This window comes from Falco punctatus, assembly GCF_963210335.1.
Source record: "Falco punctatus genome assembly, chromosome: 7".
Classification (NCBI taxonomy): domain Eukaryota; kingdom Metazoa; phylum Chordata; class Aves; order Falconiformes; family Falconidae; genus Falco; species Falco punctatus.
The window spans coordinates 55,563,353-56,140,068 of NC_137587.1; the positions used below are offsets into that span (position 1 = coordinate 55,563,353).

At 37.3% G+C, this 576,716-nt stretch overlaps 2 protein-coding genes and 1 long non-coding RNA gene across 11 annotated transcripts; 2 read left to right on the top strand and 1 right to left on the bottom strand.

Annotated features, from left to right (window-relative positions):
* Positions 1-16,368: 16,368 nt before the first annotated feature.
* UNC13C (unc-13 homolog C) lies at positions 16,369-274,086 on the bottom strand. 7 transcript variants are annotated; one of them, XM_080396569.1, is made up of 37 exons: positions 263,423-274,086; positions 262,062-262,091; positions 258,846-258,945; positions 254,986-255,103; positions 253,125-253,248; positions 249,054-249,189; positions 227,136-227,202; positions 181,487-181,551; positions 166,250-166,328; positions 157,989-158,060; positions 151,750-151,969; positions 144,573-144,800; positions 139,275-139,416; positions 129,855-130,024; positions 126,622-126,737; positions 125,055-125,218; positions 116,118-116,268; positions 112,658-112,726; positions 111,187-111,276; positions 110,062-110,190; positions 96,931-97,064; positions 82,746-82,831; positions 69,455-69,581; positions 68,365-68,461; positions 67,816-67,959; positions 66,843-66,920; positions 62,387-62,464; positions 61,957-61,986; positions 54,529-54,617; positions 52,142-52,291; positions 50,109-50,232; positions 46,724-46,780; positions 45,551-45,631; positions 41,184-41,331; positions 27,948-28,040; positions 27,079-27,238; positions 16,369-26,080 (listed from the first exon to the last, which is right to left on the bottom strand). In XM_080396569.1, the coding sequence occupies exons 1-37, from the start codon at positions 263,442-263,444 to the stop codon at positions 25,795-25,797; spliced, it is 4,254 nt and encodes a 1,417-aa protein (XP_080252695.1). In that variant the 5' UTR covers positions 263,445-274,086; the 3' UTR covers positions 16,369-25,794. The 7 variants fall into 7 exon arrangements, with proteins under 7 accessions (XP_080252695.1, XP_080252694.1, XP_080252692.1 ...); XM_080396568.1 differs by lacking the exons at positions 262,062-262,091; positions 263,423-274,086 and having other exon boundaries at positions 258,846-259,837; XM_080396566.1 differs by lacking the exons at positions 253,125-253,248; positions 254,986-255,103; positions 258,846-258,945; positions 262,062-262,091; positions 263,423-274,086 and adding exons at positions 182,083-182,105; positions 200,027-203,241 and having other exon boundaries at positions 249,054-249,082.
* An 8,388-nt stretch (positions 274,087-282,474) lies between these two features.
* Positions 282,475-405,709, top strand: WDR72 (WD repeat domain 72). 3 transcript variants are annotated; one of them, XM_080396622.1, is made up of 19 exons: positions 282,475-285,489; positions 286,597-286,703; positions 289,658-289,736; positions 292,776-292,950; positions 293,508-293,584; positions 295,423-295,542; positions 297,503-297,648; positions 298,008-298,104; positions 301,037-301,178; positions 301,673-301,918; positions 302,464-302,684; positions 304,052-304,247; positions 321,817-322,022; positions 341,817-342,637; positions 347,600-347,691; positions 350,847-350,929; positions 357,893-358,004; positions 394,431-394,529; positions 400,290-405,709. In XM_080396622.1, exons 1-19 carry the CDS (start codon positions 285,289-285,291, stop codon positions 400,343-400,345), a joined length of 3,276 nt encoding a protein of 1,091 aa, XP_080252748.1. In that variant the 5' UTR covers positions 282,475-285,288; the 3' UTR covers positions 400,346-405,709. The 3 variants fall into 3 exon arrangements, with proteins under 3 accessions (XP_080252748.1, XP_080252747.1, XP_080252746.1); XM_080396621.1 differs by having other exon boundaries at positions 282,475-286,683; XM_080396620.1 differs by lacking the exon at positions 400,290-405,709 and having other exon boundaries at positions 282,475-286,683; positions 394,431-398,985.
* Positions 405,710-445,157: 39,448 nt separating this feature from the next.
* Positions 445,158-539,281, top strand: LOC308067374. The gene is made up of 2 exons (XR_013929578.1): positions 445,158-447,648; positions 522,689-539,281. It is a non-coding gene; the product is annotated as an uncharacterized lncRNA (long non-coding RNA).
* The last annotated feature ends 37,435 nt before the right edge of the window (positions 539,282-576,716 follow it).

A 576,716-nucleotide genomic window follows, 5' to 3' on the forward strand; every position in this document is an offset into this window, starting at 1 on the left:
TCCCTTGGGGTCCTCATCTGCTTGTGGGATAGAGTTATCCTAGGAGCAGCTGTGCCACTTAAACCTACACAGTGGTCTCACCCTGGATTGACTTATATTCTTCCCTACATGCACATGATAAACACAGGTTTATAGCCACAATGCAACTCAGACATGAGTCCCAGAATTCAAAGAGAACATAGAGATAAATATTCTAGTGCCAAGAATAAATGAGTGTAGCACAGGAGAGGAGGAAAGAGTGGTTTAGTTCAAAGGATTTATAAAACTATACGAACACTAGTAAGAGACGGTATTGTAGTTCTCTGGAAGTATTAACATGTCATTGGTGTGAAGCTGATCCACTGAATTAATTGTATTTAATTTGGGGGTTTTAAGTTGTACTTCTGAGCTGGAAGCAACTGCAAGGAGGAATTACACAAAAGTATACGATATATATATTTTTTCCCTTCTATTATATTGCAGAGGTGTATTTATTTATTTTAAATGTTATAGCTAGGTTCATTAATTGTGTAATTGGAATTTTTAGTCAAAGTAGAAGCTGATATATTATAAGATCAATATTGTAGCAAACTCCTGACGCATAGTTAACATATTTGATCTGCAGTTAATCACCGTACACTAGTAGGGAATGGTACTGTATTAAATATTTTTTCTAACAACAACATATGACCTACAAGCTAATGTTTAGAAAATGACCATTTTGTTCTGACTTTTCTGTTGGGAACTCTGCGTGTGAAGAACTTGAAATAATTTCATTTGGAAGATGTACATTAAAATCTTGATGAAATTTACTTACAGTGACTCAACAGAAGAGATGGGGAAAATGCTAGGAGCTACTGATTTATGACCACCTATTTAGTTTTGCAAAACACAGTGCATCTTCGCTCACATTACCGTTATATCATTCATAGTGGTCTTATGTGCCTCGAATTAACGGATATGTGACCTGGGAAGGTGCAAGATTAGGTTTTAGTTTGTCAAGGTGCCTTAGATGAGGTAGTTGATCCATTTGATATGTAGCAACGTGAGTTGTACAATGTCTGTATATACCTAATTGTTTAATTTGGACTCCAAACATTAAGTTCTTAGAGTTGTAATAAGAACATGTTCAAAAAAGTGACGGAAGTCTGAAACTGAGACAAATTTAATAGGAATAGCTGTGTTACATAAGCATATTTTTATTGCTTAAGCAAAGTCTGTTAATCATGCAGGGAAGTTTTTACTGCAGTGAACTTTTCACTACCATAAACCTGAGTTCTCAAAGGGAAAGGGAAAATGATCTATCTTTATATGAAACTGTCAGCATTTTATCCAATTGAGTTTTGGTTATATTTACCTAAATATTCTTTTACTTTTGAATGTCTCTAACCACTGATGTTGACATATTTTCTAGAAAACACCATTTAGAACTCTTTTCACATGTTTTCTGTGTTTTATTTATTTATTTATTTTCCTGACTGAGGGAGAATCACAGGAATAAGCTATCAGGCAGTTGCCAACAAAGTAATCTCTTAACTTAGTAATTAGGAAGCGTTTATAGGGAAATATATAGTAATAGTGCTCCCTTTTTGTAGTTTTTTTTTTTTTTTAATAGTAGTTTGCCTTTTTTGTTTTTTAATTAAAAAAACCCCAAACAACCAAAAAGCCCCCCAAAACACCATCCTTCCTCCTCCCATTTTGCTTCCTCCTCTGGAATGAATGTTGTGCCCATTCCTGACTGTAGGTCAAGTAGATAAACGTGGCTTGAATGGAACTTATTTAAGCTTGCAGATAGACTGATTTTGTCATATTTTCAGCTTCATGAAACCATTAAAATAAGGGTAAGTTCTGAAGATGTTTAACTGCTCTCACACTTCATTTTTAACTTCCAAATGCTTGCAAATACTTCTGCATTGACTTCAATCTGAGGAAACGGCTGCTGTTTTGTACAGGATGAATAAACTGAAGAAGGGAGTAAGCTCTTTACTTGGCATATAGAAACATGACTACTCAGAGATTAGTCATTTGACTATTCCACAGTAATACTAACAAGTGTGTAAGGTAAAATGTCTGTTTATATGTTCTTGCTTCTAGTTTTATTACCTATATTTAAGAACTTTAGCTGGAGGATCCAGAATACTTCTAAGCCTGGATGGTGTATTGCATTTATTTGCCAATTGTTAAGAAATTTTAGTATTGTGTTTATTAAGTTTATCTGTTTTATTTTCAGAACTGGTTCCTTCTCTGATGTGAGGTTTAACTAAATGACGTATCACTTCCCACTTGCCAAAATATTGACTGCTGACTAATTATAGTTTATGATGTCTAGTATTAAACAGTCAAATTCTGTTGCAGAAAATGTGATTACTGAATATCTTAAAGATATAAAATACATTACTTTTCAGAAACACGGTCTGTTTAGCTGTGAGAATAACTGTGTAGGTTTCAGCAGAGTAACTGATCAAGATATCAGGTTTTCACTTAGCTAATGAATATTTCTGAATTTTCATTTTTAATGATCTATTGGGCCCAAATTGCACATTACATAACTCCATCTAGTGTCACAGAAAATTACTTACTCCTTTCATAATATAAATCAAGATATAACATCTCATTTTTATTTAAAAATAACAGTTGATATGTAAAGACTTTTTAGACAATATTTTTGTATAAAAGATGAATTGAAAACTTAATTCTTACTATTTGTATTGGTGATTAAAGCAGCGAGTATCCAATTGTCTCCTGGGATTATATCCTTTGAGTAAGAAATAACAAAAATGAATTGCATTATACCAATATAATTTGCAATTGTAGGACAAACCTGTTACAATAGCTGATCCAAATAGATTATTGTAGAGAGAGTGGCTATCAAGGGAGACAACTGTGGAAAAAAAAATTAAAGATGGAAGGAGGCTTAGAAATGAAGCTTAAAAACAATAGCATACTTACCTGGACGTTTGTGTTGCTTTCTCCATTTTATGGGTTACTCAGTGAGTAATGAGAAGTAACAAGTCCTTTGCTGTTGTATGTGCACTTTCCTGCACCTCCCCCTCACATCGGTACTTTCTTCAATTTGCAAGATTGCTCTTTCTCACATAATGGAACTACTGTGCTAATATTTGTAATATTATTAACTTTATTTAACACAAAACCCTCAATTGATACAATAACAGTTGTCAGAGAGGTAGTGTTGCTGCAGGTTTAATGTTTATTTTATTTCTAATCTTGAGTGAAGCTGATTCTGTATAACTGCAGCATAAATCAATTGGAATGACATGGTATCAGATTGTTACTTCATCTCATTGACAACTATATCAGTTTTGGAGAACTTTACTCTGTACCTCAGCATATGAACCAAAAGTTAACTACCACTAGTCAATTTCACTAAAAGATGCAATGTGTCTTTTAATACAGTATTAGTATTTCGTTCCCTAAACCAAAGCAAATGTAATTTTTTAAAAAAGTGTGATGTCATTGAAATAAATATTACCCCTCACTTACCATAGCAGATTTTGAGGATCTATGGCTAGCCACACAAGTAGCATTGAGATGAGGAAATGCAATCTGAAATTTTATTAATTATGCTAGTTCTTTAGGAGGCAAATGTTAAGAGTGCCCAAGATGCTAAGCCTAGATTTTTCTGAATAAGAATTCAAAGGGTGTGCCTATAATAGTGTTTTAATTTGGACGGGTTATGCTTTTGAAATGATTCTCTTGATCTTTCTCATCTATCATTCTTTGTTCTACATCATAAAGTGAAGCATGCAGTTTTCGTCATTTTGGATGACTATCCATGGGACTAAACTACAAAATAAAATCCTATGAAGAGTGTATTTTGTGGTTCTTGGGACCTTAGTGTCTGGGCTTATTCTGCAGATCTGCTGCTATTAGTCCTCACTGCTTGGTCATGCAGATGTGGCCAAAGTTGGGTCTATGGTTTCATCAGATCTGGTATCAAACTAAAATCACAATGTGGTGTGAGCAGTGTTGCCCTCCAGGTATGCTCTGCCACAGAGAAAATGATCTTGATGAAGAATGTTATTAAGATACCACGGCATATTTCACAGGAACAGGATTTAATATTTATTGGCTGCTCAAATGCCAGTGTTGTTATATTTTGTGAGGAAGAAGGGCATAACACTGTCTTGAGAAATCATGTGAGGAAGAACAAGGTGTTTAGGCTCCTTGTGCTTTTCATATATAGCACATATATAGTGTGTATGGCTCCCAGTACAACCAGTGGAAGCCACCTGAGGTGCTCCGATTTGTTTCTTCTTGCATTAGTTAGCAGAGTTTTGCCCAATATATGAGATCCCACATGTAATCCAGTGTTGTGCAGAGTCAATGAAATTCAGTTTTCACTGCTCTTTTAGTAGGAATTAGACTCTTGGTGTAAAGCTTTGTAAATATTTTAAATCTGATGTTCATCCCTGATGGGTAAAGACAATACAATCAAGAACAGGAGGGTAGCACTTGGACGGAGCACTGAATAATGCAGCTTGATAAACACTGGCCAATAGACACTGCAGCAAATAATGATGCCCTTCTAGGGGAAGGTAAAGCACTGTCTGAGGACACTGGGGTGGTTTAGCATAGAGAAAAGGCTGAGGGGAGACCTTATTGCTCTTTACAACTAGCTGAAAGGAGGTTGTACCAAGGTGGGTCTTGGTCTCTTTTCCCACGTAGCAACTGACAGGATGAGAGGAAATAGACTCAAGTCACACCAGGGGAGATTTAGATTGGTTATTAGGAAAAATTTCTTCACTGAAAGGGTTATTAAACACTGGAACAGGATGCCCAGGGAAGTGGTTGAGTCACCATCCCTGGAGGTATTGAAAAGATGTGTAGATGTGGTATTTGGGGACATGGTTCAGTGGTTGACTTGACAGTGTTGGGTTAATGGTTGGACTTGATCTTAAAGGTCTTTTCCAGCCTAAATGAGTCTATAAAAACTGGTACTGTTGCAGACTAATTGGTGCATAGTGTAAAGGCACCTGGAATTAGATTAGCATAGATACCTCTTGGATAGAATTCCAGGGACTGTTATAGAAGATGGGTAATATTGCTACTGGGGTAAAAATGCGTGCTTGCTTTTGGCCTAGTAAAGTCTCAAACAGCTACCTATGCTACAGGAAAACTGGGTAACTCTTAAAAATACAAATCAAGTTTAGAAAAGGAAGTTATATCTTTAAATGTTCACTTACAAACACTATACTGTAAATTAGGGTACTGGAGAATGGAGAAGAATGGGAAAAACTGTTAAGAACCTAAGTAAAACATATGTAAGGGAAGGTCTTTCCTTTGCCACTTGTCCTCCTAGGTGTATAACTTCTCAGGAAAAAACTTCCCTAAACGCTGAAAAATGCAAAAAGTGAATTTCATAACACTGCCCAACAAAATTCCATACTAAATTGGACAAGTTGCCTTCTCAGTTCTGTGGCACATAGCTGAACAGTTAGTTATGGAACAGATTTTTGTAATAAAGATATGAGTAGGTGGTAGCACTCTATTGTCTCAGAGGAAAAGAAAATGAGGACCACAGAAATTTTTAGTATTGATTTCTATCACACTTCATCATTAATTTGAGTAGTATTGCTTTAAATTAAATCTATTATATTAAATCTGCATAGATTACAACTCTTTGCCTAATAAAACGTAATCTTAGTTCAAGGTTCTAGCATTTTGTATTTTTAATTAGTAAAGCCAATAGATATTTTTTTCCCCTTAAAACAAAGATCCTGCATAATCTGAAGACTTCTTAGGTGCTTAGAATGAATATTAATAACACTCCCTCAATCCCTGTAGACCGAGCATTAAGTGTTCATATTTATATAACTGCCATACTGTCTTTTATGAAGGAAGAAGTTAATATTACAAATTTTGTCTGGAGAGAATCATTATTATTAACCTAATTCAAGCTGCATTCACTTTTGTTGATTTTTTTTTTCTCGGTGATGATTTGTGAGAGAAGTTCTGCATCTTTCCCAGTAAATACCTCAGGAGGGTTAGTAATATGACAGAAAAATATTATGTTAAAATCTGCAACTGGTGCAACTCAAGCATTTAGTTTTGTTTTGTAGCTGAGCTAAACTCATTTCTTGCTGTGATTCATCTGGTGTGGGATCACATGATCTCTTCATTTAAAGCAGTAAATCTTTGATGCAACTTGAGAAAGTCCATCCTATTATATGGCCAATACTGCTGACATTCCTCCATTTGAGAGCAATCAGAGAATTGCTAGAAATCTATTGCTAATTTACCTGGCATTGGTTTAGATGAAGCTACTGCACCCAGTAGTTACTGAAACCAGTCTCTTGAGAATGAGGAATGAGGGCACTTTAGAAATTAAAACTGTTTTAAGGTGAAATGCTAGCATAGTTTCGCAAATAGGAACTGTCACTTCTACCAACAACAGTGATAGCCTTTTGATATCTTATTTCATTGTTTACTCAAAATACAGAGTAGTGTAAAATATCTTGAATATATTGTTTGCAGTCTCCTCCATCTGTGAGTGCACTGCAACAGTCTTGTTCTCCATCTGTCTCTTGTTTCTATCATATGGTTGATTCAGTAAAACCTATGGTGGTGTTCTTTGGAAGAGGCTCAAACAGAAACCAAGTAAACACTACTATGTGAAATATTTAAGCATATTGCTGTTATTTTAATAAATTGTATTCCTCAATTTAGCACTAGTGATTTAGATTTTAATAGTTCTGAGCCAAATCCTGAATATAAATAGATAAATTTTTTCCCCGGGGCTTTTAACTTTTTTATTTTTTTTTATTTAATATACTATAAAAAGACATTGGATCATGCTTTATTTATGTCTGAGTGCTTTGAATCTAAAGCAGCTGCACAAGTGTACCAGGAATGTCAGTTAATCATTTTAGCAATAGTGGGGATGATGTGTTCTATAGCAAAGTAAGAAAAGAGAAACCAGCTTAGTTTAAGATTTATTCACTATTGTTTACATTAACATGGTTTGTCTGTAGACAACTGATTTTTGTCCATGAAGGCAACATATTCCGAGATATGCTTAGAAAAACTCCAGGCCTTGAGGTCACTTATTCATGAGGAATTCCATGTGTTATTCTAGCCTATCTCCTTATTTGTCCTTTGTGCGTGTATTTCCACTGAAGTATGGGATGACTGATAACTCTGGAGGCTCCTGTAACATTCAAGTTAATGCCAAATGTTTATGTAATTCCTGTGAATGAAATTTAAAAATTGGTTTCTAGGCTTTATTTTTGGGTACATGTCTGGCATTACTGATTTTAATGCAGATCTTTCTAATTATCAGTGTAATGACTGGGAAGATAACTTTTCCCACAACCCTCTTTTGTAATGTTTTCACATGTAATATATTTTTTTAACAGCACATTCAAAGGCAGGTCTTTAAAGATGTATAGGTTAGCATCCTGTTATATCTTTGTGCAATCTATTTCTTTATTAGTTTCATAATAATACAAGATGTTATACATAGTTCAACACTTGAGGAAATAGGTTGGTATTATGCTGGAAAATGCAGTCGTTAAAAACATAAATGTATTCACTGATCACTTTTCATGGACCACACTTATCTTACAGATTATTTGGGGGTAATAACCATAATATTTGCATTTAAAACTTGAAGTCCAACTAATGAAGATATTGAAACATGGAAATGTCTTGGATTTTCCCTTCTAGAATTGATCTACAAATATTTGTCTACAATTGGCATAATTTTTGCACTGACATATCTTCATGAAGAATTATTTTAATGCTTTTTAAAGTTTTGAAAAGAGCACATTATAATATGCTGTTTGATGTAATCAGATTAGTGAAGTCCAGTGGCTTTGTTTATTTTTTCTTCTCACATAGGCTCCAATCAGTTTTGCTTAAATCCTTTATGATAGGAACTGCTCTTGTTAACATAAAGCTCCTGTCTGATGCTTGCATTTTGCAGAGGAAAAGTTTTTCACAGTGTAGTGGTGACTTACGTGTGAGGTACTTGGTGTGACAGGGCCTGCTATAAACTAGTTCTAAGTAATTCTTGCATAACATGCTTCAAAGTGGAATTCTTGTTCCAGAGAGCAAACAAACAAAGAGAAAAAAAAAATCAGTTTTATATGGTCCTTTTTCCTTCTTGATTTGATGAAGTTACTGTGGCTTGAAGCACTAATCCATATTGGGTAGCAAAGAGCGATTTGTTATGTGACAGAAAAACAATTGTGATTTCAGCTAGCATGGTGGGTAACACCTGTAGAGAATGTTCTGGGAGGGTGGAGGAGAGAAGGAAAATGACATTAAGTTGTCTGCTCCACTGCTATCTCAAACACTAATCTCTATCATAAATTCCTTCTGCTCTACTCTAAACTTTGTTAGTTTGGGGGATGTTTTTATTTGTTTTCCTTCAATAAATTAATTCCAAAACTTTTCTGAAGCCTCAATGTTACAGTGGTTTGAAACCTTAGAATTTCCTGCTGTATTGATAGCTTTTTTCAGGTACATTTGTATACAAATACTATTATTGGCATGTAGTTTGAAGAAATCCTTTGTCTTCTGGGTATGGACACAGAAGGTTCTATATCCTTCAGCCAGTTTTGCTGGATGAAAAACTTTTTAGTCTTTCCCTCTTTGACTGTCTTTCTAGTCTGTTTCTATGTTTTACCTAATATAATTGGAAACACTGTCTTTATTGAACATGTTACCAGAACTATGTAAGATATGACAAAAGCTTTGTTATTGCCTTGTACGTTTGTATTACTACATGAGTATGTCTTCTAGAGGTGTTTGACCTCTCCTTTTCTAATCTTCCTGCTGTGCAAATGTCATTCTGTCTTTTGTTTTCTCTTGTCACCTTCCAAGTGTCCTCTTAGAGCTGGCTTAGGCTTTTCAAAACTGAATTTTGCTGTCTCAGGGTGAAGATGCTAGACCATTCTTGGCATAGAAAGGAAAGAAGTTGAACTGGGAAGGACTGGGGGGGAAGCAGCTGGAGAGTCACCTAGGGACAGCAAGTGCTGTGTTGGTGAGGGAGAAGAGGAAAAAAAAGATGGCTGTTTCCATAGAAACATAGAGTAGTCTGTGGCAGAAGGGACTATAAGGATCAACAATCCAACTCCCAACTCCATACAGGGCAATCTAGAAGTTAGACCATGTACTGTGCCTTCATTACCAGTTGCTCCCAATATTCCAGCCCCTATCGTGCCTATTCTAGCAGGCAGTGTGTCCTTTTGTGGCTACTACTCCTTCTATGCTGCTTTGCCAGTAATTTTTTCTTCTGCTTCTTTGATTTTTCTAGTGTTGTTAGAATCGTTCGTCAACTATATTTTTGAATCTGTGGTTGCGTCTTTTCTCTGTGCTCTGTCCTTGTTGGCATAGCTCTGTGGATCACTGTCATCTTCAATGGATGCCTGCCAAGGTTACAGCTCAGCTGCCGGCTGGTAATCTTATGAAATAAGGCTATAATTATACCACACACACACCCCCCCACACCCCCCCTTTTGACAAGCTCATAATAAATTAGAAAAATTATAATTTCACACAAATCTGGAATTTTGACATGGATGTTGTACATTAGGTGTTTGGAAACATAAAATCCCACTTTGAAAAATACCTTTGAAGAGCTGCTCCATGCAAAACTTGTGGAAGTGCCCTTATTTTGCTAGTCATTGGTAAGTAACTGATGCTGCTTCTGTGTTATACATAAATGTATAGAGAGGTTGACTCTCACGTTTGTTATGCAGGAAGTCTAGCACAACAAAGCCTCAAACTTGTTGACCTGTAGGTGCTGTGTCTGTGAAAGGTAAATAACAGGGGTATGGTAGGTGTCAACAGATGGTACTACTACATGCAGTCTTTCAAGTATTTTTTTTTTCCTTAGCCTATGAACATATGCTCAGTCTTGGAAAGACATGCTGTGTTGCTGTTTTAGCTTTGGTTATGCAAGGCTTGATATAGTGACAGGTCTTTTGGAGAGGGAGTATGAAAGCAGCAGGAGAATTTGCTCTCTACCCAGGTTTCTGATTAAATTCAATTCTTGAGGCAGAGCTGTTCTTTGAGAACTGCCCACTGCTGTTGGACTTATTAGCGAAGGAAGAGATTGCCTATAGGCAATTTGATAATTTCTGTTGCAAGCCTTGGACAAAGGTCCTGTGTCAACCGAAAAAGTTACATGTAAATTATACCCAGACTTAACATCATTGCTTTCTCTTCCATTAGGAAGTTGACCTGCAAAGTTCCAGACATCTGCCATCCTTTGGAAGAGCAGTGTCAGAATTAATGTTACTGTGGGAAGAAAGGGCAACAAGGAAAAAATATTTCACAACATCATATACATTGTGTATGGTATTTCATTTGAACCATCTGTTTGACAAATTCCATGGGCTCTACTTCTATTTAAGAAAGAAAGTAAAGAAAAAATAAGGAACTGAATATATGTGTTCTGGAAAGCAAACTTAATTTCATCATGGGCCATAAATATAGAATGGCTTGGCAGTACAGAGAAGTACATTCTTTGGTTAAGAGGTATAGATATTAGTGAAGGAAGAAAACATGTTTTGGTGTTTAAAGTGCATGGAAATCTTGCTCTGTGTTCACTTGTACGTGTGCAGCCTAACAATCGTCATTTTGTTAGTCGTATCTCTTGTTCTGTCATGCCTATTGTTCTGGTATTGTTCGAAAGTAAAGCTGAAAATTAAATTTTTTTTGGTAAAAAATACTATTATTCCCCAGGTTCTATTTGGAGAGAATCTGATAAGTGTATATACCTGTTAATATATGAATTCCAGTTCAATTTATGAAGTATGTTGTTATAGTCTGTCTTTTTCTTTGTAACATACCTCAACTGTTGGAGAGAAAAACTTGGTCTTTGATAGTCTTTTCCTGAATAAAAAAAGATATTAGTAATAATTACCAGTTAGTCAGCTAGTGTGGCTCTGAAAAGTGTGCTGATGTCCTTGTGTCTTATGTTGGCCACTACTCTGTGCACGAGTCTCCCCCAGTCCTGCTTGTGAAAAAGAGTTCTGCCTGTGGGTGCCACATCATCTCTCACTTTGGGGGAAATGCTGGGTAAAGCCATGCTTGCAAACATAAGACATTCTGAGAACATAAAGCTTGAGCCAGGGGCTGAATCAGAAAATCAGCCTGGGAAGAAGGACAGATAATGCAGGAGAATGTGGAGACAAATGGATGAAGCATATGTACCTTCTATTTTTTTTAAATTTTCATTTTGGGCAATAATAGTTTATGAATTTTCGTGCACTGGGCAGCTTATTCAACCTTATGCCATCTCCTTGTTTGTTCTAATATAGCAAACTAATTCTGATTCAAAATAACCTTTATTTGGAGCACATAGTTACAGGCTGAAAGCCACTGAGAGAAAAGAGTGGGAATGTATCTAAGTTTGCCTGGCTCCTCAGGCTAAATCCCAAAGTTTGCAGAAGAATAAAGCTCAGGATGGAAAGCTTGGAAGGGTGGTAACAGGTCTCTGGAGAGATGAAATGAATGTTCACAGGTGCCGTAGGGGAAAAGTTTGACCAGGAACATGTTATAATTCAGAACTGTGCAAAGTGAGAGAAAAAAATTTGCTCATCTATTATGCTGAAAACAGAAGAGCTTTTGGAAAAGGCAATGTTCCTTCAGCTCTGCAATTATTTTTTTGGTAATAGGTTGTGGGGAGCCCCAGGACAGGCAGCCATCAGTAGTAAATACTTCGTGTCCTAATGAAGGAGGCTTTAGTAAAGCCGGTAGAGATGCTTCTAAGTGATACTTGGGCTTTTTTTTTTTTTTTTTTTTTTTTTTTTTAATTATGGTCCTGGAAGCCCTAATCAGGTTGTTAGTTGAAGTATAAATTATCCTGAGGTATAGTTTAGGTGTATGGACAAATGAAATAAATTTGGACATGCTAGTTTGTACAAAGATACATTTACAATTAAATTAAATTGCCTCTTTTGAGTTGCTACACTGAACATTGCAAGGGTTTTCTTGACAGGATATTGACAAATCACAAAGCAAATCAGAGAGGAGAAAAAAAGATGAACAGGTACATATGGAAATGGAAGTAGAAAGAAAAGGTTTTAAAACACTTTCTTTTGTGGAGAAAGTGTGTACAAACAAGCTTGAATGATACAGATGCCACCAGATATCCCAGGAATCATTTGTGCCTTATCTTACATGTATAGTGACGCAAATCTTACATGGCAAAAGATGCAATAAAGCAACCGATCAAGGAATTCCTTAACTTTGGGTTTGTATACCTAGTGGGTTTGATGCACACAGATGAAATCTCTGCACATTTGTGCGTCTGCAGAGAAACAGGCCTTTTAAGAATATTCAATACCCAGCTTTATGTTGGCTGTATCTACAGCAGGTGTTAGTAGCATTAAACTGAATAGATTGCCTCATCATCAACATGTAAGGTTCTGTTTATCAAAAATACTTTCATTCTTTCCTCTGCTCCTCTGGAACAGGATTTGAAGAAGACTTGAGATCAATAGCTCCAGAATATAGAGATTGCCTCTTCTATTTCTGTAGATATTTATGGTGAATTTTGCAATTTTATTTTTCACATCTTTCTAGCAAGTATTTGAAATCTGGCTGCGTGCATTTAATCTTTTGAAATGCACATTGATCAGGTGAACTGCTATATGTATAGGTGAAGGGAAGTTCAGATGAAGGTATATTTTGGAGGAAAAAAGAAAAAAACTTCTGCTGCTCCTGGTGTGTGTGTGTATGTATATGCTTTCAGGGTATATACTGTACTGAAATAGAGTTATGTATCACCCTCTTTATATTTCAGCTCTTGTTTATTTATATCAACATATTTGGATGCTCCGAAACTTGTTTATTTTTGTAATAGTGAATCAGTGTGCAGGAGAACTAAACCATGCAGCTTGGGAGTTGCTCATCAGCTGTATAATGAAGACAAATGACATGTTAAATCTTGTAATCTGATTATGCAAAAATAGCTTTTCATGACAGCAATGGCTTTGCTTTGCAGTCTGTAGAAAGCCATGCACCATGCATCTGATTAATCATGCAAAATAAGATTGAAAGGGGTGTGTGGGGGGGAAGTGCTGTGTGGCTTAACCTGGTGCTGAAAATCTTGTTCTTCATGTACAGATTTCAGGGGTGAAAGAATATCAAATGATAGTGAAATTCTCATGTTGTAGTCAGCCTAATTAAGAATTGGTTCTGTTACTGTGATTTAAAACCACCTAATCTCCAATAACAAATATTTCCCAGGATTGGTTAGATAATAAATCAAATGATGAGAACGACAGTTCTAAACTCCTGACCACTTGACTTCCCTGTGGGATCTAATTATAAAGCAAATTTGTTGATGATATCTTTGATAATAGATTCTGGCACCCAAATGAATCTAGTTTTTATTTGTCTTGGCTGGGAGGTGTATGGCTTGGGACAGTTTCTATCAGAAGCCACTTGTGGGTTTCTGAGTTTGTCTTTTTTTTTTTTTTTTTGGTGTGTGTGTGTGTTTTTTAATCTGGAAAATGCACAATAAAGCTTAAGTTTCCATTGTCCTTGACATCTACAAACATTGTAATGAGAAATCTCAAAAGGTACAAGATGACTGATCTTGCTGTGTTCCTGACCCAGTGTTTAAATAAAAAGAACCACAAATCTTAGACTTGCAGGTGTCTTGTCTTGGGAGATTTTCAGATTGATGCAGTTCAGAAATCCTTCTGAAAATGAATATTATCTTAGCACATTGGATATGTGGAGGATAAGGATTGTTTATTCTTAAAGCAGTAAGTGAAAAATTGTATAGCAAATGGCTGGAGCTGTTGTGTTTTAGGGCATAAACTAGAGTACTGTATCAGAAAGCAAGGAGAAACTGAGTCAGATGATAGGAATATGTCTTGCATTCATCCTCAGACTTTCTGTGAGCATCAGGGCAATTATACACCAAGGAATGGTAATGAAAGCAGACTGCATTACTGTGCAGCATCATAAAAACCCAAACCCAAGCACTTGATGTGAATGTTTTTCACTTATGCCAGAAAATAGCTTCCTTTTTATAGGGATTTTCTGTCACAACACAAAGCAATATTTTCTGCATATTACTTTTGTCGCTAGCACTGCAGCTAACCTTATTAATGATATGCGATTCCATCATTTCTGCATTAGTACCATGTGTATAACTACACAGTATTTCTACTGTGCTGCAGGAGAAATGTGACTTAATTTTCCAGAAATACATACATTTCCAGCGTGATAGTTCACAAATAGTATGGTCACAGGCCAATGAAGCAAAACCCTCAATTTCTTGAGTTCTTGGGTTGGTTATTTAGAATAATGCTGCAGAATAACTAATTGTGAAGCGTATAACCTGCAGATGATAGAACTGGCATGCAGAAGCCTGGCTGTATTCCTTATTCTGGCATGGATTTGTTGTGTGACCTTAGACACCTGTCTCTGCTTCTGTTTCCCTTCGTTGTAGTGTGCCTTACCTGTTTTGAGACTACCTTTACCTACTTCCACTTACATTTTAATATAGATAATAGGTGGCATATATGAACATAAACATGTTTTACTGAAATACAAATATAAGCAGATAACTTGTTCTTCACTACTTTTTCCTAGAAAAGTGTTTCCTGGGAAAGTGTTTTACATAGCTGTAACTTAATTTAAAATTCAGTATAATCATAGATTAGACAGAATGCTAAGTCTGAATTAAAACCTTGACAGCTTTGAATTTTAAATTTGGATCTCAATTTGCCCTTGTAGTTTAATGAATTTAAGTAGTTCCTTAAATGTAAAAAATACTCATCCTTTTTTTGGAATATTTGATTTTTTCTTTTTTTTTTTTGCTTTGGACTTGCCATTTTGACATCTAGAGACAGCACATATAGAAGTACTAGAATTTTGCCAAATGAAGCAATATGTGAAATGACCTAAAACCTCATAGGTTTTTTTAAATTATTCCACATTTTATTTCTGAACCATTTTGCTTCTGGGAACAACTCCCAGTTCCTATGGTGTCATGAGTTTTTGTTTTTACATAGGAGTGTTTCAGCTAGACACCTTTAAGATACCTGGGGGAATCACTGTAGAGCTCTGTGACTGTAACTTCTAGGTGAAGTGTACATCAAAACCTTAAAAAATACTATGGCATGAGTATAGATTTACTTCTTTTGTTTTATTAGGGGAATTTTTAATTGTATTTGAGAGGCTGTGAAATATGAAGTACTTGTGTAATCTTGGTATTTGCAGTTTAGCAGAAAAATTGCTAATTGTCTTGCAGGGTTTATTGATGGCTGTGGTGGTGCAACACCTTTCAGTTCCTAGCAGTAGCTCTTGCGTTTTTAGCTGGAAAAAGGTATATAATTATTGAATAACCTCTTTCAAAAAAACCAAAACACCTTCTCTGAGTTGTATGAGAGAAATTCAAATAATTGCAAATTATGTGATATATTTTTTTTTATGGAATAAAAATTTAGTGTTCCAGAAAACATAAATGCTATCTGCTTTTAATGGTGAAAACTCAAGTAGAATTTCCATTAGTATCTTGCTAATGAACAGTGAAAAGAAACAGATGGACTGGTCATATATGAATTGAGTCAAGAGAAAAATCAGTAAAAAAGAGAAATAATTTGCATGGTTTTAAACAGCACTAATGCCTGATTCCCACTGTCTTTTCTTATTATCAGTCCTTGTATTATGGTCAAATCTTGGGCAGCTTTACCAGCTGAAAACAAAGAAAAAATTTTAAATCATAATTGTCTGTAGGTATATGGCATTGTAACTTTAGTTTTTGCATGAAAATGACTAACTCTCTTTAGCAATGGTACTGGCTGTAAGCGGCAGTTGTAGAAGGTTCTGAAATGAGACAAAGAGGTTCAGATTTTACTTATCTAATTGATGTGCCTGTTCAGTTGTGTGGTTTCCTGATTCCATTCCTGGTTCCATTGAGAGCTACCTATGAGGCCCTAGGTTAAGCTGCATATTTGTGTTCCACTTCAATAGTCTGCGTAAACTGTTCTCAAGTTCCCCATGCTTTTGCTCTCTTGCTGTCATTGTAATCAAAATCCCAGGAGTTATATTTATTACATTAACCATTAGGCCATATCACGCAGAAAGGGTCCATAGGATTTTGTCTTAAGGTGTTAGTTGTGCAATATAGCTGTCACTGACTGTTGTCATATTGGATCTTCAGAAGCTGTGTCTATTTTTTTTTTTAAAGCAAATACTGGATATTTAGGTAAAGAAACATTATGAAATATTCTCCAGTGATGACTTTTAAATTGTGAATTAATGATTTGTTTGTCTCTGAATATTGAGACCCTCATTACAGTGAAAATGGACTTATTTTTCTCATTGATATCTCCCTCTAAAAATTTCAAGGAGTCAGATTATTCATGGGCTTTTTTTTTTACTTAGTACCTACAATTACCAGAGGGCCAATTTGCTTGAAAGGTTGGTTGAAGTCTTCCTACTTGGTCTAATATAATCATTGAAGCATATCAAACAGTAAACACCCATAATTACAGACAGAGACAGTGACATACTCCATATTGTGCCTCAGGAAAAAACCAAGGTGCAATGGTTAGAGAGTAAATTCAGGAGCTAAGGCTGCCTGAATTTAAGTTCTGATTCTGTCACTGGCCCTCTACAGTTTGAACAAATAATTTAATCCCGCTCCCCCAGTTTCTCTGTGTGTGAACAATTGTGATGGGACATTGCTTCCCTCAGATAATATGATTGTGCATAGGCTAGCAGCACAGGGTGAATGCTGAGAGGTACTCACTGTTCTTGAAATCCTGACTTGCAATCTTTGGCTCACTGATGGCCTAATCACGAAGTTTGTTCATATAATACCACTGCGAAATGTGAATTAAAAAACGAGGCTGCATGTTAAAGCAACGTACACATCTGTAATGGAGACTGGAAGTTAATTAATCTACACATGGGACAGCACATCATCTTATTCTCTGGATGCATTTTTGTACTAACATCATGTTTGGCACATCTCTTTCTTAGGGAGAAGTGCAAAGTCCATTGAATTCAACAGGAACAACTCCTGTTGTTTTCAGTGAGATATAAATCCAGCCTCAGAGGTAAAAAAAATAAAAGGTAAATTCTGAAATCTGGTGGCTTTCAAAGGAGAAAATCAATTCAGTGAAATTGAATTGCTTTCTATGTACTGAGTCTGTTAAGTATCAATGTAATCTTATTCAACATTAAAAAAATATTCTAATGATATTTCATTAAAAAATGGGAATAGCTTTCATTTTCATAATTATAATGCTCTTCCTTTGGCAAAATAAAATAAAGTTTACTTTTAATAAAATGTCAATACCAAAATGTGATATAAAAGAATATTTACAATGGTCTGATAAGGTAGCAGCCAAAGTGACTTCAGCCCTTCAAGTTTTATGGATTCTGATTCTTCTTTTTGAATCTTTTAGCAACCAATCATGCCCTTATCTCAAGAATAGTTTTACAGAGCTCATTCATCTATTGTAGAGGTTACAAATCTCATTGATAATACTTTCTTCCAGTAAATCTCATTTGTAAATGTAATTGTACTGGTGACAAACACCATGTTAATTTCATCAAGGGTTTTTTTTTCTTTTGTTTTAATGGTCCTGATTTTGCAAAATGTAAATCTGCTCTTACTAGACTGTTTTGAAAAATAGGTGCTTATAGGCAGGCTTTGGTACAGGATCAATATTGCTGCTTTTGAAATACGCGTTTTTTGGTGGTTCTTTAAATAATGCAGAATTATTTGCAGGGTTGGTTTCTACAGTAATGACAAAAAATGGACAAATACCCTTACTAGGAATGTATCTTGAAAACTTCCCAAGATTTCTTTTAAATGTAGTAGTTATTAGGATTATCTTTCTCAGTGTGAGTTTATGCATCCATTTATATGTTCCTTTTGGAATATAGGTTCTGGTTCAGGTAGTTTACGTTCACAGTGCTTATGGAACTGGTTGCCTAATCATGATTGCTCCATGGGTACTACTGAAGTAGAGTGGATATTAACCTAAACTGTTGGAGTTTTAACATTGGAGAAAAATTGCCCTTTCCCAACTTGCCTTTCTCTAATTGAAGTGGGTGGGCCAAACACAGAGTTAGTTTTGGGTTTCAGACAAAGAACACACCAGTAAGCTCCTGGACTGCTATACTACACTGGTTATTACTCAGATCTTTGGGATTCTACAAAGCCCTGCTATGCAATAGTCTCAACAGCTAGAATGTGTTCTGTGGTACAGTATTGATGGAAAGATAAAATAAATTAAGAACTGTGCCTCACGCAGGCCCAGAAGCAAAGGCACAATCATTTGGATTCCCAGGTTGAAAATCCCATAAACTTAAAACTACGTAAGCGACCCAGCACTCCTGCAGTGTTTAACAGGTCTCTTCACTCACGCTGTATGCTTTTAGTTCTGTCTAGGCAGAGTCCAGCTTGTGTTAATGGTTTTGTGGTTTTGGTGTTATCCTGTCCCACTCCCCTCCTCCCTCACAATTTTCCTTATTTTTCTGATACTATGGCATTGTCTGACTATAATTTTACATAGTAAAGGGTGCTCTGCTGTGTTTGTTTCCACTGAGTTCAATAGCTGTCTCTAATTTCTGTTCAAATAGCGCCCTGACAAAAAACCTTTTATGTGCATGGGGTGTGGGCAGAAAGAATGGGAAAAGGCTTTTGTACCACTTTCCTGTCAAATATTAGCCTAAGGAGTACTGAAAATATATTTGATACTTGATATATATCTAATCAGATTTGTTCTTACAGAATCTCACAATGGATCCAGAACCTTATTCCTCTTGCTGGACCTCCTTCACAACATAATCTGAGGAGTTTTTTGTTTTTTCCTTTCTTACGGTTAGTCACAGTCACCTTGGTACATAGAAATCTGCTAATTATCCTCTGTCTGTCAGTTGTCTAAATAATTTGCAGTGTGAAAGTCTCAAAGGACTCTCTAGTTGACAGGCCTGATTTAGAATTGTGCAGTCTTTTTTTACACAGAAAGGCCCTTTTCTTTCAGTTCTGCCCTTCCTTCTCTGTTTTATTGCAATGTATCTTTTGGTTTTTGTATATCTCTCTTTTTTCAGTGATGTTTTATTTGATACTGTCATCCAGATGCAAACTGGTACTGTAAATAATGATCTTCCAAGCTTGCCTCCTGTTTGGCAAGTTATGTTTTCTAATATGCTCACTTTGCTCTCTGCATAAAGAGGGATGTTCTGTAAGTATTCTAGTTAATTGTGCCTGCTAATAGAAACAATGTATGACATGCTGGATTTTAAACCAGTTCTGTGTTTCAATAAGCTGATTCTAGCCATTGCATCCACCCAGATCTCTCCAAGTTGGTGCTAGCCTCAATACCTGACTTGTAGCATTTAACAAGGGTTTAACCCCCTTCTCACAGATTATTTAGCCAGCCAGTCTAATTAATAGCATTTGCCAAAATTGCAAGCTGTTTATAAGCGCTTTGTAAATAGAAAAGACATTCAATTCCTGCAATAAATTCTGTATTTAACCTTTGCTTATTGTCTGTGTGACAGTGAAGGATATCCATTCAGAGTTGTACTCTTCATTGTTTCCAACCAATACAGTAGACAAATGTTAAATGTAAACAGTATTCCTGGTTTCTGCTTTTTCTGCTGTGGAATTTCTCCCTGATGAGAAATGAAATTCTCTGCAGCAGAGAGATGGTGTGCTGCAATTATATGGGCCATTGAACATTATAGAGCATATTTGATAGGAGTTAAGTTCACTGCTGCTACTGACTCCAGCTCACTTCAGTGGCTCCTGTAATGTTTTGTCTCTAATGTCAAGCTGAGTAGGGGAGAATGAGGGACTTGACCTAATTTCATAGTGGTCATTGTGCTGAGGAAACTCAGTCTGGCACGTGAGTTTCTCACAAATTAGATAGGAAAAGAGGGTAGCATTTTTAAGGGTATATTGAATTGATACTGTCACCTAGGTGCAAATTAGCATGTTGATACATTGACGCATCATTAAATGCAAATTGCTATTGTTTCTCAAGCTCCTCAAGAGAATATTTTACCTAGATAATGCTTTAGTGTCTTGGATATATATTATCCAGGGAAATAATCTCTGCAGACTCTTTAGCTTTAACTTTTTTGTGATGGCCTTCAGGCTAGGAACACGTTTATCTTTTTGTAATAGAAGGTAATGAAATGCAGAACTCCTGTATTCAGACTCCACTTAGCACAAAAGGAGTGAGGAGACCCTCTCAGGGATCGAATTCTGTCTTGCACCTCCACTGAAATCACAATCAACAGAAGTAACTCTTGGACTAGACTAGAACATGACAAAAATACAGAGGCAGGTCTACCTTTCTGTCTGTAATATCAAAGTCACACCTAGTGTCTTCTGGTTCTGCTGTGAGTTAAGGAATGCAATCTGTGGCTGGTCTGCCTGTCAGCCCTCTTCTGCATCCATCCCTCTCTTCTCCGTCATCTTTTCCTCTGAGTGTCATCCCCATACATTTGGGAAAACACAGTGAAGGTGGGTATGTAAAAAGATACTTCACTGGCTGATTATGTTATGAAGCTGATTATGTTTTCCTTTCTTATCTCTGTAAAATATCCAAATATTCATGCCATTTTACCCTTCATCTGTAAAGCAGTCTTCTCTTCCTGCCACCCCCCTGCTGAGATTCCTTTCTCAGCAACTACCTCCTTGTCTTCCAAGGTCTTTTCTTCTACCCGAAGAACAATGATCACAGCTATTCATTCAAAGCATCCATACTGTGTCACTTCAATTGTAAAAGCAAGGCAAGGTCATGGCTTGTGTTTCTGTTTCTTTTTTTATGTATCTTTCAAGTGTTAAAGTTTTAGTCACTAAGACTTTTAAAACGTAACAGTGCAGCTATTCTGTGTATCCAGTTCACTTGCATGTAGTGCTATTTACGTATGTCTGCTGTGTAATGCATTACACACACAAACTCTGTGTAGTTTTATGGACAAAGCCCTGCCATATGTTGTAAACTAAAATCAAGCTAGCAGGTTTTGTGTATGTAATGCACAGTGCCTTCTCTACTCAAAGAAATCTAGAGGACTGTTATCTAGAGGAGGGGTGTGTGATCACTACACTGTAGTTTTCCATTAGCGGTCCCCTGTTCAGTGCGTATTTTCTCAATTCCTTTTCATTTTTTGATTCTGCTAGTCAGTAATTGTCATTTGTTTTCTTAGTGTCATGACCTCAGGCCTGGAGGCTTAACTCACATTGCAGTCAACTGCCATCACTCAGCAACAATAAAACCTCCTGCTTAAAAAGGTAAAAGTTACCAAACAAAATGTGTGGGGCTTCTTAGACTTCAAAGGGCTGAAAGTTAGAGCTGCCTCAGTAACTATCAGAGGAACTGCAGTGAAGCAAGAGCAGTAACTGTCAGCAAGCTCTTATATATCTAGGGCAAGTGAAGATACAGATCTCTGATTTTTGCCTGAGTACGCTCTGTTAAAGTCCATGGTGCTTACCAATGCAAGTATTTTTTATCCCTTACATATATAGGGAAACAAGAGTGTAAGCCCAGTTTACAGACTGGAGCTGTGAACCACTCAGTAAACTGGTTCAATGGCCCATAGTGCTTTCTGGGTTGTCCTCTTTGTCTAAAACTCCTAATACGGTTGTGAAAAACTAGAGAAATAGGTGTTATGTGAGATCCCAAGTGAATGCAGATGGATCCTGGGACTCTACTGTACTCTACTACTGCACTGTCAGTACTGTAATGAAAATGAGTAACAGAAAAATATTAAAGAACAGGCTTCTTTCCTTGGATTAATGTTTCTAATTATCTTTATATAGTTGAAAATTAACCAATGACATTTTAATGGCTTTCACTACAAACTTTACAGTATGTCCACTTGTGTCATATTCTGCAGTGATTAATTTATTTACCTAAATTCACATGGATGGCTTCCAGGTTTGATTGCTGTGGTCTTTCAAATTGCACCTGACTTCTCACAGAAAAATGGTCATAGGCCATGAGTCGCTTAGGAACAGTTTGTTTACGTGAGCTGATTTTCAGCTGTAGAATCTGTTTGAGAAGATCCTTTTGCCGATTTTTTTCTCAGTTGGGTTTGTCTTCAAATTAGGTTTTATAGATTCATCATTTACAAATTGATCCATACTCTGTAGCGTGTATATGCATTCACTCAGAGTAGCACACAAAAGAGAAGCAGATGTTCTCCAGATACATGCTTTAATTTTTCTTTGGTTCAACACATACTTACAGTGACATCTTTTGATATATCCCAGTTCTGCTCATTAGTCACAATCTAATGTTTGTCTCCTTTCTTTTATAATTTCTAAAATAATGTAGACTTTTTCCTGAAAATTCATTTTATGAATTTTTGGTAGTACTAGCCAATCACATAAATGTGATGCCAAAAGGCAATCACAAATGATACAAAAATACCATCAAAATAAGCATGTATAAACATCTGAATACTTTGCAACAGTTGCCCAGCTGTATTTTACAAATAACAGTGAATCATTTATTTTAATTTTATATCTGCTAGCTGAATTGAATACAATAGTTTAATGTTTTCCCCATATTTGTTCAGCTCTTTTTCTGAAGTTTTCTAGGGATGTGTAAGAAATGGGTATTTAATTCAGACTAGATTGGTAAATTATTCTTCTGGTTTCAGAGTTTGCCTACAAATTTGATTTCTACAGTAATTAGCATGAGAATATCAATGAAAGCTAGTAAAATAGAGGAACAGAAAATGAAAGTTATTGTTTCATTATTTTTCTTCTGTAAGCTTCTCAAGTAGTTCTGCTGCTAATCTGTCAGATGTAAAGATATTCTTTCCTATTTGACACTAGTTGGAATGTTTTCCATACCAATTGATAGTTTTTCTTACGGAGTTGCCCTGTACACACAGTGTATATGTTGTCCAGAGACTCTTGTTGATGTTGACTCCAAAAGTTCAAGTCAGATTTCCCTTGCTCAGGGAAAATACTGCTTTTCTTGGCTTAAATATGCTAGAGTATCATCTACCAAAATCTGCAGTTTGAAATGTCTGCATTTTATTCTCCTGTTGCACAGATTTGATACCTAACATCTTTTTCTCAGTTTGCATAACAGCTTTAAAATAGCACTGAAACCTTTTCTGTATCGATCATGTTTACCACGTGAAATGTTTGAGTTTACCTTACTTGTGCTACACCTTTCCATATACTTGCATTTTGATTCATAACAATGTTTAAAACAGTCCTGTGATGCAGAGTTAACACGTTTTCCTTTCATCTTCCACATGACAAATTTTGATGCAGAAAGTAAATACTTCTCTGTTAAAAATAGTGGAACATTACAGAGTACTGTTTGAAGCTGTACATTATAAGGGTTTGCTTTACCACATTGTCTGATTCTTCTAGTGCATGCAACTGAGGGACACACTAAGAGCGGTAATTGTCTTCCCTTGACAAGTTCAGTTATTATTCCTTTATGGGTGAATCTCAGAGATAAATAATTCAATGGGTGGTGGATACATTACACGTTTGCAGTAGAATGAACAGCTACAGAATAATATAATAAAAGTGCTCCAAATAAAAAATGAGAAGCTGTTTACCCCAAACTTTCTGTTTTATTTCAGAGCCATGAATTATTTATTGTGGAATTCTCTTTACATTTTTCCACAATAATGTTCTATATTGCAGGAATAACCTCATCTCTTGATTATTCCTCTTTTAATTTGAGACAAAGTCTGCTAATGTTTTCTTACATTACATCTTGGTAACTGTTAATAATTCTGTGTTTTAAGTGTCATCCACTGTAGACACTTTGGGCTATGCCTTGTAGAAATACAGTTAGGAAGCAGTATGACTTGCACATACAAACAGAAATTTATCAGGAGGCAGTATAGTACTGACTCAGAAAATCCTCTTTGCTTTTTTTGAAATTACTGGAGTTACACCTCAATTTTTACTTTTAAGTATGCCACAACACACCAAATACATCTGAAACATTAAAGATTTGCATTAGTTTCAAGACTGATTTTTGGGTCTCTAAATCCTTGGGAGAGTTTTGCAAGTATTTGCAATTACAGACAACCCATAAATACCTATCAAAATCTCCCTCTGCCGTAATGTTTTCTGCAATGCATCACTATCAGCAGGATATACAATAATAAATTAACTTGTGTCCTATTTCCTCTGCTATGATCTTAGTGGAAGTACTGTTAACTCTGTAAAGGCTGTGCAGATCTTCTCTAAATGTCTAAATATACTTACAGCAAATCTACTTTTTAGTATTTGAGCAAGCGGATTGGGGTGTTGAAAGACATCCTTAAAATCTCATTTAAATCTCTCACAAAAAGCTATCCTGGAGAGAATCTGGTTTATCTATGTGGACTCACATACTATATTTTTAAAAGACTGGCATCAACATACTAGCTATATGTCTTCCCTTCCCCTTATTTATTTTTCCCCCTAAGCAAAGCTGAAAACTTCAACCTCTGTTATTAGAGACATTTGTAACCAAAACCAATGACAAACACATACTATTACAGAACATTATACTATATATATGCCTCATTTATTCTAGTTTTTTAGGACACTGACTTACCAAATCTGATGCTTATAAAAGAGCCAGATGCTAGACACTGGAAATCGCACTTTGATATATTACAAAGCTATATTGTAAGCCTACTGCATGGCCTTCACGTGCACTTAAAACCTACAGGTATGTAAATAATATCAAATGATGAAACTAGAAAGCAGTTTCTTCAGGCTTTATTTTACAATTTCTCACTAAATATATTTACAGGACATGGAGTTTGCTTTAGTGCAATACATAGTAATGTTGCGTAAGTACAAACTGTTGAACTTTTCTAAAAAAATAAAGAAATAAAGACTTAACTGATGTTACAGCTAAGTATGTAAAGCAACATTAATAAATCTGAGTGAAAATGCTAACAGCATCTTTTCTTTTCATAAACAATTTCTAGAAACAAACCACAAACCGGCATTACATATTCCCAACTACTAACCCTTGTACAGTACCATATCATTTAAAAAATGATTTTTTTTTAAAAGCACATATACCGTACTGTATGGCAGTCTTTTTCTACAGATACTGACTTACTCTGTTAATACAAATATGATATAACCTTGGCAGTTTTGAAGAACAAAGTTATCTCAAGATATCAAACATCAGTAACAAACTCTGATAAGCACAGCTTCTTGAGAACTTGCTTTAACAGCATTTCTTCACAGTGATATTTATGAAAGGTTGGAAAAAGATTAGCATAAAATATTTCCATCCTTTTTCAGTTTTTATGCAAAAATCATTACTTTTATATCGGTAATTATAAAATTACAAACACTTTCTATAAGTAACTGCATCTGTAGTATATGATAGAAAAAGTTGTCAGTAAGATACCTAAAATGAGGCTTGCATAAAATGATAGTTTGAAGAAAAGTAGGTACATATTTTTTAAAGTAATAATAAGGGTGGTAACTTAATTTAGAATAAGCAGCACAGCAGTTTAACAGACAACCTATTAATCAATTAAAAAAGCTAATTATTTATTAATGTTAAAAAAATCAAGAAATTGTGATGAGGTGAAATCAACATTTTAAAAGATATGATGAGACATTTACTCTTAATCTTAGTTTTGGCACTTTATTGGAACAATTACTTTACCAAAGACCAAAATATGTATAAAAGTTATACAGCTCCTTGACATACCTGGCAGATATAGTACATAAGTACTGGCAAACACTGAAAACATAGTTAAACATTCCCACAGAATTGCACATGCATGCACTATTTGGACAACAGCATTTTATCTATGTTCTTGGAGGTGACAAACTTGCATTACTTGGGTATTTTAGGCCATTTCTTCAGCAGATCTTGTTTCTGATTTAAGTCTTACAAATTCTTTAGCAACTTCATCATTGGTCCTCTGAGAAAGTATTCTAAGAATTGTTAACCCAGTTTCATCTACAGAGATGTTTCTCAACAAGGGGTACCAAGATGAACAGCTACCTTTCTCTGCTATGTTTTGCAGCTGAATAACTGTCATTCCTATAATGCGATCTTCCCTAGCAAAGCAGTAATCTTTCACTGAGAGGTGAAGTTCGTAGGCTCCTGGCTTATCTTCATTACTCAAAATGCTGCATGGATTAAAAATATGAATTTAGAACAAGGAGTTCAGTTTAATTCCCCTAGGGAATGAATGTAGTCTAGAAATCTTGTAAAAATTAAAGCGATAGTGGTAATTTAACTTCTGTAGTTCCATTTTGTTATGACAGAGTATTGTTTATTTTTAACCTCCTACACAGTTAATCTTTCAGGTGCTACTGATGATGTAGCCTCTGTTCCCGCTGACCTGAACAGAGACAGAGAACTGATCATTCCCTCAATATCTGAAATAGTTACCTTCCCCTAGAAAGTAGCTGAAATGTTCAACTAGTTCCACAACTATCATAACCACATATTTAAACCACTTGCAAAAAATAAAAATCACTAGCAGAGCCTCAAAAGGAGCTCTGTGGTCAGACACTGAGAAAGTGAACTCTGTCCTAGACAGGTCTGGGGGGTAAGGGGGGAAAATGAATTGGTCTCAGTTAGGAAAAGGGGAGGAGGAGTAAACAGATGAGACATACTGTTGAGAAGTACTGAATCTGAAACTCCAAGTTAGGTTAAAATTTCTTATTGCTTTAAGGATTAAATAGAGAGAGAATAGATAGAGATAAATAGAAGGATTTATAGAAGAGATAAATAATAGGATTAGCACTTGCACAACCCTTTACATATCTAAATATCTCAACAGTTATAAAGGCCCAGGTATTTAGCAGTCACAATTAATGCTTCAGTTCAGATAACTATTTGGGCAAATAGATTTTCTAGGTATATGAAGTCATTCCTGTATAGGGAAATGAATTGTACATTTTACGTCTTTTGTAAGACTGAAAGCTTAGTGGTTGTCATTTATCTTCATATAAAACAAAGATACAACTTACTAAATAATTTTGAAGTGGTGTCTACATCTACAGACTCCAATGTGTATAGTGGCTTTGGGATGGTTCTTTTATGTTTTTACCAGTTTAACTGCAAGAAATTCTAACAAAAACTGCCTAAATTATGCAATTAACAGACAAAAAATACTTACAATTGGAAAGTTTCGTTGTATTTTGGTGACCAGGTGTTGCTCTTTGTCTTGGTTCCGTGTTTCCTCTTCTTGTCACTTAGGTTAGGACCTAATATGCAAACTTCCACAAATGGCCGGAACATAGCTGTTGTTTGCCAGTTTAGATTATTAATTGCTACAACTGTAAAGAAATAAAACAAATGAAGTTAAATAAAAGTCCATTAGAAAAGCTCCAGTTAATTATCCAGTATGACTTTGTATAGCCAATGAAAGGTGACCTGAGAACTTCCCTACAGGATAACGATACCAGTTAAGCCTAGGAGGAGCTTTCCCTGTTTTCTGCCAAATAGGATGTCTGACTACTTTCAGTTACAACAGTAGAAAATATAAACATATATTTTACAAAAGCTTTCCATTAACAGCTCTTTTGTCTGCTAACTTTGCTGTAATTAAAGAATCAGCTTATACTAATGTAAATGACACTGGGTTTCCTCTGGAATTCCAGGTTGTGCAGAACAGATATTTTCTTAAAAATGGAACTTTTAAAATCTTGGTGCAGTCATTCACCATATAGCTTTGTTACAGATTTTGGAAAATTATATTATATGCAAGCAATTCAGAAGTGTAATTTGTAATGTTTGAATTTATGACTCCATCACTTCATTAACTGTCCACACAGAGAAGTACAGATAGTACTTACCTGCATAATCATAACATCTACTGATGTTGAGCAAGGAAAAAGTATGATCCTAATCACCTGAGGCTTTACAAGTAGTGTAATACTTAATATTTGTTATTTCATTGTTGGTATGTTTTACTTAAGATGTGGTACTTGAGGGTTTTGGATTTTGTTGTTGCTTTCTTTTTAAAACTAGCTATTTGAAACTTACCTTTCACAATGACTTTATGCTCACCAGTTCCAGGATGTGTAGAGACATCCACCTGTATAGATATCTCACCCACTGAATTATTAGTGGTTTGGCCTGAAATAATAATTAGTAGGTTAGCACACCTGGCTTCTCAATACATCAAGAGAAACAGACAATGAAAGAAGGTGAGCAGTTTTTTCTGTCAGAAACACTTAGAAATATCGAACATATTTCACACTTAACTGGGAATCTGTTATGGTTTCAGAAGTGATTTTGCCTCCAAAATACCCATCAATTGCAAATGTCTATGTAAAGTGCCTCAGCAAAATAAGGAAACTGCTTTCACCTGGAACCTTCCATACTGGTTATCATTAGGTGCATTTGCATCTTCAAATGCAAAAGTTGGTGGCTTTGTCAAACATTGTTTGCATGTGCACCCCAAAAATCTTATTGCAAGTATGCATTTGGAAAATTATTTCTATATTGTTATTGATAAATCCTTTGCTGGGGGTTATGTCTAAGCAAACTGCTAAAGTTCTGCACTAACACAGACACAGGAGCTAGAAGTAAAAAGGAGAAGGTTGTAGGTATGGCAAAGGAGCCAGGAACTTAATTTTGAAAGACTTTATTTTTGAGCGCTAATGCAGGTTCCAGGTCAATTGACACATAATGATTCCTTTAAAAGGACTTTCAGTATGTGTTGAAATGTCTTTTAATATATCTGGTTATAACAGTACAATATAAGCAAAATTGGGTATGTTTATTTGTTCTTTAATTGGATGACTGTGAACGCTGAACTCTGAACACTTGCTCCCCAGTCTAATCTCTGTGAAGCAAATACTAAAGCAAATTACCGTCCCTTTATAACTGGCTGCTATTTTTGTGGGTTAGCAGAGGAAAGATTCTATCTTCTAAATTCCTCACCCACTGGTTCCCCATCCATCTATATGAGAAGGAGAAGCAAACATTCATTTAGAAGTTTTCTAGCAGCTCATGCAGGAATTCAGGAAGGGGTGCAGAGAAGAGGGGTGTCTTGTGTAATCATACTGTGAAAAAATATTCCACCCCCCCCCACACAAATTAGTTTATACCCAGAATATGTATTTTTTCCCCTTTATCACACAGTCTTTTTCTGGATTTCACCATTAGTGTCTTCCTAGAAACATGTTCTGCAGTGATGTTTAGTCGTCGTATTGGCATAACCTGATTGCAAGGTCAATTAAATACTCTTACTGCAAGTGTTAGTGCTCCAGAGAACAAGTGTTTTCCCTGATAAATGTGGAAATTCAGTGCTCAATTAACTTCCTCAGCATCCTTGAACACTGTTCTGCATTTTCCAACTTTCAGGTGAGTTTGGTTTGGAATTGTCATGAATCCACATTTAGATTGTACTCAACCACCTTTTAGCAAAGTACACAGTCTCGGTATCTTAATTTGGTTATAGCTGCTGCTTCTGAATCGCAGGGTACCTGTACCAATTTCGCTGCTAGATGTGTTTCAGTGTCAGCCCGAGGGTTTGGATCGCTACTGACATGTGAACAGGCAATTTGTTAGACATCAGATTTTTAATGACAAGAAGTTTAGTTTCAGTGGCAGCAATTAATTTTATTGTTGTATTTGGACAATTACTTAAAGATGTGGTATATGGGATCTTTAATGAAGTTACTGAATCATTCTACATCTTGTTCATAATAAATACTACTTCTTTTTTAAAAAGCATATATAAAGAGATATGAATGAAATGGACTAGAAAAGCCAAATAAAATCAGTAGAACAGCTTTATTTAGAAGAGTAAAATAAGGTATCATCTGAGTGTACAGTGAAATTAGTTTTCATTTAGAAAGAGAAAGGAAATTCTCATTTGGTCATGGTCATACAGCTGATTTTATTTGCTTTTGCAAACACACTATCTTTAGACTATCAGTAAGTAGCATAATACTGACACTGAGTTTACGCTTGTTGAAATAAAATTTATTTATAAAATAATAAAAAAATATATTTGGAGTGCAAAGTGCTATGTAAAATTATTCTGTCCAGAAAAATAAGATTTTAAAAAAGGTCTCATTTTCATTACACAAAATGTGGTGTTTTTAATGGAGTTATATTTAACTCAGTGGGATGACTTGTGTGAAAACACCTTCCCCTATATTCATCTGGATTACTTGAATCAAATGAAGGTAACACCTAAAATTCAGAAGGAAGCTTATCCAGGCTAGTACCCCAATACTATAGCTAATATATATTTTTATATATAGGTTAGTATTATTTGCTTTCTGATGCTGTGGAGTAAATCAAAGAGAATAGAGACTGGAGCTTCTAGAGCATTAATCTGTCTTGTTCTTTCATACTGTGAAATTCCACCTTTTCAAATTGTTAAGTACTGCATGGAATTCAACCTTAACAGGTTCTGGTGGACCTTTTTATGAATGATGCTTTTGATTCCACATATAGCTATCTTCAGCTATGAAGTCTGAGTCATTTATCTTTTGTTCTAATGATAAAGGTTTCATTGCCAAGCTGGACAGGAGAAGAGAACCAAGAATTAGCAACATGTAAATCATAGGGACACTGAATACATAGGATAAACTGAATGTACTGAGAGTGTAAGAGAAGTTCTCAAACTCTCTTCCAATCAAAATTAATAAAAAATTACCACTGACTGCAGTGGAAGGTGAGTCAGGCTGATCCTGAATTTCACTGAAAAATCAATTACTTAAAAGATGTTTTGGTTTAGGGTTTTTTAAGAGAAATCAGGAATGTTTTAAAAGAAAACAATTAGCGTTTTCATTTGATAGCTTATGCAGCATCTTGTGGGTGATGGTAATAATGGAGCATGCTATGTTAACCTGTAATAATGATGCATTAGATCTCACCAAGACAAAATTTATGAATCTGCAAGATAAGTCTTGCTCTGGCTTTCCAACTTACTAACTATGCAAAGTATATCCTTGCAAAGGTCTCCTAACTGATCTTTTTCTTTCCTTTTCCTAGTAGCCCATAATTCACAACAGTGCTCTAAGCCATATTGCAAATATATAGTGGGATTAGTCCTGTATGTATAGCACTGTTTGATAAGTTATAAAGAAATCTGTGTAAAACATCACACAGACAGCTGACATTAAAATGATCCTACATTTCACTATTGCTGAGGAAAAAACTCCTGCAGCAGAATGTCTCAGCCAGCAGAGACAATTTCTGTTCTAGACTCTAGAGGAGTCTGGAATATAGGCTTGGTTTCTTTCTGTTACCACCCCATCCATCTTGCATTTATCCCTCTCTGACCTGCTGAACAAACTAGAGACACAATTCTTGGACATTCAGTGTTTTCTTATAGCAGCTTTTGTCAACATTAAGAACTACAGCACTTATTTTTCAAGTCTCTGATCTCAGAATCACAGGATGGTCAGGCTTGGAAGGCATCTCTGGAGATCATCTGGCCCAACCCCCTGCTAAAGCAGGATCACCTCGAGCAGGTTGCACAAAGTCACATCCAGGTGGGTTTTGGATTTCTCCAGAGGAGACTCCACAGCTTCTCTGGCAGCCTGTTCCAGGGCTCAGCCACCTTCAAGGGAAAGATTTCTTCCTCATATTCAGAAGGAACCTACTATGTTTCAGTTTGTGCTCATTGCCCTTGTCCTGTTGCTGAGCACCACTGAAAAGAATCCTCTTGACACCCACCCTTAAGATATTTGCATACATTCATAAGATCCCCTGATCTGTCTATTTCTGCTGGTTTGTTTTCTTTCTTGCTACCAATTCTTGTGAAGTCACAGCAGGAGTTAGTGATTGTGATTGCACTGTGGAAAGGTCTATTTATCCTACCACATTTCAGAAGACAATTTAACTGACAGATTGCACTTTTCTTTCTTTAGTACTGTAATGTAACTAATTAGAAGGTTAACAAGCACAAATAATTCTGCTGTATTTTTGAAAAACCTTATGGTTGCTTAACTATTACTATCTCTACTCTAAACTCTGCTTTAGATTTTATTTGTTAGGTTATTTATATGAATCAAAATACAGCATACTCTCATAGGTGGGTTTTAAAGTGATCACCTGCATTTAAACTGCATTCTTTTGCAGCCATAGTACAACAAATAGTAAAGGAGAAAATATATTTCTGCTGGCCAAAGGTGCTTGCTTCTCAGTGGACAAAAAGTCTAAAAAGCTAGATTTTGATTTCTCCCTTATTTAGCATCTGACATGTTATCAGTGTGATAGTTGTTGCAGCCCCAGTGATCTTGACAGAAGGGAGCCATTTTTGAACAAGGACCTACTCAAAAGTTTCTTAGTCATGGTAATCATCTTGGCTACATGTGCACTCAGAAACTCATTCTTCTGTCTTCTATTCTTAAGTAGGTAGGTACTTTTGGAGGTGGACTTGTAGAGAAAATAGCAGAAAATACAAATCGAAAATGAGTCATTAATATTTTGTAAAAATAAATCAGAAACTCCCTATATTCTCTAGCATAATACTCCTGCTAAATGCAAGGGACTTCTCCTGAATCAGTCTGTGATTGTGCACAAAATACATTTCTGTGAAAGGGGTCCTTTGTCCTGCTCAATCCTTTAGCAGCAAAAAGTTTTGAAAAAGTTTTCCCATCAATCAGGAGGACTTTAGAAAATAACTACTAGGTTTGCATGAAAAAAGAACCCAGCAGAAATAAATGGGATGCACAGAAAATGAGCTAGCATAAAATTTAAGAATAGAATTTGAGACATTGAGACCTCTAATGGAGTATACTTTCCAGCTGCTCTGGGAGTTGGGACTTTGAAACTGGGATGCTTTTGTTATTTCTTGAGGAAAAGAAAATTAAAAAGGAAAATGTTAAGAGTAGGTTGTTTGTGGGGCTACTAGGAGCATTGGTATGCAGCATGGACCTCAAAAAGTGGCACAACACATCTGAGAAGCTGAGCTGATCATTGGACCTTTCATAGGTCTGAGCTCTGCCTTTCCAACCAACACAGTTATGCTACTAGGAATATTTAAGATAGCAAACTAAAACCAGTTTGCACTATTTGTATATTCTAATATAAAAATAGGAAAGTTTCTATAATGATGCAAATTGTCATACAGAAGTATTTATGGAAGATAAAATTGCTGTGTCTGAAAAGGTATTGCTTGACCTATCTGTTAATAAAATTAGTTGTTATCTGGTATTGTGTTTAGATAAATGTTGTCATCAGTCTTGCAATCTCTTCTTTTTACAGTTCAGTATAGCAAAATGTGGTAGCTATATGAAAGCGAAATATAGCAGCCTTCAAAACTAAGCAATGAAAATAAATAATTTGATGGTTTAAAAAAGTCAGACAGAAATATGTGGTACTGAACCCTAAGAGAAAAATCTGTCCCTGCACTCAGCCATACCAGCCTTCTCTCTCATCAGGTCCGTGCCTGTAGTACAGAGTTTGAAAATGGTTGTGTAATCCTCGGTTAACATATCATTTCATGATGTGGAGCATCAATTATATTACGTTATGCCTTATGATAGCAATTCTTTCAATTCAAACTGCTTTAAAGATCTTTTGGCATTCATTGTATCTTCCTCCTCGTGGTTGCATGTAAAATCCTTAAAGGCTTTATTTGAGGGCCTGTTTCTCACAAGATAAAGAATGAAAGAGTAGTAAACTGTGTGTCAGAGAATGAGCAATAGATTGAGGACGTGCTTGCAAAACAAGGATTCTTCTTATGCTGCAAAGTAGCAAAAGAGGATAATAACGGAATGTTTTTATTGCTCTTCAGCCGGGGACATATTGTTTTTTCATCCAATAACAATTACAGCTTTCAATAACAACAGATTTAAATGTTTTTTCTTGTCTTGATTTTTTTTTAACTGTTGAGCTCTAGAAGCGTTAGTTGTCAAAGTGATTGTAATCTGTGCGGTATCCATTCTTGCTTAGTGATGCTTGCAGGGACAATTTTAACTCTACAGTGATATTGTAAAAGTAAGACTAACTTTTTTGCAAAATATCTAGGAGGACAATATGCAGATGTTCTTGTACCTTCCATTGTCTCTGTAACCCTTTCCCCAAACTTGCGTTGCATTCACAAAGTTTGTAGAACTCGTTTGGAAAAATTGTGGTTTATTCAGAATTATTCAAGAAATAGTTTTATTTAAAAAAAAGAAATCTTGACTGTTAAAGTGGATTGTTTTCTTCCTCTACCTTCTGTCCAGTTTATAGATCTGTTTAGCCTTAAGTATGTGGTTAAGTTGTCAGAGTGTATACATAGGAGACAAAGTAGAGATATGAGACAAGGAGCCACAGTCAAAAGTGGAGCTTTTTGGAAATTCAGGCAACACTAAATAGAAAATAAGGGTTGGACATTGTCACCAAAACCAGCAGCTGGGTGTCCAAAGCCCCATGTGGCTCTGGGTTTATGGTCTTCACTTCAGGTTCCAGAAAACTCAGAAATATACTGTATCCCCCTCCTGATGCAAGATGTTATGGATCTCTGAGGAGAGAACTGATTCAATTTCTGGAAGCTGGAATGTATTAAGCAGTCTACACAGTGTCCAAAAGAGATCAGTGTCTGTTCTCAGGTGTTTGAAAGCAGAGCTCCTAATTTGTATCTGAAAGGCTTTTTATACTATCTGCAGTTATTACAACATAATAGTCTATTATTTGCTTAGAAATGAAAGCACTAAATGTCTGAATCTATTGAAAATATATATATATATAGTCAGAAGGCCTTTACTTGAATTTACTATATATATTTTTTCTTCACACAATTATATTCCGGTTTTCCATACATTCGTGATTCTTTACATTTAATTGATGGGCACAAATGACCCCTAGGTTGAGAAGGTAAACATGAATTAATTATTTTCTTTTATGCAAAGAGGGTGCTTCGTTAAACAGAAAAGGAATCTGACATTTACCAAACACCCATCTGACTTTAAATACTAATATGTTTTGTACTGAACCAATCAGTGCTTATATAACAATAATAGAAAGGTAAGATGAGATTTGATGGTGTTTTGGTTTTCTTTTTGTTCACCTTGGAATTTCATAATTTGCTCATGCCTTAGATTTATATTACCATGTTGGTGTTTGGTATTTCTCTTCTTCTAGTTGGCATGGTTCTATAATCAACTCTAGATTACGCACGCTGCTCCTTTCTGCCCTACTTGAGGTCTCTGATTCCCCAACTTCCATACCAAATGGAAGTGATTCTTTCTTACTGAGCTTTCCCAGCCTTTCATTTACTTTACACTTACTTGATTAAGCCTCTCTGTATGTCTACACTGCCTCCTTCTAATGTCTAGGGTTAATATATTTTTATAGTTCTGGGGGCTAGATGTCCTTCTAAAGTCCTTCCTGGACTTTTGTAGCTTCTTGACTTTCTCTCTCTCTCATCCAGGTACTCATAAAAGTTGTTGCAAGTGGTGACTTCTGCAGTATTTTTGCCCTGAAGTAGTCAAATATAACAAGCTAGGCTCTGAAACAATCTTTATAACTTTATTAAAAGTTTGTAGATCTATGGAGGTTTACATTTTTTCTTCTTTATTTTTTTTAATTCTGTCTTTTAGGATTTGGGATTTTGAGACCTTCTATCTCTCTGAGGATTAGAGATCTAGTTTAAAAGAAAAACAGCTACCCGCAAACTAATCGTCATGCGTGACACAATTTTATTACTTGAGACTTAGGAAAAGCTCACTAAGCACTGTGAGCCAGGCAATAAAACCAGCTGAAGTGGCAATGTTGCCCTCTGGTAACCCTATTCTATCCCATTCGCTAGCTAGCTGCTTCGGCATAAATCTGACCATTTATTTAAATACGGCACCTATGCTTTCACCTTATTTTCTATACAGGACAAAGGAATGAAAAAGTTGAAGAAGCATTCAAGCTTTCACAGTCCCAATGCTCCAGAATTGCACAAGCTATGGAATCAACAATCTTACTCAGACATACATTTATCATCTTCTGATTAACGATGCCAATAAAATACATGTATATTTGTCTGGGGTTAATTTATTAGAAAAGAAAAGATCAGGGTGACTAATCAAGTTCTTTTTCACAGGACCTGGAGGCTCTATAATTTAGAGGAAAATCTTGAGTGCATGTTTTAGCATTTTTATTTCTACAAAGGGTAAGTTAAAGCTAAATTGTTTGTATTTGATTAGAAAACACGTATCATTTATCTTAAGGATCACTTGATGTGAAGGTATTGACAGAAGATTCTGCAGCATGTGTAAGCCTCTCAATTGTACAAAGCCACACTATCAAAATACATTTTGTCCTATTTGATTTTCTGTAATGTCAGACAGAGTGATATCAGAGCAGAATATTATGTTGTGAGTAGATAGTACTGGTTTGAGTTTCAGGGTGGAATCCCCAGTGAAGACCTTCCCCTTCATCTCTGTCTGGTGTATGCCGTGCTTCGCATGAGGGCTGGCAATTGCACAACCCCAGTGAGACCCTTCAACATCTGTAGCCACTTGTATGTCTATATAGTAAGAAACCAGGGATGAGCCAGCTTTGATGTGGGAGGTGAATATCCTGTTAGCATCATCCATCCATCCATATGTATGTGTGTATACATATACACACAGTCCAGTATTTTAACCAGGCAACATACAGGCAAGTATAGCCTCTAATATTAAGAGGTTTATATATGTAGTGAATGCTCTACTAATACCATTGTTATTTTTCAAAACCGATGTCAAACTGATGGATAAGAGGAGCTTGTGTTCATTTTCTTGAAGACTTAAGAGAAACTGTAATATACAACTTAATTTAGGTACTTTGTTGTTTCATTTAAAGAGTAACAAAAGGAATTTTCCATTGTGATATCCTCTTAGGTGAATGTTCTGTAAAGACCTTACACTTCACCAGCAGTCTGGGGGTTTTTATATGTGAACTTTTAAAATATTTATTTTCTGCCACTATTCTGAATGCATTTATTTTGATATTAACATATATGCTAGAACACTCCTATTAATTGTAATTCTGCAAGTTTCTTCATTGTTCTTGTATTTTCTGTTGTTTATTACTATACATTCCTTGGAAATGTATGGTGATTTCTGCAGTTTATAAAGCAGGTCTGGTTTTTTTCTTTCATGAAATAAGGCTGTGTAACACACGATTGTGATCTCAGTTTGAAACTGCAGTGGGTGAAGCAGGGATTATTTCTTGAGGAATGTACCTGTATTCTGATAGAATACAGGTACAGCTTTCAAAATATGACACTTCTGACACACAAAAGAGCAGAAAAAAACCTTTGTTTTTTCACTTATAAAAGCTGCTGAACGATTTTTGTTTTCTATAGTCTGATGTCATCTATCTGCTTACCTAGACTTTAGCATGTTTCCTATTTTCTATGTTAACTGTTAGTTTAGTACTTGAATCTGATTCCATATATTTAAGAAGATAGAAGATAGTGAGGTTCTGCTTTGCCTTGTACCATTACATGTTGCAAAGGAATACAGAATTGAATTTTGGCTTGGCAGCTGAAAATAATTTATCTTCATTTTTGATCATGTAACTTCCCTATGTTGGTGGCTTCAGAAGATGAGTATGATGTTACTGTTATAGTTAGTCATTCTCATTAGGTGAATATTTTTAATTCTGCTTATTAACATGTTTTCAGATGCTTCTTCCCCTTTTAGCTTTCAATTGCCCAGCATAAGAATGAAGATATTTGGTACAAATCAGCTGGTGTGAAAGAATAGCCTTTTTTGCAGCCATTTAAACACACAAGTAGGGGTTGTAGTATGAGCTCCATGTTGTTAGATGAGTATTGATTTTTCTGCTTAAGTAATACAAACTCTTTAAAGTCAAGCTAAAAAATATAATGCAGTCCTGCCACTATGGATTGCTATGTTGTATACCTTACAGTAACTAGCATTCTCTAATGAGGTTTATAAAACTAAGCTGCTGTAAGTTTATAAGAAAAAATATTTTTCTGTTTCCAGTAAGTAACCATTTTAGATGCAACAGTGACATTTAATTTGGAGAAATTACTAGTAATAAATGACAGCAAATTCAGGACACTGTAAAGTTTGAGATGCTGTCTTTTTATGTAGTTTACTAAACCCAAAATAATTTAAAGGATATCAAAATTAGAAAGAAGATTTATGGCTGTGGTTTAGTTTAGCAAACCTTCAGTAATTTCATAAACTATAGCTTGTGTTGTGAATGCTTACATTTGGGTTAGCATCAACTCTAATAACATTTGGACAAAACTTAAGTACTCTAAAAGGTGAAGGTATAACTCAATTCAATAAAAAGGTATCTGGCGGGCTGAAAATTTTCTCCTTTTTTAGGAACAAATTTCGAGAAGCATCACCAGGATTGGTCTGAGCTTTAAATAACAGTAAGTCAAATATTCCATAAAGTAGGAAAGTTTGATCAATAGGCCAGTAGATACAAAGGTAGTTTTACTTCAGTGTTTTGAGTCTGTTCCTTTTCTTCTGAAGAGTAGAAATATAGTAAAGAGTTTATTCTTTGGCTGTTATTGTTTTGTCTTGATTGCAAAAATATGGCTGAATTTAGCACAATTTAGTTAAAATTGGCTTGTCCTGCCTGAACTGAAATGTCACCACCTTGTCTAGAGTTGTAGGTTGACAACTTGCATAAATATACATATACATAAATATATATGTACATTGATGTACAAATATATGGTCTTTTGCAGAAACCTTTGAGTTTTCCTTGATGATATTCTGTGCTTCCTTCTAGCCATGCAGCACTGAACCACCAAGTCCCTGCAACTGAGCAGGGTTTTATAGGTCAGGCCTGGCAGCGCGTTACTATTCACAACTGATTCACGGATGGCACAAGTGTAGTGTGCACAAACAATTGTTTAGTCGCAAAAGATGTTGAAAACAATCCGTGTTATAGTCTGAATTTATGCAAAAATCTTATCCTTCAGCTGAATTTAGAGGACAAAAAAGATAACTTTTACAGTACAAGTTAATGTATAGTATTAGTGGTGTGCAATCTAAATCTGACAATTTACAGCTGACACAAGTCCAAAGGACACAGAATTAATCAGACCTGAACCTCAGGGGATCTGTTTGGTAATGGTGTACTGTTGCTATGAGATTCTCACTTGGCTGCTTTATATGCTCTTTGCAGAAATCTCAGTGACCATACAGTGTGTAAGGTACCAGTTACTCAGGCTTTGAAATGCACTTCACTAAACTGCCCTCAGGTTTTTCAGAATCAATGTCCATTTTAGAGACTCTAAAAGTGACCTGCTCCACAAAATGGTTCTTGGCAGTGCTAACTTTACTGTATGGTTGAGATTTAAAAGTCTTTTTTTCCATTGCTTTGAGTTTAATTACATCCAACTGTCTATTGATTATGGATTGGTTACCTGCACAAATATGAGGGCAGGTATAAATCTAATTACGCTTCAGAGAAAGTTTCCGATTTGAAAACAGAGTCATTTTAAGTAGATGCTAATTATACAGCTACAATTGTGAGACTGGAGGTTGTAATAGGTAAGTTTTTTAGTTCTTTTAAAGGAGACATTAAAGTATGATGAAAAGCTATGAGTCACTTTTCCTTAGCTTTCATTCCCAGTGGCTACACTTCTGATAACACTGGTGTGCAAATATAGGCATGCTAATGTGTGCACAGAAATGAACACAGACCTCAGGCTGAAGTCATGATGAAATACAGAAAATTCAAGTTTGTGGTTCAAGATTTACAAAAGATTTCTGCTTATGGCTACAACCTGGATAATTTTTTCTCCTGAAGTTACAATGAAAGTATGCATAAGAAAAAGCCAAAAATGCTAGTTATTGATAATTTTCTGCCTAAATTCATAATGTTAATCTTCTTTGAGAGGGGGAAAAAGAATCTATTCCTTATATATTAGAGTTTTATAGCAATTTTCTAACTTGTAATACATGAATTATTAACAGAGATCCCCAGTCTTATATGAAAACTGCCTAGGAAATCATTCCTTGAAATTAATCTTGGGGCAAGCTGCAAACCTCATGTTTCATGCTTTTTATACTGCAAGTAACATATTGTACTTCAGAGGTAAAAGCAATTGATTTACAGCTTAGCTACCTAATTAAATCTTCTCTGATTCTCATGAGTGGGAGCAGGGTAATTCTTTATAGATCAGCAAATCATATTCCTTCCCAAAGATATTAAGTGGCAGACAGGCCATTTTTACAAATGCTCATTACATGCAAAAGAAAACTAGTAAAGTTACTATTATGCAAAAATCTGCAGCTTCTAGAATGAGGAAAAAATATTCAGCTTGGAATATAATGCACATTAGACATATAAAACCATTCCTGTATGTACTGTAGAGGTATAAAAACACTGTCCTAGACTGATTAAAAAAAAAGGTAAGGAGTAGCTTCTTTTTGGAAACAGACGGAATCTTTGCCTGAAAGTATAACCATGAACTCTTGCCCTCTTATTGAAACCATGGAAAGTCCTCTTCTGAAATACACTATTAATGAATGGTATAGAAGGGGACTCAGCATTTCAGTTTTTTTGCTGAGATACGCCAAAATTAGAGCTGCAAAAAGTGGCTTCGGTGTTGCTGACATCCAGATTCAAAAAACACCTAATATCATATCCTTGCATGTTCTCTGTCTTGGTTTGCTTTTGGGTAGGTATCAAAATCTTGAATTTTGGTAAGTGGGCATAAAAACTGATGTGACATTTTCAGCATGATGGTTTTGAGTCTGAATACAGGGAAAATAATGCTGTATTTTAGCCTACAGAAACCTTCTATTCTTTTTGAATCCATCGATGACTTGCTAAAAGTGTGGGTTCTGTAATGGGGAATCAATGTGCTACATTAAGGACGTGTTGCTCACAATTTATTGTTCTTAATCACAGAAGAAAACCTTAATGTATATAGGTCATGCTTTTTACAGTTATTTGTGATTAGTAATTAATATTCTCCATCTCTGAAAGTATCTAGAGCTGCCAATGTACTTAACAAATTTACTGTTTCTGCAGTTATAATAGATCCTCTGGTATGGCTTCTACAACCCTGTCTGTGTTGGAGTGCTCCCATAAATAACCCTGATACTCAGCGTTCAGATAGAGCTATGGGACCTATTCTTCCTGTAAAGTGACAAGCTGATAAATGCACTTCCCTCAGGTAAGCTCCCATGATTGACAACAGCAGTTGATATGGGATAACATCACATGGGCAAGTTTGTGACAATAAACTCTAAAATACCACAGTGTTGGGAGAGCATGACTGGCAACCAACCATTTAAAACATTTAAAATATAATTTGACATAATTATATCTCTTTTACAGATCACTTACTTTGAGATGTCTGAGTGTGTATAAACTTCTTTATCAAAGCGTCTGTAGTTTGTGTGTAAAGGCTAAGAGCATATCTCAGGGACTGTAGGTCTGGGCTCTTTTCCAGGAAATTCTTTTTCAACCCGCTTCCTCCAGCATGGAAGTATTGCTAAGACGAAAAAAAATATTGTCATTCAGAGAGGCACATTATCTGAAAGGCCTCAGTTACAAACATACAATTTTAAGTAAAATTCTTGCACAAACTTTAAAAAAATATCACCTGGCATGTATAGCTAGATTTATGATTATAGCAGGTGACATAACTGTCAGCGTCTACTACACAGCTTCTTTCCAAAGGTAAAAATTTAAGCCTTTTGGGAGAAAAAAATATGCAAAATTTTCATTTTGGTCTTCATGATCTCAAGTATTTATATATCAAAACTGGATATATGTGTATTTGCAGGGTTCTTTTAGGTTGTGGAGAGTGGAATCTGTTTTAATTCTACCTAACAAAAATTTCTCTAAAATCAAGGCATGGTTAACAGCACAAGATATATATATATATATATATATATATATATATAGGCTAAACAAATTTTAAACCAATGCTTTGTTTAAGCATTTTGCAATCTATATTTCAGTTCTAGGTCTCAAAATCAATGTACAAAGCTCCCAGTGGCTAATTAGTAAAAGCAAACAATGTTTTTCAGGAAAACACTGTGACTACTTGATGACATGAAATACTAGTCCACTCAATACAGGGTGTGTTGGGAACTGTTAAGTAGAATCTAATCTCCCTACATTTTTGGAGTGTTGCCAAAGGAATATATGTAATATATACATTTCAGTCATATATACAAAATACTTGATCTCAAGCATATCTGTGACAAAGCAGACCTGCAGTCCACACATGTCCATTGCATGTTAGTCTACATATTTCACCTTCTGATTCTTGAGATTTTTGCAGGAGATGGAACAGAAATGTATTTTTCATAACAAAGTCATTATTTACATTTCTGTGTTGATGGCTACTGATCATTAAGGGGAAAAATAACAGTAGGAGCTAAACAAAGTATCTGAAGTAACCAGGCTGAAAATTTTTACATTGTTTTAATCCTGTGTGGGCAGTTAGTTTTCAGATTAAGAGGATCCAACTTAATTACCTTTATCTTTTCATCATTGCATACTTATGTTAAATCTGTAACTTTCCAAGTGAATTATTTCATACTATATGTTTCCAAAAATCTCTCTTAATTGTTTGAAAGTATATTCATGATTTCACCCATGAACTTAATCAATTTATAAGTAAGTGCTAAAATCTGCTAATATTTCCTGCTATTGTGAAAACTACTACATTTTTTTTTTTAGTTGTGTCTTGCAATAAAATATCTGCAGCAGGAGCTGCAAAGGACTAAAAGCTCCATGAAAGATAACAGGCATGTAAAGGAACAAGGACAGCCGACCCTAATATTCCTGAGTTTTTATGGTTTTTTGCTTTTGCCCATAAATGGTAAGTTTTGCATGCAAAACCACTAATAGGAACATATTCTTGTATGGAATAAAATGCAGAAAAATAATGAATAAACAGAGTATTACAGATTCAGTTGGACACCTAATACCCTGTTCTTTGGAGATGTAAACCTTAAAATAGTTCACTTGCAACTCATGCTCCAGGCTGAGGGGCTTCAAGGTTTATAGGTGACAAAAAGAGTCTTGAAAGTCACTGACATAGGCAAGGTACAGATACAAGTGCATGATGTCAAATATGTGGAAATCAATGCTGTAGCCACTGCAGTCCCAGCCAAAACTTGACAAATGCCACACAAGTCATATTGGGTGGTAGTTTCATTTCGTAGAGTGCCTCTGGGTTTATAGTGCTTGCAAAGACAAAAATGGAAACTAAAACAATATTATTAATATTATTATGAATACGATCAATGAATTATCTCTAGGCTGAGATAATGATATAACTCAGTTTGACGTAACTGAGGCCAGAAGGACATTTCTTCTAACAGTAAATAGCAAATTAAGCTAAAAATAATAATATAAATTGCTAAGGTTCTTTTTACATTGTAGAAAGACCGATGATATGCTATATACACTTAAGATGAAAGTTTATTCCTTTATGTTCTTCAAAACATTAATAACACCATCACCTCTTAAATTCCAAGTTGCTTAGTGAATTAATTTTGGTACTAAAAATAGATCAATAAAAGGGAAAACAAAAAAAGACTGCAAGCACAGAGGTACTCCTCCACACAATCCCTTCCTTTTTACAATAATCAATTACTTAATATTTTAACAGATACCACATACCATTTTTACCATTCTTCTTATTTGGGCCACCATTTTTTGTTGTTGTTGTTTTTGAACCATATTTATGTAGCATTACCAAAAAATTGTAGATTTTTATCATTAAACTTACGAACTGCATTCCTAAAACAACATAGCAGCCTTTTTTCTTGAGTTAACTCACAAGGTTTGTCTTTGTTCACTTTCTAATAGTGTAAGACCAATTTCTGCATGATCAAGGCTATTTGCTTAGTGTTTTGGAAAAAAAGATTTTGCCATATCATGTACTAAGCACAGTAAGCAGGTTATAATGTCATGTGATTGCCTTACAATGTTTTTCAGACAGCCTTATCTTGCTCTGTTTATGAATGTAGTGCACAGAGATAAGGATATGGAATTAAAAGAGGATTTTCCCTATTTTTATCATTCTCCAATTCTAGACTTTTGGTTAGTAATGTCTATTTAATATCTGCCTATGACTCTTAAGAGTTTAAGCACTGGAAATTCAGGCAAGGTTAGAATTTACATTTTCCCCTACTTTTATTTATTTAGAACAAACGCTTCGAAAGGAAAATAATTAGATTCACATACTGAACTGAGGACTCCACAGGGCTTAATTTGGGAGCACGTATTATTTCAGCATTTTACTCCATTTCTGTTTCCACAAAATATCCCCAAATATTATTTTTATTTCTGAAAGAAATGCCAATTCCACTGCAAATACAAAAAATGGCAAGTGGGTGTCTTCTCTGATACTTTGTTCTTGTCTTTTGAGACACTATTTTGTTGCATAAGACTTGATCACGAATGTGTCCTCTTTTTATATCTTCAATTTTATACTTAAGTAGCTGCCTCCTTACCTTCCTGATGTGCTGTTTCTTCAGCAGCAGACATGAAAATATGCTGTAATTCTATAAATTGATTGCTTTCAAGTTATTTACACCAAATAAAGATCCAGGCCAATGTGAAAAAGACTGATTAGTACATTAAATAATATCCCTTAATGGCTTCTTTTGACTTCAGAAACCCAGTCTGTGGAGACTGTATCAAAGTCTCCAGTTTAGTATAAAAAAACCACCCCAAAACAAAAAAACAATACCAAAAAGGAGTTGGTTAATCTCTGTACTTCTACATTTAGGATCATAATGCAATAACCATAAAATAAGTGGAAATGAAAACAAAGTTTTCAGAACATTTCATCTGGCCTGTGGCCTGATCCTTTCATCCTCCCAGACAGGTCAAATCCTAGAGTTACTTTATCAATTACCAATAAATTTATTTGTATTTCTAGTAAGGAGATTAGCACCAGGTAACGTTGGATGGATTGTCTCTAATATGGGTCCTTTAGAAATCTAATGTAAAACTTTTATTGCAATGCTAAGATTTTTCGAAAGTAGTTTTATGCATTACCAATATCTATATTAATAAGGAGCTGGTAATGCATAAAATGAATTTTTCAGAAGTGGTTTTAATAAGTGTGTGACTAATATGATTTTTTGTTTGCACTGAAAAGGGACCAATGTGTAGAATAATTAAAGAGCAATTTTAAATTAATCAGATTATTTAAGAGTGACAGTAAATTCGGTGGTGAATTCCAAACTAAAAAGCTGATAAATTCAACATTGAATTTAAAATAGTGCACAGTAATGCCTGGCATTAAAAGCCCCATTTTCTGGTGTGCTATAGAAAATGTGTCACATGTTTGTGGGAATGTGCATCTAGAAAAAAACATGCTTCTTAGGCTGTCTCCTCTGTGGGAGAAAAAGAGGCTGTGCTGCAACATAGTAAGGGTTTTAGCCCAGGTGCTTCAGCTACACTAACTCTAAAGGAACAAAAGAATCATGAACTTTGGCTACCAATTCCTTTAAGGGAACATGTTCTGTCTACACCTAGTAGAATAGTTTTCCTAACTTCTCTGCAATCAGACTGTTAGACATTTGCTTTCAAGTCAATACAAGTAGCTCAGGATCAAATGGTTCTTGACATATTAAAGGGATCCTTATTATTCTAAGGGACCATTCTATATTAGAATCTGTTTATGTCAACCATACTCTTGGTTATTCCAGCACAGAACAGAAAACTACATAAAGCTGTACCTTTATAGTAGCTAGTGCTACTTCCATTATTGCACATTGCCTCAGGGTCAGGCTTCTGGCTTCCTCTCGAATCACATGGTCCTGCAAAGCAAGTCAACAATGCACGTGATTTTGAAAGACAGACAGTATTGTGGCCTGTCTATTCTTGGAAAAACAAATAAAGCCCAAAACCTCCAAATGCTCCCCAAGTCCCTGTGATTAATAGGAATTAATTCAAATTCAGACTTCTTTTACAACAAATTATAACCTAAAGCAATCATGTTGTTTTCTGAAAACAGACTGGAGAGAAAAAGAACCAAAGTTTAACACTAAGCATCTGTGTAGCATTATTTCTTTCCTTAGGACGTATTAATTCTCTGTTCTGGGGTGCAGAGAAAAAAATAAATTTTAAGCTTAAATAATTATATTAGAATGATACTGAATTAATTTTATTAATAAACCTGAGAGTTTAAGGACTATTTGTTAATGCTGCACATTACAAAAAAAAAAAGGGGGGGGGTGTATTAGAACATAAGTTAGTCAAAAAGTGATTGTACTCCTGTCAAATCTTTGTCTAAAATAAGCATCCTGTGATTTATTTAAGCAACATTTTAACTCCTCTAGCAAAAGGAGCAATTCATAGAAGCATGAATTACCACATTTCTGCCCAAATCTGAAACCCTAATGGCAAAATTGATTGGCAAACAACTGACATCAGTATCAGGCGCCTGAGCTCTCCAACAAGTGTATTATAGACTTCTGTAATGTAGTGCTGATGAGTTTACTCTAGAGGTACATGCTATGTTTCAATGCACACCATAAATAATACGCAGAAAAAAATGACTAGTATTCTCACCCTAGAGTTTTTTTCAGAACCAGTTGCAGAAGGCAACACAAAGATGTCATAATTTTTTTTTTTTATGTTCAATGCTTATAAGGCCTAATTGTGCAATATGGGAATGATATCTTCTTGATCCATCTAGTGATCACTTTACCATACAACCATGCAGTCTTTTATCCTGAATTTGGTTTTGATGAGACTGTAAAATCATTACTCACCTTTGAATACTTACTGCCATATTAATTTTTACTATAGTAAATAAGCACGAGGCTTGGCCTCACAGTCACTAAAATTTCTTCTTTTTTTATTTATCATTAGAAGAAGTCATTCACAGCTTCATTTGGCTCCATTACCTTGAGTTTTGAGAGTTGTCCAAGATCTTTGGCTGCACTGAATATCATCTGGGGCCCCTGTAATCACATTGAAAATTCAGGAAACAGACTCACTATATAGCATGTTTGCTTTTTATGTCAACATGATCTTATTTTCTGCTAGGACACTAGCCAAAGTCACTGTTTTGCAAAGCAAAATGAAAATTTCAATTACACATAAGAGATATTTTCATTCAGTTGATAAGACCAAGTATTTCAATGCCTGCGGCATGATTCCCTCCAGTACCCCATACTTGATACACATATTGCGTAGCAGTTGACAGTGGATTCGTGTGCTCCTGTCTGCTCTCTCATTTTGTATTTAATACTTTTAAGCTGATGCTGTGATTATTCTTATACAGTGTGTCAATGAGATTGTTTTGTCCCTAATCACAGCTCTCAGGTGCTATGAGAATGTAAATAACCATAGTGCGAAGTGAGCAACCCTGAGGAACCTGTTTACAGTGAAAACTCAGTTGAGTAACACACAGCATAACGGCGTGCTGGTAAGCCAAAGCCAAAGTTTTAAAGAAAAGATACCAAAGTATTATGAAGTTACACCAATATTTTACAATAGCCAAATCCTGACATCATACCAAAGGCCAACACCTACAGGTTTGTCTTGGACAAACAGAATCCTGTTATAATACCATGCTTACATTTTTAATCAGAATTACTCCAAGAAATATTACTAGTGCAGTTACTTGGCAGTTCAGCAAGGCAGAGTTCTGAATATCTGGATTTCAGAAAAAATAAAATTTGAATTTTACATACTTACATAACTTACATAACACAATACAGAATATTTTTTCATTAGTCTTTCTGTTCCAAAAGGTTTCAGTTTCCAGAAATAACTTTGCTTCTGTATGATTGAATTGCAAAAGATGTAATATGGAACTGCAGCTTAAATATTCATTATTTATTAGTAGTGAGAATGGCAAGATAAATATGAAAAGTAAAAAATAAACCCTGCTTCTGAATGTCTATGCCTCTTACCCTCGGAAAGAAGGTAATACTCAAGGCTACAAAAGGGAAACATCTCTTTTACAGTATTCTACTTTTTCTTGATTTTGTTTAATTGTTCAATGGTAAATAGAAGTAGCAAAACAAATGCAACAAGCTATACACCTTTCACCATACCTGCCAACTGTTTTTCGTGGTCCTTAGTCATTACAGATTATATTTTTAAGATATTGTATCATCTTCTACCATAAAAATGGTGAACAAAATATGAAAAAAATATGCTGTGGACAATTTTCTAGTCAGAGGCTCATATTTCTTAAGTGGGTGTGGAGAAGTCAGGATCATTTCAGGTTTATGAAGAACGGGGCAAAGCACTTTAGAAATCCCAGCTGTTGCCATTTGAAATTATCTTAAAGAGCCTTGAACGATAGGTGCAGCCTCTGCCTTTAACCAGTAACTGGCTGACAAACAGAAGCCTTCTTACCTTTAGCTACTAACTAATCTAACATCCATCCAGAAGACTAGGTGAGGGGGAAGGAGGGCTCCTTGCCTCTGCTTCTTCACCACCCTTTGCGTTCTGCCTGAAATGTGAAAGTTTTGCACTCCCATAACTCAATGAAGTACAAACTTGCTAAACTAATGACTGGAATAACCTTTTTTGAAATGGGCTATAAGATCAGTGTCAGCTTATTGCTTGGTGTGATTTCTGAGCATCAGTAAGGACAACAGAGGTGCCTGCAGATTCAAGCAGATGAACTGAAATCTCTGTTCAGCTGGTGGTCAAAGGTTATTTTCACTATGGTTGAAAGACTAAAATATTGTTAGTATTTTTAAAATAAAATTCTACATTCAAACTCTTGAGGGGAAAGGTTTGAAAAAAATGTTTTACTGTCTTAACTAACTGAGACATATTGTGCTATTTTCCAAGCGGGATTACTAACTCTTTGACAGATAATTCTGTATTCTTGGCAACCAATTACAAAAAATCAACAGACCCCCCCCCTTAACTCTGAAACATGATGTTCCATGAATCGATGTAAAACCTGATCCTGCATAAAGCTAACAGAACGCTCATGATACCTGATGGGAAATGCAGTTACCCAATTTAAATGCAGATAAAATTTGCACCAAAATGTTTGAGAATTAAATTAAAAATCTTGGAAACATAAATTTGACACAGTCACTCATTGAAAGAGAGTCTGTTTCTAATTAAGCATTGTAAACAGAAGCATTATAGTAAATAAGAATGAATTCAGTGAATGGAGTCCTGGCTATGATTTTGTGATTAGCTCTACTCTAGAATTTTTAATATCTCAGGTTATGTCACTACTACCGTAGCACCATTTATACATGTTCTATTAGATTTCCTCTTGCTTCTCCAGCAATATTCTTTCATGTATCTTTAATATATTATAATATGATTTAATGATAATGTCTTTAACATATGGATACTGATGAATAGATTTTTAGCAGTTTAACTGATATAATAGCATGTATATAGTAAAGTCGCCTGAAGGCACACTACGGCAACGTCATGATTAACTTGTCATAAAGTTGCTGAATTTATTCTAGGCAAGATTGAAAATGAGAGGAATTAACGTTTATGTTACCCCAATAGCTCAAAAAAGCAAAAAGCAATTAAAAAAAGGCACTCCAAGCCAGACTTTTTCTTTCATCCTTAGAATCAGGCTTTATGGGTGCCCTCAGCTCTGTCACCACTCAGAGCTCATGTCAGGCAATCACCCACACTGGTCTTGTGTGCAGCAGCACTACTTTCTGTGTTAACTTACAGTTTCATTCCCTCTTATTGTCAGGCTGTAAATGCAGTCCTGCCCGAAAAGGAACCCTATCAAGCCTGCTATTAAAATACCCCCAAACTTTAGAGCTAAAATTGGATTGGCTTGAGCTTCCTGGTGTTAAGTGCTGTCTCAAGATAAGGAATGGCACAGCAAGCAGAACTAGAAAATGGGATAGGGCATTTTCCTGGCTTTCTGGCAGCTGCAAAAATGGAAGCAATTGAATTTCTGGTGCAACCGGGAAAGGCGAGGAACACTCTTGCTGTTACTGCGCATGATGAAGTCAAGACAAATCAAACTTAAAAGCTCTTATATGAAAGCACATACAAAGTGCTTTACAAATTCACTACTTTTATGCTGCAGTCATAAAAACTGCTCCGAGTTGGGGCAGGCAGTGTATGAAGGAGCAAGGTCTTCCTCACCAGCTACAGAAGACCAGCCTAGCTACACTACTTTGAAACACTATAGAGCAACACACTGCATATAGTCAACATATATTCCTCTGGTCAAGGTACAGAAAAGGATAGTATCAGACCCCTTGGCATACAATTGATAAAGCACATTATTACAATCCTTTATAACGTGTGAACTACTGCTGGGGCACTTACGGTTTGGTCAGTCAGTGGTGGAAGCACAATTTGTTTTTCTATTTTGTTCAAGACTAACTTCCATAGCTCTTTTAAAACCCGTTTCAGAACTGTCTTCTCACAGATTTTTGCAGAGACACTTAAACTGGAATAAAACAAAAGACAAACCAGTTTCCAAAACTAGCATTAAGACTTCAGAGGTGCTGCTCAGTTTTATGGCCATTATGGTTTTAATCATCTACCAATAACGACTTCTCACTGGCTTTGTTATTTTGCAATATTATCATTAAATATTCCTAGTTAAAAGAAAAAAAGACTTGCAGATTATAAAATCATGTAGATTTCCACTATCCAAATTATTGCGGTATATATTACTGATATATATATTAAAAATGCAAAATGATGAGTTATAAAGTTTGATGGATGATACTGTTCAGCACTCCCAAGCCCCTAAATTAAAGTTTTAATATATATTTTTTTTATGTCTTAAAATAACCCCAAACATCTTCCTTGCTGTCATATTTCTACTGTGATGTAGAACTAGGTGTTGATAGCTAATGCAGATTCAGGGATACAATTTGGAAGCATTTATTTCTATATAATGACATGTCTGCACAATCATACTATCTATTACTAATGGTAAAATTAAATTTTTGGAGGATCTATATACTTAGATAGATTTGTTTAAATTTTATTAAAGAGTACATTCATAAACCGTCTTGTACATATCCTAATGAATGAGTAGTGTCATGAATAAAGTGCTGCAGTTTTCAGGCACAGGAGAAAATATTTCAAAATAATACCATGCAAATGCATACACGGGGAATTTTACAGAATTATATCTAATAAAAAAGATTATTGTAAAGTCATTATACATATTGCATCATAAATATGCCAATTCAAATTTCTAGCATCTCTTTCTACTCTTAGTAAGCAGATAAATAAAAGCATTACTAAGCAATAACTAAACCCCAAACCATATTAATAGGATATGTTTATAATCCTGTTATATATTTGTAAGAAAGGGGATGTTCTCTAGCAGATTTTTGTTTATTTAAAAAAAAAAATATTCACATATGTATTTTCTGTGCATGGGTTTAGCATCTCCTAAAATTCCATTCAACATTCCTTTGGTGAGGAATATTTGCCATTTGCAGAGTAATTTAAAACCCCTTTTTTTGTTTCTGTTATGTCATTATTCAATTAAATCTCTGACGCTATGAGAAATGGGCAATTTGGAATTGAACCTGACAGGAAAAAGTCAGATTACCCAGTTTTTTTAACGACGAATTTAGGATAGCACGTGTAAGTGTATAAAAACTTTTGGCTTTTCTTTAAGACTTGTACTAGGAGTCAACATTTGAACGCTAATTAAAATTTAAAACCATACTGCTTGAAAGCAACACATACTCTTCTTGTAACTTAACACATAGGACTAGACAGATAAATATATATCTAGGCGAGAAATAAAAGGCTGACATATAGATAAAGCAGCTAAATATTTTTCAGGCTTTTCAGAACAGCTGGTCCTGTCACTGCGGGATAATGAGGAGATAAGATACCCTTACTTTCAGGGCCCAGAGTATGTTTGCAGGACTACTGCAAAATACAGCTTTTTACCAACTGGAAAAAATAGATCTGCTCTGTAAATTTCTAATGGTGACCAGGCTTTTAGGTACAGAGAAGTGCATGTTAGTAAGCAGGGAGACGCTGGGTGCCAGCCTAGAACAAATACCAGACAATTTCAGTATAGGGAATTGACTTCTGTTCAGTACCATCTCCTTCATAGCAGAGCTTGTGGAAGAAAGACTGCATACTAGCTCCTTTGTAATGCCTCAAGAAATAGAAAGGCAAACGTGTAGCAGCTTGTGTAGAAATCACTTAGTATAAGTAAACAGGTTAAGCATAGTATTCTGCACACATGTGAATGCTACAAATATTAAAAATACTACAGAGTGTTTCTAGGTATGAAATGATGCTTCAGGGTAAAACCAAGTATGCCTGACTGCAGCACCAGTTCCTAATCTGCCACACCAACCTGTCTGCATACTTACGTTTTGTCCAGAAAATCCATGAGAGGCCGAAGCACAATCTCAGCATCAATGGCCGCACTGTTCTTGTTGGCTGCTGCATTCCCGTTTCCTCTCATTTGATTCAGTTCGTTGCTCATTTGTCTTACACAATCTTCAATAATAATTTGGAAACTATAGGATGGGGGGAAAAAAAAAAAAAGACAGACTGAATTCTGGGATAGAAAACATTTATCATTTTGCATCAGGTTCTTCAACAAGATATAAATCTTGTGCAATGATGGAAAATTTACAAATGCAAGATACTGCAGGTGCTACAGACTGAAAATAATTCCTCCTAAGGATTATAGCTCATATAACTAACTCATGTACTGTTTTCATTTTTTCCGCCCTTGTTTCCATTCTGTCACTATGCTTTACATACTCGTAGGGGTGCCAAGTAATTATTTTCTGAAAGCAATGGATGTAGCAGAATCTGTAGTTTAGGGTATGATTGACTACCAGCTAGCAATGACTTCTCAAGATTTTGTTTTTGGTGTGAGGACAACAGAAACAGGTGACTATATTTTTCTTTTGGTGGTTAATATGAACGAAGCATTGATACTTTTCTTGAGGACAAATAGAAAACTACTGCTTTTGCCATGTTTAGCTCAATTTGACTTTTTCCTGGATTTCACACAGAGTGCTGTCAAAAGATTTGCTTACTTCTTTGCCAATAGAAAAAGCTAAAGTATTTGGACTGTTTTAAATATTATTTTGTAAATAAAGCCACCAAGAAGTAGTTAGACTCTTCCTCCTGGAAGGAGTCTTCTCCACTTCAAGGTGAGTGTGAACAAATTCTTGCTCCTCAAGTTGTATCTGTTCAGCTTTTTCTAAAAACTGTTCTTTTTCCTAACTGATCTGGTTGAGCAATGTGTCTGACAGTCTTCTAGTGTCATAAATGGCTGACAGTCTTGGTCAATACATTCAAACAATGCAGAACAGAAGTTACTCAGAGTCAACAGTTCAGAGGCAGAATAAGGCTCTGCACACACGGTAGTTTGGTTTATGAATTGATTTATGATGAACCAAATTGGTTTAAGATTAGTTTATGAACAGAAATGCAAAACAGAGGCCATAAACATAGCAGGCCTATTAATATGAAAAGTTAGTGGCAAAGATTAATTTGAGGAAAGTGAAAGAGAATTTACTATGAGATAAAAGAAACATTATAATTAGGCAGTAAGCTGTTCCAGCTACATGGCTAATCAAAAAAAGAACACAAATATCCAGGTGAAAACAATGGAAAACCTGTAAACTTTTCCAAGTACACTTGGATGTGTATTTACTTACACACTTCAGAACACTACATAAAGTCAACATGAAGCTGCTATTGAAGCTGCTCATGCAAATCCTTGGGATCTTTCCCTCCAATAAGAGTCAACATAATGCATTTACTTTTCTTGACATTATCTGTCTTCCTAACATTGTTAACCTCACAAATCCCAGCAATAAACTGACCCATGAGGAATTTTCTAGGTATCTATCTGGAGCATATCTCAGATTGACCTATTTCTGGGTTTTGTTTTGCAGGAACCTGGTTGGCTCATTTAGAAAGAACCCCTGGAAAGAAATAATACTTATGCACTGACAACGATCAGAGAACTAGGGTCTAGGAGGAAAAATGAAGCAAGACAGTATGGCAAACTAAGCACGCTCAGAAAAAGTGAACACTGTCCGCACAGATGTTCACCGTTGGATTAAATAAGCAACTACAGACTTCGCTTAATGAATACCACTACAGCACTAAGCCCTCTTTCTTAGATTCCTTTCTAATTTGAAGCAAAAATAACTTGCAGCTTCTTATAGCACTGGCACTGCTGGCACAGCATCATACTCATTCAAGATTGCAGTGCACACTCTGATTAATGAAGGATTTTGAAGTAAGGCTCAGCAAACAATTTTTGCAGAGCCACAGGCAAGCAAGTGATGCAAGACTATTCACAGTGACCATGTGAAGCAGACTAAACATAGGCAGACATTCCTGGTTGAAGCAGGCTACTTGGAGAAAGCTGTCAGTCTCAGGAAGTAACATAAACATGATCAGAGAGAAAGGTTTAACACAGCATCAGTCAAGAACAAACCAGCAATTTTTGTTTTCCAAAAAGCAGAACAAAAGTCATCAGCCTCACCTCTGTAGCATGTTCATGCCCACAGATGATTTTCAGTTTTCTTTACAGTGAGGTTACTGCTACACTCTACTGCTACAGAGTCTAAACACATACACACACAAATGCACACCACTTCAGACGCACACCAGTGCAGAGGCAAGCTGCGCCTCAGGACATCCAACCAACCAACCACCCCGATGTAACCAACAAGGTAGGTGTTTGAAGGAATACTTAAGTTTTGCAGTAAAATAGGTTTCTTACCTTGTAGCATATGTTACGCTGAGTTCATCCAATACACTGCTAAGTTTCACCTGAAGTTCTTTTAGAGCAATGCTAGCTTCAGGATCCAACTGCAAAGAGGTAAGTAATGTCATACTTCTATGCTGTGGTTTTGGGTTTCCCATAACAATTAATGAATTAGGAATTATGTGCAATGATACACTGCACTATGGAAAACCAAGTGTGGAAACACCTGTTAGAACACAGGATTGCTTTAAGAGGCCTAAAAATCCAATTACCATTTAAAGGAAAAGATTTGATTGTAACGGTGAAGAATTATAGTGTTAGAAATCAAAACTGTGCCATTAAACAACAGCTTTTTATGGGATGGTGTAAATGGAATTGGTGGTCACAAGAATAGAGTTACCATTATCAGGCAAATGGTATACACAAGGCATACCGAGAGAAGGAGGCATGAGAAGTTAGTGCTTGTGTTAATAACAGTGCAGACGTTTCTATCTTTTAATTGTTTTTCTCCATTTCACCAATGTGATTTGTGTGGAAGATGTTTCCATATTCCCATCAATGCAGTGTAAAAGTAGAACAGCCCCTACTGGAAAATCCATGCTGCTGCTACTGATACAGTGTGAGGGAAGGGCATGTACTGAATTTCAGTACTTCTGTTTCTAAAAGCCATTAAGACATACATAATTCAAGCACAGAGCAACACATTCTGATGCAACAGGGAGAGCAGCTCCTGTACCCCTGATACAGGTTTTCTAAACACAGGAAAAAAGAGAATGCAAGGGAGAAATACACTTCTACATTTACGGGATGGGGATCCATGCATAGATATTTAATCAGAAAGGTACTCTGCAGATATTGATCACCAGTTGTTTATTTGCTATGCATTCTGTTTCAAATTAAAAAAATTGACTTTTTGTCTCCTTGAGCTTTAGTGTTTAGGGAAAATAGTTACAGTCCATCGTTGGATATGATTGATGATCATCAGGATCAACAGCTGAATATGAATTAATAGCTGATGTTCCAGGTCTCTCAGCATTTTACATCACCATGTTAACTAACGATTTTCAATGATAATCCTCAAATTCTGGGCTCTGTCCTGCAGTAAGGTCAGATACAGACCTTCTGACAATTTGAAAGGAAATTGCACATTTAGAATACATAATCAGCTCTATCAGTGTCTGTGTTTTCATCTCTTTCAACTGCATGAGTAGTGTTTAGTGCTTGTTCTTCATCTGATGCTTCAGAGTACTATGGTGCAGTAGGTCAGCTCTTTTAATCATACTTTAGAGCCAAGGGGAAGAAGCTGTGTGACAGCGCATTGGATAACTTAACATGAGACTACACAGGAATTATAAGGCAAAGTAAAGAAAAAACGAACTCTGAAACACCCCCAAAGATCAACTGTGTTCTAATCTTGGACCACCCTTTCTCTCCTTAGAGGTTATGTGTGGTTTAAAAGCATAAAATCCAAGATTTTCATTATAGTTTTCGAAAAAAACCTGAAAGAGGAGACAAGGGGGATTGTCACACATCCTTTAGAAGATCCTCAGTGATGTGTAGCACTTTTCTAATCTGAGAAGCTCATATTTCAATGCCGTGTTAACTTACTGATTTAGTTTTTAACTACTTTGCATTGAGAGAAGTTCTGTTGCTTTTCCACTTCATGTCTTAGTAGTTTCCCTGGCAGATATACTCTGACAGTTCATACACTAAAAGTGATTGTTTTCCTTTATATGAAAAGCAGTGATAAAAAAGCTAATTTTACTGAAATGTCTCTATTAGTTAACGAAGCTAGAGTTCACTAACAAAGGCAAAGTTTTTCCCAGGAAATACATTTCACTAGGGAATTATACTGCTTCCTTTAGTGGAATACATAGAGAACACAAATTTAAGACCACTAGAATATTCCCATTTAACAAATACTGAACACACAAGCATTCACGCTGAACATAGTACACATCAGAGAAAGCATAAAATACCAGGCAGGCAGAAGACGAAAATTTTCTTACCAGATCATGCACAAGCTAGAGAACCATCTTGTTACTGGGACTACAAAGGCCAATGTAGTTACTTTCTATCAGAGGTTGTTGTGATAACCAGAAAACACAATATATTTGCTAAATTCACCTGGAATTGCACTTAGCCTGGCCAAAATTTGATTAAATATTAATATCAGATTGTGGACATAAAACACATTATAGAAAGATGCATGCAAGTGCTAGACATTTTAAAGGGCTTTGTGCTCACAAATTGCATGAACAAGTTTGTGTGTGCACAGCTGGAGGCACATCCAGCCCTGTGTATACACATGCTCATGCTTATTAATGCAGTATTCATAGGGAGGAGTGGAATATAAAGAGGTATGCGGGCTGACCATCCAGGTGCTAGACACCTGGTGATGTTCTGATGGCTAAGAATATGTTAACAAGATTTTAAAAAGCTATTGTTATTTAACTACTTGAAAAATATGGTAATTTGAGTGTCTCACTAGGACTAAACTGTGCACTTTTCATTTATTTTGCTGTGTGCCCTCTATGTGCAAGTGAGTTCCCAGGGCAAATTAGAGGGTCCTTAGGCATCAGCCCTTGACTGGCATCATCCAGATATACCACAGCCATGAGCTGCTTTTTTTCTCATATCGTATGGCTAAGATGGGAATTGTTATGATGTTTCTATACTATGAAAATCTAGAGGCACTTCACAAGTGGTAAAGGTGGTTTTAGGGTGGCCTTGTGCAGTGGAGATAAGGTAAGCCAGCTTTTGGTACCTCTGCACATCACACACACTGCCTACTGTGGATTATCTTCTGTTTATCTCATCTTCCATGCATAAATGAATCAACTGACTTTTTAGCGTGAAAAATGTCTGCAGCTATGATGCCTTACTTAAAAAGCAAAATATTCAGGGGAAAAAAAAAAAATTCCGCAGAAGCAGAAGGTGTTACTGTCCCTCCTAAATATTCTAAAAGGCTGTAGTTCACAACATGACTACACTTCAAGAACATCACAGTTTTGCTAAAACAAGCTCAGAAAGGAATTTTATTTGTGGTTTAGAAGGATCTATTATTTCAGCAATGGTTTGAACAACTCCTGCTAACACATTTTATACCACGTTTGTGTATTCTCAGGAAAGCATTGTGTGGGAATTGCGCTATAGCGCTGTGCAAATGGTTTGGCTTAATGAAGCTGACAAGCTGCAAGACTTAATGCAAGTTGACATCATAACACTCCCTACTTGAGACAGTAACACATAGCTCTCAAAATCACTATGTAAAGGAGGTACGTTTCCCAGCAACGGAGAGATTAATTCATTTATCAAAGGCTTTCCAGTGACCAAGAGAAGTCCTCAGCATTCTCAACTTGGCTGAGATTACTTACTAGCAAGGGATTAATGATAAAAACAACCATCTCTGTGTCATGAGCCAATCTATTTATGGAGAGCACAGAGTTATTATAGGACGGGAAGCGTATAAGAACTCAGGTAAATGCAATCTGTCGTTCTTCATACTAGTTGCTACTAGCAGCAGTTTAAATAAACATGCTCAGCTGCAGAACTGTAGCCACCAGATGTTAGATGTTAAATGATGAATTTTAGAGCTAACCTAGCCCTAATGTTACCCAACTTTGCAATCAGCCAGAAGGACAGAAGTGAGACAAAAGACAATGCTGGTCAGCATCTGAGAAGATGTCTCATAAGGATACACAGATATGAGAATCAAGAATCTACAGTATTGGAGACTTTTCCTCCTCAAGTCTCATGTGCTCCATAGAATTTGATGAAGAAGGAAAAAAAAAATGCCATGCCTGAACCATTTTTCAGGAAAATAAGAGGAAAAAAAGCTCTAACTGAGCAGATTATTGTTGGGGGGAGAAGAGATGAGTGTCATTAATGTGCCATATCTAATTAAGCACCAGAAGAGAGAAAAGACCATATATCCCTTAGCTTCTTGGGTTGCATTTATAGTTCACAGCATGTGCAGGCTAGGCTTAAAATTCATAGGTTACCCAGGTGTCAAATTCTGTTTTTTTCTAAAGAGCAAACTTATTTAGGTAGTGGAGATGTTCTTAACATGTAAATCATACTTTTCTACCAATTCTTAATTTTCTTGGCTTTCTTAGGCTCATAAATATTGGTTATTTTACCATCTTTGTAAATAATACACTTAACTTTTACTCACAGCAGAATATACTCCTAAATTTGTTGGCACACTTCATAAGATCTGTTAACTATGGATTATAAAATAGCTAATTAGAAGTTTTTCTTCTGAATGCTAAACAAAAGCAGAGAATACTTTTGCTGAACAGCTGAAAAAATAAGATGTTTGAACATCATTGTTTCCAAATGCCGTCTGTCTAAAATTGTGAAATCTTTTACACATACAAGCCTTGGAAAAGAGTTAAAGACCTAATGAATATGGCTGTTTTCAACATGATGCGTTAGATTGAGCTGTTCCATGTTGCAATTTAATGTGTGCTGGTACGGATATAATCTTGTTATACTGCAAATTTGGTAGTGTTTCTACAGAGATCTCTACAGAGATGCAAATTACTTTTGCATGAGTTAAATGGAACTTCTTTAATCTGCATTCCATTTATCTGCAATTTCACAGGTCTAATTGCTTATAGTTTCTTAATGGGGCCACCTGGTTACTTCCATTCAGAAAATAGTTTTACATATTGTATGTACATCTAGGAAAGATACGGGTATTTATCAGTTCCATTGCTTTAGTGGCTCTCTGTCTCTGACAGACTTCATCCTTCCTCCACCCCCACACCTGACTATCTAGGTACTGTGAATTCCATTTTGAGATGTTTGGCTGCCACTGCTCTAAATACCAGGATCACTGACTTCACAGATTTAAAGATGGACACTTCAGGACTATTCTGCTTAAGTCTGGGCCTGTCATCTCATCAAAGTCTTTAGAACCACATCTAGATTCCTGTAGGAATTCCTAAGCATTACATACAAAGTTGGAACTGAACTTACTGGTCCAGAAATCTGATTTACCTACAGACAATGTAATACTGTTGTACACAAATAACCTGCTTTTGCTTTCCACCTTTTTTTTTTGATCCTAATTGCTGTAACTCATTTCTGCCATGTTCTGCCATCTGGTGAGAAGCAACACAAGCATTAACTTTTTTTCTTTCCCTTTTATCAGCTTCCAACTTGTCAGACATGAAAAAAAGATTTAGTACAAATGTATGCACTCCTTTTGGAGGACACAAACAGGAGCTAAACCAAAATTCTACATTATGATGATCTGTTCCCATGATTTTGGACTTGATTGTTAAAAAAACAGATGGTGGGTTGGGTCCCACTACTACTCTTACTTTATTATGGCTAACTGATCATATTTATAAGAAGTACCCTTCCCTGCTTGGCTACAGCAGAAAAGAAGAGTTAATAGAGAAACTGATGTCGTTCAGACCATTTCATTTTAATGGCAGGGGAGCTGAGAGCCCATTTTTTTCTCTTTATAGAGCTCCCTGCCCTGCAGTATGCAATAAGCCTACTCTGAACACAGAGATTGCTGCTTGATTGTGGTATTTTGACTGCATAGTTGGAAAGACATACCGCTCACAATGTGACACTGAGGAGATTAACAGCATTTAATTTTTCTTAGAATTAGTTTTGCTTCAGCTGAAATAGGTCTCATTATTCGGCTGAAAATCATCTGACTTTTTATGCCCTCCACAAGAAAATATTAAACTATTTTCCCCCTGCAAGGAAACTGCTTACAGATTTTATTGCTGGCTTTGTTTCTTATAAGTACGAGTTCAATAAGGCATATTGGCCATTAGCATTTATGCTCTTGGAATAGCTGGGGGAATAAGTATTCCAATGTGAGGACAAACATTTTAGGGGAACTTTGATATGGGTGGCAAAAAATTGAACATGAATGTACTTTTCTTCGAGAAATTCCCCTAATGAGAAACAAACAAAACTTTGAATGTATTTTTTAGATCTTTTTTTCTTAGACCATGAATCAGAGATGTTCTTAAGTTAACTAAGGAATTTTAGAAAAATATCTCCAAATTCTCTCCAAGGTTTGCATGTTGCACCACATTTTAGGAAATGTTGCTTCGATACTGTAACACCCTCAGTAATTCATCATTAACATCAAAAGGGAAAGCAAAAAGGATGAGAAGTGAGGAGAGATTTTGAAAGAAAATGTTATGAAAAACTTTTTTTAATTCTATTTTTATTATATAAGCTACTGGGAGCAAAAGAAAAACTAATACCTTGAGGAAAGTGGAACAATTTTGAGATTCAAGATAATATTCTGGTTTGAAAATAATTTGATCGATGTAGGCATAAAGTCCTACTCGGACTTCCTCTGCCCTTGTCTTCATCAGGATTTATGGACATATAACTGTTTTTATGATTCATGACATCCAACATGTAGGATTGGCTCCAAGACCTTTATACAAAAGTACTTCACACAGAACATAGAAGCATTGAAGACAAGATTATCTGTACTATTCAGAGAGTGAAAGGTGATTAATAGGGACCACAGAAAACATAGCCACCTCTGGATGATAAATACGTATTTTCAAAGTTTGATATGAAATCTTCCGTGACAGCAAGGCTGCAGAAGTTTATTACATGTTCTCTGGAGCTGTAAATATTTTTGCCATGGCATCTTCAGGAAGCTATTACTATCTCAACAAAATCTCCTCACCCTGGAGTTGATCTGTAGGTTCATTAGGAAGGTGCTATTCATTGCATGACACAGGGGACTATCTTATGTGTGCAGTGTCCCACCGTAGAAATGGAACATGAAATAATGTGTTTTCCAATTCTCTTTATAATGTGGTCACATTAGATCAAACTTTTACAAAACTATCAAACTACAGTTCAACAAGGAAAAGCTGAGGTATGTGTAATTTCTTTTTCAAAGCCAGCTACTGATAATAAGGACAGTATATTCATGATCTAAACATTGCTTTTTAACAAGAAGATAGGATTCTATAGCTTGGAAAGATGTTAGTTTCTTCATTAGCATTCAAAACAGTCAAAGGCTACAGTCAGCAAAGTACTGAAGCACATGTTTATGTCCTTTTACTGTTGACAGGGCTTCAGGCACTTTTAAGTCTTCTGAAATATAAAAGGAGATAAAGCTAAGCATGTTCTGGACCGTTAAGTAGCAGCTCTTGGTGAAATGGTGCCAAATCTTGAATACAAGCAGGCCCTGAGATACTGAAAAGTGCACTTTAAAAATGTTTTATAGATTTTTTTAGAAACTCTGAAAGACTTTACACTCTCTGCCTAGCAAAACTTCAAATCAGTGTGTCAACTGAATGCCCAAGCATAGCTCTTTTTGACTTTAGACCGCAGGGAATTACACAAATGCATCAATGGAAATTAGTAGGAAATGTAACTGTTCTTAGCCTTAGAAAATATGCTCAGGAATAATAAAAGATGCTTACTATCACAAACCTCATAAGAGAATCTCTCTCCTTCTTTCTTCTGCTCAGTGGATTGCAAGTCAAAGGCATTAGACAAAGACATGACACATTACAGACAAAGCACAAAGCACATATTCTACAAAATTTTCAGATACAGGCAAAACATACCAGTACATAAAAAAGCAAAGTATAGTCCAATACAAACACTAAATAAAGCTGCACTACAGATTGCAACACAAAACACCCAGTGCTGGTTGAACTTTACAGATCATTAGCATGTTTCTGTGAAATAGTGTTGGGTCTTTCTAGTATTGTCAGTATATTAAATAAGTCTTGTAGACTTTTTTAAAAACAGTTTGATTTTCTTTGCAAGCAGAAGTGAAGGCTGTGACTAGGTTGAAAACATGGTGCTAATGATCTCTAAGGAACTTTGAATGAACCAGGACACAAATATGATTTACCTCCTTTCCTCCCATGGACTCAAACATTTTCTCAAGCTGGACTCTTAATTGTTGAATGTTGTTCATCAAAATACAGGGCTACAAAGAGAGCACCAAATGTGAGAACGTGCATGTTATGTTCCTTTTATGTATGAATATGTGTATTCACAGCCTCTGGGCTGAAGACTAGATCTTCAGCAGCCCTACATTCCTACAATTGTGTTTTTTAGAGCAGGAGCTCAGGTTCCCAACCACTGCTGCTTTCCCTTCCTTCTTTAATTCCCATTCCTCTTTGCCAAGTCAGGAAACCCACTCAGCCAGCGACCACCCGTTGCACTTTTAAGACAGTATTGCCCCACAGGAAACTGAGTACCTCCTCCCCCACAGCTGAGCAGTTTCCAGATCCCATTATGTCACATCCTGAACATATATCCCTTGTAATTCTATTCAGTATTACTAGCAACTACATCTGGTGGATTAATGCCGGTAGTACATTATTGTCTCTTGGAAAGCAGACACAATAATGATCAAAGTACTTCGGGAGTGAAATGGGGCGGGGAGGGGGGGGGGCGGGGAAGGGATTGCCAGGTTGCTTTCAAGACCCAGTCTTTGCAGAAAACTGACACCACTGTAACCCACATAATGGCCGATGCTTAAGTACTTGAATAAATCAACAGGCAATTTTGTTAATAACAATAATATTTCAGAAGAGTACATTTTGCGTAGCCTGAAAAGTTGGTGAATGAATAAGGCAATATAATTTTGTAAATGTATTATCTTTGGTAAACACATATATTAATTTTAAAATAATGCTGTTTAAACTCATTTCTTTAAGATGGAACACAGACCTGAAGTGTAAAAGGCAACACTTGCTGGATGAATATAAAGTAAGAAGTAAAACATGGATAAAATTACACAGCTTATTACAAAATTATGGAAGAAAGGATCTATTACCAGAATTTTGTGTACTCAGATGACATATGCTAATTTGGTACAGTGCAGGGGAAGCAGTAAGACGATACTTGCTAGAAGAGTTCTGGTTTGCCAAAGTCCGTGTGTTCTAGTGCATAAGTGCATTAATCTAGACACTGAAGTAATGCATTTCAATAAAACATACTTCTTTCAGACAACAAGAAGGTGATGGAATGGTTACAGTGATTGATACTCATTTCTACCTTTCTAGTTCAGGGCATGTTCCAACGTAGGGCTGAAAAATGGTGGGATTTGATTTTGGTATTCAAAAGATCAATAATAAAAGAACCTTTAATTAGTTCTACATTACTTTCAAAGGAATTTGGTGTCAGAGTCCTTCTCAACTGAAGGCAAAAAACCAGAGATTTGATCTAACTTCTTCATACTTACATTACTGCTTGTATAATGGTTGAAATATCACCTCTCTTCCTGTCTCTTGAAAAATCCACAAACCCTATTTCTTCTATTTGTTTGTCTACTTTCTATTAATTTCTGATTACTAAGACTGTGTCCTCCTCTCCTGTGCTTTTTCCTTTTTTCTGATGTATCCATTATTCTGGAAATTATCTACAATATCACAAATCAATGATCATGATTTCTGATGGGGGAATAAGTAGCTGAATATAAAATCTTGGTTCTTTTGTTGAATATTGCTATAAGATAAATACTTGATACTGAGGCAGTTTTCAAAGTTTCCTTTGAGGCTTGCTAAAGTTGCTTTTTTAGAGCCTAAGCCTACCTTGGCTCAATGGAAACTTTTCTATTGCTGTCAGTAAATAACAGAATCAGAGCTTAAAAAAACTCCTTATCTTATTATTTCATTGTCACCCCACCCTTCAGAATACTCTTTGCAGCAATTTACAGGAATCAGACAGCCAGATGCAACGTAAAAGTGAGTGGCAAGTACAATACATAAAACCAGATTTGTTTGTAAACTCTGGCAGGAGGTGGAAGGTAAGAGGATGTTTTTAATTAGATACATGTCTTTGAAAAACACCTTTGATATGCTTTTATTTGAACAGTTTATGTGCACATTTTATAGTGTTTAATAAAAATAGTAAAATTATTGACTTGAAAAATGCCAAAATCTAACTTTAATCATAAAAAGTATTTGTTTTAATCTCCTCTATGAACTCTAATGCAGAAGATAGACTTTTAATATAATTGAGATCACTAAATTAAATGGTCTTTTCTTAAGCTAAAAGTATGTATTTCAAAAAGGTAGATTCTGTTAAAAGTTATGTCTCCCAAAGGCATTTGATAGAATACTTTATACCACAATGAGATTAATTCCATCTAAAGCCTTAGTAAAGATCAGCATATGAGGGTGACTCCAGGAATCAATCACTCCACCCATTAAGGAAATCTTACTGGACCAGCCTAAAGACTACACAAACAGCTTGCCTCAATGTCTCAATATTATGTATCAAAATTCATTTTTTCTAGAAAGCGTAAGCTTTTTATAATATTAACATTAAACTGAAAGAAATAGAAAAAAACAACTACAAATTTTATTTCTTTTTTTTTTACATTCAATTTTGAGGATAGTTATGGCTCATATTGCTCAAACACAGAGACAGATTATTTTAGATGAAGTTTGGTTTGGACTGATTGACATCAAAGTTGAAGACATGTAACGCATTCACTCCTCCATGCTTGGGAGAGTGTTGTGTTCTTTTCAGCTCTGTATTTGCCCTGGGAGGGAGGAGAGGAATATGAAGAACGTGTATCTGTAAAGTTAAAAATGCATGAAGATTGAAATCCTGCTAGATTATGGGGATAAACCCTGGCAATATGGTGTGCTGGTCTGTCACACATCAACTGGTTTCTAGGATGTGTGGGAATGGTTCAAAGTTGCATCAGTGGAAGTTCAGGCTTGGCACTAGGAAACATTTCTTTACCAAGAGGTGTTCAAACACTGGAGGAGGCTTCCTGGAGAGGCAGCCGATGCCCCAAGCCTGTCAGTGTTTAGGAGGCATTTGGACAATGCCCTTAGTACCAAGCTTTAACTTTTGGCCAGCCCTAAAGCGGTCAGGCCATTAAACTAGATGATCGTTGTAGGTCCCTTCCAACTGAACTATTCAATTCTATAACTGGTGTATTTCCTAGTGTTTTTACAACTATAAGTGATTCTCCTTACAAAGGGATTGCCAAACTTGGCCTGGTTCCTTTACTCATTTCAGATGCTGAAAAGATTTACTACTGCCAGAAGAAAGATGTGTGGATATCTACTAAAACAAGTCTTTTCAACATGTTTACTGCAAAGAGCTTCAAGGTTAAGATGATCCGAAGTGGGAAGTTAAATCTGAGACATGACACATCTATATGCATAAAAGTCACTTCTCTGTAACAACCTGAGTATAAAACTTCTACTTAAGAATAAAGTTTTGAGTTTGGTATTTTTATTTATTAATTCTGCTTTAGGCAAAATTGTATAAAAGGAACAGAATGGTATAAGTCTCTCCTAGCAAATATATGTGGCCTGAAAAATTACTAGGTTTAGTCTTTTGTAATGTTGCTCATAAGCAGAACCCCCACTAACTGATGTTTAGCTGCAATAGATGTATTTCTGAATTGTATTATTGTGTATACGTCGGTTACCTGTAGATTATGACACTGTCTCATACTACAGAGAGCACTGGCAAGAACAAGCATGTCCTTAAGCCATGCACAGGGATGTGACAAATATGGCTGAGGTCTGCATGCGAGCTACATAAGGGCTGTACTTTTATAGGGGAATAGTATGAGGATGGGCTGCAATTATTTACGTAATCGTAGATTGATACAGCTGTACAAATTGCTACTAAATATAGCAGACATAGTGCTACACGTTGCCTGGCTTAGGAGTACTAGCTTTGATTGAATATCAATGATACTAAAAAGTCGGTTTACAAGAACAATTTTCATTGGTCATGTTAAGCTATTGATAATGTCTTGAAACCACACCTTTAGTATCTATATCTTTTATTTCTGAGTCCATGGCAGTCTAGTCCTTCATTAGGGAGTCCCTTGTAAGTAGTGAGGCAACAAAATAGCACATGATTTTCTCTCACTGCTGCGTGCATAAAGCACAGAGAGCGAGTGGTAGTACCAGAAAGTCTGCACACACTCCCTGCATGGGGAACAACAACCTTATAAACTCTCTAATGAATAAATTGATAAAAAGAAGCAAGGGAAAAAACATGAAAATATATTCACCATATTCACCATTGTATAAGGCTGTTATCCAGGGAGTGTATCTGGCCACCTTGTAAATTCTTTTCTACTTAAATACTGAAGATATCAACTAGGATTCTCTAACTAATGCCACCTATTCCAGCTTTTACACAGCAATGTAAGCAGCTATGAAAACATGCTGACCTTATGAAAAAAATAAAGCAAAACAAAAATCCCTTCCTCCATACGTGCTGCTTCTCATATACCAAAGTGATTCCATTATCAAAAAGTACAGTAAATCATTTAAAGGTAATTTCTGGGGTGGAAACAGAACACAGGTTTTACTCACCACATTTTCTTTATCACAATATGAGCTGAAGTAATTTGAAATAATTACAGCATACTGAAGAAGCACTTTGTTGATAGTCTAGGAGAGAACAATCTTTTATATTGTAAATTTCATCATATAAAAACAAAAATAATAAAAAAACACAAAAAGGAGGTTTATATAAATTATAGATTTTACAGACGCTTACACATTTATTACATAGTATTTTTCTAGATATAATATAAACAATCCTGTAAGCATATTTTCAACTGCCTGCAGAACAGATGGTACCGTTGTTCTTAATGGAATGTAATCTTCAATAGCAGACACACCTTAATTTTAGTCCTACTGTTTTTTAGAAGCATTGAGAGCTCTACTCCTTGCAGCGTGCTACGTACTTAATGGAGCAGTAGCAAGCTCAAAAAATCCACTATGGTGACAATGCATAAATTAAAAATGTAATGGAAAAATAAGACCAAGGGAGCACTGTCCAAAGCCTGGCAATATGAGCTTACCTTACAAATATCATGTAAACAGGAACTTTGTTTGCAAATGAAAAACTGTTGCAATGGAAGAACAGGAATAAATGTAAATGCAAACCTTTGTAAAGTCATCAGGACTCTAATGGAAATCTAAAGTTTGTGAGGAAATGTTTCAATCCAAATAGAAAGCTGGCCTAACAAAGTTGAGTTTATCAAATAGCAGATGAATAAAAACTATCACCTCAGGTTTTCAACCAAAAATACTTTATTGCCATCTCACCCTTGCACTGACTAATTAGACAACTGCATTTCACTAAATTACTCCATTAATGGAATTGCAATCAGCGCTTAGCAAGAATAATAACTGATTGTTGCATGTCTTTCTAAGGATCCCAGCCAGAGATAGAAGAGGTTGATTCTAAACAAGATTGGAATTACTTAGCCTTGAAGTACATGGCAATACAATGCCACTCTCTCTGAAACTTAGTTGAGATGCATTGATTTTAATTTACCTTTGCAAATCTTCTCATTAAATGAGATAGTGCTTCTGGATTAGGACATTCCAGTTTCCTAATAATCTCAAAGCTTTGATTGAGCTGTGTGAAGACATCAACCACAGAACAAGAGAAGAGGGCATGATCTGATGTTTGCTGAAACTAGAGAGAAATGTTAAAATTAGTTAATACTTGTTCAGAGATCAAAAGTGTACTGATTTTCTTAGCCTTGAAATTCTTCCTCGTGTCATAAAACTTCGTACATAAAAAATAAATTTTAAGAAGTCTCACTGATAATGCTGAGAAATGTGGCTTCCCACATTTCTATTACTTTCAAACCTCTTAAAAATAAAATTATCTTTCATGATGTCAGTACTACATCAAAGTTAGGTGAAACCACAGATTGAAGTCTATGGGGAACTCAGGCAGGTGGAATTAAAGCAGGAATTTATCCATGGGGTTATCTTCCCAGAACCATTACTGACTGTGGGACCAAATGCACTTCTGGTTTTGCAGTACTAAATAATTGTCTTAATACTTTATTTTCTTTAAAAAGTAAAGGCTCACCCCATCTTTTTTGTCTCTTTCTAGTGCTCCATGAAGAAATTCCATTGAGACATCCTCATTTTCATCCAGCCACTGAATGACAAATGGTTCAAACCACCTGAAAATTAAAAAACAATTCCGTAAGGTAAAGTAAGTAATGTTTCATAAAGACCCTGAGAGGAGAGATGCCATATCACCCAGTAGTTTGGCATCTTGTGTCTTCACATCTGTTCTAGTTGTTAAAAAGTCTATCATCCTAGAAGAACTTTTCTCATGAAAGACACTGGCTGCCAAAAGGTCTTTCAGGCTTCAGTTCCACAATGCTTTAACTGGTCTATACTATTCATGCAAAATTAGCAGTAGCCACCAAAGAAATGCATCCATGCTTTGCAGGTCATCATATTCCGCACATTTATTTTTATTTAAGAATGTGTCTATTATCAATATTGGTTCTTTGTTAACATCTATTTTTTATTTGTATGTGAAATAACTTGGATAAAACTATGCTTTAAGAAAACATTAGCTGTGTTTTATTTTTCTTTATTTTTTTAAAAATCAACACAATAACAGGCCCCAAACCACCTCAGCAAATCAGTAGATTTGCAGAAGATTAAGAAATGAGATTAAGGATAGCTCATATAAAAGGACAGGATTAGATGTTTTAATGGCAGGAGGAAAGGTGAAAACAAAAAGAGCAGCTGAATATTAACCCAATGAAGTAAGGATAATTTCAGTAGTATATCCCATTAGCATTGTGTTTTTACCCAAATTTGGGTATGAAACAAATGCAGAGTTCTGTAACTAATACTGCTGCTGTTCCCACATTTCATACCTTCCTCAGGCACTTCTGCCCAAAATATTTTGTCATCTGTGAGGACCTGTAGTTACAACAGTTGGATAAAGTATCCTATTAAAATAGTTAATCACACTTTCAATGCCTGGACTATTTGATTTGATAGAATGAAAAATTAAAGAGGAGGAATGTGAAAAGCAAAGAGCTGTCAGAGCTATGCACCCTGAGTTCTTGCACAAATGTGAGCATAAATATTTGACCAAAACAAACCTTGCACCAAGCCCAAACTCCTGAAAGCCTTGCCTATACACTACTTACAGGGAGTATTCAGGCACTGCGTCCTTGAAAGCAGAGAGTTCTCGCACATATTCATTATAAAACCATTTCACTTTGAAGTGCAAATTCATATAATCCGTGCTTTTGCATAACCGCTGCTTTTCATGTTCTGTAATAGGAGTTGAAATAAAAGCATTTAATAGCATTCTAACAGTAAATAACATTCTTGTGCCTCAGTGCACTAGTGACATAATAATACAGTACTTGCATTTTAAAGCACAGTTGGTTTGATTTTTTTAGCAGTGCTAGTACCCCCAGTTTCAATTTTCAGGTTCTGAGTACCCTTAGGGAAACCAAACCAAACTGAACCAAAGACCAGACCACAAGTTAGGCTTTTCAACTCTCTCCACTGCTGTGAGGAAAACTCAAAAATTTGCTGAGTTCCTGTTCTTCAGGTTATTCTTCAGTTGTTACAAAACAGTTCAGAAGCTCTATCAGGTGTCAAGTTAAAAAAGACAATGATAGCTATGTAGCAGCCAAATGAAGTAATATTTATGCCATATATATGCCAAGTAGCATATAAATGCCAGTCCTATATGAATCTGTGAAATTTGCACTAGTAAATGGGCTGCATTTATCACATAAATTTAAGAAAAAGAAAGAGGAGACTCCGCTGCTCTACAGCCATCTGATTTATACGTGGCACAAATAAAAAAGCTGGTTTAATAAAGCATTTTTGAAGTTTTTCAAATAGGCTTCTCCACCCTCTCAGTGTCCTCCTGTTTTTAACATATGGGATATGCAGATGACCATGGATGGCAGGAGTCATGAAGCCACCTGTAACCACTTTCTGCATTTTTAAAGACTGATTTGATTAGTTTGGAACAAACGCCTGTCTTTCTTCCAGGATTATGGTCCTTATTTTAGCTTATCCACTATGCTCTGCAGTCTTCCCCATCCAGCCTGTTCAGATCCCCAGACCGCTCTGTTCTTCCACTCCATCAGCTAACTGGCATTTCATCCTTGCTCAAGTCTTTAATTTCCTTCACCCACAGCAGGAAGCCATGGATACAAATCTTGGACAGAGTAATCCTTCTTTCACTTACTGCTCACAGCCTCCTAAAACCTCCACAGATCTCATCTGTTTGAGGTGCCATGTCGCTTGCACATCCTTCCTTAAGCAAGAGATAATCTCTCCTTTTCCAGGTCCCTTAAAAAGTGACCTAATACAGATGTTTGGCACAAATGCCATTCTTGTGTAAATAGTATGTATTAAGAGCTTACCTCTTTCAAAACTCCTTGCTCTTTACTTCTGCTTGAGTCATAACATAGTATTACACAATTTTTTCATATATATTTGGATGTGAGCCTGATTTTATATAACAACAGGAGCATCCCATCCTCTGTCACACACACTCCTGAATATATCACTCAGTTGTCTGTCAAGGCAAATGCACTATGAAATACACATTTTTCAGATCCGACCAGGTACATTAATAGGAAATTTTTAGTTGTATTATTATGCCAAATCAGCACTTCAGTAATATCACTGAGCCATACAAGAAATAAATATTTTGAAAGCATATTATTATGCAGTGAATTACTGAGTTCTGTGGGAATCAGCTTATCAAGTGCCCCTGTGGGCTCTTACTGCCTTTTAAGCATTATGTTAGCACTTTCACCTTCAGTGCCTTTTCATCCTTCTCCAGAAAAATCAGGAAATCAGTTTCTGTCTAAATATTGCATTTGTTAATGCCCAATTGCTATCTCAGAGTACTAAAAATTCTTCCTAGCATAGTATCATTGTTTACTAGCCTTAAACATAACCACAGAGAGAAAGATGTATGCCTACTCTAATGGTTCTTACTTTCTACAGACCCGAGGAATCTTATTTTTTTACTCTGGCAGGAGTTTTTCCACAATCGATTATTGTAGACAGCTAGATGACCAAACTCATCATTGCTCAATAAAAGGTAGTTCTTACAAGTGAGACCAGAACAATTACCTTATTGCTGTCACATTCACTGCAAATCTACTGCTTAAGTCATTTTAAAGAAAAATCTGTCATATTGCATCCCCAAAGAGTGGCATTTCTGAAATTAATAGCATTTTTTCATTCAAGTGTTGCATGAATGGGTTATTTGATTATACAATGCAACTTAAGAATGTTTGCTATAGTATCACAAACCAATTCAGTTTTAGAAATTAGCTGCTGCCAATGATGGGCAAACTTGTCCAGGGGGTACAACTCATACAATACCATTCACTGACATTTTGTTAAGTTTAGATCTAGGTGATAACACATCAGAAATGCGCACAAAAGTAATTCATGAATAACTGGGTTTTTTTTCTTCAGGCTGTCATACCTTGGAAAAAATATTTTAAAAGAGCCTTCTAGGATATTACTTGTAGTTACATATAAGTGAAAAATGCATCCGGAATCCTTAATATTAACCTATGAGAACATCAGAAGATACTTCACATGATCTACAAAATAATTTTGTACCCTTGCATATTACCTCTTCAGTTTATAAAAACCAAAGAGCAGAGGAGACAGGTGCCCATATGGAGTCAGCCCATGACAATTTTAAGTGGATGGTATTAGATGGGTTTATCCACAGTAACCATGGATTTTGGTTAGACAGCATAGGAACACCACTGTAGGCATTCTGAGTTTCAATTAGGACCAGACTGCTTTCTTAACTTCTGAAAAATGTGTGCAAGTTAATGCAAATGTGAGAAAACATAGGATATATTTAGGCAGTTTGGAGATCTATGTCTTTTTTCCTGGAAAGAAAGCTGGCACCATGTTTTCCTATGCATATATATCCATTCTGGACTTCCTGGAAGACAGATGTAGTAGCTGCGCAATACAACTCTTTGTAAAAAAGTCCACTCTTGCTTTGCAAAATTATCATACTACTGAGTCAGTCTTGAACTAAACCTGCCAATTACACACTGTGCAGATATGCTCAGCAGAGATCATGACCAAAATACTAGACCTTTCTCAGACTTGATTCTAGATAAATGTAATCTCCAGTATAGTAAACCCAATATTATTAATCCTTTTTTGTGCTGCTACTTTTATGAGATTTTTTTTTATATGCATCTGTTAACCTACTGAGTTTCTTAACAAGGACATTTGCAGTTCCCACTGCTGATAATGGCACATTATCCTATATGATGAATCAGTGAAAAAAAATACTGATAAGATTTCTGTAAACTGTAAAATTTTGTAATCTTTGTGTAAGGGGCACTTTAACTGCTTTTATCTATCACAGTTCCAGTAAGAGTATCTTTTTTACAGAATTGATTACACTGTGGGGTTGTGGTTTTTTTAACATCTCCTTAGGGGTAACGCTCTAATGCACATATGCGTTCCACAGGTTTTCAGTAACAGACACTGTAACTGCAGCTACAATGAAAACTGTATGAAAAGTCGTTCCATCTTAGTTGTACAAATTATGATTACAGTAACAGAAGACTTCCAGCAAGCAACAACACTGAGGAAAAAAAAAAAAAAAAATCTGTTCAGGTGTTGTGTAACCAAGAAAGAAAAATTTTTAAAAGACTTTATGTAGCATGCATTGTTATATGCAGTGTGTTTGGTGTATAATGAAATCAGCCATGGACCTGCTAGCAGATAATCTAATTGCAGGCAATTGTTCTTTTACAGAAAAATGTATGAAAAGACCTTGCAGAGAGGGCTTTTTTTTAAAGTGCTCTGTAGAGAGACAAGGTACTTTCCTCACAGGTCTGTGACCAAACAGCAATGCTTTGGAATCATGTATTTCTTGCTCGTTTTTCCAGTAATTACTGAGGAAACCAGAGAATATTTTCTTTAGGCAGCAAACAAAGAGAAACTGCAATACAACTATTGTGCTTTGGTCCAGTGTTTGTAGAGTCATCGCATTTTGTCAATTAAGTTATAACGATGACTTATTAAGCAGAAACATCTACATGACACTAGGGACAATGTCATTTAACAAAATGGAATAGAATCTTGTTCACTACAGAATCCTCCTTCATTTTTAACCTTGAGGTAATAACATGACTGAACATCCATGTAATTTTTATATATATTAGTTGCTAAAAAAGGAAAAAAAGGGTAATTGAACAACTTTCATAGAAGACGACCATTTTAAGTATTCAGGTAATCAACTTGATATTTTGTTCAAGTCTAATTTTCCCTTATTTGGGAAGCTAAGAGCAAATTTTTTTTTTTCTACAGCAGTTTCCTAGTTACTGTTTTTTGGAGCAACATGCAGTTAAACTGCTTGAAGGGTTCTAATGAGATTGTTTTAAAGAATATTGGAAATCCTTATGAACAAAAAACTGCAAGAAGGAAATTTGTTTATAAAACCCGAACAAATTAACTAGATATACATAAATATGTAACAAAAAGGCCGATCCAGTTTCCAGGCTTTAAAGATAATTTTTCAGAGATTAATAAGTACTGCAAAGAATATTTATGTGTAGCAAATTAATTACATCACAGTCAGTTGGTTTGACGTTACATACACACCTAACAAACTGTGGGTTTATTAAAATGGCAGTAACTGAGACTAAACATAAGGGAATTGTGTCTGGATTAACTGTGATGGATTATTCCCCATCAAAACTCAGATGCTATTTTCAACCATTGTGACGTAACTCCGTATTATTTCCCCTAATTACTTATCAATCATTCTAGAGACTACGAGCTGCATATTTTATCTATTTCTTTCACAACTGTTGTTTCAGAAAGCCTGCTATTTCCACACTTTCAGTCGCATCATTGGGAAGTATTTGCATGGCACAAATGGAGTATGGCTAGTGGAAGAAGAGCTCTTAAGGAAGTCCTATGAGGAATGATACTGATTGAATATAAATTGGTATTCCTCCCTCTGAATCACTGTGGAAGCATCACACCAGTATGATGAACCTACATTTTGGACAGAAGTAGAAGTTAACCCTTTGGGCATTTGATCCCAATGCAATTTCCCTACAGTACAGGGGCTGCTGGCTATGCCATTGCCTCTTTTAATGCGAGCATCATGCTTACAGTGCTCCAGACTTAATCCCTGTGCTGCTGAACTGAACTGGAAGACTGATTGAATGTAACATACTGGATCAGGCCACAAATGAAGAAAAATGTAAACTTAAACAAATTTAATAACCAACTGAGGCAGAAAGATTACATTCTACTAGACAGCTCATCCCAGGGTTCTCGTACTTTGCTAAAGGCAATGGAAGTCACTGGTTATTAATTGAAATACACAGAAGGACACAACCAATCGATAAATATGTATAATTTGTATTGCTCTTGATAACGTGAAATACTACTGGCCTTTCTGAAGGGGCTCTTCGTGTCAAGATAAATATAAGAAACCAAAATTTGAAAACCTTCTGTTATTATCTCCTTTTTTGGACTGCACTTATAACTGATTTACAACTAAAACCCCCTCTACTTCTCCTTTTAAAAATATATTGTATCCTTCATAAGAGACTTCTACATATTCAATCTTTTCTCTGCATTTACTTGGAAGTTTTCACCAAAATATCTTTGAACACTAAACAAACATAATGGATTACACCTTGAACATCTCTATGAGGTGATTAAGCTGTGCTATTACATTTTACAAATATGAAGCTGAGGCATGGGGAGACCAAGTGAATTTACTAATGGAACATATATAAACTATGAAAGGCAGTGTAGACCTTATTCAAAGATTTCTTAACCACAGAGTCACATTTCCTCACTGAACAGAGACCAGGGAAGGAAGGCAGACTGTCTCATTCTGAATTGTGAGAAAAAATGGATTTACAGTTCTTTTTTTTTCTTCTCATCTGCAGTGGAAGCGTACTAATCAATCCTTGACTTAATGCAGTGCACTTTAAAAGCTGCTATGACATTGCCCTTTATATTCAAGGAGGAGCTGTCAAAGTGAGCAGTTGCTTCACATTTCACAGCAGGTACAAGCAAGTTCAGAGCCACCTGCTTAGCATCTGAAAAGGCAGAGCTGCACATTGCTTTGAGGGAGAGGTAAAGTGCTTAAGTAAACTTCAAGGGCATCAAATACCAATGTTACATACTATCTAAGAGATGCAACATGCAATATCATGAGAGGTGTGTGAATCTGCTGCAAACAAGCCTATTTCCTACCACAAAACATCGCATTTGCCATTTTTTACCTGCTGTGTTATTATATTGCGTAAACATTTCAAATTACTTTAGGCAAATTCACTTTGGTATCTTTTTAACATGAGTTGCTTTTTTACTCCTTATTGAAAATTTAGCCTATTAGTCACAGCAATTAATTACAATTTCACAGTCAAATGCTTCCAGAAAAGTGGAACATGCACTCACGATGCAAGATAAAGCAGCTTGATTAAGTGTACACTTCCTCTGTCCTGCCTGCAACTAAGACAAAGAAAAATGCCAGTACAGCAAATAATTTAGTAAGATCAACCTCAGTATAACTTTTACCCTTCAGTATCACATCAGAGTGAAATTTATGTACCATGAAAGGTAAACAGATCAGTAATATTCAAAGAACAAACACTCAGAGTCAAATTCTGTATCTGGATATACACGGCTACAGAAGGAAGTAAGTAATTGCTTCCAAAGACAAATAATCTGAATTGTGCTTTGTTACTGTTAGTGGAATTCTTGCTTTGTGCATGAATTAACCATGGAAAGCCTAAGGACATGCAAGCTATGAATGGAGCAGAAGTTGCCCATCCTATGTGACATGAGATTTATGACGATAATTAAAGGCCTAGTTCTGAAGAATATAATTTCAAATACTTTGTACTGAAGTTTCAACTTTTATTCAAAGTAATCACACAATCAGAAAGTAATAAAAGACGAAATGCAATGCTGGTATAGGAGTCTAATTTACATTGATTAGGCTTCCATAAACCTCTAATATGTATAAAAATTGCAAAATTAAGAGAGAATATGCATGATTCTTGGGAAATTTTATCACATAATTAAATGCTATATTCTAATGATTGAATCTGGGAGGGAAAAGAAAATAAAGTAATAAAGTAAGCCTTAACTGTATTGGGTTACTGCCGAATACTGCTGAAAACCGCTGAATACTCAACTTTGCATCTTCTATGTAATTTTTATGACAGGTTACTTTCATTTACTTATTGTTTCATTTTTCAAAAATGTATCTTTCCATAAAGGAAACATTTAGTCTTGATTCTCTGCTCTTTGCCTTGTCATAAGAGTGCAAAGTGAGCATAAAACATTACCAAATAGGCATGGTAGCATTTTATAAGCAATTAGTAGAATGAAGTACAAAACAAGAAGAATCAGGCAGCAAGATAAATGTGAGGTTGCACTTTAATAATTAACTGTGCTGTACCTGGCTCTGCCTGTAAAGCAGAAGCAAAGGCAAACCCAGAGGTGTTCTCTAATTGTTAACCAGCAAATTGCATGTGAGGCTTATTAAAAGATAATGTGAAAACAAGCACCTTTAATGGATTTATCCTATTCCCCTGGGGATGCTGGAACCAGTATCCAATATTTAGTTTAGAACTAATGTATTCGCCCATAAGAGGAAATGTACCTCTGTATCTACAGAGAAACAAGAGACTAGTGAAACTCTGTATGTGGGAAAAGTCCTGAAAGTAAAAGGCTGAGTCTTCAACTTAATAAAACAGAGGCCGGGAGAGGAACAGAACAGTTGTTTGCTGAATGAGGAAAGATTTTATGAAGCGTCTTAGTGTGAAGTTTAAGAATAGGCAGGATTAAAAATAGCATGCAGGTTGCTTGTTATTTTTAATTTTCTCTTACTCAAATGTTTTACTCTACTTGATAAAGAAAAATAGTTTAAGAAAGCTGTCATTGGTTACTGTTTCTAGAAGGACAGAAGTCTAAAAAATAATTGGATTCACAGGGTGTTTAGCTCACAGAATTCATGAAGAGGTGCAGCAGCTGGGTTCCACTCCTACTCTGCGGATATTATGCAACTCCACTCTGACAGAGATGAGGGGAAGAAACCCCTCAAGAAATAGGACAGGGAAACTCAAGTCCTAGCTGCCGGCCTACTACATGACTGCATTTGGGGAATGTCCTGTAGGAAGAAAAGGATGAACCTTTTCTCCAACCAGCAGATGTGTACTGAACAATGCAGGTCCTGTAAGTGACTTACTGTGGGGACAAAGTCACTTTTTTTTTTTTCCTTCCCTCCCCTCCCCCCCCCCAAATGATTCTGGACAAAAGACATAACTAGTTTTTGTAAAAGTGCGAGCTGCAGTGAAGTTGTAACATCTTACTGGTGAAGAACAGTAATCAAGGACAAGAAGAAAGAAGACGTAAGTTATTCTTCTGGGCTGAGATACCTAATAAACTACAGGAGGAAGCCCTGGCTGCCCCTGGTATAAGAGCTCTCTCCCTGCTCCTGTAAGTGATATACAGCCCCTTCAGCTCAACAGAACATTTCTCTCTTATTTGCCTACTGAACTCACTGGTTTCTGGAAAGGACTGGGCTGTGTGAGCTATAAATAACCCATAACTATAATCAATTTAGGGTTCATTTAGTGCACCATTTACAGTCTAATAAGCTATCTAGCATGGTAGGACTAGCATACGTTGACTAGTAAAATTGTCTTGCTCACAATCAGGCAACGTTCAGGAGAAGTTTATACACAAATGTTTTACAGTCAGTGACTGCCAGGGCTAATAACAATGTTTCAGGACAAGATTAATATTCAGTGGTTAAAAAGATTACATAAGGCCAGAGTTTTCATTATTAAATATATGGGACAATATACACTGCTATTATTGAGTGACAACTTTAAGACTAAATAATGAAGTCAGGCATTCACTGATGCACTGCAATTTTCTAGTAACATCTGCTCCTATGAATACACCTACAGTCAGACATAAAGAAGCTTTAACTTATTAAGATTACCATAGACCTGTACTGCAGTGTAAACACTCAGTAGCATTTATTATTGTTTTTCTGGTTCAATATATAAAATTAAAGGAAGTGTGTTAGGGAATGACCAAATGTTACAGCTGGCATGCCCCCAAGTACAAGTTTGTGCCATGCTAGAGATCTCTGAGGTAGTCCCAAGTAAGATGACACATTGATACAACAAAATACGATGCCATGAAGAAATACTAACTTAACTCCTGGGAGCAGTTCAGTCCACTTTATCTGTCTTAATTAGTGGGTCTAATTAACTTCAACAAAATAGTGCCATTTGGTACGGCTACAGTGCTTTTTAGGCAAGCCTAAGGATCTCTGTGTTGCATGTAGATAGGTACTCAGCTGGATTTTCATACTCACAAAGCTCAGCTCTCTGGCATGTACGGGATGTAGCTGCTATTAATATCACTGCCTGTTACTCCGACCAAAGAACGCTTGTAACGCCCCCCTTCCTCCAATTATGTTACATTCAATCTGATCGATTATCTGCCAAGGGATAATTTTTTATTAACTCCAACCGTAACCACCTTGTCTCTGCCTTCACAGTCTCTCTGAATCCCCTCTGACACTACATATTATTCCTCAGGTCTCTGGAAAAATTAGGTTGGAATTTTGTTGAAATTCAAATATTTGGTGAAATGTGTGAATGAATGCAGAATGAGATCCAATAAAACAAAAGCTTGCATTTTAATACTGAAGAAACCCTGCATTCTGGTGGATGCTGCCCTGTTCTCCTTTCCATAACCTCAGCCGCACCTCCCCAGATCTGCTCCGTAGTCTCCCTTTAAGTCAAGAGTCTATTCTGTCTTAAGGGAAACTTCATAAAGCTGGAGTGAAAATAGACTTGAAATCTGTGACCAAATGGTGTGACCTTTCTCTGGGCAGCATTAGCCTTGCTTTTTTTCTCTTTTTTTCCTTTTCTGTGCTGTCCCTGTGCACAGCATCAACTCACAGAGCTGCTGCTTCTCTTTCAAACCACTTTTATCAGTTTCTGTCATGAAAGAGGAATCTGTCAGAGAAACAGGAAGACGATAACTGCTTATGTATTGGGGACAGCAGCAAACTTAAAAAGCAAACCTACATTAAAATGGTGTAATGACTTTCTTATTCTTCTCCTGTTTTTACAAAGCCTGACACTTCAGAGTCTTCACTCTGCAGGATTGAGGCTGTTTATTACTGTATTTACCCAGCAGCTCATTCATTTCTGGCCTGATCCTCGTTTTGACTTCTGGCCACTACCAGAATTACATTATCATAATAACAGCCATTAGAATGTTCTCTAACAGACTGGATAGCTTTGGACATTTGATGTGACCTATTCAAAAGTTAGAGATACAAAAGATCCAAAAAAGATATTTCTGAGAATGCAGAATAAAAAAAGATAAATTTGTAATTGCATGTCTAATTTCAGCTCATTACTCTGTCATCATCTTTTAATCTTCACATCTTCATACTTGGAAAGGAAAAGATTTCTTACCATATGAAGTCAGTAACAAATCACTTGCACTGCTGGTGAAATTCTCTCTCTCTTCTCATTTGTTTGTACCAAAAATACAGAATAATTTGAGGACCAGACAGTACCAATACATTAACATCCTATAAACTCAGATATGCTTGTGTAAACTAATTGCCAAACAACAATGTATAATCTATCACACAAATCACTGTTGCTTCATGAATCACCTGCAAGGAAGGAAAAAAAAAAAAAAAAAAGAGGGCCAAATCTAACAAAGTCAGCTCTCAAAGAGAAACATATGGTACTTTCTCCATGCAAAATCTATACATGACGATAATCCCAAGCTCCTTAGATCAGAAAAAAATCAGAACCGGTGTGAACTTAATTTGTTAATGTTTGCATAAGACTTTTAACATTAAGCAAAGGCTGAACTTAAGGTGGAAGAAAATCTAGAATGACACGTTGAACTCAATACCAGATTTCAGTACAGCAAGCCGTTTCCCCCGGCAGCAGACATCTGCCCTGTCTCATGCATATTCGCTGCCTTGGTGCTCATAGAGACACGAAGCTGCTGTGTTCTTCTCCAGCCGAAGGCCACTGCTAGGAAAGCTGCGGTTCCCTCTGCCTTCCCCATGTCACAGCAGCAGCCTCCCAGCAAGGCTGTCCTGGGTGAGGATCAAGGGAGAAGGCCAGGCAGAGCGGTGCAGTGACGGCTGGTGGCTGGCTCACAGCGAGAGGACACAGCCGGAGCAGCCACTCTGAACCGCGCTCAGGAAAAAGGGGGAAAAGGAATGCAAACGAGATGTTCCAGTGTTAGTATTCTCTTAGAGAATGAAGTTATGACATAAGCATTTCCTGAATTTAAGATGATGGGAGTGGCTGGATATATTTGGGAATATATAAGGCAGGAAAAACTAGAATCATCTTGGATGAGCCAATTTAATCTTTATCATATCAGCAATCCTTTTGCAAACAATGTTGTACATTTCATTGCTTCTTGACTGGATGCAGAAAGGAATCAACTCTATAACAAAAAAGATGCTGCTTCAGGAGATTAATACTAAATGGAATCAGGCAAAGATTGCATCCCAGCCCTGGACACTACCTATGAACAGATGGTAGCCTACGTTAGTAACTTGGAAGGCGAGACTGGCATAGCAAATGCAATGCATTTTAATGAACTCCATTAAAACCATGAGGATCGAGCGTAACCACGTTTAAGGGCTCGCTCCCAATCTTGTAGAATTCAAAGCAAAAAATGTTATTGCCATTAACAACTGGAGAATCAAACTCAGTTTATAAAATATCCATGGAAAGCGTTAATGATTAAAACCCAGCAAAGCTGGAGAGAAGCAGCATGCTAATCTGTATTTTGTGACCAGATTTATTGAGGTTCCTGTTTAGGAATGAAACCACAGAAGGTGAAATTATGTATATTTATAATAATTTATAATTAATTTAAATGCCTCTTAATTACTATTTATACACAGGAACTGTTTCACTACTGATTCTTGGAGTGACTTAGAATTTCTAATGACAAAAATTGCATTTGCTTTCCTCAGAAAGACAGTATCCACAGCAACACTGAGATGAGACAGTATGTAGGGACTGGTTTGGAATAGAGATGGAAAGTCAGGTGTCTCCTAATGAGTCCTCTACTATCTCCCTCTGCAGAATTAGGATATTAACATTAATATCTGTTTTATTTGATCCAGCCCAGCCTTCCACACTTAATGTATTGTATCACTAACTCCTCCTCAAAAGCTTCCTGTTCTATTCTTGACAACCAAGAAACAAACCATGGATTGAGCTGAAGCTGCCTTTTGAGTGATCAGTATGCTCTACTTAGCACACAGAGTGAAAAATCTTGTGAATTATGTTGTTGCAGTACAGAATATTTATAGTTCGATGGCTAAACTGCTGGGGTGCTCAGGGATGTCTGTGTGCAGAGCATAACTATATATTCAAAGTTATGAAAGCATGACAATATAATGACTATTAGAAATTCTTATTAATCTGTGCTAGCTATCTATGAGTGCAATCACAACATCAAGCTGCTGAGCAGCCATTTCTGATACTTGTTCCTGATTTACAGCCTCTGCTGATACAAGCTTGTTCTCACAGATGTAACCAGGAACATGTTCTAAACCAAAATAGTGGTTCTCATTTGGTCTTCACGCTTTTGACTTCTTTGATCACTCTCAAAGTCATGACTTCAATAATGATCTAAACGTTCACGTGAATATACGTATTATTACCAATATTTCTATCACTAATTAAGACCATTTCCTCAATTCCTCTCTTATGTATTTTTAAAAAGTTTCATGCAGGCATTTTAACTTGGTTTTCTGCAATAACCATATTTTAATGAGTGGCTTCCAAATCTTTAGGCGGAGATTACCTGCTATATAGAAAAAAAAAAGAAGCATATTTTACCTACAGTTAACCACAGCACTATCTTAAAGAACAAAAGGAAACTGCATTTGATTCTGTTGGAGCTAGAATGAATACAACCTGCCTTTTGAACAAAAACAACAAAGGTTTACTTATCTGTGTGTGTTTCCTCCATAAATTCATTCCATGAATGTTTCTTACAGGCAAGTTAGCTATTTTCGCCAGCCAGAAAAGTATGGAATGCCTACAATGCCCCCTGGCAAGCATATTTGTGGTTCTTCTGACATTGATGATTTTGTCAGATTTAGGTAACAAGAAGTAGCATTTCAAGTTACAGTACTTTTGTCTCTTTCTTCCACAGATAACTTCATATAGTCACAGTGCAATGATTTTCCTCCCGTACAATGCTTCTTTTTTACTATCCTATGAAACATCTGAAATAAGTATGCCCGAAAGCTCTTACCACCCACAGAAATCTGACGCCAGGTGTGATTTGCAGTGGAAATCAGTCTTGGTGAACTCTCTAGTGTAATTGATAGTTTGTTCTAATTACCTTCCAGCGCATATTTCATGTCCTGGGCAAACAGAGTCCACATGATTTCAGCACTGACTTTCCCCATGTTCAGCTCTTGAGGGAACCTGCAATCAGTCACATTAAATCAGTTCACTTGCTGCTGAAAATTATGCTTACAGCTGCACAAATATTTCCAAAAAATAATTCCTCTAGTATGCATTTACCATATTTTGTGCTTTGTACAATTATGTGAACCATCCAGTCTTCAAATAAATACTTTCCTTAGTCTGATGTCAGGGGCCTAAGTAAGCAATTAGTTGAGTGTTGCACACATCCCCTCACATGACCCTTTACATCAAGAAATGTCCATCTATCTTGCTGATAACTCAACTTCAGATAAATCAGATGGCTTATGAAAAACCAGGAACAGTTGGTTCAGGTGTTTAGCAGCTACAGGTTTTCCTTAATTCCCTTGTTACACTGGAAAACAGTGAAGCTTTCTGTGGAGCTGTATTGGTTTATACTAGTTGAATCCAATTCACTGTTTGAAGACGTGTACCTTGAAGTATGGATAAAACAGTAAAGAATACAAAAGGTGGAAAAATGCTTAATTTTGATTCAAAATTTTAGGTGTACCCTTATGCTTTGTGTCATCTTTGAAAAACAGTTCTTTTTAGGTATCTTTTAAGTATTTTCCCACAGATTTTTCATAGATTCCAGCTGCTTCTTATTCTATGTAAAAGAAAAGCTTTAATCTTTCACTTACCATCTTCCCTCTTAGCTACTAGCAAAAGCCAACATTTTAGTGACAAGCACCGTATGATTCACATCATATTTAAAAGGAGAGCTATTTACTTGTCCTTTTTTAAAAAAATAAATATATAAAAACCAGTCCTTACTGCAGATGTGGGACTGACATTAATATGAGCCGTTCTCAGGGCACAGAAGCAGACCAAAGCAGGTCACACAGTAAAGAGCAGGAAGTACTGCACCTCCGAGCGGTAAAACGACCGTTTGTACTACAGCGCTGCAGTGAGAGCCATACGAATACACCAGCAGCTCAACGTGAATACATAAACCCATCAAAGTCCTAAAAGACCATATTCACGAGGAAACACACAGAGCTGTGCAGCTTTTGTCTTGAGTTTATCACACCACTTTACCTGAGTAGAGAATTTGATCCAAAGTATTTTGACCTTTTAATGAAGTACTAATCAAACTCAGAAAACATTCTGTAATAATTTTTGTGAAAGTGTAGGAGGTTTTAAAGTTTTTTTTTGCCAAAGAAAGAATGAAATGCTGTGCAATTTAAGGTTGCTAACAATATAATCTATATTCTTTCCAGGGACATACTTGACCCTGATCATATCTGCAAAGTAACAGTACTTAAACAGCTCATTAGACTGTCACTTTGATACGAAGCAATTGCTAGCTCAGATCACTTATATACCTCTTTTATGCTAATTGATGCTCAATTACAGAACTTTGTTTTAATTCTGTCAACACAAAATTGTTGTTCGAAAGCTCAAAGGTATTTCAACTGTCTTAATTTCTTTACCTCCAGTCCAGTCTGAGTGCTGTCTTAGCACCCACTTGAACTTTGACAATACTGCTCTGAGGAAACGTTTAAAAATTGATTTAATATTGACATGTCTTTTGTCCATAATACAAACCTGGCCATAATGTAAGGCTGAGTCTGATAAAAATGTATTTGTTTGATTAGTGGTATATATGTGTATTCTTTTAACTTGTGAAAATACACACACAAACTGCAATTATGTTTTCACTATGTTGCTTAAATTACTGTAGTTCAACACAGTATCTTCAATTCATCCCATCTGACTTCAGTTAGGTACCTTAAGTTCATGCCCAGAGATACTAATTTCTGTGTCCCTGAGAAATATAAACTTAAGGCATAATCATCAACGGGACATACCGATGAAATCCTTCCATCCAATGCCTAGAGTATGGATATTTGCAATTTTGTAGTTGCATGGATGCATTTTTTTATACAGCCCTGCAGGACTGACTGCCATTCCCACACAGCCTGTTTCATTTTATCTGACACCATGACCTCTTGGCAGGAGATTACTGTGACAAAAATGATCATACAACAGAAAGCTCTCTGCGTTTTAGTATAAAACTTTTACTTTTCACATGTAATTAATTTGCTTCATGACGGCTATGACACCTGTAGGTGTATCCATCACGGACTCCAATAACTGATTTTTAATTTGTCCAGAGTAGGTTAGTAATGCAATGTGGACAGTTAACCTAATCAACATTTTCAGCCAGAGAAATTGATTTAACATGCTAATGAACCAGTACCCAATATGCCCGTAGATCTCATTGTGTTCCAGTGTTAGCCATAAAATAAACCTCCAGCATTAGCATGCTGGGGAATGACATCACATAGTTTGCCAGAGTTCAGCTAGACTATTTCATGAAAGTTTCCGACAGTTTAATGGTTTGACTTCCAGATAACTTAATCCTGATTCACAAAGTAAAAACTACTTGTTTATCACATTATAACTACAGAACTCTGGCTTCAGCACCGTCCCAACTCCTTCTCTACACGATGACACCATTGCTTTTCCACTGTTCTAATTTATGAGCAATACTCGTATCCAAGCTGGTGGAATCCCATAAGCGATGTAAGCTCCTGCTTTTCCACACTGCCTTCACAAGTCTGAATGTTTGCTACTGCAGCTTCACCCAGCTCCGACAGGTATACACAACAGAAACTGTGACAAACATTGTTTTCACACATTAGAAACAACCATTTCATATATGATTCATGGCTTTCTTTTACCCTAGCATTCACTTGAATTGTGCTGACACAAGAAAATCCGCTTTAGTCTCTTACTCTGCTCTGCATTCTCTATCCTGTTCACTGACATACTGCCATTTGAGAAGTACATCTTCTACCACAAAACTAATTAGCGACAAGCTGCTTATTTACTACTTATAAACATTTTTCAGCAATAAATAGCTGTTATCTACCATTGTTAAAATTCCTTTTGTAAACATACTAACTATAACAGTTGAAACCTGAATTGCATGGAGACCTTAAAGCTGTACGGTGAAGACAACTTGATTTTACATTTTTCAAGTATTATTAGTTTACAGAGGATCAAACAGAGATTATCAAGAGTGTAACTAACATACCATTTCTGCATATATACTTGTTCTTAAATGGAATGTAAGATCTAAATAATTTGAAATTATTTGTTCAATTTCTGACATCAAAATCCTGGAATTAGATTTTCCCCCTTGGTACATATTTACATTTATCTAAGAAATACTTATGTGTAATTTCAGTCAGCTATTCTTTTAATGACTATTGTACAAAGTGTACAGGATTAACGGAATACACCATGCATTCAAAAGATTTTCTCCCGACTGTCCATAAAAAGGCTAAGACCTGTGTCAGCAAGTATCACAGAACTGTGATGGAGTAAAATTTTGTCCTTAAGTACAAAGGCTGTAATATTGTGGCTACTATTTCAACCATTAGCTGGCCAGGATAGCTACGATTAACATGATACACTCTTTCTCTAAGCATCCAGTACTGACCACACGGACAGCAGACTTGATGTTGTTTTGAGCTAATGCAGATATTTTTATAGAATTTTTTAACAATTTAAGCTGGAATGGACACCTGAAAGTCATTTAACTAAACCCAGAAAGAATCTCAAAGTCGTGTCAGGATGCTCAGGGCCTGTGCAGATGAATCCTGACTGCCTCATGAAAATGAGGCCACCTTTCCGGACAGCCTATTGCTGTGTTTGACCCCTCTCACTGTGGATGAGGATTTGCTCTTGTATAGCTAATAGGAGTTTCCCTACCCAAAATTTGTGCTCGTGCCTTTTACTGTGCACTTCTGGAAGTGGTTTGGCTCTGTCTTTTCCTTATAACATCTCATTAGGAAGCTGAAGAATGCAACCAGCACTGCCCTTAGCTGTGTTCTCCTCAGGCTGTGTGAACTGCTCCCTCAGCTTCTGCTCACACATCACATCTTCCATCCCCCTAATCTTCTTGTTGTCCTCCACTGTAGTTCCCCAGTTTGACAATGTCTGTATTGTACTAGGGAATCAAAACTGGAAAGAACCATCCAAATGCAGCCTCACATGTTCTGACCAGAAGGAAGCAATCCCTTCCTTCAGCCGGTGGGCTCTGGTCTTCCTACCGCAGCCCGGTATATTACTATGCAAAATACAACTCACTGCACTAGCAGCTTTAATCATAAGGGTAGCAGGGTTTAGTCTCTTCTTAAGGTCCTTAAATTGCTAAAATGGTAGCTGAGCTTTACATAGTACCGTGTTTTGATTAACATTCCTCTGTTGCATGAAATTTGTTTTAGTAACAAATGTCATGGTTTATGAGAGTTCCATTATCGCAGTCTGAAAAGCAATTAAAAACACCCCTGGAATTAAAAAAGAATTTCTGAGATTTCCACAGATTTAAAAAAACCCCAATGAACAGATATTCAAATTACCTCTTAATTTCTTACTCAAATCAAACAATCACTTACATATTTTAAATATAAATGCAAGAGTTATCCATTGAAATAGGCATTTTAAAACATGTCAAATTATTCACAAGTCTCAATTATCCACTTCATCTCCATTTGACAGAGTTCTTATGCAAGTGTGGGCATCCTAATATAGATCTCAAGAAAATTAAGACCTGTAGAACTTCAAATAGGCAATTTTTTAATGTACGTCATAAAACATAGCACATCAGGAACAGAAGCTTTTCCAAGTGTGTCAGGAGTGGGGTTCTTCACTCGGATAGAACTCACAGTGTCTAGCAGTGAAGCTGGTTCAGCTTCACTAGTTGTAGCAGAGGTGGCAACTTCCAAGCAAGTAATGTTTTAGATATTTCTTCTACCACTTCCCAAACCTTGTGCTGATGGGCACAGGACAAAAGTCTGTTGACCTTCGGGCTGCTGCTGAGGCAAGATACTTGCTCTTGCGGCTACGTTACCGTTAGGCCTGAAGGTGCAAGCCAGCGGTAGTAAATATCACTCGATACCACGATCTGCGTCTTCCGCAGTGCCACACAGGTAGTGACTTTGCAGATCTCATTTAGAGCAGCATCATCACTGATTCCAGCACAGGTGTGCTGAGGGCAGGCTGATTTAGACTGTCCTTGAAATCTAACATCGAACATACATCTGCATCCCTGTGGTCAGTGTTAAGTGTCAATACAAATCCGTCCTATCAGCGCAAGCAAAGAAACCAACTGTAAAATGACAGGCTTGCAAGGAATGTTTCATGCAGGGCTGTTTCTGTGAACAATGTGGCAAATGTCCATATTAGTTCAATGAATATTATGCTCATTTTTGTTGATTTGATTGTTAAGAAGCGATCTGTCATACAGTGACAAACTGGTTAATGCCTGCGGGACTTTTTTTCCAGTCTTTTTTCTTCTAGGAAATAATCAAGAATGCTTCTAATGGCTCCCCATCTGCCAGGAGTTACTGGACAATATTGGCAATTATCACAGTGTGCTTCTAGTCTCTGGTACTTGCTGGGTGGTTTTTACCTTATCTAAGGGAAGCGCTAAAAATTGTGTCATGTTTACTTCACAATTTATACTAACATACGTGTTTTTCATCTCCCTAACATTTTACATGTATTTTAAACTATCTACCCCGCTGTCATACCTCCATTTGTGCATTCAATTAGAGAATACAAGGGCACATGCACAACTTGAGGCTGCAGAATACTGATGAAGACTTTATGTATATATGTACTATGTGCAAGTGAGAGCCTTTTTTTCCTGTGGGGAAATGTAACCGGTATGGCTAAGGTGTGCACCTCTTCTGCCACCATTTTCCTCAGAGATAGCTATATGCATGAGTGGTCACATTTACTTTAATTTGGTTACTAATATTTCTAAGGTTTCTCATGTAATAATAATATCTTGTTTACTATTTACATTACAGTAGCACTTCAAAGCTTCTGGTAGGTTTAAGAAAATGCTATTCAGGAACTTTAAAATACATAATAAGAGAGAATCACTTCAAAACTCACAGTTTAAAAAGACAGAGAATGGGGAAGAAGACAAAGTAGAAGAGACTTGCTCAAGATCCTATGACAAGTGAATGCCAGTCAACAAGAGAACTGAAGCTTCTGAATCTTCTGAGCCTTCTTCTGAACCAGGACAGAGTTCTAGTTTGCTTTAATACACACACACATATATAAAAATATATATACACATACTATTGCATGAATTTTCAGAGAAAATGTGAAATAAATACGAATAGAAAATTCCAGGTTATCAATTAATATTTTATATTTATCTCCAAGTACATAACTCCCCAAAAGCTTCGTCTTCCCTCATTCCCAGCTTGCACTTTGTCAGGATGCACTCAGCATTGTCAGACGTACCACACTGTCTGACTAAACCGAAAGACTGAAATATCAGCATTATGAAAAATGCTCATGTTAGGATTGTATACAATAAACAGTAATGTAAACTGCAGAGCAGAACATGACTGAGATTTTATTATGCCTGTTATTTTCCGGTACTAATCTGTTCAGATTGGTTTGGCTTCTAATTATATTATGTAAATTTAATATTTTCAACATCCTCTTCATTTTCAAATTATAACATCTGTACGTCTACAGGTAAAGAAGGAGGAAAAAAGCCTAGGCTTGACATTTGTTGCCACTGCTAAAACTCCTTGGAGGACCTTAAAAATAGTATTGTAAGAAGGATGACAGCTTCTTATAAATTTCATGTTATATGACATTCCTTCCTGCCGTCATGCTAAAATCAGTACTTGACAATTGTAAGTACAACTTTCAGTTTGAGCTATAGATAGTTCTGGCACATCTTGAGTTTGGTTCAAAATGTCAGAAGCAGCAGTAATGTTTTTTCAACTGTAATGTATCTTTCTGGCTAAGAATAATGACAGAAGAAGCTATATAATTCTATCTGTTTTCCCTAACAGTGACCTTCACATAGAATCCTCGGACACTGCTCGAGGAAGGCATATATCACAGCAGTCACAACTGACTTATCTGTGTTTGGGGCCACAACTGACGGCAAATTCTGACATATATAAAAATAGAGATACAATTGGAAGCAAAAATTAGTCAAAACATTAAAATAAAAAGAAGAAACAAGTCCTCAAGAAGAATCTTTTCAATTCACTACATTTGAAAAAAAAGCACCAAACCCAAAGTCAAATTCTTCACAGATCCAGGCAGTTAGATTAGTGCAGAAGTTCTCTGGTTCTCTGACAAAATATGCAGCAATTAGAGTCACACACAGGGCTGATTCTCCTTTTCTTACCGAGGCTTGATGTAAGAGAAACTTCATCTACAGATGAACGAGCTCAGTGAGAAACCATCTCTTACTAAAGGACTGAAACTATTATTATATTCCAGACCAGTTACAGACAGCTCCAGGATTTCTTAGCGTGATTTATTGTTGTGCCCCAGATGTTAATGGATGCTAAAGCTGGGGCTTGGATTCAAACAGTAATCCAGAAAAAGCCAAAGGGTATCCCAAGTGCTTCAACGTGCTTAAGAGAAAGAGATCAAGTCTCATATTCTAAGAAGAGCTGGACTGCATAAGAAACTAGTCAAATGGTTAGTCAGAACTAAGATGGATGGTCTGGGGTTTATTTTTCTAAATCAAAGACTGAGATACCATCTCTAAGTTGAGTGAGCTGCAGACAGAAAAAGCCTAAAGAATTTTTTAAATGGACAGTGACAGAAATGGAAGACCAGGGGCTTACTGGGTGCCGTACTTCAGTGCAATGGCTCATCTGGTCATTCTGAGCAAGGGGATGGCTAGTATTTCTGCTGTAAGAAAGGAACCAAGAATCTGACTCCTATCACATATTTCTTACTCTAATGAAAACAGCATTTCATATTTCTGGATTTCAGATAAAGGTCTCAGCAAAAAAAGGAGAGTTATTTCTCTTTTTCCTAAGCTCTGTCTTAACTGCACTCCAGAAATGCAATTACTGGAGTAGATCCCAAGTCATCTCTCAGATTAAAGTCTCTGAAAGAAACCCAAGAAAGAAATTTAGGTTTTCATTCTATTTTGCAAAGTCTTTTACCTTGCTCAGGGGAAGGAGATCTATTTGAAGGAATATACGAGACACACATTTATCAGAAAAGATGTACACATCCTAGAATTTCTTCATCAAGTTGGAGGAAGGATAGTTAACAGTATTCACAGAAGTACTGGTTTATACAAAGGCCTTTTCCTTTTGAGATCATTTGTTCTAGAAGAATGATGGTAGCCATGATCTGCTCTCAAAAGCAGAGGCGCTGTAACTCCAGAAGCTGTAAAGCAGCACAGAAAGGAAATAGCCTCCTTCCAGTCTCCTGTGTTATGAGTATCTACCTAACATTAAACTCATTATTCTGTAATTTGGTTAATCCCTCATCATCGCGGTAATGAAACACAACTGTATTTTTCTACACATGCTATCCTAAGCCTGCGATCTAAGGACTATACGTAAAAGAAAATGTGGGCTTCTTCCCTGTGTGTGAACCCCCACAAAAATTTGTGTTTTCTGTTCTTGCAGAGTCAATCTTCTCTCTGTTCCTTACGTCTAAGCATTTAGTAAAACGTGTTTCCATAATTTGTATACTTCAATTTAGTGTTCATGGGTTATGTGTATACTTAATTCTAAGCTGTCTCTGAACTTGCTTTCCAAACCTCAGGCTAGTTTCCATACGTGTAACAATCAGGGACTGATGGGTGCTATGCAGCTATCACCATTACGGGTATTATGCAGCTATCACAGCTTCTCACATATAGCAACACCGCACAATAACTAACAAGGCTTAATACACAACAGAAGCACACAAAATTTCCCACATGCTAAAGATAAATGGTAACAGCAGCAGCTGACTTAGTAAAGGGAATGGATAATCAATGGTCAAATTCTAAAGCATCTATGTAAGTAAGGAATTTTGCGTTATCTGTATTTTATCGTGTTACTTTTAGGTAAAAAGACTTCTCTTTTGCGAACTATTTCAGAATGTGGTCCCTAAGCAGCAAAATATAATAGAAAATTCGCATGCAAACGTTCACATATATTTCCTAATCTTTGTAAAAGCCACACATTTTCAAATTTCTCAGTGAAGGAAGAGGATAACCAGGAGAGTGCTCTGTTAGTCATTGTTTCCTCTTGCTACAATTATTTCTGTCTCATAGGCCATATTTTCCCAATTTCTGTGTTATTTTTAGGGAAATACTATAAAACCTCAGTATAACTGAAACATTGTTATTAAATCACCTTCCTCACTTGCATGACAGTCTCTAATCCTCAACTCATACGTCAATCATACAACACTATTTGGTGGAACTTCTTAATAAACAAAATATGCTAGGTTTTCATGGGAAATAAATTAACCATTAGGTTGCCTGTACATGATCATTTCTATCTATTTCTAAAAATACTAACCTGCTTATAAAAGATAGTAACTTATGAATGTCTTCCCTCTATTGATTTTAATTAAGTAAAAATTTTATGACAACTGTTTACATTGGCTAGCTGTAACAAAGTGTTATATATAAAACCACCAATCAATGGAATGAAATTGAACTCAGCTTGAAAGAAAACAAGAAGAATCAATGTATGAAGCAAAACATAAATAACACCCAAAAGCACTTAACCTAAGATATTACTGCATGTCTTTTCTAGTTCAGTCCTAAACTAAGAAATTCCAATCATGACAATTTAAAATGCTTTTTCTTATTTTGTGTTGCCAAATCTGCAGTCTGCTACATTTTTAAGAATATTGAAGTCCCTGAACCTCAGATGTACATTCTTAGAATAGCTCGTATTCCATACTTGGTGGGTTCAGTCTCACTCAGGTGCTGGCGAGAGCCTGGTCCTGGTGTGTGAATACACGCATTTTTGTGCTGTGCATACAGCAACAGGTTAGATGGCTCTCTCTGTGGAGTGCTGCACATGGTCACTGCTTCACTAGCTCTTAAGACAAAAGTTCTATCTGATTTTGGAAAATATGTATTCTATTTAAACCACGAGCAGAGTTCATTTATTCTCACTTTCTGTGCTCTATCCTCCATCTATCCACAGTTGTTTTTTTTTAACCAAAGCAATGTTCCATTTCCTGAAGAAAACATAATGGACAAGACAGATACTTCATCCAGTGTATCTAACTAATTTGTTCTTAAAGGGTATGATAGATTGCTACATTAGAAAATGACAGCAAGTCCTGCGAAAGAATAGAGTATTGCTTTGCTAAACAGGATACCATTTACAAATTTGATTAACTAAGTGATATTCACATGCTTCCAGAGAATGAATTGTAATTGATAGTGAGGAATATCACTGAATCAAGACACAAACCACATCAGATACACTTTCCATTATCAAATAAACATTCTAGAGTTAGCCTGACTTAGTCCAATTCATGATACAGTTGACCTGATCTTTTTTACTTCCATGCTTTTGAGTTTTTTTTTCCACAAACAAGTATTTCATAACTCACTGACTCATAGGTTACAGTTATGCTGTTTCTTCAATATAACTTACTGTCCTTGACTTCACTGATGTATTAAAATCCTAGTTTCTGAAGCATGCGGAAATCTGCTCCTGCACATATGCCAGTTCTTTCCACACTGTGGAATGGGAAGGGAGTGTGTGAAACCTCTTGGAGGTTTGCTTTTGCAGCAACTCTGATCATTTCCATTTCCAAACACTCGGTATCATTTGCCATTCTATGCTGAGCTGATATCAACATGCATCAGTTAGGTTCCTTGTCCTTATTCTCCTTTAATTTCTGAATGCCCAAATCATATATCAACTAAATATCATGTTTGTTGCAAAGAGAGCTCACTCCCATTGTATTAGATTTTTCTTTGCTCTCTCCTATTTTCTTTTGCAATGTTTACCTGTCTCGGCTTTTAAAAATTTAAGCTAATGCTATTTGACTTCCAAAATTTAACTTTGGTAATCATACAGTTCCCGCTGCCCCCCGCCCCCTCCATCCTGTAGGCTCTGTTTTTTACCTTAACATTCTCTTTGAGTTGGTTATTCACTATGTCTTCCCCAAGAACACAGGGCTGAAACTGCTCCAAGTTCTCATCTCTGACTGCAAATACAAATTCCTAACAAATTTTCCAATACTATTTCACATTTGAGTAATTTCTCTAAGTATCTTTGATCAGCTTTTCTGAAACACCATCTATGCTTTCACTACCCAAATAATTAACGATATTCACTTCCCAGTTCTTCATTGAATCAGATAATGTGGGTATCGAACCTGGTAATCTCAGACAACATTAATAGCATGTGTTCTTGAACCGTAACTATGATTTTTATTTCCCTTTTAAAATGTGATTTTTAGCTATCAGACAGAGACTAAATATTCCAAGTGTTAGCTAACCCAGTATTTCAGCTTGCCCATGCAGTAGTCACTAAACCACAGTTCTAAAAAAAGTACTAAAGAAGTACTGAAGTACTAAATAAGGGTATGAAACACAGAGTTCACAGAGGAAAGGAAACAGATCTTTACATTGCAAAGATTTAAGTATCAGTAAATAACAAATCTAAAAGTCCCACCAGGGCTGTCTTGTTTCTTAAGGGTGTATTACAACAACACACATGATTATTCTGAGTAAGTGTGCTACACAATTAAGGGAAAATATTTTACTAAAGATGTGCAGAGGCAAAAAGTTTAGACCTTTATTTCCAAATATACAAGCATATTTCAGCTGAAGAATTTGTTCTTGATTTTTTAATCTGTTCCTTTTAATGGAACAGATATTTTATTTTATTAACAATTTCTTCTGTCTCATGGTGTGTACAATGCATGTTTGACAAGCGCTGGAAAGTCCTAAATTTGCTTGTGCATCAGGTTCTAATCACATTTTACATTGTTTTAACTAGTAGAATGAGAATTTTACAACTTAAATAGTAGAATTCATACTTTTCCCCTCAAACTTGTCAAGTTTCTTGTGTCATGTAAGACCCACAAGTTGCCCATACAACACCCATTGAATGGTCTGGTCTGGTCCCTCAGTTACCACAATGCTTGCTGAGGCAATCACACCATGTTTCAGCTGGATTTATCATCTGATACAGTTCAAACTGCTCTATCACAGCATCCTTTTTACCTCCAAGGTACATATAAAATTAGGGTTTCCAAAACCGCTTGAGGGAAAAAATTCTAAGCCACATCATACCATTGTGAAACCCCCCATCAGAATACTTGGAGCATTTCTACAACAGGATTCAAATGGATATAGGCCTGAATATTCCACTGAGACATTGCATGGCCATCTATTTCTGATAAGGAGTCACAGTTTTGCAGTATTCTTGTGCATTCAACTGATATTTTCTCTTCTAGGACAAGCAAGGGGCAAGAGGCTTTCTGTCATTTTTCTCAACAGTTTTTACATGATGCTTTCGTATTGGGAGAAGCTTTTCTTTTAAAAAAAAGGTGTGCAAAGCAACTCTGAACAGTTTTTCAATTTCTTCCACCCACAGCATCTTCATCTCTTGCTCCTGATATCTCCTGTTTTTCAAAGACACTTTATTCCTAGTGTTCTTCCACTTCCAAAACAACAGTGAACATGGGAGAGAAGTCACAGATATAAACTCTCTCCCTTAACCTGTCCCTACTCCATCCACTCCTGATTCTCATTTCACATCTTACACAATCACTCAGCTGTGCTTTAGGGAACCCCCTAATTTCCTCAGAGGAACTCTGTCCTTTCTCCATTTCTCCCTCACATTTGGGTAAGAATATAGCTAGAACGATTTTTATGATAATTAACCACCAATTACTCTTAATTTCAGTGACGAGACTGAAATAAAACACATGTATGTATTTGTTTCATCTGAATGTTTTATAGTAAGTATATTTGCTATACAGATAGTCAGATAAAAATCTGCACTTTCATTAAGAGAGGAACTTCACATAAGTTGTATAAATGGAGTAAATAAGAAAAGAGTGTTATTTCCTCTGTAGAGTAAGAACTTGTTCCTTAATAATGATGCTGCAGAAAATTACTGAGCAAAGAAATGTTTCTTACCAGGACTGAAACAGTCCTTCATTTATTTAAAGGAAAGAAAGGGATCAGAAGGCAACAAACTCTTCCAACTTCTGGTTAAGACCAGGAGGTTTCTTTGGTAATTATACGGTGGGCCCATAAAAAGTGTGGTACCTTCTACCAAGAGGCAAGCACAGCTCCATGTACAGAGTGCCCTTCAGTATCTATCCTATTCTGGCTGAAAGAAACAGACTTGCTCTTGCTCCCCTTCAAACCATTCCATTAAATGCCACTGTAGGCACCTCTAATAATTGTTTAGCCATAGCAGAGATGTAAGTTTAAATTTTAAATTTTGCATAAGTCATCAGAGCTAGACTATGCCCAGATTTTCTAGAATCTCTCTGTAAAATAGCTCCTAAGAGCTACAAGAGCTAAAACTTTTCCCTAGGCCTTCACCTTGTCACATTTCAATTAGTGCAACATCTGTTTCTCCAGCCTTAATGTGTGAAACATGTTCCTTTGCACTCCTCCTGTATATTTTATTTTCAAAACCCACTACTCTATCTCTTCTTTCTGTGTTTATCGATTGACTCTCTCTTCTCTGCTAGTGTATCAGCCATAAGCTATTTGACTTGTCTTGGTTATTGATTTTACCTCCCTCTCTGCTACCTGTTCACTTCTGAGAAGTAAACTTCCATCTCCAGTAAATCCAGGATATTGCTCTTTTTTAATTTTACAAATTCTATAAATTTTCAAGTCAGCCTGGTCAGGCTTTTTGTCTACCCAATCATAAATTTGGAGAGTGTCTTTTTGTGAGGCTCATTATTCTTTTTACAAATATATCCCTAAAACTCTTTATAATGCCTAAACCAGTCGCAGCATAAATTGAACACCTTTTGTGCCAAGATGCTATCATAACATTAATACCCTCACACTGTTTCACTGAACGTTCCCTTCTCCCTATACATTTAGTTCTCTTGCATAATATGTTGCTATTTAATTTTTTTGGGGGTGTGTGTGTTCATATACCACATGTCTTTAGTTCTCTTTCTATGATCAGAGCACTAAGTCTTCATCAAACCATGTCAATGTTATATCCTGAATTTTTAAATATCCCTAGCCAGATCATATTTAAAATACAACTACTGATTCAGGTGCATTTCCTGCTCTAATTTTAATAAATCCATGTTTCTTAATTTTTACGGGGAAAATAATTACTTACTGGTTCAAAACAGGTGTATATGCCGTTTTATCTTCGTCTATGATGGTGACCATCAGAGTAATAAGCTGTGCCCAGAAATCCAAATTCTTTGTTGTTGGTCCCTGGTCTTCTTTAGGAACTTCTTGTTTCTTACCCTGTTAAAACAACAGTGAATATATTTTATATTAGAAAAATTATAGAAAATATTATGGGATTTCCACCTAAAGATTAGTACTTGGTTGGAAAGAGTGGTGTATTAAGACTCTTCAGAAATTTTGGACAAGGACTGTCTATCCAACTGAGACTGTGTGACAGACTATACCTGGCTGTGGACATCTATCAAAAGACATACACAGAGAAAAGACAGCGAGGTCAGCAAAGATCATCAATAGAGACTTGGTTTTTAGTGCATGTCCACACTTTAATGAAATACATTCTTAAATTCTTGGTTGTGCTGAAACAGAGTGCAGGTAAAATTGTCTGCTAAGGCAGAACTTTAACATCCTACACAATAAATACTGAACAAATCAATGATAAGGAACATTTCTTTCTTTGTTTTGGATTATACATTGAAGTTTTCAAGCCCAACAACTGCTATGCTGTTCTCTCTAAATGAAGCAGCAGTTAAATTTCCCTTTACTTTTTAACAGCCAAAATAACTAAGACTATTGCCCAAACTATTCTGCATAGAGATTTTTCCGGAGACTCATAGATTGACTGGCAAAAATCACAAACTGTGCAATTAAGAGAGGCAGAGGAAAACACATTAAGTATGAGGGGAAAAAGAATAATCCCTGGACACATAAAAACACTAGGAAAAGGTACACAGGAATATTCAAAAGAGAGGCTTGCCAAGGTGGCACCTTGCCAAGGATTTTAAAGCTATGTGCAAAACCAATCTGTTATTTGATTCAGTTTTTTATCCAGAGAAATGGGATTCTTCGATACTGCTTGTAAGTGAAGAGGACTGCAACCAGTTTTACATCCAAAGCAGAGAACCTGAGATGCCCCATTACATTTTTGTAATAATCACGAGGGAGGACAGGACACACTGATATATCCGATGGATTGCCAACGTGACTCTCTAGTCATTAATTAAAAGTTGGTAAGTAAAGTAGTGGGTTTTATTCCTCTTGACTAAAAGCCTGCTTTCTGAACCTTTTTATATAGCTGTAAATATGTATTAATAGTCACCACTTACAAACATTTATTAAGAATTTTATATTTTTTAATGTCACTAAAATGTGCATTTACAGCTAGATTTTGTCTCTACAGTTTTGATTTATGAATTCTTAGTCTACAGGTTCCTAGACAAAATTATTTTTCAGTTCTTCACTTGACAGAAGGATCAGATTCCTTATCAATGTCCAATAAATAACTTCACAGCAGAGAACCAAATATGATAAGAAATATTTTCATCTCTATGTGAATGCACACATACATACACACATAATTTCTGCTGCACAGAAGTATGTCTATGCGTGCTAGGTCTACACAGCTGTCAGACAGAAAGGGGTCTTTTCACTCAACTAGCAAGCCAGAAAATAACCATGCCTATTATCCTGCAAGTTTAAACATATGCTCCCTGTACTTTCTATTTGTAGTCCAAACATGACCACTCCAATGGACCCCGCGTCTCTTTGAATAGATACGACACTATACTAGTGTCATAGTGAATTAATATTATCTTAACCTCAATTAACTTTTATCTATTAACAGCATTTAGAATGGCAGAAAGGGAATTTCAACAACACAATTGAAACTGTTTTTGTGGTCACTGTGCAATATTTTAGAAGAGCATCATTAATCGCACTGCTGATCTACAAATGCTACGGTTTCAGTGTCTAAAGCAACTGAAATAAAGGTGGGGCTCAGAAGCAGTTACAGTGGACGGTGTGACAAGTATCACCACCAATTAACAACCACACATGCAAACAAGAGTGCTTTTCAAAACAAAAATTAATATTGGAATATTAATGTCACTCACAAGGGCCTTCCCTGGTGTACATTATACTTCTATTAAAAGACCTTGTTTCCATGTCAAAGATTTATTTGTAATATAGCTTTTTTTTTTTTTTTCTCAGAAGCTAGTGCATGTTTAAACTAAACCAACAGAAAGGCAGTTGTAGAAGACCAAGCCAGTTCACATTTAGTCTAGCGTCTTATCCAAGAACTATGTTTCACAGAAAAAACCTGCAACGGCATGTATCTGAGATAGCTTTCACAAATTGTGAATGTGAATTACAGAATGTAAAATTCTGTTCTTTAATATAGATAGCAAAAGGTGATTAATTTTCAAAGTAATAGTTGCACAAGGAGGTGCTTTATACAAAAATTATCTGGCACAGAAATATTTTAAAAATCAAGATAATCTTCTCAAACTAGCCAGAGAAAGTATATTTTAAATAGTCTCACACAAACAGAAGTAGTTTATACTCTGAAAGTGTACATTCCGCCCACACCCAGCTGTAATTTCCATTCTTTATCCTAAAATCTAACTAACAGCTTAGAAATGCTCAAAATCACTGAAGTTGTTTCCACATTAATTGTTATTATTGTTGGCTTTATTACTTGGTTTATGTGGTTTCTGGCAACAGATGCCTTCACAGAAGCATTATAATGAGGTAAAACAATGTTGGAAGATTGATTACATGGATTATTTGCAGACTTCCAAAACTGACAGAAGAAAGTTCCATCTTGTAATAAAAATCATCTTGAAACAGAGCTATTTTCATATTCTACAAATTTCAGTGATACAATTTGTTTGGTTTGAAAACATTTCGATTAGCATAACTGAGAGGCATAGTAAACCGCATTACAGTGTAGAAAAAATGAGCGGGAGGACAGCATCATAAAATTATACTTATATTTTAACATATTCTTAATGCAATGAAGCACCCTTCTAGAGGCACTGAAGTTAATTTTGATACTGTTTTGTTGAAGTCTGCTTTGGTGATGTGGGTTCACCATTAGTCTCTTGCAACCAGTCAGTGAGAATGCCCTCTTATTACATAAAAAAAAACAGTTAAGCTTTTCCTGCTCTGTAGTCTCAAAAGACATTCATCTGTTCTAGTTTTGTAGCTGTGATGATAATAGCTCATGTCTCAGTCTCGTGATTTGGTCCCATATCCAACCAGTTCTCAACAGTAGGTATTCTTACACGGTACAGTGTATTTAGTCTGTGCAGAAGCTGTGGAAAGGCCTTTAAAATGCCAGAATTAGGTTAATTTATACATAAGCAAAGTACATGCTTACAACAATTTACACAAACAAACTTTCTCGAGTATAAACATGGTTAACTATATGGTCTATTAAGTGGAAAAACCTTATCTTGATAATAGTAACTTTCTTTTTTCATGCAAGTGACATCCATTAGAAAGAAACTGCCAGTATCAAACATGAACTAAACACCCAATTTACCCAAGTACTGCCACATTGGCACAAATATGGTGACAAGATATATGAGCCACTGAATACTGCTTATCATTATAGAGGATCATAGCAATACTGAGAGTTTAAAAAATTGTATCTGAAAAGGTCAAGAGGAACATAAATTCTCAATATATAAAGATGACAAAATCACTAGTTAACAGATACTGTTCATGATTCATGACTTTTCAAAAAAAGTATTTTCTGGAGTTGCCTATCTTAAATTTTTGGTGGATACATAATTCACTGAACAAGCTAAAATCGCAGATTGTGCTTGTAGTAACCAAGAGAGCTTTCAGGAAGCATTGATACAAATGAAAGTTTGCCGGTTAGAAGAATCGCCTTCTTTATCACCAGCCTTTTCACTTAGGAAAGCCTGCTTAAAATATCCTGACCCTCTGTAACAAAACTTGGGGTGGTAATGCTGTCCACATGCACAGACCTGTGACATGCCATAAGGTACTGTAGTACATCCTATACTTGAAAGCTCAATAATTAACCAGCTAAAGCCAGAATAGTGATATTCCTAAAAGGCATCTGCTGACAGATCAAACAAACAGTAATACCAGATGATGGCTTACCATCAAGACAGGACAATATAGGTGTTATATGCTCACGTTAACTGATTTGGCTACTTCTTGTCTTTAGGATGACTCTAAAGTTGTAGCATACCATATATCCTTTACCATACAAAAATGTCTAGCAACAATATGAAAGTGGCAAACTTAAATAATGAAAAATTTCAGAAAAAACAGACTACACAAAACAGGCGTGAGAAGGAAATGTGATTGGTTGGGTACTAACAAATATAGCTGTTTGCCTCATTCTGCTTTTAAAAAGGATACATTCTCATCACGTTTCTCCAAGATGACACAGCTCATGATTGCCAGCATGGGAAATTTTTGATCATTATACTGAAGTTCACTGTTACCCATTTCCTATGACTTAGAAAAGTTTACAAAGCAATCTGCTGCAATTATAGACATGTAATTAGATCCAGATTAGGCTTGTATTGCTAAGGATCTTAGATTCCAAATGTTCCTTTAATTAAGATCTGTTTGGTTATATAAAATCTCTTTGGTTTTCATCTCAGCAATGCCCCTGCCTTATACAGAATCTATGTACAGTGAATGTATTCAATGGATGACAAATCTGCTCATCAGGCATTAGACTTTATGGTGCATGCTTAAATTAGGTGTCTTTTTATTAAATCTTTGTGACAGGGAATACTGTCTTTACTAATAGACAGTTCTAAGCAAAATCCTACAACAGTATATTAAAACTACTTAAAGTTATGTGAAAACTTATTTGGAACACATGAAATAGGGTAATATCAAACAGCAGTCAATGCCAGGAACAATACTGGCTTCAGTGGTGATCCCACATGTGTTGGAAGAGAAAATCTTGAAGAGCATCACAGGACTAATGCAAAATACAATTAGTTCCTCACTTTCTATCAAGTGTCCCAAGCTGTTTTGAATAAAATTTCAGTCAGTTCCAGAGGAAAGAAGTTCCAATTATTTTATAGAGCTACAGTAAGTTAGATGTGCTTGTCTAAGGAAAGCTGTATTAATTCACTTTTAGTCATTTAGGAATCCAGCCTACAGATAACCTAATGGATGTTTCTTCGTTTTTTGTAATATATTTTGTTACAGATATTTAATTTTATTGAGAACATCATAATTTCCTTGGAAAACTAGATAATTGCAAACACCATATAAGTAAAGTAGCTTTAAAGAGAAGTCATATTATTCACTTAAGATTTACAAACAGGAAATCCTGAGGATTTTGTGGGTTTTTTTAAAGGCAAGATCCAGACTAGGTGATTTATAACTGTTTGTCTTTTGCCATAGAACACATCAAAATCAGAAAGAGGAAGAGCAATTTTTCATATATTATGTATCAAAATAAATTCTTTTCTTACACTGAATCGTGTTTTTCTCAATTTCATTTTACTATCGATTTCCTAGTCACCTGAGTTCAAATACAAACAATGGATCATGTGGCACAGAGGCAGTTGCTGGAATTTTGATATTGTCTTAAAGAAAAAGAGAAAATGTTAAGGGATTTTCCCCTTTATGTTCAAGAAAAAAAAAAGGCTAAACTTGACAAGCAAACATATTTTGCACTCTGGAAAACTGGCTGAGGGTGGAGAAAGCAATCTCAACACAGTGTGAAGCAGAATTACAATCTACATCTGTATTACCCTGAGACAAATCTGTAAAGGCTGGTCTGTCTGAGGAACACAGGGCTTTCAACTGCTCTCATCATTGATTTTACCTGTTTGCATGACAAATGTCTGGTTTTATTTTGCTTCGTCTTTCATTTGTTATGTTCTGTGCAATCAATACATGACATCTGTATGGGTGTAACTTTGATAAATCCAATCCTATGATTTCAGAAACTAATCTGCACAAAGAGTAAGCCCAATGCAAGCCCCAAGCTAAGTTTCAGAATATGATATTTTCTATATAAATAATGAGAGAATGGAAGCTGAATGGAAACCAACACAGTAGCCCTGATTAGCGTGAGCCTACAGACTGCAATTTTATAGACCAGTCTTAGATGATGACGTATTACTTTTAATGGTACTTCTGTATTTGTAAACTGCTCAGTTAATACTATTCAATTTGGATGAGGTTAAGAATCATTAGGCAATACACAATATGCACTATAGATACATAGCATACACAGATAGACATTGACATGTTTTACACACACCTATTTTTATAATTTTATATATTTTTTATACTTTCATGTAGGTAAAGAATGAAAATTTGGCTTTACAGCATTTACTTAGAAAGGCTAAACACAGAAACCATTTGCAGGCACTCAAAATACCTTCAAAACATGAGGGATTTCCCTGAAACAGTACCCCCTACACATTCCTATTGTATAATAACTCCTAAACTGTTTTCATATTTGAAACAGAAACCATATTCCACGTATCCTTCTCCAGTACTAACTGAACTGAAATGGAATCCTTTTGGATAGATTCTCATTAAGATTCTTCACTCTTTTTCTTTGAGGAACGGGATGTGAAAGGAGCTGATCTAATTGCTCTCCACTCAGGACAGTGTAACATGCACAGCGACTCTGGAGTGGCAAGCCCAGTGCTACCCTGGTTTGGTTTGCACACACACCCCGCCAGAAAAAAAAAAAACGAAAACCAACAACAACAAAATAAAACAACCAAAAAAAGCACTGTGCTTATGCAGGGAACAAGTGGAGAAAGACCAAGGTGAGCCCTGCACTTACTGAAAGCTCTTTGCAGCAACCAGTGTAACCTACCTGCTGTCCTGAAATATCTACACTACAATATTTTTAAGAACGTGGAGGTCTAATTGTAATAATACCCTGCTCTCTGCAACATATCTAGATTAGAGGGCAACTGTGGAAAAGAATGGATTCACAATAACATCATGCATCTTTAAAAATTTATTTATTATATACTATACATCATATATTTTATATATGATATATAGCATACAATAAATATTACAAATTGGATGGATAGAAATGTTGCTCTTTGCAAAACTATAAACCACTGCATTTCATGTTTTGAGACACTCTATCAGCCACTGTAGGCCCCTTGCACTGTAACGTGCACGCTTAACACTCCGAAGGTTATAACGCCAGAACAGTTTACAAAGGACCATGGCTCCAACATTATTGCTTACAAGGTTTTGAATTCAAATCTACTTGCTAAACAAAGAAGAAACAATGATGTTTTAGACCAGTCATGTACAGCTCCAGTAAGGTAAATCAATTTTCTGACCCAATGAGCAGAAGGGTAGTTCTCCCTAACACTGTCTCACAGGCTGTTTCCTAATCTAAGGACACAGCAGTCAAGATCACTGTATGTCCCACACGCTTTGTCTCCTGCATATCACACTGGGACTCTGAGCTTACCATTGCCACAGGAGAGACATCTTAAGGTTATGATAGATATTTCCATGAAAACATCAGTGCAATGATAAAGCAGCAAAGACAGCAAATCGGCCGTGAAGAATTATCAGAACAGAGCACGCAACAAAGAACATCCTGATTCTACTTTCTCTCTCCGTGGGTGATCATATTTTGAACATTATGTGCAAATCTGGACCCTCCCCTTCTCCTCATCCTGAAAATAATATAGCAGAACTGGAAAATGCTCAGAAAAGGTCAGCAAGGTTTATGGAAGATACAGAATTAGTTCCATTAAAGGAACAAATATATGAGCTAAAGTTTATATAGTTTATAAACTTTTCCTTGGTTAGAAGTTTATCAAGACATCTGCTTTGCTCACTATCAGAGACAGGATGATAAGCCAGATGAACCCTTCATCTCATGTAGCATGGCCAGTCTCATGCTCTTAATCTTTTGGCCACAATGTGATCAGAAATCAGAAAAAGATGAAACAGGGGAAGGATGGAAATTAAATGCAGTAGTGAGGACATTCAGAGGACATTCACTATTAGAATATTCTGTTTGGAAACAGAAGTCTGTTTACAGCACGGATGAATACATGCATGATCACGTTAACCTAGATAGAAAGGAGGTTGAAGTACTTTGGCTTCAGCTCAAGTGTGTAATCAGGAGGCCACATGGTTTTGCATACCTGAATTGATGCCTGTCCTGTGATTGCTGTACTACTAATTACCTCATAATCATCAACCTACAGGAAGTATGTCACAAACTTAGATGCAGAAATCTCTGTGTGTGGATTTCTCAGAATTGTAAGTGTTTCCATTTCACTTGATTCTAAGTCAATGTTTAGTGGCCATCACTCTGGAGCTGTATTATGGAAGGTCAGATTTCAATGTGCAATTGCTTTTGCCAGTATTCAGACACAAATTGGACTCGAAGCAACTGCACACAAATGGTGAAGTTTTTATACCCTCATAGCTACAGGAGTCAATAACACAGGAATCTGAATGCTGAGCATCCCACTCCAGCATATACTGTTCTTTGGGGATATTAAGATAGCCCAATCACATAGTATAAATAATTAAATAATAATGATCAATAAGTAAAGGAAACTGTTTGCAAAGAGCTATAATCCAAACCACTTTTAAAAACACGTTCACAACTAAAGGGGCTGGATTGTGAATTAACTGCAATCTCAAAAAAATAAATATTGATTAGACTTTCATTGTTTATGAGAATTTGTATTTAAGCTTTGGGTAAAGTTCAGGGTTTTTTTGCTCATTGTTTTTAATTAATAACTAATCTTTACCAGTATTCAGATTTCAGCACTGAAAAGTATTCAGTCTTCTTGAGATCTAACATTAACTGACAACAGTTCACTGCTATGCACCTAGGGTTAACATAAACAGTTGAAGAGTATAAGGCTTTGGACAGCAAACCAGTTTGTTTGTTCATCTCTTCTGATAACAATACTACCACCCTTCCTTACTTCAAGGTTGAAGCTCTACAGCTTTCCCTACTTTCCCTTTTACCAGCTCCGTGCTGCCACTGGATGATGAGCTATTCTCTTGACTTTCTACCTAGCGTACTCAAACAAGCTTCTAACAAGCAATTTCATCTGTAAGAATTGGTCTGTCTCTGATAGAGAAGTCTCAGCATGGGGTTTGAAATATCACAGCAAAAATGCATCTTTCTGCTGTTCTAAAGTACCTTATCAAAGGTTTTTCTATTACAGTGGCTGACATGCTGCCCATCAAAAACAATGCTACTGCATAAGGATAGGTCTCTAAGTACCCTCCGCATGCCAGATCTGAAGACATTAGAGCCTTTTCAGTGCATCTACAGCAGTATGTGAATATAACAAAGAGCCTCACAACAAATATTACTTGGCACTGAAATTTGCATGCCTGAAAAATAGGACTCTCTGGTATAAACAGCTTTCACTACTGCACATACTTCATGATTCAATTCTTACAGTATTTGTATAAGAAATTAATAATCTACTAATCCTTTGTCATTTTTTATTAAAGAAAAAGAAGTACATCCCAAATGGAAAAGTGACCAGGGACTCACAGATGGGTACTGAAGACTGAGCCAGCTCTCAAAGCGTAGGTCTATCCACATGCATCTACAGCATAATCTACAGCATCGTGTTAATATCGAAACTCTGATTCCCAAAAGCTAGGCTATCGTACGTTACTGACCTGACCTACGGTGCTATATGTCTACGTAGAGATAAATTGCAAGGGAAGAGCACTGTGCTGCTACAGCTGTATAACACCTGGTTCTAGAACTAGTTATTGTGTTGTTAGTTCCTGGTCTTCTGCACCATGCTTCACTGTGACAACACAGAGAGCTAAGTATCAGACAGAAGGAAAAGGTCTCCAAAATCAGGTAGAATTTCAACACTATTCTGCTGAGCAGGTGTCAAATATAGAGTATCCCGGTGTTTTTCTCCAGTATACTGGTGGTATCAGTCATGAAAGGATTTGTAGTGATCAAGAGCTCTTCAGAGAACAGGAAGTTTGATTTGCATTTTATTGATTTCACTCAGTGGAGAAGACTGCAAAAAGAATTATTGAAGGGACTTCAGTCATTTTGAGTGTCAGCCAAGTTTTCAAAATCTTTTTGTTGTCTTAAGAAAACAGAAACAGTGACGTATTTGTAAATTAAGTCAGAAGGTTATCAAAGTGCTTCCTAAACTATTTCAAGGCACTCTTTTTTTTAATATAAAGCAGCTAGCTCCCAACTCAGATCAGTGTTAATTAAAAAGAGAAAATACTGCATCTGCTGCATAAGGAATTAGGTAATTCCTCATCAGAGTGCTTTGTCTCAAACAATGAGGACGTTGTCAGTATATGTGTCAGTAAGACCGTCAAGTAAAACACATGTTTTATCATCTGTAGTACTCATTTGCTTTATGTCATCAGCTGTTCTTTGTATTCTGGTACGAGACTGTTGTATGACGTTTTGCATACTGTTAACATTTACCATGCTTCACTCCAGGAAATATTGCTGTTCCCCAGGGGTGACACAGTGCTGCAAGGTATTTGCTTTGTAACAGTGGTTGTCTCTCTGGCATGAAGGTAGCGAGTAATAAAGAGGCAGTGGGAATTGCTGAGCCTATTTTATGGTTCACTTCTTACTCTTCTTAACAGTGATAAATTTTCCAAAACTACAACTTAAGCACCCTCAATTTCATCATTTATTGTTCTATTTTCACCCCAAAATCAGACAATTACACACATTCAGACATTAAATATTTTCTAGAAATACTGTGGCAGGCATCTTTAACAATTTTAGGTTGAAGACAAAAAGCAAATGCAAAAGGTTACATACAGAGATAGTACATACTAATGTGCAGGAACCTACTACTGCTGGCCAGGTTGAAATACTACTCCTTAAGTAGACTGTCTACGTTCCACTTTTTCATAATATCATCCACAATATGATTCAGGCAAGAAATGAACCATGGTAAACCCCTGAACCTGCAGTGGGCCTTGGCAGGAGAACAGCTGCCAGTCTTTCCCCTGAGTAAGAGCAGGTGGTGACCTACATATGAACCATTTCTTCTTGCTTTGGGGTTGATTGACTCCAGTTCTCACTACTCACAGCTCAAATCTCAGTTGTGCAGCTAAAACATGAACCTCCCGTGCTATAGGTTCACCCAAGCTGTATACCTAGCTGTTCCTAAAATTAAATGCATACGTAGATACATTGGTAGCAAAATATAAGAGGATAATGCAGAAGGCAGTTTTCTTGTACAATTCTAGAGCTGATGCAAAATTTAGGTAGTAATTTCAATTATTTCACTCATATCTATTAAAGCTATATCAATTCGATTGTATTTCTTAGAATTGCATCTCACCTGCTGTGAAACAAAGTTTTGCTATCTGTTATTAAGATATGTGATTGTCATTTGATTACTGTTAGTGATGAGTTATTTTGAATGTGGACTAGTTATCTTAAATTTAAATTTTGCTTATTGCACATTTTCACTAAAATTTCTTGTACATGTTAGTGATCGTAACTCCATAGACACTTGCCTGCTTCAAGTTTCTGCATACAAACTCACCTGCTGGAAATCTTGCTGAAAGAGAGTAGAAAAGGCATACAAATACAGTGAAATACAGTTAATTAACTTTTCCAGCTGAGTGAATATCTGTGGATTTTTTTATTTATTTCAGGCCTTCGCATTACTCTATCATTAATTAAGTAGAGTTGTGTAAGAGAAAATTAATGCAATGACATTGCCCCCCCAAAAAATAAACTGGAGAGAGACATCACTTTAAACTTGTTTTACGTTCTCTACCAATTAGAAAGGCTACAATATCACTGCATTATATAATAGTTGGGTTAAAATAGATGGGTTAAACTATAAATTAAAAATAGATGGGTTAAACTGTGACTTCACAGAAAACAGTGAAAATTTTAAAATACAGATAAACATTTGCATGCGTCACAATGCTTTGCAGAAGTAAGATGACTTCACTTTTAACTGTTTACTAAGACAGCTAGCATCTGCCGATAAACTCTGCAGACTTACGCGATTGTCTAGCAACAGCTCATAATATATTTAAAAGACAAGATCAAATTGCTGCAGAGTAACTGCTAGCAGGAAAACAGAACACTTCATAAGGCAAATATGTGCGATGTTTGAAGCTGCTGCTAATTTATACTGCTTCTCCATTTACAGCATCATCTGTTGGAGAATAAACATACACAAGCACTCAGAGTGTGGAGTGTCTATGGGTGCTGGTGAGAAACTCTTATGTTCAAAGCTTGGCAGCTAGAGATAAGTTTTCTGATGTGACAGGAATCCAACATTAGAAAATAAATTCTTACTTCCAAAAACTTGAATGTATAGCATGTACTGCCTCTCCTGAAATACAGGAATTAATATTTTGGATTCCAGTGAAACATGCTTTCAGATAAAATTTGAGGTCTTTTATCATGTAATATGACTGTTCTCATCTATTATATACTACACAGCAATTGTGTATTTGCCAAAAAAACTTAATTCACCCTTTTCAAGGCTAGAATAGTCATTGAAATACCATTTTTCAGTGTACCACCCAGAAGGCAAAAGTAAGGAACAACAGGTAATGTGATAAAGCAGTGATGCTCATTTTAGACAGTTGTATAATTTTGCAGATACAGATTTCTTAATTTTCATATTACTTACAGAATAAAATCTGGCCATATTATAGGAAAAAAAAAATCAAAAGCATTATCCAGGCTTTTGCATGGCATTTGGAATATAACAAATGCTATAATTATTTTGCATTGATAGTTCAGCCCGACAGACTAATTTTAAGAAATGTTATAGAATTTTCCTTTACTTCCTTGAAGCAATTACTAAAGGTTGGATCCAAGTATGCACCACAGGTGTTAAAATATAAGGCTGGAAAGGCAATATATAATTTTCAAAAAATTGTAATGCTTCTTTTCTAGAGCTACTGAAGTGAAATAATACATTTTTAAAATTTATTTTCCAATTACAGATCTTAAATGAACAGTAATCAATCTAATGTCATATTCCCTAAAGCCCCTGGACAATTTTACAGTTAGGTCCAATATTATGACCAAGTTGTGAATTAACATGTTCATTTTGAAACTCATTTTGTTAAACATTTTAGAGTTCATAGCCATCTGTAGGTTTATTTATGATATATTGCTCCTTCTAACATAAATGAAATGAAAATAACCTGAGTGCTTTAATATGAAGGAACACTGGAATGCTTTGTGTTTACTTATGGTAAACTAACAATAATAAATGAGCAATAGCATGAAACAAGTTCATATTGGCCTTACCTGATCAACTAACTGGAAGTAGAGGTCATAGCAATTGTCAAAAATGTATTTGTAAGTTGAGTCCAGGCAAGCTCTTACACAGTCTTTCACCACAGTACTGGCTCGAGGTGGGCTCTGCAGTTCAAGGACCTAATAAAATATTTCATAAATGGTAGACTGTCAGAATTAGATTGAACGCAAAAAATCCAAGTGTTATAATGAATAAAGTTCTGTAACACAAGATGAAAAGTCTTTAAATATAGCAATGATAAAAATATTTCAAATTGTGTTGACTTAAGGTGATCTTAGTTTAAAGATGCATTAAACCCCATATTAAGTTAAGCAAGTAGATCACATCACTAAGTTTTATTTGAAAGAAAGTATTCGTATGATGAAAGAAGCATATGTGTCCAAGGGTTTTCACCTCTAGTGGAAAACCTAAAGGTTTTTCTATTATTTAGGGAATAATTAAACCATATAATTTCCTCTGAATATCAGCCAAATAGCTCTTCACTTTTTAAAGCAATAGGTTCCACTTTTTATTACACTTTAGGATACATTAATTTGAACTTCAATTTAATGGATTATTTTAATTCTTATGTAGTGCCTAATGCAGTGAAATCACATGCTTTTGTGACAAACGTTGCTTTCTGTTTCTGTATTTTCATCCAGTAATATTAATATATACCATTCCATTCTAAAAATATTTTAGAAGTTGACCACCTAGATATCAACATCTGGAGTAAGTAAGGAGAGCAGAGTTATAACTACCAGGAAAACACAATTCTATGACACGTGTTCCTAAGAAGTTCAACTGAGTTTACTTTATGTGACTTGACTTTAAACTAAATAAAAAAGTATTTTTTTTGTTTCCTTCGGGAGATGTAAAAATCATTGTTAAAAGTGCAAAAGACAGTTGTTTATTTTTCAAAGATAATGGCTTTTACCACATTATTAATATAAAGGATGAATAAGATGACTTTACCTCAATGATGTTCAGTAAGCTGAGAGATCTAATTTAAAACTGAATCAGATGAATCAATTAAGAGCATTAACTAGAGTATGATTTTCCTGGAAAATAAAAGGCAACAGCTTTTTTTTTTTTTTTTTTTTTTTTTAAGCCATTGTGCAAATAAAGGACAATACCTTCATTCGAAAAAAAGTAATGCTGGTAAGCAGGTCCACAGTTGATTTCAGATCTTGGAGTCTTTCAGTATTACTGGCAGGAAAATTATCCTGGTGAATTAGGAAGAGAGGAATCAGGTAAAATTGGAGTTACAGGTAAGATCCTTGAACAGCTAAGAAAAAAAAAAAAACGCTGGGAAAACAAAGATGCCGCTTGGAAGGATTAGAAATGTCCACCTGTTACCTGAAGCCTGCCTGTGAGGAAGTCAGTGATAAGCACCCCTTCAACATGAATAGGAACACCTCTGGATAATGCTCCTGTATTTGTAATATGAATGATTTAAAATATTGTGATAATTCCAAAACATTAATGGAGTATAAAACACTACAAAAAGACTGGAAAATGTTGCTAATAAAAATAATTTATGGGTTCTCCATGGTACATAAACTACTTGGAGGCACAAATGCAGTAGTAAGCTTGATGAGGAAATCTATGAAACATTTGCTATGGTTTCTAGATTAACAGGAAGGCTGATGGGAAGCAGTGTTACGATCATGGCTTCATACTAACACAGCCAAATATTCTCATGCTCCAATATTATCTGGATAACATCCTTCAAAATTAAAAGATCCTAGGATGAACATATCTGCTGCACAAAGGATATGGTCTTAAAAACTGAGTATGTGCAACTTCTACTACCTCTGATACCTTAAGGTTCTTTTACCTATTCCCTTTCTCCTTCAGATTTAGAAAGCAGACCAGATGAACACAGAAATCCTTGAGTTGGAGGCTGCCATTCCTAGAAGCTGAAAGGAGAGTCATAGCTGATGGAGCCCTATATTGCATATGTATCATCCATAAGTTTCATGATCCAGTGGAATGGAAAGGAGAGGGAGTTCAGAATGGTATGATAACTTGCAGGTACTCAGTGCATGCTTCTTTCCTGAAAGGCTGGGTTTGGAGCATACCTCGGTGGAAAGAGCTTCCATAAGGCAGAAATGAAACTGGAATTCCTACCATGTAGAAAAATGAGGAGTGAAGTCTCTTTCAAGATTCCTAGGATCTTAGCATGCAAGTTGCAGCAAAGATGTCAGTCTCTCAAAACAAATACAGCAGTAACTGTAATTTGCACCACATGAGTCAGTGAAGGCAATTCCCAGATAAATTAACATAATCAAGATATGGATTAATTTAACTGAAGTTGTTGAATTGTACTCTTTCTTGAATGTCTGGTCAACCTTTGAGCGATTCTCAGCTTTTGCAATGAAAAGAATAACTTTTTTTAAATTGGAAAAATATTGTTGTTACACTGCTTAAATTCTGTAAACTTTTGTTCCAAAATTTGGGGTCTTACATCAGCACTCAATATTTTCAGCTTCTATGCCAAAAAGGGATTAGTCTCTACAACTTCTTTAAGCAGATAAATCCCACAGGGATATTCACAAGAAAAAACATTTAAGTTGTCCTCTAGATAGAATATGTTACACATACCCTGTATTTAGATAAATCAATCCTCAGAGAATTGTGCAACTGATCCAGCAGTTTTATGAACTTTTCCCTCTGTAAAAAAAAAAACAACAATATGTTGCATAAGAATTTGCAGTTCCTGTAACTGGTGGGTTTTTAGAAATCTGCTTTCCATTCGTAACTAGGAAAATTGATTGTTTTCCATTGTTTCATATAGAAGTGCTTGTCTGAGATATCTGTGTTTCAAGGAAACATTCACTTTATTTTTCATTTCTATCCTATATTGTGATTTACCTGGTACACACTCAACACTGTGCAGCTGTGCAAAACATTAGTGAGGTGACATTGACTTTCCTATGCAGCATTTTACTTTCTTAACAAATGATGCATTGTTAAATAACTCAAAATATCTAGAAACTGAAAAGCATTTCCTGATGTCTCTGACCAAAAATGCAAACCCAGCATCAATTCAGCATAAAGTCCAAAGCGTTAGGTTGTGTTAGCTAGGCTTGTTAAAGCAGATAAGCTTGTTAAATTTTTATATTTGCCTTGTAATTGCCTACACTCTTAGAGAAAGCACTTCCCCCTTCCTTTAATGTGTAAAAAGTGATGCTCATTTACAGCAGAATTTGGTGTAAAAGTATGAATGAAAATTATGCTTCAGAAACAGTGCCTTTTGTAGGAATAAGCTAAGTAGTACTATGCAGTTAGTTTTCCCTTTCAAATGTGGAGATTAATTTGTTATCTTGACAGCTGAAGGTGCAGTGAAAGTATTTTGCTGTGAGACATGCAGATGAGTCATGCCATCCTCAAGTAATACTAATGAGAGTTTCCAATTAACAGTCTTCAAGTTCGAACATATTCCGTAGCCCACTGCACAGAACCGCAGTAATCCTTGCCAGCCTACATGAAAGCAGGAGGCTTGTGGAAGCAGCAAGGTCTGGAAGCTCTCAGTCTGCGTGATTGTATTCACACCACCCCTGAAATACGTGCCGCACTACTATGAAAACAGAGTTCTTTGTGCACTGTCTCTCATCACTGGAGCACTAACCTACACCAAAAGGCACTAATTTGGCACAGTTCCCTGAAGGGATCAATCAAAAGGGAACTTTTTTGTCATTCTATAAATCCGTACTGAACTATTCAGCCAGCCAAATCCTTCCCAGCTGTAGCCTGAGGACTTGAATTTGAGATGTTCTTTTTGATGAATGATGTGCAGCTATCCACTAACAAATGCCCTTTTACCCAAGAGAGAAAAATAATCTAATATTTTGCCTATAAGTCAATTGCTTGAAAAAAGAGCTCCAAATCTCTATTAGTGATGCTTACTACTGTCTTTCCATCCATCTGTTGAACTCTGAATTGGATTGGAATTTGCGTCAAAGGTAAACTGGCATTAACATCAGAGAGAGGACTTAATCTCTGTCCAATCTGAGGATAAAGTAGTTCCGATCGTTAGAAAAGTGGAGAAAAAAAAAGAACAGAAAATCCAGCAAAACATTCTAAATTTCAAAAGCTGGATCAAACTCAAAAGTCTAATAGACCTTGAACATTGAGAGTAGCCTTGTATCAACAGAGATGTAGAGTCATTCCATAATAAACCATTGATTAGCTTATAAAAGAAGTAGTTTATTAAATAAGAACATAGCAATATTGTGCTGCAATGGTAATACAATAATTAAATCATAAATATTCTGATAGTGCTTTTTATCTATAAAACTTTTTTACTTTATGGTAATGGAGCAATGTTAATATTCGTCTTTCAAAGCAAACCCCTAGCAGCAGGAAAGCTCCTGTTCAAGAACATGCTGTCTCCAAACTAAAGACCCAGCCCTGGGGACATTTATATGTGCGTACTTCCACCAGGTTTAACATTTAAAAGAAAAATAAATAAATTGGTATTTAGAGTAAATACTTAAAAAAAAAAATCCAAAACTGAATGGATGTGAAAACAATGACTTAATGGATTTTTAAAATTTTTTACAGACTCAACGACTTAGATTTGAAAATACATTAATATTTGTACTGCTTTAGGAGTATTTAGAACTAATGGTTGACTATTTACAGCTGTAAGCAGTAGCAGCAGATCCTAAGAACATTCAGGATTTAGCAATAATACAAAAAAAATCAATCTTTGGTATTATTACTACACAAAGTGGGTTTTATAGATACATGTTCTATCTCAAAGGTACTTGTGCATGAAATGTAAGCTAATATTTAGCTTCAACTATCTGAGGCCTTGTATTAAAAAATTACGCAGGAATGCTTTACTTAATATACTGCTACAAATCCAAATTTGTTTTAGCATCCAGTGCAAATTTTCTTTACAATACTAAACATTTATACTTTTTTCCAGGCATGGACTGAATTACTTTACTGAGCACAGTCTGATAATTGTGTTTTTGACTTCTGATGGGAAGACAAAAGCAAAACCAGAAGTAAGTCTTTCTTGGTTTACTACTCCAAATGTATAATTTCATAACGTTGTCTTGAAAATCCTGAAATTCATAATGTTTCTATTATTCTTAATACTGGAGAAGAGCATTACTACCTCTAACACTACTTCAAACAACTATAATTTGTATTTAATAAATTGTAATTATGTTTGATATTTTGTGTCAATAAATGATATTTTACAAAATATTATCAAGAGTTCATAGCTACTGTTAAACGAAAAAAAGCTTTAATATTGGCCATACAAATAACAGCCAAAAAAAACCACAACAGGAATGAATGCATTTTTCAGCATTAAATTGTATTTATACCCTTATCTCTGACTGTATCACGTGTAATGGTAGTGATATGAAAGCAATCTCTTTGAATTATTGCTCTCAACTCCCCAGTGAGTGTAGGTGAGCAGATTAAAATACAGAATGAATTAATCTTATTTTTTATCATGTTCAAAGACTAGGAAGTCTACACTGTGAGATACTTACCCACCAGAATGAAAGTTAGCAACAACAAAAAAAGTGCTACCACATCCTGGTATTCCTCCTACAATCTCTGATACCTACATCCAGGTTTGGACAGTGCACCATTATTTCAGCAAAAATAAGAGTCCATCATTATAGGCTGTTTTGAGAAGAATAGTACTTATGGCTAAATCCATTAGGTTAATATGAGCTCACTGATGACACACCCTAAGAAAGCAACTGCAACTGACAGTCTAGCGCAGTTAGTTTGCAAGCCCCGCTGCAATAAAACCAAAAATGGATTGTTGAAGATTTTAGTACTATGAATGTGTGCCAGTAATTTCTACACTATATGCCTTATGTTTCATTATGTAAAGAACTGAACAGTATCTTCTCCAGCTTTTATAATGACTGATTTTAGAGACTCAGGGTAAAATTTTCAAAAGCTAACAGCAACTCTTATTATTTAAAAGACCAACTTTTAAAAATTTTTGAATTTAAAAGTTAATATGGTATCATATATTAGAAAAAAAGAATGAGGACTAGATATGCTATTAAAAAAGTCTACTTACCCCGAAGTTAGTAGCAGCAAACCGGTCTGAAGCAGATACATTCGTTGCTGCCGTAGTATGAGCATAGAAAGCATTTATATTGGCCAACAATGTACTCATAACTGCTGGAACACCAGGGCACATATATTTAGAAGACAGACAGGAAAAGTGCCTACAATTCAAACAGATTGACAGTTATTAAAAACGGCAAAGATTCTGCTCTCCTCTCACCACAATTTCTTTTTGGCTCCAATGATGTAGCTTTCAAGCTACCTCATGGACAACTGCGCAGAAATATTTGAGGAAAATCCAGACATACTTGATATAATTGCACACTATTATTTTCTTGTTGCACACTGATATTTTCACATTGAACACAAAAAGATGCACATTTGCTTCTCACTCTGTTAATCCTAAATACAAAACCATGGTTTAACAATTGCTGTTAAGCAAAACATTCATTATTGAACACAAACTTAAAGTCTAATGTGAACTTACAATCATAAAAGGCTGCAAGAGATCTATGCTCTGGTGGAGGAGGATTTAACTGGTGCCAACAAAAAGACTCAAACCAGCATTTTAACGTGGCTTGTATTTTAGGCTACATTATTAACGAGTGGTGAGGCACCAAGCAACTGTGTTCACCTTCATTTGATTTAGGCCATATCTGAAACGGTTCCACTTTGATTCAGGCCAGTAAAATTTAGGTAATCAGTCTTTTAAACTGGAACCAGCCAAAACCAGAGCTGCAACGTAACAGCACTGTTTATCTGTTTAAAACAACAGAAGATGCCTGCTTATAACAAAGAGCTTACAACATAAAAAGCATGAGATAAGATGGATAAAAGATCTAACCCATGAGAGCGAACAACATCATTGCGAAACATAAAACCTTAATTTCAAGATTTATAGTTAGGCAGGACTGGGAGGGAGATAATGGGGTAAAGAGTAACTGTATAGAGACATGAAAGAGACTGAGGGGGACTAAGCAAAGAAGATGGTGAAAATGAATATAACAGTCAAAGAGAAGACGATGAAGAAACTCCAATAACTGGAGCTCTCTGCATGTCCGAAGGCCCTGATTTTGGCAGCACGCTCCTCTTTGCTGGAGTCTCTGGCTCCTCTTGACTGTTTCTCCTTGGGAGCATAAGGCAGAGCAGTGTGCTGGGCCTGAACCACCTGGGCCCTAGTACCCATCCAAGAGAAAAATTAACACAAGGTACAACTGAACTCCATCCTGCTGAGCTTAACCCACGAACCCTCAAATGGTGCCACTGCCCAGACAATGTCCCAGCAATGTCATTCAAGATTTTTTGTATCTTGTATTTGGATTCCTGTTCCTAAAGTTATAAAAAATGAGCTCTTTATACTTTCTTGAAAGCCTGCACACAAACTCTACCTACACCATGCTTTCTGATATCCTCCTACTGTCTCGGCAGTCCTCCCAATTCCTTCATTCCGAGACTTGCCTTGTGCTCTTGTCACTGACCCTGTTCATCATATTCCTGCTTTCAGATATTTTTTCCTAGGGTCCCCCATGCCACTGACTTTGTGTATTTGCTGATGCCTTTTTTATAACCCTTTGAGGTGATCTGCGGTTTCTTGACTGCCAAACAACTCATACTTCTGCTAGCCTATAGTTTTTAAAAGGGAAATTGGGAAAATGGAGTAAGCCAGTAGAAGGCAGCATGCAAAGTCTGTCTTGCTTCTGCTTTTCCAGTTCTCCTCTCACGGTGCACAGACTCTTACTACAGAAGCTCATCTATAGATTCAGAAATAGGGCTAAAACATTGCTCTGGGCTGTCAGTACCTCACATCACTCCAAGCCCTCTCCAAGTTTCATTTACTTTGCAAACGAGACATCTAAATTGTAATCTTTACTTCAGAAATCTGTGTCAGGTCACAGATATGTTAAAAAGGAAGAAAACTGCCAAACTCCCCAGTGTCCAGGCTCAGGAATCAGTCTTCATTAACATACCTGATGCCTAGCTTATCTGATACCTGAATGGTTATTAGAAATGGACACCATAAAATTATTAGCCAAACTGCTCTCCTCAACAGCCATAGTCAATGAAACAGACTAGAGAACCTCTAAGACATTTGAAATAGAATCAGCTGCTCTCTGATTATCAAGCTACTTGCTTGATAGTAAACACATCCACCTACAGTTAGGTGATCACTATGGTCACCACAGGACAAAAGTTTCGGACTCATCCTAGCTGTAAAGTGTGTTTTAATTACCATTGAGTGCTCAAAACATGTGTGTGATCCATAAATTCAACTATTTCACACTTTTTTTCAAAAAAAAAAAAAAAAAAGTAGAAGAGATGTATAACAACTGACCCTGTAATTGAAAAGTAGTTGGCTGGAAAACTTATAAAATTGTAATTTTCTAACTCTTTTGCATCTCACTCAAAATAAATCCTCTTATAATTTAAGTCGTAACCCCCAAGAAAAAAAACAAGTCCTTAATTATGCATGTGCAAATACCTAAAGAAAATCCCAGCACATATTCATATTTTACTACTTTTAAGTATCATCCAAAGTCTCTGAAGTATTAAGGACATAAGATTTCAACAGGAGTGGATACTGGTATGAATCAAGCCCTTAATCCTACTCCAAAGCTAAACTGAGAAGCTGAATAATTGTTGGATTTTCTAGTTTACCTGACTGGGCGAGGAGACTGGAAGAGAAGGGATCCAATTGGGGATGGGAGGCAGGAGAGGCAGGCTCATATTAAAGAGATTCTAGGGCTACAATCCTCATGTATGGGGTTTCTCTGTATTTGCAGCCTTTCCAGACCAAGCCAGGAGACCCACTTTTTGGGCTTTCTCTAGCATTAGACCAGGGGTCCTCAAACTAGGGCCCGCGGGCTGGATACGGCCCCCCAGGGTCCTCAATCCGGCCCCCGGTATTTACAGACACCCCCTGCCCCACCCCCACCCCCCACCCCACCCCGCCGCGGGTTGGGTGGGGAAACCAAGCAGCCGCAGATGACTCCCTGCCACTTCACCCACGTGCCGGCCCCCTGGTTAAAAAGTTTGAGGACCCCTGCATTAGAATCTCTTTAAAGTATTTTCGAGCTGGATTTATGTATCACATAGTCTTGCACCAATATATAGTGACACTTAAAATTTGTGTCATAGTAGACATGTTCAAAGTGCTTTGCAAATATGTCTCAGCATTCCTGTAAGATAGATCACTAAGCGCTACTACCTCTGTTTTACAAAATTAAGAGAAACTGCTCAAATCTACACAGCCAATCAATCACATGGGCCAGCACTTGAACTCAGCATTGCCAGCTATGTGGGTCACAGGGACAATACTACCAAACCTTTCATTCATTGCCAGTGTTTTTCAGAAGTGCTTTTAAATACTGCAAAGTGAACAAGTGTAACACAGCTATCTGCTCCTCAGGAAAATCTTTCATTGTATATCATGTTTATTATCAAGTAGAACGATTTCCTTTGTGTAAACTACAACAGTGATGTCAGGTGATTCTCACCAGTTTCAGGTAACCTGTAAAGTTAATAGAAATCTCACCTGGTCTATTCATCACATGCATTTTGAAAATGCGATTATCAGAACTGTCTTTTTAAAAACTGACACCAAAATAATTAAGATATACTTTTACCATTCACCTTTAATTTCCAAAAATCTTCTAGTGGACCTAAAGATCCTTAGCGCATGAAGAACCCCAAGCTGGAGTTAAGGCACTAATAACCCCACCTGCCTTAGAGTCACACCTGTAACATGCCCTGCTGAAGGGAGGAGGCAGACAAAAGGGGCAGTCAGCAGCAGTCAGTGTGAGAAGCCATTGAGACTCTTATCAGCTGCCCACAGGAAACATGACAAATTGCAAAAATAGTTGGGGTCAACATCTCAAGTTCAGCGAGTTGTCTTATGCAGGTTCTTCTAATGACTTCACATTGAGCTACTCAAGACCTGGACTGAGCTCTTGTCTTGAAAATAGACCCAAATTGTACCGAATTGTTGTAAGGAAAATTTAAACCTATTGATGTAGCGTATGTCCTTATTACAGTACTAAACTGTTCTACCTGTTATTTGGTTAGTGAAATTGATGATAAAACATCTGTGTCAAGTGACAGGTTATGTGAATTTTTGCTTCTCTCCTTCATTTAATTAAGATCTCTAAAATTCACAGGACCTATTAAGTTTATCACAGGCAATATGGGTCATGACTCAGAGTGCTGATAACCCATTTCCTTCTGCTTGCTAAAATAAAAGAAAGAGGAAACCGTGTTTTTGTAGGCATCTGAAAACAGCAGCCAGTGGCAGGAGTTATTAACCATTCCTAATGGGCATATGATGTCACAGCAACCATTGCTATGTCTCATATATTTCAGAGTAATATGCATTGTTTAAGTTAGAGTCATGTGTCTAAAACTAGGCCTGCTTGCCTCAACTTTCTTACCATGCAACTTCCTGACCAACATGCAGTGCCTGTGATTCTTCCAGTTTTTCTGCTAGTGTGACTCGGCAAAGAAAGAAGGCTAATTAATGTGCTGTACTCAGAAAGCAAATACTATCAATGAAAATTACTTCAATGGGTGATTTGTGTGCTTTTTGCAATGCAGCCACATTAACTGAAGGCTAGCAGGAGAACAAGATGGCATAGTTAATGCCCATTAACCTGCTGGAGTGAGAACTATGTCGCTGATTTAGAAGCATTAGGTTCTACCTGTGGTGACTCTTGCCAGTGAGAAGCGGAGATCTTAATAGAGCTTTTATTGCACTTGATTCCACTACGCAGTAAATCCAGGATGCTGACATCTTGTATAATGTCAGTGTCTAGTCAAATACTGTTTTGATTCATGCTTTGCTTTTTGCCTTCTAAAGAGAAATAGACTATGTTGACAGATGAATGAGAGGAAGAAAATATTTTTTTTTGGTGGTGGAGGGGTGGCTTAATATATGTAGATAAACTTCCAATACAATTCCTTCCAGACATTGAATTTACAGCATAAATCACCATCCATCAATACAGTCATCAAAATAAAGGCCAGCTGGATCACTGAGCTGCTGTTCTGTTTTTGTTAGTCTGTTTTCTGTCATATCTATTTTCTTTCCTATTCTCTCACACATGTGTGCTTTGACTTTTGGGACTATACACATACCATTTGTGTAGTTAACAGGGTCTATGTGGCTGCTGTTTATCACAAAAAACCCACCTCTTCTGACCCATATAAGAATTGCTGTAATTTTCTTTGATTCTTTTTCCAATTCAGACTCCACAAGGAGTGGAGGAATATAATAATTATAAGAAGAGTGGATTATGGAATCTATACAGTCAAGACTTTTCAAAGAGCTGCAGTTAGTGCAACACATGCAGTCTTTTTATTGTATTTTGGATTTGGGTCAATGGGTGATTTTATATTCACATGAATTCCATATTTGGTAACCTAACAGCATATTTCTGTGCTTAGGAACTGGGCAGTTAGAATCCATATCTTGAGAGTAAGACATCCCATCTAAGCAGGCATCCTTTAGGGAAGAACTGTCTGTATTTAGTTTCATAAAAATGTAGACATCTCCAATAACGGGTGCAATCACACTTGAATTCATTCTCTTTATAAGTTTAATGAAAAAGGTCTCACCGGGGACAATGACTCAAGCAGAAAAGTAACCATCTATATGATATCTTTTCGGTTGATACACACATTCCAGTAGATCTTTGATGGTGCACAGGTAATCTCCCTCTGATCTAGACTAACTCACACATGGCATGTTTTAAATCACAGAAAATGCAGAAATTCTTTGCTGATGCTGGTTGAGAGAGGAAAAGAGCTTGAGCTTTATGTTTTCAGGACTTTTAGTCAGTCACCTATTGGACCGATTTTCCATGAAGCGGTCAGGCATTGAAACAATAAACTCATCGAAATTATTGTTTATCTTTGCTGAGCTGCCACAATTGTGGTTGATGAGTATACTTGGTGTATTTGGAAAAATCAAGGCTATCCTTTTGAAATATTATTTCTGTGCTCTAAAGGAATAAATATAAATAAATGTTAACGTGAGAGCCAGAAACAAATCATTGGGGTTTACTAAGACGGTCATAGATAAAAAAGCCGCCAGTATGAACCTGCAATGATAGACAAGTGGGGTTGTTTATTACCATAGCAGAACAGAATGCCAAATTATTCTAGGAAGTGGTACTGTAGGGAGGCTTAATTAGATTTACGTTGTGTTCAGAAATGCAGAATGGCATATGTTCCCACTCCAGCATATGCTGTCTACCCACATCTAAAAGGGTCAAAACTGCCTACCATTAAGTGGCAGTAAAACTTTATATAATAGGTAATTTAAAAACTGCAAACAAATATGAATTTAAAAAATTACATTCAGACAAAAAGAACACCTAATTAGTAACACCCTAAAATTCACTTCAGCCTGATACAGTGCATAAGAAGCACGTGGATACTCTCTGGGGTCTGGATCATGAGCTATCAAAGCACACTCAGTCTTGCATTTACAAATGCAAACATTTTAATTTACAATGTTATTATGAGAAATGCAACAGAAATACTCTGAAACGAGATTCTCAAGCATAAAATGCTTACATAATATTCCTTTGGGCCAAGTGATTAAATTCAAATTCTGTCTCTGCTGTATGGTAGAAAATTACTTTTACTTTACTAGAAGCACATCGTTACCAAATGGAAATAGGTTATTCTATTTTCCAAATCAAGAAGCTGTACATTTTCTCCCAGCCATTAATGTTGTTCCAGGAGAATAAGGTGATCTCATAAACGCAAATAAAACCAACAGATAATAGTCCAAAAGAAAATTCCCCATGGCAGAACTACTGTCTTCACTACTCTCGTCCCCAAAGTCTGCATGCTCCAAGAGAGATGTCTGCAGATTAATCAGGAAAACAATGCACCTGGATACGTATTCTTCTCCAAGTATTATTTGAGATTACACTGATTATTGATTTTACTCCTAACTTAAATGGGAAGTGGCCTACCCCTCAAATAGGGGTTGCTCATTGTTAACATGCAATATTTTAAAACATAAATGGACATGCGTAACAGGGCAATGAAATCTTAGCTTTTATTTCCTATGTAAATTACCTGTGACTACTAACACTGAAATAGCTTTCTTATTACACCTGTCTTCAAATGCCTGGTTTGCAGCTGTTAACAGCAAGGAATTTTGGTAGAAAAGGTACAGAAGAAAGCAAGAACAAAAAGAGGGCAAACCAAAGTGGGTCACTCAATGTGAAATGGCTTGGTTAGAATTTTTGAGTAAGCATTCCTGAAAAATGTGTTGCAGTCCTTGCTCAGCTGCATGTTAGATGTGCAGACTAAATGCACTTCCTTTTCATGAATATCTGGTATATTATGTTCTGTAAGAATAAAGTATCTTTATATGACAATGTAACTTGTCCATTTCTAACACTGTTACATAAAAAAGATCTTTAAACACTCACATGTCAATTATATTGCTTTTTTTCTAATGCTGACTTTGAATTTCTAAAATCAGTTTCAAACTTTCTCTGGAAAATTTCAGAGTACTGGCATTCATTAAGAGACGAAGGAAAAGAAGCTTCAAAAGAACTTTTCAGTTGAGGTTGTCCATCAAAAATACAGGCATGTTGTATTGAGATAACCAACTACTGGGGTTATAGTTAAGAGGAAACACTGATGCTAAATCAGTCCTGCTTTATTTCCTAAGCAAAACAGTAGTAACAGCCCTCCCTTGGCATCAATAGCTCTTGAGAATTCATCTCATAAAAATGAATTCATTTTGATACATACAGCAGGAACAACCCTACCATTTCAGAGATTAACATTTTGGTAAAAATGGCATACCAAATGTAAATTATAATACTGAGATAGTTAATAAGTAACACCACTTAATCAAGATGTAAAGACATACACGGCTAAAGAGAAGTGAAACGCAACCCCCCAAATATTCATGAAACTCAATGCATGAGTTCCTCCATAGGTAGTACAGATAGATATACAATACCACAAAGGAACCTAAGCTTAATTAATTATTTTGTGCAATATTGTTTAAGGTCCTTGGAGGAAGAGCATTAAAACCCTATAGATTCCAAATACATGCTCTACCTTTCTATTAGATAGATGTACAGTACAATAATTTACAATAAGCTACATAAACATGTCCATTGCTACAGCAGATGGTGTCATCATATCCTGCAATAAAAATAAATCTTCACATGTTTATGTGCCCTTATATTTAAGATAGTTTTTTTAGTATGTACTGTAAAGAGATGGAGGAAACAAGATACATGTTCTGATTAAAAATTCCATATCAGCTTTCTAGAGGGAAAAAAGTCTGTATTTCTTCTTTAGAGGACACTGGGAGTCCTCTGCTTTCCTATGGCTGCAATAGAAGCAGAATACAGTCTTTTTTGCTGGCAGACATTTCAATGGAAAAATTAAGAATACATGAATGGAGCTTTTGTATCCCCAGGCCTCTATGCTCAGTGCTGTTGTGTTCTAAAGTGATCAGACAGCTACTTTAGTACAGATAATGTGGCAACAGGCTTTAATACCATCAAAAATGGTTTGCATGAATTATTTACGTATACTATGGAAGTTTACTATAGCCATTGCTGGTGTTCTGTGATGATTTCTGTACTCTTAGAAAGGCGTACAGAGTGAAACCCTGTTCTACCATTCTAATCCCATCTGAAACAGCAGAATTCCTTCTGATCCTTGCCACATATCAGGATCATAAGTATTGAGAAATGCATTAGTGGTAATACTAGTAACAGCTTATAAATTACTTTAATCCTATTGCAGGTGAGAAGCACTTCAACGAGAACCAGATGGACAAAAACGATAACAAGAATTTTAGATCAGGAATGGGAGTGAAATGGAGAACAAAAGCATGAAGGCTTGAAACCCATCACTTCCCTCAAACACATTCTTGACAGTTGAGCAGAAAACCAAACATTATACTTACGTCATAGCTTGATAAATATCTTCAATTCCATAGCGCATTGCAAATTCATCCACAATTTCTTGTGCAGCATCATCAAAGTACACCTTCCAGGCTTCATCACCTCTCACTTCAGGGATTTTTACAACACCATTAGATTTAACTTCCGTCAAGTAATGGAACAGATTCTAAATGTAAGAAATATTTCAAATAGGAATTTGCAGCTTTTAAGTAGCAGTCTGAAAGGATATCCTATATAATAGGCATCAATATGTTCATTGTTGGCTGTTTGGGGTTTTTAGTTTCTTGGTTTTGTTTCTTTTAAATTTGCTGAAGAATGGCAGTAACTAGTCATCATTTGATACACCACCACCACCACCACCCCAAGACTCTAAACATGTTTTTTGTAACAGAACTCTTGTAGTGCAGGATTGTGATTCAGCACATTGATCTATCTCCTTGATATAAGGTCACATCAGTCAACTGGCACAGAGAGACTACAACATAAAATTGTGCAGAAACTTTCTCTTCTCTATCATATGCCCTTGCTAATGAACGAAACTGTAATGTTTAAAATGCTCACTACATAGCCTTTCACCTTCAATTGGATCTGTGACCAATAAATTTAAAATTCTTTATTTAAGAACTGTAAGTTACAGGAAACATATCAGAAATAGTGCATAAGCCTCTCAGGTAGTGAAAGGCACGCTATAAATTTTAGATTTAGCAATCTTAGGACCAAAGCTAGTATTTAATTTGATGTTAATGTCACAGAATAATTCTCAGATTACCTTGCTCCATATGTATCTACAAAATGACCAACAGACTTTTATTTCCAAAAAACCCACCAAAATATTGAAAAAGTTTTGGTTTTGGTAAATAGACATAACTGTCACGTGGATTATCTTAAAGCAACAATATTTTGCCATTTATGTCACAGGTTGCAACTTTACAATATCAGGTCAAAATCTGTGAGCACAAATGCCCTAATATATATTAGTGCTGAGCTTTCAGCCATGTATTAGTACCAGCCTTCAGAAAGTACTTGTATTTTTTTAATAGAACTTCAACGTGCATCACTGTTTGAGGGAAGAGGAATCAAGCACAAGAAAATCTTTCAAAATACACATTGGTTTATCAGTGATGAATTTTTTTTTCAATATTGAAAAAATTAATCTAGACAACACGAGAACAAAATTTTATATTGTGTGTACTTCTGCTTTTTCTCACTCTCTGCAAAATATGAATTAATGCTGCAGGAAATAAGTCCTTTAGAATTAATAGCTATGTTTCTATAATACACAGAAATGGTTGTATCTTCCTGATGTTAGCAACAATGTATGGAGTACCAAAATACTAAACCAAAATACAGCACAGGGAGAACTTAGCTGACTCGCCCTCTTCTTTTTCTGATTCCTACTGGCAGGAATGATCTGTTGGCGATACATTGTTCTGCCTTTGACTCTGAGCCTGGTATGCCATCAGCAGTACAAGGTGGGATATCTAACATAAACTTGTCCTGCGGCGTAGCAGGACTTGTTTCAGTGTTCTAACGTTCTGTAGCTTTTTTTCCTTAACTTTGCCAACATACCTCATGTAGACAGGTGTACTGCATATGGTAGGGAGCAACTTTCTCCTCTCCTTTTATTTCAACGTTGATTTTCAACCTAATGGCACCAGAGACAGCTGATTTATCTGTTCGCTTTTCTGAAGAGAAGAAAAACAATATATTAGTAACTACCAAGAACACATATATATCATATGAGCTTGCATAAATCATTCTAACTTAATAATGTTTTTAAAGCCAGAAAGACCTGCTGTGAAAAACAAGAGAATTTTTTTTAATACCTCCACACATGGTTCAAGCCATTAAGCAGAATTCCAAACTATGAAGGAAAGAATTTTTCTTATTTTATTTGCCAAATTCAAACCAGGCTGCACAACATTTTATTTGACACTTTCCCCTTTTCAATAGAAATTATTTCCATTTTTGAGCTGGTATCTGTACTAGTTATTATTATTTTCATTACTGATATTTTCCTTTAGTTATGAGGACTTTAGTGACAACCTGAACCACTGTGTCTGAGTGTGGTGGGTTGATCCTGGCTGGACACTGGGTGCCTGCCAAAGCTGCTCCATCGCTCCCCTTCTCAGCCAGACAAGGGAGGGAAAATATAATGGAAGGCTTGCGGGTGGAGAAAAGGGCAAGGAGGGATCATTCAGCAGTTATCATCAATGGGCAAAACAGACTCAACTTGGGGAAAATTTAATTTATTACCAATCAAATCAGAGTAGGATAATGAGAGCTAAACCTAAATCTTAAATCTTAAAGAACATCTTCCCCCCACCCGCCCAGGTCTTCTTCCTGGGCTTATCTTTACTCCCAATTTCCTCTGCCTCCTCCCCTTCAGCGGTGCAGGGGGATGGGGAATGGCGGTTGGGGTCAGGTCAGCACATGTTTCTGCTGCTCCTTCCTCAGTGGGAGGACTCCTCACACTCCAGCTCACACCCTGCTCCAGCATGGGGGGTCTGTCCTATGGGAGACAGCCCTCCAAGAACTTCTCTAACCTGATCCTTCCCACAGGCTGCGGTTCTTCATGTACTGCCCCAGTGTGGGTTCCTCCTGGTGGGTGCCATCCTTCAGGCACAGACTGCTCCAGCTTGGGTCCCCCAAGGGGTCACAAGCCCGGCCAGCAAACCTGCTCCAGCCTGGGCTACCCTCTCCACAGGGCCACAGGTCCTTCCAGGAGCTGCTCCAGCTTGTGCATCCCATGGATGACAGCCTCTTTTGGGCATTCACCTGCTCTGGTGTGGGGTCCTCCACAGGCTTCAGGCGAATGCCTGACCCACCGTTAATGTCCATGGTCTGCAGGGGACACCTTCCTCACCAGCCTCACCATGGTCTTCACCACAGGCTGCAGGGGAATCTCTGCTCCGGTGCCTGCAGCACCTCCTCCCCTCCTTCTTCGCTGACCTTAGTGTCTGCAGTTGTTGCTCTCAGGTGTTCTGATCCCTCTCTTTGGCTACAGTTGCTGATCTTAAATATTTAATTAGAGAGACACTAGCACCATCCCTGATTTGTCTCAGTGTTTGCCAGCAGCAGGTCCATCTCGGAGCTGGCTGGCACTGTCTCTATCAGACACAGGGGAAGCTTCCAGCAGCTTCACACAGGAGCCACACCTGTAGCCCTCTGGCTACCAAAACCACACAAATCCAATAAACTGAAACTCAAAATGTTCTTAGCAGAACTCGATCACAGAGCTAAGATGAATATCACAGAGGAAATTATACGAAGAACTGTGTTTATACGATCTCTACTGGTCTGTTTAGTTGCTGTTGCCCATTCTGGAGGTTACTGATGTTCTTTGGCTTCAATTTTCACTTTTCCAATCCACTCCAGCAGTATAACTGAGTCAATAGGTATTAGAATTTTTATGATTCTTTCACAAAGTGCTGTGATGCGAGTGGTGATTAACAGTACAATTAATAAGAATTGGCATTCCAGAAATCCAAATGTTTTGAGTCTTTCACTCCTCTTTCCTCTCTATGATGTGAAGTACTGCGGTTGTGTCAATGTTTATCAGAATAAAACATGCCAGTCATTTTAGAATATTAGAATTATCATAAACCATTTACCAATACTTCTCTTTAGATGCTGACTGAAAGGTTTTTATTCTAGATTCTTCCTTTTGCAGAGCACATAGATTTTCAATATTATTAAAATGCTTCCAGTCAAATCAGTTCAACAAGCTTTGTTTTAAAAATCTGTTTCATAATAATTTATATCAGTTTAAGTCACTGAAATTTTTGAAGGAATAAAATTCAGAATTCATAATGACTCAATTTCCTTACCTTTAAAAAAAATGTCATTTATAAATAGGAAACAAAGCAAGGCTTTCTTTCAATTGTCAATGAGAACTCAAATGGTTCCCTGACAGATCTATAAATGCCACTGGGAAATGAAACTGGGAAAACAAGGACTGTTGGTTCGGAAACAAATGCTCTACAATTTCAGAAAATTATGTCACATAATTCACCAGAAATTTTCAAAGAGCAGGCAACCTACATAAAAATGTTACTATCACTTTTTTTGTTATCAAATATAGGAGACTAACTTTTAAAGAGTTACTCCACAGCATTTAGTGCACCCGAAGAGATTTTTAGAACTGAAGAACAGTTGCATGCTTAGATTTAGATAAAGGAAATATATTCAGAGACATGCTTTCATTGATTTATTTCCAGTTGAAAGAATGATACTTCTTAAGACCTGTCCAGACAAGCAAGTGCAGTCATTAAGCACAGCAGAGAGCATTTTGAGCTCCAGCAGGCTGTCTTCTGTTTATAGACACATTTGACATGTACAGAACATAAAACTCTAGCAAGCAAGTTTCATGAAGAACCACAGGTGTAACCACTGTGAAAAGCAAAGATGATTAGACCCAGAATGGTACATAATTTTTAAAAATATGTGATTAAATGAATAAGGACAACAAGCAAAATATTTGATAGATGTAACTTTGTAGATGTATTTCCCACAGAATGCTACTGTGAATGAACTAGTCTGAAATATTGGGTTTTCTTACATATTCTTAATTTTTCATTAAAAAGAACTAATTTTCTTTGATATTGTGATTATTCTGCTTTCTGTAATTGTCATAACTCTGGATCAAACCCAAGAATGTATCTTTCATTTTTAAATCAACCTGTAATACAGAAGATTCTAAGTTATGTATTGGTACCAAAGATATATATTTTGAAGTCCTAAATCTACAGATGCTGAGATTCCACCTAAATTTGTTTTTAAAAAATTAGTAAGGCTCATACCTAAATTATACCATACATCCATTTCTCCACTCAGTGTTCTTACTTCAATGATTGTTTGCCCAAGGAAGTCATCTGATTCCTTTTTGAAATGTTGTTTCACTCTAGATTTAATGTCGTCATCTTCATCCCATACTCTCACTTTTATTCTATCTGTGGAATTATGGCATTCACTGTAAAAAATAATAAAATACAAAATGTGATACATAAGCTACATGCATTTGTACTGCTGTCTAATTCACTGTCCTTGATTTCCATATACCTGCTTAAATGCATAAAGTGACAGAATACAAACAACCTGCAACATTTAGTGGAATAAAAGGCGATAGCACACTGCCAGGGACAAAACTACAATTACTGTATATAAGAGAAAGTAAAGAGCATAACTTGACTGAATTATAAATACAAATGGATTGTATTTAGGAATGTCTATTTAAGAATGTAATGAACTCCTCATTAAAATTATTAATTAATTTACAATATGTATTTCTTGATACTATTATTTAACAAATATCTTAGAAAACACACTGCTAGATCAGGTTTATTCATTTAGGAATGCTATGTAGTACATACAGCAGACTGCAAAAATAGTAGCCTATAATGTTATAATAAAAAAGTGAGAAAATCTTAAAGAATATTTCCAGTATCTGGCAGGTTTTGAAAAAACCCCAGCAAGTATGCACAAACTTCACAGCACAAGACACATAATTAAAAAAAAACCCAAAACCTAGGGAAATAAGTAACTGCTTTCTTTAGAAGATACATTACTTTTCTCCGAGACCTCCATGCTCTGGTAAGGAGGAGTAGGGACAGACTGCCATGTGCTAAAAAATTCCTTGCAAATTGAAGTGGCATACTAGCTTCTCATAAGGTGAGTGGATTTAAGAAACTACTGGATGTATGAGAGTGAGGTGGCTTCACTTGCAACCTGCAGAGCTCCTGGTGAATAAAAAATTATTACTTCCAGCCCCATAGTGCATGTATTTCCACAAAAATGGAAAATAAACTTTACTGCTGCTTATTCCTATAAGCCACACTGAAGACTGTTCACTGTTGGTCAGTGTTGGCTTTTGATGACTTCACTGAAATATCCCAACATTGACTGCAGAAGTCCGTGGTAGTGAAAAACATTCCAATGACTTTTTAACAGCCAGTACAGATCTGGTGGCAGTTATAAATCATGTCATACTCACGCATCTGTACTAACTGGATGGGTTTTATATCCATTCAGTAATACTAAAAAGTATTTTAGATCTTATGAATGTTTGTGTATCTTTAAATGTAGCTTTAAACTGTAGCAGCAAATTTTCATCTTCAGCAAGGTCTTCGTTTGACACTAGTTTAAGAGTTCTGACTTGAATTCTATTCCAAGCACTATCACTGCTCAGTCATCTGTCTCAGCGTTTCCAGCATTAAAAGAGTAATACTATAACTTATCTCCCAAATGGCACCCCTCAGGGGTGTTCTAAGAATTAATTAGTGGTGGTAATGGGCTTTGGAAGTATAAAGTGCTTTAAATGGTATTATTACTGTCAAGGCCAATCAGTCACTAAAAATGCCATGCACAGCTTTTAATCTGCCTCACTGTGACATCAGATACATTCAGTATCACAGAAATGCTTGTGCCTGTATTCCAAATTTTAACACTGCAGATATCGCCGATAATTAAAAGCCACCTTGTTCTGTGATTAGCAAAACTAATTAAGCTTAATTTCATTTTATCTTATGATTGTCTTCCCTGACATCTAACAAACTGCAGTCACAAACTGAATCTTCTCCCATAATTGGGATTTTCATAATTACTCCTTCATAACTCTGTCGATTACGGGGTGAGCTCATACTGAGGACACTACTAGGATCTCATCTCTGTCTGACCACCTATTTTGATAGAACATGATGGATGTAGTATTAGGCAATCTGTGAAATTTCTCTGACTGACCAAAAAATTCAAAAGCTATAGGCAAGGACATATAAAATATAGGAAGACACAGATGTATCAAATAAACCTCTTTGCCTTAAGAAACTAAACTAAACCCAGAAACCATTTAATTTTCCTGAAATGTAGTCCTGAATTATTGCTTAACATTGCTAAAGTCCTGAATTGCATTTAGCTGTGCACCCTGCAGAAATATTAAACAGGGGATTTGTAGAGTGGCTTAGGGAGATCCATCGCTGGTGAGGCCATCATTTATGTGACCCACATCACTGTATATGTGCTATTAGTAGAAATCTTATTCCTGCTTTTCTTCTCAGGGAGATGTTGCATATAAGAAGTCATTAAATGGTACTTCAGTACAAATACCGTACTTGTATTCTCCTGAGACAACATCAGTTTTGTTCTGATGTACACTTAGCTGATTAAGGAATATTTACTGAGATACTCAGGAAGACTGCACCTTTCCCTGATATCCTCATTTGTCTCTCCCACATCTTTTTATCCATTAACCTTAGGTTACTGAAACATGGTGAGACCTATCACAACCAATGGGTTTCCTCAAATGTTCATCTTTGTGTCTAAGCCTTTAGCACTGAGTCAGCTCTGCTACAGGTTTGTAATGTTCCTGTGCAAGACCCCCAAACTACCACAGATTTGTGATGCAAGAACAGAAGTGTGGATTAACACATATTTCTACTGGTGTACCCCGTGCCAGTGAGACCGCAGGAAGATTTACTATTAAAACCACAGAGCTGTGTCTGCATGATTCTACTTACCTGCCCAGCCTTTCCCAAAAAGCACTATATAATGAGGTGCACTTTCTGCTTTGGTCACCGATAACATCTGTGCGGAAGCTCTGTGGCTTTGCAAAAAGCATTGGGTGGAATTCCTGCTTCTGCTTAACCTGCCCAGGAAAATGAGCTCAGGGAATTCAAGGCAAAGACAACATAGGCTATTTTCATTGTTCCTCTTCTAGCCACTCTGCTTTATATGCTCAGTAAAAGTATTCACTAAAGTGTGATATAGGAACGTGAAAGCGAAACGCTCTTTAGCATACACAGAATGAAGATACTGATGTGTTTGAAAACTGGAAAAGCTGCAGTATATTCAGAGATGTTAGACAGAAGAGATCGTTTTAATAATTTATCAGCAATCTGGTGATGCTACATTACTTCTGCTTTTACAGAATAATGCACAGACATGAAATAATCCTCACAGCATTCCTGCTTAATTCTAATGGCTAGAGTAATAAAAAACTGTAATAACAAACTATCTTTACTATAGCAGCCCAATGTAAATTTAACATTAGGTGCACTGCCATGGCCTTACTGTATACCTCCTCTAAGAGATCTTCACCCAGTGTTAAAATAACAACTAATTGATACTATGCTAATTTCAGTAAAGAAATAAATACAAATTAATAAAGAAGCTGGTAAGGAATGTATGGAGAATAATTACCCACTGCCAAAATTAAATACAATCATCATAACAGCATTCTTACCTTGGAGTCTTCAGTAAAAACTCTTACATGCACTAACAAATTTGCATACTCCAAATGTAAGTCTAGGTGGAGAGGTTTGGTTTTTTTTCCCCTACTCTAAAAAAATGTTATTTCTATAATGAGAAGAAAATTATTTTCCCAATAAAATAAACTATTTTGGTGAAATTCTGTAAGCAATCAGCAGACAAATGAGGCTACATCTGAGATATAGAAAACAAACTTGACTGACGACTTGCCTTTGCAACACCTTTGCCTGCCCACTTCCAGTTTTGCACATTTTGTAGCTTACCTTTTCTTTCTAAATCAACTTTTAATCAATCATTTCACAAATGAGTAGTCTAAAAATCACACATACGCTACTTTCAATCAGACCTCCAAAGAAGAGGAGAAAAATCTTTCCTGTCAATAATAAGACAGACATCTCTTTAGAACTGGTCTTGCATTCCCTGAGCACTCAGCAAACCAGTTCAAGAGTAGACAGCTAGTGGTAGAGAACCTATGAAGAACTTGCACGCTAACAGGAAAATTTTTAAATGCCACAATGACCAGGTTCTTTCTAAAAAATATTCTCAAGTGTGACAGAACCAAGAAATGTAAAAAAGGAAAGCATTACACTATTCTTACTCCAATTTTACAGCTGGGATAATGATTCACAGACAGATAAAATCACTCTACAACCATCTTCCTTACTTCTTTCTCATAGTGCCCGTTCCTCCTTTTCAAAATGTATTTAGCTTTTTTTTTTCTCCTGAAGCATTAGCATACATTTTTATTCACAACAGTGGTGAAAAAAAAAACACCAGGAAAGTGTGAGATAAGTTTCTTCTACACTATAAACATTTGCTCTGCTCTCCAATAAGGATATCCAACATCCCAATAATATTTACCTATGCAACTTTCCAGAAAGGTCAAATCCAGAGCCAACGTGACTTGCCAGATTTCCAGAGAAGTCACTCTGGTTGCTGATGGACAAACCTGAAGATCTTTTAATTTGTCTTTAACAGGCTACTTCAGCTGAAGACTGCCAGCCTGCCTATGTAAAAGCACTTTGTGAAGAATCATTGTGGTCTACTGTAACTGAAGTACACAGCCTTTGGTTTTTGCTGTAATTTGTTTCCTGTTTCTTTTTTTGGTAGCTTCTATTTCTGTTTAGCCTGTTACAAAAGTACTTAAATTCTTTTTGGACGTATACTCTTAAGCCATTTAAAGAAAACATGCTATATACCACTTTGTGATACTAACCATAGATACACTCATATTGTTATTTCAGATGGACGTTGCTTTAGCTGTAGACCATTACATATACCTAAGATGTCTTCCACAAACTAAAGGAATAGATTTTGGAAGACAATAATTTGTTCTTTTAAGTGCTATATTCATTCAGTGAGTCAACACTGATGTAATTGGAAAGCAGATAAAAATCAAGGTGCCACTTGGCTGCATGAACTATCTATGAGAATAAGTAGCTCAAAACATAGCAGATTAAAAAAAACCCACAACCATAGCAAATAATGGATCATTGTGTTTTTTAAACCACTTTACAAAGAAGCATAAGAAATACATTTTGTATAGCAGGTAATGCATGGAAAACAATTCAAGAGTTGAACCTTGCTAAAGTCTTAATTTTATTCTCTTATACTAAAATATCTTGGATGTCATACAGTCTAGACAGAGAATGGAAAGTGATAATAGAGATTTTTTCCTAAAAGTATAAAGAAACCCCACAGTTCTGGAAGACAGTAGGAGAGTGAACTGCAGGTATTACCCTCATGTTTATTATTATTGCCATTACTGCAAGCCAGAACCAGATACGCCCATGGCATTGCTATAAGAAGTCTGTCCATTGTTGTTAAGTGTTCAAGGTGCGTAGTGTCTCAGGAAATCTATCTGTTCTATACGTCAGTAGCCCCACTGCTGGCAAAGTTTTTCTGAAGTCTGATTTAAGCCTCTCTAAAAAGAATTTGTGTCTATTTCTTCCTGTTCTACTATAATAGTAAGCAAGGAAAAAAGATTGTTCCTTTTGTCTTCACAGGAGAAAGGATGTGTTTAAAGACATCCTTACTTTTACTACTTTTCTCTAGCCTGGACAGTCCCAATTCTTTTAACAGTGTGGTCATGGGCCATGCTTTCTGATATAGCAGAATGAGACTAATTATGCCTTTTTTTGCTTTAGTTTACTCTGTCATAACAAAAAGAGTTGTATAAAATTAACCTAGATTGACAGCAGTTTGAAAAAAAAGACTCAGACCAAACACACTGTACTGTGAAACTGAAAAACATTATTACTGAACAAACAATTTATCATTTGAATTGTTGTTTAACAGTGTTCTGCTCTGTTGTTTGGAGCTGAGGCTGTGAGATACAGTTATTTTAATTAGCAGGATGTCTCTCAGCGACTTTACTGCTTATTGAAGAATTCTTAGAATGGAAAAATCCAGTAAACTAATTTGTATTTTTCTACTACCCAACTGGTTTTGTGTAACATAATTCTCTTATATACTCTTGCTTATGAAACAATCCTTAAGCTGCTTCAATAATTCTTACAAGAATTTGGAGATGTGTGCTTGCTAGACAACACTGCCAGAAAAAGCAGATTTCCATATTTCAGCAATCAACCATTGAAAATAGTCAAGAAATGAATGACAGTGGAGAACAGTATTATTATAGAGTATAGACCCAGAAGTCTGTACAAAGCTGAAAACTGTATCGCCAAAATCTCTCTTCCTTGTAACTAAAAAATAAAAATGCAGCCCCTCTTCCTGTATGAGATGCCACACCCAACCAGAAGAGGAAGGGTGACAGCTTGTAAGACTCTTCCTTTGCTCTGGCATTGAAAAAACTCTCCTATCACTGATGTTTTATTGAAAAAATAAAACCTGCTCTGTTATCTCCTTTTTAATAACGCCAATAGAAAAGATCAAAGCCCTTACCACCTATATTGCATTCATTAAGGAGCATCTGCTGGCCTATTTACTTCTCTATATTGTGTATAAAAAATATACATTTCAAGGAAAGAAATATTCTTGCTCTGATGGTCTTGTTTTTCTACTGACGTGCATGCAGCTGTATGTAACCTCTACTTTAGTTACGGTTTATGAGTTCCCATATTAAAATCTATGCCAATATCCCATGGTCATTTAGCAGAGTGTTACATTATGTTTTGTGAGAAATATTCACTCTCTGCTTACCATATAATTGTATTAGGTTTATGTGTGATTCTGCAAACTAGAACACGCTCTTACTCTATCTGCTATGAGAGAGCAAATGCACAGTGGGGAGCCAGTCTTTTTTCCAAGTCCTTGTTTTGGAACAGATGAGGAGATTTAAATGCATGTTTTGGTATTATGAGAAAATATACGATTAAAAGACTTTGAGATACATTTTATTTCTGCAATTTATCATTTAGGAGTTATAATGATGATTAGCATTTGATTTTAAATGGGCTATCAAATATCACCAGTAGAGCCTAATGAAAGTTCCTGAGTCAATGAGATAGTTATATCGATCTACTTTAGATTTAATCTTGTAGTTAAACATCTATAGTTTACTTAATACACTTTAGAAATTCTCATATACTTTTAATTGAAATCCAATGCATTCAATAATTCAGGGAGATAACTACTTTAGAAAGTACAAGTGCTATAAAAATGATTGAAAATGTATTCGGTTCAAAGCAGTTACTCAGGAGATTTACGCTATAGTAAGGTTTGGTGGTTGTGGTTTTTTTATGTTATTGCTAGAGCAGAAAATGATAGTAATACTTAATGCTGGGTGAAAAAAATATGTAGTATGTTCACGTTTCCAAGGATTTTATGATAGCTTTGCCCACATCTTTGAGAAAGTACATTTACAGCTTCATGCCAAATTTGCTGACCTGATCATGCACCTTTAACCCTATGCAACTCTCGCAATTAAATGCTAGAGAGTAATTAATTTCCTACCTTTCGTTACTCACAGTCATTCAATGAGCTAGACACTTCAACTGTTACTGAAGTAACACAACATTTGAAAACATGATCTGTATAGTGGAAGCCTGTAAAAAGTTTCCGAGTGTTTTCTCTGAATTAACAATTCATCTTCAGTACTGGCATTTGAATCTGCGAAAGAAATGGGCTACACCATTTAATATAGTTGGATTACCTAGTACCGCTTCCAGACAAATAGAAGCGGCATATTTGGTCATACCTCCTTCAAACTCACTAGAAAAATTATAACCTGCTCACCAATAAGGTAGCAGATTTTAGTAAAAAAAAAAAACAAAAAAACAAACAGAGAAAAGAAAATAGCTGTTGTGCTACATGCGGTGCTTAGGGATATGGTTTAGTGGTGGACTTGGCAGTCCTGGGTTAACAGTTGGACTTGATGATCTTAAAGGTCTTTTCCAACCTAAACGATTCTATGATAACAAGGCAACTTCTCATGCTATGACACTGCACCTCCTTGAAGAAAAGAGACCGCTATTTCAAATGCCTGATCCCTAACAGAATATTTTTCCATGGCTAATGTAGGTAGGAATAATGACAACTGATGTCTTCCATACAGTAGGAAAGAAATGTAAGAAGAAACTAAACAATGTTATAGCCTGAAGACAGTTATTTCACATTGTGCTGAGTGCTTATTTTGAAACTGTCTGTTGCACAGGGATCCTGAGCTGTTGTTCTGCTGCTTTGTAAATTCAAGGTTGCCTAAAAAAAATGACACATCATTTTTATCATCACCGACACATGATTCCATCAAGTTGTATCAAATTAACATCTAATTTTGAATAGCACTATTAGGCATAAACATATTAGACTTCTATAACATAGTAATGAAATGTACCACTATCATAATACCACTATTATAATGTGTCAACAGTTTGCATATATTCTCAGTAAAAATGCAAAAAAAACCTTTGTATTTTAGAAACACTGAAATTGTATATCCTTTCTTATTATTATAATTTCATATTTTTATAATTTACCAGGGGTTTCACACAGCTTTTCTGAACAATTTTAAAAGTCTGCCTAAATAAATAGTTCTCTTTCACTTAAAATTTTCCAAAGGAAGCCTAAGTTTTACATTTAGCTTTTCGAAATCCCTAACTGGCTTTAACAATGGCAGTTAAGTGCACATCATGTACTGTGGCACATATAATCAAACTGAGCAAAGAATAAATGCTGAAATACTTTTGCTACACGTAGAGGAATAACAGCGAGCAAATTGATATCTCAGTCAGGTATGTGTTGTATCCTAAGGCAGTATTTTCAGGGAAGGAACAGCACAGTACCTGCGAATTGGGATTTCCTGCACTGTAACATGTCTTTCCAAAAGAAGTTCTAGGAACTAAAACTGGCATGAAATCATATTCAAACCTTAGTCAATCCGGTACAGACTGAAACATCTACTTTGCAGTCCAGGTTGAACTCCTGTGATATGCTGACGCCAAACTTTACAGTATTCAGCTCAGAGGCTGTCGCCAAAGGAAGGAGAGAGGATTGTACCACACCCTCGCCACAGCAGACTTCCTGACAACACTCAGTCTTGGAAAGGAGAGGTATTACAAACAGCCCTGCCCAAAGACTGAAGCATACCAGTTACTTTCAGATACCTTACTTTCACCCGGGAGAGTTGCAATGTTGAATAAAAACACCTTTAACTTGCACGGTCAGTATCTGAGATGTAGGAAGGCATTTATAATGCAAACGTTTGGTATGTAAGGTCAAGGTCTGAAAACTGTTACTTAAGTTCCCTAAAAAATTAGAATAGACACCACCAGTAGATACCCCAAAAGACATAATCATGAGCTGTATGACTGCTGTATGATAAAGTCACAATAAATTTATATGCTCTTTCCATTCAGAACTTGCTAATTTATTAATGCTATGAATATGCATAGTATAGACAACAAATATTTTCAAATTAAAGTAATTATTTCACTTGGTAGCATTATTTTACCTAGACATAAATTAAAAACCCAAGAAACTACAGTATCTTCTATACTTACAAATAGAATTTTTCATCCCATACTGGATTCAGGTTTCCAAAAATAGTCTTTGTTCTCCGCTTGTTTTTGCCAACTTGCACAGTAACATACGGGTCACTTGAGCCAGTTTTGTCCTTAGCCTGTAAGCCCTGAGCACAAAGAACTGCAACAAAAGGAGGGAAATGTGCTTTAGCCCTCATAGCCTTTCATTGCCAAGAAATAAATGAGACAATGACAACAGCAACAGGAAACAAAGACTTCAAACTGAGGGCTCCTGAAACAAAGCTTTCTGGATGAATTTTCCCAACATCTGTTACCCTGGAGATAGACAAGGCTTGTCTAACTACCCTTCTGGACTTACAAAATTTGCAAATATAGTTTAAAAGAGTAATACATTTAAAGATTCACTACAGAATGCAAAGCAAATACTTTTCTTACCATGCATAATTCGGATACTCTTCTCAAGCTTTGGTTTAATCAACGGCAAGTAACACAATGCTGTTGAATAACTTGGCTTGAGGCTAATAATTCCCTAAAATTTCAGTTTTCCCCAAATAAATAAATAATGATTTAAAAAATTCTCCAAAGATCCAAACTAAAGTTTCCAAAATAAACCCTCCAGTTTTCAAAAATCTGCACTGTAGATTATGTAACTAAACCTGAGGGATACGATTATGACTCTGTAATTGGTTTTCCTCATGTGAGAGATGAACCACGAGGATTTTCAGAATAGTTCCTATTCTGTCACAGACAGGGTGACAGTTCAGATCAATTATCATTAACTGTTTATGTATTAATCAGTCTTTCTGACAGTTAATGTTGGTGCATAATTAAAGTATATGTATTTTGTGGCAAATAAAATACACACAATTTGATTTTCCATCATAATTCACAAAACTGGAAATCTCAGGAAAAAGCAGTACCATCAAATAGCAGCCTATCAAACGCAGAGAGCTGCAGCTAAAACACCTGCCATGGCTCTTGGCATCAGCAGAGCTTGATCTTATTGTTTTGCACGTATTATTTAAATCCTCTCAAGTGATAACATTTAGTTAACATTTTCTTATGTCAATCATTTTGAATAATGAGTCTCCCTTAGTGCACTCAGAAAAATGATTACATAAAAATGGCACCTTCTTACTCAGCAGATCAGCTCCCAGTGTGGGTTCAGACATATCTGCTGACTTCAGTGAAAAAAACGTAAGTTTCTGTTACGTTTTTCACACTCCTCATTCCTGAAAAGACTAACTCTTAGGAAACTACTAAAGCATATTTTCTCTTCCCCATTCACTATAGATCCAAAGGAAAATTTTTAGAAGGCAAGGAAGTATCCCTCTCCTATGCATGCAGGAGATTTAAGTGCCAGCTTAGAACATGTTTTCCAGAACTCCTAACTATAAGGCTGGCCTGAACACAAGGCAGCCATGAGTATGCTTTAGAGGCCTGGTAACAGTCCCAACACTCAACAACTGTTCTTTTGAGTTTCATGCACTGTCCCACACAACCTTCAGAATGGCCTCCCTTTTTCCTAAACCATCTGACTCACAATCCCAGATTTTCCCTAGATTTCCTCTGGCACATATCTGCTCTTCTTCAGCTCCACGTACAGTTTACGCACTGACCCAAATGTGACTGGGCTTGAGTCTGGACTACAGAGCTATGTGTAGCTAACAACATACCTACAAACTCTCATGGAGTAATTAATTCATGGTCCACTTGACCAGTGCTTTACTTCTTCCCCTCCTGAACGCCAGCTTTACATTTCATCATTGGAAAGCAATTCAATCTCTCAGTGACCCTTCCTTGATGCATAAAAAAAAGGTTGCCATGGAATCTAAAAGTACTATAGTAAAATTTTTTGAGCATGTAGCCCAAATACATTTATCGTTTCCAAATTATATACACATACCAGTGTGCTAATACATTAGGTACATTCAAAACCACACACAAAACCAGAAATTAGAAAAAATGTGAGATTAAGACAAAATAATATTTAATTTAAAAAAAAAAAAATTAATGTCACAGAAAACCTTTGGTTCTCACAAAAAGCATATTACTAATAGTAATATTTTTAGTGAAAGCAATGTGACTGAATATGCATCATTATTTTTGAAAATATTGATTTAACACTTTGTGATACAGTGATTTGAAGATCTGGGTGTAAGTCCAGTTTACTTTTATACTCAGTTTTAATGGTTGCCATAGCTGAAAAAGATATGTCACAAGGACACGTAGATCCAAATGGAAGAACTGTATCACTGGCTGCACTTACTAAATCACTACACTCATTTTTAAATCCCATCCACCAATTACACAAAAGTTTTTGTTGAAATTCAGCTGGTAAATTTCTGTCTTGCCTGATGTCAACCAGTTGTTCTTGCAAAGTAATGGGAAAGCGTTGCAGATTTATATTTTTAACAAATAGGTTCAAAACCCACTGGAACCTCTCATTTGGAAGATTTTTAAACAAAGTAAAAAATTCCATATCCAAGTTTTCTAAATCTACAGGTCAGAGTTTTTGTAGGTGACACACATCGGTTTTGGCAGCAAAATGACATATGGAAACATTTCCAAACATCTGTTTTCATAATGCCCTCACCATAGCATAAGTTTCTTTCAAAAAGCAGTTACTTTCTCACTCCTTGTTATAACGTCACCTTTACCTCGAAAGGACAGTTTAAACACGTTCACTTTTTCAAAAATATCTGCTAGGTAGCATACTACTGACAGCCAGCTGTCATTACAGAAAGACAGGGAATTGGAAATGCTTCTCTTTTTGTAAGAGGAAAATGTGTTACTCATCTTTTAAAACCCTTTTACCATTTGCTGAGACAACCAGCAAACCTCTGTGCAGTGCAGAGGGGTTTTATTGTCACTCTCCCATCTCATCACTAAATACTGTAAGGACTTACTGTAAAGAAGAAAGACTTCACAGAAGCCATCAAGTTTGACTGCAGCAAATGCATTGAAACCTGGCTTAGGAAGTTTGGGGTAAGGGGTAAATGCAGAAAAACCTCTGATGTATTTATTTATTTATTTATTAATGATGAGTAGAGCATGATGCCAGTCAGGGAAGGAATTTACAGTCTTCTATAACTTAGGACCCAACATACGCTAAGCTATTTATGTGGAAGTACGTATCTGTGAAACACCAGCAGGAAAGACCACTGCTGTTGCCTTTCCAACTTGTTAATATTTTGCTCCTCAGGAAGCCTGGGTTCTCTTTCCGTCTTTCTCTAAGAGCCAACAATTAGCTTAGGTTTGCCTCTAACTTTCTTCACTTGGTGTGGGAAATTCTCTTCAGGGTATAGTTGGCAAACTGAAGGAAGTGTTCACTTGTACCTGTTTGGCACCTGTGAGGCCACACACGGATGAAATATTGCTTCTGCACTTTGAAGGTCCCCAGTAAAACAGACTGACAAACTGGAGAAAGTCAATAGAGAGTTGTCAATTTGGTTAGGAGGCTGGGGCACATAACATATGGAAAAAGGCTAAGGGTCTTGGTTTGCTTACCCTAGAGAAACAAAGACTAAGAGGAGATCAAGCTGCCGTCCTCAACTACCTAAAGAGCATGTGGCAGAGACAATGAGTTCCCAGACAAGCCCCTCTAGTTGAGGATGTCCCTGCTCCTTGCAGGAGGGTTGGACTAGATGACATTTAAAGGTCCCTTCCAATTCAAACTGTTCTATGATTCTATGAAGCCGGACTATTCTCAAACCACACAGTGAAATAAGATGTCACATCTGTAAGCTGAAGCAAGAGATATCACAGCTGGATATAAGGAAAATGGTTTTACAATGTGAGTGGTTAATAACTGAAAAAGCTTTTCCAGTAAGCAGAACAGGTTTCCCAAAGAGAATGTGGATCTCCATCCCTGGAGAGTTTCAGATCCAGTCTGGACAAAGCCCTGAGCAAACTAATCTAACTTTGAAGTTAACCCTGCTTTTAGCAATTGGTTTGAATATACTGTAGAAATCCCTTCTAGCATCACTTCCTGAATTATTTTATGATTCATTTATCAGGTCATAGTTCTGAAGAACTCAAGTGAGTATGATTTTTACTTCTAAAAGAGAAGAAACAAGCCATTCAGCAATACGTGAGTTTTGTATCAACACTAGTAAAGTGATGTTTACCCAGCAGATAGACAGTCTGAAAACATTTACACATTTATAAAGTAACTTGTTAGAATGATGCCATCCATCTAGTCAGGGTATCCTAGCCACTTGTTTCATAAACAACAGAGTATTTTTTTACAGAGTGTCTGTGTTTGATCTTACAGAGGATATATGAAAAATATCTTGTAAAATAAGTTATGAAAATTACCATATGTACAGATGTGAAACACTGGACACCAAGAACTGACTTAAACATATCTTTTATGCAAGTTCCTGTTAAGTAGTGAGAAAAATGCATGTGTTACTTAAGCATACACCACTTATTTAAAAAATATAGCTTTTGTTTCACTCATTTTTAGAAAAACTGACTAGTAAAATCTAAGAATAAGTTCCTAAAGTTAATCTCCTTATCCCACATAACAGGAATAATACAAATCCTGGAGAAAGGGTAAATATTTGATTTACTTTTAATATCAGAAAAGGGCTTATTATTTTTCATTACATTAGAACAAAATTGAGGCTAATTTAGATGTGAAATCTAATCAGTCCTTTAATGTTTCGCATTACTGCCTTTCAATTCTTTGGTCTTTTAGCTTAATCTCTATTTGTCTCTAATCCAATATCACATAGTCAGGTTGACCTCTGTAGTCAGCTGAGCTTTTATTTAGATTTTCTGTGCTGAGGTTTTAATTCAAAAGCTGAAATGTCAGTCAGATGGCCTGGAAATCTTCATGAGCAACCAGGCTAATGCGGTTGTAAGCAATCTTGAGTATGTTCTGGGTGTGCAGGTTTCCCTGGCTCAGCATCACTAAACTGAAAGAATGGATGATGAGTTTTAAACTAATGGGGTCTGGAATTGCAAGCTGCAATGCTCTTAGCATCACAGCCATTGAAAACCCATAAATGCAGTTGTGGACTTTAACTCTTGCAGTTGATGACAAAAAGTTAAGCACTAGCACAGGAGAGACTGGTAAGAGATAGAGGAGACACAAGACGACCATTTACTTACATGGCACATAAAATAATTTTGCCAACAGCTGTAGCTTAAACCTCTTTCAATTAGCATGCTACAAATTCAACTATTTATAGATGCACCAGGTATGCAAATGAGCACACATTTCCAGGTCTAATTATAATAAATCTTATTCCTGAACAAGGGGACTAGGAAAGAAAGAGATCCTAAAGCAAACATTAGAAAATTTACCTGTGATTGTTATTTTTGCTGACCATTTGGATGTTCCATCCAAAACACTTTGTTTTGCTGCTTTTGTATATTGTACAAAATCTTCTTTGGAAATATTAAACATTTCCTGGATCACTTCAAACACCTCTGGTCTATTTTTTTCTCTAATCTTCATTCTTTCCTTCATAGCACTAATAATATTCTGTGTTTTATCTTCTGCACCATGTTTGGAACTTTTCTCAGCAGCTCCTGAAATGAGAGAAAAAGACAATACTTATACTAAAAAGTTGCTATTGTATTTCTTTTTTTCCCCCTAGAGTCTCCAGCCAATTCTTGGTACTGCAGTACTCAAAGAAGATATGTGTTTCATGTGGATAATATCAAGCCTCCTGTATTTACTCCTTGTGATATGTAAAATTATCAATTCATTTAGTTTAACATGACAGGTTGATATACAACTTCAATCAAGTATGTGTTATACCTAGAAATATTTATTGAATCAGTACTATTCAGTACTAATCAGTACTGTGAAAACATCTGAATATTTGAGTAACTTTTTTTACATAATTAGGCATACTGATTCTTCCAGAAAGGTGTGTAGAATTGTGCAATATCTGGGCCTGTCTGCTCTGTCCTTTGCTTCTGTTACTAGAATATGTAATATATATAAAGTACATAATATATATATTACTATATAGAAAATAACAGAATATATATATGTAAGAATATTTCTTTTTTTTTTCCTAAGTCATAATAATATAATGATGTTTTCACTGCTTGCTTTCTCTCCTTTTGGAGTAAGATGGTACAAGAAACCATACCTGGTTCGTTAGGACAACCCACCCCCCCTCCCCCAAATTAGTAGAAACAATATTTAAGCCAGGTGTTTTCACCTCATTTTTCAGAGAATTTTTTGTTTGGCAGTGAGGCATTAATCCAAACTCTTGACATGCTCTCTCACAGTGGAGATTTAGCGAATAGTAGAAAGAAAGATGCATAGCAGCTTCAGACAGTTTCTTAACTGCTTAAAGATATATCTCAATATTTGCTGATGCTGTCTGCACTCATGGAAAGTTTTTCATTCCTTCCTGGAACATTGTTCATTGAAAAAAAATATAATTATCACATAAATCCACTTAATGAAGCATTAAAACATCTACTGAATGTAAACATTCACTGGATTTAAGCATTTAGATTAGTTTAGGACTACCCTAACTGTCAAACAGTCCTGTAACACTGATGACAACCTCACTCTGGATCAGCAGTGCACTCTATCCCTTCTTTAAACATCGTGCATGAACAAAGAAGTGCTTCACAAAGCTCCGTGTTAACAGTGGGATCTTCTGATGGCTATTTAAGGGGCTCTCCTATGCCTAGGCTCCTAAAGAGTAGACACGACGTTATACTCAGGTTTCAGCTGAATAGATTAAAAGGAATGCTTTTCCAAGAATTCTAACACCGGAACCACCCAGGGAATTTCTGCAAGGAATACTGCGTCTAGTAGATGCAAAGAAGGTTCTGGGAAGAGTGAGATGAGGACAGAGAATCTTATGAAATTTAATTTTGCAAATTCATTGTGTTAAGAGTGATGTGAACCTGCATTACGCTGCTCTTAAGAACTGCAGGCCAGGGATAGGTTTATGAAATAGAAAGATGCAGATGTACTAATAGATGTAAATATTGTGGCAGTAGATAATAGAAAACCATCTAACTAAACCGAATGTATTTTCAAGAAAGTAATACATCGCTTTGCTTCAAAGGCTTGTGTCATGCAGCTGGAAACCTAGTGACAGAACACAGGTATTGCAGGGTCAGTTCTGAGATGCAGCAACACTTGCCCTCTTTTGCCAATACACTGGCAATGATTCACAGCTTGCTCCAAGTGTAAAATGGCTGCACGCTTTGTTTTCACATTACTACAAAATACCAGTGTTAAAAAAAAAAAAAAAAAAGAAAGAAAAGAAAAAAGGAATCACTAAATTGTGGTATTACAACTCAATCATTAGACACCACACCTGTGCCGTAGTAGTATTAAATTTTAGGGCCTCTTGAGTGACCACCCAGAAAATAATATATCACAGGTATGGAACAGACAGGTTTCTCTCTCCATTAAAATTGTCATTACTGATAATTTCAGTAAGTAGATAAGGATGGTAGAAGAATTCAAAAGATATTATCTATGTGAGAATAACTTCTAGACTGTAATAACCTGAGGCGGTATGTCAAGTCTACCCTTATTTTATAATGTCTAGAAAACAAAGAAAATACTCAGGTGATTTGCTGATTTTACTGTTTTAAAAAAAAAGATTATAGGGAGACCATGCTGTCACAGGTTTTATTCATGGTTCTTCCAGGAGAGCTCTGAAGAGATTTCTCTCCCTAAAAAATCATACCTGGTCTCAGAAGCCCTTGAAAAGCCGACATGAAGTTCTTATAAAATGTCCTTTGTCTGTCAGAGGAAAGCGTTTCTGATCAATGTCTCTACAATACATGTTGTATTGGAATAACCTAAGTGTACTCTTGAAAAAAACCAACAAATGTCCATCTTGGAGCTGAGTAGCAGAAGAGAAACACTTGTCTAGTCAGAACAGTATTAAAATGCTGAAAGCAAAAATTTAAAATCCTGCAGTGCTCAACAGGCCATTTTATCTTTCAATAAGACTGATATATAAAGCAAGATGGAAGAACACTACACATTTTATAATCAATGACACATTAACTCTTGCTATAGGTATTGCTAAATTTTAGCTCATGTTGTTAAATACTACTTGAGTGTTCAAGGAACAGAGTGTGACCATCGTCATCATCGTTATCACTAGCAGCAGTAAGTACTTTACCCTTCCAAAAGGTTGTGAAAACCTCATCCAACTAGCCATCCTCAGCTCCTGGGAGGATCAAAGTATTATTGTTCCCTTTAAATGGACAGTAAAATTAAGTTTAGAATTATGCTGAACAATTTGCTAAACCATTAGAATTCAGATATCTCAATATCGAAGAGGAACATAGTTCCTTCTTTACAATGGCATCAAACACCACTGTGTTCTTTTGATGGCATTTTTTTGCTAAGGCACTCTCAGCTTGCAATGACTAAAGAAGAAACTATTAACACATCTGTAGAGCTGGAAAGGGTTATCTTTCAGCTTAAGATCTCAGTGAAGTCTTACAGAACAAATATTTTATGCTCTGGTTTCTTAACTCTTTTTTATTATCTGAAGGTTTCTTAACGAGGACGAAAAAGAGGGAGAAATAAGGCATAATGTTGTAGTATTGGAAAAGCATGAGGTGAGATACCAGATACCAATGATTCCAGATTGTCAAAAGGCTGAATTACATGGTTTCTTCAAGTTCCATGGCTACTAAATCTTGAGAAATCCTGATAACCTCAGCCCAAGTATCTCATTTTTTGAATACAGAAGAACAAAGTTCTAGGGATTAAGGCTTTTCCATGCTGAAAAATTACAAATTAGTAGAAAAAGAATTAAATGCTACCATGAAACCAAATACCAGTTAAAGAATTCTCTGGTGATTTTATCACAAAAGAGATGAATGCTGACCTGCCCGGAAAGCATGACAGGTGGCTCCTGCAAGATGTAGAAGAGCAACATCTTTAATTTTCTATTTTCTGCCCTTCCTTAGCAGATACAAAATCATAACAAAGTGATAAACTAGGGACACAATCTGAATAGCAATAATGTATTCCTGTTGAAAAACTTGCTGATTTTTGAGAGTACAGATAAAATTGGAATATTTGTTCAAACACAGCTTCCTTTAGGTTTTACTGAAAACTCAGCACAGCCTTCTATTTACCCTAAATTATTTATTGCAGCCATTTTTACATACTCTATTGCTGACAGTCTACCAACAGCTCTTTTCATGCAGCATTAAGACTAATTAAGACAATATTGTTACTTATATTGCATAGGAAGTTAATAAACCCCTTTTACCCTTGGGACAGATACAAACAGATACAAACTCAACATGATTGGAATCAATTCTGATTTAAGATTGCACCTACTACGAGGAAAGTGATATCTTGTTGAAGATGAGAGGTCCAATGAAAGTACTACTGATTTTGTTTAAACCTAATTTAGAGCAAGTTTAGGTATTGACTTTAAAGAGCTTAAGATGTTGATTTTCTGCAGCCTACATTAGCAATCATTACATATATAAAAAATAAAATCACAGATGCTTGGAGACCTAGTGATTATGAGATAGCCAAAAGGATGACTGTGATAAATATAACCACAGTGAACCACACACATTTCACTTTATGATACTGTAGGCATCAGCTTTCTTCAAAATAGATTTATCTCTTAGATATTTCTTAGAAAGAGATTTAACCAACTGCACCGGTCAATTATTTTTTTCAATGGAATGTTGAACAGTTTTAACATAAATGAAACAAAGCACATGAACCTCATTTTCAAAGTAGTATAACATTCCAACTCACAGAACAATTAATCAGTTGCAAAACATATGACAGGATGCTCCAAAAGATTTGCATACCCTTTGCTGGGTAAAATGTTGGCTGAACAGCCAAGCCCAAAGAGTGGTAGTGAATGGAGTTACATCCAGCTGGCCACAAGTGGTGCTCCCCAGGGCTCAGTCCTGTTTAATATCTTTATCGGCAATCTGGATGAGGGGATTGAGTGCACCCTCATTGAGTTTGCAGAGGACACCAAGTTAGGGGCCAGTGTTGATCTGCTGGAGGGCAGGAGGCTCTGCAGAGGGATCTGGGCAGGCTGCATCGATGGGCTGAGGCCAATTGTGTGAGGTTGAACCAGGCTCCGTGCCGGGCCCTGCCCGTGGGTCACACCAGCCCCACACAGCGCTGCAGGCTTGGGGAAGAGCGGCTGGGCCCTGCCCAGCGGGAATGGGCCTGGGGGGCTGCCTGGGCCGGCTGGGCATGAGACCCCCGGGGGCCCGGGTGGCCGAGGAGGCCAGCAGCGCCCGGCTTGTGTCAGACACAGCGTGGCCATGGGGGCCGGGGCAGTGACCGTCCCCCTGCACTGGGCACCGGTGCGGCCGCCCCTCGAATCCTGGGGTCAGCGCTGGGCCCCTCACTCCAGGGGGGACATTGAGGGGCTGCAGCGTGTCCAGAGCCGGGCAGGGGCTGGGGCACGAGTCCCGTGGGGAGTGGCTGGGGGGGCTGTGGGGGTTCAGCCTGGAGAGGAGGGGGCTCAGGGGGGACCTCATCGCTCCCTACAGCTGCTGCAAGGGGGTTGTAGGCAGGTCTCTTCTCCCAGATAACAAGCACTAGGACAAGAGGAAAAGGTCTCAAGTTCAGATGGAGGTTTAGATTGGATACTAGGAAAAATTTCTTTACTGAAAGGGTGGTCAAGCATTGCAACAAGCTGCCCAGGGAGATGGTAGAATCGTGTGGATGCAGCACAGCTATATGGTTTAGTGACGGACTTGGCAGTCATGTTAATGGTTGGACTTGATATCAAAGGTCTTTTCCAGCCTTAATGATTCTATGATTCAATTTCTAGAGCATTGACCATTATGTATGTAATTACACAATTACACATAATACTGTATAAAACACTTGATAGTTATCTCTTTGCCACAGAATAGGTCAGCATTTTCAGGGAGCAGCAAATGAGAGTCCTAGCAAAGAAGCTCAAAATCCAGCAATAGCCCAATTCCTTGAAGAATGTGCAGACAATTAGCTTCAACTAGATTCATTGTGATCCATAAAGATTTGCTTCAAGACCCTCCTACAAGATGAATTTCATCTTTGAGAATATCAGAATCAATTCAGTGCCCCTTCTCCATGTTTTCTTCCTCCTGTACATAAACAGTGCTAAACAAGATGTGCATAAGGGGACAGATTAATTTAGGAAAGCTATTTCTACTTCCTCCATCAACTTAATGAGCAGTTAGTTGGCAAGTCTCTTGCACGTATCCTGTTGCCAGCAGAAGTACAAGCTCATCATTTTAACTCATTTTCATGTCTCTAAGTCCAGGTAATTCCTGGTGATTCCCAGAAGAACTACGGTGTCAAAAGCCTACCTAAACTGGAGAGATCAATGGGCTGATGTACAATTTATTCTTTTTAGCTAGTGTTAAAATAGACATAGAACAAAATGGGACAATTATTCAATAAGAGTGAAAAGGAACTGAAATGATGAAAGCATACCTTCTTTTGTTACAGTCCAGTTAAAAGTTATTTGCACTTATTAAAGAAGCTACAAGTATATTCTTTATAACTTCTGAAAACTCACCACCAGAAATCATATTAACGCTGCACAATATACATTCTTTTCTCACTTGTGAAACTGTCAAAAGCTTAGCTGTCAAACACTGCCCGGTTTCAACCGTAGTGTTGAATCACAATTAAACACAGTTAAGCAGTTTGATTTAGACATTTGTCATTGATTTATGCTCCACGGGGTCAGCTGCTCTGGGAAATTGTGATTAGTCCCTGAACAAAAGGAAGAAAGAAGATTTGACTGGAATATCTGTGTACTTTTTCTACATGTAGAAGCTAGGTAAACTCTCAAGACATTAACAGTGAACAATGTGGAAGAACTCCGGAGTTGTAAAAGCCCCTTCCATTCCAAAATCAAAATATCAGAAAGTTTATAGGTCTAATTTTTTTGTTGTTTCAAGTCTCGTGTAGTATTTATATTGCAACCTCAAATATTTTTGGAGGGGAATGCATGGTGGCTGGGATCAATTTGGCCAATGAAAAAGCAAAGACAAAGGACTTCCTAACTAATTTTTTTTTCCCCTTAAACATACATGATTTGGTATTTCGAAGGGACAAGATCCTATTTAATCTTTCATATTTTTTTCTATTCTGTAGCACATTAATATGACTATAATAAGTATTAGGAACTTCTTTTTCATCTTTGTTTTGACATTTCTTTTGTTACGAGTTAAACAAAACAAAGAGGGTTTACATCATGTAACAAATTACTCTAGATGTTGCCATAGGCAGTGGAAAGTAAATAATGCACTCATGCTACCAAGCATTATTTCGTAACTCACCAGCAACGTTTGGCAAGTTCCAAGGACAAAAGCAGAATTAACAGAAGGTATTTAATGAACTTTCTGGCTAGCTCCTCAGCCAATGAGTATCAACATGCCTTCACTGATGATCTGGCCTTTCATTTCAGGAAATGCCTGAGTGTGTGCACAAAATCAAAAGGTGTGAAGTATTGCAAAGCTTTAGCTGTCAGGAAATACTCACTCTGCAAACAGTCTGCGTTTAGGAGATCTTGGCACTTCTCATGACATTTTACACCACATTCGGTGCACCTCATGCCTTGTCTAGCTATGCCCCAAAGTAGACCTTCACATTCATAACAGTATGTGGGAGTTGTAGCTGTCCAAACTTCAAAGTTATGAGGTGTAGTTGATGATATTGGATAGATCAAAGCCTGCAGCGTCTTCTTGAAGACATGTATTTTCTGTTGGGTAAGAAAAAAAATAATCAAGACTTTGGCTGAAGTATTGCTTAATACAAGTGAACTGGAGGCTAAAGTATACGTCATTACACTTACAATGTTGCAAAATACCAGAGTATGCATTGAAGTATGAACTAATTTGCAAAATACTGATTTATTCATTTTGCCTTGCACTTTGAAGACAAAATAACTGGATGTACGTTTTCACTGATTACAGACACAGGAGAATTAAGTTGGAATCAAGTCAGTCAGTTAACAGAGTCCTATGTGTTTTTCCTATTTTGAGGCAGAAATTTAAAAAATCATAAGTGTTGCACTCACAGATGCATTTTAAGTAGCTACCTAACACATTACTTTTGAATATTTAAATACTTCCTACAGGAACTCAGACACACTGCACAAAATGTACCTCAGTTATACACAGTACTATTCTTTAATATTTTGTGTGTATATAATCTCATCAAATAAATGCAGGCTAATTCTGTGTTTCCATTTTGTCTGTATCCCTATAATAACATTCTCACAACTTCCTTTTTAAGCACCAGGATGCTTTTTAGCTATAAACAATAATGATCCATATTCTTAAAGTTCCACGCCCATTTCTTGGACCGTTTAGCTTACGACACATAACTAGTTCTAGCAGAACAATTATTGGCTATTTACTAATTAGTACTGCAAACAACCTGACTCTTAGCTCCTTAGTGCTTAATAAGGTGAAACCAAAGCAGTCCCTGAAGTTTTGTGTATAAAGCATAGGCTTAGATGGCCACAATGGTCTGGTTTGTTTATTCAAGCTTTGTTTTTAGGCATTCAGATATAAGTCCTATTGATTTATTTGGAACAAGAAACACTCAGCAGCCTGTAGGCCGTACTCAGCACCACACAATAATACAACCTTGGCAGTGTTTTTTTGTTTGTTTGGGGTTTTTTTTTCCCCAGTAACTGCACACATGCCTGCCATAAACGTATTAGAAGTTCTAGATCCATTCCCTTATAAATGAATACATTATTTTTTCACAAAGAAACCATATTTAAAAAGGTAGCACAGTAGGAAATGGGTTATTTCTTAAAGTCTGTCCGTCCTACCACCTCTTCAAACTAGGGGACAACATTCTGGAATTTGTGTGGTTTGTCCATATCAGCTTTAGCATCACCGCCACAGTTATAGATAGCATAGAAAGCAAGGCTAACTTATTCCATTGAGTATTTGTTAACACTACTGTAATTTTAATATTCAATTGTGGTAAGTATATGCCATATGCAAGATATTAGCCTAAAAACATGCTGACATGCTCTTGGTTTTATCTATCTGCATCTCCGCTCAAACATATGAAATATTCTTCTAATAATAAATTGTCTGATAGAATATTTTTGTGTGCATATCTGCATAATGTTGCACAGAGTCATCAATTAAGGGAATTTTGCTACCCCAGAAAACTATTACCATGTAGCCACAAATCTACTGATTCATAGGTTCAGGCACTACAAATAGAAACAAATGTTAACTACTCCCACCGCTCTTACTGAAGTTCATAGTTACATGCTAAAACCAACATCCATCCTGTGAAGCCTGGCCAAATAAATGTGGTCAGACACTTCATGGACGTTTGATCCTAGCACCTCTGAGAACACTGTAGAACTAAACTAAGAAAAGAAGCTGATATAGCAGGACAGACTAATACAAATATTGAATTGCTCTCCAGGGTGCTTTCTTAGCCTTTCCTCCACAATTAGCCACTTAGTAACTCCCCTGAAAGCGAGCAAACATCTGCACTGGTTTGATTTTGCAGACCTTAAAAGGGACTGTGCTCGTCATGGACACCTAACTTGGCAAATGTCATCCTAACGTGTTTCTCACACCCTTGCCTCCCATGTCACAACTTACCAGCTACAGGGATCAGAAAGAAAATGTCAAAAGCAACCTAAAGTGAATTTATGCAGCTTGTTGAGGAATCATTTTTCTCAAAAACCACCAGGTCTTTGAAGATTCCTTTGCAGACTACAGTCTCGCACTCCTGAACTCTAGTAGTATCTGTACAAATCTTACCCTTTCATACTGTTCAGCTTTGATGTTTTTTCACCGTATAAATAATTTTAGAATTTTACCAGTAACTTTTGTCTGTTTCTGAAATGGCAGCAAGTACTGAAATGGCACAGCTCAACAGGCCTTGAAAAAAACATCTGAGGGTAAATGAAGTTTTCAGCTGAAAGACATAATTTGTAGATCAGTTTTGCTGCTGAACATGATCTTTCCCCTGTTGTTAATAAAGAAAACTACAATTGTAAAGAAGAAATTTATCTTACTGTCTAGAGGCTTTCATTACTAATACTCTTCTCTCTTTGAATGTATCTATTATATGCATTTACTGAGCTCTGGGCATAACATTTAGCACTGTTAATATATAGGTTTATTTAGTTATCTGCTTATCCTCCAAAGTGAAGTTTATTCCTGTCACATATACTTCTTCAGTATCTTTGATGTATTTTCTTCACAAACTTGCATCTCTTTGTTCAGCAAAGCAATTAAATGAATGCTGAATTGAAAGCATACGTTTAAGCATCACTGAAGTTAATAATTTGACACTGCTTAAAATGTCTTTGGATCAGTGCCTGAGAACATAAAAACTTTTTGTGTCATGAATGTGTTATACCAGAAGGATAACAATGTCAAGTGGCAAAGCTCAAATCATTTAACTCCAGGTTTTAATTGTTTGAGTAAGTGGCATTTAATTTTTTAATATGAGGCATTAGTTCAAAGAATTTCAGTACTGATTCTAACCTGCTTCCATCAGAGCCACTAATATTCCCTCCAGAAAAAGCTGAGGGAGAGTAAAAACCAGAAAAGCCTTAATCGGAGGAATAACTTGCCCAAAGGGGATTTTCTTCCTTAACTCTCGCCAGTGTCTGCACTTCGTCTGGTTTTGTGGAGAGTATCCGGAGAGTTCTTTTATGCCTGAAAATGTCTGTTCTTTTTGTTTTCAAATGTTGCTCTACCCAGTTTTAATGGTGCCTTAGGGCATTAAGTTCTGCTGGCTACTTACAGACCAAGTAGAAAAGTATTACTTTTTACTTGTTTTAAATATCTTGCAAGTGGTTTTACTGGCTGTACCATTACATTTATTTTCAAAAGAGTATCCGCTTCTTTTTAGTATGTTTAATAAGGGCTGGCATACAACAGGCTTCTCTGAATTCGCTTTTTTCATTTTCTAATCAAATAAGCTTTTATGTATCTAAATTTTATTTGTTGTCTGCCTTCAGACTTTTGTCTTTATTTAAGAATTTATTAAGAAATACCTATTTCTAGTACACAATTTTTCATATGTCCTCGTTCAAACTGAGGCCAAAAAGCATAATGGCATAAAAATACATCCAACTTATTTTTCCCTTTCCTCCTGAATCAGAGTTCAATAGTCTCTCCTGATTGACAGCAAGCATTGAGAAATGATTGCACTAAGCTCTCCATTGGGATCTGCTGTCTTCTTTTTTCCTCCTGAACAGTATCACTTAAGTCAGAATCTATAAATGTAGTCCTAATTATTCTTTCTTGTACTGAATTAGTTGGCAACTAATATTATCTCCAAAACTTGCACCTTTAGCCTTCCAAAGTCAGTCTGGTAGATTTTTGCATGAGGGGAGGCATGTAACTGTATTTGTTGTCATAAAAGGTGGTAATACTTGTAAGTGGTTTTCCTAGTGTCACAAGAACAGTTTGGGTTGGAAGGGACCTTAAATATTGCCTAGTTCCAACTCCCCTGCCATGAGCAGGGACACCTTCCACCAGACCAGGTTGCTCAAAGACCTGTTCAACCTGGCCTTGAACACTTCCAGGGATGGGGCATCCACAGCATCTCTGGGCAACCTGGTCCTATGCCTCACCACCCTCACAGTGAAGAATTTCTTCCTAATGTCTAATCTAAATGTACCCTCTTTCAGCTTAAAGCCATTACCCCTTGTCTGATTACTACGTGCCGTTGTAAAAAGTCCCTCTCCAGCTTTCCTATAGGCCCCCTTTACTGGCAGGTGCTATAAGGTGCCCTGACGCCTTGTCTTCTCCAGGCTGAACAACCTCAACTCTCTCAGCCCGTCTTCACAGGGGAGGTGCTCCAGCCCTCTGATTTTCTTCGTGGCTTCCTCTGGACTTGTTCCAACAGGTTCATGTCCTCCTGAAGTTGGGGGCCCAGGGCTGGATGCAGCGCTGCAGGTGGGGTCTCACGAGAGCGGAGTGGCAGGGCAGAATCCCCCCCCCCCCCTTGACTTGCTGGTCACGCTTCTTGTGATGCAGCCCGGGATAGGGCTGGCTTTCTGGGCTGTGAGCGCACATTGCTGGGCCATGTTGAGCTTCACATCTACCAGCAACCCCAAGTCCTCCTCCTCAGGGCCGCTCTCAATTCATTCTCTGCCTGTATTTGTGCTTGGGACTCCCCTGACCCACATGCAGGACCTCGCACTTGGTCTTGTTGAACTTCACGAGGTTTGCACGGGCCCACCTCTCAAGCCTGTCAAGGTCCCACTGGATGGCATCCCTGCCCTCCAGCATGTCAACCACATCACACAGCTTAGTGTTGGCAAACTTACTGAAGGTGCACCCAATCCCACTGTCTGTGTCATTGACAAAGATTGCTGGTTTTTGGTGGTTTTTTTGTCTTTTTGACAAAGGTTCTCATTGACAAACGGCACTGGTCCCAGTACTGACCCCTGAGGAATGTCAGTCATCACTGGATTTGTTTAGAAGACATCTTTTAATAAAGCATATGGAGTATCTTAGGGTCTTTTACTGAACTAAGATATTTTTGTAGCAGCTGTAACATTGATGGAAAAAGTCTTTATTTTGTATCACTTGCATGGCATAATTTCGTTCTCAATAATTTTCCCCCAGCTTTTAACTTCTTTTTAAGATTCCATAGTTCTTCTCTACTTTATCAACCTTTGTTGCTATTTTGAGATAGCAGAACTAAATACCTACTGCTCCTACTGAAAGATCATTTCAAACACCAGCTGTTTCCTACTCATCAATTCACCTCTGAGCACTACCTAACTACTCCTTTATGATCACCATATAAACACAGAAAGTTCACAATAAATCAGAGAACAGTAATGGACATGTGTATACTTGTGCTATGGGTTTCAGTTTCCAGAATATCTGTCAATATATTCTGCTCTTCCAGTTCTTAGCAACAGTGTAAGAAAAATTCAACACTTCATTTCTTTCAATTTAGGATATATTCTAGAAGGCTATGTTTCACTAGCAATTTAAGGAACATGAAAGAGGCCTTTATTCCTTCAAATTTGTGCTTTTGCTTAGTTCAGCCATGTAAATCTGCTTGCATCACACTAAGTATCCCTGAAGAAAATGGCACCTGTTGTGTTTTTGTTTAAAATTAATGTCTTTTGCAATAATTAAAAAATAATTAAAAAAAGTTAAGTCAATAAGGGAAAACCACAACACAGAGGTTTTACTAGCTGTAAGAATACATATTTTTTTCAAAAGGTTCTTCTGGGCACTTCTTGTATGAATTAAATATTTCCTTATCTAGAATCACATTGTTATTTAGCAGCAGTTACATTTACAAAATCAAATAATGCCTGACCACCTATAAGAACTGGGGAAAAAAATAATAATCACACAGAAATCTTATTGCAGAGTCCTGTCATTCTAATGGTATTCACGATGTGAAGAGAAACTTCAGGATGTCGAAAGACTGCAGGTAAAGCATGGTGCAGCTGGACTATTTAAAACAAAACATTTCCCCAAGCAACTACTTTGTAAAACAGAAATTTCTTGCTTAGTCTCTTCTGACCGTCATTGATATGAGTCAGCAGAAGCAAACCTGGTCTTGTCACTGTGAATCATGCAGCAAATTTTGCTCAAGATCCCTGAAAGTGGCTACACAATAAATGGAATGCTTGTACACTCAGTTTTATCTAGTTTGGAGTGTCGAAGGCTGAAATAATTTCTGAAGAGTTTTGAACAAAAATTTCTACATTATTTAAATGACTTAAACCTGCCATTGAAAACACTCACCATTTCATCATTGTTTATGGAGGTCCGGATGAGCATGGCCATGGAAATACCAGATTTTCGGGCTGCAAGTGTCTGTTTAAAGCAAATGCGAAACTGTTAAAAATTATACTGGTAACTCCAGTTGTTTAATTTAATGGAAGGCAAGAAGTACTTGACTACGCTATTGAATTTAAGCAAAACTGTAAGACTTACAAAAACTTTTAGTTAATGTTTGCAGCACACAACTTTTAAGGTTTCAGTACATAACGCAAGCATGATTTCTATCATCATTACTGTTTATTTCAGCAGTGCCCAGCTGAACTGCCATTTCTAATATAAAACCTGTTATTCAGAGGTTTATGACTCATTTTTTTTAAATCACAGGCTGTCACTGTTTTTCCGCTTTGCCAACAAAATTAATGTGGTACAAGGATAGGCATCCTGCCCTAATTTGGGAGCTGTCTGTGCCTACAGCAACATGGGAGATCATTTTGCAATAGTCTTATGGTTCAAGTTGTCAGTCCAGATAATTTTTTGTAAATCACTAAGCACTTTTAAACTGTATGTATGTAGATAAAATGCTACTTGTCTTAAATAAAAAGTCTTTGGGAAACCTAAAAGTATTTTTTTCCACAAATACAATATTTATTCAATACTACGAATAGCTATATGGAGAAATAAAAAAAAAAAATGGTTCTTGGAAGGAGGAAACCAGGATGGAATTCTGCCTCAGTCTGTCCATTTTTGCCCACATGATGTTATGGGTATAGGAACATCTCCCAGTTTCGAAGACTACGCCCCATTTGCTCTAGTATAGTACATCAAAGGCGCACAAAATAAAACATTTTTAATATAAAGAAATTTTATCTTCCTTACTGCAATATCCCTGTAATTTAAATGGGTCCTTAAGAATGAATTAGAGAGTATAGTGATCAGAAGGAAAGAGACCCCAAGGAAACAAGTTCTGTGTGTTTTCCAAATAGTATTTCAACTCTGAATAGCACCTCTGCTATCAGTAGTCCTTTTCGCCTGACAGAAACAGGTAAGATTTATTCCACTGTACAAAATATTAACCATACACTGCTATACTACTGTATTTTACCAGCAAAATTGGGCCTATGCATCCCTCCCCCTAGTCTAAATCATCCCAAGTGTGCCTGTATACTTGTGCTTTATCTCTGTTCTTCTGTAATCCAGCGTCTGCTTTGTCATGCATTGCTGCTCTCAGTCTAGCAGTGGGAGGATGATCAATTACACCACCCACTAACCAGTAGTCTGTTGCCTTTGTTGCGAGGATACAGACTTTCACCTTACTGTGAACTGGGTCTCTGTAGTCCACCATTATAGTTTCAAAGATATTTTGCATATGACATTCTTATTTTTGTGAAATATATATTGGGTCAGAAGCATTTTAGGCTTATACCAGCAGAGGAATTGCATCATTAATCTTTGGATGGTGAGACAATTCTGGTTCCTTCCCATTTTATACTTTTAAATACTGACATAATTTAAATTGATTTTTTTTATTTAGAGATATTAAGACTGTTAATTTTAATTTTAAATGTTCACTTCCCCCTGAGAATGTACCCATTCGATTTTCAATACATTTCCCTTGATGATAATTAAACTTGCAGACAGACACAAAATTATTAATCTTGTGAAACCAATTATGGGGTAAGAAGTCATCCCCGGCACAGAAATATTTGATTTGATTCATCACTGTCCTGCCACAGTTACCATGGCATGCAAAGACACCCCCGCCCCTTCATTTTTCTTTGAGCAGTTTACCAAGTCTATGCCATTAATTTGCTATCAGTTTTGCCACTTTTTTGTTAATAAATAAATAATCGTTTGCTTCTCTGTGACCACCTTTCCCTTCTATTTCCGTAAATATGAGAAATTAATTAGCGCGCACCAGTAAGATTGACAAAGTGACAGGAAAGATGAAACAGCGTCCAGGCTTTGCTTTTTCAAACTTTTTGTGACAATACCTAATGCTACAGGACCTATGCATCAAAGTGAGAAGTGACAAGCAAAAATGTGTTGGGAACATTAAGAAGAAAAGAAACAATTTTCATAATCGGTAGAGTGTTATGTTTAAAAAGATTAATTTTAAAAGCACTCATCTTTTGGTCCCTCTTGAAGCATATTTCTTCCCAAAGTCCTGGAAAGTAGTCATTTACATTTACTTGCCTGCAGTATATTAGTTGTATAGTTTTGACCTCTAGTCTTCATGTCACTTATACTTAGAGAAAGTGATTTGATCCTTTTAGGTCTAAAATACACAATCCTAGCTATTTCAGACTATAGAGCAATATGGACTACTTGTCAGGGCAGGAATACAAAGGGCAATAATAACATTAACCTCATATATAAGGCAGTGAATCCTACTGTGTTCTGTCCTCCAGCAACATATCCAAGTACACGAGGCAGCAGGAGAACTGCAATTTCATGCTATCAATGTAAGTCAATAAACAGATAAGTATTTCCTGAGAGAAAAAGGAAATTTAGGGAAGAAATTCTGACCCTGCCACGTGTTCTTGAGGCCCAATTCTCCCAAGGACTACTCCCAGAATCACGTAGCTTAACCTTTTTGCTCCTTAATCAGAAGTGTGTCTAAAATCATAGTACAGTGACCTATATAAAATAACAAAGTCTAATAGGAAACAGATAATTAGGCTGTTCTTAATAAAGTGTTTGTCATGCTGAAAGGATAATAAGAGAAAGTGATACCTAGAGGGATTTGTGATAAACCAGTAAAGTTAGCAGTCATTAGGGATTAAATTTACAGGGGTTTTAGTGAAAGAACTCACAAGAATTACTTCCATTTATGTTTCACTGTCAGAATAAACGGTATCTTCAAGAGAAAGCCCATAAATAAAATGTTTCTGAAATACTGTAGTTGGTGATAATTCAAGAGCTTGAAGCACTGAACACACAGATAATAGTGTCTGTTCTTAAGAATGGAAAGAAGCAAGGAGGAATGAGTATTTTGGAAAAAGAAAGGGAAAAGTGCTGCCAGACTCATTTATGGGAAATAAGGTGACAGGTTATGAATGTAGCAAGACAATTTTTCCCCCTCCTTCCCTTCTGTTTTTAAATAGTAGCAGGGAAGAAAGGTAAGTGCAGGTCATCATCTGGAGCCTCCATGAAGAAAGTTCAAATTGCCAGAACATCAAAAGAACATAGTGAGCAACAGAAACCTGAAGCCTTTCCGTACTGTCTTTTAACAGGACACAAGACTTGTTCAGCAGTTTACACTTGCTCCCTCTCAAAGCGAAGTTCAAACACTACCTCATGTCTTTCCTTACATGGGAATTTGACCTACAGAGGCTAAAGATCTCCATGCAGGTACTATTGTGTCATAAACATATGGAGAAATTTATACAAAATAACCCAACAAAACCAATAAGAGAAGATGATAAAGCACAGCATTGTCTATTTAATTTTTAGATGTTTTAACAAATTCCTGATACATGATGTAAAATAACTTGGCCTCCTTGGTGCTCAAGTCCTTTTAGAGCCCCTAATAACTTGTGTCTACACTGTCTTATGCATCACCTTCAATTTTGCCTTAGCAGCTTAAATAAATAAATTAATATAACTGGAAGTCATTCTAGCAAAAAAAGTGGTAACCATAAGAGAATTGGACTCAAGCTACAATTAAACATTAAATGGAAAATTATGTGGGTGAAGAAAGAGCTGCCTGCCACAATGCAATAAAAGAAAGCTGTGTTTTGAGCAGCTGAAGTAGCGGGGAGGAAGGAGCTGTCAAGCTAACGTTTTGCAACTGTTCATGAGTGCTGGCTGTGCCATGCAATACTCATTCCTCGTTTTTTACAGAGGGTTTCTGTTTTCCTGATCTTTTTTTCTTTCACAGTTTTTTTCTTTACAAGAATCTATAGACTGCTATCACCAGGAAAAAAAAAAAAAAAAAAAGTTGAAGGCAAAATATTTGTTACCACTTTCCCGATCCTGTTATATTTTTAATGCACTGTAAAAGCTACCCACTAGAGGTGAATCTGACAAAAAAAATACCGGTTTGAGCATTTAGAAGTTGTGCGACTTCAGAACTGTTTATTTTTGAGCAACTACAGGTAATTTATCACTCTGGGGATCTTAACATTATTATTTTGAAAGGCAGACTTACACTCTGTTTTGGGAGGGGGGTGGGGCAGAGGGGAAGGAAGAAGAACTCCCTCAAAAGGAAACAAGCTACTGTCCAAAATTACTTACCCACCTTCCATAATTTTTCTATTAAAATTTTGATGTCTGATCCTGAAATGTTCAACAGAACTGCAGTATTAAGGCCAGAAAACAGATTTAGAAAGGCAACGGCAATTCAGCTGAACGACATGATCATTACTGGCCACCACTGTAATACCATTGTACTTTTCCTTCATATTTGTTTTCATAGAAGAGACTAGAGCATGCCCCATCCAGCCTTTAAGTTTACCTTGAATATTAAGGTTAGTCAGAAATAGCATGGAAAACAACAAAAAAACCCCCGAATCCATCAATAATTTCATAATCTCTCCAAAACTAGTTCTTAATTCTTGGAACACACTGGTGTAAAATAGAGGAATATAATCATATTATTATGTTTTCCTTTTAGTTGAATTAAAAACCCCCACAAATATACAAATACTGTTTGAATATTTTTATGGTTTATCTATTTAATGTATGAACATTAAAATATTTAAGCCAATTTCTCTATTAATGATTAAAGAAGTTAAGAAAATGGAGTGCAAATAGGTTTAATGTAAAATAGTCCAGATTTTTGGCTTTTATCTAATGATTACTCTGATGATGTACAAAACCTAAGAATATGGCAACTACAATTTATATGGATGTCTTCAATCTTAAAAGAGTCCAAACTACCATAATCGAGCTCTAGCCTCTATAAAGGCTTTTGTTGAGGAGACATTTACATAAAAAGAAGTATCAGTGCATTACTGTTTTAGATGAAATGGGCAGTTTTCTCATATGGTGTGTCCACTTCAACAGTATGAAGCAAGCAGACTGCTTCACAACTGCAGCAAAGATTCACAAATTATTCCTGTGTTCTTATATCAAATGACAAAGCTATGTATACATTCTTGAATGATCAAAAGAAGCAATTTGCCTGATTACAGTGATTGTAAAATATAAAGTCACCTTTAAATCAAATGAAACCAGGAATTTTCAAGAGTTTCCGTAACATTTGAAATGATGACTTGCATTAACAGAAGCAAAGACTAAAGCATAACGAGAGGAAAAAACAGAGCTAAATACCTTTGTCTATGACTGGGCAGATCACCACACCTACTTGGCCATCGGGAGTTAAGCACTTCTAATGTCCACTGTAATTATTGTTATCCCTCTCCCTGCCTGCAGTTCCACCCCAAATTAAAGCTCTAACTGATATAAAAGAGAGAACATGTTTGTTTAAAAGTAGAAGTTACAGCGACTCGACTCCGTTCTGGCTCCACATTAAAGAAGTCTGTTCAAGCTCCCTGTACTGTTATTCTAACAGCTCTCTGTATTGTTCCTGCACTTGAAGGATCATTTCTCCTTCTGTTATTTTTCCCTCCTATAGCAGATATATTCTACTAGAACTCTAATAATGACCCATACTGAAATTCATCACTGCAGCAAAGGAGAACTGTTCCTGGAAATGGATTTTGACTGCCTTATCCTCGCTAATGACTCCAACCAAAACAAGCAGGAAAAGCTGTCTCAACCCATTAGTGGAAAAACTTACAGATTTAGGAGGAAAAAAAACCTAGTAAGGTTTCTGTTGAAAACTGGATTTTTCAAAATGTAAATTTATGGAAACAAATGTGAATCAAAGATATCAATTTAAGATTATGTATATCATTTTGATAAACGTTACATTGAGGTACCATGCTGAAAGCATGAAAACTAATGCAGAGAAACCGGGAGTTCAGAGGGACTACAAAAATAAGAAGGGACCTTTACAAGTGCCAGAGTTAGTGGAAAAAGAAAAATATTTCCATGAGTCATTAATCTACTTATCAGAAAGTACACTATCATACCTGAGATTTGGTTTTTTGCTTTGGGAAATTCACCTTTTACAAAAGAGATCAAAACTTTTGTTGATTGATACAAGAAGATTTAAAAGCAGGGAGCACTTTCAACTCTTTATCTAGGTATCTAAGGCTGTTCCACAGGGGAAGCACTGCAACTGGGTGCTAAACAATCTGCTCGTATCATTAGAAAGGATTTTGGAATACACAGATAAATTTCTAACATAAACTTCTCCTAACATTTCTGCTATAAATGATGCAGAGAATAAGCCGTTCACATAAGACACAACTTCACTTAGGATAAAATTCTTCGTGATAAAATAGTTTTTCTATTTTTCAAATAAAAGGTCATCATAAATTATGACATTCACAAATGCCCTAAGAGTTATTATGACAATTTTAGAACATTTATCAGTATAAAAGCACTTACCATAGCCTGAAAAATCCAGCCAAGACAGGAAAGAAATTATAAAGAATATTAATAATTTGTCAGATTTGTTGCAACAAAAAAGAGATATAAAATTATATTTATTTCAGTCAGTGTCAGAAAAAGTCTAGCAGTCAATTACAGCAATATTATTTCTATTTTTCTGAAACAGCCATATAAGTAAACATATAAAAAGATAATTTATTATGTATTAGATCTTACAAGGACTTGAGAATTAAGTTACTGATTTAAATGAGATGGTTTGGAGTCGATCTATTATAAGTTCAGAGCTCACAGGTGACTGCTTGAAATGCACATACCTTCAAACACAAATAATGTCTCATAGAAGATGACCTACACTAAGTCTGAAATAAGTTCCTCTTAAATTAAAAAAAAAATTACCAGCTGAAGACCTACAACTGCAGAACTGAATTGTTATATAATTTACTATTTTAAAGAACATTTAGTTAAGTGCTATACTGTAAGTCCATAATGATTAAATTCCAGAATAAATTTCAGTTTTAAAACTCTGCAACTTAAACTTCTAAAGGTAGAATTCATTCAGGAAAAGTTATCCTTCAACAACTGGACATTAAAGTAGTAATCATAACATGGTAATCATAAACATATTAGAATAATAAAATAAAAGTTTTATTCCACCATTCAAAATGTGATTATTTTTTATTTTATAAATATTATGTTTTTCAAAGTTAATAGTTAATATTTACATTTTGATGTCTTAACTTGTTCAGAGCTATGCCTATCTGTAAACAGTTCCAACAGTTATGAATAAAACAAAGCACTATTTACTATGCATGAAAGCATCATAAGGCAGCTGTCAATTGTACTCATGTATAATACAACTTAAAGTGAAATGTCTACTATAAAAAGATGGTTTCAGTGAATACAGGCTCTACTATGTCATGAATTGCAATTTTTCATTAATTTCAGAACAAATTCTATTCTAAAATGGTTGCTGTGCTTTCTGTTTGTGACCCTTCAGATAGTATGGTATATCGCTGTAAAGGAACTGAACAGAGTACCTAAGAATATGTTGAGCAATAATTTCACAAAGATTGATCTTTTAAAGATATCTACAGTAATAATTTACTTTGGCTGACTCCTTATAAATTTCCTTACAATGAGAAACTGGTTTGTAGGCTCACCACCACCCAGAGACCAAGTATGTATTTTATCAAATTATGAATTCTGTGTGTCAGTAAAAGAAAAACAGAAATGTGAATGGCCCTTGAAATTCTTCAGAGCAGAGAGATTCTACTTAATCTTGTTTAGACTAGAAGTCAGAATAAATCTCAAAGGAACTGCAATTCTGTTCATCTTTCTGAAATTTATTTGCCTAGATTATTATTATCTACAATAACTGTTAAAATAACATACCTCATCTTGCATCAAAAGTATGCATAAATCTTTAAAACATTCATACTGAAACAGAGTTGCTTTTTAAAAGGAACTTTCTTCCTCTCACAGTATTGTAATAAATCAAGTCAATCAGTATCCCAAGCACTCAATAACAGCTGTCTTCATAAACTAATTCAACATGAAAATGAGTAGTTTATTGTACAAAACGCACATTACTTGATTAACAAGTAATATCTAAATATTTGATGAGATGCCCAGACTTATCTAGTGCATTGTAACAACTGCATCATTGACTTTTACTGGCCTCAACCCATTGTCTCAAGATACCTTTTTTCCATGAAACAATTGTTGACAAACTATCACTCACATGCACAATAGTAATTACAGGAAAGTCCTAGACAACTGACAAATGAATCAACGGTTTGATAGCGTCAGAAGTTACTTACCACATCTCGAACAATGGGAAAAGATTTCTTTCTACGCAGGTCTGGCATACTATCAATTCCATACAGCCCACGGCCAGCACTGTAGATGAAAAATCAAAGAACAAAATAAAAACCTGGAGCTTACAAGTTTGCATCCTTAAGAATGCATTATAATTTTATATATATATATATATATATATATGAAAATAAAATACTTAAAATATCTATATTTATAATTAAAATAAAAATTAGCAGTTATCAGCTAAAGTAGTTAAGTGTTCTAATTTTTAGGAAAAAATAATGAGTGTTCTAGGTGTGGCTGTTTTTTTCTCCTAACATTCACCCAAAGCAAAGAGCAGCTGAAAGACCGTTTAATACCTCCTAAAGTTGTTTATCATGGATTTAGACGTTTTAACAGCAGCTTTCCATCAAAAGGACTCGTATATCTGAGATGGAGCTCAACATTGTACAGGATATCATTGTTGTCATAAACTTGGAGCCACTTCAAAGAATGAAAAGCTGACACACCAACAGGATTTAAAAGAATACACACTGATCCAGGAACAACCTGCTTTATCGTCCCTGACTCTTCAGAAAAGGTAACAAAGGTATTATGCTCCTGAACTTTTTCCACAGTAGATGTTGGAAGATTGCTATATACCTTGCCAAATCTAATTCAGAGATACTCTGAGATTCTCAGAGAAGCTAGGATACCGTATTTTTCCAGACCCAACATTTTCCCCTCCATGCTCCGTGTTCAGCACTTCTCTGAAATACCCTTTTTAGTTGTTCTATTTCTATCTCTGTGTATAAAAGTACATGTCACAGCAAAGAGTTTATCATCTGAAAGCCCTGGCTTTCTTTATATGCATCACAATTATTGGGTGAAAAGTGATTCAACTGAAATTAGCAACAGAATTTTCACTTGCTTTGAAGGGTCCATACTGTTCCAAATACTCCTTTGCTGACTTGCGAATTATAACCCCCCACCAATAGTAGAGTTGACAAATTCTATATTTATTTAAGCCAAGACTCTGGTTGATGATTCCTGTTGGATATAGATGTTACAGAGTTCCATAGTTGCAGCTAGATCCAAAAGGCATTATAAATCATAGACCTCAGCTGTTACAATTTGCAGCCTAGCATATTGATATAAACTGAAATCAGTGCTGGGCTATGCTAATATACCAGACTGTAGGCAGTTTGGGGACAGACTCTGTATCTCCAGTGCCAATATCTGCAAGATGAATCAACACAAGCCAACAGAACCCATCAATCAGAACTATAAATAAAGAGAGGTGAAATACATTAATAGAATCATTAAGGTTGGAAAAGACCTTTTAGATCATCAAGTCCAACTGTATACCCTTCAGAATCATCTACACATTCTTTTAATCTTGTAATACAACATACCTGCAAAGACCTTGATAAAGATCTTCCAGTGTGTACACTGATATACACAAGATTCAATGCCCAAAACAGATGGGTTTAACAAAGTCAAGAATCTTTCTCCACAACTTTAAATCGAATTGAGATTAAATTCTAAAAGCCCCATGCCCAACTCTCCCAACACCAACAACCATTTAGACTTCAAAGATCCTTCCTGTCTTAATAACTCAATATTCTTTTTCATGTGATGCTAAATTTAGATGATGAAAATGCTATTTTTTCCCTAATGAATTATAACTATTAAAGTTTTTTCCAGAAATAGTATAATTTTCCCCATTTGTTAAAAAAAATAAAATAAATCACATTTCATTAACATTTTGCAAAGCAAAAATTAGTTTCACATAGCCAGAAGGAGTAAAGCTGGTAGGAAAGCAAATTTTATTTCCTAGTAGGAGAACTTCTGAGCTTCTCAAGCACTGATGTTCTTCAGGGAAACCCTGTTCAACAACAAATTTTCACCCTTTCCCTTGCAAAGAAAATAATAGATATATTTTAACTCATGACATGTCTCAGAAATGAAGCAATACTTTCATCCTTAAGTTGTATATTGTTATTTAAAAAAAACCCAGACATTTAATGTTAGATTAAATTGCTTGATTCTGAGAGATGACAAACCTCCTCAAACCCTTCACAATGGGACTCAGTCTTTTGGCACTGTGCAGGACCGAGTCACAGATCACACTCAGAATGAAGTGAAGAATAAGGGTATAAATTGATTCAAAATACTGCTTTCTTACGATACTACAGCAAAGAAAATGCAGGATCTTTAGAAGCTGACTAAGGTGAAAATGCTTTTGGGTGCTCTTTCTCTGTGATGTTTTCAAGTTTTGAGGTGCTTTATTGTTAACAGATAAGGTCTTGCAGAAAGTTTCTTAAGTTTATGTCATTAATTGGCATCACACTTATGGGGTGTATTGTGGGCAATATAATAATAAAATATCTGGAATACAGATAATTTCCTATTATAGGGGCTTAATTAAAGTTTTTTTTAAGGGGTGTGAGTTGCTATTAAGCTACTAGTTCCCAAAGCAGAAACTTGAAATAAACATGAGCTTTATAAACTCCCCAGAATGTTATATAACATTTAGCTACAAGACAAGGCCCAAGTTCTTCTTTATTGTATTAGCACCTATTAGTTCAGAGACAATTTTGTATTCTGCAAAAATTGAAAGTAATTTTTGAGCTTTAGGAAAAGTTTGCAGTTTCATTTAGATCCATGTTGACCAAATCTAATTAAAGATATAAAAACAGTATCTGGGAAGAATTCATTCCTTGTTCTAGGCTCTGAAACCCCCCTGATGTACAAAAGGAATTATTTCCAAGACTTTGAAAAATGAAAGCTTAACCTGAAGTCTCTAAAAGAGATAGATCGGTAAATTTCTCAATACTAACAAATATGTACAGTACATAATACAACAGTATGAGGTATTCTTCTTGTTGAAAATCCTTTAACCAGAAAAGAATTCAGTATGTTCTTTCATAATAGCCCTATTCTAAATGGTTGATATTACTGCTAATACTTCTGTACAAGTACTTAAGTTTTGACATGAATGTAGTCATAGTCATTAAAAAAAAAAATAAAGTAGTCAACAAAGGAGCTAAGTTTGAAATTACTGTTTAAAATCTTTCGGTTGATAGAAGGTCATTTGTTTACCAGTGCAGTAAGGAATGGAGAACTACAAGCTGACTTCATATCAATGGCCTTAAGGTGGATCAATAAATTCTGAGCTATTCACAGCACTGGATAAAAGATACATTAACAGCTGTGACTGACTCAGTAAAAAAATCCTGTACAGAATACAGGCCAGTTGGTCTAAAGGAAATTTGTAGGCAAAAGGACAAAATAATGTATAAAAGACATAAACTTGTCACATGAGAATCACTAATTATTCTTCTTATTGCAAAGAATTTGAAAGGAATGGTACAAATATTCCTACACTTACTGGAACTTTCCAGGTTTGGTGAACTGGCGTTTCTTATCTTTTGCCCATTAGGACATTTTTCTCTATACTCAAATGAGAACTTAGTGCATGTATCATACACTGTGCCTGAAACTGATAACTGCCCGTATCATGAACAAGCTGCCTAAGGCAGCAGCAAGAAGTTTTTTGCCTAAAACTGATCTATTCTGCTTCACAGTCTTGAGCAGAGCTTGAGTGGACCCATTTTCCGTGACTCTAGATATAGCACGGAATACACTGATGTGTTATGTTCACACAGATAATCAGATAAGCTGTCACCCTACACAATCAATTGGCTTCACTTCATCTCCACCAGTGACTAGACAACAGAAAACTCATTATTCTAGAGTTTTACTAAGTCAGGACTGATCTACTGGGGAATGATTTTTAAATTTCTTTACAAATAAACTGGGAGCTGGTAAAATTGTTAACTCAAAATGTCACCCAAAATCCAATAGGATAATATGGAGGTGAGAAAAGCATAAATACATTTTCAGTGCAAGGAGATTGCAGGTCTGGTGCAATTTTCCAGAGAAAATTGGATCTGACTTTTGGTGTCACATGATATTTTAACATAATTTGGATTGCACCTGTCTGTACTTTACTTATGAAGAACAATTCTTCATAGAGATTACCAAATATTTAGGTTGTCAGTAGGATGCTGAAGAAAGTTAAAGTCACATGAATAGCTTTAAAGCATTATAATAAACGATTTCCACTTAGTCACAGCAGCAACAATAATACCTTATTTAGTCTGATCCTGCTAGTGTTCATCAGGCCCACACTGTTCACTCAAATTATTCTTTCTTCTTTATTACAGACAAAAATACGACTTGAAAGCTATAATCAAAACATTCAGAATGAACTCTGATGAAAAACTCCATCTTCCACTAAAATCTGAACTTTTTCTAGACTGGCAGTTTAGTGTAGTAGTTCAGATGCAACTCCCAACAGTAAAATATATAACAATTTCTGTTCTGTAACCGGTAGGTAGTCTGTATGGTGAGGAACGTGACAGATGATCTATATGTATGCACATATATATATATACACACACACACGCGCGCGTACATATAATTTTTTTGCAGATGCAGAATTGATCAGCTATGTTTTCCTTTCAGCCCATTTAAGCAGACTGTTCCTCTACTAAACTATTCAAAACCCTCGGCGAGGTACTCTGCTGTATACTTGATATATTTAGCTGTCCAAAAACTTCCAACCTTTTTCCTTCCAATTCAGTCCTCAGTTTCAGAGGACTGAATTACAAATTGAGAGCTATGGCACTGCACGTATTCACTAGTGATTCTTAGAAAATCACAGTTTAAGTTATAGTAACATTACAAATATTCAACAAATACAGTTTTATAAGAGGTATCAATTTTATGTCACAAAACCTGTATTTGATCAAAGTAAATCATTGCAAAAACATTGGTATTTTTGCCATTAAAAATGAAACATCTCACTATTTAATATAAAGAGGTTTTTACTTTTTCTTCTTTTTTTCATTCCTAGGCATAAAGATTTTGGAAAGAATCACAGCCACTCTTTAAGGTCTGTGTAAATGAGTTCCTCTCCAGATGAAAATAATCACAAAAATGAAAAGGTGAAGTTTCACTGTTTTGTTTTTTAAATCATTCAGTATTGAAGATACATTTTAGGTTACTGGGATACTTCATTGTCTTTAAATTCCTAGGATTACATAATATTTCAGATTAGATTAGTCTGTTTTACAGCCTAATTAAATTTATTTAGTTAAATGTGATAAAACGCCTAGACAGCTTATAATGCTGGTCTGATATCATGAAAATTGAGATTAATTTTTTTGAAAATTGAGCTGGGGGTGAGGAAGGGAAGAAGAAATGTATCGCTGCTGTATATTATAATCACAAAATGTAGCCAGTGGCATTTGTAAAAACAAAAATGGAGCCATGTAATTTAATGAAAATAATTCTGAGACAGCCACACTGTCTGAAGACCCACAAATCCACACTTGGGTAGCAATACATACTTCTTGCTGGAGTGGAAAACTAGAATTCGAGGTCTACAATTGTATATGAATACTGGAAGAAAATAGTCACATTAGAGAAGTACAGGACTGGATTTACAGCTTTTCCTGTTCCTCACTATATTAAAATGCCATCAAAGAAATAGCTCTGAAAATGAAAGTTGGATTAAAGGAGTCTTAATATGACCTAAAAATACTATATTAAGAAATGAAAAATAAAAAATAAAAAATGAGCAAAATCTCTCCATAGGAAAAAAAAACAGTTATCCTAGCCAATTCAAGAAGCTGTCAGAAAATTTTGGGGTAGACTAGGCTACACTAAAAGACTGTATGCATTCAAATTTTGACAGACTGTGTGCTCAAATGAGTATGTATATTATTGTCATGGAAATTTTGAAATTATGTTTGTGAGTCATATTTCTGTAGTAAAGATTTGAATTAATCACACTCAGGATATACTGATGGATGCTCAGGTTCTGACTGAGGCAGAAAACCAGACTTTTTTTGTGACTACAGGTTTGAGCCTCTCTCTGCCTTCCGATCACCGATCTGTTCAACATTCATTCCCAGGTGCAAGCCAAAGAGGACTAACAGATATTCCAAACTGTGCTAACAGGCCTCGGGGACCATCTCAGCTTTTGGAGAAAAAAATCGCTTGCAGAGAAGTTCTTACTTCATTTCTTTCTCCTGTCATGCTTCTTGTCACATTACAGGGAGCTGATGCTAGGTAACTAAAATGACTTTAAGTTAGCTTCAGGCAATTTGGCCTCAAAGTGCCACCATTTCAACTTGTAAACTTTTTTCCTTTATATTTTTTTCAACATTTCGAAACACAAAAAAACCCACCAAAACCAATCCAAAACTAACCCATGCAAAACACTCTAAACACTAAAATTATTTCCTAAGGCCCAAACTAAAAAAAATGTTATTAAACCCCAAGCATTAGCACAACTGCATTAAAACTACTTTTGCTGATATTCTTGACCATTACACCAGAGCAAATAAGTAGTAACACTGATGAAGACAGAGTATTCACAGTGCTGCAAAAAATGTCTAGAAAGAAAACCTCATCTCAATGTTTATAGGGAAGAGAAAAATCCAAACATCCTTCTCAAAATTAACACTCCCTTAGCAGAACTGCTGCAATACCATAAAACCAAGGATTCATTTTGAATTCCCTCTACCATCCTTGAAGCCTATGTAAATGGTTTCCTTAGTATCAACATGGCCATAATGAAAAGGCATCAACAAGGGAAAGAAAAAAAAAAACAATTTGCATAAAGCTTGTGAGAATTTATAAGGTTGGGATAGGAAGTCCTACAAGACAAATTAATTTGCAAAAACAGAAGACCTTCCTAGACCCAGATGAAGTAATAACACGCTAAGCTTAGTTTACCTTTGACAATATGCATCCCTGTGTTTGTCATTAACATAGGATCATAGCATCTAATCAAAACAATAATATAAACCTCCCGGAGCAGAAAAGATAAAACAAATTAAAAGCAACACTAAAACATCAGTGCCAACCTAATGAAGGTGGTGAGACTGTATCTTAACAAAAAAAAAAAAAAAATCCCCCAAACCTTAATTTCTCTTTTAAATCCAGATATTTATGTAGCTGTGAACTTTCAGCATGCTGTATCATCATGGAATCATGGCCAAACAGCTTTACAACATTTCCATCTCTGATATTAATTAATAATTTCTGCAGACATGGTATCACATGGATTTAGGAACACATAACTAACTGTTCCCAGCCTACACATGTTTGAGTCTAGGTAGCATTCAACTAAAACTTCTTCAATAACATCCAAGACAATTTATTTCTGCATCAGAAAGTCTTTGATAAGACAGTTAAACATAAAACAAGGAGAGTTAAGCCAAAATGAAAAGTGCAGAGAAGACTTAGAATCTGGGAGGCTGCAAGTTCCTTACCGGTGTGGATGGCACCTAAAGCACACTTCAGCTGGAAGTTAAGGGGATGGGTGAAATGGGAAAAGTCGAGAAATCAGCAAGAGGCAGTAGACTTGAAACAAGAACAAATTCTTGAAAATAAAGAGCACAGCTTTAACTGACCTGGTAGTAGCCAGTAAGTGGGTGAAAAGAGTCTTGAACCTCTCAGAGCAAATCTAGACACATCATTCTTGACTTGTAAAATTTCAAACAAAGATTCTTGAAAAGGTAAGCAAGAAGTAAGCAGTTCTACTAACTTCAAGTTACGGCTGAAGTTTGACAGATATAGCAGGAGAGAGGAGTCTAGCTCAAACCAGTTGTGCAATTTGGATATTTTTTTTAAAAGCACTGTCTTCAGGATTTACATCTAATTCTTCTAACGCATCAAGTCCATATTGACACATTTTTTTCCACAGAAAATTCCCAAATTGCCTGTTGGCTATATTAAAATCCTCAAAGGCATCCCTCTAGTTTTCTTTGTAGAGTTCCCTCTAGTTAAAAGAGAAAAAAAATGGTAACGCTTTCATATCTTAGCTGAAAGGGTAAAGCACTTACCTAGAGTACAGGAGAGTTTATTTCAAACTTTAGAAGCATTATCACCTTCCAAACACTATCCTAACTCTTACCCTACCAATTTAGGAGACAAAGTGTTTCTCCCACACCTTCTTCTGATTCACCTGCACCATTCTGTAAGAAAGCAAAAAGTATGCATAGAGTGTTTATGCATTTCCTTTCTATGTTCACATAAACAGTCTTTGGTGCAGGGATTTGCTATTAGAATCTTCTTTTCAAGAACATGAAGATCAAGGTAGACTGCAACTTCTAGATATATCTACAGATATCAGCAAAAGCATGAAAGCAACAAAATAACATTTCTAAGGTTGTGCAAAGTGGATGTACATAAACTAAGAGATAAACTCAGAAACTCACATTCTGAAGGCTTTTTGTTATTCAGGAGCAGTTCCATCAGCAGTGAATAAAACTCATCATGTGTATAAGGCATTCTTATGCCACAAAGAGCTACTTCTGACAAGCAACGTCCATAAAATCACTCTCATCTATTATTCTGCTCTATAACACAAAATATGACTAAAATTGTGGCTCTTAGTGGACTTCTATTACTGATCACTAAGAAGCAGCATATAGAAAGGAAAAAAATCCACATTCAAGAATAGCTAACAGTCTTCTAGGAGAAAAAAATTTATATCTGGACTGAAAAAATGGAAGGCCAAACATGAATACCCTATAGAGGTATATTTGTGTTTATCTGTAGAAGCATTACCAAGAAGGAGAAAAAAAAAACAACAAACCAAAAAAAACACACCAAACTTGTAACACCTAGTCTTTATCTTGAAATACAAATAACACATTTATTAAAAACTTTGCTGAAACAAGAGATTTTTCAAGTATCAGAGATATGTTGACTGGGGGGAGTTTGAAGCCAGGTTAAGACTAGTTATTGGTTAATATTTCAACTGCAAACAACTAGGAATAAATTACTGTCTGAATGCATTCCCTCACTTCAGTAATACTGACTGAATATACACCCTGTAGAGAAATAAGACAATTGTGGAAAACCTCTAGACATGGTTTGGTGTCCAGAGTGTTTCTAGTTAGCTATGTTCTAAAAATCTCTTGATCTTGTTTGTACTCGGCACCCACAAGTTTAATAGTAATTCTGGGTTAGTGTGCTTCAAAACCCACTTCCAATTGTCTTTTGATTACCAGTAGGTATTTTAACAGATCGGCTTATAAATGATAGAGGAAGAAACCACAAGACAAGACGTTTCCAATTGCTTTCATCGTAAAGGGGTACCCTTCTCTTTAAGAATCTAGTGAAATAATAATAAATCCTGTTTTCCACATGAGAAATTGATGTGTTCCTTATGGTAATAGTTGACTGGAATCCAAGGAATTATCTGAAGCAGTTGCTTTACCTGCAGGACACTGAGGCTTGTGTTGCTTAGTAGCCAGTGTTCTGTGTTTTGACATGAATGAACGTGTTGTCAAATTTTCTCTTTCAAGAAGGAAAACTATACTCTTGTCTCTTACTTCTCCACTACCTTATGCGGTCCCTGGAGCACCATTAATTGGTCTCCCTGCATTCCTGATGCGATTAAGCTTAGTTACAGGCACAACAATTCTCAACAAGAAAAAAAAACAAAAACCAAACAACCAGCAAAACAACCAGCAAGCCAAATCACCCAACCCCTCACTAAAACCTCAAATCTATGTTTGAATTTTTTTCTTTTTGAGGGAAAGAATATTTCTTTCCACAACTGCAGCACTGCTTCTATTTTTCAGAACTGTTCTCCAGTTTTACTCCACGAAGTTTATATGAATTCTCACTTTATGAGGGACTTCTGAACTTTTCATCAATCTTCGAATTCATCTGGGTCCAACAGCTGCTTCTGCATAATTTGGGACAAACAGTGACTCTTTCTTTCTTTTTGAAGCCTAAAAAGCAACAGGGAGAAAAGCAGCTTTGGCAAGGGTTTGCCTGGAGCAGGTAGAGGTGGCCTTGCAGTGGCTTGAGATGTCAGGATTGTTGGAGGGGTGGGATTCAATGGAAGAGAATGACAACAACAGCAAAGACCACATTTATAACTGTGGAGGACCTAATAGTATGACAGGCTGGAACGAAGGAGGCTGGAGCAGATGTGAACCTGTGCATCTATGTTTTGGTTTTGGTGGGAAGACAGAGGGAAAGTGCATAAGCAAGGTAACATGCTAAAGAAGGGCTACATCAGAAATTCTGATCAGTGCCACTTAGGGTGAAGACTGGTAGTCTGTGGATACAGGCACATATAGAAGGAGAACGGTAATAGCCATTGGACTCCTGCATATATTGGGAGGGGAAGTAATTGGGGCAGTCTGTAGGCAAGTCATTTCCATGTTACTTCTGGGAGTAGAGCAGGAATATCATTTTATATTCTTTAAAATGTTGTTAATTAGGTTTTGTCCCTGTAACCCTCACTATAAATATTTAGTTAGAAGCACTACAGGAAAGAAACAACAGAACTAATTAAACCAAAAAATCATTTCAAGTACACAGAACAAACTAAAAGATAACAGCACAAGAGGGGATTGGTGCACAATAAGGTGCACAATATCCAATAGAGACATGGAAAGGCTGACCCATCAAACTCTCCTATTTCATAGACAGATAAAAAATAAATGTACAGCTGCCTAGGAAGATACATTTCAGTTTTAAGTGGAGAGTAAGAGAATCCACTGGGAGATCCAGTGGGAAAATACAGTTCCACTAATACATATGTGCGCTGAAAACACACGTCAATTTATTCTTGGAGAACTGCATATTTAGTACTTTTTCTTGCATCTTTACTGAAACAGCCCTGACTTTGGGAATATGAACTAGAAATTCTCCTACGCACAGATTTTCTGTACAAGAACAAATTCAGTCCTTCTAATAACATTTAAGAAGACCATAAGTACACAAAGATTGTTGGCTATCAGCTAGAAGTAAAGATTAACACACTGATCTGGATTGGGAGATCAGATTTGTTGAAAAAAGGGAGAATAGCTACATTACCAAAACTAACAAACTGGGCAATGCTGTGTTGACAGTGAAATATTAGTCTCTGCATATAGTCTTTGGAACATTAAACACTATAGCCAGAGACAAACTGTTATTTAGGTTTCATTAAATTTACATTATTTCATATAAATTTACAATTAATTTACATTAAACTCTCTACTCCCCTCCCTACCTCCAATAATAACTCAAAAACATCTTGACATAGATGATGAAGTTGAAGGCACACAAGTTATCATTCAAGGGAAGAAGGAAAACCTGTAATGTTGGTTATTTTTTGTGTGCTTCTGAAGATATTCTGCATAACAATCATCTATTTGAATTTGTCAGAGAATTCAAGAAAAATAAATTTGTTTTACCATTGAGAATATGCCACTGAAGGAAAACAGTGATTGTCTGCATGCAGCACCATCTGTGAACCATTAGCAAATTTCAGAATGGATTAGGCCATGTGGTAAAATTATCAGTCTCTGATATGACTGACATCAGACAAGCAACGAGTTAACAGAGAGCAAGTCTCTGGGAAAAGTAAAACAGTACTACCGTAGATATATATATCTGATGAAAAACCCAGCTGATGGACACATAATTTTCAAAAATACTGAAAGGATGAATTCCTAACATACCTCAACTTTAATAAAATTAAGAAGAAAAATTAAATTAAGAAGATGTTATTTGATACTGGCATGGAAAGAACAGGAAAAGTGGAGCTTTTGCTTTTAACAGAGAAGTAGCATAAGAAGCCCTGGACAACTGTATTTGGTCTTTGCCTTTTCTTTCTTGCCCTGGCTTTTCTCTCATTCCATGCAGCATAAGGGTGATCATTGCAGAGAATGAAGGGCTGTGGTATGTGCCACAGACTTGGGATGTGCTGGTGCATGTGAGGTGGGTTCACAGCATTGTACTATGAGAGAGAGGGAAGAGTAAGGCAGAAAGAGGCAATTAAGATACTTTTATAAAGCAAGGTATCAAGGGTTGTGATGAAAAGAATCTCCCCTCACTTCAAACGGCACCTTTTGGGGAGAGTAAGAGGGAAGAGGAGTCATAGCTAAAGCTGCAGAAAGTTGTGCTGGCAGTGAAGAGGCTGAGGGATCATAGAATTCAGGATTAGTTTTTGCATGCAGGAGAAAATGTGATTACAAGAGGCACAAAAGTCTTTGAGGTATCAGCGTTCTTCAGCTGAATGAGAAGTTAAATGAAAATGGCATCACTGTTTTCAGAGTGTGATAGTGAAACAGGGGCTTGCACAAAGATTGCAGACAGCAAAGGGAACAGAGGCCCAGTCCGAACTTTGTCAGCAAAAAGAGTAAGGTTTAATCTAAAAACATGAGCTAGTATTGAGCTACTGTCAGTCATCTGAAGTAGTCTTATGCAGTGGTTACAGGATACCTGTACAAGGGATTGACAATTTATACTCAGAGGACTCAATAATTCAATTTATTCACCTGTGAATGGAAGAGAGGGCATAAAAAGAGCAACTTCTGTCTGTATAGTCCTTGTCACAGGCAAAAGGTCTCCTTACATCTATGAGATTATTTTTTGTGTGAAACCCACAAAAAATAAGAATTCTATCCACTCTTATACATTACTTTTCTAAGTCCTACATCTACAAGGAAACTGTAATTAAGTAATTGGCTAAGCAAAGTAGTGCATACAGAAAAACTGTATGATCACATGCAGCTTCCTGCATGCATAGATATCATTACCTGATTGTCAGTTCCTACACTTACAGAATCTGATTGCAAAATGCTATTCCTAAACTACAGAGTAACTAGATGTTAAACTATTTCTCTTTGGTTTGCAGATTGCAAGCAGTTTGATAGAATGAGCTCTCTCTTATTAAGCTTACTTATATGGAGGGCACACAATAAAAGGCAACAAAACAACAAGAAGAAAGGAAAAAAGAAAAAAAAATCATGTGAAACTGAAAATTTTCCTTAATATTTTGGTTATATTAAGAAATCATTCTTGAGCTTAAGCAGTGAAAGCCTAACCATATGCAGTGAGTGAAACTGGGTCATTGAAAACCACAGATATTAAATCCAAACCAGTTTTGGACTAGCTTTATTTTCAGTTTCACCTTTCTGACTTTTCTAGAGGAAAAAAAATATTTCTTATTATTCTAGGAATACAGCATTGAATGTCATATACAATTCTGCACTGAACAGCACCTGTAAAACTATCTCAGAATGCCAATTTCTACACTGTTTCAAGAATTTGAATTCATTTTGATGTTAAATGTTGTTCTCTTATTAGTTCTGAAAACTATACATCAAATTCTTAAAAGCAGTTATTGAAAGCTATGAACAGCTATTATTATTATCATCATCATCATTATTATTAATACACAAAACTCAAAGTTTTGTGCCAGGCTCACACACTAAAGCTTCTGAGTATGAGCATCTTCAGTTTCAGTAGACCACAGCTTACTCTGTAGTTTTTAAGATGTCAGATTCCTGCTTCTCAGTCGTGAGGTACATTACTATTAGTGGTGTACCAAATTATAAATTACTGAAACTTGAGGCCATCAAAGCCTATGAGTAAAAATGAATTGACACTTCATAGAACAAAGGAGAAAAAAAGGATTTCTTTGCCGATATGACAAAGAGAATTTGAGGCAAATATCAGAAGCTGCCTCTGTGATGCATTCTGGTTCTGATATGCATTAATGTTTTCCAACAAAGAAGCCACCAAATACAAATTGTCAGGCATCAAATCAAAAGGTTATCACCATAATTTGCTAGCACAGTTGCAATGGATCCGATGAAAGCCTTCCATGATTCCATTAGAAGACTAATACGAACGTGAGCATAGAGAGCTTTTGTAAACATTTTTGTGGCTAATACATTGCTGAAAAAGTATTCAAGTCAGTAATCTAATCAAGAGGAAAAAAAGTTGCTTCAGAAGTGGTAGTTTCATGCTGACAACAGAATTCCAACAGAAATACTAAAGTTTTGCATTTGGAAGTTGGGAAAGAAAATTCGCAGGACTTATATTGTTCTGTTTTTTAAAACATAGAGAATAGAGTAGTTAGAAAATCCCATTCAAAGAAGCAGTTGTTTTGGCATAGTGAGAAATAGTGCTGATCAACAGACAAGGCAAAAGTTGTTATCATTTTAGTGCTGAGATATTTTTGACCTTTTTGACCTTACAAGAGAACTGTAGCTGATCAAGATGAAAGCAACGTACAGTTTGTGAGCCAAGAGAAATATACTATAATTTTATTTTAATACAAAGAGCATCTTAATAAAAAAAACCCAACACATCAAATATCTCATACAATATTCAAAATGTTTCATGTTGCATTCATCAACTAATCCTGTACAATATCACATATGGCCTCACACTTTTATAGCAACTGTGAAGTTTCTATGGGCTGGAAAAGGAAGAAATACAACGCTGAGGTACGCCAAACTACATAGAAACTATGTAAGCTGCTGAAAAGCTGGAGAGTGCTTTTAAATTTCTTTAAGGTTTAGCAGTAAGTACAAATATTATTCTAACTATACCTTCCACAGCAGCATGTGAGCGATATTAGAACAAATTAATACCATTAGTACCTTTTAGAGATACCATCCACACACACACCCTCCCCCCCCAAAAAAAAAAAAAAAAAAGAATCTAAATGGGAAACTTGATAGTGTCTAGCATCTGCTATATAGAGGTAAAAATGAGAAGATGAAGATAAATTGATTTGATCTCATCACCTTGTCTTTCTAACAAAGCATAACTATAGCAAACAGTGTACCAGCAAGAGGATAATATTCCATTTAAATTTTAACTAATGTAACTGATAGATTTTACCAATGTTTTTTACTTTTTTTTTTTTCTTTCCTAACTGAATAATAAAGAGGTATCCAAAACAGGAAAGATAGATTTTCCTTAAATAAAGGAATCCCTGGAACTCAATGTAAATTAACTCTGTCTGATGACAACCAAACAAAATGTATAGGTTTCTGTCACATTCACTCTTAGATACTGGAAAATCTTTTTCTCATGACCTTTTAGATTCCAAATATTAGACTTATATTATTATACTCCTACACACTAACTAAATGAAGACAAAATTAAATTACAGCTTCAAAGGGCATTTAATTTTCATAAAAAGAGGTAAAAAATCTTGCCATGCCATTGACCTGTGCAAACTGAATTTTATTACTTTCTTAAAAATTGAAGACTTAAAAATTAAAAATGACATAGACAATAAAACTGACTATCTTCCTTTTAAAATAATTCAGTTTCTTCGAAGAACAAAGCTTAGAAAAAATACCATAACACTATGAGGCTAATTTGCAGACATGCATAACAAGATTCACAGTCATATTGGTACTTACCCACTAAATGCCTGGACTGCATAAAGCTTGGAAGTATCCAAGGAACTTCCACTTATTATCCGAGCCTTTAATAAAGACCAAAAAAAGTACAGTTACTCAGTTGCTCTTAGTAAGTCTTGGGCACAATTTAACCGCATCAAACATATAACACCTAATATGAAAATGCTTAGCAGGGTCAGCTCCAGGCCAAAGCTAGAGTAACTATTGCTTTGGAATACATTTTTGTAGTGTTCAGCATTTAGTGAAACACACTGGAAGAACCCATGGGAAGATAAGATATTGCTTCCCAAATATTGTTGTCCTTTAAGTCCTATAGTGTATGCAGCGTAGATGATAATTAGAGTCAAAAAACCCAGATATCATGTTTGACAGTAGCAGACCCCTGTGTTGGCAATTATGATAAGCACAACAGTGAGGGTTATCCTGTTTATAAATGCAACAGACTCGCAATACACTTAAAGGAGAATGAAAAAGTGGAAAGCTGGGAAAAACATGCAGATTTCACAACTAAAATGAAGGAACCAAACAGGTCAAATAATTCACAAACGAACATCAACAAAATACATGATCCCTAAAGTAAATACATGATTTTAAACCTTTTCATCCACAGAACCGCTATCTGAAAGAGAATTGGGAAGAAGGGGAATATAGGTTAGACAGAACAGTCTCTGAGAAAATATCTTATATTATAAAAAACTGTCTGTGCAGAGCAGAATCCAAGTAACACCTGTGCTTAGCTTTATTATTGCAGTGAGACCACTGTCACTACATTTTAAACAAGCAAAAAGATGTTTTTAATAGATAAGAAGCCCTGCCGCTTATGCAGGACTGTGTAGATACCATACAATTTATATATTGTATCCCACCTCAACATATATTTTAGGATTTTTAAAAGTATATTTAATATTAATGAATATATATTTAATACAGTTGCAGTATTCAAAAAAGTAGCATTCTCTTTTAAAGGAAAAAGCAAATGTTTCTACTTAGGGTATTAAAGAAAAAAAGCCAAACAAAACTTCTGAACTGTAACTATTCTATCCTACAGAAATTATCCCCAAATGCCAATGGAACTAAAATTGTCAAAGTACAAGATATGATATATACATCTATATGTCATTAGAAATTGCTTAATGCAAAAATGTTATGTATTCACATTTACTATCAGACAGGAAATATTTGCTGACAATGAAAAGTTACCCGTATATTATTGTCTTGTCAACTGAAAAATACAAGCACATTTTAAATGATTTTCATATAGTATTTCACCGAAAGTGTCTTTTTTTTCTTTTTGACACTTCATAGTACAGTGCATATATGAAACAGCATTGTTTTAATTGTCACTTTACTGATGTGTCCATTTTTACTCCCCAAATGGAGTACACATTCTACAGCCCCTTTAAATAGTTCACGTATTTTTAAGATATTTGAAGATAACTCACATTACATACAGTACAATATAATCATTTACAGCTTAAACACACACCACGTTTCAGTTTATCTACAAGAAAATATCACATTCAAACACACACATGAAAAATATATTGACAAGTGTAAAGGTGCATACAGTACAGTAGTGACGATCTAGGGAACTAAAAGGCTCTATTGTTCCACTAATTTTAGAGGCCACTTCTGTGATCAAAACAAAGCACATGCACAAGAACATGCAGAATAAAAACTGGAGTCAAAACAAGTTTTACCAGTCAGATTATATCTGCTTCTGTATTATTTAAAAGTGTTAAAGAAGACTGAGCTACTAGTTACCACAACACCGAATTTGAGTCCACAGAAAATGTAACTGTGCTACGGTCTCTTCACCTTTGTGAGACCACAAAACTTGCCAGTTCCTTATGTTTGACCACAGATCTTAGCTTCTCTTTCACAGTTATTGTGAACAATCCTTTTAGAAAGAGTATGCCTAAAAAAATGAACTATAGTTTATTGCTCCAAGGAAAACTTATGTTTTGAGTTACACAGAATATTATATTAAGGCTGTTACTAATAGTAGATGCCACGCTTTACTAAAAATAGAGTGACCACATTTCCATGCATCAAGAATATCTGCTTGCCATTAACTGATACTTTTCACAGTTCTTCTGAATATAAATCAGCATGCTATCAATTTTTAATGTCATATTTTAAAAGAATCCATTACTATTTTGTTTCTGCTGGGACATGACCTGTTCTGATGTTTTCTCACTTCAAAACATCACCCCACCCCACCCCTTCAGAAATAATAGAATTTTTATTTCGCCTTAGAAATGAATTCTTGACTAAAACCAGCTATACCATTTTAGTTGTCAAATTACCATCATTTGACTGAGTAGATTTATTCAAGATTTATTAAAGTTTTTACATTTTCTTTCTTTCCTATTTATGAATGTATTTGTCTGACAACATCAGATATGATTGGCTCCTCTTTCTCCATGAGCATATAAAGAAGATCTGGACCACCATATGATCTTACTTTCCCAGTATAACATTATAACGTTTTCACAAGCAGGGTAAGAGCAGAGCCAGGAGTAACTACATGACTTTAAGCTGGGCTGGCTGTGGAAACAAAATGGGATATGCTTTTATGAGGGCTAAAAGAAATAAGAGGGGTAGTTAAAACCAAAGTGCTGGAGCAGCATTTGGACAGGTGAATGCAGGGAAGAGATCAAGAGAGAGGATATACCAAGGACTCTAAGCAGGAGAGACTGAATTAATTCTCAAACTTGTAAAAAAAGACGAGCCCAAAAAGTGAAGAGAAATTTGGGGACTAAAGGAAGTTTTAAGCATGAGATGACTTGTAAAGTAAGAAGCCTCACCATAATCTGTTCATGCCACCTTCTTTCTAGAATATCTAATCATAATAATATTTGTAATACTGACATTTAAAGATGTATCATAAATCTTAGTATTATTTATGAGCAATGCAACGTTTAAAGTCTGCAAGTACTTTGCTACCGGCTGCCTAAAGATTCACGTGAATTATATGTTTAATTCACTTGCTTAGAAAGTTATATTAGAAAATACCAAATCGTTGAGACTTGCCTTCCACATTAAATGGAATTTTGTATTTCAGAGCATGAGAGATGGACATATGAAATTTTCTTTACCTCTCTGGGGTTTCAGCCAGCTTCATCTAATTTCACTACACTTCCTTTACTGGAACCTAATTTTGGCTAAATTTAGGAAGGAGAGCAACAATCAAAAATTACGAAGGCAAAAATGGTATTACATTTTTGGTTTAACTTGTTTTCTTTGCAGTTTCTATCTAAAAAAAAAATTAAAAAATGCACCAGTATAATGGCCTCTTTTCTCAATAGAAGTTGCATAAAGCAGACAACTGATGTAAATTTCCCAAAATGAGATTTTGAGAGCATCTCTTCTTTGTAAAAAAACGACTGCATCTTCAGAGACAAAAACTTCATTTTTTACTGCTTCTTCTGAACTCGCCATGAGTGAAATTATCTGAATGAAGGAAGTGTTCTCTGTGTGTATGAGAGCACCAAATCAGGAAGTGCAGTCACCAAGCAATTCACTTCAGTAGTCATTAGGCTACCAGAACAGACAGCAACATTCCTTGATGTAGATAAGAAATTAATTGTGATTATGTAAGAGACCACTGAATATATTTTCAAATCAAGGATACAACGCTAGACATCTATTATACTGTTGAATGACAATGATTTACTTAAAAAAGCTTATCTTCATAGAACTCACTTCTGTCATCCACACATTCTATGGCAAACAACTAACCGAAAAAAAAATATGAACATACTAAGAACAGTGTAATCACTGGCTCATTTAGTTAACCCTATGGGACACTTCTTAATTTATTTATATTAGTTTGGTTCTCCTTAGGTGTTTAAAATTCACTACATCCTGAAATACCAGTATAGCCTTCATATTATGCCTCTATACCATATGTCATTTTAGATAACCAGAGGGTGTTTTGCTAGGATTATAGCAAAAATCCATGGAATCATATTGCTCCATAATTGTTGCTATTTCAGCTCAGTGCACTCCCTATGAATAGTGGAATGATGAAGAGTAGGATGATCATCCAGCTATTTACTACTGAAAATTATATTTACAAATGTCAAATATTGAAGGCAAAAGGAAACACCCCCAGTACCCTCCCGCTTTTTTTTTAGGCACTCTTATAATTGCAGGCTCCATTATATTCAACCAGGTAACTGGTAAAAAACAGGGGGGGAAATGCTCTTAGTTAAACATATTTTAGTGGTACAAGGTTTCTGTGGTTCATTTAAGTTTATAGAATTATAAAAATTAATACAAAAAGAAAAGGTAGCATATCATTAACTACAGGAAAGAAAGCATGATGATCTGCTCTCATACCACATTTCTCCAAATAAGCTCATTTTCTATGCAAAATTTATACAAGTCAACAATAGAACACAAAAACTTTAGGAAGGAGAGGACAACCTCAAATAATATTTGACAAACCATATTTTAAAGTGCCCATTCTTAGCTAGAAAGTTCTCTCCAGCTCCATACCATTCTTTAGCACTTATCTCTACTCCTCCTTCTTTACTACGACTCCCTAAGCCTCCCATAAGGGGACATAGACTTTGAGGTAAAGATAGAATTAAAAGTATTCACTAGTTAAAATTAGTCTTTAAGGTTCCATTAATAATGAGAAGTTCCAGATATTTAAAGGCTGTATAACACTCAACATGGCCATTAAGCCCTGGCTTCGGCTGAAAACGGTTCACAAGTACTCACTGAGGTAAGTTAGTCCCCAGATGGGGAGAGGAGTGGGGAGTGTGTGTGCAATGAGGGAGGATTATTTGGCATTCTTTCAGCTTCCTCAAATAAACCCCAAGTTATTTTCTGTCCACATATCAGTTTAAAGGCTATAAGAAGGCTAAATAAAATTTCCAGCAAGTGTTTATTAATGGTACATAATTACTATTCAAACTCAGTCTGGAAAATGATTGACTGTATAATTGAACTTTACACTGTTTTCAACTGTTTTCAAATTAACACATGGTGTGATTTACCCATTTTTAATAGCAATGTTGCCACCTGTAACTTACCACACAATATAGGAATCCATCATACAAGATAACTAGTTTCTATACCCAAACTTCCTAGAAAAAAAAAAAAAATCTCTGAAGGATGTTGAAAACGCAGATTCTTCTAGCATGAAAGATAAATTAGCAAGGAAGATACAGAAGTGAAGACAAACCTTTGCTTTTGTAACTTACAATACCATCACAAATACAACTGGACAATGGTCTCATCATTCAGCAGAGGTTTTTATATCAAAGAAGTTCAGAAGATTATTTCCCCCTATCGCCCACAATCAAAAGCCTCCTTCAAGCCTTGTGTCCTACTTCTCTCTTGCATTTTTCTGAGCAGCAGAGCATCATCCTAATACACTTCTCTTTCTTTAATGATTGCAAAACCTTAGTTCACCAACTGTGCCACCATAGCAAAAGAACTGCAATAAAGTTGTAAAATTCTGAACTCTTAGGAAACCCTATAATTAAAATAATATTGTGTGTGCTATCTTGTTTTCCCCCTCTTGCAAGTGTGCACCAGTGTACAACACCAAATTGGAAAAAGATTTAAAGTTCATTGTTTTCTGAAAGTACCATTTTAATCTGTAATTCTGCAAAACAGTTACAAGAACGTCAAACTGACTGATAATTATGTCATTCCTGGAAGCAAACCCTTTAGACGTAGTATGTGCTGGATTAGGTAACAATACAGCTGTTCCAAAGAAATAACATGTGTAAAGTACCCAGTCAGAAGTATTTTGTAGTCTGAGCTGGACAGTTCTTATTAGGTATGTGTTGCTAAGAAAGAGAAATAAAGGATGACAAACAGCATAAAATAAAAGCAGCACATTAAAGAAGTAGATTGTCTGTCCAAAACAATAACACAAATTAAGCCATGCTAAGATAATAAATGTTGTACCCAGAAGCTAATATTATCACTACAGAACAGATTACAGTATGTAAGCCTAGAGGAAGTTGTGTTGCTAAAGCATATTCTAGGAAGATACACTGCATAACGCTTGAAAGATAATATTAAAGCTAGCACATCATAAGAGATGAGTGATGCTTGTCTGACAAAGAGAAGGTCAAACTTGAATAAAGCTTGGTTGACAGGAGAAATAGAAGAATTGCTGCTAGCACTTTACTAGCAGTGATGTAGAAAAATTGCTAGCGGATACCGTTGAGAGCCAAAACAGGAGGTTATCTTGGTGAAGATAAAAAACTGCATTTGTGTCTTTATTAATAAACTGGTCTGCAACACTGAAACAAGGGGACATGTCTTAAGAACATCTCTGGTATTTAGAAATTGAGTCCCATTAGACTTCTAATGGCTCTTGTTTTCTATTGTCTTTCAACAGTTACTAGATACTTCTATTAACTTCTGAAATTTACCTCTGAAAGCATAAATTGGCTATCGAAAAACCCAAGTGGTTATGGACTGTGGTATGATACCAATGCTTCTTTATTTTTGGTGGCCTCAGAAAACTACAGTCCTCTTGAAGACCAGGCTTTCTTGACAGCATCTGGCTTACCAGAGTGATGGTAGGGAATAAAATGCAGAATGCATTTTAAGCACTTTATTCCGACCCCAGAACATATCAGAATGCTAAAGCATACATTATCCATAAAGGGACATATTTTTATCTCTTTTGATACAAATTATGACTGTAAATACAACCAAGTAATTAATTGTAGCCTATGAAAGCAAACAGATATTTGATTATGGCAAGCCTTTCCATTCCACACAGTCAACATCGCCACAAAATATTTGACTTGGACCATTATATCATGGTCTTACTTGCCAGCTGAAGTCCCACTGCGCTTCTTCCAAAAAAAAATCCAAACAACCAACCACTTGGTTTGACACCAGCTGTGAGAGTAGTCCCTCAGGCCTAACGAGCAAAAGCATGTTCCTTGGCACTCACACCGAATACGAGGATTTCACTGAGACATACAAGTTGTTTGTGGTAACAGCATAGACGGAAGTGACAGTAGGACAGGAATGTTAAATGCCTGCCTGGGACACAGCAGCAAGCTGATGGCCACCTTGGCCAACAAACAATATGTGTGCAACAGCAAATAATTTAGTGTCATAAGAGCAGAGCAGAAGGCCAAAACAGTTGGTGCCGAAGACACAAGTGTCCACACCACAAAGGTTTTGGGGGTATTTACTTCATGTCCTGTGTACTGAAAGCCCATTAGTTGCTGAGCATGTCAGGGGTGATTGTGGAGAGCAACATCTGGCTAGTCTGCATCAGTACAATACCTAGATCACACTCAGGCATTCCAGTGGTCAAAGTAAATGTGGTGAATTCGGAAGACTGAGAGATCTGCTTCAAAAGAGTATCCCTGCTGTAAAATAAAATGCTAATGGTGGCAACCCTATAAATTATATAAACATCCTACTGTTAAAGACCAAGACAATATATACACCTAAGATCAAAAACAAAGGAGCCGAACATAACGTTCTGGGGGACAGTCACATATGTCACAGGCTATGACATTTATAGCTGCTGTTGTTATGAAGTTGTTTCGTCTCCTGTGGAGTTGCATCCACTTCCTAGCCAATATTTAAGGAACTATCTAAAATAGTCTCAAACAATTTAAAAACTATCTTCAAAAAACTCAAACTAGGAGACTAAAAAATTGAGATAAGCCAGACTAATTTCAAGACTTACAGTAGTGAAAGAAAAAATGAGTCAATGTATAATCACATACAGAATAATAAGATGACATCAGCCAATGTTGTTTACTGAGATAAGACAAAGAAATCAGATTTTCTTCTATCAATAAGCAAAGCGGCTTAACTGATACGAGAGAAGAAAAAGACATTAAATACAACACTAATATGATTTTTGAAATTTGTTTTTCCTGACATTCCCTATGTAAGCAAGTTAAATATAGTAGAGGTGAAACTGGTAGAAAATACTGTACAGTTGTATTGCAGTGTTTGGGAGTAATTCTTTTGACGGAAGTATCGTGTTGGGTATCAACCAATATCGTACAGGTCTATTTTAGCCAATGTTCTCACCAAGCTAGATGTAGAGAATTTCATAGAGTCTGCAGAAGACACTAACCTGGAATGGATTGGCAACACTTGAAAGGATGGAGTTAGATTTCAGAATGTTCTTCACATATTATTGAACTCACTTTCCTGCCTCAGCATTACTGTAAAAACTGTTTCTATGTTTGGAACAGAAAAGGAAAAAGGCAAAAAAGTGATTAGACAGCCGTACAAGGCATATAGCATATCTGAAATTGAAATAATTGTTGATGGTTGATGTAATATTAGTGCCAAAAAGGCTACTGTCATTCTGGAAAGTATTAGTATGTGTCATTTGAGACAGTCAGCTCTATAAGCACCTGTTAACTTCAGCTGAAGTTGGTTTTCCAGTTTTTGGAATCACACTAAAAGTAAACAAATTGAATAGCAAGAGGATGATAAAAGCCAGAGCAAGCAGAGGTTCACAAAATAATCTGTGAGGACAGACTGAAAGTATTTGGGGTTTTTTGTCTTATTGAGAGACTAAACTGAGCAGGAAGGTGGTGACAGTGATTCAAATGCATTAGAGTAGAACAGAGTAATGCTTTCCTTTTCTCCATGGCTAATGATGTTGGTTACATATTAGATGTCAAAAATCAAAAACAAAAAAACAGGCAAGAACATATGCTTAGTCACAATTACAAAATATACAGGTAGCATTCATGTCGTGAATACTGTAAAGCTCAGCACACTGTGTTCTGTAATTAATCACCTTTTAACTGAAGCACCTCAAAAAAGTCTTAAGATAATTCTCAAAAAGGAGACTGACCTTAACAAAACATTTTAAAAGCATTTATTTTTCCCACTGTTAGCTTTTATGCTGCAGGTAGAAACAACATCAAATTACACACTGTTTCAGCTCTGCTTGAAAGTAATGTTGGAATAATTAGGCATAAACCAATGAGACTCACAGATGTTAAGAGCTACAGACTGGTACACTGGAATTCAAAGCACAAGTTTGGGTTCTATTGGATTTTTCTGCCTCACGGGTATGCACAAATCCTTTTGATTCCACAATCTCTTTTTATAGTTAATGGGAAAAGGTATGTCTCTTTGTCCTCTGCTTTGATTTTTTTATAAAAGAAAATTTCAACAAACATGGCTTTTAAAGTTCCCAAACAAAATTTCACTACTTCGTTTGCAGTATTTTCCCTGCCTCATGGAGGCAGAGAAGCATTAGCTCTAGTCTGTTCATGCTAAATGGAACAGGAAGACCTACAGGTTAAGATTAAAAACTGCTTAAGTTCTTACTCATTCATTTTATACATATTCTTCTCTTCTGGTTTATTTTACACTCGGTAAGTTCATCATGTCTCTCCTTTTTCCATCTTGGTATATATGTAGCTGATGGACAGGAATTCCTTTGGTGAGGCTGCAATTACCCTGATGATACCTACACCTACACATAGTTTGTGTATCTGTGCTGGCAGTGACAATTTACCTGCTGCTGTTTCACCTCTGATCAAGAAACTCTATTTCTCAAGGAGAAAAATCAGAGTCAGAAAGATGTTTTGCCACATCACATCTCTCAGACTCTAATGTAACCTAAACAAGCCCAACTAGTTTCAGTAGCCAACTCCAGAGAAACTACCAGCATATCAGTCAGCAGCTTGCTTTTTACCACTACTTGTTTAGTGACAACACATTACAGGCTTTTCTGTGTTCCGCAGTGTTTTCTTTTTTTTCGAGTCAACCTGTATCTTTTTATAACACCATATTCTTTATCATAGCATCAAGGATGTTGTTAAACAGCTCTATCAGCAGCACAATTAGAAGGCATGGGCTATCTGGAAAACCCTCTCTTTACATAGGTTTTAACTGAAAATTACTAAAAAGTGGAGTAAGTTTTACATCAGACAAGTGCAGAAGAAAACTGTCTTACAAAAATGGTATGTATTAAACAATGTAAGAGTGTGGGCATCTGTATGTATGCATCTGTGTTTTGCTAGAATTTATGTATCAATCAATCCTGCCTTTGTTTTCAGGTTTACCAAAACGTCTGATCATGCAAGCTGTCTTAAGGATACTCTCTACTGATCAAGGAGGGAAATCTCACGGTTGACAAAGTTTCATCACTGTAAACAATAATTTTGCATCAGCAGGAACTGGAGAGATTTCAGATATTTTCTCCCATTTAAAGTCCCAGGGAGACACCTGTGTAGGTGCTCCATTGATCACCTGAAAAATGTGCATGAAGAGAAAGTCTGGCACCAGTCCCATGAAAGCAGTCAGAAGCTTGCTTTAGCAGCAAAAGAGGGAATCTCTTTAGTTTTACACTTCACTGTCATATTCTACTTCCCTAATAGATCAGAGGAAGATTTGAACATATTTATGAACTCGTGTTTTCTTTGTTACTACATTTTTTAAATGCGTATCTAGGTATTTTTTCAGCCAGCTGCTTTAACAAGTTTCCTTTTATCCTGAAGCTGCATTACAAAATGATGCAGAGTTATTTCTGCTTCTAAAATGCAATGATCTAAAGGAAAAGCTTAAATGTTTTACAAATGAAAATAGAAAATATTTCTTAATCTTGGTGATAAAATATTGGTTTGTGTTCATTTCCACAGCAGAACCAGTGTAAGTCAGTCCTTGGAACTAACATTCCTGCTCTGGTTTCTCTCAGAACTAGCAAATTTATTTTACATCTGTTTAAGCACAAAAATGGCAGGCAAACTGCATGAGTATTAATCAATCTACATTAATTCTAAACTCAGTGAAAATAGTGTTGAATAGTCGCCTGTTCTTGTAAGAAGTAGACTAGTACTTTCTTCTTTTATGAAGAAAACTAGCAGTTGTAATTAATTACTTTTCTTAAAAAAGGAAGTAATTTTCTAAACAGAAGTGGTTTGGGGTGGTTTGTTTTGGGGTTTTGTTTGTTTGCTTTTAATAAACAGCCAAAATATGGATGACTTCTGCTAAACCTTACTGATTAAGAAGGTAGGGGGGTGGGGTTTTGAAGGTTTTTATGGTCAAAGAATAGGTATAGCTATTCCAGCAAAAGGGCATCTGATAACAATAGTTGATTTTTTTTTATTCCCAGATGGTTATGCAAGTGTATACGTGACACACATTTTCCTGATGTAACGCACACTGATTCAGTAGGAGTTACTATGCTAAATTAAACTGTTGATCTTCAATTTATTTTGTTACGATCCTTTTTTCAGAGACGCAGTATTACAACCTAAGATTTTCTGATAAACAGAAGCCTGTAACTACAGAATTAAAACACAATCAACTATAAGAACACTATTATGTTTTCTGAAAGCCATACTAAACCATTTTTTAAAGAACTCTTTCACTTACGGTTTCTAAAACATGGATTATTTTTTTAACAGACCTTGGGAAAAAATCCATAACTTCTTGTTAATAAGGGTTTGGTTTTATTTGGATGGTTAGTCTCTAAGATTATGATCATTACTCTCAATATAATCTTCCTTACTGTAATCCCTCTTTTGATGGACTGAACATGTAGTAGCAGAAAATTCATCCTTTTATGATGTCCTAACTTTAGAGTAGATGGTGAATATAACTACTCACTTCCACAGACAAAAGATGGCTGTATCACCTTTATCACTGACTGATTAGATTTCTTTGCATAATTTTTCTAAGGCAACCTTTCTACACTTCTACTAATCTTGAGCTGAACAGACTGCCATTTACTGTCTTAAAATCACTGATATCCATTTTCCCCATCAAAGGATAGAAAAGAAGTGGGAACAGAAGAGTATAAAGACTTAGGCCTGACTCCAGAGTGAAACCAGTGGCAAGAAAAAAACCCGCATATACTCTTGCGTGCATGAAAGAAGCATACACGAAGCAAGGACTCTGTCAAATCGTTATATTTAGTTCATCTGCAACATCTTGACTGAACTGATGGAGCAGTTAATAACTATTTAGGACACTTTTATTTCCTGTAATATTACTGGAAGATTTCCAGAGTGCGCACACACTCACAATATATATAAAAGAAAAAGGATTTTCTAGAATTTTAGCTAAGATAGTTGAATGCAGGAATATATTGTATTTATCAATTCCTACCCACATCATTAGTTTCCTGCCACTTCAGCTTCTTACCTGTCCCCACCCCCACCAAAAAAAACCCACAAACCAACAGACAGTTGGAAAAACTGGATTATTACATTCTGTAGTTCATTGAGTTCATTGTCATGCCCAATGCAGCACCAAAACAGATGCCTTATCTTGCAATAAATCTTGTTTCCTCAGTACCACATACATATTCAAGTGTATAGTAAGGGTATCCACTTTTTCCCCAGCTTGTTTATACAACATGTCTGTTCCATTGGCACCGTCTTCTGATGTGAATATGGAATAGAATTTACACTGATGAAAAGTCTCTATAATCTATCTGTTTACAATATTTACATATGAAGAAAAGAGCAATAGATGATTCAAATATGAAAAGTATTATGTCCTCAAATCCAGCTCTCTATACCTCATACATTAGATGAATATATATTTTTTTAAACATTGCAGATCAACTATATCAGCCACACAAAACACACAATCAGCTCCTATATTAATGCAGTCTTCTGTCACTCCACGTTAGAAAAAAAACAATAACAAACTGTTAGGGATATGGTAGAGTACAAACACCTTCTATATTAAATACTGTGGTTTCTATATTTTGAAGCAGAGAAGAAAATTTTGGAGCTTGGTATTACTGTTAACTTCTATTAACTAGAAGTGTTCCTTTCTGGGCTATTCTTTCACAGTTACGCAAAGACTAATTGCTGTATACTCATCCATTAACTTTTTCCCATTAGATTATACCTGAGATTAGAAAGATAGGAAATGCCATTTAGCGCAGGTTAGCATCTGAAAGAGATAATATTTTTTTTAAAAAAAAGTTTCATTATTTTGTACAAAGTGATGCTAAACTGAAAGGAAACACAGTGTACCCACAACTTTGCTTTAAGCCTTCCAGTGGGGGGTTCTGATGAGTGTTTACAGTGCAGTACACCTAAAGCCATATAACGCAGGTAAAAATGATATCAACTTAAAGCTGCATTAGTTCAAGACAGCTTTCAATATCTATGTCTAAGCTTTCAATAGTGCCCCAAAACCATTTTTCACCAAAGGATAAGTATAAACTGAAGTTTGTATTTAGAATTTTTTAACAACAAAATACTTGAAGAAATAAAGTGGTAATGGTAACAGTGGAGGTCTTACAGATTTCAAAGAATTCCCCACAAGACAAACATACTTTTGTTATGACAACAGCAGATTGATAAAAAAGGGGAAAAAGATGACTGTCACCAACAACCTCTTTTATACTATGGTATGAACAAGACTGACTGGCATTAGCTGTTACTACTGCCAATGAAGGAATTTGCATGTATTATGCCAGATTGACCTGCTAATATACATGTTCTATTTTTAATAATTGCTGTAGTATTTTATACACTAAACTAGAATTCTGCCATCTGACTAGACATCCTTCCCTCACCCAAACTGCACCAGCAGCCTGAGAAGGAACTTTACTTTTAAGGAAAAACACCTGCAAACCCAAAACCAATTCACTATATTTTAATCAGTCAACATACTTACCTCAAGCAATTAAGAAATAAGATGGGATATATGTCTACTTTTCATTTCTCTTTCTACAAACAATGGTTCTCCCTGAAAGTCCACTTCCTAACACAACCAATGTAAATTAGATGTAGGAGAACTCTTCAATATTTAAAAGCAATTTATCTTTCTAACAGGTTTCTTATTTCCCCATCAGTTTCACCACCACCAAGCAGGCAATTGCTGTGACCAAGGTAATGTTTTTATTTATCCTGTTTCCACCTGAATGGCTATAAAATGACTGAATTATTTATTAAATAATACCAGAGCACTTGATTTTCATCTGGGCCACAGCACCTATCATATCAAGTCCAACTCCAAAAAAATATATTCCCACAACAAAACTGGTACAATGCTACTAGCTATAGCTATTAGTTACTAGTAACTGTGCACCTACACAGGTGCATTAAAAAGAAACATGGTGGAGGTAAGACATAAAGGAAACAAAAGTCCGAGTACCACAAGACAGGGTTAGATTAACTTCTAAAGCCTATACCCTTTGGGAAAACGCAGCTGACTCAGGCAGTTCCAGCAAACAGTTATTACAAAAAGGCTAGAAAAGCTGTCAAAATAAGAAAATATATACTTGTTTCAAAAGAGGTAAGTTTGAATAGACAGAGTTTGAAATATGCATTAGTAATATACTTATTTTGCTGACAGCTTTGCTTAATGTGGAAGGAAATGACCACACTGCAAGGGGAGTGTAGTAATACATTACTGATTCTTTTAGTTTCAAATGTTAGCATCACACTTCCTCCTTCAGGCATGCACAAAATAAGGCTGTACTATACTGATACTTTAAGTTCTGTTCTTCAGTCACACACTACTAGATGTAATGCAAGTCCTTCCTGTCAAACAATAGAAAACCCGCTTTTATCGACTGTTAAAGAGGCAACCCCCATCTCTGGCCCCTGTAATCTGACTTCATAAAAATCACAGAATGATTTGGGTTGGAAAGGACCTTAAAGATCTTCTTAGTTCCACCCCCCTGCCACAGGCAAGGACATTTTCCACTAGACCAGGTTGCTCACAGCCCCATCCAGCCTGGCCTTGAACACATCCAGGGATGGGGCATCCACAGCTGCTCTGGGCAACCTGTTCCAGCATCTCACCACCCCCACAGTAAAGAATTTCTTTTGCACCTGTATGTATGTATACAGTATGATGAGTTCACCCATCCTGACACCATAAACAATCTACAGGTTACTCTGTGGCAGAAATTTCAGACCAAAGGCTTTTTAAAATCTGACCAATCACCAAACGATCAGTAAGATCTTCATCAACTAGCTCAAGAAGCTATTGCTTGTAAACTACCATTCATACAATAAGACTATATTATTATTAAAAGCAATTCAGAATACTGCATGAAACTCTGGAAGTTTATCCAGAGCGAGTTTCATCAGGAGAGAGAATGATGCTTATTCTAAGTCAAAGACAACAAGATAGGCATGGAAGGAAAGAAGCCACTAGAGAAAAAGGAAGCTAAAAATAACAAGTGAGGACTGGAACAATAAACAAAAGGGTAAGAGTTGTTCTAGAGCAAAGAAAAAAAACACTTGCTAGCATTTCTTTGATATTTTTCTAAAGAGGCATCAATCCTTCCATTAATATACATGCATCATCACAATTCCTCTACGTCCTTATGGAACTTCAAATCCGAGAATTACTTATGTACCACTAATGCCTCCTCTCATCCATATACCCTATTACTTTCACTCCAGTATATCTCCAAAAACACACTGTAATAAATAATACATGAGCAATCAGCTCATAGTGTATTTTTTCTCTCCAGGTAGAGCCAAAGAATAGGACTATTCGACAGGGCTCTTGTACACTAATAAATTATTTATGTACCAAAGTTTCAATGACCTTACCTCAAATGTTACCAGAATGAAAATAATAGGATTCTAAACTTTTCATTTGTAATAAATTGGAGAAATAACACTAGCGTATTATCTAGCTATATCTCTGGTTGGCCAGATTGCTATCTACCTGCTCCTGCCTACATGGAGAGATGAAACAACTAATTAAACAACAGGTTATATTTTGGTTATGTAACGATCAATTCAACAAACCTGATCTGCAACTAGTATTTTTCCATCCCCAAATAAGAAATCAGAAGTTGACTATGAATGAGTTAAAGGTGTAAGAGAGTTAAAAAATCAAACAAAACCATAAAAGTAATTTAAACCCTAGATCAGCTATTAGTCACTCTGCTTTAAAGTTATTACTGCCTGTGTAAATATTAAAAGGAAGGTATAATACTCCATACTACTATTTGCTTAAGTAATAAATTGGACATTCGTGAATCCGCAGGTAAAGAAGAGGGGGCAGGCTGTGAAAACTGAGAGGCTACAAACTGTACATTTTTTGTGTTTTATAGAACTCCTTTAAGAACTGATTTACAAAATGTTTTTTCCTATACTAAATCAAAATTGACGTGCAATTCAAGTAATAAATAGAAGTTAAGCATGTTTTGTCTTAGAGGACAAACTGGCATTAAGACAACTTCATTCTTCAAAGACTGCATACGAAGTATTAAAAGAATGTATTTCCTTATCACAGAACACTTGTGGCTGGAAGGGACCTCTGGAGGCCATCTTATCTAACAACCCTGTTCAGGCAGGGTCACCTACAGCAGATTAATTGGGACCATGTCCAAATATCTGCAAGAACTAAGATTTCATCTATGGACTCCATTATTTGTAAATATACTTTCTATAGTATCAGTCTTCTAGCTCACTGAAAGTAAAATCAAGAAAGATTTGGCTACAGTAATACTGCATGTCAGTCTGCAGCAGTTTTTCAGCTAACACATTCTTTGAGTAGACTAACTCAGCTAGGAATCAGATCTTGAAAGTTCTGCAGACATTAAAAGGTAAAATATCATATTAATCCATTAGATACAAAAAATGAAACACTGTTGTGTTAATAAGTATTGCCACGTATGCTACAGGACTTGAAGATACATTTGCAACAAACCAGTTTGTGACTGCTGAGTCAGAATCCCTGACTGAAACATGTCCTCTCTTTTGGTGTGGAAAACTAAGTACAAAGAGAAAACAAAACTGCTACTCAAGAGGCAATGCACACTGTTTTCAGAATAATCTGAGAAGTAGTGTTGTCACAGCAGTACATCTGTAAATTCCCTTTAACCTCTTGCTGTATTCCCTTCACCTTTATTTCAGTAGAAACAAAAACGGAAGTCCTAGTATCATGTCTTATAACCATGCAAACGCTTGATGTCCCATAGACCACACACAATAACACACTTCCATAAACTGGCCTTGGTGTCAGTTGGCTTCTCTGTAAATATAGTACTAGAAATGCTTCAGTAATTCAGAAGAAAAAAATGTCAATAGACCAAGAGACTGAAAGAGGTCTTTAACCTGCTGGGTTTAAAAAAGAACAAATACATTTAATTGATAGAACTGACCACATGAGATAGAAAATGAGAACTAACTTTGATGTTACAACGGGCTATGTTATCTAGTAATATACACAAAAGCACAGACCTTAAATAGTGGAACCAATTTAAGTTTCACTATTTTGGGTCTTCCCTGTGTGCTCTATTTAACAGGTTCTCAGACCTTTATATTCCTATTTGTACAATGATGACTATGTCAAATGACTGTGGTGCCCCTCTCCCATGCCTCACAAAGACATGGGAAAAGTCATGAAAATACTAGCTATTGCTACCTGTTTCTTCACACATACACCATCTAGTGTCTAATACAGTACTTCAGAAAAATATCTGCAAAATGCTAATCTATAATCTAATATTATTTGAAATGTAAAAATAGACTTTAAAAATAAACTTTCATGTCAGCAATATTCAATTGCTATGTAACATACTTTCAACTTGACTATACGTTTAATGTAAAAGTAGTTGTGTACAAAAGAAACTTTATAGTAGCTCAGGCTTTGGATGCTTATTATTACTAAAGACACTGGCTAAAGGCACAATTCTTCATTTTTAAAATTAATGTATCAGATTATAATTTTTTCAAGGTAGATAAAGAAAGCAAAGATTCAGTCAAGGTGACAATGGTAATTAGGTGCTCCCAATTAAATGCAGCACATGCAATATTTTAACATTAGCATTACAATGTATGTTAATATTGAAAATCTCCATTAATTACTAGAGGTATTAAAGTTATGTATATGACTATCTGCTTTAAAGTCTGTTAACATGGAAGATAAAGATCATGAATAAATCTGTGTCAGCACCTTCTATGGTTTAAGTTCCTTTCTACCACCTCTTCATACACAGATGCTACTATTAACATTTTCTTTTTCTTTCCTCCACACCCTTCTCTTCCCTTTTTTGGGGGACTGACTACTTGTTTGAGGGCTTACTGGGAGTATGACTAAGGATAGAATTCAAGTCAATTCAGACTTGCACTCTCACAAGTTACAGGTTGCACACAGGATGCAGAACGCAGCTCATCAGTATGAATACAGAACAAACCATACCTTGAAAACTGTTAATGCACTGTAATACCTGAACACTCTGGATTACTCTTGTAAAGTACATTTATAAAGCTATAAGAAAATCAATTACAGTGTACTGTATTTGTACAGTACAGTAGTTCTTGTTATAAGATTTAAAACTTGTGAAATTTAATTTTCAAATTACTGAAACTCAAAGCAATACAAGTGCTTAAAAACCACGTTTGATTAAACATATTAAGAAATTCCCTCAAAACAAACTTGTAAAATGTTAACCTTTTGGCTTCCACGGAACTATTTCATCCTATAAACAAAACCAGACAAAAGCAAATTTTTTGTCACCAAATTGAATGGAAGCAGATCAAGTACCACACAGAAATTAGCATCTAAGTACAGTAAGAACAATGTTTTACTTAAAAGATGACATTAAGATACCATTACCTCCAGCAAGGATTTTCTCTTCCAGATCACTCATTTGTTTCCTGTATGCTTTTAAAGCAGCTTCCTTAAATGAAGGTCGTATTCTTTTTTTCTTTGGCATTTCAGCAAGCATCTCTGGGACATTCTGATTTTCATCTTCCCTTACTTCTATGTCAGCAGCTATGTCACTTTCAACCTCCAATATCGCTTCACTGACCACACCATCAAACTGTGCGTCATATTGCTCCTCTGGTAGTATTGCATACGGAGTTTCATACGAAGGCTGCCCCAGTTCGTATTCTTGGACCTGCTCACTAGTTTCACTACTATTAGTTCTGTTTTCTAGTTTAGCAAGTACTTGTTCCATTACTTCTACATAGTCTGTTTCATTCTCACCAGGTGGTTCAATTAAGTCTTCCTCATAGTCTGCTTTGTAGCAATAAGGCTCGGCGTAAACATCAGAATCAAGTGTTGTACTGGATTCATTTGCAGTAGACTGAGATAAAGTTCTAAACCTTCCCATGAAAGATGATCCACTGTCTTCATACCCACTTAAACTTTGGGTACTTTTATTCCAGACCACTTCTAAAGCTGACTTAGCACGCTGAAGTGTAGATCCAAATTTAGGAAAGCTGAAAGTCTTATCAGAAAGATCTATGCTTAATCGGCTATGCCATGACTTAGGGGCTGTTTCTTCTGAGTCATCACTCGGTAGTTCACTCTGACTTCGGTACATCATAGGCAATCGGTTTTGATTCTGATAAGGGGAAATAGAATTTGTTTCCTGATAATCATCATATTGACCAGTCCACTGACTTTGTGATTCGCTATCAAGGCCCGGACATGATGGAGAAGTACCGTCAAGGGTAAAATCATAGCTTTCAGTATCGTACTGGAGGTCAGAACTCTGGCACTTTCCAAAATCTGATGTCTGTTGATCTGAAGGGCTGCTCATATCATACACAAAAACTTCCTGTGTCGATGAGTCCAGGCCCAGATCTTCCCCTTGTTGCAACCGATTCCAGTCTTTCCAGGAAGAAAGATCATGTAAAGAAAGCTGAGAATCACCATAGTGGCTTCTGTCTCCAGATGCACATATTATTCCATTGCTTACTCCACTGTCAACAGTTTCTATGTTCTCCACCTCATTTTGCTGTGGATACTGTTGCATATCTTGGACAAAAGTCTGTTCGTGGGAACTGCCATACCAGTTTGTAGAATCATCTTGCCTTCGCTGCCAAAGTTCTCGATCAGAGGAAGACAATAGTGAACTGCCATTTGTTCTGCTAAAATACTGGTTTTCTGAAAAATCCTCAGAGTAAGACTGACACAATTTTGAGAAATCTGACTCGGAACGGCTAAGTTTTGGTGTTGCAAAATCATTCTGTAAATGCCATAGAGGAGTCATGTCTGAATAATAGGTCTTTGATTGCTTTTCCATGTTGTCAAATTCCGGTGACTGATTCCCGTAATTTCTAATGTTTGAACAGGTGCTATTGTCAGCAGTTTTATTAAGGTCTTTAGTATCTGGGGACTCAATACTCCCCTTTGTAGTGCTTGTTTTTATTTGAAGTGCTGATTTAGATATCTTTGCATAACTGTTCTTATTTATGTCTGATTCCAAGTCTTTATCACTGTCAGGTGACTCCCAGTCATGCATTTTAGTTTTTGTCTCCACAGTTAAAAGCTTCATATCCATACTCTCATATGTCTGAGAGGAAGGTAGTCCTCTTTCTTTTTTTTCTTTCATTTCATGGGAAAATATATCTGTAGAAATTCCAATGCCAGTTCCCTTAAGTTTATATGACTTTTTTAAAAGTAAGTCTCTCTGTTGTGATGACTCAAAGTAAACAAGAATAGGTCGTGGCTTTGCATTTGGACAGTCTCTTTGTTGCCCCAGTCTTTGGGCAAACTCAATTTTAATAGTGCTTTGTGCCTCTGAGAACCCCATTTTATCTATCAATATTTTGTAAACTATGCTTTCAGTTCTTTCAAGCCTCTCTTCCGGCACATTTAGAAACCTAAGACTTGCTTTGTTTCCTGGGTGGCCTATCTGCTTAATGTAGTCATGTATGTCCCGAGTTTCTCTTCGGGACTGTACAAATCCAGTTCGCAATTGTTCAATTTCATTTTGTACAACTTCTACGCTACTAGAAATTTCATCAATTGATTGTTTCAGAGCATTAACATGCCCTCTTAATTCAGAGAGTTCTGTTTCAATCTGACTTATACCCTGAAGCTCTTTAAAGATCATTTCCATAACATCATGGGTTTGACTAATACAACCTGTCGAACTAAAACCAGGTTCAAGAGTATTTGATTTCTGGTGACGGCCAGCTCTGTCTAGAGATTTACTTCTTAAGCCCCATGTTTTCTTCCATGTACTTAGTTCTGAGTCTGATGAGACACATTCTTGGCTCTTCTTCCATTTCCTTAGTTTTCTTAAAGCTCCCAGCTTCAGGGTGTGTAAAGTGCGTTCTCCATCTGAGCTTCCATCAGATGGTGCAAGGCTGCTTAAGCTTTTTCTGTTGCGTCTCACAGGCATTGTGTGTGATAAGTATTCGTTTTTCTTGCTATTACTTTTTACCTCGCTTAATGACTCTGAATATGAACTATCATTAGAAGACAGATCTGGAACTATATCTTCATTATTACTGTTTGTTACCAAAATATGCTTTTGCAGTCCATTGGCTATGGCAACTCTGTAACTGAATGTTGGAGAAAGTGAAAATTCTCTATTACTTTCCTCTTCTTCAGTTGATAAGTTGCGAGCAGAGGGACACTTGGCAATTTTTTTAACAGTGCTTTTTAAAGTATTTGAAAATTTTGGATTCTTTGTTTGTCCAATCTGAGTTAAGTCTTGTTCCTTTTTGCTCTGACAACTCTCTTTCCTCTTTGTACTATTTCCCGATTTCTTTGTGAACATTCCTTTGCAAATCTTATTTATGTAAGATGAGGTCAGGCTCTTTAAGAAGGCAGAAACCATGGGTTGTAGTTTATATTAAGCCGTTTCCATAAAACGCAATCTTTGATCCAAACAAGTATTTGTATCTCCAAAAGGGTCATCAGCAAATATCTCATCAACAGATACTGTAGACATATAAGCTACTGGTAGCATTTGACAGAAAAAAATAAAAAAAAATAAATCACACATCTGCTTGTCCGAAACCAAATCCTGAAGGTGTTTTGTATGTCTTGAAAAATCTCACTCTGCTGCACATGGTTTCTTGAAGTGTCTAAAAAGGAGGGAATGACATTACAATGGCTGCCAAACAAACTTATCATTCAATAATACTCATTTTGTTTTAACTGGGTTACAATGGAGACACAGAGGAGTTAAGTATTTATTTATACTTTCCCCATAATTTGTCTGAACAGAATTTTCAATTAACAATTAAAACTAAAAGCTGTTATAGGCAAATATTTTCAACATAAATGAATAAGCTATACTTATTTACAGGCTTCTTTGTCCGGTTTAATTCTCTGACTTTAATTGAGATATTTGGTATTAATCCTGTCTGCTTTCTTTCGGAGTAACAACATTTCAATGTAGATCCATATAATATACAGCAGTGGTCAAAAAAACCCAGGGGAACAAGGTGTTACTAGCTAGTAAAATAGAAGTAGAAAGGTCTCTCTTGGTTCAACTTTTGGAGCAAGGCAGGATTCTGTGCAACAAATAAGTACTGCATCCACAAAGTACTGTTCTATATTGAGACTGACTTATACATATGACTATGATTTGAGAAATAGATGCTTTCATTATATAGTAGACTTTAACACGTGTTATGGTAAGCCAGGACTTGAAGTGGGCATACCTTCTTGGTTTCTCTTCTTTAAAAAGAAGGGAAAAAAAAAAACCAAACCAACCCAGAAAATCATAATGACAATTGATGGACCAGGTTAAAAAATTTTACATCATTCTAGTCACAGAAAAAACACTCTACACAAAATGAGAGGAAGAGGGAGAAACAAATATGATTTACAAGTCTCAGGACAAAAACCGGTGCCATTACAATGGGAAAGCAATTTGATCTAAAATACAGAAGAGTGAGAAAAGATTTCATGAGTCATCTGGAAGCTTCTATACCATCAAACAAAAGTTTGTACTCCATAGAAATGTAGTCAATGCATTTTAAAAATATGAAAGTATTTTTTTTGTACAGCATATCATTCACCTTTCTGTCTCATAGCCGCAGAATAAAACCAAGACAAATAGCTCAGAAAAATCCAACAAAGTAGCAGCTCTTAAAATGGCCATTTCAGTTTCTAAACCAGCTAAAAATTCTTTGGCAGTATAAGAAGTTTGTTTAGATACAGGATATATGAAGGGTTAAAATTTTCTCTGTGTGTCTTAAGAGGAGTAAAGGATATGAACTGTCCTTGTCTGAAAACAGTATGGCACTGTGTGAAACATAATGTTCCACTCACACACCTCAAGATCTGCTCTTTTTGTTACAGAGTTTGTCTTCACTGACCTTACTATAATACTCATGTTATGGTCAATAATAAACACTAACTACTGATTTATACTGCAGCAGCAAAATTCAGTATGTTGAAGAGAGGCCAACAAAAGCTGGTAAACCCCTGGTTGGTTACTGTTACTTAGAACAGAGAATATAAATGGGACTTACTTCTTTCCTAGTGTTAACAAAATTGAGATGCAGCCCAAGAGCGAGCAGAACAAGAATAGACAACATACTTCATCCTTCCCAAAGTTGCTGCCTGTTATTTTATAAAAGGTGAAATACTTGTGGAACATGAATCACATTTTCAACACAGATACATCAACATAGCTCATGACTTGTTTTTCTTCCAGGCTTATGTCTGAAATCAGAGTATTAAGAGTGAATTAAGAGCAAGCAACGTTTGGAAGTAAAAGAATGCTCAACAAGACTGCATGCAATTTTCAAACCATGCAAATGGCATTTCTCAGACTATTACAAAGCTTTCACTAGACCCAAGGCTACCTTGCATCCACATATTAGAAGAAGGTGGAACCATCCTGGGGCACTTTTCAATATCAAAGGGATGTTTCTAGATGTAGAAACACTTGTTAACCATTCAGCTCTTACACTGAGTGTTTATTGAACCATTTATTGAACAAGAAGTTGAAGTGTGACTGCCTGCCTCCTCTGCCCACACAACCACAGCTTTTTAAGTGCCCTCTTACATAAACTTCACTCAGATGACTCAGGCATTCTTCTCATTGAAAAGACTTCAAACCAACAATGTATAAACAAGCTAGAAGGTTTATTTGCTGGCTCAGCCTACAAAATATCAAGAAATAATGAAGTTATAATTGGAACCTGGAACATTTCCATTAATTTTAAATAAGATTTAATTCTTCTCTGTAGAAGAATCTTGATTTCATAGCCAGCCATATATATGTTTTATCCAGTGCCTAACCTATGCCTTTTATCAGAGGTAACTGTAAGTATTATAAATAGCTGCAAATTCAGCACTCAATTTATGTAAACTCACTTTTGGACAACGCCACAGTAAATGAAAAGTTGTACAGAGATCTGCTAAATGGAGCAGATTTATGTTCTCTCATGCGAGTTCCAGTCCATCTCAGCTGTATTAGTCATGTGATCTGTTCATCAGTTTACAGCCTACCATTGCTCTGTCAAATACTCATTTTTGAAAATTGTATATCTCTACACATGGAATCAAGTTGGAGTCACTACAGGTCTCATCCATTTCTTTTTGCAAAGATTTGCATAGGGTTGTTCTTACCATTTTAAATCAGTGTAGGTTAAAACTCCAGGAAATAAGGAACAGTCTTTTGAGAAGCACATAGGACTAAGTCACTTATTTGAATGAGCTGGGAGTTGTCATTCAGTGATTTAACCAGGTCTCCCAATAAACCACCATGACCTCATTTTTTATTTTCACTTTGCTTGTTTATTGATCTAAATCAATTTATATGATAAAGTTGAAGACAAATAAGTTAACCCATTCTAAGCACAAGGAATCAAGTTGAAATGTTACAGCAGTAAAATATAGACTACGCTAGATGGTTATAGAGCAGGAAACTGGAAACTTATGGATTGTGAGATTAGAAATAAAAGAAATTGGTTCCTTCTGTAAAGAAAGGACACAATGTCACCTCCTTCAACATTTTACCCATAGAAAATCTGAATATAGACTTCTGTCAATCAACTTGACAGTGAACAGTCAATTTGGACTGATTTCAAGAAAAATGTTGATAACAAAGAATTGTCAAAATAAAACTTGTCAGTTGGAAGCATCGTGCACAAAGGATCTTATTCCCAAGCCTAAAACTAATGTGTCAGGTAGAAGGCGGTTAGAGTGGGCAGGGTTAAGAATGATAGCTTTAAGTAACGCAAGCAGTATATTTTAGTTACATGTCTGAATACTAGACCCTCATAGATTCCAATTTTTTTTATTTTATCAAATCCAGCCCTCTATTTTTACAAAGAAATAAAAATTGAATCATTTTAAAATTAATAATTCCAGTATTTAAAAATAATAGCTGGATCACTGCTGACCTTCTGTTCAGATCCCAGTAAATGAAGCCATAGAATAGCAGCCCTCGCCATTAGAGCTGTCCCCTCAAAAAAGCAAGAAATAGGCAGAACCACAGCCTTGTTTAACCTCCACACTTAATCAACTACAAAGGCCCTGTGTGTATTGGAAGGGGACAGGGAAGGTGATGACACTGAAGTGCAGTCTCCTTCTATAAAAAGAATATACACAGTTTGTGTTCACAACACCAAGACAGTAGGGGAAAACAAAACAAAACCAAAGTCTTTTTCTGCAGCAATACTGCTCTACATTACTACCAAAGTAGTCACTACTGCCTTATAGGCAGCAACATCTATCTGTAATATGCAGAATGCGTCACAGAAATGAATCAATCGCATATGACAAACAAAATATAAACAATCCACCCTGCAGCAGCAGAAACTGAGGCTGAGAGGTTCTCTTACCATCAGGAACATAAAGAATCACTAACAAAATAACTAGAACTTGGATCTACAGGTTTCTCAAGTATGATCTTTTATTAGACTTATGATTGCCTGGGAATAAGGTTATCCTGACATAACTGTACTTACCATTGGTGTATATCTGCTGGGCAAAACTGATGCTACCTTTCTTTAGACAAGCGTAACTGTGTATACTCCAGATTGCTTCGTTAGTTTACTGTAACAGTAGCATTATAATGACAATCATCTCAGATCTAATTCAAAAGAACTTAATTTGGAATAATTCCTTTATATTCTTCTTAAGTTCTCCTTATATTCTTAAATAATGACATTTTTCATCTGTGTTATTGGTGAGTTTCTCAAGGTAAAGTGATACTCAACACTGCACATGCCACACAGATGACCTGCCTGCAGACCCTAGCAAAGACAGGGATAACTGCGAGAAAGCAGTTCTGCTTTCTCTTTTAGATAATTACTCATTGCTCCAGGAATTCCTCAGTTTTTCACCAGCAGATTGGCTAGAAAGCTATTCCTGATGTCTGTCAATACCATTTTGAAAGATCACTGTATCCGCTTGTTTATCTGGTGATATTTCTTTATGGATCCTGCTATTAAAGTATCTAACCACCATTAAAAACGCTGCTTTTCTATTTATGGGAAATGTTACCAACAACAAACCACCAAACTGCTTTTTCAAACCCATTGCAGGAGACTATAATCTGCTTATTTTTTAACTCACAAGGACTATTACTGTCCTGAAGAGCTTGTGCACATGCTCATCAAATGCACTATGGAATCCAATCTAAATATTTAACAGTCACATTGCAAGACTTGTCATTTATAGCTGTTACTTATCTGTTCTTTCAGCATACAACAATTGATTTTAAGGATAACAACAGATGCAAGCAGCACATGCTTGAGACTGACTTTGGCTCATTATGATTTAGAACAGCATCTGAAACAGAAACCATATATAGAACTTTGTGTATCAGTGAATTAACCTAGTGGTTTAACATTTATTTGTAATTAAACTATTTTGTGATACACAGAAACACATTGTCTTCAAGACAGGTTAGAAGAAAATGTAAATTTCCAGCTAGCTAGGATGAGTAATTATTTTGGAGAGAAAAGTTTTCCTCACTGCTTCCCTACTGCTATGAAAACTTTGGGAAAAGAGTGTTTTGGGGTTTTTTTTTTGCAGAATCAAAGATGTTTTTTTCTCAATTACTGTTGAAGAAATACATGAGTTTAAGAAAATTAACACCTTTGTATTGCAATAATTTTTCTTACCTTTTTGGTTACACTATTCTTTGTGCCTTCGTGTCTATTTATAATATTTGCATTTCTCTCTGAAAAGTCTTGTTACAGCAGCTGTGATGCTGAAGTTGCCAATTAATTATTTATGAACTACTAATAAAATTGTTGAAGACATTCAGAACACTTTGTTTCTTTAGACACAAATGTGTAGTATGGTATTTATATTACAAATATGAAAATTTTATGTGAACCATTTGTCCTTAAAGAACAGTGGCCTTGACTAGAACTCTACCCAAAAGGAAGATATTTGCCAAATATAGTAGATTATTATTTACATGTTAAAAACATATTGAACAGATTCCTAAATTTAAGGTGTGCGCCATTTGGGGAGTAGTAAATAGCTTAGTATAGTGTTGTTGAATATGTTAATGCATAGAAGGATTAAGAGACTTTAGGTGATTTGGAACACAGCTTGAATGTTACTTGGCTAAACGTACTAACTTTTTTTCTTTAATATTTCTAGTTGTTTCCTCAACTTTTTAGGTGAAAAGAAGAAAAAAAGAGACTGTTATGTATAAAGAAGGTGGCAATACAAACTGAGAGTCCTTTCCCCAGCCTTTTACAGCTGTATATATGATATATGCTGTCCTACATAAACTTACTTTTAGTCAATGCTCTCACTTCAAAAGCTGCTAAGATTCAGAGATAACTCCACTTAACAGTCCATTCTTATTTAAATGCAGGCTACAAAAGGAATGGAAAACCTGGAGAGGGAAAAGTTATTTGCTAACAATATGGGGATAATTGTATTACTAAGTCAGTACCAGGCATATTAGCTTCTAAGCACGAACAAGACTATTACATGCATGCTATTATGTCAGATTACCAGAAATAGATAACAAAATTACTGTATAGAGTACAGAATAATCAGAACCTATTTAATGCCTTTGAAAAATAGAAAGCATCAGCATGCATTTGACCAAATCTCGGCTCTGTCCTTAATTTTTTCTGTGTCTTTAATAGTTTTCTTCAGAGCATTATACCCTGAGAGCCCAAGTGATTTAAATTTACACTGAAGTATAGCACACATGCAGAAGACATATTTACAGTATACCAAGTGTACACTCAAAGTTTGATGTAATACTAACATTTCAAACTTTCCAGCAACTTTGAACAATCTCTATAATAATTCCATCAGAAAATAAATAATAATAAAAACATATCCCTCTATTTTCTACAAAGTATGGAACTTTAATCCTCTAATTTTACTGGTCTGAGCCTTGGGATGGGCAATTTTCTGGCCTGAATTAGATCTCTTTTGGACAGAGACCGTGCCATGGAGTCTGTGACCAGGTGTGCACTACATCATTCTATATAACACAGATTATGTTAGAGAGCTGTGGTTTTGTTGTGTGGTTGGTTTGGGGATGGGCGTGTGTGTGCGTGTGTCTTTTTTTAAGCTACTTACAGAAATTCTCTACGAGACATCTAGATTAAGGGAACAACATTCAATGGGCAAAATATTACTTGTGAATCCTCTGGATTCCATTCTTCCACCACAAAAAGTTTTTAAATATTTTCTAAAATATAGTTAAACTAATAATTCTATTAAATTTTTAGAACACAATAGTATGAAATGGACAGTTTTTTATAAAGGTCTTTCATTCAGTAAATGGTAGCAACCATCTGTGACATTTAGATTTGAAAAATGCCAGAAGCACAAACCACTACAACTACTGCTGACAGCGACATACATTAGGATGAGTGGCACACACAGGAGCCATGCTTGCTAACCACCTGAAATGACGTTCATTGATAAGAACAGTATATATTAAATTTAGTTCTAGTTTTGCTGCAGAAATTTTATACGAAAAAAATTTCTGCTTTCTTTGCTTCGATATACCGACAGCTATGGAGTGATACTTAAGATTTCCCCAAGAAAGTAAAAACCTCTGCTTTAGAGCTATCAACCTAATTGAATGACACAGATGAGAAAAACAAAACCTGTACAAGAACCTTCTTAGGTGCCAAAGAATTTTTATGCTTCTGAGCTTCTGTTTTACTGTAATGGTCTCAAGGCAGAATCTTGTATACTACTTCATTCTTCCCAGATTTTTCACAACACTACAGTCAAAAGAAAATTGGGAATTTTCAGTCCTTCTTGGTACTTTAGTGAACTGGGAGACATTCTGAGCTATCAGTCTTTTCCTCCTTGACAATATTCTGGAATACCCAGTACTTCACCTATGATTTCCTGAGTGTTTCCACAGCAATATACAGTCATTAAGATAATGTTGTGCTGACATCACTGCAGGATCAAGCAAATGGTATAGTGGCAGAAAACCTTTATACAACTCTTTTTCAGGTTGTGTAAATTCCACTGAAAAAAACTCATTTACCTGACATTATGACTTCTTTCTATACGAAAGGTCTACGAGATGACAGATAACCATATTTTCTATCATAATATCCTTTACAAAAGTAATTTCTGATGAACAAAAGATGTTTTAACCTTAAATACTGCTTCTCATTTTTAATGCTTTTTAACTCAACAACATAGCATTTTCTCAATGCTTTTCTCAGTATGTTGATTTATATGGTAAGAATTAGCACTGATTTTTAGAACACTCAAATGTGTCAAGTAACCTTACATTTTCAATTGCCAGATCATAGTTGTGTATTTCATACAATAAAGGTATCTATTTACATAATCAACAGCTTCATTCAGGAAACAAGCAGTGTATCACCTCCTCTGAGAAAAATAACTACAAAACAACTACAACTATGATCAGAGTTTATTTTGACATCAGTAAGTAGTTAAATAATGTTATACTAATGAATGCTTTTAAGGGACAAGAATTCCTGTCAGCCAAGGGTTAACATCAGTATTAAGATGCTGGAACTGATATTAACTCTTTTTGTATCAACATGTTATTAAAAAAATATTTACTTTAAACTGGGCTGCATTCAAATTAGAAATGCAACAGAATTGTTTAAGGTATTTCAGGACTACTGAACATTCAGGTGAGCTTTATTTTTAATTTCTTAAACGTTTTAAAAAATTTTCCTAGACATGCTCATTGTAACAGAACTATTAGTGTCCTTTTCCTAAGGGCACATAGCTTTATGTTCTTTTTCAATTATTATACATGATCAGTAGTCAACTGAAAGAAAACAATAAGACAAAAAATGCAATAGGATCCAGGTGACTACAGAAAGTTGGAGGTTAATTAATACAGTCAGTTTTTATATCTGCATAATTCTCCCTCTTAAAGCAAAATGAACCATCAATCTCATAGTAAGAAATTAGTTTCAGCTACTATTACTTGGCCTCTGGAATTGCAGAGGGCAAAACACTAATGTTATCTTCTTGAATGTAAAAGCAATGATAAAAAAAGTATTAAATAACTATGGGGGGGGGGGGGTTAGGCTGTGGATTGGGGGAGGTACATGAGAGAGGGTATTCTAACACATAGGTTTAGCTGAGGAACAGAATCAAGCATGTATTCTAAGCAAGCTGCCTCTTCAAAAGAACGCTGCAGGGTGTTCATCTTGAAGATTAATCAAGACCCAGAAATACATAAGCATCTGTAAAGCTCAATTTATTACTAATCCTACTGTGGACTAGGAAAAAGTACCGGCAAATATAAGCAAAACACTATATTTTCACCATGTATTCATGTATATAAATTATTTACCTTTTTATACCAATTAAAATGTTCCAACTCATTGCAAAATCTAATACTATATTGTCTTACTCATACCGTGAACTTACCAACATTACAAAATAACCCCCCACACTTTTTAATGAAGTGTTGATTCTTAAGTCTACAAGACCAGACAGTTTCATCAGCATTATAGCATTAGAAAGCAAATCAATTACAAATCAATGCATTGCATTAGCTAGAACAGCAGGAGGTACATTCAGAATGAAAATAAGGAAAGGAAACAAAGGAAACAGAAAAATGTATGTAGACTACATACAAAAATACAAAGAGGATACATACCTGGATTAAATTCTTCTTAAAAATAAAATACAAATTACATACCACCACCTTTATATTATTTTCCATTTATGCAGAAATACTGTACGTAACTCCATTACTATTTTGCCATTCTTCCTTCAGCCTTAAAAACGGTACAATACAACATGAGGCTGCTTCTCAGTGATTCAACTCAAGTGCAATGAGGCATGCTGTTAGTCCGCAACGGTATCTGTTCTAAATTCCACCGTATTCCCTAGGCAGCATTAAACGTTTTTTTGTTTGGGTTTTGGGGGGGGGGGGGTTTGTTTCTTTTTCCCTCCCTCTCTGTTTTTTTCTCCCCTCCTACAACTTGTGCTAACAGCTAAGAGCAATCATGGTGTTAACTACTAATTCATTCTGCAGCTCGGCTTTATTTCTCCTCTGTAATAGCAAAATGGGAGTCAGTGTCCTACTCCCGCTCAAATACAACATCAACATGAGAGAACAGTAATCATCCTGGGCTTATGTGCTGGTAACTTCACCCGTTGCTGTTTCCTCCTGCCACTGCTTCTGAATGCAGTATTCGCTGCAATAGCCACAGCCCTCCTGCTTGGAAGGCAGCCCCTCTGCTTCACAGATAAAACAGGCTTATTGAGAAACCCTGCTCACAGAAACAACGCACACAGCGCATCGTGAGAGCAAGCAGGAGTGTCAGTGGCCACAAGGATAACTGTGAGATACTATCTCCTGCTTAGGAGGGCCATGTTTCAACCAACCTTTTATTTATCAGTCTGACATGACCCAGAGAAACAGTTGAACAGCTATTTCTTTCAGCAGAGCCTTCACCAACAGCTGATAATTTTTGGCAATGAATCTGCTAAATGGATTCATAACTATTTTCATTCCACGATTATTTAAAGATGCTCCATATAATAAGCAGCATATCACTGTTTTTCAGGAAAATAGTTTTGTATGTTCCCAATTAATACCTAGACAGTAGGACTCGGTCATTTGTTTACTGGCATTCAAATAGCAGAATGGATTATTATTGCGCATGCAGTGAGTAAATTCTCCTGTACAGAATACAATGGGTGTTTTTTCAAATGTTGGCTGATTTAATAGTGTGCGTAACTCCGCATTCAGCCTTACATGTACTGAAGTATACTTAAAACTCTGGCACATGAAGAAGTACAGAAATACAACCAGAATGATCCTATATAAAACCATTCTACATACAAAGTACACACATAATCTAAGTGTAAAAGTTTCACCAAGTATATGTACATGCATAAAACCACAGATATACTATTATCCCCTTTAATCTTGGGAGGTAGCAGAAATGCCATACAAAATCCTAAGTTTTCAGCTAGTAAATTATGTTTCCTGTATAAAAATACACAAAACTCTGGACTTTCTGGTAATACCTGAAAGCAACTTTTAATTCAGTTATTTACTTCATAAATATATTAAGGATACCTTGAATAAAAAGCCGCACGTATAAGTATTTAACAATTTTTAGTAATATTTATTTACAGCTTATTGGTTGTAGCTTTCACTTTCTGCACTTGTATTATTGTTAGTAATGCAATCTTGGGATATGATGCTTTATAAGTACAACTTATAAATGGAACATTTCTAGAATAAAATCTCTTTCAGTGGTAAAATTAATATTTTGCAATTTTTTGTACCTCATTGCAAAAATAATTACATACCACCATATTTATTATGTCCTGCTGAAATTAATACAACCTGTAAATACTCCATTAATTAGATTTATAGTTAAGAACCAGATGAATGAATGGTTTATTATTCAAACCCTATTGTAATTATTAGCCTGTGGCAATTACTTAATATTCTGTCTCAACTTAAACTGATGCTTCAAATCTGCCACATTGCATGCCAACAAAGAATACAATAAAGTTTTTATCTAAGTGCACAATAGGAAATTTCACTGATATTAATACTCATGAGATGTAACAATAATGACTCTCAAAATCACCAGGACTGCTCATGTAAGGATTAAAAAAAAAAAAAAAAAAAATCAAGAAAAATGAGGCAGCCTAATCAAGCATGGCCACCCACAGCAGATACACACTTACAACAGAAATAAACAGGGTTTTTATCAGGATTAATCAAATGGTCTTGAGACTACAGATGGTAAAACCAGTAAATATTGGAAATGTTTTCCAAAAATATAAGGTTTTGTCATTTAATAAAATCCGTTTTGTAAGTAGTGTTAATTCATGACACTTCAACTAATATCGTCATCTTCAAGCAAGACTCTGCTTATACTAATCTGTTATGTCACCAGATGTTGAATGTTTCAGTTTGAAACCACTTATTTGATAGCCCAGCATAAGCAGGGAATCTTGCTCTGCCAAATGCATCATTCAGTTGATATTTAAGATGGAAAACCAAAACCAAACCAAAAATCAATCCAAATCCTCAGAACTAATCACGACTTATCTGCTCTGGAATTAAAATTCCACACAGAGCTTGGCCAAGCAAGCAAAAGGCTGACTTTGCTTGTAATGATGCTGACCAATCAAGAATCTAGTTTCATGTGTAAGTACATACTCATTACTTGCAGCTGGAGTTACCTTTGCAACAAAGGTATGTTATATCTCTGTGTCACACAGCCCTCTCATAGATATGATGCTAAGAACTTCCTATAGTAAATGTATGAGTAGAGGTGTTCATTCTGTATGGAGGCTAGAATTCTCACAGTTCTGGTAGCCCAGACACTTGTAAACCAACAACTGAAAGGAAACTACTGTTCATCTTGAAGAGGCATCCACATCAGCCTTCAATAAACCAACACAGAAGAGCAGTTTGCACGCGCGGGCTACCTGCGTTTTGTTACTTGCCAGTAACCTCACATGTTGATGAAGCTGGCCTTAAAGAATCACACATTTAAGGGTTCACACTGATTTACTGTACTTCACAAATACAGTGTTAAGGAGAATAAACCCCACACGTAAAAGGAACAGGAGAAATACTGACTGTGTACAGAGATGTTGCAGTTTGTTACACAATCCTAGCCAATCCCTATATCTTAATTGAGAAAAACAACAAAACCCACCAAACTGAGAAAAACAACAAAACCCCATCAAACTGACAACAAAAACCCACTAAATACCACTGTCTCCCCCCCCCAAAACCCAAACCACACCCCAAACAAAACACCCAAGGCCAATGAACAGCTATCAGCCTTCATGGAGAGAACAGCTATTCTGCGTGCCTGTTGCCAGGATTATGTGGCCATGGCTTTCAGAGACGATTCTTGGCATTTTTAGGAATACAAGTCTTGCCTAGTGAAAATGTTTCACTAATTTCCATTGCTATGTTCAAGTAATAAACCCAGTATTAAATAACATATAACTGTTATAGATATTATTTGACTATATTGAAACGGTGGCGATTATAAACCGATGGAACAATTTGGAAGTCATTTACATTTCATGATGGATTTTAGGCCGAAAGTTGAAAAAGCTGCCACAGAATTAAGCTCTTTCTTTCACCCCCCGCCCCACCCCCACCCCTCACCCCGCCCGCCCCGGTTAAGGGCTGGCTGTTTCTTTGCTTTCATGGAACGAAAGGCAGTAACTGTGTTAGTTCTGAAATCGTAATACTCTGACCTAACCAGAGTGGGGGGGCGGGGAGGAGCAGGAGGGAAGCTCCCCCCGGCCGCCCGCAGGGTGCCGGGAGCGGGGAGGCGGATGGTGGCGGCCGTGCCGCTCCCAGCGCGCCCCCTGCTGGCGGCCGTGCGGCGCGGCGGGCGCCGTTTCAAACGAGGTAGCAACACGGTCGGAGCCAGCCCCGAGGAATTCAAGAGGTGATCACATTGCCGAGTTTTGTTTTGACCTATGGAAAGTTCTCCTACAGCTCTTAATAGATATTCTACTCTACAAAAAACAGAGGGAATTGTCTAGAATATTGCATCTCCACACCCTTTTTTTTCCAGCAGCACACAGAGTTTTAAAGATATTTTTCTCCACACAAGGTATTTTTTTCTTGACAATAATTATTTTCTTTAATGTAAAGCTTAATGTTTCCTTCTAAGACGACGACTGTAATAAGAGGGAGAAAGAAAATATAACTATGCATGCGACAGAAATCTTGGTATTTCATAAGCGCACGGGATCCACCAGCTGGTTTGGATTTTACTTCAGAAGACTGTCCTAAGTGTGTCGGAGTTCCTGAAGTTACAAAGGCTAAAGCCATTTCTTATTCCACATGAAAACTTTTCCAAACACTGTTTCCTTAAACCAATTGCTAGGTTTATAAAATCATGAAGTTTGAAATCTGTTAGGTGAAGTAAAACTACTTTGGGGATTTTTTTTAAAAATAGCAATTAGCAAACAAAAGGCAAACAATTTACAATCATGATGACACCTTCCTGTGGGCTGAATTTAAACAGAAGTTGGCCCTGATTTCAGAAAGAACCACAAGATGGGATCAAAGCAAAAAGCAAATACAGGGGGGCAGCCAGGGGAATCCCAACAACTATTAAAAGAAAAAAAAAATAAAATCAAGAAGGGCCAATAACTGAGCCTATGTCAGGAGGATAAGGGGAGCTTTCTCCCCATCCAGATATACAAGCACCCGGAGTCATAATGGTATGTATTTGAAGTGGTAATGTTCTCCTGAAATGTAATCCTCTCGTTTTGTGCTTTCCTTATGACTATTTTGTTCTTTGTTGCTCTCAAGGAATGGTTCAATATAGAGACTACTTGGGTTTCTTCTAGGAATGTAAAATGTTTTCCAAAGAAGGATTTTAAAATTAAGACTCTGACTCAGTTGCCACTTTTTGTGTAAGGAACTGGTTTTTGCTTGATGCTTTGCTTTCTATTATTGTGTCCCATTATGCTTTGCCATAATTATAACATCTTCTGCAGTAAGTGATCTCTTACAGATACTATCATTAGAGCATTAAACTCTTCACTAATCATAGAAAAGACAATATTTCTGTTTTGAAATATCAAATCAGATTATTGTTCTACTAAACTGTCTCTGTTTCTGGAAGAAAACACCAAAAGGTTTGACAGAATATGATCTTCATTATTCTTCCACAAGCACAATATAACTAATTATGCAGCTTTGTACTTTATGCAGAAGAATAAGCTGGTCTTTAGAGAAATTAAAGTAAAATGGCCAAGGACTCACATTAGCATTACCTTTCAGGAAAAACCTTACCTTTTTATCTTTTATCATAAAATTGTCAATTATTGGCTACATTATTCAATATTTATTTTTACTCTCTTAAAATTATGTATAAACTTATTACTGGTGATATTGACAGGAAAGTATAATGAATTTAGAGTAACATAATTTATCTGCTTTTTCACATTTGCCCCATTATACAAGTAAATTTTTATTATTCCCTCTTAAAAGTAATTTATTTGCACTGATTCTTTACACCTTGGTTCCAGACAAAACAGCCCTTATAATATGCAAGTGCTGCCTCATACCTAACTACATGCATTAGACTTTCCTGGAGCTTTCCTGTCTCGGGTCTATAGGTGCATGCATTCCAGTCCCAGCTGAGGAACTGGTTGTTACCTTCAGCCTGGGATTTCATTTTCTTTGATCCAAGGTCTCCTCAAATACAGTACAGACGTCTGACTTCAGCTAAGCTTTACAGACTGACTTCAGCTAAGCTTTACAGAGGAAGCTGTAATTATGACGTGAGCAAGGCAAGGACCAGAGCGGGAGACCAAAAAAAAAAAAAAAAAGGGTTGGGTGGGGTGGTGGTGGTGGAGCTAGCAGCTCAAGAAGAGGTAGCATACTGATAAGAAAAGCAATAAAATGGGAGAGGAGGGAGAAAAGAGAACCTAATGATGGCAATTCACTATCAGCAATGATCAGCCCATTTCAAGGAGTGGCAGAGGAAACCATTCCCTGCTTTCCCATCCCAGTAAAGCATGAAAATAGAGCAGAAACACTCGGTCTTATCAGGGTGATGCACATATCAATGACTAGCCTAGTAACCTCCTAATCCTAGCCTTCTGTTGTTCATATTAAGTACTAAATAGTTGTTCTACACTCTGAAGTCACATTTATGTTGTTTGCAGAATCTCTTTGCATATGGTAAAACTCACTGGAACAAAACTGACCTAGAGTGGGAGAGTTCAGCATCTCCATTCCATACTTAAATTCAAGTATATACCTAACAGCACTACGAAAAGCACTAATTAAAAGTAGTCTCGAGACTTGCCATGACTGGCAGCAGCATGGAAAGATTCAGCAATAAAGAGCACACCACCCAACTGGAAAAGAAAAATTTCTTTGGTAGTGAATTAGAACAAGAAACCCCACACATCTGAAAATTGGTAAGGAGTGTAGATCACAAGAAAGAACTGTAATGATGAAGTAGGAACTCTAAGGCAGATGCTGCAAGGATAAGCTGAATGCTTGCAACAGTCCTGCTCACAGCACTAGGATTGCCAGAGAAACGGGTTACATCAGTAAACCTGGAACCAAGGTAGTTTGCTGTCCTAGATATCTTTTTTAATTTTTTTTTTTTCTCCGAGCCATTGCTTGGATTCCATCACTGTATTCCATTAGCTTTTCAGTGTATGACCAGTCATTCTCTTTGTCAAGATTCTGACTTTATTAGTGCTCCGTTCTTGGCTACTCTCAGCTTTCTTTCCTATCCTAGATCTCCCACTGACATGATTGCTTGTCATTCTAGTATTTCTCTCTCCTCATCCTGGGACTTCTTTCCCTTTCTTGCCATCATGTTCAGTACTCCACCAATTCTTATAATTAACCACCCCAACTTTCTTTAATGCCATGGATTCTCACCTTTGCAAACCTACATATTCATCTTTCAGTACCTTCAGTACTGCATTTCAAAAGCCAGCTTTTGCCTCCAGGGGATGGTGCCCCTAAAGAACAGCCCAGCTGATTAATACTAATTGGTTTATTTTTCCTGTTTTAAGTGAAGCACACATTCTCACTTGTAAACTTTCTCTGATAAGAACCCTGCTGAGTTTCAGTCTTCCAAGGATTGCCTCAAATGCTCTATAATTTCATCTTCGTTTATGGCTTCAAAAATCATGCAATGACTTCATCCTGATTGCAGCCTAGAATACATGGTTCTATGCAGAGATAATGGATTAGAAATTCAGCTAACAGGTCAGGATAACAACTCTCTTATCAGAGGCATGAAGGAAAGTCATAAAAAGCAATACATCTAACTGCTAGTTGTATGGAAGTTTTGTGCTGCCCTTTTGGTAAATTATCTAGCAAAGCTTAACTGTAACTGGATTATGTTTTAACTTAAAATTTATTCTACCACCTTATCTTTCATGTCTTATGGCTTTTGTGTAGGATATGTACTACATAAAATGATAAAATCACATTTACCTTAACTTTGACAAAAACCACAAGATGCTCTATAATTCAATTACAAATATGCTCCAGGAGCTGTATAATTCTATAGCACGTTGACTTAGCTACAGGCTACCAATAAAACCAGTAATAAGTCATTTAACATGAGTCCAGAAACAACCTGCAAAATGCTGTAACATGGTTACTCAAAATAGATACTGAAACAGAAGGAAAGGGAAGAATGTTACCATGGTCCCTTTTTGAACTCTGAAGCAAAGGACAGAATTGAAATTTAGTTATTGAAGCGAGCATGTTACAGTTGTTTATTTTCTCTTATGACAGTCAAAAGAGAAAGCTTAGGTTTCTTAAAATCTACCGTGAATTATGCTATCTCACTTTTTGAAGAGGAAAGCAAAGTGATAATTCTTTTTTCTGACCTTGCTTAAACAGAATTCTCAAATAATGGTGCAGCAGCTCATAAAGGTTTCTCCCAGGGTCTATCATTCTTAATACCTCCAATTAACTGAAGAAAGCAATTTTTAACTTTTACACCAAATTAAAGGGGAAGAGGAATAAATCATAAAATACCTAAACTCACAATACCATAAAAGTTAAAATAAGCCTTCAAATAAGTTAACTATAACTTTATTCTGATAAAAGGCATCTCCATTTTCTTTTCTTCAAAATTCTTTTGTCTTTTTGATACATTTTTCCACTGAGAAACTTTCAGAGGAAGTAATTCCAGGGGAAAAAACAAACAACAACAACAACAAAAAAAAAAAAGTGCTAGTGAGTTTACTTAAAAAGATAGGAAATAAGAGAAACAAAATCAGGGGTTTTTGTCAAAGTTAAGGTAAATGTGATTTTATCATTTTATGTAGTACATATCCTACACAAAAGCCATAAGACATGAAAGATAAGGTGGTAGAATAAATTTTAAGTTAAAACATAATCCAGTTACAGTTAAGCTTTGCTAGATAATTTACCAAAAGGGCAGCACAAAACTTCCATACAACTAGCAGTTAGATGTATTGCTTTTTATGACTTTCCTTCATGCCTCTGATAAGAGAGTTGTTATCCTGACCTGTTAGCTGAATTTCTAATCCATTATCTCTGCATAGAACCATGTATTCTAGGCTGCAATCAGGATGAAGTCATTGCATGATTTTTGAAGCCATAAACGAAGATGAAATCAATCTCACATTTTCTCTTTGAGGAAAAAATTGATGCTATTTGCAAGCATTGTACTCCTTGTTGCGTGTTCAATGGCCACAACACAAGTGAGATACACTCTTGAACTTCTGCCTTTATCAGTTTTGTCAAAGTAAACTTCCTAAATTCCACTTTTTGAAAGCTGCAGGGTCAACTATGAAGTGATCTTAGAACTGTTAGTCCAATCTCCCCACAGTGACCTTTTTACCATCTTCATGTAAACTCCAACAGTTCAGACACAAGGTAGTCAAGATCACTTGTACCACAGTAGAAGAACTGCTTGATATAACCAACCAATGTCTTTCTTCATATAATAACAACAAAAAATAAGCGATTCATAAAGAAAAGACATCCCAGAAAGTCTTAACTCCTCAGGAATTTTGAGCTTCCTCATAACATCAATTGATATTTTAAAACATTGTCAAAATATCTTAAAATTGACAAACTTACACTGATACTAAATTCACTTAATTGAAAAGAAAGTGAACTTCAACATCTCTTTGTTTTCAAATTGTCAGTTTGTCACTTTTTAAATATGTCATCCTTGAAATAAACTCACAAAACTTTAAGAAGCTTGTTTGCTGACAGCCATTTAGCCCAATCAATATGCTGCTTGTCACTTGAACACTCATTACTTTTGAATTGCATCAGGATACAAAATATCTATTATTAACACTTCATGGAAAGGACATACCTGTTTATTCCCACTTCAAGACACATTTGCATACAAAATATTACCTGGAATGCGGCCTTCAAGAAATTGTTCAAATGAAAGATGGCTTTTAAAAAAATAGCAATTTCTTTGGGCCTATTGAAATCTTTTAAAGGGAAGCTTTGCATTAATCTCAGAGCCCCATAGCTCCCAAACAAAGAATGATTTCTGGTTACCCACTCCTAAACTCCTATTGATGTCACTGTGTAATTCCTGCTTTACTATTAGTCTATCATGGCTTTTTTCTCAATAAGACAGTAAATCAATAGTGCTGACAGAACTCAGCTACTGATTAACTTCTCTCTGTTAATAAGTGTTCTCACACTGAGCATCACCACTGCATCCACCATATAGTTAACCATGAATCACAAAGAACAGCATAAGAACAATACACAGTGAAGAGTTAATTCTATATAATCTTTTTTTTAAATATTGTAACACATACCAATATTTAATTTAATGGCATAAACTATATACAGATGTGCTATACTCATTTTGCAAACTAAGAAATAAAGCAAACAGGGAAGATTTGCCTAGGCAAATCTGTGTCACTATCACTGTTGAACTCCAAGTTATAAGACCAGTCAATATAGCGCCACTATTTTGTCACGGTTTTTTTTCCAATACTCAGCACAGCTGTGGAATGATACAAGGGGTAACTCACATGGGTAGTCTCCTGCTTATTGTTAGCCTTAGGAATCAATTACTATGCTCTGTATTTTATAAAAAAGCACATCCATCTCAGAGAAGTGACAATTATTTATTCAAGTAAGTCAAGCAAAACAGTCTCTACCACACATAGGATTAGTAGCTAAAGATATAATCGAAGTGATGTACAAAACCGGCGTGGGAGAGAGGAAAGGGGAAAATCCATTTGATAGTACTCAAGGCTACCACTGTGTTAAAAAAACAAACAAACAAAAAACCCCCAAACCTCTAAATGCATCTTTTTATAATTATTGCCAGTACTTCATAGCACTCATTTCAAATCTGTTAAAGAGCTAAGGCAAACAAAAAAACCCTCCACCTGTTACTGTTTCTAGCAGCACAGTGAACATGAAACTGAAACACAGATACTAGGATTGGATTACTGTAAGAGAATTCTGGTTTGGATTTTTGTTTTTTTAATCAATAAGCAGACCAGCAATTAAAGAACCCTATCTAGTCCTGCACTGTCTTTTTAAAAGCTATTCATTTCTGATTTACAGTTTTCCCTCAAATGATTAACTCCTCTCCCCTCCCAAACATGGGAGGGATTTCCCCAATAGTTTTATCTTAGTATTGCTATATCCTATATGATTGCAACAAGGTCTAACTATTGTTATTTCAGAGACACCGAGGCAATTTATCATAGAGAAAGATACATTCTCCAACAACACAGTTTGGCACTTTCCCTGTCTAGTCATACAATGCCTCTGGTGAACCACTGGATGTAATCTCACCTTTGATCAGAACTGCCTAATTCAATTTCTTATTTCCATAGGTTAGGATCAAAAGCATGCACTCCAAATATTCTTACTGGAACTTAAGCCACCTGTATATTTTCTAGTACAGTAAGAATTCAGGTTTGTTTCAGCTGTGAAGAAATACTTGAAGCAATAGTGCTCCACTACTACTTCATGGGAGGTATTTTGTTATTGTCTATTTTAAAGATCATCCACTTGAGAAAACTACACACACACACACTCATCTCTGTTCCAAGCTAAACCTACGTTCCTAAGCCTCCAAGAATAGTTAAAAAATACAAAAAAAAAAAATACTGTTACTTCTCTGTTCTCTAAAGGCCTCCAGTGATGGATACGCTACCTACACCCTGCTCTAATGCTTAAAAGCCTTCCTTGTGCTTACTAAAGGTCATGATTTCTTTTTCCAGTTTGTTAAGGATAGTAACAGTTCCCTTCTTGTGGAAGCAAGATCTTACAGCATAAATACCTACACACAGGGATTACTTTCTGTGGAAAAATACTTATTTTGCTTTATCTGTTCGTTTGCCTCTGTTATGAGGCTCTATGAATATTACATCTTCTGTAAAATACATCAGGAATGTTTAGTTTCCTGATCTTCTTGTGCTGCTTGTTCTTTTTGTCGATGGTACTTTTTTAGCCAATTCCAAGAGTAAAGCTTATTGTGATTAGGCATTGGCAGAGATTCATCTTCCATGCCTCTCAGATTTTCTAAGCAAAGAATAGCATTTAATGTCACATCAATTGTACTAAATCAACGATGAGATGTTACTAGTATGTTTCTGAAAATCAGTTTATCTTCAGGAAGAAAAGCCAAAAGACCAAGGCAACACAAAAACTAAGCCACTGAAGCATAAAGCACTAAGATCATAAGCATATTTCAGGCACAATAACTTTATCAGGAGAAAAATCTTACTCAATTTGTAGGTTAAAATGAAGTTAAATAAACTCTTAATGTTAAAGCAAACTACTAATCTGATATAACAAGCGATCAGGCCAAACATTTTATTTTGCTTTGTGCAAGATCTCTTAATGTGTGCACAGGCCCAGAAAAAACAGAAGCTTGGTTGAATAAAATGCTAGCATGTAACTTTGCATTACAAACACATCTAATTTTCACTAAAAAAAGGCCGCTTATTAAGACAAGGTTTAGATCTAAGCTCTGACTTGCCTTCAGCATTAGGCATATGCTTGGTGCAGGCGTCATGGTAAGAACGTAAGCCACCCAACTGAGAACACAAAAGGTGTCCATTTCCCTGTATGACTATTTCTATTACCATGGGAAATTCCTAATATAATGTTCAGTTAAACAGCATCAGAACGATTTAAATACTTTTTAGATTAAAGTTTCTCCCCTCTAATATCTACATGTCTCCTTGCAAGACAACTCAGCTGTTCAAGAGCTGGGTTTTCATAGTCTCCAATGTCCCAAATTAGAAGCATATGAAGACCAAAATTTAACAAGCTTACAATGAAACAGTAATTCAGGATTTAAATGACCTTTTAAATATTTATAGAAATTTTCCACTTCTTTTCAGAAAGACTTGCACATGAGATATTTGATTACATCTCCCATCCACCTGATATTCAAACTCTTTAAAAGACTTACAATAACTTCATCACCATCTTTCAGCCCCAACGTAATACTAGATTAACTGCTGAGTAATTTTTCCTTATTTCAGTGCGGTCAGTTAATCTGACTACTTTGCTACAAAAAACAGTTCAATGGCACAGTGACAACCCAAGATTCCCGCTCATGCATGCTAACTTGTTTACTTAACCATCTTCTAACTGTCAAACTCAAAACTACTTTGAAGAATGGTAGTAGGAAGAAGCATATTAACATTCCTTTATTCAAAACTTCTTTCAAAATATGAACGAAATGCAGCTGATTCATCAAATCATGAAGTTACTGACCACATCACATTATTTATTTGCTTTTAAACTTGGAAATAAATTTATCCCACTGACTAGACAATTAGACAAAAGGATGACTGTTCACAGAGAGATTCTGTAAAAGCATCTTAAGACTACAGTAGTCTCTGTCTACAAAAAAACCTGGATTCTTTGGCATTTTGATGACAGTTAGGCCAGGACTTGTCCTGCCTACTTCCTCTAATGAGCTAACATTCAGCTTCCAAAAAAATAAAATTAAAAAAAAAAATCAAACCAGTGATAAAGTAGGATGCAGAAACTGAGATCATGTGAATCAGAAAAACACTCTTCCCACAAGACCCCAGTATAAACAGATCTTTTTCCCACAGGCTCAGTCTATGAATTATCACAAAGGCAACAGAACTCAGTAAAAAAGAAAACTGAATTGATTCCCAAAAAAGCAGGAAAAAAATAGCTCAAAGGAACTGATGAAGCTGCATCTCAGACGGGGTTTGATTAGTATTTACCAGTAAACAGGTTTGGCTTTGCTGTAAAAGCATAAAGTGGCACTGGACAGCACGGCACTCAAGAACAAGCAGTATTTTCCAAAAAGCCTACACACAAGTGAAACAGGAAGGTAAATCCGTGACCTTTAAGTTTTTTGGTAGGGCATTGTACACACTAAAGACAAAACTTCTGTGTTTCTCAGAAGTTATCAGCAGTAAATTTGCAGTAGTGTCAAGGCTGGAAGGCAACTGATGGCATTCTTTTTCTGTATTTTTACTTTCGAATTCAAGACACTACTCCCCAGTATAAGCTAGTTTCCTCCTGTACAACAGACTGTGTGAACGCTGAACAGGAGCAGATTTTAATCCACAAATTATTTACTAGACCTTGGGGAGTTAAGATCCAAAGTCTCATACAACTTATCTCAAACTTCTTTCAAAACACCAATCCCAAAAAGCTGTGTGAAATAATTACCACTTAAAATACTGGAAAGTGGAGACAGCTGCTTCATAAGCATTGCTTCAAAAAGGCTTGGTTGCTTTAAAACAATTGATGTATTTAAAAGGAATTACAGAAAAGCAAAAAAAAAAACCCAAGAAAACACAAAAACCCCACCCAACACCACACCTTAAAAAAAGCCCATTTAGTTAATGACAACAGATAATTATATATTGCTACTTTTAACACTTTTTTACCCCCAGAAACATAGAATATTTTTTTTTAAATACAGGTGTTGCCTCATGTAGAGTTCTGGGAGTATCTCTAGTGTACATTCTCTTGGATTGCTGACTACCTCAGCTTAGGCACATGACTTCTTCCTGCTTTGACCAGTGATATTCACTGGTCTCTTTTCCTTTTCATGGAAAATTAAGAAACATTTACTTAAGGCACTAATGCCCGACTTACAGCAAATGGATTCAGTTCCTCTAGGTCTACAACCTTCCTGCTGCATACAGCCCTTTCAGAGAGACTAATACTGACTGAGGCTGCCAGCACAGGGAGAACAACTTTGTTCCATGTAGAGCTGTAACTGCACTGCAAGAAAGAGCCATGTGGAGAGACCACCCTGCTGTGCTCGCCTGCCACACCAAACCTTACCAGCAGCTAACATCAAACAGTTCAGTGCAAAAAATGGGATTTTAAGAGTTGGATTATTAGTTCCCTTTCATTAACCAGGAGTGGCATGGAACTGACATAAGAGATAGTACTACTTGGCAAAACCTGATTATGTCTGAATTCCCAGCTGCTCATGTGAGGCCATAGTTTGTACAGTTTCGGAGCAACAGTGAAAAAGAAAATACTTGGTACCTATGCTGACCACATAAACAAAGCAAGTGATCAGGATAATTTCCCTTAATTATCACATCTAATAAAAAAATGTCTGCTTAGGCAGTGGTATCATCAGTAGAACTTACAAGATATTTCTAGGAAAAAATATCAAAACAATGTTTAAAAACCCATTTATATTAAATATTATTGAAGTACTGATGTTTCTCAATATTAAAAATTTTTCAGAAACAGATGCTGAAGTTATGGTTTCTGGATTAATATGCAACACAGATAAGATGGCCAAACTATAATCATTTCCCATGCCTCTAAAGAAAGTTTCAGAATCTCATCCTCTTTCTGTTTCAGAAGAAAAAAAATACTCCGAGGCCAGGGAACCACACAGATTTAATGACCAATGGAAGGAATTGTCTCTGCTGTCAGAAACTCAGTCACACCCTTAGATCCCACTGTAACTGAATGGCGGTTTACAGGAACTAGAAACCTTACACTAAATGCCCCTTCCATCTGAGAAAATTCTTTAAATTATAGAAACACATCAGTAGTTTTAAGAGCAGCTCTTACCTTCTGAATAGCCCTGGCCCATCTTGCTTTTGCGAAATTACTTTCATCAGCTTGATCTTTATTTCTCCTGGAGAAGTGGGGACAGAAAAAAAAAAGTACTTAGAACAGCAAAGTATGGGGAAAAAAAGAAATACTAAAAGACCTTAGATAAGTCTATGGACAAGCAGATCAAAGCCAGCTAGAACCATCATCCATTTGTTCTGTATTTCCTCTGTATATAGTATCCTCTACATACTGGAAAAATTAGCTCTGTGGAGGCTATTCTTTACATAAAATCAAGAAAACTTATCCTGGTAATTAGTGTAACAGTAACTTTACACTTAGTAGAAAAGAGCTGATCCAAAGTCACACACTCATCCTCCTACTCTATATGACAGGCTGTTCAGTAAGTACTGTTTCAGCACGTGGATTCACAAGTGCCTTTGCTTTGTCAGTATTAAATCCAAACAAACTATGCAAAATAATGGAGGAAAACACTTCATTATGATCTATTTAGCCATATTATTTAATATGGAACATTTATTTTATTCATGTCTGATGAATGACTTGACACCATGAGCTAGATCAATATTTGTTGCAGGGGATGACCAGGTTTAAGATAATCTTCTAATGTATTTTTCCATTATTGACATCTATTTTCAACTCCAGTTCACTTTCTCCAGAAGGTAAATAAAAGTAAAAATCTCATAAAACCTGATATTCCTATTTCAAACAGCTTTGTTTCTTGCCTAGGGTTTGAATGTTAAAATAAAATATAACAAACTGAAAATACTTAAGTTTTTATAACTACTGTTTTGTCTTATTTTCATTACAATTGAAGATAAGGGTAAAGAAACACATTTCTCTTCCATCTTCTCCCTATTAATTTCAAACTGCCCCGCCACACTCTACTTGGGCTGTTAGCTGATAAAACAAAACAATGTTTACAGTGAAGAGTGCCCAGACCTGACGGTGATTTGGCTGTAAAGTTAGAACACAGCATACATATGCTTGGTTTAGTATACAGGAAAAAATAAGCAGGCACTAGACAGTAACTACAGTGAAACACATTGCAGTATCTCCATATGCTGATTTGCTCTGCTGTAACAAAAATATTAAACTGCAGTTCTGAAACAATTCCCACCTATTCAGGCATTCTGAAGCAATCAAGCTATATTCAAGCAGAGAAGACAGACTCGCAGTATCCCCTTTGGATTACAGGGGGTTCCATTAATTTGAAGAGTATACTGGCTTGAAAAGACATGATTTCTGTTCCATATATTATTAACACACTATAAAAAAGTATTGGTAAAGGAATATGTTTCCCAGTTATAGTGGTTCATAAATCAGGATTACAAGGTCTTTGACACTGAATGGCAAGAAAAGAAAACAGCAACAACAAAAAACACTCAAACCACCAAGAGAGGAAAAAAAAACCCCTTTGAATTCCTTCAGTAAAGGCATATCCTTTTCAGACACAGAACTAGCACTGTCACCAAGTCTTTGCAAGCTGCACTAAGTGTGTTACTAAGAAGACATCAAGACATCTTGGAACCATTTATTCCTCTCAAGGCTTGGAATAAAGCTCTACAAGGGAAGGCAAAAAACCCACAACATTCCAAAACAACATGCGCGCCCCCCCCCCCCAAAAAAAAAAAAAAGCCACCACAACAAAACTTACATTTGATCACATAAACACCATTAACAGAACTCTAAAAAATCTTTGAAATAAGAGTATGTTATGCAATCTGTTGCCCCCATGCAGAAGCTGTACAGTTACACAGGCCCATTATAACGAGGTTTCATTATTCAGCGATTTCACCACACCTGTGAAGAATGTTGGTTCAAGCTGAAAAATGCCAGTTCAGTTCATGGCTGTTAAGGACAGGTTAAAATTAATTACCTATTACTACTTAGTATAGCCTCTACCACTCTTGCAAGAATCTAATTAAAAAAATACTGCCTTGTACAATAACAGTTAAGTAACAATATCAAAATACACAGTAAAATTCTATAGGTACAATCTATAGAAGACAGTGGCATCCCGTCTATTAAGTAAAGTTGCAGTATATTTATATTATACCTCAGTGATATCCCTGGGTTCACACATTACTGTCTAATTATCTTGGACTTTTGGAATCATGCTTTTTTATCTGAGGAGAAAAATGTTCTCTCTGATAGGCACAGCTGAGTGCACATGATGCAAACTAAGTATGAAAAGGATTGTCTTCCCCTGCCCTTGTCTCCGAGGCTGAATATTTGCAGGTTTAGCCTTTTTCCTTTTGACATTATTCACTTTTTTGTATTGTAAGGTAAATCAGCCAAGTGATACTAGTAATTAGCCCAACCTATCCTGCAGCTGTTAACTAGACTGGAAATACTAGTTAATAATTAACCTTAGGAATTCTGAGGGCAATTAACCTCAAGGTCAGACAGAGAGCTGGTTGTCAACATTGATTGAGAAGGAACAGAGAAAAACAGCTCTCTCTGCCTTAACTGAAAGTAAATAGGGTCGAGGGAATTCTTAAGTTTTGAGGCAGACAAAAAATATTTAACTGGTTTGGGAGACTTTTAGAAAGTCATAATTCTGTGATCAGACTGCTGAGCAGTGCAGACAAGGCAGTTCAATACATTTCTCCTCGTGCTACATAACCACTCGCACAGACAGGCACAGTAGGAGCAGCTTCTTTACCTGTTCGCTTCCTGCTGACACAGTGATAGGTCCAGTTTAGTCAACAAATGATTATTAAATTTCTATTCAGATCTATCAAAATTACTTGGTCCCCTGGCAGACAACAGTTTCTCAATACTGACTGAAGCCTCCAGATGACTTGCAGTTTACAGGAATTCTGAGTAGCAAAGACCAGCAGATACTACTGGGAGCGATCTGTACTGCTAACTGAACAGCGCCTGAGGAATGTGTTTTGTTGAAGACAAACACATCACTATAATTTTTTGAAACCAAGAACAGAGCAGAACCAGCAGATTAGGACACAAGCATTAAATCAGAAGATAATGGGAATCATAGCTGATAATTAGAAGACCATTAATTCACTGTGGCAGACAACAAAAAAGTTTGGAAACCAGGCAAATGCCTTAAGAGTGCCTGAAAATCACACTGATTGACAGTTTCTACAACATAGTGCCCAGCTGTGGTCTCTGAACCAGCGCAGTTCACAACACAAGAACAATCAGAAGGGGAAAACTGGAAGAGAAGTCTCATAATGAGAAGACCAGCAATATTTGGATATGTCAAGCTAAGCGAGAAGCCTGGGTCAAAACTTTGACGCATTGTGCATCAAACTTGGTAGGCCTCCACATCTCTTAGCCATAAGGACCAAAATAATTAACCTTGTTGCAGTCAATTTACCAACAGAAGACAGTTATGCGCAACGGAATGCACAGGCTGGATAAATGTAAGGGCTGTTCAGTCTGGTTTATCAAAACCCAAGGATTTTTAATAGAAAACAGAAGTTACACTGACACTTTTACTTAATAGATGTTTTCCTCTCAATTATGCTGCCCAAATACATTAAAATTGGTCTAGTATTTCAATGATGATTTGCATTTCTTGTAAAATTAAATCTCGCTACAGAATTTGGTGTAAAGCAGTTGAAGTGTGGCCATATACACACAAACAATGATATCTTCTGAATGTTTGTTTGCAATAGGCAGTCCTGAACATCTGCATTGATTCCTAACCATTCATCATTAATGTCGATTTTGTCAGCTTTGAATATAACTGAAAATAAACTATGGAAGAAAAATGGAAATAACTACACTCTATTATGACGTATTATGACTTTTTAAATCAGCAGTTCCCACTCCCCACTAGCAACAAGTCATGCTGGAACTAACATCTTTGCTTAATCTTTCTGTTACAGATTGTTTTAAGCGTGAGTTGTACTTGGGTGGTATACTGCCACACAACTGTGTTGTTTTGCTTTCTTCAAATACGCTTTTCAGGAAGTTGTGATAATAGGCATTCTTGTAAGAATATGGGATAAGGATGCTGATGGTGATTTCTAGTTTTATTCTGCATTCTTTTGTAGTTAAGAAGGATAAGAAAGAGTAATTAACAGCTTCTGTTCTCTAGAATACCAAAAAAAGTAACTTCTGAAACATGCACAATTTAACGTGCATTGGAAGTATATGATACGTTCATAAGATACTTGAAACTTCTGAGGGAGGATTTACATATCTGTTACTCATTTATACTGCAGCAGCCCAAGTTCTTTAGGAATATCTTTGTGTGCAGTGAGGCCCTAGATGTAGAAGCTGCTACCACAGTCTTGCATATCAAGCCAAAGTGACATTAGCAATATTACATACACCTGGGCTACAAAAGCTTGTCCTTGTTATAGCACCTGCCAGATGATCTGAAGCTGACTGCACTGAAAGAGCTTCCAGCTGACAACAATCTGCATCAGTAGCTTTCAAGTCGACTCATGCACTCAGAAGGGAACACCGTTCTTATTGGAAAGTATATCTAGGATATGGAACTCTAAAAATGGCATCCCATTAAGGATTATTGTACTATAAAGCTATAATTCCATTTTAACTAATTTCATCGTTCTTGATTACACAGTACAGATAGAAGAATCAGTACAACATTAAAAAGGAGTAAGTAGCAGTTTAGTAAAGTTTAGGAAGAACTGTAAGCAGTACATGTCCATCTTGGCTATAATCACAACTTGATAAAATTGCAAAGGAGAATTAAGCAAGCCAGACTTCCCACAGTTAGCTATAACACAGTAAGGCTTACTCCTTTAAGCCTTGCATATATTCACATAACTTAGCATTACTCAACTACTTCATAGAGATATTTTTGTGTGTCTTAGTGACAACAGAAGGCAAGCTTTGCTCCAAGATACTTTTTTTGTAGCATTAAATCTATATCCCTACACAGGTTCCTATTTATAGATGCTCAAGTTGCATTTAAAAATTTAGTTTTCAAACACAGGCAGAGAACAATAGGTCAGCAACCAGTTACTAATCTCTACAGTAAAATTTTAGTTTTCAATTTAACTATACTTTCTCCTTTTGAATTTGCTTTCTTATGGTCTACAATCATAAATTTCAGTAGCTATATGGTCATCTTCAATCATATGTTTATATCAGTTATATTGCTGCTGAGTTTCACTTGAAATAGTTTGCAGTTCTGAGTTCTTGGTGGTTTTTTTCTGTTTTAAAACTAAAATTGTGAGTCTTTATTTGGGACAAAATATTTGATTTTATCTTCGCTTGTATTTTGAGAGCAACATTATCTACAGTAATGAAATAATATTTTCTGATTTCTTTGAGATCACCTGCCTAAAATACACAGTACAGCAATAACATCCATCTTCTAACTATTCAGATACAAATGTTTATTAACACATGAACAGAAGCTAGAATAAGCTTACATATGCTTTAGTTAAGTTCTTAGCCATTTTTATTTCCCTAATTCTTTTTCTGGTTAATTACCTAATCATTAAGAAAGTAAGTCTTATATAAGACATACACCTTTTGACTCACCTCTAGAGAAAATGAATGAAGTTTCAAGGCATGCATTTATCCCCACAGCAGAACTCATATTTTTCCAAAGTATGAATATTTCCTCCACTTTTTTCAAGGTTTCCATAGGTATAATTTGTATTGATACTGATCTTGATATTTTCCTGAAAGAAGATGTCTATTCCTGCTTGTTTTTTAGAAGTAACCTGAATCAAGTCCATTACCTGCACAGCTGTTAAAGATAACCCATCAATGACTGCAGCCTGGTTACCCCTCCTCTTCCTGGGCATAATTAACTACTTGTTGCAAGGGAAGTACCTGTCTCTCCCTAGTGTGTTTTCATCCTTCAGACTATACATTTATGGGTTGCTGCTGTTAAACCTGATTCAGGAAGTCAGGGCTTGCTTTAACAATTATTTTCAAATTAGGTTATTTTAGTATTCTGACTTACAAACTTTTGTTTCATATCAGGTAAATAGTAAACTAATCTGTGTTGTTGAGAATGGGTACTGGGAAAGGGAGACAATAACTGCTTAAATCTCTGTATTTGTCAAAGTCCTTAATTTGGTACACTATGAATTTAGCATGTAAGTTGTGCTTGTCCTGAATTTTGCTACCATAATTATAATTAATAACAATTATAGTTTATTATAATTAATTATATATATGCTTTTCTGCCTTCTTTTAAGTAAGACCCATCATAGTAGCATTCAAACCTCTTGCACAGGCTTTGAGGCATCCTGTGATGTACCCATGGACACTAGACCTGAATTTAGTGCTCTAAGCATTTCAGAGGATTGACTGATCTCTAGGTGAACTACAAGTTTTGTCACTGATGTGAAAGGAGGCAAAATCTCACTCTAATACAGCTTTAATTAATTGAGCTGGACAAATCACATGAGCTCAAGATTAAAGATAGTTTCCATATATGAACAGGAAAGCAGCCCAAATAAAAGGTCAAACTAAAATGAAATCAGATAAATTCTCTTTGTGAACATAATTTGAAACTGCACTGACAGAAGAAGCAGAGAGGTAAAATCAAACATTTTGTTGGGAAATGGCAATTTAGAAGGATTAAATTTGAATCAATAGAGGAATAGGGAAGAACAAATTCTGAAAGTGTTCTATAGCTGAGGGGTTGTGGATTATGAAGTTTCTTTCATCATCTTTGAGTACTTTTTTTTTCTAATGCAAAAATAAGCAGAGAGACATAAAACCAGTTGTCATTCAAGACATACTGTTAGATCCTCTGTGAAACACCTTAATTTATACTGCCGTTTGCATATTGTGAGAAACTAAACACTCTGAGGCACAGCTCTACAGTATGATAGAGGAATTCTATTTCACTCTGACAGCAAAATGCTGAAAGATCTGTTTGTGAATCTCAACAGTTAGAACTCCATCAGTGCAAAAGCTAATATACACAAAAAGGCAAGATGTTTTGTATAGAAACTTCAATTCATATTGAGAACAAACACTTAGACAAGGTTTACAGTGACAGCCAAAGGAATGTGACATTTTATTATACTCCTGAGACAACCACAAAATTATTTAGGAATAAACTTATCAAGTGCATAGATTTTTGTTTCTTTTACGTCACTCCAAATGATGTAGATGCCTTTTGGCATCATTTGGAAATTTTCTTATTATTTGATGAACTACTTTTCTCAAATATTAATGTGCACTTTTCTCAAAGGGCTTGGTTTGCAAGACTAAGTGGCACTTTCTTTTCATTATGCTGAAGGAACTTATGCAATTACATTAAACCTGTTCTGAAGAACCACTGCAGTTGAAGGCCTGGTGCTAGAGCGTGTGAAAACAGATGTACAGTAATCCATGCCTAAAATATTTAAATTCCAACTCTTGCCACTCAAAGATGTGAACTGGACTGAAAGCTGTCATTCTCATCGGTACAAACCACAGCTTGTGATTTTGGTCTTAGTATACTTAGTATCGTGCCAGTAAGTAATAGCTCGTATTTTTCCCTATATTGCTACAGAACGGTATCGTTGAAGACAGATTCTTTTTTTTTTTTTTTAAAGTGTGCCAAGACAGCAACTCAAGGTCTTACAAATTAACCTCCAGGCTTTTCTGGTGGATACAAGGATACTACAAGGCAGTCTTGCTACCTAAGAAGTCCTCTCCAGATACACTGTCTCTTCAGTGCTGCAACAGCTACATTAATTGTTTCCCAAGTGCAAGATATTTATCAGAACAAAAGAACATACAGTTAGGGCAGAAACTGACTGTCAAGACCAAAGGCTATCACAGAAACCAGGTGACACAAAGAAGTACATGTTGGTGTAAGACACAAGCATGACACCGTTCTGCTGCCCAGTGAAGTGCCAGCTTCTAATCAATCCTGAATCTGTCAGTGTCATCTTGGACTGTTCCCAGAAATAAAACAATATTTAACACTTACAGAAATTTTATGGATTACTCCAGATTTTGCCCAGGTTTGCTAGGTTTGTCACTAAGCAGCATTTTTTTAGTCATCTGTTTCTCACCTATTTCAACATGGTATCATTAAAACCATTGTTTTCTTCTAAAATGTCCAACTCAAAAAATAATAATGTGGGTAGAATTTGGAAAGACATTTTTCTTTATTCAGATAAACTCAATCTTTCTTGCATGTTATCAAGTCTCTGTATTCATAAACAATGCCTAATCTTTCAAAGTTTTTCAAACAAATCAAAATCAGTACTATAAAGTTTTTGATTGTATATGCATGCAATAAAAAAAAAAAGTGACTTTTAGAATTAGGATGGACCTACAGAGCGTGTTACATCAAACTTCCACATCCAGATCTCTCTCTCTCCATTTCTATATCAATCTTAGGAAAAATATCCAAAACATCCAGTATCTTTCATGTCAAAGACAGTGTGAAACTCATTATTTGTAAGAGAAGTTTCACAGAAGATGCTGTACCATGATTATTGCCTGAACCTGGCCTCATGCATGAAACTGTATGAGTACTACAAATTTATCACGTACCTCAAATAGATCCTTACATGGATTCAATCCATCTCTACTTCTAAATTAAGTGAAGCATAGAAGTACATAACTACTGATAATTCCAGCAGGTTGAATAGCTGTAAGATTTTTGGCTTATTGTTTTAGTTAATGAAAAGATATAATAATAGTAGGACATAATAATTAATATGTAATAGTTAAGAAAATAAGAACAATTTTTGGAAGAATCTGTTCTTCAGAAGCTCTCAAATGATTTAAAGAACAGGAAATGTCCTTGCACTCCACCTGTACCAGGACGCTGAACGCTTAGCTAGTGTCCTACTATAATTCTTACCTACTGCAGCAAAATCCAGAACCAGATTTGCTTTAGGTAACTAACGCTGTTCCTATTTTCTCCTTCTAGCCAGCTTGATTTGCAGCCAGTAAGGAAGAGAAATAACAGAAGAAACTCCAGTGCTCCACACAGACTTCTTTACCTTAAAGAATATTTTATAATGGAAAATCTTATATGAAAGCATGTGTACTTACCTGCTGTAAATTAGATCTAATCTGCCCATATTGAAGTCATCTTTAAACAGACTCTTGCACTGCAAAAAGCAGTTGGGTTTTAGTCCAAACTTAATCTGTACCTGCAGCATCTGCACTTACGTGATCAGTGTTTTCCCTGACTTTCAGCAATTGCTGCACCATGAAGGAAAAAAGCTGCCTGCTCTCTCTCCACACCATTGGCATATATGGCTTTTCGAACCTCGAATCTTGATATTCACGTCAGAAATGAAAGTGTTTCCAAGGGAGATGATTTTACAGTTTGGGACTACAAATGAATCTACTGCATAGTAACTAAAAGTAACTGAGCTCAGGAGGACAATTCATTCAGTGAACTTGTTTAGTCATATATCAATGATTGCTAGTCCATGGACAATATGCTAGAAATGTCTGCATTGAAAATCCACATCAATACTTGAAATTGCATTTGAAAAATCCATACAAATAGGTAATCAGTTAATGAAATGAGGAAAAAAATAGTAATATGAATTTATAAGCAGCAGCTTACTGCTTTCATTGCAAACTAAACAAAATTCAAGACATGAGTTTGTAACCAAGTAATTGCTACGCAAATGTTATAAATTAATTCTCATGAAGTTTACCCTGCATGTGAATGTGTTGGTATCTTTCAGGGAACCAGCTTAAAGATGAAATATGGCACAGCACTAGGAGCCTAATGAAACTTCTCATAAACACTTGGTCCTCTTCCCAAGGGAGCTCTCTTTTCTCCTCTGTTGTATAGCGCTTTCTGTAGCATTCTTGTGCCTCTACCTGAAATGGCTGCATTTTCCTTTTTTTTTTGAGACCTAGTCATACAGACAAAGGGATTTTCCTTGCACAAGTATCGATACCCAACTTGACCATTTTAGCTTTTCCATAAATGAACAGCTTTTCTAGTAGTTTCAAGGGAATATTTGCACAGAGGTTGAATATACATCTTCTACACACAGCTGTAAGTATTAATCAGATAAACTACTTCCCAGAAGCTGACAAGGCTACTTAAATAAATTACTACTTCTGCAAGTAAGGTCTAAGCAAAGTCTATTAACCTATATACGATGTAAACTTTTGGGGAACGAAAGATGAAATAACTGCATAACAGTAAAGTGTTAATACAGTTACATGAGAACAGAAATGCATAAGAAGGCATAGGCCTTAATCTAGGACACACAAAAAAACCCAAAAGCCCTTCTTATTCCATTCACACCTAAAGAATTCATTGTGAATAATGTTATTACACAGAATCTCAGGGGAAGTCAGAACGATTTGTCAACTATTATGAAAGGTTGTCACCATAACAACAATACAAGACCATGAATATTAATAATGAAGTCAATTAAAGCTCAGTATCAGGTCACAACAGGATGCAAAACAATCACCAGAACACTTCTGATAGCCATAAGCAAAACAGACATTTGTGAAAAGATTTAAAGAAAACAAAGTTATAACATCAGATTACTGGGAGGAACAAAACAGGATATAGACTGATAGGGATAGATACTGAAAGAAATTAGTAATAATCTCTGCCATGTGGAAAAGATTTTTATATTTTAGTTTAATACATGAAGTATTTTATAGTTACGTTTTGGAGGCTTATTTTATATGTACCACAAACTTGGCTGTATCTTTTGTGCCAGAACCAGACATTATACCTCTTTTCCTCTCCTACTGGAAGATTGTCCATGATTATCTCATTCCTAGATTGAAGCATAAGGTCATGTTCAAAAACAAGGTATGACCTGCAGAATGTGTATATTTAAAAATTGTGCTGTATTAAACCCCAAATACAAAAATCTAATTTCTACAAGTTATTCAGAGCACCCCAAGCAGAGCCACTGAACAGTTCTAATTCCTTCTAATTCTGCCACAGAATGCCTGTCTTTACAGAGACATAACATAGATATATATAGCTATATATATCTATAGATATATAAAGCTCTCTAATTACATTTTCTTTTAATGTGAAATAATTTGGACAGGACCATTAAAAGAAAAATTCAGTTTTATCAGTTCCATTTATCATCAACATCTCAACAATTTAAAAAAAATGCACAGCAGTAATTTTCAATCAATATTGCCTGCCTCTCTATCAGGGCCCTGAGTGCACCAACAGACGCGGTAAGACCAGCCCTGCCTGGGGCCTCTGCAGGGCATCCATGAGCCCCACAGCTCCACTGAGGTTCAGCCTTGGCGCTCCAGCCGCTGCCTGAGGTTACCTTAAAGGAGTGACGGTCTCTAGCTCACGTGCAGCACTGCCTGTGTACCCATGGGTCCAGACCCTCACTCCTAGACTGACTGCCTGGCTTGAACTTGACCCTGCTTCACTGTTACTGACCTGCCTGGTGATCACTGTGTTGGGTCTTACCCGGGTTGCCATCACTAAACCTGATCCTGACCTGTAAGACCTGACTCAGCAGTCTGACCTTGAACCTCTTTCATCACCACAAACTTGTCTAGTCATCTGCAAGACTGTTTGACCCTCGCTGCTATTCCCAGGCTCGCCTAGGGGTAGTGGGCTGGGGCACTGGCTGGTGAGGCCACTGCCCTGCATGCTGTGTTATCCTGCCTGACTGCCCACCCCTCGGGGAGCAGCTGGCTGCACTGCCTCATCTTCACTTACCTAAGGCCTTAATTCTGCATGCCATATTCATAAAAACTCAGTTGAGTATGAAGATATTTGCTTTCAGTGTGCCATGAAGATCAGATTTGTAGCTGTGCACTAGTTAATTTTACAGCAAAGTTTTAAACAGATCCTACTAAGAACTTCATGATGTGAATTAAAGCATTTGACTTTAAAACCGAACAGAAATAACCTACCAAAATCTACTTGGGATAGTTCTAGGAATGAAAATGTACATCAACATGTCATATTAGCTCACCATCATTTGTTCTAAACTGCAATTTTGCCCTGCCAAAGTAAATGTGTTTTGTTCCCCGCTACTCTTAACAGTTTTACACATAATTGTTTTTCCTGACAGAATTGTCAAATTCCTACATGTTTTTTGTCTCAATTCTCTCAATGTTCTTTTTCCTCAATGTCTTTCAAGTAGAATATTTTCACTGCATACTTCTAACTGTTAATTTATCTCCTTTTCCACATTTTTTCACTCAAAATTTTTGAACATCTAAGAATAAAGCTGGTAACAATTGTAAAGTTGACAAAGTAGAGGCATATAACAAAACCCATAAAAATCTTTTAATCTTCAAATTCAATATTTATGGGACTTAGTATTCTCCAGCTCTAATTGTAAACTTTGTCTATACATCTATACTTTTCCTGCTGTGGAGACATACTGCAACATTCTTTAGAATTCTGAAGAAGTCTTTTGGCTTTTTTGTTAAAGTAGATTTTGAAAGAATTACTTTTGCTCCATCAAGAGCAATAGTTCTAGGCCACAGAAGATCTGAAGGAAAAACACATTTGAGAAAAGCTAGAGAATGGAACTGAACTTGGAAAGGGCAGCAGAGCAGGAAAGATCATCAATGAGCACGTTAGCTTGAGTGTCAGTTGAGAATTAAGCCTGAGAGAAAATGGAATGAACTCTCAGTGCTACAGTGATATTCAAAAGGGCTTAATTTTACATAAGGCTGTAAGCCACTATTACAACAACTTTCTCTTATTGAAAAGATCTGCCTTACTATGATAAAATAAATCAATAACATCATTTATTTACAGTTTTAAATAGCCGATCTATAAACTTAAAGCAAATATTACATAAAGCAGAATACCTTCCTACCCACACTGCTTTCTATAAATCAAGTAGAAAGCAGCTGCCCAAGCAGTCAAAGAGCTTAGAGGAATGTTCTTCAACATATGAAAACAGTTCATATTCAGGGAAGTCACTCAGTTGGCAGGTGTTTTATTTACACGGCCATTTTACCTTGCCTTTGGAACACAGAAGTCTCACAGGAGTTAAACTGTTATCTAGCAAAAAAAACCCCAAACCCAGCTCTTTTAGAAAAAAAAAAACAAAGAAGATATAGTTACAGCAGCCACTTATCAAGATTCATACTCTCTTCTGAACTATTCTGAAGATCAGATGTTTCTTCTTAGGTTTTTCTACTCTTAGGTTACCTTCAACTAGATTGTGCTTTCAGAAAATGCACCGATGAGCATCTCATACTACAATACCGGCTTAGAGAAAGAATGCCAATCTAAAGCAGACGATTTTCAGCTGAGAAGTACAACAGTTTTTGCTAATATTAGGTCTTAACATCTCTGTTTAGTTAAAAAAATCTGCTAGTTGTTCTTTATATACTTTTTCTATAGCTAAGGAAAACTACCTATCCATTAACATAACTGTTTACTCAATATTTTTTATTTGCATTTAAAACAGAGACTCAAAACCAGCCATTTGTGCTGTAGGAAATAACCACATATTGTAAAAACATTCATATTAAGCAGTGTGCAGATCCCAGATATTCTATCACACTAGATACTATAGAAATTAAAAAAATACTGTTTCTTTTCATCTTAAAGATGGGTATATTGTGCTATTAATGCAAACTAGAAGATATCATGATAAACTAATTTTCTCTTTCTATGTACTGTGAAGATTCACATATATCAGCTATGATTTCTGCATCCAGGCTCAGTCATTATCTTGAAAATAATTTGATGTAGCTCAATTAGTTCTAATTGTTTTATCTAGACATTTTCCTAATCAAGAAAGGGTTTGAGGAGGAATAGGAGATTTAAGTATGTAATATTGTTTTGAATCTGGGAGTTATATCCTGAAGAAGTTACAGGGAAATTTCAAATGGCAGTGGACACCCATGTTTAGCCAAACTGAATTCTACCAGAGTCCCTGCCTGAAAACTGTTCCTTGGAGGCCCCCCTCCACCCCACACATAAGAAAAAAGAAAACAAAACACCACAGATCCCTGTAAGTACAGTATGTCTGAAAGTACAGTATTGTGTTGATGGAGCAGCTTAACCACTTAGATAGAATATGCACTTGTATGAAACATACTATAAGATGTTCCTCACAGCTTTCCACAATAAATGAAGGTGCTTCCTTGGGAAGTAGTAGTTCCCTTCTTCAAATGTGTGGAAAAGCATAGTAGCAGTGATGAGAAAGAAATGCGCAGTGATACAACTGGAGCTCAAAAACAACGGCACAGGGACTGCGATCACATAACATGGGGCTTCATTTTAGAGAACAGTTTCAAAACAATAATTAAATGCAAACCCCCTCATGAATTACAATGTCAACTGTATTTTATATTTTAGAAAGTAATATGCCAGTTCTGAAAGGCTGGGACCTGGTGGACAGTCATAGCCAAAAGGCTTACGCATGACCTAGTCCTACATTTTTTGTTAGGCGCCTCCTCCTTTTCTTTCTTTTGGATTTTACTTCTTTTTGGTAGTAAATATGAAAGGAAACAATAACACATCAAGGAAAGCTATCTGTAATACAAATTTGAGGAACAATCTGTCACTGAATGACCACAACAGAAAACAAACGTATCTGGACAACCACTAACTGCTTAAACAGCTACACAGTGGAAATACACTTTTACTTGTGGGAGTTCCTGACATATAGCCAAGAGGTGGAGGTGGAAATTTTCATGGTTTAGAAATAATTTTATGCATGTCTATCAATTTTTCTCTCATCTGGGTATGAATAATTAAACAGATTACTGGACAAATGGCTGTAAATTGATCACTTCAAATGAATTTAGACCTTAGCAAATCTTTTCTTCTCTGTATTTAAAAACAGGGAAGATTAATTACATTTTTAAGAGGCCATTTAACTCCAAGAATGATTCAAGCATTAAGAAACTTCTAAGACTACCACATTTAAGCTTTCTTTCCAGTTTTCACCCATTTAAAAAAAAATCTTGTATGTTTCTGTCATACCACATTAATTTAATTAATAACACTTTAATGACTATTACATTAAAATTAACAATGCTAGCGGCTGCAGATCATGAAGTCAAATTTTAGTAAGATATCTCCTCTTAACAGTCAGCAGTTACCATCACCCAAAACATTAGATTGGAGGAAACACTGTCAAAGCCAAACACTTCGGAAACAAATATTTAAAACCAACTCTGTCCATAAAATCTACATAGGTCTAGTATGATTCTGTAAGCAGCATATCCCTCCTTCATTTCTTGTACAAGGCTGTATGACAATATCTACTGATATGGCATATGTAGGTAGAAATAAACCTGAACAATGGACATTTTTTTAATGTAATCAGGTTGGGTTTTTTTCCTCTTTGTCCAATAATTGATTTACAGGTCTGCAGAGAATACAGTAACATAAGACATCAATATTCTTTTTGAAAGACAGATCCTTATCTGTGTTACCATACTTCCTTAGGTTTTGGGTTTATTTGGGGTTGGTCAGTTGCTTTTTAAAATAAATATTTTGTTTAATTCTGCTTGTTTTGAAAACGCCCCTAATCAATTTTATGCCATTCAGTTTAGTTTCTGATTGACAGGCCCTTGCATAGGAATTTCTTTGTCTAAGTGATTAACTGCAGACCGCAGCATTAATGCTTTTCAACTATTGTCATTAATATCGGCAATGTATTTGATCACTGCTTTTAAAATACAACAAACGTATTTAATACAAGATTTTGAGGGTAACATTTTCAAATGCTGAGTGACTACAATCCTTTGAAAATGGAACATAACAGCTTACTTTTTTGATGTGTAGATTAATGGATTGGTTTCAATTGGGAAAAGCATTCTCCATTTTAATTTTCCAGTTAAGTGAAATGTCTCCAGAACAAACACTATAAACTTACTGAGAATACAAGCACAGATTGTACTATTTTCGTGTTCGTGTGTTTCAAGTTGCAAGTCTGTGAACTGCATAAACTAATTTTATGCTAACGTAGCTTGACTGTAAATAGAACATAGAGTTTTCATCTAAAGCTTTTTATCAGCTTCAGCATTTCATGTAATACTGTATGTACTTCATTCACTATCTGCAATTCTAATTCCAATCATTGTAGCTTAAGGTAATTACGTCATATGATACAATAGATGTACATGTTACTTCCTGAGTATGCTGAGACACAAGAAGCACACATGAAAAATATAATCTTACTGAAGAGTATAATTCAAGTACTTATATGCATATTTTTCCTGAAGCAGTAGCACATAATTATATGAATTACTCACTTGTGTTCTTCTCCATCATTTATAGATTTTTAAATTATAAGGCACTTTTTTTTCAGTCATTCTGGTGTAAAATCTGTAAATTTCTGGCTATTCTGGATATGCAGCAACATCTTTGTACCTTAATGGTACCGAAGAGATTAGCCATGAAATCCTTACTCTTGCAAGCAGTAGCATTCAGCACTGGATATTAATAATGCATACAGAATGAACCAATTGATGTATCATATGGTTACTCTACACAACCGGAATGAAATATATATCAAGGTACTTAATTGCTGAGTTTTTTAAAAAGTTACAGTCATGTGTTCATTAATTACATTCCTTGGAGAAATACTCAGATTATTTTCTTTTTAAACAGTATTTTCCCTCTCTTTCTCTCAGACTCTGGCAGAAAATATATTGCTGTAATAAGAAGTCACTTAATCATCTACCACATCCTTCAAATTCTGATTTAGATACTTTATGATCTATAGAAAAAGTTAATCAGTTACACTTAATTAGCTATCATTCTACATCTAGAGTCAACTGCCATAAACACCATTTATATATATAACCAAAGAACTGACAAAAAAATATCAGTGTAAAGAACAGATTAATGAAGAGATTTTGTTAATTCCTTAATACTTAAATATTTACAGGGTAGTTAAATTTGGTGTTTAATATAGCCAGTCAAAACAAATAATTTAATCTACTTCTGTAACTTTTCAGGTTTTTCTTACATATTTTTATAGTACAATGCAGTTATTTTGATTAAATACATATCTTTATCTTTAGTTAAGCTTTAAAATGATCATCATCTTTCTGTCATACTCTTTAAAATACCTACTACTAGATAAAAAAACTTTCCACTTAAAAATATTATCTTGTAATTCAGAGGTGACCCTCAATTTAGTAACATGAAAGTTCATTTAAATTCAATAAAATTATCTGAGACAGAGGCAAATAAAAAGAATTCCACAGTCAGGTTAGATTAATTTCTTTTGGTTTAGCTTAACCTACTCAGAGGCTCAGATCTCTGTTGAAAAAGACATGTCAGCCCAGATGATATGCGAATAACTGGACATGTACTTAGAAATATACAGAGAAATAGCTCTTGAATACTGCCATTACTGACAGCTCTCACCCTAAGGAAGCACTTGTACTTCTCTGTAAATATCCTGCAAGAACTTGCCAGTAAATGTAAACAGCCAAAAAGATGCTGTAGCACCTACATAGAGTCTACTAGCTAACTGCATCCATAAGCTTGATGATCTCTTTACAGATTCCTTTACTTCCTAGTAATTTTGTGTTGGAGCTACATACTGTACGTGAAAAGGTCATTTATGTGCATACACAACCTGCTATCCTCTCAGAGAATACATAACTTTGTAAATGTAATAACTTTTACCATCTTTTCTTTTGTGTTTGAGCTATATTTCTGTATCACTGCTGCTTGACATGGCTTAAACATAAGCTAGGTGTCTGACACACCATATATTATTGCTGCATTTCCCAAGAGCCTGTTCTACCTCTCATCAGGACAACACCTTTTTGAGTGTCAGCTGGTCACAGACTGTGTCCTTCCGGAGTTACTACAGGTAGAGGACACCATGAATGAAAGGCAACAGAGTCTGCAAAAGCTGATGTGAAAGCCAAAATTAACATTCAAGAGATATAGCTTTTTTTTATTCCCCAATTTGCCGTTGCAAGCAGAGGGGAAGAGAAGTGATTTTACCAACACATAGAAAGCTCTCTCTGCTCAGACACCACTACTGAGTGATATATTTAGAGGCTGACTGGCCTTCCTCTGAGCACTCAACTCCACTTTACTTCCCTGTCATCATGTTCTGTCATACAATTGTTGCCACGTCATTCCTTGCCCCTTCCTCCCATTATGCATCATCATCTTCCACACTCAGGGAAGCAGAAAGACAGCAGTTCTCTTTCCCTTATCTTTTTTCCCCACAGCATTGTTGCTTGTTCAAAGCAACTAGATAAAAAAAATTGATTCCCTTCTGGAAAACTTCCAGAAGGGTGTTGTAGCCTGCCTAGGTAAATACACCAGCTTCAAAAATGGAACCAAATGCCTTTCGTGCTCTAGATGCAATCGATTAGTTACAACACCCAAACCATGCCAGGACTTGCCCCCATCCTTTCCTAAGCTTTCAGAAAGTCACTATTGAATAGCTGAACCCTATGTAGACACACACCCAAGGGTAAGAACAGGGCAGGCACACAAAACCAAAGGCCACATCTGTCAATAGGTCCAATTTAATTTAAACTAAGTATATACAGAGTTGTGAAACACACTATCTTTAACCATTTATTGTTCATCACAAAACCCTGTATCACCTAAGACCTGTTGGACAGAAGCTTTTAAGCTTTTTTGCTTCTTTGTTTTTTTCCCCCAAAAAGGGGACACTTATTTCATTATACATTTCCTTTTTGTTCAGACATTCTTTTGATCTTCTTACCCTAACAAATAGCTGATGTTCTTCCAGTCCAGCTTTCTTGGCACCGTCTTGGACCTGGCTACACTGATCATCTCACTAAAGCCTTAAGCTTGAGTATCAAGACCGGTGATTAAGAGCAACAGCTACACTGAACTGCTGCTCTCCGGAGTCTCCCCGGTCTCCCCTCCCGTACAGAGGAAGCAGATCTAACTGTAACCCCACTAGGCAAAACACTAATCTCCATGAACTTTTAAGAATCTATTATCTTTCATGGCAGGAGATCAGAGATAAAAATATTGAATGACCAGAGAGTGCCCCTAAAAGAAGATGACAGCCTGATGGTCATCATCTTTCACTCACCAGCGTCTTTAGTTCCACACTGTTTACTCTGTACCTCAAGAAAGCAACAACTAAGCATTTCATTGTTCCAGTGTTTTAGAAAAACAACAAATTCATATGCTTAGCTTATAAATACAGGTGGTAGTTGTTAATCCACCTAGATGAGAGGCAAGCACTCACCTTACCAGCATTCTTCTGTCTCCTCTAAATCTGCATTTCAACAATACCAAACTGTTAGCAACAACTCTAACCTTTTCTTCCCATCACCTGCCCCTTGTATCTGTACCTATTCAAAGATATACTAGAAAAAATATCTGCAATAGTCACTGCCAAATCTGTAAAACTGTTTTGGTAAAAATTTACCTTTAAAATAATCAACCTTACAAATTTTTTCCTTTTTTTTTTTTTTAAACTAGGATGAGGGCAAAGGTTTGTACCACCATACTCAAGAGGACAGAGCTGAGATCAAAGTCAGGCAATAGAAATTAAGCCAATTCTGCTTTTGAACACGCTACATTGTAAAATCATGGCCTAAGAACATACAGGGAAAGGAGAGGATAGAGCAAAACCCACCTCCACAGAAGGAACTATCCACCAGTGTAGGATCCATAAGAAACCAAAACCACTTACGGAATTTGCAGCATACCAAGTTAGTCCAAGGAACTGAATGTAACAGTTAAATTCCATTATCCCAACACTTCCCTCCTTATACATCCATTTATGTATCTGAATCACAAAGGCATTTTTGTGTCTCAATACAAACAAGGCACACAGGAAATGTCTGCAATACATACTGCAACAGTATCTTAGACTTCAGGACTTGTAAAAGGTAGCTGGAAATTAACAGATATTATCTAAACAATAACATAACTACGAATTTGCATCAAGCATCATTTCATTCAAATCCCAAAGATCAATTGTAGTCTGAAGAAACAGATTAGAATTTAGTACTTCTGCTCTTTTTTGCTACTTTTAATTCAAGAAGGATACTTAATTTCTGAAAATATGTAGGAATATAAATCCATCACTGTTCCATTTGTGCTTTTCAATTTTATGCTGCTCTGGGTATTATAATTTCGGGTCATTAGTACTCCTAATATAAACTGCTGTCACATACAGTACAGTGTTTACAGAACATATAGCTACACAACAAACATCTTCACATCTCACTGCTCCTATAAAGAATTCTCCTTTGATCAGTTGGAATACAGTTTTCAGTTTGTGGCAGGGTCCTTGAATTCTTTACCTTAATTTTGGTTGTAAGCAGTTCCTCACATTTTGTGTAGCCCTTATTTTAACTTTGCGTGAACTGGATTTTGTTGCATCCATGGCGCATGGTCTAGGCAGGGAAGAAGCAGCCTTCCTGCTCTTTGTGAGACATCATTGAAGGCTGGCTATTAAGGAAAAGTAGGGCTCCCAATGACCTGCTGAGGTGACTCAGCTGTGTAGATTTTCCAGAGGTGATTGTTTAAAAAGTAAAAAAATGTAGACCTCCACAGGTCACAGCCAGTGAACACTGCAATTCTTTGCATTGTTAATACCACTGAAGCGTTCTCAATGCTTAGCCACATTGAACTAATGTATTTTCAGCAAGACAGTAACAAGGAACTTTACAGACCATGCATGTGTCAATTTTGCTGACCCATTAAGCACTCCAAAAATGTTATTTGTTCTTCCTATTGGTCTCAGTTCTAATTTCTTTAATGTCTTGTGGACATTAAATTTAAAGTATCATGCAGGCAGCACACTGCTTGTGGACCACCACCTGGAAAGTCATTGTTAATGCAAACAGCAGTAACGTAAGACTTCCTAGTCTCCTATTGCAAGATAAAGTTATATTGTCTGGAGCTTTGTCAAAAACTACCTGTTTCATGTTTCGCTATGTGTCTTATTATTTAGACTGCTGATCCACTAACACTTTCAACTGGAATAAGGTAGAAATGCCCCTGCTCTTCCTTTATGCCAACACAAAATATTTGAGCATCTGCTAAGTTAAATTGACGACAAAGCTGAGGCAACCTGGCAAAATGTTTCTGGTTTTAATCTAGATGTGTTCTCAGTCTGGTTTGCTGAATGGCAAGTGGAACTCTTATGACCACCCAGGGAGGTGGACAACACAGAGAAACCAGTGATCAGCTGACAGAGGGAGGAACGCTGCTTCTTTCAGTGTTCTCCATTTATCCCTGAACGTATTCAATTAACACACAGAAAACTAATCAAGCCAGAGAGTTGTGCTTCTTGTTTCTCATTTCAACACAGGGCTCAAGACAACCTGTTTCAAGAAAGTAAGTTCCAGAAGAGATGGAAAAGAGAAGATGAGAGCAGCCCCATGGCTGCAACAGGGGGTTAGAGATGAAAAGAGTAGGAATGGTTAGAGACAAGGATGCATGGAAAGAGCGACTTTCAGCTCTGGTGAGGTGTTCCATTTATTTGAAAGAAACTTGCTTTACCATGTATCTGCCATTATAGGACATAAAAAAGCTAATAAATACCTGTATTGTCTTTAAAATATTATTTTTTAAAACACTTTCAAAAAAGACCAATGAACCAACACATTTGCACTTATGAAGCCATCTGTATATACCTAAAAATCTACTGCAAAAGATTCTAGAGTGTCATTTACCCCTTTTGCATCTTTAATAGATTACATTCTCATTTTGTAGGAATTTGCCAAAGATATTTCTGGTTATCTTTAATATCTACATTTTTTGTAGGCCAAAATTCTCTTTTCTGACTACCAGTGCTTCATTGAGAAGGCACACATATTTGCAAACTGGTTTGGCAGGATATAGTATTATTCATTTTTTCTTTCAATAGTTTATGAAGATTTATCATGCTCTGTCCCACCATAATAATGGAAATATATGCCTTGTGGTTTTATATGTTTATAAAACTTCCAGTCACATTATTGTTAGAAATAATTGTATATTTATCACAGTATCATTCAGAAATTTTAAAAAATAAAATTCCATAAATGTTATATTGCATGTCTGATATGAACAAATTAAAATACCTTAGTTCACTTTCTTTTATGCTGAGACCACTTTCCATGGTTGACAGACTATCATACGTATCTTGGTGTGAACATCTTGCACCTTGGAGGGGTGTCCCTCTGTGCCAGCCTCTGCAATCTAAATCTTTTTGGGTATCTGTAGAGGAAGAGAAAGCTGCTAGAAATCTTTCAGTCCATTTTACAGAAGAAACTTCTATAAAAGGGAGTACACATTAAATTAATGAAATTAATTCATTAGATTCATAGTAATGTGGAATTAATCAAGTCATTTACAAAACATTATTATAATTAAATCACTTTTTACAAGAACACCAGAAACAACATTCCAAGGTCACCTTCTGATCATTGCTCTGAAAACTTCAAGAGGCCTAAAACAGTTACCATTTTGTTATACAAACTGGAAAACAGTTTGTTTCACAATTTAAAAATGAGCTACTGCTGGATTGGGAAAAATGAAAATGAATCTCCTAATTTTCCAGTCCAGCTTCAGTTCTTAACTGGCCACATATTACTTATGTATCCATACATAGCATGCCTAGATGTGTGGGGGGTTTGTTTTGTTTTGGGGTTTTTTTGTTTGTTTTTGTTGTTGTTTTTTTTTTTGTTGTTGTTTCAAGTAAGGGATCAGGGTTTACTTTAATTCTACATGCTATTGGCTAAGAACTGACCTTTTTTCAAGTTCTTATTTCTTTGGAGAAACCTGGCAAGTCTCATATGCAATTAGAGGTATAAACTGATTTCCTGCAGAACGTTTTACTCTATAAATTGGCCTGTTAGCTGTAGTGAAAGGAAAGGATTTATGGTCGGGCCCTGACTGTGAGGAAATTTTTTTCCATCCTGATTAGAAGAACTTGTGTGCCCATCTTTTCCATTTTTGATGTTTTGGTTGCATATTAGGAACTATGTTTTGATTAATTTCTTCTCACACTGTTTACTCACACTTGGTTTGTGGTCAAAAAAGTAAAATCTGTGTCATATCTTTTTGCTCAAAATAAAAGCAACACTGCTGTGAAACAAAGAGAAGATAAAGAAAATACTTCGTAAAACAACAGGATCTTGTGGTTTTCCTACTGCATAGGTTAATGCCAAACTTTAGTTTGCAAATAGAAGTGAATTATCACACTAAGGTGCTCTGTATTTGGAATTTTATACTTTGATGCATAAGTTTTCCCAATCACTCTGCCATGATTTTTCATTACATTATCTTAGACTGATCAAAATTGTATCAGAAAAATTAATTTTCTCATTTGCTTGGTGTATCAGTGAATCAGTATGGTGACTAACGCAGAAACAGGGATTTATCTTATCATTGTTATTTTGTTCTTTTTACCTCATATCCTCATTTGCTAATTAATATATATGGTAGAAAGTGATAATGAGATCAACCCCAACAAGACTAAGAGGTGAATACCTGCATGGCATTTTCCAAAATTATTCATGAAGTCCTATTGATTTTCCATAGGCTACTTGGCAAAATGAGATCTTAGTTCCCATGTCACACAATTACTTTAAAAGTTATAGCTATTACCAAACACGTTCCATTTAGGTAAAACTACCTTCAATTTCTTTAGCTTATACTCTCTATGTAAGGTATAATTGAATGTTAAGAAGCACAATATATGTCTCTAATGCTGAATTTAAGAAAAAAATAAGTGATGTCTTCTAACTTTTCTTCTGTCTTCTCATACAAGAATGACCTAACACATTTGAATCAAAATTATTGTATTTCATAACAGAACCTGATTATCCTTTAAAAACTTGACTTCTAGAAACATTAAAAATGTTTGCAATTCCACTGCAGCATTCATCTAGAGTCTGCATTTTCTTACTGTGAATTTGCTTGCAGAATTTTTAATGTGTGAGATCCTCATTTTACTTTGCAGCCTTTTAATGGACCTAGGTGGTCCAGATGGCAATGGTGAAAAGACAACGTCGTTGTTACCACAACTACTATTAGATGATACTTTAGAAAAAAGCAGTCATGAATGAACTAATGATGTTAAAGCACTTCCCTGTTGCTACATATAGCATTTCAAGTCCAAATGAAGCCCTATTGGTAAAGCAGCGTGGAAGGCTCTTATATTTCTACTAAATATCTGGCATTCTCATATGGAAATCTTGCAGGCATGTGTGAAAAATAACTGCAGTCTTCCACCTAACTAATGTAATTGGTCATAACAAAGAGGCTGTACTGATTGGGATAGTCAAGGACAGATTCTCAGCTGGTCACAGCTAAGCTCAGAGTCATTCAACAGAATAAGCAATCAAAATGTAATGCCTTAGTCAAACTTCAGGTAGAGGATAAAGCTAAGTGTTTTTGATAAAGGTATCTGGCTTCCTCAATACCCCAGCCGCGCTTCTACATGCTGCCCTCTGCACAGAAAACTGCAGTGTAAGGGTGACCTCTGCAGGACTTCAGCAGTGCTCCATGTCTGCAGGCCCAGGGACCGTCTTTAAAACACTTAAATTTATTTGGGAAAAGAACACAGGCATCAACCTATAAACCAACACTACCTCTACGTAGCAGCCTGAAATCAGTAACAATCTGAATTTGCAGCTTGTAAACGCAGTTAGCTTTTCTGTAACAGACCTGCACTGCACCAGGTTTCTAGATATGAAAAAATGTAAGCACACACTAAAAACATTCTGCTGATTCAAAGGTGGTTTCAAGCAGAACTCATGGCACAGAATAAATACAATTTGTACCAACTTTTATCCTTTGGTAACAAATATTCCACTGTTATTGCACAAACTCTTGTCCTTTCTTGTCATCTTTATAAACCACTCCTTCTTTGTATTACTATTCCCTTTGCATACTTAAGGACTCGGTCCATTGACACATGTACACTTTCTATCATGCTTAAAGGAAATAAAATTGTCTTAAAAGTGAAAATAATCTAGATGGAGGCACATGTGAATAGCAAGAAAAAAGTTCCTCCATACGAATTTTTACTCAGAGTTGAAAATTGCCTGTAGCTGCTGGGGAAAATGTATCAAATAAACAAAACCCAGGATGTGACTAGGTCTTAGGTTACCTTTACAATGTTTTATTGGCTAAGAAGTAGTAAATAAAGAGTGATTTTGGCTAAAAATAACCCAAATAACAAAGATGTAGGCCCTGTTGTGACTGAAAAGAATCCACAGCATTCCACAGTTACTCTGTGAAAAGGGATGCATTCCACCCCATGTATTAACAGGAATGCAGTCACAGACTACACCCAGAAACATCAGAAATAACCAGCTTGCTCTAATCAGCATCAGCTGTATTGCCCAGTTCCATTTCAGACAATACATTTTAAAAAAAAACATCAAACAGCTGAAGAACAGATTTTTGGTGTCACTTCTATTCCTCCCTTTCAAAAGATAAATAATGTTTCTCATTCACATTTCTTCACATTTTTTTATTCTTGTGTAAATGTTAGAATTGTTCTTTTTAGCCATAGTTCATTAGACTGTTTAAAGAGAAAAATATTAAGCTAATTTATCTTTGTGAGCTTGTTTGGTACTGATAATCTTGCTAAAGTCAATCTCTTTGTATTATATTTGTATTATATTTGTATTCTATTATAGCTGGAAATAGTGTCAGGTGATGCATTCATCATTTGATGGTCCGTTTCCATTTCTACTTTCATATACCCTATTTCCACGCACAGACATGCAGTTTCTATCTTCATATGCACAATTCATAAAGGAGACAACCTTTGTTAATAAGAGTAAAAATGCTGTGAGGACCTAGATTTTACTAAAATTTACATTGTACAAGCAGCTGGTCAAAGCTGACATGATACAAGATCTGTAACACACAGGCTTTAGTAGACTGAGCCTTAAAGAGGTACTTTCTTTAGCTCTACAATCCACATACGGATGAACACTAACCAGCGAAACAGCTCACCCAGCTTCTCATAGGAAGTGGCTCTCAGAAATTCTATTATTTACCAGTATCCGTTATACAAATGCTCAAGCGATTAGTATGTATTTAAGATTCTATAGAAAAATTACTATTTGCCACTATTTCAGGAACTTAAAGTGAAACAGAATGGTTGGAAGGTGAGACTTCAATGCATAACTCACCAAATGGTAATGCAAAGTAGACATCCAGTAAGATCTCATGTGAAGTTGGTGTTTTTGTGCCTTGAATCTCACTCCCGTTTTTTATTACTTCAGAATGCAGTGTCCACCATGAACCTGGACCTTCCTAGGAAAAAATGTTCTGAAAGTTACCTGGGTAGAATTTATAGCATTATCCACTTTTTCCTAAATGAAGGTTTGCCCAAGTCTATAGGAGTTTCTTTACGATACCAACAGGCTTAGGATCCATTCCAGACTCTTTCAACTTTTGTTTATGTAAATAGTAGTTAGTACTTCATCAAGTTTTCTCAAAGGCATGGAAATCAAAGTAATAAAATATTTGCTCTACAGTATAGGCAAATATACATTAAGATGGTCAGATGATTAAGATTCAAGAAATATGAATACTGAAAATTACTCTTAACTGAGATTTTCCAGTTCCCCTTTGAACTGGTGCCAGACAAGTACATTCTAGCAAGACTGAGGCAATCAATATATGCTAATAACCAAACCAAAAAAGAGTTTCTGAAGGAACGCTCCCTTATAGGTTATTTCTGAGTCATAAAGCCCAGAGCAGAGCTGCAGGTTTATGATGAGCAGGATGAATAAATAGGAAAGTTCCGCAGCAGCCTAATTATAAATGAAAGCTTAGAGGGTCTGAGGAAAGCACAAAACAATCTCTACTCTTGTATCTTTGTTTATTTAAAGTTTCAGTATTTACTGTTCAGCCACAGCCTCTGTGTCAGCAAGTTTAACTGAACAACAGCTAGGGTACCAGACCAAAACAACTTGCCTTGGGGTCTGAAATGGCGCTTGGCAGCTGTGATACAGAACATCTAATTTAGGCAGGAATTACTTTCTTCCCCTGCTTCCATTCTCTGAGTAGAATCATTGCAATGTCAGTTCAATGTATACATGAATATTTATTAGTTTCTATAAAGAAATAGCTATAGAGACTGATGGCAGATACTGTGGGAAGAAGTTTCCTCATTCTCCCTCCCTTATCTCAACATCAATTGCCTTTTTTATTTTATAGAAAATTTAAAGAAGACAAACTTAACTTTATTTACAAATATTAAAATAATCTCCTCTAATTCAGAATCACTTTCTTAAAAATAGACTCCATGGACTGCAAGTGGGAAAGTCCATTTATGAATGAGAGGATTGTGGAGTATTAGAACAAGATACCTCTTACTTTTCCCATTTCAGACAATTCTGCAGCACTTGCAGATTGCTGCAGTATTTCCACACTCCCAGAAACCTTTTTTCTTTATTTTCTAGCCTACTGAGAGCAAGCATGCTCGTTCTGGTGGCTAACTATGACTATGGTGGATACATGACAACTCTTGGGCTGACCTGATTTCTCCACTCATCCTTCTCTACATGCTCATTGTATTATTAATTACCTCCATAGTACTACCGGGCAAATTTCTCTTTTCCTCTTTGAGACAATGACCGATTCTCTTGAAAGACAAAACAACAGTATTTTGCCCATTTTAATAAAAGATATCCAAGGCCACACAACGAAGAGCCAGGCTAGGAACCTCAATCTGAAACTCCCTCAATCTAATCACGTAAACCAAACTGTCCCTGCCTCCCTAATAATTCATGAGTGCAGATGAACTCTAACCCACTTAACGAATTATACCTGACTCAGTATAAGCAATTTATCCAGGATATATGACTAACTCATATCAGTTGTCATGTTGAGAGTCACACGTGCATTATACCTCAGTATTACAGACCGAAACAAATGAGATAGAAATATACATTGATCATAAATGACATTACAGTATTTGGCTAAGAATGAGAAATTGATCGGATGTTACTCATTGTTTTATATTTCCACAAAAAGTCAACTTACATCTGTTGCATGTTTCACAGTCGCAAGGGGAATCCATAAAACTCCTAAAATGCTATCCCAGAGCAAGCCTTTCTTCCACAGCTCTATAATGAAGCCCTTTCCATCAGCACAGATTTCACTAAAGACAATGAATACACAAATCATTAAACTGAAAATGCAGTCTCAACCGCTCAGTAATCTGTTGTAACTTGAGTTAGTGTCTTACAGCAGATACAGAGGTGTTTTGTTTTCAGCACTCTCATAAAATGCAAGATAGCAAGGCGTGACACAAAGGTTAGACAGGACAAGCCGAGTCTCATTGTTCAGAATTGCTTTTACAAAGTGATGAGGACAGTTCTGCTGGAAACACGGCACAGAAGTCCCAGTTGTCAATAGCTTTACTTTGCTACAAGACTTGGCCCTTCCTGGATATAACCCAGGAAGAAACCAGGACCATGAAAAGCCTTTAGTTCAGCTTTAGGTTCTTCTGAGCACCTTCCGCATATGGAATTCCTTAGTTGCCTCTGCAAGACACTGGTCTCAGGACAGCCCTGAAGAACCTACATTCTCAGGTTCCACTGTAGCTAACTGGTTAGGTGCAGCAGTAGTATAATATAGCTAGACTTTTGTCAGGAGAGTTCTTTTCGGTAAAACTGGAATCCACAAAAGCGATCAGGCTTTCAAACATAAAACTCAGAGGAACATTTTCAACGAAACAGTAAGAGTCGGCGATGTCAGCTATGATGGCACACACTGTCAATCAACATGGACCATCAGGTAAGAATGATCTATAATGGTATGGGCAAAATTCCATCTTCCCTCACAAAAATCTAGAGGAAGAAAGGTTCAGACCATTTACTACAGGAAATCAAACCAGTTTCTTGTTTTCATTGTAAGGAGACCAGGCGTAAAAAAACATTTGGAGCTTGTTCCCTTCCTTAGAATCAAGAAGATGCACTACACAACAAAAATGCAGTGGGAAAACAGCTCTCAACATGAAGAGCTGCAGATCCAGGCTCTGTAAATTCTACTTATAGCATGCATGCATTTTGTTACTAGCTGGTTTTGATCAAAAAAATACCATACCACAACCTTATTTTGCAAGAATTTAGAACAAAATTTTGCCAGGCCATATAACTTAACTTTGACATTGAACTAAAATTAAGAGAGAAGTTATTTCCTCATGGAATGTCTGGCATTTTTTTATATATTACTATAAGCAGCTACGGGCCAGTTCTGTAAATATGAACAATATAATAAACTAGGGATTGGGTGTCTTCTGTGACTGATTTTATGTAATCTCCATTTGACCGAATCAATTTTGAAGTACTAAAACTAATCTTCAACTGATTTGTGTTGTGTACCACAGTGAATTATTGCGTACTTAAATTTACCAGGAAAAGGACAAGTGAATTCTGAGAAGGGCAATGCGTGCCACTCCCGAGACTGATACTGAACTCATCACATGGCTCTCAAAAAACATTATGTTGGCTGCCTCAATATCTAATTTTCCACTGTCCTCATGCAGTTGAATAGATACAGTGAATTTTTGTTTTCTTCAGCTTCTCCTTTTACAAATATGTTTTGGAAGGCAGATTGCAATTCCTTATCTTTTGGTACTTTTGGACCCCAACTTTAAAACTGTTGCACTAACTGAACAGTGAAACTGCATATTGAAAGCTTAAACTATGTAATTTTTAAAACGCAGGCTGGTTATATCTGTGTGTAATGGAACAGATGTTTTACAGGCATAGGTGGAGAGAGCACCTTTAAGAAAATGAATTACAGTATGACTTGTAAAAGTCTACATAAATGTATTTCTAAATGCTTATTTATAATACCTTTTAGAAGTCTGCTGTGTCGTATAATTGAGTAGGCAGCAGATGGAGCTACAAGCAGTCTCACACATTTGTGTGGTTTAATATTCTTTGGTAACATTTAAATTGCAAACTAAGAAAATAATCCTAATAAACTGCTCATGGAACACTCATTTGCATACAATATGATTAAAAGCAAAGCATTTATACAGCAGCAGAGCAAAGTTATTAATACTTTAACACATTCTTCAAGAAAATTTAGAGTATAGGTTTCACACACTCACTTTAAAAGTATTTTTAAATTGCCTCCTGCACTAAAGGTAACAGGGCAAATGCTGAAATTTAATTGATCTGCTTCCTGATACACTATTACATTCTCATCCAATCCATGTCCAATGTTTCATAGAACTATTATATCTGGATCAGCAAAGTGCAAAAAGAAAAAATTAACACAGTATTGTCATACAGAAATGATTCCTCTACACTGAAACATGACAATCTTTTCTACAAGTCAAAGCTGCAGTATAAGAATGGTATTTAAAAGGGCTAGCTATCAATCTTGATTTTCCTTTGCATTTTCAAAGACAGATACAATCCTCCTGTTTGGATAATTTAGGCTGTGGCTCTGAACAGTCTGCTAGAGAAGCCTGATGACTGGGGAGTGGAGGAGAAATTAGCTCCAGATTAAGATTACTTTTATATGGTTAGAAATTCTGAAAACTTCTTTGATAAGTCATTACATCGAGTCATAAAATGTCATGTAAACAAGCTATATATCTGTTGGCTTAATATAACAGGCTCTTCAGTCACTCACAGTCTTCAGTTAAACAAACTAGTAGTCTTCTACAGTTGTCTAAGAAATCAGTTGCATGACACCAAAAAAAAAATAAATATCCAAATCCAATTAATAACTTTAGGAAAAAATGGTGATGAAGGTGAAACCCTTAAATAAGATTAAGAGCACTGCCAAATAAAACTAATTTACATGAAAGTTCTATGTAGAAAAAAAATGCAGGTTTTAGAAATGCTGTTTTCAATACAGAATAAAATTAAATGGGGGAGGTATTTCAATCAAAATGTCAGTTTCAGCACATGTAGATCCTGTCAAAAGATATTTATGTGTTTTGATAACCAGAAAGTATGGAAAAGTGATTCATAAGAACTAATTCTTCTGGCAAAATATTAAAATATTTGAATTAGAAAAAAACCCCAGAATTGTAAAAAGGACATTTTTCATAAAAGTAACTAAAACCAATCAAATGTTTAATTCTGTAAAAATATTTCTGCCAACTCTAGACCTTAGTAACAAAATCTATATTTCTACAAAGAGGATGTGATGGCAGAGAAAGATTTGCGCAGGGAGGAAGGAGGGACCAAAAATAGTAGAGATTAACATACTATCTCAGCATCTAATGAGTTTACATATTTGTTGGTTTTAACTGCTTTTAAATTGAGACTTGAAAGCAGGTTTCCTCTGAGTGTCAGTCAGTATATAAGTATTTAGACCCTCCTGACCAGTGAGTTATATATAAGGCTCTAGAGAAAAGAGAACAAAGACGGAATAACAAGATGGAGAATTGTGGGAAGCAGACAAAGGTCTGCAGACAGAAGTGAGAAACAGTACGTGTCAATAATAACTAGCAGTTATTATTGACCTGATATTGATAGGTAGATATTATCTACCTACATAGGTAGTTAAGTAGATAAATGAATGTGTAAAATATCAGTCATACTGAAAGGAAATTGAGTAAAACAAAAAACAAGTTGCATGAGGATCAATTTGAGTTCTCCTCGTTCCTGTATTCCTAAAACATCACAGGAAATTAAAGATACTGGAGAAAAATATCATCTTCCCCTTGACTGCTAGCTTTGATCTGCACATGGCTTGCAAAATTAACTTTTGGTCTGTTCCTTAGAACTAACCTGGCACTTTTTCTCTGAGCTGGACATTTTTTTCTCACTTTTGCAGTCTGCCCACGGTCTCAGATTTTATTAATTTCTCTAACTATCCAAACGCAGCAAAGATACAACAAAACCAACTGATAAGAATACCTTATTACTTACAACATGAAGTCCTGTTCCCAGCAAGGTTCACTTCCCCTTCTGTCTATTGTAGTGCTTTTTAAATTTTGGACTTTTAAAACAACATAGGTTTTGAATGCATCTGAAAAAGAAACAACCAGTACATTAAAACCCACTTTATTTCTTCCTAGAAGCTGGAAACATTCAGCTTCATGGTAGCAGGGGTTTAACACGCTCCATACAAAACAGTCAGAGGTGTGGTTCAAATACATGGCTTTGAACAAGGAAATTCTTAGTCATTTTAATGGGATTATGACAGGAAAATCTCTGTCCATTGCAAGTGGGAGACAACATAATCCTAAATGTGAGCAAGTATTTTAAGGATCAGCTTCCAGACATGGTTTTTCAGATTATTTGTCAATCGCCCTGACAGATCTTGCATGAAACAAGTATACCCTCCCTTTCTGCAAATTATTATTTTGTTTGCCGTTCAGTTGGTATAATGTTGGTGACTGGCTAATGGGCTGTAATTTCCAATTAGGACAAGGCCACAGACTTGGGATTCAGTCTTCTGTTTGTATGTGAATCTAGTTTTGTCTATAAATGCAGCAGCAAAATGGGTTTCAGATGCAGTCCCAGATGAACTCAAACATTTTTGTACTCAGAGTATATTCGTAAAATTGGACCTAATCAGCAAAAAAACTTTTTTTTTTTTTTTAAATCAAAGTGCTTGAAGATATCAATGACAGGAAAAAGCAAAAGAACTAAGGGAAAGCTCTACCCTTTAGGGCCTCACACAGGAACTAAGGCACCAAACGGCATATTATATCATCTTGATAAATGTGGCTGTGCAGAAAAGCTTCTCAGCTTGCATGCATGTCATTAGCCTCCAGCATCCCATAAGGATCAACACTGACATATGGTTTAAAAAAAAAAAAAGATACTTTTTTTTTTTTTAATAGAACTACTGCCAAAACATACATATAAAATGTAGCCAAGAACAGAAGCCATTTTTGAGCTGTGTGTATTACATCCCCATCCCACCCACCCCCCCCACACACCCCCCACCCCCCCACCCCCCCACCCCCCCGCGTCAATCAACAAGCCTGAGCTGGAGGGAAGCTGTCACTGTCCACAATAGGCTTTGAATAGGTTGCATCAAATTACACTGCAGTTAAGAAAAAGTGCGAAGGAGAAGAGTTAATTCTGTACATCCTGTATGTAGATCTTATCGATTAGGGCTGAAGATAATGTTTGACAAAAGAATGTTATGTAATGGGAACTATTCTTTTCAATAAAAAAAACCACAACAGTGATCAATGTTATCTATTTTCTGTAATTCAGTGCACCAGTCTTCTCAAACATACCTCTTTGTCCTTACACTGAAAAAACTTGACAAAGTCAATACAGATTTGGAAGAATGGTGACTTACTTGTAAGAAATTGTGTCAACAATGCATGATTCACATACCATCCTATTGTTCACTCTGTGTAACTCAGGCAAACAAATCGCAAAATTTGCAAAATGTTTTGTAGTTGCATAATTTATTTGCAGTTTGGAGGCTTGCAACTCAAGGGTTGAGAAATTTTCAGAAGAATTTCCATAAAATCACTTGGCTGAAAAATAGCAACCTCCAGTGTTTAGCTATTTTGAGCACCCAGATCTGTATTTACATTTAAATCAAAAATACAACCACCAACCTCCCCCCAAAATAAAACTTACCTTCCTCAAGTGAAGCCATAAATGACAAGATACTTCTTAAGACATATTTTTAGTGGTAATCTATTTCATTGTTCTATTATCTTTATATTTAACTCCTTAATTTCTTTCACATGTGAAAATGTCATGTTCCTATGTCTAATGCCAGGTGATCAAACCAAATCATCTATCTTTCCCCAGCTCCTTTTCTAGCACAAAAACTAAAGAAATTTCAGACTGCCTGCATTATCATTGCCTTGCCTGGAACCTTGTCATCTGCCTTTTAACTTTTGTGAAAACAAAAACAGCAGGCTATCCTTTTACTCATATCTTCAGCTTTCCACCCAAAACAGAGCACAGCAACTTCACGGCAGCTTCCACAAAGTAGTAAATTAACCACAGGAGAATCCCAGAGTTTTGAGAAACATGCAGGAATCTCAATAATGCTCTCAGTCACCACTTAAATGATTTTCTGCCCAAGAAAACATGACCAATTATCAGAGGATACACCACTCAAACTCTATTGCCATTACTTACGGCATTAACACATCTTCAACAGCATTCAAAGAAGATTAAAAAGTCTTAACTTTCACCAAATAATTGTTTGATCATATTTTTTTGTAAATTATCACCTCTTTTGAGTACCAACAAAATATAAGATTTGCTGAGCCCTGCAGACCATTTGTCTCATTGCATTAGGATTTCAATGAAAGATGAATGTCCAGTCTATACTTCATACATATACGTCACAGCCCACGATGATGACTGCCTCACAGACATCATGTTCCCAGAAAGAAGCTTAACTTGTGCTATTTCAGGTTACCTTTCTTTAATCAAGATAGATATAAATGATTTGCAGAGGTTACTTAAACGTGTTAGCCAGACATCTACTGGCAAATTTTGCCACATTGGTCAGGTTGTTACCAGCTTCTCCTAAGAACTAGTAACCACAAAGATCTTGAAGGCCCCAAGTTTATAGTCCACCTATGTGTGAGAAACCTCTGGCTGAGTTTGGATTTTCTTTCCCACTCTGGCTAAATCTTGGTCCTGGGGGCAGACTTACAGTGTCCTGGGCAGCTTGGTTTTGTTCACATTTATTGCCCAGGGCCTATACCTGATCTCTATAATGGTCCATTAGTATTTCCCATCTGTATTTCCTCACTGGGAAAATTCAGAAACCATTTTCTCCCTGCCCTGCTGAAACTAACATCCTGCACTCTCTTTATATAAAAAATAATTTCTCTTGACTAGTGACCCATTTAGGTCATCAAACTCTGTAAAAACTATTTTTAGTGGAAATATCCTTTAAAAGCCACTAGTTTCAGTTATTAATTATTGTCTCTCAAAATTACACAGTCTGAGGCCACAGTCTTGTTTGTTAATTTGATCTTTAAAATCTATGTATATTTTTAAATTCTTTCCTCATTTGTTTTGTACTGAGCTGTTGATGAAATGCATTCAAGTAGTCCCAGGCCTGAATGATTCTTTAGTGTGATACACACATGCATGCCCAAGAAATAAATACGTTCAAGCAGAAATTAAAAGGTAAATCAGACTTACCAGCTGCTTTATCCAACCTTCCTTTTTTCACTATTAAAAAAAAACAAACAACAAACATTCAGACAATACCTTAACAATGCTTGTCATAAATTTTATGGGGAAAAAAATACCACAGAAAGGGATTTCTGTGGTATAAAAAACTTCAATCAAAAATGAAAGCAAGTACTCTTAAAGAAAATCAAGCACCATTGCGGTAAGATAGTATGATTATTCTGAATTCCTTGGGAAAGAAAACATGTGGAAAGTCTTTGCAGTTACAGAAACTTAGTAAATAGATGGATACAACACAAAGGGCATAATGGATACCAGATGACCAGGAAGGGCAGTATACTATCCATCACCTCACAGCGCTAGCTCAAAATGCTTTTCAATAACAGTCACAGAAGGCTCACAGACTTCAAGTAACCTAAAGTAGCTTCTATCATCTTACAAAGAATCCTTTATTACATTGTATTTATTTTGACTATTAGAAAAGACATACTGCAGTAAACACCTTATCAATTAAAAAGTGAATATTTCAAATCCTAACTTTGTTCAACAGCCTTAAGTTCCATGCTATGGTATCCCTTTCATTAATGAAAAATGCCCTGAAGCTAATGGGATTGTGATTCAGATAGTCATCATAATTAAGAAAATCCAACCTGGTCACCGTTTTGTATCCAGTCTCTGACTACTAAAGTTCATTGAATTTAGACTTTTAAACAATATAATTAATTATTCTTTAAATTTTCCTACCATATCAATGCACATAAGGGTTCAATTCAATTTGAATGAAACATCACTGCAGTCCTACAAAAATCAAACCTGCTTTAAGAATATACTCATGTATATCATATATTTCATTGCTATACTTAGGAACTAGTAAGTGCCAATAAAACAAAACCTTGAGGCCACAACTTTACAGTGCAAAGGTTCCCAAAGCTTACTATTGTTTTCCAATGCCCGTCCCACTCGCCTAACTTCACCTACCTTCCTTTGCCTTATTCTTTTTTTCATCTATCCCTAGACAGCCCTAAGCATTCTATGGAATTGCATTGTATTTGCAGAATGTCTGACAGTCTGAATAATTCCACCACGCCTCACACTGAGAAAGCTTTCACTTTCAGCGCAAATGGGGAGAGCCCAAACTGTCGCTAAGCCACCAGCAGCATCCAAACACTGCAGCAGTTACACTGCACTGCAAGTGTGCAGAATTTACACACTGCACCTACCTGACTTCCCTTGAAAGAAGTAATGCAAGAAATATTCCCATCGATTAAAATGAACAATGCACATCTGCAGTCTATGAAGTTGCTTTTTATAGACACCTACTAAACTTTTGTCACATGAGTGAAGGAGCTTGTGTGATAAGAAAAACCTACCTTTTACAGAGAGAAGTTCCATTCCAGTAGAAAAATATTTTAAAGAACATAAATTTGAATTAAAGTTGTTTTACAAATGCAAAAAAATTCATTTGCCTTGAAGACTGTATTACTCTTTTCCTCCTGTTTCCTCACTGCAAGTGTGTTTCACTTTTCCTGCACGCTCCTCCCAGGTTTCACATGGAGGAAAGCCAGCCAATTGACAGAGCAGTGAAAGACCAACAATGAATTCTTTCTCCCTCATACACACTGAGATGGAAAGGAGAAATTTTACAACTGTTTCCTCACTCATTTCCTCAGCTTCTATCTGCTGCGTGCAGCTGTCTCTAGTCTAAACACATTTCTGAATGTGATCTTTGCCAGCAATAATAAATTCAGTGGAACTATTTTGTTAAGAACATACTTTGGGAGTTCTTAAACTTTAATATTTGCAAAGCATCTGAAATGGTATACAGAAGGGTTTTATTATTCTTTTAACAGACTCACATATTCATTTTATTGTATTATCTATAGATAACCATAAGTAGGCTTCATTTTCTAAAATAAAGTGTGACTAAATATTGCATAAAAAGAAAAGCTGAATTTTAATATACTTCATGAATTTCTAATTCTACTGCAGCACTTCACTGGATAATAAATATTTTCATACAATGTTAAAATATTTTACAATACTCAAAATGTTGAAATAATTATAAAAACTGTGGTGTTTATGACTACTCGTTCATGTTAATACTGGGGTTTTTTTCTTTGGTTTTCAGTTGTGGTTATTATTATATATATATTTCCACAGGCATGTAATATTTTACTTTTTAAATGTTTTGTTCTCTATCATATTATAATTGTAGCCTTTGGTCTTAGGTCTTAAATTCAAGTAGGGAGTTTCCCTGGAGCAGAGGGGAATGCATATGTCTGAGTTCAGGATTGGCTGTCTGCAGTTCCGAGAAACTGGGGTCCGAATGATAGCCATATCTCAAAAGAGAGGCGAGACCTAAAACTGTTTAGCCTGGATAAAAGAAAATTTGGGGAGGTGGGGTGGGTTTATTGGTGTTTGTAAATACCTGATGGGAGGGTGTAAACAAGACTGACTCTTCTTATTGTTGCCTAATAACAATATAGTTGTGAAGAGGCAATGGGCACAAATTGAAACTCATAGTTTCACCTGAACATAAGAAAACTCATTTTTACTGTGAGGGTAGTTTAACACTGAAACAGGTTGTTCAGAGAGGATGTGGAGTCTTTGTCCTTGGAGATACTCAAAACCTGACTGAACACAGTCCTGGGCAACCTGTTCTTGCTGACCCTGTCTTTAGGCAGGGATGTTGGACTACATGATCTACAGCAGTTCCTTCCTTGTGATTCTGTGGTAGCTCGCAATGTCAAAAATCTGTTAAGTGTGACATTGAAGAAAACGCAGCACAGGATTTCATGAAACTCTACAGCCACTCTACATATTGTGCGTAGTCTTGAATTTTTATTCCCCGCGCAAAGTGTCTAGTACTTATGATGTTTTAGGAACACGGTACTATGTCATGTGAAGTTGTTAAGATACTACTTTTTGGTCTTGTGTTTTATATTAATATATTTGCATCTCTCTCTTCTGAATTCTATTTATTCTGAACAAGTCTCCCACAGCAATCTGAGTCTTGGAGCCTGGTTTTCACCTTATGCAAGCAATGGGGTTCCACTGAAGTTAACAGAGCTAGCCTGGTACACTGCCTGAGAATCTGATCCCAAGTGTGCATTTGGGTCAAATGGAAAACTATTTACTTGGAACAAAAATCTAATCACTGCTGACAATGTTCAGTAAATAGAGTCACAAGTATACTTTAGCATGAGTCAAAGTTACACAGCTGCATCTCTATCTTTCTGAAATTCTGTTAACTTGTCTCCTCTTCCTTTTTTTCACTCACCTTCTCAAATATCAGGACCTTTCATATGGAATATTGATTTTCTCCTTGAATCCTTGAAATCCAGCAGAAACAGCATTCACTGTGGTTCATCTACTTTGCTGTGATGTTATGACTGTTTCTTACATATGCAACTGGAAAAGACAATATAAAATATGTAGAGTATACATGAATATAGGCAGAAGGTCATGTGGACTGAGAACAGAGCATGGCCAAATGCTCTTCCACTTGGAAAGGGCATTTATTATATTTAGCAAAAGAATAATGAAAAGCACTGAGCTGGAACAAGCTGTCAAGATGGTGTTTGACTAAAGGGTGTAAGAGTCAAAGCCGCCGTACAACATGCACGTTTCACAAACTGATAGTTTCAGTACCTCAGGCAATTACCCTATTACTTAGTCACGCCCTCCCCAATGTTTTCCCTTTTCCGTAACACCATTTCTTATTTAATGCCTGATATTACATTTCAGTCCAATAACTTGACTAAATTTAAAAGGTTCCAACATTGGAGATCTATACGCAGAATCAAGAATTTAGAAAGACACTGAAAAAGTAACAAGATTTTTTTTACATTGCATTTTTCTCTAAACTATATGAGAACTGCAGATACTCTCGCCTATTGAAAAAAGTAGAGTCAAAGTAATGAGGTACAATTTGTTATTAAGGATGTGTCATCTGATACCTGACACTGTTGAGTACTCTGCTTCCAGAAAATACATGTAATTATTTTTCAATCTAAATGTTCAACTGATCTAAGGAGGAGATTATTCTTTTCAATTGTGAGCTTACGTATTTATGTTTTAGTGAGAATCTGCTTTTTTTAACTTCTCTTTCTTTATATGAATTTATGTAGCATACATTAGCAAATTGAAGCCTGACAGCATCTTTCAGTTAATTCATCAAAAGCAAGGAGATTTCAGTCTGATGATTTACCCCCTTGGCATTAAAACTACATATTGTTCTTCTCAGGAAGTTCCTCTTCCACAGGATACTTGTAAGGCAACAACTATGGTCATGAACTCATAGATTTTAATATAATATCTTGTGAGAGGAAAACAAGGAACAGAGCACATTTGAATACTGATTGCAAAAACATGTGGAATATAACTTCTCAACTTTCACAGGGAAATGAAAACAGAGTCCATTACTGGTTTAAGATATCTTAGTTAGAAAATATTAAAAAATAAACTGAGGGGGATTAGACAAATTTCTATTGATATTACAAATATAGTGTAGGAGCAGTTTTCTTGCAACCCCTCACATCTCTATATGTGAACATTATGAAGCCAGCTTTTCTTGACTACTTATATGCTGACCCATGTACGTTTTGAAAGAACTTTTGGCCATGGAACACTGACATTTTAACTACCTACCTTCTTAAATTCTTCCCTTGAGAAGAAAAGGAATTTGCTCCTTTGCAAATTAATGTAGTGAGTGAAATTTTCAGCTGATCAACATTCTTAAGTATCTCCTTATACTAGCACATGAAGAAATATGCCAGTCACCTCAGTAGACTAGGAGATAAACTGGGTTTTGCCTTCCCCTTGAAGTCAATCATTGGCTTAAATTGAAAGCTAATGGGAGAAGATTTTTGTCTATTATGGGACAAAATTGCACACTCTTCAGACCAAATTCAAAGAGAAACAGGTATTCTCATTATTGTGATCATAACAACACAGGAAGCTGAAACCAACGAGAAGGAATTCAACTGGGAAAGCAAAAAAAAAACCAAACCACCCCCCAAAATATCAGTTTTTCCAAGGAGTTCATTTCTACCTTTCAGAAATATATACACCTGAGAATGCAGAATCTACTCTAATTTTCAGTAGACTCCATAAGTGATAGAAGATAGAAATAATGACCTCTGTAACAAAATATGCTATCAAGAGATACATCATGAAAGCAACAGGATAAGCAGAAAACCAATCAGCTATTTTTGACCCTGAGAAACTATGAGCAATATTGAAGATAGGAACTACAAATTAGATCAGTTTTGTCCTTGTCTCCAAAAGATAGGCACAACTGTGGCTAGGGATAGTAGGTGATGTGTTCTGGGCTTCACAAGAATCACCTTGATAAATGAGTTCAGTGCACTCCATTTACCCTCTTCCAACAGGAAACAAAGGAAGGGCTCTCCTTCAAAATGTTACATGTCATTAACCAAGTACATAGATAAATGTTTTATTGAAATAGCTATTTGTTAGTAATCTCCAAACCTGCAGTGAAAGGTCAAGATTCAGCAATTAAAAAAATCCTGAAGTTTTAACACAAATAACTTGTCATAGACTCACATTCTAACTGTCATATTTGTAATAGTGATAGAACTTGTGTGAAATTGCTTGCTGTCACACAAATATTAAATTGTGCTCATTATAATTAAGAAGGAATAAGTTTCAAAAGAAACTTAGTCATCAGAGGACAAAACATTTCTACTCAGTAACCGATCATTAAAAGCACAGGTTTGTTCCTTACGAAAGGAAATGTTTTCCAGCCCCTTGCACTTCTGTTCCATAAGTTCTTATGTAGCCTTAGCTGCCTTCTTGACTACTTTTATTTTACATTTAGAGACACCTAGTGGCTCGAGTCTGATTTGCTCTGGAAAACAGCAATGATTTCTCATTTCCAGATGAACTTCAGATTTTTTCGGATCTTATTTATCTCAAAACACAGCACAGTAAACATTTGACTTTACCCAAAAAAGTACTAAAACACAGAACTGTACTTCATAGTACACATGAAAAGTACGAGATGACAAAAGAATTTTGTCCCTTTTTTCTTGCTTCAAATACACACATGAACAGTAAACATTATCTAGTATTTAGAAAACGTAGCTTGATTTTTTTTTCTTCAGAACATTCAATATTATTCATCTTATGCACCAGATTTGTTACTTGGCTTCTGTATGTCTCCCTAAACATAGATCACAAGCCAATTTTCATCATGTACATTTGTACTCATCCCATCATCTCTCTGAATTTCTGATTTAGTGGAGTGCTTGGACCCAGATGGCCTTGGTGTCACTGAACTTGCTCTACATGCAAAATAAAAGTGGCAGATAAAAGCCCCTACCAAGAAATTAGTCAAGGCTCAGTAACTGCTTCACCTCCACCCTTAAAAAAAAGAAACATGTTTCTAAGCAAACAGACTAACAGTCTTAGTTTCACTACTCTGTGATTTAGCAGTTTTCTAACCAGTCAGCCCGGGTAATCTTATGGGTCTACAATGAGTTACATATGCTGCAAATTTAATGTGCTTTTTCTTAATCCTTTCAAAACCTCTCCATTCCCGGGACACCTAATGATTACCTTTAATCTGTACAAGCTCTGTATCCATGCTTCTAAATCTTTTCTTCAGCTCACTTAAATACTTGCATTCAAGAAAAGCCATGGAACAATAGTGGAAACTAAGAAGTATGAGATATCTTTATTTCCTGTATCTCAGTTTAATGAACATGTAGGAAGTGCTTAAATGAATGTTTCTAAAATATGTGCAATAGCTCAGCACTCTCAGCCTTTTTTTTTTTTAAATCACTTTATACATAAAACCCCATTAAATACAGATCTACCAGAAACCCAAATATTTCCTATCCTGCTTCTGTAGAAAGAATAGGTAATGTCATTCTCCTGAATTTTCATGTCCCACAAAAGTAAGAAGCAAGGAACTCCTAGAAGCAAGTATAACTGCTATAATTGCCTATGTTTAATGGTCTTACAGGAGGAAGAATACTGGAAAATGTGTGGTCATGATGCTTATTATGAGGAATTGTCCTTGTTTGCACTGGAATAGAGTTAATTTTCTTCCTAGAAGCTGGTATAATGCTCTGGTTTGGATTTAGGATGAGAATAATGTTGATAACATGCTGGTATTTTAGTTGTTGCTAAGTAGTTTTTACACTAAGTCAAGGGCATTTCAGCTTCTCACACCACCCCAACACCAAATAGGTTGGGGGGGGACGGGGGGACACAAGAAGCCAGGAGGAGACACAGCCCGGACAGCTGACCCAAACTGGCCGAAGGACTATTCCATACAATGTGACATCATACTCAGTATATAAACTAGGGGCAAAGCTGGCCAGGGACTGCAGTTCAGGAACTGGGTTGGCATTGGTCAGCATGTGGTGAGCAATTGCATCGTGCATCACTTGTTTTGTATATTCCAATTCTTTTATCATTATGATTATTATTATTTCCCCTTCCTTTTCTGTCCAATTAAACCATCTTTGCCTCAGCCCATGAATTTTACTCTTTTCCCCCAATTCTTTCCCCCATCCTACTTGGGGGGTGGGGGGGCGGAAAGCGGATAAGTAGCTGTGTGGTGTTTGCCTGCCTGTTGCGTTAAACCATAACAGGAATTGTAAAATTGGTAAAAATTACAAAAAAATACCCTATCTTTTTCTCCTTTAAAATATAATTTACTATTTCACACTTTTCCTCAGAAAAGCATAAACAACAAAACCTAAACCCATTTTATGCAGAACTTGCAAGGCAAGAGCGTGAAGTAAGTCATTATAACAAGGAAAAAGCCTTTAAAAATGTGAGAAGGACAAAACGAGAAGGTTACTTCTACAGGCTTAAAACGTAAACTGCAGTACAGCAATAACAAATCACATTTTCGCATTCTGAGCAAAATTAAGCAGTTAATAGGATTTAACTTTCCTCCCTGTTTTCCCTTTGCTCCCTCTAGCGTCTCACAGGGTATAATACAGACCTTTTATCATGGTAAATAAGCAAACCCATACTTACTACTCATATTTAAAAATTAATGATATTGTGAAACTACCTTATTGCTGACCCTAGAAGCTAAAGCATTATTAATTTCTGAGAGAAAAAAGGCAATAAAGTACAGTTTACAGATCCAGTAAGAATTAGGAGATGGAATTCTGTATCAACAAACACGGCCTTGCTTTTATTCCAGGATGTAACAAGTATAGACTTATCTCGCCCTTTCAACTGATAGCAATTTGTGAAATTGCATTTGGCCTCATAGAGGAACTGTTTTAATCAACAGTATTCTTAAGTTTTCAGAAGTATATCCAATGCTGAACATACCCATAGTTCATCTTTGCAAAACAATAGCTCCATTGACATGAAATATGACATTTTTTCATCAATATTTCATCACATTATACATAAGATAATACAATAAATTCTCAGTACTTGACAACTATCCCCTAATGTAATCTAAGCTAATGCTGTTTCATATTTCAGTATGTGACATCTGTCAACAATGTTGTTAACCACTAATTGCTCTTACTCATCTCAAGAACATGCCTCGATTGCTAATTGAGGCCAGATAAATGTTTTCGTTTATTGAAGTTACTTTGCTACCCATTCAGATAAAGAGGGAAATCTTTAAAAGGAGCTGAAGAAAGTTGGAGAAATTAATTATTGGATGACCACAATCACAATAGAAATAGAAATTATTATATGGTCTGAATGGTTAATAAGCCAACACTATTTTTAGTGAGAAACAAATGTACACGTACCTATACAACCCCAGATCATAACAAACAGACCCAGCTTTTTACATTCATAAAAGTTTTTTTTTTAAGTACTTTTCATTAATAGATTTCAAGGCTTTTCATAAAGGAAGTAAATCTCATTCTTGTTAAATTACACATAAGGGTAAAAAAACCCACAGAGGGGAAATCAGCCACACAGTATCTTCAAGTAGGCCAGTACTGAAGTCTGCAATGCAAGACATGGCATTTCTGAATCTAGCACTAGCTCAACTAAACTAAAATAAATCCTCTTCAACAAAAGAATCTGAAAAGTACTTCACAAAACCTCATTTTACCCCTTCTGTTACGAACAACTGTGTCTGGGTAGAACGACATAAGTGGTCTGCATGTCAGACCAAAAATTAGGAAAACTAGAATTAGAATGCAAACCTTCTGTAAAAGCATGTGAAAGTAACACCAAATACAACTAGCAACTGATGACACTAGCTTTGATGCAGAAAGTTTGCTTTTGAAAAGACGTCTTTTTCCTTCAGAACAGATTCTTCCCATGCCTACATCATTCACCATCTACACCCTTTCCCTTTGTGTACATACCCACTTGTGAACTGCCCTTGCCTCCCATGTGGAGATCCCACAGTCCAGGACATACCTTTTTTTCCCAGCAGAATGAAGTGATCTCTCTTGAGCTCAAGCACGTGACCAGTTTTAATTACTTTTCTCTGTGCAGATTCTCCCTTTCCTTACCAGTTGTTGGTTGTGATATTTCAACTTTTCATACATTTAACCTGGACTATGATTCACTACAGATTTAAATTCAAGAATATTCTACAAACATTAGAAGTTATTAATAAAAAGTATTCTGAGCCAAGGTAATTCGTACAGTTTCTTTTCAGATGCAAACTCAGCTGATATAGCAAGTAAGTTGATAAGTCTACGTTTATTCTGTTTTTCCCATAATGCAGATTCTTGCTAAGAACCAGTGCCACAGAACAGGGAAATAGATACACTTAATCTTTGTAATTTTATCTTCCTGTACAGGTGTTGCCTTTGCCACATTTTCAACTTCATGTTGAAAACCAGTTATTTTTAAGCAAAGTTACATCCTATTTGATGTCACCCCTGTTAAACCAGTGCAGAAAAATATAATTTGTGTTAAGCCACTGCTGTAAAAATGCTATTTTAATGATTTACCTATTTCAGCTCTATAGCAGTTCAATCCCTCTTTACAAAATCAATTATTAAAATGAAAACTTTACACATATTGTACAAGGTACAGACGGTTTTAGCTTTAGGTAGGACCAGTTCTTTAAAAAAAACAAAAAAGATATAATTTGGGATGCTACCACAGCCACCTGATATTAAAACTTTTATCATTTACAGCAGATGAAAAGCTATGTCTTTTGTCTTTTTAAACACAACACATTGTAGAGACAGGGAATGAACCAAAACCACTTGGTTTTGAGGGATAGCTCTTAGTATCTGGATATGTAAGTAGTATATATAATATGTATAGCTTTCATAACCAGTATTTTTAACGTGCATCTGTAAATATATTTAAATGGTAGGGTATTAATATGTGTACTACTTTTATGGAATGATTTCTTTTTACCAAGGTAACAAATACGGTTTTCAAAGACAAAATAGAAATCACATAGTTTCATGACCCTCTCTGAGCATGAGATGCAATTCAGGTCTTTGGAGTGACCTTCCCTTTGCGTCAAATCATGCTAAAACGTATGTGACAGTTTTGCTTATGGAAACCTCCATGTATCGATGATTAAGGAGAAGCTGTCAAAATCATTTATTTAGGTTCACAGGCAGAATTCACAATTCACATGAAGTGCCAAAAAGCAGGAGCAATATCTAGTTTATCTGTTAGGTTACTTGGTCTCATACAGTTACTCACTTTCGGGATAAGCACCTTTTGACTTACAAGAACTTTAGCTGCAGTTTCAGGTATCACTATTGATTTAAAAGGGCCAGTGTTCACCTTTTCTGAGAAAAATATTATGGTTCTTCAAGTAATTTGACTTGCATCATCTCATTTAGCTTTCAACGTGATTACAACCAAAACCCCAGAAGCCAGCCCATAAAAGCGGTACTGTTGTAAGCTTTCACCTAAGATACCATATTTCAGTGTTTTTCACTGGGCCTGATGTAATCTGAGCAAACGTCCCCGTTCCCGTTAAAGTTCTACTTTCAAGTTTTATAACTTGTCTGTCATAAAGTGAAACTGATTAAGTAGTCTCATCTTGAAAGGTTTTTATTTTAGTGCATTAACAAAAAAAAAAAGCCGTCAGAAATCTGAACTACAACTGCTAAAACAAAACCAAAAATTTTGGAAAAAACTGTTTCAGAAGCTTACAAACTACACATGCTCCCCCCCTCCCCCCTTCACTTACCCCTAAAATGCAGCTCTATTAGATACAGACTATAATTACATGAACACATTTTAGAATATTACTGATTACCTCAAAGCAGATGCCTCAGGGAAATAGTTTTAGTGGAAATATGAACTCAGTAACACTAAAATAAAACCCACATACTTTAACTACCATACTTGTTATATTAAAATAAAGGAACCACGGGCACTAAAAATAAATCTCTCAACATCCTTACAACTCCCTATGCATTTCAAAAAAGCATCAGGCAAACAAATTTAGGAAATAATGGTTTTAAAGAATGTAACTTTTTTATAATGACAGTGCTTATAATTTTGCTTGCAGCCATATACGTAGCTCTAAGTATTCCAGCAGTTAAGAGGGACTTACGTGTGCACTATACAACCAGCTTGGCCCAGCTCCTCACCAGAATCTTTACGGCCAACAGCTTCTCCATGGCTAACCTCGGAGCAAAGGGAAGGCAAACTATTGAACAAACAGGCATCGCGGTTATTTCCGTGTTCACTCACGGCAACGTATTTATTGTTTTTAGACAGAAATACTCGAAGTTAAGAAACGCACCCCTCAGACGGCGCCCAGGCGCTGCTGCCCTCAGGCATCGCCTGCAGCCGCCGCTCAGGGCCGCACCGGCAGGAGGGTGGTCCCACCCCGCCACACCTGCCTGCGAGCGCCGGCCGCGCCCGGACCCTCGTTAGGAGCAGCGGCACCGCCCGCCAACCGCCGGTGGGAACGGTGTTTCTGCTGCGGGGAGAGCGGGGCGGCTCCCGAGGAAGCTCCCTGTACTTGAGCGGGGCGGCCCCCTGGGAAGTTCCTCTGCGCTGTGGCCTCTGGCCCCCGCTTCCCCTCACGTCTTCATCCTGGTCCCTCAGGGAGGAACGCTAGCGCGGGAGGCGCGAAGGCGCGGGCGCGCGGGCGGGCTCGTACCGGCCTGCGCCGCCCTGTGCTCCTGCCGCGGCGGGAGGCTGAGGAGCGGGAGGCTGAGAAGCGGCCGCCGTCCGGCAGCCGGGGCGGGAGCAGGGCTGGGTGTAGCCCTCTCCGAGCGGGATATAAACTCGTCCCGGGCCGCTCCCCTCTACCACAGCGCTCTGGCTGCCGCCGGCCGGCCTTCCCCTACGCGTGGCGCCTGGGAGCCGCTGGAGGTAAGGGGCTGTGCCGTAGCGGGGCTCCAGGCGCGGCCCCCCTCAGTACCCGGTTCTTCGCCCGCGGGCTGCCAGCCCCCCTGTCCCGCCAGCAGAGCCGGGCTGAGGGCGGCCTGGCCTCAGCTCCTCGGCGGGAAGCCCGGGGCCGCCCTGTGCAGCCGGTCCGCGACCTCGGCCTCCGCTTCCTCGGGCGCTCAGCGAAGCGGCTGAGGGTGGGTTTGGGCTTTGCTGTGCCTTGGAGGAGCGGTAATACAGGGCACCCCAAAGCTCTTCAGAGCCTTTTTAACCGGTGTGACGTTTGTTCTTTCTCACTTGGGCAAACTTCATCAGTTTCTGCGAGGTTTTTTTTTTTTGTTGTGGTTTAGTTGGTTGGGTTTTTTTGGTCCCCTGTATGTTTATCATCTACTGTTTCAGCTTTGATACTTCTCTGATGTTAGATACCTGAAACTTGTGTTTCCAAGATAATCCAGTGGTTTATATGTATGTTCAACCGGTTGTGGAACTATACTCACTGGATTTCTTGGAGAAAAGCAGTAATGTGAGGACACGTCAGAGTTCAAACTATTAGAGAAAATGCTGTTGTGTTACTTTAGTGATACCTTACTAGGTAGATGCAAAACCTTACAGTAGAAATAAATCTGGTTTACAGCAGTTTTCTCTAGAAAATAGTTCTGGGTCAAGATTTTTTGAGATTTGCTCAATTATGAGATTAATCAGGGTGGCTCACTTAGAGCCTTGTGTTTCTGTTACAATTAACTTTTCTAGTCACTGCTAGGAACAGTAATAGTGTTCCTATTAATATATTATGTAATTTTAGTATATCAGTAGTGGCACTGGTACAGAACTATGACCTTGTAGGAATAAATGGCTGTCACGGTGAGCTAGTTCTGCTCAAAAGATTGGTGTCAGTTGGTAGGATTGATCACATGACCAGCAGGTTTTTCTCATTAAAAGCTTTTAAGTGTTAAAACTAGAAGTTTGTTGTAACGAAAAGTGCAATCCATGCATTGCAATGTATTGAATCAGGTTTGGACTTCAGTTCTGGCTCATAGTGAGCAGTGTCTTCGTATTTAAGCAGATTTGACTCTGTGTGTGTATACATATACATAATAAATTGTTCAGAGTCGTTTACAGTAAACAGCTGCATGCCCCATGGCAAAGAGCACTGCAGAGAGGCCTGTTTGGTAATTAAGAGTATTCAAAGAGCAAAATGGAAAAATAAGGAGTTCCTGTTGTAGAAGTTTGGATATCCTTGGTATGATGCAATTGATTACACCACTGATTAGTGATTATTACATCACTATCCAAAAATGAAAGGCTGAAATGTTGTTTCGTTTCCAGGATCTGATTCCAATTTTGTTTGTTATTTAAATATTCCAGAGTACAGTGTAGCTGAACCAAAAACATTACCTCTGTGATCAGCCAGGGTTTTTTTCTTAAATGAGTTCAAGGTCACTTACGGAAGACAAAATGAGTGGCTTACAGGTCTGGTGCATATTTACTGCCTCTCAGTTTGAGACTTTTGTAAGTTTTTCTTCAGGTGTCATGTGTCTTGACCTTACCAGATTTTGTCTTTTGTGTTAAAGCACTGTAAATAAGAATGAATTCTGTAGGCTTAATTATAGCTAGTTACAGAATCTGATATTTCATAAAGATGGAAGTCGATCAGAGGTTTTGTGGATTACATGTGACTTTTGCTTGCATCTATGGGAAGTCTTGACACAGACTTAAAGTTTATTACTCTCTACACTTCTCAAGTTATGTAGGCCATAAACTTAGAATTGACACCACCTTAACAGACCTCGTGATTCATATGGGATTATGTTGGGATCACTGACTCTTTAAAGGACGTAAATGTCTCTGCTCAAAAGACAATTTCTAATTAAGAAAACGTAAGGGTTGTCTCTTTACATAGCATAAGGAAGCAGCACTTTCTCACATGGGAAACTGTTACTTTCAATGAAGGTCAGCATAACTTAATTTATATAAAACTAAGGTTAAAGCCTGTCTTTAAGTTGGTAGAAATCAAAGCTTACATCCTGCAGAAACTGATGGCCCCTTCTGCCATGTGTGCTTTTCTGTAAGAATTGATGGGTGACTGTCCCAGGCGTTGATTAAAGCTGTGCTTTGGCAAAGCATTTCAAGATTCAAATATGATTAACTCCACTGAAGATGACTTAAGTGATATTACTTGTATGCTTCAGGCTTTGGAAGTGGCAAATAACTCACATATATGCAGTTCTGTGTAGTGCTTAAGCACAGTTTAATTTCCTGTAGATAACTATTCTTGTCGTTGATAGGACATTGGGACACTATTTCAGACAGTAAAACCAAATATGGTTATTTTTTCTTTAAAGACATCTTTTATGGCTCCAAACACACTTATATAATGTATTTCTTTTTCAAATAAACTTTGTATATATACAGGATCTTTGATACATCTCACTTAAAACCAAGCTAGCTAGCTTATATGAATTGTCTAACATGTTTAAACAGCTATTATATCATCAATTGTTATTGTTGTTAAAGCCTTTAATGCTAGTGGAAGTGGGAATTGATATTTTTTGCACACATTTTTAATTTTTCTGCTTAGCAAAAGAGTATCGTGTTACACTTTTCTCGCAGACTTAAAATAATGTAGCGGTTTGTGGGGTAAAACAGTAACTTCAAGGAGTTGAAGATTATTTTACTGTACCTTATGACAATGTGTAAAGCACAAGTGTTCTGACTTGTTTTCACTGCCCCATTTTCCAGCTTAGGTGCAACATAAACAATTTTAATTAATGTTATGTCACCAAAAGATTTTGAGATGGCCAATTGAATTCTGCCAAGATAGAGTCTTTTGATGAAAACATGTCTTTATTGATTGTAGAAGAAGAAAATCATTCTTAAAATGAAATCCAGAGAAAAATCATATCCCTCGGAGAAAATTTCTGAGTGGCAGGCTGAGATTAACATCATAAAATTGAATTTGTGCTGCAAACCTTTGATGTAATCAGCAGCTGGGAGATGGTGTTGCCCTTACTGTGCTCCTTCTGATTGTGGTGAATTATTGTGTGGAATGAAATAAGTGTTTCTTGTGTCACTCGTTCACGAAATACAAACAAGGTATTACTAGGTGGTTCTTGCTAGTTAAAATGGGTTGTATTGATTCCTGGTCCCAGTCTCTTGCTCCCTTGGACTGCAAAAGCAGTACATTCACACCCCAGGGGAGAACTGGGTCTCACTCAACGGTGACTCCTCTGGCCGATTAGGGTGTAGCCCTGACAGGTCTTGAGGGAAGTCCTATTAAATCTTAAACTGGAAGTGCAGTTGTAGGCAGGCAGGCTCTCCAGGATGGAGCTGCAAAACGCAAAGAGGAGGAAAAGGTGTGGAATACGGAGGGCTCTGGCAGAGTGTGTTAAAACACAAGGAAGCGGGACATAGGATAGACATGTTAATAACGGGAGTATTTTAATTGTTGCCTCTATCTGATGAGCTATATTAACCAAGACATTTGCAATATAGGAACATTTTTGCTGCTGTACCCACAGAGCACAGGCTCTGTATCTTAAAGGAGCCAGTTATTAGTTCTTTTGTATGATATGCTAATTATTAATTATTTTTTATTATCTTTTAAAAAATCTCTTGATAAATCTTTCATTAATAGCGAAAAGTGAATTATGTTTTCCATTTTTTTTTTTACCTTTGTCTTGTCTTGCTGTCTTTTCTTTTTCATTTTTGGTTGTCATTCCCTTTTCAATTACCTAGCCTTTTATGTCATCTTTTTCCTTTTCCTACATTACACACCCTGCCTTCTCCCTTCTATCTTTAATATTTCCATTTCTCTGTTGAGCGTCTTTCTCAGCATCATAGTTCTCTTTTCTAATTTATTCCATTGCATGCACCTATACAAATGCATGTGTACCCCGCTGCTTCACAAATTGAAAGTATTGTTGACCTGTATTTTCAGATTCAGGGATGCAATAGGCTTCTGAATAGCAACTTGCTAAATAACAAACCTGTGAACAGCATCATGAGCATCAGTGTGGTACATCTGTAGGCTTACAAAGGCAGCACTATGTTACTTCTGTATCTGTAGATACTTTTATCAAGTATTTTGTAAATGGAATAAATGTATTTTATTATTCTTGCCTCCTAGATGGACTTTTTGTATGTTGTAGAGAGCGGATGAATATGATTTTTTAGTTTGGGAAATGTTATATCTTTGCGGATTACCAGAGTGCCATATGTACATCATAAAGTAAATTGAGAAAGTTGTGAAAGCAATGTAGAATGGATCAGTACACTGCACATAAAAGCTGTTTTTAAGGAGAACAATTAATTTTTTATTAGCGGTACAAAAAATATTGATGGAAGTTTTATTTTCTTATATCGACCGTAAGAGAGACTGTCAGATAAAGCCAAAGAATAGACAGGAACTGGAGAATCAGATAGGTTAGGAACTCACAAGCCTTAGGAATTTGTCATGAAAACCTATTGGGCTTTGCCTAAAATTTACTTCTGAACACTTTACTACAATGATGAATCTAAAGGTGGTGTGTGTGTGTGTAACATTTTTCTTGATGGACAAGTAAAATAAAGTAGCCTGGGCAAACAGAATTGTGCTAGCCTGAGAAGATATATGGCTACTCTTACAAAACTGCCAATAATTGTTTTTAATAATTTTGGTCCATTATCCTGTTTTCTTGCTGTTTTTTTCCTAATATTTGTATTTTTAATACAATATGAACAGTTAAATGCTGTTCATCTTTTAAAGCTTTCAGGACTCTAAGGCAGTTTCTATAACTTTTTTGGGACTGCACTGATTGCCACATGTTTAACTGGACTTTGGTACAACTGATCTTGTATCGATAGTTCAGGCTGCATAGGAAACATGAAGTAAGTATGAATATAAATTCAGGAAACTTTTTTTGGCAAGTTGACTGTTATCTGTTGAGTGATCTTTTGTTGTACAAAGTCTGTTCTCCTTATATAAATAAGCTATAAATTCCTATTTGGTAGCTTTTGTTACGGGCTGTAACTATGAGGAGAAGGTTTCTGTTATAATCAGTGTTTTATTAATGTGACCTATTTGAGGGTAGGTATCTAGGGAGTTCAGTTCCTGGGTTTAAGGACCTTGATATATGTGAGAACTAGTAAGTTCTAAGTTAATTTAAAAATCAGAGTACGTATTTTCTTTATCAAGGAATGTGATTCCTTAATATCGTTCAGGATGTTTCATACAGGAAAGCTTCCTTTATGCTTTTGAGCAGACTCTGCATGTAAACACAAGGACCAACAGGGAATGTGAGCTGCAGACTTCAGCGGGGACAAAACAGAACCCAGATTTTTCACTTCAAATCACTGTGAGCACGTGTGTGTGCATGCTCCCAAGTCCTAAGCAACTCTTCCATTCTAACCTATAGGTACCCAAGCCACCTATATTAGGATTATAATTTTTATCTTGAGAAAATGCAGCACAGGGATGTGTGCCTGAGGTTAAGTAGTGATTATGTGACAGTGATTGGAAGGTCCGAGATAAGCCTAATAGGGAAGCTAACAAATATTATATATTTTTTTAAGGTCAGTAGAGAAGGCAGAGTCAAGTTATGCTTACTATATTGAAATTGGGGCTCTATGGGGAAAACATACATGGAGCTGTTACGGCACTGATTCATTATGGTATAATCTGACCTTTTTCATTTCACTCAGTTCATGACCAGTCCCAGTCAAGAAAGCTGAGTGGTGAGGAAAAGCCCTTTCATTAATTTGTACTTAGAAAGGCATTCAAGGTCAGGTCTCCAGCTCTCTGGCCCTTTAAAGCTTTTCACTAGCCTTAAATACCTCACTGCTACTGTAGAGTAAAAGGTTTTGTACTCAGCTTTCCAAGTGAAACTAATACTGTACAAATGGTCCAGAGTTGCTAAAGTCCTTAAAGCTGTGCAAGTTGAGATAATTTTCCAAGTTAACAGAGGTTGGTGGCGTGGTTTCCCTGTGAAAACTGATCATAGAACTAGACAGGATGGTAGAGGTGTGATGGTAAGTTAGTGATGGGATGAACTGGTATGGTTTTAACTAAGAACAGAGAAAAATTTTTTAGTCGTGAGGGAGTTCTTTTTGGTGGTGTGATCATAAGGACAGGACAAACAAAGTTTAATTAGGTTTTAAGCAGGGAGAAATGGGGAGTTGGACTGAGGAACTTGATTTAAAGTTGAATTACGGGTTAATACTGCAAATCAGGCATGCTTGAGTGGGCAGAGTTGGAGAAATTTGACATGTGCTGTTAAGTTATGTGCAGCTCAGATGTGCCTTGGGCAATAGTTGACTTTGTGGAAATAGTTTTTCCCTTTTTTTAAAGGAACAGTCTGACAAATATCTGTTGATTTCATTAACGAAGTTTGCTCTAGGTGCCATCAACATCACTAAATAGCTTTGATGAAGCTAAATATCTTCATACAAAATATGGATATGTGCATGCAGTATTTCTAGGGAAGTCATAGTATTAGAAGGAAAGCTTTCATGCAAAGTACTTGTGCACCAAAGTATTTTAGAAAAGAAAAGTTAACCAAGAAATTAGAGGAAAAAAGTTAAACACTATTATATTAACACTGAGGATCACATACCTTCTGTTTTCCATGTAACTTATGCTTCAGTCTTACAATAATATTTTGTACTTCTCCCTTTATATTATCTTTTAAGTCTAAATTAATTCTCTTATATAACCAACGTTCTCTGCTTAGTAGTAGCTGTTAACTAATTCATGACCTTCATGGATATAAAAAAAAAGTGTGCAAATAGATCATCTATGCATTACAATTTTTATCATTTGTTCAGTTTTTAACTTCTGTTGATTGTCTGAGTTCTGTTATTCATCCCTTGCTCAGCAGTAGGTCTTCTGCTAGGAGTATCGATCTTGATTCTGTGCTGCTTTTAGAAGAAAATGTAATTTATGACTTTCTATTCAATGCAGTACAAACCCGAATTCTGCTGCCTTATGGTGTTTTGCACTAATTGAGCACTCCTACGATACAAGTATAAACGTCGACATGATATGCAAGAAAATGCATTTTAAAGATTCAGGATTTGGCTTATCAAACTGTTAACTTGGCAGCTACCATTTTATAAGCCCTAAGAAAATGGTGAATTTTCATTGCTTAGCTGATAGCCAAATACTAATGATGTGGTTTAGGTAAAACAACTTTCTCTTCAGGGCATAAACTGAAAAGAAAAGGACTTCAATGTTCATAAGTAAGCATAATACCTCATATTACTAGATATTTAAAAAAATCAAGTTTTAGAAAAGTCAAATTCTAAAGCTGAGATAAGTAACATCCCACAGTATTTTGTGATATGACCACAAAAACCTTTAAAATGAAACTAGATGTGATTTAGCCTTATAAACTCTTGACTTCAATTAATTTTCCTATATTCTTCTTCCTCTGCCTTTGAAGTTCTGGCTGAGGTTGTATGGCAGGACCCTGATATTGTACCACACTAGTCATTTCAGCCCTTCATCTCATGATCTTGTCAAGCAGCAAGAACATTCCTTTAGTTCTATGTTACTTAAGGCTTTTATTAGTAGTAACAAAGATACCTCTTCACAGAATGGTCAGGGTTGGAAGGGACCTCTGGACATAATTTAGTCCAATTCCCACTAAAGCAGGTTCACCTCGAGCAGGTTGCACAGAATTGTGTCTAGGCAAGTTTTGAATATCTACAGAGAAGGAGCCACATAACCTCTCTGGGCAGCCTGCTCCAGTGCTGTCACCCTCAAAAGGAAAGAAGTTCTTCCTCATATTCAGATGGAGCTTCCTGTGTTTCGGTTTGTGCCTCTTGTTGCTGGGCTCCACTGAAAAGAGCCTGGCCTCATCCTCCTGACACTTACATCCTTAAGTTATGTGTAGGCATTGGTAAGATGCCCCCTCAGTCTTCCCTTCTCCAGGCTAAACGGGTCCAGCTCTCTCAGCCTTTCCTCAGAAGGGAGATGCTCCAGTCCCCTCATCATCTTTGTAGCCCCTCACTGGACCCTCTCCTGTCTCTCTTGAGCTGGGGAGCCCAGCACTGGGCATGGCACTCCAGTTGCAGCCTCACCAGGGCAGAGCAGAGGGGAGGGTCACCTCCCCGCACCTGTTGGCTCGTGGGCAACCTGCTGTCCCCCAGCAGAGCTGCCCCCCAGCAGGGCAGCCCCAGCCTGTGCTGCTGCGTGGGGCTGTCCCTCTCTGGGCAGGACCCTACACTGGCCTTGGTGGCACTTCCCCGTGTCCCTCTCCGCCAGCTCTCCAGCCTGCCCAGGTCTCGCTGAAGGGCAGCGCAGCCTCTGGGGGGGCAGCCGCTCCTCCCCGTTTGGTGTCACCAGCAAAGGTGCTGAGGGCGCGCTCTGCCCCTCCACCCAGGTCACTGGTGAAGGAGTTGAACAAGGCTGGGCCCAGCACTGACCCCTGGGGACACCGCTGGCCACAGGCCTCCAGCGCGACCCTGCGCCGCTGGTCACAGCCGCCCGAGTTCTGCCGTTCAGCCAGTTCTCAGCCCACCTCACTTTGACTTCGCTGTGGTGTTCATCACCAGGGCACCCACCTCATTCAGCAGCAGGCCCACGTTTTCCCTACTCATACTTTTGTTGTGTCGTCTCTTGTCTGTGTCCCTACTTTCAGCTGTTGCTGTGCTGGGTTTAGTGATGGTTTCTATTAGTTTCTTTAAGCTAGCTTAAAAGGCTGCTTCTGTCCTTTGGTCTTTTCTGAATTGTTACAGGAACTGCTCTTCATGTCGCTTTGCATCATTCCTGTATTACTTCCTTTGGCTGGCTGTTATCTGCTGCCATGCATTTCCTTCTACCCAGTTCCTGTCTCTTCTCACAAGATTTTGGCTTTACTGTCATGTCTTTTGGCTAGCCTCTCCCAACTACACTGTTCTAGCACCCTGTTACTGACACCCCTTTGATTTTAATTATCTTTGCTAAGGACGTGCTAAGGGTTCTGTTGTCTCCCCTTTCTCCAGCATAAATAGGAGCTTTGTGTTTCTCTAAAAGGTGAATTTTGCTTAGTGGCTGCTCTGAAGTATCACTTCAATGTATTATTGCTGTTTGGATAAAAAGTAGGTGACATAAAATATTTTGAAAAGAATAAATAAAATGTTGATTTAAGTGATGCTAGACAATGATGCATCTGATTAGCTTAAAATCTGTTTCTTCTTGTTCATTCATGCTTGGGCATAACATGTTGATGAATAAAACCAGTTTTGCTGTTGCTCAATATCTGTCAGCTGTCTGTCTGTTCCATGAATGCTGGTGGTAGTCAAAACTGTCCTCAGTGAAGTTTAAGAGAATTTCAGTTTTCAGAGTCACAGCTTCATAGGCACAAGTCAACTTCATAACCATTCCATCCTTGACAACAGTTGGAAGCAGGTGACAACAATCTTCTGGCATTTTCTCCAGAAAGCTGAAAGGGAAGGGAGGTAAACAGAAGCTTTAGAAGCATTTCTACAGGCTTTCTGGAAAAATGGATCATCATAGGATACAGGGGAGGAGTGCTGGAGGATGTTGTACACTCAAGTTATTTTGGGAGTTTTGATACAGCTGACTTATATACATGGGAGTTTCTTGGCTAAGGTAACCACTGGCAGCTTAGTGTAGGGCTCTTTCATGTAAAGACACTGATGCTAAAGGTATTGCTCATCTGTGTCTGTCTTCGGCAACCAGCCCTTTCACGTAAGTTGAACCAAAAGAGACATACTTGTAGGATGTGTTACTAGGTCCCCTGGAAAGTCTTAACAACAGGACATAAATGTTTGGGTTTTTTAGGTTAGTTGACTGTTTAAGTGCTAAATTATTTATAGTTAGATACTTAATGGTTCTTCATTTTGAAGATATTGTTGAGAATACTCTAGAAATGTGTTAGACACTTAGGAATGTGGGAGTTTGAACAGCAAACAATGTGACAGAAGGCTTGAGAGAACTGCTTTCTCAGTCACCTCTCAACGTTTGAAGCAAAACAAGTACAAAATCCAGCCAGCAAGCAGAGGTGGTTTTAAAAGGAACAAGCATGAAATTTAAAACCAAGTAAAGTAGAACTTTTTTAATAAGGGGGACTTTAGGGTATTTTGTAATTACTGGTGTTTGAATGGACACTGAAATAGCTTCCTGGAAATGCAGTTCATAAGAAACTGTATTGACCTAACTAATGACCAGTAGTCATTTTGGAAAATTCCATTAAATCATTTTTTTTTTGCAGCAGTGACTAAAATCTATTGTATGATACGTTTTTTGGACAAGGGACTTAGGAGTTGAGCAGCAGAAAGAGTCTGTTTACTTTCCCTGTTTCCCAGCTTGCAACTCTGCCTCCACCTTTCTTCTGGGTCTTATCTGTAGGATAGTGCTAGTTAGTCAGCTGATAGTGTAGGGTATAGTGCTTTGCTGTTCTAGGCCTTGTGTGGGTTTTTTTTTCATCCCTGACCCACCAGCTGTTGTTTCCTTCCAGCCCTATTGCCTCTTTCTCTTGCATTATTCTCCTAGGAAGGAATGATAGACTCTTTATTGACACCTTGCTCCTGTGCCATCTCCATGCTCTGGCAGTTAGCTGCTGAGAATGAGCAGCACTGCTGGTTGGAGGCAATAGAGGAGGCACGGTATACTCCACCAACCAAAATTAGGAAGAAGGTGACAGTGACATGGACCCATCAGACCTAAGCCAGGTTTTATGGGGCAGCACACAACTCCTGTTGCTGATATTTCAGCATTGTGATCTTACAGGTCCCTGGTAACTGGTTCTGCTTGATACTGCCTAGATTTAAAATGGTGGCACATCACTGTCCTGCTGCATATTTAAGCTGTCACTGGATAGCTACCTTAATGAAACTGTTAGTGTGATGTTGGCAACAGCTAGAAAACATTTTAGTGCCTCACCAACATTTTTGCAGCAGTATTTTGTAGCTCCCCTTTTCAGATCTCTATTAAATTGCCTTTTGTTTTTTCTTATGTTTCATGTTACTGAGAACTGTTGTGACTTGTTTCTGCTTTCAGGTGCTGACTATGAAGGTGTCAGTACAGGCTGTGGCAGTGTGGGGGAAAATAGCTCCCTCTCACAGCATCACTGCTGTTATGATTACAGATGACCAGCAGACTATAGTTACGGGAAGTCAAGAAGGACAAATATGTCTCTGGGATCTTTCATCAGAATTAAAGGTTTGTATCCACTACAGACTTGTGCTACAGTCTGCCAAGTAGACAGATAGGAGTTTTATGTTTCATTATTAACAATGGGATAATCCAGATTTTCCTTTACTTAGATTAATTTTTAAAGGTAGTGTGGTATTTGTTACAGGAAGCTCATGAAGCAAGAAGTGTTGAAATGCCTATATGAGCAACCAGTTACTTGCAGACTTTGGAAAATTTTTCATAGGTTATCATGGTTTGATTATAATTTGAGGTGGTGTGTTGTGAGTAATGACAGCAAGTAAACATGCACAATCATCATGATTCCTATCTTGAAAAGTCTTTTTTTCTTTAACCAATTTCTGAGCATGGCCTGTCATTTTAAGGGGGGAAAAAAAACCCAAAAAACCCACCCCAACTACTTATAAAAATAGAGCTTTCTACGAGGTTAGCAATGAAAACATTTGTAGAAAGATGGAAGAAATAAGATGACGTGTATTGTTGGTATAATTAAGCTGCAAACCTCTTGGCATATTATTATTATTATTGCTTTGAATTTTGTATTTATTTTTCTGAGAATAGAACAGAATCAAAACAGTTCCACTTTTTTTATTCTGCATTTCTAGAACTTTGGTTCTATTATTTTTGGATTTAGCTGTCTCATTCAGATACAGGTTGAAACTTTAGTTTGTGCTTTAATGGGGCTACCTTTTACCATTAAGACCATTGCATGCAGTGAAGCTAATCAAAGGGATTACTTAAACACATTGTATGAAACACATGCTTAAGAGCTTTGCTATATCAGTTCCCTTCTTCTCTACTGCTTCTGCAACATGCTGTAGGCTGAAGGCCAGAGATATTCTGCACATTGCCTGTTTTATAACATTTGGTGCTCCATAAATTCTTCAGAAGGTGCACTTTTTAGGCTACAGTGAGTACAAAGACTGCTCTTTATGCAAACTGCATAATCCATCCACATCTTTATACATTCCAGAAACATGACTGAAGAACATTAAGAGTATAAAGCAGACTGACAATTACTCAAACATCTACAAGTAGAATTTTCTTGCTTTTAGATGTCCTTAACTTGTATGGAAAATATTATGTTTAAGTTAATTGATTGTATTATTCTCCTAGATTTCATCTAAAGAAATTCTCTTTGGCCATACTGCTTCTGTAACGTGTTTGGCAAAAGCAAGAGAGTTTGAGAAACAACCATATGTAGTAAGTGCTACTGAAAATGGGTAGGTAACTGAATATTCAATTATTCATTTCTAAAGTCATGAAATGTATGGCAGGTGTAGGTCAGATTCTGCATTTGGCACGAGGTTTTTAATCTACTTCTATGATATGAAAAGGATAGCAGCTACTTACAATGACTGTATTGCTTATATATAATAGTCTAAGAGCTCATCTTTTGCACAACAGAAGGGTTTGACAGATTCACGGATCCAGTTATTCAGGAGAATTAATTGTTCAGAGAGTCAGCTAGGCCCCATTCAAAGGGAGAATAACAGGCTATTGGAGAGAATCAGCAGGTTCAGAAGCCTTTCAATATCGTGATGGTTTTTTCGGTTCCTTCCTGAGCTCAGCCTTGAGAATTGAATCAGTGCAAGAGGCTAATGTACTCTGATCCAGGTTATGCTTGCTCAGTGAGTATGTATGGAAGCACAGAAAAGACTGCCCTTGAATAAAAGGCATATATGTTCCATGTCTTTTGTTTAAATCTTACTTGCTATTTTGGAGTATATCCTTTTAACAGGCTCCTGATATTGTGGTTCTTCTCTGTTGTGACTTGGCCCATCACTTGAGTCAAACTAATTTCTACAGCTCTGCTAGGTTAGCATTCAAGATTTTTTTTTCTCTCTGAATATTTGATAATCTTTTTAGCTGGGGTCTGAAGCCCATCTGTTTAGGATTTCAGCTGCTGAAGGGAGTTAGGGCTAACTTTTTACTTCCTTAAGGCCTTTCCTTAAACAATTTTGCCTTGCTGCTTAATAATAATCTCATTTTGGGTTCATCTTTTCCAATTAGCAGGACAACTGTGCTAAGAGGTTTTAACACCTTAGGACTACTACTTGCTTACTGAGGGGCTTGTTTATCCTTTCCAGCTGCTAGGATCTCTTGATTCTCTCAATCATGTGTATACAAGAATGGGATAACTTGAACAAACTGATTCAGGCTTCTGAATCTTCAGAGGTTGGACTATCCCACTGCTCAGACAGTGGTGAACAATTCAGGTTGTTATGTGCAGAAAGGAGGACAAGAAGTCTATGGAGTTAGTTTTGTATTGGCCTCCTACATTCTGCTCAAGGGTTCAGAGGTGAAACTATTTTTCCATCTTAATTCTGAAGTTCTGTTAGTGCAGTACTGTTTTCAAATCATACTGGGTGAAAAGATACTGTATTTCGAAAAAGCTGGGGTGAAGTGTTAAGAAAAAAAACAGGGGGTTTGGTGTAGACATACCATACAGAAAGATGTTCACATCCAAAAGGTTCTGCCTCTGAAGGGATTGTTTGGGTTGCTTGGAATGTGTATATGTAGGACTGAATGATCTTCTGGCCCCTTTACATGTTCACTTTTACTGAATTAACTGCTGACTTCTCATCTGTATTACATAAGTGTAAAGCATCCATCACTGATTCCTGGAAGGTTACAACGTGAAGTTGAGATAATTACAAATAGGGTGCCTCATCTTCAGGAGATGCAGAATTGTTTGAACTGCATTTTCTGACCTGAGAATCATTCACTTCTGCCATTTTCAAGGCTCCATCTCCTTGTATGGAGGGTGGAAGGAATTGTATGGAAGATGTTACTCTTCCCTCATCCCACTTCATAATCTCTTCAGTGTTTGTATAACTGACATTTCCCAGAAGGATGAGTATTGAGCAGGGTTTTTTGTACTTTTTATATGGAAATCTATAAATTAATCCATAATGATTCAGAAGTTCTTACTGATTTCCCATGCATGTGTATAGTAAATGCTGTAGTACAAGTTTATCAGCACGTGGTATCTCTCCTTGTTAGTACACACACTAAATTCAGTGCAACATGCAGAAGCTGAAGCTATATTCTTGGTCTCATTTGTGCATGTTTGCATGCATGTATCATTGTAATGTAGCTCAAGCAGTTAATTGTCAGTCTGATATAGACAAGGAGAAATTAACGTGCAGCATAAGCATTCTGTTTAAGTTATGACTCTTGGTCTGCCAACTCTGATGCTACGTTACAGACGTGTAATTTCACTGTTCTTGCTCAGCTCAAAAATATAAATGAAGTAATATTTTTAGATTAACAAAATGTGAAAGCGTGTAGATAAAAATGTAAATCACTAAGTGGTGTTTCTGATATAATAAATTGTTTTTCCCCAATCCGTTCTTTAAGTCCTCACACAGAAGATGTCTTGGAATGTAACTTCAGAAGTCATAAAATGATTGTTTCAACTGTGGAAATACTGTTTGCTGTTTAAATAAAATCTGAAGGTATCAAAGTTTAACATTTGATTGCTGAACTGTGACAACATACCTCATTTACATCATCTAATTTGATCATGTTTCTGTTGCACTCTAGTCCTATAGAATGTTGAATAACGTCTAGAAGGGGAAGACTGGTTAATGCGTTTCTGACAAACATTAACCTTAAATGTAATTAAGCATAGCTACAATGTTGCGTGGCCATTTGCGTTGTCAGGAGGCAAGTGCTGTCTCAATAACGGGTTTCGGGAATAGCCTCATGGTGGCACTGTTTCTTCTTAAAAGAAGTTGAGGTTCCTCTCAAGTCTCAAAAACTGAAGTCTGCTGTGACAGAAGATGCGTTATGTTTTTCAAAACGTGTGGTTTAAGTTCAGTGAAATGAATCACTTTCAGAAGGATGTAGTTCCAATGACAGATAGTTACAGTGATGCCTTGACGAGCTGTAATGGCAGTATACCTACAATTTGTTGTAGACCAGAGCTGGCCTTAAAGTCAGGTTTGTTGCAGGGCAGCAGGGTGTAATTGCCAAAACAAAAAAAGCAGATACTGTATGTCATCCCCTGCTAATGACCACAACATTTCTTACCCAGTAATCTGTAACAAAAAGCCACATAAACGACCAGACTGCACTTAAGTACACCACTAAAGAAAAAATTGGTGGTACAAAATTATTCCAGCCAATTGAGTGGAAATGACAGAGAATAATATGAAGTTATCTTTGGCAGGGAGATGTGTGTTTGGAATGTCACTAGTGGACAGTGCATTGAGAACGCAAAGCTTCCTTATAGGCATACAGCCATCTATGTAAGTATAGCTACTTTTTGTGGAATATCTTTGTTCATTACAAGAGGAGCTTTTCTTTTTTTATCATGATATATTTCAGAAACATACAATTTTAAATGTATAGATTATAACATGCTTAATAGGAGAGGGGGGAAAAAACCCTGGTTTCAATATAAGTAGTTTTAAGTTTATTTCTCCCTTTTTGACTTCCTTCGAAGAAAAGAACTGAGGCTTATGTTCCCCTGAAGTAATTAAATAAAAATGATTCTTTTTAAGCTGCAAATGTTTGGAATGCAGTATCAATTAACTTATTTTAAGGTTTGGTCATTGGGTAGCAAAGTGAAACTGTCTTAATCTTTACTCTAGTCCTGTGTTAAAATTGCATGGAAACTACAAGTTTAATACTGGCTTTATGGCGATGTAATTTTTTAGAAGTAAAAGCAGTCTAGCCAGACATTGTGACGCAATCTGCTGAAGGTCTTTGTTTCAAGTGTTTGAAAGGTTTTGATGCCTAACTACTGACCTCCAAAAGACTGCTGCTCTGCCTCGCTTCTAAAGATACACTTTCATTCATTGCAGAACTCAGACAGATCACTTATTTTTCAGAGGCCAAATTGCTTTAAGTATTACTTCAGATAATTTCAAGTGTCTTTGAACTGTATCCAGGTATACTAGGCATCTAGATGTTGGAGTGTGAGGGTGTGTTTGAAATACATGTATGTATATGATTGAGTAGCCCAGCATATATGGATTTGATTCAGTGAGATGGCTCATTTCTGGATATATTAGAAAAGCAACTCAGGGCTCCTAGGTTAATTACAATGTGTCTTTCTTCAGTGAGGAAGTCTAGGGTGGAACTAAGCCTCCAAATGATGAAAATCTGGGACCTCTTGTGACTCAAACTGTGGCCAAATTCAGAATCCAAATATTATAAAGCTTCCAGAAAAAACAGTTTTTTTCATGACACTGTTTTGGTTGACATGATGACTTCACATGTAGTTGTTAATGATGAAGAGAGAAAGCTTGGGTAGATGACCAAATAAAAATTATAGAAGAAACACTTCTTAATAAATGTTTTTACATGTGTGTGTATATTAAAAAAAGCATAGACTGTTAAGAAGTTATGCTTTAAACATATGCACAAAAATTATATATTTATTCTCTTTACATGTGCAAGTATATGCATACACAAAAGAACTTCAATTATAATGTAACAGAGGTGTGGTATGATCTGCTTTCTGATATTGCTTAATTAGATTTTAATAGTTAGTTTTGGGGACTTCTGCAGAACAGGAGGCAGATCTGACCTAGCTGAATATCTAACATTCTCTGTATGTTTTTGTGGAGATCAGAGGTAAAATCTTCTTTCTTACCCTTCAAGTAGGAAAACCAAATGCTTCTAGGAAATTGTTACTTCTCCTCTATTAAAAGTAAGCTAAACCTAACTTTGGCTAGATAACTATTTTTGTTCTACAACTTGGGCAAGATGGCTAAATGAAAATAGGAACATGTAACAGGAAAACAGTCTTAGGAAGAAGACCAAATGTTGCTAGGAGGGAAAACTATTCTTAAAATGTAACCTTTAGGTATTTGTAATAAATTGGTCTTTTTGTGAGGGTTTTTTGGAGGATGGAGGTTTTTTGTTAAGCTAGTTTATTTTTTAGTCTGTTGTAGTTTTTGTTGTTCCATGGTAAATGATTGCTTGGGGTGTAATAGTACGTGAGAGAATATAATTTCCTACAGAATGTTGTTGTCTAGAAGGCTTAGTTCACACTGTTTTTTATTTTTTGATAGCATCACTATTTAAAATCCCTGCTTTATTTTTAGTTAATGTTTTAAACTTTAATTAAACTACTAACCTATCTGGTCTAGTAGGTACCTTTTGTTCAGCATACATGATTCAGCTATGAATGCCAGATGTCAAGCAGTGCAAAATGAGTATTTGCTGTTTGAAATGAAGTTTAACACCAGGGTCAGCTCTTAACTATTTGTGGGTCTTAACCAGAGTGGGATTTTCTCAGAGGACTAACTGTCTATACAAATCCTCCACATCTAGCCTAATTTAAGAGTAACAGTAATTACAAATAGTTTCTACTGCTAAGTATTTCTGCCTCTAATTCCTAATATCTGTGGAGATACTTGTCCTATTCCCAGTTATTTATGCTCCTTTTGTTTTCAGGCTTCAGTTAGCTAACTGATTGACCAAGAATTATCTAAGCAAAACTGAATGTACAAAGAACTTGTAGGAAACGAGGCAGAATTTTCTGTCTGTCTGATATTTTCTTCTGACTGCATGGTTGTTCTCTTAACTTGAAGGATAGTACGTACTTGTAAATTCCATTTGAGGTTGCTGCTTATACATTTATAGCAATTATGTGTACAATTGCAGATAGATCTTACACAAAATGCAAATGTCCTTGCATATATAAAACATGTAGCAAAAAAGAAATCTTCATAGTCACTCTGCACTGCTGTCATCTCTGTTCCATAGTACTTTGCTATGTGTCTTTTTATATCTACATGATTGTTGAGAAAGAATGAATCTTCTGGACACTGGAGCATTTAATGTCAAAATGAAGACTATCTCATCATGGAATAGAAATTCTTCTTGGAAAATAATGGAAAAATAATTATGAAAATATTTATTATGGATCTTCTGCATTTTCCCCTGAATTATTCATCTTTATGTACTCCTTGATAACTGGAGCTTTATCAAGTATTTGGAGAGAGACAAGGCCTCTCGGAGAAACAAGTCTCAAACTGTTTAGCAATTTATAATGGAAGTTAACACCTTGATTGCTTCTAAAAATTCTAGTATTAGGGCAGGGCAGATATTGCTTTCAGTATGAAGCACATCTAAGCTGTATTCCTATGTTAAATTGATATATATGTACGTGAAATACTTGTGTCACTAGCAAAATTCTGTATAGTCTTGCATATGCAGTAGTCAGTAATGCTATAAGTTTTGATTATATTTCCAAGTATGACATGCATAATATGAAAAATGTGTGCCAATTTGTGTAGCTCTGTATGCTGACTCTCTTCTTTCCATTTGTACAGTATTACCATTGCTCATTCCGAATGACAGGTGAAGGCTGGCTTCTTTGTTGTGGAGAATATCAAGATGTTCTTATTATTGATGCTAAGACTTTGGGTGTTCTTCACACTTTATCATCATCTCAGTCTCCTGATTGGATAAATTGTATGTGTATTGTACACTCTGCAAGAATTCAAGGTATACATTGTAGATGTATTTATGTAGGCCAAGTAAATTGTGATAAAATACTTCTGTATACATAGTACAATACTACTAGATTTAATATCCAATCATGTTTTACAGAGTTCTTATGTACAAGATATTAACATTTTATTGGCGGCGCTTGAGGTGTTTGTAATAGTCCTAATGCTGGTCATGCCTCATTTAATGTTTCTGAAAGAGAAAAACAAGCAGCCTCTACACTGGTTGCAAGCAGCTCATTTCTTGGCTATAAATACAAACTAATTTTGTAATATTGGGGGAATAAAGGACACAAACCCACTGTTCTATGCCTGCTATTAAAATGTATCTGATTGGATGAAATAATTATTCACTACTTGCTTGCATGTTTTGTCTTTCTGTACACCAATTGGTTATTTTTGTGTAAAATTAGTATTTCATCTAAACAGTGTCCTGCAGAATCCATGTTTTAGTGCTGTATAGAACACCAGCATCTATGCCAAGGTTCTGTTTTGGCATTAGGTGCTGTTTGAACTTGGTTTCAAGTTGACTGTCTCACTGTTAACTTTTCACAGAAGACTCATTGGTTGCAGTGTCTGTAACCGGAGTTCTTAAAGTGTGGGACCTATCTTCGTCTTTGAATAGCATACAGGTAAGTTTGTATGAGGTGTGAAACAGTAGTTTGAATGTCGACATGAGTGTAGTAGTGTTCTCAAGTGAAGGATACATCGAAGCAGAATATGAATAAATTAATCTTCTGGATATATATTAAACAAATTGATTAATTTTGTCACAAAATTCTGAAAACACACCCTCATATTACTATTTAAAAATCAGGTGGGCTATTAGACAGCTCTTGCCTTGACAACTGCAATGTCTCTTGCCCAAGCTTCTTGTCTTCCCGTGTTTCATGATGCTGAAGTTGTAATGCTTTCCTGTTGTCCTGATAATGTCACTCCATTCTCTTAACCCCTTCACTCTGTCCTTTTAAACTCAAGGCTTCTCAAAATCAGTCTTGGTATTCCCTCTTCACCCTTGTTACTTTATTTAAAATGGTCCTTTAGACTTTATTTTCTTCTGTCTGTTTCTACAATGCTGTGTTCACTTGGGAAAGACTTCCTATGTGAAGAGCCCTATTTCTCCATCTTCAACTATGCTATTCTGTACCAACTTTTCCATGTTGATACTCTCAGCAGTTGTCACTTGACATGCAGAAGTGTTAGAATTAGAATACAATGTAGTGGGTTTGAATTAAACGCTGAGAGCTAGATTCACAAAGGGACCTCTGTCTTACAGCTGAGTACTATGAATCATCAACAGAAATGGCAAAATGTCAACAATCTTCTCTGAACACCCGTAATAGATTACTGCCTTGCTCGATAAACTGCAGCGCATGCTGCAGCACTACTTGTTAACGGGTAGAATCAGGCCCCTCAGGAGAGTCTGTCAAGGTTGATACCATACTAGTGCTTTTGGTTTATCTGAAGTGGGTTTTTTGGGTGGGGTGAAGTGGGTGTCTTTTTCAACATTCCTAGGAGAAGAAATACTATCATGCTGTAGAAATTCTGGGGACTGGAACAACTGATTACAGACATCAGAGAAGCATATATGATACAGTGCCATCCTTTAACTGCCTGGGGCTTTCTTTTAGGAAGGGAGGAGTGCAGAGTTAGTAACAATCAGGCTACTTTATATTTAAAAGAGCAGTATTTTAACAAATATTGTTGGATATAATCAGAATTAGAGCTGCAAGTTGTAGTGAGACAGTGGTTTGCAGTTTGATAGCCATGATTCAATGACCAGCATACTTCTCCCTTTAGTTGTTTTGATACTGTTGGTATCTTTACAAAACAGAGGATGTCAGTGATATAATCAATAATTAATAAAAATAATCCTAATATAATAATTTTGAGCATGATGGCCTTTGAGAAGTCTGTTATTCACACAAGAAGGGTGAAAACATATGTTTTTAAACCATCCGTACATTCAGCTATATAAAGCTAAGAAAATTAATTGCTTTTCTACTACATTTTAGAGTTGTTAAGTTTAAATAAGACATATGACAACACCATATGTCTCAGACTGTCCTGGTTGCAACAAGGATGAGAGGGAAAGCAGACTATTCATTAGCCATTTTGAATCTGATACCGTCAGTTTATAGGTGGTTGTAGCTATATTTTTGACGGAAGAATACTTAACAGTTATTCATTACAGCAGATGCTACTTATGACCTACCTTTAATCCTTCTCCATATTCATTATCACTTCTTTAAGTGAGATCAAGGTCTGAACCATGCTGAATGTCTTCTGTTTACATGGTACTTTGAACTTTGCTGTCTTTCTGTCTCACTTCTAATTAAGAATTATATGTTGCTTTGCATTTTGAAAGTGTATGTTAACAGGGTTATTTTCAGTGGGTTGTTTCTATCCAAAAGTAAAAGCTCAGATATCTAGAATAAATCTTACGGCTTTCTTCCCATGTGCTATAAAGGAGAGACAAAGTGTGTGTGAGAAGGAATCAAAATCTCTGGACTGTATAAATTGTCGAGCAGTACGGTTTTGTACTTACACTGAAAGGCTCCTTCTAGTTGTGTCCTCCACATGCTGGCAGGTACATTATTGAGCATTATACTTTATTTTAATTATGTTAATAATTTTGAAAAGTTAATGTCACTTTTACATGCAGATACTTGTTTTTCTCCTCAGCTTAAAGAAAATTTTCACTAATTGTCAGATATAATAGTGCACTGTATCCCTTCTCTACTTATCTTAATTGCCTGACTGAGATGAGGTGTTTATTTTTTATTAATGTATTTCTGCTTTAAAAGTTTAACATGAAATTGGCTGGGTAGAAAGGGGATTACTTTCAGTATTAGACAGCTTTAGAAAGGGGATTACATTATTAGTTTTAGAGCACTGGATGCATTATAGTCCCCTGCACAGTGCATTTCAAAAGGAGACAAAGATACACAAAAACTGTTTAAGTATGACAGAAGTAATCACAGTTGGCAAGCCCTCAGTAACCCAGGGGCCTTTGTTCCTTCAGGGCCAATAGCCTGAGTTCCACTAATAGTAGCCAACAAAACTAAAGACCCCAGACTATATAACATTTTCTTGTAGATGTAAAAAATCATCATCTAGTTACCGAAACCATTATTAGTTTAAATTTTAGTTAAACTGATCTTTACTGTTAAAATGCTGTATTTCTTTTTCCTAGTGTTATGACATTCCTCTTAAAATAATCCTGAGCTATTAGTGCAACATATGTACCTGATCCAAACACCACTGTGGGGGTGGGGGATGTGGAGGGGCAGGCAGACAGACAGCAGTGACAGCAATTTCATGTACATCTGAGTCAACTTTGAATAATACAATTTTAGGGTATCCTTGAGATTTCTCTTGGGCTATTTAAAAAAAGTTTCCACAAAAAAACTGATAAAGAAATTCCATCAATAGAATGGATAGGCTTTTCAGGGAAAAAATGTGTAACATGCATTGTTTTAATTTCTATGATGTTTTTCTGTAGAGGTGCATGTTTCTTGTAATATCTCCATTTGCGTTTGAATGCTTAAATTTTACTGTTTAAAGTATTGTTATAGATACATAAGTCATGTTGGATTTCCAGTGTTTGTTTCAATGAATTTAAAGCTTTCAAGCAAATTATGATGATCTTAGTCCTGAATTAGAAAGTATGTGGTATGTAGCATAGCAGAGATTGACATCTGTGTTTAGAGTGGCTCCTTAATTCTACAGTAATGAAAATAGAGCAAATTAGCTAGAAATTAGCTAATTAATAGTAATTAGCTACAAGTAATTTGTAGAAATTCTCATTCTGAAATCTATTTCCTCACACTGCTGGAATAAATTATAAAAATATGGCTATGAATACTCTCTCTATGAGGCCACTAGGAACATGAACAAGCAGACAATATCCTAGGTTGCCCTAGTCATATCCTGTTTCAGCTTAAAATGGGAAGGTCAGAGGAAGCAAACAAGGCATAAGTTTTTTTACCAGCTTTAGAAATGGAAATGAAAATTCTTGCAAGTAAAGGGGATTGTATGTTCTTTGCTTTTAATTAATTTGTGAAAAAGAAATCTCCGCTCCCCAAAGAACAACAGAAAAAGTAATCTTTAAGATATGTGCTGTGATTATGCCAGCAGATCATTTTTTAAAGAATATAGACAGAAATATTTATTGCTTCTGTTGAAGTCTTCAATGTCATATTTGTGCTAAACTCATTATCTATCTCTTCACAGGAAATTAATAGTCCAGTAAATAATAATAATGAATACAAAGCAAACCAAGCTAAATCCCATCCAAAATGTCCTAATGTAACAGAAGGCTCTAATGCTGCTTTTATTGGCAGTTTCTTTGTCTTCGAAATACATGGTTTGATTCTGACTTTGCAGTAGTCTGATAGTTGAAAACTGCTTTGGCTTTAAAAGACATAGTCAAACTACAAAGAGTCAAGCTAATGTTCTATTTATTAATCCATTGCCCCAAACCAGCTTGAATTAAAACTAATGTGCCAGTACTATTTGTTTATATTTTATTGTTTTTCTGAGCTTAGGTCTATGACTATTGTGATTTCTCCTTGCTTTGTACTGAGTTCTGTAAAAGTGGTCAGTGCTTTGCTGGTGGAGAAGTACTAGCAGCTTACAGACTTATCATCTGGACAGAAGATGGCCACAGTTACATCTACCAGCTGCTAAACAGGTGGGCTCAGATGGGAAATTCACACAAAAAGTTCAGGTACAAGATGAACTCTGGGAGGTTTATTATGGAAAATCTCTGCATGTTGCAAATGATCAAAAACCAGAACAAAACCACTTTGGCACTCAAAGATTTACCCTGAGTTTGACAGCCCTCAGTCTTTGTTTGACACAGCAGGGAACATAGGAATAAGATTAGCCATGTAGAACTTGGGCAGCTGGTGCTGTGATTTCAAAAAGTCGCTTGTAATTACTTATTTGGTAACTTCTAATTGAACTTGTGAATCTTGGATGTTACTGTTCTGCTTTCTAAAAAAATATGACTTTCTAAAGCTTTTAACTTTTTTTTTTCAAATTATGCAGTAGGCTTTCTAAAAGTATATATTCTGCTGATGGGAAAGTGATGAAAGAAACTGTTTATCCTCATTTACTCTGCTTTACTGGTGTGAAGGAAAATAAGGTAAAGTCATGAAGGTTTACAGTAAGCTTCAAAATTTCATTCATTATTTGTTTGCAGTTACCTGAATGATGCCTAAAAATTGTTGAATTCATCAACAGATTTAATTGTTCTGTGAAAACAAAGAGCAAGACTTCCCTTCATTTTAAAATTTTTACTTAACTTGCAGATGCTTATAACATGTCTTTGTCTTAAATTCTAGCAATATTTACTTTTTTCATGTGGCAAAAGATTCCAGTGCTTTCAACTATAGATAGGCTAATTGTTGAAGTGATGTTTTTTCTAATGTTAGCAAAAAGTTCAGAACTTTTTTTAAGTTACGTGGTCTAAAATAGCTTTAGAAGCTTTTACTTTTATGTCTGTAAAAAAAAAAAAACCCAACTGAACAACAAAAGAGCCAACCCACAAGCGAAATGTAAGCAAGTCGCTTAGTTCTTGTTTTGTTAAGAAATACATGCATGTTTTGGTGTAGCTACATAAATATGTTGCTTCCCATATGTATCCATCCTAAATTAAAGGAGGTTGAATATGTGACACTTCATCCATAATACGGTGAGCAGACTGACAGTACCCACAGTGCATAAAATTAGACACACATGACTTCAGAACCATGGCCTGTACTTGAAAAAGCCTCTAAGATCAAGAAAAGCAGAAGCTGAAAAAGTAGGTGATCTTTATACTTCTGATTGAGAATTCATGTTTAGCCAAGCACATCATACCAGTTTCAAATATAGAAGTTACTGCTTAGACAAAGTAGCACAAGCGGGCTCAGCTATGTTGGAAAACCTGCAGCTTGACTGACTTTTTGAGTAGTTCTTTGTGTGACCACAAAGACATAGGTAAGGAGAAACAGTTAATTTAAAGAGTAAAAAAATTCTTAGAATTAAGTAGGAAAAAATAAAAATCAGTGGCAGGGGTTCTTACTTTGGCAAAATGGAGCCAAAACAAATATAACACTTTTTCTGTAGCTTTGGTTCTTGTTTTCTTGCTAAATCTTATCACTAATACTGTTTATGAAACAGTAATCATTGGAAGGTACAGATTTAATCACTGCCTGCAGTTGCATTAGTTTTATGTATATATGCATGAGACTGAGACCTCAACAGTTTCTGAAAATATGCAAGAGACACATTTTTACTTGTAGCTGACTAGAAACACTGTCAAATCTATGACTGTGTAAGGTTTTTCAGTGTTCTTTTTTCTTTCTGTTGATAACTATAGGCTCTTAGAAGGTATTTTTGTTGCATACTCTTGTGAAGCCTGACAGATATAATTTTCAGTTGAAGGGCAATAGCACAAGCCATTTAGTGTTTCCCCCAAATGCTGTGATCTAAAATCAGATAACTGCTGAAGGATGCCAAAAGATCAGGTAGCATGAAGGAAAAGAAAAAGCCAAAACACATGGCTTGGCAAATTATAGGGTTGTAGTGGTGGTAGGAAGCTCATACATGCTTCTCCCAAAATGTATGCATTTTTGAAATAATATCACCTGCCCTTTTCTAATATATCTGCTTTAATATTTACCTTACTACTAACAGATATGTGAGACAACAAAACTGCCGATGTGGCGATCTGTCTTGATCTTCATTCTTAGATAATAAACTGAACTGCATTGCAGTACAGTTACTTATTGTGGAATTTACTCCCAAACTTCAATGTTGCAAATAAGATATATCCAGCATATGGGGATGTTATTAAAATATCTTGAAGGAGCAAACAGATTCTGTGTACACTACCTAAGTAAAGATGATGTGTGGAACAAACCTGTTTGTGCTGATGACCTTTCATCCCCACTTTCTACAGTACACGGTGTGCTGTTGGGTTTTTTTGGTGTGGGTTTTTGTGTGCTCCTGCACATATCTTCCCAGTTTACTTTCATGCAAAAATGATCCTGATTGGATGCTCCAAGATAAATCCACAACACAAACACTTCCAAAGTACATGCCTGGTGTAAACTCTAATATACTAGTGTAGAAATACCTGGAGTTTCCTATTTTTCTTGACTTCTGTGGGAGTTTTGAGCAATTAGAAGCTTCCCCTTAGACATCTCACCTGTTTTTATAATAGTTGAGAATAAAGCTTATGTAATAACTAAGCAGGATGTTCTTGGCAAGTCACTGGTAGGTTATCATGTAGTTTGGTTGTTACTGATGTGGTAATATAGAATTATCTGTGGTGCTATGCTTATGGACAAAGAAAGCCTACAGACTTCTAGTCTTCATGGGAGAATAGAAACATGGTGTTTGTTAAAGATAAATACACTGTAATAAGTTTTAGCATTGACTAAATGAAACTAGATACCTGTCAGTAAGTCTGTTTATCAATTATATTGTATGTCTGTAGTTCTCTTTCCAGATGACTGAATGATGGTGTTTTAGACTATTACCTATGTAAAAGCATAATTCTTACCTTTCGTTATTTGTAGCAATTTAAGCTAGCATGATCGCAGTTTTACTGAATTTATTTTAATGTGAAGATTATCAGTTTTTCACTGCATCTTTCTCAGCCTGATCTTGGTACTTATGCTGCTTTTTTTCATATTTTTCAATAGTATCACTGGTGATACTATTGATAGATTCTCCATTTAGAGACAGTGAACCTAGGGAGCCCTCCCATTCCACTTTTCCGTTTGGGATGTAGGCTTAGCCAAGCATACTGGTAAAGCAGAGGTGATCTTCAGGCTTGCACCAAGCAGAGTAGACCTGGTCAGAGCAGGAGTTAGGGTCAGGTGAGGATTCAACCATTGTTTTATGTTTCTACAGCTTTTGGTGTAAAAACAAAAAAAAAAAACAAAAAAAAAAACCCACACCACAAAAAACCAAAAACCCCCACAAACAAACAAAAAACCAAAAAAAACACCCTTTGAATTTGCAATTATTACATTACTTTAACAGCTCATTTGTATCAGAATAATTATTTCCTGTTGTTTTGACAGAGTTTTCCTTTTGTCATGGGCTTCGTGAATGAAAGGAAGGAGCCTTTCTATAAGGTTCTTTTTTCTGGTGAAGCTTCAGGAAGAATCACTTTGTGGCATGTTCCTGATGTCCCTGTGTCAACATTTGATGGTTCGCCAAAAGGTCTGGCAATTCTGTGCCCTTGATACAGTCCTTTTAATGATGTCTTCAAGTCAATTTTAATGAAAACTTAAATTCTCATGGAAATATTTTCACAGTAGAAGGTGATGCTCATTCATTCATTGTGTGATGATTGCCTGTAGTTAGGAGTGAGACACTAACAAAGATGAGTGTCTAGAAAATCTTCACGGAACTGAACATATAAATGTTCTATTTCCTTACCATCTGCCCATAAATGTTCCTTTACCATGTGCCATGAAAATTTTCTTAGCTGGGCCTGCTTAAGGTTGTTCATGGAGAAGTATAAGAGAAAGGATTTAGTGAGATGTGATCTAATATTGGAATAGCAACTGCTGACTTTCCATCTTTAGGCTGCAGGAAGGATAGCTAAGGAAAATGATAAAGAGATGAAAAAATATATTTTGCTTTAGATGTTTATGGTTTTTAATAATAATAAAAAATCCTAAACACTTCTGATTTTCTTCCCCCACCCCTAGAGATCCCAATTACAGCAACATGGAGTATTCAAGATAACTTTGATAAACACCGTTCAATGTCAGAGGGCATTATTGATCATCTTTGTGCATCTAGAGATGGAATCAAAAGTGCAGTTGTCAGTTCCTCTGTATACATACCCAGTCTTGATAAGCTCGTGTGTGGATGTGAAAATGGGAGAATTTTTGTAACAGTAGGTTTAAAAACTGCAAGAGCAAGACTTTTGGAAAACATCTCTTCTGTGAAAGGTGAGTTTTAACAATTCTTGTTCAAATTCATCTTAATCAAGCATGGAAGATTGCATACTTCTGATATCCCCTTCAGTGATCCCTGTAAAAATTCTTTGAAAAACAAGTGTGACGGTCAGGGATAGAATGAGCAAAATGGAAGATTATGATGCTCTCTCTCCTTCTGTAGCTGATATGTTAGATCACAGCTTAGTACTACCAAGGTACTTTGCACTGTTAGGACTCCTGGAATGGCTGTTGGAATGGAGCCACCTGGAAGTGAGATATGTGGTATTTCATGATGTGGGCGGTAGTCATCTTTGTCATTTTTGCCTCTAAAAAGTCATTCTGCTGAAGGAATAAAAACAGTAATCTCTGTAGATGAAATTCAGAGTAAAGACCTTTGCCCTCCCTGTTATGAACATGTCCAAATTTCTTTGATCCTCATGTAAAGGATTGTTGTATTTAATTTTTTGAATCTCCTGACTTTCAGCAAATATAGACTTTGAAATATAGAACCCCTATTCTTAAGGAACAGAAATAATTTATGTATCATCTTGTTCCAGATAATCTACCTTATAAGGTTCTGAATGGTCATAGTAGCAGAGTCACTTGTTTACTTTATCCTCATGATAAATCGGTAAGATTTGATCCAAGCTGGCTGTTATCAGGGGGCCAGGATTCTGTCGTGATCTGCTGGGATATATTTACTGGAGACATCTTACACCAATTTAGTCTGCAATCTGGTCCAGTGACAGAGCTCTTGCGATCTCCAGAAAACTACAGAGTAAGTGAAAGCGTAACAAATAAAGTATAAAAAAAATAATAATCTATATACATGTGTGTATGTGTATATACATATGAGATAAAAATCTATCTGGCAATACTTTTATCCTGCAGCACTTTATTCTTAATTTACATTCACTTAATTGTATTGCTTGAAAGTTGCTTTTAATTTCAGGGGGTTAATTTCTTGTTGGGTTATACCTACAGTGATTTAGAAAAAATGATCCTGAACCAATGATGTATTATATTGAAGCACTTGACATTGTTTGCCACTTTTTATATCATGATTATCAATCTGTATGTTATTCTGATTATCTCCTAACTTCTGAAGTTGAAAAGTGTAATCGGCAAGGCTAGGGGTTTGAACATAGTGAGAAAAGATTTGGACCAGTAGTATTTTAAGCTAAATTTGTATGCTTGATTTTGGTTCCTGACACATCCTTGTTAGCCGTTGCATGTAGGCTTTTGTGGTTTATGAGATCTGGAATAATTTCAGGTGTTTTTCTTTAAGTGAATTTTGAAGTAAAAATTAGAAGACTTACTGTACTCTGAATGCTCTATGAAATTTTGATGAACATGTTCTGTCCCCATGGTATTCCATGGGGCTGGGCTTTAATCTTTTTCTCATTAGAAAGCCTGTGAAGACATAGTTGATACTTATGGTTGACTTAGCTCACTTATGAGCCAACACGAAGTAGTTCAAAAGATGTTTTGCAATGGCTTAAGTTCTTAATGCTTGTAAGGCTCCCTTTAGCCCTTTTTCTGGAAACTAGTTAGAATTTAAAGCCTGTTTGGGTGGTGTTTTGGTTTTCTTAACAGGGCTGAATTTGTACATAAGGGTGAATTCCTTCATGTGTCACCAAAAATTACTTGCAGGAAAGGAATGCTTTGCTGAATCAGGTCCATAGAATGTGAAATGCAGTTGTAACATACCCAGTTTTTCATTGGAAATACATTGCTCTTGGCTTTTGTGTCATAAGACCTGACATAATTTTCTATCACGCAAACAGCAGTTTGGTTTAAAGGTTAATTTTTTTACTGCTTTCTCTTTTAGGATGACACTTACTCTATATTTGGTTATATAATTACAGCTTTGATAAGCCAAGTATTATGAATAAATGTTATTAAAATTAATATTTTTTTAATTTGAAAAATCAGAGGAGATTATAAGTTTTCCTGTCAGGAGATCAGTTGTACAGCTAGCCTGTTAAAAACAAGTTGGAGATGTGGGCTGAAATAAAACAGTGTTTTCTAAAATGGGTGTTTTCTGGAATAGAAATCGCTGGGCAACTTTTACCAGGCTTGTTCAAATGATATGGTTATGACTGGGGTTACAGTATTGAAACTGAAGTTCTTTATGCTTTGCAGTTAAAAGACAACAATATAGTGTGCTGCGTGTGCAGTGATCACTCAGTAGCAATTTTACACCTTCAGAAGAGAGTATGTCTCTTACATGCCAGAAAGCATCTGTTTCCTGTGAAGAAGATAAAATTTGACCCTCTTGAAAATCTGCTAATTGTTGGATGTGAAGATGATTCAGTTTATATCTGGGAAATTGAAACAGGTAATAACAAAAAAAAAATTCCCCCTGTGTTTACTTTCCTGCAGTTTTGTTTGTTTGTCATGTTGTGTTATACAAACCTAATTTATAGAAGACCAAAGCAGAAATGCTAACATGTTGAATATATTTATAGAGTTTAAACGTTATATAAAAAAGCAAGAAATAAAGACTTCATGTGGCTCCAGGTATGTCACTAATAAAATAAATAGCTTAAGTCAGATCCTAACAATCAGATGATTAGCTGACATTGCAGTGAGAAGAGTAGAATATTTTTGGAAGCTATAAATAAAGCTTAAGTTATTCTCTTTAGTTATTAAAAAGAAAGAAATTTTGAGTCCTAACAATCCTAAGTTAGACCATGAAGTGTTCTGCTTTCTTCAGCAAAATCATAATTTGAGAAACCTTTTGAGTTAATTGATAATCAGTTAATAGTGGAAGATAATTGCAGAGCTCACAACTGTGTAGTTAAACTAAAGCTGAGTGTTTCAGGTTAAACGGTAGATTCCCAGGTGATTTGAGTGTACAATGCTGATTTCACAAGGGGAATAAACGTCGTTATTTGAACTCTGACAGACAGAACTATTAGAAGCTGTAATGGTACTATATATTACAATACAATGTTTTCATGTGATTCAGAGCCATGTGTCTGGGGGTGGCGGGAGGGGGTGGGTGGGTGCATAATGAGTCTAGAACCACTGAAATGCACAGCATATTAATGAAAACAGTTTTACTAATGTAACTCTTGAGATCGCACTTTACAAGTTATTACAACACACTGTGTAGGCTGTCTGCTTTGGACAAAAGTCCCTTTTTTTAAAGTACAAAACATCTGTATTTAGTGAAGAAGTTGGCAAAATGAGCACAACATAAAGTCTGTTACGTTAGTAAGCTATTTAATATCATTAATCTGGCGTAGTAAATGCCTTCTGGTACTTATTTTTTTTTTCTGAAATGTACTGAATTGCTGCTTTAAATAAATTTAATTTATTCCAAACTTTTATCTAACAATATAGTCAGTTAAAAACCATAGTTCTACACTGGTGTTTTCCTACAGCTAGTCAAAAATAGGAAGCTCTTTTATAAAGTGCTCATATTTTTGTATTGTAGTTTGAGATTTAAAAATTCTTTTAATCTTTTTTGTTCAAAAATATCAATAAAAAATTGAGGTGGTGTGACATTGGTAGATTGTATGTAGTGTTGTACTTATTTTCTTGGTTGCCTTATTGTTGCTGAGAGGGTATATGACAGTTTGGCTTAGAATTTTAGTTTTAGTTGCACTGTTGGGGAAAAAAAAATACAAGGTCCCAGTTTCAAAAGTAAATACTGGACCCTGAGTTAAGGTGCTCTAAACTTATTATCCTGCTTTTATTAGTAGATCTTTCCTGCTTAACTTTGAATTTTCTTTTCTGGTGAATCCAAGATTACGTGTAGTCTACAATTTATGTAGATGCATGATATTACAGTTCTCAGTGCATTTTGTCCAGTCAGGTGGAGGCATGGGTTCTACCCTTCTGATCAGTCCTCTTTCTGGAGGGTTTGTGGGTCTCTTCTTATCTTGTCATTCCTTTAATTGCTTACTTTTACTAGTCGCTGTTGGCACATCTGCAATATTGCAAATTACTTTCCTCTTTTACCTCTAAAAGGAAGAATGTTTCCTCTACAGTGTGTTCTGTTCCTAAAGGTATTACTAGATCTCATGATTACTTCCAGCCTGTAATGACAGCATGCACATTTTCCAGGCGAATAGTATTTCTGCTCCATAATTATATCTACCCCCTACTTTAGCATAATGTAAATAAAACAGCAAAAATGAGAAATTAATTTGATTCTTGTCATTACCTAACTGCTTATTTTGTAGCAATTGCCAAAAAGTCACCTTTACTAGTGGTAAAATATTAAAGGTAGAATGGAAAGTTACTGAACTAGATCTCTGTTGTAACTACAGGGAAACTAGAGCAAGGAGCTGAATGTTGAGGAACTATTAATACATGTTTTCATGGAGAAATTGGTAAAAATGCTACCAATTTCTACCTTTTCTATCTACATCTTCATTGCTTTTTAAAAAATGAATGTTAAGAAGTTCAGAAATTTAGGTGGAGGATATAGACTGTTTTATTTCACAGCTAAAAAGGACACTTCTCAAAAACACATAAGTAGGCTGTTTTGTATGTGTCAGTTTTAGAGTTGAGACATCCTTGAAGGTCATCATATCTAAATGTTTATTAGTATTTCTTGTAGAGTGAACTTCTAACCAAAGGATTAGTGTGCGTTTGAAACTCTGCAATATAATTGAGCAAATTTAGTAAAGGACCACAGAATATTTTGTTTCATTATAAATCTCTTGTCATAGCTATCATTTTAAACTGGTATCCATGTTATTTTCTACCAGAACTTAATAATGTTAAAAAAAAAAAAAAAATAATGAGATTAAAGCTCTAAAACAGCAATGTTGAGCACGCAGTAATTATTTTCCATACATACTACTTTGATGCCTTTGCTATTGATCCGTCATAGTCTGTGCTGTTGTTACATTTGTAGGATACAGTGTAACAGCTCCTCAGGTGCTCCTATGATGTGAATTAAGGTTTAAGTTCACAAGGTGGCAAGTCTTAACATGCCTTTTGACAAGACATTGTGTTTTAAGGGGACTCGGACCCCACAGTATGTCAGCATAACACTTGATTCTCTTCTTAAAAAAAAAACCCAACCAAAAACCCAAATAAACCTCTCAAACCAACCAACAAAACCCCCCAAACTTTAAGCCAAAATAACTATGCTAATGGCGAGAGTATAGTTGAATTCATCATAGTACAAAAGGTTGAATTCAGCATAACACTTGATTCTCTTCTTAAAAAAAACCCAACCAAAAACCCAAATAAACCTCTCAAACCAACCAACAAAACCCCCCAAACTTTAAGCCAAAATAACTATGCTAATGGCGAGAGTATAGTTGAATTCATCATAGTACAAAAGGTTGAATTCAGCATAACACTTGATTCTCTTCTTAAAAAAAACCCAACCAAAAACCCAAATAAACCTCTCAAACCAACCAACAAAACCCCCCAAACTTTAAGCCAAAATAACTATGCTAATGACGAGAGTATAGTTGAATTCATCATAGTACAAAAGGTTGAATTCAGCATAACACTTGATTCTCTTCTTAAAAAAAACCCAACCAAAAACCCAAATAAACCTCTCAAACCAACCAACAAAACCCCCCAAACTTTAAGCCAAAATAACTATGCTAATGACGAGAGTATAGTTGAATTCATCATAGTACAAAAGGTTGAATTCTTAACGCTTATTTCTAGAGCTATGGAGGCATTAGTTCATCTCAAAGCCTATCTTTAGCAGGACTTGTTGCACCCTACTGTCTGCAGGAGGACAGTGGTGTACAACAGAACTGTTCTTCTGTTGTGCGCTGAAGGGATTATGTTTTGTACTTCCCCATTTTTAAGACAAACCTAGCTTCTTTATTTTCTTTGGTCTAGATTTTTCATGGAAAGTGTGTATACTCTGGTTAAAATGTAAAGGTTTAAATATATTCCTCATCTGAAAAAAAAGTGCAAACTCCAAGCTTTTTAACTTTTTAGTCTTTCAGTATTCTTGTAACTTCATGGAATGTATACTATTAGCTAGAAATAGTGCTGACAGGTCATAGGGATTCCAAACTTCGGGGGCAAGTAAATAATTGCTAAATAATTCATTCTGTCAGTTTAAAATTGAAACTTTTGGCTGTTGATTTGAAGAAGTCATCTGTGTAGACCTGAGAAAAGACAGTTCCATGTGTGGTGTTAGAGAAGGCCAGGTCTGCACTGCTCAGAAAGGTATCTTGCAGGATTAAATGGTACTCACCAGTGTATGCCTTGGGATTAACTCCTGACAGTGGGGATACTTCTATCCCCAGTGTGGTGCAATGAGGGTCTTCCTTAGTTTAAAAACAAAACAAAAAACCCACCAAAAACAAAAAAACACCAAAAAAAGCTTTCAAACAAACCCCCTCAACAACAAAAAAACAAGCAAACACTAATTTCTTTCCTAGATCTCTGGACAGTAAATACTGTGGAGTGAATTCAGTGTTGCTGCTGTATATGCTTAACATGGAAGAAATTACTTTGACTCGTTCTATAGGCCAAAATGCCAATTGTTGCACTCAGTATAAGAACTGATAGTTTCCATCACCATACAATGCCCAAGGCAGCCCAAAGAAGTCAAGGGTCTGGAGAGAGAATTTAAATCTCAGATGCAACTTTATTTAGTACAGCTAGATGACTTCACACTGAAGTATAGTGATTTTTTTGTTAATTAATGAGATTTAGTAGCATAGGATTGAAATGGTACCATAGAGACAAAAATCAAAGTATTTTAACTGTCTCTCCTTTAGCTGTAAAAATTGCTGCCTATTTCAAAATTAGAGAGGAAGTAAAATTGATGCCACTGCTTGTGTATATTACACATTCAGAAAGGGTGCACATAGCTAAAAGTGTGGTTTCTTTAATTGCCATTTCTGTATCTTTTATTGGTAGTATAAAGCAAGAATGAGAGCTACAATTGATACCTCTTAAGCAATAGCTGGAACACAGAAGAGGATGCAGTTATTTTGCTACATTAGCCATTTACAAATTTTGTTTTGTTTCTGTTAGGTATTGGTAACTAAAAGATGCTATCTAGGGTGAATACCTGGGAAAGCCTACTAAGATGTACTGTAGCTGGTTAAAAGTTGAATTATATCTGTATTGTGGGAGAACACAAGTGGTCATAGCATGGATCCTTGAAACCGGCCTGTCCCATATCAAGAGCCGTGTAGACAGATACTGAGTGACACTTGGGCAGAAAAAGCATTGTTCAACTGTACAGGAAAGGTGCACACCGCATCCAAGACAAACCTGCAGAAACACAGCAGCCTTTCATTATGATTTTCATCTGTTGATGAGGCAAATGAACAGGCAGCTGTGTATAGTACTTCTTGGCTACACATTTACCTGTGAGCATGTTCTGTGACTCAGTTAAATAGAATAAAGTCTATGGTGGTAGCCTTGTGCTTGGATTCCATTTCAAAAATGGACATAAGGTAAAGGTTTTGTTTCTATAGTCAGAAAGTGGTTTTCTTTTATTTTTCTTCTGGCTGTGAAGGTAGCTTGATGACTGAGGATTTGCCTCTTTAAGTCAAAGTCAGTGGAGGACCTGATTTTGTCAGACTCGTATATCACTGTTTGCAGTTCAAAAAAAATCTCAACAGTGTTACTGTATTAGAGTTAATGGATAACTGGGAAAACAGCCAGTCTGTTTATAATTTCAGTCTGTGGATTAAGGAATTTCCATGAACATTTCAATATTTACACTGTTGTAGTCAGCAATAACTCTGTGGAATTTGACAGATGACTTTACAAAAGTTTAGGGGCATCGAGTACCTATGACTGTCTTTCAGTTGTACCAATTTAGCTCCAAAACTGTCTTTCCACCAGGTAATTGAGAGATGACCCCTTAAGCAGATGAAGGACTTACTATACATAAGTTCATCATCCAATTTCCTGTAACAGTCTGACACACTTTTTCAAAAAGTATTTAAAAAAAATTTTTGTTCTTTAGCAGGCTTTTCTTAATAGGTTTTTTCTACTTTATGGGGTGGTTGTTATACAGATAAAAATTGAAGCCAGTATTACTTCATGTGCAACTTGTTGTACCCTCTCTTCATGAGATTGCAAAAGCTGCCTTATTTTATGTAGTCAATGGGAAGTTGCAGGAGTACATTGGGCAGCCTTTATTCCACATAAATAGGCATTTCGGCATATTTATGCTGGAATGTGTTAAATACCAGGAGTATAGTTGACTTAAACTGGAATTCAGGAATTAACCTTATCTAACTTGAGACTTCTGTCTATACTTAAGACACCTATGAGCTAGTAGTTCATGTTGGTTTTGTAATAAGCAGGAGGAAATAGGAGTAAGTAAAAGTCTCTATCTTCTCGCCACTGACTACAAGGGCAGTCTAAAGAAGGTGTGGGGGGCAGGGAAAAGCTAATTAATTGCTGCTATTACAGGTCTAGAATAAGGCAGATTGAATCCCATTGTTTTAGGCCTTTGGTTTAGAGTGCCAAGTAAAATTATTCTGTCTTAAGTTTAAATGTTATTGCATGTGCATGTGGGTAGTGATATAGAAAACCATACAGAAGCCATGAACTATGTTTACTGTGTTTTACCTAAATTTTAATATATGGATACGACAACTTTCCATTACAGTGGAATATCTTTACATGACGATAAATATTGATTTAATAATACATTTAGAACATTAATAGAGCGTGTGTACAGGATATGTTCCAAACTTATGTGTGCTAGAAGACAAATATGAAAATCAATAACAAATTTTATTCTAATTAAAGTGTAGAATATTTCTTCCAATAGCCACCACTTGAAATCCACTTCAATAAGGAAATTAGCTGTTATCTATATGGTTTCTACATTTTCCTTAAGCAGTCGGTGTCTTTGCTTTTTTTAAAAAGGTGAGTATCAGTATGATAGCATGTAGTAACAAAAGATTCATGGAGGTTTTTTCCTGTATACAGCATATGGTAGCGTGTCTACTGAGCCATGTTTCTATCCAAGAAGTATTAAGAGTGAGGAAGGAGTGGGTAGACTTTGTTCAGAGGTAGTAATCCTTATTTATTAGAGGTAGATTTAGTCTTTCAATTGGTACTAGTTTAATATGAATTTCTTGACATGCATCATGCTTGCAGCACAAAACATCTGCTGATTTTCTGTTATTTCCTTTTGCCTTGTAAGTCTTGTCCTGTTTTATTGGTTTACAGCATGCTTGGCATGAGTTTAAAAATAACATCACTTAATAAAACTTTGTTCAATTATAATATGTGTTTAACTTTACATTGGCTACTTTCTATTTTTCATAGTCACTCAAGGAGCGCAAATTTTGAGAACTTTCTTGCGTGATGCTAGCCCAAACACAGAAACAAAAATTGAAACACGCCTAAATGTATGTCTGCTGTCAAGATCTCCTGTATAGTCAAAATTAAGTGTATACTTACAATCCTTACTAGAAAAGATCAAAATTGTTGATAAAAAATAGTTTGGATATGCGTAGTTAACCATGTTTTTGGAAGACTGTGTCCAGTTCAGTCAGTCAGGTGGCAGTTGAAATAGTTTGAACCGAGAGTGTACAAGGTATTAAGGCAAAAGAATTGAGATGTGTTTGGGCATTACTGCAGTTCACGTTGAGAAGATGTGGTGGCTCAGTTGTCTTACAGGCTTATCTGAATATACTGGGTATTGTCTTCCTGCATTGTTTTCTATGACACTGTCATTACTGTTATTGCTAATATGCTATATTAGGATAAATTCAAGTACAGATACAGCTCACTTTCTTTCATAATATCAGTGTAAACAGTACCACATATGAAAAGGAGAATCTGTCCAAAATGCAGAAAATATCTTCCTTTGATCTTTTTCAGGGGGCCAGTGAGGGTGCTTTTACATGTTAATGTAGTCGTGCTATTTATTATTTTTCACTACTTCTTTAGAAGCTGTTTTTTAAAAAAGGCTTGTGAGCTCTAAAACTGAAGTTCAGAAAACTTTGTGCTGTGTTTGAAGCCCCTAGCATGGGGGAACTTGCTTTTTACATACAAAGGAACAATTATTTTTTTTATACACAACCTGATGTATTAATTTTGCAAAAATACTGAATCTGAAAAAGGATCCAGTCCTTCAGGGACAAGAAACTCCATTAATTTTTCTGATGGAAAATATCTAACACATTTTTATAAAACAGTTTAGATAAATTACTCGTATATCATTTTCAAATTCAGTACAGGTGTTTTTTTTCCCATGTTGTGCTTGCTTTCTGCTTAAGAGCGATGGTGATCATAGTGATTTGTTTTTGTAATATTTGATCTGTGTTTCTTTTAATGACAGTGGTGATTTTCCTGTATCTGCTTGAAATGTGCAATGCTGGGAAATGTAATTCATCAGCTGATACTTGATTATAGATATTACAATAAGCTTTCTATTAAGTACTTGCTTGACTTCCTTTTTTGATGACTATCCTCGCCTCTGAATTGTTTATGGAGGCTTATCATTTACTTGTTAATACTCTGTAACATTTAATTTTGTACAAGACAAATTAATAAAAAATAAAGGGTGTAAGTAAAGTTTTCTACATAAAATTGAATTGTTATAGATAATAAAGTTATTAAAGTACAGTTATATAACTAACTACACTTAGGAGATATGTGTTCAAAGGAAAATAAGTTTATGAAGTTAAGCTTTGAAAAGCTCAGAGGTGTTAAGGTTAAGACTATTTTTGCAAATCTAATTGCACAAATTGGATTTGTGAAATTCTGCATTTAGTTTTCTTTTCATGTACCTCTGAACTCTTGAGGTTTATTACTAAATAAATTTGTATAATATTTTGTTTTATTTACACTGTTTAACATGTATGCTTTCCTTATTTGTGTCCTGTTTGAATCCTTTTCTGAATATAATACTTTTCTTGTATTTTGTTTGTATTTGTGTTGATTATCACAGTGTCTGAGTGCTTAGTAACAATATTTCTCCCATTTTCCAGTCAAGTGCAGTAGCATTACAATTGTTTGGCTTCTAACTTCTGCATCTAAACAAAGCAGAAATCCTAAAAATGACAGTGCTTTCTATAGAATAATTCTTGGAATGCTCTAGGGGTTATGTAATTTAAAAAAAGTTTTAATGTGTACACTGCAGCAGGGGCTTGCATAAAAGTGCCTGCTACTTCAACTCAGAGATTATTCTTTGCTATTACTACCTGTCTTTGCAAACTTAGAATTACATTGATACTTCCACATAACTTCCTACTTGTGTATAGCTTGGGGTTTTTTAATAGAGGTAAGGGAAAGACTATCACTTTGATTCACTGTGATAAGATTGACTGTATGTATGTCATCGCGTGGGGTGCATTCTGTATAGACCTTTCTTGATTGAGCAAAGAGAAAAGTTAATGGTGTTTCAGTTAAAATTGTCATTGTGGTAGGAACAAGACATCAGCATTGACAGTGTATTTCACAAAGTGTGATGTTCAGCTTTGAGTCCATACTTAAAGGCATGAAGACTTTATGCAACACCCATGCGTTTCATGACTTTAGCCTGAACAATAAATGTTTTGAAACATTTCTGCTGAGAAAAAAACAAAACCATCTTACCACCTTAAGATATCTGTCAAGTGTAGAAAAGTTTAGCTTAATCATTTAAAAACTACACAGGTGTCACTAAAACAGGCATTTAATGAGATTGGCAGCCCTCATAAAATATGCAGCATCTAACTTCAGTCAAATCCATCTGTATGATCACTTCTATCACAAAAATCTTTAAAAAAATAAAGAGCTCAGAAGTACTCTGAAAATATTTCTTACAATGTTAATGCCACATTGAGTAGTTTAAACTGTTACATAAAACCTGTTGTATTTCAGAAACATCTTTGCTGTGGAGAAAATGAAATTACTCTGCATGTAGTGGTCTTATAGATCAAACCTTTGATCATATTGATGGTCAGGCATGCTGCAACACTTTCAAACACTGTTTAATACGTAGTTATATATGCTCCAATATTTTTATAATTGATGCTAACAATAATAAGTCTTCTAAACATCTGTTAAATTCTGTGCAAGTACTGCATGAGTTGCAGAATATGTGATATTTTGTTTGGATTTGGTTGTGGTTTTTTTAAGTAGACCCTCACTTAGTATGGCTGAAAACTTTTCTCATCTTGGAAAGAAATTAGGAGTTAAACTGTTTAGAAGACTGAGACTTGGGTTTTATCAGGTGGCTGTGAGGAAATAAATTGCACAGTTTTTATGAAACTATTACAATCGTACCGAAGTGAACTGCCATTATTTTACTATACATTTATGCCTAGATAATTGTAGAAGCAACAGTAATTACACTTCTGTGACACTGTTGCCCCTGCAAAATGTAGTGATTTACAGTGGAGTTTTTGATAGCTTTTATTTTCCCTTTCTTCCCCTCTCTTCCATCTTTCTCTCTTTTTCTTTTCAGGTCATTGGTCAGAATTAGAATTGAGTGTATGAGTGTGGCCTAGCTGATAAATCCTGTGGCTGTGTTTCATATGCTGGAGGCTGTGCTGTAGTTAGGGTCAAAGTCATAGTGGTCGCTACCTTTTTTTTTCTTTTTTTTTTTTCTTTTTTTATGAACTCTGCATAGCCCCAAGATCTGGGCTGATGCAAAACTCCAATTTAGAGTCCTTGGTAACTACATCTGGCAAGTTTTTTGTGAAACACGCTACATACATATTGCATGCATTTTTTTACATGCTTGAGAGCAAAAAAGTGTCATAGTATTAGGTTTCTGTGAAGTCTCTTTATTAATTCACTTTTTCCTGGCTAATGAAGTTTGCCTGTAGGGTCCTATGCCCCTGGTCAGAAATCAGTCATTTATATATTTGCAGGAGTAAGATGAGGTAACTGTGAAATGGCTTCGTTAGGAAGTGCACCAGGCTGATCCCTATGCAGTTCATATGAGTAGAGCAGCAAACTGCGTCTTTAACTGATGATAAATCATAAATCTTCAAGAGTGACAAATGGCCAAATTTTGCTAAATTTTAATTGATAGAAATGCCTATAGAGTTGTTTGAGTGAACTCGTTAGGCATTTTTAGAGTAAAATTAACTTTTGATAAAATTGCCATAACTTGTGTGAATGAAAACATGCAAGGATCGGAAGGCTTTGGGAGAGATGCTGTTTTTTCAGGAAGAGAAAGTATATGACAAACTGTTTCATTAATTTCTGCGTTTTTTCCAAGACGGTCTAAGTTCACGTAAAATTTCTCGTTTCATTCTAACCCTATGCTTTAAAAAGAGTCCCATCATTCAGTCTTGTACACACACTCATAAATTCTACGCATACTCAGTTCACACCCACACAATATTTTTGCTTTCCTTCATTTTAGGTTTACAGAATGTAAGATTGGTAAGCAATTGTTTAAATAAGATTTATCTTAAGTCAGATACAGTTGTGAATGCATCCAGAATATGTATGGGCTCTAAAGTCTACTTGGTTATACAAAAAAACATTTTTTGTGCTTACTCTTTCTGATATTAGTACAAATAGGTCGTTTGATATTCCTAATAGTGAGTTCTCAAACAGTTATATTGCACCTAATTTCATAATCCTTTGTGAAACTAAAAAAAAAAAGCCCTTACAAAACTATGGTTCATATGTTAAGTACCCTGTTGCATTACTAGGAGGTGTTAATTAAAGACTATGAAAGGCAGGTATCTCCCCTGAAGGGAGTTTTTCATATTTGGAAAAGGGCTCTAGTAATTTAGCTCTTCTGTTCTTAGGTCATAGTCTGACCTTCAACATTAATAGTCAGGGCAGATGCCATGTGGGTTGAGATCTTGATTTCTCCCCTCCCCCCCACCTTCATGCTTAAGAGGCATCATTAGAGAAAGGGAGAACCTGCAGGGAGTGAGTTAACCCAGCTGTGCACTATTGAACTGAGACAAGGTAACTTCTTAGGCTAAGAGTACTGTAGCCAACACTAAACAGTTTCTCATTTAGACAATCTTCTTTGAGAAAGCAGCTCAGTGAAGAAATTTGAAGTGTGTTAAAGGTAATGTGATACAAATGATAACATGCAATAAGATGTAAGGTTGCCATTTGACTAGTTTCTCTGAGCATTTTATGCTGCCACTTAAATACTTTTCTAGAAGACGTAAAGGATAAGGGAACATTCGTTAGTGTATTTTGAAAATGTGAATTATTCAGAGTAAGTCAAAAGCATGAATATATGTTTTTGTGGAAGCTTAATGTTTGGGGTTTTTTTTGTTTTAATTTGTCAGTCTTGAGACAACTAATGTTTTGCCTTTTTTATGGCATACATTTCATACATGTAAGCCTCTGGTCATTCTGTAGCTTGCATTTCAATATTTCATAATTCTATAAACTTGAGTCATTTTTCAGTAACTACTTACTGATGTAGAGTAATAAAAGGTACTGGAGCTTGGAAAAGTCTGGCTTGGAATAAAAAAGTCATCTATTGCCCAGTCTCCAGAAGTTAAGGTCACTCATTTACACTGAGAATAGTCAGGTATCTTTGTACTTATGTGTATACGTACAGGCACATACTATTAGGTATTTTGTACTAGGTGGAACGTGTATGGAATTTAGCTGTATGTGTCTGTTTAAGAGGACGTGTTTCTTACAGAAGATATTTGATCTTCATTCTTGATTTATTATTAATGAAGTAAGATTTTATTATTTTTTTTAAGTAAAAATGAGAACTGATTGGCATGGTCAGTGCAGGCAGAAGAGCTCATATCAGGGAGGATTTTCATTCCAGACATTAAGGGATTCTCATCCTCATTCCATGTTTCAGATGGTGATAAAGAAATAGAAACTGCTCACATCTCTTCCATGTTCAGAGCTGTCCTCTTTTTCCATTCAGCCCAGTTTAAGTTTAAGACACACAGTATATCTCAATTCCTGTTACAGGTTTGCTGTCCCTTGGTGTTTAGAATAGCCTAGATTTGAGTCGGGGAGTGAACGGGAGGAGTTTTCATGTCCTCTCTTTCAGGGTGTTGTGTCTGCAGCAGAAATCCTGGGAATGAGGACAGGCTGCGTTGAAGAACTGCTCTTTTTGCCTACATATGTAAACCTGCATTGTATATGATATTTCAGTAGTTTTATTTGTATTGTTCTTCACTGATTTCTTTAGTTGAAGGATATTCTGACAATAGTTTGTTAATGCTATTCTGAAAATATACATTCTGAAGAATGTCGGTAATGCACAGCAGTTGGACTACACGACAGAAATCTTCCAAATGCAAGAATTGTTGAGTCTCTTGCAAGACGCTCTACATGCTTCTGTATACATACTGTAGACACAGGGAATCTCCATTCTTAATGTATTCCTATATGTAAAATATCCTTTTAAAGATTATTAGATTTTAATAGGCTGGGTTTTTTGTTTGCTCTATCCCATTTCTGTTTTCTAGATTGCATTTACTTTTGTCTTAGTGTTAAGTAAGCATATATGTTTCCTATTAATATAATGTTTGTTCCAACTGTTTTGGGCCATTTGATAGAGTGGTAGGACTTGCAGCTACGAGAAATTTGTCAAGGAAAGTGCTTGACCACTGTCTTGGAGCTGGACATGGTAGACTCGTAAAATTCAAGCATCTTCTAGTGAGAACATAAAACTTCTGCTTGCCTGAATCTACCAGCATAGAAGGAAGTGTGTGAGTTTCTTTTAAGATGGAATAGGTGTTTATGGAAAGGAAGATCTTGACAGAAAATAAAACAACTAATAATATAAGTGATACTTGTTCTGAAAGGTGAGGTTTTTGTTTTGGATTTGTTCTTGACCACGTGCTCCTTTTAAATAAAATCAATTCTGAAACCATTTTTTATTTACAGATCACTGTTATGCTGTAATATTCAGCCGAGTTACTAGGTCACAGCAGCGCTGCAGTATCAAGGATTTTCAATATTTTTGCTGTGACAGCGAACAGAAAGCACTGGAGCCTGACGATATGACAGGTCATGTGATGTCAGTGAATACCTTGTCTTGAGGCAGGATAATAGGCATGACCCACCCAGTAAAAATGCATCATTCAGTAAGAGCAGAACCTAGAGAACTGTATGGACAGCGCTAACACCAAGAGACACAATTTGTAGTACTTGGTCCAGAAGAAGAATAAGATGTTGTAACAGTCTCTAACCAGTCACATCTGGTGGTCCAAAGCTGCCCAGGAGAGTGAAATACTCCATTCTTATCTGTTCCTGAGACTTGGTTGCCATGGTCACAGCTTTAGAGAGATAAAGACTTTCTTTTCCTGTATTTTGTATGTATAGTAGGGGGTCGTAGCAGTGGTGTTGCTGCTGTGTAGAAACCCCTATCTTTCCCCTTTTAATTCATTGTTATTTTATGCTCCCTAATCAAAAGGTATTAGGCTTATTTGTGTTTAAAATACTTCAGGTGTGATAGTTGTCTTAATTTCTGTCCTCTTTTCTGTAACCCCATGTACAGGCTGTGTCTTTTCTTACTGTTTGTATTTTTGTTTTCCTTGAAAATCAGAGACAGTGTATTTCTACAAATAACTGTTTCTGGAACAAACCTTGTCCTGCCCCAGTACTTTTTGACTGTCGCAGTGATCAGAATGTCTTTGTTGTGTACATAGGTTTCTCTATCCTTCCCCCCACCCTGTTTGTTTCTCTTAAAGATGTAGTCAGTAATCACAGAATACAGATCTCTCCCTTTGTTTTCTTTCTGCTACCTGCTCACTCTGAAAAAATGAGGGTTTTGAGCTCTTCAGAAGTGTAAAGTACACTGGATAAAATAAATACTTTGTAATACTTTCATGATCATCCACTCCCTTCTATCATACCCACTTTCCTGTGCACTTTGTGCCCTTTTATTGCAGACCGAGATGTATACACAAATCTGTATGTATATACAGACACATAGAGATTTATGATTAAGAACTTTATGCAAGAAAGCATATTTTCTAAGGAAGGAATCATCTTCTAGAAGGTGCTGCTTAGAAGGGATTTGAGATACCTGTTATGAAACACATCAATAATTTAAAGAGAGAACTCTCTTTTTTTAAATTGATTTTATGATATCATAGCTTTCTGTCACTAAGAAACTAAGCTGGTTATCCAGGGCATTGTTTTCTATTCAATGTTCCTGTCTATAGATGTGCTTTAAAAAATAATAATAAAGTATTTTAACTCCTTTACGTGAGAGGCTGAGGCATATTTCTTGCCTCATATGAACCCAGAAGGGATTTTTTTCAGCTGATAAGTTAAATTTCTCTTCGCCAAACTATGCATTAAAATGCTGTATTTGCTATGACATGATCCTGACACTGATACTTAGAAAAGAGTTTGGTAGGTAGCAGAATTATTCAGTAAGTTACCAACGTCTCCCGTTGTTTCTCAGTTTGCATCCATAAGTCTATAATACATAGAAGCACATCTGTCAGCAGGTAAAAGTAAGATATGTATGTGTTAGTGTAAAATATATAAAATACTAGTTTGCTTTCACATACAACAGGACTGCCTGTTTATTCCATTCAGGCCATGGTCTTCAAAGGTAAAATACTGCTGTCCCCGTTTTCTGTAATTTTTTACCACTTATTCTGGTCTTTTTCTTTCAACTAAAAATTTTTCCTTCAACCCAAAGTTGATAACTTAGCTCTGAAGCTGTTGCCAGGGATAGAAGCTCTGATACATGAAAAATAACACGTCTTAAATATATTTTCATTTTTACTCCTGAGTGTATGTGCATATATATAGGAGGGTAAAAAGTCAGGCAACTCAGATCTTCATTTTTGTTAGAAAAACATGCTTTTATCCTCTTTTGCCACTGTAGTATGATAGCCTTAATTAACTTACTGTGCTCTCTTATATATCATCAAGATTATTCCACAGAATGGACTGGCTGTAAGGGATGACTGGTGGTGAGGCACTCATAGATCTATCTGGAGCTAATAAAACATGTTTTGAAGTTCTGTCTAATGCTAAAGAGTATGTATAGTCAGGTCTTTGAAATTCAATACCACGCCCACCAAATTCTTGGGTTTATTAAAAATGTATCATAATCTTTGCCTTAGATCCTTGCCCATAAAAATAACAGGATACCTGGTGATTTCATAGGGATATTATAACAGTCTTTCTGAAGTAATTGTAGTACTCCAGTAGTGAATTGCACAGACAAAAGTAATACAGAAAAGAAGGATGGTTATATATGTGCTTATACATATAAATATTCCCCATATAGTGGACTTGCCACAGAAGGTAGTAGAGAAAGCTTAGTCCTTCATACTTAATAAGGGAGAGCAACTACTTTCTTGGTGACTTTTGTTTGTCTTTTGCTCTGAATGATGCACGGAATTCTGTGGGGAAATAGGACATGCTTATAGCTTGAAAGACTACATTGCATATATAAAGAGGCCAAAATAATATTTGCTGAGGGATTGTATTATTTCCAAGGTTCTTAACTTTTCAAATGCTATAATACTTTTAAGAATGTCTTTGCTCGCATGTCTAGTATGAATTGTATAATCTTTCCTTGTAGGCATCTATTTATACGGTTTTTGTGTTCCTGAAATATCGAGATGTTACAATATTGGGAGCTTTGTAACCAGTACTGTTTTGAAGTATTTTTAGACAACTGTAGACAGTTGGACTGCTAAGAATCTTTAGGCAACTTGCTTTCCTTCCAGTAAATGTTCTGTTCTGTAATCATCCCTGATGCTGCAAATTCTGGGGAGGGATGAAGAAAATGACATATTAAACACAAATGAGGCTGATCCTTATTTTTTCAGTGCAACATTATAGTAATCTACAGAATTTAATAGATTTTGTAGGAGACAAAGAATTGGTTGCGTTACTTTTTCTGCTCTGAATTTGAAGACTCTTGGTCATATAGGTAACAAGTGATACTACAGTGAACAGAAATGGATAAGTTTCAGAGAAATAATTTCAGATGAAGAGATTTTATACACACATACACACACAAACGCTTATTGTATGAGATCCCTCATTCCCAGTCCAATATTTTTAGTAGGTGTACCACTGAAGTTCTATCAAGTAACACATTTTTTCTGGTAGCAGTGAAAAGGAAAACTCATGTTGTATTACTTGAGGCTACAAAGAATTCAAACTTTAGGGAAAAAAAACATTTCACATTATAGGAGATATTTAATGCTTTTTAAATCCTTCACATGTTTTATCTCTGATACTTATAGGAAACACGCAATTTCTTATGAGTTTAATTCCTGTAAAAAATGCCTAGTATACAATAGAAGCTCATTTCAAATACATTTAAGCTCATTTAGATCTCTTTAGTGTTAATTTAAAATTAATTACTATTACTAAAATTATTACTAAATAAAAATATTACTAAAATAATATAGCTGGGTATAACAGTTAAAAGAATTGGCTTGCCTAGAGCCACACAAGTAATGAAATAGTTTTTGAAACATCATATTTGTATTCTTGATTTCTAAGCTACTTGTAGTATATTCAGCTGTTTAAAAAGTGTCAGAGGTAAAGATGGGGTTTAGGAATAGAAAAAAATTGAGCCTTCCCTTGCTATTTGTCATCTAGAACACTAGAGGACAGCACTAAAATATTACATAAATTTGTTATTGTTTACACTGTTAATGATACGATACTCTGAGGGCTTTGTGAGAAGAAAATAAATCATTTGAACAGAGTTAGGGTGAGTGGTATTCTTCTGAATTTCATTTGCTCATTTTGAAAGCTGCATCTGACTTACACATTATTCAAAATACCTTAAGTTTCTTGTGGTCTGGATCTAAGGTATTTGCTGCAGTGATTTCTGTAGAAATTAAGCTTTATTTTTTTTTATGTAGTAATAAATTGTGTAAAACTACGTTTTTTAAGGTCCAGAAAATGAGGAATTAGCTGTCTCATCTATAAATGTTTCGTGATTTATCTGGTAATGTGAAACGTACTATGTTAATACTGTAATAATTACATTGTAATATGAAATAGTGTAGTTCCTTGAAAAAATTACAGCTTCTGTTGTGTTTCTCTAGGCACATTGGAACGACATGAAACAGGTGAAACAGCAAAAGCAATTCTTACTTCTACTGAAGATTCAGAGGACTTAATGGCAGATGCTTTGCTTCCTGTGTCTCAGGAGTCAAAAAGAAATAAAAATGCTGGACAAAAGCACTCTAGCTCTTATAAGCATGGCATGGTCTTTTACAATCTTACTCATAACGAAAAATCTTCAGATAAGGTAAGAATGAAGTGTAGAGCGTTTCTCAAGATCAATGAGTTGCGGTCCAAATTCTTTACCCTTTCACTTCACTAATGTGTAGTCCTGTGGAAGTGGCACGGAGGGTTGGTTTTCAGTTTGTAAATGCTTGTTCCAGCTGTCTCAGTTCTTACACCTTCAGCCCCATTTCATAGAACAAATGGGGAAGATGGGGGGATGCGTTATGCAAGATCACTAGCAGATCATCTCAGAGATGTAGCACCCATAGTTAAACCCCATTTCCTTGTGCCCCTGGCTTATGACTGCATCTGTTTGCAGTACCCTCAGAACAGTTGAACCCACCAGTTCAGATGTATGTCTTGAGAAAAAGCATATCATGGTACAATGCTACTGGCCTTTCTGTTATTGCTTTTCTATGAAACCACAGATTCCTGTTGTTGTTCAGTGCTAGTTTTTATTGGGTGGGTTGTTGGGTTTTTTTCTGTTTTCATAGAACAGAGTACAAGGGCCTTATATTTACACTGGGGCAGCAAAGCTGGTGATGGGTCTGGAGCACAAGTCTTATGAGGAGCTGCTGAGGGAACTGGGGTTGTTTAGTCTGGGGAAGAGGAGACTCAGGGGGGATCATATTGCTCTCTACAGCTGCCTGAAAGGGGCTGTAGGCAGGTGGGAGCAGGTCTCTTCTCCCAGATAACTAGCAACAGGACAAGAGGAAACAGCCTCAAGTTGCACCAGGGGAGGTTTGGATTAGATATTAGGGGAAATTTCTTCACTGGAAGGGGGTCAAGGCTTGGAACAGGCTGCCTAGGGAGGAGGTGGAGGAATCACCATTCTTGGACGTGTTTGAAAAAACACATAGATGTGGCACTTAGGGACACGGTTCGGTGGTGGACTTGGCAGTCATGGGTGAATGGTTGGACTTGATCTTCAAAGGCCTTTTCTAACCTAAATGATTCTGTGATTCTATGATTTATATTAAGTGCAATTAAATTTGGTACTTTATTGGTTAAAAAGAGAATGGCCATGTTCCTTATGAAATTCTGGGCTGCAAATAGGTATGAAGTCTTCAGGAGAGATTTGGCCAGGCATTGTACTTAGCTTTATCTAGCAATTTTTTTACAGAAGTCATTTAACCAAATAATTATGATTGATGGAAAAAGATATACTCTTTGTTTTGAAAAAAACAATAGAGGGAAATACCATTTTGAAACTAGTCTTAATGTGCTGTTCAAGTTGAGAAAATGAGTACAGGAACACTATATAATGAGAAGTAAGGTTGGAAGTGCCATAGTCGTTCTGTTTGCTTGTGGCTTAGATATACCTATATTTTTATCAGTTATTTATAGATATTTAAAAAGCCGGTATCTGCTAAACGTAAAACCAGTTATTAAAACTGCCTCAAATTTAATCCAATCTCAAACTCATTGAGGAAGATAGTACCTTATTCAGGTTGGAAGGATAATAGTATGTACATTTTTCTGAAAACCCAGTTTGTGCATCAGGAGTGAATATATTCACTGAGCTCTTGATACGAATGTATCTTAAGAATAGGCCCTCGATGTTGCTCGTTCATGTTTACCACTTTTTAATTAATGGGGTTTGGGAATTCCATTCCTTGCAATAAACAGAGGAAGTCATATCTGCTGTTCCTCAACCCTGTATGTAGATAAATACCTTCCCATAAGTATGTGAAGATGAAAAACGCTTTCCCTCAACTCACATGTAGAAACAGCCTTCAAAATATCACTAGCCTTTTTCTGGCTTTATTAATTATGGTAAATGAAATACTGGGTATTCCAAAATTCTGTCTGATGAAGTACAGCTTAATCCAAGTCCTCATTCTTGAATTTTCTGGTAGTCTTCTTTATTGTAGCTACAAATTTACATAAAAATCTGAGTTTATAATGATTGCTGTTTAACTCTTAATGTTTCTTTGACCTTTTACTAACCATAGTCTGATTTCTAAAGTTCTTTTTGATCCCCTTTTCTGAAAAGTCTTATTAGAGCGTAATCCTGATGAGCATGTTGTGGGGCAGATGGTGCACTAGTTGGCCATTGACACAGAATCTGATCTCACTCTTTATTAAAAGGAATAGTTTCTTGCCTTTTTAAAGAGGAACAACAGAAACAGCAGTTGTGTTTGGAGTGTAGTTTTGGTCATAGCTATTAAACTGAAAATTGCATGGATTTAACAAAGTGGCTGGAAAGAAAATGTCCTGCTCATGGAATATGGGAAAGTAGTTTTTGGTAAATTTTCAAGTCTGGAGTTTAGCTTTGGGAATTATCATGATAATATCACAAGTAATGATAAGTAATATCACAATAGGAGACAGGGGAGTTGTAATAATAATTTATAGCAGTTTTCTTGATCAGACATACATCTGGCTGCTCTCTCAATAAAACAGTCTATTTTCTTATTTAAACAGTGTTCATTAATTATCTTGTCCCAATGAAAACTTTTTATTGAGAGAATATTTTTTTGTCTCTTAGGCTTACCTATGACTTTCAAAATATGCTTTTTTATTTTACCTTTTTGTCATTATAGACCTGTTATTTAAGTCTAATTTCCGAACAAGTGAAGTTCTATACTTGAGAAACCACTTTTCATTCATCAAAAATCTGTCATCCATTACATCCAGCTCTCCATCCCCATTAGAGTAGATTCTGCAGATTGGTGTGGAAGATGCTAGAGGCTAAATGTATAGGACGTAGCTGAACGTGAGAAGAATATAACAGTGGTGGTCCCCTTAATGCTTATTCCAGAAACCCAGTGTGGGCTACACAAAATAAGGGTGGAGCTCTGCAACTTTTTTTAACACTCTTTTGTTACTGCTGAAATGAAGGCTTGTTATGAAGTCCACTGTGTTTTTTAGTTCTTATGCAGGAAGCTGCTTTTAGTTTTTACAGAGTGCCATATTGACTCATTTGGGTCATTGTATTTTAGCATCTTGAAATAGTCTTTTGAAATCCAGGTCTCATTGAGTTAGTGACAGTTCTGTGGGTACGAGTTCAACATCCCATACCATGTTAATAAGTGTATAATGACTACACAGACGAAACTATTGCAAAACTTTCAGATTATCAAAAGGTTTTAGTATGTTGTATACCATGACTATTTCATTATCAGTTTGCTGCTTTAGCCAATCGTGTATTAGGAATTTAACAACACACTACATTGTTAATAACACTTCCATTTAAAAAAAAAAAAAAACAACAACAAAAAAAAAAAACAAAAACAAACAAACACACACACACCAAAGTGGTTAATTTTAGCCTCTTTTTAAGAATTCAATTCCAGATTTGTTAGTATTGCACTTGAGTGATCCTTATTTTGTACATGGGATGATCCATATGAAGATCACAAGTAAGATTCAGCTTTTTTTCTTAATATTCATTATTACATTCTTTTATCATTGATATTTAAGTCAAAATAACATTTGCAAAGTAATGATGTCTTTTTACTCCCTCCTAAGAAGAAAAAAGAAAAATATCCTCACATAGCGGTTTATCTTCAAAGGCTTTCTTTCAAAACATTTGTCATCATGTAAATCACAGATACAAAAGCAGAATGCTTTGATTTCATGGTGTTTTGACCATTTTAATTCTTTTATTGTGCTACACGTGCCAGTGGGAGTACCAATAACAGATGAGTGTGACAAACGCAGTTAACACAAGATCCATATTAATGTTGTCAAATCCCCTTGATATATTTAAACAGATTTTAATTATTTTCAATGTCAGAAGACCCAAAATATATTGCTTAATAGTTCTTCAAGAAAGCTTTACTTAATATGTGAATGTAAAACCTCTCATAAAAATGAAACTTTTATATTGGCCTTAGTCATTGACATAGGGTATTCATCAAGTCAGCAATTTGTGTGGCAAAGTGCCATTTGAATAGTGTATTGTTAGAATACTTATGGTCCACTTGACAAGGGCTCTTGCTGTAAATAGTGCAATTTGACTCCAGCTGTTAAAGAGTGGCTTTGACAGCAGCCAAATAGAATGGAGATGCTTTACTGCACTGCAGAAAAATCAATATTGGGTTCTTGTTCATAGTAACCTGTTTTTTCTTTTTTTGCAGTTTTATACAAGACTATCTAGAGTTCATTTGTGGAAGTTTAAATATTATTTTAAAAGTGGATCTGTTTTATTTTCAGATTCATGTCAGCAATGAATGATGCTTGTGTTTAGTAAAAAAAAAAAGACAGTACTTTGTGGATATACATAAACAGTGTGGTAATGCAGCATTATTTCAACTCTCAGCTTGTATGGATGGATATTAGGATGTGGCTGCATAAGTTATGTAACTAATGACAAAAAATGGTCTTTCCTTCCTCTCTGTATTTTTTTCTTTTTGTAGTGCTACTGTAGTATTCTTGTCAATTTTCGAAGCATAGGGATTTTTAAAGCAGATTTCTTTGTTGTTCTCCCTGTAACAACCCCCACAGATGTTGACAATCTGTAGTGCCATTGTAGATTTTCCTGAAGCATAGTCTTGCTGGTGCTGAACAGTTTTCCAGCAGTATTCAGTGACACAGGGTTGCTATGATACCTGGCCAGTAGCAATAGGTATTGAATCACTGGTCTTAATTACAATAGACTACACGCTAGATTGTGTGCTCATGGTGTTTATGTGGAACTAGCTCTTATTATACCTTTAAGTCATAGTTCTATTTGAAAATGGAGCTGTGTGAAAAGCTGGTTGAAAAAAAATTAAAATGCTTCAGTGCATCATATGATGATTTCATTGATGCACATAAAAAGCTGGATATGTCTGGGAATTGTTTTCCTGATGTTCCAGAAACCTTTCATGTTTAAAAGTTTCCTAGATTTTCAGCTTGACTAATTTGGATATAAATCTGTGTTTATCATGCACTGATATTTCTAGTGATTTCAATAATGTAATTAGAGCTGCTTCTGGGTAAAAGTGTTGGAGGAAGAACAGCTTCTAAAATTTGTGCAATAATTGCTAAACTTTGAACTGTTGAATTATACTACTGAAGAGCTAGACCAGTAAAGGGAAATTTTTAGTGTGTATAAGACAAACAAGATAAAGATGAGGGGGGGATGTATTTATTTATATATGAACTTTTTTAGAATTGTTAAATATATTTATTTATTGATATATTCACTTGAGTGTTTCTTAAAATACTGTTCTTTCAGCATTAATTTATGGTGCAGAAGGTAGAGTCAAAATATCTAAATAAAGGTTTACACAAGATCTGTAAAAGTTTGGATTTATGCAGCTATTAGAAACAATTATGACCAGTGTAGCTAAGTACCAGATACTATAGAACTTGTAAATGCATTTAAAATTGACATACCTAGTATTACTTTCTCTAAAGAACTTATTATTCACTTATGTAATAGCAAAAAGTATGTAAAGGCAAGATGCTTGTGAAAGAGATATTTTCTTAGTAGAAAAGCCAAAGTTTATATTTTTGTAGTTGCTTAAATTGAGAAACAAGAGTGTACAGAAATATAAGAAATATATACTTTGTTACATTGCTGCACAGAATGTGTAAAAGACAAATGAGGACTGTAGAACAGTAACAGTTATTTGTTTTAGTATAGTAAAGGATGCAATTTGAAAACAAAACTGTTATTGGAAGCTTGGAAAATCACTGCTAGTTAAATATTACTGATGGAAAAATTGATGGAAAAAGGGAAGTAAGTTACAAGCACAAATACCAAATAATACTTATTAAATATGAAATCAGGACTGGTACCATTAACAATGGTATGCTAGATGTCGATTTCTTTTATTTTTTGCCTTTTCTAATATTTAGACTATTATTATGAGGAATTCGAAATCCTGATAATTTGAATGAAGTGGATTATTAAGAACAAAGCAAAACATTACTAGAATATTTCTCCTAAAAGTTGATAATCTTTGTTATTGCTGCCAGGGTATTTCTGTTTTTACTGGGACTAGTGTTCAGAAGCTATATTTAGTAGTGTATTAATAAAGTACAATAGGGAAATGAGTGAAGAAACAAAGGCGTGTGTGTATATATTTATTTCCTGTAACTCAGATGCAAAGCATTTCGTACTACAAATTTCCTGTGAAATGTCACAATTTAATATTTTATCAAGGGACTAAGGTAGCAATATAACTACAGTGAAGTTGTAACTTTAGAGTTATGAGATAAATTGTTACCAGTTAAAAGGCATCATGATCCTGAGAGAAATTGATAGCTTGAACCACATGTCAGCTTTGCTGAAAGTTACTGCAGTTTTATGAGTTGCTCCACCAAGTCAAGAATTGGTTGATTTCAGTGTTTTCTCCATTGATTGCCTGACAGCAAAAAGCTGCCATTGTGGTATTGTAGCACATTTCACTCTTGCAGATGTGGATAGTAAGTAACACAGGCTGACAGAACTGTGAGAATAAGCCCTAAGTATTTATTTCAACACTTTGGACACAGTTTCTATATACGTCTATAAACTTTTTTTCTCTGTTGTTATACTCAAGGTGACTGACTTAAAATTTGTTTTCCCTGCCAAGACAACTAATTGGAACCTGTGCTAAAGCTAAAGAAGGTGCTACAGTGTCCTACTAGAAATAATTCTAAGGTCAATATCGCTAGTCCTTGTGAAGTATTTCATATTGAAGGACCATTTATTGAAACTAAACTAGCTGTTGCTGTTGTCATCTTTGTCTTCTCCAACACGTCAGTTATCATGCTGCAGTTCCCTTTCTTTGTCCCTTGGAAACTGTAGCAAAGTTTATATTTTGTTTTTTAGGGACGTACCTTCATGGGTGGAAACACACGGTTTCTGTCTTACTGAAGTTCTGTTCATGATGTCTTACTCTCCACTTATGACTGTTTCTTTTAGCTCTGTGTGTGGAGTTGTATACTGTTTGAATTTTCCTGTTTTCCACTTTACCTTTACTACTTTCTGGTCCCTAAGATGGAATTTCTTCTGTAGATCAGTCTCATTGATTTTCTTTGTAAGTGCTCTATCTAATTCTAATAATTCTAAAATAAGCTATCTTTATATTTTCATGTTGTCCAGTGATGATCTTGAGAATTCTTCACTATTCATGACAGGAGGATGGTAGAATCTTTACATTTGTGATAATCATCTTTTCTATTCCAAACATTAAGTTCTTGGCCTCATATAGTTTAATTAGTATTATTTTAGTGAAGTATCAACAGGAATTCAGATCTTTGAGAATTTCCTAGGTGTCCACCTCACACACCTATTAAAAAAAAAAAAAAAAAAAGAGCAGCAACTTTTTCAGAAATCCATTGGCACCTTAAATGCAATTATAGAACTAGGTCTTGCAACACAAAACCTTACTTGCAAAAGAAAGGCTCACTTTCTGCTAGCTTCCTTCTGGCAACTAATTGAATCTCTTGTCTCTGTTAAATATCAGAAATAAAATACTAAGGTAAACTGTGGTTAAGTTTAAAACAAAGCAACAGCAGTGGTTGTGTTTCCATTCTCCTAACATGTTTTTCTACATATTAATACTCAAACTTTAATTTGTTCTGGTGGTCACATTTGGTTCTTGCAGTACTTATGGGAAAGGATGAATCATCCAGCCAGATAGATTGAGTTTGCTTGTTTGCAAATAGTGTCCTTATAGAAGCCTGTGCATCGCTACTGCCTTCAGGAGGATTGAACAGCTTTCAATAAAAGAACAGTTTGAAATCTATGGGTAGAGACTTCACCACTGTCCTGATACATCCTAGAATGGTACAGCATCTGAAGAGAGTCCAGCTTGACTGTTCCTGAGTTTTCAAGACTGGCGTTTTCTAGGACAGACAGGATTTTAATAGCTAAGAAACTAATCCACAGGTTTTTTGTTCTTTTTCTTTAGTAGATTGTCACTTAGGATTTGATTTAGTAATTTTTATGTAGATAAATTTTATGAGTGAGACTCTTATAATTTGATATGGGAAGTGCACTATCAGAGCAGCCCAGGGCAAATGTTTCACTTGGAGTCAGCAGCCAGCCATGAGTTGGTAACTTAATTTTTATATACATCAATCCTTCTTAGGACAAAGCAATATTCTCATGCTTTTATCCTCCTTCTAAGGTCATGTTGGCAGTATCTTTGTGTTCAGCATTATTCTCACAGATATTTGGATGTTCATTCATCCAGTAAATTGTTCAGTGTACTAATTCCTAGATCCATGAGTCACTAGTCTATGTTTTGTGGATTGCTATAGCATTGTTTGTCCAGCTGATGGTCTAGGAAACAGGAGATGTTCTACCTTACGGCTTACTCAGCATCCTAAGTGCTGAGTAAGGCTGAAAATGTTTTGGCTACCACCAGTCGCTAGGCCCTATATATTTCTAAAGATATGGTTCTTTCTATGCTTTCTATAATAAAACTGTTAGAAGAGACTGTCAAAGGTATTGTGTTTAGAATTGCCTTTCTGATAGTGTGCCCAGACAGGTAGTGATACTAATTCTAGTGCAAAGCAAAAGTTTTCTGTATAAAGTTATCTATATATTATATATATTTATTGAAATATTTTCCGGGGGGGGGGGGGGGGGGGAGTAGACTTGGCTCCTGCAGTTGAGAATTAACTTGAAGAATATTCCGTGGCATGTGGTATATTAGGGAGCACGTGAACATAGGTGGCATGTGAGAGCAAACTGGGGTACCACCACTGACTCCGGGATTTTTACACTTAGTTCTTTGTATGTGAGTACTGAGGCTTAGAAAGGGTAAACGAATAAGCTTTACTTACCAGCTACTCTTTGATATTGTGTTATGATTTGTCTGAAGGATAACTTTTATATATACACTTGCATTAAATCCAATGAAAAATTAAAGCTGAATATTTGTGAATGGAGAGACAGACAGTGTGGACATGAAAACAAAATGTGAGAAACATTTAATTTTCATACCAGGTCCTTACATTGAGCAATGGATGTGTTAGTAATTCTCCCTGAACAATTAAAAACTTCTTGTGCCCAGAAGATCCATCTGGCCAACAATCTGCCTGATGGTGACCTTCCATACATGATAAGAAGGCAAGGTTTATCCAGTTGTTTTGTCTTATTCATCACACAACTAGAGGTTGATGATTCCTTGGCTTAACTACTTACATTGTGCCACAGACTCATCAGGAGTGATGCCGCAATTACTGTTCAGAGTGCTGCAAAGATAGTAACGTTCTCCACCGAGACTAAAAAAGAATGAAAGCAGAAAGATTATAGTGTTAGAAGTAAAGAAGCTGACTCTGCTTATGTTGCAGTTAAATGAATAGACAAATGTTGATGATGCCAACTCAAAAAATATTGTAGCCTTTTATCTATGGGAGATGGATTCTTAGGAGGATCTGGGCATCTTCAGTAATATGGCCAGAGTTGTTGTAATGCCTAATGAAAGTCATGTAAGGCAAGTTCAAAGTAGTTTCTTTAAACTAGTTCATATGGGAGAATTCATCATGAATTGACACCTTTGTTTGGGACTGACTTGTCCAAATGAAGCAGCCTCAGGTCAAGCATAGGTGGCATGTGAGAGCAAACTGGGGTACCACCACTGATTCCAGGTTTTTTACACTTGGTTCTTTATATGTGAGTACTGAGGCTTAGAAAGGGTAAATGAATAAGAAAAAAAGTTCTAAACGCCCCCCTCAAGGGGATCCTCTGTCCTGTGACTACATGAAGTGTCTGAAGGTAAGGAATATGAATGACCTTGGTATAGTAACACCTTTACTCTGTATGATCCTCGCCCCATGCATAAGGCCAGAATTGCTTTGGAGAGGGTAGGCCTGACCTGTCTGCCTGCTTTGGGAGGCTATGGATACTTTTAGTGACAGGAGCTGTTCACGTGCTCCCTAAATTCAAAGCTCCAGGAAGCAGGCAGGAATTAGACTCAGGAGCGTGCATATGTGGATTGCCGATAGGAGCTGTTAGTTTAGAAGGTGCATACGCTCTTTACAGGGAGATGAAAGTGTAGCTGGTAATTTACATCCTTTCTCCTATGCAGGTTCTTTTAGTGATGGTGCTTAAGAGCTTTTTTAATTATATACCTGCTGTTTGTAACTATTTTTAACTAAATGCATGTTTGCACATATCCTGGATTGTTCATCCTTTCAGCTGAGCAAGAGTATGAGAGAGCTGTGTATTTGCATCTAACAGAGGGATCATTGTTAGTAAGACTGTTCTGCATTGCTGGTTGAGTTGGGATGATATTAGAATGAAGGACTAAAAAATGTTTTGGGGAGGTATTCCTATGAAACATCCATGACATCCTGTACAGAGATATAGATCATAATTTTACCTCTTGAGAATTTATTCTTCTGAAAACCATGCCAGGCTTTAAAAAAAGAAAAAAGTATCCCATGGTTTTATCCAATTTAAGAGATTTTCAACCCTAAATCTAGTTAAGCCTGTAAAACATTTGTTACTTAAGGTTATGAACTTAACAAGGGAGGTTTGCTGATGTGATTTAGCTCAAACAAAAGACTGTTCAATGTTATTGTTGAACAATAGATTATTTTGCAGTTACAAACACAAAATGTGGTCTTGCGATCACATTTATATCTAATTATTACCAGTTCTTCAAGCATCACCTAGGGAATTTGAAGCTTTCTCCTATGTGGTGTATGGCTAAAATTTTGGTGCAATAATTTAGAGTAAGGGCTTTTACAGAAACTTAAGGGAACTTGAAATGAAGGTCTAAGCCTTCTCCGATGGCTCTGTAGTATCCAACTGTTTCAGTATTCTTCCACAGAATGGTCTGTTTGATCATGTGCTATATACTGCTCTGACTGACTGTCATGGTAAAAGGCTATATTAAATTTTCTTCTTGCTTGTCTTTTAATCATTAAAGTAATTAAATCAGGCTTTCTAAATTCAGAAATGACTTTGTACTAACTAGACATCTAACTTGTAGCAAGTTCTTAGTTTTATCTGTAGAAGCTAAAAAAAAAAAAATGCAATTTCCTAGTAGATAAAGGTGTTGTGTTCACTGTATAAGTTTAAGATGTGCTATTTGAAATCTGAGATTTTTGTGGAACTTGCTAACAATATTTTATGCTCATAAACCAGTTTGAAGCCCCAAACACAATTTCATTTATCTTTATATTCTAAGCTTTATAGAGTCTGCAAAAGTGTCCATCTGTTCAGCTGAGATTGCTTCAAATAGTGAGTGGTCAGAGAGACTTAGCTGATAAAGGTCAAAGGAGCCTCTTGACCCTGTGATACTTGCCAAAGCAATTGGAGCATAGGGACTGATATACAGTTAGATATAGCTTGCTAACGCGATCTCCACTTTAATTGGTAATGATAGCAGGAATACACAGTAAAGTCATTGCTGAAAGAAAACAAAAAGTATCCAATATAGTAATTTATTACCAGTCAGTGGGTTTCACGCACTAGGTTGTTTTACCCCTGCAGTGGTCAGAGAAAGCAAAAAGGTACTCTAACACTTAACTGAAAATGGATGCCCTGCTGCTATCAGAGATGCATGGTGGTCAAATGATTGCCTGTGCCATTAGCTTGGTAATGTTTTCTCTATTGTAAACTCAGCTCCCCATGTTCTTCCTGTGCATCAGCTGCAGATTGAAGGCTTTCTCGTTTGTCTTCTATTTGTGCTGCCAATCATCAAGCTGCTGTCCACCAAGCACGTTTCAAGGAGGCAATTTTTTTTTACTACTATCGACTACCATCTTTAGCAACTGAGGGCTCAGAGGATTTAGAAATGAATTTAATGCTTTAATTTACACCGTGCCAGCCATTTTGTGCATTGTTTATGTATTTGTTTTCTGAGACAATTCCAGGTTTCATATTTTGCAAAACTGTCTGAGATGGCACCTGCAAAGATGTACCCAAAACATAATTGTTTTTCTTATGTATGTTATATGTAATGGTACTATTTTTTCTGAGAAGGTTAAAGAGAAAAAATGTCTAAGCAAGTAAAGACATTTACTAAGCTATTCTGTATTTTAAAAAAAGCAAACCCAACCCAACCCAAACACAGTAATTCTTCCTACCATCAAGGATAAAGCATTGTGGAGAACAGAACAGAGCTGTCATTGGCAATGTAAGTTAATGCTTAAGACCTCTAGGTGTGGTAGCCATGCTTTGGTTAAAACAGTTCTTCCAGATCCATGAAGTCATAATGTAAGAGACGGGATAGGAGTAGCTAAATTACTTTTATAAGCAGCTGTGTGACATGCTTGTTTTCTGTGAGCCTAGAGCCAGGCCAATGATGAGATGTGATTCTGAGAAAAGCTGTGAGCTCTGAACTTCTAGTGATGTCCCAACGACTGGCATGATCAATAAACAGAAGATTCTTAGTCCTCAACACATTTTAATTGGCAAATTCTACTCCTCCACCCTCCTCTTTTCATTTCTGTAACCGAGTGTTTTTTTTAAAAAAAAAAAATCCTATTTATTGCCAATATTATTGATTGCCACAGAAGTAATGAACAGTAATTGATTCAAACATGTAAATACTCTTTAAAGTTTCTGTTTTCTTTGTAGTATAATTAAAGGTCAGATTACAGCAAAGACAGATGACAAAAATAAGTGTTAATTTCCTTGAAATAAGCATATTGAAATTGTATTCTCAAACTTCATTGTGATATTTCAGAAACTGTCATATTGAGGAACTTCTTAAAGACTATAAGATGCAGTTATTTTAATGATTCTATATTAGGTTTCACTTAAAAATTCTTGTTTGAAAGGGTGAAGTACAGGATGTCTTCACTGAATACACATGAACAGACAGTAGGATGGTGGTATTGTACTGATTAAATTAGCAGATTTCTTTATAGTAAGTAAATTTTGGCAATGAACTAATTTTTCAGAGGAAATCTTTCTTATCTGACAGGCTTTTATCATGTGCTGAAGTGCACTATTGTATTGGGCCTGTGTTAAAACTCATAGTCTAATGACTGTCAAAATAGAAAGGTATGAATCTGCCAAAAAACCTCAGACAAATAAGAGAGAAAATCCCATGCATGCGCGCACACACAAAAAAAATCAGCAGCATTGCAGCTTCTGTTAATGAAAGAATCTTCCAGTGTCCTTTGATAACACTTCCATTAAGCCACCTTCACCCTCCCTCAAATCTAACTAAAATTTCACCTAAAAGTTGTTCAATTTTTGTCTCACACTTTCCTGAGCATTAAGTAGTGGATAAAGAAGGGGACAAATCTTTTTTTCTAACTTGTGTAGTGTTAACAGATCAAAATACTTTGTCTCACAAGAGAAAGCTCAAAGGAACACAATTAAACCCCTTGAATGCTACGTAGTTTAAAAAATTATTAGAATCAGCAGAATAGCTCACATTTATGCTTTATACAGCATGCTTAATTCCCCAGGCACTGGCAACTTTGGGGTCTATTTTGTGTCACTGTTATCCTGTTATGTTTTGGGATAAAGTGAGAGCACAATAGTTAAGTAAGGCCAAAAGTCTGTAAGAAAAAATCACGCTTAATGCTGCAGGACTTGTTTTATGTATAAGTTGATACTACCCATACTGTACGAACTGAACAATTTCTTTTCAGTGGTATCAAAGTGACATCTAGGTATATTTTGAGTCTGGTTTGCCTTCTGAATATCTACCATGTGATTTTGCCACTTTATTTCCTTTATGTAAAACGGTGTCAAGACCATTCTTGTCAAATCTGTTTTTAGCACAAAACCCACAATACGATGCATCTGGTAAAGAAAGCGGGTGTGTGGAGAAAGTACATACGTATGAGGAGCCGAAACAGTATGGGAATCCCCCAGCTAATGGAAGTGTGTATTTTAAGTGGAATAGCGTTCCTGGAACAAGTTGTATCCCAGTGGAAAAAGGCCTTTAGGGATGAGAAGGCAACTAAGTAAAATAACACTTGAATTGTACTTCCCATGAAATTTTTATGTGATATGTCTGTCTTAAACCTGTTAAAGATAATGGCATAGGTTGATGTATTTGGGGGCCGCAGTAAGGACAGCCCCCTGCCTTCCCCTTTCCATAGACATGGGTAAATTTTCCCTTCAGTGCTAAGGTGGTTTGGTAAAGATGTGTAAAGGGAGAAGAGGAGAGGGAGAAGAACAGGCTTGTTAGTTGTGGAGCAGCAATGAATTCTATGCCAGAATAAATCAATTAAAGTGAGTCTTCAAAGTCTGTCGCTCCAGCTTTAAGTTTGCTGTCCCATCCTTTAAGAAGAATGTGAAGGTCCTTGAATGCATCCAGAGGAGGACAACAAAGCTGGGGAAAGGGCTGGAAGGAATGTCCTGGATCTTCCTTTTTCCTGAAGGTAGAAAACTTGTTCAGCTGTGGGTCAGTCAGAGATGATGCACAAGAGGTTCGTGAGTCTCAGGGTATAATTTTCGTCTGTAGCCAGACCTCTTGCTGCTTTAAAGTTTGCAGGTGAAGGCCTCCTAGGGAGCCTTATCAAGCAGTGTACATCTGTCCAAGCAATAAAAATATTCGAACTTCCAGTTGTTAAGTGGGAATGTTGTCAGCACCCAAGTGGCTTTATTTTGAACAAAGGTCTAGCCTTGTTACTAAAGTATTTGGCTTCAAACTGTGATTTGCTAATTAAAAAAAAAACAGTAGGCTATTTTACTTAGAGATTTGGAAAAGTTTAAATTGAGATCTAATTGATAATTACAGTAACTTCCTGAGATACTTACTAGTTGTTTTTTTTTTTTTTTTTGTTAGGGACTAGCCAATATTTTAATGTGCTATTAGATTAATTTTGAGATAATACATGCATACACAAAAGTGCTTCCTATTTCTTAGTTTCCAGCAAAAGTAAGTAATAAAGCTGTATCATGACAATAAACACCTGGATTTAGCCCTGAGCATGAAAATTTTTACACTTTATGAAAACATGACTTATTACTAAAGTTTTTTTTTCTTGACTAACATACACGTCCTTCCCAGTAACTCCTTGTTAGACTTACCACTAGTGATGCACAAAAAAATAGAGGTAGCACGTTCTAGTTTTCAAAATTGAACTACAGCAGAGGACCTTAACATTTATAGTCATTTTAGATTCATACACTTAGACAACACAAAGAGGGCAAAGATCATCTTTTAAAAATCTGGATAAAATGACTGAAGCTGTGAAAAGTCATACAGTTTGCCCTCTTTATAATAACTTACTATTAAAGTATTAAATTATATGTTGTTATATATAAAATAATATATATAATTATATAAATTAAATGAATAACTGAAGAAGTCTTCCCACTTTTTCAGCTAATTAATAAAAGTAGATGGAACATTGGTGATCGGGGGGACCTGTTAGTAGAGGGAATCGGAAAGTTGGCCATGTCAGAAACAAAATTTAAAACTAGCAGTGATAAACTCTGATGGATGGCTCTATACTGTCTTTCAAAATGATAATCAAAATATGTAGGTTATGTTCAGTACATCATAGTGTGGTGGTCATTTAATTTACAGAATTGAAGGAAGAATCTGTATTACTAAATTATTTTTGGACATGATCATTTGAAATTCACTGGGAGAATAGTAAGGCTTGAATGCCCTGATACTTGGATGTATTCCCTTAAGCAGTTCATGTTTGCAAGACAATCCTGTGGTAAGAGTTGTGCAAAAATTGTCAGAAAAAACACCAAAGGGATCTTTTCATTACTGAAGCCATCGTGTTGGCAACAGGAAGGCCTCAAAGTGGGACTGTGTGGTTCAGAGACAAGTCATGCTTTGCTATTGTTAGCCTAGTTTTTGACAAAGAGTTACTAAACCCTTAATGTGTGTACATTTGAAAAGAAAATAAGAATAATGGCAATATTTACCTGAATGTAGTAGGATTTACTGTTGTGAAATACTTCTGGAGAGTCAGAAAAGGCAGAGTACAGAATGTAAATATCTGTTAATCTGCTTTTTAGTAACACTCATCAAATGCTATTCCCAGCTCTAGTTCACGGTTAGTTTTATGGGTTTCCTTCCATTTTCTGTCATCTTCTGTTACAGAGAATAGCTTGTCCATATTTCCTAAATAGTGTTTTATGTCTAAAGCTTTAGATGTCCACCTTCCTTCAATGGAATGAAATGCCTATGGCACAGAGCTAAGATAACTTGGTAGCTGCTTCTCGGATCAATGTCAATAAGCTTTCATATTGCCAATAAACATTTATTGTGGCTTCACACACGGTAGCATCACCAGATGCCTCAACAGATTGACATTGTCACGGTATTCTCCTTTGTTTGGGTGGTGATTTTCCTAAAGGTTCCTAAATGTTAATCAACCAAATTTAAATGTATAGAATAGAGAAAATGAAAATACTTCTATTAATGTTAAAGCTAGCTTGTGAATTCCAGTGTTTGCATTTCATGGGGTTCTTTCTATGTATTAGAAAACAGCATAATTAAAGATTAAATTAATCCTAGTGCTTAACTTCAATGTATTATTTTCTAAAAAGGAAAAAGGAAAGGGATAAAAAAAGACCTGAACAAGCAGTTATAATATCTTACTTTTGACTCCCTATGGAGATCTTTAAAAAAGATTATGTATTTAGCGTGCATCCTCATCTGGTGGGAGCATTGTTCTCTAAATAACAGAAAGCCAAATTATGTTGTTATCCAAAATTAAATAGTCAAATAATTTACAGGTTATAGAGAGTAAATTTTTTTCCTTGTGTTATTTGTAACTACAATGGTAACAGTTTAAAAACAGCTAATCCTATAAAGTCATAGTTTGTTACATAAAAGGAGTTAGGTAAGGGGTGGTCTTGAATGCAGTGTTAACTCATCTTTCTCAAGTTAAAGCCATCTGCTGCCCTGTTTACAAACACTACTTGATGCTTTCTTTTAGGATTCAGCTATTTTCAACAGAAACGGTTCTTTGCTTTTCTGGAATATTTCTAATTATCACAAGAAAAATTAACGTAGTGATCTAGAAAAGTCTATATCACTTGTGATACGAAGCTGGCATAATTGTTTACACAAGTATCACTGGGCTGAATAGTTGCTACTTGGTACTATCTGCTTGTACATGCTTGCTTGTAAAGGTGAAATAGCTAAGACTGAACACGGTGCCGAGAGCAGAGGCTTGTGCAGGACAATGAAAACATACCAGTCATAAGCACTTAAAGAAAAGGGCAAAAGCATCAACGAGGAATTTCTCCTCTCTCACGTCTGCTGTTCCCCTAAAGGTAAAAGATACCTTTTTAATAGATACAGCAGGATACTGATATGAGATGTTGTGTCACAATCTCATAACTTTACCATTGGATGATCCTCCCATTACCTTTATGGAATGCTGCTTGCTAGTGCACAGGGGTTCCTGTGAAAGTAAGTAGTTGCTCTTCTGCAAACTCACCTGGAGTCTCTCAGACAAAAAAAAAAAAAAAATCAGTTTTGTCTTTATGATGGAAATTTATTGGTGTTTTCTTCAAGATTCAATTCTGTCATTTAGTTCAGTATCTGATATGTTTAAGTCGCATGCAGAAGTAATAGGATTTTTGTTTCAAATTATAATCGGATATTTGTCATGGTTTTCCTCCTCAGAACATGAATTCTGAAATACTAGCAGTTTCATAAAAATATCAATGACATCAAAGTCTGCAGAGCAGGAGGTTCGATGAGGTGACCTACAGATATTCCTTCCAGTAAACATTTCCATGATGTCTGTGATTCTACCTATATAAAAAAAAAAAAAAAAAAAAAAAGCTAAACAATTTTTGAAATTCATAATGGCCAGTAAACATTTACAAAACATTTCACTTTTTTGCTTAAAAGGAATTACTGCTCCAGACTTTATTTTACGTTTTAAAATGAAGCTAAAAACTAAAGTTGAGGAGGAAAATAAATGTTATTGAAAGAAGGTTATCCTTTTAAAATCTGAATATTTGTCATTAACTGTAACTTGTAGTAGTATTATTGCAGACTTTTCCTTGGGCGGTACATAGGTTCAGTCCTTTAATAATAGAAAAAGGAGCAAGGAAGCAGCAAAAGAGGCTGATATGCTACTGTGCCCCCCCTGGTACACTTGTCCTGCTTTCTGAAGCCCGCAGAAGCTCTGTTGTAAATTCTGTTACACTGGGTTATACACAGGAACAGAAAGTTGTTTGGGGAGAAGGACAGCAAGAATATGAAATATTTTTTTCTTAATTTCCAGATGTGTATTTCTCCTCAGAACTGGATGTTCTGATGTAATGCTGGAAATCCACTCTTGCAAGTGGATCTTAATTGGAATATGGAATCTGAGGTAACTTGCTGCATGTCCTCTCCCTAAGGATTCAGAAATTGGCTGGCATAGGCGGCCAAGACAGAATGTCTGTCCTGAAGTATTCATGGGAAACTAGGAGTGGGGGAAAAGCAAGTATGGCGTGTTTCTCATATAGAGAAATATCTCAAGGACTACAGGACAGATTTTGGAATTTCCCCCTCTTGACTTTTTCATCCTTAGGCGCTTATTTCTGCCTGCATGTATCCTCCATTCACATGGATTTATATGAATATTTTTCTTCATTGTATTTATTCGTGTTCTCTCCTTTCCACAGGTTCCGCTTAGCAAGTATCTAATCTATAGAGGTTATGTCCTAGTAGAAAAGACTTTCTTATCTTAGTTTATCATCTCAAATATTGCATTCTTTTTGTAGGCTTAGACTATATTCTGTCTAAGATTCTAATGTCCAGGACAGTTTGTTTTTGATGGGCATTTGTGAGGCAAGTTCTTCTGTGATATCTGTATAAGGAGCTGATTTTTAATGTGTCCAAAAACATTCCCCTCCTCAGAAGTTTGTCACAGCATAGTACCAATCCTATGCCAAGGACACTGGCAAAATAAAATTATTTCTGATTCTAAAAGATGAAAGCTTTTCTTCTGCATGGTGATTTATCATTTAACGAATGAAACTACAAGAGTAAAACTGAGTTTAAAAGAAAATTTAAGATTATTTTGACTATTTCCTCATGTTGATCAGCTGACACTATTACAGATCATCATCACTGGGTTACTGTTACTGTATTTTAATATGCCAGTTCAAAGTTGTGAGTAACTGTAGCTGTTCTCAGATCTTTTCAGACAGATTTTAGGAAAAACTACTTTCTTTGGGTATTAATTAACAGCAGTAAGCAGATGTGTATTTATACCAGCACAATTAACACTTTAGTATGTGGAACTGAAATGCTCTGCAAATCTTTAAAGCTGTTGAAGTATGGTGAATTCTAGAAAGATCCAGATTAGAAATAGGGTGACATAAGGTGATATCAGATGTTCACAAACATTGTAGTAGCTCTGTAGCCTTTTTCTTTCAATTATTTTCATCTATGGTAACTAATTTTGTAACTGGAGATGTAATTACTTGTGACTATAATTTATTGTTGCTGATAAAGTATGTGTGACAGCTTAGAATTAAGTAACTTTAAGATAGTTTTGCGTATTTTGAAATGGGAAAAGGCATAGTCCCCATCTCAGGCACATACCAGATTGCTACAAGGCATATAGATTCTCAAGGTTTGCAAGAATTTTGCAACATCATAGGATTTGTGTTTCCCTAGCTTTATTTTTGAAAAAAAGCTGTATTCTTCAAAACTTTCCTCTAAATATCTTCCAGCTTGAAATGAGACCTAGCAGAAGTAGTACCAGCCTAGAGTTTTAGCAAAGATGTATGCAATCTACAGTGTGGCTGTATAATTGAAGATATTATAAGGAGCCTGTATTTTAGTGTTTACAGGGCTCTGTGTATCTTAAGCTATTAAAAAAAAAAAAAAAGCTGAACTTTTTCTTTAGTAAGAAGTGAATATATAATCAAGTTGAAATGAATGGAGTTAATAGGTTTGGTCTGTTCCATAAGCAATTCTATGCTTATATCTTGAAAACTGCAAAACACTATGGATTTTTGTTTAGACACTTCATATTTTTCTTTCAGTTAACTGATACCAGCTGCATCTACCAGCCTTTTACTATTTTACCAGTTAAGACAAAATGGAGCAATGCAAACTTTCATATTCTCTTATTTGATCTGGAAAAACTTGAGGAGCTTCTGCTGTCATCTCAACTCAATGGATTAAAGTCATCGAATTCATTCCACAGCTATGACACTCTAGAAAGAGCCAAAAGTACTACTGAGAAAAGGGTGCTGACATTAAAAAGAATTAAAACTGCTGGCTCCATATCTCCAGTGGATGGACAAGTAGATACTGTTAGTTCAAACCAGGTCTGTAGGGATAATAGTGCAGCTAGGCCTTTGGAAGAAAGTGGTGGCATGAGAAGGCAAAAAAAAATGAAGAGTTCAAGAAAGATTAGAATGCAGCCATCAAGTAACATCGACGTGAATGTCACCACTGATACAGCTAAACTGCTTTTGTCGTGTCTCTTACCGTGGGGTGTAGATAAAGAAATAGACAATCTTTGTGTTAGACGCTTAGATATCTTGATGCTTCAGTGTCCTGTTTCTTTTGGACTTGTGTCAAATGACAACCACCTATCACTAATGTTGCCAGGATGGAAATGTAGTGATTGTTGTGTGCTAGAAGAATGTGCAGTAATCAACTTGTTTTCAAAGAGAGTGCTTGATCTATCAAACAAGTACCTTGCTGCAACTGAAGGACAAACTGGCATGAAGGATGGACCCGAGAATAACGTTTATGGAACAAAGGGATTGGAAACAGTATTCTTCTTATTTAGCAGAATAGCTTTAATCAACAGGATAATTAACATACCTTCAACAATTACAGGTGAAATTGAGAGGTAAGAACCTTTTCATTATGAGTCTTTTCTTCCTTTATAGTGGTTAAAAAGTGAAAAATGAGAATCAGACATTTTTCTTAAATACAGACTTTTGCAATGCAGTTTACATTCTTTCTCTAGAGCTTTTTTTATAGGATGTTCTTTGAACAAATGAAGACTGGGATAAAGTTAAGTGTTCTTATATTTTTCTATTTAGCAGATTAGAACTGATGCCAGAATGCTTTTTCAACAGAACAAGACCTCAAATTGTCCAGGTTCACACCCTGTTTTTCTGGAGATCACTCTTTTCTTCACAGTTTAAACTAAGTAGAATAATGAGGTCTGTTCAGGCACATTGGGAGGTGTGCATGAAGCACATTTGTGCTGTTTTAACTTCCGCTCTCTGTAAGCAATATAATTCCTTTACCGTGAAATCCTTGGCTTACTGATGATTAAAACATGAGAAACAAAACAAGTCTGTCCTGGTTATGCTATCTAAAAAGTACAATGCCCCCAGTAATAATGGCAGCTACTGGGAATGAATGCCTCATCGGTCCTTACATTGTGAGAACCATCCCAAATAACATTTATGCTACTCAAAACAAATTTATTGACTAAATGCTTTTTTCAGCATTATAGGAAAAATAGCATGTGCAATGTTACTTGACCAAGCCAAATAGAACATACTAATCAGGCAATGCATATTGTCTACAGACTTTTGTTGTTCAGCAAACCTAGGTTGGTCTGTATTTAGCATTTTAGGGACAATTAACTTCAGTGTTGGTGATGCTATGGCCCTGAGGCAAGAAGGGGAACAAAGAATATTGATCCTGATGCTGCAAATACCTGTGCATCTTCCACAGAGCTCTAAGCATTCAGCATATCTCAAGAGATATGCACAATCCTGCAGGTCAAACACATGTTTCTCAGTTACTTTTACTGCTAATCACATTGCTTACTGGTCCGTATTTGACACAAGCTTTTATATTAAAGGTTGTTTTCAGGATTCCAGCTTGAACGTGAAGTCCTTTCGATGCAAGACAGGACTTTATGCTTGCATTGTGTCTTACAGTACTCTGTTGGAAAGACACTGTGTAATTGAAGTTAGTCATCATACCAGTATCGAACTTTTTTCCCAGACATACACATCCTGCTTTTGGAATATATCTCCCATAAATTTATAAGTATTAAAGTTGTTGCAAGAAAAAATGCACAATTTTTTTTTTTAAACTGTACTACAAAGTTTTATTCAGGAAATGTAAAGCCATAAAAGTTAGCATCTCTTGTAGAACTATGTATTTTTTTGTGCAAAAGATGGGAAAAAATTGCCATAAATTTTCATCACAAAAAGGCTATGAATTTTATTCAAAGACTCTGAAATGTTTTATTTGGGATTATGCCATGTTTTGGTTTAGATTGCCTTTTTTTCCAGAGCTGAATACTATACTTGTTTATAGCTGTCTTGTAGCTAAGTTTTAGTTTGATGCCATTTGTGATGTTTTAACATGGGCTGCTGCCTCCTAATGGCCTCATTTGGATAAAAGCAGTTGAGCTGTATTGGTTCTCTTCTTGAATCTTTTTGTTTGTTTATGGGGTTTGGTTTTTTGGTTGTTTTTTTTTTTTGTTGTTGTGGGTTTTAGTTTTGCTTTTTTTCCCAGAGCTCCATATTTTCCTCTAGAGTTCCTAAGCAGCCACTGCTAGCGCTATGGGTCTGCACAGAGACAGCACACAGTTCTTTTTCCTGCACACACTTGCCTGGTTCTGAGGGTGTACTTTCTTCATCCTGCATCTCTTACACATTCAGAAAATAAACAGACAAATAGCTGCAATTTTTATGTTATTGAAGGTTAAATTGTTCTTTCATAGGGAAGTTGATCAGAACTAGACTGTATTTGCTGTGTTTTATCAACACAGACTTCAGGTTTTAGTCACCTGGACATTTTCCTCTCTGCTGTGCTGGACAGGACATGTTTTTTTTTTCTCATTATGGCTCTCTCCCGTAATAGCACAGAGTTTATCTTTTCCCCTACCCTCCAATAACTGTTTCAGAACTTCAGACATGTCAGTCATAATTAACTTTATTTTTTTCCCAATAAATAAAGGTAAGAACAGTTGAGATATGTGAACAATTTTGTGCTGTTTTCTAACCTCTGTAAAACTGCATATGTCCCTCTGCAGTCAAGAACCATCATTTTCACATAGAATCAAAGTTGTGTGGGCAGAAACAACAAGCCAGCGTTACTGTGTTAGTAGAAGTGGATTAAAGCCATCAGAAAGAATTTTAGTGCTTCAGACACTTAAAAAAATAAAATACTGATTTTTTTATTACGTGATGTTTAGTACGTGTTGTACTTTCATGTGATAATATCGTCGTGTCTGAGTATTAAGGCATGGTTTTGATATCTGAAATTGCTATCTGAATGTATCCATACTTTCTGTATTGCCTCAAAACCAGTTATGTGTATGCAAAGTTATCTCCCTCTCTCCACCTAGGGAAAAAGCTCCATTTCCTGTGAAATTCCCTGTACTTCTTCCCCAGTAATAAGTGTAGCATGAATAGGACTTGACCTATTTGCTGCTATCTTAGGATTCAGCCATTTCACCTCTTCCTTTTGCAAGTAATTGGGGTCAGAATCAACTGTCGTGATCTGTGTTTATTCATTAACTCTTTTAATATGATTTATATATCTTTTTCACCACTTATTCTTTATTCAGGCTTTTCTTTCTTATGATGAGCTGTTAAAATAATGTACTTCTGCCTAATTAAAAGTTTGGAAGAAACCAAACAAATGTTTTGTCTGGTTTGCCTTCTAAATGAACAGTATGTAGCCAGATGTCTTGGGGCAGTTGGTTTAGCTAAAACTACTGCATGCTCAAGGAAAAAAAACTACGTATTGAATTCTAATTCATCAGAGCATTCATGGAAGGAGTTAGTAGGACAGCTTTCACAGCTGGTAAGTGTCCTAGTCTCCTAAGTATTACTGCAGTACAGATAGCTCTTACTAATTCAGTTATTAATATGAAAGAGAAAATGCATTCTGATCTCCTCTCAGTAGCTTATTTGTCAGCAAAGCCATGAATGTTTCTCCATTTTGTGAAAGCTTACTTTCTATTAGTACAGTGGTACAAACTCCAAAGCTTTTAAACTTTTTAAATTTAAAACAGGAGAAAGAATGTCTGAACAGATTATCCAGTGACTACAACACTTGCTTAATATGTATGGGGCTGACGTTCATAGTTCTGCCTACTTCATTGGCGAATGGGCAGTGGCACAGTGTCTAGCTACTGGTTTAATAATTTTGCAGTTCCAGCTTTCTTCTGTTAATGCTGGCCCACTTTGCATGCAGCAATGAAATATTCATTGGGCTGTAAAGACAATCATTTTAGTGTCAGTCAGCTATGGCCTTGATCTGAGGAATGTGATGGTAAAGTTTAAATTGCTGCTCTTTGGCATATCCAATGATTTTGCTGTTACAAGAGAGTGAAAGGAATTTCTTTATTGTTAAATAAAATATATACATCGAATCTGGAGAGTCAGAACTGGAAAAATGCATTTGTTCAATTCATAGACTATTGGGTATTTTTGGATTAGTCTAATATTCTCATTTTGGGCAGAAATTCTGTCTTTGTCACTATATATATTGTTCTACTTAAACCATGGGTTTGACAGATCATCATTTCCCAATGAAAAATATTTGATTGAAAAACTCTTGACTAGTTGCTATCACAAGTTTTCAGCTCATGGTTTGATAACTCAGTAAGTTTCAAGTTATAGTATTTCTGTGAACTATTAGCTATTTGATTGGATAAATAGACTCTGGAATGTGAAAACAGTGAACAGCAAATTACATTCTTTAAGCACACCTTATCAAACCAGTACTACTCTGTTTTTTCTGGGTTGTTTGTTTCTTTTTAAAGAAAGAAAAATCAATATTTTTAACATAATTTGAACATCTCAACAAAAACATGTTCATAATCCAAAAAAGAATCAAGTATGAAAAACATGGCTTTGGAAAAACTTGGACCTGAGTCTTTAAGCGGTTGTTTGTAAATGTGTTTGTACATCTGCTGGGGTTTTTGCAACTTGACCCAGACTGTGAAAATCAAGGAACCTGCAGTAAAATGTGTCAGATTATAAAGTGGGACAGAAACAGGAAGAAGCTAGTAAGAAAAGATCTTCAAAGAATTTGTTTTCTCCTGCCATTTGAGATTCAGATCTGTAACTTAGAGCTCTCAAGCTGTAAGCCTTCAGAGATTTAGTATTGCAAGGCTTTTGAATGTTGTTACTTACTGTTGTTTGTAGTGAATTTGAAAGGTGAAATATATTATTTTTAAATGACAACTAAATATAGTCTGTTCAGGGTCACTACAGGAATGTATTTAAAAGAAACAGTTCAAACTAGTGCACGGGTTTGGAGAGGTTTTTCACTTCTTTTCCCCTCTATCCATATCTTTTGTCTTCAAGGGTTAGGTTGCCGAGTTCATCCATGACAAAGTACTGAAAAGCAGTGGATACACACACTAACTAGCCTCCTAAATTGTAACAGTCTACTGAAATCCCAAGTATTGCAATAATAATCTGAATTATTTACCACCATGGAATAATGGAAGCCTATAAAATAAAGCTGCGAGTTTCCCTTGAACTTTTTTCCTACATAATAGAAAACGCAGCAAAATTCCTTTGTGAAAATGTTTTGATTCAGTTCTTCGTCTGTGTCTTTGTTTCTTTAATACAATGTAAAGGTAAACTATAGTAAGTTTTGAGCCAAATGTAAAGTCCCTGCATATAGATGGTACTTTTCAGTATTTGTGTACCTATGAATGTTTCAATACCAAGTTGTGGGCAAAAGAATGCAAGTGACTTTTGAAGAGAAGCTAAATTGTAGTTGATAGTAGAGTACCTACCTTAAAAAAACCTACCTTAAGACATAAGATTTTTGTAAGTACATTCAGATTTTGTTTAATAATTTCATATCCTTTTAGTCCACAGAAACCAGAACCTATATATGACAAGTGGCGAAATGTAGAAGCAGGAACACCTTCATTTCCCAGTTTTTATGGCGAGTTATCAAGCAGTAAGTATATGGAGGAGTGGCAATATTGGCTTCTAAACATTTTTTTTTGAATGCTAAAATGCATCATTTAATTTCAATAATGAAAAAAAATCCCTATATTCTCTAGCTTTGAGCAGGTCCACTTTGCAAATACAGAATCTGGATTATTCTGTTTTCTTTTGTGAATATCACAAAAGCATGTAAACAAAATGTTGATTATTACATAACACTGAAATCAAGGATATTTTTTCTGTGACGGCAAAACATTGATCTGAGTTTCTAAACATGTTTTCTAGCAATCTGAAAAACAGAAATTTACTAAAACAAATACTGTTGCCTCCCCCCTCCCCTATCTCCCTCATCACCATTACATGCCTGTGCGATGATATATACAGCCCTTCAAGCAAACTGTTGCCTTAGTAATACAAGAGTCTTCTTGACTGTTCAATAATGCCCTTAGACTTTTGGCTTGGGGAAGAATAAAGTAATCTTTTCACGTTAATGTCCCACAGGCAATTGTTCACCAGTCTTGGCTTTGCAAGCCAGTCTGAGTTTATGTTTACAGTATGTAAGTAAACAAAGAATGTTTAAATAAAACCCGGAACAGAATATGGATCTTTGTCAGTATGCGTTAACTAACAAATATAGTGTTCCTGTTATAGGCTAGATCCTGTCTAGACTGATCACACAAATGCTTTCAAGTCAAGTCTTGACCCTCTGCTATGTAAATAGCCTTCATGTCCCTATCTAAAACCAGGTTTTAGTGTACCTTTTCTTCTGTTGCTCATATTCACCATAACTGTGGAATGGCTTGTTGGAAGAAAGATGGAACATAAGATCAGGTGACAATAGAAAATAAGTAGGTGAAGGGTGGGGAAATGGTGTAGAGGTAACTAAAGTATTTGTGGACATAAAAATAGCTTTACTGAGTGACCTAAAACTTCTGAGGTAATGTAACTTGTATCCCATATCTCCTAGTTCAGTTATCTGATTTGCAAATTAAAATCTTCCGTAAGAATTGCAGCGCTCTCAGATGTTTTAGGAATGACCAGTTCTTTAGCATCGAGGACGTACTGGACAGCAGAACAGGCAATGCTAAAACTTGATTCTGCTGATGTTTCTGGACTTTCTGTACATATTTACATGTGTGCAAAGAGATGGGAACAAAACCAAATTTAAATAGGAGGTTTTAATGTTTTTTTGCATACATAGACATGAAACTTAAGTACTGCAACAGAGGACAAGGATAAATGATAGGTACTGTGTTGGCTGTACTGTTCTTCATCAGTGGGCACACTTGCTGAAAGACTGTTTTGTGTTTAAACCAGAGTTAGCCTCAGGTTGGTTCTTGAATCAGTAAGAACTATAAAAGCTATTAATTCACATTGGCGTTGCTTGACTCTTTCCTCACATCCAAGATTTTGGTGACCTGGTTCTGTCCCACAGGGGAAACTCAACTGTAAACTCAGTAGGTTCACACTAAAGAAATTAGTTGTAAGTTGTGGGGTGTAGGTTTGAAATAATAACATTGAGGTTCGACACAGCAAAGTTTCCAAAATGGGAGAAAAAAGAAAACAGCATAATTCTTCCTGATATATAAAGAAATCACATAAAACTCAAATTAAAACATGAGAAATGGAGAGGTTATTCTTTGACTGATCAGTTCTGTGTCTCTTATTTTGTCATCCCTTTTTATGTTTTTGTATTAGCCTTTACATTTTGTATTATGGTAACATGCCATGTCAGCTGTCAGAGATAGAAAATAAAACATTTGCTTTTATCTCATCTTTCTGTAAAATTATATTAAATGCTCTAGTTTTCTTTTTTCCTTTTTCATTCTTTTTTTAATCATACCTGTGTGTATGTTTCTACATATGTTTATATATTATATCAGATATTGACAAAGTTAATACAGTCATTTACTGAATAGCATACTGCTCCCATTCAGACTACATTAGCGTACCTGTAGAGGAATGAAGCTGGGTTAATTAACATTGATAATATACAGCTGTGGGTTGGCTTCAGGGGTAGCAGGTTGGCTGATGTAGACAAGGTGCAGCTGTGGCTGGTTATGTTAAGAGGCTGGGCAGCCAAGGAAGAGAGAGGAGGAAGAGGCAGAGAGAGAGTGTGAGTGCCCTGGATGAGAGACTAGGAGAAGGCAGCAGAAGGAGTAGCATGAAGAGTATGCTGGTATGAGATAGTAAAAGACCTTGTTGCAGCCAGCTAGTTTGGAGAGTGCTGTGACATGTACCCTCTTCACTTTGTGAGATGTAGGTACTTATGTGGTTTTTTTCAGACCTCAGTCCTCGCTGCAGGAATCCAACATTTAATCAAATGACAGCATTGTGTGATCAGGATGCTTCTGAGCCTTAGTGTTACTGCAGCACTGACAGCTGCTATTTACAATTCAGTTTCTGCTTCTTGAGACATACAGTACTGGCAATCAGAGATTTTTGTGTGGATTCAAAGGATCGTACAACCAATTTACCCAACGTATATGTCTGGCAACAAACATTGTATTAAAGTATTGAGCTGTCACACTTGTTTGTCGAAGTCCAAATGAAGAACTGGACTAAAACAGTACAGCTGCCAGTTCAAAGTATGCCTTGCTGTGACAATAATCTGAAATTCAGGATGGATAGTAACAAAACTCACATGCAAATCCATAAATTTAACATCTTTCTTAACTGCAAGTGTAACTGGTGAGCCACCAGCTATGTGACATCTTGACCACAGCTAGTATTGTTGCCCTGAATTAGAAAAATAGATCAGAAGGAACTGTAACTACACAAAATGTTATTGAATGTATTTTTGCATAGACTTTACTACTATGTTTTAAAGGTAAAGAAACACTTACTGAAGTAGTTTTAGAATTTGTATCACAAAAATCCATCGTGAGGTAGTCCAAATCAAAAAGTATTTTCAATATCTTTAAAAAATTATTATGAAAACATACTCTGTGGTATATCAGACCTCTGTTCAAAAAAACCCAAAAAACAAAACATCTTGATTTAGGATAAATGTTCAAACAATATATTGTCTGAACACTTTGTGCATACTTTTTCAGATCTTTTCAGGTATGTTGCTGAAGTGAAAAACTGAAAATGTTAAATATCTTTCTATTTGCGTACTTCTGTGTATATTGTCAGTTCACAAATTATGTATGTGTTTTTCAGGTAAAAGTAGATATCATTCCCCAGACTCTGGGAGTGTTTCATTGCTGAAACTCATTTATTGTTGGAGTGACCAATCTATAAAGGTAGGAAATAGCCAGTGTCATTTGTTGCAAAGTTAATCCTTAAGTAACATTGGCTGTAACTTAATATTTGGAATTTGTATACTGACATAATAGTTATGGATTTATGGTGAAATTATTACATGAACTGTGCTGTTCAGATCTATGGGCAGCACATTATCATTTTGGTATGATACATGCTACTCATGAAACTCTTTTGCCTTAAAGTACATGTTTAGATGTGGGAAAGTAACGGTCCTACTAGTCTCTAATCTAGGTGATCTTGTTCATAGCATGCATTTAAAAAAATATGTTTAAATTGTTTTAGTTACCTGTTCTCTAACAACCGGATGTAACTTGCATTACAAATGCCATTTTATGCTCCAGGAAAATAAAGGCCAAAATAAGGAAAGTGTCGCTATACCAATGTAGTATTATAGAAGAAACGGAAAATGCCTTCTTAAAGGGATAAATATTTAATCCCAAATCGTTGCTTATTAGAACACTCTTCAAGAATAACTTAGTTATGTATTCCCAGCTCAGATGAAGCTCATGCCTATTGTTAGTGAAGAATCTGATGTCTTGAGAAGTAAATTACCATTTCTTGATAGTTGACGGGTAACTGAAATAGTCTGAACAGTGAAATCTAGAGACCGTTTTTCATTTTGGAAACATGCATTTAGATAAAGGTATTTGGTAGCTTGAGCGAATTAATGTTCAGGAATACGAAACTCAAGACAGTATACTAGGACCACAAGAGATTTTACGCCAGAAAAGGGAAGTGCCTGTTACAACTTTATTTTATGATACTTTTAAAATTGCATGCAACTCTCTGCTGCATCTCTAGTGCAAAGAGTATTTTCCAGACCGGAGGTGTGCAGGGGTACTGCAGCGATAGTCCCCTGTTCTGTTAGATAGCCAGTAATAGTTTCTGCAAATACATTCAATTGAATTCAGAGTTTTATCTTGACCTTATCAATTTTTTGTATCCCCACTGTCTGCACATCTTCCGTATCATTTCAGCATTCTACTTCTCTCACAAACTATCCCTGTTGCTCTTAAAATAAGATTTGTTTCCCTTTTTAAATCCTTTTAATAATAATAAAAATAAATGAATACAGGACCTCAGTTTCAATAGTTGCATTAGTCATGTGAAATCCATGTAATGTTTTGCTGACCTGGTCAGCCACTGAAACTATGGAGTTCAATAGCCATGAAACTTGTATCTGTAGGGTCACTGACTATGTGGGATCTGTGTATTCATGTTTTCCGATTACTTTAGTGACTGATTAGTTTATACAATGATAATAGTCTTTACTACAGAAGGTTATTGGGCAGGAAGATAAGACATAGAATAAGCTACCTCACATCTGAGAAGTTTAAATTTAAGACGCTGAAATTGTCAGGTACTGCATATATCATGCTGTCAGTGCTTCCCAAATTTTAGCATTATTCAGACAGTAGCAATAAGCTTTGTTAATCTGCTTTGTAATGCAGATTTTGGGTTGCTTGCAGCCAAACTGCTGTAAACATTTCAACATTCAAAATTATGTCTGATGTTGGCAATAGGTGTGGGTATTAAGCAATGAATGATTTATACAAAATTATTATTTTTGTTGATAGTAGGGTGGCTTTTTTAAACCTACCTTTATACAAACACAGATTTATGGCCAATTTATTAATCCTGAGCAGCCTTATTAAGCACTCATGTACACTTACCCAAAACATCACTAGTTACCCTGCTTTTAAAAATTTTCCTTGTTGTTATCTTCAGTGGAGGATACTGGCTCTCGGACATGACCAAAAGGACTTGTCATTTTTAGATTCCTCGTCTCCTTACAATGCTGTAACAGCTTTTGTGCAAACAAGGAAACTGAAAAACTTGCTGCAAATGATTGATTGGGGGTTTACTGACTTAAAGTTGAAGGGTGGAGGGAGCTCTCTTTCTGTCTTAAATTTTAAAAATGCTTATATTTTTAAAATATTTTTAGGGTGTTTTTTTCCCCAGATGATTTTAAACAAAAGGCCATCTTCATGCATTTTGCTGTTCTTTCATATAAGATATAGCTTGTTGTTGCCACATTCCCATCCCGCCCAGAAGTCACTTAAGTGTACTCATCATTTCAGATAGATATAAAGAAAAAAAGCTTGCCCTGAAACTTTTATTGTGAGGAAACAGTGTTTGCATTTCTGACCTTAATTGTCCTTACTCTATATTTAAAATAGTCTGTTCTTCAGTTAAAACAAAGACCTGTCACAGATAGATTTATTTTTTTGTATAATAATACTATATTATTGAAGCTTTATGGAACCTTTTTGGCTGAAAAAGTGAACATTAAAATGAAACTTCAAAAAAAAGTTATCAGACTAGTCAGACTGCAGTCCAATCAAAATATTTTGCCTGTTGTTGACTCTAGCAGATACAAGGATATTTTCTTCTACTGGAAGGATTTCTTTGATTCTTATTTCCTTGCTCTTCCTAGCTCCTTAGTCTTAAAATCATAGATGTTAAAATGCCTTCTCCCTATGTCTTTATTCAGGCATTTCAAGAGGAAGAGTACAATAGCAAATAATTTGCTTCCTTTTTTCCTGCTCTGATTTTTTTAAAACCTCATTGAGTGAAGTTAGTTCTTGTTAGGTTGACTTTCCTGAAGATTAAATTCCTTTATCTCTTCACAAAAATGATTATAGACAGGATAAGCTTCCTTCTGCAATGTATTTTAATTCCTGAGCTGGACAACCATTTGCAAAACAGAGTAAACGACCCTGTTTCCAGTGCCCCCCTTCCATTTTCAGCGCTAATCTCAGCAAAGAAATTCAACACTAAATATGGCAGTGAGTTTTTCATTTAAACTTTAGTAGGTCAGTAGTTTCACTAACAACATACTAAGCATACATAAGGAGCATAAGCATAAGGATTTTAGTTATATGACATGTGGGCGATCTGTCATAGAGGGTGCCCACTGATGGGACTTCAGCAGTTTGCCTTTCCGTTGTGTACGGCAGGGTCAGGGCTCAGCGCCGTGACGTACTGTGGAGCTTTAGCCCAGCTGGCACTAAGCCTCACACAGCCGCTCGCTCACTCCCCCCATGTCATGATGGGGGAGAGGATTGGAAGAGAAGTGAGAAATCTCATGGGTTGAGATAAAGGCAGTTTTAATAGGTAAAGCAAAAGCCGCGCACACAAGCAAAGCAAAACAAGGAATTCATTCACCGCTTCCCAGCGGCAGGCGGGTGTTCAGCCATCCCCAGGACAGCAGCGCTCCATCATGGGTAACAGTTACCTGGGAAGACAAATGCCATCACTCTGGACACACACACACACACACAACCTTGTTCTTCCCCCAGCTTTAAATGCTGAGCATGATGTTCCATGGTGTGGAATATCCTTTGGGTCAGCTGGGGTCAGCTGTCCGGGCTGTGTCCCCTCCCAGCTTCTTGTGCCCCCCAGGCTGCTCGCTGGTGGGGGTGTGAGAGGCAGAAAGGCCTTGGCTCTGTGTCAGCACTGCTCAGCAGGAACCGCAACAACACTGTGTCTAGCACAACCCAAAACACAGCCCCATACTAGCTACTGTGTAGAAAATTAACTCTGTCCCAGCCAAAACCAGCACACATACCTGTATAATTATCATTATACATTATCAGATCGTTTACTTACACCTTCATAATCAGTAGGAGTTATACTTCCGTTCCTCCTAGTCCTGAGTTACCTGGACATAGAGTCAACTCTAACCTTGAAAGAGTCCTGTTATAATCCCAAGTAATAAGACCCTGTTAGAACCTGGATGCATTAATTCAGGAGCTTCATCAGAAATACAGTTTATACAGCTTCAGCATACAACATTTAGGTCCTGATTCGAAAGTCCTCTACTGCCATCCTAATGTTGCAGTATTCCTTTTCTGTACAAGAAAATTTGTTTCCTCTATTATCAGCTAGCTATTTAGTAGTGTCCCCTTAGGAAAACTGTTGATGCCATATTTAGAACTCTGACATAATCATCTGCATTAGGAATATTTTAGCCTCCCTCTTTCACCAGCAGAAAAAGATACACACTGTGGAGGGACTGCTGAGATTTGGAGAGGAATAATGATATCAAGACTTCCTCATCTCTTTCTATTGATTCCTGCGGTGCACCTGTATTTTTTTTTTCACCTCAGTTACTTCATTTCTATTAGTATCTAAAATAAGGTGGGATGAATCTGAGATACATTACAAAGGACTTTACTTTCAAAGAATAAACCACTTCATGTTAAGGCCATTGCAGAGACTAGTAGTAAGAAGCTAGTATCTTCTTTCCTGGTGCTCAACTTTACAGTAATTTCTCCAACAAGCTCTAAATGCATTTGTTTTTACAGCATTTGTGTCTACCTGAAGCCACCTCACTTCAGTATCAGTGTGTAGACAACTTTTCTGACAGTTACTGTCCAGAATTAGAGGAAAGCAGACTGAATAATAAAAGTCTGATGTTTTGTTCTGTATTTTTTTTTGGTTCCTAATGCAACTGTGTTATGGAGGCACCTGGGAGGCAGTTTCTGCAAGGCTCAGCCCTGTAGAGGTTACAGCCTGAGCCATAACCAGGAATGATGTCTATTGACTTCTCTCCTTAGACCTACTCTTTATGAAGAGAATAGTAATCCTTCAAAGTAATTGATAACGTGTAGAAAGGCAATATAACGTAGTATAGATGTAACAGTACAGTTTGCCTCAACTTTCCTTCACTTGCCTTTTCAAATTGTTCTCTAGTATTGCTGCTGCAGTGTCAATTACCTTGCACTCCTTAATATCTGCATTTATAGTTGGACATATGCTATTTATACTTCTCATGCATAAAAGAAGCATAATTTTTGTCATATTTCACAATCCAGTCTATAAAACAGCTAGTATTTACAACAGTGGTTACAATTACGGGGGGAAAAAATGAACGTGTATGTTAGCAGGCAACAAGGTAGCAAACGTGTATGTAATGCAGAAGGGCATTAAAGAGAAGTATAAACCGTCCGAGAAAATGGAAGGTGCTCATGTAGATTTTTGTTAGAAACAGGCAAAGCTTTTGGAGACTTTTATACTTGGCGATAAAGATAGATGAGTTATATGAATTCTTTGGGAAGATGCAGTGAGAGGATAAAACTGAATGTGAAAGTCAGCATTGTGGAAATGCAGATTCAACAAAATGATAGACAAGTATCATGCAGAGATGTACGGGTGCCTCTATAGTATCATGTGTTTATTTTGTTTTAAGATGTTAGAGGAAATTACATTACAAATTGTACCTGGCTGGCATGCACAGCAGTGGTATGGGTAATGAATATCTGATCCAGATTAGTGACAGGGTCTTAGCAGATCAGAACACCATGAAAAACACATACTGTTTGTAATTCTTTTGTGTACCCCTGTAAGAGGTGGTTTGGCTTTTTTTTGGTCAAAAATTTTCCCAGGACAATGAAAACGTGTCTGTGTTTCTTTCTCTTTCTTAATTATTGTAGATATATTGTAAGAGTCTGCTGTAAAGTCAGGCTCTGTAATCCCCAAAGCTTAGGTTGTACGGATGTGAGGAATTGGTTTCCTCTGTAAAATAAAGTGCTATTTTAACAAGATGAAGGTTTGTGCTGTGTTAAAGCACATAGGGCTGAGTTCACTTGCTGTGAACTCTTACGCTGTGGACCTGATTATGGTATACTTGTCTGCGATAAAGGATTTTGTCACAAAGGACACCTACAGCCTTTGTTCTGCTTAATGATTTGAATTTACAAGGGCAGCTAGAAATGTGATTGAGGACAACCTGCGAATTCACTGTACTTGATTAGTGAGATGAAGCTGTCTCTCTTCCAGGCAGTCTGAGAAAGCCTGCATACATCAACTTCAATTCATATTAAACTTAAATATTTTTAATGGACTGTTTCTAAAATAAATATAATGTAAATGTAAAATATTTCTATATAAACATATTTAACTTAAAACATTCATATTCCATTTAAGTTCATATTTAAGTTGAGGTGGAATACACTGTTCTGGAAACTTCAGATTTTCTCTGTCTTTCAGGAAGTTTCTTGTACTTGAGAGCGAATACCTTCCTGAGGGGGGAAAACTGTATTTCTTTTCTGGGGGAAATACCAAATGAAGAGAAGGCACACGTGCTGCCATTCTGCAGCATGCTGAATTTTAGACTGAGTAAGGATTGCAAAAGTTTGGATCTGTTGTGTAAGGTGTTATAAACATCTCAAGTGTTTAAACTTTCTCAGTTCTCCTGGGGCTTCTCTGCTAAAGTAAAAAGAAAAGTGATAACTCCACCATACAGTCTCCACAGTGCTTTGTCTTAACACTCATATGTGGTGCATCAGTTATTGCAAGTGCCATTTATAGGTTGTTCATCATTCAGCAGATGTTCCTTTTGCGTAAGAGAAGTTTGAGAAATGGTATTTCTCTTGGTTAGACAAAAAAATACTGGTTTATCATGTTTGTGCTAAAGGAATTAATAGAGGATCACCACTAATAGCAAAACATTCTTTAAGCTTTTCAGAGAGAGACTAAATATCAAAAAATCTTAAAAAGTCAAAATACGAGTCCTTCTGCAGTCTATAAAGCATTTTTCTACATCATAGAAAAAATGAAGATATTTCTTATCAGCTATTATCACCATGTACTTTACTAATTTATATTGTCATGATCCTTTGGAATCAGGGAGGCAGTAGGCAGGTATTCTGGTTTTGAGATCAAAGAAAATGCATTTTTGATTAGTTGGAAGCAGGCACGATTGACAACTCAGACCATTTGATTGCTATCCAGTTAACTTATTTTTCAGTATGTAAGTAGAGACACATGTATCATACAGTTATCACTGTATGAAAGATATTGGTAAGTGTTGACTTTCTAATGACATTCACTAGAATAGTCTTAAAATTTTGTAGTAGTTATTTAAAATTGTCAAATGCTTAGATAAATAATTGAAGTACTGATAATCAGCCAATAATGATTTGCATTTTTGACAGATTATTGAGGCAATGCAAGCGGTGCTTCTGGCAGAAGTTCAAAGGACTATGAATACCTTGAGAAAAACTGCAATCTGCAGAGAGCCATTGGCCATAGTAGAAAATGGAAGTGGTAAGTTTTGAATGGTGCCAAGGACTGAGGAGGGGGATTTGCAACACATTAAAAATGTTTCTTTGCCACGTAGGTGGAAAATTTACTGGTATATTCTTTTACAAGAACTTTCTCTAGTACTCAGAACAAGGTAGGAGTAAGAGTTCATAATATATTATTTCTGTGTAAGACAAGCCAAACGGCCTATTTCTGACCTTATCAGGTGATGAGTTTTCTCATGTGATTGTCAAGGAGTTAAAGGACTTTCATACTCTCTCATCATCTCTGAACATTACAGAAGAAAGCAAAAACTTTCTTTGATTGTATGATAGTTCTGGTATTGTAGATACATTTGCAAATAAATGAAGCAGTGTGTTTGCAATAGTATCAGTAAATAATAAAAAATATTGAAAAGAAGTTTTACAAACTTACCAATGACATCAGAACTTACACAACACTAAAAATTAATTGCTTAAATTTTATAACTTCATAATGTAATATAGAATATTTTATTTTTCTTTTAGAAATAACCTCCCTGCAAGGAGATATCAAATGCATTTTACAATTACATCATATCTTTTTATAAGAAGCTTACTCTTTGCAACTTTACAATGGTGCTAATGTTTATGGTAAAAAATGATTGAACCTGAATTTATGTTATGAAGTTATACCTTTCTTTTTTTTTTTTTGAGCCCATTAGCTGAGTCTTAAAATTAAGTGACCTAAATTTTAGTTCCAATCTTATTAGTGAGCCTTCTCTTGGGAAACTAATTTATAATCTCATTGAGTGTGTGTCTGTCATGAAAATTTGTTACCAATCTGCTTGTTCCAGGATACTAAAAATGAACAGTGATACTTCAGGCCACAAAACAAAACGGTGTCTCTATAATTTGGACTGTTGGAATACAGTGAAACTCGAAACACTTTGAATAATTGTCATATATGTGTTTATACTTTGCTTACACGGAGAAGATATCTTTGAATCATTTCATTTTTATGTGGTTTGGGAGAAGATGTGTTCTAACCAAAACACGCCCAGCTGCAAAATTCATATATGAATTTGATTTCGAATTTCATGAATTTTCAAAGTGTGTTTCTATGTGGTGTTTTGACAAGGGTTACAACAAAAACGGAACTGGAAGTTGCAAATGCAGGTGTCTGCAAATTCCAGGTGTGTTTAGGTCTTTGGGTTTGTTTCAAAGCCTTCTCTACTAGATGAAAAAACATTTCTGTAATGCAGAGTGCTGGAATGATTACAAGAGCCTAGTTGTCAGTTGTTGCTTAATTCTAATTAAGTATTAAGGCTCACGCAAGTTGTGAATTCAGTGGAGTTACTTCAGCTTTCCTCTCTCTGAAAGGGGGATTTGGTTGTTTGTGTGTCTAGTAAAAGATTTTACTATCGTTTTGTTCTTAACCCTATTATTTCAAGGTTATTCAACAAACAACTGGAAAATTGCTTTGCTAGAAAGAGCACAGTGTTCATACTGGCTCGGACTTCTTCATACGTAATGATTTGAACTACATAAATATATCTTGTAAAGCAGAGTGGATTTTCTGACATATTATTGTTCAGCAGTCTAGTATATTCTGGAATAGACAGAAAACATCCAGGAAGGATGGGAAAGAGATGTTACACCATGAGCATTTAATATCGTACTAGCTTTCTTTTTGTTCTCATTTCCATTTGTGTTTTCCCTTGTTGCATTATTTACCACAGTATGTAAATACCACAAATGTTCTTGTTTTGGTTTGTATGGTTTTCTAATATGTGCTGCAAAACTTGATGGATTTGTTTGGAATCAAACACATTTTTTTTGTGATCTCTAATATGTTATAGAGTAAAACTATTTGTGGCATGTAATGAAATACAGTGGCATACAGAAATTATTAAAAACCCACCCAGGTGTAAGTCCACAACCAGTGTAATTACCAAGATAAGTAATCATTTTCTGGGTTTTAGTCATTCATCCAATAGGTATGTAGTCTTATATTTTATTAAATATTCTGTGTTTATGGGTTGTACAGTAGCTGTCATCTTGTGCAACAAGGTAAAGGTTAAATATTGTTTTGGGTTTTTAAGTTATAATTCAAGACTGGGAATCATGCATTCTGACTCAGAGTAAAAGTATCTGAATCTTGGCAGCCATAGTCATTGTATTGCATTTGTGTTTAGTTGGAATTAATAATTTGGTCTGGAGATGTGTAACTCAATGAATTTCCACTGAAGTCAACAGAAATTTTCTTTAAAAAGACAAACAGAACTTTCAGGATTTGACCTTCAGTTTTTATTATCTTCAAAGTTTATAGCAGGGGTCCTCAAACATTTTAACCAGGGGGCCGGCGCGTGGATGAAGTGGCAGGGAGTCATCTACGGCTGCTTGGTTTCCCCCCCCAACCCCCGTTGGGGGCAGGGGGGTCTGTAAATACCGGGGGCCGGATTGAGGACCCTGGGGGGCCGTATCCAGCCTGCAGGCCCTAGTTTGAGGACCCCTGGTTTACAGTATATTATGTAGTTGTTTTTTCAGAAAGAGCTGTACTCCTTAGGAAGCTCCTGCATCCATACTTCATAGTTAAAGGTGATAGCATTTAGACAACAGTTTCACTTGCTGATTAATTTAAAATGCCATCATTTTCTCTGTGGTTCCATACAGACAGAATTGTTTGTTTAATTGAATTTTTGAAAAAAAACCCAAACCCATAATATATTTTTTTCCAGAAACAAAGATAAGGAATTAAAAAAGCTATTCATATAAAGCATGCCAGAGAAAGGGTTAACTGTGTTCTGTCCTAGTACCTTCTCCTATTGTTGCTAAGAGGAAATATAAATGCAAACAGTTGCAATTTCTTCATGTTAATGTCAGAGATAATAATTTTGGACCTATTCCAAACATATTGATACCAATCTTACCATTGATTTCTGAAAGCTTTGCTTCAGTTCTTCAAAGAAACTGAGGTCCTTTTCAATTTCTTTTGAATTCATCATAATTTTGACAAAAAGTACATTGCAATTTGTGCCTTCTTGCCTTTTTCCTAAATGCTGATAATCTCAGATTAAGGGTACCATTTAACAGCTTGTCAGTGTGGTATTGTTTTCCACTGCCGTGTGAGTCAGAGGCAGTGAATGTAAAGTTTTAGGAATCTATTTATCCACTTTATTTACATAAACTAAGAGGAGGTAAATTTGCTGGCATTCTTCCTTCATTTTTCATTTATTGTATTTGATCTTACAACACACATACCTCATCCATACCCAGCCATGTGCAGAACTTCTTTGATCAGAGGGAAGAGGGTGGTAAAACCACCACTCTCATTCAATAGTCCAGTGATGGGGTACAAAGAAATTGGATAGTCCCTCCTGCAGTTGATGGGAACCATTCCCTTCCACAACAGCAATTCATTGCTTATCCTCAAGGCATTTTGCAGTGAGTCATCTACAGGATTTTTTCCACTTTTCATGGAGATCTCGAAGTATTTGCAAGGGTAAGAGTTAGAAATGAGATTCCCTCACCTCCAGGTGTGTGGTGCATGTAGGACTGTGATCTGCTTTTAGCTGCTGCGCTGAAACAGCTTCCTATGTGCCATTCTTGAATGCCTATTTCTTCTAATGCATAGGTAGCCAAAACTGTCTCATCTGAAACAGTGTTATAGCATACAAGTTCTGGAATTGTGTGCCTCAATTTTCTGTAAAATGTGAAGAACTGGATTTATTTACCTTTTAAAAAAATGTGAGGATAAATATGTTTAAGATGTTAATGCTCAGATAATAAATTGAGGAACTGATGTATGTGATATTCTAGGAATGCCAAAAACTGGAAAAGTGAAAGGAAAGCATGAAGTATAGGATGTATTCCTAAATGCAGATACTATTTTAACTGCCTCTTATATTTGTGAAAAAAATTAAATGTAAAAAATCACACCACTAAGACTAGCTTGCAATAAATTCTGGTTACCACTTAAAAATTCCAAGTTTAAGTAACTGCTAATGTTTCAGGCTTTTAGGTTTATTTGAAAGCTATTTAGCTATAACCTCATCTTTTGTATGTGGTTTTGGAGCTCTTTATTCAATTAAATAAATTGGTTCTTGCAGGAAAAAAAGCTTTTGCTGATAAATACTAGAGCAAAATTAATGGTGGCAATTGAATCCTTAGGTTAGTGTAAAGAATTGTCAAAGACTTATCTAGAATATAACAATATGTTTTGTTAAAATGAGGAGTCCACTTGGTAATGGTAAATCAATGAAAGGCGGGATATAACAGCTTCTGTTCACTAGAAAAGTGTAGTGACCTGCAGCAGAGGGTTTCAAACACTTCTATTGTAAGGGTTTCAGAAATCTGTCCAGTTGTGGATAACTTTTTTTATGTCAACTCTTAGGAAGTCATTCTGTGGCTGTGTCTCTCTAAAGCAAAAATGAATCTTGCCTGCCTGCAAAGTCTTAAGCTTTTGTCAAGGTAGTGCAGATAAGGAGAAGGGTTGTTCTGTCTCCGATACTTTTTTTCGTATTGCTATCGTGTTACAACCTAGTTCCTTTTCCTATTAGTCCAATTATACGTTCTAACTCGGTATTTAAAAACAAAAGACACCTAAAAGTCAACCCTGAATCTGAGTGTTAGTCGATTTGGACCACTGATATCACAAAGATTACACAGAATTTCAGTGAAAATTCGTCCTTTTTTGCCTGATCGCTGGGGAAATAACTTTCAGGGGTGTAAAACGCATTGATACTCTTATTTAGTGTAACTATATTAAGGTAATATGTGTTGTTTGTGTTCTGGTGAAATACCACATGCCCAGAAAACTTTGAACATCATCTTGAGGAATCAATGTCTGGCTTAACATTTTATGTTCAGATAAATGTACATTTGTCCTCATATCTTTACATTTCCCTTACCATGTTAGTTTCAAGTTTGGATTTGGGCTTGTGATGCATTCAGTCTTTGAAACTGCTTGCCTTGCTGTGGCTGGGTTCCATATCCCACATGAACCAAGTAATCAAGTAAAATCTGGAAAAAGGTGTCAGGACAAAATGTGCTGGAGTCCTAGAAACTCACATAACCAGAAAATGAAAACTGTAGGTGCAGCTTTTGGGAAATGTTTCTCTTGTGGATTGACTACTTGTACAATCAGGGATTAAATCAGTTCAGGGGAGGGGGGGAACTTGTGGAATGATTTCTGATAAAAGAAGAAAAATCTTAAGGGAAGAGCAGATTAGGGTACAAAGGAACTGGATGTGAAAAGAAAAAAATCTAGAAAAAATGGAGAAGAAAAAATTATAATAGAAGCACGGTGATACGAACATGTACAAAAGATTACCAGCTTTCCAATGGAAATCACAACCAGGAAACTGGTTGCTGATTAAAAAAATTCAAGAATAGAATTTGATCCTATGTCTGATACCATGAAGGTTATTGAGATTAGTTGGAACCAGGAAATGAGGAAATTTTGACAGTGTGCATTATTTTGGATTGAAAGAAATTGTGGAAAAAAAGATAATTAAATGCACACAGTTAAGAATCCACTAATCCCAGCAGCATAGATTTTGAAAAGCATAAGAGAAAACACATCTTTTTTAAGCACATTCCAATCTCATGAAAGAAAAAAAGACAGTTCAGTTGTCTGGAAGAAAACCAAGTACAATAAGAGGCATCTTTCACTATGACAGATATCCTAAAGAAAAGTGAAGGTTTTGTGTTAGTTTTTATAACCTATTTGTTAAACTCACAAATTTTACTGATATTGTGTGTGTGTATATATATATATGTATATGCAGATATTTGAAGGAACCTAAGGTGATTTACCCTGTGCAGGCTGTTTACAGATTTTATTGCTTTAGAGGAACCAATAGTACTTCCTGCTGCTTTCTCAGATGAGTTTGTTTTTTCTAGGGTATTGGGTTAAGTATCTTCTGTTTGGCATATGATGATTTAGAGTATGTCTCCAGAGCTTATGTTTCTACTGGCCAAAAAATAAGTGCAACAGGGCTAATAGATTGCACTTAGCAGTGATGAAATTAAATTTGCATGAACCCACTCTTAATTCTTTTCAAGAACAACATTTCCACTTTATATCAAAATTCTGTTTACAAAATATATTGGAGCTGATCTGGGTAGGTCAGAGTCCTAAGTCATATTGAAATATGAATCAGGCCACCATTTTTGTGAGGTAAGCGTAGGTTTTGGTAAAAATGAGTGCGAATGTTGACATGAAGTAGTTCTTCACACTTCAAGAATTGTTTTCATACATGGAGCCTCCAAAATGTTCTTCTGAGCCTTACAATACCTGTGATTAAAACATGTAGTATTTCAAATTAAATTGATCAAAACTGTCCCTCTTCCTAAGTAGTCTCTCTGTGCTTTGAACTATTTCTGAGCTTTAGGATTACTTTTAGGGCAACATCTGAGCCAAACACTCCAATCATACTTTCTTGCAGTTGTTATTTTTCGACTGATTTGACTTTTGGCTTCAGGTACCTTCCTGCCTGGCATCTCTCACATCTTTCCAGTTCAGCCCTCTTCTCCTGTTACATGTTGCATATTCAGCCCAGATTCTTCCAGGCTGTTTTATTCCTTTACATTCTCATCTTCCACTTAATCTTTTCCTGAGAAAAAAGAATGTTAAATATTATCTGCAAAATGAAACTTCCTTTCTCTGTCCACTCTATTCTTATTAGTGCAAATATTTCAGCCAGTAAGAACTGAAAGTTTTTTAGATGGAACTGAAGTTTTGTGCTCTTGGACAAGTTCACGCACATTAACAAAATTCATTAAACTATTAGACTTGCTTCAGGCTGTTTTAAAAAATTCTCTGGCAGGCCAATTTTGTGTGTGCGTGCAGTAGCAATAAGCAGCATAAGAAATGATTGTATAATCAACATTTCAACACTATTAATGAGAATTAGATTCATCTGTAATCTCATTTTAGTCTGTGAAACAGCAAACCAATTAATCTAGCATTTTTGTGATGAATGGACTTTGAGTATAAGCTGGTGACAGCAGTAGCTTTCCTCTGTACTGAATATGCATTAAAAATGAGTGTATTATATCCTAGTTTCATATTACAAATATTTCCAGTAAAAGAATACAAATCAATGTTATATTTTACCATCTAACCTGCAGTTTAACTATACCACTGTATCATGTCCTATATATCCAATTAAAGCTGTGTTTTGATCCAGTAGTCTTTAATATTAGTGGTCAAGTACTAAAGGAAGTAAGCTTAAAGACTTATTCTAGAACTACAGCTTATTTCATTCCATGCGTCATATATTTTACCAGAGAACTCCTTAATGTAGCAGAAATCAGATTTGGTGTGTATTTTTACACAAAATCAAATTGTACAGGCGCCATCTCGGATTCCTCCAAAACATTAGGAACAATAGGATTCGCTGGTCAAGGAGAGGCAGTAAGGATGGCATGTATTCTAAATTCAAATCCACAATGTAGTTTGGATAGTTTTATTTTCTATGTGATTTTTTTCAGTGTTTGCTGAATGGGAAGGATCTCTGATGCCTTCTATTTCGATCTTTAAAAGTAAGCACACTCTTTTGGGGGGCTGTTAATACAGACATATAGAATTATCACTGGTTCATTTTTAGCCTTTACTGTTTATTTAGAAGTTCATTGGGTAAAGACAAATACAACACAAGTATTCCAAAGGTTTGAAAGCTGGTTCTGAGTTGGGGCTTCAAAATAACAAGCAAAGGAACTGCAAGTACTTCATGTTTAAAGCAGTGTCCCCAGCTTTTTTGGAGCAAGCCTGGTCTCCTCTGTCTTCTGCTGTTTTTTTTTTTTCAACAGCCACTCCTTGTCACACCTCCGTGTTCTGCATGGCTCCTTGCCTATATTGTTCTTCTTAGTCAAACACAGTGTTCAGACTTGCTAATAGCATGTCATTTGTAATCCTTATAGTTTAGTTGGAACCCTGCTTTTTTTAATGACTAATATAGTATACAGAGCTGTGTGGGTCAAATAAGCCTCCTGATGTTCCCTTAGAACTGGAAGAGATGTAAACATAGCATGGAAAATAAGTAAGTTATAATGTACTATTTTAATTTCTTGTATGTCATGCTTTTCATCAAGCTGTGTCTGTATAACATAAGTCTTCATCCAAAACATAGTAGAGAGAACAGAACCTGTTGGTTTTCACTCTGGTTTGGTTACGTTTTGAAGTTTGTCATTCTAATATTTTACCTTAGCAATGCTTAGAATCCTTAACTGCTCAGATTCTCTCCTGTCCGTTGTCCATGCTGTTAAGTTAACTCACAGGCCTTAATGGTGTTTCCCTGTTTCACGCTATTTGTCCTTCTTTCACTCACCCAGCTTCTGTAAAAGCTTGTGAATAAAACAAAGAAGAAAAAAAAAAAAGAATATTTTAGTAAGTGCCACACTTCCTCTAGAACTTGTGGTAATAATTCTTGAAAAAGCTGGACATTTTCTATTCATGAGAAGCAGACTGAGGCGGGAGAAAAAAGTACTTCTATATATAGTCCATTATTAGTACTGAAACAGCCCTGTGCCTATAGCCACAGAGCAGGACACTATCATAGTATTAGAACATCTGGTTTGTATTTATAACACTCGATCTAGGGTTTTTCTGGGCTGTATTCATGTTCTGTAAGCTCCAGCCTCCTGTTACTATTTTTATTAATTTCTTCCTATAAAATGTCTTTGCTGCTTGATGTTCATGTACAATGTTATGGGTACACGAAGGTCAGGAAAGACTTCAATAGGTCTTACCCTAGAAGGACTGGAGAGATGGGTACTTTTCTGAGAAAAGAGGGGTTCAGAAAAGGATGGAGAAGGGGGATGACCCCCAGGTGGAAGAGTTTTCTTCTCCATATTATGTAATTATACTGCTGCCCTGCTTGGAAAAGGTTTGCAGGAATTTGGCAGTATTTTTTTCTTTGGGCTCTGTTGCCTGGCTTTGGCTTATTGGGAGTAAAATCTTGCTGAGAGGTTTCAATTGCAGTTAGCTATGACTTCTGTTGTCTTGGGCTGTCGGTAAGCCAGAGCAATCTGCAGTGTGCAGTTAACATTAGTCTTCTTTCATGTGATCAGAATAGCGTTTATTTAATATTGCTTTTTAGGATACGTGAAGCAAAGTACCCCCCAGTTTTGGATCTTGTATATTTGAATCGTCTGGAAGATACAGAATTGGTTCCTAGACTTAGTCTGTAACTGTATTTGAAATGTTCCTGTCCCTGAATTTCAGATCATCTGTCTCCCCTAGCTTATATGAAAGGAAATTATAAAATAACATCAACTCTATTATTTAACTAAACAGTAATACAATAGTTATCTGGCAGTAAGACAGGTTAAATGCTTTAATAGCATTGTTAGTTTTTAAAAAAAAAATCCTTGCAGAAAGAGAGAAATTACTTCAAACTACTGTTAATTTTCAGTAAAATGGAATTTTTCCATTATGTTTTTAGTGAAAAACACAGTGAAAAGTGGAACTACTTTATTTATACAAATCTTCTTTATTAGTATTGAAGTTGAGAGTCTAGCTAACACTTATCCAGCAGAGCAACACAACTTAACAGTACTTGTCTCTAATAATGAGAGCAAGACATCAGTCTCAGCAAACAAAAAATGAAAGTAACTCAAAAGAAGGCTTTCTTGCCTATCAAGCTTATCAAGAAAACATTGAACCAGTTGGAGGTACGTATATAGCCATCACTATGTAGAACATATATCAGCAGAACTGTTACGTTTCGGGACAGAGAATGTGTTCACATCCCTGTGTGCAATTCTACACCTTCATGTATTTTTAGAAGTCTTAGTACATCTATTTATATTTTATGTCCCTTCTGTAATCCAGAATCTGTTTTGCTTTTTCTATAAAGATGAGCTCAGAGTTGTTTCAAAGCAGATAAAAATTACTAGTAGAAATATTGTTTCACATTTGCATGGTACATTGAACGAATCAGCACAAGATAACTTCCAAATTCTGAAATTTAGTAAGGATATTGTTTAGTATTTTCCTCTCTCATACGTTGTTCATATTTAGTGTTTCATATGCTTTATTTTAAGACCCAAAATTTTAAGACCCAAAGTTAGATCTACCAAGTGTCCCATCTTCAGCATTATATTTTAGTTCTTCAATTGTATTTACTAATAAAAATGGTAACTCAAAATGTCAATGAATACAGAAACCTTTTCAGTACATCAGAGGAAATTTTTTCTCAAATTCAAAGTTGTATCAGCAGAAGGCTCCCCCACCCCCCTCCCCTTACTCTTGGAAAAATTCAACTTGTGTCACACTTAAGATACCTATCACTAACTCCCTAAAGACCAGATGCCTGTATTGTTCTCTTATGATGGATGCTAGTCACATCACCTGCTGCACTACTAGAAGATGCTCAGATAGCCTAGTGAAGAGGGTAAAGAAAGAACCTGAATCCAGGAGGTATTTTCAGTACAATAATTAATAGCTGCTCTATGTATTCTTTTCTTCTCTACCACCCTTGAATGAAGATAAGTTTTGGATTTCCTTTTTCCTTTTCTTTTTTGCCTTAAGCTCCAGAAGTAAATTTAAAAAGAGAGAAACAAAATGTATCTGACATAAGTAAAGCACGCCTGCTCAGTTTTATGTACTGATAACGTTCTAGTGCTAAATTTTCTGTTTCTTTTGGAAATGAAGAGCTGTCAAGGTTTTGCATCTTACCAGACTGGAGAGTTTAGTGCTGACAATGAACATAAATCTTTGTCTTGACTGAAAAGACAATCTATTTTTTTTATTATGTAAGTTAAGCAGGCACTGGTTTTAATTTGTGTTTTCAGGAAACAGTAGCATTTTGGTATAAATCAGGAAGGTCTTTCAAATATGTGTGTCCCAGATAACCTTAGCAAATTAAAACCATCCTCAACGCACAGAAAAGAATTTGTTATTTAATTAGTACGTGTCTCTTGGAAGGTTCAAAAGGAGCCCCTTTCACTAGTGACCATTGTTATCCATGTCAAGGTATGATATATAGTATATTATATCAATTACAGTGCTGGCAACAGATATATTAAGGAATAGTAAAAAAAGATCATGAGTGTAAACCTGTGCTTTTCTGTAATGACATTTAATGGATTAGTTGCATGGTTAGGAACGTTTTAATACAGGACCTGTATGGAGTTGAGGACTTATGTCAGTGACAAGCACACGGTAAATAAAGCTAAAACATCAGTAGAAGGTCTGATCTAACAGGCATAGCAAGCAGATGCACTTCATGCGTACGCAGACAGCAAAGCATGTCACAAAAAAAAATGGACTGACAGACAGGGCAGAACCGTTGTTTCCAATCTTCTTGTGATAACTGCACATAGCAGCAATATTTGCAAAACAATTTCTGTAAAGTTCCATGGGTTATAAGGAAGTAGTTTCCCTCAGCCTGGAGTAAGCTGTTTTTTTGTAAAGGGTCTTTAGTGGTCAGCACAGACGTGTGCTGGTTTTTTAGTTATGCTCTAATCCAGTTCACAGATGTTATAAGGCAGTGTTCTTTTTCACTCATTGACTGTGCCTCTTAAAACGTGCCTTTTACCCTTTATGTTCTACTGCTCTACTAAAGAGGATTTAAGGAATAGGGCTACTTTGGAATAATACCCCCGGTTTCCTCCACTGTCCACCCCCTTCCACCCCTACAAGTCCTGCCAGAGTTGCTATTGCAGTTTGAACCTTAACTGTGTGATGCAGATGCATTTTTCCTAAATTGATGAATGAATAATGTGACAAGGATAATCTACTTTATGGAGAAGCAAGATTGATAATTTTGGGATCAGTGGTCAGGTATATTACAGTATATTTTTTGTCTTAAAAAGAGACACTTAATATAATATATTTGTAGAACCATTAGATAGGCATATAAGAATAAAAAATGAAGAATTTTCAGTATTTTTCCAGCTGTCTGTGATATTTGCAATTATATATTTTAGAGTAGAATGCGGGGGGAAGCTGCCCCTTTTATAAAAGATACTGTTGTAGTGTTCAGTGCTTTTAGGAGTCAAGCAGTAAAAGCCTTGCAACAAAACAAAACCCTTTAAGAACCTTGTTTATTGAATTCTGTTGGCTAAAACTGCCAAAAATAAATTAATAGCCGTTACTACTGCAGTGCTTTTTTGTTCACAAGAAAAATACCTTGACATATTTTTTCATTTTGTGATTGGTGCACATTTCAAGGGTATAAATTAATCTTCAAAGGATCCTAGGGAATATCTTTCCTGGACACTTCACTTATACATCAAGTTGGCCATGTTAGCAATCTAATCACAAACCTGTAATTCAGTGGACAACAATTTCTTATTGTGAACGGTATAGCAGCTTTTACTATCATTTAGGTCAGCCTAAGATTGCTGATGCACCATATGTTTCAGGCCATGGATGATGGATGGTATCCTCTGGTGCCCATCCCTAAGTGATTGGAAAGATTGAAGACACACAGTTCACTTAAGCTTGCTTACTATTACATCAAGTAATCAGCGTGATAGGCAAACCTGTGCTCTTTATGTCACACTGCCCAACTTTCTGCAGGGACATTGTGTCAAAAAAACAATCTAAGAACATTTCCAGATGACAGGCCAGTTACTAGAACAGCCATTTAACAACTGGATTCATCTAAAAAGCGTAATAACATGGAAAAGTCAATACAGGTTTTTAAAACACCTTTATTTATATGAAACAGACATGGGGTTTTGTTTTTAAAGGAGTCTTATTCCAAGATTGAACTTATGCAACAGAAAGATGTAATAATGCAATCGTTCTCATAGTTCAGCCTTTAGGATGTCAAAACATGGTGTTCGCAATATTAACCAGAGAAAAACACTACTTTTAAATAGTTTTAAATGCTTTAGAGGTTTGCTTAAAATTTTGTGGCTAGAAACCCACAACATCAGTTTAAATTTTAAGACAGAAATCTTTTTTTATTTCCCAATGCCTGTCTCTACTGATAGCAGTCAACATTATTTTCATTTTACCCAACTCCATTGGACCAGTGTTTAACCCAGGGAATTGATAGCATCTTCCCTTTTATCAGGTTGTACTGTGGTGAGGAGGCTTTTGTATGATGCAGGAGAAAAATTCTAGATGATACTCTAAATCTCATTTTGCATAAAAATCCTGCAAGACTTGCAATATGTATGCCATCAGTCAGAATAAATCCAACCAAATGGATAGCAAGTGAGGTGTTTAAAATAAGTTAAAATTACAACTGGTATATGTTATTGTATAAATGGGTAATTTTTTTGTTGTAAGTTGAAAGTTGAGTACATAAGCCAAAGTATCTACATATCATATTGACCATGAAAAAGGAGCTAGGCACTTCTGTGAATTCAAACTCTGTAAAATCTCATGTAGCCTGTCATTATTGAACATATTTTTGTGTATGCATTTTCTGACTGAAAAGCATGCCTACTGCATGAACTTGGATTAAAACATTCATAACTAAAGTAACAGACGCTGTTTATTTTGAATGCTAAATTCTGGCATATATTCTGCTGTTGTTTTTTAATACTATCTCAACTGCTTTGCCTTATTTGATCAGTTACTGTTTTGACAGTTCTATTGACCTAGCTAGGTGACTGTGGCTGGCCTAATACTAAAATAAATACATTTTTCATATTTAAAATGTACAGTTACTGAGAAGTGCTAGTAAAAATAGTTTAAAAGCATTTGAAAACTAGCCACTCCAAAGTCAGAATTTCAAGGCAGGCTTCCTCTTGTCAGTCCTTTGACAGATGAGACACTGAATTCCATAACCAGAGACAATTTAGGCAGCGGCCTCTAAAGTAAATATTAAACTAAGGTAATGGAAAGACAAAGCTATTCTGAGGAAGAGAGTTTGAGGAGCAGTGATTAACACTGACTTTAAAACCAAGGCCATCAAAGAGGTGGAGAGGAAATGTGCTGTTAGCATTTAACTGCAGAGAAGAAATTGTTAGAAAGCGGAATAATTTTTTTTAGACATTGCCTGAGTGCGTGAACCTGTCTGTGTTAGAACTGCGCTTTTTGCAGTTGCTGACAATTTGGTTGCTTACTGAGACACCTCCTGCAGAGAGATAAGTTTAGCGGGCTTTACCATAACTTGTTCTGATGTGAGGATGCTCCCATTTAACCACTTGTGCTGACACTGGAGCACTAGATGTGAGAGAGGAACACAAATAGAAGTATACAAATGAATATAAGGATGATAGAAAGCATTTCAAATATGAAATGCACTAGACTAGCATAATTCATTTGGAGGGGCCTACAACGATCGTCTAGTCCAGGCCACTACTTTGGTCTTGTCAATGAGAGAGAGAAGACCTATAATTAAGGAAAAATAACTTTAAATGTCCCAAAACACATTTTTCTCAAAGCATACTTAATGAGAGTGAATGAGAGGAACTTCTTGAAAGTTACCTTAGCAAGCCAGTGAGCCAGGTATGCAACAGGGATTTTAACAAGAATAGGGCACACTGACAGTCAAACTTACGTACTCTGAGAAATTCTTTGTGGAATGTTTTGCTTTTCTAAAATCAGAAGTATCAGTCAATGTGAAAACGTCTACAGGATAAACAGTCGTAGTCCCAACAGCTCTTTTTTCTTCTTTCCAACTGTTGTGACTTGGATAACTGGAAACATACTGGTAGTCTCGTTTGAAAGTACCCTGCAGAAGTTAAAACCACCACCTAAAACTGCACTGAGGTATCCAGAGTGAAGTTTGTGGAGAGAGACGCCGGAATCCCTGTAAACAGGGTTTAGATATTTAGGCAGTGAAGAAAATGTCGTTAGTTTCCTATACTTGTGTTAATATCAGAGAATAATGTGGGGCTCAAGCCTGTGCATTGATCTTAAATGTTGTGGTCTGTGCTTGCTTCACGTCATGACTGTTATGTGACATAGAACAGTGACAAGGATAGGCTGGAGTGGGAGAACCCGAGTCCTGCGTGTAGGAAGGCTGGAAGTGACTGGCTCATACTATTTGGCTCCGAGTTGAGGCTTTCAAACTAAAAAGGCAGTACAGCCTCAGCCAGTGTGAATCACAGTCAGTGAAATAAAATACCTTCAAAAATCTGAACAAAATACCCTCAGTTCCTAATGCAAAGAGAAGTCACTGCTCTCACCTGAATTTAATAGTGCCCCACAAGTCAGGATTGTTTAGGTGACTGTAAACGCTTTATATTGGTCAGGCAGTGTTGGTCCTTTTGCTTAAAAGCAATGTTTCCTAGGTATCACAGGCATGGAGATAAGCATTCAGTTTTTGCTAAAAGCAAATGCAGTGTAATAATTCTCAGCTTTGCAAATATGTATTCTACAGAATTAGTAGCATCATGTCAGTGAAGAATGGAGCCACACTGAAGTTATTAGGAGCATAGAGTTACATTTTGGGGGAAGTAACTAACTTCATTTCTGAGGAAAGCAGCACAGCAGGTAGATTTTGGCTGTTATGCACAACTGAGGTTTTTCTGTGTCTTTTAAATGAGGCACTTCTCCCTGAACACTCAGCCCTACCATTGCAATAAGAAACCGGTGATAAAACTGCTTATATTTTTTTCAGTCACCACAGTTAAACAGAAAGGAGGCAAAGCTTTTCACTACTGCAATCTGCTGTCCCTTTTAAAGTCCTGTAAAGATGGCAGACACTTATGTTAAACACAGTGGATTGTTGGTGAAGTTAACCGTGTGCATCCAGAAGTGGCAGAATATGGACTAAGGTGCAACCTCAATCTGTGCTGTAATAAAGTAGCTGTTCATCTGTGGTCAGAGATCGTCATGAAAGACCTTGAGTTCCTTCACTTTATTTTCCAGAAAGGCCATCAGACAGCTTTGCATCATCTAACTCTATCAATCAAGGACCTCAACCACTGCTTTCTGCTGAAAGCTTTCCTGTTTGGCTCTGTTTTTCACAGACAGCTCAATAACTTGTCTGTGGAGCTGTGATAAATGTACCATGTGCTTCTAAACTGTCTCTTTAACACTGAACTGAATTTCAACTTGTAATGCTTGTGGCTAATTGTTTTCCTCAGAAACATTTTATTTATTTCCAGTTATTATTCCGTAGTCCCCAATTATATTTTTTCCATTTATTCTCTGGCAATGGTAACCTCAGAAGGATGCCCTGCATACAATGGACTGCTAGAAAACTGGATTTTACTCAGTAAATAAGTTGCATAGTATAAAGAATAAAATTAAAGTGAAACTGTATGAACAAGAAGTATAAATTTCTAATACTTTGTTTTTGTAGCAAAGTGCATATTAAGCCTGTTTAGATTTAAAAACTTACTTTCTCTGATTTGTGAGCCAGTCTGAAGTGAAACATTCTTGTGGTTTTTTTCAGTATATATGAAACAGGGCTGGTATCACAAAACCTCATGCTATTTGAACACAATTGTCTGGTTTTGCTGAGGACACCCAAAATAGAGCTATTACAGCAAATGAATAACTTCTCACTCTGAAAGAAGGTGGTTCTTTTAGATCAGGTTGTAGGTCAATGGCAGGGCAGGGTGAGGAAACTCATATTGCAGCTGTCTGCAAATGAGCTTCACTCCTGATACAATATAAAAAGGACTTCAAGGTTGGTAAAGGTTAAAAATTGGATATGGGAACAAATATGTAAAACATGGGGATGCAGAAGAGTCTTCACGGTAGGACACAAACTCTGCAGGAAATTACATAGCTCATACATTTTTAGCACTTTTAACTTATGATCTTACAAAATCCGAAAGAGAAGACTGAAATTAAGTGTAGTTTAATGATTGAGAAAGTGTGATGAATTTGGATGAAAAAGAATGTGAAATGTGTTGTAGTAAATTAAGGTCCTAATAAGGAATTCAAGTAAAAGCCTTATGATTTCGTTTCTTAGACATCTTGCAGCTTGTATGCAGAGAAACTGTTCCTTTGAAATAAAAAAAAACGATTGGAGTATGTTTGCCACTGTGATAATGTGCAAGTTCTACTTAGAAAATCCTCAGCTGATTAGTTAATGCAACTTGCAAAACAGTAGTACGCATTCAGCATCGAAGTAAAACATAATCTTTTTCAGGGGAAAAATGGCATATCAAATGACTCCTTGATAGAAAATAAAAGCCAGAGATGGCAGAATCTGTTCTGGGATGTATGAATCTGGCTCCTGTCAAGCATAATTGTGCTAAAAACTGGCAACTAGGGCTTCAATTTAGCCCAAAGTTAGATAAAATATACCAAAATGAAGAACCAGTTTTCTGCTTTTCTCTGTAGTGGTTTCAGTAGGAGAAGGAGAAAGGGCATAAGGCATGTTAATTGCTTTTGGGAATACACTATTCCAGGTTAAGAAGAATAAATATTGTACACTCTGGAAAGCATGTTGATTTTTAGTGGACAGTACTAATTTACACATTCCTCATTTAGAGCACAGAGCTAATACTAAAAATGGATCCTTTGATGGGTGTAGTTAAAAAATACATATATTGGGACAATTCTCATTGTCCATGTCACTGCATAAACATGCAGAATAAAAAGTAAAATGGAGTAGCTTTTTTGTGCTGCATGAAAAGCGGGACAAAGTGGTGGAAAACAGCGGCCCATCATGCATTAGCTGTCACTAGGATGGCATCAGGGCAGAGGGTACGTCAGAGCAGGGCTAGATTTGTTTAACAAATTTAGTGTGTAGGACCTATCAGGGATGGGTTTCTCTAAGAGAATTATTTCCTGTAGTGGCAGTGCCTTTGGGTACAGTAACCTTTCTGACTTCTCCTTCCCATACTTACACCCCTGCAAGTCCATAGTGAGATCCGCTCTGTAGTACACATTTTTTGCTTCTGCTGAGCAAAGCTAAATTTTCTGCTTATAGGTGATCCCACCGGGTGAATCTCTTGAGCTCCTCCTCTCACTCTCTGACTGAAGCATTTTTAGATGTTGCTTAAGAGGTGTATCTCAAAACTGTGAATCTAATTCCAGACTGCACCGTTCTGCTTCACACTGTTTTACCAGTAAACAATTAACATAACCCCAGCTGATTTATATAATGGCAGATTTATTCTGCTAGGCAGAAGCTTGTGCTGGTGCGTAGCCTGTTAGGGTCTTGTCATAGGAAAATGAGTATGAAGCTACTGTGCAACTCCTTTTTGACTTCCAAAATGACTTGTACTCTCATAGCTATAAAACAGAGCAGCCATAAAATAATCTGGCTGGGGTTTTTTTTCCCCTTTATGGTATTTTCCAAAGATCCCAGATAAATTTCTTTTTGAAGAGAGGTGCACCTTTGGAATATCAAGGGCGCTGTTCGGGGGAGGGGGGGAGGAGGGAAGGGGTTAAATTAGGAACACAACTGTATATTAGACACTGGTTGAACACTATAGAGTTCATGTCAATTGTAAAGCAGAGTGAATGTAATGTCTTTAAGGAAATCTAGCAGACTTACAAAAATACGTATATCTAGTGGCAGGAAAGAAATCAAAGCAAGACTAAGTACATTTTACTGGTGCACTGGCTGCAGTAAGAAACTCCCTTGTGGAGGCTACTGCTGTCTTAAATACATGAAGCAAAGCTACAAGCAGATTTTTGAGCAACTTTTATAATCTAATCTATTTATAATCAGATTTTATTTCAATTGCATGCAGGCTAGGAGTGCAGGAGCTGGTTACTCTTACTGGTTCCTTAAATGAATGTGCTAAGATTTAGAAGCTGGGTTCACCAACAATGAGTTTAATTGGTATCTGCACACAGTACTGAAGTCCCAAAATTGTATTCTGGGCACACACTTGACTTGGTGAAAAATTGGGATAGATTATGTAGAGACAAGTGTGTAATTCCCCTTGCAAAGTCCTCACAAGTGCAGAGGGAGGACGTGTGGTCAAGACAATCCCTTGCGCTAGCTACCCTAGCTATTGGCTGCTACGAGGTCTTTAGAGGCAGTGATAAATTTGAGGGTAGTCATCTGACTTGCCTTAATCAGCACTGATTAAAAAGATCTAAATAGCTCCTGGCAGCCACTGGATCAGAAGGATACAGATGCGCTCTCCCTAGTGGTATGCCAGTCACCACCGTGGAGGTAAATTCCATCTATAAATGTCAGGAGCAGCATTTCAGTCAGAAGTTGTACAGTGGCACTCAGAAGAGCTGATACGCTGTGAAGGTATAAGATGAATGTAAATAACACTGCAAATATTACAAAGTTATTATGTACATTGATTGTGGGGCCTGTTGGGGAGGTCATGTTCTTTTCTATTGACTCTCTGTGAAAAGATACAGTATAAATAGAGGAGAGCTAAAAGATGGGTAAGAAAAATTAAGGATCCTTTGTATAAGTGTAATTTTAAATGTGGTTACTTTAAAGAGGAGATAAATAGGAGGAAATGTAGAAGTATGCAGAATTACAAATTGTTTGGCGAAAGTAAATCGGATACTCCTTCTTTATCCTTTCTCATCATTCAAGAACACACAGACATGCCATTAAACTGAAAGGCTGAAGCTTTAAAATGCTTTAAAATGCTTGAAAGAAAACGTTTCTTCATACCTAACACATCAGATTCCCCTTCAATGAAATGAGACAGCACTTTTTCTCCATCTCCACCCAATGTTGAAAGTTTTCAAGTTCTTAAATGCTAGTTGCTATGTAAGTTAAAATTATCTTATGCAAAGTAATACAGAATTGAATAGAGCACAATAACTTTTCTGTAGAATTTTTAATGTAGCCTCTAACTTCAGCACCCAAAAGACATCCTCCATAAAAGACTGGTGACTTTAAAAAGATATATAAAATCTACTATAGCTTTTGTAGTTCCTGTAGCTAATTGTATTCACGGTGAAGTATCTGGACTTCAGGAGAACCTAAGCAGTTATCTTTCCTTACAAATCAGATCTCAAAAAAACCTCCAACAATGGTATTTAGAATTTATCCTTAACATTGCCAATTCATGCAGAACATAAGGAAACTTGTAGGTATATTCCTGCCAATTCATGCAGGCAGCTGTAGCATACCTGAGGAATGAGGTGGTGGTTTGTGGAGCTCAGACCCAGCACCCAGGGTGAGGTCAAAACTCAGAGTTGTTGGTGTCTGGAGTGGAGTAGTGACCCTTGCCCATTTGCACAGTGAAATCAAATGGTGGGTGAGAGAGTGAATTATAGCTCACTGCTCTCTCTTCTTCGTGAACCAACTACTCCATAACTCTTTGAGTGGAACTGTTGATGAAGCGATCAGGAGAAAATCATTCTTGGCCTTGCTTTCGCTAGGCTTGTCTTTTACTCACTGAGGAAGGAAGATGTTAGCTTCAATTTAAATAAACTTAAACTTATCTTAAAAGTAATTTTTGTTGACTTGTATTACATGAGGTGCCAAACAAATACACTATCAAATATATCTCTTCAGAAGTACATCCTTTGAATGGGAACATATAAACATGAAAAGACCTAAAGGGAAACGTTAGTCAGGTGTTATATTTTGTGGTTAAAGGCCATCGAGGAGAAGCAGCAAAATAATCGCTGGAGTGAGGATTACAAAGTATGTCATATTACACCTCACTGTAAATATCATTTTAATTTTTTATGGCACAGATTATTCGTAAGTTTATTTTTTATACTGCATAGCACTTAAATATCACTGGATCTAAACCCCTTATCCAGGAAGCTCATTAGTTGAGCTGTCTGCGTATCTGCCATCAGCATCTGGTGAGAGGGCTCCTGCTGACCCTGCCAGACTTGGGTCATGAGGTCAGCAGGTCTCATTTATTATTCAAAATTGCTTTCTGACCTTTTATCAGCTAGGTCAAAGAATGCTGCATTCTCCTTGGTTGAATTTTATAGTGAAATCAGTATCATGCACAGATAATATAATTACCAGTTCACATGAATCTCATGCCTCTCTTTCCAAAAAATGTACTTGCTTTGAGGTTGACACAGTTGGAAGAGTTGCCTGTACGATGCATGTGTATACAAGACCATGTGTATACCTTGTCATCCTTGTGAAATAACTCCTGTAGCTTCACATCTAATTCATGCTTCAAATTATGCATCTGCTTTCCACTGTTGTGGTACTGAGGTAGCTAAAGGCAGAGCTCCATGGTTAACAGATGACCTTTCATTTTTACCACTCCCATTCTTTTGAATAGATTCCTTTTCACTATTTATATATTCAGTATACATATTCGATATATTTTTAGGTGTAAGTATATTTTCCCCCTTCAGCTACACACATGTATCAGTTGAATATAGAACTTAAAAGAACTGTAAAGTAAGAAAAGCCAATAAATACAAAGACAGTTTTCTTGGAGATTATGACAGATTTTGGAAAGAAAAAACACTGAGAGTCCAAAATGCTTTTTAAATATTTTCTGATTACAGATGCCATCTAGATCGAGGAAGTCACTGGCCAGCACGATTTCAGTCCCAAACAGAATCAAGAGGGACCCTGCCAAAAATAACAAAGAACTGATGATTTGAAATTTTCATTCTATGGCAAATAAGTAGGAAGAATAAATGACATTACAATAAGAAAAATTTTTTTTTGGAATTTTAGAACACTGAAGTTTGAAAAGAAAATTAGCCATCAGATCTTAACAAGCCGTAGTACAGTATGGAAAATTGGAAACCATAAATGGCAGATTGATTCTTAAAGGGAGCTGTGCAGTGCAGTGTTATTCCTCTGGAATGATTTCATCCTTTTTAAAAGAAGAAGCCAAAGGTCACATTGGTCTTGCCCTTGAAGTAGACAATATGAGATGTCAGCTTGTGCTTTCTGACACTGCATATGATGAATAACCTTGACATAGTAATAAACAAATAACCTGTATTAACATTTATAAGCACAGTGAAGTATTAATGCAATATATACTTCAACAATATATTGTGAATATACAGCTTTCATAGAAACGGATTTCCTCTAGTAATACTGTAGTAAATTTATGGTTTGTTAAAAATTGCTGTAAAATACATATTCTTTAAGTAACAGAATGTATACATATCTGAAATATGGCCAGCCATATATACATAAACTGAGAAGTACTTTAAACAAGCAGGCACTGAATTAAAATTATGCAAAAAAACCCCTGAACATCTGTATTCATAGAGATACTCAAATTGTTGTATTTTTAGTGTTTCAAGTACCTGTAGTCAATTGTCTTTGTAAGCGCAGCTCTGCCATAAATCAGTATTCAGTGAGGTTATCAGCTATTTGCTTTTGGTATTTCCAGTAGCAGAGAAAAATAGTTCTGTACCAGTATGATGTCAAGGTGTACGTAACATTTGATGGGAATGAGGTATTTTCTTCTAAGTATGGGAAGCCGGGAGTGCAGTTGTTGTGGGGAGAGCATGGTGTAGTAGTCCTAACAAACTCTGTATCTTTAAGAACAGTGTTCTCTGTAGCTGTCTTGATGGCACATTGAAGTTTTTAGTGGTTGGTTGTGGGGCTTTTTTTAAACTGAAAATTAAAAAAAAGCTATTGGACATAAATTAAATGCATGCTAACATTACAGGATAGCACTAAGCCCTGGGTGGAGTTTGAGGTACAGTTTTTCTTGTTCATAATTAATACCTGTATCTTGTATACACCTGTAGCTTGCATATTATTCTGTAATTTTATACATAACTGTTTGATTTTAAATACACGCCATGTTCCCAAGCAAGTAATGTATTTCTAGTGTAGATAAGCTGTGTTGAGATTTCTCAGTATTCTTTCTGAATCTTAGAGACATCTCCATGTACTTACATGTGAGTTAACCCCAGGTCCTGTTTCAGCCTTTATTATTTCACAAACTGTTATAACCATGGTACAATAAATATTTGCCATGTGTGACAGTTTGGGGAACACCTTCTATCTTAACACTTGCAAAATACCCTAGCACATATCCCACTATACTTTATGAAATGACAAAAGGCATTTGTCATTCCTCCTTCTGCATGTTATGAATGTTATACGTCCATGAAAGATGATTTGCAGGAGGTGTACGTATAGAAGAGATAAAGGATGTGTTTCATAGTATCATAGAAATGTTTCAAAGGTCCTAAAATTTAGATCAGAGACGTGGAGAATGGCATGCCATTGCTGTAGATGAAAGAAACCAAGGCTGCTAGTTAGAAGTCAGAAAAGATTGTACAATAATACTGTAGAGATTAAATGATAAGAAAAATGTATAGAAAACAGTACAAATAGATTAGTGAAAAAAGTTTATCTTCTTTTAACAAACATTTAACTGCTCAGACATTGATGTGTTAAACAAGTGATGGATACTTTACATGTTTAGATCATTATTCTGATGGTTTAAGTATGTTTATGTGCTAGAACTAAGTGGCCAGAGAGAAAGGACAATCCTTCTGTTGTCTTTACATTGAGTGTTAGGTGAAACTTCTTAAGAAGTGAAAAGTAAAGGAAAGAAAATTAATTACATCCAAAAGACTACGCAGTCCCAAAGAAACTAGCAATAATAATAAAAAATCTGCTCTTTAGTTGGTGCACTTTAAGAATAAAAAATGAGACAAGGGAAGTGAGCCCTTACTATTCATTTGCACTCAATAGTTGTGTTCATGAACTAAAACAAACCAAGTCGTTGGTTCTTCTAAACCACATTTTCACTCTCGTTTGGCTATGAATGATAGAGTGATTCCCTTGGAATGGAGCCTGAAGCAGCAGCTGTGAATACAACTAAAAAAGTGTAAGATACAGATAATGTGTTTTATAATAATACAGTATGGTAATACTGCTGTGATCCCAGTTTTGTAAACCTGAATTTAACTCTTCACATCGATAGAATTAATTTTATCTGCTCTTTAGCCTGTCAGTTTTTCCTACGAACAAACTGTGTCTCAAACTGAATTAACAAACCTAGGTACTAAATGCCTTACACAAACAGCAAATCTTTTTGCGTGTTCTTGAAGTTCAGCAAGTCACATGCACTGTAAATATTCTTTCATATACAAGAATTCTTGCAATTCTGTAGCAATGCAAAAAAAAAGGTAAAGTGGAGCTCTCTTGGCAGAGGTGGGCTATTCCCTCTGGAAAAAGCATTGGGTTATGGGAGCAGTTTATAGCCAGAAGCTTGCCCGCATTTGTCATTTGGCTGTGATAAAGGATGTGCAGAGACTGGGGTGCCTGTGAGCTTCAGCAAGCTTTGTGCGTTTAATTAATCATTGAAATCAGGTAGATTGCTATGCTACAGCTGTGTAGTCTCAAATCATTGGACTGAGAAGGCTGAGGCTTTACTCGGGAGCTGAGGGTTTATTTGGGTTATTTTGGAAGATTAGACCGATTCCAGAGTGCCAGTTATATTCTGGTGAAAGTGAACTTCTCTCCTGTTCTTTTGAAGATAGATATGGAAAGTTGTCTTATTTCTGCAATATCTGTTCTAATCTTTTCTACATATCCATTAGAATTTCTGCACTGCTTGCTTCGCCTCAGCTACTTTGGCCAAATTCAGGTTGTGGTAAATCAAGAGCAGCTCTACTGCTTTTTATAAAAGTGCACCTAGTTAACACAGAGATGAACTCGGCGCCCTAAGCAGGGAGCGAGCATTCTGTGATTTATTTTCAAAGAATGCTGTGTTCTCTGTTAATTATGCTACAGCCATTGCACTGGGCTTTTGAAACTGCAATCAAGGTCCTGCTGCACATTTGTACCTTTTTTGTGCAGGAGCCCTTTTGGCATTTCCACTTCACTCAGCTTACAAGCTGGAGTGCAGCCTTTAGTGGTCTCCTGAACTGGCAGTTTTGTTTCCTGAAACACTAAATTTGTTTTTATCCTTCCATACGTAGAGGACTATATATGACTGTCCCTAGATTCACCTCTGATTGTGCAGACAAGCTGGTAGTTGAAAGCATATAGGAACAGAAACAAATCAACCAGTAAAAGAGAAGAATACTAGCAGTACAATTTGAAGTATCTGCAAGAGACAGGACACTTCCATACAGAATTTCTTCCTGAGGACTGGATCATTTCCAAACAGCCAGGGTATGCCTCTTTTCTGTGTGTGAATTGGTATGTAGATGTGCATAAATAAACAACACCCTGGAACAGAGAGATTTCAGAATACCTAAATAAAGATATTCCAGTTACTTTTGACTAGGTACATTGCAAAAAGCAATAGAAATCTTTGCTTTCAGAATTAACAAGAAACTAATGATCAGACATCAATAAAAATCAAATTCTAACCAGTGACTTGGCTACCACAATAGTACAGCTAGTGAATGTAATGTTTCACCAACCTTCATAATTTTGTGGCAAATCTTATGGTACTTTGTTTCTTTTCTGAAAGTCCTGTCCTTACAGCAGAGTGATATATGAAAGTATTAACTTTCACTAAAAGCAGAAGAAACCCAGATAAAATTCCTTTTCTTTTGGGTGTCCCAACACCCAAAAGGCTAACACTTCAAGTAAAAAAAGTACCTAAATAAAAATACTTTAAAAAAAAAAATAAATCATACCTCTGAAGACGAGTCTTACACTGAAAGTGGGCAGTACCAAAATTGATTGCAAACTTACATTTGGCAGCATTGAGCAGCAGGTTCTTGACCAACCTTAAGTGAAGTGCAACGAATTTGACATTTTAAAAAATCCTGCCACTTCTGCATCTAGATTATTTCTGCCTCACACTCTCATGTAGCACTTGAATGTACCAAAGAGAGCATGGAAGAGCTCACACTTGTGTTGCCCCTTGGCTCTTCATCCCCCTGTGGTGCTTAACTCCAGACAGAACACAATCTTGTACTGTATTTCACCTGTTAACAGCAGATAATCTACATTTTTTGGAACCATGCTTTTTAGTTCCTTGCACGTGTGGTTTCACGCAGCCTCTGAACCCCAGACACCTGCCAGCCACCTCCTTCGATGCCCATCTTCCTGGAAGTGCCAGTGGTGCCTGTCTTACCTCTTTATTACCCACCTCAAAGTGGAGAGTCCAGGCTCCAGTTGTCCACTTACAGATACATCTTGCTGATGGCCTGAAGAATAAAGTTGACCACAAGTGAATGGAGTGGAGATACGGCATTAGACAAGGCTCATCTTTTACCCAGTAAGAACTTAACAGCTCCTTGCTTATCTGCTCATGTAAGGGAGTGCCACATTTGATTTCTGGAGATACATCCTGCGGTGCTGAAAGGGCAGAGTCTGTTTCCCAAACCTGTCTCTCTATTGTGGTAACTCAAACAGATGGTCCACATTCATTACCAATATAATTATGTGTCATCTATCAGTTCAACAATGCACCTTTCTGATACTTGTACTTATCAACCACTATTGCGTACTAATTCACAGAATAGCAAAGTCTAGATTTTGCTCTCAGTTGTATCAGGAGAGCAGCTGTCTTAAAATTAACCTAGATTCATGCTTCTGTAACACAGGCCACAATCATTGTCCATATATTCAAAACAGACTTCCAGCTACACAAAAAAAGGGACAGCAGCTCCTAGCGGCTGGTATTTGGGAAAAACCACAGAATTATCTAAATTTGTCAGATACTAGTTTGCTGCCCTAAATACCAGTTCACTACAAATCTTAACCATGTAACTGGAAATCATTCATTAAATCCTGAGCAGCCAAGAATCATGCATAATGTAACATGGCTACTGCAAACAGTTCGCTCCTGATCATTTAAATTTCCTTCTTGCTCTTACAGCCATGAGGAGCCTGTTAGTGAAGTAGTCCCTGATGAGATTTTGCTTTTACATCCTTGAAGAATGTCCTTGTGCATATTTATAGGACAAAGTAGAAGGATTACATATGTGGATTTTTCTTTTTACACTAATACAGTGTAAAAATTTTACCACTAATACAGTGGTATTAACTGTAAACATTTTTAAAAATATATACCTGGGCACAATATGATCAAGCATGCACACCTCAAAAATCTTATGACTGTACGGAAAATAAGCAGCCTAATGCTCTAAGCCTTTAGGTAATACTATGATTGGGCCATGTGCGTGAGATAGCCACTTTTAAATTGAACATGCAGTTTCATCTGAAAAACAGGATTTCTGTATCTTCTATTAATTGTTACGAAGAAGATTTTAGTAAACAGCTAACTGTGGGTCAGTGTTACTTCTATAGTACTGTCAGATAGTGGTGAGAATAGATAGGTTACTACATCGGCACTGTTAATGTTCAAAAAGGCAATTTGCTTAAAGGACAGGGACAGAAGAAGAGGGAAGTGGACTTCACAAATTTCAAACTGCACAGCAGTTTCACTGCAACCATCTACTAATCATACAGTACTATCCAATTAATCCATTGCTCTTAGAAGAGGAATCCCTGTATATCCAGGTACAATCCTTGCCAAATATCTGGACACAATCATGGGCTTTTAGGATTACAAGTAACATAATAAAGGATAATGATCAAAAATCAAGCACACCAATACAGAATGCTTGGGTTAACTGGACTTGCCATGTGCACTATAAGGCAGCAGTCTGTTAGGTTTAAAGTGAGATTAAAGACTTGTGTAACCTGTAATTATGCTGTTTTTCATTAAAAAAATAAGATGATTGGACTCAGTAGGGTCCTTCCTTATATTTACCTCTGTTTAATTGGATTGGGAACTGCTTAAACATCTTTGAGTTGGAGCTTATAAGAAGATGATCAGAGCTGTTTTTCGAAGCTTAAGACAGCAGGCAGACAACATGATCATGTCAAGACTCATACTAAAGCCTTAATCCTACTTTTTCATCAACTAGCACTACAGCTGAGTCTTTAACCTCCTAAGTACTAAATGTGCTTTGGATCTCTCACAATACATTTGCTGTCAAATGTTAATGTCTAATAATATTAATTTTTGCTTCCTTTCTGAGGAGCACTTTAAAGAGTAGTCTCTGTCTATCTGAATTTGGAGAGCTATAGTGGAAGTCTGTATTTTCAGTCCTTTAAAAATACAATTTATAAGCTTACATCTATTGCAGTCTGTTGCGCTCTGTGGAGGTGAGGAATTGCATTGACCTGCACCTCACCTTGTTTTAACGTAAAACCCGGTATACTGGTAACTTACTTTTTCATTGTACTAGATTGAATATTGTTGTGTGTTTTGTTGGGTTTTTGTTGTTTGGTTTGTGGTTTTTTTTTTGGGGGGGGTGTGTGGCAGCAGCTTTAATTTTATTCATGTCTTTTTTCCTAGGAGCTGTTAACATGACCAGATTCCTAGCCTCAAAACTTGCCAACCAGAGCATTATTTAGTTTTATAATCCTGAAGTTGCATAAAAATTAAATGTTCTAATGAGTTTTTCCTGCATCTGTTAACGGTATCCATGCAACACAACAAACTCCACTCCTCAGCCTCGCTGCTTCTCTCTTTTCTTTTTCTTCTCTTCTCTCCTTTTTCTTTTCTCTTCTTTCTTCTTTCTCTGTCGGGTAGTGCTCCGATTTGTCCTAGTGACACAGGGCTGCCAGCAGGAAAGCAAGCGTAGTTAATGCTCAGCTGCTCAAACCAGTCAAGCAAGCTAGCAAGTCCCAGCTGTGCTACTTGATGTTTTTTGATTGCACCTAGTCCTCAATCTGTGAACTGTTTTCTGGACTTAGATTCATCAAGCTCTGCCGCTTTAAAAACTCATGCAGGCAGGCATCCTAGGATATGCCATTATAAGCTGCTGCCAGGGGATCTTCTAGGAGATAAATGGAATCTGTGTGAAGTAAATTAGTGTGAACCAGTCAATCTGTGTGTCAGCCTTGAGCCACATCCATGGGTAACTAGCTTGCTGACTGAAAAGCCCACTGTCTTTTGCCGATCAGAGGTCTCAGCCACCAGGAAGCAGTCCTATACAACATTAGTTTCTTGGAATAATGCCTGTTTGACCAGCTAGTGAAACTCTTCAGTATACAGTACTGTCCTGCCTGAGTTTACTTATTGCTTACAATTGAACTGAAAATCTTTTAAAGTCAGATAACATTTTAACAGTAGGGAGCATCACAGAAATGTCTTGGAAATAAGTACTTCCACTTTCATACAGCAGCCATTCAGCAGAGTCCTGCTGTGCTGCAGTTGGCTTTACCTCCCTATCGGTAATACATCTTCAAGACTATAATGCAAAAGAATAACAATAATCTGGGTAGAAGAGGTTAATAAAGAGGCTCTGTGTATATTTTTTTTTCCATGGATTAAGCTATTTGGGCAGCTTTGATCGAGAGAAGGGAAGAGTATGCAAGCTATAATGTCCACGTTATGCACAGGGTTATGTCAGCAGCATAACCATGCTGCACACTTCCGTTTCATTTTATTTTCAAAAGCAAGTTCAGGCAATCTACAGCTAGAATTCCTCTGTAGAAATGGACTGAACCATAATCCTCTGAAAATTCCCAGATTAATGTTTTTAGACTTGAATACCAAATGAATCTACTGTCATGAAAATAATAATGCCGGTACTGTCAATAATGCAATTTTTAACACATGCAATATTTCTTTATTTGTTTGTTGGTCTTATAGAAGCTACTGATACCCCAATAGGCAGTCATATCTGCAATATGTACGCTCCTACACCATTGATCTAACACGCAGAAACCAGGGGGAATCTTGCTATTTATTTTTAGAAGATTGGACAGGTGAGGAGATGCTATATACTTTAATTAAAAAAAGAAACTAATCGTCTAGTAACTACCAGAACTGAATTTGGCTGCCTTTACTAATTCCTGTAGAAATTGTTTTGCTATCGCCTCCCAATTGCTGGTTGAAAAAAAAAAAAAAAGAATAATGAGAGAGGGATAAATAATGTTGATCAACTGTGATCAAATAATTCAGTCATGCCAGATTTGGGTAAAATGTGCACTACCGCGCATTTAGGGAAATTGGGAAAAAGAAATTCGGGCTTTCTAGGCAGAGAGGACATTAAGAAGAAAAAGCAGTGTATAGTGATAGAAGAATTAATTAAAGACCATTTGGGGTTATATTTTCCTTTTTTAAAATCCTCCTGACTTTTACAGAAGCATACGCTTCAGAGCTGTGCAGTAAACCATGTGTGGGATTTTATGAGAAAGTATTTTATTTCTTGCAGCAGAACCCACTGAGACAAATTTAACTAGTTAGGCGTTTTATTATATATACTACACAGAATACATGGACAGATTCTGGTATAAATCACAACTAAGATCAAGACAACTGCTTTAAAATTGAGTGAATGTTTCATTGCACTAATGAAACAAAAATGTGATGTCCTTTGAGAGCATAATTTGTTACATGCCATTATATTTTAGTTGAGAGAAGTGGGGAAGTCCCTCTGGGTGAATAAAACTTCAAGGTATATTGGGAAAAGAATCACTGAAAATTTCAGATTTCCTGTCTGGAGTAATGCTGTCCTCAAAGATAAGGGTGGGGAGGAAAATGGAGTTTCAGGAGGTTTTTGGTTTAAAATATGTAGAAACCTTAAAAGAAACTTTACACTTAACAGAAGGAAAAAATGTCCTTCAGTTGCTATTCACTTGGCGAGTGGAATGAGCTTTGTTTGCACATGACTGTGCACAGTGCAAGAGCAAGCTCAGGCTTCCCCAGGTGCGTGGGTTGGTATTTCTGCAAACTGAGCTCTGCAATGTGATGTTAGGTCCTGCTTCTGCATTCACTGTAGTGGATTTAAATTGCTGTAGCTTCCAGTTTGGCTGGAACAGGGTCATAGAATCACTTGCTCCATACTGGCTTATTTCAAGGACAGTTCCAACTTCCATATGTTGCAGCATTCACTTCAGAATAATAATGTGTTTCTCCAGGTTAATTTCTTAATCTCTCTTTTGAAAATCAAAATATAATGAAAACTGGGCCGGTGAGGTATTTAATCATCAGAAGATAACCAGGCATTCTCAATTAAATGACAACTACATACATCAGGGCAGGTTCTTTTAAACGACACTAAAAATTATGAAATGACCAGCAACTGATGTCTTCTGTCAGTGAGATGAATTAGTGGTTTATATGGCCTGAGAAATGGTGTGGAAAAAAAATAGGGTTCAATTCAATAAGGACGAGAGCAAGGATCTAGACTGAGGTAGGATTAATCTTCCACAAAGAGACAGGATGGGGAAGAAATAACAAGGCAACAGTTTCCCAGGAAAGAATCTGGATCACAAGCTGAGCGTGAGTCAACAGTGTTCACGCTGTGGCAACAAAGGCAAACGCCATAGCGGGCTCTGAAAACAGGAGCATCACCTGCGAAACCTGTGAAGTAATCCTGGCGCTGTACTCGGCACGGGTGCCACCAAGGGCACATCCCCAGCTGAGCTGATCCCTGCCTGCTGGCACGCTGCTCAGCGGAGAGCGCCGTCACCCAGCCGGCATGGTGGGCTGACTAGGGTAACTCCATCATTTGCCTTTTCTGTTTCTAGATGGTTGTGGTGAGCACTGATAATATTTCAGTTGCCATTTCGTGAATGTTTTCTGCATTTCCCATAATGTCAGTAAAATAACCGTATCCTTTCAGGTTGGCATAAAAATGCATGGATAAAGCTAAGTAGGATAGTAATCCTCACCCTGGAAAAGAGATGGTTGAAAGAGGATAAACCACAGGACTGTTCAGTCACAAGTGTCATGGAGAGAGTACGCAGGGCTTGTACACGTGCCTTTTCTCGTACAATAAATGTCACACTCGGCTAATGGGGACAGGCACAAACAAGAGGAGACGCCTACCTGTGTGGCAGCACATGGGGCTTGCCATCTTAAGGCAAGTTAGGGTGTAGGGTGTTAAGGATGTGAAAATTCTATGTGCTTAAGGGAAAATTGGAGAAGTTTGTGGAACAGAAATCTATCATGAGTTATTAAATATTAAAAAAAAAAAAAAAAAAGAAAAAAGTTCTGGAATTCCCCGAGTTTCAAATTGGAGTTTAAGAGAAAGTTCTAGTGAAGTATTAGTGTATGGTTGTTGGACTCTTACATTGATGATCTTTGGTCTCAGCAAGTACAGCAGTTCTTACGCTTTTTATGATATCTGTGAAACGTGCTTCTTAAAATAGTACTCAAAGCATTTATTGCTGAGCTCTCTTTCAAGCGTTTTAGGTATAGTAAGGTATGTGCCTGTAGATCCCATACATCCCAGAAGTGACACTGCAACATAATCGTTTTATCCATTTATGAAAAGAATACCAACATATTTTTTTTCCTTTACAGCTTTTTTCGTGCAGTTTTATTTAGATTCAGGTTGCTTTGTGGTTTTGTATTAGATCTGAAATATATTTATCACCTATGGCCTATCTTGCCTAATAATTTTGATTGAAAAATATTTTTTGTTGCCCTAGCTGCTGTTTTGAACGACAAGTAAGTTCTTGTTTTCTCCACAGACTGTCTGTAAGTTACTAATCCACCTTATCAATAACAAAGGCGTCTTGTCAGAAAATGCTGACAGGTTTAGTCACCTGCGTTACGCAAACTTCTTTCTCCAACGTGTCTGCCCTCTGAAAATTAGTATGCGGAGCAGGTTATTTAGACTTCAGTGTGTGATATTTCCAGAGTGGAACAAGGCTTTTCAGAGTTTAAACAGAACATGTATAAATAAACGATAGCGAGGAGTTGATGTTGTAATTAGTGGCTGGTGTACATTTGCGAAGAACAGCTTATCATTTAAGAGTTTGTTCACACAAAGACTCTTGTTTCATAGACCGATCACCAATCAGTCTGTGATCTCTTTTCAGAAATAGTTTATTTTTGTGGAATTTGAAATATTTTGAAACTATTTACATGTTTAATTGAATACTATGATCTTATGACATTCTTTTACTATCCTAAATTCTATACCTATTTTTTTAAATGTCTTTTTCGGTTTCAATAATGTAAGAGAATGGGTATCAAGTTTGACAAACAACTCTTCAGAGCTTATTACGATGTATCAGAAAAAAATTCCACAATTCTCAAGATTGGTCCTGTACAATAAAGATTTATGTAATTTTTATATGCTAAGTTCAAGGTCATTTGCCTCAATGAAACCTGCCCTTTTACCTTACTTGCATGCTAGCAAAGGAAATCTCTACTGTCCATGTAATAATTTAAATTACATTGGCCTGAATAGAAAGAAAATATCATTGGAGTTATTGTATCAGAAGTTGTTGTTTCCCAACTTCTTCTCTGACTTGTAGATTTGGGGCTCATTTCTACCCCAGTCATTTACATCACTTTGGCTACACAAATTATCTTTCAAATGGAAGCAAAAGTAATTTTAAGGTCCATTTAAACTGGAAGTGGGACAGAGTATCCTCAGAACGAAGAAAGATCATGCTGTTTATATTTAAATAACTTAAATTCCCTCAGCATCCTAGGTATAAACAAATCGGGACAATATTTCCCCTATTGACATTTGAACATAAAATCCTATTCCCCTAAGAGAAAACATAGTGAAGTAGGTGTCAGTGTTAAGATTGTTTGGGGGTTTTTTTCATGATTACATAATGCCATTTTTTACTTTCACTCTTTATTTGGGCCACACTGTTCTTCCCTTATTTATAACTTTTCAGTTCCCTTTGTTCTTTTACAGTATTTTTAAGGAACCTGCCCCTTCAAACTGAGCATATAGCGTGATGTTTTGAAAAAGAAAGACTGAAGGTCTCTGCCTAGCTCCCTGTCTGGCGCGCTGCGTGCACTCATTGTGTAACTTCATAAAGCGGGGTACTGCGAAGCTGATCTGCCCTGGTGCTGTCTGGGGAGCTGTGGGTACTTCTGAGGAAGTGACAAGGCGAAGATACGCATCCCTCGCACCAGTGACCCGATCCTAGCCTGTCCCAGCCTGTCTCCTGGTTTTGTGAAACAGCATTTTCCTTCCTTCACTTTTTCCTGCTGAACCTCACTCTGTGACAGCCTTTCTTGCGCTAGTTGTCTAGAGGTCTGCTTCTCTGTCCCTGGGAAAACCCTTTCTATCCATGCTTTCCACTCCCTTTAAACTGTTCCCGGTGACTCCTTGCCACCAACTATTTGTGCAAGTGTTTCATTGTCTTTTGTCATTTTTCAGCCATATCAGCTCTGCCTGTGATCCCTTTTTTTTCTTTTTTGTCTTTCTTGGCTTTCAGTGACTCCACCCCCCTTGAATCTCCCCAGCCTCTACTCAGGCGTATCGACTGGAGATCCTCCTGTTTTGTCCAAGGATCTTGCCAGCCTGTCTTAATTTCTTGTTCACTTCACACCTCCCTTCTGATGTATCTCCTCTGTGTATGGACCTGCTTCTAGCTGTCTTTTATTCATTATGTTCAGAGTTACTCCTCAGCTGAATCCGTACCTTCCCTAAAAACACTGCTCCGCTCTGCTTTGTCGTAAAATCAAGCAGGTCACTTTAAATTACATGACTTAATGCTGACGTGTTCTGGGACAGATGGAGAGCACCTGAACAGTTTGTCCTACTCCCATTCAAGATCAGATAGAGCACAGACTTCCAGCAAGGGAAGTACCTGCGACCTCCCGAGTGCGGGTGATGCTTGGTGTTGTGAAAGTGTCCCCACTCCTGGGTTCACTGTGAGAATTCTTTATTGGGTGAAAATACACCCTTCATTTTGGATGGCTGATTCTGAATTTTTGGGCACTGCTATGTTTTTTAGAGAGGACAGCTCCTGTGGTTTCTGTCTTTCTCTGCAAAGGCATAGCTGTACCTTTCGTTTTCTCCCTTTTATCACAACATACTCTGTTAGAAATTTTCCTGTTGTTCTTCTTCAGAGTAGTTTTGACTTTTAAATTCATGCAGCTGTAATGACTCAATCTATCACTCAGCACAGTGGATCCAACCGCTTAGTGGGAAGAACTGTTTCAGAAAGAATGTTGTAATAAATTTGGCACAAAACAATGTTTTAAAGAATATAACGTACACACTTGTATTTTCCAGTTTTTCTTTTTTGAAGTGGGAATCCTGGCCTTCAGTTTGTATATTTGAAAATTATTTAAATGTTGTGAAAATCGGAGAAAAACACAGATTTCTTTGAAAACATTTCTTCCTGCACGTATTGTAGCGTTTTCATGCGTGAACATGAACATTTGCTATTTATTGTAAGTTGTTCGTCCGTGTCAACTCAGCTCATGCAGATTATCATGTCAGCGTTTCCTTGGCAGAGACAAGGACTAAAATTCCTCTTCATGTGGATAAGATGACCATTGATACAAGTCCACTGGCTTTTTGTGAGGTCAGAAATTTAAGTGTTCCTGCTCTACCTGAGCAGGGTTTTATATACTAGTTAGTCGCCATCCAAGGCAGATTTTTTAAGCACAATGTACTGCTTTTTTTTCAGGTGAAATGCATGGTGTCATTATCATAGATTTTATTATTTATTAGATTTTAATATTGCATTTTCAAGGATCTAATCCCCCAACTGTATTGAAGCCCTGATTGCTTCAAACGGACTCTGTGTAGATGCAAGAGTCAAGAATGATGGAACCTTTTGGCGACCTGGGATCAATAGCTGCAAACCGATGGAAAGCGCAGAGCACTGGAGTGGAATATGTGTCTTTTGAGCTCTTCCTGTCTGAATAATGCCCTGAGGCCTTGCTGATTCACTCATAGTTCTGGAAAATTTAAATGGGTGTTTAAGTTCAGTAATCCTTCAGCAAATATTCATCTATTAAAAAAAAAAAAAAAAAAAAAAAAAAGAACCCATCAAAAGTTATAAGGGAACAAATTTCTTATTTGGAAAACAGGACAAAACTACGCTGAGATTGTGTCTAGCCATTAGTATCCCCATCCATATAGAAGTTTGGAGCCTTGCTTAGTTTTCTAGATATTGGAAAAAAATTTAGTATTTTCTAGTGACCACTATTTTCTTAAGAAATGGGATCATCTGGGAGCTTTAACGGCACTGAAAAATTGAGATCTCTTCTTTACTGTGCTATTATGTTTTATATTGTTTAAGAATTCTACTTTATCTTCAAGCTGTATTTGTGGCTCCATATGGAGATATGGAGCAGAAGAGAGGGATAGGGCATTGACAAGGGAAATACGTCTCTTCTGTTCAAGGAAAACTTCTGTGGGATTTGTTCAAAAGCCAAGGGAATTAAAAAGTCATACACAGACCATTGTTTCCATGAAAATATTTTCCTGCTCTGAAATGAAAATGTTTTGAGCAATTAAGTAAAAGAAGAAATCAAATTTGGTAATCTCTAAACTGCAGCTCAGTCTGGTTTTTACTGCACTTTGGAATATCAATATTTTTATTACACATTCTTGTTTGTTATATACAACGTACTTTCATCTTAAAATGAACACCATTTCTCTCCCTAGTGAATGACTCTAGTAATTACAAAACCACCTAATTGATCTTTTGTATTGTTTACTGGCTTCTTTGGTGAAACAGACAAGCACTTTTTTATGGCTTCTGAATTATTTTATTATTTTAGAATTCTATGAGAAAAACCTGGGTTTTAACTTGAAAAGGATCACCTTTAAGCTGACACCGCAAACTTCTCCCTGAATGAATTCTTGTCTATAGATTTTTCAGCTGTGCTATGTTGCATAGAAGTACTTTGAGTTTCTGTTTTATTTCAGTCTGTTATTCGTGTTTACAAATTATGTCTTCAGCAGTGAAAGCACTGCAGAAAGTCAAGGGGTGTTTGTTTCTGAATACATTACATTTCTCCCTCCCCCTGTTTTTGTTCTTTATTGCTCCAGTCAGTGCGCCGAAGCATGAAAGGAGCTCCACCTCGGCAAACTTCCAAGACGTGGAGGATGCGCCTGACAGATGTGTCCTGGAAGAGCCTGAGAGTCCAGGTGAGAGGCATTTAAAGACAGTCACCAAGTATCAAGCGATAAATCTGACACAGCTTTTGGGTCTGTAAAAAAGGCACATTGTAATGCTGTTTCCTTTTTAGCAGCTGCAATGTCAAATTAATGGTCACCTCCAGGGGTCACAGTGTGGAGCTGTTATCCTTTTCTCTTTCATCAAGAATTCAGGTCTTAGAAAGGATAAAGGCTTTATGACCAAAAAGAAAGCTGACACTACTAGTTCATTATAATTAGTTTTGGACTACAGTGCTTACTTAATATATGTACAATGTCTGACCCTTGAAGGTAGCATGAGATTATGAAAAATTAGAAGGACCGCATATACTGCAGTTGAATGTAGCGGCGGACATTCAAACGCCGTATCTCTGGAGGAAAGCAAATTGGTGGCGTTAAATAGCTTGATTCTTTTCTTTAAATCAGCTCAGAATCATTATTTCATTTTAATGGCTCTTAACATTGATTCAGCTAAATACAGGAACATCCATAAAGTGCATCCTTTTTGGTGACTAAAAGATTTATCTTCATGTAGTTTCATTATCTTTCTCGTTATGGAACATCTACAAAATTTATTAGATTAATCCCAAAGGGAAACAATTAAATATAAAGTGTATCGAGTCACAGCTGATTAAAAACACTGTGTGACTAAATACTAAGATCTTTTAAGCAAACTCTGAGCTTGACCCACATACACCATATACGTAACCTGCATGTAGTCCTCATTAGTGAAAGAGTTAAACATCTTTCTTCACTTGATATTTTCCTTCCCCGCCTTATCTGGTTCCTGCGTACCCTCTTGCATCTTTGTGTGCTGATCCGTGTATCATATTTTTGATTCATCGTCTCTGCGGCCTGTCAGCTTAGTTAAGAGATTTCCAAATCTTGCAGCCTGTGCTGACAGGGGGCAGCTGCCAACAGTCCCCTGATCCTTCCCCAAGGAACGCTGCTGAGATTTAATTTTCAGTCAAAGGGTGCAGTCTGAAATCCATGTCAGGTCCCCTAAGTCATCTCAGAACCCAGATAGGACCCATGTCTGGGGGATTATATTTCAGCACGCTCCACTCCTCCAGGATTCCTTGGGAGTTCAACCGCTGTGATATACCGGATTCAAACTACGTTCTCTTTTCATCTTTTCCACGGAAATGAGCACCAGTATATGTTAGAATAATTGAAAGCAATGAATTGTAAATCTGTACTCGTTTGAAAGCCACCTAGGCTTGACTCGAGCTGTACAGCAGAAACTAGTGTGAGATTTAGAAAGAAATAGATAATCTACTCAGGAAGGGGTCGGGTTTGATCCACAGTGCACCTATGGTCGGTGGTGCGTCGCACCTCCTTCGGAAACTGTCTGTGGTCCCTTCAGCAACCATTATGGGCAAAAATGTGGATTGTCCCAGTTCTGATCTGTTCTGAAGTGAGAAAGAGTTAAAACAAGGCGGCACTAAAGTGTTCAGGTGGGAATGAATGTACCTTAAAGACAGCATTAATTTTAACCTTAAATTAATTCTATGTGGCCAAGCGTACACATTTGGACAGGAACGTGAATTTCCAATTCTGCGCTCTGCATGTCTGTATGAAGTAATGGAAAGAATAAAAGCCTGTCAGGAGGTGAATATTGACTGGCAAAAATACATGTTGATAAAGCATCTAAACTTAAAAACTGAGTTCCATTCGGTCCATCTGACATCATTAAACTAGTAATAAACAATGAATTACTCTGGCTTTTGTTTCTGTCCATTCCTGCATTTTAAGACATCTTGTCTTATAGGTCTGAAAACCTCAGGAGATTTCACTACTGGTCTCACTGCTTTCCACTGAGAATTTGTGGCTTGGTTGTCATGGAGACATCGTATTTCTCCAAGAATTGCTCATATTGATCCGTGGACAGGCGTAAATGGCCAGGCGAATGTGAGGAGTAAAGGGGGTTGGGCAGTACTATAAAATGACCAGAGGTTATGGGTCGGAAATAAGCTCATAGCAAACACTTAGGTAAAGAGAAAGAAACAGTTTCATTTTGTTTCAGGATTTCGTTTTTGCACTTTATGCCATTGTCTTCTTTCACTATAGACTGAAAGAAACTTGTTAGTCACTTGTCATGTCAGATCTTTGGTGCTTGTCCTGACACAGCTGTCAGCCTTCCAGCTCTGTGCAGTTCAGGGACACACAACAAAGAGCTAGGAACATGAATTATTTATTGCTCCTTGTGCGGATGAAATTCTGTGATAAGAAATTAAGACACTTCTGACAGAAGTGTTTGTTTGAAAGGAAAGATTTGGTAACACAATACATTTACTTAAAACTTACCATTTACTTTTAGTAGCAAGCATTGAAACAACAATATGACATTCAGTTGGCTATGATTTTCTCTAGTGTTTCTCAGGTGTTTGAACTTTGCATCGTATCTCGGAATCTGAGAGTGCCTGGGAGGTCAGCATTGACTTTAGAATGTATTGCACATATTCAAAGTCTGGGCAAACTTACAAACTTCATTTAAAAGTTTTTATTTAAAAGTCTGTATGTGTGTTATGCAGAGTCTCTTGTGCTTCACTTACAATACATTGTCATGTATGCAAAACTGATGTTAAAAAATACATTGTTTTACTACCTCTTCGAATGAGGAAAAGGTGAAAATAGGACAACGTACCTGCAAGGGATTCCAGCGATTCCTAGAAAGGGTTCTTCATTACAACTACCGCAATCAGGCAGGCTGTAGAGCAGCCCTTAGCAGACATAGCTGTGCATTGTGTTTGCTAACGGTGCAAGGTGCAGTCTCTAACCTTGACATGAGACTGAGAGTTATTTTCAAAGTGATCTTAATTTTCTAAAACCACACAAATCTTACTCTGCTTATTTTACTCTCACGTTTTCTATGTGTCTGCACATGTTCCCACTGCTCTGGATGCGGGCCTCCAGCAATTGTAGAAAAAGGCATATACTTTACATGAATAGCAGGAATCCATTTGACTACCCAAGACACCAATCTGAGATTTACCTGTGATTTCTTGCGTTCAATGTGTGATCTGAACTACTGTCAGATAGGTAATGAAACCCCTCAGCCTGCACTTTTCTCTTGGATAATTCACAGTAAACACTTTTCACATGTGATGGACACAGGTAAATATCAGACTGCGTTTTCTTGTCTAAGTGAAATGGATTTTAGTTGCTCCCTTCATGTGCCTACAAGCTGCCATTATCTGTGATAGTGGCTCGTGTCTATTTTAGCCCACACACAGAGGAGATGCTGGGCTTCTCTCCCAGATGCCTAATAGTAGGTTTATCACTGCCATTTTCCCCACATGCTGAGGACTACTTCTGTTCAACATGCAAAGCCTTGGCTTTTCCAACTTGTCTCTGGTCTGGCCTTGAACATAATAATCAGATAAGAATTACAACAGCTTTTTGTAGAACTTGACTTTTAATCATATCAACCTCCCGTAAATAATTCACTATCCCTCAGAGTGCCTCTTTAATATAAATAAAGATTCCCAGCAGTGTTTTCCATTTTATCAGACAGATTTTCCACATGTAGGGAAACTGAGAAAGAGGCTGAAACTGAATGAACATGGATCTATGAGTTAGACTTAGGGGTCTGAGCTATTCACGTGAGTGTTCTTGTACAAACAATGGTGGAAAATTCACACCTCCAGAGGGCAGGTCCTCTTGTCCAAAGGGAGCTGCTTGAGATGGGTTTTAAGGGGATTGAAAATGCTCTGAAGTTTGTGAGTCAAAATCTGAGAGGATGGTAACAGAACTTGACACAGCTTGAGGTGTCTTACCTTTCAGAGGCGGTGCAGTCCCACCAGAGGGTTCTGCAAGTATAGCTTTTATGAGGAAAAGGACTGGATTTGAGCTGAAGTCACAAGAAACAATGTAGGCACAGATACTTCTTGCCTCTCCTTTACTCCAACAGAAATATTGTAGTTGACTAGGCATTAGACTATCACTTCACTTGGTACTAGAAGGAAATTGAGCCTCCCTAATGGAAGATTGAGATGGAAGCTGTAGATAGAAATTACAGAGTGTTTTCTGTCTTTTGGATGAAACCCATGTAAATGGTGAGAACCCTGTGAGCTTATGGCCTTGCGTAGCCAGAGAGCTCGACCCTGCCTGGGTAAGTTGGTCCCTTCCACAGCTCGTGGTTTCTCCCATCCCTTCACTCCAAAAATTGCTCATATTAAATTTTTCCCTCTTCATTTTTTGACTCTTCAGGACAGAATGTAATTCTGGGTGTATAACAGATACTAGTGAAAATCCAAGCAGTTTTCACCGTCTTGCTTAGTTGCTTGTCCTAGATAGGCCTTAGCGTAGAGATGGGAAAGATCTCTGCCTGCCCCTGAAGTACAGTCTGTGAGAGACACAACTGCAGCAAATAGACCTGGGAATGTGTCAAGAACAACAGATTGTTAGCCACAGTGTGCCTCAAAATACAGCACTAAAATTGCGAGTATCTCTGTCAGATACTCACCAGCTCCAAGTTCCATCCACTGAAGAGTATGTTATTTAAATCAGCACTCTGTCACCTATATGGCTGTTGATCAGTACGCAGAATGTAAAAGTAAATATTCAATAAATTTCTAAGTATGAAGCACCCTAGAAAAGCATGATTTTCTCTATTTTCATCATCACAAAAAGTAAGCAGCGGTAAATGAGGACTGATTCAGGAATGGAGCACTGGAAGTCGATGGTGATGATGATGATGATGTATGAAGAAGATACAATACATGGGCACCCCACTGGTCACAGACACTGACAGCCCTTACTGCTCAGCAACTGCGTATAAAATGCTAGTGCCTAGGAATTCTTCCAGAAAGAATTTCTCAAATTTCCAATGTAGGCACAGGTGAATCCGTAGGAATTTCACTGCAGCAGATGTAGTGCCGCATCTTGTCAGCATCCTGGGTTACTAGTAACATGACTCATGGGTTTTGCTTTGGTTTTTTAAAATAGTAAATCAAACTGTAAAACCAGAAGGCTACATGGTGGACATCAAGAAAATGTGTATCTCTGTGTCTAGGACACAGCTAGACGGAAAGATGATAGATAATGTGATAAATTTGCAAGATGTCTGTTAGACTGGGAAAAAAGAGTGTGTGCTGCTTTCTCAGCGTTCATGGACTCATGAAAGGTGCTGTACCTCTTTAAGCAGTGTTTCTAATACAAGTAATATTTAAAATTCAGATTGTATATATTACCATACATATGTCAAATAAGAAGTCATGAAGCTAAAAACTGATGATTGAGGGTGCTTTTATGTGGAATTCTAATAAGCCACGACAGAATTAAAATATAATACCTTATTTACTTCTCTGAACGGCTATTGTAGAATTATTTCTGCTGACAGAAAATTGTATTTGCAGAGAAAACATAAACAGTCTATTAACATAAAACAGAAATTATCTTTCTGTTGATCCACTGGAATGTTTTCCTTTAAAACAAAAAAAGGAAGAAGGAGAAGACTGTTCAGGGGAAAAGTTTTGAGGAACACCATACATTCTCTTGAGCTGTTTTGGGTTCCATATTGCCTCTTGGAGTACAGCAATTTATAATTTTAAACAGTCTTCTGGAGGTAATTTGTGTAATTTTTTAACAGTAGCATGTTGGTGCTGGAAGTTTTCATTCCATTACAAAATTATACATTTTACTACTCTACAGAAAAATGCTAAAATAACTTATTTTTAAAAAACAAAATCTTGCCTGTTACTTCAAACTGTAAAATCATTAAGCCAGATGAATACCTTTCTTTTCCAGATGACATGAAGCCACATCCCTGGATATCTAAGGTGTGCTCCTGTAAGGTGTGTTAGAAAAACCTGCATAGCCGAAAGAACTGGAAGATGCACAAGACCAGCCAAGAAATAGGATATATGTGGTGTGGCCATGAAACAGCCAGTTGTATTTATTATTGTGTACCTTTAACAATTCATTTTCAGAAGAAATACCTTCCGTAAGATCAACTTCGTTTTGCTGATTTATTGGCTTCAGTTCACACTTCCATTTCTAATGGATTTATATTTATTCAATTAAATTTAGATAGTTCTAACATAGAAAATATCAACTTTTTATTTTTAGATGCTTTTCACTGGTTTATGTAGTGATATCAAATCTTACAACTTTGATTGACCATAAAAGCTTTGCATCAATTTTAATATTCTTTTACATATACCAAGTTTAAATTTTTATCTCTCCTTGCTTCTGACTTTTGTTACCAATAACATTTTAACACTCAGCGAAACTAAATGTGCTTGAAATAATTAGAATGTTTGTTTGCATTTAAGGGAAGAATGCACATTTTGAAGTAAACATGGAATACTTAGAAACATCTAAAATACAAAGACCGTTCTGTGCACAGGAGAGCAAGGGAAGTTGATTATAAATCTGGTCATGTCTAGGATGTAAATTTTCCTCTTCTATAAAAACTGCCATCACCATCATCTGTAGAAATGCAGTACCAAAATGAAGTTGGAGAAGCCCATTGGAGTCCTCTTCTGAAATTATATACTTCATTGAATTTCTGTTTGTGCTCATTGGGAAAAGCAGCTATACATTTTTATCTTTAAAAAAAAAATATATGATTATGTTTGAAGAATATTTGCAGCTTATTAGACTCATTTATCACCTAACATGCTGGGGAATTTATGCTGGTTTGACAAATAACAGCCACTTAGAGCAGTAAGCTCACTTTTCGTAGTACCAACAGTCAGAGCACTAATGGAGTCAAAGGGACTTTTCTGGATCTGTGGTGGAAATCGTGGTGTGATGTTATCCTTCCTAATTGTCACGTAACTAGGAAAGTGAAGATTTCTTCAGTGAGGAAAGATCCTCTGGCAATGAATCTCTTTCTTGCTTGTGGGGAAAAGTCACGGCTGCAGGAGTGACAAACCAGGTTGCTGTTGCCCTACTGTGGCTTGAGACAGACATGAAATCTTCTTTCTTCTGCTTTTTTATATTCCTTGTGTCCGTATCCTTAAGTGCAGTGTATGGCAGTGAGGTCTTCGGAAACATTGAAAGGAAGGACCTGCAAATGCGGATTTCAGGTTTTATTCAATGAAATAATTCATTAAAATTAGTTGCAATCCAGAGAAGATATTTAACTTTACTTTTCCATAATTTTCAATAACATGCAGAAAAATGACATCTTTTTGCAGTAAAGTCGCTGTTTTTTACGCATCTGTTATTTTTCAGAAACAATTTTCCTTATTCTTAGAAGGCATTTTCCTATGTAAAACGTACCTTTTGTTTGTATTTGAGTTGTGGTAACCAAACAGTCTGGGTGTGGAGAGTTATGGCTTCATTGTACTGGATGTCTGGAGTAATTTCATTTACTTATTTAACTTGTACAACGCAACTGAGAGCAGAACGTGTCTTAAGCTGGCATACATCCTCTTCGAAACTTTGATCGTTCAATCAGAGATGCAAACATCAAGAAGGTAAAAATAAAATTGCAAATCTAACTACAGGAATTTGCTAACACTACAGGAACCTTGCAGACAGTAAAAGAAATGCCAAAGGATGGACCTTGCTGTCTCCTTTGGCACACGTCCTTGTCAACAGTCACCTCTAGTCTTCCACTGGCACTGAAAAGTCCATTTCCCTTCACAACAAACATTCCTGCTCTGTGTCAGCACCTGCTCACTTGGGCCTACACTGTTCTGAGTGCCAGGGGAACAAATCTCCTTAAAACTATTTCTAGTAGGTATTTTAAAACCTGATGTGTTCAGAGAGGTCTCATAGCTCAAGGAATTGGCGTTGTCCCTAACACCCAGCACTGCTATAGTAGCAATTACATTTGTGCAACACAATATTTGATTGCTTGTCTTTAATTCTGCAAAGCAGTGCACATCAGCAGGCTGCCAATACAGACAGCCCTTTGGAACGGTTTGTGCGGTGATGACTGGTGTTTGGCACATGCTTGTGCGTGCTTTGTGCTAATTATAATTACAGTATCAGTAAGGTAAGGCAAGAACTTTTTTTATTAGGTACATTTATTTCCCAGTAAAGCAAATATATTTCCCATGTGGTCTGGATGTCTTTCAAACAACCAACTTTACAGTATATGCTCAAGATGAACCCTTGCTTCGAACAATCTTTTTGCATCAAAGTGACAATTTTAGAGCCATATACAAAAATACAAATTAACCTCCTGCAATTGTTTCTTGTAAGTCATAATTGAAGAAGCATTTCTATACTAATGCAGTCTGATGTACCGCTGTATTCATGCTTATGGAGATTGATTTTACAACGAAGTTGCAGTAATTAAGAATATATTTTTCTATTGTATTACACTGAAGGAATCCTGTCAAAAGGAATAATATGTTAATATTTTAGAGTGGTTGTCTAAATTTTAGATATAGGGTAAAAAAATCATTAATACCTAAACCACTTAATGAACAAGATTTCCTTTTTTTTTATTTTCTTTATCCAGAAGTCACAGGGTCCAATAAACTGTGTGGCTCAAGTTGTGGTTTCGTAGCCGGGACAAATTCTCCCCACTCCAGCCATGTGCTTCTATGTCTCCTCACTTAGATTTGCACTAGTTCTTGTATGACCAGGCCACGTCAAGACAAGCACTGGCCTCGGTGCAAGGAGCAGAGGAGGAACAAGCAAGCAAGGGTAGGAGGAAGGCAGAGATACCATGTGGGTGTGGGACAACGTACACGTACATCAGTGTTATCTCAGCACGAAATTAGAATTTTAGGGTGCTATATGCAGGGATCTTTATTGAACACAGATTTACAGCTTTCAAATCCTATAGGCATCTTTTTACATTATCCACATAATTCTTTATATTATTAAAAAAAAAAAAAAAAAGGTTACTGATCCTTTAGTAGAAGCCCAAACCAAAACTCATTGACATCTCTTTGATTTGAGGGATAGTGAGTTTTCCAAATTACTCACACTTGCTAAATGGTCACTCACCTAGATTCCTGCCTGGGAACATCCCTAAACTTTGAGCTATTAATTTATGGCTCGAAATCTAAACATTATTTTTTGAAATCTCTTGTGATATCAGCATATTTTAAATCTGATCATTGATATTAACTGCTTCCAGTCTTGGGTTGCATTTTGTTAAGCAGTGCTCTTCTTCAGTCCAGTGAAAGATGTTCTGAAAGCAAGCTGGCACGGAACTTGAAATATACATATATGAGATTCAGTGTTTCTTTAAAAAAAAGAGATACTTTAACAAAATCACTGTATAACAGGGCTACGAGCTCCAGACAACCCCAGAAATCTAGCAGGGGAAACGATTTTGCAAGTGTGACTGAGGTGAAGTGTCGAAAATTCAGCAAAGAACAGGACAGGTTCAATATGCAGCGTTACCTCTTCCCAGGTTTTTACTCCTTTTGGAAGAGCGTGTTTGCTGAAGGCAGACTAGGGCCGTGAGTGAGCTCCAGCACCAATCTCAAAGTCATCGCGCCAGTGCTGAACAGCATTGCATGCAGATTCCTGATGGAGGGATCTGTGAAGACAGTCCTGCTTCTCACAGTGGATATTTCAGCTGAATTTTGCAGGCCATTCTTCTTGCATGAGAAAAGGATGCAGAGGGATTTCAAGGGCTGGTCTTCCCCTTTTTTCCTCCTCATAGGATACACAGTCTGAACTGCTAGGCACAGCTCTTCGAATTATTACTAGAGTTTGAGTTGGGTTATAATTTGAATTCATAGATCCCCAAAGTGAAAATTCATCAATCTTATTCTTGAAGAAGTAATACTGAACTCGGACGCAACATCAAATTCACACAATAAACCAGAATTGTCTTATTGGGGACCATGGGAAGTTTGTTTCTTGAATGACACCTGCTGGAAAGTCTAAAGTGTGTCTGCGAGCTGTGCTGCAGGACAGAGGCACGTCACAAAAAGACACCCTTCCCCACCTTCCAGTGAATCTGAGTGTCCTCGATGTGGTGTGATGGTGATGGGCAAGTACAAATACAGCCATCAAGGTGAAGCCATGCAAGTTGCTAAACAATATTAAACATTATGAAACTTAACAAACATCTGCAGTTTTGTATAGTGGACTGTGCATTTCATAAAATTCTTACACAGTACAGATTTGATTGCACCTACCTTTTTCTTTCATGTATTCTTAGAAACCTTAGCTTGAGAAGACAGCAGCCTGAATTTACATTGTGTCTTGCAAACATAGGGATAAAAGCTGGTTTTCTTCTTCTGGCAATACCCTCAACAAGGTAACTGTGAAAAATAGCATCACTGGAGTAATTAGTATGTGTCATTTCATAATATACATTACTCCCTCTCTTTGTACAGTAACTGGGAGATTTTTTTTAATATATTTTTTTTTACTGTTTGAAAGCTCGATATTCAGCAGAAAAAACATAAACAATACCCAGCACCAGCAAAATAATAATATTTTCCTTACTTATTCTCAAATTGTATTTAAATAATGCGTAAATTTCTTGATAATAAGGTCCTGGGGAAATTGATCTCTAAATCATTAATGATTTTCCACACAGAAACTGAGGGTAACAAGCAATTCTGTTCAGTTTCAGAACTTTATTTTCTGTAATCACACTGGCAAACAGACCTACAGCCCTGCCCAGCAAATGCAACATACCCGTTTTTGTTTGGTTTGGTTTATAGTCTTCCTGCCATGTAGATGGCAGCAGCACTCAAGCCTTGAAATTCACTCCAGCCTTTTCTTGAGTTTATTCCAAAACACCATGTTTAAAAATATTATTGTTGAGAATGGACTGAAAGCATGATTACTTTGAAGATGGATATCAGCTTAGTTACATATAGCTTTAAAGAAGCCTTGACTTCATAATACCAGAATTTAAAAGGTGATGTGTCTTGTAGGTCTGTATGAACATAGTTGCCGCTGCTTAGTTTTTTGTACATTATGATGTATTTTCTTTCTGTAAATTAAATTGCTAGTATTTTTTCTACAGCACTAAGTTTCAGAACACACAGGGTGTTTCTGAAAGTTCAAAAATGTTAAAATTTATTAGGATAGTCCCCACATTTATTTCCTTGCAGAATGTGAAGGAGCTATCAGGTGCTTGGGCAGCAAAGCTGGTGACACTGGGCATGCTTGTCAACAGTACAAAGAGGAAGGACAGAGGTAGTGGGATGCATAGTGTAGGATTTTGTGCTATGGGCTCTACTAACTGCGGTGCTTGATAAAAGATATCATGAATTATCCGGGGGGAGGGGGGAACAGGAAAAAAAAAAAAAAAAACATTTTGAAGGTCCAAATGTCTTTAGCTTGGCATAGCGTGGAATTGTGTGCACTCTGACATTTACTTTGGCTAAGAAGTAGAGAGAGGTTTTGAAAAAGAAGCAGCAAAACTGAGACCTGGAATCAAAGCTGTCAGGCAGCCTCGGTCTCTGCAGCATCAGCTGAAACCTCGGGAAGGCTTTGTGGGATCATCTCCAGGCCCTGGGATATGAAAGCAGGTGTTACACGTGTGACTGCACAGAGGAAGAAACTAGCACCAAAAAGCATAATGATGGTGGTTCTTTGAACTAGGAAGTACTGTTTAAATGCTGGAGGCAAATGGCAGTGTTTCAATAAGCTGTCAAACGAAGTAGATCAGCACTAACTCCCTCAATGCTTCTTAACCAGTAGCAGCTGAAGTAACAGGGAGATTAAATATCCAATGAACAGCATTTCTCATTCCATAGGATCCTGTCTGGGGATGCATCTGGTGGAAGCTTAATCCACACTGAGCACGGAATCGGCTAAGGTAACTGGGAAAGCGGGCAGACCGTGGTACTAACCATCCTCACCCAGCTGCCAGCGCTGTAGGTTGGAGAGGTCTGTTCCAGCCTTCTGCAGACGCTGGGAGAGAAACAGGAACCAGTACCCCGCTGATGCTCTTGTCATGTGGTATGAGGCAGAAACCCTTGGCCCAGGATGTCATCCAGCCATTTGTAGTCAGGCAGATGATCTTCAGAGGATGGAATTCCACACTGGAGGGCCCGTCACAGCTTCAGGCTGGGCTTGGTGGATGATCTGTGACCAAACAGGCTCCTAACGCCTGATGGGGCTGTGGCCAAAAAGCCACTACGGGTGCTGTGATACCTGTCCTGGAGCTGACAGCATTCCTGCTGCTTATCTAGTGCTTCAGGTGAAGGACTAACAAAGGGAAGGTATGAATTTGTGGCTGATAAAATTTGTGACAACAGTAAAAGTAGAATTAATGATGGTGAGAAAAGAGCAGCACAGGGTACGTGTCCCAACAAAACACTGCGATAGCCAGCTTTTGTCTCTCCCTCACGCTGTTGGGGACGATGCTACAGATGCTGCATCGCACAGTGCTAATGGGAAAAACACTTCCCTTCTTAAATCTCTTCCAGATAAATACATGCCTATAGCAAATATATTTTAACCATTTATAGGGTATGTTTTGGAGATTTGGTGGGGGTTATTCTCCACTTTGTAGCATCCATTAAATCAATCTTAGATTCCATTCCAGTGAGCAGACAGTTGTCAGAAAGCTGCTTCAAGCTCTCCCAAGTCCACATGGCTTTTTTTTTCAATATATTTTCAAAATGATGCCACTGCTTAAGTACTAAAAATATCTTTTTCACCATTCCTGTTATCACACTGGTAGTACACTCAGTGTAGTTACAGGAGAGTTCTGTGCCTTGCATTTAAATTCAGAGTTCGTATTAGTGCTGATTGTTTGTGACCTATAAAGAATACATATTTTAAAAGCTCTTGGAAACTTAAAATAACTTTCTCTGTTGTTAGTGTTTTGTCCATGGAATGGAAATATTCGCGAGGCCCTACCTCAGAGAAATTTTCTAAGAGATTTTCTAAGGGCTGTGTGGGTGGTCACAGCATTTTTTAAGTAAAATACACCACCCAAACTACCTAATAAAAAACTTGATAGATTTTTGCTATCCCTGCCCAAACTTGTTAAGTTGAATCAACAAAACGACCTAAGCAATATGATACAGAATCTCTGGGAACTACCAAACATGGCTTTCCTTAGAGATATTTTTGCAGAATAACCTTGGAACATAACTGCTGCTGAGGAGCTTGAGATTTGCAGGAATAAGATTTCAAGCTTTTAAAGAATTTGATGAACAATTTTAAGGGATTGGATGCTGAAAAAAACATCAGAGAACACATCACAAGCTAAGACTCCTTCCAGGCACTGTGTCCTATATTTGTTGCTTCAGTTATATGGAGTGACAGCCCAATGAATCACTGGGTGGTCTTTTGGTCTGAGAATTTGGGTATTGTCTGAGCAATTAACAGGCAGTCAGCCAGTTGCAGTGGCTAGTGATTAAATTACAGAGGTTCTTTGGTGGTTTCCATAAAGAAATCTCTGGGAAGAGTTAGGTGGATCCACCATCTATCATATGATGAACATGTCTTGTTCTGTTTACATGTTTGTTCAACTAAATACTTAAGAATATTATGTCACTTGAGAAGAGCTGATATTTGAAAGACATTTCATGCTATTGGCTTCTGCTGTGCTAACTCTGTGCATGAGCAGAATATATGATACTGTTGGGGAAAACCTTTAGCTTTACATTTTTTTTTTTGTAGGAGATCTCAGAAATGTCTTTCCTCATGTCTTAAGTCACATCTCTGACTACTGCATGAGTACTTCACTGGTTTCATTGTAGATTTTTTGGTTAATAAGTGCCTTCTCTGTTATTTAACTCTTTCAAGCAGATATTATTGGTGTTAGCTTTTTGCTTAGCTCACGAAACATGTAGTGCCCTGTGTTACTCCACTTTTTTACAATGTCTAAATCTGTAGATGCTCTTCCCTGTTTCTGCTATCCAGCTGTTTCTTTTTTCCCTTGTGTGTGGGACAAGTCTATCACACTCTTCCCAGAATTTTGAGGTTTTTCTTCCTCCCATGGCAGTGATAAACTTCCACAGGGAGAGAACAAGGTAAAAGCAGCAATAAGGAAAAATAAAAAGAAGTAAACTCTATTAGCAAGAGTAGATATACTAGCATGGCCAAATTATGATCACAGTGACCTCCAGGCTGCACTCTGATCTTTTATGGTAATTCTGAGCTGAGCTGCTGAAGGTAGATGTAAATGCCAATACCCTAGGAAGACTGGGAATTTCTGGGAATTTGCATAGGATACATATAGCTGTAACCACAATCCTGCAGGTGTTGGGTACCGTACCCGCTGCACTGAGCTCACATGTGGCCTTCTTGAAAAGGGGATGGGACTATAAAATTAATCGCAGCAACTTTACATTTTCTTAGGCATTTAGCCCTTTTTTCCTGGGGGTAATCTTTCTGGATTAGCCATGAAAGTGCCCTTGCTGGCTGCTAGAGTAGAGAGGAGGTAGTTCTTTACATTTTCATGGTTTTACAGCTTCTGTACTACAAGATACTGGGAATAAGAAGGAAGCTTGTTTGGCTTCTTTAGAGATAGATTCAGCTCCCTTGCACACAAAGGTTTTGCCAAGGTTTTGAAAAAATGAGTCCCCATAGTAGATTACTCCTATTTTCTTATCCAGTATTCAGCCCTGGACCACATCCTCCAGCAGTTTTTATTCAGCCAAAGCTGCTTCCAAAAGGGCTCAGGGGCATCACTTGGTCAGCAGCAATCAGTGGGTTAATACAGCCTGGCTTCTGCCTCTCTCAGATGTTCAGGAGAAGATAATGAGGCAGGGATAGAGCCTGCAGGTTAATGAGATACCCCAACTGGAAGACAGAAATCTAAGAGGAAAGACTTGGAAAGCAGAAGAGGAAGGGGGAATGTGAGGGTCTTGATATTCAGGTGCTACTCAGTTTGAGAGAATTGCAGGGACAGGATGGGTTTCCAGTATTATAAAGAGTATTTGATTTGTTAGAGCATAGCTGAAATGACTCATCTACCTGGCAAAAAATAGTCTGCCTTTTACACTCCTGTTAAAATCAATACCAGACTATGTTCGGAACTCCGGTATGCTAGAAAAATGTGCCTCCTCCCCGAACTCCAAACAAAACACCAAAATCCAAAGGCACTCATGTTAGGATAAACAAACAGTGGAATCTCACTAACAAATTCTAACAAGTGCTTGGGTAAGCACTGTTAGAAAAAATCTGTCATGCATTTGAATAAAATCTATTAATAAATGAATGAGTAGAACTTAAATATAGAGAGGTAATACAGTAAAACAAATGGCCCTAGTACAGGAAGCTGTTCTACTACGCTGTTTTGAATAGACTCATGAAAGCAGCTTACCTTTTTGCTGAATCTTTTCAACAATCCTGGGTTGTAAAAGATGCAGTCATGTAAATAACTCTGACAGTTGCACTTTGACCATATAATATGAAAAATAGCTAGTTTTCCATAATTGCATTGTCAAAAAAATCCTCCTTCTTATCTGTATGCGACCTGCCACTACAGACAAGCAGAATACAGAATAATCTGCACAGTCTGCAGCATTCAAGATGCTATTCTTACTGTTATTATCAGCAATGACGATTATCTGTAAATGTTCAACAGTAAATCCAAAGGAATAAATGGAAACATTTCTCCTAAGTGGTATATAACAATACGTGACATTTATATAGCACCTTTCATCTGTAAGAATCCCAAAGTGCTTTACAAAGTCTGCTGTGATCACTTCACCCACCACTGAAATGTAGCTGTCTCTATGTGTTGAAATTCAACTTCTATTCCACACCAATGCCATTGCAGAACAGTGTTTTTGAAAAAAGTGACAACTAAGTGAAATGCATTGAACTGTTCTTGTGAAAGCTATCATAGGATCCTCAGTGACAGCCAGTGGTTAAAGCTTTGGTTTGGCATCTCGAGCAAAACCCAGCAGATACTTCATCCTCCTCTGCCCTCATACGCGTCCTTCCCAGCCAGCACTCTCGTACTCTCATTTTGTTATTCTCAGAACACTGTGCCCATGGTGAGAAGGGCAGCTGCAAATATACTGACAGCGCCCAGGTTCTGACTTTGCTTTTCTTACCTTTTAGCAGCAATGACTATCAGTTGAAGAACTACTAACAAAATCACACTAGTTAGCCTGGGTGTCTGGAGTTATCTGTAGAAAGTAAGGAAAAATGAAAATAGAATGATTAAAAGTTTATAGGACAAAAATGGGCATAACTAATCTACAACTGTGCTTCTCTAAAAACCTTGGTCTGTTTGAGCCCAGCTTTATGAAATTAAGTACTAATCTGTCTTTCCTTACGAGGTTTTTATTCTTTTGCACAGTCTTAGTACTTAGTATCTATGTATTTACGTGAGGTATGCCTGGGCCCTCACTATGTGGTGACGGTAGGAACAGGTGCTGTGTCTGTGCTGACAAATTAGAACAAGGGAACATTGTCAGGTATAGGAACTCATATATATTGATAAAATGATGGAACATTCTCCATGTTCTGGATCTACAAGAACTAATCCACTCCTGATGACCATACCTTATAGGAAGTGTTTGAACATGTTCATGCTCTTCTGGAGGGTAAAAGAGTTTTTCACTCAACCTTTCTTTCAGCTCTCCTCTGGCAGTTGGCTTTATTGCCACAAAACAGTCCTAGGCACATTGAATTTATATATATATACATATATATACACAAAGGTTATGTACAGAATAACTGAGTGCATGTTAAGTGTAGCATTTGTGCATTCCTGGATGTGATAAAATTTAGTATAAAAGTGGATTGAATCCTCTTCAAGAGAAACACATGGTACGCAGTATGAGTCATCTTGAAACTGCTCTACCAATACTAATCAAACCATCGCACTGAAAATACATGTTCTTGCTGGAGGTTCCTATTACAATTTTCATCTTGCGGAAGGATGGGAGCAAGCCCAGGCAGGAGATCTGAACCCTGCTGAATTTTGGAGAGCTTAGCTTTTGCTGCCGATACAGATTTGATACCTCCAACTCAGGTTTATGTCCGTGATGTGTCACTTTAAAAATTCAAGGGCCCATATGCGTTTGTTCCACTGCAGTTACTACTTCATCTTTTGTGTCATCTCCTCTATGGTCTTGGCTGTTCTTTGGCAGAACATGCATTCCTTTCCTTTTAAGTGTAGGGAAACATTGGACATATGTTACCACTGAACTACAGAATGTGTGGGGACATCAGCTAAGTAGACAGACTATTTTACTGCTGAGAATGTTGTGGTCTCTGCTCTTCCACAGCTACAGATAAGGAAGAGAATTAAAAGTGTTATTTTGGAAGATGTTACTGACCTTTCTAAACCAAGCTGTTATATTTCTCTAATAGAACAAGTGCAAGTAAACTGATTCATATAAATTCTCATTCTGTACATAAATAGACAAAATTTAAGTGCTGTATTTGATAGGATACACTGAATGACTTGGTAAAGGTAGCTTTTATTCTTGATTTGTTATGTAAATAATAGATGAGAAAGTTACCCATGTTTCATTACAGCTTTTACTTGGTAGCTATATAGCAATAAAAGGGACGAAACTGAAGTGAATGTAATATACTGTAGCAGGTCACTTGAAATGTAACCTGAGCATAAGAACAGTTTATAAAGACATGCTCTTCTTCTGAGCTGAAATTTAGAAGACTTGAGTTTGATTCAGGTTCAAACTTCAAGTTCAAAGTTTTGTGCATCTGATGGGGGTGGGGGCCAGAGCTAGGTAAGTATGTAGATAAATAAAATATCAGATAGATGCTATCAACCGCTTATTACTGTAAAAGTAAGAGAAACTATATTAAGTGCTTAAATGTAATTTTCCTTCTCTCAAGAAGCTTCAGCACACTTTAAAAATAGAGACAAGCATAAAGTAACAGCTGGATCCACCATGAGATTTTCTGAGTGGCATCTTAAGAAAGCACAGTGTGAATACACTACCAGAGTTCATCTTGCACTTAAATCCAAAAAATTCTACAGTCAGATATATATAAGTTTATGATGAATGTTTGATCTCTGAAACATAGACATTAGGATGTAAAATATCTCTTATTAGAGGTGTTAAATTAAGATGCTTAATAGGTTTAAATATTTTAAAATTAAAATTTAAGCTTGTCAATTTTGTATTAAAAATATCACATTTATTAGCTGTGACCCCACTGAAACAGGCTCACAGATTCTAGTTTGAGTTGTCTTGTATGTGTGTGTATGTATATGTGTTTATTTATATCTGCCATTGTATATTTCATATTGAGCCCTATTTTAAAACTGAATGTGAAGATTGCAGCTACATTATGAAATGTCAGCTATAGGACTGCAGAAAGAATGGATGTGGCAACACTTAACTCTTCCCACTGCACGTGTGTGTTACACACCAATCTTTATGTGTATTAGCCCATGTCCATTCATGATCAATAATACTGCCTCATCAAACTCTTCTATACTTTTATACACACATATGTTTAGGACTCTTCAAGATATTTTAAAGATAAATGGGTCTAATTTTGGTCATGACAATTGGACCAGAACAATACAGTTGATAGATTTGGCTCCACGTTTGAAATGTTAACCCGTTACAAAGCAGGTCATAGCAAACATGCCAAAAAACAAAAAAATAGGGTAATCTTACCACTTATTTTCCCAGTCTTCAAAGACTTCATCTTTGAGGCAGGAATTTATAATTCTGCTTTTTATATTTAATTATCATTTGACTAACACATCTTCAGTAAAAGCCATATCCTCCTTAAATTTTCCAAGGTGGTTTTTTTCTTAGTTGACAGACAGTTGCTAATCACGTGTATAATACCCTGAGCAAATTTCAGGCCATATGGGGATAGAATAGCTTCCTGCATATTTTACCCCCTTCCATCCTTATTTTTACCACTTTATGTGAAAGACTGGTTTGCATTTGTGAATGAGGGTGTGTTTTGTCTGTGATAAGAAGAGGGACTGTGTGAATGTTAAGCCTTTAAACACAGGTGGTGAAGAAGCTTTCAAATTCACACATACAAAGACATATACTGCTGCTCTCTCTGCCTGCTTTGAAGCACTCTGCAAAGAATCTGCCATGTACACACAATAAGATGCTCTTTATGCCAGCCCTGGACAGAGGTTTTGCAGGTTGCCTGGCAGAGAGGGCAGGGTGGCATGCTGTCCTCTGAATGCTGCACTGGGCTTTGCTGGTGATGTCGCTGCTGCTGTGAGGACAGGGGCATCAGGGTCTTCAGCCACTACCTAGCAATGACATGAGACCTCCAGAGAGTTGCTTTTGAGAACGGTCACCCACTCCTGAGGCTGGATTCAGAGTTCTAAAGCTTTTGCATATGGATTTTGATCTCCGAGTTGCCTTAACAAGAAGCTAATTCTGTAACTTCCTCTGCAAGGTCTGTTTGACTTTGCTGGACGAGGAACACTTGTTCAAAGCTAGCCCAGCAATCATCATTCATCACACTGTCAGTCACGTTCAGATACCAAGGTACCTTCAACAAACATTGTAACCTCTTGGTTGGTTATTAAATTAGTGTTTCCCACAAAGTTCCAGTAGTCATAGAACATTTTGTGAACTTTATGGGATTTATATTAACTCATAGCAATCTTTACAAGGTTGCCAGAAGGTGTAGAGAAACTAATGATTAGCTAGATTCTTCTTAGTAATTTAGAAATATTGATGAGTGCTAGTTCAAGTTGCTGTTACCAGCAGAGTACCTGCAGTCCTTGACTCCTGCTAAGAAGGAAGTTTGCTGCACTCAACACAATCTTACTTTTCCTTATTTTGTATTTCTTAATGTACAGAATACTGTTGTTATTATATCCATCAAAATTAATTTTCAGCAGCTGCTGAAATCTTCAAGTCCTGCCAAAGACAGTCACTACAAAGTGATGCAGTATTCTGCAAAATGAAAATGCAGTATTCTCCTCAAAAATTATTGTAAGTAAAATAGTTACAATAATTACCACTGATGTTGAAAAAGTCTTTTAATCTAGTATCATATGAACCAATTTCAGAAGCAGTTAATATGGCCTCATAACATGTATGTAGGTTATCGTGGACTCCAGATTTAGTCTTATTTTAGCACATGAAGAAAAGTTTAAGAACATTTAGACTTCATTCAAACACTGTCTTATGTACAGTTCAGGAAAAGGTACATATCTGATGGCATAATGACAGTACCACATGTACCTGTTCCCAGGGAAGGCTGTTTACTTAAGGCCTGAAGCATGGTTCAATTTTGAAGAAAACTTGACAAGGACAATTTCTTATCTGCCTTTATGAGCTGACAAAGCACAATAATAATAATGATGGGTGGTTGCATTCCAAGCTTCACTCACCTGAAATACCACAGAGCAATTTATGTATATTTGTTTGCTTTCACCATAGTATTACACAGCTAGGTGGGATTTCTGAAGAAACCCAAGAAATAAAGCATTCTGCTCTCAGAAGGAGTTCCTGAACTGTTTGAAGCTATATCATTCGTAGAATCAAAGGATCATTTAGTTTGGAAAAGATCTTTGAGATCATCAAATCCAACTGCCAACCCATGACTGCCAAAGTCCACCGCTAAACCACATCCCTGAGCACCACAGCTACTCATTTTTCAAACACCTGCAGGGATGGTGACTCCACCACCTCCCTGGGCAGCCTGTTCCAGTGCCAGACCACCCTTTCAGTGAAGACATTTTTCCTAATATCCAAATGAAACCTCTCCTGGTGCAGCTTGAGGCCGTTTCCTTTTGTCCTGTCACTTGTTACCTGGGAGAAGAGACTGACGCCCACCTGTCTACAGCCCCCTCGAGCCCTGGGGAGCACCACTTGGGACCAGCTGCCAGCTGGATGGAACTGTCCACCACCACTCTTTGGGCCCAGCCGTCCAGCCAGTTTTTTACCCAGTGTAAAGTACACCCGTACAAGCCATGAGCAGCCAGTCTCTCCAGGAGATGCTGTGAGAGAATGTGTCAAAGGCTTTGCTAAGGTCCAAGTAGGCAATATTTACAGCCTTTGCCTCATCCACTAGATGGGTCATCTTGTTGTAGGAGATCAGGTTCATCAAGGAGAACCTGCCTTTCCTAAACCCATGCTGGCTGGGTCTCCCCAGTTGTCTTGTACATGCCGTGTGATGGTGCTCAGGATGATCCGCTCCATAACCTTCCCTGGCACTAAGGTCAGGCTGACAGGCCTGTACTTCCCTGGATCCTCCTTTCTGCCCTTCTTATAGATGTGCGTCACGCTGGCTAAGCTCCAGTGTTCTGGGACCTCTCCAGTTAGCCAGGAGTGTTGATAAATGATGGAAAGCTCCTCCAGCAGCTCCCTCAGCACCCTTGGGTGGATCTCATCTGGTCCCATAGACTTGTGCATGTCTAAGTGGAGCAGCAGGTGACCAACCATTTCATCCTGGACTGTGGGGACTTCATTCTGCTCCTCGTCCCTGTCTTCCAGCTCAGGGGTACTGGTCTTACTATTAAAGACTGAGGCAAAGAAAGCATTAAGTACCTCAGCCTTTTCCTCAGCCTTTGTGGAAATTCCCACCACACACCCCACCCCACCCTGTACCCAGTAAAGGATGCAGATTATTCTTGTCCCTCCTTTTGTTTCTAATGTATTTTGCTTCTCTAATCCTCACCCTCATAACCTTGCAACATCTTACAGTCCTCCAGAATTGCCTGCCCCTTCTTCCAAAGGTGGCAAACTCTCCTTTTTTCCCTGACTTCCAGCCAAAGCTCTCTGGTCAGCCAGGCCAGTCTTCTCCCCTGCCAGCTCATCTTTCGGCACATGGGGACGGCCTGCTCCTGTGCCTTTAAGGCTTACTGAAGAATGTCCAGCCTTCCCAGACCCCTTGGCCCTTTAGAACTACCCCTAGCAATGCTGAGTTTTTCTGAGACCCCGTGCTTGGGAATGGGAAGACCATACTCCTGGTGCTTCCTTGCATCACTCCACTCTGGGATATTGTCACATGCATTGGGCACTTCCTATACATGGATTTCTTTTGTCTCCTGACTTAGAAAGGCTCAGCTAATCCTCTAGAGCAGTTTTGCGCTTTAATCCATCCCACTCCTCCTCTTTTCCCAAGATCTAAACCCTCATCTCCTTCTGCCTTTTGCTACATTCGCTTAGCTGTGGGTGTCTGAGGGATATGAGAGATGCTTTGCCTGCTGCTCTCTGAGAAGTATCAACACAGAACTGCTCCCTTGAAACCTCATTGCTGGCAAGAGAGTGATTTTCTGCTGATATCTGGCCCTGGTCTCTATATGGCATTGGGAACAAACACTTCATCCTTCCCCCGACATTCTCTTTGTGCCAGTTAGTTCTGAACTACAAATACAAGAGGTTGATGTTTCCTGATCAGCTTTGTCATGGATATTCAATATATCTAACAAGTAAAAAGGGCATTTATTTAGCTCTGGAAAATCTGTTCATAGGTATTTTGAGTTCAAGCAAAGTATTTTTTACTTGCTTGTAGAGCTTTTTAACCAAGATCACATACTAATCCGAAACACTGAAGTAACATCATTGCAAGATCTGCCATTTCTGCATTTTTGTCCCATAATCTTCTACAGAAGACAGTTCTGTCCTAAGTTTAGACCTTTATCCTTTAGCTGGACAAAGAGCCCTGTAGAGTAATTGGTTGCTTTTGTGAAGGAACAAGGATTGTCTGAGCTCCCTAACACACATCTTGTCACATTCAGGCAGTAAGGTACAGGATTTTAATGTACTTTCCCCCACTTTTCACTATGTGTTTTTGTAGTTTCCTACACCAGATGCTAAAATCTTTTTCCATGGATTGAACATTTTTGTATGGCGAGCTTGTGTGCCCAACTGACTCACCCTCTAGTTTTGAGCTGTGGATCAGTTTATCCATGATGCCTTTTGAAAGACAGAGGTATCAGTTGAGCAATCCAGAGCAAGCAGTTTCCTGTAATCATCTATGCCATCATCTGTGCTGGATCATGCAGCGGCTGATCAATAGAGGAGTATTTAAATATGTTAGAGCCTGAATCTGATATTCTACATGTTTAACTGCATAAACAGATCAATGGCACAGGATTGATCTCCATTGATATTTGGCAGTTTTCAAATACAATTAAACCACATTTGGAGTACTGAAAGCACTTGAAATAAACAACTGGGCACTATTTATAATTTAAAGAGCTACTCAAAAAATTTAATAGATCAAGTGGTTGTTTCAACAATGCCAGTGTCAAGGGAAAAGTTGAAATCCATATGCTGTATATAAATAGCAAACTGAAATTAATGGCAAACTGAAATCCAATGTGTTCCTTAGCACATATTATTATATACAAATATTTCAGTATTTATGATGATAAGGATATGCAATTAAATTGTCATTAACTGATATATATGAATGATTATGCCTGAGCAGAATCTGGGATTGGAATTATTTGTACAGGGGTTGCACAGATTCTTCAAAAGTATAAATGGTGCCATTAATAATTGGCTAAAAGTAAGTTGCCAGTTTATGAATGAGATGCAGTTGATAAAATGGCAGCCTTAGCTTTCTCACATCCATGAAGCAGTGGAATGCAAGAGTTACCCAGCTGGTTTTTGGTTTCACTGATCCCTGTTGGCTGTATTCCCACTGTGTCTGACAGGGCTTCAGCAATTAATTCTCTGTATTCCAGAGCACCTCCGAAGGCTGACAGCTGGCATCTCTGTTGTTCCTTCTGAGAGCTTGGCACTAACATGTTTAGGCTACCATCAAAACTTGTTTGCTCAACTAGTGACAATCTAGGAATGTCCTTGGGTTGCCTTTGAGGGTAATGTCGTTGTCACCACAAAGGCACATCAGACGGCCAAAGGCTGCTGGGAGAGTTTGACTCATTGACATGCCAAGTAGATAGATACTGGAGGTCATAAAAAGAACCAGTGCCCACAAGTTTTCTCCCTGGCCAATTCAACTAAGTCACACCAGAGCTGATCAGAAGAATATTCATTTTGGGAAATAAGATTTATTGGCCGTTCTGGTCTCCCTCTGGGAGATTTGACCCAGGACCACAGATGCAGTCACAACAAAACCTAGGGTGAGAGCTGCGGAGCTGATCCAGAACATGCAAGGTGATCAGGTTTACTTTCTAAAGAATTCTTTGTAAAGAAAGGCTTATGGTTTAAAGCAATTTTAAATACATAAAGGAAACACGCATCTCTAAGACTACTCTCTGCTATAAACCAAGAGCAGATCGCTGTAAACCCCTGTTTCTGTAGACATAGACCTGATCCATTACAAGGACACTGATTGTCAGCTCAGTAGTACATTTACCAGCCAACTTCATTTGAGCACAGGTAGATGTATTTATGCACTATATGCTGACAACATTCTGAAACGTATCTTGAACAGTATCAATGTATTTTCCTTTCCCAGACACTTTGAAAAAAATCCCATGTTTGTGCTAAGGTCTGTATCCTGAAAAGCTGAGCAAGAGGGGAAGAGATTTCCATGTGTACCATTTCCTTAATCCAATGCCAATGAAAAAAAAAAGTTTGTCTTGTGATACAGATTGAGAAGAAGAAAATATAGCAAGCCTCTTTTGCCCAGGAAGAAGGACTGGTTAAGAGTGTATAGACAGTAGGGATTCCCCGTGTACGTTTGTCAGAGTGGGGACACTGCGGTCCTTGACTCTTCAAAGCTTCCCAAACCCCTCCTAGCTTCTGGAGGGTTCAGAACATGCATAAGAGTGTGTACCCTTCTACTGAAAGTGCATACATATTCTTCCCAAGGGAACTGCTTTTTCCGTTAATGATATCAGAATTACTTTTATGTGAGGGGCTGTTACAGGGTAAGATCAAGAGGCTGTGTTCAGTATTAAACTCTGCACTGTTCCAATGGCCATGAGTACATCCCACCTCCAATCTGTGTTGCACAGAGCAGCACAGTGAAAACTGTACAACAGAAATACTTCGGCATTTTACCTGAAGAGACATGGTGATGACTTACAGTACACCCTGAATAATATTTCTTCTCTGTGCTTTATCTGGCCCAATAAATGCTTATGCTTCTGGATGCAGGAAGAGCTGTTTGTTCTCCTCAGCTGACAACCCATTAAAAAGAAAATAAAGTAAACATATCAGAATTAGTCCCCTAAAGCTTCCATCAAGCCTTCTGCCATGAGCACTTTGCTGTTGGTTTTGTTTTTTTTTCCATTGCCAGCTTTTGGCACTCAGGGGCAATCTATCTTTTGGAGAGAGAACAGTGTCGGTCTTCTCTGGGATGTACGATCCGGGAACTAAAAACAGACATTACCCAGAACAATATCAGAGGGCTGCGTAACAAATAAGTAGCCAAAATTGTTGAAGAAATCTTCTTCAGGTGGTGAGCAGTACAATATATTTAAGAAAAAATATAAAACTTTGTATTGAGCAATTATAAGGTAACTAATAAAAAGAAAAATTTATTTCCTCACCCCACCCAGTAGTGATTAGTTTAAATCCTAAACCTGGGGCGGTTTTCACGGGATAACTCTGACAAATTATCTGACTTTTGATTATATTTCCTAAAAATAACGTTCCGGTTTTATTGTTCATCATCAGAAGGTAAAGAAAGAAGCATCAGCAGCAGAAAAAAAACATGAGGCGCTGTTTCACCTGAATTTTTCTGTAGTGACTGTCAAGCAATGGGCTTTAGGACCTACTGGAAATGCAAACCCTCTAACAGCTTTCAGGCAAGCCCTTGTTTTCAGCTGATCATTACTAGTTCTGACCTTTTAAATCCTCTGCTGCTAAGGGAGAATCTGGTCTTTACAGAAAAGCTGTTCTGTATTCCATTCATAGACAACGGAGAACTTAACTATATTTACTGGTATTTAACATATGGAGCATATTTGCCTGGAAGGTAGATGAAATCTCCAGCATTTAAGATCAAATCAATTTGAATTTAAGGTCACATTTGCAGAAGTCAATGTTCCGTAAAATCAAAGAAGAGCTTAATTCTACTATTTTTTTTCCTGTCAATCAACTGTGTAGTTTCACACAGCGCAGTTCTGTGAGCCTTCCTCCCTGAAGGAATCTTTGCGCGCACAAACATTCAGATGGGAGGCAGCAGGATGATTTGGATCTTACTCACCTGAGTGGAGCTACGAGTGTTTAGGTCCAAGTCAAGCATGAACTGCGTTCTGCAAACTTCATGGTCTTAATTGTTGCTCCCACAAATAGTCTGTCATATTTCTGAGACTACTCACACAAGCAAGTATCTTGCCTGCTTAAAGTAAGGCTCTCAGGATCAAGCCTCTTTTCCTCAGATGAGATGTATCCAATTTGGAACATCTAATTCATGTGCATCCAGGACTAAATAGAGAAAATAGGTTCATGTGATTTCAAGGTGAAAGTGTGTGTATCTTCGTTCATAAGCAAGTGCTGCTACTTCAAAGGAGAGGAGATTTGCAGGAATCAATGATCTGCAATATCTTTTTGCTTAAGGTGTAATTGCCATCTAACAGCACTTAGGGACTTTGCTGTTGCGGAGGTCTGGGAAACACAAGCCCAAAATACAACTTTCTGGTTGGGAGATTTCTAATATTGGAACATTGTCTTTGCATGCTACTAACCTACAGCCTTTTCCCCTGGAAGTCTAAACAGGAGAGGAGAAAATAGGAGCTGCTGTTGATTTCCCCTTCCACTTTCCCTGTGAAAGTGCAATACAGCAGGTCTGAAAAAGACATTTATGTTGTTAATAATAATATTTTTGTCTTTATTTTTAAATCAAAATATTGATTACTTAGCCTTGGTGAAATAATGAAAATATATAGTCAAAGTGTAACAGAAAAAAGAAAATGCAGTATTAATTGCTCCCCCATGGTCTAGAATAAGAAGGATATTTTTTTTTAACACAATGGAAACAAGAACAGAGAAATAGTGAAGAAAAGTGGGAAAAAATTGAAAATTCTTATTTAGTGGATTTTTAAGTGACAATATTCATACTGCATATGGGATAGCCAATTGAAATGTGTCTAGCAGTATCTTCTGTTCTGATGAAAATTTGTCAGCTACTTGAGCAAATGTTTTTGAAAGATAAAAGAGAACAGGACACAGGACAAAACACTATTAGCACAAGCACATTACTAACAGATTCCAGAAAAAGTTAACAGAAGCATCTTGCTGGCTGCTACTATTTAGATCTTAGTGTAACACATGGAAAACTGTAAACTTCTCTTTGTATTTTATGTTGTTTAGTTGTAGTTGTTGGGGTTTTTTGTACTAAATGAAATAACTATTTATTTGAAGAAAACAACTGCTTGAGCATATTTTAGTAAGATGTCTTGAAGAGTATTTTTGAAAACCAATGTTGTCTTCGAGTAACATGTGGAGGAAATAAGCAAAGAAACAAGAGTTTTTGAAAGGAAAGGGGTGGGGTGGGTGGGTGTCCCTGTATGAAATGCCATATATTTGCAAACACATTTCCAAGCCAAGCCTTCTTCATTTCTGGGTGTGCTCTATCTTCCAGGAAAATAAGGATTCCACTTTTATTCACAATAGCCCTTCCTAACCTAGCATTCATTAGAAACCTTTCCTATTGCTGAGTTGAAAAACCACTCTTAACTCATCTCTGGCTGCTGGGATTTGAATCTGTGCTTCCATTCAATCTTCCGGGACAAATTCACCTCTGATGTAAATGAGCAGAGTTCCATTGAAGTCAGCTGTGTTTCTTTCTCTTGCACCAAGGCTTAATTTGATCCTAGATGTTCAGATCACTAAGCTATCCCCTCTGGCTTAGCAATTCTCCAGTTGAAAGATTACTTTCTGACTGTGAATGCCAATAGTCTTTTTACTCTGGTAGCTGAAGAAGTAATAAGCGCATATAAGAGTTTCATGAAGTGCTTCACAGGTGGAGAGAGCCCATTGCGTTCTGGAAGTGTCTCTTACCCTTCAAATGAAGAAGAGGAAGTCTGAGTGAATGAAAGATTAGTGTATTTTTGTGACTTCTACATCAAAACCAAACAGTTTGCACCTTTAGAGACAAGGAGGACCATTGTAACTCCTTTCCCTACAGCACTCATTCAGCTCTGAATCAACAGAGCTTGTAAGCCTCTGACATACAGAATGACCTGAGGGGGAAGAGGGAAAGAAGGATGTAATTGTGACAATTAATCTGGAAAGGCATCTGAGAGAACAGTGTCTTTAAAGAAAGCCTGTTAATGATCTTGGTTGGACTACAGTAAATCTAGAGCAATGTCACTGAAATCAGAAGATCATCCTGTACTTGTTGGTTATAACCTGGATCAGAATTTGGCCTGGAATTGGTTATTCATACTGGACTAGCCTTGGTAATTCTAATCACAGCTCTCTAGGGAGAACGTCAATAGTTGTAATTAATAACAAATTTTAAACAAAACAGCAAGTATTTTCAAGTGCATAATTAAAAATCCCCAATGAATTAACAATGCTGTTTTGCTACTTTTGCATTTTGCTACAAAACCCGCAACATATTTTGAGAAGGGATTTGTGTAGTGCTTATCAAGAGGGGAAGCAGAATCCGTAACATGCACAGATCTGATCAGTAGGCTTATTCTAAAACCTGTTATATTCTACAGAGGAGTCAGGTCATCAGAAAGCAAAGCAACATGATCTCCAAAGCAGAAGGAAGACAATGAGTCATCTATCATTTTTATCTATTTTACATTAAGAAATTAACAAGTCTGGGCAAGAAGAAAAATGTAGAACAGGAGTACATTCCCCTTCCCGATAAATGGGAGCATTTATGAGTCCAAGGGAGCTCTACAGCTAGAAGCAAGAGGAGCTCTCATATGCTGCTCCCTTTGTCCATGCCTCCTGTCCCACTGATGCAGAAGCAAAGCCAGCCTGTCCACTCACTCCTCCCGTAACAGGGGCTGCAAGCCAAGGAGGGAGGTGCAGAATCCAGTCTGTGGCCTTTGTATGTACCTACAACAGAGAGGACTGCGAGCAGGTGCCTCTCATCCTGCCAGTCCCACTTCCTGATGCAGGATTTACTGGACTTAATGGAAGACACACTGACAGCAAAGCCATAGCTAACACATAATTTAAATAATCCCTGATTAACTAGTGAAATGATAATTTTAGGAAGTATTGAGTGAATTGGAAAGTGTGGAGTCCCACTGAAACATAATATTGATTTGATGCCTTTTAGTTTGTTAGAGATTGTAACTAGCAATTCTGCTCACCTATTTACTCTTCCCAAGTTATTTATTATTGACCAGAAATAGGTCTAGATAAGAGCTGTTAATACAGATGTGCCAGATACTGCCTAGATCTGAATGGGGGAATGAATGGTTGGAGGTGAACCTAAGACAGGTCTGGGATGTAGTCAAGGCTGTTTAGTTCCATGTTTTCCAAGCCTCTCAGTCTTCTAACTTGCATGTTGCAGTTTCTTGGAATAGTCTCCACATAAATATGATTGTTCAAATGTAAATTAGAACACAATGTCTTAGCCCCAAGCCACTTCTGACACCCTGGCATTAACGATAGCCATTGCTGGAAACCTTAGAGATCGTATTTTGAAATGGTAGTAAGCTTTTCAATGCGAGGTTGTACTGCTTGGTGTAGAGGAAGGGTTTGGGAACCCTAGCTTCTTGGCTGCCTTTAGCATGGTCACTTGTATGGGCTCGATTGCTCTGTGGGCAAGGAATCTAACATAAAGTGCTATAACTGAAACTTCCCACTCGCCGTGTCAAGGATTAGTCCTAGCTGATAAATGGAAGCCTAGTGGAACGGTATGAGCCTGTTAGACTCAGTGGCTGCTGCCATTGTTTCTCTGACATTGCCCGACACAATGAGACGTTAGGTCTGGATTTTAATCCACCTCTGTTCTTAGGAAAAATGCAGTTGGGAGATTTAAGATCTGGTCCTGTAAATTCTGTTTCACATGAGCAATCTCACTGCAGATTAAAGACTAATCATAGACGGATTTGGAGGATTGGGCCCTTTGATTTCTCTTCATGTTAAGGCTCCCTTTTATCTGGATCATCCTGTTGATTATCCTTCTCCATCTTTTGCATAGGGCATTAGGAGTAATGAGAAGGAAATAAGATTTTCTGACTTCAACTTAATCAGTAACATGTGTACTTTGAAAAGTTACATTTTTACATGACAAAGAACGCATCATCCAAAGCAAATATCTCCAAGGTATTTGGACTTGCTTCTAACCGACAGCTTGGGCATTATCACAACTGTGCGGCTGCTGTTTGTTCTGACTCACAGACACTGTGACTGTTTGATAAATGTTACCTTTTTAATTCTTGATAACATTATGAAAATGTTAAGAAATGTTACAGCAGATAACCTTTCTAGACCAAACAGCTGCATTAACTATGTGAAGTTAATAACTGACTACAGGACATTTACTTAATTTAGCTTTAAAACAAGTTTTGCTCACACTACTCAAACTTTCCCTTTATTTTTATCTCCTTTTCTCCAAGGCCACAGATAAGATTTTCCTCTTTCTTACTTGCAGGTCAGCTTTACATGACACTCAAGTCTGCCTACAACCAAAACCAAATATTTATGGGTATGTGGGTATGAAACACCATAATGATAAATGTATGATAATACACCAGAATGAAAGATTTCAAGACAACAGTGTTTGCTGTCTGAGCTGGACATTTACTTAGTCTGCGTAGCCAGGAGCAGGTACTTTGATATAAATCAGATGAAGCGTTTTTGAATGGATAAGTCTATAGCCTGAAGTATGACTTCAGGGATCAGGACATATGGGTGCACAGGTGTCATTTTGCAATGAAAGCTGCTAATGCTTTCTGTGCATGTCTAAAAACACTTTGTTTCAAGGTTGTGCTTCTGAGGATATAGCTCTGCAAGTTTCTTTTAAAGAATGAAGTGCTAAATAATGGATTAAAGGCTAAAAAAGGATTTGAAAGGTCTTCACCATATTTTTAGCACATTTCAGTTATACTTTTTACTCCTTAGAAGCACACTTCCAGACTGTATTTAAATTTGAAGCATGTCATGGCATTGCATATTCTTAGAATGATCAGATAGGCTTGGAAAATGTAATGTTTAACCTTCATCAATTATTACACAGAGCTCCTCTAACAAAGCAGGTGCTTGATTTTAAGCGTGTTAGTAGCCACGCTATATTTAGTCTTAAACACTTTGCCAAACTGAGCACATAGTGGACTTTCATGAAATTCACAATGTCCCGCAAAAAGTATTATTGTATCCTTTGTTTTATGCAGATTTGTAATGAATGTGACTACCAGAATGTTTAAATTCGCTGCTTTTGCTGCCTGACAACCTAAGTAGAAAATCTCTTCCTCACTTTTGTCATTAACAAGAACACAAATCATGTCCTTTCTCTGACTATCTCTCAGGAATTCTCACGGGAATCTGAAAGTCAAAGCACAAGTTTCACTGGTGTTGAGTGTTTGTGAATGGGGCCTTGTTACTATGAAGTGCTCCGTGCTGGAGCGTGGCATTGTTTTACACAGCGGGGAGCTAGTTTTGAGGCTTTAAAAAAAAATATCACTCCAGCTAAAAAGAAAAAAAAAGAATAATGAGGTGTTGCAGTATTTATATCATATTATACTTCTCATATTAAGGGAAACCCCAGTAGTACAGCAAGAAGGAAGTGATAGTTCTGTTAACTGAATTTGTTAATACTGGCTGTCTTCTGTCATCCTCATCAAAGTACTGACTTCTTGTTGAGTCCTTATACTGCAACAACAAGGATTAAAAATGTCAGTAATTGCTAATTGTCCTACCAAATTTTTACCATTTTATCCTGCTGTGTGAAAATGGCTTAACTTACCAAGGAAACATTTCATTTCTAGGCATGATTAGTTGATTTCCATAATTAAATATATGAGAAATATGCTTGACCGTTGTTGCTCAAGCTGTATTTTGAGGAACTGATAAACTTCTGTCCTATTTTTCTAACAGGTATTAGAGTCAGAGGGTCTATAATTGGTGGCTGAGCTCAGCTCCTATGTTTTACTGAACTACTAGTATACAAACAAAGGTTCTTATCTTTAGATTTAACAAAGATATATTTGATATGATTTATTATAATCCATGTCAATCCAATAATACCGGGGCTCTGGTCCCAAAAATGTGCTGACTCAGAAACCTTACTTTCAGAAAAGGTTACTTCCTTTAACAACATAATGTAGAATTTATAATTTACTTGCCAAGAATCACCATGTCTGTTTGAATTGTATTTCTGGTAATTGTACTATAGGTCCTCAGGGAACCTCCAGTATACTCCTGTATTGCAGAAGCTCAAAGACAAAATGCTTGTCACCTCATAGAGTTCATGTTACAGAAGTTTTTTGGTTTGTTGGTTGCTTTTCTTTTAAATTATAAAACATGGGAAAAAATGGCTGTTTGGTAATATAGTACATGGCGTTACGCTGATGGCATTATTCCCCAGGCCTGCAGGTCACTGTTTATTTTTGGACAGTAGTATTCCATTTGCAGAAACAACAGAGGCTTCTCCAAAAGAAAGTATGGATACAGCCAAGTCAGGAAAAATTATACATTTAAGTGACCACAATCTGGTGCTGTCATTTCTTTTTCATATCCCACTATAGAATCATGCCAGTTTATGTCACCTTACATAATCATGCCACTTGGGACATATTTGGACATGGCAGTTTGATGGTATGGGTCAAGCACAAACAAGGAACATCTTATCTACTCAGTACACCAAACAGTGCTTAATTGGTTCTAAAAACCTAGCCCTGAAAATCTGGAGCCAGTTTCATGATATCTTCCTTCAAAGAGTCTAACTCCTTTGATGATCTGGTACCACTGATTTTGCTCTTGGATCCCACATAAGCTTGTAGGTATCACAGAATCATAAAATCATTTGGGTTGGAAAAGACCTCTGAGATCATCAAGTCCAACTGTTAACCTATCACTGCCAAGTCCACTGCTAAACCACATCCCTAATCACCATATCTATGTGATTTGTAACACCCCCAGGGATGGTGACTCCACCTCACCCCCAGGCAGCCTGTGCCAGCGCCTGACCACCCTTCCAGCGAAGACATTTTTCCTAATCTCCAATCTAAGCCTCCCCTGCCACAACTTGAGGCCGGTTCCTCTCGTCCTGTCACTTGTGACCTGAGGGAAGAGACCGACCCCCCCTCGCTGCAGCCCCTTGCAGCAGCTGTGAGGAGCGATGAGGTCCCCCCTGAGCCCCCTCCTCTCCAGGCTGAACCCCCCCAGCCCCCCCAGCCACTCCCCATGGGACTTGTGCCCCAGCCCCTTCCCCAGCCCCTGCCCGGCTCTGGACACGCTGCAGCCCCTCAATGTCCCCCCCTGCAGTGAGGGCCCAGTGCTGACCCCAGGATTCGAGGGGCGGCCGCACCAGTGCCCAGCGCAGGGGGACGGTCACTGCCCCGGCCCCCATGGCCACGCTGTGTCTGACACAAGCCGGGCGCTGCTGGCCTCCTCGGCCACCCGGGCCCCCGGGGGGCTCATGCCCAGCCGGCCCAGGCAGCCCCCCAGGCCCATTCCCGCCGGGCAGGGCCCAGCCGCTCGCCCCAGGCTGCAGCGCTGTGTGGGGCTGGTGTGACCCACGGGCAGGGCCCGGCGCTGGGCCCGGCTGAACTTCACACAACCGGCCTCGGCCCATCGATGCAGCCTGCCCAGATCCCTCTGCAGAGCCTCCTGCCCTCCAGCAGATCAACACTGGCCCCTAACTTGGTGTCCTCTGCAAACTCACTGAGGGTGCACTCAATCCCCTCATCCAGATTGTCGATAAAGATATTAAACATTTTATTTTAATGTTTCAATGGCCACAATATTGAGCCACCAGCTGAATGGAGCTCCATTCACTACCACTCTTTGGGCTTGGCCATCCAGACCAGCTTTTTTACCCAGCATAAAGTACACCCGTTCAAGCCGTGAGCAACCAGTTTAATGCAACCAGAATGCACAACCTACTAGATTTGCAAAGGTAAACCCCATTATTTCCAGATGTGGATGTTATTGCAACTGGTTAATAAGAATGATCTTTCAGGATTTAGCAGTTTGGAACAGTAGCAAAGTCCAAAAGCACCAGAAAAAACTATGGGAGAGAGGCTGAGCAGCCTTAATTTTATTTTTTTGTTCCTTCTCTGTCTTAAGACAAATCCTATTATACTGGTTTCTCAACTTGTTCTGTAAGCCCACTGCCATTCTTGCAGCATGATATGAATGACACCATATCCTCTTTATATTTTTGTAAAGTTCAAAGTACAACAGAGATAGAAGAGCTGGAGAAGATGATGGTTTTATTTCCTAGAAACTTTACTATCAGTTACCAACAGGGCTTGAAGGATCCTATCCCATTTAGATTTCTTGAATGAATTAAAATTAACATTGGTATCTGTTCTTATTTCCAGTGTGGCAGTCCTTAGCCTTTTCAGTTGTAGTTTCTTGATTTTTACTTGGCACCATTTAAATTTTAACCTGAAAAAATAAATTATTTCCTTTTAGCAGAGTTCTGATTTACCTTGTATATACTACTATGGTATCACTGGAGATGTGCTTAACTGTGGTGACATATTACATCTGTTGAAGTGAACATCAAAAAAACATTTAATCACTTGTAATGTTTTCTCCTTGTCTGGGCCAGGGATTTGTAAGGGTAGGGTTCTGCTAATGCACACTTCTGCCGGGAAGCTTCCCAAGGAGGGGCACAAGAGATGCTAAGTGGCAGAAGGAGGATGAGTAGAAGCCATTAACATTTCCCCAGCAAGGTCAGATTTGATGTTTCCTTTGTTTGTAATATCCAAATTAAGAAGATGCTTCTGTGCTCTGAGTGTTGCCTCTACATAAACATACTCCTGGGTAATCTCAGGCTGGTCACATCTCCTTACTATTAGCCACCCATTAACAAGCTGATTGAAAAGGACCCAACACAGCTTACACAAAGTGCTGACTATTTTCCAGGAAGACTGAATTTCTCATCAGCTTCATCAACACTTCAGACTATCAATATACAAAATAAACCATTCCCCTTCCGAAAGGCTATGATCACAGGAGAAACCTTTGCATTCTTTCTTTTTCTTTTATTGCAAACATCTTGGGGAAAAAAAAGGTGTTATCTTGCTTGCTTTTTTTTTCCTTTTTTTTTTCCTGAAGCCAGTATTACCAGCCATTTTACTTGTACTTTACTATTATTATCTAGGTGATGGCTGTGACATGTTGATCATATATGGCAGTGAGAAAATTGATTTCCCTCAACAGAAATGCTTCCAATTTTCCCAGGGCCATAATTTTATGTCCACAACAAAATAAAAGGGTCATTTTCCTTAAGATGAGGGAATTGAAATCTTTGATAAAAGCCATAGTAAATGTTGTACTTCTGATTGCGGAAACTGCAGTTTTCACAAACATCTCTCCTGTCTGTTCTGTGTGTATGTGCGTTTCTGGGGAGTATGTGGGGATGAGAAAAGGAGAGAGAAAGGAGGCAAAAAGCAGCTTTTGAAAAGACTGAAGTTGCTTTAAGAAGTTCTGCAAATCTACAGATTCTTCCTGGACACAAACATTTGTTTTCTCAGGAAAATTTAGGACTCTATTGGTAGCTTTCAGTCAAGCTTCTCCTTTTCAAAAATCACTCTAGTTAAAGCCATACTTCTCAATCACCTGTTTTTAGATATGATTCCCTAACTTTCTGACATGATTTTAAACAATAGATTTGGAAAATTTTTATATATATAAAATTGTAAAAACATGCATTTCTTAAGAGACTATAGCCACAGTACACCAACAAAAAAGGACAATTAAATAAACATAATATTATTTTTTTTCTGAAGGAGGATCTCTTCTATCCTTAAACAATTCTGTAGCTCTATTTACTAAATTACTATCTCTAGGGAAATACAGGAGCTATTGGCTGGTGAGACTAAAAGCTAATTAAGACTTATTAAGCTAATTAAGACTGATTCTTCTGATAAAAAATTCTTTAAACATATACTAGACATCTTTTAAGTGTTTGTTTGTTCTCTGACTCTCTACATTGGCAAGTAGAGAATGTCTGGGAAGTTGACCAGGCAGTCTGCAAGCAGGGTTTTTTTCATTTAAATTGGATTTGTTCAACAGTCTGAACAAAATGTATGCAGAATCCTTGAATATTCAGGACATCCTGAAAACTGACCTTTTGGTACTCTTCTACGTTGATCTTTTATGTCCATAGTCCCATGTGTAAGTGTAACGTGATAACGTCTCACTAGAAGTTTTTGCCTCTATAAAACTACACTCTTTGATACCTCACTTCTACAAGATGAAAGATTCCCATAATTGGCCTCATCTCAGTTTGGTTTGTGCAGTGGCAAGGGAATTGTGCCCAAAGTTGTGCTTCCAGAATTTACAGTGAAGGAGTGTTTGAACAAGAGACAAAGCATGAACGAGCCTTTCCCTATGAGTCTGACCTAAGTCTAGTACCTAGAGCCAAATATAAAGAATAGCCATTATTCTGACTGAAGCACAGTATCAGGTAACTATGAAGTTTTCTTTTACTTTCGTATCAGTGGGAGAGAGTTCACTCAGTTTGACGGCTTGATGGTTTTTACTTGGCTGCATTTCTTCGTACATTATGATGCTCCACATTTTCAAAAGCTGGTGGAAACTGAAATGGTTGATATTCTTTAAATCAGATTTTTTTCAAGCTTTCCTGTGCTTATAGATAGGGACAATATATGCAAGAATCCAGCATATAAGGAACACAGAAGTGCAAAGGTAGATTAAGATGCTGAGATGCTGCTAACATCTAAAGAGAACAGTAGTTTGAAAGTCTGGCCCGTCCTTGCATGTTATATATGTATTGTTTGCAACATCCAGAAGATGTGTATTTAACAGAAGAGTTAATCTTGTGATCTCTTTGCTTTATTTCGTCCGTACTCAGAGGGGAGAGAGCTGGAGGTGAGTTCAGAGGGGTAGGTTGTGACTGTTTCACCAGTGACATAAATAGGAGGCAGTAAGTCATGTAACAAGGGTAATGATGAAAAAAAAATTCAGAACAGCTTTTTTTGAGGCAGTAATTTTCATAGAGCCAAGAAAAATAATTCTTTTTTCTTTTTGACTTGGAAGGTACTTTTTGATTAATATCATATTAATGAAATCATAGTTCTCATAGTTTTCTCTATCATCAGTGAACTAGATTGCAGCAAGCACTGAAAAAGAACTAAGGGCATATCTTTTACATAGCTAGTGCTGGGAGAGCTTAGTTATAAGAAGACTTTTGCATTTGTGTTCTCTGCATGGTATATGAGAGAATAGATGGGACTAGGTGTCTGGTTTGCTGCTGATTTTCACTTTTTTACTGAGGTACCCCACACAGGTTCCCCTGTGCATGATTTTTACATGCTGAACTAGTGGAGAATATACGATCAAGGGAAGTACATCTTAAGGAGAAAAGAAATTCTGCACTGTGTTTAGAGGTGTTGGGAAAGAATCGCCAATAAAAATGGAAAAAGCATGTGCAATCAAAAGCAAGAAGCACTTTCTGCTGGAGTGAGCAAAAGAGAGGTAGACAGGTTTAGTATGACATTATGTCTCATCAGATAGAGCAAGCTCTGTAGCATAAAAAGAAGGCACTCGAGAGGCAGAAACAGATGCTACATAAGGCTTTTCTTTTTCTTCCTAGAAAAGACACACTCTTGAGCTCTCCTCTTAACTATTACTTTAGAAAATAGTACAAGAAAGAAAAAGTTTGACTCTGAGGTGACATTGATACCAGCAGTGACAATATTGCTGACTTTTGCTGTCCTGCCTCAGAGAAAAGGAGGACTCAAACACACTGAAATTTTCCTGGATAGCCAATAGCAGCCTAATTTGATCTTGGAGACTAACAAATATGTTTTATATGGACTGTGTTTTGCCATTCTTTGTTAACTGTTTGGAAATGTGAATTGGAGTCTATGGTACACTGGGAGCAATCACCCATTACAGCTGAGAGCGGGTGATGGGAAATGAGACGGCAAAAGGGAACAGATAGTGCCAGGGATGCTTGGAAATCTTAGGGTTACATGGTTATGCATAGTCTGCACTCCCTATCCTCCTATTCCCCAAACATTTTAAGGGCGACTCTTGCAGCATCTTTTCTTGTGCAAATGCAAAACCATTCTGAGATAGCAAATAGCTTTGTGAAATGGTTTTCAGTACTGGGTAGGGCAGCTTCTACCACCAGTTGCATCTGAGCAATACTTTTCACTTCAGTGAGCTCACACACATGTAACTGAGAATGGAACTGGACTGCTTCATGTATGGAAATCAATAAACATGTTTGTGATCCAGTTGGACTCTGGCTCTTTAACAGATCATTTCTACATGAAACAATTTCCTAGAGATTTTTCCAAAAGACAGGGAATGTATTTGTCAAAGTACAACTCTTTAGGGTTCCTTGGACCACTGGAGACTACCTAGTTTGACCCAACAGGCAGGATTTTTTTTAAAAAAGCTGATGAGTATGTACCTCATTAAATAATAATAATAAGGTTATTGGTTATTCCTAATTCCACTCAAATTTACCACCTTAAGTCACCTAGATCCCAGATTTGTCTGGCTAAGTTCCAATAGCCCTTACAGGGGCCAGATTTCAACTGTTTTACAACAGGCATTGTTTCTTTGAATATAACTGTGATATAAATAGCTGGTATTCATAGCCGAAATAGGACAAATGCATTGGGAAAAAAAGTCTGAATTGAAAGGATAAGAAACTGACGTTCTGGAAAAGTAAAAAACCATTTTGCTACATAGTCATGCAAAAAATATTTATGGAAGTGCTCCTTTCCAATGCTTCAGTTCACATCCTATGCTATCTCTTTGAAGGAAAGTAAAAATACTTGCCATTGCCATCCTTAACATTTGTCTGTTACTTTCCTCACAGAATTTGCATTCTTAAAATGGCTGGTCATAACTGCTTTTCACTAAAAACCTAGCTAGACAGGACCCCAAATAGAAAAAAATCTATTTGAGATGCACGTAATCCTTGAGCCTTTGCAGTTCTCCATACAGAGGTGGATTTTACCCAGAAAGTTATGATTAGTGAGGGTTAATCATAAACAAAGAGATTAGTAAAAACCATCCTTTTATCACATAAATTTGATAACATGAGAGTTTTGTGTATTAGATCATTGTTTTGCAAATAGCATAGGACCTATTTACAAGAAAAAAATTCAACTGGTATGATAGAATTTTTTTTCCAAAGTGCTTTTATTTGCAAGGCATACTTCCCTAAATGAAATTTATAAAATGAGAAACAATGTATTTAGAAAAGGAGAGCAGTGTATGATTTCCAGATATGTAACTGTGGCTGTTGCTGAGGCACTCTCTCCTTTTGGAAATTAGGTCCAGAAAATCAAATGTAGCATACACAAAAATAAGCCTCACCCAGCAGGGTTGTTTCTGAAAGTTTGGGTCTGACTGAAACATAGGTCATCCAAGCCAGGATCAAGGGACTGAATTTCCTAGTTCCCGTTTTATGCTCAGCTCTTCCAGATATATTTCTTGGTGGGCAGTTTGCCAGCATGGGGTAATGTTACCAGAAAATATTATTTCTTTCTCTTAGTAACCAAGAGAATCACTGAAACAAAATACGTTGGCAAATGAGAAACAAATGATCAGGCAACACGACTGATCAGGCAACATTTAGACTGATTGTCTAAACAACAGTGGGCAAGTGGTTGGCACAGCCAAGGTAAGAATCAAGGAAAAACCTCAGAAAATGTTTGAAAGACTAAGGCAAAGCTTTTTCCAGATCTCTTGAGGGGGTGTGCTTTACTGCAGTATGCTCCATCTGTAACACAGGTCCCCTCCCTCTCATCCTGTTGGAAGCTGAGGAATATCACAGGGCTAGTAAGCATGGACCAAAGCAGTGGACTGCATTATACATCCATGTAAATTATTTGCTATGCATCTCAACTAATCATATCTATTAGGTTACTAAGCCCTTTCTGCTGATGGAGCTGTGTAAATGGGACATAATGGAAGAAAAAATTTAACCTCATATAAGTAATAATGTTATACCTATGTCTCTGTATCCTGCTGTAGTACTACAGATTGTATACTGTTTCTTGTTTATCTATTTGGAACAGTGCACTGAAACCTTATATAAGAATAAGACTTTATTTCGTTTGTGATTTCTAACTGATTCTTGTCTGTTTCTCCTCAGTCATCTCGTCCAGCCATATCTCGTAATTATGTAGCATCAATTTGGTGAAATATTATTGTATATTTTTCTGACAGACTGGAGATAGAGGTGGTGTATTTGGGGCAAGTAAAATGTCAGATTATCACTTAAGGAACTTACAGTGGTGGTCCTACCATCAGGTACGCTGGTACAAATTGTTATACAAGAGAGGAGCCTGATTGCTTACTTCTCACTATATAGAAAAGAAATACCTAAATTCAAAGCTGGAGGTTGGAACCAAAAGGACAATTCAAAAGCTAAAGCAAAATCCTGTACCTCTCCTTTTTTACAGGTAACAGGGCTCAGTAACTGTTATTCGAAGTCATACAGCACCCCAACATGCAATAGGCATAAAGTGAGATTTTTCAAAACCACTACACATCTAATTTACATTGACTGAAGATCCCATGAGACACCTAAATACCTCTGGACAACCTTACGGTGTTAATTCATAAAGCTTGCTTACCTTCCTCTTTCTCACATTGTACAAACTCCTGAGTTTTACCTTGTGAAACACTACAAATTCCTGTTCCTTTGATTAGGAGGCCAGTTTCACACGTAAACAATTTTCAGCTATTCTGGGAAACCTTTTTAAGCAATGCTTTCTTTTCCTTTTAATATTTGGTGCAGTTCTCTGCAGCCATCCCGCTGCTGAGCATGCGGATCAAATTCAGATCAAGACAGTGCGATGCAACAAGCTGAATTTCTTGACTGACCTTCAGGTCTCTCCCTCCATTGCAATATACAGCTTTCTGTTTTGCTAAGTGAAAGTCAAGACACAGAGCCCAAGTGAAAAGTGATTTTTTTTCACTCTTCTGCAGAAACAAAAAGGTTGCTTCTTTATGTGAGAAATTCTTTTGCTCATCTCTACTGGAGACTGAATTGTTTATTGTATTGACTGCACATCATTGTGGGCTGGGTTTTAACAGATATGACAATTTATCTGTATCAAGGTTGGGGGTGGGGGAGACTGTTTTGATGTATTAAATACCTTTGCGATCATTTTTTTCTTTCTTTCTTTCCTTCTTTCTTTTTTTTTAAGCACTAAATCTCAGCATGACTGTATCCTGCAGTGGAAAATTACTACCCATTCAGAAATGTGCCTTGTTGCATTACGGTCGTATATTTGAAGACTCAAAGCTCTATCTGCAGCACAAAGGCAGGCTCAACAAATGACTTAGCATCTTTGATCCTTTACCACAAATACTTTATGGCAGCTTTTTGTACTTGTTACAATCAAGATATACTTGTGAAATTAATATTTTTTGCTCTTTAGCTTATGTAACAGTTATGCATCTTCATTAAAATAGGATATTGCAGTTAGTATCTACCTGAATTTGTTTCTTCTAGTGTCTGAATTACTCTCTGAACGAATGAACAAATGAATGTTTTTTCAGCACCAGATGACAAAATTTACCACGTCCTATCTCTTTATCAAAAAGGTTGCCTGGGACAATGTTTAAAATAAGTTATCTTTTAACACCAAATGCAGAGGGGCACATTCCTTCTCAGCTCTGAATGTAAGATGCAAAAGGTAAGAGTATCCAGCTACACCTACCCTTTTTGGGGGTTGATTGTTAAGAATTTCTCTCTCAATATGCACTTGGATCCACATTAGAAGCAGTCGGAAGCTTTTAAGGGGAGAAAATCTCAGGACAGTGTACAAAATCAGAGCCAGGGTCATGACCTTGACTATTGATCCAGCCTCTCTTATTTCCACAGCTTGCTGAGGCTTGTTCTTCCAACCTGCTGGTGTACATTAGAGCAGAAATCCATAACATGGCCATGTTCATCCAAGCACAGGAAGAAACTAAATTAAATGTTAAAAAACAATCTGAGGCTAGAGTTGGAGACAATTCATCATGATCCTAGACGTCAGGCAGGTAGGATGACCAAGAGTTCCTCAGCCAATAGACCCCAAACAGAATATGTTCTCTCACTGCCTCATTTGTCAGGTACAGCACAGATAGTCGGAAAAACACTGAGGAAAAAAAGTCTACCGAAGGTCAGCATTTTAATTCCCAACCATGCACAAATATTCATCTTTTGGAATGCAGCCTGTAATTGAGGTTTAGGGGAGAAAGGGAGGGAGATGAAAAATTATGTGCCAATAATATATGAGCAGTCAAAATTAGGAGAAAATAAAACTTTTTATGGAAAAAATGTGCTAAATATTGGGTCCAACTGAGTTCCTACTGCTTTGGAACCCAAGTTTAGGTGAGAGAATTTGACTACAGACTTGAGTAACCTATTAATATCGGCAGTCAGTCACTTTTTCACTTTCAAAAGTTATCTCAGTGGAGTCCTAACCTTTGTTCTTGATAAAAGGGGTTTGAAAGTATGTAATCTGTGATTCATAGAATGAACTCAGCATGTTTAATAAGAGAGAGGTTCTTTAGGCTGGTTGAACTGTTTAGAAACTGCCTTTTGCTGCTTCTCAAGCTGATGTTATTTGTACTGGACACAGAACGTGTTCCTTATATACTCATCCAAAACCTGTAACCTTAAAGAATACTTCACAAATGGCAGTTTTTTCTTCTGGGAACTAGAAAACATAACATACCTTGAAAGTACCGTGCAAATACTATAGTGATTGAAAATGGTCACAAACCCCACTGCAATCCACATAGCTGCTGTTCTAATTTAGCTAGCTGGTGAAAAGAAGAACTTGCCAGTTTTGTGAACATGAATTACATTTCCTGTTGTGGTTGAATTGTGTTCTCTCTCAAAACATTGATAAGCAGGTATCCGAGCTGAAAATAGTCTACTGCCCTTTAATTTTATTCCTAAGTTATGTTACACCATTTGTGCGTTATCAGCATGTGCTGTTAAACCTCATCATGCTGAATGCCAATCTGATGAAACATAATAAGACATAACACAGTTTGACAGCTAATATTTAAAGAAGAAATCTTATCTCTCACTATCTAAATAGCAAAGGGCTCCCATTCAGACACTTACAGATTCTTAGTGGATATCTTGAGAGAACAGTTAACCCAAGCTTTCTTGGAATGCTTCCCCAGTATAGAAAGCAGCTTTGTACATGTGTGAGCTTAAAACAAAACGCACTGTTACAGATTGTTAAATTCACGCTGAACAATTTCTGAACTGCCTTTTTAATTTCTAGCACTCTAAATAAGATTGTGTAGGAAATATGAATGAACTGATGGAATTTTATTCCCTAGACCTCTTTTACCAAATACTCTGCAATGTGTAAATCAGAAAATGTATTTTAACAAGTCAATAAAACCTGAGGTAATTTCCAATTAATAGAAGTGGGAAAGATTTGACATACGTTAGGTATAGGAGTTTGCTGAACATAAATTCCTAGATGCTGTGCATCACAATTTGTTCTGTTTTCTTGCCTGGCTTTTTCCAGTTAGTCCAGGGTGATTATAATTCTATTTTCCTGCATTATTGTTACTCGACATTCACACAGCCTTACAAAGTACTTCTCAGTCTATGTAGTGATAGAAGATCTGTATTCTACTGTTAAGGGTTTATACTTTGCCACATTTTTCAAGTGTCTCAGGTTTTGGATTCTTATTTTCATCCATCATTAGCCTGATTTTTACCACCCAAAACTGACTTACACTTAGTGCTGTTAATTTACTGTAATTTTGAAGTATAAGAAACTTATCAGTACTTATGGATAAATACCAGGGCAAAAATACCTTGTGTTGAGCACTTGATACATAAGCATTTGAGTTTTCCTTATTTGGAAAGTTTTACTTGAACATATCTGAGTTTCATTATTAATTTTTTAAATTGTAAAACCCTGCAAAAGCAGTCAAGTTGAAAGGAACTTCAATACTAGTGAAAAGATCCATCTGCTTCTGTGTTTTTTTCTTTTCTGAAAATACAGGATCAACTTTATACTTGGCACAATCAGGCATGTTGTGTCATATGTACCTCTACTGTCACTGTATTCCTGTATTATAGCACATCTACTATACTGTATTCCAGAAATACCCCTGATCCAGACTGAATAAATAACTTGTATGTCAAGATTCTGTGATAATCTCTGTCTAGATAATAAGCTGTAGCAAGGGCAGCGCCCACCCAGAACACCACTCCAAAAGAAGAGGTGTCAGCATGCCACCTCCTTGTGATACCTACTGCCCTCACCTCTGCTCACACCTGTCCTACACAGCGTGCACCCGCAAGTACACAGCGTCAGCTAAACTTGAACCCTTGGAAAGAGCAGAAACAGAAAGCAAAGCCATTCTCAGTTCAGCCAGGTAGGATCTGTTCTTGTGGCAGTTTTGTAGCATGCTATAGGAAAGGGCTGCTTCCCACTTGCGGTAATAATGCTCCGTGGCTGTTCCCTGCAAGCCTTTACTCATGACAGCGTTTAACTTTCTAGTTTTCTAACAACCAAAGAACAGAGAAATGCACCAGCAGCATCTGGGTTATTCTATCAGGGAAATTCAGGCAATTTTTGATAAATTCAGACACCCTTTGAAATATTATTTTGCCATAGGACATTAGCAACTTGAATCTATCTAGGTGTTTCTGTTGTCTTAATGGTTTTTATTTTTACATATTACTACTGTATTTGACTGAGAAATAAGATACAGAATAAAGCAGAAATCCGTTAGAAATTGTGGCTCTGAGAAACCTCTGAATAGCACAAGCTAATAAATTAATATTTAAACAATAAATCAGAAACATATAAGTGTTTCTGAGAAACTTGATGGCATATGCCAGCTCTAGACGTAGATTAGAGGGATAAAAGCACCAATGGCACATGGCTTACCATTTTGCACTGATTTTGCAAGTTACTGTTAAACCATAAAACATATAAACATACATTTTAATAACCTTGATCTAGTGTTTATAAAAGTTTAACCCCAAAAATTTTGCCAACTTACCTACGCAGTCTTAGGGTACCTCCAGCTGTGCTTGTTTTCCATAAGCTGAATGTGATCCTACAGGTTGTTTCACCCAGTCCTGAAGTAAGAAAATAATACATGAATGATACAGGCACTGGTTAGCTAAATATAAAAGTTAGTTGAAGTCTCAGTACTAGACTATACATTTTACTGCATCATACAGAGACTCTTGGACATTGTTATTTGATCACATAGATTTCTGAAATACCATAAAAACCATTTTCCCATTTCATTTGGAATTGGTATTCTTAACTTTTATACCCTGTTAACATCTCAAAAAATAGATCTGAAAATAGTTTTGTGGTACAGTAGTTAGAATGAAAATCTCCAAGGACATATTATTTTAATTGTTTTCTTAAATTAGCTGTGAAATTTGACTTGCCTTTTTATCGCACTTGAGCCCACACTTCCTCTCAAATACATCAGTGCAGTTCCCTACTGCTAGGTAACAGGAAAGAGTGTATCTGATAATTTACTTCATTGGAGTCCTAGTATTTTATTTCTTGCATGAAGGAAAGTGGCATCAGTATTCAGGTGTGCTGCATTAGAAGCAGAACAGGGTTTAAAAGTAAGACCTCAATTCATTGTGGTCTCTTTATGGACTATAATCCAGTAGAACTCAATAATATTTTGCAGTGAAAAAAATACCATGAAAAGTAATGTTTGAATCTTTTTTTATAGTATTGCACGGGTTTGATTGTCTTTTTTAAGACATCACAGAGGACTTAAAGGACCATGACAGATAAATGCAGTCTTTAAAGCTACTCATGCATTCTTAATGGACAGCCTGTTAATTTGAGGTCTAGGTCATGAATTTGAATGCCATTCACTAAACACCTCTTTGTCAACAAAAGCTAGTTTTCCCTTAGGATAAATTGTAACTCATTAATTGTAATTAAATTAAACATATGCAACAACTAGAAAACCCAAGGTGCATTCTGTGAGGTACATCAGTTCATGGCTGAGTTCCGAGTTGTTCAGGGGTTTTGCAAATGAGAAGAAAATGTAAGTCTGTAGTTTTAATAACAAGCTGAATAAAGAGGGCAATTATTAAATATCTTGCCCATTTTATAATTTTTAAATTTATTTCCCATTGGATACTAAATATAACAAAATTTACAATTAAATTTTAAAATTTAAAGTCAGTTGATTTTTTTTGCAAGTTTTAAGTCAGTAGCCATGATATTCAAGATATTTTGCATCCTGTATTCCAACCCTAAGAAAATATAACCAATTTTAAGCCTGTATTTATGTTTATAGCAGCGATTAAACTATGTTAACAGCAGAGACCTTTGTATTTGGAAGCGCTGTATAATCCATTCTCAGGTCCTAAGTTAAATCAGTTTGGTTGTCAAAAATGAGTCCCTAATGGGCAACGGTCCACATCACAAAGTCATCATGTAATTGCCACTATTTGGCATATTTGGCAGTTCCTATTAGGAGAGGCCCAGGCCTGAGCTAGTACACTGAAGCGTTACAACATAGCAGATTGGAGACAACAAAACAAGAACTGGGATGAAAAGGGTATACTAGCTCAGACATTTAATTTCAGTGAAAAAATGTGGAAACACTTTTATTCCGGATATTTGAATGCTTTTGCCACTTTTCTGCACATTGAAGCTTTCTTTTTTATCTAAACTGAAGTATTTGGCTTTCAGGTTTCTTAACATTTTCATTTTTACAAAAACTATTTTTTTCCAATTAATTTACTAAAATTATCATAGATTTATTAAATGCTTCACACATTTCAGGGGAAAGAATGTTTTTATTAGACTTTTGGGTCCACTTCAATGTGGCAAGATATAGTTGGCCCAGTATCAGGGTTCTGAAGTCTGACACACGAGGACAGAGATAGCTATGGTGCATAAAGATGCTGAAACTGCAGTTGCGATCTGAACAGTAAGTGGTTAACTTGAAGAGAGAGGACGTTCAAAAACAGTAGATAACTGACCTTGTGTTTTGTGGTTTTTGTTGAGCTGAGATATGTGCTTATAAAAATTCAGTTAGCATGCTCTCTGCAGTTTCCTAGCTGCAAGTCTGTTGGGAGCACATGTCTCTATTTAAAACACGTGTGTTTAGCATCGCTATTTGTATCAAAATCCCCAATGTGAATAGTCAAGTGACAAATATTAAAGTGGGGAACCATGTATAAACAGGAGTGCTAGGCCCCTTTGAATGTGTTTGGAGAATGTTAAATGGTGTGTAGGGGGAAGATATACCTCATCTCTCCCCTATGTTATTTACTCAGGAGAAACCTAATAGTGTGTGTTATTAATGAACAACCCAGTACTGCAGATGCATGAGCTCTACATGAAAACTCCATGAACTCCTATACCTTCAGCTTCTTTCACATTACTAACTTTAAAATCCAAGGCTCTCCCTCACCTTCATCATTGTCCTAGTTGTGAGAATCATCAGCAACAGACATACCATTTCCAAAAGTTCTGACTCAAAGAGGCAGTTTGACTAACAGACTGCCAGCACTGTAAAAAGTTTAAATCTGTCCCTGCTGTACAAAATGCAAGCTACTGTGCAAGTGATATGAGTACATGAGAAATGCAAACTCCCAAAGAAGGCTGCAAAGCAGAGAGAAACAGGAAGATAAGTGTCAGATTTGCTTCCTTCACTGGCATTAGAAACATAATCTTGAGGAAAAGCCATTGTCTGGGAGCTAAGCAAGCCTTGATGCAAATGCTGGCTCTGTCACAACTTACTTCTGAGGTCTTGGAGCTAATAACCCTGCCTACCACAGGGAGTTACTTTTTCCTGCTTCAAGTTGCAATGTAGCAATGCTTAGATAATACAAGAATGACTGCCACAAGAGTAGGAATAATTCTTACAGCTGACAAAGCTTTGTCCAGCTTTCATCCAGCTCCTGTAAAGGAGCTTGGCACTAACCTTGTTTATTTTGTATCCTCTGTTTTCTGCTTATTTCCTTTGGACAGCTTTTCATGTAAAAAAAGTGTCTGAGAACTAGTGGTTTAAGCTCCAGAAATCTCTGTTTACTAATAGGTAAATGGAAGCTGGATGGCATTATATACATGTCAGTCTCAAAATCAACCTATGAAATTCTTTGGTGTGCCCTCTCTGTGATAGGCTTATCTTTCGCTTTCTCTGTCAGCGATCAGTGTCCTGTTGGTTCAAGTCTATCATCTGTCTTACACATTGTACGTTTGTGACTAAGCAATGATCAGGAAGTGGCACACTTGTTCTGCTTTCCAAGGTGTTATGGGCTCCTCCTTGCAAAATGTGTTCTTGCTGCAGAGTACAGTGCTGCTTGCTTTGTGCTCTTCCCCCCGCCCCCCCCCCCCTCCCCCTCTGGTTTACTGCATATGAAGAAAAATCAATTTCTGACTCCTGACATTCACACACTCAGTCACCTCTTCTCCTGCTACCAAAATCAGAGAGAGAATGCCCCCTCCACTGGATTTCTTATATTCTTTACCTAAATCCACATTTTGGAAGCAGTGGTTGGGAATTTGTTAAGTGCTAACACGATATATAGTGTGATGCTTTGCCTTGTCTGGAAGACAGGTAGATGTAGAAAATGCTCCTCATAGTTCTGCAGGTACCATTCCTCTGCAGCCTGGTTGAACTGAAGCTTTACAGCATATTCTGACCTTGGGTGGATGCAGCCTTGAAGCTGCCCATCCCTTTTCCTAAACCTCAAACTGTACCTTAACATTCAGCACTGTGGCAATGGCCCTTGACCATAACTCCTTATCTAAGCAGGTGGTCATAGGCCACTCAATCACATTGGCCTTTGTTACTGAAAATGACCTTTATTCATTAAAACATGTCTTTCAATTGGGACACATTTCAAAATTTAGCTTTTGAGTCCCATTGGCTCTGTTTTATTGATGCCACAAAGGAAGAAAAACCTGACTAGTTTTAGCCTATCTGGTCATCTCAAGAAAACCCTTTTTTACCTCTGCAAATACCAGACATCCCATAGCATGTATCATGCCATTTGTAATTACACCATGATGACAGTGATCATGGCTTTATCACTGTGGTCACAAGAAAATAATGGAGGTTCAGTAAGTGCAAACAAAATACCCCTTGCTGGCACCCTTGAGGGGCTGCTTGTGACCAGAATCTAAAGTCAGGAAGGACTGCAGTGGACTGATGAAGGAGTGGTCACAACCTCCTCCCATCATACCAGCCTAGTCAAAAGCTCCCTCTCCTCCCAGACTGAGCGTGGGGAGGGAGCAGCAATGTCATTGCTTCTGATACCATTTAGTATTCTGTAAAATCTTCCACAGATGTGAAAAACAGGAAATTATGATTAGAGCTAGTAAAAGAAAATGGTTCAAACTGAAAGAAAGAATTGATACAAGTAATACATCTTACTCACAGGTTGGTGTTAGGTTGCTTGGGGGTGTTGACTTTCTGGCTGTCTAGCTGTATGATTGCCATTGTTAAGATCTGTCAAGTATTTGTGATTTGATGAATTATGTGAGCGCTCTACTCCTCCATAAAATGAAGTTTTATGCAGGTACACCGGTGCCATGGGAGATCACTGCTAGGCTGTTCCTCCAGTGCAAGCATCTCCTGTCCAAAACACCAGATGTTGGTGAAAACACATTTCAATTGGAAAAAAAGAAATGTTGTAGATTATTTCTATGTCTGTAATAAGTCTGAGAAGCTATTTGTAACCAACAGTATTAATATTTCCTTTCCTGTGTCAGGAATTGATGACATTTTCTTATGGGAGAGTATGTGTGTGTATGTGTATGAGAGTGTATATGTGTGCACCTCTATTAGACTGCTTCTCATGTCAAGAACCTCCATGTTTCTCGGCAATTTCAGACAAATCTAATGTTCTTTTCTGCTTGCTTAGTTTACTATTGAGTGATCCCAAATAAGAAAGAAGAGTCTATGGAAAAGGAAATTATTTCTGAATGTGCAGAGAGTATTAGCAGCCATCTTTGGCATTTTTTTTTTAATGATTTTGCAGCAGTTCCTCATATTGTCTTATAATGACAAATGCAGCCTTAAAATTTCACACTCTCAAGGTGGCACAGAAAATTTTATGTCATGAAAGCTACATACAGGATAAAGTATGCCTTGCTGAGACAGCCAGTGCTTGCTGAGTGCTGACCAGCCTCATCTGTAGGTGCAGCTGGAGCCCCCCTGTTGTCACACATCTACATCTCAAATATTTTGCAGACTCATGTCTTAAAAGCAATTAAAAAAAATGCAATAATTAAGGTTAGCTAAGTCACTATTACAAATATGAAAATGTTTCCCTGGTGAATACACTGTGTTAATTTGGAGAAATCTCCGTCCAAGACAGAGCTTATGTGTTGTATCGGTATGATACAAATGTCCAGCTACAACAGCTTACCAGGGGACACAGGCAAGGCCCTGCTCACCCCAAGGCCTGTGTCCACCCCGGACACGCCATGTGGCCCTGCGGGATGCTGAGGGACCGGGGTTTGGGCATGGCCCTGTCAGGGCACTGCCAGGCCTTGGGGCCTCCACACAGCCTGACAGGGGAGGGTGGGGGGCCTGCAGCTCCACATCAGCCTGACCCTGCCACAGCCCCCCGGCCCTCCCCCCCAGGCCTGCCTTCCCCCTCAGCCCCCTGGCTCTCCCCCCCCCCCCCCGCCCCCCCAGCCCCCTGGCTCTCCCCCCCCCCCCCCCGCCCCCCCAGCCCCCTGGCTCTCCCCCCCCCCCCGCCCCCCCAGCCCCCTGGCTCTCCCCCCCCCGCCCCCCCCAGCCCCCCCCCGGCTCTCCCCCCCCCCCGGGCCTGCCTTCCCCCTCAGCCTCAGGCCACCTCGTTTCTGTGGCATTGCCTGAGGGGGAGAAAATTCGATGGGCTGCAGAGAGGTGCATAGATCTAGAGCCTGCCTGGTGTGCACCGTGTGGGCCTGAAATCACCTCAGATGTGGAAAGGAGAGAAGACATACTCAAATCCAAACACCAGGGCCAGGTGGGCTTGCTTCAGCTGCTGATTTTAAGAAAGTTTACATATGCGCAGCATCAAATCCTGTCTGAACGCTAACAGGACAACCCAAGCATTCACAGTGGCAAGAACCTCTTCTTTCCCTCAGGTGACACTGGGGTAACACCCTGCTGCTGCAGGGGTTGTCGGTAAGCGCAAATGAGCTAAGGAGCCTCATCAGGTCCCCCCTCCTGCTCTGAGCACCTGAGGCAGGCTACAAGGAGCAGCCCTGTCAGGGGGCTGAGGTGAGCTGTGTGTCCCTGAGGTTGCCAGAGCCTGTGAGGGCAGAGGTGTTGCCAGAAGATGGCTGACAGCAGCCTCGGGAGCTGGTCTGTGCCATGAAAAAATGTCTTGTGTGCTCAGCATGCAGCAGCCTTGTGCTGTGGGGCTGCTCCTGCAGCTGTGTGGGTCCTGCCTTGGTGGTTTCCCAGCATGAGGGGTGGCTGCTGTGCCTTTGTGTGAATAAGCTAAAGGCCTTGCTCTGGAGGGCTGCGTGAGACCAGCCTTTCCTGCTGGCTCCTGCCGGGCCATGGGGCCCCGCCATGGCCCAGGCTATTCATCTCCCGGTGAGGCCCTCGTGGCTGAAGTGAGCAGCAGCCTCTCTGTCCTGAGGACAGAGCTTGCTCTCGGCAACTTATGAGCTTGCAATAGCGGCCATAATGACTCTGGGACAGAAAAAGAAATACTTCAAGGAGACACAATGACAAAAGAGGACAGATAAAAGGCATTTTATGCCTTTCCATGGCAGACTGCATAAGGACACTTGAAAGCTGGAGTGGTGCGAGGTACCTGCTGGGCTGTCTGAGGAGAGCAGCTGAGGCACAGGTAAGAGATCTGTTGGGTGCTGTGGGTGCTGGCTTCTGGCTTTGGTTCATATATTCCAGTTCCCCTGGACTGTGGGAATGTGCAACACCATGATGAAAAGTTATAAGCAGTGAGGCAATCAATGACAGAAAATATTTAAGAATACAGGGAATGTAGTGGAAATAAAGGGAGCAGGACTTTGTTACCACTTCTCTAGCTCCAGTATCATTCTCATGTTTTGGCCTCTTCAATTTGTTTTCTTGGATGTTTGTTTATGAAAAGCAAAGGCTAAGCAATTCAGTAGCAATGGGGTATAATTAAAGCAAGGCATTTCACCTGTTGCTAGAGTTCTTTTTTGCTGTAAAGTCAGAAGAAAAATATTTTAAAAAACCCTGATCTTCTTAGGGGTTGATGCTACAGTACAGATTAAGGGTTAAGATATTAAACGGCAGAGATATTAACTGTTTTGCATCTGGTTTTACAAATGAAGATGGTGGAGATTTACTTAAACTGCATCAGATGTTTAAGGATAACAGATGAAGAATTAGGAAGTGTGCAGATTAACACGAGTGATGATTAAGAAAAGCTTACAGGCTCTAAACCCTATTAATGTTTCTGACAAATGACAAGTGATACAAGAACGATATGCACAAATGTGGCTTGAAGGGGCATGGAAACAGGCAGAGCAAGGGCTGCTTGGTTCAGTTTTGGGCCCTGAACATCACTGTAAGGATAAAATTCACTTTGACAAACTCCCAGCTCTGTAGATGCCCTTCATCTATCCTCTTCTCTTCCCGTGACCTGTTACCTCTGAATTTGTTCATTATATGTCTACAGCTGGTTGCACAGTATCAAGAAGCACTCTGTGGCCTGCAGGGTATTTATTACCTGGTTTCCTAAGACTGCATAAAATCAGACTTGAAAGGGAAGCCTGGGTCATCTGGTTTCTAAATAACAAATAGACCATCTCCTGGCATTCCATTCTTGCTTCAGCTGCAATAAAAAAGGACTTATAATGTGCACATAATGTGTTGTTGAATAAATCATTGTTGTCAGTGTAAAATATAAAAGTATGGCAGAAGTTTTACAGAACTAACAGAAACAAGGATTTCTGTGTTTGAAAATGGCGCTTTTACTTATTGGGCAAGAAGCATCTTGGCATCCTAGAACTCTGACAACTAGTATTTGGGTAACAGTCATACCACCTTTTTTCTGGGACCTGCTCTATCCTCCTGGAGAAAGCAAAAGGAGAAGGCTCAACCATACAGCTGGTCTCAGGGCGTGGGGAAGGATGGTGGTAGTGGTGGGGAATGCTAAAAGGAGCTTGTTTGAAATTCTATAAAAAATAGATAAGCGTCTGTAAGAAAAGAGTTTCTGAAGTTTTGGGGGAGGGAGATGGTCAAGCACATGTGCCTAGAGATAAAAAGCCTGAAATAAAGGAGGGAGCTATAATGCATTTGGCCAGAGGAATTTCATTTACTACCCACCAAGCCTGGAGAGGAAGACTGTAAAGGTAAGAAAAAAAGGCAGCTGCAAGTAATGAACTGGTAACTATTGTGAAGGAAGTGGGAAGGAGCTGGTGCCAGTGTAGCGCTGGCACTGGTCTGGCAATGTTGCTGGGATAAGTGAAAGGGGGAAGCCCTGTAGCAGGGCTGCGGATGCAGTATGTTCTGGGCTATTGTATGGAAATTATTAAGATCTGATGGAGAGGTATATTTTGGTGATAAAATAAACAATGCCAATGCAGAGTTAAATGCTGAGGTATGAGGAAATGAAGGTGGGGTGTCACCCTCCCCTATCCTCATGGGAGTGGAAAGTGGAGTTAAAACGGCAGACCTGGTTCTCCTGATGCTTTCTTTTCCTCTCTTCCTTTCCAAGGCTGGATAGTCTGCCCTACTTGATAAGGGCCCAAGGGTTGTGCTGGCTTCTTTCCACCCTCTCTCTAGTCATAGGCTTGTTTCTTCTGACTCCTTTACTCTTGCTCAGTGTTGCTGTCGTCGTCTGTCCCCGTCCAGTCCCCCCACGCACACACACATCCCTGAAGAGTCCTTTTGTGTCTGTGAAAATGCAAAGTGAATTAAATGTGTGAGTAGCTAAGGGTGTTGTCCTCTTCTAGCTTTCATGTGGAAACTTCTACTTGCTTTTTCCTTTTTGCACTCAAAATACTACTACAGGGATATAGTATACTGTAAAAGTGTTACACAGCCTTATGTACTCCCCGATTACAACAAATAAAAATTGGAAACCAGGGTGACTGTTAACTGAATTCACAACCTTTTTAAGGCAGTATTTAAAAAGTACTACAGTTATCAATGCTTTCTAACAGTTATAGTTAGAAAAATAAAGAGTTGGTTCCCCCCTGTTGTAACCTAACTTGAGCAGGGCCCCAGCAGTTACTGTCAGGGAGTCCTGGCTCACAGTGCTGATCAAGAGGGGGTTTTCTCCTGAGACATCATTGGAAATATTCCTTCATTTTTGTAGACTGTCAGTCATGAGTCAAAAGTGAAGTATCACTTTCCTTTTTTCCTCCTGAAATTGTTTTTTTGGTAAGTCTTTCCTTTTTCTACTGAAATTGTGTATTTGATTCTCTTAATCCAGCCTCTTCAGGTATTGCCTCTTCTCATGTCTGTGTGGCACATTAGCTGAGAAATAGAATTGCTCTGAGGTTCTTATACAGTCCTAAGCTACATACCCTGAAAAGTGGCTCTGATGCTTTTGTTAATTTGCAGAGATAATAGTTTCAAGGCAAATTTTTGCTGAAACAGTGACTGAATATTGCTACAAAGAGTTGGATCTGATCGGAGAGTTTATACTCTGCATTTTGCCTAGGTATAGGTAACACCTTGGCTTGCTACATTATATTCAAGTTACTAAATCTCATTGAATGTTTTAGAAGTAATTACCATGTTATCAGAAAATGTGCTTTACCATAAAACTACATAACAGTGAAGGGGTTTTGCCCTAGGCCATATGTGCATATGCAGACCATATGTGTATTCGGTGATTGAGCCCAGACTCACAGTATTGCCTTTCATACTTTGATAACCTTGGTATTCACATTATTGACCATGCTAAGGGCTCTTCTGCCACATATGCAGTGTGAGAGAGGACTGGGGGAAGTGGAGTTCTGCTTCCTCTGTGCTGGATGCTGGTTTAGCTGGATAAATGTGGGAGCTTGTGGGAAGCTGTGCCTCTGTCTGTAAGGGGCCACACTTGCTGATCTCCCCCTGTTCTGGGGGCTAGAGGAGAGCAGAAGGTGGCCTCCAGGCTGAACAGCAGGAGGAAGACAAGACATCCCAGAGGATATTTGGCTTCTGTTTCTAACGTAGGGTTGGTACAGAACCTGCCTGCCATTCAGGGTTACGGTCTAGAGATCCTGTCTGTTCATAGAGCGTGGAGGTGGTCTGTGAATCTAAGATTGTTCCTACGGGAAAGTGAGTATTACGTCATGGCGATGAACTGCTAACTTGGACTACAGCCTGCTATAAGGCAATAATTGAGTTTGTGTTGGAGATGTAATGGGAAGTTCGGCTGCTGGGCCATGCTTGCGGGGTACAGCATTAGAGGGAGACGTACAGTTTGCAGTAAAAATCTTTCAAGAAAGGTTTTTAACTGTGTTTTTTTTCCCACAAAAGTTGATTTGAAGAAGGGAAGGAAAATTTTAAAGAGAAAATGTAAATGAGTGACTATTCCATGGTTCAGGTTTGTTTCTTAAAACGGTTGTGGTATTTGAAATGTGTTAAAAAGCTGAAGGAAAAATTGTGAAAGCTCCTCTAAAAAGGGCAAATAAAATTGGAAAGCAAATTACAATACAAATAAGTGGTTTTTTTTTCTTTTAAGCAACTACAATAAATCAGTACAGATACAACTTATCAACAGGTTTTAAATATATTTAACCAGAAAACACATATGGGAGCACCTGTGTTTTAATTTGAAATTGTGTTCCCTTCTTGGTGTGGCAGTGATCATAGCGTCACCAAAGACTAGTGACCAGTAATGAATGTGTCGCACTCAAAGATCCCTCCAGGGTTCTGATTCAATCTTTTGAGTTATAGGATCAGGACAAAATGAACTATTTTTCAGGCTTGTAAATATGTGACAAATGACAGTGCAGGAACTATTGATTCCAATCGTACTGATACAATGTTTCATAGTCAGGACAGACCCGCTTTACAAATTACTTGCAAGTTGAACAGCAAAGCCATACATAACATGCTTCAAACTGTATCAATCTTCTAGGGTGTTTCTGTCACTAGTTGCCTTCAGATTTGAATAAAGTGCCCCAAATTGTGTGTTTTAAATACTTCTCTGGATGAAGTCAGTGCAGCGGTGCTTTGACTTGAAGCCAAATCAGACAGTGGGACTTGGGCCCTTTATGTAGGGTTGGGGCTCTTGTACAGCAGCAAGCACATGCTGTCATTTATCTATTTGGGGCAATGATTAGCCTGTAGATGTGAATAATGAACTCCCCTCTCTGTAGAGATTGTTACTGCAATTATTGCAGTACAAGAAACATCTAAAGATGAATCTAGGATGCCTCTTCTGACTTTGAGGAGCCAGTTAAATTTCAGGGGAAAGTCTTTAAAATCTCAGCTTGAGAAACGCATAAAAAATTTCAACCATATTTTGTAATCGTGCCCACTGTTTTAATGTGGTGTAATCTTGATAAAGCACTTTATTAATAATTTTAGACTGCAGGCTAATAAAAAATTGTTACCCTCTTGCAAAAGTGAGACAATAATGAACAAAAAAATCATATTGCATACAAAAGTTGACTATACAACTTTCTTCTGGGAGATGCTCAGAGGAACCAACCACATTGGTAAGTTAGTAGTGTCACAACATATTAATGAAAACTGCCTAGGTGCTATGGTAATGAAGACAATATAGTAACGATACAAAATGGAAAAAACCATCTCTAGTCCAGTGTTTGTTGTATAAAAACAGGGGTGGGTTGGTGGAGTGGCAGTCATGTTATAGCTAGGGAGCTATGCTATTGATAATGCTTGCAATCTCCTTCTACTGTGTAGTGAAGTCAAACAAGAGTTGAAACTAGAATACTTTTAGGTTTTATTGGTTAGGGATAGTATTACAGGAGGTTTGGGAAAGCTCATTTGATTAAATGATAATAAATGGCCTACAGTGCTTTTCAGTGGGATATGAATAAACAGCTTCACCTGAGAACAGCTCTTGGTCATTAGTAGTAATCTTCAAAGTTAGTTGGAGCAGGAAAACAATAAAAAGAAATAGCCATGTTCCTAATTAATTATTACTGTGCACTTTTGGTTATGGAAAGGGATGCAATAATTTGAGCGATATAACTATTATTTGTTTCCCAGCTTGCTACCATTATCCAGAATTCAGCCTTAGTTCACCATACTTATCACATACTCATCTTAAAGGAGCCCCATGTGATGATTTATTATAGACCTTTTTCCCTGCTGCTTGAAGGAACAAGCCATCTGTGTACCATAAAGGTATGATAAAAAGCTTTACAGTGTTGTCTGTGAGGCAGATCTAGACAGTTATTACAGAGAGCAGCTCTTGTTTTAGAATGTACTTCTGCCACTGAGCTCTGCTGGACCAGCTGGGATGTAGTCCCATCCTTTGCTTCACACCCTTTCCCCTCATTCCTTCTCATCTATTATTCTTCTCCATTAAAGTGTGATAAACCAAAAGGCAAGAGAGGTTAGGGAAACGGTTAATACTACAACCAACCTCTCATTAGAAAGTCAAGCTCCTGGCAAGGCTCTAATTAAGTAGGGTTTTGTTTGGCCACGTAACTGTATCAAACCCTGTCATTGGCTCAGTCTACTCAAGCCAGGTCAAGCTTCATCTACTGACCCCACTAAGTAGAAATCTTTGTCTGGAAGCTGTTTTAACTACAGCATGCTGCTAAATCTAGGTTGTAATTGCCTGGAGTTTACTTGGCTATGCAGGCTGCAGTTAAACCCAGTCAAAGAATTCAGCTTTCCCAAGCCAGGTCAAGCCAGGCTTGCAGCTTCCCAAGTTAATTTTTCTTCAAGCTGGAATCCATTTTTTTACTGCTTCACTTGGTTGATCAATGGGTCCCATTCAGTGGTAATATTGACTTAGAAAACTATCTCAGAATGTCAGATGAAGTTCATATCGCTCCAGTCTGCAGGAGGCAATGGTAATCATCAGCACTTTATAGAAGTGCAACAGCACAAAATGAAGAGAGGTTTTGTTTAGTTCTTTCCCAGATCTACAGGAAGATGTTGTTCCAGTGCTTGGTCATGTGTTTAGGGGAGCACTTAACTGCAACTCTTCCACTAGCCTCTGTTACTCCTAGAATGCTATGCTTGCTATTCTGTTAAGTGGCTAGGCTCATAATTTCAGACCCAATATTAAAAGATGATTTTTTTGTTTGGTGTTGTATGCAGTGATTGGTTTTTAATCTGTTGCAATGTGACATTTCATGTCGGCATCCATCCTTCAAAAATGGAGGTTTACTTACACCTTTTTGTTTCAAACAGCAGATAAGAATACAGTAGCATATTCCAAATCCTCTTTACAAAACACCTGTAAGGGTTAGAGCAAACAGCAGGAAAACACAAGCTTAAGTATCACAGGTTCTTACTGTTCTCTCCATCAATTCGGATTCACATTCTGCATTATTATGGTGATCTTTATTTGATGTTAGCTAGTAAAAAAGCCTTAAAGGATGAGAATAAACATATATTCTCCCCTTTCCTTTGAGTTTTCCACAGAAGTTTGACATTTCTGAGTTTCTTTGCCTCTGAATGGCACAGTACACAGGGTAATGCATACTGATGCAAAAGTGTAGGAAACAAAAATCTCTTCTTACTCCTCTACCATCCTCAACAACATTGCTTCTGGTAAAAAAAAGGCAGGCAAACAAAACAAAAAACAAACCAAAAAAAAACCAACCAGCTGCTGTGGGAGCTCTATAAGCAAATGGATACTTAGCTCCACTTTCCCATACTCCACTGGTTGTTTCAGCTGATGCACTGGCAGAGCTCACACTATGTATAAACATGGCAAAAAAAAAAAAAATACAGTATTTCTGTGGGAAACCTATGGGAAGGGGAAATAGAGCTAAGGGTCACAGCCTTGCTTTTATGTTCTCAGAAATACATACTGACTCCAGCTGAAAGCTTTCAGGAAAGCCACAATTAAACCTTTTTCTACTTACAGCCTACAGAGTGTGTATGATCAGTTTGCTGTGTGTACTTGGGTTGGAAATATTGGCATCAAAAAGCTCTGGGAGGTTGCATGGGTAAACTTGCAATGCCTCAGTGGATAAGCAGTTTCTACATCTGCCACCCGGTGTGTAAGATTCAGTGTCTGAAAACTGAGTTCCTACTTAATATAAACTTACAGCTTTTTTAACAATTTGATATATTACTCTTAGAATCAGAGAATGGTTGAGGTTGGAAAGGGACCTCTGGTCCGACCTCCCTGCTCAAGCAGGGCCACCTAGAGGCAGTTGCCCAGGACAGTGTTCAGATGGCTTGTGTATATCTCAAGAATGGAGAATCCATCACCTCCCTGAGCAATCTGTACCAGGGTTAGGTCACCCTCACAGTAAAAAAAGTTTTCTGATGTTCAGACAGAACCCTCTTGTGTTTCTGTTGGTACCTATTGCAGCTTGTGCTGCCACTGGGCACCACTGGAAAGAACCTGGCTCAGTCCTGTTTGCCCCCTCCTTTCAGGTGTATATATATACATTGACAAAATTCCCCCTGAGCCTTCTCTTCTCTAGGATAAACGATCCCAGCTCTCTTAGCCTTTCCTCATAGAAGACATGCTCTAATCTGTCAGTCATCTCTGTGGCCCTTCATTGGACTATCTCCAATACGTTCATGTCTCTCCATAGTGGTAACTTGTCAATTCCTGGACCCTTGGCCCAGATCTGTGCCTGTACATCATGTTTGGGCTTCTAGCCTGCCACCTGTTTTCCTTGTAGTGACCCATAAAATTATAGGAAAACAGGTACATGTGTTTTCTATAACATTCCATTCCCAGCTGTTGTGCTATGCATTATGCACTCAGCCACACAAATACTTACTTGCTAAACTTAAGCAGGTAATAAGAATCTGTTAAGGTGTCTTTAAACTCACAGCATTAAAAAGAAATCCAACTTATTGTGGCTTTTTAAATGTGAAATTACAGCCTGGATGCAGCCACATTAGTGAAGTGAACACTAGGGGATCCCAGCAGCGGCACCCAGAGTCCCACTGCTGCTTGAGCCCGTACTGCTGGTGAGAAGGGATTATGTCCTGGCAGGGGTTTTTTTACAGCCCTAGAATGGATATCTTCTGCCTCTGAGTTGGCACAATTGCAAGGCTGCTCCATCTGCATGCAGACCTTGGGAGCAGCAGATGGCTGGCTGCTGTTATTAAACTGTGCATCTTTCCCTGAAGAATTAAGGTTGTCCAAGTGTAATAACCTTTCCTTTTCCTCTCAGGCTTGTTCTCAAACAACAGCTAAAAGGTGGCAACTGCTAATATAATATTATCCCTTCATCTTGGCTACTGTATTTAGATCTTTTGTGAATTTTTTTATGATGTAGCCAAAGATAAATATAAGTATTTACTTGACAGCAGAATTGGAGGAAAAGCAAGGAAAAGAGTTCAGTTTAAATGGAAATCAAGTGAATTGCATGAATAAAGCTCTGGTGTGTAGCCTTTCTACAATTATTAAGAAAGAAGAGAGCATGTATTACTTAGTATCACTTTAGTGTTGCCAGGATTTTTATAACATCGCTAAATGATCCTCCCATAACCTCTGGCTCCTTAGCATTTTTCCCCACTCAGAGGGAATGTTCTTTATTATCCATGAAAACATAAAAAATTATTTCATTTAAAATTGGACATGTACATCCTCAGGTGTCTGCTATATTTCATTAATACTGAGTAATGTCACCCTTCTGATTAAATGCATCTCTAATAGAGCAATATTTTTGAAAGATATAATAAAGCAGCCTTTGAAGTGTCCAGTACTTGTAAATTCATCAGATATTGCTTTAATTTTAATGCCATGAAGTCCCATAACACTCTGTTGCTCATTTGCTCAAGACTTTTCTACTGAGAAAAATAATTTAGCATAACTCCTATTCTCAAAATTCAAATCTGTTTTTCAGTTTAGTGTTCCCAGAATCTTGTAACATGTGTATATGTTGCTATTTTATTCAGTGCTTAAGGCAAGCTTGTGTGCATGATTTTGCACAAATAGGTAATGTGCCATTACTAATAGCCTACTTTTAAACCATATCAAGCAACTTCTCCCAGCATGAAACAAATTAACTATTGGGGATCTAAACCAGAAATCATTGATAGATCATAGTCAGGTCTTCAGGGTTAGCTTGAATCATAGTGTCAGGGGTGAAAGGTCAAAACTTCAAATACTTCCCTATTTGTTATTTCCTTTCTTAATAATGTTCACTTAGTTACAGCTGTTACTACTTCTAGGCCCAAATGTTTGATAAAGATAAGATTTCATTCATAAAAACCTATATGCTGTTTCACCTTAGCTTTGTAGCTGAAGCACTAAATGATCAACCAATTGCTAGGTCGCTTGTGTGCACAGCCATCCAGTGCACCATTGCATGCATGAAATCCTGAGTAGGACAGGGTAGAATAGGGAAAAACTCCCTCTGCCCTTTGATAATGAGCTGTTTTGAGTCTATTGAACTAAAATTAGCTGAAAATTGAAGGACTTGATATGGATCCTTGGCTGAAGTTAATTTCCTCATCCCACTCATGGGGACATCCTATTACTGTGTAAAGACAAGTTCACGGACTGCAGGCTGTACTGGTACACAAGCCCTTGTAGAGGTCTGCTCTTTAGAGGCATCTTTAGGAGCAGAAAGGACATTAGCAATGTCCAATAATTCCTTCCTGGCAGAATGGGTCCCCAAGGGGCCAATCCAGTTGGCATACATTAGAGCAATCCGTTGGTTCATCCAGTGTTTTATGAGGTTGCAGAGAAATTAAGTCTTAAAGGGCTATTTTTGTGAGTGCCTTGTTCTGGAGTATAGACCTTCTGTGTGGCTTCTTGCCTTGGAGTAACTTGCACAATTTGTCAGAAGTGGGATGTTGGAATAGTTTTGTAATGGAGGCAGAGTGGCATTTGTAGGGTGTTTTCCCAAGAGAATGTAGTTGTTAACGGTTGCCTTCAGGAAGGAAGGTTGGTTTTGGAACTAGTAGTCTCTTAAAGTAGTATTTTGTTATTTGCCTGTGTCAATGTTTTCAGAACCTTAATTTAATCAATAGTTTACAAATGGCTGGAATTAAATGTCAAGTGAAATTTCAAAATCTGGGTAAATGCATTAACTTTAAACAGAAGCTCTCCTTTCCTATTTCAGGTAAGCAATTAGTGTTTGCCCTTCTCTAATTTTGTTTTTCTTTCATGTGTTTTATTTCCCCCTAAAATGTTTTGTTCATCTTCTGATAGGAAATATATCATGTTCTGAAAAAACAAAGCCATGGTACTTTTGGTCGTTTATTTCATTTTGCTTATTTCAGTCTCAATCCACCAGTCCCTAAGCTATAAGACACTCGCCTGTGGTGCAGTGCACCCCCTGACTGCAATGGCTATTGCTTTCTCCTTGTGAACCTCTAAGGGTTAGCTCTACATAGGTAACAGGTGAAAGCACACCTGGGTCCTGGCTGCAGCTTCCACCTGGAAATTCATTGCAAGCCAACAAAACATTGTTCTCCAGAGATAACATTGTATTTTTACTTTCACAAAAAGGACTCGCAATTCAGTTATTGGCTAACTGCTGCCATAATGTAATTTGTCTACAAAACAAATATTGCTTGTTGTTAAAATCTTGGCCTCCTCTTGCTGTTTCTATCAAAGTCCAGATGTGTCTTTAGTCTATAAGAACTGTGTTACCAATCAGTTTAACTAGCTGAGGGATTCCTCCTTGTTCTTCACCACACTGAAAGAATAAAATAGGTACCAAATAAAAAGAACAACTAGCATACATTGCAAGTGAGTTTTTTGAGACACATCATACTTCTTTTTTTTTTACCTCTCTGCTGAAGACTTTGTTCATTAAAAGGTTTTTGTTAGACATACTTTTATGTGATCACTGAATAGATAATTCCATGTTTGCTTCTACCTCTGAATTTGTTTTGCCTAGCATGGCACCCAGAATACTATTGTTTTACAGTTCAACATTAATTCCAGGGAGTATCTAACATTGTTTTCCTGTCACGGTGCTATAATACTTCCATTGTTTTTCCTCTTGTTTAGTATATTGACTCTAGAGACACAGTGAATGAAACTTGCTTTTAGCTTTTCTAAGCAGAAACATGTGAAGTGCCACTGGTCAGTGGTAGCAGTAGCTATGTTCCCAGCTTCATAACTAAAAGTTGCATAATTTGAAAGAGAACAGAAGGCTATTAAAACATATGGTAGGTCATTCTGATTGACCTTACAAGCATCCAAAGTGATTTCAGGGCCAAAACTTAATCAATAAATACAGTTTCTCTCTGGAATAAGTTTATTTCTGTCATTGTCAGGAGGTAATCTGTGTGCATCTGATTTCTTATCAGTGCTTCCAGGTTTAAAATTTTGGATGCACATTGTGCTCTCAAGCTGAAACTTGGGATGTGACATTGCATTGCACGCAACCAGAGTTGAGGTCAATAGACAAACAGAGCAAAGCTCATGTGCATATAATCAGTGTGAATTGAAACACCAATGTGTTTCACTTAGGTATAAACTATTAAAGCTTTCACTATGAGGAAAATAATAATCAGAGTATTAAAATGTTAATGTAAGTAAAACAGAAATATTCAAGATTAACAATCAATGAATGTTATATGACAAATCTCTAAAATTCTGATCTCTGCAGTATGTAGTATTCTGTTTCATTTAACTTCAGAGGGAGAATCAGATAGAACAATACTAGGAATCAGGTCTTGTTTGAGTAAAGTAGAAATTATTAAATGAAACAACTAGCATAAATTATTTAAAACTGAGGTTAAACCAATCTGTAGGCTGTAACTGCTGTCACCACAAATCCTGCTTCTGCAGAACAGCTAATGTTCTGAGATACTAAGGAAACTATCTGGTTTAAAAAGTTAAAGCTTGAAAAGAAATCAAGGAAGAATTAAAGTTACATAGTATTTCCACAAATTCTAAATTTTCTGTAAATACACACTAGTGCAAAGACTTAAAAGGAGTCTTTCCATCCATTCTTTTATAATGGGATTATTCCAGTGTACACTATAGAAGGGATTTTCCCTGCATCAGCTGCTATTGTACGACCATACGTAATTGGGTCTAAGTGCTTACATCAGCTGTCTATTATGTGAAATTAATTTTTGGAACATATGCTGTTGTATTTATACCATTGTTGTTTTATGCTAGATTAATTCTTCAAGAGTTATAATCACATGACACTTATCATTTTAATTATGCCTCTTTAGTTGCAACATATGACAGCTTTTGACTTCTCACCCTCTCCTTCTGCATGTGCGACAGATAAAATTATTAATAAATGCCTGTTTATTATGTAGTTATGCTGTACATGTCCACAGGGTGTAGGTTGGCCTCATGTATTTTACCCAGAGTATAGTGTCAGCAGAGCCTTTGTGGTTTGCTAATGAGCTAAATCCCACTAACACCACACACACTCTAAACTGCCAAAAGCCCTTTACACATTCAAACACATACAAAGACTCAGCTGGGTCCTTTGTATAAAAGATTAACTCTTTATTCCAATTAAAGATGAGCTGGCCTGGCTTGGTCCAAGCAATTAAGAACTGGAAGTAATGAACAAAAATGATGGACAAGATGGTTTCATAGCAACATTCAACCTTGTGATAGTAAACAGGCATTTTTGCAGATTTTTGAACCTGATAGGGAGAAAGTTACACTCCTGAGAACCTTTTTCTTCATGCTGGTTTCTGAGATGAGATCTGCCAGACATCCTGGTTTTGGCAAGTCTCATTTCTAGCAAGAAGCTAGTTTTAACTGTAAGCAAGTAGAAAGGGAAATGTTCTGGGATAACTTAGTGCACTTAAACCCTGATATTCTCTGCACCATCACTTCCTACTGAGGTCTGAGCTGCATGTAACTTCACATGTTCAATTAAGGAAGACTTTCATTAGTAATTTCAAGCATTTTGGCTTTAGATAAAAAGTTTGAAAATGTTGGCTTCAGAGTCTGCTGGCAAAGTTTTCTTGTGTTTTTTTCCATTTCTTTTTAAATTTTCTTTCTCTCATTATTCTGAAACATCTGAAACTACTAAGTACATATTTCGCTGAACTGTTGTCTTGGTAAAAACTGGCTGAGTCATGGTCAAGGGCAGTTGACTATAGGCAGTGGAAATGAGAAGCACACACACAGTGCCGCCCCAGATATGAAGAAACTGAAATGCCTTTTCAGCAAGAGCAGTATTGGAGTGGCTGATGATAGTAGGAAGTACCTTTCCAGGCAAAAGTGTGATTTGTGTGTTTTTAATTGACATTGAAAACACTCTGACTTACTCTGTGCTCAGTGCCACCAGGACCCTTCTATACTCTTGTGCCTGAACTTCATTGCAAACAACGGGTAGTTATATGCCATGGATTTCAGGTACAAATTTATAGCCTAAAATAAGCGTAGATTTTTCTGATCTGTTTAGAAAGCCCTCACTTGTGTGGATAGAGGGATGCTCTGGCTCTGCTTGCTTTCAGCTCATCAGGGCTGTCAGTCTTCAGTGTCTACCTTCCTTCCAACTGGGTACCCTGTAGCTCAAACAGAAGAATATTTTAAAAGCTACTTGGCCAAGATACTGTTTCTTGTTAAAGCCTTTTAAATAATTTCCCAGTCACATGTGTATTAGTGCAGTTTCTGACAGACTGAGCAAAATATTCTTATGTGCATTGCATGTTCTTTAAAAAAACTTTAGAAGTATTAATAGAAAGTTCTATACAACAATACGTGATTTGGCAACCTTAGGAAAAAAGGTACCCTGTGAATTAAACACTACTTTCAGTGAGACATTTGTTATCTCAAAATATAAAGCAAGCTTTATTTGTTCTTTCTGAAGACCTAGAACATCTACTGTTCCAGTTAATTTTGGCTTAGCAGGATAAAGGAAAGCAAAACTTGACCTAATGTGATACCATTTCAACGAATGGAGTTGCCTGATCTGGAGGAAAGCAGAAGTTCATGTGTCCTCCTAGTATTTGAAACTGATTCTACTATTTTCCTTAAATGTACCAATAAAGGCAGAAAAATCTCCAATCTGAGTCAGACCTGTAAAGTTATTTACAGGCAGAGAATGCTGATGAGATGACAGAGGGCTTTTCAAAACTGTCACTAATGGGAATTACATGTCTAGGCTCTTTTAAAAATCCCACTGGGCACAATCTACTGTGTTAAATGTCTGAATACCTTTAAAAAAAACTGGCTTTCTGTAGGTTAAAATCAGTGGAAAATTCCTGTGTCTTAATACTTTCAGGGCTGGACATAAATATCCATTAACTTTTAATGAGACTAAGGTTTTTTCGAGACAGTTTTTTGTAACATTAGTATGTTATTGTAACACTTGTATGTCTTATTTTATAATCACATAATCCAGTATATTTCATTGTCACTTTGAAGGGTGGCACAGAATAACCTTCCCAATGCATCAGTTAAAGCGTGTCGCTAGCAGCTGGGGGGAGGGCTGGTTTTCTTGTTCTTGTTCTGCTTTTTTTACGTGTTCTGTTTTTTCACCTCCATAACCTTGTCTGATGGGCATCCCTCACATTTACAATGCCTGATGTGCTTCCTGACATCTGTTCAATTTGATTTTCTATAATTTCCATTGATGCCCCTGTTTTCCTGCCATTAAACTAGTATATTGCCCAGCTGTATTCTGGGTCAAGAATGGGCAATCTTTTAAATCTAGTATAAGGTGAAATATGACTGTGGAATGGGAAAGGGAGGAGGGGGAAGACAAGGATTATAAAACCGACTGAAGGGCTATCTGTCCTGGAAAGGGAAGGTGTGTGTTTTATCTGGGAGAGCAGAAGAGAGTAAAGGTGCATGTATATTTAAGGGAAGTGTATAATATATTTGCTGGCACTGGAAGGCTGTGCATCACCAGCAGCTGAAATTCTGCTCTGTAGTTGAAAGGAATACAAGCAGACAATATCAGCCTTTCTACCCCACAGTGACTAGCCATTGACCTTAACCCTGGAGGAAAGGGGCACTCTCACTAGGGGAATTGCATGCTTACTCAGCCCTAAGCCACATCTGAGCCGAAGCTGCCAATTTTGCCAAATTGTGTGATGCTTTTGAAATGTGGACTATTGTCCACGAGGGACTAAGCTGAAATGACCGAATTAATTTCACTTAGGTTTTCGATGGCAATAACATTATTTTTAAAAAATACCAACTATAAAACATTTATCATTCTGATTTTATTCATCTTTGTCATTTACTTATGTTTCATAGTAGTTTGTAAAAGGCAGTGAAGTTAATGTCCCATTATTTCAAACCCCCAAGGTTAGATTTTCAGGCTTAAATTGAATTTAAAAACCACATTTATAGTTAATTCGTACATTAACAAAATTTCTATCAATCACAAGAGCCTTGAGCTCTTGCAGGTTTTTTTCATGTTTTACTGAAATCATTAATAGCTGAAGAAGAGCCTAGAGATAGTGAGATGAGTACTCTGAAATGCCTCTGAGCAACAGACACAGAAAGGCTTCCTTAGGTGAATCTTTGCTATTCTGCACAGCAGAAGAATGCTAGACAAACTTAAGAGCTAATGCACTTTTAGGTCATTGGCATCAGTACTGTCAGAGCATCCTCTAACGGTGTTGCTAGCAAGTGTAGTAACACTTACAACATTGTGCTGGTGGTGTGATTGATTTACTTATTTTAGAAAACTAAGCCACAGAGCTTTTATCTGAATTCTTTGAAGGACTTTGGTAAATAAACTGGTAAATTTTAAAATAGATGCTTTGTCAGGAAATCTATCATTTTTTCTTCCATTGAGAAATTTTTAGAACTGGATCTGTCATGTTTTCTTGGAGACAATGAAAATCAGTCACAGAACTCATTGGTCTTAGAATGATAATGTGTTTTGTATTAGCATTTTAAAGAAGTCGGACTTTTTCAAAGGAATAAGGTTTTAGGGAAATTTTGCTGTTTCTTTGGTTTTGAAACGGAGTGGGAAGTGCCCTTCAACAAAAGATGTACCACAAACTCTGTCCAACATGGGTGGAGAATAATGCTACTGAGTATGTTCTTCAAGGCCTCAACTATGAGTCCCTACACATACATTTGTAAATGCCTATAAAGCTGCCTCTCATCTTGACTTGAGCTGCAGAATTAGGGACAGCCTTAAACTCTGGTTTGCTTCAGCACCCTTCTAAACCTGTTTGAGGCTACAGAAGCTCTGAGGAATCAATTGTTTGATAGCCTATTCCTCTGTGGTCAATTGCTTGCAACACAAAACTAACTTTTGGCAGAGCTAAGGGTGAACAGAGGTAGAGGCATCCAGCCCAAATGTGTTCCTTTTGGACAAAGAATGGAATATGGGAACTACCCTGAAATAATCAAGGGACCAAAGATGATCTATCTATGCTTTAAAAAAAAAAAGTCTTCTCCTCAAAACGTCCTGTGTTTTCCACCTCCTACAAAAGGCCACAATGCTGTCATACACTGCTTTTTCTGGAGATCTCACATTGCTCTGAAGCAAAAAGCTAATAATGACCTGGTTGACAAGGAGACAGTTGTCATTGTTGTTTGCATAATTAGTAATTGAAATACTCACACCTTCACTGTCCTATTGCCTGTATTCATATTTCCAGGAAATTGTACCTGAGTAAACTCGTTTCTATAACATCTTTCCTGTTTCCTTTTACCAGGTATATTTATTTCTTGCACTTGTATTTACTGTGGGTTTTAGAATCTAACTTCTAAGGAGAAAGGTATATGGCTCCTTATGCTAGTCAGCTTCTAGCAGTAAGAACACTGCTCAAGAAAAAGGGCACCCAGGTCACTACTCCAGCAAGGCAGCAAAAGCCAATAATTGTGGCAGGGACTTTCTGAGAACTGATGGGTCAGTTCCTGCTGTATTTTATGGTGTATGGAGCATTCCTTTTCCATTCATATGAGGAGAAAAAGCATAGAATTTGTGTTTTCCAGATCTATGGAAATTTCTGATTTGTATATATAATCATTTTAGGCTTTGGAAGAGAACTCGAAATCAATTACCTGCCCAGCATTTTCACTTCAGTTCATTTCAAAGCCAACTTCTTGTAGTTTGGTAATGGTTAGAAGAAAATTAATTTGGCCTCTTGCTGATAATTATGTTTCTCCTTTGCATTACTTAACATTGTGGTAGGAGTGAAAATTAACCTCCTTCCCCAGTTTTAAACCACCTTGACATTAAATAGGTAGCTGGCCTTTGAGTCAGCTGTACTTTAGGAAACATAGCGTGATGGTGATGTCAGGCAGCTTATTAAGATGAGTCCTTGCTAATATGAAGATCTGCTGAGCTGATGTTGCTCATCCTGATGTGTGTCAGTTTCTGGGGCACACCAAGATCCACCAGACCCTGAGCAAAACCAGAGTGGGCAGCAGCCAACACATGCTCTTCCCTGAGAAGTCCCCAAGTTTCGCTGTGTGTGCTTCTACACTTTGGGCAGTGATGGCAGGTAGGCCTTTGAGTATGTTAGGGGAGTTATGTGAAACTCCAGGCAATGGAACACAACACCTTTTCAGAAATTGCATTTTGGGGAAAGCTTGGAAGGGGAATGTTCCTGTGTTATTTAGTGCTGCATGTCTTACTGTTCAGATGGTCAATTTTTTCTGCTTGTTATTTCCCTAAGTTGTAATATAATCCTTATCTAGAGTTTAAATAAAGAAACTACAGGCATGCAGTAGAAGGAACAGGAGAATGATATGAAAGAAATGTAATTTCATACCCATCATTTTTCATCATTGAATTATGCTGCCTGAAAAGCTTCTACCTATCCCCATCAGAATCTCATTACAGGTCAACTTGCAAAGTAAAGTAATACTCAGTAAAAGTGACAGAGTTTCTGAGCTGGCAGATGTCCCAATTCCACAATTATTCACCTTAGATAGTAGTCATGTGAATAATACCAAAGAGCTTGTTAGTGCTTTACCAGCAAAAGTGATTAATTTTCACAATGATGTGCTGAAGAAATGGTTCTTTGCAATTTGGAAGCAAAAGACATACTGTTTTCTTCTCCATTTAATTTAGATTGACTGAGACATAGTAAAATGTAAGAATGGCCATACCAAGACAGCCTTGAGGTGATTCTGAACCTATTATCTGGTCTGAGAGAAACCAAAAGCAGATACCTAAGAAAGTACCACAACAGGGCAAGCACGCAGTAATACTTCACCAAATTGATCTATCCTGCTGTGATTTGTAGCTTAGAGAGGCTAATGTGGTACCTTTTTCTATTCAGTAGCTCCCGAAGGAATTATTTTTTTCTCCTTCCTTGAATTTGCCTTGTGTTTTGACTCTGTGTACCTATTACTAGCTAATAAACAAAACTTTTGAATCTGTGTTCAATCCAGATGAAAACTGCTTTGTAATCATTGAGTTGGCCTGAACAGAAATGTTGATTTTATTTTTTAACATTTTTTTTAACCAAATTGCACTCTACTAGAAAGATTCATGAGGCAGACCTAGGGAGGTTGGTGAACGCTGATACCGTCTGCCTCTGAATTTTCTCCAGCACTGAGGAAGACGGTGTTGTGCAAGCATAACTATTGAACAAATTTTAAATGGGTTAATAAACCTTACATTTTTATATGTAATTGAATACTAGCCAAGTACAGAAATAAGCAGGGGGCAGGGGACACCATAATTGGAAGACATAGAACACTTCTGTCTGTAATACTCTTTATTCTGAAGTAAGTTTGGTATAATATTTTAGAAACCAGAGGAAGTCATCTTGAATTAATTATTTCCAAAGAATAACATGCTTCCAAGGAAAACAGAGGAAAGAGAATTCCAGGAAAAGGGTGGGGGTTTTAAAGTTTATAAGATCCTATTGCAAGGATTTTGACTAATGCTATTTTTAATGAGTCCTTTTTACAGACTAAACTTCTTGCGTGTGTGCTCATGTGTATGGACTTGATTTTATTAGCTGCCTATAGAAGTTTCTGCCTTTGTAGAACCTTGCTGATTCCCTTAGGCCCAGTTTTCTTGTCTGAGGAGAGTGATGCTTCCCTAGAGCTCTGCTGTTGGTCTACAAAGCTGGTTGCTTCCCCAGAGATCTTCTGCTTCCCCATAGGATTAAAGCCACTTGTCTTTAGGGTTTTGTCTGACTGAAGATGTTGAAAGCTTTCATGTCTGCAGTCTGTGAAAGTTCACTTTTTTGTAAGGATTACTGTTTGCCTTACTTGGCTTATTTCTTTAGACACAGACTGCTTTTCCTTACTACTTTAATTTTGGCTGTAGATTAATTGCCTCTTCCTAGAAAGGAATAAAGATGAAACAATAATAATCCTTCTGTCACAAAAGAATATAGTTTCTGGAGTTTATTCTTACAGACAGAATAGCCTATTATTTAAAAGAAAGCAGATTTTCAGCCTAGTATATTAGCTTCACTTGAATCTTTATCATTCCATGGTATTTCTATAAAGGGCAACAACACTAACGTTTTTGATTTTTTTTATTAGTTCTTAGTATGCTAAAATACTTTTTGGTTGGTTGGTACTCTCTGGTTCTGAGGGTACAGATTACTTGACTCTACTGTTTGACAGGTGCTGTTCCTACAACCAAATGAGAACACTTTGCTGAAAATATTTTATTGTTTAATGTCCTAATTGTGGATTATGAAGAAATTTGAGATGCCTTGGTTGTTTCACTTTGTTAAAATTAGGACTGTGCTTTTCTACCTTTTCTGGGATCTTGATAATTGTGTCTAGTTGGTAACAGAACTGTTTCCCTTCTCCAGAAACCTTTCTGTCCCTGGCAAGCCAGCATAACGGGGAATGTTTTCCTTTATAGTGCCTGCTCTTTTAGCTCTGCACCCTAACTGAGCTCATACCCTCCTTGTCATAATCTCCAGCCTCATGGGTAGGCCAGGGATAAGTTATGCATGACTGAAAGCACTAAGCCAGGAGTATTTCTCTTTCCCTCTTTAATGATCACATTACTACAAGACAGATGAGATATTTTAACTGTGTTCATTTTTCAAGATATGGTTCCTTCATCTTCCTTGACAGTGACAAACATGCCTCAATCAGGAAATGCAGTGATTATATAGTCCTTTTTTTTTTTTTAATTTTCAGACAATGATTCCCCATTGTAAAGAGAGGGTTTCTAAAGAGGCAAGGGTGGCAATATCTAGAAGAGAGAGAGGTGTCTGAACCCAAGGACTAGAGATACTGGCGGGCTGCTATTGCTTAGGAATACACTGTGACAAAAGCAAAACTTTAGACAGGTGTATGTTGTTGGTTCCAATGATTTCTCTGCCTCTCAGTGGATGCTGTGTATCCATGTAACATCTCCCAGGAGTGAGAATTTTACAAGGAGAAAAGCCCCACTCACACTGCAGGGCCCTACCAATTTTGTTTTCAAGAACCCTTGCTTCATAATCGTAATGTGCAACTCTTGCAATGAATTCAAATACTATACTGATGAAAAGATGAACAGTAAAGTTCATTTCCATTTCTTATTTGCATGTATTTGGGACATAGAACTTCAGGCATCTAAGCATGTTCATTGTGAGCTCAATTTTGAATAAGTAAATCTCTGCTGGTACTATCCTGTCTGAGCTACTGGCTGCAAAAATGATGCAGTTTTCATTTTATTGAGCTTATTTATCATAATAAGGGGAAATGCAGTATTTTCCCCTCGGTTCCAACTTCATAAGCACACACAAGTCCTTTTTCAGCTCCATTTGAAATCAATGTGAAGAAATTGATTTCAAAGCCCAGTGAATTCTGTAGGAGTTACTCCATTGACTTTTAATGTGCTTTCAGGTGTACTTTGTAGTAGTGGTATGATCACACCTGAAACAGGAAAAATTCAGTTTTAAAATATGCAATACAATGATGAAATTCTTATTCTAATAAGAGCTATCTTGCAAGGTGGACTCTTGGGGTAGTGTTTGCCACAATGTTAAGTGTATGCAGCCCCCACTGACAAAGCAGTCTTTTTCAATCAATTCACTGACTGTAGAATCTGAATCCCCAAGGGCTGTGGTAGGCCTTCTATAAATTTAAAACACTAAAAAAAGTATTCTTGAACATCAAAAGTGAAGGCAGTACTCTGGATTCTTTCAGCTGTTTTTAACTTGCTTTAAGTTAAATTAGGTAGCCTGTTGCTCCGGTACCTTTGAGGATGCCAGTATGTAAAAGCAAGTATTGACACAAAAAAAGAAAGAAAAACAAGATTGGGTTGTTTTTTTGTTATCAAAGTGGGCTATGCTGAATCCCATCTGTATTTGAGACAAAACATAAGTAAACATTCAGTCTAAGCTATTTGGAGTCTCTCTTTTCAGTTTTTGTCTGAAATGTTAAAGCAATCTTTTTGTGCTTATGTATATAAGACCTTGAGCCATTTGCAGATACAGCATTATAGCACAGCTTTTAGGGAACTGGACCCATTCACACCAGCTTCACAATGACACAGACACCTGTGTTATTCCCTCAGTGTTCAGCGTTAACCCCTTCTTTTTTTTTTTTCCTGCACCAGGGTGTGCATAACTGTATCTGCATATTTTTTCCAAAGCAACCATAAAATCAGTGCAGCAGGCAGTTGCTCCTGCAAATGCTAAAGAGATGCACCCCAGTGAACAGGGCGGATATCAACTGTATTGGATCAGGCTATAGGTTATTGCTCTTCAGTTAAATACAGCCTTCAAATTCAAGCTTATAATAATAGCTGGTGTGGAAATGGTTGTGAACATGACAGCCCAAATAACAGTATATATAAATATCAGTGCCTGTTACCGGGTTCAACTCTGAAGACTTTCATTGGTTTCCTTTGTCTCAGGTGCAAGTCTCGTTAAGAGACCAGAAACTTGACTACAAGAATGCTATCTTCCATGTTACTGATTAGTTTTAAAATAAAGCAACTGGTTCTTCAGACAAATAAATGAGATAATTTGTGTTGATTTAACCGGAAAAGCAGTAACAAAAACTACTAAGGTTTTCTATAAGTCAAAATGATGGGCTAGTTCTTATACATGCAATCAACTTTAGTTTCCAGCCCAACCAGCGCAGTGATATACGTTCCTTAGCTACCTCCCAAGATGAGTATCAGAAGGCCAGCCACTTCAAGGTTGTGCATGGCTATTGTGCATCCTTTTGCACCCTCCTGGGTAACCTGCATGCTTGATTACCTCTCTGAAATGCCTGTACACCAACACACACAGCACGGGAATAAACAGGAGTGAGAGTGTCTGTGTGCAGCTGCAGGGCCATGATCTCATTGCAATTACAGAGACATGGTGGGATTGCTCATGTGACTGGAATGCTGTCGTGGGTGGCTACATACATTTTAGGAAAGACGGGCCAGCAGGGAGAGGTGGTCTTTGTGAGAGACTGTGAGATACAAGTGGAATGTATCGAGCTCTGCCTAGGGGTGGATGCAGAATAACTTGAGAGTTTATGGGTAAAGATTAAGGGGCAGGCCATCATGGGGGACACTGCTGTGTTTGGCACAGGCCATCTGATCAGGAAGAGGAAGTTGATGAGGTCTTCTACAGACAGCTGGAAGTAGCCTCATGATCACAGCCCCTGGTTCTCATGGGGGACTTCGACCTGATATCTGCTGGTAAGACAACACAGCCAGGCACACACAGTCCAGGATGTTCCTGCAGAGCACTGATGATAGCTTTTTGGTGCAGGTGGTGAACCAATGAGGTGATGTGTCCTCTTAGACCTTGTATTCACGAAGCACTGGTTGGGGGATGCTTTGGCCCGTGAGGTGGTGGAGTTCAGGATCCTCCGTGGAAGAAGCAGGGAAACAAGTAGGATTGAATCCTTGGACTCCAGGAGAGCTAACACGGCCTCTTCATGGACCTACTTGGAGGAGTCCTATGGGTTAGGGCTCAGGAAGGTAGGGGGATCCAAGAGAGCTGGCTGATATTCAAGCATCGTTTCCTCCAAGATCAAGATCACTACATCCCCATGAGTAAGAAATCAAGCCAAGGGGAAGGAGGCCTGCATGGATGAGCAAGGAGCTTCTGGCAAACCTCAACAGAAGAAGGAAGTTTACAGAATGTGGAAAAAGTGGCAGGCCACTTGGGAGCAATAAAGGAAAATTGTCAAGAGTACGCAGGGATGCAACAAGGAAGGCTAAGGTCTGTTTGGAATTAAACCTGATGAGGGAGGTCAAGGACAATAAAAAGGGATTCTGCAAGTACATCAGCAGGAAAAGGAAGACTAGGGAAAATGTGAGTCCACTGCTGAATGTGGTGGGTGCCCTGGTGATGAAGGACACGGAGAAGGCAGAGTTACTACATGCCGCCTTTGCTTCAATCTTCACTGCCAAGGCCAGCCTTCAGGTTTCCCAGACCCTGGAGGCCAGAGAGGAAGTGTGGAGAAAGGAAGACTTTCCTTTGGTCAAGGAGGAGCAGGTTAGAGATCATTTAGGCGAACCTGAGACACACAAATCCATGGGCCCCAATAGAGTGCATCCCTGAGTGCTGAGGGAGTTGGCAGATGTTATTGCTAAGCCACTCTCCATCATCTTTTGAAAGGTCATGGAGGCCTGGAGGGAAGCCAGTGTCACTCTAGTTTTCAAGAAGGGCAAGAAGAGGGACCTGGAAAACTACAGGCCAGTCACTCTTACCTCCATCCCTGGAATGGTGGTGGAACAGCTCATCCCAGAGGTCACCTCAAAGCATGTGGAGGAAAAGGAGGCTATCAGGAGTAGTCAACACGGATTCACCAAGGGGAAATCATGCCTGACCAGCCTGATAGCCTTCTGTGATGGAATGGCTGGTCGAGTTGATGAGGAGAGAGCGGTGGCTGTTGTCTACGTTGACCTCAGCAAGGCTTTTGGCACTGTCTCCCACAACACGCTCACAGGTAAGCTCGGCAGCGTGGGTTAGAGGAGCGGGCAGTGAGGTGGGCTGAGAACTGGCTGAACGGCAGAGCTCGGGGGGCTGTGACCAGCGGCGCAGGGTCGCGCTGGAGGCCTGTGGCCAGCGGTGTCCCCAGGGGTCAGTGCTGGGCCCAGCCTTGTTCAACTCCTTCACCAGTGACCTGGGTGGAGGGGCAGAGCGTGCCCTCAGCACCCTTTCTGGTGACACCAAACGGGGAGGAGCGGCTGCCCCCCCAGAGGCTGCGCTGCCCTTCAGTGAGACCTGGGCAGGCTGGAGAGCTGGCGGAGAGGGACACGGGGAAGTGCCACCAAGGCCAGTGTAGGGTCCTGCCCAGGGAGGGACAGCCCCACGCAGCAGCACAGGCTGGGGCTGCCCTGCTGGGGGGCAGCTCTGCGGGGAAGGGACTGGGCTGTTGGGGGACAGCAGGTTGCCCACGAGCCAGCAGTGTGCCCCGGTGGCCAAGGGGCCAGCGGTGCCCTGGGGTGCACGAGGAGGAACGTGGCCGGCAGGTGGGGGGAGGTGACCCTCCCCTCTGCTCTGCCCTGGTGAGGCCCCAGCTGGAGCCGTGCCCAGTGCTGGGCTCCCCAGTTTCAGACAAGGAACTATGGGAGAGGGTCCAGCAAAGGGCTACGAAGGTGATGAGGGGACTGGAGCATCTCCCTTCTGAGCAAAGGCTGAGAGAGCTGGACCTGTTTAGGCTGGAGAAGAGAAGACTGAGGGGGGATCTTACCAAGGCCTGCAAATATCTTAAAGGCAAGTGTCAGGAGAATGGAGCCAGACTCTTTTCAGTGGTGTGGGGCAACAGGCACAAACTTATGAGTCTCGGAGTCACAATTTGACTTGATGTACATAAGCTACTATCACTTCTCCAAATCCTGCAGGAGAAAATGAAATTTGCAATGCATCCTATACTGTTTTTTAGCATACATAATTAAATTTTGTTCTATTTTTACCTCAAACACCTAACAATATAAAATATTACAACCATATAGTATACTAAATAGAAAATGAAAGTGAGTACTAAGATGAGCCTGAATAAACAGAAAGCAGGTTGATTTAAAAAATTGTTTCTCCAGGCAGTGTTTGCATAATGAAATACGGAAATTTTGTTTTATTTCTGGTATTGCTTCTGTAAGTTTTCTATAAGTAAACTTAATAAATAGGAGAGGTATGAGGAAATACCAGAATTTTTCTGATTGAATTTCAATTTCTAAATACTTTTAGCCAGTAGCACTCACAGAAGAAAGACTGGAAGTGTTCTGTGCCACCTGCCTCAGGTGGACAAAGCTTTCATTTGTTTTATTGAAAAGGTTTGAATTCTAGGAAGTTTCTTAATCACTGTGAACTGTAAATGTGCCTAGGTAGATGATAACTCTACACCTTCTGTTCTTTCTTAAACTAAGCCTGTCCAATGGCAGGATCAATACACCATTGTCAACAAGTTCTAGCTCGAATTTTATTATGCTCAGATATTCAGCCGATTTGTCATTCATCCCTTGAAGAATGAAAAAATCAAGAATCTCTAGAGTGTATAATATTTTCCAGTCAACAGTTCCTTGGAGTTCAAGGTCAACGCTTTGAAAACTCAAACTCAAGCACTTCTAACCTGGGGCTTCGAGCAGAGCAGTATATAAAGCTAACAATGTCTGAATTCATGTTGAAGTAAATGATATTGCTCAGATTCAAAGGAAGCTGCCTTTATGCGGAGTAAGGGTTCGCTGTTGTTTGTTAAGTGACAGAAAAGTCCATAACTGCAAAATAAATAGGAGCGAGGAGTAAAGTCTGGAATGATAGCACAAAGAAATCCTCGGGGCTTAGTCTTGGAGAGGTTCTTGTCACCACCAGCTGGAAGCTGATTTTTCCATTTTGCATATACCCTCTGAGTTGTGCTGAGTAAGGATGGATTAATGCCCAGCTGCAGACCTGCCAAAGGGAAAGGAAGAAGCTTATTCTTGTAAACACAGCATTCCCATAACCACATGGGTCAGGGAGTGTTTGTCTAATACATAAGGGGAAGCTGCAAAACACAGCCTTGAGGCAGCAATTCTTTAGTTACTCCACTAATGCAGTATATTAAAAAAAAAAAACCAAACCTTAGCAATTATTAGTACTCCTTATATCACAGCGTCTACAGCAACTATTTATTTTTGCAATTAATAAGCTTGAATCAATTCTTTAAGCATCTTTCTGTTATGATTTACAGGGGATATTGAGCAATCAAACCTGTCAAAAGCATTAATCTTTAATACAAGGGTAATTCAGTTATCTTGTCAGAAATTTTTAATTAGAGAGAAATTCTTAATCTCTGTGATGTTTAGTTGTATTAATCTTTCTGCATCTGTGTATCAAATTTTGGCTGCAGGAACAATGTTTTAAGTTAATTCTTAAGAAAAAAGGTCACTCTGAAGATTGAGCTTAGATCTCATTTGCTAGACAGCTACTCAGTGCCTCTTCTGCGCTTGAGTAGAAACTTACTTTTATAAATTATACTAATTGGAAATGCTGAACAAGGTTTTCTGAAAATATGTGCTTATAACCTCAGAGCGTGCATGTGGCTCTGCATGTGCTGGCAGGATAGGGAAGTGGCTCTAACACTTCCAGGTGAGCTCCATAGCACTCCTTAATCATTACTGGGACTAGGAACTAGGGCCTTTAGAGAGCTGATGAATGTGGAAGACTTTCTACAACAGCTGTAATGGTCAGAGATGGTAGTGCAATTAAATTGGTTTTTGTCACATGATACATATCAAAATGAGAATTTTTTTCTCTTTCATTCCAGGAAAAGATTTTAGACATTATTATTGTCAATATATTAGGGGTAAACCTTGATTTAGATGATTTGCACAACAGAAAAGCATATTTTAAAGTTACTAATTTAACCTAAATTACATTATATAGAAGCTACTATTTTTCTTTAGTAAACCAATTGCATAAAGCAAGCAGGACACTTGCATTAAATGGAGGGAAAAAAAAAAACAAAACAGACATTTCAGGTATTTAAAAAAGCTCACAAGAAAAAAATCCCCAATCTAAGAATGATCTAACCCTGGCCATATATTTATCTATTTCCCACAGTAGTGGTTATTTATTGTAATTGCTGAGTTTCCAGGAAATTGTTAGTCTGTTCCTATCTGATATTAAATAACAGATGCATATTTCCTTCTAAATGTTTAAACACGCCTCTTTCAAGTGTCACATTTAATTTAACTGTTATACCTTGCCTCTTTCCAACCACGTTCCAAGAGTTAGGACATGAAAATAACACAAGAATTTACTGCAAATAATTTTTTTAAAGTATTTTAAATGTTTGATATGCAATCGGGAGGTTTGTGTGTGGTTTTTTTTTTAAAAAAAAGTTTTTCATTCTCTGAAGTTTGAAGTTTTCCTCTTCTTGAAGAACCACTATCTCGAGGAAAAGATGTCCCATGACATTTCTCTTCCAAAATTTGCCATACAAATATTCTTACTTCCTTATGTATTGTAAATCTGCTCCTAGCAGTCATCTACTTGTACTTCACATTTTCCTGAACACACTAGTAAATTGTACCTGTATCAAAAAGTCCATCTGCAGTTAGAGTTCTTGGTTTCATTCCCTTCCCAGATGATCAGAAATATCCATCATGCCTGTATCTCAACCCTTGTCCAAGCCCTTCTTAACTTGATTTGCCAGAATAGAAAGATGGAGGTACAAGTCTTTGGAGAAGCTGAAAGTATTTCAGGAGTAAAGTTTCTGCCTTTCTCTGGTATCTTTGGCTTAATTTCTTGGCTATAGCCTCTTGATGCAGGATATGTTTATGCAAGCAAACAAAGCTATTTTGGAACATCAAGACAATCCTTCACCAGCAGAAATTATTTCACTATATCAAATGTAGCTGACACTGCCAACAAAAAATGCCTGATGTGAGTTTTCAAGCAAGTTGCTTGACAAGTGTAATTCCTACAGTCTAGATACATTCAACTAACTATAGTTTGTTCCATTAGCTAATACATGTACAATGCTTCTTGCTTAGGTAGTGCCTGCTGGAGTATTTATGTTTGGGAGGGAATCTTTCCTTTAGATATGAATGTGTACCTTTCTGAGCACAGAGTTACAGCTGAATAAAAATAAGTTTGACAGGCAGGTATCCTTCAGGAACCAATATGCATTGGGTAGAATATGAAGGACTACTAAAACTTAGGACTTGTATCTATCTTTCTCCTTATCTTTTCGTATCTGCTTGGAAACCTTCATATTTCAGTTAATGATTGTTTGCTGCTCAGCTAACTGTTGTATTTCAGATTACTGTTCATCTAAGCAGTAAAAATGTTACTGAAAGGTGACAGTGGGGCCAAGACTGACTTATCTATACTGTCCTATATTATGTCATTACTCCTGACATTAAGCTTTTCAAGAGCCACTGTATTTGTTTGCTGTTCTTGAAGGATTATTACTTGTTTCAGGCAGTCCCATTCAGCATCTGTTTCCAGAAATGGTATCATTTCAGGGTTGTGTCTCAATAGTCCATTATTTAAAAGCTTGCTCAAGCTACTGACTGTACGTGGTGTATCTTCAACAAAAGGGATGCCACATTTCCAATTAAGGTCCAGTGTTTACATTTGCAAGATGTATACATTCAGTCTTCATGTCCTGATTGCATCAACTGCCAAGATCTAGCCAGGCTTCTTAATAATGAGCTGGATTTTGAGAATTTGACTGTCAGAATAATGCTAAAGTCTTGATTAAAGGCATTAGGAAGTGAAGTTCAGCTTCCAAGAAATCTGTGCTGGTGGTCGTTCTGCAGTTAAATGTTTTCATCTAACTTATCTCAGCTCTGCTTGAGGCTAGATTTTTGTCTCCAATCCAACTGATACTATGCTATGCTATAAGCATGGTGTATGAGGCTGTGTTCTACATATAACCAAATTTTTTCAACATTTCATTTAAATCCAATGGAATATTGCTACTAATGTGCTTTTTTGGGGGGAAAGGAAATAATTGTGATATAAGGAAAGGTATGTGTTTCTGCTAGGACTGACCTGTGGAGTTGGTCAATTCAGTTGGCTTCTTAGGCCCTATGGGAAGCTTGTAATAAGGACAAACAACGAAGATGGACCAGAACAACGTGCTTCATAGCCAGTGAGAAGCTGACATAGTAATGTACTGAACACTAGACTCTGGTTTGATATTTGAACATGTCACTTGAAAGACCTCTAATATGGATTAATGAAACTAAAGGAAACAGGACCTTACAGGTTGCATAGAAATCATTGTTCAGTGACAATTATTGTATTTGATTGACTTGTACTTGTGAGACAAACCATGTCTAATGCAGGTGAATAGGCAGAAGAAAAGTTGGAATAATTTAAAATTCTTTGGGCTATTTCATTTTTTCAGTGCTGAAAACTGAGTATCCAGCTTTCCTAGTCAGTCTTCAGTAACTCTTGCTATCGTGATTTCTGTTTTCAGACTGGTTTGCATGCCAAAGTGTGTTTGCTGGTGTATTAAATGAGGTATGCTTTCAAATTACTTATGATGTAGAAAAAGGGTAAACATGCTCTGTCATTTCTTAAACTGTTCTATTGCATTTTACAAGTAAATCCACAAGTTTTTCTGTTTTAAAAAAAGTTGCGTAAGTACATTAGTTTGTCTGCACCTCATCTAAAAACTAGATCCTAGACATTCAATTTAGGACTTATTTTGCATAATACATTATTTTCAGAAACCCAAGTCTATGAGCTATGAAGAAATATTAACATATATGAGATACTGTTTAATTGTTGAGAAATTAAGTTGTTCTGTAAGGAAGTAAGAACCGCTTTTCTATCAGTGGTGAAACTAAAAGACTGGATTCTTAGGAAGTTTGGTCCCATCCATCTCCCAACACTGGGTATCCCAACAGTCCCAGCTTGCTTTCCCTGTTTGGCTATTGAAAGCTATTGCTATGTCTGATTTGGAATTGCATGCATACATATTGATTAAAAAAGCCAGGTGTATATATGGGGATTAGCCAAGTGGCTGTTGATTCTCAGAATAGAAATAAGAACAGGATATTGAACACTCCTTTTCAGTGTGGAGCACTAATACACGTTTCTTTGTTCCATCTGCTCACTGGCTTTCACAGAATTGCTATTTTTATAGTATTTTTTAGATTTCTATTGTTCTACCAATTTTTATTGAAATTGGCCATTTTTAAAAAATTGCAGGACCAGCTAGAGGGCATGATCGCAAAGTTTTCCTTAAGAAACCCTGTAAATAAGGGGTTTATAGACTTATTTTTTTAATAAATTTTATAGATCCCTTATTCTGAAGTTCAGAAGTCTTACAGTAGTGGACTTATATGGCATCTTAGTCATTAAGTCATGCTTAGGCTGCAAGTTGCTTTATAAAGGCTGTAGAGCTTGTAGTGAAGTTTGGAAGAGGTACAGAACTTCTTTTCTATAGATCATAGACTTGAAACGGGAGGACTGGTGTGGACAGAGGTTTGTTACGCTTCCAGTAATAGCAGTGTCACTGTAGCAGTATATAGTATTTGTACATTTTCCTGTTCTGACTGAGAAGTTCAATGGCTCACGAAGACTTAACTTTTTTCCCTTCTAGAGATGGGCCCCAGGTCAGGGCTGAAGCATGTTGAAATAGCTCTTCAGTAAAGTAGCTACTGTATACTGCGAGCGTTCTCTGTAGTGTATTTGCACGGTGGATCAATGGCTTAGATTTTCAGTGTCATCAATCTGGAAGTTCAACAGCTTTCAAAAGCAATGCATGCACTTACAAAAAGTAACCTAATGGTTGAGTAGAGATTTCAGTAATGGGATCAACAGTGCTGGTGGAAAGCAAAATAACAGGGAAGGTATTTTCAAGCTGAAGAAATCCTAGCAAAACAAAACATTAATCAGATAAGGCAGATTCATATAAATACATTACTTGGTTTTTAAATGCAGATATGAATAACTCAATACTAAACATTCAGACTTCATAAATAAATGTGCTAATAGGCACTTGCCAAAATACACTGCAATGCTTTTGCATGCTTTGAAAACACATAACCTTGAAGACATTTATGCATTAGCTAAATAGATGCTTAGCTCTTATACTTGTAATTCCTTTTGCGTGAATACTTGTGATATGGGTCCAGACACTGGCTAGAGCACTTGGGGATTTTAGGCACCCGAGACAATATTTAGAACAGAGGTCCTAAACATGGCTAGCAGCAGAAGTATCAAAGAATTACCCCCTGAAATCTAAATTATGATCAATTTGTACACATTTTTTAATACATTCACAGGAACGTAATGTTCCTATTGGTTTTGGTGTACGTTATGTTTGTATCCTGTTGCCTTCAGAGGCGTGGCGACCTAGTTCAGGAACGGCACGGCGACCAGCCCCAGGCCGCTTGGGCCATCAGCTCACAGACACCAATGTGGTGGATGGCAAATGGTGTTTATTGATAAGTGGCGCGGCCTTATATAGCTTGGGTTTACAACGTCACTTCCATCTGCTTACGTCATAAGCTAAACGCTATTGGCTATTCGGAGAGGGGCCCTATATTTCCATACAGCACGACATCTTCCGGCCGCCAAGCCCTAACTACCTACATTTCCCCTCTCCCTATGCTTAACTAAACAGGCTAAAATAGTAATAATAATAAATATTTCTAAAAAAGAGTACAAATAACAATTTCGCGATAACAAATATAAGGCACACTGGGCAAGTGGTAATTGGGGGGTAACTGGGGGTAACGGAGTGTAACTTGGGATAACTGGGGAAAAACTGGGGGGTTTCCCTAACTACCTACAGTATCCTGTATTCACCTTTGTGGATGGAAAATAATAATAAAACTGTATTAATTTTCTTGGCTAATTTTATACTCTTTCCAAAGCATGAACGTGATACAGGCTAGTATGTTTATGTGTGTGTGAAAACAGAATCCTTCTATGGATTTAGCGTGCTGTATCAAGAAATCTTCAAACTGCAATATGTATAGGATCCACTTTCCTTATAAGGCACTTACTGATATTATTCTCTTTGAAAATTTTTTGAGTCTCAAATACTGTGTATGAAGGCCTATTACATTCTCCTTCATTACAGCAACATCTCCTTGTGACATTCAAAATTCTTGTCTTTCAAGGATGCTGTTATAATAAGGTCCAGAGTGTTTCTAATAAATTCACAGAGATCAATGAGTAGTTCATGAAACAGCTTCAGTCACTTGTGTGAAGCAGCAGTGCAGCAATATAAAAACCAAGAAAAAGCAGTTGCATAAAAATTAGATGTTGCTTTTCACATGAAATTATAAAAGATTATGCTTCTCTTTTAATCTATGTATGTTATTTCTGTCTTGGAGAGAGATCCTCAACAAATCACTGAAGATTTGGAGATACTGAATTCTACCTTTCTCTTGCTCTGGGATTTCAAGGATTCCCATATTTTGATGAAAATGTGCTGGAAGGAATAGTCATATGATTGTTGAATGCTTGGAGTCAGTTAATACAATACCTCCTGTAACCCTTGACTCTGTGCTGCTTACAATGAAATTTAGGTGACTCCTATGCCAGGTAATTACTCTTTCACTATTTCTGTATATCTGGCTTACATGAATTAAGAACCTGGTGATGATTTAGCAGTGCCCATGTAAATAGATGTCATCATAAGATTCAAGTGGTGTTTTGAAGGACTATATTTTTATACATATACAGGAGCATTCTTAAATTTTAGAAAGGACATGCATTTGTGCTGTTCGATATAACAGTTATTCATTGTTTAATTTTTTTTTGTAAAAGACACTCTAAAGTAATTTTATTGACGATACATGCCTTATAAATAAACAAAGTAGTTTGACACATAATGTACTCCATAAGCATGCGGTCATGAATTATGGCAGTTAAGGATATTGTCATGCCAGCACTGCATGATTAAGTCAGAAGATGATTCTAAATGCACAAACTTTGAACTGTGAGTGTTTATTCTTTAGAAAGCAAATGTTAAATTGAATGCATGGAGATTAACTGTGTAAAAAAATTTTAAAAAGTAATTAGTTTTAACTAGAAACAGCTAAAATTATTCATAGTTAAAACTGCGTGAAAGAACCTTCTTCATACTTTGTCTAGAAAGCTAGTATCAAAAGTGGATATTTACATGAAATAGTGCTGAAATAGAAACACGTCAGAAATTCTTTTCTCACTCATAGTTAAACCCATCTCTGCTGCTCTCTAAAACATCTAAACTGCTCTTGATTTCCAAAGATGGAGTATCACTCTGTTTTACAGTTGCTTTAAGCCAGTTTTGCTCTTTAGAAATCCAGGAGAAAGAAGAATGAGGCTGTGTGGGGTTTTTGTCTACCAGTCTGCATAATCAATAGTTGACACAAAAGGACTAATTGCTCTTAGCATTTAAAAAGAAGTGCTTATTAGCACAAAAGCTGTGTATCCTCTTATTGTAGTTAGTAACTCTACTACTCTGATACTTATCTACAGTCACAATCAGATAAAGAGTTGATTTCAGCCAGGATCTGGGGAACAACTAGGACTATAGGAAGGTGGGAAGAACATTGTTAGAAATATAATCCAGTCTGTCAAGAAGTCTCTTTTTACTGTTATTGAGGGATTGACCTGATGCCTTTCCATTTTACCCCTGTTGTTAATGTTGAAATCAAAATAAACTGAGATTTTATATTTCTTGAAATTCAATTAAATAACACTTAGTTTTTTGTGTTTTGAAGTATTCTGCCTCTTAAAATTCTGTATTTGTGTCTCTTCTGCATTTCCTTCCTTATCTGGGAATCTAGAAGTGTAGTGGATTTATAATGAAAAGCTAATACAATTGTGAGACGTTTTATTTTAAAACAGTGAACAGGAATAGGCATAAACAAAATGTAAAGTGCCTTCCACTGGCTGACTACATAAGATAATACTCCAGACAATTGATTTTGTTGCTTACGCTTATGTATGAAGCAACGTGTTGGCCTGATTCAGCACATATGTATCATGAGGTTATGGAAGAGACTAATTCTACTTGCCAAAGGGGTGTGTGTATGTAAAGCCAGATTAGTGTACACAAGCACAAAAAAAGAGAAAATTAGATTGACTAAAGTGTTTGCCAATTAGGTGAGACTGCTCAAGCTTTCCCGCTGTCATTTATATCTTAGAAATTTACTGCACTTAATGTTTTTTGGAGTTATCTCAATTTTGAAAGCTTTCTGTAGAAAAATTCCTGAAATGTTAATTAGCAATGCAGAAACTTAAGTGCCTTCTACACCCAGTGTTTTCATGTTGCTCCACTAACACACACTGAAGCCTAATTAAATGAATGAGAAGATTCTTGCGAATTTCTGTGATGTTTTGACTGGAGCCCTGTTCCCTTCAGCTTGTGGCAGGGAAGCAGTGTACAGCTTGTTGAAAGTAGGACACTGTGCAAAAGAATGTATGTCATTATCTTGTCTTAAAAACATAATTATAAGTATTGAGATGGCAGAAGCAAGGATGCAGAACCTGGGTATTCTATTTCCTATAGAAGCAAAGTATTTTTTGTGCCCCAAAACTTTATTAAGCACTGACCCTTTGGATCCCTGCTGTGCCATTCCCCAGCTTTCTGCCATCATTTCCAGGTGTCATTTGCTTTATAACTACACAGCAGCTTGTGCTGCCACGACAAGGTGGGGAGCAAAGGGGCAGAAGCAAGAGGTTAAAGGGTGGGACTGTTTGCAGGATTGTTCCAGAAGGTCGAATTGCACAGAAACTCTACTTTCAAATTGCTTTTGCCTACCACTAAATGTCTAAAACCACATTTAGATATCCAGATGGACATTATCTGATAGCTCCCCACTCCCCCAGGATCCCTGAGAAATGTAAATGTACAGCATGTACAAAAATAATCTTGTAGGTTGGAGGCCTAGAAAGACTTCAGTCCCAAATTTATCAGTGTTAATCAAACTCTGATTGGAAGGTATCTGGCCTGCTATTGCAAAGGAAGAAACAGAACTGTAGAACAACAGGACTGTTTCTTCTGTTTATTGAGCTATTGAAAGACAATGAAGTGCTTTTAGTTGAGGGATGTTTTTAAGTTGAGAGCCAGACCTTTTCTGTTGTAAAATGGCATAGTTTCATTTATTTTGAGATGAAGAGCAGTTGGTCTTTATATTTAGGAAAACTTTTCAAAAGATCTGGTTTCATCAATGTTTTCTTTACTGTACCATAGCCCTGTGCGACTGTACTGGTTTTTTTCCTCGCTAAGTTTCTTTACCTTTTCATGTTCTCTGTTGTTGAGCATTTTGCTAGTGTTTCAAACTTCTTCCTTGGGGTTTCAGGGGCTTAGGTTTGGGGTTTTTTCCACCAATTCACTGTGTATTTTTAATGTTTTTTAACTGATCTTTATTTTTCCTCCTGAATTCCTTCTAAAATAATGGTTTGCAGTTCTTTAGAAGCTAAACAGACAAATGCTTCATATTTTTTCTGTGCTTTTGCTGGTACACAGTATACCTGGTATCCAGTTCCACTGTCTAACACTGTACTTGATGTGACAACGTTGCTACCAGCACATCTAATTCTAATCAGAAAGTTTCTGATCTTTCTCCTTGATATATTGAAAAAAGAGTATATAAATTATTACACATTTTTTTCACAGATGATTTAAGATATCCTGTGACTCACAGGGCTGGGAATGTTTTCCTATGTAGCTACAGCTAACACAACTCTCAATTTGCTCCAGACTTCATCAAATTATTATATAAAAAATCAGAAGCCCTGCTATAGATATCTATGTTATAGAGAATAAACACAGCCTGGTTAGTTCAGGACATGAAATGGTGAAAGCTCTATTTCTTAACAATAGCTTTTTCAGCAGTGTCCCTGCAAAAGCAGGATTTTTCTCCCCTTCTTTCCTCTTATATTTATTCCTAAAGACTCTTTCCATCAATGTATGATTAAGTCACTCTTTTATCTTGATTTTTGTGAAGAACTGCTTTCCTTTATGGCTTCTTTTGGCCTAGAGCTTGTGAACCTTCAGTCTTTGTCAGTATAGAGTGAAGGAATACAAAATTCTCTGCAAATTGCCCCAGTGTATTAGCACTAGAGCTATGTGAACTTTCCAAGTGTGATTTGAAAGGGTTACTTTCAAATCATAACTTCTGTGGGAGATCCAGTTCATATGGGTTCACAGGCCAACCAGTTAAAGGAAAGATTTCAGGCTGAGCCACCCCCTCCCTTCTCCCTACACGTTTTCCCATGGGTTGGATCTCATTACAAACCCACAGGCAAGGTACAGGGTCAATCACATCATGTTAATTCATACAGGTTGACTGGTTCACTGGGACTGGAAGCTGGATTAAAGGTGAGAAGTTTATCACAGCAACAGAACTCTGATCTTAGAAAAACAAACATCTCTAAAATAGGTCTCTAATTATCATATGAATCAAAACCTTAACTAAAACCAAGATCATTTTAAATAATTGAGGGAATCATACAGGGAATCAATCTTCCCCTGCCAGGAATACTCAGAGGTTGGCTTCACTTCTAACACAACAAGAACTCTGATCTCAAGGAACTATTCCTTTCTGAAACTTGGGTATAATTACGTGAGCTGAAATATAAAATAATGAGTCAGTTCTATATACCTGGGAGAATTACAGTGAGAGACACACAAGGGAAGGAAATATTTTAATGACTTTTCTGGCTGGAGATGAACTCGGCTGAAATGCTTTATCTTTCTAGGGGGAGGGAAAAAAAGTAAAATATCCTCAGCTGAGCAGAAATGACACTAGGCAGCTTTGATCCCATGCATTAATTTTAACTAATCGGGGAAATGTAAGAAGCATGAAATACTTTTCCTGCATGAGCTCTCACAAGGAATACATTTGAAATACATTGAGGATCACGAGTTTTACCATAGTTGGTCTGAAAGCAACCAATGGCATCCCAAATGCTTTTTGCTTCTTTTCTGTTTACTTACTAGCATTGTATTACAATCAGACTGTATTATAAGATTATTGTATTAAAAGTTGTTTTTTTCTCTCTAGACCTAAGTTTGGTTTGTTACCCCTTAGTGGATGTCCATGCAGTTTGGTACACCTCCTTTTTCTTTGTGCCTTCAGTTAACTAGACTGTCCTCATCAAAAAAAGCAGTTCCGTTTGATTTGGATATGTGCTATGCACATGTGAGTTGTCTTTGGCAGCTATGAGGATATTTAAAAAGGGATGTGTGGTATGTGTGCATATGTACTGTACCTAGCATATACAGTACATACTAGCAGCAATTGCACTAGTTTTGAAGGCAATACTGTACAGTAGATTTGAACCTAAAATGGCTGACTAGTTTCTAAATAATCCCCTAGGAAACAGTTTAGTCTAGGCCATTATCTTGATAGTTCATAATTAGGTTCAATAATAAAGCTTGTTTTGCTGACCTAGGTCAGATCATGGCGTCCACCACATCTGTGCGCAGTGACCTTGCTCTGAGAGTGTATTGTTAGAAAATCCATTATTATCATCACATACACTTCGGAGAAGTGGCTGTTTTGTGAATTGATGGTGTGATGTTGCCACTTTAGATAAAAGAATCCATGAATTATTGACTTAATGAGTTAATGTTGCTTGATTTCACAACAAGGTTTTTTTAGTCTGGATGCTATTTACTGAACACATAACACAACGTATGAAGGAAGGCACAGATAATAGTACAGTGTATTTACAACTCTCTTCACTTCTAATAAAGTGAAATGTTAGCTAGGAATTGTTCTGTTTCCTTTAGAAAACCATTAAAACATAAGTAATTATAAGCAATTCCTGTTTAAACAATTTAACAAATAATGTGTTTATTTGTCACGGATCTCTTCTCCCTTCCATCTGTTTGGTTTAAGGTCTGTCAACGAGAACTTACTGATTTTTTTAGAACCTAAACATATCTTTGCCCCTATGACTAAGCCTAATGCTGCTATCACATGGAGGTCCAGAAAAGGCTGTTAAAAGTCAATCTATGTCATCCAAAGTTCATCATGTTCTTTTTTTTTCTTTCAAAGCAGAGTTTTCTGGTAAATTTATGATATTCAGAAAGCTTGAGAATATAAAGTTTTTATTACAGTGTGTAACTTGTGAGAGGAAAGCAAGAAAACATACAGAGCATGTCCTAGAGCAGATATTTTAATAGTATAAGCATCGGGTTTCAAACATGTATGCTCTTTTGATCCCAAGGTGTGAATCCCAGCTCTGTTAACTGCTCACCCTTACAAGATAAAATAAGGTCTGTGTGGAGTGTCTTATGGAAAAGTATGTCCTATGGAAATGTAACTCTCACTAAAATTGAAGGGAAACTTTTTTTCATAGAGACCAAGGACTGTAGAATTCAGCTCCACATACAGGTCTTTTGGAGGGGACCATATCAACCAACACCCTCACATTCTTCTGCGACTTACATTAGTTCTTAATTAACTCTATGCAAAACCAAATAACTGCATGGAATTGTCCCAGTAGATATTTATCTGTGTCATGCTAGCTATGTATGACCCGAAATATTGTCATGAGAAAACTTGATTCTGGTACTCAGTGGGTTATTTTTACATCTCAGTCTTTGAATAGCAATTGTATCATCCTGTCTACTGTTGTCTCAACGATCTAAGGAGCTGCCAGAAGGGATTGTGTCACTAGTGGTGAACGAGCTGATGCTTACATATATGCAAAATACACAGTTTAAGGACTGGATCTCATGTTTGCTTTCGTGGTTCTTTGTGTTCAGTTTAATATTTTCTGTGTGCCACAAAGGACTTGGGTCTACCTGGAAAATAGAATGTGTGGGGCTGTAAGTCTGGAAGTACAAATGGCAACGGGGCATTGCCCTTGGCAGTGTGGTTGCGTGTGGGAACCTGGCAAGCAACCATCCTTGGCTTTCTGGAAACTTTTTGGGGTGAATATTCTGTGAACTGCACCCATAGTTGCTAAATCCAGAAACCAATACTATACTACAATCATCTTGTCTATGATCATTGAAACAAAGCAAGCTCCAGGACTGTATCTGTGATAGTACCTAACAAGCATGACCTCTCTAAGCTTGCCTGAATCACTGCGAAAATCGTCAAGATTTCAAATCTTTTCAAAATGTGTGGCTTGCAAATAGTTAAAAAACCCACCAACTGTCCTGCAGGAATCCAAGGATTAAAAACCTGAGAGTACACACCTGACCAGCTTTGGTCACAAACACACAGCTGGAAGCAACCCTTGAAATTCACTGGAAAGCAAGGATTTGGACTATCCATACATCATATGTTATTATAACCTAACACTGATTTAACACGTATGATACTTACTAATTGTATTTATTTCAAAGTCAGGAATGATCTGTGTGGAAGTTAACTGCACTACTTCAGACATGGTAAAACATTTTTAATGGAAAAAGGATTTCTTTCCAGTCTTCAGTGTTAGTCTATCAATCTCATTCCTTGATCTTCAGTCTTTTAAAATTCTCTTTAAAAACCTGTCAGTATCACACTAATGTCACATTAGTACACTCTGATTACTACTGTTAAAATGCAAATGGTTAATAATGATTACCTAATTATTTTGAAGTGTCATCATAGTCATTTTGAAATATTGCTAAGAAGAAAGAATAACTAATTTTATTCACTTTCCACAAACCAAAACATAAACGAGGAGGAAAATGTTAGGGCTTTAAGGAAACTCTCAACCAAGAATCTTCACATCTTTGTGCTTACCAGTTCTGTATTACACAGCTGTTTCGAGGAGATAATTTAGGTAGTTATCTAACTCTTGCAAAAGTGGCTAGATTATTTTGCTCTGTTTAACAGTATCCCTAGTTATATTGGGATTTTTAAAAAAATAATAATTTAATTCCAAGAAGGAAAAGGACAAGATGCAGTATCTGCACAAAGCATGTTTCCTAAGAGATGGTCAAAAGGAAGTACAAGTACCTCAGGTGCTCGTGAAGTGAGCTGCATCAGCAGGGACAGCACATGCAAATTTGCTTTTCCCTCCTCGGGTACTGCCTGGGCTCAGGGCGGCTGCTTTTGCCTGGCAGGTAAGCTCGGCACTGGCCCAGCACCCTGTTCCGCAGGCTCCTGTCTCCTGCTGCATTAGGAGGAGGGAAAGGGTCGGGGCAGACTCTTGCCCATTTGTCATCCTTCCCAAGTGTGTGCTCTTTGTAAACGAAAGAGGGCAATCAATAGGGCAGTAAGGAAGGAGGACAAGAAGCCTGCTGGTATGACTGCGTGGGAAGGTCTGCTTCTTCCCGAGGTCTCACAATTTGCTGGATCACACTAACTTGCCAGTCATAGATCAGGGAAATGAGACTGGTAGTGTTTTTCTTAGGAGTGTTTGTGAGAGCTTTGGAATACATAAAGGCAGTTTGTTGCTTTATAGTGTCTTATATCCTTCCATCATGGTGCATTCCACAGAGCAGGGAAGGGAGGTGATGGTTTCATTGGTGTTTTTGTTGAACATTATCTCTGTGTACAGTGGAAGGATGTGCTGCTTAGCCCAAATTCACAATGAGAAATGCCTGCTTTCTGTTGAGGCAGAACACAGACCTTGATTTCAGTAGTTGTCTGTACATCCACATAGCTACTGGAAATGTTGGCAGTGTCTCCTGGTATTTTGTTTATGCCATGGATGAAAAAATATCCAAGGGTGTGACAAACTATGTGGACTTCATCTGTACTTGGAGCCGATTTGATGTGAAAATAAATATATATGAAAATATATAAAGCATATATCCCTGTAGTAGTAGATATATTTTGTGTTTTTTAAGGATCACATATATGTGCACCTTTCTCTTTAATTCCTTTGTAACAACCTTCCTCAGTACTATGAAGTTAGTTTTACAGGTCTTTCAAGGCAGAGAACCTGAATAATTAACTTTAGAACATCTAATTGTGAGCTGAGAGCCTTCCTGTGCCTCTCAACATTGCAGTTTGGAAATTTGGTATCTTATGATCTACCAGGACTAAAATAAAAAATTTTACATCTATTAAAGCCAATATTGAACAATTAGGGGTGTGTGAATTGTAGCTCTTCCCCATTTATATAAAGTACTTATTTCTAACCTTCAAGTGTTCTGAGATATTGGATTTTAAACTTGTCAGTACTCTAAGAGTGCCCTGAACCTCAGACCAATACATTTTGGGGGAAAAGTCCTCATTTGTAGGAAGGAAGAAAACATTTTTTTTAGCAGGTTATTATCTGAAAAAAATGATGGTTGTCTGCAAGCAGCTGATAGGTTTGGAAGGTTAGAGGTAGTCCTGGCAAAGATGGATTAGTGGGCAGAGTGCAGGTGAGGCGGTCAGAGGTGCTGGAGAAATGCAATTTATCACTTGGTTTTGGAGTTTAGTACATGTATGTCACTGCTGCATATATGGCATGTGTAATTTTATGTGAAGGATAATACTGGTTTTAGCCTTGCTGTAAATGGAAGTGGTGTCCTTACTAGTTAGTTGATATGAATTTGTAGAGGGATTGTAATGATATTAACTGGAAACCCTTGCTAGAAGCTCTGACCAAGCAGATCTCTATGCTTTCTTAAAAACGTGTTCCTCTTATTTGCCAGTTTGTGTATTTGCAAAGCTGAATCTTTATACTGAGGTTTGGGTTTCGTTCTTCATTTGTGTTATATATTCTGAAAAAAATCAGTTACTTCATTAGCCACACTTTAAATCAACTCTTTGCTTGTTTCCCTGTTCTAGTGTCCTGCAACTATGTGTACTTCTATTTAGCTACATTAGCCATATTCATTTTGGGCTATTCTGTCTTCTAGAAACTTCAAGTTCTTATACTAGGTTATGTTGAGCATTACTTACTCTTTCTGTAAAAAATATCATTTTAAATTTAGATGCCTCTAGTGAAAGTATTAGTCACTGTAAGCAAAAGTAGCAAAGTCTAGCTCATTGGCTTTACTAGAAGTAAGGATTTTTTAATTTTTTTTTCCCTGCGTTGGTTCAATTGATACCTTCACAGCTAAGATACCTGTTGGGTGTCAAGGAAGGTGTTAAGGGCATCAGATGGTCTTTCTGCTCTTTTCTAATAAAATAATAGTAACTGAGAAATCTGCAACTCTGGCTGTGCTGTTTCTTTGTAGTTTTCTATAGTAAGTGTTCTGCTTTTATAATTGTGGGAAAAATAGTAGATGACTTTCAGAGAGACAGTGTTAATGAGAGCACATCTGCTTTTAAAAAACATCAATAAATTATTCAAAATACTAAAATGCTTCTTGTTCATTCCTACCTATAACAAAACAGCACGGTGTTTTGTTGCATTTCTCTACTTGTATAACTTTTATGAAAACTGCCCATATTCTTTGATGGAAATTGGGATCTAATGTAGTTTGCAGACAGATTAAACTTACACGGTGGTGGAAGCAATAACATGTTTGACAAAAAAAAGCATGTAGTTTGGATATAATTGTGTATGAAGTACAGTCTCTATTTTAATTTAACTGAAATAATTTCTTACATTATATAACATAGGAGACTTTTTCAGCCTACTAGAAGTCACCTTGTTTGGATCTCACAGGTTTCTTATGTTGCTTTTCAGGCAAAGCCTGAAGTCAGACACCTGTCACTCATCCTCAGAAAAGCCTTTTAAGCATCATTTGACAACAGCCGTGCCTTCGCAGGGTATGCTCTATTGGGTATATATTACATCTCACTTACACTATGAAACTATCTTGTAGGGGGCAAATGTGTAGGTAGCTGAGGGCGTGAATTGCAACTTTGTGAGAGCATTAATACAGATGGTCTATTATTCCAATGGATCACACATGAACAATCTATTACACATTATAAACAGCGTAATAGAAATCACAATAAAACTTGATAAATTATCAGGGGGGGGGAAAGCAGTCTAAACTGTCTAAACAAGTTTTCAAAAGGATTTGTCATCTGAGAGAAGATAATACCAAGTGTAATGCACACTTCAGTTCTCAAGTGTAAATCAGAAGCAGCTCTATTCTGGTTTGTTATTTAAGCCAGCACAAGCAAGGGAAGACTGCCTTCTGACTCTTCTGGTAACCAAGTAAATGGCTCCTGACACGGCACTACCAAGAGCCAAATGTGATCACTGTTCCAATTACATTTTGCTCAGATGTGGTCCGTGCCTACCTGTCCCTCCACCTACTCTTCAATGACTGTATTCCTCATCCTTTAGTGAAGCTTTTCTTTTCACAAGAAACTCAACCGTGAGTTCAATCCCGACCACCAGTGAAACACTGAATTGACTCACCATAGTCAGGCTTTACTGTAGAATCCTTTTGCAGATGAAGATGTCAAAAGGCAATCTGTAGTGAGAATGACAGCATGATTAACCAGAATGAGGCCTAAGTCAGAAGTAGCATGGACCACTGGGAAATTAAGGCACCAATTTTCACCGACAAGATTGGCTGTGATAGGGCAGTATATCCTAGCAACAGCAGAAAGCTTAACCTCACCATCACAGCAAAAACTAATTTTGTTGTGTTATCTGTTCCAATATCTTTTAATCAAAAAAGTCTTTAAACAGAAAGTAAATACTCACATGTCACTTTTCCTGGAACTGCTTTCTTCTCTAATTGGGAAATCCCTAATATAGTGAATTAAAGGTTACAGAGGCTTTAACACAATTGTCATTTACCTTACCGTCTTGAAAAAGTGTTGTGGGGAAAGCTCAGAATGTGTCTTTGCAGCTGCAACAGGTTATGTAAAGTTTTAATTGGTAACATGGTTTTAATTGTGCTTAGGATAAAATATGTATCTCAAAATCCATCTTCTAAAAATGCACGTTATAGGTTGGACCCATTATGTAAACACTATTTAGAGAAATTATTAGTGGATAGTAAGGACAACTTTCATAGGAAAGAAGCTGTAGGATCAAACACTATATCTTTACAAAGGGCATATACTTCATATATGGTGGGGAGTATAGCTTGAAAATCCTTTTATTTAAAGGATAATATAGCTGTCTTCAAAGAATGTGTATTAGTTTGCTTTTTTTGCTTAGTAAAAGATTTCACAATCAAATAGTCATTAGTGGTTTACTTTGCATACTTGAAAAAAAGTACTGTAGTAATGTCATGGTCTCAGCTACACAGTTTGCTGTGTTAGCTTTGAGTGACATTCATAAATCTTTGGGCAGGGCTTAAATCATTTTGGGTGAACGTCCATCATCCTAAACTTGGATGGACATAGATTTTCTTCAGTTAGTTATGCAAAATATCTCTACTTTCACAGTGTATTTTTCTGATGTACGTGTGTATGTTTACATGTATATACATAGGTATAATCTGTAAGAGCAGACTCCTCTTCCTTGTCCTGCCAGTTTCAGAGTCAGTTCCGCAATGAGTGCATGAGGCCAGGACTGGAGCAGCAGGTCTGAACCTTATTTGATTTCCTTTGGGCAAGTTCCATATCACAATCTGAAAAGTGGGCAAATTTTCAAGTAGAAGGAGAGTTCTCTGGGGTTATGCTGCAAACCTTTAGAATGTGGTTGGGTTTAGTCTGATTTTCAAGGAGATAAGGCAATGTGTCTTGGTATTTCTGAAAATCAGGCTTTCCGTAGACTTGATATTAAAAAGACTGCCCATGGATTAAACTGGTATGTACATGGTAGTATCAATGACACAAACGTTTATTAATGTGTTCATTAATATTTCCAAATTTTGGGCAGACCCCAAGAATATAGTATTTTTAGCACACAATCCAAACATCATAGTTTTGATAGTAGTAGTTGTGGCAAGTCCTATACTGATGAAAAGTAAACGAGATCTTCCTTTTCAGCCTACCAATTCTGGAAGATCAGAGCCACCATTTTTTAAATTTTACAAGAAAACAAAATAGAGCCAAAGAAGTATCCCAGTATTGTCCTGTTATATGGGTTGATTTACATGTGGAACATGTATTCCCATTAGCTTCCAGGAAAACTTTGAAAATCTAAATCTGAGTTTGTCATGCTCCGAGCCAGCTGTCCCATACTGATGCAAAAGGGAGGAGGGAAAAGCCAAGAAAACACTTTAATTGATTCATCAATGCACCAAAGTGTGAACAGGCGTGATGAAGTGTAAAGAGGGATATGACACTAGTGTGGCAGAGCTGTCACAGTGGAAAGGATTTCCTGTAAAAGTGATGGCACTTAAATGTTATCTAGGCCTCCTGTCTGAGCTTTTGTATTCCCTGAAAACTTATGTCTTAAGGGAGGTGTCTGACCAACTTGTGAGCAGCCAGGCATCATGCCATCTCAACAGACAAACATACTTAGGCTGTGAAGAACCCCTAGTTGTATCAAGTTTGGGAGTTGTGGGGAGTAAGCAATCTCAGACACATCCAAACAGTAACCCATCAACAGATATAATCTTGGGGGAGAGGTGGTGATCATTAGCAGTGATTCTATGTGGTATCTTTTTGTTCTGAAGCATCAGTTTAAACAAAGTTTAAATTGGAATCGATATCCTCAGTATTAAAATGATGCCCCCTCCAAGGTATAATGCAGCAGTTTCTAAGCATTGTATATTAGACTATATTTCAGTATGGTAAGGGAAGACTGTGAAGGAGCGGCTATTGCTAGTGAAATATAATTGTAGGAGATGGATTTGAGCCAGAGTATTGTACTGAAGAGTTGTTTCAAAGTTCTCAAAGGGATTTTTACGAAAGAGATTGTAGTGTGCATCTCATCCAAAGAATAGGAAATCAAAGAGGGTGGAAGCCCTTAGAGTCACTCTGAGGTTTTGGCTCTGGATTCATTTGATTAACTGGGTATGAATGTTACTGGATTAATATTGATGCTGCTTACAATAACTAAAATCACTGCTGTGGTTATATTTAGTATGCTAAGCTTGCTTGTAGGGGATTAGGCATGTGAATTACTCTGAAAGGGTTTTGCCACCTTTGGAGAAATAAGTTTGGGAAGGAACCCCTACCATTATGACTTGGGTCATTTGCTTTTGCAACAGAGATGCACCAGTTCCTATCTTGCTCTGGGAAACCAGAGATTCAAATACGGTCTCGAACGAAAAACATTGGCAGAAACACAAACGTAAGCAAGTGTGTATTACTACTACTACAGTTACTCTGCCACTTTGAAAATCACTAGTCAGACTCCATTTGGAATATCTGCAATTCTGCAATGTATTATAGGAAGGACATTGCTGACTGAGCTTGTAAAAGTGCAGTGGAAGGCAAACAAATGCATGATTTAGGGTTTTGAAAGTGTGACTTATAAAGAAAGATTGACCTAACCTGTATTCTGTAAGTTAAAGAAAAAAGATTTGAAGGAGTGAGGAATATTGTTATGGGCAAAAAATACTGAAGTCATCTGGTGATAGATATATGTTCTAGCTCCACACAGATCATATAGCATCACCAAATCAATGGCATGTCTGAGACTAAATTAGACCACTATTAACTGGATTACCATAAGGTGGATGACTGCTGATCCAGGACCCTGTGCTTGGTGCTGTGCCCAGTCAGAAAGCAGGCAGGAGAATGGGAAACTGTGAGGTACCTTGGGCCAGAACAGCAGGCAGTAGCTTAGCACTGACCTAAACTCATTTTATCAAGGGCTTGGCTGTCGTCATAAGGAATGGGATTTAGATGAGACTGATGAAATCACTCTATCTTTCCAGAGGCTCCTGGAAGGCCCAACCCAACTGAGAGGGACAATGCAGGAAAGGATGTAAGGGATTTTTTAAAAAAAAAGACAAAAAGAAGGTGATGGGATGAGATGGAGAGGCAGGAACTGACCTTTAGCAGTGAGAGTCAGCAGATGTGGGGAAAATAAGGTGTGCCTTATAAATAAGAAAGGAAAAAGTGTTTTTTCTTTTATACTTCCAAGAAGATGGAGCCAAACCAAGAGTGTTAGAGGAAGTCAGGCAATATGGAAAATTACCTAGAAGTAAGACCCCAAATAGATACAGTTAGAAAGTATGGTGTTATTTGAGTGTTGCTATGAAGAAGCATAATGCTGCCTAAGAATCTAAGAGTTCAAAGCAATTCATTTGCTTACTGTTTGTACTCCAGCTAAATGGAAAGACAGAGCCTGAACTCATGGGTCTGTATGTTTAGGGCTCTAATTTCTTGTGCAATTGTAAAGACTGGTGCAGCAGGGGAGGACAGGTGTGTCTACCAACCAGCTACACATTTTTTATCTTGAAAGATATGTATGTGATTTGCCATTGCTCCTCTGAGCAAGATTACACAGTGTATTTATTGTGTTGCAGCTCTACATTATCTGTAGTGGGAAAGATTTTGAAACAATTCCATCTATGATTTTTTTGTTCTGTTTCCAGAAATCTACAACAGCATAGATGCTAAATGAGCTTTGAATGATTGGACATTTGCATCAACGTATCACTTTTGATTTTTCTGAAGTTTTAAGGTCTGAAACTTTGTGTATACAGAGACAAATGCTCCTGTCCTGTAACATGGTTGTGAATCCAGTCTTTAAGAATGAGGTTTTGAGATGCCTAAAAACATTTTTTGCTGGTAAAAATTGATTTCCAATCAGTATGGTTTCATATGAAATTGAGTCTTTCACTTAAAGTGAATTTGTACAAAGACCAATTACCATTGATTTCTAAGTTCCAAATTGTACCAAATTTCCTTCAAATACAAACATAGTAAAGACAGTGATAGGGGCATAACCCAGAAATTAGTTTCTCACTCTGTCAGTAGTAAGAAGATAGCTCAGGTTTCCCCACTGTACAAGGAATTGCTGGTGGAGATACAATTCCTCACCCAGCGGTTTGCTGACAGAAAGCAGGTAGCAATAAGAGACATTGCTAGAAAAAAGCACAAAGACAGGTACTGGGAATGAAAATGGGAGAAGGCAAAATGTGTAAAAGGTCTTTAATTAAAATTTAAGGACTGCTGCTTAAAGTAAGATTATTGCTTTGAAGAGGTGAACAGAATTTTGTGGCATGTGAGAGAAGCTGGAATTTCAGGACTTTAAAAGGATACTTGCATTCATCTGAGGAACAAAATCAGTACAGACAATCTAAATAATCTAGCTTTTTCTTGATTTGATATTCATCAGTCTTAGCAATAAAATGGTCCCTTTCCGATAATATCTGAATATTCTACAAACATTAATATCTATCTCTGGGAAGTATTGATATGATATTTTTCCTTATTTGATGTCTGGAAAAGTGGATGGGAAAATGAAATGGTGTGACCATGATTACAAAAAAAATTGTGATAGATGGTATAGCTTACTCAGACTAATACCCTGTCTCCCTTTACCATCATCTTATGAAAAATGCTGATGTATCATTTTGGGCTAGGGATTTTATGACTGGTAAAGCACAGGTACTGTATTCTGCTTTTTTTGTCATGTGTTTCTATCCATCTGTCAAATGAAACAGACAAGGACCAGCTGGCTTATAGGCAATAAAATTAACATACATCACCAAACTTGGAAGACACTGAGAGAATAAATGGCATTTGTAACTTGAAAACACTTCAGCAGCTAAGGTATGGTTTCAATTCATGAACCCATCGTTCAGTGCAGAATCTGTAACAGCGAGCAAACATCTGAACGTATTTTGGCAAGCAAAAGCACAAAGAGCAAATTGAAAGAAGGTCTATATCGCTAAAAAAGTGCAATATCATGTCAGCTTTTGCCAATGAACTGGCCTATATTAAACTGGTGTTTTGTGTTCTATATTCAGCTGATATTCCTTATACTGCATTAATAAAGGAGATGGTTTGGGTTAATACAATGTCTAAATCTCCTGAAGCTACAAACTGCCCCCAGTCACTCACTACTTCTGCATGGCAGACCTTCATGAGCTGTAGATGCATTGGAGACTGCTTGCCATAATGTGAGTTATGGGACTTCTACTTCTTCCCATGAGAAGAAAGTCTTGCATTGTCCTGGAGAATCCCTGGTCATAGAGCCTTTCCCAGACAGGTGCGAGCTGACTGAGCCAGGAAGGAGCTGGGATTAATTTGAGCTGCAGGGATCTATGGCAATGGACAAACCAGGCAAATACGGTGACGCAGCTTTTCACATGGTGCCTTGTGCCAGGGACAAGCCAGGCTCTGCTGCTCTAGAATAAAGGATTGGCAAAACCTATGCCACTAAGTTTCTATCCTGGGCTGTCCATCAGTGCTGGATTCCTTCTGCGTATTTTTTTTTTAATCTACAGTAAGAATTTCATCATTGTTTAACTCAAGATTTGTTAACTATGTCACTGTTTTCTGCAAAGCACAGTTCCTGTAAGGACACTTATTTGTCCTTTTGTTTTTTTGTTTGGGGTGTTTGTTTCTTTTGTGTCACACATTTACACAAAGGGAAAGCATCTACAGCTTTTTAAAAATCTTCAGAAATGTCTCTGCTCTGTGGTCATGAAGAACCCCAATCTGTGAGCTAGAAAACAGGGGACATTTCTTCCCAGTAGGTCAATAAAATGATAGATGGAGTTGAGTAGAACTGCATTAGAGGGCACACACTTCATTCTCTGTAGAAATAGCTGAAAAGACAAGTTTATACTGAAGTGGATAATATTGGACTGTCTTGCAATGCACCAAAATAAACTAGAGAAGATTGCCAGGACTATGCATATTCACTTGCATCAGCCTTCACATCTCTGTGTAATATATATTAGGGTGAGTGGCAGTTTTGGATACAATCTCCAGCAGGAAAAAAGTAATGGTAACTGGGTTTTTGTAAATGTAGTACATGTTGGATTTATGTTTAGATACATCAAAGTCTGATTTTCTTCTCTCTGTGATCGACCGCTCTTGATTTCAGAAGAGTTATTCCTGATTTATACTTGTGGTGAGAAAAGAATCCCACTTCTGAGACTGATTTTTTTTTTCCCCTGTTCTCCACATGCTGAATGTTGTTGTTGTTCCTGCCAGGTGTTGAATCCCTCTGGGGTTGTCTTAGCTCTCACTGCAGTACCCAGCCCACTGTGAATTCTGAATTTCAATCCTGCCACATTCTGAAGTCCTATGAAAATGTACAAGTGATAGAAGATTAGCAGGCAGGATTTTAATTCAGCAGTTAAATTCTACTTGGTTATAAAACAAAAAAAAATAAATATTGCTGCTGACTTTTCCATACACTGTTTTGAAACTCCTCCGTGTCTCTGCACAAAACAGATTCTATTACAACATGACATCAACAGCAAAGAGAATTTACTTAAAATATTAAGGACTTTTATAAAAAGACTTTTCTCAAGCACAATCAGTACTGAGCAGTGATGAGCTCCATTCTCCAGGGCAGGTTTACAAAAGAACGTAGGCATTTTCAGATGTTAGGGAAAATCCATGGTAGATGGGCACAAATGCCTAAACAGACACCTATCTGGCATCTTAGGCACTTGTGTACCTTCGATTAGTGTGGCTAGTCTACAAGTATATTAACTGAGATAAGGTAAAGAATCGTATTTGAAATATGTCAGTATAAATCCTCAATTGAGTATGCTGTATATAAATATTTGTTTAAAGAGTTTAAGATAGCAACATCAACTAAAGTTCCAATTGCAACCTATATATGTATTTTATTAAATATTTCTATTTAAAAATGTCTAAGCCTGAAAACTAAAACCCTAAGCACCAAAAACCTGTAAGTCTTGCTGACCCAGTGAAAAAGTTTGAAAAGTATTCAGTAGCTCTCAGAACTCTTTCATTTCTTGCCCTTAAAGGGCTGCTTTGGCCATTAGAAAGAGCTGCAAATTAAAACAAGTAGATTCTTGTACAACCTCTGAAATGGCAAAAAGTAACCTCAGAAGCTATGGTGTTAGTAGAGCTGTTTTCACCTTGAGTGGGAACATTACTCCAAAGTAAATTTCAGTTACCACATGCCCTAGGTGTTATATGAAAGCTGCCTACTTTCAGCACAGAGAAGTTGCTGCAGCATCACTGCCCGGGACCCAGGATGCAGTGTAAATCCATAACAAAAAGGCAGTCTCTTTCCCAAAGAGCCTCTAGAGCCTCCACAGCACAGTTGATGTGCTGTGAGTTCAAGCTATGAAAAAAGCTCTCAGGTGTTGTAGACATCTTAACTGGCATTTGCTTCACTTAATGGGCTGACAAATGCTTCAGCTCTTGTGATAATGACTAGAACTGAGAGAGCAAGAGGGTCCTGGGACAGCTGCTGCAATGTGGGATGGGGATCTGCTCGTTCAGTGCGACTCATCCAAGACAGATAAAAATAAGTGGTGGACACAGTCTAAAAACCTCAAGCAGATGGAAGCGTTTGTTGTTCCATTTTACATTTACAGATTGGAAACTGCAGCTCCGCCACTTAAAAGGCAACCAAATGAAAGGGTCTGTTACTGTGCAGCTGTAGACTCACATATAGATACAGGAGTTCCATCTCCATTAAATTTCTCCCCAAGTGTTAAGGGCAATGGAGCTGGGACGGGGGTGGGGCAGGGACATTTTGTCTCTTCTGAATTTCTCTGCTCTTGATACTCTCTATCTGCAGCCTTATGTGAAGGTTCATTGTCTTTAAAGGTTGTGCATCTTGTCTTGGATGGTGTCTTGAATATGGAGCTTCTTTTCTCTATCACCATTATATTGCAAACATCACCTGTTTCAGGCATTGAGTTAAGGTAATCAAGAATAAAATGTATGAATGTTGGCCAGATTTTCTGTTAGAATAAGCAGGCAAAGTTCCACTGACTTTAATGGTTTCTGACAGTTGTGAATTTGATCCCATACCTTCCTTGAATAATAAGATTTAAAATAACGTGAGTTTAAGGTAGGGCAAGAAGCCCTGGATGAAATATCTTATTGCATTGATTTGTCTCTTATTTTCTGTCCTATGAGAATATCCAAGTTGCAAATAAAGGGTCAAGAAGGACATTTAACAATATATGGTCTATACAGTATTAAAAGACCATCTCACAGTTAATCATATGATTAATTTCTACTAAAAGGCTCCACTAAGTCTGCAATAAAAAGCAGTAATGAGGTTTTTAATAAAATTGAAAAGCTTCTGTGATGCGCACAAAAGGTTTTTTTATATGAAAAGGTAAGAAAAATCAAATGCCTTCCTTTCAGTCCATAGATCACTCCAGTAGCTTTCTCTGTGAGGGCTCTTGGGCTGTGGAATGACAGCTAGCCCTGGCTTGAAATTGTCAAGTAACAGGGCCTGGTTTAGGACCCTTTTTCCTTTTGGAAGGTGTATTTAAAGCATGAGAGGAGGTTCACAAACTGTTTAATGTACTGTTATTAGGTTACTGGCATTTTATAGTAAGAGTTGCTGATCTACAGGAGGGTTGACTCTGAGGTGTATAGGATGGCACTGTAATTGCATAAGAACTGCCTGATTCCTCGGAGACTATGTGGAGGCCCACATTCACATTACAAATGGCAAGCAATAAATCTTACTGCAATGCTACAGTAGCCATTGTTGTAGTGACTTCACACTTATGCTCTGTATTATAAGGATTTTCAGCAAGCACATTAAATTCCACTGAAAAACTCAAGATGCGTGTAAGGGTACCTGCTTTCCTGGGGACTAGAAGGATCAAAAATCTTTGAAAAATGCATAATTGAAGCTGAGTGCCCAGAATAAAGCAGCTGAATACTAATCCACTGGCAAACCATGCTGTAAACTGGTTTTATTTGGGTGCTACAGAAAACCAAAGGGAGCTCACTTACACAGAATCCAAATCATGAGACTGTAGGGAGAGAGACCTCAGCTTGTGAACCTGTCACTCAGTTCTCTGCTCACCAGAGAAGAGAGCAACTGTTGAAAACATCAAGGAGGTCTTGTGCTTTCTGTTGGGGATCCATCCAATAAGGTATTTTAGAGCAGCACGTCCTCGCAATGTGCTGTAGTCACTATTTCAGCTCATAGGAAGCAATTTTTCTGCTAAGTCACATTTGCTGTCTCCCCATTTAGGCTATTAATAGGCTTGACAACACACTCGTAGTCCAGGTGAAGCTTGTTTTGTCTGTTCAGTGGATTTCAGCAGCAGAGTACATTTAATGTGTATGGGTATACATTTTGCTAGATTTACCATGTGAATATAGTCACCAGTGGTTAGTCAGTATATAATATTTCTAGGACAGCAGTTATTGTGCTATCTGATTCTTAATGTTCCTTTTCACAGGTAGTTAAGCTTCGTTCTGGATACCTCTTTGTAGGTAATCAAAACAAAAATATATCTGGTTTGTGCCTTTGGCCAGTATTTGCACACAGGCCACAATGTAGAACATATTATCTAAAGTTATCAAAGTCTCCCAGGATCTAGAAGACCAAGCATTCCTGACTGGAGCAAGCCATTAATTCAGTGGCATGCTGCTTGGCTGTAAATGCAGTAGTGAAAAATCTCCAGAGACTTCCAGTCTGGTCCTTGGGGAGAACCAAAAAAGTAGTCATAAGGCCAATCTGAGAGTCCCACTCATTCTGACTCTGAAATTCTTATGGTTTATGGACATGAAGGACTTGAGGCACTTCTAAAGATTCAAATACTGCTGAAGAATTAGGAATGTTGTGCACAGGAACCAGTTTTCACTATTTGGAATCTTTTCTGATTTTTTTCCTCGGCATAACTTTGAACACTTGAAATGAGGTTGTTGTAGGTTTCTGGCTTTTTAGAAACAGAATGTGCTGTTAATATAAAAAGAAGAATTTCTTCCCTTTTATAATAAGTCTGTGTAATTTTCTAATTTCACTCATGTAATCTGTCTTTTGTGTAAAGCTGTTGATTTAAAACATCTAATACAGGAATAACTATTTCAAAATTTATTCATTTTCCTTATTAAAAAAAAAAAAAAACCAAACAGCCCAAACCAACAACCATTATTTTGGCCTACCTCTATGCGCAAGAAGTATTTTGGATTTGACCAATCTGTGTGTTTTCTAACAAAACTCTACACAATTCCAGTTCTAAACCCAAAGATCCTGCTTAAGTTTATAGAGTCTCTTTTAAGGTCAGAACCACAGTTGGAGTTGAAAAGTGTCTTATTTTGTCTTTTGGTAGAAGTTCAGGAGTAATGGAAAGTGGAAAGGTCTTCAGGGAATTCTGTGGTAACTCTTCTTCAAAAAGACCACCAGAATCTGATATCCATTGTCCTGGTTTCAGCTGGGATAGAGTTAACTTTCTTCTTGGTGGCTAGTGCAGCGCTGTGGTTTGAATTTGGTGTGGGAACAGTATGGCTGGGAACTTTGTGGTTTCTCAAGATTTGCCAGCAGAAGAACTGGAGTGGCACAAGAAATTGGGTGGGAACACTAGCCCAAGAGGTATTCCATACCATGGGATGTCATGCTCAGTATATAAACTGGATGCGATTGGCCAGGGTGGCCAGTCGTTGCTCGGAGGCTGGCTGGGCATCAGTCAGTGGGTGGTGAGCTATTGTACTGTGTGTCACTAATTTCCTTTTATCCCCTCCCTTTGGAATTCGTTCCTCTCCCCTTCTTCCTTTTCATTATAACTATTATTGTTCTTATTAATATTGTTCTTTTGGGTTTATTTTATTTCAGTTATTAAATTGTTCTTATCTCTGCCCTTGAGTTTTACATTTCTTTCTGATTCTTCTCCCTACTCCCCTGGGTGAGGAGGGAGGGAGCGAGTGGCTACATAGTACTTAATTACTGGCTGGGGTTAAACCCCAACATTCATGTAGAAAATGTCTTCAGGCAGATTGAGAGCCTCTATGAACATACACACAAAGTTTCTTCCTTTAGTTTACCCTAAACCCTTTTTCCCCTCTTAAAAAAAAAAAAAAAAAAAAAACAAAAACACACAAAAACCACCACCAAAAAAACCCAACAAAACGAAACACACCACCGTACAGGCAAGATGAAGAAATGGTAGGTCTACAGAGTTGGGCAACTAGAAGAAAAGCATTGAGACATGCAATTAATAAATAAAGCAGTTTAATAGACCAGCCATATAGTTGCATGTAATTCCAAAGAATTACAATGAAACTAAGCTAAATACTTTTTTAGAAGCAACCAAAGAATTGCAGTCACTGTGTGCAGGTCTCAAAAAGCGCTTATGATTGAATATCAGACAGAAACTGATCTCTGGATTTGTAGTTTTGTTTGCTATTATGGTTTTTACAGCATGCTGAGATAAACTGATGTTTTTGCTAAAGGTATTACATGCCTTGGCAATCTCCTGTGCTGCAGAATCTGGCTTTAAGAAAGTGTTTCTTAAGAGATCTACCCCAACGCACTGACTAAACACCTTTTTAGATTGAGGGCAGACTGGAAGTACTCTATGATCCCTTTTCTGCATTGCTTAATAACAGTAGGACAAATCCCACAGTCCTTATAGAATCATTACTGAAATCATTAGGTGTTTTGTCTGATTAGGGATCGACTCAAAACTGACCAGAGGCTTCGTGACTTTTCCTCATGGGATTCCGAAGGCTGATCAAAGTTAGATTACTAATGCTCTGTGACTTATTCCCTTACAACTAAAATTTAAAGGACACAAAAATAGGCTGAAACAGGAGACAGTCATCAATTCTAAAATATTGGAAAGCATATTAATCTAAGAGGCACAAGTGGAACATTTACATTATATTTTATTTTCATGTATTTCATACATGAGTAAACATGCACACATTTTCATTCTTATCTTTCTTGTGTCACCATGAGCACATAAGCATGTGAAAAAGTGGAACAGTATTATGTTGTGATACTGATGTTGATGAAATACTAATACTGAAATACATAACAAAACAATCATTGTCACAAAAACATCAGGAATACAGTGCTACACACACCACTTCAAACTATGGAAAAATAGTTCACATGGGTCAAAAATTACGGAAATTTTCCTCTGTGTATATATGAACTCTTTAAATTGTGCTATAAAGGATGTAGGCAGCATGTATGATGAGAGCATTTGTGGGTGAAATCCTTGTCCATTGCTGCCAAAGAGAAAATTTCAATGTGCTGTGGGCATAAAACTTAATTATTTGTTGTTGAATCTGCCCTGCTAATATTAACATTGGCTCCTTTCCCCAAACTACATGAAGACGCAAGCAGTTGGCAGTCCTGGTGACAATATGTAAATTACTCATAGTGAACCTAATCTTGTATAATAAATGCTAATTTGACTTTAAATTTGTTAACAATATTTTAATGTGGTAATTGAGGTCAAGGGAGACTCCAGTTAAATGCTAAGCTATCTATAACTGTCAATGTTAAATAGTACTTAGGTATCCTTGCTGAAAATCAGATATTCAGGTTAACATATATCATTGGTTTTTTGCAGCCAGAAATCAAATGAAGTGTATTAGTCTTGGCAGCATGTAAGTATATTAGTTTATAAATGTGCAGCTGCAACTATCTATAGCTTTTTGGACTTGTTTTGGATTACAACGGACTAGTAATTGCACTTTTTCCTCTTCTGTATATAATTTTGATTAGAAATCAAGTAATAAATACACGCCTAAAGGCTTCTGGAAATTAACTGGCATGTTTGTCTTCTGTCAGCTGATTGGTGAGGTTCAATTTTAGCCAATTTTATTCATGGTTTCACTTACCGTTGCTTCTTTAAAAAGCTTTCCAAACATTGTGATAGACATGCAAGTGATGAACTTCTATAGCAACTACACTGGACTGAAAGGGTTTTGTCTATTAAAATGTTCTGATTTTTCCTGAAGATGCTGGCATTCATCAAAAACATTTAGGTAATTGTGAGTTAGTGTGTGTCCATTCTCTTGTTACAGCTTGGATGTAACTGCAGCAGGTATGGGAGGAATTTTTATGCAATAATCCCTCTCATTTCCCCTTCATTTAGCAGAAAGTAAATGTAAAGGGTCCTACCTTCCCCTTATACCCAGGAGCAAATTCATAATAGGTAATATGAACAGATAATATTATTGTTTATTTTTTTAGAGTCAAGGCTATCTAAAAATGTCTTTTTGAAAATGTGGAAAAGGTTGGGATTTTTGTTTCAGTTGGGTGCATTTTTTTGTGAATGTTCCAGCTGAGTATTATTTCAGCCAAAACAGACTTGTGCCAATTTCCTTATCCTAGTTTTGTCCCTTGTCAAATGGTCACTATGTTCAGCATAAGAGAACATCTTCTCCAGTGGAAATCAGCCTCCTTCAGTGCCATTAGTCCCCAGATTTGCAAGGGAAATAATCAGCTGAGTATAGTAGCCTGTGCCCTTACACTACACATGGTAGCATCCAGCAGCTCTGGGACCACCAGTGCAGCCTCCTGCACAATGTGTGTGGAAGAGATTATGTAAAAAAAACAGCACAAGTCCCTCGCTTTCCTTGGTCCCCCATAAGAAGAACAGTTTCCTTATGACAAAAGGCCTGGGAAATCCCCACACATCCCTTTGCACTGACAGGGACTTTCTGTGCACTGTGGGACAAGTTACAGAATTTCTTCACAGCACCCTCAGTGTGAGAAAATGCAGAGCTATCGTATTTTACATGCACAGGTAGCGCTCTTTGAAAAAAAGTCCTCAGATATTTCATACTCAGAACGCAGGGAGCTACTGATGAATTGGACTCAAGGCTATGGTGGATTAGAAGAGATGGGTTTAAAATACTACAGAATGGCAAGCAGTTTAGTAATGAAAATAATTTTAAAATAACATATGTGGAAAATGTGGTGGTGATAGTTCATTTGGTCCTAACAGCGCCTGCATGGGACAGACAACAGCTTCTTCAGCACTCCCTGCAGCTGGAGGCCTGTTCTTAGTGGAGGACTGCATCTGTTTAATGCCCTAATAATAATGATTTCCAATAGGTTTAGAGGAATTAGTGTTTATTAAGGTTTGAAATCCTGGATTAAATAATTCCTGTTCAGTTTTGATCCCGAGAAGGAAAGGCAAAAATCTTATTTTATCTGACTCTCTATACGTAAAACATTATCTTCCATTCTGAACACTCAGGACTCATACTTTGTAGATGGCATTATCACATACAATTACCCTGAAACCTATCCCATTTAATCTGGTTGGTTTGGGTTTTGTTTAGCACCTTGTAAACCTTACGGATCTTACACATCTGCACTGCCTGAATCACCAGATAACAGCTTCAATAAAATCTTCTCTGGTGGAAAGACTTCATGATCAAATTTACAGAACGAGTAAAAAAATTTTTGTACATAATCCTTTCCCTCCTTAATGCTCATACAGGATGACACTACTATAAAGCATGTTTATTCAGTGAATAAAGGTACTGCATGATAAACCAGTTAACAGAAAGCTGATGTTAAATTTAAGCTGATTCTATGATTTCTGCTTCTGCTGATTTCAGGCTCCCATTGCAGGCAGTGGGGATGTTTGTCTGGAGGAAGAAGGGAAAGACTGGGCAAGGACTTTAGGATTCAGCCCCTGGGCTTCAAAATAGATTTAATAAAAACAAGTAATAACCTGCAATACACCATAAACCCTGCAAGGAATAAGGAGAGAGAGAACGTTTGCTGCAAATGACTCTACTTTTCAATACCAGTGTAGTGTGGGCAATTCATAGTTAACATAGTAAACCTAGACAGTCTGATTCAAATTCCATTGAAGTCAGTGCTTGTTACACAGACTTTGAATCAGGTGGTTGGTTTGTGCATTCACTGGTTAGCATAAGGTTCCTAGAATCGCCAGTCATTCTGTGTTACTGTGGCTATAATTTCACTGATTCCCAAATACATTAAAAATGTAGGTTCACAGATGTTAACTGTTAATTAGTCCTCATCTGCCTGTTTGCAAATTGCACTCCTTCAAGTATTACTATGGCACCTGAACAAAAGATTGTGATGTAATCCGTAGAAGTGGTACTGTCAAAGTCCCCATAAAAATACACCAAGAGTGAATGCAGTTTCTTGATTATCACACTTTCATGTCATTTAAGAATAATGTCCTTGTCTTGATTGGGAGCCAGGGGAGACATACAAAAACATTAATAGTAGCTAGGCTAGAGCAGTGCGATGGCACTGAATGCAGGAGCAGTTCAGACACAGAGCATCTTTTGTCTAGTGGTATTTCCTGCTCATCCTCAGGGGAATCCAACCAAACCCTGGACATTCAAACCCAGAAAATTGGTCTGGCCTTGGCTAGACTAATAGAAGTCAAAACTTCAATCAGGCACTTATTAGTTACTTTGTGCACGTGATATAAGGTGCCTTTGTTGGTGGCAAACAAGTGCAATTGCAGCTTGGAATTGACAATGAATTTTTTTGCTATCTTTGACTGCTCAATATAAGGTTAGGATTGGGTCATGTACCAGGGCTTTTACCAAATTAATGCTATCAGGGGAATTAGGCTTAAATGGAATTCTTTCCATCTAAACAATTTCATCCAGTTTTTTCTCTGTGTTTTCTCTTTGTCTGTTGGTGTGAGCATATAAAATAATTCAGACGGGTCAACAAATGAAACAATACATAAAATATGTTTTGAAAGAGGGACAGTGGTGTTTTCATCAGCTCTTGTGCTGCTGCTTCAACCTGAAAGTTCTAAGCAGCTTCTTCTTTTTTATCAGTCTTTGAATATGATTTTCCAGCTTGCTTCTTGATAGGAGATCGTAGTTTAAGGTAAATCTAGGATATTTCCCTGAATTTAAAAAAGATGATTTGCAGTTTTATTGAGCCCTAAGCAACATTGTGAAATATTTACCATGAGCAATTCTGTACTGCTATCATGAAAAATTATTCATACACAACTCAGCTAAATGCTACTGCAAAGTTGTAGCCACATAAAGACTGTCTCTTTCTAAGCGATATCTGCAAGAGTGCACCCAAAGCTGCACCCTGTGCACTTGCCTTTCAGGACGATGCTTGATCACATGAAATGATAAAGCTGTTCTTGCCCCAGAGGTTACTCCAGAAGTAGATCATTTCCAGAAATAGGAATGAAAAATACCATATAAGTAATACAAGCATTTAGTGAAGTTCCATGACAGTATCTGACTTCAGATACCCAGATTAGAAGAACAGACAAGTTTGAGCATAGACTTTCTAACTCCATAGTTCATGGACTGATGAATGCAGAGCTTCTATTTGACTGATGACAGTGCTATCAAAAGCAACCTACTGGAGTTATTTAAATCTTCCAAGCTTGTTTATCTCAGGTGGAAGTTATAACTGTTATTCGTGTTTCCACAGCTACCTCTCTGTCATCTGAGCTGAGACTGCCAGGAATCTGCAATATTCAAATGAAAATCAAGTTTGCTCACAATTACATTTATCGCTTTATTAAACTTAGGGTGTGCTTTGTATCTTCCCTTTCTTTTTTCGATAGCAATTACACTGGCAATAGACAAAGATAACTAAGCAACAGTATAAGTGAAGAGTATTTCTAATAGAAAAAGAGAATAATTTTCATTGAATAACATGTCTATATCAGCAACAAGGAGGGGGGTAATGTTATGGAGGCAAATCATATGCTCTGAAAGTTTAAAATGAAAGAAAACTGAAGAACAAAAAGAAGTCTGGGTGATAAGGTTCACAATGGTTTTTCTACAGATATAGCATAAAGCTAGCTTTCAAAGCCAACAATAGATAATAAAAGGTATAAATGCACTACCAACAGAAGCTCATGTCCTAAATGGCAACATACAGGTTTTCTATAAGTGGTGACATTTCTTCTTTATTATATTAATAACATTTTGCATGCGTTAAATCAATGGACTTTTAATCAGTTAACTTTGATTGTATTTGTGTGCTTATTTTGATAAATTATTTTAATATACTTTAATGTTAATTATTCAAGTATAGGCTCATAGTCAATGATCTTTAATTTGAAAGGAGTGCTTTCACTGCTGACAAGAATTTAATTAAGTTTTTATATTCTTCATGACTAGGAATGAATTCTTTATTATCCTACCACCTGAATGAATTGTGCATGATTCTGGAAGATAGCTAAGAATTTTCTCTCAAAGTATCTGACAATTAAACCCCATTGAGAAGTTAAAGTACATCTACATACTGGTTGTGGTTTGACAGCAGTTCATAGATTACTAAAAATTTCTGTTAAGATAACAGTGTGTAGTTAATACTCTTCATTAGAATATCATACCACTTGATTATTTTGTTAAATCTTATTTGATATTCTTGGAACAAACAAAACAAAAAAAAGCCAAAGGTTTCTTGCTAACAACATTTATGGCAGCGTCTTCTCCCAGATTGTGTGAAATAATTTTAAAACGCTTTTAGATTATTGCCTTAGAACAAACACTTCTGTATAGATAAATGTGAACATCTGCAACCTAAGAAGTGACAAAATGCTAGAACATGCAGGCAAAGAGTTGGAATCAGTTGTAGGTGATTTCTTTCTAGGTATATTTGCCCAGTGCATACATTAAACTAAGGTGATGCAGCTATTCTTCAGCCCACCTTTAAATGCTGAACTTCCTCCATGCATCATACCACAGAAGAGGTAGTGCAGACAGTAGCATGGTCTGTGTTTTCTTATCTCCCTGCATTTATTGCAGACTTTCTCACCCTACTAGTCTCCATTTCTCAGTAGTACAAGGATTACTGGTGGGGCCTCATGCAAGTCCTTAATCCTTAGTGCTTTGTGGTTTAGAAAACAGAGATGATCTGCTGGGGTGACACATTGGGTCTTCACTGCAGCTGCAGGTTTGAAGTCTTGTTCTTCCACGTACTCTGAGGTTCTCATATGCTTCTTGATTGTCATCTGGGAATTCTTCAGGAAAGAAAAGGAAGGGCTGACTTCTCAGACTCCCCCGTGCTTCTGCATATTTCCCTGCAGTCCAGTCTCTAAGTCTTTTTCACAGCCAATTCTTAATATTTCTGCCACTGCCTCTATTATCTGGACCAACCATAGAAGGATCTTCGCTTCTTGTCACTTATCGAAATGGGTTTCATAGAGGCTGTCCTCATCCTGGATATCTATAAGATCCTCAGGGACTAACTGCATTTTTTGTGTTTTGAAGTCCATCAAACTACAATGCACTGGTTGACTGATTTCTGTTCCCTGTAAGAGCCAGTTTCCTGAAGTATTTCAAAAAGGGTATGTCTTAGAACAAAACCTTCTGTGAAAGAATGCTCAGAGCTGAATATAAATCTGGCATTTAGCAACACAGAGGGCGTTAAGCCTATACAGTGAGAAACAGTTGTGTTTAATATTATTTTGTGACATGGGAGTAGAAAGGAAATCATAGAAGAATCTACAGTACCTAATTTTGAGGGTTTGATAGTTTTCCTTAGACATTATTGCCTTCAAGGTTTTGTAGTTTTGTATTTCTGCTGTCTCTTCTTCAAGCAATAGATGAAGTTTATAATCTTTTGTTCATTTTGACCTAAGTCACTGTGTAAAGTAGCTGTACCAAAGATTTACAAGTTTAGGTATTTATTTTGGGCACCTCCACACTGGTGCAGGTGAGATAGGTATATATTTTCGGATGAGAGTGAGGATTATGTCTATTATTGGCTGTTAATTGTGGCAATATTATGCCAGAACCTATAAAACTCTGACATCGGACTCTTTTTGCACGGACACCCCATGGTCTTGATAAAATTTCCAATACCATTATTTTTCACAGTGCTTTTCTGTATTTCCTTCTCTAATTTCTCTTTTGTATGTATCCCAGGAAATATATATGTTTGGATGGGGTTAGTTATGATAATTTGTGCAGATTTATTGACTTTCAAAACATAAAATGGCTTAAAGTGTTGTTTTGAAGTATCAGTAACAGATGTTATCTTGCCATTATCAGAGCTGGCAAAGTATAAAAAGAACCTCTTTTACACTAGTAATAAACTTCTGGGAATTCGTGTTTAACAGCTGTACCTTGAGCAGGCACATTTTAAATGACTTGAAAATTTGCCAATTTGTTTCCATGCACGTAAAAAGGAAAAACATTACCACAGACAACGCAGCTCCAAATGCTTGTCTTGAAATCTAGCGCTATACAGTGTGATCTACAGACATTACATCCAAGTTTGTAATGTTTTCTTCTTTGATAAAACTTGATAAAAGTCAAGTTTCATCCAGTATTGAATTTTTATGATTACTTAGAAATGTCTGAAAGTTTGTTTCAGAATTGCTGCTGACAAGACCTTTCAACTACAGAAGTGCATTAAATTCACTATAATCATAATAAAATTGTTAGATTTATATTATAAAACAACTATGTTACTGCCTGTGAAATACTATGAAAGAAAAAAGGAAATAAAGATTGCCTATCTTAAATAGTAGGAAAACAGTGATTAATCATCCTGTTCATGTAAACAGGGTTATTGTTCTTTTTATAACACGACATCGAGCCAAAAGTATGTGATTGATTTTATAAATCAGTCACTACCCTGTTCATACCATCATTTTTTTTCTTTTAATGCACTCTGCATTAATATCCTGCCTCTGGCTTGTTTCATTGAATTTCTTCCTTGCCAGTAGAAAGTAAGCAGCTATGTATGTTTGAAGGCAGTAAGCACTTCTCTGCAAAACAACTCACTGGAAAAAAAAAAAAAAAGAAGCAGCAAAACACAAGAGAAGGTAGAATTTTGGGAGCTTCCAGTGGGAATTCAGTGATAAGCACAATAAGCTTGTATTGTGTTTGGAACTGAAGAGTTAGATTTTCTGTTAGGCTTTCAGAAATTGCTCCTGCAATAATAGCTTTACTGCTGTTAAACCTCTCGCATAATATGCAACACCTTTCTGACTCTTTATAAGGATTTCCAATATCTAGCAATGGTAGATAACACTCAAGACTGCATCCTGACCTTCAGCTCTATGACTGACTAGGCCATTTTTTCACTGTCCTTGCGTCCTTGTGAAGCACTAAGCTTTTTCTCAGCCTTTGTTTTTATTCTGATTGCTAACCAGGCAATAATTCAGCTAGCTTCTTACTTGGACGTAGAAACAAGGAATTTCAGCAAGACGTAAAGCCAGAAACTTTGAACTACATTTTGAATTACAGTTTGAATTCTGTTTTATTTGTGTTAAACTATTTATTGACCCCCATGTGCTGGAGCAATCCATAATCCAATTTATAAATTCGTAATAATTATGATAAATAATTAAAGTACAGATTTGTTTGTTGTCACTGGGCCCCTTTACTTAACGTATTTTTTCTTGATCCGTTAGTAAAATGTTTTTTCTACTTTATGTCACTGTACCCCTGGTCTTGTAAGAATGAAGATACTGGGAGCATACATTTTAATAGGCGCTGGATCAAGAATATATTGATAAGAGTATCAAATTATTTTCTAGTAGTCTGTAAAGATCTTTTAACTTCTGTTATCTATTGAGACCACCTACTTTGGTCTGTCTTGTACTGTTGATATGGATTGCTATGTTTAAGTTGCTTCTAAAGTTTCTCTGGGAAGTCCTTTTATCCTCGCAGTTGTTGGTTTGCATTTGATAACTTCTAATTCTTTCTACCAATATCCAGGGTCTACATCCTAATCACTCTCAACATGACCTCCTAATTCTGGAAGGGACAAGTTGTTGGCTAAGATTTATTTAATTTCTTCTTTTGTGATGAAGTATCTCCATTTAACATCCAGTATCTTTCATAAGTGCATATATTTCAGAATATGTCTCTTTTCCTGCCTCATGTCTTAGATCTCTACTTCTATCCAGCCATGTGTTAATAATATTTGTGGGGTCAGTAATTCAGATTGGTCTTGACAATGGGCCCTTTCAGATGTCCTCATACTGGTCTGTTAAGTCATGATGCCTTGGCTTGATTTGTTGTTGACACTGCAAGAAACATCTGGAATTATACTGAAGTGAACCTGAAGAAATGCAGTATAAAATCATCTTGCAATTCTTCTGTTGTACATTTCTAGAAACACCATGGTAAGTGAATTGCATCAAGAATCTCTTGTTCCATTTTGATGACAGTATGGTATAGTGTTTATCTGTCTGTGTATTTTTAGAATTTCATATTCTTTGTGTCAGGAAATTAGTCTTGTTATCTGTTAAGAAACCTTAATTTCATATTAATTTCAACACATCTGGTTGAAAGATTATGGTGCCTCTGATAGTCTTTTTAATTATTCTGCCTTCAGTTTCTGGGCTTTATTCTATAAGCCTACCAATCTCTGCTCCACGTAATGTTTATATAAAAGCTATTCTTCCACCTTTTCTTGTGCAACTTTATACTTCTATTATACCTCTGGATCTTGTGAAAACTATTGATTTTAGAGCAGTGCCTTTCTCACATTGCGCCCTTTCCTACATCTGAGTTTCATACCTTATAGTGCTTTCAAAACCTTAGTCTTGCTCTTAAGACTCATAACTGACTTGGAAATCATTTCAGTACCAACTTGCCTGTGTATGTACCCATTTATTTTTTCCTAGAGTATACAGCACAACACTCATGTGTCTATCCCTCTCCTTATGTTGTAGATCCCTAGGATGTTCTCCCCAGGAAAATATGAGCCTCTTTCTCCATTAGTCCAGCTGCTTCATTGCCAGGGCAGTTGGACAACATCTGGTGTGCGTATGTACATCCAGTGAGACTAAGATGACTGCAGAATCCCAGCTGAGCCAGGAACATTGTTGCCACCTGGAAAAGCCCTTAGACCTTTGTCATTTGCCCAGTATGCGAGATGTCTCTCACTTTCATTGTAGTGCAGTGTACGTGCTCACACTCAGGAAAACTAGCCTATTCCTCCTCTTCAGTTATGTATTGTTTTATTTTATGGGATTATTTAACATCTGCTGGTAAACAGCTTTTACATAGCAAAAGGTGGAAGATGGCATGGTCATGTTGAAGTAGCAGGCAATTTTGGGTTTTTATGTTTGGAATGGAAAAAAGGCCAACAGCTTACTACTAACCACATGATCAGAGTAGTTAAATGGACAGCCACATATTTAAAGCTGTGGCAGTAGATGTGGGGCTGTTTGTTCAGTGCTATCCCATCACAGAATTACACAGCTCGCTGTGGTTGCAGTCTGATAATTATTATTGATTCGCTCTCAGGCTGTCAATCTGGGGACAGCGCTAAAGCAGTCCATGATGGACAGAAAGAGGATTGGACAGCCACCATCCAACGAGGAAACTTCATCTTGAAAATGAACTTAGATGAGATGGTGCTAGTGGATAAGGGTAATTGATGATTGTTTCAGAGTCGAAGAAGGAAAAAAGGAGAGATAAAAAATTCCTCTTTGGCATTCATCCTTAGTGTCCTGTAACACTCCAGGGACTGTCTGCAAACTCTATAAAGTTTAAAGTTTCTATTTTCAGTGTTTAGCCAAATATACTGCTCTTGCTATTAGTACTAATTAGCTTAGGGTCACCAGGATCCATGAGAAAGGCAGGACAGTACCTCAGGGAAATAACTTTTCTCAACCCAGACGTATTATCTTGATCTACTTTTGAGTTCCTAAACATAAGCAAATCTTAGCACTTTTAGGCTGGTTAAAGCACTTAATACTCAAGATGTAGATATTAGCGCTATGGATCACTATACTAAAGCCTTGTACAAGCAGTAATGAGAGTTATACATTATATTTTAAAGCATCTCTTTATAAATATATAGTATAAATACTAGAGTATTTCTTTATAAATCTGCTCTAATTAACTGTCAACTCGTGAGAGAGTAAACAGTCATAATAGAAGTGCTAGGCAGTGTAAGCTATCCAGAGTCTTATTTTATGATGTGGTTGGCCTTTGTATTTTTAGAACACCATATAAAATGCTTGAGATAGAGCAATGAGTGCCAATGAAATTAAAACCTACCTACACGTCTTGATCTATCCTTTAAGCTGAATTCTGCCCATGCTTTTATTTCAGCACTGATAATGCTTCATGTAATTTCCTTTGCTTTTTTTACTAAGGTAGGTTGAGCTGTTGTGTTTCAGTTGGGGATTATCCTTGTTGGTCATCTTGCATGTATACAGGACCTGGAATCACAAATCTCCTACAAACTCCAGAAATCACAGTGTGTGAATTCAAAAGTGCCAGCTGGAAGGAAGGACTATTAACTTGGCTGCCGGCTGGTAGGGAGTATCTCTGAGCCTCTCCTGAAAAATAAACCTCTGAGCAGAGGGGAGCAAATGCGGGCCCTTCCTTCTTCAGAAACACCAAATTTACTCTGATATAAGTGCTGTGGAGAGAAAACTGGATAAATAAAGATCTTTTGTAGCTCTGATGTCTTCAGCAGGCAGGGAGTGCTCAGACCTTCTCCTCCTCCTTGGCAGGGCAGCAAGGAGGTTGCTTGCAGCCCCAGGATTTGAGGTGAACACTGCTGGCTTGCTCATAGGGGTGACTTCTTACTGGTTCTTGTGTATGAATATTTTCCTTATGTTACCTTTCAACCTAGCAGCTGCTGTATCAATGTAAGTATTTTCCCTAGTATTTCCTTGTCATTTGACTGCTGTAATATTAAACATCAGTTGTAACTGAAAGGGACCATGTATTGGGGAAAATTCACTTGGATTTTCATATAAGCCCCAATCTTAAGTGCCTAAGCTATGAGGCCAATCTTTCAAGATTTTTAGAGAGGAAGAGGTGGACTCCTGCAGAGGACAAGTCTCAGCAAGTGTCTAATTTATGTGACTTAACTCAATTCCTTGAAGAGCTTTTCTGTCCTCTCACTATGTAATCAGAGATTGTCAGTAAGAGCAGAGATCTTAAGGCAGCTCAGATGAACAGCAAAAGCAACCCTTCCTTTCTGGTGTCTGTCATTGCTTCCAGCTGGTGATATCATCTTCCACAAAACAGTATGGAAGAGTGAAATGCAACCAAGAATGTTCATCTCCCTTCCTGACCCACTCAGTAGACACATGGAATGGCACATCCACTCTTACTGGTGGTGGAAGGGAAAAAAAGGATTACTGCCAGGGCCACAGGGCTGCCTAAAGGAGTGCCAGCAGAACGGAAGGTGTAAGCTTGGTGAGAAGGATTTATAATCTTCTTTGCAGGTAGCAAGGAAGGTTTATACTCTGGCATATAGGTGGAAAATGGTTAATCCTGCTTTCCTTTGATATTCTTTCTCTTTAGGTGAACTTTCAGATAAAGCAAAATTATATTAAACTTTTCACTCCTGTACTTCAGAAATAGCAGAACCACAATATTTCAAACCTGATAAACATTTGCAGTCAGTCTGGGGCTAATTGTACCAGCCATCAGCTGAGACGAGTAAGTTTATCCTCAAATTTTATGATAGAGCAGATAGAGCTTTGAAATTAAATTGCCTGAATTTATGTGGGGAAAATGAGGACTGTGATGGAAAGGACATCATTCTTTCATTTGTGACTCCAACATTTCCAGGGTTTACCTGGATTGCCTGAAGAATTAGCTAGGGCAGATGATAAGGCAAGATCTTCTGTATGGCCACTTTTTTCAGGTATCTCGAAGGCTTCTAAATGCAGTTGTTTTCTTAACTTGGCTCCATGATCCCCTACTGTCCACAGTGCAAATTAATGTTTGAATTATTCCTGCTCTTCTGATTAACATCATCTTTGGGAAGTTAATACTGTGGAATGCACAGAGGAACACTGTGTAAAGGTTCTCTCCTATCTAATCCCTTTGCATACTGTCCCTACAAAGGCTAAGGATGAGACCAAGAGAAATTTTCTTGTTTGCATCCAGGGAGAGTCACATAATGCTTGCTCTGGTACAGCACCTTGGTTGCTGTTCAAACCGGCCACGGCTTTACCAGAGTCCCCAGAGCAACAGTCTGAGCCTTCAGCAGCAGGAAAGGGCCTGAGCAGGGTGTGAGAGGAGCCCTGTTCTCACAGCAGACACAGTAATGCCATAGCCCATCACGATCCATGTGTGCAAAGTGAATGTGTTTTCTAAAGAGGATTACCAAAATGTCATATTGGAGTGAACAAATCAAGCCAAGCCTCCCCAAAGACTGACTTCTTTAAAGCTGTCGTAATTAGCAAGCATTTTAGGCAAGATGTAGAGATTATGGTGTTCTTTGTATTTGGATCTTCTATTTCATTGGCCCTAGGTGGTGCAGTTTTACTTCCCTGCTTTGTAGTTAAAGGCAGAGCTAGATGTGGCATTAGCAAGAACATCAGACTGAACACAATGGGACACAACTGAGGTACGCAACAGAGCGTGCCCTCCATGACCAGAGAGGCTGTCCAAATGTTGACAGTTTGTTTACCAGGGGGTTTTAGTATGGGTCAAGGGATATTTTGAACTGTTCCAGGCTGCCCCATTGTGTTTGCATATACAACTGCTTGTACTGAATGGCTATGATGGTCTGTATCTTAGAAGACCCTCTTTTACTCAGATTTGCTGACTTTCATGGTGATGGCAATGTCTGTCTAATCTCCCGTCCTTTCCTGGAAATTGTGAATTGAATAAGGCTGTGTAAGCTGAAGAATTGTTTCTCTGATAAGATTGTGGTTTTTCACTGTTGATATTAATTTGTATCTTTATTATTTATATTAACTAGCTTTCTTGGCTATCCCTACTTGCGGCAACAATAACTGCTAGTCCTGGGTCCGGGCCAAGCTGCGTAAATGCCAGGAGAAAGCAGTCAGCTGTCCACAGACTATTTGTGTGCCACTCAGAAACGGCTTGGATATCACTGTAGGTACTGCAGCCTTGGAAACATTGGCTTCAATTCCTTGCCTTATGACAGGGTTACCTTGTGACACAAGCTATTTGTTTGCAGCCCCCTGTACCAGCCAGGCTGCAAACCAAGGAACTGAGCTATTCTCGGGGCACTTCAGGGGGAGGGCTGTGGCTCAGAGAAATGCAGTTCCTCCCATCTTTTTTCTACTGGCCCGCAGAAAGGAGCTGTGGCTCTAGAGATGCTCACTTCTAGGAAATAACATCCCATCTTGTGAGCTTGTCAGCCTGGCTCTGCCCAAGCCTCTCAAATCACTCCTAAAATGAGAGAGGTGAGGGGTTTCTGAGGCCACATGAGGGTTGTGTGCTGTGAGGAGCAGGTGCAGGAGGCTAGAGCAACACGTTTTACTCTCCTGCATAGGTTCATAAAGAAGATCATGCTCTGACTTTAGGGGCCGTTTTCTCCAGTTATAAGCTGTGACTTGAGGACTTCAGCAGGAGCTAGTCCCATGTCCTGGTAAATTCTTCCAAAGGCAACATAGAGGAGTAGAGGTGAAGGCATGACAATAGCCGTGATGGCTGTACTCCAAATGCCGTGCCAGAGTAGAGGAATAATTGACTGTATTGGCCAAATGACAGGAGATCGCTGTGCTCTGACAGGGAAGCGTATGCCCCTCTCACTCATAACCACTGGAAATGGGAAATGGTGGGTATTCACTGAAACGAGTAATACGAGAAAGAGACTGTTCCATCAGTTCCTTTGAAGAACACCAGTGATTAATGGGTGTCAGCATCAATATTTTCTCCTAGCACAAAGACTGCCTGTGTGCTCTTAGTTGTGAGGGGTACAAGGTTACAAACTGGTGTGTGGGGTGTATTTTCTGGAAGCTAGAGGCCTGCAATTGCTGGGAAGAAAGCTGCAGCTGAAAATATTGAATTTCTCTAGATCCCTAAGCAGACCTGCAGGTATAATAATTGATCACAGAACACTGTAGGCTGGTCTGAGATGTGCAGAGATGAGGCAGAAAAAGGCACCATTCCTCAGCTGCCTCGTTCTGCTTCTTGCTCCATCATGCTGTTTGTGTCACATCTGCTGTTCTGGGTTTTTCAAGCATCTCCTATGCCTCTGACCATCATGTGACATCTATTGCCAGATGATGACCGTCACTAGAGGCTCACCTTTGTATCTGTGTGCATATGCATTTTGTTAATACTGTAGTGTTTTAGATGAGTCCTTTGAGACTGAGACACCATTATTTTTCTCTTACAGTACCAATATAGTATTCTGTGCACTCATCGGGAAGCAGGATTTTTTTAGGAATTAGGAAGCATTTTTTCTAAGGCTCGGTGGTCTAAAAGTAATGTTCTGCACTGAGTAGTGTAAAAAGTGTCAAAAGTTTTTTAAGTAGCAGTATTGCTGCTCTCCTAGAACAGGGTAATAATCCAAAATAAGACTCCCATGCCACTGTAGGTATAGAAACCAGTGTGATATTTATTCCTTACATGTTGCAACTCTGAATAGTCAGATCTTCCACAGAAGCGCTGTCTCCTGATTTCTGACCTGATTCAGTATTGGGGGTGGGTACCAGCCTCATGAAAGAAGAGCACAATAATCCTATAAATGGTTGGGACACACTTGTACATCATTTGAATTGAGACTGTGTCAGTCAGCAGGTAAGCAGTTTTGTAATAGAAAAGAAGCTGGTTTGTGGGAGCTACCCTGCAGTCCCACCACTTGGAGCAGGTGTTACGATAAGATAATGGTCTCTTGTAGTAACCCTTGTGAATCACAATCCTTGAGGAAAAAGTAGGGACAAGCCCTTCAAATTGGGTTTCAAAAGCATATAAAGAGTTGACCTTACAGAGGTAGTTCAAGGAATAACCTAATCTTTCTGTCCCATATCCCCCCATGTACAAAAGCTTGCCTGAAATTGAAAGGGGGGGCAGGGGGGAGCGAAGCTTGTAAAAGCAATGTTGATACCAAATAAAGAGACTGGTGTCCCCACAAAATCATTTTACAGCCTCTCTCTGCAATCTGCAGAGGATTACAGGTTTGCAGCATGTTTATATCTGGCTAAGACCAAGGAGGGTTTGCTGCAAAATGGTTATCAGTGTAGAATCAAGGCATAAACAACAGCACTGAAGTAAAAAGCCTAATGATTTGAATGAATTGAGTGCGAGAAATGATGTGTCTTAAAGACAATGTTGCTTCAAGAAAATATATTTTCTGCTGTGGTTTTTTTCCCATTATTAAGTTATAGTAAGCTCATATATACTCACAGACTTGCCTTCTGCAAAACTAACATAATTTTAACAATTAAAGATTGAAGTGTGGACTTCTGAGATGATCCCTTATGACCTACACTTTATTAGATTTATGTTACCTTTTGATATGTTCTATTTGCTGGAAGCCCCAGCATCCTATCATTATGATTCAAACAGGCTTTGCTCTCTGCTCACAAATAATTGATGCTCCCTTTGCACAAGGCATAGTTTTCAGCTGATAAGCAGCAGGGTAATTGGCACCTTCACAGGATATTAGGCAGGGGAAAAAAAGCATCACACTTAGCAGACAGGAAGCAGACAGGAGAAGGTAACCAAATAATTGTGGCAGTGTAATCAGGGCTAAATGCTACTTGACAAGCTCTATATGTTTGCACTTCCTGTAGTAAATATTAAGATTTCTATTTATCAGCAGAGGGGTGGAGGGGTGAGAGGGGGGGTGCCTTTGCTACATGAACATTTGTAAGAGAGGTGCATTGTTAGCAGTATCTGTATTGAATATGGTTTATTCATTTAAAGACACCATGCAGTTGTAAACACATCTGTGTGAAGCATCTCTGTGGTCCCATGTTAGCTAGTGGGTGTGACATAATTAACAGTACTGTCATATCAGATAGGTGGCTATGAATAATACTAAATTGCAATGGATTCCTGTGCAGCTGCACGTTACACATTGTGTCTACAGGCTTGCAGCCTTAAAAACAAGAAAAATTAGGTGTATTTGAGGGAGCCAAGAAATGCTTTCAAGTCTAAAGTCTTACTCTGATGCAGATAAAAAGCTTCTTGGCTGCAGTCACTGGCAGTGTCACTGTGTCTCTCGAAATATTTTTAGTTTGTTTGACTTTGCAATGCTATTCTGGTACGACTTTTGTGGTGTCCAGCAGCTAATAGCTATACATTTATTTTGAAATTATCCTTTCAAGTTCAGCCATGTACCTGTTAAGACTAAAACCGTCGAACAAATGAGTCATATCAAATGTGCAATCTCATCAAATTTAGCTTCTTGAGCTGTGGCTGGTATTTTTAACAAGTGTGGCATTTCTCACCGGTAATTGCTTTTTCTTTATTTTCTTTGTATAGATTATGGACTTCATAGTAAATGTATTGGTGCATCTTTAATCTTGCGAGTCACTCAGATACTACACTGAGTGCACTGGAAATGTGTATAAATAGAAAGGTTAAAAATAAGTGTAACTATGTAATGCCATGCAGTATTTCTAGCAAAAATATTTGTTTACTAAGATCTACTTTTATTAGCCGCTACTTACAACTTCCTTATATGCTGTGTGAGTGTGTAAGGGGAGGTGAAGGTTCTATTAACAAAATAATTTGGTGATGAACTAGATTCTATTTTCCCTACATAGACCAATTCCTAACCTTTAATAGTTATTAAAATACCCTTTTAAATGTCTACAGAGCACCAATATATATGTATGAGGTTTAATTATTACTATAGGGTTACAAAGGCTGTGATGGTGTATTTTATTAGATAAGAATAAGGAGTGTCAGTGGAAATAAGACCTATCACATTATAGAACAGCTCATTCCCAAGACAAGCACTTGTGTCTGTCCTGATGATGGTGTTGCTGTATTTGTTTTCCAATTACATCTTGAGTGAACTCAATAGAGCACAAGGCATGATGGGAGAAATCGCCTTTCACTGCAATTACTCTTCGTGGTCTGCCCAGAAACAGGGGAAGAAACATTCTTACTTACTTTACCATCCTTACCTGATTTCCGAGTACATTCCTCAGTACTTGCACATAAACGTGAACCTGCAGCAAAAGGAGCCACTAGCAGAGCTCTCTCTGGTTTGGTCCTGTTTCTCACTTGCATGCACAACAGTTACACCAGAGAAGAGGATTGATTTCTCCAACCAATTATGCTTAAACATGCTAAGCTTGTTATTGAGCTACATTGTTGTTATGTAGAACACTGTGCTTATGTGGTACAGCACTTTCCACTGATACTAATTATTAAATGAGTTCTTGCTGTCTTCACAACGCACAGATGGTGACAGTCTAGGTCTGAGTAACACACATAGGGAGGCAGTGTGTGGTAACTCTTCATATAGCCTATAGTTTGGGTAGTTATGGCTCTGTGTGTCTCGCTGTAGTACTTGTCAGAATTAATATTTTAAGAGCTCATAAATTTGTTAGAATATCAAACTTCACTGAGTTTTCTTCTATGGATATAACATCTCCAGAAATAAAAATCTGTTTTGAATCAGAAAGCAAACATTCAATTTTTCTCTTCTGGGCAGAAATATAAATACCAGTTTTGTTGGAGAATACTCTCAGTTCCATCTTTAATATTGAGACAATTAAGTTTTTTTCCAGAGTTGTGGAGTGTCTACTATAATTATAGAACCTTCTGTTCCATTTCTAAAGCTTTATTTAACCACTTCATTGTCTTGGCCTGCTATGACATGTCATATATGGACTATTGGCATATGTGTTTGTTTATGTGTGCAGAAGCCTTACTTGCTAGCAGTTTGCAGCATTCCCTAGGTACTACATTGTACTGTCATTACTCTCGTGCTACTCAACAACCCAGCTGCTGAAAAACAATATTTCTGCAGCTCTGATTTCACAGACTAAACTAATACCAGCCCACGGAAAGCCTTGCTGCTGTAGATCACCAGGCCACTGCATGAGGATCTGGAGCTGAGCTCCTGTTGCAACTGCATGCATGGTTCACTGTGGTCTGCCCCTCCAGCCCCTGCTGTTATCCCCACTGTGCTCTGAGGAATATGAGGCTCCTCTAATACTCCTTGAATATCCTTGGAGTCTGAAGGGGTTACCATAGCATTTAGAGAAATTAATCCAGGAAGGGGTTATCTCAATACGCTCTACTCTTCAGGAGGAACAGTCTATTAGTGACATTTCTTCCTGCTTAGTCTGTCTTTCTCCTGTGTCTCTGCTTGACAAAAGTAAAGCGTACACAGAAAGAAAAAAAGTTTTAGCATCTACTTTGATGGGCAATCCTGCCACACAAGGCAGAGCACCTCCCCTTCAGCTGGAAAAGGATGGAGGAAACAAAGCATGCAAGTCATCAGATCCAGAATGAGACCAGTTTCCCTCAGTCTGTGCAGCCACAACTTATCTGTTGCTACCACTGGTAGAGTAACACCAGGCTGAATATGTGCACTGTTGTCTTCTCTGTCTTGTTGAATTGACCATTTGGAAAGAGAAACACAGCCATGGGGGTTGCACCTAGATTTTTGCCTCTAATTTGCAGCATGTTGATGCCTGTGGCGAGCTGAGAAATACCTTCTAAAATATATGCTCTCATGTGTTAAATTATGAGGAGGACATAAAACACAGCCCTGTGGTGTTGGTCCTTGCCACAGATGTAACTCTATATTAAGAGACTGTGCTAATAAAGGAAATATTACTTTTCCTCACACAGGACATTAACCCTGCATTGCTCAGACAAATAAAACCATAAATTAAGGTGTAATTTTAGTTATAACAAGAAACATACCCTAGCCTAAGGAAGAAAAATCTACTTCAGGCACCATCACAGCATTTGCCTTGGACAGCTGAGATTGAAGTTACAGCCCGTAGTAGTGTCCAGCCTCGTAGCACTCCCCATGGCCATGGGCGCAGCAGGGGCCTCTTGCCTTGAGGTATCAAGGGCTACAGGACCCCCAGCTCTAGAGAATCCTTGTGCTTTGGTCATCCTTTTCCTGCCGCGGCTGCTGTTTGAGGCAGTCTTTTGCAGTATTTCTCTATTGCTGGCAGGAATCCTAGTCAAGATATATATTGTGGCTATACTGCACAAGCAGCCTCCTAATCCAGTAAAAGTGACAGACTACTTAACAGTTTTACAGACATTCATTCATATGTCGTGCTTTTTTTTCCCCCTACATCCTGAGTGTAAATTAGGATGATACTTTCAATGCCAGGATGACAATTTGGCATCCTTGATATGATGTGCATTATTGGAACAAGGGAAGGCAGAGCCGGCCTGTTTAGATCAAGAGAATACTTAAAAGGATATTTACTGTTCTTCCAAAGTCATCATTAAGCTCAACTAGTATTTGTTAAGTTGTTTGAGGTTTTTAGGTGAGTACTATGTTATTTACTTACTATTACTATTTATATGGTAATGAAAGGAGGGCTGATCTTGTGGTTGAATCAGAAGCTGTAGAATCAGGAGATGTGGCTCTATGTCACAACTCTGCCAAACTTTTTTTTTTTCTTTTTGGTGACAAGTTATTTAATCTCAGTGTCTCAGTTCTCCAGCTATAAAATGGGAATAATAACGGTGCCTTGTTCCCAGGTTTTGCTTGTCTTATTATCGATAACTGCATTCTCTTTGGGGGTTAGACTTTCCCTTGCTTAAAGGCTTAACACAAAGAGATCCTAATCTCAGCTACTTTAATACAAATAACAGCTACAAAAAATAGTGCTATTACTACCTGGGCATCAGCATGACTTGTGACATCAATATAATGCTGACAAGCTCCTTACCTCTCAGGATTTGCTTTGCCCATCTCTGCTCCTAATCCTAATGCATTCAGTCCTGCTGGTGTGGAAAAACATCTTCATGGTTAATACTCCTCCCTCATGAAAGGAACATTACTCTAGTTTTCTGCCTATCTCTGCTTGTCAGGATGAGCTGCTGGCATTATATCCTGCATACATCATTGCTTAGTTGTTATACTCAAGGAAACCATTAGTTAGTCCTGGTATTTATTTCTCTGTGTGTCCTTTTATAGAGGTTCACTTCTTTTGAAAAGAGCAACCACCTCCTCTCACTTTTAAGCTTTTGCTGCAACACCTTTTAATGTGGCACAATACTACCAGCTCCTCTTCCTTCTCCCCTTTCACTAGTCAGCTTTAGTAGGTTTGCACAGGCCTTTCCTCTAACAGTAGAATGAAAATAGCAAAAATATCAGCATTGAGCTTATCTGTTTTTTCAGGGCAGAGCTCTTGGAGCTCTCAGTTGAGAAGACTGCAAGATCTTCCTTGGATGTTCTTGAGGATCATATTGCCCTATAATCAGCCTCAAAAAAGCCACCACCATCTCCAGGTAACTGGGCACCAAAAGTGGAGCCAGGCCTCTGGATAGTTACCCCGTTTGCAAACCTGCTCTCATTTCTGGACTGGACACCCAAAGGATTTCAGGTCTATTTCAGGGGTCCTCAAACTTTTTAACCAGGGGGCCTGTGCGCGGATGAAGTGGCAGGGAGTCATCTGCGGCTGCTTGGTTTCCCCCCCCCCCAACCCTTGGCGGGTGCGGGGGGGCTGGTCTATTTGGTCTAGAGCATCCTCTGTGGGCAATGTGTATCCTGCCCTAATACAGTGACGCAGACTGTAGTAATCAGGTCTATTAACAGGCTAGTTCTCTGCTAATCCTTGTTAGCAAGAGAATGAAACACATATTTATTCAGGAGTGGATTTTTCTAGCAAGGCTAGTGAGCTAAATGACAGTGAAGTCCACATCTCTATTACAGAGTCTTAAAAGATCTAAAATAATAGAAATGAAAGCTACCATTAAAGAAAATTTAGGGCCAGGTTAAATGCTTTTATGATGGGTAGAACTATCATAAATTAAAGTATTTCATAGTGTTTATTACAGTTTCAGCCAAAGGAAATAATAAATGCAATGACTGGCTGATTAAAAAATATCCCATTGGCTAAATTATTAGTGGGCAGTGACCCTAATTAACAGGGTAATAAACCTGAAGATTTGCTTATGATGCAGCTGTTGAGACACCACATGCTCCAAGGTAGAGTTTGCCCTGAAAATGAGAAGGAGCCCAAGGTTCCTGGAAGAAACAAACCAAACAAAAAATTGGTTGATGAGAGTCCCTGGGTTACTGGAACTGACACTACATTGTAGGTTGCAGACCATAATTGTCCAGTAAATTTATGGCTTGGGTAATAAGAAAAGGCTAAAACATAGTTCTCGCATAACATGCCAAGCAAAGTTCATATCCAAGCACAGGTTCACTTGGTGTTCCGGAAATAAGACTGACTTCTCCTATTTTCTTCATTCCATCTTGCAATTAAGCAGATGAGTAAACATGAAGTCTTAATTTTTGACTCAATAAAATACCTACTGCAAGGTATTTTTGAAGGTGAAGGAAAGAAACAACTGTAATAACACAATTCAGTGGATCTGATCTGCTTTGCACTCAGTCTCCCCTTTTTGCAATGTCTCCCTTACAATCTCCTTTTTTCCTGTCATTTACTTGTCTAGGTCTTTTTTTTTAGTTCATAATCTGATCTAGGTCATCATTGCATGGTTTGTGCAATGCCTAGAATGACTTGACCTGATCCTGATTAATGTCATCTTCAGGTTTTTTTCAGTAACTCATCCTGAAAAACTCAGAGAAATCTTAAGTTTCCCTGCTTCTCTGATAAGCTATAAACATAGGAGCTGGGAATTTTAGAAGAGCTCAAAAGCAGTCTCTGAATGTGGTGGTGAATTTTATCTTTGGAAATAATGGCAAATTTTAAATATGAATTATTTGTGCAGGTTTATAGATTTAAGTAAGGGATGGTTAATTTAATCATGCTTATGCGTCCAGCTATCTGATTTGCATGTTTAATCTGGTCATCAAATGTCTAAGGGCTATAAAGTACTCCTGTACTTACTCTGGGTACAAAACTGATAGATAAAATTAAGGTCATTTTCCAACATCAGGCCTAATTATGTGCAGGGTGGCCTTCAGGCAGCAAAATTAATCTTGTACATTCAGTGGGGCAAAATGAAGAGCACCAAAGCAGAGGTCCACCTCATTGCTTAAATGATTTGTTTCACCACAAAATAATGTAAAAATAGGAAATTCCCCAGTTCTCTTTGCCTTCTCAACTGCTCAGAGAAAAGCCAGTTCTCAGACAAACCTGCTATGTGGATAGCTATATGTTTTTAAAGTTTTTTAGCTTTTTTTTTTTTTAATTCTTCCTGTTTGAAAACAATGGGGGGAAATAAAGACTTTTTAATTTGATCATTGTTTGCAGTTAGGAATGGAGTGATCCCCTATGTCTCTGGGGCCTGAAGCAAATTCCACTGGTGCTTTTGGGAGTTTCCTAACTGCTTGTGAGTTGTTTTGGAATCAGCTATCAGTGGCCTAAAATGAAAGCACAAAGTTCATTGAAATTGAAAGCACATAGCCAAAAGTTAGACTTGGGGACAGAAATTTACAATTTTACTGTTTTTCACAAATTTACAGATAAATGTAGAGGGTTTTAAGGCAAACTCCTTGGAATATGGGTGGTACTTTGTCTGTAATCACACAGTGGTTTTCCCCACAAATATACCCTATCAAAAAAGATCAAAGGCAAACCGATATTTTCATTGTACCCTTTCCTTGGCAAAAATCCCTGCTTCCCATAATGCCATCTGACATTGCTTGTCCTGTGAAATTTTTACTGCTACTGTGATTATTCAAAGGCATTGCCATAAAATATACATGAATTATGGTCAGCAGTCACCCTTAGTATTTGGGCCTGTGATCAAACATGAAGACTGTGTGTAATACATTTTATTGGTTTCGGGACCTTGCATAAGAGGAGGGGTGTCCCTGCTGCATCCTCCGTTAACAACACTGGCACGGCTGGAATCTTATAGTGTATTTCCCACCCCTGGTAGCTAAGACTCTGCTTCCTGCTAAAATTTAGAGACAACAGAGCATCATCTTCTCCACCATCTGTGTGCATATGTGTAAGTAAGTATAAAAATGTTTGCAAAGCTTTCATGCACTTCCTCCCTCTGCTACCTCCTTCCCCAGTGATTCAGTCACTTCATATTGTAATACTTTGTTGACTATTGATTTTTGGTTAAGGTTGGAGCCCAGTACAACTGTATGAGCATTCGTTGGCTTTAATTTGATGTTATGCTGCTGCCTTCCATTCCATATTGACAGGCATCCTCTTATTTTCAGATTGGTGTCCATTCACTGATGAACGCGCACTAGGGGGATCATGACCTTTTCTCTTATCTGGACAGCTCTTGGCTTCATGAACATTTTTTGCTGCAGGGTGTTATTAACAACAGGGTGATAGAACAAAGAAATGAAGCAATGGGAAGCACATCAATGTATGAAATTTGCTTTATTAGGATTCCCCTGAGGCCAGAGCAGTCCCTAATTACAGAGGTGTTACATCCCTTCTTGGGATAACAAACTATATTTTTAGCAGTAATGAGAGCATGATTTTGAAATCACTGTGTGGTCATCCTCCCACTGTACAGATGCTTGTTAATTCACATTTTCCCAGATACTGATTTTGAGAGAAACATACAACAAAAGAAAAGCTAAACATCTGTGAAATTACCTACTACCAACTGAACAAAGCATCATGCATTTCATTATACATATTTTGAATTTTGAGCTTTCCTGCCATTCTGTTTCACTATGTAGGAATGCAGTGTAATTTGTAAAATAATCCAGTTTGTTAATATGCTTATGCAGAGACAAGGCCACAATGTATTAGTGATGTGAGTCTGAGTCTGGAGGCTCTGTTTAAATAAATACTGGGAAGTGTTATTGGTTATACTCAGATCTTGTCTGAGTATGCCTGGGAGATGAGCTGGCATACTGAATTCCCATGAATAAACCTTGGTTGATAATTCCCAGATTCTTCATTCCATCTTGATGTGAATACCCTATTTTAATCTTCTTTGGTCTGCCTGCTCCCAGACTTCTGAGACAGACCAAAGGTAAAATGAAAAGCAACCAAAATACGTTTATTCTTCATACACATGCTTGTTATAACCCATACATCTCTCTAAGATAGTGTGAGCTCAGCAGAGCTTATCTTAGCCTGCACAAGCTGGACATGCTCCCAATACAGAGGGGAGACTAAGAAGCCCCATTGCAGGATGTGTAACCTGCTGATCACCCAAATAAGCGGCCCCTGTGCCACTGCCACAGCTTCTGACCTCTCATCAGATGTGTCTGGCAGATTGGCTTTACTCAAGATTCTTGGTTTACAGATCTAAAAACAAATGCAGGCAATCAAAAACAAACAAACCTCCCCACCCCACCCAAAACACAGGAGTCAACATTAGCAATTCAACTATATAAGTACTCCTTGAAGCTTTCTAGTTGCACTCTTCTTTTCAGTTCTGAATTGCTCCTTCCTCCTTGCTTTGTGTTAGGCAGCACTGTGTGTAATATGGTGGTGGTGGGTTTTAACTGAATGGGCTGTGACCAGCTCCACCATCTTCGGTGGGTTATGGAGCAGTTTAACATCGGTGTATCCCATTGCCCTCTGTTGGGCTGACCCAGCACTACTCTCTTTCTGGGTCAAACCACTTTGGCTGTTGGTGAAGAGCAGCTCCTTGTGGGGCAAATTTCAGGGCTAGATGGGCACACCACGTGGTAAAATTACAGCTCTGGTTTAATCTGATTTTAGAGCTATTCCTTTGTTTAAAATTGAAAAAAAAAAAAAAAAAAAAAAAAAGAAAATCTTGTAGCCTTTAATCTTCTAGATCTTTTAAAGTTCTTCGTTACATCATGATTTACTGAAATACTCCACTTTCCTGCCACTGTCTCTTTCATTTGCTGTTTATTAGCAATGTTAAGCAAGCAAACAAACAAACCACACAAAAAAACCTTGCACTGATGAAAAGTTTTATAAGTGTTCTTAACTGCATTGTAAATTGAGGATTATACTGTGTCTTCTTCAGCCCATAAATGCTTTTTCTCAATAATAAACAGATCATAAAGGATGGAAGTGCTCCCATGTGTCTCAAAACTTTGATGGTAATGCTGGTCACTGCTTTGTAAAAATAACCAAACATTATTCTGGCCAGAGAAGGGGAGAGAATAATTTTTGGAGCCTGATAAGTAGAATCCTCAGCTGCGTTAAGGGATGGGAATTCCTCTGCCTGACTTAATGTGTGTTTAGTTATACAAGAGAAAAAAGCTTTGAAAGGTGCGATCACAGTTCACCTCACTTCAGAAGGCCCTGGGAGAACAGGCTGAGCTGCTGTCCTGCGAAGTGAGGAGGACAAGCCCTTCTCCTTGCCCTGGAGCAGCCCCAGGGACTGGTCCCTGGGCTCTAGCCCTACGGCGCTGCCTTCACCCAGCTCCCTGGTGAGCTGCCTCTGTGTTGCCATCACACCTCCCTTGCTGCTTAGGACAGGTTTCTTTTTTCCAAAGTACTTTTTTGTTCAAAATGCCAGGAAATGAAAGAAAAGTTTTGCTCAGCCAGAAATTTTTGAAAACATGAGAAAAAGATGCAAAATCTTGGTGCTGGTTTATGTTAGATTATTCAACTTACTCAATGTCAGAGAGGGATGCACATATGCAAGCATTGTTCTGTGCTCTTTATCCTTTTTAAGGACTGTGGTATTTTGTTATATGTGCTGTGCACTTGACCACTCAGGATTGCATTACAGGCATTTCCCTCACTCTGACAATAATTCAGTCAGCCAAATACAAATCAAAGGAAACTCTTAAGTGGCTCATTCCCTTTTAAAAGAAAAATGATACCAATAAAAATATTTGGCTTTAGCCCTCTTCTGCCCCAGAAGCTCCTTTTAGTCTCCTTTGCCTCTCCCCAGATAGTTGTTTATTCAATATTAAGCTCCCCTTTCCCAGAAGACTGAAGCATCCACATTCACACTTCACCAGCAGCATTGTGATTCAGTAATGAGGATGAAATGCTTTTGGGATCCTGTGCACATTGAAAGGCTCAAGCTAACCAAGCTACTTGGTAAGAAGATGACTTTGTTCAGCCAAGAAATATCTCTTTACTGGGCTCCTAAAGCCCACCCTAACTACTAGAGAGAGTGCTAATTGAAAGAAGAGGGTGTAATTGCATGAGACAAGTAATTTTTATTGAGTAATTTTTCAGCGTTAGGTGGGCAGAAATAGCAGAGCCTCCTATTAGCGTTAAGGAAAGATGCACAGCTGAATCCCAGAACCTGATAATGAAAGTTTTCCTCTTCATTGTAACAGTGAAAACACATGAAATGCCTCTGCAGTTAAATTACAATTAAATGCTTTCCTTTTTCAGATGGCTGACAGATTTATAGAGGGTTTTTCCCTCAAGTAGGCATCTTTGCGCTCAGAACTGGCATCCTTCAAAGTAGGGAGAGAAAACCTTACATACTCATGTGCTGGAAAAGAGCCTTAGGTGGCTGATCTTTCAGATAAAGAAGTGGTTCTAGCACTAAAAGGGAAGGAGACAGAGGATGTACAGCATCTTCTGCTGTACTATACCTGTATTGTGTCATGAAAGGAAAATGGAGAAAGCAAGGGGAAAATAGCTTCACCATCAGATGGTGTCTTCTGTTTTGGGGGGATAGTCTGACTTAAAAGTAAAATCTGGAGGCCTTTGTGTTTAAAACCATTTGGTAGCAAGATTATATTGAAGCCAAGGGTATGTTCAAATCTATAATCTATTTTACTGTAATTCAGTACAGCTTATTAAAGCAACAATGTCTAAGATAGCAGGCTCAAAATTTTATCTTACAATGCTATAAGACATTTACATTGTTTCCTAGTAACCACACAAACATGGGAAGCTTCCCCTTTCTAATGTAATAGTTAACTCAAACATCACGGGTATATTTGACTTTGAGGGTTCAGGTCTGCATTTCATGAAACAAAGCCCTTGTAAACACAAGAGACTATTGCCCTGCCCTGTTTTGACAGTGGGCACTCAGCACAGGCAAAGAGCTGAAAAGAATACCTTGTCCTTTTCTGAGTGCTGGCAATGCATGCAGCGTGGACCCCGGTGCAGGAGGAGAGGTGCTAGCTTTCCCAAGGAGTTCATAACGTAAATAGGCGGAGGGGACCAGGCAGGACACTTCTTGGAATCTGACCACAATAACATCATGGGCCAGCAAGACTTCTGGAGCACAGAAATGCTATGCCTCCACACACACACACTGGCAGAGCGTGTCAAGTAAAATCACTACCCTAGGTGGCACTCACCTGCGGAAGAAATGTATCAGCTAAAGGTATGTCAGCTTTTCATGCAGTCTAGTATCACTGTGTGCTACTGAAGAAGGAACAGAAACATGTTTATCCTATAGACAATTCTGCGAGTTGTTTCAGCAGGGAGGATGAAATTGCCAGAATAAGAATTTGGGCAGGTAACTAGAGGCAATGCTCCCCCTCTGCCAAAAATAGCCACAGGAACTACAATGAGTGCAGCTTGCAGAGGTGCTAAAAATAGCACCAAGCCCACTAACATTATATTGAAATATTGGCTCAGCACTGATTAACTCACTCTGCTTCTTACCACCAAGTATTGAGCCCTTGCAGCTCCCATGTCTTCCTCAGCCTCAAAGCAATATAGAATGTGTCTTGTTAAAATGAAAAACTTTTCTTTGGGTAACTAAAAAATAATTTATTTTCTGTGCAAGAAAACATGTACCAAAATGAAGTGTCATGGAATTTCACATGTGGGCAGGGAAAAATCCTCCCTCGCCCTCCTGACAGGGGAATGCTGGGAATTGTTCCTGTGACCATTGAACATCTGCAGCATCTGGCATGGTCAAAGCTGAGAGAGCTCAGCAACTTGCAAGGTTGGATTTGTCTTGAAGGGCCAGGGATGAAAGGGAAATAGGCTTCTGTAGCAACTGTCTTGTCATCTTATAAGCAGCCTTTAAGCTGTTTTTCCACTCAACGTGGACAAAAGTGATATCTTCTGTACTTACCCGAGTGTGATTATGAAAAGCTATTTTACCCTGATATGGAGCAAAGTGCAGTAAGAAGTGGTACTTGTGTTATTTTTAAACTATAGCCAAGTGAATTGCTGGTCAATCCATTTAGGTGTAACATGAACAAAAAATAAATTAATTTGGTCCAGTATTTAGTATTGACAAACAAGAATCTGTTGGTGCCAGATTTGTACAAATAATACCTGGTTTGCAGGGCAAGTTTTCACTTACTTTTTTTTATCCGGTATTGACACGTTACACTGAAATACATGGGATACTTGGAACTTGTGGAACATTCACTGCATCCAAATTAAAATGGCTCTTCAAGAGCTCCTGGAGCTCCCCAGTGCTAGAAATGTTGCAAAGGACAGTTTGTGATGAACAGAGGCAATCCCAAAAGCATCTGTTCACTATAGAGCAAAGTTCTTCACTGCTTTAGGGGAGAGAGGGGTTGGTATTTTCCTCTGTGCATGTTTTTTTCAGCTAGGACCACGTAAATTTTTGTAACAAAGTCTGAACATGGTTTACATTAATTTTGGCTTCCATTACGAATGGCAGACTTTCACAAAGACCAAGAAGTGGTGAAAGCAAATCTGGGATTACTGGCACATGGCCAGAGGATGAGAACATTTGTGATGTGGGAAGAAGGGAAAAAATTAAAGCTAATTCAGTAATATCCAGGCCAAAAACTTTCTGCTGAACTCTGAGATAAAGGCATTTGTTTAAATTGGCAGTGATCTTACACCATCATAAGGGTGGCCAAAAAATGTTTGGGGTGATACAGATCTCCCGAAGTGCCTGACATAGGGCTCAGCTGTTTTTCTTTGGCTTGTGAGTCGAACCCTTCAATTTACTAGCCATGTCCTCCTAGTGGATTCTAAATCCTTCTAGATTTTGTTGCCATCAGAGAAACTCAAGGACAGCGAGCACTCTCAGGATGTATTTTTTCAAAGTACTTAACATTGAATTAATGGCTGCTAGGCTGGCTGATATTGGTCATCCTGAAAAATCTATCTGCAGCTAGAAGTTGTAACTATCAACTATTTTATAATAATTACTGAAAACAGAGGGTGTTTCCACATATTGAGCAGAGACCTGTGCTATGGGCAGAGGCACCAGGGGCCAGGAGCTCTCAACCAGGGAGAGAGTTCAGGAGCCTGCCTCGCACATACTGCAGGCCCCTTCTCTTCCCATCTACACACGTGTACTCGGAAAAATTAGTTTGCTATGGTCAAAGCAGCACAGACAGCATCCTTTGAAATAATTATTACAAACACCATTTCAAAGCTTATTTTCAAAACCAGATGCTACGTTTTAATGACAAGCTTTGAAACTTAGCCATGACAAAGCTTGGAGGGTTTTCGATACAGTAATTTTTGTAAAATGTACAAATGTACAAAAACTCAAATACCCATATAAAACATCTTGCCTGTTTTCCCAGCACTAAATGAATCATATCTGTCACTTACTTGACATCCACTAATGTTTGATAGTCTTCACTTTGCTTTACTGCTAGTTCCACATGAAAGTTGTGGCAGTGAGCAACGGGTCGCGCAATTGCTCCTGGTCCATGTGCATAGTTAGTTTATGTACACAGCGATACGTACAGCTCCTTATCAGAGCTGAGATGAGTGGAGGAAGCCATACAAAGATACACAAATAGATTGACGCCGTGATAGAAAGGGTTTTTTTGCGACTCTGAGGTGCTTGCAGCTTGTTCCTCTATAGAAACCACTGCAAAATTGCTACTTTTGAACCAAGTGATTAAATACCAGGTTTGAGGTCTGACATTCATGTGACATCTGTAACCTTTTGTTGAGCTCAACTGAAACTGTTGAAGTTCTTTACTGCACTGTGTTTTACAGAGAAAACATGTAACAAAACATGCTACCTGGGGCTTCCCCCGCGTTTGTCTGCATCTGTAAAACCTCACCAAAGAAGTCCACTGACGCAGCTGTAAAACAAAATTAAATATTAGTGTAAGAGGGTTAAAAGTAAAATACTCCATAATATCTCAGGTAATTTACACGTTAAAGAGAAGAGTGGAATGAATTACGATGTCATGTCAGGAGCCACGTTTCAACCCCAAATCTGCCAATCATTACAAAGCTGAGTTTGTTGGGCCTTAGATACAGGGACCTTGCCAACTGCCTCGGGCAACATCCATACTTATTAGACAACATGGACCCTGGGGAGCTTTTCCGAGCGTGGCCCTCACCACCTGGCTGAAGCAGAGAGTAATGAAAGGCAGCACTACAACAAAGCACGAAGTGACTACAGCCCTGGCTGCAGAGCATGAATCCAGTGCCTACCAGGGCAAGTAGGCTTAGTCCCAGGGGACAGACAGACATGTTAGATTTGTTTTTCACATCTTCTGTATTTAGCACTTTTGTCAGAAGGTGCTCCAAAAATCTGTGTAACATCCCCGTTTCATACAGTGGTGAGCCTGTGGTCTTTGCTTGACTTTGCAATCCCTGCAAAGCAGCAGCAGTTTCCCTTCAGCTGGATGGAGCTTCTCGGGGGTCGTTTTGTTGCTTTGTGATTTAGACATGGGCAGATGTAGGGTCGGATTATTGATCCGCCGGCGGTTCCTCCTGCTGTGTTGGGTCTCAGAGCCTAGAGGGAGCCAGCTACTCGGGCTGTGCTCCGGGGAGGAGGAGGAGGAGGAGGAGGAGAGCTTTCATAATGACAGAGCTGAATTTTTTCTGAGCGTTTTCTTTGCTCTTTTAGTAAAGTCAAGTGTGAATATTTTCCAAAAGAAATGCCTGCCTGATGTAGGTTTTGCAGATAATTCTATACTCTGCTCAGGCAAAGGATTGGAAATAAATCAGAAAAGCAATTTTAAAAGCTGAAAGAAATATCTAAAATTGTCACCCGTGTCATAGGCAATGGGGATACTTTTAAAGTCTTTATTCATTGTAGTGTAGGGTACAATAATATTTACAGATTTTTCTACCCTAGTTAAAGCAGTTGGTCAGTACACTCTGTGTTTATGGTTTTTTTCTGCCACAACCTGCTTTGTGGAGGACTTAAAGGTAAAGCTTGTACAAAGTCATATTTCAGCAGTTCCGACAGGGAAATCAAGTAAATTTTGGTTTCTATTCAGAGTGGGCTGGGGAAGAGGAGCATCAGTAAGGTAGGAAGGTATTGTGCTGAGCACAGGGGCTGTCAGTTCTGCCTCCTTTAACAGATCACCTTAGATTTTCCATTCTCTTTCCACATAATGTGGGAAGCACTTACTCCACCTCTGTATGGTTTTTACACATAGGTATTTACAAAATCCAAATCCAGTGAACTGTTTGTTTATCTGTTATCAGATTGTAGCTGCAAGGTATGTTCAAAGCACTGCTGGATTTAATCTTAGGGAGAGTGTGAAAATAATGATGATTACTTAGAACGCTTATTTCCACGTTTAGCCATATCTGTATGTATTTTAAGTGCGTATCAACAAGGGGACGAGTAAAAAGAGATAGTTAACACTTCCTATCTGCTTTTTAAGCCTTTCCATTGCTGTTCATCAGCCTTTCAGAAGCAGAAAGAATGTGAGTAGGATAGTGTGTGTGTGTGTCTGTGTGTGTGTGAGAACAATTCTATGAAAGATTATCTTGCACACAAAGCACACGGCCCTGCCCCCATTGTGAAGGCAGAGATTCCCCCGAGATTAGGCAAGAAGGAATTGCTTGTGGTCAGCAGAGGCGGGAGAACAATAGAGCCCAAAATGGGCAGCATTGACAACAGGCGCTGAGGTGGGTGGGAGACTGGCCAAATGTCCATTGCAGGCTATGTGGCATTGTCACTGACACCAGAAATGGCGAAAAGGTCTCAAATTAGCAATTGTTATGATTAGCAGGTGGTTTGAGAGATAGGAATTCTAGGGAAGTGATTGGTGGTTTAGACATCACATGCTATCTAGTCTGAAACACTCTTCACTTGCTCATTAAGAGGGAATTATGAAATTACTTAAAGGAAAACAATTCTAATGAAATATAGAGAACTACATAAATCAATTATTTAAAGGAGATGTGACTTTTTATAAAAGTATTACAGTTCCTGCAGGTCTTATTTTTGTGAAGGAATTCTGTCAGAAAATCTGGCAGGGAAACCAACGTTATTCAACAATATTTCATCTAACTAGGAAAAGCTGAAAAAATTACTCTGCATCATATGCATTCCTTTCATAACTAACTCGTGTGTTTAGATTGTGAATCTGCTCTTAAGAGAGGTCAAAAGCCACAAGATTCAAAAACAGTTTTATAAGAATCAAAGTTCAGAAGCGTTTTGGTTCAGAGTTTGGTTCAGTATAACCCACTGCACTAAAGCAAGATCACATAAAACAAAATGTGAATCCCCTTCTGTTTCTTGACTTTGAAAATAAATTCAAGGATGTCAGGGCCATATTATCACTGGCTCTTTTAAAAGCTAGGACTGGATTCTCCAATTTCATGGATGTGCAGATACCAATACTCTCCTGAGGACTGTCTCTGTTCCAGACCCAAAATCTGGAGCACAGCAAGTCCAAAGACACTCTTGGAATAATATCCATTTACACATTAACAGTCTGCTCTTCTCTTTCTTAAGACTTGTACTACCTACTCCTGTTCTCATAGCAGAGACAGTAATGACTTGTACCCAGCTTCAATGTCATGAGCACTTGCTGAGTGATTTGCAAAATCCTGTCCTGGACATGCTAGGGGAGTTAATTCTGCCAAAACATTTTTAGCTGGGGACCAGGACCAAAACTAAATTTTGGTATAGTATTTTATGTTTGATTGTCATTTTACTGTTCCTGAAATGTTGCAGAAAATACCAAGCTGACTGCATTAGTGCTGGGCTATATCACTGATACTTACTTTGTGTGCTGCAGGCCACTGGGCAACCATAAGATCTTTTTTGTGCTTGCCAGAACTGGGTTTACAACTATACTCTGAAGGCAAAAACTTCAACGTTGTTTTGGAAACTATTAGCCCCACAGTCAAGAAAGTCACAGCACACACTCTGCTCCCAGGTCCTTCTGGATACAACCAGCAGGAGTGTGAGAACAGCTCTGTGGTGCGTGCACACCCAGAGCAAGTGGGAGAAAGGGTGATGGCCCAAGGAGATGTCGTCCTTTAAGTTTTAGAGTAGTTGTGTAAAATAGAAACATAATTTCATGAAATGACAATTTCTCTGACCTTGCAGCAAGGGGAAAAGAAGAAGGGGGGGAAAAAAAATAAAAAGCAACCCATAGTCTATTTGAATTTGCAGGCATATGGCATTTCAATAGCTCTTCAGCTGCCATCACAGGGGGCTGGATTCAGCGTGGCTGAGACCTGATTACAGACACAGTTTAGGACAGCTGGGGTCCTGAAGTTGGCACTCAGGCATCTAAAATTTGGCGGGATGAATCTGCAAAGGGAAAGATTTCAAGGGAGAGGAAATAAGGACAGTTTGGCAAAGGAAGGTTTGGTTCCAGGCTCGTTGAATAAGCATAAATAAACATTTGGTCAAGGCTCGTTGAATAAGCTGAATAAGCAGTCCAGCTGCCCATGCCACAGAAACTAAATAGAATGGGTTAAAAATGGGGGAAATAAGCCATATGAAGGAGGATGAAGAAATGCCAGCTTTTACAGTCTTTGTCCTCATAATTATAGCTTTGCCAATATAACCAGTGCAAAAGCAGTTGTGTATGACTTGTAAAATTATGATATAGATATTATAGTTGCGAAGGTTTTCTAAAATATCTTAGAATTTTATATTACAGAATTTGCAGCAATCCTACCGTTAAAAATACCGTGTTTCCTAAAGATGCCTTTTGGTGAAGCCACCATGACAAACCCTTTGTTTTACATTCAGTGAAACCAGAGGAGTTATTTCTCACAAATGAGATCATTTCCAACTCTGAATGTGCACATAATCATATATATATTCTAAATAAAATCTTGTCAGAAACCTGCAATCTCCCCATCTTTCTGTCATATAATTTTATACTTGTAGTTTGAAGACAGAAAATTACACTGCAGGTACATGTTTGAGTGTTTTTCCCTTTGCTGAGAAGCTGGATGTGAAGGTATCTAGATTTCTACCTGTAAATCCAAGACAAGTAAAGTGAAAAAAGCCAGAGTCCCTCTCATACATCTGAAACAATACACTTTAAAATAAAGCTGCAATCAAATGTTACTAATAAAATATTTCATGTCAAGTTATTTTTATCCTTGCTGTTTGTTTCTGAAATAATTGGAGGAAAAATATACTGTAATGGTCGTAGTATATCTATGTGCAGGTTTTTTCTTGCTTCTTTCTCCTAAATGCTGGGAAGCACTACCACAGGTTTCCAGTGTATGTTCCTTTTTGCCCTTCTGATCACGGCAGCCACAAAACATCTATCTGCCTCCATTCCCATCCCTTAATCACTCAGGGGCCCTCAGGTGCAAAGCTGACAACTTGAACTTCTTTCTGATCCTCCACTTTTCCATCTTGTTGTTTATTTCCTTCTTTTATCGATGTATATACTGAGCATAGGAAAGCTTTCAGTAATTTTTTTCAACCTGTTGTGATTTAAATGTAGGTTTTGTATCATACCATACCAGAGACAATGGATAGTGAGGAATGAGGTAGAAGGCTTCCTTGTTGCTGTTGCATTTCTCTGAGTCAGATGAAGTACAGCAAAACCTCTTAGCTTGGTTTTAAAATATATGTATTCTAGTGGTCATTTGTAAAAGCGCCATGGGATTTCTCCCTGACCCTGCATTTATAAAAGTTTTGGGAACTTGCAAAAAACAAGCTGTGTACAATACTCACCTTTTCTTCTGTGGTGAAAGAGAGCCATCTTCACCGAAGAGGTGATACCAAGGGCTCCCAGGCTGTACAGCATGAATGAGAAAGAAGCCTCAGTGACACGGAAACTGGTGCTTTATATACTTTTTTCTGGGTTTAGTTGGATACCTTCCTTCTGTCCCTCTATTTCATCATTTTATTTTGAGGTTTGACTGGGTAGAAATCCGCAGATCTCTATAAGCATCTATCTTGTTGCAGAAAATATCAGCCAAGCCTGGGAAGATGTCTACCCTACAATACAAAATGTGGAGCTGATGTTTAAAAAATTCAGATTTTTTGTGAAGTACCTGGATGTTCATATTATGCTCTTCTGTGGGAAAGAATAACAAGGATTTTTCTTAAGAACAGAAGAAATAGATTTTAACTCCTAATTCAAAGAGGGAATAAGGTTTAAGTCACCTATTTAAAATTTATTTACAGGCATCAGAAATTTCAGCCCAAAAGGATGACCTTTTCAAAAAGCTGTGGAAAAAGTTAAAAGGGAAACTGCTTTGCACAGCTTCAGTGCTGCAGCTGCTGATATGGGCATCCAGTAAAGTGTATAGAATGAAACAGCACTGATAATCCTCATAAAAAATTTAGAATGGATGCAGGGTTTGAAACTTTTGTATCCCAAGTGGATTTTATTTGTTTGGTCCACACTGAAATAACTGGCTGAGGGCTCGTTAAAAGACTGAGAATTATAAATAAGGAAGTAAGAGAAATTACAGTTTTTCATTAGTCTTTACATGGTTGCCATTATTTATCTGTTGTTACTCTTCTCCACTACCTTGTGTTATATATAATTCTGTTTCTATCAAAAGAAGCACATGGAAAAGGAGAATTATTAGAAAACTTACCTTGCTAAAGATAATTTGCTGCCATCTATGGCTTTTCAGATGGAACTCAAATGTGTGTTGCAAGGAATTTTGTGTTGCAAATATTTTCCTTGTAAGAAATTGGGACGAGATGTTTGAATAGACTTTTAAATGAGGCGTCAGGTTTTACAAGCTTTTTTCCCAGACCTCCAGAAATTTTACATACCACTTCTTATGTAACTGTCATTAGAAAATGGCTAAAAATCAGAAGGGTTTGTGCTGTTGGTGGCAGATCCCTCTGTGTCTTCTCATGATGCTGTGACAATACACAAAAGCTGTGAAATTTGTTCAGATACACCTGGAAGTCTCCCCTTCTGAAGGAGGTAGAAGCAAAACTGGAATGAAAACGGGAACTTGTAGCCAGGCTCCCACTCCTCTAAGCTGAGGGGGATCTGGGCAGGATCGTGCCTGAACTTTTCTGTATTGAGAAGTTAAAATGCATTCAGAATTTAAAAGCAAATAAAGAACGTTTTAAATATGAACAAGGCTCGATTGACTTCATCAGCTCCTGTCAAAAGATAAGTGAAAGTTTTTTATATGGGGGCAGAGGGGAATCAGGCAGGGAACAGGTGCGGGAATGTCCCTGGAGTGCTGCACAGGAAATAGGAAGCTCTGGGGGTCCTCAGCTCAGGAGCAGGGTGGAGAAAGTGGGAAGAGAAAGTGCAAAGAGGACTTTACATTCCAATGGGAGAGCATTCAGAAAACCACTGAGTCCAAAGAAGCCTGGGAAATGGGGTTTTTCATTAAAGGAATGGATATGGAAGGCGAAATGGAGGCTTAACATAGAACCAGAATGTTTAAACATGACAATGAATCCAAAAGGATTCAAGTGTGTAACACTGGAGTTTGGTAAATACCTAAAGAACAGCCATCTGTTTAGGATCTCTGTTATTCTCCATTTACACATGCGGATCTGGGCTGACTTAGTGCAGCAAAGTTCAAATCTCTGCTGCTCAGTTTGGTTCAAATATCTGCTGCTGAGACACTACTAATACCTGTGTAGGAAATTCTTCAGCTTTTTCAGAATTCCAGCATTAGGAAGGCTGAACACCGACCAACCAGAGGCTTTTCAGGTCCCATTTTCAGACATTTCACTCTTTGTAGTGAAGTATGACCTTGCTTCAGAAACTGTGAGATAATATGCAAACTAAACAGTCAAAACAGGAGAAAAAAAAAAAACCAAACCAAAACAACACCAAACATGAGAGTAAGCAAAACCTGGAGTTTATTCAAAGCATCCAGTTCCAGTTGGTATTCATGGAGGTACACACATGCACATACATAAAAGACATATTCATCTACACATGTGACTAGCGATGCTTTGGTTTGAAAAAAATATGTACTTTCCCTCTCTTTTTTAACCTTATCTGTGCATTCTTGGGTCATGTAGCCTTTGTGCTGACTGTGGACAAAAATCCCCCCTTTGATGGAGGATACATGCTGAAAGGTAGAATTCTGAATTATGTTCTCTAAATTATCCCGTGCTCAGAGAGCAAGTATTGATTTTAAAAATGACTGAGCCAGACCTCGCATTGCAGTCCCCCCAAAGCACAACAAACAGCAGTCATGTGTTCAGCTACCAAGAGGCCACTGTGCTGGCATTGTTTCAAAAAATCAGAAAGTCATCAATCAACCAAATAGTAATCGGAATAAGTACATGGTATCTAAAGACACATTTTATCCAGTTACATGCTCCAATTCAGTTAGCTGCGAAGAGAATTAGAACAATATTGGACCGATTAACAAGTCTACCTTGGGAACTGTGAGCTGTTAAGTTATTTATTTTGCTGCCTTCTATAAAAGAATGAGGAGAATTTCATCTGCATAGTTAAGCATTCAGGAACTTCCCACGATAAATAACCCAGCATCTCTTCATGCTAGAGTGTTTTTCATGAAGCCTGATTGAGAACACAGAATTTTACTGTAATTAGTTTCTGTAGCTTTCAAATGGTTTGGACACAGTTGTGTTTCAGGAAGATTTTTATTTTTTTCCTCAGGAGCTGTTAGTCATCAGTGCTGCAATGGAACTTCACAAGCAGTAAAATTATTAGGATCAGTATATTCAAAACATCATTGAGTTTTATTCTAATGATACGATTTAAGGATCAATGCAAAAAGCACGGTTTAGAATTTCAGTCTTGCACAACTCAATTGAATCAATAAACTACAGTGTTGCTATGCAGGATGCACTTCACAATAATACAAAATATACCATTTCTAAAGAAATACACGGCTGAAAAATACACCATTCAAGTGAATACGTCCAGCTCTGTATACTTACAGCTGTCTTTTGGGAGATACAATACCGGAACAGGCAGACTATACAGAATGCTTTGTAAGTTAAGGTAATAGCTCATACAATTAAGGTTCTTGAATTTTTCAGTACTGGTGTATAGCACTTCCCATAATGAAATCTCCAGTTTTTAGGTTTAGAGGTTTAGAACTCTGAGGATCCAATCACAATTATATATAGCACATATTTTTCAGTATAGGGGGAATTAATTTAAAACTATTTTAATTCAATAAATCTAGACTTTACTAATGAAACTAAAAGAAGGTAGATATGTACTTAAGATGCTATAGTATTGTCTCCTAGGACTTAAGCTGTTTTTTACTTTTCAATTTTGCATACATTTTTAGTGTCTGGAGGGAAGAACATATTTCTGTATTCTTACTAACAACAGATACAATGAGTTCCTGTTTTCTTTCCTTAGAGCACCCCACCTGTCTGTGTTGTTTAACTATATATGAAACCTGCAAGATAGTATTTACACTAATTTGTAGGGGTCTGCTCTTAACTCAGATGTAGTATGAGTTTGTATCACACAGCCACTCCCTGCTCTTTGTTTCCTTAGCTTTCAGGAGACAGTAAGGTTGAAGGAGTAGAGCTTTAACTACCTTCTTGCCACAGAAACGGGTGGCTTTTCTGGGTCTGAGCTTATAAAATGGAGTTGGAAGGGTCAGAATTAATCTGTATGATACCTACTATATATTCAGCTACTTGAGGGTCATCATATTAATATGCTGTCAACTCCCATCCCTCTCAAAAGCACTTCTGTCCTTTCTCCTTGGGAGAAAAGCTTCTGGGCAGCAGTGGGTTATTCAAGACAGGTGAATAAACTTGACATAGACAATGGTGGTGGGAAAAATTTGAGTCTTCGCTTTCCCATGCAATGAGCACCCCAGGGCACTGAAAAATATGCAAAGGGAGCACTGCTGATTCATTCAGTAGGCCTATATATTTGGGAAACAACATCCAGAAAGGAGATAGGTGCTATTTCTTCCACGCCATTTTCAGTGAAAAGCGTTTTTGAGAATCTATCTAAAGGGAAGTATAGATGAATTGTTCAGTTCTGCACTGGAGCTTTTTGTTGTTCACTCCTCCAGATATTTAAGCATTGTGGAAAACCCAGGCCTGTGTGACTCGGAAGCACAACCCCTTTGTAAGCAGGATCTGTTTTTTCAGTAACTATAGTGCTCTTCAGTGTTCCAATTCAACTAAATATGCATCAATGATGAAACTAAATAAAGTTTTCTGTAGTAGATTTTAGAGGCATAAAGCATTTTATATCTTTACTGTCTGAGTAATAGGTCTCATTTCAGGGGCTTTTCCTACACTGATGTCTGTCTGTCTGTCTCTTTGCATATGTTTGTTTGTCATCACTGAGATATTGTCAGAAGCCTCTGCCCTTTTGAGAAAAAAAGAAGTTACTACACATGTAGGACACTTGCAAGTATCAAAATCAGAGCTCTTTTTGTCAGTTAACTGTTATTAATACTGTCTTTACAACAATGGGTGAAACAATATCTAAGCTCATTTGGGCCACATAGTAATTATCCAGACATTTTACTGCAGATCTGCTGTTTAGTCATAGGAATAATGATTAACTGGAGTGACAGCTGTTTTGGTGTGTGGTTTTTGGCAGTGGGAGCTATCATGGGTCATGATGTTGCTCAGCTTACAGATAGGAGAGCTAGAAATCATTACAGGGACTGTCAGTTGTAGAGCTCATCTTACTTCTAGAAAAAATATCTATTTTGCAAAAAAAAAAGAAATACAGAATTTTAAAGATCCACCATTTCTTTCCATGGAAGTAGATTTCTACAGTATGTCGCACTTTCCTGTTTCCCCCTTCTACAGTGTGAAGAATTAGCCATGGGGAAAATTACTCGCTACATATAGTGATCAATCTGTATGAAAAATAAAGTTAGGAAAGCCTTAGAAAATCCTGAATAATAGTGCAGAAGCTGTTCACCATGTGCTTGTGAGTCTTGTCCCAAAAAATGCAAAGTGAGACATGCTTTCTAAAGGACATCTGGCTGATAGTCACGGTTTTTCTTCTCCTTTCCACTTAACAGCAGACATTTTTTCTCTTCCTACAGTGTTAAGTTGACAGGTTTTTCTCTGAAGAAGTAGACTTGTAAGAGGTTTGAGTTTTTCACTCGCGGATGTTTGTGATTTTAGAGTAAGGAGGGCATGAACAGCAGAAAGAAAAAAGGAGACAGTGTAATTTTTATCTGTTTTGAAGTCCCATATGCTACCTAAAAATAGCTCTTTGCAGAAACTAGCTGCTCTTCAAATACCCTTATATTGCAAACAAAACTTACATGAAATCCAGGGTTAAACATGGATGCAGCGTTGGGTAAAATAGGTGTTTTCCATTAAAGCGGAACTCTTAAAAGCGGATGACATAAATTTAGGCAAACTGATGACAGCAAAAGTGGGTCCCTTGCCAGTTACCAACCTGCAACTGCCTCATCTGCCTAGGCCCATTGGCAAGTATCAAATAGCCTTAAATCCCCCAAACTTTGCTGTTAGCTTGATCCAGGTTTGTCAGGAGGGCAGAAGGAGATAGGGCCTGGCCACAATCCCACACCAAGCCATCATCCCGGGTGGATGGCTCTGAATGGATTCACGTGGCAGAGCAAAGGCCAAAATATGTTAGTCCCATGTATGCATGGTTTCTGTAAGGTATTTTATTTTTATGATAAAATTGGGACCTGAAGGTTGAAGGAAGGAGGGAAAGGAATAAAGAGAAAGAAATCTGGGTTCTTTTCCCATTCTGTCAATATTTTACTGCAGCCTAAAGATAAGGTCATAAAATTACTTGCTTTGTTTCTTCATCTGCAAAATGAGAAGCAGAGAAGTTACCTGTGATATTGTAAAAGTACAAATGTAAAGCCCTAACCCTCAAACCATTCTTCATGTATGTTGCAAGAGGTTTTTCAGATCCTAAGAAGTATATGCTGCAAAATACATTTATCAGAAATAAGCCGATTTACTTAATACTTTGACTTTTTCAGGAAAAAAAAACATTAAATTATCCTAGGTCTGTTAGCCACTTTATTTATTGCTGAAAGCCTGTATAAATTAGAAAATGTAAATGAGGCAGGCAGAAACATGTGGCTGCAGCCTGCTGTGGCAAACGTCTGTTGGGAGTGGAAGTTTGGTTCACGTTCCCATTCCTAGTGGACTAGAATAACATTAAGTGAAATTCACATACTTCAAAAAGGTTCCTCATTTGCAATTTATGAGACGCAACTGCATCAAAGGCATAAAAGCCAGCAAATGGTCAGAAGTTAAAAGTGACAGGTAGCCAGGCTTCAGAAAACTTAGTTAGCTGGTGATGCCGTTCTATGAATAAGATAACTTACCTCGAGAAATCTATAGCTAGACCATCTACCTTTAGATGAACATCTCTATTTTAAGGCAGTACCCTGCACTGAAAATTGTTTTCAATGCAATTTGCTCTCTTCTCTAGCAAGGGGCCGCAGTCACAGGTTTGTGGAGTGGCTGAGTATGGACCAAGTGCTGGCTTCCAGGTCAGCTGAGGAGCAACGGCAGGCAAGACAGTGGCTGTCCTTGGTAATAGTAGATTGCTGGATTGACTCCTGGTTTTGCTTCCACTTCCTTGACTTGGAAGCCAAAACCAGTGTGGTGAAAGGATGTGCAATAGATGTGATAAGTTCCTGATTTCCATTCCAAGGTGTCCACTGAGACCTGACATCATTCAATGCTTTTTCTGTTCTAGTTTTTGTGATAGCAGTAGATGCTCTCTTTGTTAGTCTTCCTGTACAGCATGGATTTCAGCTGTTATAACCCTTGGCTCAACCTACTCTCTTCTTTTACTATAATTTAAAGCTATTATTGTGGTTGATGAGTTCAAGTTCATATTGACTTCATATTTCAGTTGGGGATATTTTTTTTGCGTGAATATTGACCAATATTTTATAGTGCAAAAAAGGAAAACACTGTTTAAGGGCATAACAGCGCTTACTTAAAATGGTCTCTTCCACCTTCTTATGTACAGGTCCAGAGTTCAGGTCATGCCTGTTTTGCTCTCTCTAGGAAGTATCTAATGGCAGTTAGTTAGGTCACAAACTGCAACAGGACTGTCATTTTGACCTCAGTTTTAATGAAGCTGTCACTGTGGGATCCACACCTCTGGGGTTACACAGCAGCAGCCCTACATGGTATCATCGTTTCTGGAGGTTTGCAACTGCAGCCTGACCAGCCTGCCTGATGCTCCACTAGCCTGTCATGGAGAATATTCCATCAGCCATCTATGATATTTGCTTTCTAATCTTGTTTTCCTGTTTCTCAATATACCTACTAGACATTCTCAGATTATGCCCACAGAAATAACATTATTTTTTTTCTCATTTTAAGACTGTATTTGATAAAAGAATAGGTTTGGCTCAACTACTGTCTTTGCAGATGTGTTTTGGTCAGAACATGAAGGAAAAAATTATCCTGTACAAGGTCTTTACTTATTCACTAGGCTGTTTATTCAATAGCCACTCAGTAATTACTTCTAACACTAGTTTTGCCAGTCTTTTGTTATCCTTTTCTGTCCCTGTTATTAGTGTTGAGATCAGTGCTACTGGGTGGTTTTTGTTTCCTCTAAATAAAAGACTTGTAGGAAAAGGGTCATCCAAGTCTCCAGGTGACATTCACAGTCAATGGTGGGATTGTATCAGGACTCCAGAAGCCGACGGTCTGGACCCACCTTACCTCTTTCTGCATATTTAGGTGAAGACTGCTACAATCTGGTTGGTTCAAATCAACATTAATTCCCTCTGCACAATAAGATGCCCTAGATTTTTCATGGGTTTCATATACGGTTTTGGGGGGACTTTGCCCTTAAAATTCAGGGCAGATGCTTGAGAGGTTATGTCCTTTTCGTGACTCACTTCAGGGAGTTTCACAGATGTCTTTACTTTGTTCAGGCAAAATTTCTACCTCTTGCTCTCCAAGCAGAAGAGAATTGCCATTAGCCTTTTATACTAGGCTTAATTGCCAATTACCAGCAGGTAAACAGCCTCATAACACTGCATTGCTCCAAGCTTATTACACTTTGCAAAGGAGTCTTATGCAGAGAAATCTCTGCAGAAAGAGGGCTAAAAGGGCATTGAAGAATCTCCCCATTTCTTCCAAAGTTCCCAATACCTCCTTGGAGGTTTGAGAGCTCCTCATACATTCAGCTGGAATATCACTGTTTGTTCCTGTAAAAAAACTCACAATGTCACCATCCAACAGCAAGGGCAAAAAGCATTTAAAAGAAAATAAACCAAATGTATTTTGAAAATTGTATCAACACAAGCAAACATAATTTCCAAGTGATTTTTGAAAGATAGGAAATTGCATACGCAAAATGAGGTAAAGAAAGGAGCATCTGTTTTGTTCTGGTTTGTTTAATCCCATTTCTCGATATTTTAAGCAGAGCAGGTCACAAGCACAGTCCAGTGGGGAAGTTCAGTATATTAAATGCACCAGCAGTTTTCTCTTGCAAATTGATTATTTAAATTGAGCTACTCTCAAGTAATGGACAATACCCGTGCTTACAAATATGAGTTTGTGGGGAGATTTGCATTCCAGTCCATTGTTCTTTCTCTCTGTCCTACCAGAGACATCCAACTTAATTTCTTTGTGCTTATCTCAGCACTTACATTTTAAGATTAAAACTTACTGGGGGTTCATAAATTACTGTAAAGAATAATTTTTTTACTGCTTTTCTCTCTTTTCAGCTTTGTTTTTCTCTTTCAAGACCCCAAGCCATCCTGACATATATGTCTGGATGCAACAATTATTTTGCTGATGGAACTAATGCAGAAATTTAGGAAGGTTAAACAAAAAGTTGCTTTAACATTTTGGCTCAGCCATGATGTCTGTAGTGCAGGACTGGAAAGTAGGAAGCAGTGATGCCTCCTCCTCCAGCAACTAGCCCCAAAGAGGGAGAGACCTTTTTAAGAGGAGATAAAGGCATCAGTGGAAGTGGGAATTCATCCAAAGATTCTTGGAAGGGTACCCAGGCCCTAGGGGTTTTTTTCTGCTCTGATTTTTGGATAATTCACAAGCCAAATTAAGTTGTTCTTCTAAATCCTGCAGTATACACTGCTGTCAACAGCATCATCACAAACAGAAAGTAATTCTCTCATTTTAATTAACCACAGACACTCCTGATTGCTCTAGATCAACAGAGCTCTATATATTCAAACCTGCCTGTTGCTGTCTCAGTGAGGAGTTTGAATGTGAATCTCCATCACTATAAACAGTAGAGCAATCCTGTTTGATGTAAACAGTTTCCATATTCTTCAGGGCTAGCCCACAAAAAACTCTTCTGCAGATGTAACTAAATTTCACTGGCAGATCTTTTTGCAGTTATGCTTTGTTCCATCGAAGGTGCTTGGCAATTTGTCCATATCTCATAAGCCTTTGCTTTTGGAGTTAGACTTGCCAGTGCAGCTTTAAACTAAATGGGGCTGTAAATCAAAATGTCCTCATCTACAATTCTTCCCTGAGCATCTGATTACAATCATGCTGCATGCTATTTGTACAAGGATGTTTAAAACTGCCTATAAAACAACGGCTAATTGCTGATCTGCTTAATTAAAGAGAGCCTTTTGTTGTCACATATACAAAGATAAATGAAATAATCAGCTTTGGACTAATGAGAGATAATTAGATTATGCAGTCCGATAAATAAAGACAAAAATCCTGCAGATTGCCACTGTACTCTGGGCAGCTGAGATCACAACAATGTTTAGAGGTGCACTTTCCTGTCCTTTCTACTTTAGCTATAGTGGTTTGGATTTTTTCCATCCCAGGGTTAACAAAGCTTCCAGGCACTAATGACTGTTGTTATGTACTGTAATTTAGGATTTCTTGTTTAACAGTAGTGTGATCTGCATGGACACAATTTAGTTTACTCAAAATTTAAGCCTCCGTTTAAAAAAAATAAATATTACTGGATATGACTGTTCACTGATGATCTTCCAGCCTGAACAGATGCATGATGCTTACAGTCTTCTTCAGGGAGGGAGGTAAAATCAAATGGCCATGTTTATTGTTCTTGTTACCCTATGTAGATTGATAAACTAAGGATTGGTTTTGTCCAAAAGGTCTAAAAGGCGTATGCTCAGTGGGTGTTAACACTGAAGTCTAGTAAGAGAGGGTTACCTGTCTTTAGTGGAAATCACTTTAGTGGAATCATACGGTTTCTACTAAACTGGTGTCCAGAGCTCTAGGGGAATACCCAACCAGCTTTCTTCATTCTTCATTTCTTTTGTGGTCTCTGAAGAAGTAACTTTAGCTCACCAAAAGGTGCTCTTTGGGCATGCACCTGATGCATGCAAACCATAGGATTAGACAAGAGCTTGTAGAAAATTAACTCATCACACAGCTGTGTAGTATGGACATCATCTGCATGAACTGCTTTACCTTTCAGATCCACTTCTGTCATGTTGCACTACTTGCCCGACTCCCCCGCCCTCCTCTCTCCCCCACCAGCCCTCTCCTGCCTTCACAACAGAGGGATGCAAAGCATCTTGGTAATGTTGGCAGATCCTAAGATTTCTTGAGCAAATTGGCAAAAAAATCAATGAATGTGCCTTTGATTATCATTTTCCATGCCACAGTTTTATAGCAGCTCTGCTTTTCACACAACATATGTGTTAAACTCAGCAAAACCTTTGCTAGAATAGGGATCTCAATAGATGACAACTTTCCCAAGCAAGCATAAATGAGGTCTTTCTCCTGAACATTGCGTATCCCTGCCAAGACTCTGTTTACAGATTGATTCATTTTCTTCATGGAATTGGGTTTTGGGTGTCAGGAGCCAACACACAGGAAAAGCAATGGTTGCTTCCTAAGTGACAAGGGTATGAACTTCTTAGAGCTCTCACGCGCATCATGTGATTGTCAGCAAGTAAAGATCAGTCGTTTATCAGCATCTTTGTCTTATTTACAAGGTCAGAATAAAGTATCATCTTGACAATATGTCTTCCTACATTTATGGCTAAAGCCCAGCCTAAAGTAGGTCCTAAATCTGTAATCAGTCTTATGCTGCTACTATGATCCGTGAACAGTATTCTAGTGATTTTAATAATTTTCACCATATTTGCTAGTTAGATTAATCAAATATATGATTAAACAGCTGTCACTTTTTTCTATCTTAGTACTCAACAACCTGGTGCCACAGCCTCTACTGAGCACTGTGTGATACGGACATTCATGGGGCTTCATGCACACCCCAATGGGTCTGATTGTAATAAGCTTCCCTGTGTATGGAAGTGCATCATCAGCCTACAGGAAGAGCTAGACATTTGTCCCATTTACACGACAGTCTGAAGATGATGAAGATGAAGATGAGCAGCTATAGAAATTTTTGAGTATCTTTTCAAATCATCTCTGTAAGAAAAAAAAAAAAAAGAGAATAAGAACATTGAAATTAGACCTTTTTGCTAAGAAGAGGTATAGTTTGTCATTTTTAAAGGGCTTGGTTCACTCTTGACCTCTAGGTTTGAACAATACCAATGAAAACCTCCAGGGATCCATGCCAAGCTGAGAGGTTTTCTTGGAATTTTGATAGCTTTAGTCCTATAGTGCACTTCTGAGACAAAGTTAAACACTAGTGAATGAGAGAGATGCTGCAGTTTCTTCTCAGTATTGCCACATGGCACTGCTGAACCGGAAATTTTGCTTCCATGAGAGCTCTCCCCTGCTAGAAAACACACATGCTTTCTGCTGCCATTAGTAGTAAAGCATTTTACTGCTCTGCTGGCCTCAGACACCTCTTGATGACAAAAAAAGGTCCATCAGTTCCTTCTTTCTTGCTATTCATGAGCTTAGATCCTCTGCCTCCTCTTCTCTCTGTGAGCAGAGAAAGCTTCAGTCAAGGGGGCTGGCTGGATAATCACCCCTCTCTTTAGCACACCTACAAGACTGTAAATGCTGCTCTGGGTCCTGTGGCTGCCCTTGGTTTGCTGCTTGGTTTGCTGTGGCAAAGCAAGCCAACAGGATGCTGGGTTGCATCAACAAAGGACATCACCAGCGGAAATCAAGATGTCATTATATCACTCTACTCAGAACTTGTCAGGCCACACCTGAAATACTGTGTTCAGTTTTGGTCCCCAAATTAAAATATGTGGACATGCTGAAGAGGGTCCAGGGAAGGGCCACAAAGATGAGCAAGGGACTGGGAAGTCTGCCATATGGGGAAATTCTGAGAGAACTGGGTTTGTTCAGCTTTGAGAAAAGAAGGCTGAGGGGAGACCTTGTCACCTTGTTCCAGTATTTAAAGTGTGGCCTCGAAAAATATGGAGACTTCTTTTTTACCAGGAATCACATGGAAAAGACCAGGGGTAATGGGTACAAGTTACTCCTGGGAAAATTCTGATTGGATAAAAAATGAACATTTTTCACAATGAAAACAATCAGCCATTGGAATAATCTCTCCAGGGAAATGGTGGATTCCCCAAAATTGGACAGTTTTAAGATTCAGCTGGACAGGGTCATCTTGTCTAGAGTGTCCTTTTGCCAAGAAAGGTGGCAAAGGTGATCAGGTGATACTTGAAGTCCCTTCCAACCTGGTATTCTGTGATTCTATATTATGATTCTTGTAGGGACCAGAAGGCCGTTCAGAATATGTTCTGACTGTATGACATCTAATTGTTTCTAGGCTGTTTCCTATTGTCTTGCTCAACTCTGAGAAGCCAAGCAGAGGTGTGATGTTATGTACTGTGTAAGACTCAAAAGACAGTAGGTACTCGTATGTCTGCAATATGTGCCAGGATGCTTGCATGCTTCTTCTATGTCTAGTATTAAGGTCACCTTCACAGGGATATACTGTCACACTGACACCTATTTTCAACCTATTTTTCAAGCCTCTTAAACCTAGATTAGACCAGTTAATTATTTTAATGCCTTCACATTCAAAGTTAGGATGTTGCATGGTATTAATGCCTATTTAATTAAAGACAACCAGCCAAATCTTCCATTTAAGCTTCATAAGTTTTGCCTGTTAACAACACTGTGTTTTGTCTATCCTTACATGGATCACGAAATGGACACAATGCAGAAAGGTGGAGAAGTGCATTTAATTAAATAGCAGGCATAGGTCAAGTGTCTGCCTCATATGTCACTGTATAGCAAAGATGACTGCAGGAAAATCTCAGGAAAATCAGCTACCCAGGAAACCAGGTCTGCTGGAGAGCCCTGTGTTCTCTCTCCCTTGGAGGTACCATCCACAGAGCCTCCTGCCCTGCCTCGTACCTTCAGCCACATTATGTCATGTTTATTTACTCAAGTAAGAGAAGGGAAGCAGCAGAACCACCTGATAGGGTGGATGTTGCTCATCATGAGCAAAAGAAGCTGAACTGGACCCTTTGTTAGTGGGCAACAGCCTGTTTTCATGGATTTTCAGGAAGATCTATATACAACACATCCTCCCTCATTAAAGGCAACTCAAACACTTAGGAAAGGTCAACTCCTACCTGGGGTAGACCTGTGGGGAGACAAGAGGTTAAGGCTGGTAAAATTCCCGTGACATCTTGTATGGAGATGAAGAGATAGCATATGAGAAAAAATCAGAAGAAATATCATGTCCAGCTACTTAAAAGGAATGAGCTTTTAACTCCTGGAACTTCTGCAGTAAGTATTTGTCAGCTGATATCTGGACTGCTTATCACTAGCTACTCAAAAACAATCCCTAGCAGTTAGTTTCTGAGAAGCCTTTTTCGTATTCTCTTTATCTACTGAAAAGCTGCTGTGCTGCTGCAGGGAGCCGGCCAGTGCTCATGCATATTATCTGGAGGCCTGAGCCCTGGATCTGGACTCTCCTGACAGGTGCTGCCCAAACACAGAGCAAAAAATGATTCCTGCATCAATAGTTTGTGAACAAATTATTCTTACACAGATTCTTCTTTGTCTGTGGATGATGGTAAAGGGTTGTATTATATTTTATTTTCGTTAGAGATGGTCCAGAACTGGAGTACCTTTGAACTGCAGATTTAAAATAAAATTGAAGAAAGCAAGTGCTCACTTACATCTTTATTTAGATCATGTTTTGTGATAACCAGGTGCAAATTTGAAGAAGACAAAGATGTGAGGAGAGCTCCATCAAAACCAACTTTTGCAGTCAGTTGGGAAAGGTGATTTTTTTTCTTCACTAACTCCTCAGGGGTTTTGCTGATGTGTCTGGTCATTGCAGGATGACTCCTGTTCTCTGTACAGCTGAGAGGAACTGATGGTATTTGGTGCTGGTGGAGTCACAAGCACTTTGTACTGCCAGGTTCTAACTTTTCTCCCTTGGGGCTCAGCTGGACATGTCAGAGAGTGATGGTGTAGCCAGCAGGTTTGTCCACTGCCAAAACAACAGAAGTGCTGTTACAGTGTTGTTGAAGGCAGTGGCAATACCCTAATTAATAGGACCAGCCCATGTAGATTGAGAACTTGATGCTAAAACCCAGGAAGAACCAAAAACCCCAAGTCAAATCATCTTTGGAAATTAAAGATCCTTCAAAGGCTTCCCTTTTTTTCAGAAGTTCAAAACTTGATATCTATGTTTCCTTCTTGATTTCGTGTTTTTCCTTTTCCCTGGTTTAGCTGTCTAGTTGGACTCTTCATGCAGCAGTTCAGAAATAATGTGACAATTTGCCAGCTTGAAATCACAAGTGCTGAGCTTATTCATTACTAGGAACTAATGGTTCTCTGTGGGGAAATGCCTCCAAACATGGCTGGACTTGATGATCTCAAAGGTCTTTTCCAACGTAAATGATTCTATGATTAGCAAAAAAAAAAAACCCACACCCTGATGAAAAATATGCACACTGCTAATCAATGGCAATAGTTTCTTTCTGCATCTCCTGATGCATTTACAGTGCTGCTGAATATGAAGAGTGAGGTGGGAGAAGCGGGAAGGTGACATCTTTTCTCACAATAGGTTTTTGTAGAGATCAGCCTGGAGTGCGTGAGGGCACTGGGCCTCTGCAGGAGTTTGTGTGTGTTTTCAAATGTTCCCATCCCCTGTTGTTCTTTTCCTACACACCAGTGAAGCCAGTTGTGTTGCAATGTTGACTTCTTCTTTTCGGACACATTCATCCCAGTAGGATGAGGATGTGTACTAGTCAGAGGTGGGAAGTCTTTTTTTACCTTCCTGCATGCTTCTAACTTTAATCTAACCTAGCCTCCAGGAGCTGACTGCTGTGTCTCATCAGTAAAAGAATTAACCCTTGGCCTCTCCCCCCAGAAACATCAGAAAGTGTTGACACAACAGGGGATCCAAAGCATGGGGCAGACCACAGAGCAGGCATCTGATGCAGGCACATAGAATTAGACCAGGGCCGTTGCTGTAAAGAGGAAGAATATTCATAGTGAGCTAAAGTGAACTTGTAAATGTAGTTGTGTTTGAGATTTTAAAAACTAAGATGAATATGCTTTTCATTATCTTAAAAGCACATTACGAAATGTTTACAGTGGTATTGCTATTTAGATCTGTCCACAAATTCTCGCGTAGGACTAAGTGTCATATTACCTGCCTTCTCACCAAAGCTTTCCTAGAAGCAGCTGAATCCTGACAGAAAGCAAAATCTATTTGAGTTGATGTAGAAACCTCAGGGGAACTTTAAAATGATCCTTGAATAATTTTTAAATCTAATTGTATTTACACTCCCAACTGCTATAAGCCCTTTTTCAAATTCATTGGCAAACAAGTGAAACATTTCTGAGTTGTATGATTTATCACATGAAATTTCATCAGGGGTAGCACAGCTGAAATGAAATGCATATTCTCAAAAGCTAACAGGCAGATCCTGCCCCTTTTGGGTATGCTGGAGTTTTTGCCAGTGACTTTTTAGAGGGGAGAATCTTATTTGTTTAAAAAAAAGTGACTCTAAAGAACATTTAATGTCATGACTTCTAACATTTGCTGCTGGGGATGTTTTGAAGATACTGATGAGAAAGCAAGATATAAATTGTTAGACTCACAATTTCAATATTAATAATTCTTTGCATTCTCACAGCACTTTTCAACCTAGAAATTCAGTGCACCACTATGCATAGAAATGTATGTGATTGTAAGCTAACAGGGCAATCGTGTAATGTAGTATATGTTTTTCAGAGGCCAGATGCTATTTAGCAAGGTGAAGCCAGAGCTCACATCCCTTGGAAGGGGACGATGACTGAGAGGCAGCATCCTGTTACTCTGCCTCATCATAGGAGGGTAAAGCACTATCAACTCTCAGTGTCTCCACAGTAGTGGGGCTGCTGGCAATCCTCCAGTTCTTGGTCGCTCTTAATTTTCAGGTGCCTAACAAGGGCGCTTCACTCTCAGAAACCAGGGAATAATCTCTGGAGACAGAGAATCCTGGCAGTTCATAAAATAAAAGCCTGTCCCTTTCTGTTTTGGTCGCAAAGCATTGCATTCAGGATCCGGTTTTTCAAGCACTTAGTTACAGGATTTTGCTCTCATTTGGGTGTGTATACAGCTGTAGATGGGAATGCAGACACAAGGAAGATTTGTATCTGATCTGCACAATCAATTGCATGTCTACAGAGACCCAGAAACAACCTGGTCCCTCACAGATTCAGCAACATATATTCAACAATGCCAGGTTGTAAACACTACATCCAACACAGTATTTATGCCACTGAGTGCTCTCTATTTTACAGTAAAAACTCAATAAAATAATTTCTGGCACAATTTTAATGTGCATTGTGGTAAACAGTGTTTTTCCTGTCTTGCAGCATGGAGTTGTGCTGCTTTAGCTTTAAGGGGTAAATAAATCCATATAAATTCATTGGACCAGATGAAACTTGCAATTAGCAGATATGAAAAAGCTTATTATTACATTAAGCACATGCAAAACTCACAATTAACTGTGTTGTTACAGTGCTGTGGCTGTACTGATATCACAAAAAGAAAAAGCTAATACAAAAATAAAGATTTTAATACAAAAGAAAAGGTTTTAATGCAATGGTTAGTTCGGCTAGATCATGTATTCTGCCTTTGTCACGGGGCACAGGATAGAGCTAAGTTGCAATATTCATTGTACTGCTCCTTAGTCAAAAATGCAGGAGCACTGCACACACGTGGGATGGCCACAGTAACCGAGACTCACAGTTTTGTAGTTCTCACATCTGGTGATTGATTGCATTATTGTATTAATAGTACATTAGCCTGGTATTATTGGCACTGAGTTTTCTTGTTTATTTTAAAATCTGAGTAAAAACAAAACTGGTGGTATTGAATTCTGTTCACTTACTGCTGCTATTTGCTTTCCCAAAAGTTTGCTCTGGCAGAACTAGTCACAATATTAAGTATAAATGCTTGCAGACTTTTTTGTGGGATCAGACCCTTAATGTTGAAAAGGAATCAATTAAAATTCATATCTTACTGGGTTGAAGGTGGGTGCTGAATCACTGTTTGGATGAAGGTACTTTTAATTTTGCAGCATGATGGCTCTTGGTAACAGACAGGAAACAACTGTAAAGAGTAAAATCTTAGCAGCTAAGCAACGGTAATGTAAAACCTTATAAAGCGAGCAGGGGAAGACTTCCTATAGGTGTGTAATGAATGTTTTTAAATAAGAAAGAAATATTTTGAGTTTAAGAACTCTCTGAACATGCCATATTTTTTAGAAGCCACATAGTGACCCAAAAAAGAAGAGAGAAATCTAGGTTTATTTCATAAACAAAAACAAAGATGCTGATGCAGTGGCCAAAAAAAAATCTGGATATTTATGGGTCTTTATTTTCCTGTGTTTCCTGTAAACCAAGGTCCACATTAGATGGCAGATTTCAAAATATTTTATGGTAGTATTATCTTTTTATCACATATTTCAGCCACTTTGTCTACATGGAATCACATAACAGTTATAAAAAGAACATGTTTCCTGTGCCCACCAACTAACATACCACTACAGGAGGGCAGCCCATGGGGTCCTGAAATCAAGGAGCAGGATTTTTCATTGCTTTATTTTCTGGTTTACTCTTCATAGGAACAAAGCACTATTTGATCCCCCTTTTTTTTTTCCACTAAATCTCATTTTCTCAGTAGTTTACCCCCATCTATGTGTTCAGCAGAGGTATTTACAGCACTAATAAAAGCATTTTTCTATGAAGGGTCAAAAATCATTGCTCTTAATACATTTGTGGATCTGCTTTTGAACATCATCCATTAGTGGTAGCAGGTATATTACAGCAGAAAATGAAAAATACTTTTTTCAGTATTAGCATTAATTAATAAATAATTCAAGCTTATGTAAGGAAAGTCTTATTTCTTATATCCGTAATGATACAAGTGATCCGAGAACTGTTGTCTTCATACATCTTATTTTAGCCATCTACCTGCAGAGGGGAACACTACCATGTTTTCACTGCTTAACATGTGGGAATTTAGCAGCCTTCTCCTCCAATACGTTATGCCTGCAGATTAGAAGAGACACAGACTCATCCCTGGCCAGGAAGCTGCTGGCTCCATTCTCATTATGGGAGATTGATCAGTTTAGACTGATTACAGGAAATGACTGTTAACTGGGTGAATAAATAACACATCTGTGAGCAGAGATTTTCTTAAAATTTATTATTCCTTTCTCCAAAAATGATCACATAGAAAATCAGAAGAGGGACAACAGCATTCCATTCGATCACAAAAAGTTTTTCTTCATTTCCAGTAATGGCAGACGTTCATTTCCCAATTCACGCACAGGAAAAATTAAGCATTGTTTTCTGTCCCTTCGAAGTTTTCCTCACAGACATGCTATATCTTCAGCTAACATGAACAGCTATTAACACAGTGCTCTTGAGTAACTATTAGGTCATTTTGAGGAGGAGTGGTAGGTTGATATTAAAAATATAGAAGAGTTGCACATTACCTGGGCTACAGGCTGACGAAATGTCCTGTACCGTGCACATGCCTGGGATACTGGTCAGTGCTTCCAGAGTGGGCTGTTTTGATTTGGGGAAAGCTTCCCACACTGTGCAGTATGGCATCGTTTGGGGGCTCGCTTCCTCAAGGGGTGGGGAAAGGCTGGTCAGACATGGAAGTGCACGTTCACACACAGCAGTTGTCTGTCTTGAAAGCAATCTGTTACACCGACGACGCTATCTGTGCTCGTTTGAAGAAGAAAGTTTAGTGGCCTGCAGTGGACTAGAATATGTTATTCTTTCCTTTTTATCTTACTTGTAAAAAAAAAAATAATGTAAACTTTTTACATTTGAGCCATTCTCACCTATCTATATTTTAACATTAATGTGCTCCTTACATTCAGCCAGGTTTTTGCATCATATTACAGAGTTATTTGCTTTACCAAGAGCATGATTGAAGTTTAAAATAAAAAGAAATTCAATTTTAATATCACTGTGAGTGTAAACATGTTGTTTGCAGTAAAGTTTTCACCTCAATTTGCTTTTGGTGCTTATTATAACTTAATAAGTTTTTTTATTTAGTTTGCGAAGTACCCCTTTTTAGCCTCTAGTTGCTGGGTGACACCATCTGTGATTTCCAATGAAATTAAATTAAGTGAAAATTCAGTCAACAAAAAGACTGTTGCTTCCACAACTTCACTGAGTGGCTTGGGATCATATGTAAGTGACAGGTCTTTCGCACGGGGAGCATAATCCCTGTGTGAGCCAGCGTAACTTCAAGGAGATTTCCCAGAGAATGGAGTAGCCAACATACTATTTGCAGTGTATCATGCCCAGTTTAATTAATGATTAATTATCATTAATGACCCTGGCTCAGCCCTTCTTGACAATAGGCAGAGTGACCTCTCCATTACTCTTCAATGAGAAGCCCATCTCCAGGTACATCTTTTATGATGTCCCCAGAGTTTGTTACCTGAGCAGTCCCCTGCACACACGCAAGATTCCTCCAGCTGAGACAGGCCATGCAGAGCAATGTGCTGAGCAGAGGGCACAAGTGTTTTGCTTAGAGACTGAAGTATGGGCAACAATTACACATTTGTTAGTGTTAATATTCCTGAACAAACTGCTAGGATCTGAGGTTTGTGCAAGAGCAAGCAAATGAGGGAATTACAAATAAATGTTTTGCATAATTAAGAAAAGAGATGTTTTTGCATCTGCCATTCTCTCCTTTTCCTTTCTGCTGAGATGCACTTCATTACTTTATTTTCTCCTTTCCCATAACCGTATTATAATATTCTCTTTAACCAGTTCATAACAGGAAGCATAATGACTGAGAGTTCAACAAAATACCAGTAAAAACATCCCTTGGGAAACAGTTAAGTGGTCAAAGCTTGGAAATGTGGTTTATATTATTGTATCTGCACTGACATTTTGCTCGCTTCCCCACACTTTTTTGTGAACATATCTGAATAAAAGGTATAAACTAATTCCCCTTCCACCATACTCCCCTTTGAGTCAGAAAGATACATTTATTTTTCACCACCTAATTTTCACAGGATTTTCCAATAGGACTTCACACAGTCCATGGCCTAGATGACTCATAGCATAGTTACCAAGGAATAGAAGTAGTGATTTCCACCGCAGTGGTGAGCTAATTTAATAATGGACACAAACAAAACCAGAACATCAGGGTATATGATGATAATCCCTGCACTTCCCAGCAAACGCTTTGAGAAAGTGGGGATCAATGTCTAATAGTATTGGTTATTATTAGTATCTTCCTGACACATCTAGCTTTTTTTCATCTTATTTAATACAAAAATGAGGTCACTTTGAAGAATATATTGGCAGAGAAAGTTGCAAGAAATCTCAGATGCATAGGTGTTTGGGTTTTTTAAACCAGAATAACTTTTTATCTTCTAACCATTAAGTTTGCAGAATCCCTTCCAAAGAACATGGAGTCCTCAGCCCAGGGAATGTGGACTACAGAAAAAGGACTTAACGGTTGGCACATAATAAATTTTCCATTTTATATTAGCATCTAGCTATAAATTTCTTTTCTAGGTAGACCATGTGGTCTCTGGTACATCTCCTTGAGCGTAACAGTGCGGTGATGTTATGCATCAGATAAACATCTGATGAAGGTTAGCAGTGTAAAAAAGAAAGACCAAAGCAAAGAATGAGAGATCAATCCAAATTCTTTATACTTGAATGTTCGATTTTATAGATCTACCTCTGATCACTTAGCATAGGTTGGGAGTTTTCAGTGAAGCCTAGTATATTTACAGAAAGGGGGGTGTGTGTGTGTTTAAGCAAAACAGTAGTGTCACCAGGTGTCACTATTACACGGAGTTTTTCTTTATGTGTGAGCAAATGGCCAGTTTGGGGAAGATATATCGTATTAGCTGTTCATAGTTAAGCATTTGCTATAGAGCCATCCTCTCTCTGCATGTGCAGAACTTGCTCTCTTCTCTGGGCTGGTGTCTTGCACATCATTTATCATGGAACAGGGAGAGCCAGAGGGCTGAGGTTCCTGCTAGGGGGAATTGTCCCAACTACTGTTGTAGCACCTCTGTTCTGGATTTAATATGAATACATATAAATAAAACAAAATATGTCCTGTAAACACATCACTGCATCTTCTGCACGGACACATTGCCTGCAGAGGCCTGATCATCTGCTGCTGTCTAGCAGAAGATAGATGTAGTACTAAGAGAACGTGCACCACTCGTGTGTTTGCTTTACAGTCTTGGTGTATTATATATCTAACAGAAAAAAAAGTGTAAATATTTGGAGAAGAAATGGTAAAGCAGAAGGACAATGGTGACTGCAGACTTACTTTTACTATAAAATTGCAGACATGAAATTATCTTAACAAAGAATAAATATTTGAAGTAGCGGTGTATCTTTCTCAGAGGACATCAAGTGACTTCCCATAGTATCTTGCATTTTAGAAATCCTAATTGATGTGTGGGTAATGTACTGAATGACTCTCAGACTCATCCCAGGCTAAAGCTTTATAACAAATCCCACTTGCACTCACGAGGAATGTGCAAAGAGCCCCACTGCTATCTTGGCACAGGTGGGAAAGGCATAGGCAAGCAGAGAAGAAAGAGTTCAGATGTTTGTTGAAGAAAGCAATATTGTCCAGATATTGCATGAGAGAGGCAGCAATCTAGGTTGATATTTGTGTACTATCATTGAAGCAGCTGGCATAGCTGTAAATATTTGATATGAAGTGAGGTTGGTTAGTTTTGAGGAAGATTTATGTTCAGCTTGCCTGATGGCTACAGGGTAGTAAGGAAATGTGCCTCTGCTGACCTCAGGGGCTGAGCTGCATGAGAAACTGCAGAGAAAGCACTGAAATAATCCAAGGCATAAGTATTTGTTGCTTCTGTCTCAGTAATCCACCAGAGTATGCCATCTTCAGCAAAAGGGATTTCTGGCAAATAAAACTGCTTTCAATAGCTGCCTTTCTCCAAAGCTCACTGGAGGCAATAGGAATGTTTAAGTTGATTGAATAGACTTTTGCATCATTCCCTGTTTTGAAGATTTCTTGCTTCCTACCTAATATTGTGGCTTGTGATATGCTGCACTGCAGCTCCGTCTCTGGAAGAAGCATTGTTGGAATTGATGAATCACTCTCCTTCCTGAGATATTGCCATACAGGCCTACAACTGTCATAAATAATATTGCAGTGATTGAACTTAAAAGTCACGATCTGTGGAAGAATCTAATCCCCTCTGAACACTCACAGGTGCCTGCCTTTCACTCTTTACCAGTAACTTTACCTGATTCACTTCAAGGGGTAAACCTCTTTCAAGATATTTTCTTTCCTTTGCTTAAGAAACACTATCCTTTTCTCTGCATGCTCTGACATTGCTTCTTCCTCTGAAAGCTGGTGCCCTTGGACATTTGAACCCCATTAAATTTAGAAAGCCCAGTGACTTGGTTTTGTTCCCATAGTCATGCTGCAAATCAAATATTTGCAAGGGAATTTCATGGGATTCTTTTTAAATAGATTCATTTTCTCTTGTGGTTGCCGATGCTAAGTATAAAAACACATCCCCTTTTATTTAGAAAACGTGAATCTGAGACCTTTCCATGAGACATGGAGCTTTATAGCAATGTAGGGAAAAGGACACAATGCAGCAAAGAAGTAATGACCTGGCACATTTAGTAGTGGGAAAACTGCAGGAAGTAGAAAGAACAAAAAAAGTTTGAGGCAAAGGAACTGACAGGTATGATATGTACCTGTAAACTGAGGACAAATTTTAGAGATGTGGGAAAGTGTTCACAGTCTCCTCACCTGTCTCAGGATATGGATGTGAGAGGGGACTTAGCTGTGCTAGAGTAGCAGACCTTTAATGAATAACAGTTTGTTCTTGTGGCTCAGTAAGCACTGTCCTGATCATGACTGCCACAGCCTGCAGGTGCTGGCTAGCCTGTCTCCATCTTAAGCGCTTGCTCCTGGGTACTCAAAGGAGGACCGGTTTTATTAAGCCAGTTTGAGGCCATCAAAAAGATGATACTAGTGATAGCTCAGGAATAAAATTAGGTAGTGCATTACGCATTGTGTGATAAAGATAGCTGGAAGCATTATAAAATAGCTGGAGAAATCGCCAACATTAATATTTGATTCAAGATCTTTTAGTTGTCTGTGGCATATTTTGATTGAGGAGGCTTGTAAGTATATTTATTTACTTTTAGATTTATGTAAATGTGCACAGTCAACATCTCTTGACACACCAGTATGGCATCCAGTAATATATACTACGTAGGGTAAGCTCATTTCCATCCGAGCAAAGAAGCAGTCCTGCTCACCCCATCCAAATTCAAAATAAAAATCAAAAACAACTGCTAAATTCCCTGAGGGAGCTCTTGACAAAGCAGGTAACAGCTCACAGCACTTTCCCTGGCCCAGCAGGGGAGCCAGTGCCATACTGGGAAGGGATTTGTGGCTTGGGGTCACAGCCACTGGTCCAGCAGAGCTTTGCCAGGTTCAGTGACCCGGCGGGTGTTTGTCCGGGCCAGTCTAGCAGGGCGCTGGAGGAGAGGCAGCTCTTCTGCTGCTCCTGCCCCACAGCACACTTCAGTCCTTCAAGCAGAGACCACCCGCAGGGGAAGCCAGGAGCCCCAGTGGTAGCAAATGGCCTCAGGCGGCGATGCCCAGCCTCCCCAGGGCTGGCAGCCCCCGGGCACAGGGCTGAGCTCTGGGGGGACACCCCTCTGCCAGCCCCGTGGAAAGCAGCCGTGAGCTCAAGGCTGAGCTCTTCCTGAGCCTACCTAGAGGCAGAATTTGTTCATGCCGAAAGGCGGGTGCCTGCAGCCCGTGCTCCCTCCCCGGACCGCATAGCCTTGCCGATGTAAATTTGGGATTGAGGTAGATACATGTTTGATTTTCTTTTTTAGTTCTAGCTCTAACGTCCTGTCTGCCAATGAAATGATGCGTGATTATCCTTTAAAAACCAAATCTATCCTGCCAAGCCCTAGTAAAGCCGCTTTCTAATAGGTTTTACTGATGGGGGATTTGTTGTAATGGAAGAGTCTTATGAAAATTATATGTAGCCTGCAATGATTCAGGAAGGTAGTGTATGACTACGCGGTGGCTGTTACCCTAAACCAGTGCAGCTGAGGGAAGGGGTGCCCGAGCCCTGTGTTGAGGCATGGCATCTGGGCATCTCTTGGCACACTGTTGGGAAAGTTGGCTCCTGCCTGCCCTGGCCCCAGCATCTTCCCTTCCACGAAATAGCCCCTGAGGCTGCCTGATCTCTGGGCTTTCCCTGAAGAACTCCGCTCCCCACAGGTGCTCATGGCTCTCTGCTGGACTTGCTCCATCGGGGAGGCTGTGTGCTGTGCCACAGCAGGCAGCCCAAGGATGCGCAGCACTTGGTGTCAAGGAGGGGACATCCAACATGTTTCAGGGGGGTTACAGTGGGCAGCTCCAGTCTGTTCCCAACACTCGTTCAGGTGTGAAGCACAACTCAACAGTGGTTTTGTTTAACCGCTTTGCTGTTCTCCAAACCTGAGCAGGTCAAACTGTCTAATGAGGGCTGGGTTTACAATATTTTTGACCAAGATACTTTTAGCAGGTAGAAATATGATTATTACCAGAGATTGAATTATAAAATGTTACCTTGTATTTTTATGAAAGATTTTTGAGAAAATTGGTGAATTTTCGGTTGCTTTGAAAGCATAGGGAAACATCTGTCCTTTTGCAAAATCTTTGCATTTTCTGTTTCCTTAAGAAAAGTGGAGTGACAGATTTCTTTTTAAAAAAATTAAGTTAAAGATGAGAGAAATTCAGCCCTCCAGTTTTATGTTTTTTCCAACAGCAGCATTTCACTGCTCTTAAAATTACTTTACTCTTTAAACTCCTTTTTCAGTTAACTAAAATACCTTTTAAACAGTTTTGGTTTGTTTTTTTTTTTACTTTAGTCTTATCTCAAGTGAGGACAATTAGCAAAACAAACTTTCATACAGGAAAAAAATGAAGATAAATTAGAAGGTGGTCTCCCCATTCACACACTTTTACTTGTTTTCCAGATCGTCTTCTCTGTTTTGCAGCATAAATTGAGCGAAAATGAGGGCTAAAATCTTCCTCTGACCCCATTTGTGCTCCTAAGTTTTCCTGTATTCAAACATAGTAATTTTCTCACTTTCATCTCCATTTCATGTAAATAAATGTGAGGTAAGATAGGAGGTGTCTTGTTCCATCTCATTCAAGGAGTAAAATATTTCAGGACAGAAGTTCTGCCCGTCCCACCAGGACACTAGCCCTCCTTACCCTAAGATATCACCATTGCCTGCTCCCATGGATGTTCCACCCATGGAAGGTCTCTCTGACCTTTCTTCTGGCTTCTCTAAGTAAGAAATAAACACAATTTTAGACTTGTCACTGTTTTCCACTGGTTGGCAACTTCCAGCTTTCTGAGGATTGCTTTTGTCTAATTGTTTTGGTAATTCAGCTGCAGCCTGCGAGACGACAGCGATTCCTTGTGGCTGATGGGCTGCTTTGTGCTCGTGTCACAATGTCTTTGGGAAATTGTTAGCTTGCACTGTGGTAATTCAATTTTGATGAATACCCTGTAACTTAATTTACTCTGTGGCAAAACACAATTGTATAAACAAATTGGTTCTGTCCACACCCATCGTACCTTCACAGGACATCATTTTAATGTTAACTGCTTTGAGTTATGACAGATTATAGTGTAGACCCTGAAGCGGGAATATGTTTGTAAGCACAGGGCAGATGGTTTTAATTTCACACTATAGCTTTAACAGAGATCGTTCATTGAAAGTGAGAATAACAGGCCAAAACAAAAAAGGAATTGCCATAATGTGTCAGAAAAGGTGAGTTGTGATAGCAGCTGAGAGACCTCAGCACAGACCAGGCACCATGCATGAGGTCCCACACAGGATCAAATGCAACAGCAGCTTCTGTCCCAAGGAGGGCATAGCACAAACACTGCAGAAATAAATTTTAGTTCAGCCATTATGTTAAAAATGTGTAAAATATTCCCCATCATTAACATAGGAGATAAAGTAATTAAAAATAAAAAGATCCTTTCTGTGACACCAAGAACAACCTACACCTTGCTGTGTGGCTCAGGTTATGTCTGTGCCATGGCTGCTGCTGGGCCTGTCTGGGTCAGCATATGTTGCCGAGCTATAGCTGCACCCAGGGCACTGCAGTACCTGCTGGTGAGTGAGGCAGCCTGGTCTTAAACTGCTGCCCCAGTCTGAAATACCAGTTGGAGCTCTAAAACCTGGGTAACTGCCTTGATTAAGTCTGATGCAGACATACCTGTGGTCATAGACTGTGGAGGTGCATCGCGGTGAGGAACACCTTTTTAGTTTTTAGACTACAGAATATCAAAGGTAAAGTCAACAGAGATCTGCCGTATTATGTTTGCTTTAAATTATGGAAGTGTTGTACGCAAATATTATCAAAGTTGTAATATTTGAGCCTAATAAGAGAAGAAAAACAACATCAGGGAAGTATTAACAACAGCAAGGCAATTCTGGTCCCTTCATTTCCTTCAGAGCCAGCCTGTGAGTTTGACTTTCATTTACACAATGGCGGCTTTGTGCAGGCACAGTTTTACTTGGGAAAAAGGGTGATGGAAGATGTTTTAAAAGACACCAAAGAAACTGACTCCCTTTGCACCACTACAAAAATGCAGTGTGAAGCCAGCCAAGCTCACCTTTTAAAAAATCCTGATAACCCTATTGATCAGAGTGGGATTATATCAAGGGTCAGATCAGCCCGGTGTTATTTCCAGAATCAATAATGGTGGCCATTATCACCACCAGTCCCCACCCCATGCTCTCCAAATGTCTGGTTTGAATACACAGATGTTTCCAGGCACTCTCAAGGCAAACATGTGGCACAAGCACCTTGCAGCTTTTGCTTGTCATGAGAAGGTGTTTAGCATATGCTCCCCATTTGCCACCTCTCTGATACAAAGACGGTTCTACTGAGTCTGCGGATACTCTCTGCTGCCCAGGTGCCTGGCACTGGAGGTTAGGTGCTATTTTAAAACCTCACTAGCATTAATGCTGCATCTTTTAACACTTAAATGCATGTAGAAGTTTGGCTTTTGCTTCTCCCCAACCCCTCTGTGCCTGCCAGTCTGCACTGCATTTAGTCCCTTCACAATGAGAGGTGAGGAGGGGGTGACAGGCACCCCACGGCAGGGGGAGGCTGTGTGTTCCCAGCAAAGCACCTGGTCGGCAGGTGGCTATGGCCAGGTCGTCAGGGAATCAGTCATGCTCTTTTGAAATCTTGTGTGTAGGTTTCAGCAAGTGGTAAAGACTAAATGTAGTGCAAATAAACATTTGAGAAATTTACTTTCAGAAATCAGTTGTGATCTTGTCTTGGGCCAGGGTGTTCATCACAAATAATATTTCTTGTTTGCAATGTCTGCCTAAAGATCTCCTTTTCTAATCTGTGGATTTGTTAGTAAAGGAGAAAGCTGGAAACTTAAAAAACACTGATCTAAACCATGTAAAGGGTACGGATTTAAGTAAGCATGCTTTGCTCAACAGCTAGAAGCCATAGGAAGAGCATGTTACTAGTTCTTTCTGTTGCACTGACCCGATATTGTTTCTGTTCCCCGATTGTAGCAAGCTTTGTTTTTCACAGGGAGCTTTGGTCGATGCTCTCTTGGATGAATTCGGTTTCCCTAGCACTACTGTGAATATTTGTGGTCAATAGAGAACATGATCATACAGACAGCAAATTGCACTTAAATTGCTTATTCACAGTCAGCTTCAGAACTGCTTTTGTGTCTTGAAGTAGTTTTGCAGGGTTAAGAGAGATTTTTAGCCGTAGACTGCATTGGCCTTCAAGAACTAGAATCATTCAACAGTGTCATAGGTGATAAGCTCTTACCTTGCACTCCAAAAACTACGCGTGGATCTGCCGTTTACCAGCAAGTAAAGCACATGCCTGAACGCTGGCCTCAGCAGAACTGGGTGTAACAGTGTCCTCAAATGCTTTGCTGGCTTGGGGCTTGGTGTATGAATTTAAGCTTGTGCATAAATATTTGCAGTATTTGGGCTATCATAATTGTTCCATTTTACAAAAATGGATACCAAATGGAATCAAAATGTTCCTCCTTAATGTAGAGCAGATATCTTTTAACAAGCGTTTTGGAGTTTGATCTTTTGAATTTTATTGTTGGTTTCAGGATTTGCTCAATCCTTCTCTGATCTGCCATGAAATTTTAGGTTATTTCCACTGAAGGCTGTCTCTGTATTAAGATGCAAGCTGCTTTAACAGTAGATTAACCATTGTGATTAATGATGATAATGGATGAATGCTTTTGTCACCAACAAAACTGCATGACCACATATAAGCTTTAAAAATAGAATTAAAAAATAACATTGTTTAATCTGTTTCAAGAAGATTGTAAATGCCTTGAGGTATTGATCCAGCCTGCGAGCCTGCTTATAAGGATACTCCCTGCCTGCTGTAGTGTGTGTTAGATACAATCTAATAAGAGCTCACTGAATAATAAACAGTGGTAGCCACCCAATCCTAAAAATTTAGATTGACGGAATTCCCTCCCCAGTGAAGAAAAAACTCTAGAGCTGCCCATAAACCCATTACTGTCCACTCACCCATAAGCCAATAGAAGATCTTGGATTATTGGAACTCTTAGCTTTAAGAGAAATTGCTTTCCTAAATTTGACCTCCCACACTAAATATAAAATATGGACCATCTGTAATGAAGGAATTGCAGCCCAAATAGCTATCATCTCTCGGTGGCAAAGGTTAGAAGGTTGATGCACATTGGTTCCATGGGGATGGGGATGTTGGTGACCTTTTGGCATGAAAATGGTCACTTGGAGCTGTAATGTGAGAGAAAGGGGTCGGGTATTAGCCACTAAAGACTCTCTGATGCTGTGTCCTTGTTAAGCTTTTACAGAAAAAGCCATGGAGGCATTATGGGAATCAGCATCAAATCCCATCTACCAGATCTGAATATGATACAGAGGAAAAGTGAAACTGGATATATGCTCCATTTAGGTAACATTTTTTCACTTCTTAAAAGGACAAATGTCATCTGAGCTTGTATAGAGCATTCATTTCAAAGAAAAAAAGTTAAAAAGGCAATTTAGGTGTTTGCGGATTAATCTTTTGTCTCTCCTGGACTCAACATTATATTTGGCAGCTCATGATGGGCCAAATGTCTGAGTACAAAGATGCGTTCCCTGTTTTTATTTACTTAAGGAATTAAGTATTGTAGAAAGCAAAACAAAAATACAGTATGCGGTTAAATGAAATTGCCACTGTCCATACCCTGTGTATTTTAGTGTGAATCCTGTAAATGATTGTGAGGGGCTATAGAGGGAAACACAGTGAACACAATGTTCCTTTTTGATCAGCAGCTTTTAACAAAGGAGGGATGCTGAACATCTGAAAGTAGGGAGTGCAGAGTTCACTGTAGGTCACCATTAAGGACAAGAACAAGGTAATGTAAGAGGCTGTGTGATTCCAGGTTGACAGGAGGATTTTAAAAGATCAAAAGTGTTTTATATATACGTTATAGAGGACCAGAAGTGCTTTCAGTCAACAGATGAAAATGCTAATGTTTAGAAATGATGAAAGCAAGACAAATGTGGTGGTGAATTCCAACTGAGTCATCAAAACAACAAGTATTCTTAGTCTGTGGTTTCTGAAAGATTCTTGCAAATTGTCCATCAGTGCAGGTGTGGTAAAAATGGTTATTCTGTCGCTATATGAACAGTTCACTGCATTTGTTATTTTGGGATAGCAGAGCTGACAGTGAGTTGCGGCTTGCAATATTCGGTCTTTTAGATCTAGATGTATTTGAATGTCTCTTAAATTTTTAAGCTTTACATTGTGCTCTCCCTTTCAGTAACAGCAACAGAAATATTTCTACTGTATAATTAAGGAGCTGGAAAGAAAAGAAAGGAACAATTAATAGCTGTTTCTGATAGAACCTTCATCAGTTTAGTGTGAAAAAGAAAAATGATGGAGTAATATTGCCACCAGCAATTCCTCAGTCAGGTGACTTTTTTGCTAGATCAATTCTGGTTGCTAAGCAACAAGCAAAAAGGCACGGTTATGTTTTGGTAAATCTTTTATTTTTGAATATTCTGTGCTGGAGTTTCATGTTCTGTACCTATTACTAATGCTGTAGATTCAAGACTCGCAGTATCTTACAAGTCATAAAAGCCCATCTTTTCTTATTTAAAAGGGATGCCGTTATGTAGTTTTCAGAAAAACTTTTGTGGCTAATACATGCTAGAAAATACAAAACTAAGCCAGTGATTAGAGAATTTGTTAAAAGAAAACAACGGAAAAATCTTTAAAACAACTCTGACATTTTTGGTTAATGATATCTACATTAATGAGTTAATTGCCAATACATCACATTTTATGCTGCTATCAAATATTAATGTTATCAATGTTATAATAATAGCATCTATTGATATAATTGAAGCTTGCTTTCCAATAGGTGTCACCATGAATAATACCATTGCAGTATTAAAATCAATAATAAGAATATTAGGAGGGCATTATAAAATGTCAATACAATGAAAACCACTTAAATAAATGCTTGATATAAAACAAACTGACTAAATATACTAAGTTATAATTTAAAAGAATAAATTCACAATCCTATGCGTAACAGTTTGGATGCTGCAACTTTACTATTCTTAAAAGCATCAGGCTAAAAGTAATAATGCAATGAAGCTATGAAGAGAAAGAAATCCTTGTACATTCAGTGAGAAAATATTTAGAGTATATGATATATCTGAGGAAATTATAAATATTGGAAGTGGTTTGATGTTGCATTTAAGATAAAGCCTTTGTGTTGCAACAGTTCAAAATCTGCTAGCAAATGTCAATGCCCGTCTTCCTTTGAGGTCGGTTCAAGCCAGGCACACAGCTGAGCCTTGGAAGGATGCATGCCTGGCTAGCTTACACAGTGTGTAAAGAAATCAGCAGCCCAGCACTGGAAGAGGTCTGGAAAGACAAAATTCCAGTTTCCCAATAGGCAGCATCTTGTCAATCTGTGGCCATCACCGTTCCATTTCAACAGTGGTAAGCAGGCACAAAGATAAGGGTCTGAGGGTAATTCTCCACACCTTTTGGCAACTGATTGCGATGCTAAAAAAGGAAGGTTGCAAGAGGAGTCTCTGAAAATTTAGCACATAGGTAAAGCCAGCGCTGTTTGGGTGGGATAGCAAGCCAGACAAATAGTTGGAAAAAAAGGCACAATTCCAGGGGGTGGGGTGAAACACCCACGCAGTCTGGACTGTTGTTGGCACTAGCCTTGATCCTGGCAGCCACAAAGAGCTAGGTGGTCGCTAGCAGCTGCCTGCTATGGGGGCACTTGCCCCTAGGCTGAGGCTTTCTTTGTCATGGCTGTGTGCCCTTGAACAAGGAGGAGGATTGCCTCGCCTGCACCTGCCTCTCCTGCACCTCTGCGGCTGGTCAGAGCAGAGGGGGGCTGGGGAAAACAGCCCCCAGGGACTGCAAGAGTGGCCCCCGCTAAGAAACACTGATGCTCAAAGACATGCCTTGCCACTGGGGAGTAGTAATCAACTGCAGAAAACCAATTTTACATTTCTTTCCATCCCACATGGCGTGCTGAGCTGGGTGGGAGGCAACAGGGTGTGCACACAGCAGCCAGTCCCAGCACCTCTCCTTGTGGCTGGGGGTGGGCAGCACCCACAGCGGCTCTTTCCAGGGCACTGCAGCATAAGTTATAATTAAACCAGCAGAAGCCAATGGTACTTTGAATGAGCATCCAAGTTATCAGCTCTGACTGTCTTGCCTTTTTTGACTGCCCGTGGTAATGAAGTCCACTCCCCACCAGGCAGGGTTTGCTGCTGGATATGCAGCGCATTTGAAAGTTTACCTGGGAACTCTGTAAATCAAAATCATTAATCTGAAGGCTTTTTATTACAAGTGTTGTGTTCAGCTATATCTGCCAAAAAAGTTTTAAGACAACTCAGATTTATTTGGCCAAAAACATTTGACATTTACTTCATTACTCAGTGGACTGCATTCTCTTTAAATAAATTTTCCTGTGATCTGGACTTTCACCATGAAAATCTGTACAGTGAACTCCTAGTTTATTATGCCTACTTGAAAAGGGTAATTTAATAAGGCATCAGTACAAATACTTAATTGTGCAATGGCTATTGACAATGCCTTTAAACAGTTGCATATTTGCCAGATTTAGCTAATGGAAGTAGAATTGCCACTTAATGTCTCAGTTTGCACTGGCTGAAAATAAATTGTATCTGACATTCCTTTGGCTTTTAAAGGACATATTTAGATATTTACAGTCAGATTGATCTATTGTTGCATTTATGTTTCTTGTGTGAAAAAGTATGAAGTAATTTAGATGGAGATAATTATTTACACATTCAGTATTTGTAATAGCTTCACACAGTCTGATGTTTCACAGACTTGAGATATTGATATCAGAGAGAGTTGACTGAAAATAACTTGACAAAATCTATTTTTTCCAAAATGTGTGGATTTGTCAAGTGTGAAATAATTTGCTGGAACAGGGTACCTTTAATGACATTTCCATTTGTAAGAAGTTTTGAAAAGTAAGTTACAAATTGTTCATAGAGGATTTTTCATCATTTTCTAAAAGTTTAGTTTCATTACATTTTGTTTGAAAATCTTATTGATAACAAACATGAGTCAAAAGAAAAAGTGTAAAAGCAAAATGATGGCATTTGGAACATATGAAAGCAATATATTCTGATTGGCATAAGCTGACATTTTTCTTAAGTTTTTGGTTCAGAAAACTTTTACAGTGTTTCATTTTGATTTAGGATGCAAAGGAGATCTGCAATATTGGAAATGTTCATAAGATGGGAAAACTATTTCATATCGAGTTCTAGTGCAGATGCATTTAACTTGTTTTATATTCTCTGTTAGAAACATAATTACTTATCTCTGCACTTCCCCTTTCCTCACACCTCATTTAAGAAGCAAAAAACTTTTTCTAATGATGCAACTTATCATCACATTAAGAGGCTCAGTAGCAATTGAATTATGAGTATTGTGATACTGCAATTTTTTCAATGCCCAGTGCATTTTTAACTTTTGTAATGAAGGTACTATAAAGTGTGAATCTACTTAAGTCTGATTAAATATTTTTTTTATATTTAACAATTCTCTGTAAATGTTAAGGTTTGTTTGTAGATTGATATATAAAAAAACTTTCTACTTTAGATTCCTGAATTGTTAAGGCATAACATTGAAAACATGTAAACATCTGAGGGGTGCAATTTATTTGAGTTAGGTTTCACTTCATTGTTCTATTGGAAGAGCAGCACTTTGTTGAACACAAGGCTTGGTTTTCAAAAATTGAGCTGCTCTCTGCTTGGACAACATATGCAGATACTTTTAGCATTTTAATGTCCATTGCTTATGCAAATCCAGGAATGACTTTGTGCCTTGCACTGCTCAAGTCACAGGGCAGGACCAGGGTTGGCAGCAAAAGCTCTACAGTTTGCGATCAGGTTTTACTAAGTTTCTGTGCTCCCAGGGAGCAAGGATGAGTGCTGAAACTGCTTCTCCTGGCTGAGCTGGTGACCACAGCTTCCTTGCTTCCATTCTTCCTTTGGATCTCAGGACTAAGGAGTGTTGTAGCCGAGAGCAACAGCTATTTCCATGCACAAGGTTTAATGTTTGAAGGGAATTGAAGTGTTTCAACCTTGTTTCCTATTGTCTGTGAGTGAAGAATAAGGCATGAATTCATGTCTCTTACGCTTCCCCTCTGTTTGGGAGTACTGATTTGTGGGTGACTTGAAATCAGACCTTGAATCCCCATTTTCCAGAATCCAGAGAAATTCAGCCAGACTTTGCTGTCTAGGACTATGCATAAACAATAAATAGTGGTAAATTCCCATATTTTTAGTCCCAGATGCTTAGTCAGAGACTTATGAACAGGCATGAACACAGGAATTTGTTGTCCTAAGCTCTCTCCAGACTAGAGATGGCTTCCAGGAGGCTGCCAGTTCTGAGTCTGGAGAACGGCTGAGGGTAAATGGTGACAGTTCTATCAAGTGTGCGGGGCTGGAGCCATTAAGTGCTTTTAAGGGAATAAAAAACCTTCAGATTTAACATGGGAATGTTATGGATAGTCAGTGTATGGAATGTATTTTAATGCTGTAGTGATGTGTTTAATAACTTGGTGACAGATACTTATAAAACTGCAGGTTAGTCAGCTCTGAAAATATTCATTTTAGACAAAATATCAAGAAGCACCTAGATTAAAGTATATGCATTAATCAGACGAGGATTAATCTCTGAGACTGATGCTATGCACTTTGTACCATCCAGTCTTTTGCGTTGGCCATATTTAAGTATAAATTAAAAGGCTGCATTAATTTACTTTGTTAATTAGCCATTCACTTCCATTCAGGAAGCCTTTCTGCAGCCCTTCCAGCTGCTGACCACATCTGTTGTCTTCCATCTGCATGATCATCATGTGTCAGTGAGCCAAGAAACATGGCCCCGTGGTTTGGGTGCTAGTGCTCCACCTGGACGTGTTATGACACTTGTTGAATGACAGGGCTGGATCAATACATTGAGATTTGAAGGAGGATCAAGTACAGTGAGAGAAAGTACCATACAGGTAACGTTTCCTTTACTCCTGCTGTTGCTGTATACCCTGATACTCTTGTGGGCTAAAGTGCTGCTGAACAAGGTGCCACTTCTTTTGATATGAACCAGCAAGTCTGATCATCAATTTCGGTGTTTTTTCTCAGTTCAGTGATAAATTTTGGCACTTGTTACAAGTCCACTCTTTTTCAAACCTCAGGCAATTCCTTTTGAGGCATTTAAGGTATTGGGGGTTTTTTCCTGTGCATTTGGTGGGTTAATTTTTTCTGATGCATATGTTCAGGTGGAAATCATTGGCATGAGAAATAGTAGCAGGAAGCTTAGCACCTAGATTCTCAGCTTCTAAAACTTCTGATGTGGCATAGAGAGGAACTGACTTTCCGGTTCATAACACGATGTCCTTTTGTACCTCCTCTTGCTTGGCCAGCAACATGTAAGCTATGTGAATTCAGTCAGCTCACTAATCTTGTGATTCTAAAACAGTGGTTAGGAATTGTTGTAGTTTCCTTCCCTTAACTCTGTTTTTCCTGGCTGATTTTATTTTTGTTGTCTTTGAAATGCTCAGCTAGTTGCATGTCAGTTGACTTCTCCCTGAGAAAAGCTTTGCATTTCTGGGCATTTCTGGGGGCCCCTGCTGCATTGTACTCCCTCTTTCTGCAGACTTCTTCACAATGATCTCAAAGACACATGAAATAGAAAAAATATTCTCTTTTGTGATTAATCTATGCTGAACCATTTAATTCTGTGTGTTCTTGGAATGCAGATACTATTATATGTTGCTAAGGAATTATGTTTGGTTTAGAAAATATCACATCTTTCCACTGAAGAAGACCACTGCCTGCAATGTTATAGTGAGCCATACGATCTTATATGGAGAGGGGCAGAACACAAAATCATAGCACCGAGTGATGGAAGCAGTAGAGAAACAAGATTATGACCCTTGAATCCAGCAGGATTTATCGCTCTGTACTCAGTGGTCTAAGGACAGCTCAGCTCCCATGATGCAATGACACCAAATGCCACCTAAGCTACAAGTTCTCATATTTAGAGTTTGCTCTCAGCTGATTTAGTTTGCCAAAGTTCATTATTTCAACATTAAGCAGCACTGGAAAATTCCACTCACTGCTGGAGAGAGAATAGATTTTTGCAACTAAAAGGAGTAAATAAAAAGCCACTGCCTACGGTTTGTCTATGAAAAAGTGCGTGGGACCTCCTGTGTAGGAAAATGTATTTGTGTGTATTCATTCTTTGGTATTTTTTCAGCAGTGAAGCAGATACTCCAAACTCTCAGAGATTTACCTAATTCTGTTGAATAGCTTTTGCCAGATGATTAGAAAAGTTCTTCTGTTGAGATATGGGGCACACCAGCTATGTATTTCATGCTTCCACAGAGTACAAATCTGTAACCAATCTTTCATTTAAAAGCCTGTAAATGTCCACAGGGAAGATAACACTTTTCTCCCCTTGCCACTGTTTTGTTAAAAAAACTAATAATAGAGGGGAAAAAAACTTACAACAAGGAGTAATAAAAAGTTAATCCATAGTCTGGGGCCTTGTGTAAATGCAGTAAACATGAAGAATTTATTAAGTTTTTCTTATTCCAGGTGGAGATTGTTAAAGGCAGGCTTACTTCTCCTGAACTGTTCAAAATTACCTTTCTTGGAGTACAAAGTTTCACTAGGTGTCTTAAAATCAACCTCAAGCTAGATAGTCTGAAAACATGATAGCTGAAGCAATATGAGCAGAGTGAAAATAAGGGGAAAATTAGTATGGGAGGAAGCTCTGTGGGTGCCCTCCTGGGGCTTGTCCCTGGGAGAGGCCAGGGGGGACAGGCTGGTGCCCTTCAAGAGGGATGGGCACCTCCGGAGAAGGGAAGGGACTCAGCTGCATCGGGGAAAACTGAAACAGGGACGGGGCTCAGCTGCACTGGGGAAAACTAAACCAAAAGCCGTGAAATAGTCCTCAGGAAAAAAAAAAAATGCAGAGAGGAATCAGTCAGAGGCGAGGCCCAAAGGAGCCAGAGCAGCAGTGCCCTGGGCTTGGTTCAGTTCAGGTATTTTCTGCTCTCTTCCCTGATCGCTGCTTTGGCACTACGTGAGTTGTGAGTCAGGTCCAGTTCTCTCCACTCAGCATGGTTTCCCCACTTAACCTACACCATCATGATGGACCTCACACCTCCCTCAAAGCCTCTAGAGGTAACCATTGTTTGGTGCTGGGACGTGGTTGGGATGTGCATTCAACACCTTATTCCTATTGTCTGTGCTTTCTATTATTAAGATTACGAGCTTCTTGGGACAGACTTTGTAGTTTGTTTCTACAGGCTGTAAAAACAGGGACTAATTTTATGGTCTCCACATAATGGCTATCATTATGCACTCTGCTATAAGCCCAGTTCCTCATAATTAATGAAAACTACTCAGGTAGCAAGGTCAAGGTGAAAAACTCTTCCTGTTGGTTTGAAGCACTTTTTCCATTTACTCATTAATATTCTAACTGATGTTGAATGGTTGTGGCTGTGAGCTCTTTCTATCTGGCATTTTAGATCACAGCAGTTTCACTGGGAGAGGACCTGATTCTGAAAACCTTAATAATTTGTGCAGTTTCAACTTGCAGAAGTCTTCCTACAGAAGTCCCTTAGCCTCTCCATGCAAATGCATGTCCTTCCCTCTCATCGAGTTCAGTGAAACCTGTGTCACACTTATACTGATTCTTGCTACTAATAAAATTACTGTTACGTTATCTATTATAGTTGAGATAAATTCTAATCTTTTGGAAACCTTATATTTGGTTCAGGAAACCAAAATTAAAACATTTGAAAGCTCACTTCTATCCTTCTAAGCAACCAAAAACCTGCAACGTTGTGGTGGTTTCATTCTAAACATAACATGAGTCTGTTTATAACTGAGATACTTATATCTTCATTTCCACACTATATCAAATTTTGAATTTAATGAGGCTTTCAGGTATAAAAGCCCATCAGCTACAGATCAGCTGCAAGAACCAGTATTTTTTTTCTGCAGACAAAGTTAAGATCCTGGCTCCAATCTCATAATGTTTTTAAGGCAGACCATTAAGGTGTATTAGGCATGTTATGAAAAGCTACACAGAACACCAATATGTAACATCAGGGTGAATCCTTTTTCTTTTAGAAAGCCTCCACAAAGCCCTATAGGTGTATAGTCTGCTCAAGACTCATCATTAAGAGTCTAAAACCACATGAAGGCTTACCAACATCAAATGGGTCTATATTTCAGACATGAAAAAAGGAAAATGGCTGCTTTTGATTGTACGCATCTGATCTTGCATCAAAATATCTAGGTCTACTCCCTATATTTATCTATTTTATTATTGATAATATTACATGTGCTAATAGACCTTACTGAGTTCATAGGTTACCCTGGTAATAAAAATGACTGTGCACATTGTTCTGCATCTGACAAAGCTGAGTTTGTTGCTCCACCCCAGCATACTCCTCTTGTGTTCCTACCTGTAGCACAGAAAATGGATATATGCATGAATGAGGGAAAGCTGATCAACATCAAACCTGAAAGAGTATGTCCCTACATGCCACCATCATGCAGTAGCTAGGAAATATGTAAATATTTGATCAGTTCTGAAACTAACAGAATAAATAGTCATAAATTGCACAGTGACTCTTGGATCTGCAGACATGCTGCAGGACAGAGAAGACAGAGCTTGACTGCTTGGCAGTGTGGCACAGTGCAGCCTCTGTGCGCCGAGACCTAACCCTAGCACACCAGCAGCCAGCTCCTCCTGAGCACAGGTTTGGTGTCTGCCTGTGCAGTAAAGTTGCCTGCAATCACACATGCGCAGTTCAGTGAAATCAATGGAAGCATTTCCATGGAACTCAGTAGGTCTTGAATTGAGTTTGCTTCGTGCACCATAAATGGCAGCTATAACACTCTGCATGTGTGGATCTGCCACTGCATGTTTCACCATTTTGTGAGGATACGGTAAAAGGAGGTCAGCATCATAAAGGTATACAAGAATATAGATACTGTACATAAAATAGAGTTCCAAGTTCACCCTGCACTTCATGTGCTACAACAGAGATGCTGAGCGCTTCGTAGATTCCCCAATTCTTCACACAGATTTAGTGGCAGAATTCAGTTCTTAGTTACGAATAGATTGCCGGAGAGGAAATTGCTACTCAAAGCCAAATTCTGACCTCACTTGCCAGATTATAAATGCAGAGTGATCCCTCTGACTCTGGTGAAGTCATCTCTGCTTGGAACAGTGTAAATGAGAGAGAATTGGGAACTACATTGTAAAAATTCAGCATTTGGGATACTTTATGGGATAATGCATTAGGACATTAAACACGAGCAAGACTGCGTACACATTTTGTCCC

What these genes read in the sequence shown, in the direction of transcription:
- UNC13C (XM_080396566.1), bottom strand. Translation starts at nt 202,991, where the DNA reads ATGGTTTCTGCCTTCTTAAAGAGCCTGACCTCATCTTACATAAATAAG. An exon ending in TTGCTGCTACTAACTTCGGG is followed by an intron (nt 112,727 to 116,117) that starts GTAAGTAGACTT and finishes TTTTTTTTACAG; the next exon opens with AGGGAAAAGTTCATAAAACT. An exon ending in AGTCCATGGGAGGAAAGGAG is followed by an intron (nt 61,987 to 62,386) that starts GTAAATCATATT and finishes TCCACTGAGCAG; the next exon opens with AAGAAAGAAGGAGAGAGATT.
- WDR72 (XM_080396622.1), top strand. Translation starts at nt 285,289, where the DNA reads ATGTTACTGAGAACTGTTGTGACTTGTTTCTGCTTTCAGGTGCTGACT. An exon ending in ATTTGATGGTTCGCCAAAAG is followed by an intron (nt 301,179 to 301,672) that starts GTCTGGCAATTC and finishes CCCCACCCCTAG; the next exon opens with AGATCCCAATTACAGCAACA. An exon ending in CATAGTAGAAAATGGAAGTG is followed by an intron (nt 358,005 to 394,430) that starts GTAAGTTTTGAA and finishes TTATTGCTCCAG; the next exon opens with TCAGTGCGCCGAAGCATGAA.